A 567,717-nucleotide genomic window follows, 5' to 3' on the forward strand; every position below is an offset into this window, starting at 1 on the left:
CGGTAATCACAAAAAAATGTAAACTGAATTTGAATCATCGAATCACTCCTTTGAAAACTGCACTTCAGTGACCTTCAGTCATAAAGGGGGAACAAAAAAATCCTATCCTCCTGAGGTAAAAAGGTGCCAAATCCTCACCTCTGTGGTAATGCTAGTGCTGCGAGGGAGAGGTGGGGAGGTGCATTACTGCTGACCTCGGCTCACTATAGTTAAAGACACAGTGGTGAGAGTTATGGTTAATGGCTGGTGGAGGAATGAATCCAGTCAATGGGGGTTCTTTCACAGAAGATATAAAAGTAGAAATATGTGCGCAGAGGCGCATACACATTTGTTTGTGTGTGCGTGTGCAGTGTATGTGGGTGGACAGCGGAACATAAATAATAGAACACAAGGGTTTTGTTATTAAAGTGGCCTTTTATTGTTTAATAGCTTTTGTTAAAGGCTTGCTTTGGATCCATTCAATATTGTTTCTTTCCATGCCTTTTTTTTGCCCTCATTTTTAGCTCGCCCAGATTTAGCTCAGTTTCATCCTCTAATCCTTCTGTTTTGTTAGTGACACTGGGAGAACAGCCTGGGCTGTGTGGCTCAGCCCGCCTGTCAAAGCCTATAACATCTCTCGCCAGGATCAGGTTATTGCCTGAGCTCTGTGTATCTTTATATTGAATTGCTTGTGATAGGAGGCTCTGGTGTGTGTGTGTGTGTGTGGGTGTGGGTGTGGGTTTGTCTGTGTGTGCCTCTTTGCACATATGTTTGTGTGTGTGTTTATTGTGCATGGATGAGGTGCCTCTGAATAAGTGAATGGGACACACCAGAGTGGATACAACAATTGTCTTTTCTGACCTCAAATTTCAATATTGTCCCCTTATGCCTCCTCGCCCGCTCCCTTCCCAACCCGTTACTGTGTTCCCCGCTTTGCTCTCCATTCGTCCATCACCACGGCGGGATGATAGATGGGGTGGTGGAGACTGCGAACGTTAAAGTTTGTGGGCCGTGGACGGACAGCTCGGCATGAATATCAGTGGCACAGAGTAAGCGCTGGGAATTGGATGAGCGAGAGCGAGGGAGGCGTCAGCACTTTCCCTCCCATGCATTTTCACTCCATCGGATTGAGTCTTATTATCTGACCCGGCTTCTCTTCCCTCCCTAACCTAATAATATTGTTTCAGCGATCCTGTCCGGCCCTCTGACCTCCTGAGTTCACGCAGGAATGTGTTGGATGAAGAGTTCCCCTTTGCCAGAGATGCCTTTTTTTTTTTTTTTGAGCTTTTGCTACTCCCTTGGCCCTGGTTTGATCATGTTGATCAATGGCAACTTAGTGATTTATGCAACTAGTCCTCATACCTAAACGACTGAATAGGTTGATTGCTATTAACTCCCAAATCTTCATATATGACTGTTGGACACTACCAGTGATAGGCAAACTGGGCCCTCGTTGTCATTTGAATAACATTGTGAAAGGTGTGGTTAGGATTAGACACTGAGACCTCTTGGGTTATAATAATAACACTTACTTTGGTTATGTTACGTACCTGACATTAGTTAAAAGGGCTCTGTGGAACTTCGGATGTCAAGACATTGTCAAGATGGAGGACATTTAGTCACTAATTATTTTAAGCTACCTACTGTTGCTGTCAGTTAGAAGACCAGTCCATCGCAAAGAAATCCACAGTCCAGCACCATTAAACAACTCAAATGAAACGTCTATAGGCTTGTATAGGCAATCAAGGGAGACAGGGAAGGGCACGTTGGCCACTAAAAAAGTGATTATTTCATGTAAATTGCTCCAAATTGTGACATAGAGTGACTTTAAGTACACTACACGATCTAAAATTAGTCAGCCTCAACTTTTGACTTCACACAGGACACCTGATGCTCCAAAACTGTTTTGAAAACGGCAGGCACTTTCAAAAAATACTTGGCAGGTGATTTAACCATCTGTCATGGGCTAACCTCAACCAGTTTGATCAACAATAGGATGACGCTAGGCAGCCAGGCCCCTTAGTAGAATAGCAATAACATCTTTTTCCACCAAGAAAAGCTTTTGGGCACATTCCTTTCTCTTCTTTCGGTGAAATATACTCCAGTTCTGATACAACTGATTCTATAGTTGCTACGTCTTGAGGAGCAGCCGTTTTTTTTTCCACGCAGCGCCTTCTTTAGCTGGACGTCAATTATCTATAGCAAGCCTGTGGCTGCCAATGGTTCCTCATAGGGAGCTGATTGGTCGAACAACTGTATTGAAACCTGGCAAGATGAATTTGCGACCTGCGACCACTTTCACCATAAGCAGACTTTGTTGCTCTTTGTACTACATCACCTGACTTCCTCCTTAGCTCCCATATTTATTACCACTAGAGGTCGCTGCCTAACAGGAAACGATGTACTGAGCACAGATGATGAAAAAAATGGGCACTTTTCTGTCGAGGGAGGGCTGGTTTTATTTTTACAGTCTATCTAAACGGTACTGCAATTGAATAAGCATCATGCAGCCATCAGTTATATCCCTGTATCTAATGCTGTTTATTTGTCTGATTAAGATTTTTATCAAATATAGCCCCTCTCACACACGCTCAGTAAGCCTCCTCATGTGGTACTCCACCTAGACAAAGATCTGCACAGAACCTCATCAGCGAAATCTCATTTGATTGGCCGACAGTGTTTGTTTGTTATTAACAGCCGAATCAGAGTCGCAATATCAGTGAATTAACATGGTTATGTAGGAGCTTGTTAGGCGGCTGAGGTAAATGGGGGAGATTTGAGAAATAATCCCTTCCCAATCTGGGCACCACAGCTGGTTGTCTCAAGCCTCTCCATCCATCCCGACACACACGCACATTGGAACACACACGCACGCACACACGGCCAGCTTTGAACTCCACGTCGCTGCCAAAATGCAAAGGGACACAGGGATGGGGATTGAGGAGGAACGGCAAAAGAGTGTGTCGGTGTGTTTAATTGGGTTTTTCCAAAATCCGTCTTAACCCCGATACATGTCCTTCCACATGCTCCGGCATCGCTTGGTCTACAGGTCACCCAAGGCACGGCAACTCGAGAATCCCTCCTTGCCAGCAGAAGCGGGACAAAGTTCATGTCTCTATTCAGACTTCACCACAATAACAGACTTTTGAAGAAAGTGCTGCTGCAGGGGGATTAAGCAACTATCTATGCTGTCAGACTTTTTAAAAGTCCTCTTATCTCTGTTTGTGACCGTTATTTTAGTGATGCCTGTAATTGTCATTTCTGGTTTCCGGTGATGCATGCTCCCAGTCTGCGGCTGCCTGTTAAATCTCCTCCCCTCCGTGTTCAACTGGGAGCCAGATTGGCTGGGCTAAAAAAGAAAAAAAAGAAAAAAAAAACATGTTGACCTTGTCTACAGATTTAGAACACAGAAGCATCACTGATATGGCAGCTGTACTATGGCAGGCAACAGAAGCCAGGGCTCCAATCAGATCATCAGGTCAGATGGCTGTACTTAATGCCGAGGCTCAGGGTGTGGATGTAATAAGCTTCGGCTCGATGCACAAAGACAATTTTTGCAGGCCTTTGTCAGAGCCCTCACGAGTCTTGAATGGTTACTAAGGCCCCTTTTTTTTTATTAAATTAACCACTCCCTAAGAACTGTAGGTACTGAAGTTAAATCCTTCTCTTGGTGTGGATCGCACGTCAGTCATTGAACATCTCTGCCTCTCTAGACTGTAAGCTACTGACTCCAAGCTGTCATATTCTCATTCTATAATTAAGCTTTTTTTTTTTCTTTTGTTTTGACAAGTGACGGAATCCGAGCTGCCACATTGCTAATGGCGATCCAAATGATTTAAACGCACAGTATGTAATTTCTGCTGCGAGGGGTCTCTCCATCCAAACAAAACACAAGGCCTAAGTAGTGTGGGATCATGGCAGTTGTAGTATGTATTGTTAAAGGAGATGTATTGTGCTTTCATGTTTTTTTCTTTTTTTGTTTCCTTCATTGTGTTATATAGGTTCTTGTGCATGTTAAAGATCTTGAAAGTAAAACAAAAAGTGCACCTCTTCCACGGAAAACACTTCCCCTGAAGAAACACCTCGTCAGTAATTCCGTCTTCGGTTCCTTGACATCTTGACATCGCACTTCATCACCATGTCACACATTTGCATAATTTACACCAAATTCAAGGTAGATGTGTAGTTGACTAAAAGCTGAAAACACCACAGAGCCGGTGAGCGGTGCTGGCTTGGGCAGGTGTGAGCTGAATAGACAGATTGAGCATGTAAACCTCTTCTCCTAATTGCCCAAAATAAAATTATGTACCTGAAAATGAGCATAGTACGTCTTCTTTAAAGAACCACTATTGCTGATGAAAATGTATCTACATGGCTCAGGCAGAAATATTAATGGATGAGTTAATGTAATAAAGTTGTGTTTGTGTTACGTTGAGTCACTTTTGGATCCTGGCTTCCTTCCTCACTCTGTGATGTATCATCGGATGTTTCCCTGTAACTTAGTGCGACCAAATGGAACACACCGTTATCTTGAGTTGAATTATGGATTCATGTGGAATGAAGACTGATAAAAAAAAAACATTTTGGATACTCAGTACACAACTCACAGATCCAGACATTCTAAAGGTCCAATATGTAAGAACTGGTCACCTTTCTATGGGGCAGAGTTACTGCTAACTGCTGCTAACTGTAGCTGCCATTAGTTAGTTCAGCTAGCTCCGTTAGCTGTGCAGCTAGCGGTCCACACTTTACATGTTGGGGTTTACACCGCTTGCAAAGGAACTTTAGATCGGGATGGGATTAGGCTAGCTGGTTAGCATGCTAACTTCAGTGGATATCTCTGCAACACAATACACTGACGTCACAATATCAAAACTGTTATTTCTACACATTCTGTTGATCATTTTAAATAATTTTGTGTTCTTTGTTATGTTTTCAACAAAAAAAAAACACATATTGCAGAAATGTTACATATTGTATCTTGAAAATAAGCCCACTACTCATTGCACCTTTGGCACAAATACTGCACACCCCCACAGGCATGCACAGGAATTCAAACACACAAAAAAAACATCCCAGGCAGTCTCACTCCTACTTCACATATCTGAATCAATCTCCTGGACGTGACCCTATCTTTCCCTCTTCCACATATTGTGTTGCTTTCCACCGTAGTGCTTATTGCTTTCTTTGATTACTCTTCCTCCTCGCTCTCCCTGCCACACTGGTCTGAGTCAGTAGACTTCCTGTTGGTTTTCAAAACACCTCTTCATGTCAGCCTTCCTTCCTCCCATCTCTCCCCTTTCCCCTGATCCTCCCTCGTCTTCTATTCATCACTCCGCAGCCCATTTTACAGTACCTCTCTGTCTCCTTCCTCCATCCGTTTCTCTCGCTCCATTACCTCACCCGTCCGTGTCCCCTTCATCTCACCCTCTGCCTGTCCAACCTCCTGACATGAATTCTTTTTACCCTCTTACTGTATTTCCCCTCCTTTTCCCTGCATTTCTCCCACTCGCCATTCATCTTCAGGTCCTCTGTCCATCTCCCTCCCTCCCTCACCACCTCTCTGTCAGGCCCCAGCTCGCTCCCTCCTCTTCCTTCGTCTGGCAGTGGAGCGGCTCCACTCTTGCTGACAGTGCTATTTGTGTGAACTGAGTGCTGAGCTTCACAGCCCCCTCGCCTCCCATTGCCCCCCCTCCCCTCCCTCTCCCCTCTGCAACAGCCTCTCCTCCTCATCCTCCACCCTCCCTTCCTCCATCCTCCCTCCCTCCTTTCCTCCTCATGCCTCCCACCTACATACCCCTCCAGGCAGGGGAATTAACCTTCCAGCCCCGGGCTGCTGGGCTTAATGACTGTCTGTGGGGCCGGCTCCGACTACACAACCCAGCTGCTAACATCTGGGCCACACACACCCACTGACACTGCCTATACACATACACACACACACACACACACACACACACACACACTGGACAGTAGCACTGTGCAGCATGCACAACATCAGGTTACAGTCCTGTACCATTATAGGAGTGTGCGTCATTATCATTCATCCCTTATTGCCTGCCAAACGAATGTGGGAGTTTCTTCTACAGACACTGGCTTGTCTTTCATTACTGCATGGCTGACCCATAGTGGAACAACAGATGCAGCAGCGTAACTGCTTTTGAATTGAGCAAACAGCCTGTCCATACAGTCCACATGGAGCCAGAGCACAAGTGTGGACCATCAGCAGATCAAATGAAAAATACATGCACGTGGAAAATAAACATGACCTTTAAGTTGTCTTGCTAGAAGAGCTTTCAGTATGTTCCACTGAGCAAATGGTGGTATTCTCCAGCCACCATTCAGTTGGAAGTATATAATTGACTAAAGGGAGATGTGGAGGGGGGGGTGAGGCAATATTTATGAAAAAAAAAAATCAAATATTCCTCCGTTGAAAGTGAATTCTTTGGCCTGTCTCTGTCTCCGTCTCTGCAGCCGAGCACATCACCCCAGGAGTATTCAGTGTGGGAAATACAGTTATGTGGATACTCCCGACACCATTCATTATGTATGAGCGTAAATGTTACAAACTAGCAGCTGTGAAGACGTCCATGTCGCATCTGTATCTTTGAGGGGCTGCGCTGCTCCTTCCAACCTGGCACAGTGAAATGCTAAATAATGGGATCCATGAATACTTCCCAGGAAGGAAGGCAGGGAAGAAAGAAAACTACATCCATGTTCCTCCGCTCGCTGCAACTTTATTAAGCTGTTTGAGTTAATTCAATCAATCCTGCTGAAACTGAAACAAGAGGTCCAACACTTGGACACTGCTGTGTGGCTGTCAAACTATCAAAACATTCTATAAATCCTTTGAATTGCCATGGCGTTGTCATCATTTTCTGCCGTTTATTTCCCGTTCAGGTGACCCCCTTGTCACCACCCGTCACCGACACTTTTCATATGCACACCTTCCTCCGTTCTTCAGTCTCCGCCGCTTCCTCTCCCCCTCTCTTCATCTGTTTGCCTCTGTCTTAGACTAAGGAGTGAGAGAAGGGGGAGTCCCATTGGCATTCTTTAACATCTCCGCTGCTCACTTGTGTTCAGAGAGCCATCTGTAGATCAGGAAGACGCTCCCGAGCCTTAGCGTCACTCAACAGGTAAGCACAGCTCTCCTTCTCTCATGCAAATCCACACACCTATTCAAAGATTTGTGGTACCCCCCCCTTCCCCCCTCTCTCTCTCTGTCTGCCTGCTTCACTCTCTTTCGCTCTGTGCACCCTAGGCAGGCAGATGCGCTTGAGTTGGTGGAGGTTGAAAGAAGGTTTTGCCTCTCTGTCTCTCAACTTTTTCCTGAGGAGAGCAGGTGTTTGAGTGTGTGTGTGTGTAGCGAAGTCAGAGTAATCCAGTCAAACTCGAAAACACTGCGAGCTGAAGGAGAAGCCGAGCACACAAACACGCACCTCGGGTTCCTCCGAGTGCCTCCAGTCTGCACTGGACATTGTCAAGCTGCTGAACTGCCACAGCAGGTTGATGGTGAATGATTTAGCCCGTCTATCCTTGAAGCCGAGGTCTGGTCCGTCGCTGTTTGGTACTCCTATCCAGGGGTCTCAATCACACTGCTCAAAGAATGCCACGTTTTAATGCACAATCAATGGATTTCAGATGTGATTAGATTCTTGGTGATAATCTAATCTGCATCTTTTAGAAAACCCTCTTTATCAGCACTTCACTGTTACGGCAGTAATGGCTTCACAACGCGGCGTCTCTAAGCTACAGTAATTAGACCCACAGGCAACTGGTGAGATCAGTGAGGAGTTGGGTTGTATTAAGATGTAGGACCACGTCTGAATTGGGCGGCTGTGCAGAGGTTGAAACTTCATTTTCTGCACATTGACTGATTTCATGGGGTTTCACGTTAAATTGGTCCAGGATTGAGTGTATTGAGTCGTTTGATGATGTTATGAAAGACGCCATTAAAAAAAATCTACCTGTCGGGGTCACGCTGAATGGTTCAGCTACCTCTAATGCCCTTGCGGGGAGAGTGGCAGCCTTGTCTCTGAAAGCGAATCAAATTTCAAATCAAACTTCCCTAATTTGCATTTGTAAGAAGCTGGTGAAGAACAAGGGTGAAGAAAAGAGAGAAAAATCTTTGGCAATGAGTGCCGCTGTGAAATATGGGGGTTTTCTTATATTTGAGGACAAATTAAATTGCCATTCAGTCCGGTATTTATCTAATTTTACATTTCGAACGGCTGCTAAATGGCACATCACATTTATGCCACAAATTCTGCGATGTACCAGGTTCTTCATTCAAGGAAAAAAACATGTTTCAGCAACATTCTTGCGACTGACTGTATTTTTTTAAAGCATTTGAGGTTGTTGTTTGCCTAACTAATGGGAATGTGGGGAGGTCAGGCAGGTTGTGTATGCCTTCAGCGAGAGAATGAAAATGGTGACTCATGAGCCTTTTCCGTGCCGGCCGAACCCCCCTTTTTTTTGCAGGGGATACCTGCTGTTTAAGCTCTAAATCCCCAAGGTACAAATTAAATGTGGTCTTTTTTTTTTTCATTGTACTAGACAAATAAAAGAAATCCAGCTCTTCTTATTTTCAGTGGATGGATGACTGTAAATTCCAAAGCCTCCGAGACAAAAGTGTCAACATTATGCAGACTATAATGATTGTGGCTGTGTTTACCAACATGAAGCATTAACGGAGACAAAGAGAAGATGGGCACTTTTAACCTCAGAAAAAGATTTTCTATTCATTGAAGAGGGGAAGTAATTGCCCTTGTGTGTTCAAAGAGTATACTGGGGGCTCTGAAATACACAAATGTTTTGCGAGCGAAAAAAAATAATTGAGTGTGAGTTAATTCTTATCAAAGCCTGTTGGAGTGCAACTAATCGACTGAGGGGAGATGCGTCAAAGAGCTGTTGCCTTCAATTCATTTTGTCTATTCAGATGAGAAAATATTTAGTTTTCAATTAAGTAAATCACTATTATTTGTTCCACTCCTGCAGCAGATAAATTGAAGTGATTACAAACTGACTTAAAATCCACAGAGGGCTCTACCAGGTCAAAAAGAGTATTGGATGCAGTGGCTGCAGACACACAGCACGGCCTGCTGATTAAATTCTAAACTGGATCCTACACAACAACAGAATGGCAAGACCCTCTGTTGCTCACACTTTTATACATACATGTACACGTGAAAAAATGACCTTGCGAAATACTAATTCTGTAATACCTGCATGACTTTTCTGATCTATCTTCCATAATGTGAAGCTGTCATTAACATCAGGAAACTAGCAAACGTTTAAAATACAATACTGTTAGGGTATGGTAAGACCAGGCAACTAAAACACTCAAGGTTACAAGACATCCACATATAGTACAATGTATGACACTGACCCAAGAGCTTCTGCCTTGACACTAATTGTAAACATAGGTTGCTTATAGCTTTTGTTATTACAGTGTGCAATGCTGTTATTCTAGAGGGACTGTTCTCTATTCACTCCAAGATCCATATTTCATATCCTGCTTTTTCAAGCAGCAAATGGTTTCCATTCATTTAAAGCTGCAGTGTAAGACATTGTAAAAACTGGCCATTTAATTCATACTTTAAACTAGAAGGGGGCAGCATCTCACCAGAGTCACCGCTAAATGATGCTAACTGTAGCTGTCATCTACTAGTTGGCTTAGTTAGCCGTGCAGCTAATGGCTGGAGGCTGGGAGCCCCGAGCAGCTGGGGAGTGTTGGTGTTTACACCGCCAGTAGCGCAGGAGTTGTTGACGGTGACGGACCGGGTCTAGCTGGTTAGAGTGCTATCTTTAGTAGATGGCTTCCCAACAGTATGTAGAAGGCATAATATCAAAACTAGTATTTCTTTACATTCTGTTGAGCATTTTAGTTACATTTTGAGTGTTGTCAACTGAAATTCTTATGTAAATGAAAATCAGTTACCTTCGAGCCCATGTCAAACGAGTTCACACACTGTCGATTAAGCCGATCACCACTGGATAAATCTCTGTATTTCGTAGCAGGTGTAAAATGTTCGAACTTGACACCTGTCAAATTCCTATTCCAAAACAAGTAGTTGGCAGCATGTCACCTAACTGTTAAATGTGGCGGCCATTTGCTAGTTAGCTCAGTTAGCTGCACAGCGAGTGATCCTCAATGTAAAGGCACATCCACAATATTAACATTAGTAAGACATGTGGATTATATGGGAAAGTATTAATAATCAGGGCTTAAAGTTGTCAGGTTTACAGATCAATTATACTACCGATTCTAATTAGTTGATGGACAACATCAGAGTGTTAAAAAGGTAATAATTAATGCACCTTTAAATCGGGAGTCTGATGCGAGTTTCCGCATTGGCGTATTGGTAGGAATGTGTTTTATGTCACCTGGCGTAGAGCTGAAGTGGGCAGCGATCCCAGAGAGAGATGGACAACAAGCAAATACATGTGGCTCCATGAGCACAGCAACAGCATTTGTGTAATTGCTCCCACGGAAAGAAGGGGGCGACAAAAGTTCTGCATTGCCGGTTTAAAAATCAAGAATTAGAATTTTGTCTTTCTGACCTTTTTTCGGGACACTCGGGAGCTCATACCTGCTCTGTTCGTCACTCCCTCGGCTGATCCTGAATTATTGTGGTAAGAGGAGCAGAAGAGAGGCCATGCAGATGTCTTCATAACAACTTACCACAAATTCAAATGTACAGCCCCGAGGGCATTGTGCAGCCCTTGTGACTCATCAAGAGACTAAAACCAACCAAACCACCCAAACACAGAAAGCTCCTCTACATTCACTACCATAAAAAAAACAGATTATCCATGTCAAACTGATTCCATATGTATCACTCTGATTGTGATTTTATGGTTATAAATACTTGTAACATGCCTCGCAGCTGTTTGATTAATCAATCAATGGATTCATGTAAAACGTTTGTTGTGTTGTACGCAAAAGCTCGTGACTTCAGACGAAGTGAATGGTAAATAGTACCACAAACACAAGCTATACTATGTTGTCAGATAGTCGAACCTTGAAAATAACCACAGAAATGTAAACATGAAAAGACTTGTTTTAATTTAGTAGCTTCACTGCTGGACACAATAGAAAATGCTTTTTAGAAGAAAGCACCTACTATATCCACCTTGTGGTTGTCACAGAGTTTATGTTTGTGTTTATTTCATCCAGTGTTGTTTTTCTTTTTTTTTTTCTCCATCCTCGTTCCAGGATTGTCGAAGGTCAGGTGTCAGTGGTGAAATGGACTTGTTGTCAGCATGGATTGCGTCTACTTCAGCTCTACCCTTTCTCTGTCTCATCTGGGGTAAGAGAATCAAATGTCACCACGGTGCTATCATTACAGTAACCGTGGCCTTTTCAAGTCCCATATGTGTTCAGGCCTTTCAGCAGCGGGGACCTTGACTTTACGAAAGCATTAATTGAATAACGCCACACAGGTTTAGAGTGATGAATGAGCAGTAAATGTTGAACAGTTAACCTGCTTAATCTCATACTATGAAAATCCTGTTTAAGACACTAGCGTCCCTGCAGTATCAGGTTTACCTTGGCATCTATTAACCTTTCTCCTTTCCCTTTTTCCTTACTAGCATCTGAGCAAGAACAGCTAGCAAACAATCACTCGAAGAGAGCCATAACCTCACTTTCAATGGTCATCGGAAAATAGAAACTGCATCACCCATCAAATCTGATAGATAGTGCTTAAAAGATTTGGTGACTTTGGGGCGCCTCAGTAGGCCCACAGGTTATATTTCTGCTACGATTTAAGATCTTTTTCCAGAGTGGTGTGATCAACCACAACAGGTTTAAATGTGCAATGTGTAGGAATGGACCACCTGTTAAATTCATACTCCCAACATATATGGGGCAGCACATCACCAGCGTAACGGCTCACTGCTGCTGTACTAACTGTATTCTGTGTAAACATCCATGACTGTAGTTACGGTTAGCTTGCTAGCTTAGTTAGCTGTGCAGCTAGCCAGACTGCCGGGGGAGTTTTGGTGTTGACACGGCTAGCACAGGAGCCGTGGGAAATAAAGATCGGGGCAGTTATTTCTTCACATTCTGTTGATCATTTTCAGGAAAGTTTGAGTGTTTCAAACTAAAATCCCAGTTTCCCAGTTTGGCTGTTATAAAGCAGATGATATGCCATCTCTGGAATTATGGACTTTTCTATTCAAAATTCTTTAAGATGTTTGTCTCCTCTTTAACTGCCTCTCTGACAAGACCACAACCACTAACATCATTATTGTTACCTGCCTCTTAGCAGTGGTGGGCAAATTACTTCCAATATGTAATATATTTCACGTTACTAGTTACTTGTATTTGAAAGTAATAAGTTTCTTTACAATATTACCTTCTTTGTAGAGTAATAAGTTACTCATTACTTTTTAGTTACTTTCACCAAAATAAACATTTAGGCCAAGGCATTACAAAATGAAGGGGAGCAATATTTTCTCATGGCGAATAGTCCTCAGTTAACTGTAGTTCCTCATAAATTGATTGATTCATTGATGATTTATTGTTTTATGTCTTTTAAATTAAGCTTTTTAATATTTTCACTTGTATTCTTTTAATCTGCTACGAGTATATGAATTTCAGTTTACACTGCAATGTTTTAAAGGTTGTCTTCCGTGAATGATTTTTCCTCAGACACTGAGACACAAATCTCTAGTGTCTCATAACTTTATATATTTCTATCCATATTTTTTCTTAGTGAGGGCTTTGTTCATTACCACCCACAGTCTCATTTTTGGTATTGTAAAACATGGAGATGTATTACTTATTGTTTTACTTAACAAATTAAAACAATTTTTAATCATTGAATCACCCATCACACCATCTCATCTTAAATGAACTATCTTTGGAAATGTGTTTATACCTTAACCTTAACCTTAACAATAGGACTATATCATTAGAGATTTGTTTTTACCTTGTCACTTAATCGAACAGGGATTTTGCTGACAAGCTTTTGAAACGCCGGCGACTCAACTGAGGCAGCGCATCCTCCACGACATACTGTTTTTTCAAAACCTCCGCCTGTGCGACAGCTCGGATTGTAACGCATTACCGGACTCAGTAACTTTAATAATATTACCAAAATATAGTTAGTAACACGTTATATTACTCCACTACTGCCTAAACATTATATATTACGGTAACGTGTTACTTTTGTGATGCGTTACCCCCAACACTGCCTCTTAGTCAATAGCATATCAGCAGCTAAATTTTTTTCACTCAACCAGCAGCATTTCATATACCATTCTCCCTATTAACAGAACCTCATACAGTATAAAGGAACATTTGACTAACCAATGTATTCATGGAAACAGGGACCTCAGTCACATACTGCTCAAGTTGTAGCATGGTCATAGGGTTATTCCATGTGACCATGTTGGCTTTTCTACCAGCAGTTGTTGTATTGCCTGGCTTAGCTCAAGGTAAATCTGTCCAATATGAGCAGTCTGGTGCTGTGCATGTTTACCTTGACAGATTTAATACACTGGGTATGTTCCTTCCGTTTTCACCTCTGACACCAAATAGTCTCTACAGAAAAAAATAACACCGACATCATTTCACTTCTCCGATTGGTATTATGTGCACAGCCTTACTAGTCTCCATGGTGATTACCACAGTGACTTCCAGTTCATGGAGCTCACTAAACATAACCCTAAGCCAGCTGACAATATAGAGGACAACATGATGTTAATGACTTACACTGCTGCCCTGATGACAGGGGGGGAAGATTTTGCTTTAATCAAACAACAGACAAATAAACACTTTTTGATAACATTTGAAGACAAGGTGCCTTCTGTAGCGAGAGAAGGCAAAATGAATGTAGTTATAAGGGCTGGGAAGCGTGCATGTATAATTGCAGACATCCACTCTTGAATAAGGAATACAAATCAATATTTCATGGCAGACATTCTGACAGGTTACAGCAGGAAAGCACAGGTGTAATTAATAACATTAATTAATGATGGATGCATTCTGTTTAGGTGTTTGCAGTTCCAGCGCATGCAGGGAATGTGCACGCTTGCGTCCTGGAATGGCTCACCGAGGCACTGGACTGGAATCGAGCAGTCATTCATGTTATTACTTGTTTACACGTGTGAAACATCAGGTCAAACTGTTTATCATTAAATTATGCCTGCTTCCCCCTCACCTTACAACTGTATGGGTCAAATACTTGTAATGTGACAGGGGACACTCGCAGCAAAAAAGTCAGAGAGAATAATCACCTCCCTTGGCTTTACTCGCCCCCCCAAAAAACTGTATTTATAATAATACATTTCTGATGATAAAATAAAAAGACATTAAAAAACCTTGTATAAACCTTTATTTCAAGTGACTTTTTGGTTCAAAGACATCATTACTGGCAACAACAAACACGTCTCTTGATGAGGTATTAACTTCTTTTGTTATGTTTGCGAGACAACCATTGAAATGTTTATCTGTGACATAAAATGTAAGCTAAATGTGTCTGTAGCACAAACAGAGAAGAGTGATTTAGTTAACTGACTCAGCTACACCACTTACAAGCGATACGTACCCTTCACATCTGAAATGATACTGGTGTCAGCAACGGTTCCCCCAAACGGAACCTTCTTTCATCTCTGTAAAAAAACAAAAAAGTAATTTGATCTGTAAGCTAATATTGAGTCCAAACAGATGCCAGAGTCTTGAGTTTTGGCTCACACAAGTAAAAATGCAAAGCTAACATCATAAGCCCAGTTATCTCCAACATCAACGTATACAGCTAGCTATTTCATTGCCCAAAGATGTCGGTGATGTTTCATTGTCCATGGAGGGTTCAACTTCTTCACTGCAGGCTTCACATGAGCTAATGTTAGCTGTGGCTGCTGCCAGGGACTTGGCTTTCAGGCTATCAGACACACTAGGCCTACACTCTTCCGCTTTTGAATACTGTATATTTTGTGACCAGGTGTTAGGATGTTAACCTCGCCCTTTAGCTGAACAAATATTGCGTTGAGTTTTGAAAAGCTCAACCACACTGCAGTACCTTGTCGCTGTTGCTTTAGTCTATCTGCAATAACAATAATTTACTTTCAGTTGTAAAAACGCGATGACACGTGTTATCTGCTTCCAGTTCTGAAAAGTTTATCGATGCTTGCAACTACGGTTGCCACCTTCGATTTTTGGAAAAAAGGGACACTTGACCAAATGTTGCAGCGGGGGGGGGAGGGTCAACATGTCAAAATGAGGACAGACGCACAGTAATTTAATCATGTGTTAATACATGTATACATAAAGACAATAACAACCAATTTGTTGTATTAACACAACTGGAAAAATTTATGTTTTGCAATCTGATTACTATGAACTCTTGGGATGAGGATGCGCACACACACACACACACACACACACAAGCACCCCTGATGCTGATTGCATAAAAGTGGCGATGGCTGCAGGTTTTCATTTGTTTGATATGACACTTTATGCTTATTTGTTTTTGCGTGGATTTTCATTGTGATTTTAGAGATTTTCACCGGACACAAAACACATATGGCGGAAAATTGGTCCCCCTAGATTGGCCGTACCCATTCAAACTCCGAAAGTTTCGCCCAGTCAGGATTGTAAATAGTATATCAGTTTTTTTCGCGCTGGTGGCTTGCATGTATTTGCTCAATCTCCTTCCTCGTCTGTGATCTCTCTCACATTTTAAATAGAGATGCTAAAACTTCTTTGAGCATTGGATGGAGGTGCACGCATGATGCACCTTATCATGTGATTGGATGTCTGATGTAGAGGTAGACTATAAACGGGAAGAACACAGAGACATTTTCATGGATTAAAGCAAAAGAAAATCTTTTGACTGAATGTTTTTTCAAGCTGTGGCCAAGTCATATTCCAAACTTGTAATTTGTGAACCATGTTACATGTCATGTTACTTGACACGTGCTAAAAGAATAAGATAAGATTTACAGCCTCACCCCACATGTTCTCTAATGCAGACATCAAGTTTAAGTATTTTACCAACAGTGTTTTACCGGAGGATGATCTGAACAGCTGTTCTATTCACACTTCAAACGTTTTTTGTCTTTTCAATGTAATTTTCAATCTATGAAATCAAACTGTGCCTTTTTTTTGCCAAGCTTCTCTCAAGTTTTACTCTTTCAAATAATCAACCATCTACAGAACTTTTCAGTACGCTATTTTTCTACTTCTTCTTCTTCTCATCATCATTATCATTAATTATTATAATTAATGATAATATTGTTTTTTATTTTTTTATTTTTATTTATTTATTTTATTTATTTTTATTTATGTTGTTTATTTCGGGCATGTCAATTCATAAACATCACATTTCATCATTGTTCAAATAATACAATACACATGGCCGAAAGGGAAAAGCGGGAGAAGCCAAAGCTTATCAAGTCCCGCCCCCATTACCCACAGGATAAAATCTTCATCCTGATCTTTTCTTGTCATTTGCATTTTACATTTTCTTTTCTTTTTTTTTTCTTTTTTCAACTTCTTTTGTTATGACCTTTGACAAAACATATTACAGCAGTAGCATACAGAGCTGAATTCAAGCTCTAGACAGTACATACAGATTACATGTGTGTCTACTGTTGTGTGCCGATTTACAGTGAGCCTTTAAAGTGAGCCTCTTATCGTTTAACAGAAAAATACATCCTACAAACAGCAACTTTTGCAGCCTTTTCAGTCTGATGGTGAGTTATCACCTTTCTGTCATCACTATCATACTGTTAGTGATGAGGCTTTACATTTGTTCTGTATGTTATAGTACAAAATTTCAGCATTGAGCTACAATCAGGCTACATTCATGATTTTGTACAGTCAAACTAACCAAAAACTTCCCTTTGATCATTATAAAGTTTTAGGGTGTTCCTGTAACCATGGTAACTCACGGTGCCAGAGGGGAGGGAGAGACGCTGAATGAAGCCGTTTACACAGATACACTGCAGACAAAGTCCAGACTATAGTTGTTATTTCAAACATGTAGCACACAACAGGAGACTCGCCGTGTCAGACGAGTTCTCACATGTTGACTAAACTCAAAAACTAATTGATAACGTAGCAGCGTGACGAGTCCTTGCTAGCTAAGCAGCTAAACTTTAGCACCGCTCCGTGTTTAGATCCCGCCCTGTGTGGGTCACTACACTGTCATTGGTCAGGCGCACACACGCTGGTAACGATACCATTGGCTGCAGAGTGTGACAATCTGTCAATAAAAATCAGCCAACACTTGTTCTCCTCAGATCTACATCGATCTCATAAGTTGGCTCTGTGAAGTTTGAATGACGGAAATCGGCCATAGCAACGGAGAACTTTAATCCATGTGTCTTTGATGGGAACCTTTCTAGACTACAGAACGAAGGAAACCAAATTGCCATTGCCCTGACTCGCTGTGACGTCATAGTCTCGGTTTACACAAGCACAGTGCGCTAGCTTGGCTGTAGCAAATTATTATAGAAAAGCTATGTGTCTACGCTGTCTGTATGTAGTCTGACGTTTTAGCTTAGTTTTCCACAAACCGTTATCTTGAATTTTAACACATTTGTTTCAAGTCAGCTGCTGTTCTGTTGTCATACACCAGGTCTAACCCCCTCTACCAGCAGCCTTTTTCTCTTTAAGTTCCTCTCTCGCCCTGAAGTGTCTAACATACCAAAATATGATGCAGACTGATTCAGCGTGAGTCTGTAGTGCCGACATAATATGGTCGGTACCCTACCCGCTTGCTAATGTTAGCCAGCACTATCTACTGCAAAGCTATTTCATCCTGTAAGATTGTGTTGTTTTCCCCATTCAAAAGTTACACACTCACTTAAGCACATGCAAAACCGTGTCTTATCTCTACATTTCGGTATGGTATTTGGTATCTCTGTATCTCTGAATAATACAGTGATACTATATCTGCAGCCACTGTAGATCACTGTTGAGTATTCATTTATGTAAACTGTATGCTAATGTGCCTCTGTGTTTGGTTGTTTGTATGCATCCTGTGTAATGGCCAATCTTGCCCTTCATATTTGACGTGAGGTGACTGGTTCAGCCTTGATCTGAGAGCTCTGCCTCTCACTCATGTTGTCAGACGCAACAGAGCATGCACTTCACAAACAACTTGGTCATTGCTTCAATGAAGGTCAAGATTCAAACAGCCATGGCGGAATCAGGCTGGCTTCTCTGTGGGGCATTGTTTAAACGAGATTCACACCTTGAGATTAGGCATTAATTGGAGCATGCAGTTGCATCTGACTCGAACTTGAACTGAATTTATTCATAAACCTCCATGTTTAATAATCATATAATCCTAGCCTGGGTGTTAGTAGCCCGTGGGTGGTCTGAATTAAGGTTACCTTCCTGACTCAAGTGCACTGCGCCACAGAATGTCACCCAAGAGCCGGGGTGAAGGATGGCCAACCCCACCTATGCCAAACAAGGGGGATTAAAGTGATAATCATTACTCTTCCCAGGAGGAATTAGCTGGTGGGACATCGACATTGAAGAAAAACCGCAGGTGAACGAGGTCCCTGATACCCCATGCTTTCTTCTTCCTCCCAATACCCTATCTGCATGGCCGAGGGGGGATTTAATTCGCAGTAATTACTTTATTGACTCATTTTCAGGGCCGTATCACTGCAGTTTCCCATCAATAAAACATATGCCAGGATGAATAATGTGGCCAGACACTGCGGGGCTCCTTCTCAGACAAAAGACCACAAGACTGCATCCCTGTGGTGTATGTTTATGTCATGCTCCCTGTGCTCCATTTATTTCCTCCATCGCACTCCTCAGACCCACTCAACCCTTGTTCTTCTCCTCCTCTTTACATTAAATCCCATCACATCCCCTCCCCGCTCCACCATTCCACTCCGACTCCTCTCCTCCTTCTCCTTTTATGTCTCCAGGCACGCATGCCCAGCAGGCGTTCAGGACTGAGCCCAGGAACCTCACTGTGGGGATGGGAGCCACAGCTGTGTTGAGGTGTGAGGTGCTGCGGGCCTCGGGGACTGTGCAGTGGGTGAAAGATGGCCTCCTCCTGGGACCTGAGAGAAGCCTGCCAGGTTTTCAACGCTACAGCATGATTGGAAACCCCAAGAGAGGTAAACAGGGATACTCGGGGAATAAGGTCTCCAGCCTATTGGGCTCTGATGGACCTATTCGAGCTACATAGATGAACTCGTTTGATAAAAGCATCTCCAAAAAGACACTGTAATTTATTCTCATGAATTGCCCACGGTTGAATGAGGCGTTTGACAGTTTGGCAGAAAAATACAAAAAATCTGGTAAAAACGATCAACTCAGTTCAACAGGAGATGCAGTTGAGTAGAGAGATTTTATTTTTAAACTGTCTTCGAGGTAAGATGAACAACTTTGATGTGTAAAGGATAAATTAGTTTCTTTTCTTGGGAAATGCAGGTCATTTTGTATTTAAATATGGAGTGCTGCTGTCAGTGGTGTTGGCTACTCTATAAGTAAATGAGATTATGCTTCAAAAGTGCCGTAATAAAGCAACACAGACATTACAAGAACCTTATGGCACAGTAGCTGTCGATGCAGGGAGCATCTGGGACCGGGGAGGTGATGTGATTGTTAACAGCCTCTCACTCGTCCCCCTCACTGTCACTCACATGTAAAGGCAGGAAAAAAAAATAATATTAATTAAAGCAACAGAGTGTCAGCAAATCAGTGGAATGTGGCAGGGAATAAAGTGTGTTGCAGAATCTGCACCACAGTCTATAAAAAGTAATAGCCAATTAGAAGACAATCCCTTGTAAGAGAAGAGCATCTGTTCCTGATAAGCCCACAACTCGACAAGCCGCACTTCACCGTTTCGCAGTGTGGGAGACCGCCAGCGACACATAAACACTGAGACATGCATAGATGCCCGTGCACACATTGTCCATGCTAATAATGCAGAGAGTTTACATGAAAAACAAACGTACAAATCACTGAAAAAGTTGTTTGTCAGCTGATTGGTTGTCAGTGAGCAAATTATGAGAAGTGTAATGCAAGTCGGAGCATCTTTTAACAACAGCTACAACAAAATAAGAAAATCTACTCGCGAAACATAAGGAAAACAAACACACACAAGCTGTCAAACACTCCAACATACACTCATGAATAAAATGGCCATCAGCGCAGGTACACTTTATCAGGAAAAGCAACTGCAGACTGATGTATGCAATCACTTTACGCTGCACGGAAAAAGCAAAATCATTTATGATGACACTTGACTGCACTTGATACTCCACCAGTTCTCACTGATTGTCACCATCAGTGATGTTTATTGACACTTCAAAAAAGCCGGAAATCACACACCCACAGGAGAGAACCAGCATTGATTTCAACATGCACTTGCAGCGGATGCAGCACCCTCAGTTTACCCCCAAAACCAAAGCGATAATGTAAATGTGTATGGCCGTGAGCCCAGATCTGGGATTTCATGCGTTTGTGCGCAACAATGTGCATTGTAAAGACAAACACACAATAGAACAGATAAAACAGCTTGTTCAAGGCACCAAAGCATTAAATGAGAATTTATTTTCAGTGATTGGTCCACAAGGTGCAATTTGATTGTAGCACATGGCATGCAGCCAGTCAATCAGGCAAAATTCAATTATGAATGAACACTCGTGTTCACATGACATCACATCCACAGCTTTATACAAGTTTTGCATATTTTTTCTTAAATTAATAACAGGTAAGTATTATCAGCAACAAACATTTAGCTGGTTAGCGCCTATCACAATGTATGGATGCTTTCGCTCTTGATTCAGAAACAGTTCAGCCTTCATTATCTTTATATTAAATCAATTTGTACAAGGTGTAATAGATTAACACTAGCAAACTGGATGATATAAAAAACTGAATCAAGATCAACAGTCTTGACTAGCTTTTTTTCTGATTATCTCAATCACAAATAGAAAAATAAATGTTAGCTAAGTATGAGTTACAAGTTAATTCTGTATTTCTGTCTTGTCACAGTGCTGTGCTTATGCTTTGCTAAGGTTAAGGCAAAAAGACCACATGGTTAGGGTTAGGACAACATCAGGGTTTGGCTTAAAATACCTGTTTTTATCAGCACAGTCATGGATTGAGTTGGTCTGATGGTTTTAGTTATCACAAAAACCTCTAAAAAAGGCCCCAAGTCTCCTTAAAAACAAATGAGTGGAAATATCCACAGTTGTCCTTTAAAACGTCCTATTGCGCACAACCATTTGGCAGCCTTGCTGGCTGTAATAAAAGCTGCCACTGTCCCCTCCTGATGTTAAAGTCAGCTAATAAGCATTTAAAATGAACAAAATATGGCACGTTTACTACGAATTAGAGGCTTGGTAGTACCTGTGGTTTGCCGAAACGTTGACTGATAAATTGGGCCAACTGGGCTGTTCTCCTTCCCCATCCCTTTGCTATGGGACTAGCCTTTTCCAATTACGTAACAGTATGTGTTTCCAGCTTTAGGGCCCATACACAAATGCAGATTTGCCGAGGAGAGAACACACTATATATAATATGCGCTGCAGGCATAATGGCTATGCAGATATACTGTATCCCAAAAATTCTGAAGGCCTAGCTGAAATAAATAAAGGGTAATGGACAAATAAGCAAATCTCGTCGCAGCCATCCGACATCGCCCCTACCATAAATACACTCTTTCTGCAACTTGATTGCACTATTTGTGAGTAATTTCAGGAAAGAGGAATATGATTAATAACTTCAATGTCTCTCCCTCCCTGCACTCAATGATAACTTAGATGTGAAAATTGCTTCTGGTTGGTGTTAATTATCTTGCCAGCTTACTTGACACATGCATTTTTAGGCCTGGGCGGTTGTCAGACCAAGATACTATTTTGCACATGTTAGTAGGCTCCAAGCCAGAGAATCAGGAGCTGGAAAACCAACACTGAACATCATCTAATCCCCACAGGTTATGGCAATGCATCAAACAAATCAAGCCCTGTTGGCGTACCAGACTATCAGAAGGGAGACAGAGAGAGGAGGATTCTGCCTGGCATCAATTAATAGACAGTTTATTCAGTCAGCGTTGTGAATCCGAGATTGGATTTCATTTACCATACTGGAAATTCATTCTGAAACAAAATGCCTCTGCTATGAGTATAGACAACCGCTTGCATGTCAATGGAAATGCCTGCAGCAGGAGGTTCTCGGCGAGTGAGATGTTTCCATTTTACAGAAATACGAAAATAGTCTATTTATAATCAAATCAAACAGCCATACGTCAGCAGTGGAGAATATTACCGCGCTGAATTGAAATACCAGGCTGTCATTGTACAAATTGCTTTTATTGTTAATTTTCCCATTTCCCAAGTTGGAAATTGCCTATAATTCAGACACTCTGAAATCAACACAGAAGTAACAGGGCCTGCAGGAGGTACTTATCGATATACACGCCACAACTCCGAACAGCAAGTGTTGTATTCAGCGGTGTGTGAACAAGAAAACTAAATGAATCCCTCCTCTTTCTAATTATATACATGTATTTAGTGAGCACATCCTTATCACGACATAATGTGTCACAGACGTAATTAATATCTGCTTCTCTATTCCAGGGCAGTATCATCTTCAGATTGCAAAAGCCCAACTGGAAGATGACGCCCCGTACGAGTGTCAAGCGGGTCGCTCTGAGGACAGCGGAGCAATCATTTCCAGCACAGCCTGGGTCACCGTGCAAAGTGAGCTTGGGGTCTCATAAACATGTATTTTTTTGGTCAGAGAGTAACAAAACAGTGTGGCACAATGAGCATCCTCAGTGCTCCTGTAACACACACAACCTCTTGACCAGTAATCAGCATATAAAGAGCTGTTAAATATTCATTTCTATTGATAAAGAGCTTCAATTTGCTTAACATAAGGCGGTCGCACACTTGAGCACAGGGACTAAAATTGAAAGTGTCCTTGGCACAGTAGAGCTCAGCGGTTTCCTTCAAGCGCAAATCACATTTGAAGCATGCATGAACCGTGAAGAAAGTCACAATTTTCCCAACTTTTTCGGACCGTATTTATTCCTTTAACAAGCACTGTGTCATCCCCCACATGTTCCAGTAGGTCTGTGGCTCTAACCAGCAGCTGCACAATATAAAGCATCAGCAGAGCCTGGATTCCCCGGCAGCCTCGGGGTGATCCATGTCTCTGCCTCGCACAGGAATAAATTATAACAGGAGTGATTGAAAAGTTCCTAATCAGACATGTGCTGGAAAAGATGTAATTGTGAGACTACATTGGACCACCTGTTGTTGCTCTATAACAACCGGTATCTCACTCTCCCTTGCCCTTCTTGCTTGTAGGAGCAAGCCCATATGTGGCAAGGAAAGGACTCTAAAAGAACCTTTCTTCTCCAGGCGCACTTCATTTACTTACATCCCCCTCCCCATTCTCGCCAGTGCACATTTTCTCCCTCTCTCCCTCGCTTTCAGGCTTTCTCTTTGGTGACCATGAAGAGGGGAGGGAGTGTTGCCGGGGCAATTCTAGCCGCCTCACTCTCCTCTGGGAAGAAAGCAGGTTTTTCTGACATCAATGGGAGGGGTGGCGGGTGGTGTGGGGTAGGAAGAGGCATAGAGCGCAGACGTCTCCTTTGAATGGCTGCGTTCTGCTCTACACTGCAGCAGTCTCATGTCCTACAGCAGGCCTACACCTGCAGCCGCAGCAGGCTTGACTCCCACATTTATCACATCTGAGAAAGGCGATTGCATGTGCGCCCACATGCACAAAGTTGACACAAATTGCTTTCGGCTTTGTCGAGAAAGGTCAAAATGTGTGGGAATTATGTTCGTGTTGCATCAGGCGGTTGCTGGTAGTCTTATTTACCATGACTGGAACCTACTGCTGCCCTGTGATCCTCACATCAGAATCCTCCCCGCGCGTCTCAGCTGGTGTTTTTGTCCGGCGTCCGGGGAACACTATCCAGCTGTTGACCGATAGAGATGGACGTCTGCAGCTGTGCGGTTGTAAAGGGCAAAGAGTGAGGCGACTGACTTAAAAAGCACTCCGCAGCCTTGGTCCTAAAGGGTCATTTGTTCCACACCACCAACTCAACTGATTCAAAATACGTGACTAATCTGGGGCTTTATAATGAGCTGATGAATTCAATCTCCTGTTAGTGCTGAACTGGGACTGGAAACTGTGCATCCTTTTGAAGAGCACTGTCTCTGATGAGTTCCCCACGGACTTCTCCATCACTGAACTACAGCTCCCAAGGCCCCACACCCCTGGCCAGTCAGCCATGGCCATATCCCATCAAGCCCTGCATCAAATCAAAACACTATAAACTCTTTACGAGGGAGATACAGTGGGAGGAGGGCGGGGGGGGGGGGGGGGGGGGGGGGGGGAGAGACGGGAGAGATGTGAAAACAAAACAACGACTGCTGGTCAAATAATTGGATTCTTGGGTCAGAGGGAGTGCTATCATGACTGGCTAATTCAAGATGGATCACCAGAGGCAGTGAGTAGCGGAGATGGGGGGAAAAAATGTCAATAAGCCCCATCCACGGGCTTACAAAGAGATGTTTTCAAGACATTTCCATTGGTGCAACATAACTCCTGTGTGTTTTTGCCTTCCTGCGGAGCTTAGATAGGGGATTACTGCAATAGGCAGATCAAGTGGCATTGAGTAATCCATGACAATAACAACCTCTACCCCCTCCCCTGAAACCCCCTCCTCTGCTAAAACTTACCCCGCACTGTGCCCATCACATACCTGACACATCCTGTGTCTCGGTTTATACCATTAGCCTTAGCATTTAATCCTATTAATGAACAACTCTCTCCCCTCGCCGCGTTGCACGCCGGTACAGATGCCTCCTGCAGACGTTCAAAACAGTCATTTGATGTGTTCTGGTTTTAGACTGTGTTACTCATTCAGTTGCCATAGCCGGGTCTTAGAGAGATATGTGTGTGTGAGTGAGTGTGCCCATGTGTGTAAGCTTATTATCAGTGTTGGTTGGAGGTTAGAGGACATTTTGGGAACCAGGGCTATGGTGAGGTTTTTCTGCGGTAGCTAATGAGTTTAGCACTTGAAGAGTATATAATGAGCCTTCATTTTATGATTCCCTGTTATGAATAATGGAACAACTTATAAATGGGGGCACAAGCAACGTAGAACATGGTGACTTTATTCATCTTCGTTCGCGGGAAAGTTCTGACAGTTGCCCAAGATATAACCCCCATCAGAGGACGGTGTGTTATACTGTACGCTGGTGTGCACATCACAGCGCCGGACTGGTGTTACAGTGTCAGGGTCTGTACAATTACCAAATGAGGCTCTGCTAAATGGTAAATGAGACACTAAAGGGACAACTGAGATGTTCTGTTTCTCTGCTATAAGGTGGATTTACCTTCCAGTCAGTTCGGGCCTCGCATGCGTGTGAAATATTTTCCTGTTAATGGAGACGCAGACGTAAAGAGGGAGACGGAGCTGAAAAAGAGTGCTGTTTTAGAGGCTTTCATTGCCAGAGATCACACACCTGAGACCCACAACGTGTGTGTGAATGTGTTTTCATGCACCACGCGAGTATAAAAATACATCCACGTGCATGTGTGCGGATGCAGATTCAGCCAATCGTTGTCTTCCAGAGATAAAAACCGATGAGTTGTGTCTGTCTGGTGTTGAGAAGTCTGATCTTCCACTCTCCATTATTTCCTTAATTCAGCATAATAAGCTTTTAAGAGACTGTTTTATCCTCTGGGCCTGCTCCAATGTTTTCCGGAGAATCAGTATCACATGTTACGGCGCGCACACACTGGCGCCTGTTTTTGAGAGTGAAGTGAGATGAATGTAGCCTCAGCCCGCGCGCTCGCTCGCCTGTGTCTCCGTGTTTTTTGTGCGTGCAAATCTGCATGCACTGTAGACTCTGTAGAGTTCATCTTTGGGTGTTTGTGTGCGATGGGGAGAGCGAAGGGAGCGTGTGTGCATCTGTATGTGAATGAGAGAGAAAGATAGGTGGAAAGAGCTGCTTATGCATATTGATGTGTGTCTGCTAATCTGCTTCTTATCTGCCTTATCCATCCATCCGTCTGTATTTGTCTAATGAATCGAATTTTGCGGCTCACTGTTCCTCGTCTGAGCGTTCGGGAGCGAGTCTTTGCATGCCTATCTATTTTTGTGTTCATATACAGGTATGTACCTTAATAAGAGAGATGGGGCTTTAAAGCAGAGAGACAGACAGAGAGAGAGAGAGGAAATTTTAAAAAAAAGCTGACAGAAGAGTAGACAAAGAAGGGGCACAAGGAGTTAATTAAGAGAACAGCTTGTTTGTCTGTCTGTGCTTTGCTCTGAGTGCATGTCTGGTAAATTGAACAGGATGTGTGTGTTTTGTTGTCATCCACATGTGCTTCCACATTTGTACAAATGTTCATCCTGACTGGGCTGATTGGGTCACGTGGTTTGCAGATGTGATGGATGACAAGCTGTAATTCCCAGTCCAAGCTGGAGGACACCTTCCCCCACCTCCCGTGCTTCTGCAGTTTAACTGCAGTGGTCAAGAAGGATAGTGTGGGGAAAACAGGGGGGTGGGAGAGGGGCCCGGGCTGCTGGAGAGGGATGATGGAGTGAACGAGAGATAAGAGGAACAGGCGAGGGGGAAAAATTAGATACCTGCCTGCCTCATTTGCGAACATATCATTATTCTTATTTTAGGATTTGTTAGGCTGCCAGCCTCTCCTCGAGCACAACAAGTGGCGCGCCTATGTGAATCGTGCGGGCCTGAGTAGATGGAGAGTGCAGGGGCTGTCAATAGATGCATGGCCCAGTCATCTTCTCGGGGAAGAGGGGGGGAAAAAACAAACAAATGCATCTCATTATTGCAGTGCGCGCCTCTGCAGTGCTCTGGGTAACCCATCACAGTCCACACAGATTCAATTGCTTCTTTTAAATCAGTTTGAAGCTGCAGCCACATCTCATCTGTCTCAATAGCAGACTGGAGCCACTGGGCGACTCTGCACACAGCAACAGCTCCTCCTAGTGGCTAGGCGCAGATTGTAATGTGCCAAAGGAGATGGAGAGGAGCTGAATGGGCTGGCTTGCGTGGCTGCTTGAGGTCCACCTGTTTTTATTTTGGGTTTTTTTTTTTAACCCACACATTAGCTGTGGGTTTATCTCAGATATTCAAACAGCAGCCAACTACCTGCCCCCGCAGCCCGCCGCACACTCACTTTTCATTCTTACCGTGTCTCTTTACGTCTCCTCCAGAGGCTTTCATGTCTCCCTCACACATGTATCACTCCTGTACTTGCAGACTTCCCGTTCGGTTTCTGAACTCAGGCAGCCTTTTGCACTTGATCTGTGATGAAAGAAAAACAACCTTAAACACGGATTCTAATTCTATGGGCTCATCTACTCTCTTAAAGCTGGCACAATGAGCGTTCAGGTTTCTGTGGCGCGCGCATGATTTAACTGATAGTCTAGCTTAAGAACGGCTCACAGATCTGCAGCAGTCTCTTTGATGATTAGTTGGTGACAGATTTACTCAATTTCCTGCCAAACAATTTTCGGTCCCTTGTGTTAAAAGCTGTTTTTTGTTTTGTTTTGTTTGTTTTTTTTCCTTTCCTGGAATTTCCTATTTATGGTCAGATAAAAGGATTGTAGAGTAGAACAGTGGAGAAGTGAAGCCTGCTTTGATCAGTCCAGAAAGCACATATTTAGCTTGGGGCTGATCTGAGAAGAGAAGTGTTTGGTGTTTGCTATGATAGATTAGTGCTGGATCGGTTTCATCACTATTTCATCTCTTGATTCTCCTCGTGTAGACAATTTGTATTCTAACTCAACTGAACATCAAACCTTGCTGTAGTAAATCACTCAAAAGCTGACAGCGTGACATTCCAGTCACTCCCAAATGTTACCAGCCCTTATTATCATATCATTGCATAAGCTAATATCCATCTGCGATAGCGCCTGCTTCCAATAACCCAAAATTGCTGTGATGGATATTAGAGTTGGGAGATAAACAGAGTTGGGTCACAATGTATTACATGTAATCAGGGTTATGTAAGAAGATTACAAAAAGTAACTGTAATCAGACCAGATAACATTTGAAAAAATGCCTAATTAGATCGTAGTTAATATAGTATAGTAGCATCTTACATGTTGAAGAATACACACAGTTCACCCGTAGATTGTGCCAGTACTGTTTCTGAGTACTCTAACCAGTAACTGCAGCTAACTGTAGCTGATGTTAGCTAGTTAGTTCAGTTAGCTGTGTAGCTAGTTTCCAGTTCAGAAGTCATCCAAAAGTTTTCTGACTAGATTGCTTCTTTTTTGTAACCGAATGGATAATGCTCAGGGTTGGGAGGGTTATCTTAAAAACATATTCCAATAGTCAGTAATCCGAGTATCACAAATTATGTGTGCATTCCATTACTTTTGGATTACCCCATAATCACACATATGCAAATGCAGAATAGAGAAAAGAAATATCAATAAGATGACTCTTTGTTCTGTAAGAATACATACATATTGTGTATTTGGTTTGATGGTCCGTTGCTCCCAGAGCCTGATTATGTTACTAATTACAAAAAGCTATGTCATTTGTATTAATTTCAAAACAATCTGACTCAACCTTGGCTGTGGCCTCAGGAGCTAGAGCGGTCCCCAGCCCCTGTAGTCTACATGCCGAAGTGTCTTTAGGCAGAATACTGGTCCCCAGTTTGCTCCCAGTAGCTCTTCTACCATTGTGTGCATGCATATGAATTTGTTATCCGATAAGCAGATGGCGAATGTGTGAGAGAATGGGGGAATGCTGACTAAAGCACTGTGAGGGGATGCAAAGTCTAGAAAAGCACTATATAAATACAGTCCATCTACCATTGTACCATAAATATGAACCATGAGCTGTTGTTCCTCTCGTTCAGTCCCTCCTTCCAAGCCATACTTCGAGGTGGACATGGCAACACCTTGGGTGGCGGGGAAGAAATACACCGTCTCCTGCGTCGCCCCTGATGCAAAGCCTGTGGCGGAAATCACACTTTTTAAAGGTGAGTCACCCGTTCAACTGCACCAAGTGTGACAGAGATGGTCAGCCAGACGGGCGAGAACCGAGGGGCAGCAGCCTTTTCCGTTGTTTTATATTCTCGGATCTCCACAGGTCGCATGCTGAATGCATAAACATAAGAGACGCTGCAGATGGTAACATTCAAGTTCAGTAAAGACTTCTTCGAACAGCAGAGTTGAAAGGAGCAGACTCTGTGTGGGAGGAAATAGCCTGAACATTTGAATTTCCAATTTCCACCGACTTTACAATTACATGTACAGTGAGCGTATGACAAGTTCCCAGTTGTTTACAGGGACAACTGCAGTTTTTCTCATTTTCTCTTTTTGCTTGTTGCTCCCCCGTCACACCTATTATACTGTATATTGCTCAGACAGAGGGGGAGAGATGTACAATCGGTTTCTCTTGGTGCACATTTGTCCACATCATTGTACAGCAGGTCTGAGATACATGTTGCTACTAGTTGTCTTTCTTTTTGAATTATACATCTCTATTGTGTTTGGCACAATCTAATGTTGTTGTTTACTTATTGTAAGATAGCACTGATTTGATTTAATTTCAAAGACAGGTTTAGAAACACAGATGCTCCACCCCTAACATATTATCCCGGTATTTACCATTCCATAACGCCGATGTTTTACGTCTCACGTGAACAAGTTTACACACATTGCATTTCTCCCGTCTTGTGTGCCTTCCCTCCCCCTATTGTGTCTTTCAGATGGAGTCGAGCTGACAGGTGCAGAGTCTTTCACCACGTCTGGCTCAAAGGATAAGCTCCTGAACACGCGTGCTGAAGTAACGTATGTGTTCCCCTGCCTGCCAGACTCATTCTCCTCACCAGCCTGCTCAATCTCTCCGAGCCTGTCTTTGTTTCTTGTTTCCCTTGTTTTCACCCGGCTTCTTATTTTCCCCCTTCTGTCTTAGCGAGTACAATGAATTTCTGCACACAGCGAACTGTTACTTGGCACTGTGCGATTGAATTAGCTTCTGTCAAATGCACAAAATTACATTCCGGCAGCGAGACAGATCCGATCCTCGCCGCTTCGCCAGGTGCCTATACATTAAACAGGGCCATAGTTTGCTTTAATCCTGCTTGTCTCCTCTGTGTCAGAGATAATAACCTCTTGTCATATCCCGAGATAACATTGGTACTGAGGAGCTGCAACGTTGTTCAGCTCTATTGCGGAACAGCCAAGGCCTTAAGCAATATTGATGCTCCTTCCTCATATTCACACTGAGCGTACACAGCAGTGGGCCATGTGTGATTGTTACGCTTGACATTGTACTGTAATTTGATATCGAAGACGTACACTGAAAGAGCAAACTAGGCTCAGAATAAATGCACTGCAGTGCAGGGACAAGTGGCTCGTTCAATATACATCACAGAGTGCAATTTGGAATTTTACAGTCACGTGGCTCGGGCAGGTGTCAAGAGTGACTAAGGGACTTTCCTTCCAGTACACTAGTTAAGGACAAATGTAAGAGCCTTGTACTTTACTTGAGTCATTTCATTTTTTGCTAGATTAAACCTCGACTCCGCTATATTTAACAGAAAAAAAATTGCACGTTTGACTCCAAGTATCTAAATTCTTTTACGTATGAATTGAGAAAATTAACGGAGAAATTCCCAAGATAGGATATTGACATACCACACATGGTCTAAGATTAAATCCGGGGATCACAACTTCCTGGGGAAATGTGAGTCTAGTTGCGGCTCCTCGTCCTACTTCAGATGTCTGTGAGTTATTAGTAATTGTAAACCCTAACTGTGGTGTCATCCGTTATGTTTGTCTTCAATTTTGAAGTCTTGAGTCTGGCATTGCAGCCGTCGCTGTCATAGTTTTTCGTACACAAAAGTGGCAATATTTGGACAAGAGGTCGGAGCTGGGGAGGATACAGATTGTATATCACTGAGAATGTGAGGACACGCCATGGTAGCAATTTGTCATTCCAAAGGTTGCTGCCCCCTAAAGCATACCCTGCTTTATTGTTGATTTTGCTCTAAATGGAACAAAATGATCGTGCTGTGTGGAAGAAGCTTTGAAACAAGCAATTGAGACTATAAACTCATAAAGAAACAGTTCAATCAGACTTCTTTTTGAAAACAGTGGGGTTTGCACCCTGCTGGTCGTTAGAGGGAATGCAGGTTTAAGACGCTTCTTTTTGCATTGGCTTTAACAGAAGGCTCTGTCCCTATTGTAAGCAGTTATTGGCCTTTGGCAGTTTTGTGAAGGAACTCTTAACTCCTCAGGTAGTTTAAATAACTGGTTGTTATTCAATATTTTACAAAACTCAAAAACGCAATCATTTACTTTACTAAAGTAGGACTTAAGGCACAATACGTAAGAATTGGCCACCTTGACTTCAGACTCCACTCAAATAGGGGCAGCACATCACCAGAGTAATGCCTAACTGCTGCTAACTGTATTCAGTTTAAACATCTGTGACCGAAGCTACTGTTATCGTGTTAGCCCAGTTAGCAGTGCAGCTAGTCAGACAACCGGGGGAGTGTTGGTGTTCACACAGCTTGCACAGGACGTTTGGATCGCTGGGGGAAAAAGGTTTCAGGCCCCTGGCCAGCTGGTTAGCATGCTAACTGACTAAAATCCTTACATATTGCACAATAACTGTTCCACTGGTGGACAGACATTGTCATGTTATGACATTTTGAGCTTTAGCACTTTGTATGATTCTGTATGAACTGTCTTTTACCCCTCTCTCTTCTTCTTCCCTTTCTGTTCCCTCTCAAAGGGTCACTGCTTTGAGCTCTGACAACGGGAGGCAGCTGGCATGTCACGCCAACAACCCCGCCCCTTTCCGGCCTGTGGAGACCACAGCGACCATGAGCGTGTACTGTGAGTGTCTCGACGTGTCAGTAAAGTGACAGTCAACACCCCCTCTGTTTAACAAAAACACGCTGGCACACAAACACACTCAGCCGCACAGGATCCCAACCTCGGGGAAGCCCTAGGGTATCCGGACTTGTGCACTCAGTCTGCGTTAGTGGTCCGAGGAGAGACATTAAACCTGAAGGCAAACTCACACCTACTTGAAGACAACATGAGTGTGGCTGCCTCCAGTTCCCAAAGCTTTCCCCTGGTGGACTGAGATTGATAAGACCAAAACAGGAGGCCCAGGCTGCTTTCTTACTGTGAGTGTCCGCAGTGTAGATTCATCGCACCAACACTGCAATTAATTCTGAATTAGTTGAGTTGCCATTTGTTTTATTCAGCGATCGTAACCTTTTTTAACACCCTCAGTCTCATTTCCCCAATGTTAGCCAAAACACATAACCCAATTATTTTACCAACTGAGATGGATTACATCAGCGAGGCTTCGAGTTCTGAATTTTTTAACAGTATTATAATAACTAATATGCCAAGCTAAGGCTACCGCCGCTAATAATGATGAATCCTGCAAAACTAACCCTGCAACTTTTGTGCTCATCAGCTCAAATTAAATTTAGACTCCACTGAGGCAGGAGAGGAGGCGCTTGCTGTTGCCTTCTTTCTTTCATGTTAACATGACAGACCTTGTGACATTATATAATAAAGCGGCACACAAAGGTGAGCTGACACACATGCTTTCCATGCCTCTTTGTTTCGTTTATTTCCCCCTTATTTGGCGAGGTAACAATGAAAGCCGTTGCCGCTGAATCCACAAACAGTGTGACACCGCAGCTACTGTTCACTACAGTAGGTTTAGTATTTTCTACTCTGTTGATCAGCTGAAGTAATTGATTGTTTAGGCCTGAGAGTCTACCCACCCGCGTCTCCGGGGCCTAAATCATGCTGTTGATTAAAGTGGAGCGTGGCTTGCTGACACCTTCTGCAGCCTCCACTTTCGGCTGCCGTATTATCCACGGGCTGACTAGACACCTTAATGTTGTCTCTCTCTATGCTCCTCCACGTTAGAGGGCTTGTTTTAACAATCACCAAATAACCGTGTGCACTCCCTCCTTTCCTCCCCATCCCCCCTCTCTGCCTGGCATTAAACAACGCCGGGCTCTGCACTAAGTGCTAATGTTGCAGAACTTGTGACCACCGCTGCAGTCTTACTCAGCATGCCAGCCCATCAAAGCCTGCGCGGTGGCCATTTTCAGCCGGGCAGATTGTTAGCAAGGTGGCAATTTGTCACACCGGCCCAGGGTTTGCAGACGGCTCTCTGAGACTGATTGCTGCAATAACAAAGGCCCGTCCTCCCCTATTTACTGCGTATATTTTATTCAAGGAGGCTGTAATTTATTCATATTTCACGTTGCCTTATTACTGTTTGAACATCTGTTATTTTGCTTTATGGACTGGATCCAGCTCACTGCTCGCTTAATACTTAATGCTTTCATCAGATCTGGACCTCTTATCCCACAGTCATGTTCAATGTGCCCAATTTATTGGCCTTGTCGCTACAAATAGGCATGCTCCCCACTCAATTGCAGAGAGCGTTCTCATCGCAGGCGCAGTTTCTTTTTCTTTTTTTTATGTTGTCCCATTGATGGTCACTCCATCCTGCCGTTCCCCTGAGTGACTACATCCCTTCTCCTCTCATCTCACCTTTTTCTCTTTAGGTTTCTATCCTCCTCTTTGCTATCTATTCCCATTTGTCAAGTCCATTTTTTTTTTTTTTTGTCTCTCGTTTCCCGGCAGTCCCACCTCAGCCTCCAGTTATTGTGGGTCTGGAGAGAGAGGAAGTCAAAGCGGGGAGAGTGCTTGTGTTGGAGTGCGTGTCTCATGGTGGAAACCCCCTAGCCACTCTCCACTGGACCAAGGTAAATCTTCTGCACCATCTGTTGAGGAGGCTTTGTCGCATGCTGTCACACCGACGAAGTGAGCTATTTTAGCTGAAGAACTTGCAGTGGAAGCGTCCCATTGTTAGTCGCTTCTGTGCCTCCCCATATGGGGGCCTTGCAACACTCACAGGCATGTTTCTTTTTCCATGTGTGCGTCTGCATGCCAGAATGGGGAGGTTCTGTCCACGATTTGGGAGGAGGACATCGAGGCGCAGAAGTCCAGCAGCGCCCTCCGCCTGAAGATCACCCCGGAGGACAACCAGGCAGTGCTGTGCTGCGAGAGCGTCAATCTGGTGTCCCGATCCCCTCTGTCTGTGAGCCGCAAAATCACTGTGCTCTGTGAGTGAACATAATGCATAATGTCGTGCACGGCACTGAAACACACACACACACACACACACACACACACACACACACACACACATTTACACACACAAAGCCCTGGCAGAACTCGAAGCGATGGATTATTAAGGATATGGACATGAGGCAGAGGAATATAATAAGAGTCTTACCTCCAAAAACCAATTCTTTTGCTGTCCCAGCATAAATTCTAATGCTAATATCATTAATGAAACTAATGGTTATTATGGCTGCGGCCCATATTTCCCACTGCCTCCAGATTAGTATCAGAGCGTGCTCTTTCATTGCCGCCACACTAATTCAGCTGAATTGCTTCAATGCGCAGTCCTCAGGCAGTGAAGCGCACACTTTGTGCGACAGTCGACGCCCATGGTTAATAGATTATACTTTTCTCTCTGAATATAAAATGTTTGTTTCAGCAACAATAAAACAAATACGGAATTAATATTCAGCAGCCCTGGTGCGTTGAGCCTAACAATAGCCTGATTTCCACTACAGAGCCAGACAATGTAAGTCAGAGCTTTAAATGCCGCACGATTGATGCACCTATTTTATGTAAATATGCTCCGAATTAACAGGAATCTCTTGCTCATGCTATGTAAAGGGGGCTGAAGGTACTCCAGTGCTTTCCTCACCGAGGCCCTTGTGCCATGCCTCCCAGTCATCCATTCAGGGATTTTGAAAATGAGCCGCTGACTGCCTGACTACGCTCCAGGCACTGGCAGAGGCTGGAGGGCACAGAATACGTCTCACCGGTGTAATATGAATATGCCTCTTTTACCTCGCGGCACCTGCGTAATTTCAACCGTCTTTGTGTGTGCGGCACTCAAATGCATCCCATCCCGCCGCCTCATGTGGGATAACATTTACATACGTGACCCCATCCTTCCTTGTGTCTGCCTGCTCAGTCCCCAGCCTTTGTATTCCCCTGAAGGCTTCATGCAGCTGCATCACTTTGCCTGCAGCTATTGTACCCCGTCTCCCCCCGAGGTTAAAACGAAGCAGACTTTAGAAACCACACTGAAAACCTCCTGAGAAAACAAGTTGCCACTCAAAGTGATTTTCCCTCTCACCCCTGATACAGCTCAATGTTTCACATCCGAAAATAGCTGCACTGCCTCTGTGATCAGAATAGGTAGCTGTTGAATGTGCTACTCAATGTTTTTTTTTTTTTTTTTTTATCTGACATGTCTTTGCTTGTGTGTGTGTGTGTGTGTGTGTGTGTGTGTGTGTGTGTGTGTGTGTATGTGTGTGTGTGCGTGCACGTCAGTTGAGCCCGCGGAGGTGAAGCTGGTGGGTGAGCTCGCAGCCATCGAGGGGCAGGACTTGATTCTGAGCTGCTACGCCGCCTCCAGTAATCCCCCCGTCCAGATCCGCTGGTGGCTGGGCTACAAGGAGCTCAACGCGTCTGCTGTGACCGTGGAAGAGGTGAGACAATGCCGAAACCTATCTACAGTATCTGAGCAGAAGGCAAAAAGAAACAAGGGACGGCGCACACAATGAGTTATAATCGGGGTTCATGCTGGCCGGTAAAGAGGATGCTGGAAAAGGGCATGTTTTTGTTTCTCTTTTTTTCTTTTGTGAACACAGGGCAAAAAGCATAACAGAGTGCAAAAGCTTTGCCCTTCACTCAAGCTTGCCTTTACTACACCAACAAAAAAACTTTTAAAAAAGCCTCCCATTGAATTGAAAGAATCCCCAGTGCAAAATGTGACCCCGCACGAACTCTCTCAGATGAAAGAAAAACAGTATGACCATGAGCGGAGTCTGAATAGGCCCCGCTGCAAGCCCTCGCAAATGAATCAGCAGCCGATTCCAAAAGGAGTATTCTGCAGCGCCTCTCCTCTTTTGTGTATGTTAATAAGATCAAAGTGAATAAAAGCTGACACAGAAGATGAGCGTTATTAAACAAGCTCTTTATTCATCTGGCAGCAGCATTTCCATTTGATCTTACACAAGGCACTCAGTGTGCCGTGTGTGAGCTTTAATGCATCTGAAACAGTGTGAGGTTAATGAAGACTGACGCTCCTGTCCAGTGTCTTTGTTAGTCTTTCTGACTGTGGCTTTTACAGTAATCACCGCAATAATGGCTCTAATAACCAGATGTGCTGCATAGGCATGGCCGCTATCAGGCAGGTGCAAAATGACTCTTTGCTCAATTTATAACAGCGTGCAAAGCAGAGAGAGTCAGATGAATATGCTTATTTATCACGGACCATGCACAACATCAGTTATTACAGCGGCTAATTTGCCATCTGTATTCACCAACACAAACCATTGTGGGTTGTTTTTCTCTCAGATTTCTCTTTTTCCAAAGACTCAGAGTGCCAAAGACCAAGACTGTCTGTCTGTCCCTGTCCCCCCCCCAATCCCACTGAAATGCCATGTGTGCCTTCTGTCTGCAGGGAGACAATGGTGGGATGACAACCATGTCCAACATGACCCACAGGGTGTCCCGGGAGGAGGACGGGCTGGAACTCACCTGTGAGGCTTTCAACAAGGGCACACACTTCTCAAAGACGCAGGTTGAAAAAATCAGCATCTACTGTGAGTGAACTGTGAGATTTGGCAGCATTTTTATTTATTTATTTTTTTTTACCAAACACATTTTCATCTTAGTTCACGAGAGGTCAATGGTAGTTAGACTCTGAAAGACAAGAAATGCAAAAAAAAAAAAAGCCGCGATCGCTCTTCATATGAAACCATTGACGCAGAATGAGGGACTATTCTCCCAGCTGGAGGACTTTTTTTCTGTGCAGATTTTCAATTTGAAGATATTCCTTGGCTCTGGTATTGACTTCAGCTTCTTTTCAAAGTCTCTAAATACAGCTTTGAAAACGGTTTGCTAAATGTGAGTCTGCAAAAATCAGGTAAAATACTGGAAATAGGATCTCCCAAATTTCAAACTCTTGTTCATTCTTTTCCAACAGACCCGCCTCAAAAGATATGGCTCGATGCTCCTCCTCAAGATGTCCCCCTTCACTCAGGGACCACGGTCCGCCTCATCTGCTTCTCCACTGGGGGGAATCCCACAGGGACTCTGACCTGGTTCAAGGTGAGTGTGTGCACTGTATGTGTGTTCTAGCTGTCTAGAGTGCTTCTCCCTGTAATATCCTTCCTTCCTGTTTTAGAACGGAAGGGTCGTGCCAAGTGCTCTGAAGCAGACGTCCTTCGATCGGGGTGTGGCTCGAGAACTGGTCCTGGTCCTGACAGCGAGCGACAACATGGCCACCTACCGCTGTGAGGCCAAAAACGAGGCAAAGAAGACCATCTCTGCCCACACCAAGCTCACGGTTTACTGTGAGTTAGACTGGAGCTCTGACATATAAACGCAGACGGCTGAGACAACAAATCATCTCTGTTGAGTCTCGTTTCAAGATCGACAAATTCCAACGCTTTGGGTTAATGGCTCAGGTCTGACACCAGAGATCCGGTTTGGTACTTGATTTTGGATGGTATTTGACGATGTGGGCATATGACTTTCACTCTCTCAGTGTTAGCTTGGATTAACTCCGGCCATCTCACAACCCGAGAAGGATAAGTGGCTTTAAGTTGTTTATACATGGCGGACCCTGCCACCATTTCTAGCTTCAAACAGGGTTCTGGGGACCTTATTTTCCTCTGAGAACAGCTTGTTTATACAGTTATATCTGAGTTTGTATTATTACCTGAATGTTATTGTAAACTTCATAGCGCACTTTCGACATTGTCTTATTATTATTATTATTTTTTTTTTTTGCTCACTCTATAATTCTCCAGTTCCAGCTGTAAGTGTCACGATCACAACCAAACAGAAGGAGCTACGTCGGGGACAGACACTAACTCTGGAGTGCGAGTCTGGAAGCAGTAACCCCAAGGCTAGCATCTCCTGGAGCTTGGGCGCGCTCAGGTCAGTGGTTGGACAGGCTCAGATAACGTGACAAAAAAAAATATGCGGCTCATTCAGAATCCGGATGAGAGGCGGGTTTGTCCTGTTACACTTGGCACCATGCATGATTGTCTTGTGAACTTCAACTCCCCTGTTGACTGGGTTTGCTGTGGATGGGGGGGGTCTGTCCCAGGTTCCAGGGAGCGGAGCAGCCACCCAAGACGGCTCAGTTCGGTGGCGTGTCGGTGCAGAGCTCTCTGTCCCTGAACCTGACTTCACAGCATCACAACCAGAGGGTCATTTGCCAGGCCTTCAGTCCAGTGCTAGCAGAGGGCGCCAACACATTCTTCAAACTAAATGTGTTTTGTAAGTAGAGGGGGCGAATCGTTTCTTGGTTTGTTTCCTTTTTGCTTCCTGGCGAGTGACCAAGAGATGTGGTTTGCATAAAATTTAAACGATGCATAATGATGATCCATGATGGTGCGGGTGTAAGCTGCTTTGCTGGGCTACTCTTTTTTTTTTTGCACAGAAAATGTCAGCGAACACTATGTGTATGTGTGCGTTGTTTTTTTTTTTTTCTTTTTTGTTTGCTGGAAAAACCTTTGTTGTGATTTGTGGGTCTGTTGAGCTCTGCGGCAGCATGTCCTAATTGTGCATTTGCTTTGCTGCATGGCCATGTTTGTCTTTGATGCCATTTCACAGGCAGCAGCCAGCCACTGCTTCAAAGCTTGGTGCTGTGTATGAGCATGAAGGAATGTCACTGTGTGTTTGCGCAGAGCTGCAGTTGGACAACAGTCCTGTCACTCTGCGTTTTAATGCCTGTCCCTCTCCCTCCCTCGTTGCCTTACTCCCCCGTCAACTAAGTATGTGAAGTTAGATCTGGTATTATTGGTGGGATGTCGTCTTTCTACCGGTTTGACTCTCATTAGTGTCTCTTAACGCTTTCATGCTCAGCGTGTTTTGTGGGTGGGCATGAATTTGTATTCATGCTTCTGCTTGTGTGTTTTTTGGTCTAACTCCAGCTCATTTTTTTTCTGTATTCGTGTGCGTCAGACCCACCAGAGTTCAGTCCGGAGCAGCCATCGCAGGTCCAGGTGCTGGAGGATGACATGGCAACCATCCCACTGCTGGTCTCAGCTAACCCAGAGGAGGTCTCCTGCATTTGGCTGCACCGCAGGGAGAAGCTGGTCAAAGGTGATCCGGGGCTGTGTGATGGCTCTATAAACCAGGTCCTAGTTGAGCTGAGCCAGCAAGTAAGCACTCAGCTCTGCCATTCAGGGCCTGAATAAAACATGGCAGGTTAGCCAGCATGGGACCCTGCCAAATGTGATTCTCATTATGGCTCTAATGTATGCAGCCTAAATGAGGATTGCTGTCTCACTGAATACAACACAACGTTTCTAAACCTGGCTTCTCCTCGTGGCTGGTGTCATCGGGGGGCCCCGCTGCACCCACTCCCTTTTCTCTGTTAACTCTCTTAGCTCCATCATACACAGCCCCCGCCACCAAATGACTGCATCCCGAATGTGGAAAGCCAGCTATTACTACTTTTTGATTGCTGTGGTACAGAAGGTGTCTCTCAAGCGGCCCATTGTTGGCTTGATGTGGGAATCCAGCCAGGCCAATCAATAATGCAGGATTAGATGTCACTTAGAGACCGGTGGCCAGAGGACATGCGGTTGATGAGCGTGTAATGAATACTTAATTTACCATTGGTTTGCATGTGCGTGTGTGTGTGTGTGTGTGTGTGTGTGTGTTTCATGCCTTTTTGAAGAGGGGGATCTGAGGTACCACTGGCCAGACGACAACTCACTGGAGATCAGGAATGTGACAAGGAAAGATGCCGGCGTTTACACAGTCAAGTGCACAAATGACGAGGGTGTCGACCAGACCTCTATCATGCTGGACGTTCAGTGTAAGAACACACACACACAGAGGATGGACAAGCAGACAGATGAGCCCACGCACATTTGTCAGGTGTGCTCATATCAAGAGCTTTTCTGCTTTATGTTGAAGACGGGATTCTACTTAACATGAAAACGAGATTAATTTAAACAGGTAAAACTTTGAATACTCACACCTGTAGATCACTTTGAACATATTTAAGATGACATGGGTGGCGGTCATGTTGGACATGGGCAACTGTTTTATTTTCACAGATGTTACCTTTCACAGAATGCTTGATCACGAAACAAGCATATGATAAATACTTTGAAGCCCATGTTTGAAATGCATTATAAGGCAACATGATCATACTTATACTACATTATAATGTGCATTAAGCAACCTATCATAGTAGTTATAAGAACTCATTAATATTCATAGTCCTTATCATAATCAAATAGAAGTCATTATCATATCAACATTATCACGCTAGTGTTGATAAAGCATAATAAACACTAATGTAACATACAACAATACTGTAAAATAAGAGTAATGTAGCTTATTTAACTGGTTTTTAACATTTTGAATCTGCCAATAACACCCAATTACTACTTACAGTAACCTATTATCAAATTGTGATGCATTCAAATAGTGATTAATAGTGATGTACTACAACTATGAGAATGATCCTTGCATAAATAGTAACCGACAGCTATAGATGCATTACACTGCATTATAAGTATGTTTATAATTCCTTATGATGCATAATGTAAAAATGGGCTTCATCCAATAAATAAAATGTAATATATAGTGTGATATACATATGTAATATATGGAAGGAGTCGATATATATGTGACAGTATATGCAAATATGTTGTAATTTCACTTGATCAGTATATAACAAAACATAGTCAATGTGGATTTTGATAAAATATATATATAACAGTAAATGAAAAACTACATTAATTTGGTATATGTGTATATACTGTATAGAGAATATATAATTTGATATATTCAATAATAGATAGCAAGAACATTATTAAATATACATTTTAATGTATATGAGGATGAACTACTTTCAAACATAAATCTGTTTACTTAAGGGTAAAGATATTGTTGTAACACCTTTAAGTTGACACAAATAATGAAGAAAAACACCCAGAATGTCAATATACTTGATCTACATATACGAAAAATGGATTTCTTTTGCATGTTTACAACTGTTTAAAAAGGGTTTAATTGAAGTACCACAGAGCACCTACCAGAGGGGAAATGGACAAAACACAAAAAGGAGTAAAAGTAATAATAATGATAATGATTTTTATTCATACGACTGTTTTCATAAACACATTAGAAAAGTGCCTCAAATGGTTGAACCATTGAACGAGGTAGATAATAATAAGTGTAAATGAAATTGAGCAAATCACCCAACAATAACATAAAAACACCAACAACAACATTATTAGAACAGATCGGACATGTTGGAAAATAAACCATTGTGCTAGCATTGATAAAAAGCTTCTTAAAGAAATATGAGAAGGGATTTCTGCAGCCTCACATCCTGAAAGGGAAGCAAAGGGAGAGATAATATTGAAACCTTTTTATTTTTTACCTTCCTGCAACCCATTCATAATTAATCAATCTTTTTCAGGTTCTATTGTGTCATATTTGCAAGTATACCTGAGGGCGGTGAGGGTCACGAATCAACCACATCATTTATCTCTGTTGCAGCCCTCTTTTTGGTTGTGATGTGGAGAATGAGCAGAAATCTCCTCCACAATATGCACTGGATTGGTATTTATAAGCCACAAAGAGCATTTTTGAAGCTGTAAAGCATCAGAACTGTCAGTGAATCCACACACCATGACATGCCCCGGACAGCAGCATTGACTTTCAGCTCCTGTCCAGCAAACATGCCTCATTAATTAGGCCTCCATGCAAGGCCGTGCACCTCCACTGCTGCCCCGGGCCCAGCCTCGAGCTCTAGGCCCTCTGCCCCGATACTGATGATTTAATAATGGAAGTGTTGAAAATGTAGGTCTGCCCGTTTCGCCAAAGCCCATGGTACATGCCTAATGGATTCCGCCATCCTGATCTGACTGGGCCTGACAGTTGTAGATTTTCATTATGTATGGGGGATTGTAGTAGCTTTTATGGGTGGCGGTGTAGCCCACTTAACAACGTCGGTCTTGGTTAGCAGGCCAACACGGGTGGATCCCACCAACCCAGAGGTCCGTGTCTCTCTAGTGTTTCCCTCTACTGTTCTTCAAGTGTGAACATAGGTTTAGACAAGTAGGCACTAATGGTCTTATTGTTGCGAGTACATGGCACTCATGGGAAGTATAAAAAGCTTGTGAAGTTGGAGGAGAAGAAGAAGAAGAAGAGCGCTGCAGAAGGGAGAAAACAGGGGAGGGGGGAAGTGGTCAGTCTGTCATCGCCCGTATGTCGCGGGGAGATGTGCTCTCGGCAGAGGGCCTTGTGGGTCACATGGCTGTTTCTCGGCTTGGGCGCAGAAGCATCTGCGATCCTCCAACATATAGAGAGGTTAATGGCGCTACATCTGAAACACAGAGGGCCAATTAAAACGGGGTCATGAACAACTTCAAAGAGTGTAAGAGTAATTATAGCGATGCGGCGTTGCTGTTAAATGGCTCGGCAAATGATTCGTCCCATGTTGGCCTGTTAACCTCTGCACCTGCTTCGGCCTTGTCCCCGCTCTCTTCCTCCCAGATGCTCCCAGTGTCAAGGCAGAGAAAGACCCCGTGGTGGTGGAGCTGGGGGGAACAGCAGACCTGATATGTGTGGCGGATGCCAACCCTGTTACGGACGGCATGTTCTCCTGGAGCTTTGTGGTAAGAGCTTCGCACGCGGAGAGAGAAAGACAGCCATCCTCTGAATTACATTAGCCGTATCTGGCTTCCTTTCTATTATTTTATCCTTTTGTACCGTTTATCACCGGCCTTTCTAAATGCACAGATGCACCATATTTCACTGGCTCTAACTATCCTTCCACCCCACCTCTTCCTACTCCACACTCAGCCCAAATCCAGAAAAATAGCTTTCATTACTGCTGCGTGACTAAAGGGCACATTCGTCAATGTGGCGTGGTCTCTGTATCTACTGATGCCTTCTCCGGTCTAACCCACCCCCCGGCAGTGCTGCGTGTCCCGCTTTCAACCTGCGCAGCCCCTCCCTTTTTTTTCTCTTTCCCCGTGGCTCTCCAACCCTTGGCATTATCTTTCTCTGTCCTCGGAGCTCGTTCCCCTGACGCCCTCCTCATCCCTACCTCGAGCCCTGATGGCTTCCAGCTCGACTCTCCGTACCTGTCTTGCTCTCCCTCCCCTCGCCCGGGAGGAGGGGAGTGTGTGTGTTGAGGGATCGGTGCTGTCTGCGGCTGATTCCCGCTCACTCTGTCTTCCACAGGGAGAAGGGGAGGTGGAGATGGGAGAGGTGACTCAGGAAGACGAATCTGGCCTCCTGACCATCCATGATGTGACTCGGGCTCACGCTGGCCTTTACCAGTGCACGGCCGATAATGGCATAGCACCTGCCGCCACTGTGGGCGTGGAGCTTGTGGTGCAATGTGAGTTTGTAGTATTTAGTCTACAAAACACACATAAAGATGTATTAGTTGGATCACGTAAGTGTCAGTTGCGTCTGGTGTCTGCATGGTTAAACATTCCATGCTCATCTTGTCTTGCGTAGTCCAACCGGAGCTTCGGAAAGGAGCCCAATGGAAGAAGGTGGCGAGCAGAGGGGACGGCACCACCACAGCCGAGGTGGTGTGTCAGGCAGAGGGCATTCCTCGCGTCGACTTCTCTTGGGAGAAAAATGGTGTTCGCATGGACTTTGCAAACCCCAGGTCAGAGAGGAGGCATCCTTCTTTTTCTTTGCACCATTAACTTCAGTGCTTCTGTCAGCATTTGGTTACATATTGATGAATCCTTACAATTAGATTCATTTTCACCCCAATATAATATATTCCATTTCTTGCCATTTCACCACTAAATCCAGATTTAGTGCATTTCATACTCTGCCTTTCACTATGCAAATACCTGTTTAATGCTTCTTTGATGTGTGAAATTGGGTGACTTAGTGCAATCTGCAGGACATCACAATCCTTGCTGTCTGCCTGCTCAGGATTTATCTCCCTTTCTGTGTGTGTGTGTGTTTGTGTGCGTGCACGCTGCAGGTACGAGGAGCAGACCGTGAGGGAGGGCTCCTTCCACACCAGCACAGTCCGGGTAGTCAATGTGAGCGCGGCTCTGGACTACGCCGTGTTCAGCTGCACCGCTCGCAACTCACTCGGGGAAGACAAGCTAGACATCCAGCTCGTCAGCACAAGTACTGTATACGTGTGTGGATTTCTGTGTGCGGGGGGTTTCTGTGTCCGGGTGAATTGAGGTTCTCTCCACAACATCCTCGGCCGACGCGCGAACCATGTGTCCAAAAGGTCAACTTTTCATGAGCCCTGTCTTCGGGTTGTAGCGATGCATTTTTCAGATAATCCAGTGGGTCTTTGAACAGTTCGGTTGACTTCAGATGTAGGAGAGTTTTCGTATTTCATAAAGGACAATTCTTCAGTTTAGTTCCCTATTCACCAAAATCAGATGTATGTGGTTTGTCCTTGGGCTGCAACAATATGTAAAAAAAACATATCAAGATTCTTTTCAAATTGCATCAAATGACTCTTTTGTGCGAAAGGTTCACAAATAGGGATGTTTTTAACGACTCATTTCTCTGACTTTAAGATTTAAAAAAATAATAATTTACCAATCTAAAACCAAGAAAAAAAGCAAACCTGAGGTGCACCATGCAGTTATGTTAAGTCACTTCAGAAACTCAGAAAGGTCATATTTATGTTATTCCAAAGGTAAAAATACAAAAAATATTATTTTCTTTCCAAATGGAATAAACACACTTTTCTATATGGGGGGGAGATCCCCAGAACACTGTTTGAAGCCCTGTTTATTTAGTTTGTTAAGGCACGATAATCTAATTAAGAATTTATCCCATTAAGTACACAGCGCACCTTCAATCATTCTCTGAAATACATTTGCATATGTTACATTTTTATGTAGTAAATATGAATGAAGACTGACAGTTTGAAGACATTACATTTCACTTTTAATTATGTCAATACGCAGTTGATTTATGTGTAGATTAATAAACAAATCAACAATATATTCAACAGACTAGTATTTCTGGAGTCCACTTGTGAGGGAGTAACACCGAAGTAATAAAATAGTCATGCTGAGCTTTTGGCGGCACTTTGCACTGTCTTAGAGGGTTGCCTGTGGAGTATGTAGTTAAATCTTCTAACCAAAAAACTCTCCAAACATCTACAGAGCGCCGGCAGCTGTTTCCACCAAACAAGCATTGTGTACGCTACCTGCCCACCATGAAATGTGAGCGAGCCTAGCTAAAGCAGTGGATTATGTAGACAGTCAAGCATCTAGTGAAAAAAAGACCCCGATTTAGCGGACTAAACCGGAGCCACAAGAAGGAGTGCATACGGGATATTTACTGGCACTGGTAATCATTTGCGAAAAGCAACAAGATAAACCTGTAGTATTATATGTATATGTGTGTTGTTATCAGTTCTTTTAGAGGCTTTCTGCCCCCTAGTGGTCTAAAATCACTCAATGCGGCTTTAAAAGGCGAATGATCAAAGTCAATGGTTAGGGCACACAACATGTAGGGATTATGCATATCACGTACTTGGCAGCAGCACGCACATTTTTTCCTTTGGTTCTAATTTGGCAGCATCTCAAAAATAATTGTGTCTTCGCTGCTTTGTCCGAGGTTTATCAGCCTTTTCCAGCACCATTACAATAGTGTGGGAGGGCCGTTGAACATGCAGAATTGTGTAAACTGGAGAGAGTTGTTGCTCCTGAGTGTCAGCCCTTTAAAGAACTCATTCCGTTGCTCTATCTCCACCTTATCGTTTAGCCCGTAGCACTACTTCACTTCTCCCTCAGATAATGCTGCAACGATATGCTTTGCTCTCCCGGCGTGCTTAGACCTCTCTGCCTTCGAGCTCCCGCTACATCCTCGCACCGGCTGCCACTATCAGCCCAGCCGTGCTCTCAGCAAAGGCCCACAGCCATCATTGGACACATTTAATGTTTACTATAAAAACCATAAAATACAATCCAATATTGGCCCTGTTTTTTCCCCAGTCGCTTTTTTTCTTTTAGAGCTGTGAATATTCATAATTAATCTGACGCAGTGATAATAAATTTTATATGCTTCCTTATCATTTGAGAGCCCAAGAGGAAGAGGGAGTTTTTTTCCTTCTCCTTAGCGTGGTGCTTTTTGGATCTGAAGGAGACGAGATCCAAATAAGGCTGACCCCTTCGCCCTGGAATCTTATGAGTGGAGCTGATAGTGGGAATTATTTACTCTGCAAACTGGGCCGCAGCCCGGAGGTAGAGACGAGCAGAGCATCCCCGTCTTGTGTTGCTGCTCAACTATCTCTCTCCTCCTCCTCCTCTCCTTGACTATCTCTCCTGCTGCCCCCAAAACCACCCTTCTTTTTTCCATGCATGCTCAAAATGCAAAATAATCCACTTTCCCCTTCCCTACCCTGACTGAAGCAGCGCCTCATGTCAGACCCAAGGCCCCGGTTAGCCTCCTTTGATCTCTGTCCACAGTATCGATAATAATCAAGAGGCTTCATCCTTCATTGCATGACTTAAATTGGACAAATCAGCCACTTTGTTTTGAGAGGGATCAGCCGGAGCCCTGCCCGTGTTTCCTGGTCATTCATACAACAAAGCACAACCTTAAGATAGAGCAGATGAGGGGTGATGCCCTGAAAGAAAGAAAATGCAAAGCTGCTGCTGTCAAAAAGATGTTCTGTGTGGATACAGGTGGAATAAACTTTGATGAGGACCAGATCAACTGTTAAAAAACAAAGAAAGACAGGAGGAAGCTGGCTGAACAGTTTGACTGCAGCGATCATCTTTCCCTCCTGATTTCATTTCATTCACTTGTTTTCATTAACCATCAATTCTTCATCATTTAATCTTCCTTACATTAAATAGTGTAGCGTTTAAAAAATATGTGATGAGTGAGGCAGCTAATAACAAACACCAACAAATCAAACATTTATCTCTGATATAAACAGTTATTTCTGGCCCTTCTGCTGTGCACGCCTGATGAGAATAATTGTGTTTACAAACACATAGTTGTGTGACTAATGGGAAATGTGAAGATACCTGAACTCATTCTATTTCTACACAGAAGAGCATCCGCTCTGCACTCACTTTTAGTAAACTCATTTTGTCTATTTATAACCGCTCCACAGCAGCGAGGGAGGCCGGAGGGGAGGCGGGATCCTATAGGCCAGCAGGGCCTTGTGTGTTATTTCTGCAGATATAATCACTTGACTATCTCCATCTCTCAGCGCCTAAAGCCTTTTCAAATATCCACCTGTCGAGTGAAGGTGTTCTGCTCTTTGTCAGTACTCTCTCAAATTCGAGAGCATTTTTCCACATTCCTCCTTTTCTTTTGCCCTCAGATCATCCAGATCCTCCCACGTCGTTTCGGCAAGTCGACGCAACCCAAAACTCGGTTACTCTGGAGTGGATCCCTGGCTTCAATGGCGGTTTGCGGCAGAGATTTCGGATCAGGTAAGATTTTGGTTCAAGGGCAGAATTTATCAGGTGTAGTATGCAAACACATTATTCAAAGTTAGCCGCACATTTCTGGTGCAATGGCTCCTCTTGGATTGTGCTTCATATGATCTAAGTTCGCCCTCACAACCTGTGTGCTGTTAGTTGCTCGTGGGAAAAGACACACTGCCGAATCGTTAACCACCCTCTACGAAAACAACCGATCAGATTACCTTGGATTGAGGATGCAATATGTAAGAATTTTAGTTGCAAACATTTCAAATTTTAACAATCAACAAAGTGCAAAGAAGTGATAGTTTTGATGCCATGTATTGTGTTGCAGAGATATATTTGCTGAAGTTGGCATGCTAACAAGCTAGCATCAGCCCAAAGTGCCCTTGCTAGCAGTGTAAACACAAACATGTCCAATATTTACATATTGCACCTTTAACTGTTGGTGCTAGTCCTGATGAGGGGGATGGATCCAGACATTTTTTGTCACTTTCTTTACTATTGCAGGGTAGACCTTTTGCTTGGTATCTTTGAGTGAATACAATTTGATTTTAATAAAAACCCAGATCTAGCAGAAATCAATATGTTGTTATATAGTTGGTGGTTTTTTTTTCAGTATATGGTAACAAATAGAAGAGACAGCAAACCTGCAACTACCCCCACTGTCCAGCTGAGAGTAGTAGTGTAGTGTAACTTTCTTTCTCTTTATATCAACCAGATATTAATTCTTGATGCATTTAAGAATGACCCCCTTTCATAATCAATGAACTGTACTTGACTGTTACCTTTGGTCAACAGATACCGTGAGGATCAGTTGGCCAGTTTCCTCTACATGGACGTCTTTCCTCCCAGAGCGACAACCTTCACTGTCACCGGCCTGCAGCCTGCCACCACCTACAACTTCTCTGTCAATGCCCTCAATGCAATGGGAGAGAGTGGCTATGCTGACAACAATGCAGTACTGACCATCACCACCAAGGGTCAGTTTGGAGTAACCCCTGCTTGACACTGAGGGGAACTCCACTGCACAACCATCTGATGACCTATGACAAATGTGTAATTTTATTTTGTTTACAATTGCATGCAAGTTTTGTGCGAGGCATGTACGTTGTTGTAACTGTCTCTCTACTCCACTAGAAGTCCGAACAGATGACTACTCCAATTCACAGAGTGAGTCTTTTATCACAACTCCCTGCAAAAGCTCTTAAGGGCAGCTGGAAATTGCTGTTTGCACAGCAGCTAGCTTCATTTGGCTAAATCATGTTAATGTATGCACCTCCAAGGCTGTTAATGTTTGCTCTACGAGAGTAGCGGTTGTCATGGCACCCAACCATACTTTTTCCCCTCTGCTGGTCTTTAATCAATAAAGACAATTGAGAGAGCGGCTGGGTCTGTCTCAGTCAGTTTTTATCTTTCCGCATTTCCATTTTACTTCCTCTTTAACTTTCATTGTTATGCATTGAGCTAATGTTTCTAATGTGCTGTGAACTAGTTACCAGTGGGCTGCCGGCCTATTTGACGGTCGTGTTCACGGTGGTGCTTGGAGTCGTGCTGCTGTTGAATTCACTGGGCTGCTTCTTTGGAGTGCGGTGGAAGAAGAGGCGAGGCCAGACAGGTAAACCGTGATGATCTTTTCATCCGTGTTCGTGAAAAGTCTTTCCTTCCATCACTTCCTGTCATTACAACGTCCCGATTCCTCAATAAAACTCAAAAAGAGACGACTGCGAAACTGTGATGCAACTGTCAGCTCAGCCTCTCGCTCTCCTCTCATCTCCCCGTCTCTTCCTTTTCTATCCGTCTATCCTGCCTCCTACTCTTCTGCTCATCCTCCAAGCCTCTACCTCTTGCCACATTCATCCATCCAGCTGTCACTTCTGCGTCTCTCGTCCATATCTTTTATCTCATTTGCTAGCTTTATGCCCTTCTCCAATCTCTCCTTCTGTCTCTTTCTATTTGTTCTTCAGTCCAACTGTCAGGCTCTCCCCTCTCCATCTTTTATTTTTCATTCCTCACCTCGCTCTGCCCTCTGTTTTTTTTATTTATTTATTTTTTTTTAACATAGATTTTCACAGCTTTCGCGTCTTTCATTCACTCTCACTCTCCGGCCCTGTTATTGCTCCGATCAATTTCGGCGCTTATGAGATGATGCTCCCCTCTTCAAGTTCTAATTTCCTAACACTTAGCCTCTTTCCTCCTGTTCCTGTTCCCCCTGCAGGGGGTAGAGGAGGCAGTGTGTTGGACGGAAAGAAGAACGAGGAGGAGGGGTGAGTTAAAGCCCTGCAGTCGAAGTAATAAAGAGACACACATCCAATCCACTCTAAGCACATCTAAGACCTGATCCACTGGCTGACCCAGCTACTATAACAGCCAGAAAGACTTAAAAAAAAAAAAAATCCTCTGTCAATATCCATTTATATTGGCGTCATCAAACTTGCACCACCATCCTCTACTGGATGATACATGATGAAGAAAAAGCTGACATGTGCGTTGAGTGTTTTGCATCTGTGTTAGCGTAATGGGGATTAATAGCAGTCGGGAAAGTTAAAGTGATTTCTCCTCGCAGGTCCAGTCAGTCAACCGCCAGCAACTCCAATAAGTATGAGAGCCGAGAAAAGATCAACGCGGCAGCCCAGCGCACCCTCCTCATCGACTCCGGATCCGAAACAGACAGCAATGTCTACGAGAGCTACAGGGCGGTAAGAGAGGAGAGGAGGAAGAAGAGGGAAGAGCGAGATGATGAGAAAGAGAGAGAAAAAGGGCAATTTGGGAGGATATGCGGGGACGGAGAAGGCTGAGTAAACAGATGAGGGGAGGACAGAGGTTAGGCGGGGGGTGGGGTGAAGGAGAGGAAGTGGAGAATTCAGCCATAACAAGGAAAATGGATAGATAAACTAATGAAACCTTTAGCTGTGCATAGAGATGGAACATAGATCAATACCTCACAATTAGCATTCAAAATATGCATCGATCGCCGAGGAATTATCATTTTGTACTTTAGAGGGGCCGGCGAGGATCTGAGCCTTAAAGAAAACTGTTGAGCGAGGTAGAAGAAAACAGATAGTGGCGTGCTGTCAGGAGGGGGTATAATGAAGGCTCACATCCCCACAGAGACAGGCTCCATCGCTCCCCTAATTTAAAACAGCACATACCTGTAAGGGTTGGTTCAGCCAAATTACCAAAAATAATCTATTTTCTCATTTACCGGTCGTTGTATCAAGCCGCGAGCGCTGATGGTCACAGTTTTAACGCTGCATTCACACAGATTTCGGTAGACAGGCAGCACCAGGCGAAAGAAAGAGGAAAACAAACAGTCCAATGGAAAAGAAAAAAAGGCCGAAGGGCATAATGAAACACGCAAGACAATTTTGCCGTGGTGATTTTTGTATTGTTTGTATTGCGGACGGACGGACGGACAGATGACTCAACCCCGAAAACACAACACCTCCGGCTACGGCTCGATAGAGGCAATAATAAAATCATTACGTGTCTGTGGGGGTTTTTTCTCATAATGTATGTAGTTATAAAATGCATCTTCCTCTTAATATTATATCGCTGACATAAAAATTAACGTTAATTCCCACTGAAACATTAGGTCAGTTCATTTCCAGTAATGAATAATGAATGATTTGCGGTTTGTTGTCCAGATCGCCCGTTTCCTTTATCGTGTCACCCGGCTGCCAATTCCATCAAGGGGGAAAATGTTAAAATAACCCGGGACAGCATCGCCGTCTACTGTTACTGCTTCTCCCACAATCTCTGCTGGCTTCACCGATTCTTTTACCATCCTGCTCTTGTCTGTTTGAAAATATAACATTTTCTGAATACTGTCTGAATCTGTGTGAATGCTGCATTATTACTCCTGGTTTTGAGATTTCTGCCTACGTACCAATACGATGGAGATGGTCCTCACCATATTGACAGCTGCAACATCTCATCCTAATGTCCTTATTACTCTGGACTTTTCACAGACTTCACCGTCCACTATGTTCGTAAAAACATCATCTTCTGTCTTCTTCAGTTGTTCAAAATAAAACAAATCTATCATCCTCTCTACTTGGATTGGCAAGGAGGCAATAATCCATAAAATCTTGGAGATTGACGTATCAAGAAAGAACAAAAGAAACCCACAAATACAAACAAAGGTCGGCAAAGGAATCATTTGACCTAAATTTGCTGTAACCCCCTCTGCCAGTGTGTAACACATGTGGAAAAGTCATTTAAATGTCGGAGCAAAGGTGATCTGATGCTATCTGAGCACATAACACCAGTTTTAGAGTCACTGCATTGGCTCCCCGTGCGCTTCAGGATTGATTTTAAGGTTCTTTTACTGGTTTTTAAATGTCTTAACGGCATTGCGCCCTCCTACTTATCTGACCTGCTTTTACCATATCAACCCTCGCGGACCCTGAGGTCCTCCGGCTCTGGCCTTTTATCCCTACCAAAACCAAGAACTAAAACCCACGGTGAGGCGGCATTTAGCCACTATGGCCCCCGCTTGTGGAACAGCCTGCCGGAGAACCTCAGGTCTGCAGAGACTGTTGATATTTTTAAGGGAAGGTTAAAGACACACCTTTTTAATCAGGCTTTTAACTAATATTTTAAATTCTTATTCCATTCTTATGTGGTTCTATCGTATTTTATGTTGTTGTTCCTATGTTGTTGTTTTTTTTTTGTTTTTTTTTTTTGTTTTTTTTTGTTTTGTTTTGTTTTTTTTAAACTATTTTCATCTTAAATAATTTTTAATTTTTTTTAATTTTTATTATTTATCTTCGATACTATTTTATTTTATTTATTATTATCTTATGCATTTTATCCTTTTAACTGTTCACTTCTTTAAATTATCTTTTGTCAGGGTTTTTATCCTATCTTATGTTTTTTGTTTTTAAGGGTTAACTCCAGAGTTTCCTCAGGGGGGTCCTCCACACTGGGAGCTGTGTCTGGGATGCTGCTGGGGGTGCTGTCCCTGGGTCCCTTTGGCCCAGCCAGTCGTTGTCTGTCAGGGTCGGGGGGCCTGGGCACTGGTGCCTTCCGTGGCACAGCCTGTGACTCCTCCCAGTGTGGACGGCCCCAAAGGTGGCGTTTCCTCAATCCTCAGTGCCTTGCCATGTCTCCTTATTTCCTGTAGTAAGTGTGTGTGTGTGTGTGTGTGTGTGTGTGTGTGTGTATGTGTGTGTACGTATGTGTGCATGTATATAGTACGGAGGGTGGGAGGGAAGGGCTTTCTTTATTATTGTTTTATGTTTCCTGTGTAAAGCACTTTGTGCTACATACTCATGTATGAAAAGTGCTTTATAAATAAAGTTGATTGATTGATTGATTGATTGATCTCATCTGTTGATCTCACTCATTCCAGGAACGTTCCCATCATTATTATTACCCAACTGGTGACTACTTGCCGCCTCTCTGTCCACACCCTGAGGAAATACGCAGGCTGGGTGAGACAAAAGAGTAAACAAGACAACAGCAAATACATCGTATCCAAAATGATGCAGCCTGTGCCAATCAGGAACTACTAAATCTGTCCTTATCTGAACTGAAGGCCAAAGACTTTCAGCGTTTCTGTGATTAATCTCTTAATTGGCAGTTTTCCAAGTGCACTTTAATTCAAAAGGTTCTCAATGTATTTGTCCACATTCATGTTTTGCGCATGTGTTTCCATGTGCTCTGAGAGATGTCACCCGCCTCTCCACAGACTCTCAGAGCCATCTGTACGAAGACGTAAGACACAGCGGCCTGTACCAGGACATCCTGGCTTCCTCTCTTACTTCCCGTCCGCCCTTGTTTGACCACGGATTGCCTCATCAGTGGAATGAGCGGAGATCACCGACTCACCCTCAGGTCCGTAAACAAAACCCAAACCCATGATGAGGGCCCCTATTTGATACATTATTCACACTTCACATGCACTCTGTTTCTCAGCAGGGCGCCGAGAGAGCGAGGGAGTTCATGGACGTTCGACAACCGCAGAGAGATTCTGATCTTCCCTTTGAACTACGAGGCGAATTAGTCTAGAAAGATCAGTTCAGAGCAAACAAATACACTATGACAGGGCTCGGGATTCAGAACAGTGTTGTATGGCAGATACTAGATAGAGTGTTTTCTTTCTTTTTTTTCTTTTTGGATGATATCTAACAAGTCACTTTGAAAAGAACTTGACAGTAGGATGGAGAATGCTTTCAAATGTCATAGTGTTTTGGAATTTTGCAGTGTCTGTTGTCATCACTGAACGATTTCCTCTAAGCTCTGAGTTGAATTGCGCTAAGGCACTGTATACTAAAGCTGAACAAAACCAATAAATGACCTTGAAAAAAAAAGACTTCAGTCTCCACTGAGTGCTTTCATTTCTTAATGTATTCTAGTTTACACTGGTTAGAAATGTCTGACAAGCTGAACGTCATTCCTTCCCTTATTATGATTTCACATCTAGTATGTGCTGCTGTGCCATTCTTCGTCCCATTTGGCTGTAATAGCTTCACAAAAGGCAACAAAACAAGACAATCACTGAATGCAGAGGCTAGAGTGCTGGATACATTTTATCAGGCACTTGAAAATGCACGGTAGGTGAGCCACTTGGAAGTGTGAAAGCTACGTTAGCACGTACGGACTGTTAGCAGACTTGTTTAGCTCAGCATTAGCTATCTAACATTAGCTTGCTAGGCCCAAACAAAAGAAATATGAAATGCAACCTCTGGTGCTGGTGTTCAGTGACGGGCACATATTGGCTCAGTTGATTTTTAAGATAGTCTTAATCATTTTTAATTGTAGGTAATGTGATGAAGGGATAAGGTCAGAGTAGATAACTATTGCGATTTCATGGTGCAAGCTTCCTTTTTTTTTTTTAAAGCATATTTTTAACAAATTATGCTTCTAAAAAGTGATGAGGACAAAACCGGTCTTTCCATAATGTGGTGAGGACATGTGCCCTGCGTCCCCAGTACCCGATAAGTGAGTCATCTGGAAATGTGAAAGTTAACGTCAGCACCAATGGATGGTTAGCCAACATGTTTAGCTCGGCGTCATCCAGCTAATGTTAGCTTGCCATCAGCTTTTAAGTTAAGGGAGGTAAACTTGATCAGACTGGCGTTCGCTGAATATTTTGAAAAGTTGAGTGTTTGCTTCCTCACCACAGATGTTCATACTAGAATGCGGGCTCTGCCATGACTAATAAAATGGTGCGCCACCATCAGCTGCCGCATATACTGACCATGTGAGGTAACAGGCTTATTCGGTTACAGTTAAACTGGATTCGAGAGGCTAGAGCTATGTGCTCATTTACCCTAGATTATAAACTGTCATTAGCTGGCGACCCAGTGTTAATTAGACAATATGGCCGTACTTAGTTATTTAAAAACGGGTAACAGTTATAAGCGCATGGCTAATAATGTTAGCAATGTTCCCCTGAGGACCTCAATAGTCCGTCTGCACTGTACACTGCATTCAAATAGCCTGTTTAAAGTGATCATATACCCAACAGCTACTCAATGCAGATACTATGCTGAATAAATGAGTGATTATACAGTACATGTCTTGAAGTCCTGAGATATTTCTTTAACGCCTAAAACAAACAGACTTGAGACTTGACTTGGACTTGGACTTTTTTTGACTTGTGATGATGACGACAAACAGCTTCTAATCTGCAGTGTGCTTCAGCAGCAGCAGCAGCTACCCGTTCATATCTTCCTCCCTCTGTGATCTCACTCGATCCCCCTCCTCTCTTGACCACGCATTGTTCTTTCACCTTTCGCCTCTTTCTTGGAGCCAAGTCACGGTCACTACCCAGATTCCCCCCCCCCACCCACCAATCCTCCAGCCAGCTTTGACCTGCAGGTCGAAATGAATGGTTGGACACAAAAATGGTCTGACAACACTGTGGTTGGCACTGGGGCAGAGGCAGCACTGACTCTCGGTGCTTTCCACGCAGACAACATCCCTTTTGACCCATCCGACGTCCACATATTCCGACATGTATCCAGATAGGGACCCGACAACAGTGGCCCGCTCCCCCCTTGTCTGATACAAAGAGGTTACAGGCCTCACAGTTAGTCCTCGGGAATCTCTACAATGGGATAGTACTGAGTGGTATTTAGCATGGTTGTGTCTTCAGGAGGTAAAGCCATATCTAGGGCCGGACTCTAATCCTGTTTTCTCTCGGACTGAAGTTGAGCTCACAGCATCAGTGAGAGAGGAAAAGCATGCAGGGAATTTGTCTCACTGAGGGTGGACAGTCACAGAGAGATAGGAACAGGGAGGGAGGGTTAGGCTAAGCTGCTAGTGGGGCCACTGTTACGAAAAGCCCCTCTCTTTTCCGTTTGTTTTCACTATTGTTCAATTTGTAGTTCAAGAAAAAGCAGATCACTGTGTCGCTGTGTACCTACGCTCTATAAACCTGTGTGATGTTCACAATCTTTATTTACAGAAATAAAAAATGATACAAATGTCAGATCAAAAAAATATATATAATATAATGGTTTCTCGTTGTGGTAAATTGTTGTGATTGGTTTGCTTCCTCCACTCTTCAAGTGCTTAACCCTGCATTTTAACTGCGTTCAAAAATAAGAATTTGCTTTCTAAAAAAAAGAATATTTTTAGTAGAGCTCTCAAAAGATCGTACTGACTCATCCTAATTTCCTCTGGCAGGTCATCCCACAGCCTCGGGGTCTTGACTGTGTGACCAATAGCCCTTGTTCGTGCCCGTTTTTAAAACAACAAAAGATGCTTTCAGGTTGGTGTCCGACCCAAGCTGCCAGCCGAAAGTGTCAGCGTTTGATGATCTCGGGATCTTTTTCTCCGGGAAGTTACATTTCTGTTGCTTTTTGTTAAAAACATGCAGAACACCAGCAGAAAATAGATGCTGTCTTCCTGTATTATAGTAACAGGGCTGGTGAGCTCTTTGTATTTCTGTAACTCCATCTTTTTAATGTCTACTTTTCAGAGATCAGATACTTCCTCACAGTTTCCATGGCTCTTTTAAGGTTCCTGCTGCATCGTAGTATGCGCTAACAGTAACAGTGACTGAGCTCTTATTATTTTATCTGTGCAGAGCCATTATGCGTGTGAACCCTGTTCCTGCTCCCAGCTTCTGCTTTTCCCTCAAGGACGATTCGTCACATCAGTCTCATGAGCACACACATGCGCGCACTTAACGCAGACAGCTCAGCACAGACGACACATGCAGTCCAATGAGACGCACACAAAAAAAGCAGTCTAATCTTCATTCGCCTCAATAGAAATGTCCCCTTTTTGATGAAGATGTTGTGGTAGCTGCTTAATGAGTTCCTCAGCCGGACCCAAGTCCTCTTTATTGTGTTGTTACTGAATAAATATGCGACTCATTTTCAAAGCATTATCTGCCCAGAAAATATTGACTCACTTAGGCTCTGTGAGGGGTGGGATTTAAATAGTAGCAGGGTTGTTATTGCCCGCACATTTGTCCAAAACTACAGAATCCTGTTTCCTCAATGGGGCCCTGACTGCCTGCAGATAAATCTCAATGTTTCACCGGGCTGCGTTCCCTCAATTAGGCCCACTATTCTCCATCATGAGCTGTCAAGGTATGTTTGTCTCATTACCGAACAACTGTTTAAGTTCCCATCAAGCCGACTGCAGAGTTCACACCAAAGCCTGCTTCTTGATGCATCGTTTCGGCTCAGGCAGAAGTAATCTGCTAAACTGAAAGCTTGACAGCTCAATGCTGTACGTCAACTTCCATTTTTTCCTCACTTGCCTTGTGAACATTTTGATGTGTTGTGTTCAGAAGATTCTCAAGGGAGCTCCGAACATGCAGGCCGCATGAGTGCACAATTAAGTCAAAAGAGAAACAAATAAGAGGCTTTAATTACCTCAGCTCAGAGAGCGTTTTCACATGTTTTTTTTTCATCCCTCTCCTGAATGTTTTATGTTTTTTTCAAAAAACAAAAAAGAGATTGAATAATGCTCCTTTATCACTTTAACAGGTTGTGCTGCCAGTGGGAAGCTAATTCAAATTTAACTCAAATATCTGCAAAACCCTGTCATTGCTCTCATTTGCTCAGATTTTTCAATTTGAACTACATAGAAATCAAATCAAACACAACCACAGGTTTTACAAATTAGTACATGATTTTGCTGGCAGTTATTATGACTCACTTTGTGGCTGCGTCTCCTGTTGTCAGTAATGAGTTTGTTGTTTGCCGTCCATCGCGGATGAAAGAATACAACTCAATAAACGAAACAGCAGTCCATGAAAGACGACTACAAAGTGAAAACGCGATTAATTGTTCATTTTGACGCAGGCTGATCTGAAAGCATATTGAAATAAGCGGAGCGCGTGATCCTCGTCAATAATAGATGATTTTGATGACAGGCCATAGTGTGTGTGTCTGTTGTCAAATCCAGACAATTGTTCCTCTCTGGCATTTCCCCCCTAAGATAAGCAACATATTTTTAAAAGAAAAACACATCTTTTCTTCAAGTTCCATTAAAACCTGGGTGTCATTTCTTGTTTTTCCTATGAGAGCACATTTGAATTCATATGTCTCCGTCTACATCTGACCAATTTAAATGCACACCTACTTCCACACAAACACCAGGATAAAAAGATGAGCAAAGAATGGAGGACATGAAGTGGCTGCAATTAACCCAGTCTCAAATACAAATACATCAAATGTTCACATTCATGGAGTACTATATAATATGACAGGGCACTGCTTTGGAAAAACCCTTTTATACCTGTGTCTGATGTATGTCTCTGAAAGTATTGTCAAATGTTTATCTACACATATATGTACAACTGCATCCAAACACAAAATAATTATTGTCCGATGTTGAAAAATTAAATGCAGAATAAAATATTGTGATCATCTAAGTATTCAAAATGGGATTGAGAATGATTAAAACAATGGAAACTGTAATTACGATGATTGTAAGCCTCTGTACCCCAGTCAACCTGCTATTCATGTGGAATTCCATCTCCCCACTTTCAGTGGTTGCCAGCTTGTTCCATTAGGTAACGTTTGCTGACACTTGCTAACATTACTCACGTTGCTAGCGTTAGCTCGCAAAAGTCGACGCTGCTGCTTACGCTTGCTGACGTTAACTTTGCAAACACTTGATAGCCAACATTACAGCACTGATGGGCACATACTGTAAAACTCAGTCATTCTTACTTTTTTCCCCCAACAAACTGGCAACAAACAAGACTGTTGATCGCTGTTGAAACACAGATAGCATATGACACCAACAGAGTTATACTAATGGTTGACAAACTTTGTTAAAAGCTGGAACCAATCGTCAGAAATTCTTACACAGACAGAAGCAAAACGATCATTTTGGACCAGACAAATATTTTTTAAGATTATTCATTCATAATTTTAATAGTGTTTTTAAGGAAAAATGATACTTTAACTATGCACCTTCCCACAAGCTCTTTAGATTTATTAATTGTTATTAAGTTATTTATTCTATCCACCAATAGAGCCTCTTAAATCATAATCCCTCAACGTTTAAAAGGGGTAATGTTATTCACAAACCCATGCGCTTCATGATGTTTACAAGCAGATTGCGGTTGGTCACTTGTATATTGTCAGAGTACATCTCATAATATGAAATGTTTTCGACATAATTGTTTTTATTTAGTATCTGAAAACTTCAAAAAAGCAGAAGATTCTACCGAGGAAGGTCACGATGCAAACTGAATGAAGAACACCCATTAAAAAAGTGTTAACAATATTTCAGAGAAACCATAAAAATGTGATGGAGGACAAGTCGATCCAGTCGCACTCAGGACAAAGCCTGTCCTCTGCTAGCACGGATGAATTGCGGCCTTTGTCTGCCGTAACAGTCTAGGTTTGTGTTTCTCAGCTGGGTAATGCTGTTAGGTCAGAAAACACATGCTTCAATCCTGCAGCCTTGAAGCAATTGTTGAAAAAGTTGAGAAAAAAAACCCACAAGGATTTAATATGCTGGTATGTCACTGCATAGCTGGAATCCAATGTGATAAACAACACCATGGTCATATGTCATCGAGGTAAGTACGGTTGCTTGGTAGCAAAGCAGGGAATTTTTCAAATGTACTCAAATAACCGAACTGCTTAGTCAGATGCTTACTGAGATGATTGTTATTTAAGTAAAGACCATACAGTTTGTCTTTGTCAATGTTTTCAATGTCAGTGTGCTCAAGGGAGGATATTTCAAAAAGGCTCTTCATTAATTAAAGGAAGCCATATAATTATAAAAGCCTGAACTATGTTCTGTATTTCTGAACGACTGCAAACATAGCAACAACTTCTCTGAACAATGGCGCCGTTCATTTCTAGGTAGTGACATGGAAACAAATGACAGATTGACCTGTTGAGGGAGAGACGACTGTATCAACATGTAGAGAAGCAGCAAGCTATAGAGGATGACAGACGAGTAAACACAGTGAGAGACTGTTTACCGCGGGGGGAATACAGAAATAAAGTAGGAAGACAAGCCACCATGCTGAGAGACGGCTGAACTGCAGGCGGAGTGAGTGAGAGTGAAAAAACTGGAAGCCAGAGAGCACGAAGGAGGAGGCCATGTCATGAGAGCAAGTGGGTGAAGCGAGAGGCTGAGGCAGTTCAGGCAATTGGATGAGGAAGTAGTGCTGGTGCACACATGGGTGTGGTTGGTTAGCAGTTAGCCCATCAGCCACTCAGAAGTGACATACAGAGGAAAAGCATCGTGGATGGCGAGGCTGAATCTGTGGAGCCGGGCACCTCGCAGGATGGATACGAAGGTAAGCATAATACCCTGGATGGATGACTAAATATCAGAGAGCTTGGGGGTGTTTTTTGGTTGAAGCGGACTGTTGGGAGATTGATGGAGGCTGACAGACAAACGGCTGAACAGACAGACAGAGAGTGAGTGAGAGCGCTGGATGTGACAAACGGGCGGGCAGGTCAGGCTAGGGGAAGGGGAAAGACGCCTGTACAGCCCAGGGGAAACAGGCCTCATCTTGACATATGCTCTGGAGTGAAATGAAGATTGGCATGACCTGCTAATCTGAGCTGTCACAGCCCATGATGGCCACAGACGCTCACCTGTCACACTGTTCCAAGCCCGGAGGACGAGCTGCCACCAGGATAGGTCAAAGATCGAGATTAATTTTCTGCTGGGGGTGGATCCAGACCGAGCCACCGGCCGAGACTTCCATCTGTCACTCTACCTGTCTCTGCACCTGCCTGGCAGTTGTTCTTTGTATTGCTATAAAATCACACAATATTGGACAGGTTTTTATGCCTACTTCTGTTTTTCTATAGTGTTTTTTTTTGTTTCAAGCTAGGGGCAATATGTTGTGAGGGGGAGGAGAGAGCATGTTTTCCCACTGATTCAGAGGCTGTTTCTCCCCAGTACAGCATTTCCATTATGTTAAAAAGACTTGTTTTGACACGTCGTCCGATGCCATATTTTTAATTGGTGACAGCAGCAAACCGGAAAAAATATGAGGTTTGATCAACAGCGCCATAAAAGTTGAACGCAGGCACGTGTGGGAGGGTTGCATACACAATGTGCGGCCTCGATCACTCATTTTTGACAAATGGAAAAAAAAAAAGCGGTTCTGACGTGTGTGTCTTATAAAGTTTGACATTCAAAGTAAGAGTCTGTTTTGTGTCATGCTGCGTACGGAGAGTGGGTGATGTTGCCTGTTTGCTTTAGCAGGAAGGGAGAAATGGCCATGTGGTATTAAACCTCAATGAGTGCAACTTCCTGTCTGGCAGATTGTACAAAATGTTCCTGAGCGAGTGCTGCAATAATCTCAGCAGAGCCTCAGCTCGTACTGGTGCCCTGTTTGAACATTTGTAACACTATAATAACCATGGCTAAAGAGACACTGTATACATTAACCAGCAGACATTTTGTCTGGATATCCTGTATCTGCTCCTATCCACTGTAACCAATGCACCAGAGTGTTTTCATTTGTATGATCTGTCTTCGTTTATTGAGTCAGCTGTAATATGTGACAGGCTCTGGATTAGATCTTTTGGGTCGTTTCAATCCCAGGTTGTGTTTAAATTCAATCTGTTAAAAGACACTAGTTTGGATGCAGATCATTATTTCACCTCTTCTCCCCATGAAATGTGTTTTCTTACAGATGTATTTGGTTTCCCTGACCTTTGCCCTGTCTGTCATGTTACAAGGTGAGTGCAATACAGTCTAGCTGGTCGTGAATCAGATCACTTAGAACAGAATTGATTTTAAAGCTGGTCTGTGCAGCCTTTGCTGATCAGCAGCTACTTTGGTCATAGATCACAATAACTGGATAATGGTATGTAAAAATGTAAGTGCCAGAATGTAGCTTCAGACTGTAGTGGCACACGAGGCGTAAAGTCAGTAAACTGGCTCGCTAATGTCAGTTACACAGCAGTATCTATCTAATATTGCTGACATATTAGCCAACATGAGATACTGGTTATGCTTAGTATTCTGAGACTGTGGCAGCAAAAACCCCTCACTGTGTTAAACTGAGCAATGATCAGGTTTAAGGCAGGTCAGTTTTATATATACATGAATGCATATATATATATGTATATATAAATATATACATATATATAGATATAGATATAGATATAGATATATATATATATATAGTCCAAAATCATAATCATACTGCCTCAGTGGGCTTTATAATCTGTACTGTGAACAACGTCCTCATTTATTGCTAATGTGTTTCAACATATGTGTCATTTCTTCTTTCAAAAGTATTGTGTCACTTGTAGCTTCATCCTGGAAACTACCATCTTAAAGGGGTACACCACTGATTTAGTGAAACTCACCTCCATTAAAAGTGCAATGTGCAAAAAGCAAAACATAATGTGAATAAACATCAGACATCTACAGTGATTGTGTAGCAGAGATGTCCTCTAAAGTTAGCATGCTAACAGCTAGCCCTGGCCTGTACTGTCATGTATTACCATTTCGTACCAACCACACTGAGATGTTTTTCTTGCCGGGTTTGGTTGGTTCCTGGAGGGGTCACCCATCTGTAACCTTAGTCAGGCTTCTCGACGTGGGTGTTGACTGATGCCATTGTCCAGACGGCCCATTATTTAGTGTGTTTGATGTATTTTTTCCCCCACCTGTATTCCATACAGACCTTACCCTGATGAACTGACTCATTTTAACTCTGTCACTAACCAATCAGTACATTTTTTAATATGTTTCAGTCTATGGGATTCCTGGGCTGTCGGAACAGGGCTAGCTGGTTAGCATGCTAACTTTAATACTATCCAATCCAGAAAATGTCTAAGCAACACAATGCATAAGCCTTTATGACAGAATTTCAATACTTGTTTCTTCAGCTTCTGTTGATTATTTAGTTACTTTTGGATTGTTTTTTAACCATATGTTTTTACATATTGCACCTTTAAATTGCAAGACTTGTAACTGGCAGATTTAAAGGGCCAAGATATTTGATTTTTAGTCTTGAGTATGGTCTGTAGACCCTACCTGCCTAGTAAATGCCCATATGATGGCAACATGAAGAACAGAAGACATGTACTAATGTTTTGACAATTGGTATGAGTAAACTGATCCTTGTAGAATAGGTGGAATTCCCCTTTAGATCCTGGGGACTTTACAGAAAGGCTTGTCACAAATATGATACTTGGATGTTCTTTAGTACGGTGATGTAATGACTTGTAGGAATAGTGAGTATACACCATGATAACATCAACAGGACATTTTCTAACACCTCTCACTTAGCAGCAACATATTTTAGGGAAGAACGAAGGTTCGACAGTCTGAGTCCAGATGAGGGATAACCTCACAATGAACATCTAAGAACTCAAGCTACGACTACTTGATGTTAATACGATCAAAATGAAGGTTTTCATCCTCACTTAATATACCTGACATATCAGAATATAGCGGCAGCAGTAAATCATTACATGATTAGTTAAGTCCCGTCATACGGGTTCATTAAAGTGGTGGGGATCAGAGCATCAGCCCAAGAAAGTGGAGGTTTTGTAGAGCCCCAAGACTAATTGGAAGGTGCCGAGTGAGTAAACAGACAACGGCCTCACTGTCCTGCAGTCGCACGCACAACAATCCAGCTCTGTTGTAAGCCAGAGGTTTTTGCGAGAGCCACTTCTTTGTAGCTGTGCCGCACTGGCCCACTCACAGGACTATTACTGTGACATACTCTCCATGCATCTGCAGGCCTCTCTCCCCCTGCAAGGCCAGACACATTCTCGAAGTCGGGCCTCTGCCAGGAATACATCACAGCATTGTTTGAGAGAGTCGCTGGAATAAACAGCACTGTCCTTTGTTCCTCCTGTACACTGTACTGAAGAGAGGCCTCGCTGTAAGGCCTCATCTGACTTTTGTGTTTTCTGGTGATTAAATGTGGCTTTTTTCCTCCCGCAGTGTCAAGGGCTCAGAGTTCCACACTTGCAGATGAAACATCTGAGGGCAGCAATATAGCAAACCCAGCAACAGTGCCCACTTCTGCAACTCCCACTGGTACGATACCCAGGGCTGTGCTTATGTTTTTACAGTTACTATACATGATGATAAATGTCCATATATCTATCTATCTATCTATCTATCTATCTATCTATCTATCTATCTATCTATCTATCTATCTATCTTATGACAAAAGATAAAGGTAATTTGATTTGGTTTGTGTCTTGATGCAACAGGAAGAAGAGTTGCAGGCAGAGTCACCAGAGAAGCTGACTCCTCCCCTGAAACTTCCCGCGTTGAGCTAACCACAGCCAAGCAGAACATCACCTTCAAACCAGGCAGTGTCATCACCACACCATCAGCAATGACTTCAGAAGGTAGTCTGGTGGTGTCCCTCAAAGCGTTAACTCTAACAGATATAATGTCAGTTAAACCTGACCTATTTCTTTCTATGTTTATGTCCCTGTAGCTCCCAAAGAGGCAACAACAAAAGCGGAGACAAAGCTCACACCTACAACAGGTAACACTCTACACCACCCCCTCCCTCATGTGTTTAAACACCCCAGTTGGTGGAGCCATTGAGTTTGGATGGTAGACACACCGTAAGCACTCCACTACACTGTAACATCCAATCACACCACCAGCAGCAGAGGCTTACAGTCGACATTCTCATCAGGAACGCTTTAAAACTAATAATGAGGTAATTAGAAAATGTTAAACTCCCTGTCCTTGTTGAGATATACAGAGGAGTATTCCTGCTGCATTTTACAGCAGCGGGGGAAAGAGGGAGAGCCAGAATGAGTGAGAGCGACAGAGAGAGCTTTAAAAAGTGTCAGCCTGAATTTCCTCTGAGAGTCGTTCCACTGAAATATTCAGAAATTCAATTAAAAATGGAGTTAAACATAGGAATGCACCTGGAATTTTACGAGACATAATTATGTATGGACACGTATGGCACAGATAAGGAGTCAGTAAGTCCCAGAAAAAATATGCTCCCCTGTACTGAATTATGCTTTTGCATTAAAAACCTGTGACTCATACATTTTAGACATCATAAATATTAAAGACAGAGGGAAAGAGGGATCCAGAAAACATTTCTTTAAAAAGTCATGGAAACTAATGTTTTTTACTTGTCTATTTCTTCAGCATCCACTGTGACATCCTCCCCATCCACGACTACGAAAACCACCCAAAAAGGTACAGGTTTCAATTTGCCCGGGGTACCAAAAAATGTTACTACTCCGTACTTACCTTAAATGCCACAGGCAATGCGGTTTTATTGTTATCTCATGGCAGACTGACAGTATCACAATTCCCTGTCTTCCAAACAAAACCCACGGTGGAGAGGCAGAATAGAGCGCCTCACTTCCTCCATTGCCAACAGATTAGTGCTTGATTGTACCTTATGCAAGAAGAGATAAGATATTTGTGTCCTCATGCTGTGCTGGCTTACCACAGATAGGGTTTTGATACACCATCAACAGCATGTCAGCAGGGCCAGTAGATCTGTTCTGCTATCTCTGACTGTTGTTCCCCAGTGATCCTCGCTTTTTTCTTCCTGTTGAGGCTTCCTGTGTTCAGCAGTCAAACTTAATTCAATACTTTTCTTTTCTACTTTTACTCCTTATAGATGTGGGATCGGAAGACGATGCCTTCACGTATGGTAAGAAGCTTCACTTGACCTGTGGTTGTTGTGTTGTTACCTGTCATGTGTGTGGCGGAGGGTTTGATTTTGTGTTTCGTATGTTCAGATTATAAGTCCCTGCGCCAAGCTGGACTGGCCATTGCAGCGTTTCTTTTCGTCCTGGGCATCATGGTCATCGGATGTAAGTATGACTCTGAAAACTACTTCGGTCCTGTGTAACCTCTGATTAAATGTTTTAACAAAACAACCAAATTTTGAGCCCAAAGTCACAAACTTTAAGCTGTTGCCAATATGGAATAATGTCGTATAACTAGTAGAATCCGTGAGTCATACATCATCATTCAAGCTTGGATGTAGCGCGGCTCCTTTAAAACAAATAGGTCTGTGTGTTGTATGTCTGTGGTCGATGGTGGAGCAACGGTGCTCAGAGCAGACCGGCATAAGCGATAAGAGCTGAGGGAAAGTGCAGCAGTCATGTTGTCTGGTGGCAGGAAATGTACAATTTCAGGCAACAGTTTGGCCATGAATAAACACTGCAGATACTCAATAGACAAGAAGGGTATTGAACAGTTTCTCTGATGATATACGGCCCCCAATTTGTTTTTGTTTTTTTTGTTTTTTTAATGAATTAGACAGGTAGCCGATTCTTACATACTGCCACTTTACCAACTGCCCTTCTCACTCCTTCGCCCATCTCTGTCTGTAGGTGGAAGGGTCTGCCGGCTGCCCAAGTGTCACAAGAAGTCATCTCAGTAAGTATTCTCAGCCTTTTATTTCAATAATGCCGGCAAATGTTCATATTTTTTATTATGCTCGAGAGGTGCATGATTAGCACAACCGCTGATTGATTTAAGGCAATGCAAGCTGACAGACAAAAGTGATGTAAATTAGGGGCCCATGTGCATGAAAGGTAGCCATGCTTACATCATGCTGTTGGGAAACTGCAGCTGAACGAGTCAAGTAATTTACATCACAGGCTACTGGATGATAGATGGCAAACAATCACTCACTTCAGACGTATAATAGCTCAACAGACTGCTGACTAAAACCTCTGTGATGACTAATAGATCAAAAAGATTATGATTAAGCTATTTGTTGGGCGAAACCATAACAGACCAACTGTGAACTGCATTTTTGTTTTTTTGTTTTTTTTATGTTTCTTATCTGGTTTGTTTGCATTTAATAAATATAATTGATAGCGTTTGATTCTTTAAGTGTTCTCCGTGTTGGTTTTCCAGGTCGTATCACGTAGTCCCGACATCATGAGGAGAGAGAGCAGAGGGTGTACACTGATCAAACTACAGAGCTGCAAGAAACCAACCAGGAGTCGATCAAGAGAGAAACACTCGCCCATCACCTGGCAGTGTGTGTGTACATGTGGACTGACTGACTGTATGCTGCTTAGTAACAGTGTCAAAACATGAATCATGCTGACAAGTGAAAATCACAGACTTAATCTTTGTCAAATGTTGTTTCTATACTTGGAAAAACCCGCACTAAAAAAAGTTAAACAATTATTTATCCTGGCAAATAATAAAGAGATGACTCATGTTTTAATCACACCTTCAGCCACAGAGCATGTTTCTTTCTAATCACCTTTATATCTTATAACTGATTACACAGCCAGTGTCTCAAAGCCAGGATTATTATTAAAGGTTATGAAGAGTAACATCATAATAGGTTATATTTAATAGGTTATAATATATCACACAACACCTGTGTCTGCCATGGCCTAAAAAAGAAGCTGGGTCACTTTCTCTTCCTGATACGATGCAGGCTGCACGCTCTTTACTCTTTCAATCTCAACAAAAAACGTGATGTTTAGTGAGGGGTGTCTAAGCCTCTTAGTGGCTCTATGCGTGTAAATGAGTAAAGCCCTAGATTAAACAAGATCCACTGGCACTTTATCTTTGCATCCATATGGCGCCAAAATGATACAGACAACAGACTTGTAGAAAGCAAGCTCATTTTCCAAACAGATTTAATGTTCAAAATCAATACAATCCAGAGTTCAGCATACCTACATAATATACAGGAGTATTCACTGTTCTAATTGGTATTAGAACAAAAAGAAGGCGACAGCAGCTGCACAGGGGGATGCAGTTTGAGATATACACTCATGTACAGCAATTGTTTTCTTCTGCAATACAAGGTCGTGTATTGTACTGAATTATTGTATGATGAAAAACAACTGTAAATGTCCTTGGCACAAATAATACATACAGTATGGGCTACCTGGATACACAAGTTCATATGAACGCAAGTACTTTTCTGCAAGATGACACTAAAATAGAAATATATATCTATATAGGTGAGTTTTTTTGGCAAAAAAGTGATCCCACCCACCACATTTTGTTGTTTTTACACACATATTATAAAATAAACAATAAACATAAAAAGACCATTTAGCCAAGTACAATATTTTTTATCAATCAAGAGACAACGCAAATGCATCACTCACTATATTTGTAAATATTTTCAATATAATATATATTAAAACTAAAAAAAAAAAAAATGCAGAGAGGTCAGACCACAGCGCAATGCACTGCAACTTAAAGGGCAACTCCACCAATTTTACACATTAAAGTGACTTTCCAGGTTTTGTTGAGTACTGTGTGGAAAATGTTCTCTGGAGCCACAAGTACTATTTTTGCATAAGAAGTGGCATGCCGTAAGACGTGTTAACACATTTAAATGTGCAAAAAATGTGGACCTTTACCTTACCCTTTAGGAGAAAAAAAATAGATAAACCTCAAGCAAATTGAGCAAAACAAATCAATTTGACAGCACATGTGCAGCATTTTAGGAAAAGAAATGCTGCAAATTCAGAAAATATAACCAAGTATAGAAACATAAACTCATCCATTTCTGCTTTCAGTTGGGCTTGAAAAACAAATATAGAGAATGGACAGAAAAACTGCCATTATAAAAAAAATACAAAAAATACATACATCACATTGAGGAAGAAACAAAGAGGCTACAATTTCTTACATTTACATCAGTAGTGTCACCACAGAGGGGGAATAACAACAGAGTACGCTCAGATACGTGGAGCAGGCTGGACCCAGACCCCCATACTACGTTTATTTGCTTTCTACATTTTGGAAAAAGCATTCAATGAGAACCCTCTGCTGCCAATGTTACTGTGCTGTTGTTTGATTGTATAACAGAAATAGTGGATATGAGTAAATGTGAATATGTAACTACAAAGATGTAAAAAAACTGAAATGTTTTGTGCTGCAATTTTTGTCCAATTGTCCTCCCATTGAAATGCTGACACATATTGAAGGCTTATTGGGCAATGCTACGCTATGATAAGTAACACACTTTACACACAGTGCTCGAGTAAAACAAAAGGCAAAGACAAATAATCACATCTGCCAATTTGTTTGTGTTAAGTAAATCAGGATGCATCACCACTACAGCAAAGACCTGTAACCGCTGTACAGCCTGATGAAGACGTGACTGCACAGTTGTTTTTGCTCTCAAATCTGGCTGGATCGGAGCCAAGGCCGGCCCACAGTGCCAAGATTAGCTGCAAGATTTAGTGGAAGAGCACAGTGTTTAACCCCATCGAGTCTTTCCCAGTGTTGCCGACTCCACTACAAATGCTCCTCATGAGGCCACAGATGAAATACTGTCATGCCAAACAGGAGCTTGTCCCTTTTCCCCTTCAACCTTTTCCACAGAAAGTTCCCTTCTCCATATTAGAACAAATAAGGCAGCCAGTGCCCTGGGTTCTTTGATAGAAAGCTTTCTTTCAGAGAGCATGATTGATTTCCATTTAAATGAAAACAGAGAAGCCATCATGCCCCGTATGAATGAAACAAAAGCATTGTTGGTATTTTCCCAATCATTCCCAACACTTTATTTGATTCGAGAGATTTTATCCCTCCCTCGCACCCAGCTCCCCTCTGCCAGCGTGTGAGGCATTAATCTAACTCTACAGCATTCAGAGAGCTATTTACAATCTGCAAGACTGAAGTGAAAGCCTTTCAAAACGAAAAAGAGAGGGGGAAAAGAAAACATCATCACTCACGGCGGTCGATTAATTTGATGCCTTGCAAGAAGATGTTCAGACGGGCTATTTCGACACATTTCTTTTCCTTCTTTTTTACCAAGGTTGAAGGGGGGGGGCACAGGTTTTTGTCACTGCTAATGGGCCAGGAACAGAAGATGTCAGACAAGTGAATAGGAGAATGAAGTGAGCACTGGGCTGGCTTAGTGTGGATTGGCGCGGTTTGTCTCGGTCATCGACCTTTTTCACACAGCAACGTCTGTTTCACGAGCACCAAATCAAACACAAATACAGATTTCATTGTATAGCTGGTGGAAATAATTTCTTGTTTCAGGTAGTAAAAAAAAAAGAAAAAAAAAAAGGGGGAGCTCTGGCTGTGACTAAATTATCCCTTTTAACAAAAGAAGCTTTAAGCCATATTCACTGGCTTTGATTTGGATTCCTCAAATAGAATCCAATTAGAAGGTTTGAATGTGTTCCAAGTGTCCCAGGCTAAATTGTGTGTATGTGGATTAGAAACGACTGGGACAAAGACAAAAGTATAAAACAGTAAAAACACTTATTGCTTATGTATTGATAAAAGTTTGCGTAAGAGCGAGCAATGAACTGAATAGTGAGAAGCAAGCTGTTGTGCAAAGAACTGTCCTGAGTCAAAGAGTAGGAGATGACATAGCCTGGTGCATTGCTCCTCTCATCTGTGTGTTTGAGGACTGCTACTCCACCAGGAACTACACCCCTTTCTGGTCCTGCTCTGTGGGCACTGAGTAGATCCTGATGAGAGAGAGAGAGAGGACGGGCCACAGGAAGTTAATACAGGGAATGGGGGGGGGGGGGGAACAGGGCAAAAGCAAAAGTATGTCATCTTTAAGATATTTTTAGGTTAACAGAAAGACAGAAGGAACATCTCTGCGTGTCGGAAATCAGGAAACGGCACGTCTGCCTCGTGCTGCAGGGCTCTGACAGGTGCACGGTGACTGCATCACCTCAAAACACAGCTCATCCCCAGGTGGGACTTATAAACCTGGCAAGGCACTGTTGATCCAACAAGCCAGAGGTTGCTGTGTGATTAAGCCTCTTTTCAGCAGAGCGATCAGTCAGCACCAAACACTGCCAGAGCTGACTGCAGCCCCAAGAGGCAGCCAGTAATCCTGCGCAGGAATTTAACCCTTGCAGACAGTCTTGGGTGTCTACTCCACAATGGGAGTTCTCCTGCTGCTTGGAGATCTCTTGAGACTCATTTGAACTCCATAACCCTTCTGACCATAAAAACTGCAGGTCATTTATTGCTGCACCCCAGAACAAAAGAAACCTGATTACTCTGCAGAAAGCTGTCCCGCAGCTAACTGCAGTTAAATAAGCATGGAAGCAAGTATGGAAGGGAGGCAAGAAGTGAAAAGAGAACTTCACTCTGTATAACTGGTTTAGGCTGTTCTGCTGTCAGATTGCTGTTGGCAGATTGTTGTCATGACGCCTGAATCATGTTTACAGTATTGTTTTATTTCTGAGTAGTCGACTCAGACCTCAATTCATGTGGTAATCTTTGGAACAGGTTAGGTCCTGTCCCGTTCAGTCATACAGACCCGGTGGCACTGTCTTAAGGCTATTGTTTGATGACTATGATGGAAAGGGTTAGAGGTAGGGAGTGTTCAGTGGTGGCCTCAGGCCGTGATACTAATTGCTGTACAAGTCCAGACGGGTTTAAATGGGTGGATGCGGGTTCTTTTTGCCAACTGTATGTTTTCTCTGGTTTTGATGCTGATGAGTTGGATGAAGTCAGGGAAATTGGCAAGGCAGCAGAAAGGCTGTTACCTGCCAGACTGGTTCTGTCACCTTGCAGGCTGACTTAGCGTAAAGTGGAACATGCATCTCTCAGTAACACACTGATAAACTACGTATCGAGGCCATATGGAAGAAAGATTGTGCATTTGTCTTGTTGTGTGAAAATAAAGGACATAAAAAAATAAGACTTCAAATCTGTCTAGAACCCAACAAAAGGATATAAAGATATTGATTACAAATGTTTACAATCAAATATCAACTTTAACAGTGGAGGAATTTGACCTTACCCTTGCTGCTGTTTGTGCATGTGGCGTCTTACTAACATTATGGCTGCAGGAAAAAAAAAGAAAATGGAAAAAGGTCATAACATACAAGAGAAAAGTTCATATTTTCTTAGGCATTAACAGCTTTACAAGGTACACAGTGACTACGGTGTTTCTGGCCTGAAAGCACTGAAAGGCTTTACAGCAGAACATTTGTCAATTGTGGGAATTAAATGGGCACTAACTCACAATTCACTACATTATGTCCCAACAAAGTACAGTACTTACTGACTATTGCTGCAACAGAAAGAGTCAGCGCAGTGACGGCTACAATGATGACAATCATGGTGAATTGATCTAGAGGAGAAAACATAAAACATTTCGCTGTAAGTGCATCAAACAAGCAGCAAAGCTAGCGAATGATTTCATGAATCCTGTATCATTTTTGACATTTGTTTTTCTCTCACCTGAGTCTTCGTCTCCACCTGTAGCTTTAGCTGTATCCGAGTCAGTGGCTGGTCCGCTACGAGTCTTTGGAATGACTTTAAACAGCAAAGAGAACAAGACAACTATTATTCTGTTTCCAGGTGCACTCTATACTGTACTGAACTGCAGTACTTCTACTGCATGCAAAAAAGTCTCATCAAGTTACTGAAATAGCACAGCTACTGATGCCTAAACAAATATTTGAGGGTTTAAATAGAGGATCTGGAAAATACTGCTACAGGTTGTGAAATATGGTCATCTGCCGTCTTTCCGAGAGTTAGATGAAAAGATTGATACCACTCTCATGTCCGAATGGTAAATGAGAAGCTATACCCAGCAGCCTAGCTTAGCTAAAGTGTAAACACTGGAAATAGAGGGTGACAGCAACACACTGGTTCTGTCAAAAGGTAACAAATGTCACCGACCAACACCTCAGCTCATTAGTCAACACAGGCCTGTTTGTTTAATCTGTACAAAAAACAAAGTTAGGCTAACCAAGAACAGTCCAGCAGATAAACCACAACTTGTGCTTTCTCACTAAACAAAGATGTTGAACTAGTTCGATTCACAACTTTGTTGGTGGAAATAGTCTGAAAGCTAGGTGCTTTCAGATGGATCAATGGATGGCAGGTTAATTTATTGTAATTTAGTCATAAAGAGCATTGAAGTGTAGGCAAAGTTAGGTAATGGTACTGAAGGTGGTTACGTTTGAAATGGTTATAGAATATTAATGATTTAATATTTTCATTTAAAAAAGTAATCAAAACTGATAACACAATTGAGTTAAATTACTTGTTATTCAGTATTTGTGTGACCCATTTGGGGTTGTGTTAAAGTCTGTTTCCCATTGATGTGTTTGCCATCTGCTGAAAGTGAAGAAACACAAGTCTAACAGGGTAACATAATTTGACCGGGGAACAGGTTTCAACACAACAACACTGGGAGGTATCTTGTAACTGCATGTGTTTACAAACTGATGTGTGTATATTGGTTATTTATATTAATAAATTACAATTACACTGTATTATTGCCTTAGGCTCACATTCACATAGAATTGTTTCGTTTGTGAAAATCTTAGTCTTGTGTGGTGATCAGGGTTGTCATTAAAAAGTTTGAAGAACACTTCAATTTCAAATTAGGCTGATCATTATGAAGTCTGTAAATATTTGGAGTTTTCTTTGGAATTTTATGATATATCTGGGAAAAAAAGATCAGATGAATACCAAGCACATCATGCACACAACTCAAATGTGATAACCACAAGCTCAAGTGTTCCATCTGAATTAAGCAATATTTAACCACACAAATATGAGTGTAGTATCAATCTTCTCAGCAAGAAAGTCAACAAGAATATTTAGTGTTGGACTACGTAGTAAGGTCAAGCAAATGTGTTTAAACTTTTCTTGAGAAGAATGAAGACAAAAAAAAACATTAAATTAAGTATTGTGTATGTATGAGTTTGTGTCTACAGAGGAGAGAGTGTTGAGGCTTCACAGCAATTGCATCTCTTTGCAGAAACACTGCTCCTCCAAGAGTGGACTGGCTGTAGCCCTTCTCTAAACAGATCTGTAATTCTATCAAATGTCCATCAAAACGAAGATGAGGAGTGACGGAGAGGAGCGTAGAGAGAGAATGAGAATGCCAATGTTGATTAGCTGGCCGGCAGGATGGTGGAGAAGACGACGTGTTCATTGGCCTTTCGGCAGGATACGCAGGGCCCCTCCAGGGAGCTAATTGATTCCATTCAGGGCTTAATGGTTGGGAGGAGGGAAAGCCAAGCGGGGCCAGAGCCCTTCACACATCTCACTGGCCTGGAGCACCATACACACTATGCTGACTTACTGGCAATAAATACAGAGGCCATAACCTTCACAAACTCTCCTCTGGACAGCTGCCATTACAGTTTTTGTGGGTGTGATGCATGGAGAAACCCAAAAAAATCCTACTGCCCTCCAATCCACACTTCGAAACTGATCTAACAATAACAATAATAATAATAACAATAATAACAATAATAATAATAATAATAATAATAATACCAAAAACAACTGATCTTTAACTCACATGCGTCTGCATTTAAATCTTCATCGTCCAGTTCTGTGAAATAAGAAGACATCAGATTCTTGTGGAGACATTTGTAATCACTTTCAAATAATAACAGAGTACTTCTACTGTACAATAGTCAAAGTATTGACAACGCCTCTATTCTTTTAGCAACATGATTGATTGATGATTTGAGTCAGTTTAGGACCAAATGTCTGAGAGATAAAAAATAACTATGAACAAGAATCAATTTTGTACACAGAAAAATAAAATGATTTAAGATTGAGGGAAATAACGTAACTCCAAACAAGAAACCAAAACCATAAACTTGTGACCAAAACTGTTATTAGATAACAAAACTCTAAAATCAGGAAGGAAAACCATTTAGTAAGAAATGAGAGTTCCATGTCAGGCTAAAGCATTTAGCTCTGGTGTGCACTTGAGTAAAGTCCATTGAAATGTGGAGAAATAATGAAATAAGAAGAAATAAAATACATAACATTCAATAATATATTGAAACTCCTTCCTTTACATTCAGGAGTCAAGAACACCTAAAAAAGGTGTTTTTTTTCCTTGTCTAACAGACAAGATTGTATTGGGTTCTATTTGACATGAAATCCTTTAGTTCATGTCAAACAAACATGTCTGGTGTGATCCTTGACGTCTGTTAATTACTTTATGTATGGCCTAAAGGACCCACTACTCTCACCTAAAGTCAAAACAAGGATGAAATATCGTCACTGACGACAGGACGAGACACATGTGGGAACAAAAAAAAGAACAGTGTGATAATTCCTTTCCAAGCGATTAACAAAAAATGTTCTTTGTTCTTTTTGATTGTTGTGATCTGATTTAAATACTTAATGATCTAAATTAAATCCATTTGTGTCCCTTAATTGACTTAATATGAGAACCTGTGACAGTATACTATAGTAACAACTATGCCCATCTATAAAAGGTTTGATGAAGTATTGCTGAATTTACCTCCTTCAGCTGATCCTTCACTTTCTTCTGAAACAGCTGCAAAAACAAACAAACAAACAGGCACAACATTAGAATACAATCACAGCACCTGTGATACAGTTTTTACAGGGTAGTCTGCTCCAGGGTGCTGTTATATTCAGATATATGGACTGTACAGCACAAAAGGTATTTGCTACAGTAAGTTTAATGTTATACTTGTATCACATAAAGTTGGTGAAGTCTGTTTTTATTCTGGCATCTTTTATACTGCAAAAGAACATCACTGCTGCTAATTTAACTGCCTTTTTCTTTAGTGTTATTCTTCTATACAAAACACTATGTGCTTCACAGCAGCACCTACTTTTTGAGGTGGTTGTATAATTCAAAAGCATGTGCATACATTAATCTCCACAGATGGTGCACATACGTAGGTAGGTAGGTGAGGAAAACATGCCGGTGCTGGGATGCACAGAGCCTGATTAGATGTTTATCACCTGAAAGCGTCACAGAGATGAGAACATACCAGTAGCGGCTGGCAGCAGCAGCAGCAGACACAGGAACAGCAATCGCATCATCTTCAAATGCTGCAGGGGGAAAAGAAAAGTTAAAAATATCTGCTATTAATATTCAGCCATTGATGTGTGTGAAATCTTGGTGTTTTGGTTTAGAGATAGTGTGTGATGGAAAGCAGCGATGCTGTCTATTATTGGGGCTTGGCTGGCACTTTTAGTTTCATGATCACACACTGCTAGTCACTGGAAAACTCCAAATTCCAACCCAACAAGTCCTTGTGCCGTTTTAACTGGTTTTAAAAGCATGCATGCAGATCGAGATTGTAATCTGAGGTGGGTGGCAGTGAAAGGGTCACTGAGAGACAACCTTATTTCCCATAGTGCTCAGCGGAAAACTGTTCTGAGAGCTGGCAACAAGTGTCTATTCAACATTTTCCCATCTTTATGCAAAGGCCAGGTGCTCTGCCAGGTGTTGAGCAGCAAAACAAGTGCCAATGAGAAACGCAATCAAATAAATATTTTTCTTTGTTTATTGTGTCCTGCTGGGCAATATTCATGTCATAAGAGCTTGATTTCACATTAACTAAACTTTATCTCATCAGTGACACATTTACAATGGTTTGGATTTCTTTTTGGTGTGTGCTGCTCTTAAGGAGAAATCTCTACTTCCTCATGGCACAGGGCCTGAAACAAACCCTACCTCTGTTCCCCATCACCCACACGTAGATGTGAAACACAGATGTTGTTAGCCCGCCAAACAAAGCCCCAGCTGTATCCAACACAATATGAATGGGGATATTTTTAAATGGGGAAACATTGCATGAACTCTCTTCCGGTCGAGATACCGGACGAAGCCTCATTGGCCAGATTTAGCCATTGATGCTGGCTTTGGATCAGGAACTAATAGTCACTCATGCAATTTTTGATACCATACACAGAGGGAACTCTCCCATTGACCTTTGTGCCAGTGTTAAACTGTAGCTCCCTTTCATTGTTAGCCATGCCCATTGTGTCCTGGTTTCCTGCATAGTTAATGACGATGTGGAAAGAACTGAGGTGACCTGCATTGTTAAAGGGTAACTTCAGTATTTTTCAACCTGGACCCCATTTTCCCATGTTAGTGTGGTGACAAGAATTAAATTATGAACAAACACAAATTAAATAACTCTGATTGTGTACCATTATTGATAACGATTATTAGAAATCTAGGAGAAGAAAAACAATAATTAGGACTAATTTTCATGTTACTAGTTACTGTGCAGATTCTGGTTATTTTATTGAGTATAGCCTATTAATTGTGACATGTCACCAATCAGATATTGTAAGTGGGTGGGACTTTGATGCAGCACCCTCTGTGGTACAGAGCTAAAGTAGCACATTTTAGAATTAGTTTATTCTATTGGCAATCTGACAGACAAAAAGGATGAAAATCGGCCAAATAATTGGACAGAGCTGATAATGGGTCTTAATTAAATGAATATTCCATTATTCTGCTCTGTATTTATTTACCAAAACCCAGACATCACTATAGCCTCACTCAGTACTGAACTAACTTAAATTACAGTTGGCCAGATTATTCATTAAGATGCAAAAACATGGGAAAAAAGGGGTCAGGGTTTAAAATTAAGGATTTTACCTTTAAAGGTCGTGCTAAAGAAACAAGACTCAGACCTCTTCACACCCACACACAGCAGTTACCGACTTACTGTATCCTACTTATTACTACAGTTTAAGGAAGTGGTTTATGTTCTCTAATGCGTGAGTCAAATGACCACATTTGGTAAATGGAAGTTAAAAAAAGAAAAGGAGGCAGACTGGACACGGAAGACCAGCAAACATCAGTTCATTCTTTCACTGTTTTCGACAGCTTTATGCAAGACCCAGGCATTAAGGATGGCTAAAAATCTGTAATCTCATCTATGAATGTTGCCATGGTGGTTGTTGATGTCTTGAAACCTTCATTTGAGACAAAAGTCCACCCTGTAGGGCTGCAAAGGAACGAGCGCGGCCCAGTCCACAACAAGATTATCGTCATGCTAAATTAGCAGAACAGCATTAAGAACTATTTTGGTTGACTATATTGGAAAAAGATGTTAATCACACAACTGAGGCTGATTGCAGAGAGAGTGTAGTGTGGGCTGTTCTGGCCTCTTGAATAGCTGCAGTAAATCTCCAAACGCAAACAACCTAAGAAGCTGCAAATAAAATCCCCTTCTGTATCCAATTTGCTTTTCAGAGTCGCTTTGGGTGAAATAATAAGCTGATCCAATTTGGAAATATTTATCAACCCAGTCCACTGCCTCTGTATCAAAATGGCTCCTGACGCCTGTATTATTTTTCAAATTGGGTAATATATTCTTGTACATTTGAATGCCGATTGAATTTGCTCTTTAATACCAGACCCAATTTGCAACATATAATAACCAGTGGCTTGCTCATAAAGTAGACATGCCAGAGCTGCCTTCTGGCTAGAGATGCAAAGATCATAGAGGGTAAATGTAGAAATCTACAAATCACAAAAAAGCAGCGTAGTTCTGCACGAAAAGCAAACACTGGGCTGTTGCTGGAGGGTGAATAGGTCTTGTTTGTGTTCCATTTTCCCCAATGTAGTTTTCCACTGACAGGATTAACCCTGAATCTCAGACCTGTCCAGCCAGGCCGGCCCATAGAACACCTAAATCTTGTTTACCAGGTTTTAATTTTGAATGATGAACACTTTCAACTCCTCCCAACCCACCCGGTGCAATCTATATCAACAAAAAACAGACACAAGCAGAGGGTTTACTTCATGTACATAAACAGAACTACAAGCTAGAGACTCAGACTCTTATCTGCTCACACTGATAACAGCCCCTCTGCTTTACCACTGTGCATCACTGACACGACTTTGACACCAGCGATAACAATCACTAACGTGCAAAGATATGAGTTACTCTGGCCGAGACAGTTCACAGGGAAACAAATGAAAAGAAAAATTGAGAGAAGGTGGCAAAGAAAAAAATTCTTGATGATTGTGAAGATGTGTCAAATCTAAAAAACAGCCTTGCTCTAAGAAAGAAAAAGCCCTACAACAAGGAAGAAGAGCGAGCAAGAAAGGAAAAGAAGCACCCAGATCATTTGTTATTCATTGCCATTCAATTTTGTAAAAAAAGTGGTCTCTTAATCTGGTTCAGTGAGGAGAGAAAATATTCCTATTGAAATGTTTGCTCAGCTCTGCCATCTCTACAGGAGCTGTTTATCCAATTCAGGTCAATGCAAATTCCTCTTTTTTCCCCTTAACATAACATACTGTGCTGTGCCGGTGGACCGCAAAACAGCGAAACAAGGAAAACTATTGATAAAATAAAAATAAAGTAAATCCAAAACTCACAGTATTTGGCACCATGCAAACCGGTGAGAGATCCACTATTGATACACACTGAGCAGTCACACCCAATACAACTGTATAGTTTTTCTTTTTACAAAATCGATGACCTGTTGTGTATAGGCCAGCAGTTAAAAATGACCAAGGATATGAGAGTGTGTCTTTATGACGACCATCGTGGAGACATATATTCTGCATTTGCTTGCCCTCCTACTATAAACTATAAATCCTGCGTGCGCGCGCACACACACACACACACACACACACACACACACACACACACACACACACACATAACAACAGCCAGATATGATTCTTGAGTAACTGTTGGCAGATTCAACCTCAACCATGACTAAAACAGCAACAAACAGATTTCAGGACATGCAGGACTCTTGGCACATACACCTCGGGTTCATTTTTTTTTTATCAGATGGAGACAAAGCTGTTGTTCTTTGTTTTGTTAACAATACTATCACAAGACCTGTCCAAGCCACACTGGAACGCAGCCTCATCGCTCCCTTCTGAGGGAACAAGCTGAGACAAGGTGACGTAAAAAGGGTTCAACAGAGATCTGGTGTCCCACTCTTCACCTCTGACACTCCCTGAGCAAGCTCTGCGATTAACAACACACAAAACACCTTGTTATTTGTTTGCAGGCTGATATTCGGGTCAGAAAAGGCGTTTTGCAAGCAGACTGAATGGAATCACACAGACAGGAAATGAGATAAAGGCTTCTGCTGCTTCTTTTTTTTTTTTTAAATGAACCCCCTCAACTTCTGTCACCTGGAAGTCTCCACTTTTAAATGTTTGAAATCAAATTATTGTCATTTATTGTTTTGAGAAAAGACTACGCATAAGAATGAACTTGGTAAAATAAAATATGGAGGAGAAAGTATGAGACAGCACAGTGAAAAAATAAGTGTCCATTAAAAGGCATTACCTGTGTTACCATCACATTACCAGTACTGATAGCTTTTTTTTTTTTTTTTAAAAACAAAAAAAAAAAAACGGCATGTAACCTACCAACACAGTAGAAAGACAGCTCTGCAGCAAAGTGTGTATTCCGTTTGTGGGAGTCAAAGTTTTAGAACCATGTCCTCGTGTCTCTGCCTTCGTCTGTGGACTGAAAGTTGACGTACTCACCACAGCTCTAAGTCACGGCTCAACACACACAGGAGCCGACGTGCTAACAGGAAAAACTGCTGCCTGGCAACTTCTTGGCAAACTCGTATTCTCACGTACAAAGGGGGGATTCACAGCCACCTCATTTTTGAAGCTGCGCTGCCCCTCGCCTCCTCCTTTCGGTCAGGTTTTCTTTTTTTTTTTTTTGAGCTACTTCGGGAAACACCCGCCCGAGTCTGCTGTCTCAAACAGTTTCCTGAAAGCTGCGAGGTGAAGATGCTGCAGTGAACTCGAGCATAGCTCATCAATAACAACTAGAATGTCAAGCAGCCGGGTGGAAAATTAGGTGATTTCCGGTTAAATCGGGGTGATTTTTGTTGTTTGTTTTTATTATTTTATTATTATTATTATTTTTTAAGTTGCCCAATAAAAGGAAGACCCATGAGCGTTCAGAGCAAATCCCCGCTGATCATGTGATAATGCTCAACAGCTGGCAGGTGCAGCCTAATTAGTCGGGGAGAGATGACGTTGGCAGGTGCTGATTGAGGTCTCATAAAGCACAGGTGTTTCTTTCTCTGGCAGCCTGTTACCAGCTCTTTGCTTGTTTTAGATGCTTGTTGTCTTCACAGGCGTGCAAGTAGCTTTGCAATATTATCTTTTTGATATAACTGTTCCATTCATGTAACGCGTTTTTCTTGTCTCTGCGTCGAAATGCAGTTTGTGCTGCTGCTCCAGATGTTTTTCTTGGGATTCGGTAAGTGGCTGCATTGTGGCAAGTAACCAAAAGTCATACTTTAGGACTGACCAATATGGCTTTTTTTTTTTTTTTCAGGGTTGATACCAATGACTATAACTGATATTTGGTAACTAATACTTGCAGTATAAATGAAAACTTGACCTAAGAACTGTGTTCAGATACAGTTTGCAGGTGCCTTACTTGGGTATTTCCATCTTCTGCTACTTAATACTTCCTCTTTAGTTAGTAGTTTCTAGTTACTGTGCAGATTCAGATTGTTCCCTCTTCATAGTGAGGTACTGTGTGAGAGGATGTTACATCAGAGCCAAAGTAGCACATTTTCAAATTGGTTTATTTTATTATTAATGTGACAAAATGCTGAATGTCGGCCCAGATTATCAGCCCTGATCCCTAATCTTCTTCATATATTACTACTCCGGTAAAAGTGAATACACACACACAGCAGGCTACATTAACATCTGTGTATACACTGTAAACCATGAGTCGACTAATGAATGGCCAGGACTCTGGAAAACCTAGTACTTTTATCCGATTGTCAGTAAAAAAGAAACAAAAAGTGCACCACCTTGACTCTGATGCAGCTTGTAATCTATAAAGTAACTATAATATAGAAGTACTATTTTTATTTTTTTTTAAAGGAAGTGAAGTGGAAGTGTGATGTACCAGCAAATGGAAAAGGTCAAGTACAAGTACCTCCAGATTGTGCTTGATTTCATTACATGACCAATATGTGACATGGTGTCTGTTTGTGGGTGTTGTGCTGCAATTTAACAAGTTCCAAAGGTCATGTGCACAACATCACAGTGTAAACCAACTACTTTTCCAGTTTCTGCACTCGGCTACATCCATTGTTATCCCTAATCACCCTTACTCTCAATATTTGCAGCAGTCTTGCACTGGGTTATTCCTCTTTCACCTGCAACACTCAAGTCTCAACAGTTCTGCTGTGTACCCTGAGAAGTTGTATTTGTCTAGTTTTGAGTGATGAATGGGGTGTGGTTATGTCCCAGCCCACGTAACAACAAAAGATACTAATCTGTGCACAGTTGGAGGGAATTATGGTCAGGTAATTGCTTTGTTGAGAAATCTTTAGCTGTCTTTTCTCTGCTTTGGGAGGTGAATAGACATCAATAAATCATACCACACCAATTTTCATTTTGGCTTTTTCTTTTGCTATACGTTAAAGAATATCAACCCTTTTTGATTTTGTCTTATTTGCTTCTACCTTCTGCATTGACACTCAACACACAATACAAGCCTGTGCTAAAAGTTAACCAGCATGAAGGAAATAATGCAGTATTAAGTAGTTGCATAGTAATTTAAAGGTTAAAGTATTGTCTGAAAGGTGAACTCACGTTTTTTAAAAAAGCTGTTGTTCAGAGTTGCCTCACCACACTGCTGGTATGTTGTTGCTCCGATGTCAAGATCCTTATTATCATGGAGCGAGGGTGCATGCTAACTCAGGTGTACTCACACAAGAACCAGGAACTATGCTCCTCATTGGCTGCTGAGCTTGCTGAAACCTGACACCACCACTCATATCTGTTACACAAGCGGCCTGCTATGCACACTGAGAAACTTGCTCAATGCCCACAGTGAATAGATGTAATCGCCTCCTTGCCAGGGTGTTGTTTGCCGTCATAAAATCATCAACTGCTGTCAGAGTAGTCCATCTTTGTTTTGTAAATTGCGTTATTGTTCACCCAAGATGCACATTTCCTGTGGGAGAGTATTGAAATGTTTTTATATTGAATAATAAGAGTAACTCAATTTTGTCTTCTGTCTCTCCTCTGCAGGCCTGTCTGGGGCCAGGCCTGGGAGGAAGTTTCTGATGATGTTTCCCCCTCATAGTGACCCAACAGCAACTGTTGGCCATCAAGTAACCATCACAACTACTGGTGTTTGGACCTCAGTCACTGTGCAGGTTCTGGAAAGCAGCTTCATGCAACACCTCTTCCTCGCCGCTAACCAGTCAAAGACGGTTCACCTGCCTGTGTCTGTGCAAATGACCAGCAGTAACTCCTCCTTCCTCCTCAGTGTGACGTCTCTACGGCCTATTACGGCCCTTGCCTCAGTCTGTACCAGTACAGGTTGTGACCACAGCCTCCTTCATGATGTGTCCTCCTGGGGTACCCACTACTATCCTGTTACTCCTCACTTCCCTAATCAAACTGTAGTCAGTCAGATGGTGATCACGAGTTCATACCACAACACATCAGTGGATATCTTCCTCTCATGTGACGTGCTCTTCAAAGGCAATGTGTACCTCAGAGGTAGTGTCCTGAAGTTACATGTTGGGGTGCTGCAGAGTGTTTACCTCCAAAGCAACTCCAGCCTCTCTGGCTCGGAGGTAACCTCCCGAGAAGCTGTTTGTGTCGTGGTTGGTTTTACCTGCTCCAAACACACACCTGGGCACTGCTTGTATGGATTTGCTCAGCTGAAACCAGCCTCTCACTGGGGTTTTGATTATATTATCCCTCCCTTGGTAAACACAAGAATGAGTTCCAGTTTCCTGTTGGCAATGACTGCTATTAAATCTGAAGTGGACATCACGACCAGCACCGGCCGAAAGAACTTGTCCCTTCTTGGTGACATAATGAAGGTCATCCCACTTGAGACCTCAGATAAAATCCATATTACCAGTGACAATCCTCTTCAGCTTGTTTATTTTGGACATGACAATGCGTCAGGTCCTTCAGCACTAACAGTGCTGCTATCTGTTGATGATATCTGTCAGACTTTACCTATGTTTGATTCAGGTGATATGAGTGAGCAGCAGGATGACGGCACTCAGACAGTGTCTGGTGTTAAATTCTCACAGAACTTTACTCAGCTGCCTGATGATGCAGAGCCCAGTTCTCCTCACACAGACACAGATGTGGGATACTATCTGAGCACCATGAACAGACAAACAAATCCAGCAGTCTGTGAGAAAGGTATGTACTGTGGCTTCCTGAATGACATTTTGACTGCTGTTGACTGAAGTTTGTTTAACATTTACATTCAGATGAATAATTAGCTTCCCTTTCAGTTTCAGCTTCTTGCGAAGACTTGCAGTGTGGTCACAAACGGAAGTGCTTCATCAAAGATGGGAAACCACTCTGTTCTTTGAAAACTAAAATATGCTCTGCATGGGGCGACTCTTATTACCGCACATTTGATGGAAGAGATTTTGTGCTACAGGGAAACTGTAACTACACTTTAGTTCAAACTACCTGTCCAGGCTTAAATGCTTCGGTTCCACTGCAGATTAATATAGCAAGAGCATATTTGAACAGTGCCAGCGTCTCCGCCATCCACATGGTGCAGATAAGCATCCAGGGCTTCAATATCTCCATACTGAAAGGAGACAAAAATCATGTTAGGGTGAGTTTACTGAACTTACTTGCATTAAATATACTTTTTTTGTTTTTGAGACCCATGTCTGTTCTTGCATTTAAACTGGTAGATTAATGGACAGAAGAGGAACCTGCCCCTAACCCTGGGAAATGGGTCCCTGAACCTTTATCCAAGTGGCTCCAGCGTCGTCTTAGACACCGACATCGGCCTGGCTCTGCAGTACGACTGGAAGCACCATCTCCAGGTTGAAGCTGGCCCAGAGCTGCGTGGACTCCTGTGTGGTTTGTGTGGAAATGCTAATCACAGCTCTTCAAATGGTGTAATTACCTCTAATGGCACTGATGAGACCCAGACTGTGGATTTTACCCTCCCATGGGTAGTGAACACTGACGTAAGCTCCTGTATTGAGGATTGCGGCGGTGATGGTGTCTCGTGCCCAGTGTGCACTCAAAGCCAACCTGGCATTAAAGGCAGCTCTTTCATGAATGGGTGCGCTCTACTGCAGAGGAGTGCTGGACCTTTTGCAGATTGTCACTCATTCATTGATCCTGAGCCATTTGTTCGTAGTTGTGAAAACAACCTATGTGTTAACGAAGCTGCATCTTCTGTGTGCAAGATATTGACAGCCTATGCCAACATGTGCCAGAAGGTTGGGGCTAGAGTGCAAAACTGGAGAACCATCGCCAAGTGCTGTGAGTTTTACTATTTATCTAATTATTTTAATGGGAGACATTATGGGTGAATCGGGTACAATTTCATTATGTTGACATATTAAAGTCAAAGGAAAATGGATGGCAGCATAACTGCAAAGTTTGTATGTAATGTTAGTGAAGTGGAGAAGTGAAGGGGGGGGGGGGGGAACTCATTTTGAGAAAATGGCCTTTAAAGAAGACCTATCATGTGCCCCCCCCCCCCCCCCTTCTGCATTTTAATAAATGTTCCTGTGCATGAGAAAAATCTTTAAAGGTCAAAGTCTGCACCAACAGAAGCTCCTCTCTCCCACAGAAAACACTGCTCCTGAAACTCCCCTTCAGTAGCTCTTCTTTAATTCTGTGTCTTTATGACATCACACTACATCCCCATATCAGATATTTGCATAATTTATACCTAGCAGCTAGTTTGGCACATAAGATTTTATCTAGTAGTAACCCAAAATAAAAGTATTAACCTGAAAATGAGCAAAATGTCTCCTTTTTAGAATACCTTTCACTCTGTGGGGGGGAAAAACCCCACAAACATCTGGCTTTGAGATAAATAACTAGGTCTCCCTCCTTAGCTAATTCCATCATTAGCTACTTTAATAAAACTGTCCAATTTAGGATATTGAGACTTTTTAAAACAAGTTTAACATCTCCTAAATCCTCTAACATCTTCTCTTTTTATCCAGAACAGAAAACGCAACCAAGTTAAACAATCTGAATGTGTATTTTTGATGTTTTATTTCCTCTAGTCTGAAAGTTGGCTTTAAGTGAAATGACTCAATCTCATTGGCCAGCATGAAAAAAATGTTCACCTGTTGTGTGATGAAGATTTTGTTGCTCCTTTCACAGCAATGGCATGTCCAATGAACAGCCGCTATGAGATCTGTGGTTCTGCCTGCCCTGCCACCTGCAGTAACCCGGAGGCCCATCATAATTGCTCCCAGCCCTGTGTGGAATCATGCCAGTGCAACAGAGGGTATCTGCTGAGTGATGGCAAGTGTGTCCCACATAGCAAGTGCGGTTGTCTCCACCAAGGTTCCTACTATCTCCCCAAGGAGAATTTCTGGGTCGACGAACGGTGCCAGAAAGAATGTGTCTGCCAGCCTAACTCCAAGATGGTCATGTGTGCTCAGTCTCATTGCCAGGATGGTAAAGTGTGCAAGCTGCTGAATGGAGTCCTCGGCTGCCACTTGGATGGGCCTGGGCTGTGCATAGCCACAGGAGATCCTCATTATACCACCTTTGATGGGCGTAACTTTGATGTCTATGGCAATTGTACCTACCTACTTACTTCCTACTGTCCCAGCTGGGGGGACCTAGAAGACTTCAGTGTGGAGGTTCAGAACCAGATAAGAGATGCTGCAAATGTTTCCTTTCGGCATGTTAAAATTGTGGTTTCTGGTTATGCCATTGAGATCTCAAGTGATTGGAGTAACAAGGTTATGGTAGGTTCATTTATTTCCAGTAGTTAATCTAGAGATGCTAATGTGTGCTCCAGTTGCAGTGTTGAATTCTCTCTCCTGTTTCAGGTAAATGGCATGCTAATGCATCTGCCATCGGTGTTGAGCAGAGGCAAAGTAAAGCTCTACATGACTGGACTCTCAAAGTGTGTAGAGACTGACTTTGGCCTTGTTGTGACGCACCGCTCTGATGTTCTGACTGTTCAAATGCCACGGATCTTCTCTGGTAATCTCTGTGGCCTGTGCGGGAACTTCAATGCTAATCCACAAGATGATTTGATAACCGACGATGAATCTGATCTCTCTCTGGCCGTTAGACACTGGCAAACCGGCATTAAACATGAATGTGTGGATGTGCCTTTGAACACCTCAGGTTGCCATTCTCAAGATATTGCTCTTTATCGGGGGAAGGATTTCTGTGGACGGCTACTGGATAGAGAGGGAGTGGTCCAGAGCTGCCACAAAACGGTTGATCCACAAGATTTCTATGATAACTGTGTTCATGACCTCTGTTACAGTAACCAGACGACCCTGTGTCTGGTTCTGTCCAGCTATGTCGCTGTATGTCAAGAAATGGGAGTTAAAGTGGATGAATGGAGAGCTTCTGACTTTTGTGGTAAGTAATCACAGAAGAGTCATTGTTTTATGTTAAATGTGTACAGAATGGGAATATTTAAAAGTTTTTTTATTTTGCTTTTTTTTCCCCTCCATAGAGCTCTCCTGTCCACAGAACAGTGAATACCACCTGTGTTCCAGCCACATGTCTGACTGTGTAGAAAAAACAAGTCCACTGGCAGTGAAATGCAAAGAAGGCTGTTTCTGCAAACCTGGGTTTTTTCACAGTGATGGGGAGTGTGTACCAAATGCTGAGTGTGGCTGCATTTACAATGGTGTTTACCACAAAATCCATGAGAACTTCTACCCTGATGAGCACTGTCAACTGCACTGTGCCTGTGTAGGCCACAACAGAGTACAGTGTACAAACCACACATGTCCAAATGGAACAAAATGTGCCATCCAGGATGGTCAGAGGGCATGTCATGCACTACAACCAGCTAGATGCACAGTCATGGGTGGCAGACACTTCAGGAGCTATGACGGGCACAGCTTTGACCTTAATCTTGGAAACTGCCATTATGTTATATCTCAGAGTTGTGAAGTGGAAGAGACTGACCTCACTGTTATTATCCAGCAAGGACGGCTGCATGTCAGCGTCCATGGCATGAACATGTCCCTGGAGATGGAGCATTTGGGGAAAGTAAAGGTAAGCACTTGCACATTTACATACAAACTGTTTAGTATGTCTTTTTTTTTTTTTTTTTTTTTTTTACCATAAGATTTTTATTTTCACAGATTGATGGTGTTTTGAGGGGTCTTCCTGTCCAGCTGGATCACATAGCAATACTTAATTCTGGCTCGCTGACCCGTGTGGTTGTTGACACTGGGGTTGTTGTCACGTATGGTGGGCCTCACCTGATCCAAATCGTGATCCCTGCCTCCCATAGAAAAGTGTGCGGCTTGTGTGCAAACATCAGCACTGTTGGTACATATGACCGCACAAATGGCAGTCTCCCAAATAATATTTCCATCTCTGCATCTTCCTGGTCACTTTCACCACCTGGAACGAACTGCTCTGAAGAATGCGATCGCTGTTCAGCATGCAACTCTACCATGGCAGCTGAATTTGCATCAGATAACCTCTGTGGCAGTCTGCATGCCCCTGCAGGATCCTTTAGTGGATGCCACTCCACTGTGGACCCAGAGCCCTTCTTTCAGAACTGTGTGAATGATTTGTGCATGTCTAATGGGAACAAAGACTTGTTTTGCAGTAGTTTGAAGGAGTACACTTTTGCATGTCAAGAGGCAGGAGCTGAAGTCAGACCATGGAGGGGTGAGAAGTGCTGTGAGTATCATAAATCCTGATTCTAACATACATGTGTTGCTTCATTAGTCTTTTGTGGTGTGCCATGTAAATCATACAGGTCTGCACACGTGCCTCTATTGTACTCAGAACGCTGGCAAGCTCTCTACAGTGAACTTGCCAGACTGATGTAAGGCTACCTGGACTCTGGTACAGCACATGAACCCTTTCTTTTTCTCCCTCCCACAGCGCTCTCATGCCCGGAAAACTCTCACTACAATATATGCGTCAGTGCGTGCCCCGAGTCCTGTGGTATTTTATCCGATATCCCCTGCCCGTGGGCGTGTTATGAAGGATGTCAATGTGACTCTGGTTACATGCAGAGTGGAAATGGCTGTGTCAAAGCTGAGCAATGTGGCTGCTTCTACCACGGGCACTACTATGAGGTGAGAAGCTACATATTATCAAGTTTAACACCTAGCAAGATATTACATTTTTGCCAATATCCAACATTTTCCAGCAAATTCTGTCCCAATAGATTTTTTTTTTTCACCTATTTGCATCAAGTCTCTCCTGAAGGGAAATTAACATTATGCCTACACTTACTGTGATAGCAACCTGCTGATACAGACATTTACTGCTTTTCAAAATGTACACATTTACTCGACAGAATAAAACTACTTATTCAGCAGTTTGTCAACTTATCGGCAACTAAAATGGTCCATCTGGTGCCAATATTTTATTTTAAGGCCTTTTGTTGTTCATCAATATCAACTAGCATACGTTTTCCTTGTATGATGCCATTTAATGTAAGATTTTTCTTAATCCACTGAAACTGTATATTTAGCATCTGATCTGCTCTGATAAAGCACTCTGGTCTGGACTCTGATTAACCTGTTTGGTTCAATAAGGGTGTATGCTGTTATGACAGATTAACATGTGATCCTACTGCAGGTTCAGTTATAAACATGTTGCCACAGTCGAGCTCATCAAGTGACATGCACTGTTAATTTCATGACTCATGAATGTCTTTGCCAAACGTGCATATGCCTCACCTGTACATGTTGCATGAGTAACCACAAAATCCTAGGCCTTTTGTGTTTTTGCTGTTTGTTTGCTTGGTCTGAACAGTTAGGTGACGCACACAAACAGTGACTCACTGTTCTCTCTGTAGATCGGGGAGATATCGTGGGCTGAGGGATGTTCTGAGCGCTGTAACTGCTCTGCCACTGCCACCATGTGCTGTAAGCCAGCCTCTTGCCCCGAGGGAGAGGGCTGCACCTTTAACGATACCTGGGGCTGTGCAAGAAAAAGTAAGCCCAGCTGGTTCTGCTGGGTTGGGTGACATTTCCTCACAGGCTAACTGTCGTTCACTCAGCCACACCATGCGACACTCACTCGTCAAATTTTTGTTACTTTGTTTTTCTGCCTGGGCTGTTTTGCAACCTCGTACATGCCACAAAGCTGTTTTTCTCGGTCCTATTCGACCTAAAATTCGGTGAAAGTCACTCCCCTTTTTGAATACTCCAAGTCTCCTGTTTGCCTCTGGGTTTGAGTTAATTGTGCTGCTTGTCAATCATCAGTAATATTGCACCACTAATTGTTCTTGTCCTCGTGGAGCCATGCAGTAATACACAAATGATGAAATGTGTATTAATGTTTGATACCATCAAAACAGTGTGTCTTTCATTACTGAACACTTGCACTTAAACAAATCGCCTGCTTTTGGGTTTTAACTATATTCATTAATTACTCATAGATCCACAGTCCTTAAAATAAAAACTGTTCTCTTTCTCTAAACTGATATTAATCTGATACTTTTTTCCCTTTATTTTTCAGCTCCTAATGATTCTAAAATCTGTGAACATGGAGAGACATGTGGTGTCCAGAGCCAACCTAGGCAAAGCCAATGCTTGGTACTGGGAGGAGCCCATTTCTACACATTTGATGGGAAGGTGTTTGAATTCCAAGGAAACTGTACCTACACTCTGATCCAAATATTTAATCAGACCAGTTCGAATATGACATTTTGGGTCGGGGCACAGAAAAACAGGACCCCAAACGAGGCTTCCTCTCTTCAAGCTATTCATGTCAAAGTGGCTTACGACAGTATTAATATCTACAGAGGGGAAAAAGGCTACATTTGGGTAAGCTTAAATTTGGGGGTGCCAATGGTCACATCACCATCCTAGCTTCACTGTCTGATTTAACTTTTTTTTTTTTTTTTACAACACAATGCTAATCGATTTTTATAAATGCAGATAAAATAAATTTGTGCTCGACAGGTAAATGGCGAGAAAAGGTTTCTACCTGTGACTCTACAGTTTGGACTTGTGAAGATTCATCAGGCTGGCATGTTTGTCGTTGTGGATACAAGTCTAGGCATCCAACTCAAGTTTGACCAATCTCATATTGCCATGATCACTCTCCCTAATAACACAGAAGTCCATGGTTTGTGTGGGAATAATAATGGCATCGAAGAAGATGACCTCAGGACCCCTCAGGGTGAGGCTTTCGATGCTACCACCTTTGGTTGGAGCTGGAGAGTTCCTGATCCAGAAGCTCTGTGCACAGCAGAATGTGGGGATGCATGCCCACACTGCTCCGCTGAACAGCTACAGGAGAAAAATGTGGCCCCTCAGTGGATCTCCCTGCATGAGTACATTTGGTCGCCACAAAAGCCATTCTACTTGTGCCGTGAGGTTGTTAGCTACACTAAAATCTTCCCAGCAGTGAGCATATTTGACCTGTGCTCCAGTAATGACACTCAGAAGACCATCTGCCTGATCTTGGAGGCCTACGCTGCCGCCTGCCAAAATGCCCAGATTCAGATCGGAGAGTGGAGGAACACCTCCTGCCGTAAGCCGATTTGGGCTATCAATTAAATACTTTTCTCTTAAAAATAAATTATTGTTAATGTACAGTTGTATTGCTTTACACTTTTTTTTGGGTGCTTTTCACACATAACTATACTGAAACATTAAAAACAAAAATGTAAACGCAGGTCTTGGGGAGTACTAATGCATTTTTGAAAGCAGTCAATTGATCTTATGAGTCCAACAGTGTTACAGGAGTTCAGTATAACAGTTTTATATCATATGATCTGATACAGCAGAACCAGAGATATCAGCTTTATCTCATGAATTCTACCTTCCAAAACCTTGTCCCTTTTATTACCCACCATGCAACTTAACCTCTGAGTGACTTCACTGGAGGCAGTTTAACAGATTACATGCAGCCTATTATGAAACAAGGTTTTTATACAACTTTTTTCAAATATGCAGTAGTACCCAAGACCTGTAAACACACTTTGATATGTAAAATTGGTGGATTTACCCTTTTTAAAGGGCCCAAAAGCTGCTTCTATTAAGACATTTGTGGTCTTCCTCCATATTGTTGATCATTCTCCTCTGCGTCTCTCCTCTAAGCCATGTCCTGCTCACTGAATAGCCACTATAAGTCCTGTGGCACAGCCTGCCCCGCCACCTGTCAGGACCCATTCGGTTCAAGGCCGTGCACACTGGCTTGTGTGGAGACCTGCCAGTGTGACCCAGGATTGATCCTGGATGGCGACACCTGTGTCCCCTCGTCCCAGTGTGGCTGCACTCACAATGGTTACAGTTACCACAGCAACCAGACCTTCTGGGCTGATGAGGGATGCACTCAACGCTGCGCTTGTGACCCCAACACCCACCAGATGCAGTGCCATTCAGATTCTTGTGGACCAGATGAACACTGCGGTCTTCAGGATGGTGTCAGAAGCTGTGTGCCGCACCGCTGGCAGACATGCATGCACATGGGTCATCACATAGTCACCTTTGACCAGCATGACTATGATTTGCATGGCACCTGTCAGTACCAGTTAATGGGCATGTGTGAACAGAGGCAAGGCCTTGATGGCATTGAGGTTTATATACAAACAGATGGACACCTGGAGTCTGCACTTCATGTCCTGGTCAATGTGAGTGGTGTGCTTGTGAAGTTAAACAGCAAAAACACTGAGAATATAGAGGTGAGTATCCTATTATCTTTTCATTTTGTAAAAAGTTATTGAATGATTAAACTGGACATCACAAAGATTACCCTTTGAAAATGTGTTGCCCTTTGCTGAATTTCTGGTTTGCAGGTTTGTTTTTCCAATACCCATATTATTTGTAAAAAAAAATTATGTATATTTTTCACTGCCACATTGTTAAATGTTGTACAATATCATGTCTTTATGCATATACGAGCTTATTTTACTCTATTATGTACCTTTTTAAATATTCTGTGGCTGCTGTGGCACACACATTTCCCTGTTAGTGGGACATTAAAGGATTACATATTCTGAATTTAAAATGCAATTTTGGCACCCCCTACAGGTGGATGGTGTCAAGAGGAGCATGCCCTATCACTTTGGCCCTGCGGCACTGGCTTTCTCTCTGGGGCTGCACACTTACATCTACACAGACGGGGGATTTGAATTTAGTCTCAGTAGAGAGGGCATCGTTGGCATCAATCTCTCCAGTAAATATGCTAATGCTACTTGTGGCTTGTGTGGCAACTTCAACTCTGATCCTGTTGATGACCTCACAGCAAACAGCACACGGGAGCATCTGAGCCCTGAGCAGTTTGGAAACGCTTGGAGAAGTGGGCAGAACACCTGGTGTGTGGAGGGCTGTCTAGGAGGAAGTTGTCCAAAATGTTCATCTGAGCGTCTGGCCCGATTCTCTGACCCGGAGGCTTGCGGGAAGATTCTGGAAGTTAATGGACCATTCAGACACTGTCATGGCAAAGTGGACCCCTCCAGCTTTTACAAGCGCTGCGTCAGTGACCTGTGTCTTCGCGAAGGGCTCCAGCCTGCACTGTGTCACTCCCTGGCAGTGTATACGGCCGTCTGCCTTTCCCACAAGGCTCTAGTTTATGCCTGGAGGAGCCCTGGATTCTGCTGTGAGTGTTAATGTGCTCCCAGTGATTTGAATTAATATCCTTTACGATTTGTTACTGTGCTGTTTGGAGTTCAGCATCATTGCACACCAAATGAAATATGGCGAGTTTGCAGTTGCCATTTCACGTTTAGATTGTTTGTCATTGATCACATAACATAAGGAAACGAGAATGGAGAATACATTTTTTAAGTACCTACGGGCCTATACCTGATTTGTAAAGTGAATTGTGCATTCATTGCAAGTTAGAAAATTTAGTGTCTATTGGATACAATGTGCTGTGACTCATTGGTATTGAGGCCACAACCTCTTAGGTGCCATCGGACCACTAGATGGTACTAATGCATCACTGGTCAACCCTTACCATTACAACATTTTCCTGTCTTCCCTCCTTAAGTGATTGATGTCTCTCTGTATCTCTACAGCCCTGTCATGTCCCTCCAGTACCAGTTACAGCATGAGTTCTGCTTCTGTTCACCTCTGTCTCGGCTGGCAGAATAACACCCTAGAGGTGCCTCAAAACACCGGAGAGAACTGCCTCTGTGAAGCAGGTTTAGTTCACAGTGGCAGCCTCTGTGTCTCTCCAGAGAACTGTGGCTGCTTTCACTGCGGAGAATACCTCAGGGCAGGACAGGAGGTGTCTACATGCGAAAAAAGCTGTTTATGCAATGCTGGGGGGCACATGACTTGCCGTAATGTCTCCTGCAGAGAGGATGAGGAGTGTAAGCTTATTAGAGGTGTTCAAGGTTGCCACCCCAAACCCAAAATTGCACACTGCTCTGTTGATGGATCCCACTACACCACGTTTGATGGACAGGCATTTGAATTTCACGGTTCATGTAACTACACCTTGGTGCAGATGTGCTCTCTAAAGGAACTAAAGCCCGTTTTTGTAGCTGCACAGGGCAACCGTGCTGAGGGCCGACAGATCTACATGCAAGTCAATGAAATGCATATTAAAACATCAGCAGCTTTTCCTGGAAAGATTCAGGTAATTCATGCAATGATTTTACATCCCTTCAACATGATTTATTGTTCATCTTTTAGCAATTGCTTTAGCCGTAAAGTAGTTTTCACAGCATACATAAACTGTATTGTATATTAACTTTTTTTAAAGTGAATTATTTCACCCAGGTAAATGGAGTTTATGAGAATCTGCCATTCTCACAGAACAACGTCACTGTTCATCAGAAAAATGGATGGATCAATATCAAGACCTCACAGTCAGTTGAAGTCAAATCAGACCTATTAAGCCATATTTGGGTCATCATTTCTGACCTCTACAACCAGGCAACCTGTGGCCTATGCGGGAACTACAATGACAATCCTTCAGATGACCTGCAGCTGCCCAGTGGGACAATCATCTCTGATCCTGACATCTTTGGGTCATCATGGAAGTTGTCAGATACTGAATTGTCCTGCAATGACACGTGTGGCAGTTCCTGTGAACTCTGCCAGTCCCCTCTGCCACAGTACACCGCTGAGCTGTACTGTGGCCTTCTCACCCATCCCACGGGACCCTTTTCCTCATGTCACCTTTTGGTGTCCCCACAGAAATACCACTCTGTCTGCATGAAAGACCTTTGTGTTGCAGATGGACAGCACTGGGCCCTGTGTGATACATTATGGGCCTATGAGGCAGCATGTAAGCAGGCAGTAGGGGTGGTTGACTACTGGAGTAACATCATAGGCTGTGGTAAGTCTAGCAGCTTGGTATATTATTTGAGTTAACTGTCGTTAAAATTTCAAATGCTGTAAATTATTATCCTGTTGATGACTGACTATATTATATTTATTTTACAGCTTATCAGTGTCCTCAATTCAGCCACTACAGCCAGTGTGCAAATGCTTGCTCTTCACTGTGTCCTGAGATTAGCCAGACAGTGCAGTGCCCCAGGGACTGTGAGGATGGTTGCCAGTGTGATGCTGGACACCTTTATGATGGCCATGCCTGTGTAGCAGCTGAACAGTGTGGCTGCGAACAGCACGGGAGGAGGTTTAAGGTCAGAATTAAACACTGTTTGGTGTGCAGCCTAATTAGAAAAGCGGTTATGAAAATAATGCAAACAGAAATGGTCTAATTCTAGTTCAAGTGCAGGGAAATTAAGACATACTATACTTATACTTTACCACTTCACTAAACACATTTCGGTTCCTTTTTTTTTTTTTTTTTTTAATTGGTTTCTATCATGTTTGTGTTTGCAGGCCTCCGAGAGCAGACTGCTGCAAAACTGTACCATTAACTGCACCTGTGGGCCTCCTCTTGTCTGTGAGCAGCACTCGTGTCCTGTACTGCACAGTTGTATAGTTTCAGATGGAATCATGGGTTGCCACAAGGATGGTGAGCAAAAAGAATGACATGTTGATTTCCTTGCTGTTGCATGCCTTACTTTTCATATTGTCAAACTAAAATGACTGTATTTGAAAATAATCTATTTTCCTTTATTTGCCAAAACCCAGATCCCTGTGAAGGAATATGTGATGAAACGGAGAAATGTTACCTGAGAAATGGTGTGCCTGTCTGCAAAAGCCGTCAGGGTCTCTGTTGGGCCTGGGGAGGCGAGCATTACCACACATTTGATGGATTCAACTTTAACTTTGAGGGTACATGTACCTATCTCCTGGCATCCAGCAAAGGGGTGGCATGTAGTCTGACACCCTTTAGTCTCTCCATGAAGAATGGCTGCAACGACAGCAGGGCTACATCCTGCAAAAAGGCGGTCACTTTGCAAGCTTATGGGTTAATCATCAGGCTCGGGAGTGAAAACGGCAGCATACTTGTGAGTAGTTGTTGTTGTTGTTAGGAAAAGTAAAACCTGAGCAAATTTGTCATTCAGATACTTTCTCCCTTTCTATTTTCAGGTTAATGGTCAAGTGGCTTTTATTCCTGTTAATCTGTTGCGGGGTAAGATCAAGGTCTCTCACAAGGGAGGAAAAACTCTACTGAAAACTGAGTTTGGTTTACATGTAGTCTTTGATGGGAACTCTGCTGTTCTTATCAAACTGGACCCACACTACAAGGGCAAAGTCTATGGGCTGTGTGGCAATTTCAATGGTGAACCTAAAGATGAGTATCCCGAAGCTACGCCTGGTTCTTCTCCAATAAACACAAGTGTGGAGTTCGCTCTGGCATACCAGCTCTTCGATGGTGATAACTGTTTCACTGAGAATAAACTGGAGGAAGCGACCTTGTCTGCAGATCATGTTTCTGGGGTGCCCTCCAGTCATAAGAAGCGGTGTGCAGTGTTGAGTGATCAGAACGGTCCGGTGGCGCACTGTCATAGTCGAGTCGACCCTGATTACTTCTATAGAAGTTGCTTAGTCAACCACATGCTTGATGGAAGCACAAATGATGCCCTTAACCAAGCCGTACATTCATATTCAGTAGCTTGTGAAGAATCTGATGTCACCCATGGTGAAGTGATGTTTGGTAAGTATGTTGCGGAGGGCAATATAATGCAGCTGAATTTTCTGGTGTCTATTGTGATAGAATCTTTATAATAACACTCGAGGGAATCATTTCAGATGCACACTGTCCACCAAACAGCCACTACAAGACCTGTGGCTCAGCCTGTCCTCCATCCTGTGAATTTAATTCCACCATCTGTAATAAGGCCTGTGTGCAGGGCTGCTTCTGTAACCCTGGATTCATCAGGAGTCCCACTGGCTGTGTGCGGCCACATCAGTGTGGCTGCAGAGACTCCAGAGGCAAATATCACAGCCTCAACGCCACTTTCTGGGAGCCAGAAGACTGCGGTCAGCTCTGTGTCTGTGGACCAGCTACTGGAGAGGTCCACTGCCACCCAGCGCAGTGTCCCGGAGGAACGGTCTGCAAGCAGCTACATCACAGGAGGGTGTGTCAGCCTGAAAACCCCCTGAACTGTACCATCGTTACTGGGCTGCATTTTACAACCTTTGATGGTTATCATTTTGATTTTAGAGACAGTTGTGCGTATTCATTGGTTCAACCAAAGTCCAACCTAACTGGGCAAACACCGTTTAGTGTCACTATCTCTGATGCAAGTTGCCGCAAAAGGCTATTTCATAGCCTCAGTTTAACACTCTCAATCTATGGTTTGGACGTGGCGGTGAGAAAAGACAAACCAGGACAGGTTTTGGTGAGTATTTTACATAGATAATCTTTTAATTAACCACTGTGTATGCATTTCTTATGAGTTCTGCTTCTTTTCATTCTCAGTTTGATGGGCTGTATAAGCCCTTACCTTACTTCCACCCGACTGGCCATGTTAACGCCTACCGTACACCTTCATCACTCGTCATTCACACTGATGTGGGATTACAGCTGATCATCTACAACATCGGCACTCTAATGGTCATCCTCCCAAGCAGTTATGGCTCATCTGTCTCTGGTCTCTGTGGGAACGCAAACTCTGACCCTGCTGATGACCAAATGATGCCCGATGGAGAGCTTGCCCAAAATAGACTAGAGTTTGCCCACAGCTGGAGGTCTCAAAGAGCAGAGGCCTGTAGGTCTAACTGTTCTTCCAGACTGAAGCATTGTCCCGCTGAGGCACAGAAGCTTTTTGAAGGCAGGGATTTTTGTGGGGTATTGCTGAATGAATTGGGGCCATTTGAAGACTGCGCCTCAGTGTTGAGTCCCAAGCATCACTTCCACAGCTGTGTAGCAGATTCCTGCTCTTCTAACGGACACTACTCAGCCTTCTGCAGTACTATTGCATCTTATGCAGCTGCCTGCCAAGCTGCTGGGCTGCCTGTCAGGCAGTGGAGGAGTGACATTTTCTGTGGTGAGTATACTTCTGTCAGATTTTTTTCCATTAAATTTGACTTACCTATGTACCTAGATCTGCCTTTATTATAAAAAAAGACATGGCTGATTATGGTGTTCAGCTTCACACTCAAAGCCAATTTGTGATACTGTCTGTGTGGTTCAGGGCTGTCCCACTGTGAAATTGGCAAATAACTGAGGGCTCACTTGCTCACGTCAGGCTTTTATGAGCATTGTATTCAAGGCAGCACTTATGCAAACTTATTGTGAGGGTAAATGCCCACAATTGTCACCAATCCATCAGACTTTAACAATAAGATTCACATACAAACCAAAAGTGAATAAAGTTTTTCATGTGTTTTTTTAAATTGTTGAATCTGATTTGACAGCAATACTACTTTTGTCTATAAATGAAAGGTAAACAATATAATTGGCTCTTTAAATGGCCTCAGAAATGACTGGGCTCTCACAAGGTCTTGTTCAACCACATTTAACATTTCAAGCCTTTGCAGTGTATTTTACACATGCAGCATTTACACTGTGAAAGCCTATGGTGGGGACATTTGGATGGGCTTTTTTGTACAAATATCGTAGAAGAAAATTCTGATGGATGAAAGTGTATCGATGGGTTTGACTTGAACTTGACATCTCATTCACAATTGTCTTGTGATTCTGTTAAGCTGAAGGACTTATTTACCCCCCGCCCCATCTGCAGGTATGTCATGCCCAAAGAATAGCCACTACGAGCTGTGTGGCCCTCGATGTCCTGTTGTGTGCCTTGGACATTCCTCTCCAGAAAACTGTAGCGGCGGCTGTGAGGAGGGCTGCCAGTGTGACCCTGGCTATGTCCTGAGCGATGGCCAGTGTGTGCTGGTTTCTGACTGTGGCTGCATGCATGACGGACACTATCACCCTGCTGGCCACTTCTACCCTGAGAAAAGCTGCCAAAAGTGTAGCTGTGAAGGAGGAGAAGTGACCTGCAGCCATGTAGAAAACTGTTCTCTCAAAGACGGCATTTCCTTGAAGTATGGGGTGTGCCAAGTGTTTGCTGGCTTTGGCTACATCACTTTTGATGGTACTGTTCTGTCTCACCATGGAGCTTGTACTTATGTAGTGTCAGCCCTCTCCTCTAAAGCTATTCATGACTACACTCTGCTACTTAGCTTCACAGAGGAGAGAAAAGGCATTTTCAGAATCAGCAGATTGGTGTTCCGTTTGCTGTCACTTGAAGTGTCCGTGGACCCTGAAACTCTGTGGAAAATACAAGTAAGTTATGTAATATATTGTTAAACATGAGTTTCATAAAATCTTTGCAGGCTTAACTTGTCTGTGTTTTCAGGTAAACGGAGAAGAACACAGCGTACCTTTCGACAAGGGAGAACTGAAAGCATACCAAGTTGGAAACGGCCTGGTTATCGTCACACTATCTGGGGTGGGAATTGATTTGTCTTCGACCCAATACCTCAGGTTAACTGTACCGCAGGTGTATGACAGCGTAGCTTCAGGCCTCTGTGGGAACTTGAATGGGGACAGGTATGATGATTTGAAGTTGAGAACTGGTAATCTTACCAAAAGCTTTGCAGAGCTCCTGCACAGCTGGGCAGAGGCTCCCGGACAGCTCTGCACTGACACTTGTGGGAGAGAGTGTGATGAGTGCAACCTGTCGGCACACGACAGTCTGGTCTGTGATATCGTGCTGATAAGTAGTACTGAATTCAACCATTGCTGGAATAGTGATGTGGATCGAGATATTTACCACCGTATGTGCATCAGGGCGGTTTGTTCTGGGGCAGGGGACATGGCAGCATGTCTCGCACTAGAGGCATATTCTGCAGCCTGCCAGGCTAAAGGAATACCAGTCGGACCATGGAGAGAGAACACTCCTTGTGGAAAGTGAAAAATTATGATCTTTTTAAATAAAGACTATATGATCCACTTTGAACGGTTTGCATTTACTGCCACAAGCTTTCCAGTGTCCTGACCGCAGCAGCATGGAGAATTGTGTTGGCTCCAACTCGTGCCCCGCTCTCCTCCAGCCTGGTTATTCAGAAACCGGCTGTTCAGAAGGCTGCCAGTGCCATTATGGGAATGTGTTTGATGGGGGCGAGTGTGTATCTTACGGTCAGTGTGGGTGTGTTCTTCATGGTCGATATATCAAGGTAAATATACACCTGAAATACAAACTGCAAATGCATACATTCTCTAGGGAATATTTGATCTGTCATAGTGGAGATATCAAGAGTCTTGCAGAGAAAATGATTCCACCTGGTACAAGTAAAAGTCCCACACTGGGGGGAAAAAAATAAGAAAATAAAATTATTCAAAATAAAAGAAATTACTTAAAGGAAAAGCGGCAAATCCTCACACTTTGGAAAGCCAGAATGCTGAATAGTTTAAAGACAAATCATCTGTATTTTTATACAAAAATGTTCAGTTGTTGTGTAACATGGCTGTCAAATAATTGTATTTAAGCAGAAAGTACAGTATTTCCCCTTTTAAAATGTAGTGGAGTAGAAAGTTGCATAAAAGAGACAGCCAAGTGCAAATAGCTCAAACTGAAGTTGATTCTTAAAGCAATTATGTAGAAATTGGCATTTTGTGGGATTTGATGCCCCCACAGTTTGAGTGCAACACCACTGTCATAAATACAAAATGATTTGTAATTAAGCCAACATAGTCTCTCAAAACAGCTGCAGAATTTAGTTTTTCTCTCTTCTCCACTTCTCAGATGGATGAGCAACTGTACACTCATGACTGCACCCAAAGGTGCTGGTGCCACCCTCTGAGTGGGGTGATATGTGAGGAGGCAGGCTGCAGGCCTGGGCAGCGGTGTGCTCTGAGAAATGGTTTCTGGGGCTGTCATGACAGAGCCGAAGCTTGTGAGCTCAGGGGCGGCCTCCAGGTCTCCTCACTTGGTGGGCAGCAGCTGGTCTTAGAACCTCAGTTACCTTATAGTCTGATGTCGCTCTGTGACGAGGCCAGCGTGCACTGGTTCAACTTGATCTCTTACCATGGACTGTGTGAGGGTAGCTCTTCCAGGCTTGTTACTGTGTTTCAAATCCTCCTGCATGGATCATCATTTGTTATATGGGATGGCACAGTGAAGGTATGACTCCACTAAGGGTTTTGATGACCCAAAACACGTAAAGAAATGTTCCAAAGGTTGTGACAACTAACTCACCCTACCCTCTCCCCCCACAGGTGAATGGAAAATTTGTGTCCCTCCCTCGCACTTTATCGTCTGGGGTGTCCCTGACATCTGGAGTGAACCAGGACAAGACAGAGGTCACGGTGATCCTGAGGAGAGATGCTGGGATGGAGTCAGAGCTGGAGATTGAAATTGGCGTTACCATGTTAACAGTCAAGGTCACTTCCTGGTACTCAGGGAAATTGTGTGGCCTTTGTGGAGACCTGAATGACCTTCACTCTGACAGTTCACTGAGGTCATGGGTTCTCCCTGACTTCTCTGGCTGGTAAGTGGTATTCTGTGCTTTTGCTAATGAGTTTATGTTTTACAAATTAATTTGAATAATGAATGTATTCTCTTTTTCACAGTGGCTTCACTGGATGATGACTGATGGTTTTAATGTAGCCTACTGGTAGTGTGTTAAATAATAAAAACAATTCAAACAATTTGATTAGTGTGTCATTTAAACTCTGATAGATGGCATGACCCTGTCTTAGATTTTACATAATGCTGGAGGTGCTCTTATCAGGTGAGTCCATACACCTTTTCTAAATGAGGTCATCTCTGGATAGTGTTGATAAGGTCTTAAAGAAAAAAATGAGGGCACACCTTTATCTAAATCCACAATGTGTGTTCAGAAACTAAATAAGACTTAATGTTGCCCTGCCCAAGAGCTTATGACCCACTAATCTCCAAATAAATATTGAGTTTTTGTTATTATTTTAAGGAGATTCTAATGCAAACTTGTGGGCTAAGTTTTATTGACTTTCTGTCACACTGCATGTGGTTACTCTTGGTTGACACCCAAAACCAACAGAAGCAACCTGTTTAACCCAACAGCTGCCATTTACAGAAATGTTGGTGTATAACATTTCATTGATCTGTTCCATGGGATTATCCACCCATTTAGCAAGCGTGACACATTTGTACATCTGACACATTTTGTTTACAAGAATGGCCTTCTGTAAAGAGCAAAGTGTACTTCTTGTCAGTATTTTTGCATTGAGTGGGGCTTACATGCTAACACTGATGCACAATGGGTGGTGTGACCTTTTGTTTTTTAAACATTATTTCTTGAGTATACAGTACATTAAAAATACAGTCTCAGTCAGATCCAGTAAGTCTCCTCCCAAGCTCCACCTTCTTGACCAAATATGGTCACATCAGGTGGCTACGGCCGCAATGCCAGACCTAGAGGGTTCAAAACTGTAGTCCACAAACCAGCATGTGATGTCACAGTGGGTTTAAGCTCGTGGGCTCCCAGGGTTCTGTGTTGGGACGAATTGTTTATTTTGAACATAAATACCAAGTGAGGTTTAAAAAAAACGGGCAAGTTCTGACGGTAACCTACCGTTACCTTTTTTAAAACATTAACTGAAACAATGAATCCTGGACAATATTTGGGGGCAGCTTGTCGTTTCACTTAATATATTGAATTAAACTGAATAGTGTTGCATTCTGGGTTTGATGTTTTGAATCAGGCCCAGCAAACACAGAGCCAAACTCTATTTCTGGCGGAGACACACTGAACATGAACTCTGGAGTTGCTTTTCGAGGTTTATTCATCTGAATCCTGCACACCAGGAGCAAATATTACAGTAAGCTTGAATAGATTTTATCTGTCTGGCGATGTTTGCTTACTAGTATCATTTTTATACAAGCTGTCACTCATCAGTAATGCAAATAAGCTACTGTTGATGTTACAGCACATCAAGGTAAATAAAGATGTATTGTTGCAGTGTAGGTAAAATCAATTCCTGAAGAGATGGAATAAGTGGGGCAAGTTGTAAAACAATTTGTATATTTTCTATTTCTCTGGTTTTCCATTGAATGTTTTTCCCACTGCATTTTAGTTAACAAAATATACTATATTGATTTGTTGTGTTGAAACAGAAAAAAAATATAAATTTCAATTACAGAAAAAACGGCAATATAATGGCAAACCAGCTGCCAGTTTACTGTAAAATCAAGAAAATGCATCAATAAACTGAAATTTAGAGTAACAGTAATCTACTGTAAATGCAGATTACATTGGGAAAACAGTAAAATAATGGCGAAGCTGCTGCAAGTTCTTTACTGTTAATTAATAACGCACTGTAGAATATTTACACTATGCGTTAAGTTTACATGAATGTTTAAAAATACATTGAAGGGTTATACAATAGGATTTTTGAAGAGAGGAAATGGCATCCTAAGTGTTGGGATTGGAGTTAGGTTCCTGGAAGCAACAAATGTAAAAGTACCTTTGAGATCAGTTCAGCTGTGTTTATAAAGTGTAATGTAGTGCACACCAACATGTAATGGGGAAGAAAAATGTACATGAAGCTCAAGATAAGGAAGAAGCACATGGAAACAATGAGGTATAAAATGTCAAAGTTGGTTACAAAACAGATGGGATGAGCGGGAAGTTAAAACGTGCAGTGTCAAATGAGTCGAGGTCAGATAAAAAGAGTAGTTCTGGGTGTGATGATGATGTAAAGAAACATTTCTCAATAGCCTTTTTTTTTGTTTGATTTGATTAAATATTCATGTTTAACACAACCGTAACGCATATAGTCTGTGCTCGGAGATATGAATATGAAAAATATTGTGTATATTTTTCTTTTCTTTTTGCATTTCTCAAAACCCAGCATGATTATGAAACGAGACTCTGCTTAAAGACTCTTGGGTAACTTTGAAGATAAATTTTGATATGGGTCTTATCACATTCTTGCCTTTCCCATTCTAAAGATTATTTTATTTGGTTACACCAGAATATACAATATAGTGCTGTACAATAATCAGATTGACCTATATCTGTCTGGTGTTTCACATCAAGTGGCACTGGAATGTCTGCAGATAAAAGTACGAAAATGGGTCATTGAATTAAAACTCTAATAATAGCACAATTAATGTATTAATGATACATTATCTAAATGCCCTTTTTTCCACACAATAAAAGGAGTTCCTGAAGAATAGTTGTCTGGGGTTCATTAATAAATATTTTCCCTCAAATAAAAAATTAAGTAACAATACTGAATTTTCATCCTTTGCACCAGTTTAAGTTGTTCTGGCGTTCATGCAGGGATTCTCATCAGAGTCCGGGATGTGGATTTCACTGGGTGTGGTCTCTCCGAGATAAAAGATAAATGATCCATCACACACATTTAGTTGGTATTGGATCTCACACCTATGTCAACATACAACAGGGCCTGCAAGTCATTGCCAAGTTCTGCCTTAATTTGTTTTAGAGGAAGGGTATTGTTGTTTTAAAGTGGTGCCTGCTGGGTTGTAGGATTTATGATTGGTTGTTTTTTCTGTCTAGCAGAGAATATAAAAGGATGGGACTGTAAAACATTCATCACACTTTAAGCCTGTGAGAAGGTAAGCACTTTTCATTCTGGGATTACGTATGTTAGCTGTTTGGTCAAATTAATGCATTTATATTCATTTCAAAAGCTGCTGGTACTAAAACAAGGATTTTTGTCTTTCAGCCATGGGGACCCTGTTACTGCTTTGTGCTGTGGGGGCTTTATTGAGCTGTAAGTGTATTTTGAATATTAGTCATTTTCACCTCAATGTGATACATCTGTGTTTTTGTTCTTTATATTTATTTATTTTTATCACAATTTTAAGCCGTGTTAAACTTGACAAATACATTTAGAAAAAATCCTTTACTTTAAAATCTCATGCCCACAATTAACAAACATTAAACCTGACTGAATGTAGATGTGCTCAATTAATTAATCACAGCAGCATTCCTCAAACCTTTGCTCAGAATTCCGCAGCAGGACTTGAAGCCAAGTGATCACTCAATTTTCGAGCAATTTATCCAGGTTGTCAATCCCATCAGTAGAGAGCATTGTTGTACGGCTGCAGCCCAGGTGCCTGTTTGAATGAAGCAGACTGTTAAACAGGTGAAGAATTTGAGAGTGCAGCACATAAAGGATAGCCATCTAAATTGAAATGTGCTTTTGTTGGGAATAGCATTTACCTTCAGCTGCTATTGAGTTGGAGCTATTATACTGAATGGGTGAAACAGGAGTGTAATCTAAATCCCCCAGGCCCTGACTGAGCCCAGAAAATGTTCTTTTCACAGCAAAGGCACAGATATTGATAATATTTCCATTATGCAATTATATTGTCTGCGTAAGTGACTTATTGAGTGCTGCCGAGAAGCAGTCAAGTGACTGTTCCTCAGTCTAAATCTCTCACAATGGTTATCAAGGAAAAAAGCAATCCATCCATTATAGACCAGCATTTATCCCTGCTTTTTAACTTTGAAATGAAGGTATTTTTCAGTCGCTCTCTCTTTGACGTCTCAAGCCAAATTCTGTTACCAGTCTGTGAGTCCTTTGATTGCCTTGGCATAAACAGCCTAATTCATTTCCCAATGCTTTTCTTGACATGTTTTCTTCCTACACGAGATTTGTGAAGCACAGTTTTGTACCTGACTACTTCATTTTAGAAGTCTTCTTTTAGCATGCATTTTTCCTGTCTGTTTACCCCCGTCTGTCAGGTACTTCTAGTGCTTTATGGGCAGGGAGGGAGTTCGCCCTGTCATTCATGCAGAACTATGTCCCACACTACTACAGTCCTCGCTTTCAGCTGTACATCACTGCTGTTCAGGCCAATGCTAAAGTGACGGTGCAAGTGCCTCCCTTGAAGTTCAAGCAAGAGAAAACTCTAAATGCCGGAGAGACGGTCACCATCAGTCTCCCCACGAGTGTCGAGATGTATGGAAGCCAGAGGTCTTCCAACACAGTCCGCATTGAAGCCTCAGCAGATGTGACTGTAACCTCTTTCAACAGCAAACGGTACACAGCAGACACCTCTGTAGTGTATCCCACCACTGAATGGGGCACAGAATATTTCATCTTTACACCTCATGAAACCCCGTATAGTACCTATAAAGAGTTCTCTGTGACGAATGGAAAAGAGAGCAACAAGGTGGAGATTTTCCCTCAAGGCAAAATCTGGTTCCAGCGCCGTATCTATAATCGCGGCAGCCGATTGGTAATCAATCTCCAGCCATATGAGAGTATCCAGCTCCAGAGCACTTTCGAAATTTCTGGCACCAGAGTTGCCTCCCAGCACCCTGTTGCTGTTTTCACCGGTCACACTTGCACCTGGCGCTTCTCCAAATGTAATCATGTTTATGAGCAACTACTGCCCGTGAAGAGTTGGGGATCCAACTTCATCGTGCCTCCCTTGAGCTTCCAGACCAAATTCGACAGTGTCTACCTCCTGGCCTCGCAGCCCACCAAAGTCACTGTCAGTAATGGAAACCGCAAAGATGTCTTGAGTTTGAACAGGGGAAAGATTCTGGAGCTCCAATACTACAGCACTCAAACATTAACCATTCAGGCTAATCATGGAATCCAGGTCCTCATGTTCTTCAATGGTGTAGTACTGAGCGGGCATAATAAAGCCTATGACCCTTTCTTAACGACCATCCTGCCCACACAGCGTTTCTGCTCCTCCTACTCATTAGAGGCTCTGGATGGCTTTAATAACCAAGCCCTAATTGTAGCACAAACCAGTGCGACGGCAGAGCTGCGTTTCGATGGTGCCAACCTGCCCAGGGACGTCCAGTGGAAAAAGGTCCAAGACACAGATTTCTCGTGGGCGCAGATGTCCTACAAGAATAAACACACACTGTCCAGCTCTGGTTCCCCCTTTGCTCTCTACGCTGTGGGAGTCAGCGAGATGAATGGCTATGGTTCCCTAGGACAATGTATACAGCCAGGTGAGGTGCACATATTATAGCTCTTTGAGACTAGAGAGAGAATATTTAACCCATAAATTCTAATGATGTGGGCATTAACATATTTTTTTTATGGTTCACCAGGAGGTGGCTCTTTGTCCTGCAGCAGTGTCACCTGCAGTGCCACCGAGGTGTGTGAGATGAAGGGTGGGTATCCCTCCTGTGTCTCTAAGCCGGTGAATAGCAAATCTGGTACGTGCTGGGCCATGGGAGATCCCCACTACCGTACCTTTGATGGGAGATACTATGACTTCATGGGTACCTGCACATACGTCATTGCTAAAAACTGTGGGAAGGATGATCGTCTCCCAGCCTTTGAGGTCCTAGCTCAGAATGAGAACAGGGGAAGCCTTAGGGTGTCCTATGTCGCCCTGGTTTCAGTGAAGGTCTATGGCATCACCATCGCTATAGCTCGGTCTGAGACAGGTCGCGTAAGGGTAAGCCTTCATATTTCTATAAATAAAAAGTACTTGAGTATTTCCATGTTCTGCTTTTTTGGAGGCATATACTGTACTTTCTACTTCACTAAAAAAAAAATTGTTATCTGTAGTTACTAGTTACTTTGCAGATTGCACGCATCGGAGCCGAAGAAACACATTTTTTAATTAATTTATTTTATTGTCAATGGGATTTTATTTTTTAAACTGACTGACATGCAAATAAATGTGTAAACAACTTTTAGCTAATCTTCTGAAACTTAAGTTTACTGATTTCCAGAAAATTACTTTTGATATTTAAGTACATCTATTATCAGATACTTTAAGACTTTTACTCACTGACTAATATTTTAACACAATATCTTTACTTTTACTCAAGTATGACTTTTAAATTACTTTAATAAGGCTGGTAAAATAACAAATATCCATATTTTAAATTCCTTAACAAATTAATTATCATAAACTACAGGTTTTTAAAAAAACAAAAGTTGAAACGAATGGTTATCTTATTGGCATTAGAAGCAGGTTTTTATTGATTATTGCAATGGCTTGAGAAAAATCCATTATGTGCTTCCCTAATTTAAAACAATAAAAGATTGAAATGAAATATCTTTAAGACATATTGTCTTATTCTTTTGTCCAGGTTGACAATAATCTGTGGAGTTTGCCAATAACCTTGAAGAACGACAAACTGGTTATGTTCCAGAGCTGTCGCTCTGTAGTCATTGAGACTGATTTTGGTCTGACTGTCCAGTATGACTGGGAACACAAACTTGTGGTCAAACTGTCTGGCAATTATGCTGGTAAGACTTGTGGTCTCTGTGGCAACTTCAATGGCAACCCCAAGGATGATTTCACCACACCCTCCGGCACCCAGGCAGGTGGAGCGGTGGCCTTTGGGAGCAGCTGGAAGGTGCCAGGCCTGGTGAAAGATGCCCAGTGCAGAGATGACTGTGTGGGTGGATGTGAGCGCTGTGAAAACAATTTGATGAAAAAATGGGAGGGTGTTGAGTTTTGTGGGCTCATCGCACTCATAGAAAATGGGCCATTCAGGAAATGTCATGGCGTCATTGACCCACAACCGTACCTGCAGAACTGTAAATATGATGTGTGCATGGGAGGTGGCCTTCGACATTTCCTCTGCAGGGCACTGGAGGCTTACACTGAGGCCTGCCAGGAAGCTGGGATCCAGGTCCAAGACTGGAGGAAGATGGCACACTGCCGTAAGTAATGTTAACTAAATCAGAATCATACTCATCAGGTATGTGTACAAATACAACAGTTTTTACTCGGTTTTTCATTGCTTTCAGTGTACTAACACACAGAACAATTAATAGGAAGATAGAAATAGACATACAGCTCAACTGAACAAATATTATAAAAAAACTAACCAAAAAAACTATATGCTTTAGTAAAAACAAGAAACAGGTGTTCATACTATCTGCACAAATATGCATACAAATCAACAGTAACCAACAACATACAGTGTTCTGTATCCTGTAAAGAAATACAAATTCTGCAAATGACAGTGGTGGAATGTAACATATAGTACATATACTCAAGTGCTGTACTTTAATACAACTTTGTACTATTTTCATCTCATTATATTGTACTTTTTACTCCATGAAATGTATTTAATACTTTAGGTATGAGTTGCTTTGCAGAATTATAATAAAATAAAATAAAAATGTATTTATAGATAAATTATTTTCAATTAAGCAGCAGGATATACGGTTGTTAAAATGAGCTCCACCTTAAACCAGCTGCAACATTAAAGTAATAAACACAAAGGAATTGGACAATTAGCACTTTTACTTTTAGTCTTTTAAATAAAGTACTTGGTACTTGTACATAAAAAAGATTTTGAATGCAGGACTTGTGCTACTTTTACGTCAAGCAACATGGACTGTTGCATTTTGTGCAATTTGGCACTGGAACATAAGTTTACTTTGTTACATCATTGTCATCTTTTGTCCAAGGAGCCGCCAGAATCGACAAAGAACTAAGGTTTCTTGTAGCTGCTTAAAGTGAAATATCTAGATATTGTTTCCACCACTGGCAAAGAATTAAATACTTTAAGTGGGAGGTAAAGTACAGTATATGTATGTCTACATAGTGTTCAGGGTTTATAGATGTATGATATGTACCTACCACAGTGTGTATTTGAAATTGTAAATATCTCAATTAATAGTCAAATGAATATACATTCTCACTCTATTCTCATCTTTCATCTCCCTAAAGCTGCTAAATGTCCAGCCAACAGCCACTATGAACTCTGTGGAAATGCCTGTCCTGCCACGTGTTCTGACCCCAAAGCTCCTTCCAAATGCAAACGCCCCTGTGTGGAGACCTGCACCTGTAACGCAGGCTTTGTTTTGAGCGGAAGTGAGTGCGTGCCCGAAGCTCGGTGCGGTTGTACCTACGAGGGTCGATACATCCCTGCTTGGGAGTCATTCTGGGCCGACCAGAAGTGCAAGCGACGGTGTGAATGTGTTGGTGGAAGCAGAAAGGTGCAGTGCAAGGATAAAAGCTGCGGGGCAGGGCAGGAGTGCAAGGTTGTTGACGGCAAAAAAAAATGTGAAGCATACTCCCGCAGCACCTGCCAGGCCACAGGTGACCCGCATTACATGACCTTTGACAAGAGGAAGTTTGACTTCCAGGGCACATGTGTGTACCAACTAGTTGCACTCTGCTCCAAAAACCCGGAGCTGGTTCCATTTGAAGTGTTGGTGCAGAATGATCACAGGGGCAGCAGGGTGGTGTCATACACCAAGTTAGTGGAGATCAAGATCTACTCTCTCAGCATTGTTATTACAAGGACCCACAAGGGCATGATTTTGGTAAGAACAACGCATATCATGTTTAGTATCTGAAAAGTTGAATTTTCCCTGTGACTTTAATATTCAGTCTCTGCATATAAATACAATTGTGCGCTCCTCTCCAGGTGAACAATGAGCTGGTCAACCTGCCTGCCACCCTAAATGGAGGGAAGGCAGGAGAGGTATCTGTGTTTAAGAGTGGCTGGTTCGCTGTGGTCACCACAACCTTCGGCCTCAGAGTCTCCTTTAACTGGAAGTATGCTGTGTTTGTAACACTGCCAAGCAACTACCAGGGGGCCGTTTGCGGCCTGTGTGGCAACTACAATGGCAATGCCAAGGATGACCTGATTCCAAAGAACGGAGGCAAACCAGTCTCACCAGTAGATTTTGGTACCAGCTGGCGAGTGGCTGAAATCCCAGGCTGTGTGGAAGGCTGTAAAGGGGTGTGTCCTGATTGTGACATCACAGAGAAGGTTCGATATGAAAAGGCAGATTTCTGCGGTATGATGAAAGACCCCAAAGGGCCGTTCCGTGACTGCCACACCAAGGTGGACCCAGCTAGCTTCTTTGATGACTGCGTGTATGATGTATGTCTATATAAGGGCAGAAAGGATGTGCTTTGTGAGGCTATTTCATCATACACATCTGCCTGCCAGGAAGCAGGGGCCAAGGTGTACAGCTGGAGGACCAGTCAGTTCTGTGGTGAGAATTTTTATTACTTTCATAGAATAACTTGCATAAATAGCTAAATGAGCATTATTTGCTCTAGTAGGCGATTTTATGGCCGTAAAAAAAACATTCACATTGTCTTTTGCGTCCCTTGTGTACAGCGAAGAAATGCGGAGTGCATAGCCACTATGAGATTTGTGGAACTGGTTGTCCTGCCACATGCAAGAGTCTATCCTCTCCTAAGCATTGCAATGCTTTATGCGAGGAGTCCTGTGCCTGCGACGAGGGGTACATCCTCAGTGGAGATAGCTGTGTGCCCTTCTCACAATGCGGCTGCGTCTACAAAGGTCGCTACTACCGCATCGGCCAAGTGTTTTATCCTAATGGACAGTGTCAGGAAGAATGCAAGTGCACAAAAGACGGAGAGGTAATGGATGCTAAAGGAGAACATTTGAGTGAATAATAATTTGATAATCATGGAATTTTAGTTTTTTTGGATTGTTCTAATCCTTGTCTTGTTCTTCAACTGTCTCTCTCAGGTCGAGTGCAAGAAGTTCAAATGCGGACCAAATGAAAAGTGTCAAATACAGAACGGCGTCCAAAAATGCCAACCTGTTGGTAAGGGCGTGTGCCATGCCTCAGGTGACCCCCATTACCGCTCTTTCGATGGCCGAAGATTTGATTTCCAGGGCACCTGCACCTACACACTCTCCAAGAGCTGCGGGCTAGAGGGCACCCACCTGGTGGCCTTTGCTGTTCAGGTGGAGAATGTGCAGTGGAAACAGATGAGAAGAAAAGTGGTGTCTGTTACCAAGCTGGTTGCCGTGGAGGTCTACGGCTTCACCCTCATCTTGAGGAACAGCATGCAGGGAGTCTTGGTGAGCAAGACATTTGGTGCTAATTTGAAACAATACAGTGAAATCTATTGTGTGCATCATGGTGGTCGATGGTGGAAATGGCTGACAGATGTAAAAACTAGCTAGAGATAATCAGTAACTCTTCTTCTTTTAGGTAAATGGAGTGTTTAACTACCTTCCTCTGAATCTCAATGATGGAGCAGTGCAGGTCTTTCAAGAAGGCATGCGTTATGTTATTGCAACAAATTTCGGCCTGATTGTCAGTTATGACCTGGTCTATCATGTGACAGTCACAGTACCTGGTAATTACCGTGGTAAGGTCTGTGGCCTGTGTGGCAACTACAACGGAGACCAAAAAGATGACTTCCAATTGCCCAGCCGTCAGCCCACCAAAAACGTTAATGCATTTGGAAAATCATGGAAGGTCACCATCCCCAATGTGGTGTGTGGAGATGGCTGCGAAGGGAATAACTGTCCTAACTGTGACCCAGCTCGCAAGGCTATCTTTTCAAGGTCCACTTACTGTGGTATTCTTACAGCACCCAAAGGTCCTTTTGCAGCCTGCCACAGTAAACTGAACCCACAGCCATACTTTGCCGACTGCGTTTTTGATGTATGCGCTTCCAACGGTGATGGAAAGGTGCTGTGTAACAGCGTAGCAGCCTATGCCTTCAACTGTCACATGGCAGGGGTGGACATCAAAAACTGGAGAAAGCCTTCATTCTGTCGTAAGTGACAGAAATTCACCAACTGTTTTTCCTTCAAATCAACCTCTTATTGTCATCTGTCATACTGTATTGAAGATCCTAAATTATGCCCAGTTTCAAATTCATAGTTTATTTTGGGCAACTACTAGAAACTTTAAACATGCTCTGATGTTCGAAAAAAACACTTTTTTTTTATACAGTCCATTACTGCAGCACCTCTATTCACCCTCTGACTTAACGCTTCGTGTTTGTCTCTTTAAAGGAACAGTTCACCCGGCACAACAGCACTGTAGCATTCGCTTAAACGTTTTAAATAGATGGGGATTTGTTTTAAAATGTAAAGAAAAAACAAACACATAATAAAGAAAAAACATAAAAAGGCTCCATACAGCTTAGCAGCATAATCCGGGTGTACACTTTTAGCTTATTTACCTACCTTACCTACTTTTCAATAGGCAGTAGAGTGACCAGATAATGAATTTTCACTTCTGGGTGAACTGTTTATTTTAGGCCCCCCTCCCTAAATGTAGTCTGCTCTGATCGGTCAGCTCTCCCAGGCCTGAGCAGGCACCAGCCACTGCGTTTCTGTATCAGCTTGGCCAGCCGAGACATGGCGAAGGACGGCAACTGTATAGTTGTGACATCACAACCCTACAGTAGTCCTGACGGCTCTTTTCAAAGAATAGTTTCTGAATACAGGCTGTGTGCAATTCTCTTTGGAAATGAATGCTTTCACAGTACTTAAATAGCATGTTGACCTGCTTCATAATCACAAGAATACATGGAAATCTTACTTTGTACAATATAGGACTGTTAATATCTTCTTCATAAAAAATAAGAACCAGGTTTGATACATGTTTTCCCTGTTTTGTCTAATTAATTTCAGCCATGAAATGCCCAGCCAACAGTCACTATGAGGTGTGTGCAGACGCCTGCTCTGCATCCTGCGAGGGCCTCACAGAGATCGTCCAGTGCTCTGAGGGCTGCACAGAGGGCTGTGAGTGTAATGCTGGATTCTTGTTCAATGGTCAGACATGTGTTCCAGAGGCTCAGTGTGGCTGCTACGACAATGGAAGAACTTACAAGGTAATATTCAACCCCTCTGTCGGTACAAAACCATTCCATGCACAGTAATGTACAAATGATAGCTTGTTGGTATCACAGCAACTTTAGCAAATACCCCGTAACATTTAAGCTGATAGGGCAATAAAGTTGCTTTTTCCACAGTGGTGGACATTAGCCAGTCTAATCTTAAATCTGTGGATTTCTCCTGGGATTTAGCAGATTGTTGACATTATTTATTTCTTTTGATAAGATGGAATCAGAATGAAATAATGTTTAACTTGCATGTTTTCTGTGCATTATCTTACTCGTGTATAATGAACCTGCCTGCTCTCCCCAGCCTGGTGAAGTTACATATGATAAAGACTGTGACACAAAGTGCACATGTAATCCAGTAAAAGGCCTTGTGTGTGAAAAGCATTCCTGCCCTAAAAGCACCAAATGCATGGTCAAGAAAGGAATCAGGGCATGCTACAACACAGGCAAGATGCAAATATTATATATATTTGTTTTAACAAATATTAGCAATTCTTACTCTTATTTATGGAATGTTCTTCCTATTGATTTCCCTCCTTTGTTTATCTTGTGTAGATCCCTGCAAAGATGCCAACTGTCGGATCAAGGAGAAGTGTCGTGTAGAGAAGGGTGAAGCTGTGTGCGTCCCTGAGTACACAGGCGTCTGCTGGGCCTGGGGTGATCCCCACTACCACACATTTGATGGTTTCAACTATGACTTCCAAGGCACCTGCAAGTATGTTATCTCCAAGACCTGCGGGAAAATGGATGGTCTAGTGCCGTTCTCAGTCACTGAGAGGAACGATAACCGTGGAAACACAGCAGTGTCTTACGTCAGGGAGGTAGATGTATCTGTGTACGGGTACAGCATCATCATCCGCAAGAACCAAGTCGGTCGGGTCACGGTAAGAGTTTCTTGTCTGATGTGTTTGACTTGTAGTGCTTCAGTGAGTACATTATTTACATTGTTCTGATCTATTCCCTGAAGGTGAACGGGCAGCAGTTGAATCTTCCTGTGCACCTGGGTGAGGGTGAGGTGTCAGTGATTCAGCGTGGTCACTCTGCAGTGGTGGAAACAAACTTTAACCTGGTCATCTCCTACGATTGGAACTGGAAGCTGGTCATCAGGCTGCCTAGTAGTTACTATGGCAGCGTCTGTGGTCTGTGCGGCAACTTCAACGGTAACAATCGGGATGAGCTCCAGAATCCAGCCGGCAAAGCTGTCTCCTCAGTGATCGAATGGGGCAAGAGCTGGCAAACACCTGAGCAGGACAAGAACCATCCATGCTGGGCCACATGTAAGAAAAACTGTCCGACCTGTGACGATAACCAGTTGAAGCTCTATAAGACTGAGGCTTTCTGCGGAGCCCTCACAGCCAAGACCAACGGTGTATTCCAGAAATGTCATGCGAAATTGGACCCTGAGGCCTTCATGAACAGCTGTGTGTATGATGTGTGTATGAATAAGGGCGACAAAAAGATGCTGTGCCAGGCTTTGGCCTCTTACAGTCAGCAATGTCGTGATGAAGGAGTGATAATCATGGGCTGGAGGAAGAAGTTTGGATGCCGTAAGTATTTATGACAAGCTCATTTGCTCATTTTGATCAAAGATTTCAATCAAATATTGATTATCTTTTTTGGTTAATTCCTTTAAATCCAATTCCTATCCAGCGATGAATTGTCAGCGTCACAGTCACTATGAAGACTGTGCAAGCCCATGCCAGACGTCCTGCCCATTCCCCGAGGAGAAGCAGACCTGTAATGGTGCCTGTGTGGAGACCTGTGTGTGTGATAAGGGTTACGTCCTCAGTGCTGGTGTCTGCATCCCTGCTAAAACATGTGGCTGCTCCTATGATGGCCGCTACTACAAGCCGGGCCAGCGCTTTTGGGCTGATGAGGCTTGTGGTCGTCTATGTGAGTGTGATACGACCCTGGGCATGGTGACCTGCCGCGAGGCGTCCTGCTCTGCCAAGGAGAGGTGCACTGTGGTGGATGGAGAGCGTGCCTGCCGACCCATTAGTCACGCCACGTGCTCAGCCTCAGGTGACCCGCACTACCGGACTTTTGATGGCCATAGGTTTGACTTCCAGGGCACGTGTGTATATCAGCTGGTGGGATTGTGCTCTAAGCAGCCCGGGCTTGTGCCTTTCAAGGTGACTGTGCAGAACGACCACCGGGGAAGCAAGGCCGTGTCCTACACAAGGACTGTCAAGTTCTCCATATATAACATCACCCTCACCATCAGCAGAGAATACCCCTACAAGGTCCTGGTAAGTATGGATGCAGAAGTATGGATAACGTGAATCATACGGATGATTTGTAATCTGGCACTTTTCATGTGTATTTTTGGAGATAATAGAAATGGGACACATCATGTAGTTACAGTATTAAAAATAAAAACAAGACAAATACTCCGGGTCTCGTTCAAATGAGTTGATCATAATGCCTTCTGTCATTGTGCTAATTCTGACATCCCTCATGCTCTTCTGCATATATATTTAATTGCATATTCAAATTTTGATCCATGCAGACTTAATTAAACTAAGATTTAACTGCACATTAGAACGGATTAGCAAGGACGGCAGAATTATTAAATCTATAATCTCCTAAAAATATTCCTCCCTCCCTCATTTTCTGCTCTTCAGCTCAATGGGCAGCTTGCTTCATTGCCGCTGGATTACAATAATGAGCTGGTAGTGTCTCTCAGTGGATGGACAGCTGTAGTGGAGACAGTTGCTGGTATCACCGTGACCTTTGACTGGCGGAGCACAGTGAGCGTTACTCTGCCCAGCAACTACCAGAATGCAGTTTGCGGCCTGTGTGGCAACTACAACGGAAAGGCTAAGGATGACCTGACCATGCGGAACGGCCAGACCGCCAATGATGGAGCCAAGCTTGGCGAGAGCTGGCAGGTGGCCCTCGTACCAGGCTGTTCATCAGCCTGCCAGGGGGCATGGTGCCAGGCCTGTTCAGACTCCCAGAGGAAAGAGTACGCAGCCCAGAAGCACTGTGGTATTATCGCTGACAAGGCAGGGCCTTTCAGAGGTTGTTTCAAGCATGTGGACCCTGCTCCTTACCTGGAGAACTGTGTGTATGATGCCTGTCATTATCATGGCCACCACGGATCAGTCTGTGATGCTGTGGGAGTCTATGCCTCGGCCTGTCAGAGCGCAGGAGTCACCATCTACTCCTGGAGAAGAGCTGACTTTTGTCGTGAGTTCAAGATTGTGTTTTGACTTGCTTTTTTTCTCTTCAAATCTGATTTCAAAAATTCTCTCTCAAATGTTCACCTTATTTCTCTCTTCCTCTTCTCATCACTTCCTACAGCAATGGAGTGTCCAGCCAACAGTCATTATACCCTGTGTGCTACGAGTTGCCCAGCCACCTGTGCCAGCTTAACCTCCCTTGCCACCTGCAACAGGGCGTGTACAGAAGGCTGCGAGTGTGACGAGGGCTATCTGCTGAGCGGGGATACCTGCGCGCCTGTGAAAAACTGTGGCTGCTCCTACGATGGTCGCTACTACAAGAGAGGAGAACGCTTCGACCCTGAAACTGAGTGTCAGGAGGAATGTGTCTGCGGAGAGAATGGCGCGGTTTCTTGCCAGAAGGCCAAGTGCCGTAAAGGAGAGACCTGCAAGCTTGTAAACGGAGTGAAAGGCTGCCATCCTGAGGGGCAGGCCAAGTGTGTGGCTTCCGGTGACCCTCATTACACTTCCTTTGATGGACGGAGGTTTGATTTCCAGGGTACCTGTGTCTATGTATTGGCCAAGGTTTGTGATGATGACAAAGGCTATCTGACTCCATTCACTGTAACTCAAGGGAATGAGAAGTATGGAAACGGAAAAGTGGCTGTTACCAAGTCGGTTGCAGTGGAAGTCTATGGATATGTCATTTACATCCAGCAGAGAGTGCCGTGGAAAGTTATTGTGAGTTTAACAACATTCAAAGCACATGTGAGGTTTCATTTGTGCATGTTTAGTTATTTCCTCACAATGATTCTGTTCTCCTTATTCCTCTTTGTAGGTAGATGATGAACTTCTGAACCTTCCTCTCTCCATGGACAATGGCCGCCTGAGAGTCACCCAGGAAGGTCGCAATATAATAGTCCGGACAGACTTTGGACTGATAGTCCTATATGACACCGTCTATTATGTTGAGGTGATTGTGCCTTCAACATACCAGGGTAAAATGTGTGGTCTTTGCGGCGACTACAACAAAAAGAGCAATGATGACTTCAGACTTCCCAGTGGCAAAATAACAAAAAATGTCGACGACTTTGGGAAGGCGTGGGTGGTGGACTTGCCAGGACATGTGTGTGGGGGCTGTGGAGGCCAGTGTCCGGTATGCGAGCCGGCCAAGGCTACCTTGTACGGAAAACCAGACTCCTGTGGCATCATGAACGCACCAAATGGGCCATTCAAAGCCTGCCATAAAACTATTGACCCAGCAGCATATGTGTCTGATTGTGTGTTTGATGTTTGTGCGGTGGGAGGAAAGGAAGAAACTCTGTGCGACAGTGTCCAGGCCTACGCTTTGGCGTGCCAGAACGCAGGAGTGAAGCTGGACCCATGGAGGAGCAAATCCTTTTGCCGTAAGTTCCACACAACTGTATTTTAGCTAAGGATGTTTCTTATGTTTGTATTTTTTTTACATTTCAGGTTTAGATAAAAAGTCTAGCAAATGTCTCCCTCTCTTGTAGCTGCTTCCTGCCCTCCAAACAGTCACTACGAGGTGTGTGCCAAGACCTGTGATGGAACATGCGCAAGCTTCAGTTACCCAAGTACATGTTCCGAAAGCTGTTTTGAAGGATGCCAATGTGATGCCGGCTTTGTTTCTGACGGCGTTCAATGCGTTCGCTTGGAAAAATGTGGGTGTGTGCACGCTGGCAGATATCTAACGGTAAAACTGGACACAGATTTTTTTTACTTTTATTCTCAATCATAGTGACTGTGCTACTACTGAAAGGTAGTCATGAGACAATTGTTAGCATGTGAAAAATGTTATTTGCTGTTTTTGTTACAGAAATTTCAAATGAATACACATGTTAAAGATTCTATTTACTAACCTGAATAAGGAAATTATTTAAAATCAAGAATACCTATTTTTCCTATTACCTGTAGTGCTTTTTGCCATCGATGATATCTGCCTTCTTTAAGTCACAACTAGATAGCGCTCAGCTTGTTTTGTTCAAGGGACTAAAGAAAATCATTTGAAGTGTCTTTTTCCAGAAATCATGACCCATTTACTCAAAATAATCCACAGTTTCTTATTCTTTCTGGTGACAGCACAGGATGTAAACATTAATGAGGTCCTCCTCAACTGAGCTCTAAAGTTGGCTAGCTAGCTTAGTTAGTTAGCCGCTCCTCCATGAGCAGATGCACACTTCCTTCTGCGCAGTGATATTGAAAGAAAGTAGTCCCTGTATGAAACTGCTCCCATAAAGGTCTGTGGGTGATCTTAAATAACCACAACATGATTTTCTAGGAAAGAGACATTGCTGTTGAGTTTATTTAAATGTGGTTGTTTTGTTTAGTTTCTGGCACTTTGAATGCCATCTAGTTTCACCATACTGGAGAAAGGGCAGACATCTTGAAGGCCAATATTACCAAAACTCTACAACTTGCACCAAAACAATCTACTGTCCAACAGGAAAAAGAAATATATGCATTTTTGACTTTAACAATTCACTTTTACAATGTATGTTTCCAGGTGGGCCAGAAAATGGTGGACAAAGACTGCAAGTCTAAGTGTGAGTGCCAGGCCTCTGGGCTGGTGAAGTGTGAAAAGCTGTCCTGTGCCAGTGGAGAAGTTTGTGGTGTGAGAGACGGGGTCAGAGGCTGCCACGTCAAACAGGGCAAATGCAGTGTCAGCCATGTCGGCCACCTCACCTCCTTTGATGGCATGTCTGGAGCGATAGGGGCTAAAGGGGCATTTGAAGTGGCGTCTCTGTGCGACGAGACGTCTAAGCTGTGGTTCCGTGTGGTTGTGGATGTCAGGATCTGCAGGAAAGGTGCATCTCCTGCTGTTGCAACCGTGTACGTGTACTTCAAGGAAACCAGCATCGCAGTGAACAGCCAGCACGCAACCTGGGTGAGACAAGTTGAAAGCGAACTCTAACCATGAAAATAATCTTCTTGATGAATTTCTTTTTTTAACTCAATTGATTTTTTTTTTATTCTCTTCTTTCCCTGTCTTCACGGCCTCCAGGTGAATGGCAGGAAAGTGTCTCTTCCCAGCAAAGTGATGAGTGATATATCTGTCCAAATCGCTGAGAGATCTGTGATCATAGAGAGGGCGTCTGCTGTGCGGGTCATCTACTCAATTTCACAGGAGGTCACCGTCATTATTGACAGTAGCCTGTCTGGTAAAATGTGCGGTGCCTGTGGCAACTACAATAACAACTCCAAAGATGATATGAAGACTGCCGATGGGAAAATCGCCACTGATGTGTCTGTGATTGTTGGCTCCTGGAGCGCCGGGGACTTTTCTAGGTGGTGAGTGTATGAAAGGCACAGTGCAACATTCCCTCCGTGTAAATGCAACAGACGAAGATATATATTTACTGCTGCAGTAATGATAATCTTCCTCACTGCGTGCTCTCATCACATTGTTCCCGAACTCCCAATGTTAACTTTAATTGTTTTAATAACATAACAACTTTGCCTCCTCATCTGAGCTTTTAACCTTCAATTCCAGTCAGAGTGGAAGTTTTAAGCTTGAACTCTCCCTCGCCCTTTATTATGCAAACTGCAAACTTAATTTGACCACTGAAATAATCAAGTACAGATCAGCGAGAGATGGGACGGTGTTACAACCATTCAACCGCTTATTCTCTTAACAGCAAGAACTAAACAAGGACTCCACAGAGCCCTTTTAAAGGAATGAGAGTGTGGTTTTTAATTGCATTTGGTCCAATTTAATTAAGAAATGCCAGAGAATCCCCTATGGTAATTACTGATTAAAAAGCAGGTGAGGCTGACAGGCATGGCCATCAAAAGCTACCAAGCTTGCAATCCAATCACTGCTTGTCATCCAAGGACACTTAAGACTCATCTGGGTGCAATATTAATTTGAGCCCTCATCTTTAGTTCTGTGTTCAGCCTTAAGTCAGTCCCTTTGAGAACTGAGTTTGTGAATCCCCCTTCCTCTCTTCATTCAACGTTGTTGTCTTTTCGCAGGCCTTTTTCTCATCGCCACACTCTAAAATAACCCCAAGAAAAATACCCCTAAGAATCAGAGCTGCTCCCGCTGAGTGTTTGCATATGCCTTTAGAAATACAATTTTCAGAAGTGTTGCTTGTAATCTCTGTTGTGCCTGAGCGAACATGACTTTACTTTGCTCCAGTGCCCTTTGACTGCAATTTTCCTTTCCATTTCAGTGGCCTGTAGAGATGTTGGTCCTGCGGCAACAGAAAGCATCTGGTGCAAAGGTAAAAACTGAAGTTGTTTCCTCTTAAAAAAAAACAAAAAAACAACAGCTATGAACTGACATTTCCTCATGAATTAAACAGCTGTACAATGCACTTACATCTGTGTTTTTAACCCCATTAAACAGGATGAAGATGAATGTGAAGTTATTCTTGTTTACAGCCAGTCTTGCTCATCACACTTCAGTACTTCCTCTTGATTCATGAAATGGTTGTGGTTGTTTACAGGCAGTCTGCGCCTCTATTGTTTGCCTTGCAGTGGTAGAAAAATGTAGCTCAGTCTTGACCAACATCTCCACCTAGTGGAGGATGAAACTATAGCAACTACAGCCTCAAGCAACTTGTCTTTTACACTGTATCTGTCCTATTATACTTGCCTTGTTTGTAAAAATGTGTGTTTTACAAAACTTCTTGCTGTTCTGACTAATAAATACTTGTTCATCATATCTGTGTGATTGTCATTTGTACTTCCACAAGAATCTGTAGAGCACAGTCTAAATTAAACACACTAGAAGGAGTTTTTAACTGGTATGAAATACTCAATTTAACACTGGTTACGGCCACTTTTATGTCTGTTCTGGACTATGGTGAGGTTTTATATATGCATGCCTCATCTCAAAGCTCACATGCTCTTGACACTGTGTATCATGGAGCTCTGAGGTTCATCACTGGATTTAAAGCACTGACTCATCACTGTACGCTGTATGATCGGGTTGGATGGTCTTCCTTATCAACACGCAGACTGAGACACCTGCATATTCTCATCTATAAGGCAATTTTAGGTTTTCTTCCTTCTTACCTTTTGTCTTACATTAACCGAAGTAACGCTGGGACTTACAATCTTCGGTCTCAGGATTTGCTCTTGCTGTCTGTCCCAAAAGTAAGCACTGAACTGGGAAAGAAAGCGTTTAGGTTTGCTGCTCCCTCTGCCTGGAACATGTTGCAAAAAACTTTGAAATATAATGAGTTGGTGTCGTTGAACTCTTTTAAGGTGAAATTGGATGACCTGGAGGCAAAAACATCTGGTCGTAGATGTTTTGCCTGAGGCTGTTATTACTGTAGCTGACATTCAAATGTTGCTGTTTTGGATGCTAAGTGTTTTTAATGTCTTTGTGTGTATGTATGAATATGCTGCTGCCTGTCTTGGCCAGGACACTCTTGTAAAAGAGATTTTTAATCTCAATGAGTCTTTTTCCTGGTTAAATAAAGGTTAAATAAATAAAAATAAATAAATGATACCTCTATATGACCCATATAGGCAAACAAGACAGTCAGCAGGAATATTGGCAATTTCGATTATATTTTTTCCTCATTCCTGTCACTGGGTCAGATTCTGATTCTTAACTGGGATACATAAGTCACAAAAGTAAAACTATTTATGCTGCTGAGGATTAAATGAAGAAGCTGCTCTGTAGTCTGGTGGTATGGCACTAAAACAAACTGTCATACCTGATACTTTTGTTTCACCACCTTCATATTACAGTTATTACATAGCTGCAAATGGATACACTGATAGATACAAATGGATAACAGCTTTGTTAAGCCACAAAAAGACAAACTTTCCACCGTTCTCACGTTTCCCTGTGAAATTGCCATTGGCACTATTGCCTTAAACACAGTGTAGACTACCACTAGCAGCCTGGCTAATGTCCAATGTAAAAAATAAATTGACCATATTCGCACAGCAGCCATTTTCCTCTAACATCACACTCAGGGTGGAAAGTTAAACTGTGGTACTGCTGTGTTCTGGATTAAGCTGTGTAAACATAAGATTCATACAGAATCTGACAAATCATTGACTAAAAATAGAATAGAAAGTGAAATTCCAGAGAGACATGGGCCATTTTGCAAGGTAAAACCAAGCACTTGATGACTCATTAGCTTCTCTCAGACAACAGCATTCAACCACTTGTTAGCTTTACTGTATGATAGTGTAAGACACAATAGGAAAGGCATAAATTAGTTCAGAAATATCAATACATATCTTGGACACATTTTTTTAAAGCCTGGAAGTGGCTGAATGCTAACGTTAGCTAGTAGGTCAGCAATTATGATGTTTTACCTCATAATATAGCCCAGATTTCCTGCTACTGTGCACAATGGCCAACATGTGAACAGGATCAAATGGTGGGCAGGTTTTGTTTCTTACTGATCCAGTGGAAAGAATGCTGGTTTAGAATCTGTCTCAAGTCACGGTGGTAAGGGGGGTGTGGCTCTTCCTGTTTCAGTAGCCCAGTGAAAGGGTGTATAATATAGTAAAGTGAGGCTTATAGGGAACCATTCTACACACTGATGTGATTTTTCTAGGATCATCACACTTTGCAATCAGTATTTACTTCAAAGGGAAGCAGCAGCCAATAAAAAGGTGGGTATAGAATTTTGGTAGAATAACTAACGAGAAGTTATCATCGCCCCGGTTCCCTCGACAAAAAGCCTATGCGATGAACACCACCCTTGTGTTTTTCGAAGTGTAAATAAAATCAACCGAAATAAAACGTTAGCCTATTAACAGACTACATTGTGGTCGCATGGCTTAAACATCGCCACCACTCACAAAATGTACATGCTAGACAAATTTGAGATCTGCAGTTGGAACACTTCCGCTTCTACCCACAGGGGCCACCAGAATCAACACTAACTGAAAGTTTCTTGTAGCTGCTTTAAAAATAGAAGAACAAAAAAATGTGCCTTAAGTCTCCTGCCTTCAACACAGCTGGTGAGTAAAGAAGACATCCTGTGTGCACTTGATGTTTTAATGGGAAAACTATCGGCGCTACAAGTCCTGTGTGCAAGAGCAGCGCAATAACAAAATTCCATGAATGTCTACAGCTAACTAACAACAACAGTAGATAGATAACACCCTGGATATCACAGTGTGAGACGACTATTGAGACGAAACCCGCTGCCATCGAAAGCCAAGTCCGCTCAGCTCTGCATTTTCCCCCAAGCGAAGAGGGAGCTCTTGGCAGTTTGTTGAGGAAGAGACCTCGGGAAGATAGTTTTCAAGTGGCTGAGAGAAAACTTGTCTCACTGACAGACTGCAGTGGCCGTGAAAGTGCATCGCTGTTTATACTTTCACTTCACTGCACTCACTGTCAGTAAATCACAGCACAGCACAACAGGCCCCTCTGTTTGTCTGCCTGTGACTCTTATATATCTGGCTGTGGTGGGGAAATGAGCCTGATTTACAGGTCATTAAGGAAATCACGTTTTATTATCAGCGCAGGCACCAAAACCAGATGGGAACAGTCTCCCCCTGTGCTGTGGCTGCCTCTCTGTTGTTTACCTCTGAGCAGGGCAGCACAGGATCGTTTTTTGGGACTTGCACCCCGCCCCCCTCTCTCTCCTACTCTCATTCCTGAGCAGAGACCAAGGAGGAACAGATCTTTACTTGCTACAGCCGAGTGCTGAAGAGTCTCCTGTGAATGCAACGTGTGTTCCTGAGTTTTTGGCTTCTTTTTCATGAACAGAAAGTTTAGCGTTACATATTTTCTGTCTCGGCTAAAGTGAGAAAGGGAAGTAAGGAAACTTTCTTCAAAGTTGAAGCAAAGTTCGGCTCAGAGGCAGGGCAGAGACAAAAATCCTCACTCAGATTTAGAGTGTAACAGGAGGCTGATGCACGGTAAGTCCATTTGAACGTCCGCATGTTTTATTTGTGAACTGAATAGTGAATGCATGTGCGTAAATGACGCGTGCCATAACGCTGAGGCCGGAAGTGCAGACGCCAACAGCTGAAATCTGCAGGTCACAACTGCAAAAACCAAAACACGCACAGTTTGTGTGTCTACAGGTTTGTCCGTGTCTTGTCGATGAACGAGCGCGTTCTGAAGACTTACTCCAACTCCAACCCCCCCCCAAAAAAAACAACTTCCAAGTGAACATGTGGTCGTTCAGCCTAATGACCTGCGAGAACTTTTTACGCACACGGACTCGGTTTTGGTTTCGCAATTTTTTGTCGCGTAATTTGCCTGTTGTTTGCGTTTTTCCATTTTCATTTTCTTTGTGTTGTTTGTTTGTTTATATATTTATATATATTCCCGAACAAGAACAGGGTCACATGGCTTTGTCTGTCCAGCACTTATCACCCTCGTTAAAATGAGTCCCGTGCTCCCAAGTTTTGAATGATCCACAGGCCTGTGCGTTCATTTGAAGGAGCTTTTTGCACCGGTGTGCTGATGTGTGAATGGGCTCACCTGTAAGGGTTCATGTAAGCCATCCTCGTTTTATTTTAAATTACAAAGAGTTCATGTTACTCCCACTTTATTTATTATCCACTGTAATTAATTTGTGTTGTGTGGTGTTGTATGAGTGGCTTTCCTGTCCCCCCCCCCTCCATTATATTCCTCTGCACCACTCAGAAGGCTAACAAACAAGATTATTGGATTGGTTCTTGTCGGAATAACTCCCCATGTATTTGTTTGATTAAAGCTGATTGGCAGGCCTTTGTTGTTAATCCTGCTGGGGGGGGGGGTTGAACTGTTCATTTCTCCCCACTGCAGCTCCATGTTCACACCCCCCACTTTAGTCATGCATGAATCCCCAGCAGTGCTCTGGGCCAAGGAGGGGAACCAGCTAACGTAGGCTTTGATCCTTGCAATGCAAAACATTAACATTTTTTTTTTATTCCATGGCTTAGATTTCCAGTGTGGAGCCGTGCCTACCTGCATCACATTTTAGTTGTCACGTCTTTGGATTTTCATATGTTCTATCACGCGGCTGTGAAGCCAACAGCACTTGCAACCATGCACCCAGTCCCCTTTGGTCCTCCTGCAGCTCCTTGAGCCGGATCACGAGTCTGGTAGTGGAACCTTAGCCTGTAAACATGGGCGTGTAAGAGACCCTCAGAGAATGTCCCGGACTACATTTGAATGGGAAAAACAGCCCCAAGGAGGTTCGTGCTCCAAGACTAGACAACCCAGCAAAACAAATCCAAAACCCACTGACCAAATATCACATGCAACTCAACACCAGCCTTGCCTTGCACCCCTCCACTGCCAACGCCTTTTACTGAGCCTGAAATAGACCCTCTTCACTTACCAAGAGTCAGGAGGCCATGTTATTAAAGACACATATTCAGATAGCGCAAGTGATCCATTTACCAAGTGTATAGTCAAGAAGGAGCTCTGTGTGGTGTGGTCTCATTAAAGGGACACTCTGCTGAAGACCAACGCCCTCGTTACTAGCGTGTTGTGAAAACGGTACTTTATCCTCCGTGGCTCCTGCGGGAGCTTACTGAAAACTGAGCAGTAATGAAACTCTTTATTCTGTTGCATTATTGGGTTTTAGTGTTGTTTTGAGCATGGCCTACACACAAGGCTAAAAAACACGGATATCTGAGCCTCTGCCGGTTCACTTTGGACTGTTCCTTTTGCCCATTTAATAATATCATATTGAATAAAGCCTGTTTTCCCATTTCTGAGCCACGACTGCTCTGGGAAACAACAACTCGCCCTTAGTAACCTGAGCTGGCTGTTTGGTAGGCTCTGAGAGGTATTAGAGGTGGGCTGCTGAGGATTTTTGAACACAGGCTTTTCTCTGTTCGCAAAGGCAGTTTCACTCATTATTCCAGTAGGGAGGTGAGAACACCGATGCCGGTATCAGAAATGTGTCTGATGCTGCCTAAAAAGCTGTATTGGGTATCTGTGATTATGCAAATCTATGCGCCGACCCGACATCACGTGATTTACCAGCCCCAGAATAGATTTTTTTTTACTTCACAAGTACCCAATATCTATAAATGGCAAGTGACTTCTGTAGGTTCAAACAACAAGTCTGCAAACTTTTCATTCATAAGTGACTGTCAAGCTAGATAATAATGAAAGAAAGTTGTACATTGATGGTTGTAACCTGAGCTTTGCTATTCAACAATGACGGCATTCATTTCACATCCGTACAAGATTAGTTTAGAGCTGTTGCGTAATGATAGTAATAATGCTGTGTTGAAATTGAAAGCGCTATAATCAGATCAAACAAGTTTGTTGGGAAGGAAACATGTTATCAGAACATCTCTGTATTTTAGTTTGGTTATTTTTAGTCCGGAGAGAGTCAGTGAGTCTCGAAGTTAATCTGTAAATCACCTAAAATGAGCCTCGACTTCCTGTCACTGCGGGTCTTAAAAGCAGTGACCCCAACATGTGAGGGCGGAACCTAGCCTCTGCAACGTATCAAGACATTTATTACTTCTCTTTATTGTTATGTGCTTTTAAAAAAAACAACTCATTGCCGTCTGTTTCTTATCAACAGGTACAATGGATCTTGTGGTGTTGGTGGCGTTCAGCTCGTGGCTGGCTCCTGCACTCGGTGAGCATCATTCCCTCTTTGAAACCGACCTGTGCGCCTTCACTTGCTTCCCCCCCTTTTTTCTGCAGCTTTGGTTATGTTTTAAGTTCCCCGATGTTAAAACAAGCTGTCTGTACAACAGGATCAGCGTTTGGCAGGGAAGTGTTTGGTAAGTTTTCCCTGCATACGAGTGGCCACTGGCAGCGCATGGCCATCTGATGTCTGGAGTTCCGTTGCTTACTTGCGTGGTATGGCTGCTCACCATGTGCTGGTCGAATGTGTTGAAAGTGCCTTTGTCTCGTTGTTAGCGTTAAAAGTGATATTGTTTTCAGTGTGATTTACTTTATGTATTTTCCATTTCAAATCATCTCATGGCAGTGTGTTGCTGTGACAAAAGGCCATGTCAGAGTAGTGTAAATGTTTCTTTAGACCGCAGTTTGAGCTATCATTTATTCAGACCACTGCCAAGTTTTCTGGTGTTAATGCAGGGCCCGGGCTTCGCTTGGTTTGTCTGTGTGCCCTGCATGTCATCAGCTGGGCTTGATGTGAGAATGATTTGCCTACACTGAGGGGGTTTGTTATCTCCTCTGACACTTCGGTCTGTTGGAGTCAGACCTTGTTTCAAAGGCTTGTCAACACCAATCTGGAGACATGTGTTTTTCAGACTAACATTAGTATTTACCGCCTGATAATGAGGTCAGAGTTAACTCGTGCGCTGCAGTAAATGGGATTTGAATGTAAAAAAAACAATTGGGCTCAAGGTTTCAGCTGCATAATACTCATTTGTAACAGTTAATGTCAGATTGTATTGAATCACGTACATCAGCGGCATGATTCTTTTATTGTTTCCCAGAGAAATCTGTCAAATTTAGCATCTAGTCTGTTTTGATGAGCTGTTGGAAGAGTCAGACTTGCACTTTTTTCACTTGATCGAACAGATTATCATTTATCCGTATTCAACATCAGACTTCAAATTGTATACATAAGCACAACAAGCAGGGCTGGCTGACATTTAAAAACCCTCTCTTCACAGTCTGTTGAATATTTTAATGAGAGCTGTAAGAAATAACACATTAGCGATGTGGAATGTTGTCTGGCACGAGTAGAGAAGTATTCCTGAAAACCTCCAGTGTGCTACTCTGAGGTCACTCAGTCCTACCGTGGCTTCTCGTATAAACAATGTGTTTTCATCGCTAGACCAAGTGAAGTGAAGTTGTCTCTCTAATTATTCTCATTATTTCTTAATCATTTCTTCATGTCACTGAACACAAGACAAACATTGCAATATTCAGCTTGGGTACATTGTGCTTTCTAGCACTAACATTTAAAAGACTGGAGCATGAACCCAGCCGACATGATTTTCCACATGGGAGAGGAGATGTGATGGAGCAGATGGGGGCTGCACTTTCCCACATCCCGAACAGCAAACAAGATAACACAGAGCAAAACAATGAAGGCACAGGAGTTAAGCAAAGGTGTGAAGAGTAGCATCATTCCACTATGTGGAGAATGTGACTACTCTGGAAAATGGAGTCTGAAAAGGAGACATACAGACATTGTTTAATTTGGGGTTAGCACTAGAATAGGTTTAGATACTGTAATGCTCAAACAACACGTCAGTATTCCCCCCTTCTTTCTGAAATGCTCTGTTTTAGATCCTCCCCATTTTGGGCTCCCCCTCCAAATATCGATCATCAATCAGTTCTCCTGTGCCAAACTATCCGCTAGGCATAAATTATGCAAATGTGTGACGTGGTGACAAATTGTTTTTCTGTGGGAGATTGAAGCTTCTGTTGGTGCTTTGACCTTTTAACTTTTAACAAAAGATTTTGTACATGAATAAGAACCTATATGAAACACTTTAGGAATGGGTCTCCTTAGCAAGTTGCTCTTTATCATAGAAGTTGGTATCTTTTTGAAGATATTTTTGCAGAGCTCGTTATTAACTCTGACTTTCTTAGTAATAAGGATAATAGGACGCTTTTACATCAAAGCTGCGACAATTAGATTAGTCTATCAGAAAGAATCATCAGTCATCAGTCAATGTCAAACATTTTTGGCTCCACCTTCTGAAACATACGATTTTACTGCTTTTCTTTGTTAGTTATGAGAGTAAATGTAGAGGTTTGGGGTTTTGGACTTTTTTTGGACAAAATAAGTTATTTGGAGACTTGAAGTCACTTTGGGCTTTTTTTTTTCTTCTTCATTTTATGGACTAAACAATCATGAAATTAACTGGCAGATAAATCAGTAAGAAAGAACATTTTGGGTTTGATACTTTGATAGTTCGATACTTACCTTTTTGGTCTCTCTCTCGAGTTTGCCAGTACCACCTTATTTTCCATTTGCTGACAAGCACTTGCAACACCATGTGAATGCCTCATGAAGACTAACGATTTTGCTTCCCTTTGCACAGCTTCAACGGCAGATAAGGACAAAGGTGGGTATTATTTGAACAGAAGCTTAGAAAAGTCAAATTAAGATAAGCTGCACACTCGCTTTCAGCTGGCCTGTAAATTGGCGCTGGCCTCAAACTGGCTAATGACTAGATGAATGACTGAGGCCTTAAAACTGCTGAGTAGCTGTCACATCATGAGTACTCTCTGAAGTGTGTCAGTGTGTAAATCTGCTTCTCATTTATTTCCTCTCTCTGTTCTCTCCCAGCGGACTATGACAGCGCTTTTCAGTATGGTGAGTGTTGAGCAGATGAACGTGGTCTTTCAAATGACACCGACACAGGAAACATCTGGGAGGTCGAGACGAATTGGCATTTTCCACTTGTTTTTCCAGAAGCGACGGAAAAGTTTCACCTCAAAGGCCAAGCTGCTGGATTAGTTTCCCATTTTTCTAATCCTGTCCACTATGCTGTAGACCAGATTTTAAATTTATCCAAGGCAACAGAGTGCAAAGAAATACTCAAATGCTCATATTTTATGAATACCTGCCATCAATTCCGTATACTCTTTATTTTTCACTTTATTTGGGCAGCTGACCATTTTTGTTCATGTACCTTCCTGGTCTATGTGAAGATTGCTGAAGTGGCTCCCAGCACGTGTGTCGGGATTCCTCAGGGGTTCCCAAGATATTAACAGGGTTAAGAAAGAAAAATCTAAATTTCCTGTTCTCTGTACTTTCATCTCCTCAAGCCTCTAGAATCCTCAAACAACCTGAGAGGGGAAATTTACTCATTAGTCAAAAGCTCTTCAAAGTGCCACAAGTGAAAAAGGTTGAGAAATACTACAATGAAGAATTGATGAAGCCTTCTTTGATGAAGCAACTTTGAGACGGTATACCAGATTAAAAAAAAAACTTTATTTGAATATGATTATGATTTTTATAGTGGTAGTGTGTATAGCCATCGTGTAAGCCAACAAACTTCAACAAGCCTAATCCAATATAAACTTAAGAGCCCTGTATCATTCTGAATTTTAAACTTGAGTCTGACTGATACTGGATTTTTGGGGAGGATGCCAACCCTGTATACAGATATGTAACAGAGGCAGGATATGTTAGTTTCACAATGAACGTCATTCTCTAAAATGGCATCGGTGCACTGAAACAGTAAATGCTGAAAAACATCCAATCACGTTAACACTTCAAAAACTCAAAAATCTTAGCAAGTGTATATGTCTAATTTTAGTCAAACTAGCTCATCACACTTAATATAAGAGTCAATCACCTGGAAACTAGCATTTCATTGAGATAAATGGGACTTGGTTTTAGTCAATTTTCAAAACATTCCTCGATTCATTCCTTTATCCCAATCAGTACCTAAGGTAAATAGGGTCTGTTCTGGGCCGAGGTCCATCCTCCATCCAAGTTTTGTGGAACAGTAGTTTTCTTGTAGTACAGGTGAAAACATACCGGCTCTGACTGACCCAGAGCCTGTGTCGCAACATTACAAGGTTCCTCCTGCAGACTTTGTAACTAGTCTCACTTGAACAGACACCATCAGAGTTAAAGCTCACCATAGCTTTTGGTTGATTGCAGCTCACAGGAATTTGTGGTGTCCCAACATGGCCATTAGGGGTCTGCAAAGCTTTCCTGCAATGCTGCTCCTCAATTAAAATGTGGTTAAACGCCTCACAAAAGGCTTTTGAATTTGTGGTGTTTTGTAACTCGGAAACATTCACATATGACTGTTCATCTCTACAAGAACTACAAAGTGTTGTTTTTGTTGTTTTTTTATTTCAGATTATGAATCTCTGAGAATTGGTGGCTTGGTCTTCGCAGTGGTACTGTTCCTCATGGGTATCGCCCTCATTGTCAGTAAGTGTTTGACTGCCTTAAACTACTGCCTGGTCAGTGTCCCCACACTGTGATCCCTGTGTGTGTGTGAGTTAACCTCATACACAAGTAGGCCACTGTCCCTCTCTGAGACGTCTGGAAAGGGAGGCACACAGACACTTATTGCACAATCTCAGCGCTCAGCTCTCTCAGTATCAACATATCACAGCTATTTGCCCTTTATACCTCACCCCTTTCCTCGCTCAGTGTCCTTCCAAGGTTCCTCCTCCTACCTGCCAGCACATGCTGTTACTGCTGGTGCTACCCCTGAAACAAAAACCAAGCAATAAATTATTCATGGGGACCCACACACTCTGCTACGCTGTCTCTCTGCTTCTGTTCGTCAATATTCCTCATTGCTCTCGAGGAAGAAATGAGTGTAAGGCTTCGTTTCTGAAGGAAACATGCTATACGAATGGTTACATTAAACTAAACACCAGTGGATAAATGTATTGAATTTATAAATGGTCTCTGAGAGGCACAATCTGATATCCAAATGTAAGCGGATCGCCACAGTGACAAAGCTGAAAAGGGTAGAGCTGCTGTCGCCGCTAGATTGATTGACAGATCATTAAAGGAGAACTCATTTGCTTTTCAGTTTTTTCCTTTCCTTCAGTGTGTTGTGTGGGTTTTTGTGCATGTAAAAATGTAAAAGGTCTTCAAAGTTTAAAAAGTCCATAGTCCATGCCAATGGGAGCTCCCCACTCCCACAGAAAACACTGCTCCTTAAACGCCTCGTCAGCCATTCTGCCTGTAAATCAGTGAGTTCATCACACTATGTAACCACATCACACATTTGCATTTTTCCGTGTATTCACTGGAGAAATTAAGTTAAGTGGAAGCTGGAAAAACGACAGAGCTGACCAGAGACATGGTGAGTGGTGCTGGCTCAGGCCTGTGCTAGCTGACCAATCGGAGCAGACTGTGTGTGTCTTAAAGAGACAGGAGCAAAAAACGGAGTGTCATTGACTACATTCAAGTAAAAAAAGATTATAAATCTGACAACAAGCATTATATTTCCCCTTTGAATACATAGATTTAACAGTAAGATAAGAGTTACTCATGTTTTCTTGCTATTAAATATGTGTTTACACACTCAAATAATAATAAACTTTTAACAAAAATCGATTCTCTGAATTTTATTAACATGTTCTATTTTTAACTCACAAATTACTCAGAAGTTACATGTGTGATTAGACTTCAACGTGATATGACCTTAAATGGTACATCAAGTGGAACATCTGTTTGACCAAGAAAAAGGTCTTGTTTTGATAACCGCTTGTGAAAAGTCAAATACTCCCAGGGGCCAGAGGCAAGTCTTACAGGCAGAGCATACAACGGAACAGAAACTTCGGAATTTTTTAGGCGTTTTAAACATTTGGATTTAAAAAAAAAACTAAACGGGACATTGTTGATCGCAACCGACACCCGTCAGTGTCTCCTCCTGTCAAAATGAGCGAATAAAGGATGAGTGTTGTGTTTCAAGATGCTCACAGCTTTATTCTTAGTCTGGGGAGTATGTAGGTCACTGGCCCAGCTATTTTGTTGAGCACACCAAATAGTCTAGCAAGTATACTATAACCGCTCAAGCTTGTCACGTAAAGAGCTTGTCTGTGGGCCTAACAGACTGCTTTACTTTAAGTTACATACTTTAGTTAAAGGACCAATGCAACCATGAGTATTTGTAAAGACAACAACTAAACCATTCATCATGTAAAGACTGTATCATCTGTCTATAGTGTCTGGAGGCAAACTAAAGTGCATCTTAATTACATAACTCTTTTGTAGACTTGCTCATAATATCAATGCTACTAGTTGGAACTTATTCACCATACTGGCTCCTGTATAGTTTGGCAGCAGGATTTTTGCTGTGATTTAGGTACATTGATGTATTCTTGAGCTCAGGCCAGTAAGCTGCAAGCTTATATGGCCTCCCAAGGCATGTAGCCCAGATGGGCTTATTGGCACAAGAGTATTCCTGCACCTATCAAGGCCTGGAACAACCTCCTCCTCTTTTCATACACTGGGTGGGGGAGGGTGCTTAGGGGTACACCGCTGACTGTGAAAGTTTCAGACTTTATTTTAAGATATATAAATCTATATATATAATTTTACATGCCATTTTAGACGTGCAAAATTGTTTCTTCATGTCTTTTTCTCTCAAAACAGCCCGGAAATGTTCCTGTTCGAAGAGTGACCAGTCAAGGTAAATTAAGTTAAAAAAAAACAGATTAAACAAACCAGATCATTATTTGTTAGAAAAAGAAAAAGTAAATAACTTAAAGTTCCAGTGTGTAGGATTTAGTAGCAGCTAATGGTAAGGTTGACGATTTCAACCGGCTGAATAAGCCAGTATTGGGTTAGTCTATTCTGTGCTACTGTCGAAAAGAGATGGTGTAATATGGCAGACTCCATCGACAACTGTAGATAAAAAAGCTCCCTCTCAGTGACAAAACACAACAATTCATAGTTTTGGGTGATTATACACTAATGAAAGCATGCCAATAGATCCCCCCTAAACCATACACAATACACCTTTAAGTTTTCTGAAAATTAGATTGAAGCCCTAAAATCATTTAGTTGCACAAACCCCTTCATTCAAGCATTTTCATTATATCACTGTTAAATTTCCTTTGCTCTTCCTTTTAGGACCAGGGGTCCTGATGTGGAATCTGTTCCACGGGGTGAGCATTTGTCTTTTCTTCTGCAATAATAACTAGGATTGTTTGTATCTTCCATGTAACAGTCATCTAAAACTCTTTCTACAGCTTAATAGAGACTGAGGCAAAGTGCAGTGGAGATATGGTAAGAGTCACACCAACCTGTGAACCTTTCTTCCGTAAAACAAAGCTGTATGAGATTAAACTTACCGCCCCCCTCTTCTTCACAGTGTTCCTGACTTTTGCCATTAGGTGGCAGCAAATACTTTTGATCACAGCTGAGGACTCTCTTTCCATGAACACATGCTTTCCTTAAATTTCATAAAGTTACTGTGCTCCTTTTTTTTTCACCTTTTTTTTTTTTTAAAAAGAATGTTTTTATCATCAATGACTGTTACTAGATGATGTGCCGACTTTATATGGTGGTGATTAGCGTTTGTATTTTTGTGACTTTCAGACTGATGCAAAATAATAAAACACATGTTTGAACCAAATGTTTCTCATGCATCTTTCTTTTAATTTTATCTTGACACCCCCCCCCACCCCCACCCCCACCTTATTCTGCTGCACTCCTGCTTATGCTGACGCTGCAGCCAGTTCAGTTACACATGCAGTAGTAACTACCAGCAGCAGCGAGCGTGTGAATGATTTATGTGCTGCATCGTGCACAGCTCTTGGAGAAGGCTGTCTTTAAAGAAATATAGTTAATTTAACCTATCTGTGTTCACTGCTGGTCATGCAGGTTCTCTACCACAGTGAGTCCTGGCAGCCCTCTGCTGATGGAAAAGCTGCATATGTAGGCTGTATTTTCTCCCTGGAGTTGCAGGAGCAGGCTGACTGCACTGCACAAAAGACGGCATACAAGACAGAAAATGGTGCATTTGGTGCTTACAGGCTCCCTTTTACATTTTTTTAGAAAGAACGTGTTCGGCATAATAAGTAAGACACTCAAAGACCAAATCCTTCAATATATATTTTAAAATATCTTCTTAATAAACCCTCCGACCCTCATTGCACACAGAAGCCTGTGTGATACTCAGTAGATTGAAGGTGGTATAATTGACTTATCTACCTAGTTCACCTGTGTACACCACTGTTGGCGACCTGCTATGCCCCTGTAGTCCACACCCTGGCAGCTCCTTTGTCGTTGTTCGGGGAGTATCCCACTGCTGTGAATGCAGTGTTTGGCTGTTGCCAGCAGAGGGTCCCTGCTGAGTTCACAGAGAGGCTTCTAAAGCAGTTCCTCCTCCTGTCCTGTTCAGCTGGATCCAACCTCAAACTGCAACCCAGCAACCTGCTAAGTAACTGGGAGACGGAGCACTTCTGCATCTCTGCAGTGCAGCCATGGCCACCACAGGTTTGATTGTTTTTTCTTATTTTATAGGATAACTAAGGGTGTAACATACATTTGTAACAATTACCTACAGATTGTCTGAGTTGAGAAAATGTGTGGTTTGGTTCTTCTGTGTGTTTTTAATCTTGAGTTATTTATCTAGATACCCTATCTTTATGTCGGTTATTTGCCTGCTGCATTGTTGCTTCATTGCCAATTTACTCCTGATGCATAAAAAAGGTTCTTTAGCAAACTCCCCACTGGTGTTAGCAAATAAACAATATTAAAGATGGTTTTGCTTTTTTTTTTCAATTTGACCAATTTTTGGCAGAGAGAAAACCGTAAGAAATACAAGCTGCCAGCTCAGCCACTTGGGAGTGAGGGTTCAGCAACATGCAAGCCGCATTATTGACTCTCCGATATCCTAACAACCTGCCAATGGCTGAAGCCTGAAACACACTTATTTTCAAAACAAATCACTTCATGAATCTTAATTAAAAGTGTTGCATTAAAAACTGCTGTCTTTTTAATCTCTAAATCATCTTTCAAACACTTTTTATGACTCAGGCTCTGTTTTCGATGATCCCCCTGTATCCTGCTGCTGGCTCGTAACCCACTTTTTCACTGGTGCATCTTATTCTGCTGAGCAAAGATGCTGCATTGAGCTCCTCTCAGTGGTAAAAAAAAAAAAAAAAAAAGTCCTGAGGAGTTGTGGAGCCAAGCCTGCAGAGCTGAAAAGCTGCAAAACCTTGCCGTGCTGCACACAGTCTAAAGTCCATATTCATTCAGCACATTAACTGACCAGCTTCTCTCTTTGCAGAAAGTATGTTTCCAGACCGAAGTGACTTTGATTATGGTAAGATTTAACACCAACTACTCATCACAAAAACCCAAAGCACAATGTTAAACATATCAACTTTTTCACCACAGTATAAGTCGATAATCATCACTCAAGTGGGCTTGTCCCGTACGGTTCTGTCCTTTGTAGATTATGAGACACTGCGAACCACAGGGGTTATCCTCGCTGTTATAATGTTTGTCTCTGGCATTTTAATAGCCTTGAGTAAGTTCCTCTTACACGACACTTCAATACAGCGGCTTTATCACATTTACATAAGCACCTTTACCATGCCACTAATCTGTCATTCCTCATACAGGTAAAAAATTCACAAAATGTGTAAAATCCTCATCCAAGTAAGAGTTGCTATGCAAGGCTTAGCAGTGGATGATCTGCCTGTGCATGCTGTATGACTTTGACTTGAAGGGGATACCTGACCAGTGTGGAAAAAAAAAATAATAATCTTTTCCAGTAATGTTCTTTGACTAAAAACTGAGTTTCCCACATCTTTTTCCTCTCCCTGCCTTGGATGCCTCTTCTCTAAAACACCCCCCCCCCCCCCACCCCCACCCCGCCTTCCCTGTTCTGCATAAACAAACCCCGAAAAACACACTTCCAACACATTAAAGAGTTTACGCCGAACCCTTGTGTGACAAATCACACGTGGGCGGCGCTTTCATGTCCTCTTTATCTCGATGCTTGCTCTTGATTTTTAAAAATGTGTCACCCTCCTCATGTGTTGGCAGTGAGTGGGCAGTTATGTATTCTCAGTCGATCGCATGCCGCTTGTATGGCAAGACACGAAGAAAGACAAGAGCTGCTGTTTGAACGGGACAAAAAGCTGCATTTTGGTCTGAAACCTTGTAACTCAGAACCCTGTGGCTTCAACTGCTTTTGGTCCCTGTTAATGGATCCACTTGATCAAATCCAACTCCAAGATGAAGTTGTGGCCACAGTTTTCAAGCTTTTTTCAAGCTTTATCATAATTAGTTAAATGCGATTATTAAAAATAATAATGATAATGATTTACTTCCTTGTTTCTGTTTGCAGTTCCAGCTCCTCTGCTACCCAAATTCCAAAGACAGAGGGTAAGTCGATCAATCAGTCGATCCATAATGATAATTGTTTTCTCTGCAGTTCTCTCTGATTTTCTCACTTTTTCCTCTGCAGTGCCTCCTCAAACTGTATAGAAAGCAGCGGATATACTGGAAAAAGAGGAGGTCGTCACAGGAGCCAAGCCAGCGAAAACACACCATGGCCATTCCTCTCATGGCTGATATACCTCTGCCAGCTGGATGATCAAGAAACTGACTCGGTTTCAATGAGTCTCCTGTTAAATTCTGTAAAAAGTCCTTAGTGAGCAACATATCTATCTCTAGATTGCTCAGTATAGTAGAGTGTTGGGACTAAACCCTCGTCTAAGACAAAAAAAAAGGAAAGAAAAATACTCCCAACCATGAGACATGATAAGGTTGTTCAATCAAATAAAATGCAAAAACTGTTGTCTCTCTTCCACATATTTTACTCCAAATTAAGGGCATGATTAATATTTATAGAACAAAAAGCTCTCCAGTTGAAACAAAGAACAGCATGCATCGATCAGTTGTAACAATTTACCTTTATTTCTCTTGATTTCTGTTCATATTTAGCTCACTGGGACTTTGAAGAAAGAAATAGCATGAAAACAAAATGAAGACACCAATAAATAGAACAGATACATGTAACAAAACAAAATATCTCGATGACAATTGACTCACAATGTCCAGTAAGGTATTTTATTTTGAAAATTCTTTTAACAAATATAATATGGATGTGATGTGTATTAAAGCGTTGGTGTGGGGGTTTTATCAGCAGGCTTTTCTTCTGTCTTAATTGAGTTGAAGAAAAAAACTAAATAATTGTCTGTAAAACAATGAGACCACTGTTTCAAATAAAGGTCTTGTACGCAACATGAATTCATCAGTGTCGTTAGTAACCTTGTAAAAGCCTGATTTAATAATGATGTGGCATTAAAATGATCCTAAAGTGACGCACATGTAAAAATGAGAACATATTACCATCATGTTGTTTATGAAGACATTGATCTTTCCTTTGTGCCAGTGTCAGGAATTTAAAATGTCTAATGTATAAGGTGACACATATGTGAAAGGCTTACTTAGCACCAAGACCTCATTTCACCTGTGACTAAGGGTCACTATCACGGCAGTAAATGTCGGTGAAAGTTGTGTATGAAGAAAAAAGAGTTAAAAGTGACTGACACAGCTTTCTAGTGGGATGTTGTATTTTCCATCCGGGTAATATCTGAAGCCAGATCTAAGTGGGACTCTTCAAAAAATCTAATGGAACTTTTTAAACACAGTGTTGTTGTACTTTTATTCATGACTCATGACTAAAATGTACAGTTAGTCAGACGATTTGTCACCGCACTTACTCATGTAATGTCTCTGTGATAAGAACATTCGTCGTCGCAATCGGTTTCAAATACATAACAGTTTTACACAGTAAAGTTTCCTTTTCTCAATAGAAAATACCTGATGATACACACAAAAGTATGATGCATACAGAAAGAAAGTTAAATTACAGGATTGATTATTCTCACTTTGAACACACACATTCTTAACATAAGCACACATGCTGACTGAAATCATAACCGTCACTCGGTGTATCAATATGATAACTTATCGTGATGGGGGCTTTCGACGAGAGGGTCGGAGGGGTTTCAGGGACATTGTCCTGGAGGTGATACTTAACGATTTCATAGAAATCAACATTAACTTGGAAGTGTAGCCTCTGAGGAAAATGAATATGACTCCGCTTTTCACAGCACAGTCTATACACTGAAAACAATAACTAGCCAAAAACAATTTGCCTAAAACACTGACTCTCAGTGAATTTAAAGGTGCAATATGTAAGGATTGTCTGTCGAAAACATAAAAGAAAGAAAGAAATTATCGTGAGAATGTGAAAAAACAGCAGTTTTGACACAATGGTGTCTTTGTAATGTGTTGCAGAGGAATCTGCTAAAATAAACACGCTAACCAGCTAGTCACAGCCTGTACTGGTCCACAGCTCCTGTGCTAGTGATGTAAGCACAAACATTTCCCCGGTGCTCTGAGCTCCCAGTCTGGACTGCTAGCTGCACACCTAACTGAGCTGACAAGCTAACGGTAGCTAAATTTAGCGGGAGTTAGCGGTTATTCTGGTGATATGCTGCCCCCCCATGAGTATGAATGCGACAGGCCTCCTATTCTTAAATAATGCACCTTTAAGTATACATTTCTATTACATAGGTTCAATGTGAAATTTCCCATTAAATGCCAAGTTTTACATCATGTTGAGTCAATGTGAATAAATTCAAATAACTAGATTATCTGATTGCGAGATTTGAGATTATTACAGGAGACAGAAACTTTTCTGTATAATATTTGAATAGTAAACATTTAAAATCACATTTTGTTTATGTAGAAGAATAACCACCCAACGTTTATGTATAAGACAGCATTAATTTATATTAATTAGACTAAGTTATTAAATTTCACATTGGCTCAACATTAGAGAAACAACTGAAATAAAACGGGATGATACATTTGTATGAAATTAAAGTATTTAAACTCACTGTTGTAGGCAAACTATTTCTTGAGTGTTGCATCTACTTTAACACTTCACTCTGTGCGTAGAAGAATGTTTTTCATTTCTTTTCATTTCAAAATGCTAAATATATTTTTTGGGCCAGAATAAATACATAAATTGAAGTGTCTCTAGCAGTCAGAATTTAAATAAAACAACAGGAGCAGTTTGTTAAAACGGCTCCATGGAGGAGTAAAATGTTTCACCCTGTGCATGGAAAAAATAAATAAAGCACTACATTTTTACAGACACTAAATCAGAGGTTATTTAAGGTTCATAATCCATAGTCCAATGCAAACTGTATCGAGAGATTAATATGCTCAAGAGTTTGTTAACAAAATATAGGCCAGAGACTCCCAAAACAAAATAACAATAAATCCCCTTGTCAACAGAGGCAACATGTTAAAGACTCATTCCCTCCAAATGGGGATTACAAGTGGTTCAAATCATTCCTGGTCCTGTAAGGACACGTTACGTCGACGGGAGGAAGCGCTCCGTTTCTTCAGCATGAGCTTGAGCTGGAAATGAAAAGATAAATTAGGATGATTATGAATTAACCTCGACAACAACTGAGACGAGACGTCCCTGGCTGGCTGTTAAAATGATGGGGTGGCTCACCTGCTCTCCCTGGAGGCCGCTCTGCAGCAGGTGAGCTGGCTGGTCGTTCTCCAGGTTGCGGATGCTGGGATCAGCTCCCCGGCTCAGCAGCAGCCGCAGGATTTCTGCCTGGTGGGGGTTACCATGGAGACCAGCTGCCATGTGTAAAGCTGTGTGGCCGTGAGCCTATAGAGAACAATTGCAGCATGACTCAGAGGGTTTACAGTCAGGTGTTTGTACAGTACGGCAGATGTTTGTACATTCACATAGACCTGAAAAAACACAAGCCTATTTAAAATCCACTTCTGAGTGTCACGTCCGTGTGGGACTCACTTTCAAGTTGACAAAGTCTTTCATGTTTTGCAGGGGAATCCTGAGCAGATATCGCACCAGATCAACATTCCCCTCCTTGACAGCCAAGTGCAGCACGGTCTTGTTACTTTTGATTTCCTGGAATTGAGAATTGGAAGTGATGGAAAGAACAGAATGAAACCACAAGACAAAACCACAAGTCAGACTGAGAAGTTTAGTGTCAAACACAAAAGAGCGACTAGGGAGGGGGAAACTAAGTCAAACTGATGACATCATCGTAGTTAGATAAACCCTGGGCACTTCCCCTATGAACTATAACTATGACTGAAATGTCAGCGTTTAGAATGCTAGACTTTGATGTTACTGTACGTGATTGCTGACCCACTGGTTACTGATCTGTTCATTCATTTGTGTTTTAATTGCTCATATGACATTCAGAAAATGGGGGAAACCGTCCTTTACCTGGCTGAGCAGGAACGCCCCATAATTGAGAAGCGTCTGCACGCAGGAGAGCTTCTCCGCAGCCTTGTTCTGAAGATTAACATCAACCAGCCCACTGCTGGAGAGAGCCTTCATGGTGAGACTGTGAGAAATGGCCGCACAGTGGAGGGGAGTCATACCTGAGTTAAGAAGGAGACACATGTAGCATTTTAATCAAAGGCACAGTACGTCATTTCTGAAGCTTGGGGTGTCCGAATCAAAAGAAAACAAAAAAGTGTACCACAGGATCATGGGAGTCTTCATTGTTGAACAACCAACACTGCTTATGGAATTCTATCAGTATGTTCACAGACGAGATTTAAAGTTGAATTCACGTTATGTTAAGTCACATTCGCCAACTTCCATCATCACTCTTTGACTCGCTCCTAGAAGTTATAGCGACAGGCGACCAAGTTTTTAGCAGTATTTTGCATTCTTCAGTTGGACAGATATGATGTGTCAGTGATGATTTTCTTGCAATGCAGAATTTCTGTATCATGACGTTATCGTAATCGCAGTGAATCGTGATATACCCCTGGAATTTAGTGCATTTTTTTGCTCAATTTTAACCTTAACCTCTCTGCTAATGCCATGTGCAACTTAAATCAGACATATTCTAAATCAGAAGTTGCTATACGGTGAGAGTGGTGTGAAAAAGCCCACAGGATCTTCGATGTCAAGGTGCGTCTGAGGCTGTTGAACTGGCGGTGCTGAAAACTTGATCCAAATTCGAACACATGGCGAGCCTCCCTGTTTATTAATCATTTAAACTGTACTAACAACTGGTAAAACATTAAATTACCTTCAAAATTGCGGGCCTCCAGGTTGACAGCTGGCCTAGACAGAATTGCCTGTAAAAAAAAAAAGAACCGCTGTTAGGGTCTGTACTGTATAACTTTTCTGACCTGCTGTGATAGTCATGCTGTTTTGTGTTTGGGTAATTATTCACCTGCAGGACGACAGGTAAGCCATAGTGAGCAGCCAGGTGCAGAGCAGTTTGCCCTTTAACATCACAGGCGTTGATGTCTGCTCCTAATGACAGCAGATCTTGCACGATCTCTGGCTGGTTCGCTGTCACGGCCACCAGTAAAGCAGTCTGCACGAGCACACACGATTTAAAGATAGAAATGATGATCCCGTATTAAGTTTGTGATGTGAAGAAGTAGAGAACTTTGCAGGCTTTGTCATACCTTTCCCTTGTGTTCTTTGGCATCAAGCCTGCCTACGTCCCGCAGCCTCTCTGCAGCAACAAAGGCACACTCCCTGAGCCCCTTGGCAACGTAGATGTGCAGGATGCTAACAGAACAACAGCACATGATAAATTAGCTTCAAGCGAGCCTTCAAAAATCGCTGTAATCCCCACAACCAATTTCTCACTATTCCTTGTCACAGTTGCATTTGTCTTTCCATTTTATCTGAGTTTCTAATCACTGAACATTAGTGGCTGACACATTGATATATTTGGGTTCACAACATCTTTTTAGGATTGTCTAACTGCACATGTGGCTCTCACTGTTAGCTTGGGACTGAAACTCCTATTGAGGGAAATATCCTTAAACAACACAGTATAGTAAGGTTTTAGGTCAACCAGGAAAGAAAATGTGCCAACGTTTGACCCCACTCACGTGTCTCCGTCTTCATCCTGCCTGGTGGCTCTGCTGTAGTCCATCCCGCTCAGCAGCATCCTGGCCTCTTCCAGCTTGGTGGCATCCATCGATGAACCAAAGCTCAGCTGTGCGGCCTGACTGGGACCCAGAAGGGACCACGAAGAAGCCAGACTGGGATCTGCGACTGGCATAGGGCACTCCTGCTAAAAGGAATGCAGGGTGTGATTTAAGACTCAAAGGAATGATTGTGCCCTTACAGACGCAACATGTCAGTAGAGGGGTTTTTATCTTACATAAGTCTGAGGCATTGTGTCTCCAAAGACCTGCTGCTGCTGTGTGCCATATTCAGATGCCATGGGGAGGCTGTAGGCCGGCATGTAGCTGGATCCTGGATGACTGTTGTAGTAACTGAGTGTAGACTCTGGTGCTGGAGGCCACTGTTCATAGCTCACTGCCATGTCTGAGTAGCTGCTTGATGCACCTAGAATGGAGAGGATGGACTGTTAAAGATTTGACCACCTGTTGAACGTCGCTCCAGAAAATATAGGCGGTAGCATATCATCAACTGCTGCTAACTATGCTCTTTGCTAAGGCTATCTTTGGCTGTTGCTACTAGCTGCCGTTAGCTAGTAAGCTTAGTTAATAGGTGGTCCTATTAGCTGACTGAAGAAATGTAGTGTTTACATTGTGGTTAACAGCGCTCAGCAGCTTCATAGTGAAGACAGCCAGACACTACACTGGTCCTGAATACCCCTCAAGACTGGCTTAGGTCAGGCCTGTAGTTAGCTACAGTTGAGCTAAAGATAGAAACTTGAATTCAGAAGGTACACAGTTGTATTTTTTAGTTTAATGAGGAAAAATAGGTGTAATATAGTTCCTTTTCTGACATTCTGTCAGTCTATTATGTTCACTTATTTGGTTAAAAACTGCCAGACATTGTGAATGGAAGCCAAGTAGCTGCTAGCAGACATACAGACATAGGGACTGTCACTTCTTGTAGTATAAAATGATATAATGAGACAGGACAGCCCACGGCTAGCTCATTAGCATGCTAACTTTGGTTCTTTGCAACATAACACATAGAAGTCTTTGACAACAATGTTATTTCTTCTAATTCAGTTCATAATGTTAGTTCCTTTTTTGTGAATGTTCTAATGTTATGTTGTGTGTGCGGAAGTTGTCCTACTCTTACCTGTACAGGTAAATTGTTCTGATGCAGACAACTGCTGGGAGAAAGGGGCAAAAAATGGACAAACCATAAACAATCATGTCTTTATGAAAATATAGTATGATATTAAGTGAGGTGCTGACTCAGTTAGTGCGCTGCCTTACTGTCACGGTAGTTGTAGGAACAGGACTGGTGCTGGCCGTAGTGCAGGAGGGGGGGACAGAGGACGTCTCACGCCTTCTCTTCTCCTCCAAAAGTTTCTTCACTGTGGGCAGAGTGCAACACGGCTTCTCTTTTGGCGCTGAAAAAGAAAAGGAATGACCACTTGGTCATAAATTGTGTCCACAACTGATGGATATTTAAGTTTGGATGTGAAACAGAAAAAAACTTTTTTTCATTTAATCTTTGTTCAATTGTTGATTCATTCTTTGGGCTATATATAATGTCATAAAAAAGAGAAATCACAATTCCCCAGAGCCGAAAGGGATGTCCTCAAATGTGTTGTTTCTGAGCAATAGTCAAAACCCCCTTAAGAAGAACACATTAAAGACAGAAGTTGTCACATTGGAGAAGCGGCACCAAAACAAAGTTTGGTGGTTTTGATTGAAGAATTACCAAAAATGATTCATCACAATTACTTGTTGCTTGTTGTCCTTTCAGATTCATTTCTGGAAATAACATGTAGATGGGTTTAACTGTCAAGTGAGCTTTTTGTTTTTTGTACCTATGAATCACAAAATATGTCAAATAGAAAGTTGATGAAAAAAGAGTATGAGTATGGATAAGACGGACTTTATTAAAGCTGTAAATTGTCAATAACCCAAATACTACAAATGTGGGTTGACAAATGTAATACTATGGAAGAAAGATAAAAATCCTGCTGCAAGCTTAGATTGTTGATTTTAAGTCATTCAGGTCTGAATATTAACATCAAAAAGTTATGACTTGGATGTTACTGCCTGCTCAGTTGCTCCATGGTGGCAACTTTCTGCTCACCTTTAGACATCAATATCAAATCCATTATATAATGACTGTGGTTCTCCCCCCCCACACACACACACACACACGCTATCATTTCCATTAAACAGGTAAAGGCAATAAAAAAATAGGAAAAAACATTGCAAAACAGAATTCTGATGTTTCCAGCTAAAATGATGTGACCATACAGGTTGTTTCCTCAAAAAAACTTCAGCCCCATGCGCGAGAGATAAAGTGATATTTCCACCGTGTCTGTGGAACCGGGGCGCAAAGATAAACCTCCTCCATTAGGAACACAGATCGTGTGGCCGTGCAAAAAAGCAGACAGATTCATCAGAAAATCTAAGCATGGGATTACCACTGCTCATTTTCTATGACATCTTCCTGTCTCGCTCCATTACGCTGAGCAGAAACGCAAACCGCATCTTCCTGCCTTTGGTGTGTCAGAGGCACGTCACCACAACACGTGTAGCTGCCTTGTGCTCTCTGTTGCACCTACATGTCTGGGAGGCGTAGAAGAAGAAGAAGAAAAGTGACATGTCTCTCTTGTCTTTTCTGTCTTTTTTGAGCCTGTGAATGTTGACTGCTCAGGGTTGAGACAGCTCTATTCAACAGAGCAAATACAGGTTGCAAAAAGGAAAAAAGAAAGGGCTATAAATGCAAATCGGGCTGCGAGAGAGAAATGACAGTTCATGGACCTGCTAGTTCAGACTTTTGTTGGTTAGTCGTAGCGCCTCTCAACAATCTCACTTCCAGGTGAAAACCTGTCCTAAACAATGAGCTCCTGTGCCGCTGTGTGCGACAAGCCCCCACCACATGGTAAAGGTCACTTTATCAGAATAAATGACATCAGTCTGTCAGTACATTTCGATGACGCCAAGTTTCATTTTCAAGTTCAGGAGGTGTTACTACAGGTTACTCAATCCTTGACTCATTTGATCTTTACAACAAAAGGCCACTTTTGGCCTCGCTGCGATGAGGTAATGCCACAACATGTACCTTCTCAATCGACATTAAACAGTTGAAATGACCAGATGAGAGGATTTGCACAACACTCTCCCCCTGTAGCATCAGCTGAGAGAAACTAGAAGTGAGCTTGTCGAGAGTGAGAGGACGTCTTTGACACACATGCACATTTGAGGTCTACACCAATCGCCCCCATCTCTTCAGGCTACTCTGTGCTACATTCAAATTGGAGTTGTGGAAACCCCTGGACATTGAGTCATGTGCGTGGGAGGTTGGGGATTCCGACGACCTTTCACTTTTGACTGAGGGAAAGAGAGAAGTAGTACAGAGCCAATTTCCTCATTTTGTAGCTCAACAACACGACATGACAACCTGTGAAATCATTCAGCCCTGTGTAAAAATAAGGCACGAACGAAAGAGAGCTGTGCCGTCACGTCACACAGCTTGCTTGTCTGGCACCCACAGAAAAGGGGAACTGAAAGACAACCGAACAGGGGTGGAGGTGCATTAGGGTTTCCCCAAGCGCCTTGACTCTTGGATTCGCCCGAATTCAAGTCTAATTCAGCGAAAAGTGAAAGAAAGCCTCACTTAACCGTAGCTGATAGGTATTTAATCTAAAATCACTCTTGAACTATGGGCTGGAAAACACAGTATAACTATGAAATACACTTTGAGTTCACAGAGGCTCATTTCAGTCTGATTTATCATCTAAAGTCCCAAATGAAGTCGCAACAAAACCTTTCAAATGTGTTTAAGATGGAGGGATTGGTATGTAACGAGTCATTCGAGTGTATGGAACTGCCACTTTTAACTCATGGATGACCATTTAAAGAGATCACAGTGTGTTGTCAGTAACTAAAGTTAGGCTCAACCTAAAAACTTCAAGTTTAAGTTGTCATCACTACTGTCCAAACCCGTCCACATTAGGCTGTGAGGCTGCACTCAGTGTAAAATACAACACACAAGCAGTGACACATTGTACTCCTCACAAACAAATCAAAAGCACAAATACTCACATTTATCAAAGTGCATGTCAGAAACGGTGTTGCCTTGGAATCTTCAACAGGTCGTCCTCTTGGTCTCCGCTCTGAACCTAAAAACGTGATAAGAAGTGATTTAAAGAGCTGTGTGAGAGCCGATCTGTAACACGCTGGTTGCCTTTGAGTCTGACTGGCTTGTTGTCTTATCGCTGCTGCTGCTGCTTGTACACACAGAGCACGTTGTTCCTCATCACCGCCCCCAGCTGTGGTCCCCGCCCTCCGGCAGCAGAGTGGGGAAGCCAGACATTCACCGTTATGTCAGACCGCCATAAGTCATTAGAGTTGAGAAGAGTGTGAGAGAGTGGGATAAACAGTTATTAGGTATGTGAACGGCAACTACTACAAGAACACAAAGGAACACAAGGACACATTATAACGAAGGGAAAAGGTTGACAAAGTATTTAATCATATGATAAAAGTAGAAAAACTTTCATGTGAAAAAAATCCAAATCCAATTCAAAGTGTTGATTATGAAAAAGCACAATATTATCAACAAAAAGTATTTAAAAGTACCTAGAGAATGGCTCATAACTGTTGATTATTATGAGTTGTTCAAAGGTAAACTTGGCAAAAAACTCAAGTACTGAAGTACAAAACTAACAGAGAGCCTGTAAGAGCCCTGCGTACAGATTATTATCTAGATCATTATAAGGTTCCGAAAAAAGACTAACACTCTGAGAGGAGCCAAGTGCTTTTACTCTAGATACCTTAAGTACATTTTCCTGGTGATGCTTATGTTGCTTCACTCAAGTTGAATTCCAATATTTTCATACTGTGATACTGTTTCTTTTACTTCAGTTATTCCTATAGAATTTGATACTTCACTAATGTATTTACTTGTAAGTGACATTTCAGTGTTGTTGTTAATATTTAATGTTACAGCCGGCACAGATGATGTTACACTAACTGAGGTTAACTAATCAATCATTTGGTACTTTAAACTACAATAATCAATCATATTTTGATCATGTTTATGTGAAGAATATTAATCTGTAAGTAATAAAAGGCAAGTTGTGATATCAATGTTGAGATATCAAAAGTACACTATTTACCTCTAAAACCTGATGACGCAGTGGCATAATAGATGTTTTCCAGCAGAGTACCTCAAAATTGTACGCCACTTGAATAAATGTACTTCAATCAGTTAAAAAAGTACTGTTACCACTCAATCAAAAAGGATTTCCCTTTAGTGCAACATTATAAACTATAACTATATAAACTATAACCATCTTAATGACATTAAATGAACAAATCTCTTTCCTTAATATTGTTCTGTGTCTCAATCTCAAACAACATCATTAAACAATAGAATATTTAGCGCAATGCTTAGATAAATTAAAGTGATATAGTAAAATTACATCTGTTTGAAAGCTACATTTTATGCCAACAAACTAATCACAAGTTAAAAACATATAGTTTCCCCAATGTTAACATATTTCAACCAAATATTTCTGTTAGTCCACATATCAGTGTGTCTGTCACCCACGGTGGAAGGCACGTTCCACTCTTGTGTTTCAAATTTTCACATTTGTCTGACTGTTGTGTTTATTTGGCTCACAACTTGTGTTTGTGTTTATAATTTGTGCCAGTCTTTTTTTTTATAGTAACCTTGTCTAGACACGATCTGACAGGAACGTCTGTGTCACCTGAAAAAACACCAACATCAAAACATCATATTGGAACAAAGTGATGACTCTCTCTTTACCAAATGACTAAACTCTTTACTACCCAGTTGCACCACAAATACCAACTAAGGGCCAAGCAACATTACAGAACAAATATAACAGTATACAACAAAGCGAGAAATTATCTAAATTACATAACAAGTGAGACAAATTTGAAATAAAAGGCAGTCCAGACCAAGGGATTAAAAAGGTAAATGAGGAAAATTGAATAATCAAATGAAGAAATCAGAATAGTAGATGAAAGGTGAACTTGTGTGTTCTAAGATTTAGCTTTCTTTTTTGGTCGTGAAAATCTTGTCAGTCTCTGTTTCAAAGGTGGAAACAAAGGCAATAAAAACTGAGTTTCATAGGAAGAGACAAATGGCCCTGAGACCAGAGGGCTGTAAAGGAAACAGACCTAAAAAGCGTGTCCGATGATTCATGAGTTGGGTTGTAACATCTAAATCAACAACAAAATCTTAAGATCCTAACTCTTCTTCTGGTCATCTTATTCTTGATTATAATTTATGTTATCATAGTAGTTTAAAAAAAATAAAAGATCCTCTTGTCATATGAAATGTCACATGTGAAAGTTGCCTCTTGTGTTTTCACATATGAATGAAATATTTCTTCATGTGAAATTTTCACTTTCACACATGTGATTTGCTCTTTTTTTTCCCATGCAGATTAGAATCTCCTCATGTGACCAACGAAGCATAGAACATGAAACCAAATGAAATTTGCTTATTCACATGTTGATTTTTTTAAACAATGAAAATAGAGTAATAGAAAATTGATTATTTTTCGCAAATGAATGATATCTACATTTTCTCATGTAAATTGCAAATGTTCTTATGCAATCGCATGCGGCTTAGAATTTCCACTTGTGGGAACAATAAAAAACAGGAAGTAGGAACAAAAAAAAAAAGGAATAATAAAAGAATAGATCGGTGACATGTAGATAATACAGGGCAACTCTGCTTTAAGGTATTAATAATGTATATAATGTTGACTCTATTAGAGACTGTTACAAGGTTTGTGTTCACATCTGAAATTTTTTCCCCTTCAATTCAGTCTGCATTACATTTGTTGAGATTGGACCTCCTTGTTGACTGAAAGGCAGTTTCAGTCCAAACAAAAAAGTGGTCATGGGGAAACAACAGGAATTTAATGAATAACAAAAGTGTGTGAAACGTGTAGGTTACATATTTCAATTTTCTAAGCATCGTCAGTAAAAGCTTCATAGCTCCATCTGCTGTTTCATTCAGAGGCAGAGAAACCAGAACCCAGAACGCTGACCTAAAATTGAAACTGATGACTAAACACATAGATCAAGTCGATCCCTTGAGGATTTTCAAGCTGACTCAAAATGTCTGTATTAAAATGTGTTTCACAAAAAAGCATCAGTTCATCAATGTGGTTGTGAGTGTGGGAAGTCAGAAGAGTCAAGAGTTAGCCAGCGTTGTTCATTCCTGCCCCATCAGACCTGATTCAGATGAATGGACCACTATCAGAGGTCACTATCGATGACAAGCTGATCATTTGAATCAGGTGTGGCTCATGTTATTGACTAAATGTATGTAAAGTATTACAAGTAAAGGTTTTCAAAGACACTCTAAATAAGTAATAATACAGTGTAATATTTTTACACTTAATGGAAGTTGTTTTTAAATGTTAGGTATTTTATACCTTATAAACACATGAGCTCCAGTAAATCTTTGGAGGTCATGTGAGGCTCAGTCACCTAAAAGGGATTACCTCAAATTATGGACAGATGTTGCAGTCTATAACTTTTAAAGTGTTTGAGGTTTGTTTGTTTGTTTGTTTGTTTTTTTTTTATGTAATTCAAACAATTGGATTTGTCTCTTTTGCTTGGTGAATCCCCTCAGGAAAAGTGTGCAGCTGAAATAGCTGTTTACAAAAGTCATACAAATAAAGAAATAAAAGCGATTCATTTTTAACCAATTTAAAAAGTAACCAGAGCAGCAAAGTATGTCCAATGAATTGCTTTTAGAGTGAATGTTTGAATTTTTTGCTATTTCAAATAGCCTCCCCACATTTATCGTAATCTATTGTAATGCATGAAAGTTTGGGTAAAAAGGTTTTATGGAGCTCTCTGATTCACTAATGGTACTTTTCTCCCCATCAGACAACACAGTTGAAATGTGTACTGTAGGTGCCATGCTAGAACTGGACAATGACAACCAGGAATACTAAAACTGCTGGAGCAGAACGATTCAGTGTCGTCAACTGGGGAGACTGCAAAAAGTAAAAATGGTGGGAAAAAAGATCATCTAAAGACAGCCTCTGAAAGGCAGGGGACTGGTTTGCTCCTTAACCGGCTGGTCAACAAGCTGGAGGCTGTCTCGCTCTAGTTAAGCTGGTCTCCTTTCCCAAAGTATGGACAAATTAGGGACTTAGGGATCGCAAACATCACCAGGAAACAGAACTTGAAAGCATTTCTGACTCAACATATACATATACATACATATTCAAGGGTTAGGTTTATGACTTCTAAATTAATCAAAATCAAATGAAACAAAAATAAATCCTCGAAATCCTACCTCTTTCTGATCATCTGATTATTTTAAATTTTGTACAAATATTTCAAAAAACAGAAAAACACAAGAAGCAACAAAGACACAAAAGAAATGAAATAATATAAGGCAACACAGTGTGGTGATCGGGACATGTAAATAGGACAGAGCTGCTGTATTGTTCATATATTAATGTACAGTGTGTACAACAGATGTTTGTGTTTCTACTCTGTACTGTATGTGAAGATGTGGACAATGTGTAATACTATGTGAACTCTTCATTGATCTAAACTACTTGTTTGGATTATGTGGCTCATAATGTACATCAGAAATTTGTCAGCATCATTTTAGACGATACTGGATGTTAATGCCTTTTGTTAAAGGTGCACTATGTAGTTTTGGGGCTAGAAATGTCTTCATTGCATTTTTTATTATTTTTTATTTTCATGCCTGAATAAACTAAATAAAGAAACTCTCATTGTTTTCATGACAGAATAAAGTGAATAAACACAGTTTCATACTGTTTTACTTTCTTTATATGTGGTGGACCCTGCCACCTTTTTATCTTTGAACAGTGTTCCCGTTACATAGTGCTGCTCCAAGGCAATTTTAGTCCAAACAAAAGATCAGTACTGAAAAAAGAGACAGGTATATAGAACAGAAGTGTGTGAAACTTGTAGGTCACATTTTCACTTTCAAAGGCATCAGTCTTTTGTGATGCAGGCCGTCAATAGAAGCCTCACAGCTCCATCTGCTGTTAGAAGTCCAAATCAATCTAATTCAAAGGCAAAAATGAAACTGACGACTAACCACACTACACCCTTGATAATGTTCAAGCTAGCGAATTGAGAGGTTAACGGGACTGAGCCAAAATCTGTCAAATTGATAGCATGAATCCTTCATTTGTTCAGGCATCGTGCACTGAGTAGAGTCAGAGGAGTCGACTGTGAGAGTACGAACACTGGGATGGCATTGAAACAACCCACACACTTCACTCCATGCTGTCGACATGATCTCTGGCCAGATGATCTCTGAAGCAGTCAGTGTCTCATTGAGTGTCTCATTAAACAGGCCCTGAGGATGATTCAGCTCATGTTCTCCAGTGAGCTCCAACTAGAAAATCTTCTGGCAGGAGTGATTCAGTTACCTGGTGTAGAAACAAACATTTTGTGTACCTAGATGTGCTGGTATTCTAAACTGTAAAAGATGCAACTGTCCTGGAGTTTTCACCGCATGGTTTGGTGTAGCACTGAATGCACTTGTGCAGCATTTCTTCATTGTCTTGAGCTGTGTTTTCTATCTGTGATTGTGTTTTCTATCTGTCTAGATAGTTATTTTTATAAGGTAGAGTGCAAAGTCGAAGACAAACTTCTCAGGAACGTGCAAGTGTTACTTTTCTTAATAATCTGCACATTCTGTCAGGTTAAACCATCAGTAATTAGACCAATAACAGCTGCTGTTATTAAACTGCATTGAGTTTGCAGGCAGAGTTTCAGCTCAGCGGGGGAAGGAAGAAGAACATGTGACGTCAGCTTTCAAAAGTGAAAACTGATTGGAAACTAGGGTCACATCATCTTTTGGATTCTGGACAGCAGATCAGCCCAGGCACAACAGGTATGAGGATCTTGACTCACACCGACTTTCTCTTCCTCATCCCACATTTTAACCATTTGTTTACCTTCTGTCAAGTCACATCTGAATGGTTTTATATGCAGTTTTAGATTGAACATAAACAAGCAGTATGTGTGGGAGGAGGTTTGTTTTAACGACGATCACAGAGCTTGCCTCATAAAGTCAGTTGACGGAGCTTGATCTTAATCTAATTTAATGATTTGATAGAGATTCTTTGTCAAGTTGCTTGTGATTATCTTCATGTTTTTGTCAAACAGCATTTGCATCTAAACTGTTTGTTTTCAAAGTCTGCCTCTTTTTGTCTTTCAGAAAAAGAACATAACTGAAGTAACAAACTTGGCAATGGCACCCAACAATGTTTTTATCATTGTACTGTTGTTTCTCTGCAGTAAGTTCGCTTTTTTTTACAGCTTTCCTCTCCTTCCTGCACACAAAACTCATACATGAAGGTGGTCTTACACAGGAACATGAAACCACAAACTTTTTGCTCGACGGAAATTTAACTGACAAATGTGTCGCTGCTGCTGCATTGCACGAAATGCTGATGTTTGTCTTCTTTTCTTTCTCTAAGACCTGGCTGTGGCGCTCACAGGTATGTTCGAAAAAATAAAGACACACACACAACTTTGGAATTCAATTATTATAGATTAAACATTGAATAGAATAATAATTCATAGTAACTGAATAGATATGGATTAGAAAAATCACAATGCAGAGCTAGACAACGACAACTGATGAATCATTTTTTCCAGTCGCTCTAAACTCACATCCTCCATCCCACTCGTCTTTTCCGTTTGTCTGCTTGTGTCCTTCAGACAGCACCGTGTCGTGCTACAGGATCGAGCCGGGGACGATGGCAGGTATCGTCTGCGCAGATGTGCTGCTGACCCTCATCATTGTCATCGTTACCTACCGATGTGCCAGGGTTCGGCGTCAAAAGATAGACAATGGTGAGGCAAAGAAGCTGAAGTTAAGCATTTTTTAGAACAGCTCATGGCTTTTTGTGTTATTGTTGTTTACTTATAACACACAGCTTATATATTTTTAAGCTTTTCTCTCTCTTGTTGACATTTTTGTTTAACATCATGCAAATATCACACCTGTCACAATATTCTCCCTACTTTATCACATTCTTTGTGCATTTGGTAACTTTCCTGTTCTCCTCTCTTCTCTTCTCTTCTCTTCTCTTCTCTTCTCTTCTCTTCTCTTCTCTTCTCTTCTCTTCTCTTCACAGCTAACAAAGTGTACATGAATGTCCGGGCCAACTGCAAGACCTAATCTAAAGACGATGTGGTACATGTTGAAGTTATGTTAAATTTAAGATTTGAATTTCTTTTTTTTTTTTTTTTTTAGATATATCACAAAATGTTAACTCAAGTGTACAAGTAAGAGTGACTGGCATATATAACATTTCTGCTTACTGGGGATACTCATTGATTTTTTTGTGTTAGAGCTCAAATTTTGACACAAAGTACCATTATTTGTCTACTGCAAATAGCAATTTTCCAGATCTCACCAACTATATTACAGAATTTATTTATCAGTGCAATTACATACAAGGAGTTGCACTGGTACAACCTGCCCCACCACTTGGACAAGTTGTAACAAAATGGAGACCACATTAAGGAATGTAGATTTGATGTTTGTTCCTCTCCTCATGAGGATCGGGAACCAATCAGGACCTGCCGTGTTGTCTCACGACTGTTTTTTGAACAGTTGAACTCAATTATAAGTTGATATGCAAATGTCCTGATTTAAAAATGTAAAGATAGTACTTTGACATACATACACATAAAAAAAAAAATACATACACCAGCAACCAAATCCGGCTGAGGTACCTGTCAAATGATCTGTAAGTTCCCACCATGTATCCTCAGTGTCACATTGTAGAGTGACAGAGCACTGTCTTTTACTGCCTCACCTCATCTAATGCAGATTGTAGCTGTATTGAATGTTATTGTATTCCAAAAGGAATACAATAGAGATAATATGTTTAGCTGTCTTCACGCTGTTATTTGGAACACTTCTTAAAAATGCGTTACACCATCCCCACCCATGTTTATCTAGCTGTAGCAGCTTATGCAGCATGGTGGTGGAAATCAGCATAGAAATGCCTTATATTTTAAACAAGGGACCATTCTGTAATCTATTACAAGTCACAACATTCAGATTTGAAGATTGTCACTTGTATTGCAGTCAAAGAGTTGGTCCAAAAATGCACTGTCTCACTGGAAAATGTGTGTTTTGGCTGTAAAATCTGTGTATTTAATCACACAGCTGTTGAAATTCACAACCCCGGCCAGGGAGGTTGTGGTCGTATATGGAATCAATGACATACTCACAGGTCATTCATTCATTGTGAAAGTGGCGCTGTTATAACCATTCCTCATCTCCACTACAGTAAGCACAGTCACAACTATTTATTCATAGAATATGACCAAAAAACTCAAAAAGCCAATTGACTTTTACTTATTGTGTATGAAGCATTAGATTTACAACTCTTTAAAAGCAGAAGAACAATTTATAAAAAGCCTTTTAAAGTTAGTAACAATGTGTGCTTGTGCTCTTCAGTATATAAGAGGCATGTTAGACTGGTCAAAAACTGTTAATCAAGTACAACTATTGCACTGTGACAACACCACACAGTGCCCTCTGCAGTCGGAAAATGTCTAAATACATTTTTTCATGAGCCCTGAAGATTTTATGTAAGTGTCCTTTATTCAAAATGAATGAAATAAATAAATTAGAAACTGACTCAGTGATTTTACTATATGTGTTTCACTGTCTGTCTGACAAACCATTTGGTTTACAATGTACAAAGAGAAATGTTGATGAAACAGATATTTTCGGCACATTAATGAAATAAGTTGGTCAGTGTTTTTTTGTGTCTTGGTGCGATGTTGGCTGGTCGCTTCGCATGCTTGTTGGTGAGCTTCAGGAGTTTTTCTTATCCATGTCATCATCCTGTACACCGAGACAACTGAGAGCTGTGACGAACAAAGCAGACCTGATTAGACTCGGGGCAGTTAGTGTCTCATTGTGTGCTGAGGTGACTGTGGTTAAAACACTGTCTGCCATTTTAGTCAAGCACACAACTTGTTGACCAAGCCAGCTCAACGTCTCATGATATCTGTCTGATCTACCTACTCTATACGTGCAGGGTTAATTTATCGCTAACCAAAGGTAGGCTGTCTATGCAGGGAACACACTCTTGAAGAGATAACACCAAGAGCTGTTTGTGCGACGCCACTGAGGAGATAAAATTAAGATTTGTATCAAAAAAGGTCTCTTGTTACTTGTTGCTAGGAGGGTGTGTGTGAGGAATTTCCCCTCAAGTCTCCATTTGCTAAAAAATTCAGTGTTTTTCTTTTTGTCCTGTCAAAAAGCCAATATAATCTGTTGAGTCTCTCAAGGTTGAGTTGTGGGATGCTTCCATTGTTTATCACTTTCTTTCACCGTTTTGTTTATGACACCAACACTTTTGATTTTATCTTCCTGTGAAAACCCACAATCAAATCTCACCTGTTTTTTAATTATAGTAGACACATTTTACTCAGCTCAAGACTTTTTCCATATAATTGCAAGCTCCTTGGTTCACATTCAACTAATTCCTTACAGATGAATTATCGAGCATCAATAAGAGATATGTCTGGGTTGCCAGGTCATGAAAAGTCTGGATGGTGAGTTGATTGTCAAGTCATTTGTAACAGGTTGTGAGTTTCTCATCAAATAGTTAAAGGTAGGGTATGCGATTCTGGGGAAAGATAATTGATTGTTTAGTCTCATTCCTAGGTTGTCAAACACTTGTGCTTTGGGTTGGTATCCGGCCTGAAATTCTGACCCAAAGCATCAGTAATTGATGACCTTGGAATGAGACTCAACCATCAATTATCTTTCTCCAGAAATTCCTTCTGCTACCTTTAAGTCATTAATAAATTTTTTGTGCAATATAACATCATGGTTTTAATTATAAGCATTAATAAGTTGGTAGATAAGTTGGATTTTTATCCAGCTCTTTTCTGAAAGGTCAGAGGTCAAATGACCTACAAGAGGATAGGTCCTGAAGAATGAACATGCTTAAAGATAAACTAGAATGGCGCTCAGTAGAGCACATACCTCTGCCAAAGCCCACCAGTGCCCTTTATCCACATCAAATCAGGATCAGAATCAGAATCAGAAATTCCTTTATTAGTCTCACAAACAGGGAAATTTGTGCCTCACAGCAGCCAAAGGACCGCTTAATATAACAATAAACAATAATAACAGTTAAAAATAAACAATATAATAAAAAGGTAAGAAGAAGAGCTAGAACAGAAAAAGAAATAGAATCATATATATACACAATATGTGCAAACATAAACAGTGTAATTATAAACATGCTGACTCATAGTTACCATCCACTTCAATATGCTTTTTTTCATCAAGATCAATGCATAATTCCCTGAGAGATGTTGAAAAACACCCTATCTCACAATGTTAAAGAAACTGGGTCTGTTCTGGGCTGAGACACATCCTCCATCCAAGTTTCGTGGAAATCTATTTAGTAGTTTTTGTGCAATCCTGCTGACAAACCAACCAACCAACAAATGGACACAAGTAAAAGCAAGACCTCCTTGGTGGAGGTAATAAATTGTCCTTCTATCGGAAGGATTTTTCAAATACTAGCAAACAAAAGGTTGTTTACACCTGACGTATACAGTATCAGTACATTGCGATACTTTTTTAACTGAGGCGTCTACATTAGCTTCTGTAGCAGCTTGTTTGAGAAGTGTTTCTAATTATGAGGAACTTTATACATGCGCTCCTGTTTTATTGATAAATCTTGTTATACTTTTTGTTGTTGTTGCCTGTGTATGTGCGCTTTACACGTGCATGCTGTATTTTTATATAATGGCCATTAGAAATGTTTTGTCATTCGTATTATAACATGAAACAATGAAGAACGATGAAGGCGTGCTTTCATTTCGCTGACAGAACAGTATCGTTACAGATAAACCTGTGGTTTAACGATGGCTCTCAGACTAAAGCAGAGACTGTGGCCTACCACCTACACTAAACCACAGGTCATGAGGAAGCACTCTATTTGAAGATACAATCGCATGTATTTCAGCAGAAACTGCAGGTGTAAAGGAACTGACCTTATTACAGCTTGTCATGTTGGCTATCAATATACAAGCCAGAAGGCCTGAATCCTTATGGTCGCATGTGACCGGATTCTTGTTTATGACTAGCGAACGCTCACATGAATGTGATGTTACGAGGAGCGGGGACAGAAACACCAGCTTCCTCTTCTCTCAGCGGGCTCCCTCCTCTTCCTCTTAGCGCTGTCACATGCTGACAGCCCCCACACAGCTGCCAGTATCGCCCTCGGACACTACTTCCTCTGTGAACCCTCCCATCGCAGACATCCAGCATTTTGTTTATGGGTACGACAACACAGCCATTTGAAAGAGAGCAGAAGGACAGGTGGCCCTCGACCTCTCCTTCTGATTTCCTCCTTTACCCCCCTAAAAAAACCACACATCAAGAAGATGTCTGACGCTCTTTGTATTGTGGGTTCGTTGTTTGGTGAGTGGCGTCTCCCGTGTGTTTTGACAGTGAATGACTGTAGCTGTGAGGTTTTTTTGATCTGATGTTTTACAAACTCTTTGTCTTTCAGGGTCTGTAGAAGGACAGCAAGGTAAGTAACTCTCCTTAACATGTTGCTGCTTTGGGATGCTGGAATTATGATGGTGTGTGGGTTTTGTTTTTGTTGTCATAACCTCGCCTCTGTTTCACAGATTTTGGCTCCTGTTACGTAATAAACATTGGATCAGTAATAGGCATTATTGCCTCTGATATTGTCTTGACCATCTTCATCGCTATTTCTGTGTTCTGCTTTGCGACTCACCACAAGAGACGGAGGGACTCTCATGATGGTGAGCACTGACTTTATGTGTACAGCTGCCTATTTGTGAAAATGTTGTTGCCCACGTATCAGGTAGATGTTGACACTTTTTTTTATGTATTTATTCATTTATTTTTTACAGGTAGGCCTAGCAGAAATCTACCACCATCAGTATCAAAGAAAATGGCAACAGAGGTCACAGAATCACCCTATCAGGTAAGCATAATCTAAGCCCTTAAAAACAAAAAATAAGCACATTTGCCAGTTTGTATTAACTAATCATCTGTTTTTGCTTCAATTGCTATTCGACTTTTTTTGTAGGAGTTACATGGAGTCCAGTCAGACGTGTACAGCGAGCTTCGGCACTTCAAGAAATGAAACAACGGAAAAATTCCAACAACATCTGTAATTTTTTTTTTCTCAAGCTGCACAAACTCTTCTACACACATCTTGTTACGCCGCTGGCATCATTTTAGGTAACTACATACAATACATGTACTGTATATGTATTCTGCATGTAACTGATTTATATTGTATTCACTGAGTACTGTGTTGTGCTGAACGTGATGTTTGCTGTATTATATTCTTTGTTCACAAATCATAAGCTGTCTTAAAAATATGTATTTATATCAAACTAATTGTAAATAATAAACCAAGGAAATGAAACGATGCATTCTTTACAGTCTCTCTCTTTTTGTATTTATATTTCAGGAGAGAATTTATACACATTATACAAACTTTCAATTTTTTTTAGCTTTCAATATACAGAACCTTCAGATATTGAGATAAAGTGACACATTTCTACCTTCAGTTAGACCTCGTATAAATTCTTCTTGGAATCATTATCATTTGTGAGACCACGATCAAATATTAAACTGTACTCTGTTTAAAGGTGCAATATGTAAGAATGTAAGTGCTCTTCTTTCTGTTGAATATGAATAAAATGTGTTTTTCATTGATTAAACAAGTAAATTAGGCTCGTCTTAGTTAAAGCTGAAGAGGAAAGACTTGATTTCAGACACTGTGTTGTGAGCAACAAGGAAAAAATAGGCTGAGAAAAATTCCTTGTCGACATTTTAATGGGCTTATTTTGTCACTTATTAGAGTAAAAAGCCAAAAGGGCGTGTTGAATGTATTTAACTCGCCACTCTCACACATCGACCAGCTAAAAAAAAACTACAACTATCCGATCCAATATTGTTGAAACCTCTTTATTTCTTAAATGTTTTTCAAATGGTCACATAACAAAAAAGCAGAGAGAAAAAAATCCATATAAATGTCTAATTTTGGATGAAAAAGTCCCAGGAGCGACTGTATTTGGACGCAGCCTGTGTGCATCATATGACTCAACAGATGGCGGCCTCTGACTCATTATGAGGAAGGAATAGAATCTGAAAAAAAAAGATTGGAAAAAACAATTCTTATCAACATTACATTCGTACTGGATGATTAATAAAGACGGATCTAGGAAACATCTCATCCTCTAATTAGATGAGGATGGAACGAAACTGAATTAAATTAACATCATGTGGTAAACACAACAACATGTCATGCGCTGTTGGTGGATGGAGATATAAGAAGTAAAGCATGCGTCTGATTCAAATGCAGAGGAAACAGACCTCTGTATGATCGTCAGGACGCTCTGTTCTTGCCTGGAACAGACGAGCTACTGGGCCTGTGCTCTGCAGGTGCTGAAGTTAGAAAGAGTAGCTATAAGTGAGGAAAGCTGTCACTGTATTCATTTGTATACAATATTCAGTAGTGTAAGGAGAAACAGTTTTTACCTGGATTGGTTTCAGAGCTGATGAATTCTCTGGTTTCTTTGGGAATATAAACATCAGTTTTTCAGCCTTTGATTGCTCACAACATAATCCTTGGAACAATTTTTTTTATGTAATCTTACCGTCGTAGTCTGTATCTCCTCTGTTGTCCATTGGAGGAGGTCTGCGGTTGTCGTCCTCCACGCTGTCCTGATCCGCTGGTTCTCTGTTTCGGCCTGGAGCCAACATACCCTTTAATCCATCAGCTCCTCCTGGTGTTGCCTTTCTCTTGAGATTAGAGCTCAGACTGGCATTGTCAGTCACTTGATCTCTGCTTAAACAGACGAGCTGAGCATCCACCGTCACTCCCTCCTCGCCGTTCAGATCAGTCGGCTCTTTGCTTGCTTGGTGTTCCCTGGGTGGACCGTCGTGCCCTCTGCTCCCCTGGTCCTGAACCAACCGGCTGCTCATCGGCCCCACATTTCCTTTGTCTCCTCCTGTTTTCCTCTGTGATGGTATCTTTAGTTTCTCCACAGCTTGAGGAATCATGATCTCGTGGCTGTCAGGGTCTATGAATCAAAGTTATTACAACATCATCAATATATTTGTCTGCACTTTTACTGACATTGGGATGTTATAGACTTCTGCTTTTATCAGATATATCAGGCCTTGAAGTATATTCTTTTATCCGTATGAAATGAGATATTTTACGTCTGACACATCTGTAAACGAGACAAAACACTACGGATGACAAGCACCATCAATGCAAAGCTGTTTGCATTTTGATGTGTTGCTTGTGTACTATGACTATTTAGTAATCAAAGTAACAATGAAATTAGAGCTAGTGTGTATTTATTTCTTTTAATGGGGACAAAAATCACAAAAGTGTACCTTCAGACTCCGGCTCCTTCACAGGTTTACCCGGAGGCTTTTCATATGCTGCAGATATGAGTAAATATATGGTGATTATCACTGGGGTGCTCATATATGTTTGCTTGGTACAACCTGACGTGCAGGGTAAATGATAAAATAAACAAAATGTACATCTGGTCTGTTTTTGCCTCTGGTCTGAATCTGATCTTTATCTTCCTGGGGAACAAAAACTACTTTGAGGATCCGGTCAGGTGAGCTGCCTTCCTGTTTTAAAACCGAACACGTCTCAGTACATTCGATGGTTACTGTAGACTTTGTGTTACAGACCGGTTACAGGTGCAGGCATGTTCTTTGCAGTCGTTGATAAAAAATATATTGGTAAACTCACCATTTAGGAAGCTTAACACATGTTCTCTTCGGGCTTGAGACGATAGAAAGGAAGATAAACATTATCCACACTGCCATATTAAATACATCTTAGACATGCATTACAACAGTTGAGTAAAGTCAAAATAAATTATTTATTTCATATCGATTTACCTCTGATTGGGGTTGTTACCACCACAGTTGCAAACAAAAGAGGTAGACAATGCGCAAGGCTGAAACAAATAAAACAACAACGGTAGCATCAATGGCAGGTGTTTGAAAAGACAATTACTATAAGACAAAATAGAAAGACTTACAGCTTCATCGCTGACTTTTGGTCCCCAGCCGTGTCCACTGTTCATCAGCAAAAGTGCTGTGAGGCTTTTATAAGTGTTCTGCTGCTTTATATCCTGAATTTCCACCTTTAATAGCTCCAGTTAATTATAGATTCTGGATCAGATTGTTGTTGCAGTCAATGACTACTTCTGTGTGTTTAACAGGGCACGACTAGCAACAATTAGGCTACAGGAAACATTTACAAGGGCCCATTCATCATATCAATTCAAGATGAAAACAGAAGTCACCAACACTCAAACTCACATAAAGGGTGAGTCTTCCTCTCTGTTATGTATTGATTACAGGTGGTTGGCCACTTCAGGGAAAATGCCCCCTGGCTCGTTCCATCCTTTGAAGCGATGCCACAGACCTTGTATTGTTTTCTGTCACTGTTGTCCATTTACTGTGTCACCCCTGTTCTTTGTTGCAAACAAAGAGCTTTTTTAAAAACAGGCCCTAGTGAGCACAGTCTGGAAAAGTCTCTCTCTAGAGATACCCTGAAAAATGGAGAGCACAAGGTTGTGGGAATTAAGAGATAAAAAAACAACAACAATAAGTTACTTTCACCATTATATATTTAATTTAAATGAACAAATAGAACACAATATGCCCCCAACAGTGTTGAATCAATGCCTGTGTTGGTCAAACATGCTGCTAGTGGAAACAAACAGTGACATTAAGCTGAATTTACACCGACTGTGGCTAAGAAATATTCTTTGTAACTATCCAAAAATGACTGAGTACAGACGCAGACTGACTGCAGATAAAAGTTTGTGCTTGTATCAGACCTGTTGGTGGCAGAGGGAGCTACAGTCCCCCCATGAAACAGAAAAAGGAGAGCGCCCTCTGTGGGAGAGGCTATTCGCACTAAGCTCTTGATCCCAAGCATCGCCATATTGACGTCCCAACAACGCTGAGAGGTAATCGTGTTATTTAACCGCAAATCGTCGTAGGTTTGGGGCCACTGTTCAGTGTTTTATATGTGGGGGAAAGCTGGGAACAAGTCACACGGTCGCGGTGCCGTCCTGCTGTTCGATCACAGTGTTTGTAGGGTGTTTTTTCAAGGCGTTGTCAGTCAGTATGCCTCGCCAGCCTTAGCCAGCAAGCTATTCACTCCCCTAGCCTGCTAGCTTAGCACTTTCTAGCTTTAGGAAATCTCTTTTTCGAAGCTAGTTGTTCGCCCTTTCACTAAAAACGACCGCCAGAATGTTTTCCCGGCTGTTTTGACGTGGGCTGTTTATTTCTCGCCGTGAAAATCTCATAATGTGGCCGAGAGCTAGTTGTGACTTTCCAACCGGCTTTTCCCTCTGCTGTTGACGAGCTAATGCTAACTAGCCAGCTGCCCGGTTCGCCTGGTGGCTAGCTGTTAGCTTGACTGCACTTGTGCAGGCCTTGGGCCACAGAGGGTTTGTGCGTACACTCACCTTTTCATTAAAGTACTAAGCGGGCAAACCGGCTGTAACTAAACGAGTGGTTTCTACCGCAGAGCCCTTTTGTCGATTAGATGCTTCTCATAAACCCATTAATTTATCGTAGCCTCGTAGCTGACCTGGCTTGGCATACGCTAGCTCACATAGTTTGCTCTTGTTTGCTTAATTGACAGCATTGATTTTAATCAACCTACTTTCTGTCCTTTTTTTTTTTTTCCAACAGGAGATACTGCCTTGGTGTAGCCCCCAGTGATGACTGTATTGAACCCTGTACCTCCTGATTAGACTGGTTGGATGCCCCCATTTAACACTCAGGTTTGTATGTTTTACATGCCTCTACATTTAGACACATTGAACACCGATGATTTAATTTAGATATGTGCTATCTCTCTGTGAAGCAACATGCTGCCATTTTAGTTTGTTGGATTTTCTTTACGTTCCTCTAGCGCGTTAAAAACATGTATACTCTTATGTGAGTTTCTCATATTCAGATCAACAGTGGAATAAAAGTTTATGTGAAAACCTCTTAATCTTTGAACGTTTCTCAGTCCTACATATGGTGTTGAGCTTATATGGATGTTTGGGCTACAGTAGCGATGGGATGATAAAAGATTTGATTGCAAATTGTGATTAAAACATAGATTGGTTATTGTGAATGTTCATTATTGAGATAATCGTGAGTGTCCTCACATGAGTGACTTGAAAAGACCGTCTGGCTCACTGGTACAGTCCTGTATTGATTTCCTGATTTATTTTGAATTGCCCAAGTGTGTCACCCCAGCTGAGGACATGCCTCGTACAGTGCATCCCCCCACAAAAACAAGTTAAATCCAGGTTTGTGAAAGACAGGGAGATGAGGGTACCGCTATTTATTTGTCCTTTATTAGTGAAGGGGGACTTTATGATTTATTGCATTTATTTAAGATTTTTAAAAATTGTTTTTCAAAAAAAAAAGATCTGCAATCCTATCTGTGATCCATAAAAACATGTATTTTTCCAAACAAAATGTTAGGTTTAAGTGATTGCTGTAGTTTTAAGAATATTTTGATGAGTATCTGGATGATATCATGAATCATAATTATGTTGGACAGTGTTATCGTGACATAAAATGATCACGTCGTCCTACGCCTAGACTGTAACAAGCCACCTGTCTGTTTTATATCTCATTGTCCATGTAGCTTTCTTACCATAAAGGCATCTCAACTGCTCCTGTTCCGATTCATCGATCACATCATCCTGGAGGGAACCTTCCAGGTAATGTGCTGTATGGTAATTAGATTACATTTATATCACCAATTTTAGTTTCTGCTATCCTTGAGTTCAGACCATTGTACATTAGTATGCAGTTCTTGTGAATTGACTGTTTTCTCAGTTGTAATCTTTGCTGTTATTTAAAGTAACTCATCTTTTTTTTTTTTTCAAATGTTTTGTTGTAGGAGATTTAGAGAAGATCCTGTGTAGAATATGTCTGGCCCTGTCCCAAGCCGCTCTCGAGTTTACCCCGATGTAAACACACAGAGGCCTCGGGAATATTGGGACTATGAGTCCCATGTTGTTGAATGGGGGTAAGTGATTGCATCAGTTTAAATTGTCTCATTTGGCTTTGTTGATACTATCTCAGCATTGTTGAATGTTTTTATTTCCTCGTTTTCAGGAACCAGGATGACTATCAGCTAGTCAGAAAACTAGGCAGAGGCAAATATAGTGAAGTGTTTGAAGCCATAAACATCACAAACAATGAAAAAGTGGTCGTCAAAATACTGAAGGTATGTGGATAATCAGTTGATTGTCCTGATTATTTGATTTGATTTGCAAATGTTCTTCACAAGACCGCCTCTGTTCACAGCCTGTGAAGAAAAAGAAAATCAAGAGAGAAATAAAGATCCTGGAAAACCTGAGGGGTGGCCCAAATATCATCTCACTGTTAGATATCGTCAAGGATCCTGTGGTAATTAAAATCCTCTTTTTCACATTGTAAAAATGTAGCACTTAATTACGTGTAAGGTTTAGTTCGTAATCACACATTTGTTCTTGTACTTTTGTTTTAGTCCCGAACCCCTGCTCTGGTCTTCGAACATGTGAACAACACAGACTTCAAGGTAAATATTGGCACTTTTTGACTTGTAATTTAACATTTGCTAATACTGACTTATTTTTTTACACATAGCTCAACATTTATATTTATTTTCTTACAGCAATTGTATCAAACCCTATCTGACTTTGACATACGGTTCTACATGTACGAAATCTTAAAGGTAAGAAATGGCTCTCGACACACTCTTTGTTACACTCCATTTTGTGATCTGTATTGGTTGTTCATTATTTGCTATACACCTATAAAGCTTTAAATCTATTAACATATTTTTTTCCTTTTAACCTGATAGGCTCTGGATTATTGCCACAGTATGGGCATTATGCACAGAGATGTCAAGCCACACAACGTAATGATCGATCATGAACACAGAAAGGTATTGTCTCACGTGCCGACAATTCTCCTCACGTAACACTAACACATTACAGTTTTTGAAAATAGACTCACGTTTTTTTTTTTTCAACTTCCAGCTCCGCCTAATCGATTGGGGTTTGGCAGAATTCTACCACCCAAACCAGGAATACAACGTGAGAGTGGCATCCAGGTACTTCAAAGGACCTGAACTGCTGGTAGACTACCAGGTAAAGCTCATGTACACCACTTAGTTAAAGTGATGCTTTGGATTTATAATATTAAAGAAGAGAGAATTTGTTTGTACTGTTCAAGCCTTCTCATCCCCCTCTGTGATTTGCAGATGTATGACTACAGCTTGGACATGTGGAGTTTGGGTTGCATGCTCGCCAGCATGATCTTCAGAAAGGAACCGTTCTTTCACGGTCATGACAACTATGATCAGGTAGGAAAAATCAGCTCTTTATTGCATTTTTTTGGTGTCTGTGGTCATAAAACTGTGGCTTAAAGCAAGCAGTGTGTGGTATTGTATTTATGTTTAACCTTGCGTAATGCATATTATTTACGTAGTCAAACCACTTTCTTCTTGCATTGAATAGTTGGCCACATCACAGCTCTGCTTGAGTACCAGGATTTTAAGTCTTTCTCAAAGTTATATCCACCGTTATGAGTGAGGCTGGACATATTAATTAGTAACTTTCCTGTATTTTGCTTTCTTAATGCAAAACAAAAGGGGGTGTAAGACAAATGTAGGTGTGCACCAGCAGATACTGGTCATGGCACATTTTACCCCCTTGGATGGTGTTATTTGTGTTGTAGATTTACCCTACCTACGCTTAGGCATTAAACGCAACATTTCCACTTCATTTCATGACATTCCTGGCTTAGTTCTTTTTCAATGCCTGTGAGACTATGTTTGTAATGATGTTTCAGTTCTGTTGCAATAGCAAGTATTGATTTAACATTTAATTTTTCAAGTAATGTCAAAGGACTTCCACACCGCGCTCAGAGATTGAGCTCTAAATATTTATCCAGTCACCAGACAAACCATGTGTAATTTCTTTAAAAGGTTCATTATGTCATCATTTAATCATAATGTTTATGCTGCAGATGACTGTAGACAATGTAACAGAGGGATGTCCAATGGTTCAGTTAGGTGTGATGATTGAAAAAAATCTTCTAAACCGTATAAGGTATTTTAGTGAAACATGCACATTGTTGTGGTTAAACAACATTTATTCATATATTAAGTTCCTACATTTACCTATTTTATTGACAGTGTATACCCTTCGTACAAACCCACTACCTGCCTAACAAAAACACTGCAGGCTGTAATAGAATCCAGACCCCTCAATACCTTTTCATGATGAAGTGTAGAATTTATGGGGTTTTTTTTATCTTGCAGCTTGTGCGAATCGCAAAAGTACTCGGCACTGAGGACCTGTACGACTACATTGACAAGTACAACATTGAGTTGGATCCACGGTTCAATGACATTCTCGGACGGTAAAGCATTGTAGCTGTTTGAATGTTTCGACCTAGAGTTTGGCTGATGAATACCTCACACTAACACCCAATTCCCTGTTGGTTCTCCAGACACTCCCGCAAAAGGTGGGAGAGGTTTGTGCACAGCGAGAACCAGCACCTGGTCAGCACAGAAGCGCTAGACTTCCTGGACAAACTGCTGCGCTACGACCATCAAGCTCGCCTCACGGCCAGAGAGGCCATGGATCATCCCTACTTCTGTAAGTTTCTTTTTGTGCACATTGTGTTTATTTCCCTGCTGGCATCTCTAATTGCTTAAAATCCATTTTTTGTATACTAGGTACAGTAGCTTGATTGTGTTAAAACATGTATTTTGTTTATTTTGCTCAAACCCACTTTTGTTCTCAGATCCCATCGTTAAAGATCAGGGAAGAGGGGCCACTCCTGGAGGGATGGCTGCCAGCTCCACGCCAGTCAGCTCCTCAAGTATGATGGCCGGTGGGTAATCCTTAATTTAAAGGACCAGTTTACATATGAAATGCTCCCCTCACAATCTATTTTAGAAAGTTAAATCTCTAATTTCCAGCCAAACAAAACTCAGATTGTGAAAGGCTACATCTATAAATCTGCGTTTTCATGAAAGGGACCAGAGTCAAATTAGGTCATGGGTCATTATTTTACCCCCCAAAAAGTCTCTACTCTAGTATTTTCCCAAATTTGGGGGGTGGAGCCTGCAGCACTGAACATTTCTGATTGGTTAAGTACTTGCAGCGTTTTACTTCAGCCATAATTTCTACAGTCGCAAACTTTTCTTTGTTTTTAAAATTCCTCATACCACGACACATCAACATGCAGTTACCGAAAAAGCTCAGGACAGATGGCTGACGTTCATCGTTGTATAGTCGCATGCAAAAATGAGTTAAAAACAGTCATTGGCTTTTCATACATGAGTGAACCAATTTGCCTAATCTTCACGGGTCTAGACCATGGTGGAAACACAAACGACATCGGGCTTAAGCAAATTTATTGTTGCTTAAACATTACTTCCTGGGAGTAAAAGTTTGGGTTAGTTTCATTGAATAAAGCTGCCTAAACTTACTATTTTTGTGGGGCCTCAAATGAGACAAACATTTCTTTGCAGCCATTTTCAGATGATTTGACATACAGATGATCCTTTTACAGCAAGGATCATCTGAAAAAAAAAAAACGTATCTCACAATACAAATGTATCTTTGGTTGCCATTGAAGTTACAACTTGAGTTTGAGATTGTGATGGCGTATAAATATGATTAATGGGCATCCTCTTGTCTCATAGGCATCACCTCAATGTCCTCCTCGCAGCCACTGGCTAACATTGCTGGATCACCCGTCATCTCTGCTCCCAACACTCTGGCCACACAAGTCCCTGCAGCCACCGGGGCTCAACCCTGAAGCCACTTCCTCACCCGTGTTTATGTGTGCTCATGGCCATGTCCTGCCTAGCTCTCCTAGCCAGGGCCATGGCTCCCCTTTTTATGTTGGAAAATAACAAAGAAGATTTAAAAAATTGCTTTTCACATTCAGTTATATCTTGACACCTGGACTTGACAGAAATGTATTGTTGCACCTGTCAGGCTTATTAGAATTAATTTGGGTGTGTTATTTGACAATGCCATTGTCTAGAAATTCTAATAAGATGTAGACATGAAGAGAATGGATAATAAAATTTATTTTGTATGTTCCAAATATACAGTCTTGCTTGAAACTGTTTGATGGGGATCCTGCTGTATTACACTGTGAACCTTTACACGACTTCACAAAACAGAGTCAGGAACCTGGTGTGCCCCACATAACAGTGCTCGCTGGTTGCACACGACATGTAATGTGCAGGAGTTGTTGGTGTTTTGAAGTTGTTAGATGCTATAATTCTTTAATTGGACTTTTTGTAGATATTCTACAGTTACTGTCAGGTTGCATGCACCCAATGCTGAGTATCACAGGGTCAATAGTTTGCCAATCTTATGTTACTTTCACTTCTATATGTGTATGTATGTGTTCATGTTTGTTTTTTATGAAGTCTCTTACACATGATTTTGATTACATAGACAATTTTGTAACTTTTTGTTTTATGTTGGGAGGAGTCATCACCTACAAAAACAACTTCAAAAATAAACAATTTAAACAGGGTTTTGCGGGCGCTACATGTTCTTGAGTATGCGGTCCGTTGACTGGTTGCATCGGCACTGTGAGTGGATTCAAAGTAGGGCAGCGTAGTCCGTGTATTCCACAAGGCAGCCATCCTCTGGTAATTAATTTTAGCACCAAATAAGTTATGTAACAAAGTGGAATCCCCTGTTGTTTTTTAGCACTGTGTTCATAAATTCACATCTCTGTCATTGTAGTTCCAACAAAGTGAGTGCAGTGCTTATATCCTTAATCTCTCTCTCTACATAGTCTTTTACTTTGCAGAGGCAAGTGATAAAAGCTGAATGTGTAAAGCAGTGGATCACATTTAGAGCACAGCTGTCGGTCCTTGCCAAAAAAAGGGGTGGGGGGGAGTACATGAACACCTCAGACCACATTAGACTCCCAACTCGTTACAATAACGTGGAAGATAAGTCTGCATGACTCATTCATGTTCCCCGCTGAAAGCAAGAATATGCAGACCAGGCAGTGACAAAACTAAACTGGCTGCTCTTATGACACCTAAAAACTTACATGACTCCTGCCATTACACATGCTATCAGACCTATATTCAACAGGTCACTTATAGTTCAACTCCAGTTTCCATCCACAGCATCCGTTGGACCCTTATTGCACTGCAGCTACTGTCCCACAAAGACTGAAGCTGTGGTTAACCCTCACCACACTTCTAGGACTGATCCAACAGACTCAACTGGCTGCACAGCTTTTTATGCAAACTGCATCATTAGAGCAGTTTTTAGACTTTCCAGTCGTGCTGCATTCAGGAGCTTCTTGTATGTGGGAAATTACACAAAAAAAAAAAACATTTAAAAAGAGAAAAAGGAAAGAGCTGAAAGTGAGTTTGGTGAGCCTGCTGTTGACAACAAACATTAAATGTCCTGTATTTTATCCTGTGAATCAGGTAACAGAGCAAAGAGGGACTGCATCAATCAGGTCGTGTGTCGGTGTGTGTATGCTGCAGGATGTAATTTAATGGAAATGTTGCAATGCAAAAAATGCAAGTTCATAAAAACTATAAACTGTATTTGTATCATAACTTTCAAAAACAAAGTCACAGAAACAAATAGTTCACAAAACAAAGCCTACAGTTTAAGAACAACATCAATATAGTTAACAATAGCATCAAATTAAGGAATAGCCATAAGGTAAATTATATATATTTAAAGAGCATACATCAGTTTGCCTGCCTGAGATCCTCAAATTAACCAAAAAATGGAAAATTCAGTCAGTATCACCTCAGGTTAGTCTACAAGACGTTTCTGTGGCTTCACAGCAAACACACAAACTAACTGAAGTGGATGGGAACTTGTAAAACATAGCCTTGAGATCACAGATTAAATTCAATGTCGATGTTATTCGCACCCTCGCCCTGAGTGAAGATTTCAACGTCAAAAAGGGTGTTATATGTCTTTTCAAATCAATTTAGGATCTGGAATTTCCGAAGATGTTGATTATGCTGGGAGAGTTTGATTTGTATTTTCTGTTAGTTTCACGTTTTACAACAAGTCCCAATCTACTTGAGTTGTTGAGGGGAACACTGCAGCGTTGAACATTGCAGTGTTTTGGGTGAACTTCCCCTTTAAGCGCGGACTCGTTTTCACATTTCCGACCGTCTGGAACGCAGCATTTTACTCGCGCCTGCACAGGCACTCCTCGGCTGCTGGACTCGGTGATTTGAAAGCGGTTTGTGAAGTCTGCCCGTCCTGACTCCAAAATGGGAAAGTTGGTCTGCTTATCGATTGTAGTCGCTGCCTTAGCAGCTCTGTTCGGAGAGAGGGTCGTCAATCTGAGGTAAAGCACGAACCCGTCCATGTTCGGACATTGGTTCTGTTGTTGAGCTGCGTTGTTGAGTTTTTTTTTTTCTCTGCATGGAAACAAAGTTGGTGTTGTGGTCAGCTGCCCTCATTTGACTCCTGTGATCCAAAACATTGCAGGAAACGGACCCTCGCTACAAGAGAGTTGGTCCAGAATCACCTCCCCAACTGCGTCGAGCTCAAAAATCTGGGTAAAGCAACAAATTAACGTCAGAGGAAACTGCTGCTAAAAAAAACATGACGTGAGCACTAACATGATGCCGTACAACTGCTTTCAGATTATGGTTCAGAAGATATAACCATCCTTGGAAACGGGCTCGCCTTCATCAGCACTGTAAGCACTGAAGTCCAGGCTCTCTTCCGTCTGTTTAATGTGTGAAAAGTTAAGGCCTCAACTAAAGTTGTTGGAAAAAGGAAAAAAAAAAAATATTTTCTTTGATTGATGATCGATTGTTCTGAAAGTTATATAAATGATATCCCTCCCAGTCGCTCAGGTCACATCTTTATATGTCCTCTAACTTTACAATGAGTTAAAAAAGAGAAGAGACCGAAATTGTCCAATGTGAGAGGTTAAAAAGCAAATTTTGGGGATGTTTTTGACTTAAATTACTTAAATGATTAATCTTTTATCTAAATGGTCCATTTTTTTTTCGCCATTGATCAATTAATTGACTGACTGTGCACCTCTGTTATTAATGTAATCAGCATAGCATCGAGTCAGTGTTGGTCTAACCCCTCTGATGACATGACATCCTTCATGACCCCTATTAAAACTGCACGTACTTGGCCAACATCTCCTTAACTACAGAAAAACAAAACTCATCGTTCTTCCAACTAAATGTGAGCTAATGATCGTTTCCTTCAGTAATATAATGATATAAATTGTAATATCTAAAGGGTCTGAAGTATCCTGGACTCCCATCCCAAGATGTGACCGCAAAGCTCTTCGTGGTCGATATGAAAGATTCACGGAAGAAACCAGTGGAGCTGCGCATGCCGAGAAACTTCGACCTGGAGTCCTTTAACCCTCATGGCATCAGCTTGTTCACTGATCCAAGTGGTAAAAAGAACTTTAACTCACTTTCTCGTGGTTGCACACATGTCACACACGAGTCTTGACAAGACTGCACCCAAAGGGCAAAAATCCATTTTTCCCTGCGGCTTTCTACGGCTTTTTTACCCAAATTTTGTGACATTTGTATGTATCAGCAACTTTGCATGGTACGTTAATGGCACAATTGCATAATGATAAAATGTTCAGTTCAGCTGACTGTCACCAAAGACCCCTACTGTTTACATCCCTTTTAATCTGGGCTTGTGTGTGCACGTAGAGAATGTGAACAAACCTGTTGTGATCCCCTGCTCTGATAATCTCAGTGGGTCCAATGTGAGCAAAGCAAAGCTTGTCATGCCTGTACCTGGAGTGTGTCAGTATATGTCATATTATATGTTGATATGATAACGCACACAATCAGCAGCTGCGTGTGGGGACTGGCACTTGGGACCTTTGACAAGTGTCAGCCTGTGTTCTCTCATTGTTGTCGCTGTTACTATAAAAGCCTTGATAAACTTTTTTTTTCTGTCACACACACCCTTTTGAGCGTGTCTGACAGTATTTTTTACAATGCCTTTGATGCTCCTCACCAGACGATGCAGTATACCTCTTTGTTGTCAATCACCCTCAACACAAAAGCCAAGTGGAGCTGTTCAAATTCGCTGAGGAGGACTTCTCCCTGCTGCATCTGAAAACCATCACACATGAACTCCTCCACAGGTAAAGTGACATATTTAAACTGGACCTACCGTGAGCTATAGCACCATGTTGTGACATATTCACACTAAAACTATATATTGAGATTTAATAATGAGTGTCTTTTTTTCTGATCAATGTCTCCAGTGTGAACGATATTGTTGCAGTGGGAGTGGACGCCTTCTACGCAACCAACGATCACTACTTTTCCCATCATCTCCTTAAAGCTTTTGTGGAGACTTTTCTGGTGCAGCCGTGGTGTAACGTCGTGTACTACAGTCCTGAGGGAGTGAAAGTGGTCTCTGAGGGATATTACTTCCCAAATGGCATCAACCTCTCACCAGACAAAAAGTAAGACAAAGCGATGTGCAGGGTCAGTCATGCTTCAGATTCTGTCTTAATGTCCTCATTCTGATAATCTTTCTCATTTGCAGGCACGTATACGTGGTGGATCTGTTCGACCACAATGTGCACGTGCTGGAGCGGAAAGATGACAATGGTTTGGTCTCTGTGAAGGTAAATAATTCAAAACTTTCAGCTATATGAGCGTGCAGTCATTTCTCACAGCACATTATTAGAATCGTTTTTTTGATCTAATGAATTTGTTTGTTACATCAGCTTTAATAAGTAAACATTTTATACTGATATTATACTGTGTTAGGAGTATTAAAGTTATTTATAAACGTCTTAATCTGTCGACACTCATTGGGCCAGAATGGTTGAACATATTGACACGATAGCATGGCCGATTAAATTACAAAATAAAATGTCAGATAAAATGATTTCAAGCAACGCATGAGAGCAGTTAACTCTGACATCAGAATCCAAAAAAAACAATAACACTATATCATCATATCCTGAAATTATTACCCAGCTCCCCACTGAGCAGAAACATCCAAAAGACATCAATTCCACGTGTTTGATGACACTGACTGACATCCAGTGTATGGCCAGAATGAAGAACCTGTTGTGTTTCAAAAATAAAGTATTTATGACCGCCATCCTGTAACTTTTGCTGCATGGAATAACATTTTGCCGTCATAACATCTTTTATTTTGAACCACAAGAAGTTTTGAAGTTGAAAAGACATCACAAAAACGTTCATCCCAGCTCCTCACTCTGCGTCTTTTCCACTCAACGTTGTTTGTTGCTACAGGTTTTAAATTAATATGCAATGATGAAGGAACTTTGATTATATAAAATGCTGTTGGTAAAAGTTATTCCTATAAACTCACATGTTGCATGGATTTTATTTCAAAATATGTACTTATTAAGACAAATAAGATCATGCACTAATGGCAAATATTCTCCATATCATGTGATTCAAGGGCTGCAAAAGCAGAATACACTGTTATAAATCTGATTGTGCTAGAATTGATCCTGCCTTTCCTGTCTCTCCAGCTGTCATTGTGTCAAGAAAGCAGATTGGCAAAACATTTTCTTTTAGGTAATCAAAACGGGATGAGTGTTGATGATTAATTCTAACCTTGTGTATGACACCTTCCCAGTCCATGCATGTGGGTTCGCTCTGTGACAACGTTGAAGTTGACCCTGAAACTGGCGACCTGTGGTTGGGCTGTCACCCTAATGCATGGAAAGCTTTCATGTTAGACCCCAACGACCCACCTGGATCGGAGGTTTGTCCTTTTAGGTTTAGTCTCTTTTTGTAATGTTGTCAGACAAAAGCAAAACATTTGTTTTTTTTGCTGCATCCACTGTTCAAATTATGCACCGTCATGATTGTGTTTCCTTCAGGTCATCCGCATCCAGAACATTCATTCCGATAAGCCAGCAGTGACTCAAGTGTACGCTGATGACGGCCAGGTGATCGTTGGCTCCTCCGTAGCAACTACGTATGAAGGGAAGTTGCTCATCGGCACTGTGTACCACAAAGCTCTGTGCTGTGATTTGAAGTAGGCAGTGCCTCTTTGGCAAACGGTTTAGATGAGAAGACTTGAAAACAAATAAATCAGAACTTCAGTTGAAGAGAAGGAAATCAAGACTCACCTCTTTGCAAGGCTTTAAGCCAGATGGTGCAATGATGAATTTGGTTGGTGATGGCATGGATATAACAGCTCTTAAGAAAGATGCTTTATCTTGTTGTAGTAGACAGGAGCTGATGATAGATCCAGCCGGTGTAAAAGTGCCTGAAGATCCGCCAGGAAGGGCTGGAGGAAGATAGGTGGAGGATGTTTACCAGATTTTAGCATGTTTGAAAATGGTGTCAAACACAGAAGTTATTGAGCTAAAGATGATTGAACTTCTATGAAAGAAGTAGTTTTGAAACAATATTTTACATCAAACATGTACAAAACATAAAAAGTGTGTGTGTGTGTGTGTGTGTGTGTGTGTGTGTTGTGTGTGTGTGTGTGTGTGTGTGTGTGTGTGTGTGTGTGTGTGTGTGTGTGTGTGTGTAAATCTTTACATATGCGGTGAATGTTCCCAAATGTTTTCACATGTTTACTTGCTACTGTTGATCTAAAGTTCTCACATCTTGTTTCAGGTATTGAATTGTATTGTAAATAAAACAATTCAAGAGAGGCATGATTCAGTTGTGGTTTGTCTTGTGATTCAATGGATGTGCACAAAAAGAAGTTGAGCAGTGAGTCCACAGACGGGGTGACGGCACAAAGTATTTGACTGTAGGCAGTTGATGCTTTACAAAAAGTGTTTCATCAACTGTTGATGTAACCGTGTTGCGTATCTTCAGACACAAAAGTCATATGTTGTTGCCCCATTCCACAAGAAACTCGGGTCTGACAAGTTTTTCCTTGGAATAACTGATTTAAATTTGGAATACACCATTGAGTCTTCAAGATGTAATCATGAGGTTGATACAGGTGGTGATGTTTAGAGTACCCTAAAGTCATACTCGGGCAAAGATATTTTGTTAGAATATTATGTACATTTATATGTATGAAAGTCACCCAATACGACTTGTACTTGAGTAAAAGTCTTACAGTAACTGATATCGAATGTGCTTCAGTATCAAAATACAAGTAAAGTAGATTACACTGCGTAGTAATCATTAGATCTGATATTCAGCATTTTTATGATATGATTTATTTGATCTGATTGTTAATACATTAATTTAAAGATGCACTACTTTGGCTCTGATGCAGCCTGCAATCTGTAAAGTAACTAGTAAATACAGTTATCAAATAAATTTAGTGGAGTAAAAGTACAATATTAGTTGCTAAGAGGCAGTGAAGTGGAAGTATACCTCAAAATGGTACTCGAGTACAGTGGCCCCTGTAAATGTACTTAGTTACATTCCATCATGGGATACCACTACACAATAAGGGTACATTTACTTTCCTATCCTTTACAAATGCATGAGTCATGATGACTGAGGACGTATGCAGAGGTCCTGTTGATCACCATTAACAAGGTCACTATGGTCACTATGACTTGATGTCATTAGTTCACATTTAATAGATCATCAGTTAAGGAACAGTAATTCACAGTTACCTCATGCATTAAAGGCATTGAATAAAAAGAGTCATGCATTAGTTATGTGTATGATTTGTTCCCTCACTGTAATGTGTCAGCAGTAGTGTTTGCGGCCCACACACTAGCTCCATCTCTGGTGCAGCTTTGTAAAAACACTCCTAAAGTGTCCCAGTGCAACCTTTGACTTAGAAACATGGCTGCCATGAAGAAAGTGCTGGTTGCTGCTGCTGTCGCTGCCCTGGCAGCTTTCATTGGACACAGGTTTCTTAAACTGAAGTAAGTGTATTATCTTCAGAAGAGAATTAGGAACAACTTATGGTAGTGTTGTAGAAGTTAAGAAGCGTTTTCTCAGTGTTGACAGCTCTTTCATACCACAGTTAGTAAAGAATCTAGTACTGTATGGATTTGCAGGGAGGGACCAGCTTATCATGATCCAAGCTCTGCTAATGGCATGGTTAAGAAATGTGTCACAGTAGACTGTGCATTTGTTTTCCTATGAAAGGCTTTTTTTATATTTAATTTCCTCTGCAGGGCATTAAGTCTTGCGTCCAGAGAAGTGCCTGTGAAACACCTCAATTGCCAATATTTAAAGAATATTGGTAAGTAGGCATTCTTGGCTTATTTTCATGTCAGTGTCTTAAATTTGTTGTTTATGTTGTTAAAGTGTTATGTAATCTTAATATGTGTCTGGACTATTTATATGTGAAATGTGATCACACATGAAGAGTATGAAGTCCAGTGTAGCTACCGGCAGTAAGTCAAGTGTGTGTGGTGTGGTAATGTTAGGGTGGTCAAGGATTAAGAACTGAAAAGTATAAGAAATTGTATTTTGTTTTTTGTTTTTTTCAGATTGTGGGGCAGAGGATATCACAATACTAAGAGATGGACTGGCCTTTATAAGCACAGTATGTCATAAAATCTTAGGATAGCTGCATTAATCATAGCTACTGCATCATTGCACTATGCTGTATTAACTATTCAAAACAAACCAGGAAGCGTTTGTGTGATCTGATCTGTGCCGACTGATCTGTAACATGCCGTGTTTTTTCCACTCAGGGGTTGAAGTATCCCGGACTACATTCGTTCTGTGATGCACCAGGGAAAATCTACATTTTGGACCTCCTGCACCCGAGGCCAACTCCTGTGGAGCTGCAAATCAAGGGAGACCTGGACCTCAGCACCTTCAACCCTCATGGCATCAGTGTATACACTGATGAAACAGGTGAAGTACAAATCAAGTGCAACATCACCACTATAGAAAGACGAAAAGAAAGAAATGTCCTATGGATAAAATGTTTACCACTTAATGAATTAGATCGTTTTTCAAACTTCCTTTGAAGGACTCGACAAAATCTCAAGGCACACCTGGTGTTCAAAAGCCGTGCAAAACAGCCTTGCCTCTGTTACACTTCTTATCTAATGGCTCTGTACATATTTGTTTAATGCCATATTGCCAAAGAACTATATTACTCATAAATTATTCAGCAGCTCAGTTAAAGCAGCAATACACACCGGATGGGTCAACAAATGAAATAAAATTAGTTGAAGCGCTCCACACAATCCACGTCACACTGGCTGCCAATCAGGGCCTCTTAACGATTCCCACCACCCGACAACAGCATGAACAGCAAAATACTTGGGTTCCCTGTGAGGTCTTTAGAGGATTTTATTAGAGTGTAGAATTTGCCTCTGTATTTTGAAATGACTGCGTATGCAGCACTGATACAGTAAATTAAAAAGCTAATTCTTTAGGCGTACTTGTTGTATAGTTGTATAATTGCAAAATCCCACGACACATCATGTGAGACAAGTTAATAAGATGAAGAGGAATCAAATATTGGAAAACATTAACAGTAAGTGTCAGACACTAGTGAATGTGTTTAATCCAGTAAACACTGCCTATTATAGAAAATTGCTTATTCATAAAAAGTATTTACATATATTTTACATAATATTACATTAAAATATTTTGTTAGGATTTCAGCTGCTGCAAGTCATGTGACAAGCAACATTTTGTATGACTGGTCTGCTGTGAAAATATTCATTATACCGGTCTAAATCCCCTAAAATGTATTGTTGTTGTTGGTAAAGGTTGTCAATAATTTACATTAAACCAAAAACATTTAAACAATTTCACTTGGATATCAGATTGTAAGAGGCAGCAACATATCTACAACATATCTGCTGTCCTGTTCTGCTGGAAAAAAGCAAAGGAAAAATGTCCTGCTTCTGGGGAGCCAGGAACAGAATTGGAAATCAGTCATTATCACCACCAATTTTCTTGGCAAAGGACCTGTTGACTCATGCGACAAAGCCCGGCAGATATAGAGAAGGCTTCTGTGGCTCATTTATGCTACAGCAGATTGTTGAGCAAACCTCATATGCTCACATTTGACTAAATTAGTGGTAATCCAATTTTTATTGGTGGAGTAACTCTTTAAATTGGAAAAGGTACAAATTAGTAAAGAAGTAAGTGCATTGTGAAAACCTATTTGGAAAAAGTGTATAAAATGTGAAAAATATAAAATGTGTGTAAAAGTTAGATTTTTGCTTTTAAGTATTGTAGGCATTTTTTTCTGCAGTAATTACCTCCTCACACAGTAGATTTTCTTCACACATACTTTCAAATTTACAAAGATTTAGATTTTAATTGAAGCAGCCACAGTAAAAGATCATCAACAGGGCCCCAGGCACACTAAACGGATATCAAAAAGAAGCCGACTGTTGCATATCCTCATGTCATCGTCTCAGCCGAAAAGCAGCACTAAAACACACTTATCACAGTAACCAAGAGTGTCGCAAATCAGCCAGGATTAAGGTTTTAAATGTTCATAGTATAGTAAAACATACAATTGCAGTGGTATGACGATGAGAGCTGAACATGGATCAAACTCACAACACACTGCTGTTTGTTTGCAGACGACTCCGTGTACCTCTTTGTTGTCAATCACCCACACTACAAAAGCCAAGTAGAGATCTTTCATTTTGTTCAGGACGACACTCTTGTGCACCTTAAAACCATCGCCCACCCCCTACTCCACAGGTACGTACTGTATGATAAACCTCTCACAGTTTCACACATTTCATATTTGATGTTCTCCGCGTGCTTCATATCTTGTCCTTCATGTCTTTCAGCGTAAATGACATTGTCGCAGTCGGAGCTGAGAGCTTCTACGCCACTAACGACCGCTCCACTCCCATTGATGCGATTAACTCTCTGGGCATCTTCCTGGGCTTCGCCTGGTGTGAGGTGGTGTACTACAGTCCAGCGGAAGTGAGGGTGGCAGCCGATGGCTTTATGTCCTCAAATGGCATCAACATATCGCCTGACAAACGGTGATTCTCAGTTCATTTCGCTGCATGTGCATCCTTTTTTTAATTTAATGTAACTTCACAGCGTTCTCTTCCATATAATGCTGAAGTAATATCACATGAATGCTCTTTTTTTTTTACAGGTATATCTATGTTGCAGACATCCTTGACCATGAGATAGATGTTTTTGAGAGACAAGAAGGGGAGCGATTAGTGTATGTCAAGGTACTGCAGTGTTTTCTCATTTTCTACCCCAAGCAAAAGAAAACTGAAGGTAGTTTGACATTTTTGGAAATACAGTTTTTAAAACCATTGCTCATGACAAAAATATTTACACGCACATAGTTTTGTTCTGTTTAAATCAACAAGATATCAGAGCTTTTCATGCTGCATTTTCTTAACCCAGGCCTATCCTGAGTCCTGAATCAAGAGTTGACTCTGGGATAACTCAGCCCCTCAAATGTTAGATGTACGCTACTATTGCTTGCCTTGCGTTCTGGGATGATGCATGAATAACCTGTTCCCTCACTATTAAGTGTCAGCAGTAGTGGTTGTGGTCAACACACTAGCTCCATCTCTGGTGCAGCTTTGTAAAACCACTCCTAAAGTGTCCCAGTGCAACCTTTGGCTTAGAAACATGGCTGCCATGAAGAAAGTGCTGGTTGCTGCTGCTGAATAGCCCTGTTTCACACTGGCACCATTCAGCCCCATGTTTAGTCAATTTTAACCCCACCAAGCTCTGGACTAAACCTGCTCTGGAGCAGAGCCGGCCCTCAAATAAAGTCAGGGCTATCCCACTTTGGAATGTGCCAGGATGCGAGTGTGAACGCTTACATAGCCTGGAGCTAAAAACTCTGTTAGCCTGATGCTGAGAGGGTCCGAGGAGTGCTTTAGTCCTGGGCTAACTGCAGTGTGAAAACCAGTGGACAGGGCCAGGCCAGCTGTTTCCCATCTGTTTCCAGTTTTTGTGCTAAGCTATGCTACTTTGCTGCTGGCTGTGACTCCATATATAACCTACAGATATGTAGAGCTTCAACGATTAACTGCTAGTTGTCGACAATTAAATTAATCGGCAACTATTTTGTGTAAAATTGTTTATGAAAAGTTAACATTTTCTGTGTGTGAATGTGAATATTTTCTGGTTCATTTATTCCTCTATGACACTAAAGTGAATATCTTTGGACTGTGGGTAAAACAAGACATCTGAGGACGTGATCTTTGGAAAAACAGTGAACATAGGGATATAATGCTATATTTAACATTACATGCTATATGGTTGACTCAAAGTATCCCACAATGTATTGTGAAAAGTAGTGTACAACCAATGGTCACTAACCAAACATTATATACCATCATGCATTGCACTGGAGGGAAAGAAAATCAATTTCAGCAGTGTCCAAAAGGAGAACTCCCTATGTAGTAAATGAGTGTGTAACTTCACAACACAGTATGTAAACACGCTCCACTCTCAATGACTGTATGTTATGTCTCCAACCAGTCGGTAGCTGTTGGGTCGCTCTGTGACAACATCGAGGTGGACCAGAGGACGGGGGATGTGTGGCTGGGTTGTCATCCAAATGCTATGAAGTTGTTCAAGTATAACCCTGAAGATCCACCTGGCTCCGAGGTTAGTGAGTTTCATGAAATGATGCATCAACACTATTACTTAAATTTTTCCTGATATGTTTATTCGTGTTTCCTCCAGGTCATCCTGATCAAGAACATTCACTCAGAGCAGCCGGTGGTGAGCCAGGAGTACACCGATAATGGCCATGAGATTATGGGCTCCAGTGTGGCAGCTCCCTACGAAGGAAAGCTGCTCATCGGCACTGTTTTCCACAGAGCCATGCGCTGTGATTTGAGATAATCTGTGTTGTCTGTGATCGCTACTGATTGAGAATGGAAATTATGTAACAAAAGATTTGGATGGATGTGGGACCAAAAAATAAAACATTTTGATTCACCGTTGATGAGTGATGATGATTTGTTGTGATATTTTACCTGCTGCGTGCTATACACTGGCTCATTGTGTGCAGATTATCAATTAAATTTGATCAGAATAATGTCACTGCAAAGCAGGAAACTGTCTAACAGTGCAGCCGCAGTTTGTATTGAGTCATTTAGTGACATTTTCACAAAATTCTGATAATTCTTGATACTTTTTGATTTCAATTTTTTTGAGAGAAAATCTTTTAGCCTTTTTCACCTTTATCTTCTTCTACCTTGGATATTGTAAACCTACTCCCCCCACCTTTAGGATGCTGTACACTTTCCTCCTCTGTAGCATCTTTGACAGGTACAGTGAAGACGATACCGCCAATTTCTGAATCAGATGCACAGCTGTCCTTATTCTCCTCATTTTCCGTCCCCAATTCAGTTTTAAGCTCAGGGTCTTTCTTGTTTTCTTGTGTTAGAGAATTTATCTCTTTTTGTTCACCTTTGTCCCCGACAGCCTTATTATGCGTGAACACTTCACTGATGCTGACTAAGCGTCGGCGCTTGGGCGAGTGCTGTAGGGTCCGGATGTTGGTGGCCAGGATGTCGCTGCAGCTCTGCGAGCGATTTATGTTCTCTGCAGGCTTTCTTTTAAGTGCCGTGGCTCCGATCTCCTTGATGATCGTGCTGTAGTCTTCATCCTGCGGGAAGTCGAAGATGTCGATAACGGTCGGCTTTGCATCTGGGATGTGCTTGTCCTCTTCGGACTGCAGCTCATCATCATAATAGTGTCTGTGCCTGTGTCGTCGTCTTTTCTTTAGCACCTTGTGGGCTTCTACCACCATGTTTACGTTCCAGCTGAAGAAGAGAGACAGCCAGGCCAGGCCCATGTAGATCCATAACTCAGCACATACTTTGTACAGCGTTGGGTAATCCATTTCTGGATTCACACCTGAAACGAGAGTCGATGCAAAGACATGACTTGTATAAAAAAAAGGACTAAGCGAGACAAGAAGTTTAGACTCATAAATAACCTCAGTCAATCATTAAATGCCTTACATCCTGCAATAAATTAAAACTTACCTGCCACATAATCTCCAAAACCAACCGTTGTGAGTGTGATGAAAGAGTAGTAGAGACCTTCCAGGTAGGTCCAATCTTCCAGGGCCATGAAAACAACTGGAGGGATCAACAGGTGCACAAACAGCCCCCATAGCAGGAACAAGACTGTACAGATTAACTGGACCTTTTTCTGACAAGAAGGGAGAGAAGAAAAAAACATATTTATCAAACGTTACGCGATGGAGCTGCTTTTTGATACAGTATCCAGACAACAACAGACTAGCTCCAGCTTTCAATCAGATCCTTACCACTGAAACACCTCTGCGGATCAGAACCTGGGACAGACGTTTGGCCCGGTCTCCAAAGAATGAACCCAACGTGCTTAGCCACACCAGACACAGGGGGATCCCACACAGACCGTACAGGATGCAGAACATGCGGCCACCTTTAGTTTTCGGAGCAACATTACCAAAACCTGTAAATCAGAAGTAGAAAATATTAAGACAAAAACAGTGAGAGATATAACACATGTTTGCATAGGTTTATATAAAGTAACCACTGGTTTCATGGTTCTTTAAGTTATTTATGAATTCTTTGCTGAAAGGAGAAAATTTGGGTTGCCATGTTGAACAAACAGCTATTGGGATGGTCCGGATCTAGGCAGAGGCATTCTAGGCAAATGCCAAGGAGCTTACTGTCCAGACAGAGGACAGTAAGTGTTTAACATATATTTATGAAAACTAAATAAATAAATAAACAAACATCTAAAAGAATCTTCAGTCTAAAACATCATTTCAATGTTCATATATTTATTTATTCATTTTTAAACACACACGCTAGTTATACTTTTCTTAGTGCACAAAGAAATAATTGCGTATGAATACCAAAATATGAATAGATCAGATAAGATATAGCGAGTGTAATAATAATCATGTGGCATTTAAGGAACTTAAAACAAGTATCAAAATGTGTGCGTTGGGTGGCCTGAGGAACACAGTCTGCCCAGCGTAATCCGTCCATTTAATCGGGCCCTGCCACTGGGTATCATCCTCTAGTATGTATTAAATGCTTTGTCTTTATTAACTTGCTAGTTATTCATTTTTGCAGGAAGACCTCCCCAGTGTTTAGTTACTAGAAGGCCTCCACATCTATTAATGACTTAACTGCACACTTGGTGGCTTGTGATAGAAAAAATATTCAATTCTCTGCAGTTGTAAACGTTTTGAATTTATTAAATCTCATTATTTTAAAACAAGCCTTCATGGTTATTATAAGAGCTGAAACTGCTGTTTTTGTTCTTTCTGACTAACGAATAAAGCGTTTATTAATCTGACTACAAAGTAGCACTGAGTTTTGAAACAGTTACTCTCACGTAAAAATAATGTTGGCCTTCAACATTCAGTTGCTTATTTTGTGATCTAAATAATATATTTAAAAAATTAGATAATCATGTGAGTCCTGTTGTTTCAGTGTTTCATTTTAAACTAAAGGTAAATAAATGAATGTAAAAAATGGGATCAGGCCATGTTGTCAGTGACTGCAGACGTCATACAAACCTATAGTGGTGACAATGGTGGAGGCGAAGATGACGGAGTTGGGCCAGTCCCAGGACTCGCGGTATCTCTCCCCAGTGATGGTCACACCTTGGCCCGCAGCCTCTGACACGATCTGCGTGAGTAACAACAGGAAAAAAACCTGTCTCAACAAAATCCCATTCACAAACTCCCGTAACATCTACTACCGCTGTGACTACTACACATCTAATACACACTGATAAACAAACGCATTGATTGTTCTTTTATTTCTTTATGATGTCTAAAAAGGAAAAAAAAAAAAAAAAAACCTGAGCCGGGCCTCATCTGACTGAAGCATGGGCACACCTTGGGCAAACATTCAAATATTTGTGGCTTCGGGAGACGCGCACCGACAGGTCCAGCACAGCATGTTTCCCTAAATCATGGCTGCTTAAAGACTTTTATTCTACAGCGTGGAAATACAACCAGAAAAAAAACTTTCAGTCGTTGTGTTTTCACATGATCCGCTCTAAGGTTGGTGTTTTCTTTATGTCTGCTCATGAGCAGGAAAAACTGGTTCTGACCGAAAGCGTACTGACGCACAAACCACGAACTTCTCTTTTACTGTGTGAAGGCTCTTAAATATACAAGAGACACACGATCTACTATCACCCAGCAGGACAACATCTGTGAACTGTCAGACTTTATTACTTTGATCTCACAACTTTATTAGAGAGCTGATGATGGCTTCCCCAGTTCTTTGGTGAAGTCATTCGCAGAAATGTACGATATGATGGACAGATTAAGACTTTTCAAACTATTAAAAACAATTCCATACCTCAAGAATTTCCTCCAGACCCGCCTCAGTTAAGCAGGGATACTTCTCCAAAATGTTCTTCTTATCGACCTTATATTTGTCTCTGGCTGATTTCCAGTTCGGCTCCTCGAGGATTTGGAATATGGCGGCTCCGATCGACAGGTAGAAAATAATACATGAAGTTAAAAACGGACCCTTGTCGGCCATACTAAAGTCATAACTTCAGTCTTACGGCAACAAGTAAGCTCTCATTGTTCCTATACAGATCCTTTCGTCACCCAACCAGCTCTGCTGTCTTCCTGGTCAAACATAATTGGGTTGTGTTACACTGCTCCAAGTGAATGACACAAATTCTGCACTCAGATAGCAGATCACTTCCTCAGGTGCTGTAAAACTTATCAACCATACATATTAATAACCCTCTTATTATCCTATTGATATCAACACATTAAATAAAAAAGACTGAAATACCCCCTATTTCACAAAACTATAGTGAATTACTTTTAAGGTTTAACTTTTTTTGCACAAAAAATACATTTACAATACATCTATCCTTTCTCTCCTGACTGAGGAACACTGCAAGATGCAATAATAAAAACATTCAGCAGAGGGGGTAACATAGGCCGAAAACAGGATTTCACACACTTTTGTGAAGCATGCATGTGAATAAAATGGTGTGTGTGTGTGTGTGTGTGTGTGTGTGTGTGTGTGTGTGTGTGCTGGTGGTGACAGTTGCTCTTATCTCCAAGTGCGAGCATCCAGAAGGCTGCAGCTGAGTGTGTAAACTGGGTGGATCGTGGCTGCTCGGCATGATAATGGCCGAGAGGTGGGACAATATACTGAGAAATTTCAAATGTAAGTATCCTGGTGCTGCAGTCTATCGATCAATCTATCTATTTATCTATCTATGAAAAAAAGTCATTTCAAATTTTAAAAAATGTCAATGAATAAACACATTAGTATTTCCGGGGTTAAAAGGGGCACTCCACCAATTTTACTCCTGGGTTTTAGGTAACACTGAGACAGATGTTCCAGCTGCAGCAGCTGCCAGGCTGATGTGTACTGCATCTCCTGGGAACACGCTGCTTTTTAAGGAGATTTCAAAGGTCCTCAGATGGAGACATAGCTAGGATTTATATGTGGGCAGTGGCGGACCAAGGATGTGTGCAGGGCAGGGGCTATAATAAAAGGGGGGGCACCAGCTGTAGGTGGTGGGGCACCAATGCGCAGAAAGTCGTGATGCATTTATAGTGAAATGGAAGTCCACCGTTGAAGGCACTTCATCATGTTTTATGTACCATAGGACTGAACTGTGTTTTTACGAAAACATTTTGTACTGTTGATTGAATAAAATATAGATGGAGCTTCCAGGTCTGAAACTGAAGCCGATGCAGAAGTTTCAGAACGAGGATACTTCACTGGCTGCAAATACAATTACAATTTTATGTAAGCTTCTGAAAAATGACCCTACTGTTAACATGATTACGATCTCAGTAAACTGTGTCTTAATGAGTTTATGGTCTCAATTTTGGTTCATGGTATCTTCAGGTTCTCGCTTCTGTGTCCAAAAAGCTAAGATACTGAGTCTGTAATACCAAAGTCAAGGCTTCAAAACTAGTGGGAGGTACATTCACATCTCAAACTCACATTTATGGTGAGGGCCTGTTTTGCTAGATGAATGTGACAGCAGACCTCTAATGTCAAACTACACATACGTATTGCTTTGCACAATGAAATCCAAGTGAAGTAACACACATTTCTGAGTGGAGGGGGACTTTATGGATACACCACTTTATTTCAGGGACCCACAGAAAACAATAACCTAACTATTTAATAAGAATTTATTAGTTACTCACTCCTTACTTACATGACATCAACCAGGACCATGATGAAGGTGATCATCAGTCACTTACAAAGTATCTCCTGCTCCTGTTTTGTTGTAGAAAATTATGTGTTGCAAACTGCTTCCTATTGCCACACACGCACAGACACAACAGCGCCCTCGTGTGGAGGAACCAGTAATGTGTATGCAGAAATTGCTTCACACAACAGAGGCGGTTCTGTAACTATGCTGGTATCAGTCTGCTTGTGACCAGTCAGTAACACTTGCACAAAAGCAAAAGCTTAATCTTTTACCACACATTCCTCTCTGATATCCAGGCTCGGCGACTGAAAACACCAAAGAAAACACATGACCACATAGCAGGAGAGCTGCAAGTGCTTTGCACTGAGCTGACATTTTCATTACCCTCAGTGCAGACATGAAGACTTTTGTCTTAGATGGATAAAACTGTCCTAAAAGACAAAAAAAAATATCAGTCATTATCTACCCACCCTCATGTAGCTGGAAAGTAGTTTTGTAGTCCACAAAACATTTCTGGAGATTCACAGCAAAACAGAGTTGCTGCATTTTCCTAAACAACAGTAGTAGATAGGGACTTGTTTAAAACTAAAAAAACAAAAAACAAAAAAACAATTACAAAAAAATCATTTACACCATTTTTCAAGCCAAAATCACGAGCAAATTAGCCGATGCATAAACACAGCATTAACACAGAAATAATCCCCAAATATATTATAAGGTAACCGTTTTACATAAAAAAAAAAACAACTGCTGAAAGCATTCAGTCCACATTAATGTGTAATGTCATACTACTTTGCTAACTTGCTAACTTGCTAACCTGGGTAACTACGATACTGCTAACAGTGTGTGTTAGCAGTATGCGACTATGGTGGCCTCCAAGCACTCATGTCACAACATACCTGAACAAACTCAATAAACAAACGCGCTGTTTTCTGAATAAACTGAATAAAAACAATACTGTTTACTTTGTTTATGTGGCAGACCCTGCCACCTTTCTAGCTTCAAACAATTGTTCTGGGGACCTTATTTTCCTCTGAGAACAGCTTGTTTATTCCGTTATGGTAACATTTTTTTATTGTTATTTTCTCATTAATATTGTAAATATTAAAATTATGAGTTGAATTTTCTTCTCCAAAACGACATAGTGCCCCTTTAAGTGTGCTGAGTCAGTCTGAATTACCTCACCCAGCAATGACAAGCACTGTGCTGCAGGAAATAGTCTGCACCTGACACACCTGTGTGACTAAACAAAGGTGGCTCGCTGTGTGTGTACAGATATGTAACGCTGCAATCTCGCTTCCTCGAATACTAACGTTACTCTTTTTTTATTTTTACTATACTAATAACAAGTTAGGAGTCATCAACGAGGTTAGCGCTCCCACCTCTGATCTCCACCCATCATCACTACTTAGTGCTTCGTCATTGCTGCGACACCGCCTCTCCGCGGGGACCTGATCGGGAAAGTCTCCAACCTGCTCTGAAGTGAAACACCGGAATCATGGCATCAAAATAAAGGTGTGGGAAAACGCGCAGAGGACACATCCGTCTGCTCAGGTAGGTTTCGCCCACTGACATCGTCACTGTGTTGACATCGCACACCTTTTTTTCCCTTCTTCTTCTCCTTCTTCACTTCCCGTCTCCTCGCGGCGGCGGCGGTTCGTTTGGAGTTCACTGCACCGTATTTAGATGGATTACGGCAAACACGACGAGGTCAGGCATGTTTGTGCTGTTAGCCGACAGAGAAAACAAGACGCAGGAGTCACAAAAAACCTACTGGAGTACACGGCGAAGGTGGTAAGAAATGTCTGCCAGGGGTTGCTTTCACCTGCCTGGAGAGTCACGGCCCTAAATACTTTGTCTACCACAGATACCTGTCTTAAATTATGACAAACAAGATAAGTCAGACAAGCTAATGCCACTTGACATATGTATATTTTATGACTAGGTCTGTTTTATTATGCTGCAAATGCAAAACCTGTGTTGTTGTTGTTGTTTTTTTTTTTACCTAAACAGCTTATTTGGGTCAGATATACCCTTGTGATATTGTTTCCCTCTCTTTTTTTTTCAGTTCTCAGAAGATGCTAACTAAATGCTAAGTTGTTCCCCCCCCCAGGGCTGTTCATGATATAATACAGGGCACAACTGTAATAGATTAGTTATTATTAGTTATAGATAGTTATTTATGTGCTGTAGAGTCATTTATTATGTAAAATAGAGGCTTTTTTTCTTACTTGACAATGTGTGCTGTCATCCTTTTAATTTGATTCATATAATCTCTCTATTATGTGTCTTTTCACTTGGATAAAATAAGTATTTACTGACCTGACACTGTGTTTCCCTCCCTCTCTCTCCCTGTCTCTGACCTGGTAACCCTGTCTGGGATTATCCATTTAATCTTCTCCATGGATGTGATGTGAGTATCAATTACCATTTGAGTTATATAAAAAAAAGTGAATGGGAAAGGCATTATGATCTGATTGAGGCATTGCATGTTTGAATGATATCGAGGACATTGCATTAATGTGTTCACGCAGCACATACATAGTGACAATTATATCACCTTAACAAATATACATGTAAAAATATGGCCCCTTTAATGCAGCACAATATGGCTTCAAGGTTATTCAGGGTGTGATTAAGCTCTCAGCTGCAGAGAAGTATGTCATTTATATTTATGCAACCATTCTATTAAGTCATCACTCATCAGTCTTTATAGAGACTATTAAATATTAATTCTTTATTACTTATATTTGACATGCCATTCCCACTGGGATCTGAGTGCAGACTTTGTAGACATCGTTGTATCCTCTGCTTGCATGTATTCGCTGTTGGTGTGACTGGTTGGACCGCTTTTCTACCATGATTCTTCCTGCAATTGTGTGAAAAGTGACCATTTACTTATGTCACAGGACAAAAAGTTTGTTTTGCTTTATCTGTGAATAAATTATAAAAAAAAAAATGGATGACATCCTTTATAATGTTCAGCATCAAACAGATGTAAAGATTTTGGTAAACATTTTTAAGTAATCCCAGTGAGAGCTTTAGTAGCTGGAATTACAGCTTTATGTTGGCCTGCTGGTGTCCACATCGGACCAGTTTTGGGAGGGGTAGTGTGACCATGACGCATCTGGACGCAAACACATCTTTATCTCTAATGAACACATGCTCCAAGGGTGCCTTACAGCTCTATGTTAAGGTAGATTAGTGTTGGTAGGGATTCCCTCTCTCTCACAACACATAATTATGTTGAACCAGTGATTTGATCGTTCACCGTGGAGTGTTATTTTAATGTAACACTAAATGTGCACTTATATTTACCCAGATTTCTGTGTATGTTTGGGAAATGTAAGTGTAAAAGAAGTTATTGCATTGTTTAATATATGGGTGTCAGTATATATCGATATTGATGATAACAGTGATACTTAAACACAAAATATTGATATTGTTTGAACAAAACATATAATAATACTGTGTAATGAATACTTTGCCCTTAAAATCATGTATGTTTCGTTTCTCTTGCTTTGTCATAGTAGGTGGCAGTTTCACACATTAACATTAGTTGCCACCTACCATAAAATGTCAAATTGTTCTTTTTATACACTTTTGTGCAGTTATGTTTACAGACACTCTCTCCATACACTTGTGTTTTAAGTCTTATTTATTTACCAAAGAAGAGAAAAGAGACACAGGAAACATTATAGATGGATTTTTTATCATGTGAAAATTTCTATCGATTCAAAGATAATATCGATATTGGGAATTTTTTAGGCCTTGATAATCATGTAGAGAGAATTTGGTAACATGAAAACACTTTCAGTATAAGTTGAGAATTTTTGTGAAAATAACATTTGGTCAGTTCTTACTGCAGACCTATAACGCTGATTGTCCACTCATGTCAACAAAATGCATGTGCATGGTTGATTCATTTGCCATCCATCCACCAGGTGGCAGTGTAATTTAAGAAAACATGGCCATGTGCAGGAGCATTAGACATCAAACACAAAGTAGCATGTACTTAGGTGGCCTGGAACGTCCACTACAATCTCTTCATAGTACTGTGAGCTCCAGGGCTTGGTACAGTGTTTTTTTAAGGAGATCTCAGACGACATCCAAGCGCATACATATTAATATGGCAGTTCATTTCCAGTGTGACTCATCACTTTACATTGTCTCTGGATGCAAATGTTTGTTGCAGTTTTCCTAGCTGCAGGAAATTAACAGTTTTTTTAGGAAATGTGTCCTTTCCTATTGTCTGCTTTAGATTAAGGTACTTAATGTACAACGTAATATCCTGAACCTTCCCCTCTAAGAGACATCACATAGTTTGATTTAAATTCTCTTAGGTGTGTGTGAAAGCGAGGATTCAAACTGGGCCTAAAACAAGAAGGATGGGCAACATGTCTGCTGGCAGAAAGGGGGCAGAAACATGGAACATTCCTGGTTCATTAATTCTTCATAACTTAATGGTGTGCTATGAATATTGATGCGCTGTTACCATCTATCCCGCTAGTGCTCTTGAGAGCTCAGATCCTGTGCACAAATAAAAACCCTGCAAACCATGCCTCCATCACATGCACACAAAATTCATATTTAAAGCATTTTCAAAGCTGCACAAGTTGTTTTACATAAGAGGGAAGGCGGCGTGGCGTGTGATGTGTACCCAGATGCAGTATTGGAAGTAGGAGAGAGATGAATTGGGTGGAAGTAGTATGGGACGTTATGTAATCACTGAGTGATGGAGCCAGAGAGGGATAAAGATGTTCCAAACAAACATAACCCCCATGCACTCAGCTGGAATAATGCACTGCGCCATCGCATGTGCGTGTTTGCCCGTGCTTTTGAACAAGCTAGGTAGAGTGATGGAGGGAAACAAAAAGTGTGCGTCAGTGTGTTGGGTGTGTCTTCTGTGCGAGTGGCTTGTCTCACTCAAGAGTCTGTGGTTCCAGTCTGTCACTGTCTCAAGGGACTGTGGGTCTGTGAGTGCTGCTCCTCTTCTCCTCCCCTCTCTTTTCTGCCTCTCCTCCCTCTCCTGGGTCCAGCTAAACACCTGCTCCATGCAGGAGGCACACAGCAGTGCAGGGGTTCCTAAGCAACTGAAGGCAACGCGATGAGTTCATGTTCCCTTTGTTTCCCCTCCCTCAACCTTCCACTAGTTATCTCCCCGGCTTTTCATTCCAAACAGTTAGGAACTATATCCATAAGTACTTTCTGCATGTACCCGGCTGGGGTTCATCAGATTTTTCCTGTTAATGCTTAATGTTACAGTAAATGTTAAACACCACCAGTGGGTGTGCTGTTGTGCTGCTTATGCGTCATTACTTTGCTCAGTGATCAAAGTCTAAACAAGAAAGCATGATTATCGACTGTTACTGTTCTAGAGAGACTCTTCTTTTTTAGCGTCTGATATTTGGTGTTGCTTCTTGATACCTATTTTGGACTTTATGATGAGATTTACAGATCGCCTTTGTACTGGTAAGACATTTTATTCCATGCATAGCAGAATTAATTGCCCAGAAATGACATGTGTCACCGCTGTATGCTGCATGAACTTGTCAGTGTGAGACAAAGGTGAGGGTCTCTTTACCCCATGTGGCTGTCAGAATAATGAACCCCTTTACCCTCTTCCTCCCTCCTTTCTGCCTATGAGCCGTATGGCCCTAATGGGGTCAGGCAGATGGGTGGGGACCATGCCGGGGTCCATTAAGAGAGCTTGATCGGACGCACATGTGTGTGCTGGTTTGTTTTTGAATGTTTAGATAAGATGTTTGAGGGTGGGTCCGGTGCTGGACATCAAAGTCCCGGTCGATAATACGATTCTCCTCTGAATTTGAAGCCATGCCTTTCTTAATATCAGACCAATTGGCTCAAGGTTGTCATGTGGTGCAGATGAATGCACCATGCGGTGCCTGAATAGACTGGGCAAGCCTCTGTGGAGCATTGCTGTGGCCTCTGTGCCTCCCTCCTGTTCCTGGACATTGCACTGTGTTAATGATTGCACTTTTTGGCCCGCCTCACTCCATGCCTTTTGGGGATTGCTCTAAGGCGACTTAATGTAGTATTGTACCAACATAGGGATGCGCTATGGATTAAAACTTGACAATGTAAATACCATCTTGAACAAGCACACATATGCACAGAATCTGTGGTTTATCAGTATATTTTATTACTGAAGTGTTTTCTAGGGTTCGATTGCTGCAGCGAATATTTATGAAATAAAGAAATATCCACCTGTGTTTAAATATCGTCATACTTAAAAGGTGTGAAGCAAATTGCTTCAGCATTTTGTTCAAGTTGCATCCATCTCTTCCACCTTTTACATGCGGTCTCGAGGCGTGCGGCTCGCTCGGCGCTCAGTTGGTCATCTCCAGTCCCAGCCTCGGTGAGACTCCACCCCTTTACGAGCATCGGACACCTTCAGCAGCACAACAAAGCATGTGTAGCTCCGCAGCATTGTTTCTCCTCTGAGCGTGCGGAATATTGTATTTTGTCGGATTTTGCGCCGTTTGCTCTTCCATTGATGCTAATCCCAGAGTAGGTAAGCCAAGTTTGATATGTGCGTCGGTCGGGCGGTGGGGATGAGTTGGTGTTTATTTGTTTTGTTGTACATTCGGCGCCATTTTCATACACAGATTTGTTTAAATACCCCGGCACGCTGGCCCGATACAGCCTCTGACTTCTGTGTAGGCTTAGCCTGAAAAAAGTTGCAAATTTAACCCGTTTTAAGATCTATTATCATGCGAATTTTGAGCGATTATTTCTTAAAGCAAATTAAAGTTGCACTGCATAAATGTTGCCCGATTAAAACAGCCTAGTAGCAGTACTAGAACATCCCCATAAATCAGAAGCGCTCCGTATCAGTTCACACATCCATGTGTTGTTTTAGTTAAAAAAAATAAAAATGAATGGGCATGTAAGTTATCACTGTGTTCACAGAGGACTCACTGTTTTAACATTTTTAAGAAACTTACAGTTTGCAAAAAAAAATGTTTGTTTACACAATTAGGTATATTATAAAGTTATGTAATGGTTGATTAATGTATGATATGCAAGGATGAATGATGACTATATGGGGGAAAACGCTGAATATATTTTCTGAAAACATTTTCTGTTTTCAGTTTCCTTCATTCTTTCTATTTAACAACGGCTCATTGTCACATTAAGTACACAGAGGTCTGATGATCAGTGTCACTCGTTACAGTAATCCTAAATTAAGATTAAGAACCGACGGAAAGGCGACAGGATTGCCCTATTTTGTTTTCTAAATAATTCACATTTTAAGTAGTTATCATTCCAGATAATGCACTTCTGTGTCTTCATGTCAGGAATGGGTGTTCTTGAATTCTTCTCTGTGAGGTGTGTTACAGCTATTTTCAAGAATCTGTCAGATGTTATTGTTGTTTTTCCGGGCTGCTTCAGAGATGGCATCGCTCTTGGATTAAATTTTCTGCTTGAGATGACTTGCTTTTACCCCCAATATGAGTAAATGGGTTAAAAATATCCATCTTTGCTGCAGGGCAGCATATGTGCATGTGGGTCTGTTAATGTGTGTGTGTGTGTGTGTGTGTGTGTGTGTGTGTGTGTGCGTCTGTGCGGGCGTGCATGCCTGTACTACCCATAACGCACTTAAGAGAAGAAACTCATCCAATAAGCCTCATCTCCATTGATGATACCACTGGATATATATAGTCAGATAATCTTTTATGAAGAGCTGCAGATATGACGTAGGGAGGATGAGGGAGAGGCAGCATTAGTGGAGTAGTAACTGGTGTGGCTTGCATGACAAACCCATGTAAACACAGAGGTTAAAACATGACAGAGATAAGACCCGGGTGCCCGGGGTCTCCTGTAATGCTGAATCAGCAGTTTCGTGAACACCGAGCTGCTGAAGTGATGCTGAAGGATGTTTTTGGCCCCGCTGTGTGAGAGTGAGGTCACTGAGGTCCCAGAAGAGCTTGCTGGTGTTAATCCTCTTTTGGGAGTTATGATGCATTTGTGCAGTTAGACTACTACTCTGTTGTGTGAGCATTACTAAAGAGGAAAGCGACTCCACATGCTATAGAGTTGTTTGAGCTTGTCTTCATGAATGAGGCAGTCTGCGGATAAGACTGGTATAAAAACCTATTAAAACCATCATACTTTACATAATCTTCACACAAAATATGAAACAGTAGAATCACTTTATATATTACTTTAAATATAGTAAATAGAGTTCAAATAGAGTATAGAGTTACAGTACTCCAAACCTTTAAGAAAAGACTTTTACTATCTGGATTTTTTGTGTCTCACATAAAAAAAGAATACTTCTCTCACAATGTGCTCTAATGTACATATATACTATTTTGTCAATGTGGTTTGGCTAAGGTGATGTTGGAGATGGATTCAGAATTGCTTTCAGGGCAACCGCAGTAAATCAATCACGCTACTTCATTCTTTTCCCATGTTGGTTCATGTTACAGCATCTGGCTCACAGACCATCTGTGTGTATTGATTAGTTTAGAACTGGGTTTGGGGTAGGATTACACAGAGGACTAGACTGAAGTAACCCTACGTAGCTAAAAAGCTTTTTGTTGGGCATCACCCGGTACTCAAAGGATACATGTTGCCGCACTGTCCATGATTGCAGAACTTTATTCGTAGTTTGACCACATTGTTTAAGGGTTTGTCGCTCCATAATCTTACATGCATTCAGTATTGTGTTGCACCAAACTATCGTCTAATGAAAAGGTCATGTGTACACTATAAAGACTTAAGACATTCAGTGCTGGCCCATTTTGCGTGTATGCACGATGCTGCTTGGCAGGCTTGTATGTTTTAACTGATCATGCAAACAGTTTAGCTAGGTACGTGTTAGTATGTGTGTTGGCATGTGTGTATCTGTGTTTACTCGGAGAGGTTAATAGGAGCCACCATGTGGCCATAGGTCAGATATCTTGGCTTTCAGTTCATTTCTGTTGATTGTCTGCCAGGTAGGCGGGGCTCCACATAAAACCATGAATCAGCACAGCTGATTGCAACTTCAGCCAGCTTTTCTCTCTCTCCCACACACCAAGAGACACACACAGATGCATGCACACGCATAGAGGCAGACTGAAAGACCGAGAGAGACAGAGCATCAGAGTGGAGGGAGACAGTGAGATAGATACTGTAGGCAGGTAGATGGATAGAGATAATCTCACTTGGTCACTTGGGGGCTGATTAACTCTAAACTCCTTCTAATTCCTTAAGCCTACTCGCAGTACCCAGGAAACATGCTTTCTTTTTGTCCTACCATTCATCCAGGGTAACATTATTGTGTATTTCATGTTATTTGTCAGTCAGTGACCAGTGTGGAGAAGGAAGGTTCATTGAATTCACTCAAAGCAAATAAAATCTCTCTCTTGATGTCTGATAAACTAGTCTGAGCTCTGCGGCTCTGCACACATGTATGCTCATGTGCATATGGGTGTTGTGTGCAGTGCGCTGTGAACAGAAATAGATATGAGCTTGTCTGTAAAGGCTAACTAATGAGTCCCTGCATCCTGAGTACATGTAGCTATTTATATACTATACCTCCTCCTCCTCCTTCTTCTCTGCAAGCTCTTCCCCATTTACTGCTTTTGTCTCATCTTGTCACACCGATATACGCCCACGAACACACGCAAAGCAGCGGCGCTACATCATCACTGGCAAATAAAATGAAGGCGCTGGTATCTGAACAAATTCCTGAATATATTGAAACAGCAGTTAAGTCATCATGTCAGCATCAATTCAAAATGAGAACGGTTAATGAACTTGATCTCACACTGTTGGTGATCCTTATATTTTACCGACATTATGCAACTATTTTATCTTAAAAATCAGCTTCCAAATTATTTTGATGCTGATTTGTAATAAGGAGAATAATGCTTTACAATACTCCGTCACACGCCACCGGCTACTGTTCTTCAACTTAACACTCACATTGGTCCCAAATGATCATGCAGGTCCAACGAAAATATGACGGCTGAAATGGCTTGGATGAAAGTGATGTGGGGAACTGAAATGAATGAATTTACTGTTTATCAGACCACAAATGTAACAAGAATTAGGCTTGGAAAACGATTGAAACAGGAGCGGAGTGTTTGTGGGGGCCAGGCCTAACACAAACACAACTACATAACTTTATTCAATGATTTTTGTGAAACTGGATATTTAATGGAGAAGATTACTCAGCGATTTACAAAGTTTTCTGATGGACATATAGCTTTACTGCTACTCACTGTTGCTGCCGTCTGCTAGTTAACTCAGCTAGCCATGCAGCTAGGTCCTTTTAGCTGACCCTGCCTGGACTGGAACCTGTGCTTACACTGCTCGCAAAGGACCTTTGGAACACAGGGAGGAGAAAGTCCTGAGGCACAGGTCAGGATAACCCATGGGAGAGAATCGGCTAATAGAACCACTAATTGCATGGCTAACTGAGCTAATGAGCTAACAGCAGCCACAGGTACCAGCAGATAGCAACTACTAGGGATGTGTAAAGCTATCTGTCCATCAGGATACTCCATAAACCACTGACAGTTAAGGCAGAGCAAAACATAAATTCTTGCATCAATAGATTTCTGCAAAACACACGTCATTTAAAATCATCATCATCATCATCATCCTGTGGCAATGATGTGATTCACCGTGCCATGCCAAGAATCTTTGTCCCTCATTGACTTTCAGGGTTTTCAATTGCATGTTCTCTGTCTCTCCCAATAAAATCAATGTAATTGAGTGGTCTTCAGAAGGGCACAGAATATTTGAACTTCTAAAGTCAGGTAAAATGTGACATTTCCTTTAGGTGAAATACGCTGAGTCAAATCAAATTTCAAATGGTCTTCCTGCAGGAACATCAAATTCAAATAAGAGTCACTAAAACTCTAAATCAAATGATTATTCAACTCCAGCCCTGGCATTTGCACCTGATCCAGCAGCTCTGTTTGAGCTCAGTCTTGCTAGAGGGTGGCCTACTTCATCTATAATTTAGCTCATTAGAGACAGTAATTATGTAGGATTTAGGGCAGGGTTTCTTTTAACAGTACAGCAATATTTCATCTAATTACCTCCATCCCCAAAAAACGTATTATGTGAGATTGATGCTGTATTGAGAGCTCCTATGGTGTGGCTATCGCTATCTCAATCAGTCATGATGCAGGTTAGGTCCTGCTCAGCTGGCTGATAGCAGAGATGTTAGATAGGAAGCACAAAATGGAGGAGGCAGCAGACACAAGCTCAGCTGGTCCATTAGGAGTATGTCTGTTTCCTGACAATCACAATTGAGATGACGGAGCATTAAAAGACCCAGAGGAGCCCGTGAGCATTGATGCATACCGGTGTGTGTGTGTGTGTATATATGTGTGTGTGTGTGTGTGTGTGTTTGGTGACCTAGGGAATAGGCCTATGGGGGGTCCTGCGGGGGGAAGGGTAGGCAGGATTAGTTATAGTGTGCACCGCAGTTATTGGTCACTGGACACAAACAATGGGAGGGCTAAAGAGGATTTGGTCTGTGTGCGTACCCCCCCCCTCCTGCTGTCCTGTAGTGCCAGTGGGAAGTGCATGGTATAGAGAGTCATGCTGCACCCTTTGGGGCGGCCCTGTACATCTGGAAGATTGGCCTGTCTGCTTGTCTAGCATCACCCCTCCCCCACGCCATACAAGGCAGGGTGGGACTTGAACTACATATGGAAGAGACAAACACAGCCACATTAAGTCACCAATTAGACAGCGCATACTCCAGACAGGATGCAAACCAGTCTCATCAAAGACAAAAATTGATTGTGATGTTAGTCTGATAAATCTCGCTTTGGAGAGGTGTAGCTTGATTACATAATACCTGCAGTGTATTTCAGTCAGTTGTGTGATTCGATCAGCTGGTTAGAGGTTTCTAAATATACCAGATCTGTCCTCATGCTGCCACACCGGTGAATTAAAACCGTATGGGTTAGATTGCAAGGCCCTTTTTGTAACTTTGAAGCACATCATTGTACAATAAGTCAGTTAAGCAAGGATGTTTACACTGTTGGGTATTGGCAGCAGTTTGAAAAGGACAGAAGGCAACATTTGCTGCTACATATAGTAAAGTTCTGTTTTGAAATAGACCATATGGATAAAAGCTTCACTGTATATGTAATGTAGCCCGATCATCATACTTATCATCACGTAAGATTTTTAGATTCAATAACAATGGGCCTCATTCATGAACCGTTCTTACGAACAAATTTGTTCTCAAGTCCCACTTATGAAGATTTTACGAAGATTGTGGCATTCATGAATTTTTTCTTATCTAGGATTTTTTCTTAGGCAAGAACAAATCCTACGAACACTCAGGAGTACTCTTACGCACATTTCAGTGCCGAAATGTTGGCATGGTTGTGTTTTCTTCTCTTGTGTAGTTCAATAAAATGCAATATTACAGTAATAATTCTGTCATATTTATTCATTTATTTATTCATTTCATATTTTGGGTAATTTACAAAGAATTTAAATTCTAAAATAAATTAAATGTGCCAATGATTTAAGATAAATCAAGTAAATTGGAAACATGCCATCAATTAGTAACCCCCCCCACCATATTTATAAGTGGCATTTCTCCATCCAAGGCCCGCAAAACAATGGCATATATATTGCTCCTGCGGCTTTCATTAATGTAAGAACACAGCTGTGAACAATTCTGAGGCTTACGAACGAGTTGGTGAATCTGACGTAGGGTTTTTTTAAGGAACCTCTTAAGAACAACTTAAGAAATAATCTAAGAAGATTCTTAAGAAGATATTGGTGAATGAGGCCCAATGTATTGCTGATATTGATTTTTCATTAGCAGTTTCTAAAATTGGGTTTTTAAATCATCGTAATCATCGTGACCACAGTAGTTGCTCTGCAAATTCTTGTGTATATTGGTCTGCACGTCTATATGCTGATACTTATATCTGTGTTAAGCTAATATCAGCCGATATCTTGGCCTATCCTAATACACGAATAACAAGAAATAACCAGACAGAAATTTGCATTTTTAGCCAATTAAGCAATTTGAGTACATGAGAAAGTCAGTTGTCACATCAATGCAAAAATATGTATCTATATTTTCCATGAAGCAGTCTTTCTCATTGGTTTGCAGTACTGCCCCCACAGTGATCTAATCCACTAATCAATACTAACAATTTATTGACCATTTTGTGTCATTTCATGGTATATATCATCATGATACCTAGTGCTGGTACCTTACATGACCTCCACAGAATGGGTTTGTGTGCGATGAAGAGCCGCGCATGTTTGGCGATGATCCAGGCGGTGCTAATACGCAGCCCCTGTGCAGAATGCCTCCTTTGTGTCAGTGAGATTTAATGAGTCTGCGATAGGCCGCGTTGCGAGCTCACCATCAGAAACTCCATGTAGACACAGACACACTCTTCAACAAGGAAGCCTATTGTGTGATGAAGTGATGTTTGTGTATGTGTGTGTAAGTATGTGTGTTTGAGTTGGTGTCTATAATGTGTGGGTGGCAGTTGGCTTCGTGTTTTATGGAATAAGTCTCATTGATGCCACTCAAAGTGGGCAAGTAACAATAATTTAAAGCAGACTTATTGTAGAAAAAATGCCTGTGGTAAATTGATCTCGCTTAGATCGTCAGTTTAAATGATTCAGTATTAAGTGAGAATAATGAAGAATGCATACAGATTGACCTATTTGCATGATAAAAAAAAAAGATAATAATGTCTGTTATTGTCATCATCATGTATTGCAAAAAATCAAAACAATTGGGCCTATTGTTATTGAAGATTTAACAAAAAATAATATTTTTTGTTTGTAGAGATACATCTAATAATTCTTACTATTGATTAATTTAAAATTACCAATTTTGGGATAAATGGATTAATTATTTGAATTTTTATTTGTAAAAATTGTGAAAGAGACAAGGTCCTGAAAATGTTTTTTTTTCTCTGATCAGCTGTTAAAAGCTTAGAGATATTCGCTTGCACATAACACAAAAATAATTCAGGAATCTAGAATCTGAGAACCGTAGTACAAGTTACTTATTGGATCAGCATAGTATAGTCCATGTGTTACATTTGCTTGCCATTGTGTTCTACACACAGTCTATTAGTCCACTGCTCCTAATCTTGTTTGTTGTATTCCAAGTATAGCTGTGCTGTGCAATGTCACACTCTGTACAGCACCGTGACCTTTCTCCATCTCTGACTCCCTTCTGTTCTCCTTCCCAGTGGCTACCATGACAACAGAGGCGAGTGCAGTGAGCGAGGCAGACACTGAGGGCAAGCAGAAGGCCAGCAGCGCCAAGCCCGAACCTGAGCCAGAGAACAAGCAGAAGCCAGAGGCGGCCGCGGCCGAGCCGGAGGGGGAGAAGTCGGGCAAGAAGGCCCAGGAGCAGGCCTCTGAGCCTGGGCCAGCTGGTGTAGCTACCTCCCCTGAGGAGGACCAGCTAAAGCCTCGCACCCGGACCTCTGCTGGTAAAGGCCTGTCTCGCCTCTTCTCCTCTTTCCTTAAACGGCGCTCACAGTGCTCTGAGGGAGAGGGGTTTGAGGTAGAGAAAGCCAGAGAGGAAAAGGCAGACAAGGAGGAAAAAGCTGACAAGCCAGAAGAGGAAAAGGAGGAAGAGGTGAAAGGTGAAGAGAAGGAGGCTAAAGTAGAGGAGGCAACATCTGAGGCAAAAGAGGTTAAAAAGAAAGAGGAAAAAGAAGAAGAGAAAGAGGAGAAAAAGAAAGAGGAAGAAAAGGTTGAGAAGAGGGGAAGTAAAAAGAAAAAGAAAGAAGCCAAGAAGAAAGGAGAGAAAAAGGATGAAGACAAGGTGAAACAGGAGGAGGAGAAAAAGGAAGAGGAAAACTTGAAAAAGACAGAGGAGCAAAAAGAGGAGAAGAAGGCAGAGCAGACTGTAGAAAAGGGGGAGGAAAAATCAGAGACAAAAGAAGAAGAAAATAAGGAGACTGCTGAAGTTAAAGAGAAGGGGGCAGAAGCCGGGAAGAAAGAGAGTAAAGACGAGGAAAACATTGACAAGAGGGTTGCAAAGAAAAAAGAGAAGGAGGAAAAGGTAAAGAAGAAGGAAGAAGAAAAAGCAAAGAGGAAAGCTGAGGAAGAAGAGAGGGTAAAGAAGAGGGAGGAAGAGAAAGCAAAGAAGAAAGAGGAAGAAAAGGTGAAAGAGGCCGAAAAAGCAAAGAAGAAAGAAGAGGAGAAGACAAAAAAGAAGGAAGAGGAGAAATCAAAGGAGACAAAAAAGAAAGAAGAGGAGAAAACAAAGGAGACAAAGAAGAAAGAAGAGGAGAAAACAAAAGAGTCAAAGAAAGAAGAGGAGAAGGCAAAGGAAGAGGTAAAGAAGACAGAAAAGGAAAAGGAGGAGGAAAAGACAGAGGACAAGCAAAAGAAGGAAGAGGAAAAGGGGAAGAAAAAAGAGAAGGGGAAGAACAAAGGAAAGAAGGAGGTGAAAGGTTCAAGTGAGGAGCAGGTGAAAGCCCCTATTGCTGCTCCAGAGCCGGAGCTTAAAACTGAACCAGACGTTGAACAGGCTCCTGATCAGCACTCAATAAGCAGCGCAGAGACCCAGGTGAGTCTGACACTAACAGCAACCAATTAGCTTAGCTTAGCATAAAGACTGGAAAACAGTCTGGCAATGGAAAGAAAATCCACCCACTAATAAGAGTTAACCCTCCTTTGTTAAATCTATGAAAAAAATGAAGACTAACTTCTTTTTTTTATCTTTGGACAGAGCCACACTAGCTCTTTCCAGCTGCTTTCAGTTGCTGTGCTAAGCTAAGCTAACCAACTTCATATTCAATGGACAGAGTGTGATATCTATCTTCTCATCTAACTCTGGGCAAGAAAGTGAATAGGTGCATTCACAAAAGTTTAGCTTTTCTTTTAATCATGAGGGTTCAAAGCAGGGCAGACGTCTTGACAAAAATCTGCAGAGAAAGGTCATAAACTGAGCCCTCCTGTATAGAAATTCATGCTGCAGATTTGACTGTAGTAGAGGAACACATGTTTTTTTTTCTTCTAATGAATATTTTATGATGTGGACAGCTTGCTCAGCGAAAGGAGCTGTGCTGCTTGGAGCTGAAAGCTTGGTCTGATGATCCATGCTGGTCTTGACTAGAGCTAGCATCAACAGCAGTATATGCTGTTTACTGGGTTGTATTGATTATAGCGCTGTCATCATGTGAAAACAAAGTACATTGTGTCCTCCCCATTCTTTTTTTATCTGAATCTGACATCCTTTCTGAATGTCTTGACTCTGCCAGCCACCACAAGAAGAACACAAGGAAGAAGCTGAGATAAAGAAGGAGCCTGAAGTAGAGGAAGAAGCGAAGAAGGAGGATACAGAAACAAAAGAAGAAGAACCAGCAAAACAGGAGAAAGAAGGCAAAGTAGAGGATAAAGGAAAGGAGGAGGCAAAGGAGAAGCCTGCAAAAGAAAAGAAGACAGAGAAGAAGACAGAGAAGAAGACAGAGGAGGCTAAAGGCTCCAAACGTCAGAAAACCATGCAATGCAAAGTCATCTTACTGGACGACACTCAGTTTGAGTGTGAACTTGATGTAAGAGACCACCCTGATTATAGTAATGACTACCATCCCTGTTAAAGACACGTTAATGAATATTCCTTTGTCCTTTCTTTCTCATGTAGAAACATGCTAAAGGCCAAGAACTTATAACAAAGGTGTGTGACCATGTCAACCTAATGGAGAAAGATTACTTTGGCCTTGCTCACTGGGACACACCGACCAACAAGGTAGGTTGTGTTTGTCTGCATCTGTCATTTCAGGTCCTCTGCAAATGCATAATAAATATTTAAGATGACACTGGCCAGAAATTGGTTGTAAGCAGTTGGTCATTTCTTTCCCTTATTTTCCGCAGACATGGCTGGAAGCCACCAAAGAGATCCGGAAGCAGGTTTCAGGTGCTGTGTACGAGTTTGCATTCAGTGTGAAGTTCTACCCACCTGATCCGGCACAGCTCACTGAAGACCTCACCAGGTGAAAATTGCTAGTTTTAAAGAAGTAGTTTTGATGTTTGGAATCCACTGTTTCGCAAAGACATAACATCTTATATTGTGAGATTTAGAGGTGCTGGCAGGCCTATATAATTCCCCCTACTTCCAGTCTCTCTGCTGAGCTAAGCAGTGTGATCTCAATGTTCTCATATAACTCCCCAAAATGCTACTACAGTAAAATCTCTTAAAAAACATATTCAAGCTTTTGTCTCCTGAAGTTAACTTATTTTTCCCTCTTGCATCTTTCACAGGTACTACCTGTGTCTTCAGCTGAGGAAGGACATTATGCGTGGTGTTCTACCCTGTTCCTTTGTCACACTGTCCCTGCTGGGCTCCTATGTAGCCCAGTCAGAGCTTGGGGAGTATGACCCAGAGGTCCATGGAACAGATTATGTTAAGGACCTGACCCTGGCCCCCGGACAGAGCAAAGAGCTAGAGGAAAAAGTAATGGATCTGCATCGCACATACAGGTAAACACAGGGGATGGGCATCGACCGGAACAACATAGTGAAGGCTTTCTTTAGTTAGTCAACAATTGTGCAACTTGTAACTAAAATGTGTGTCATCACAAGTCAGCAGACAGTTTCTATAACTATTTAAATAACTGATTTTAAGAGTCCTTCAAATAATAATGCATCATTTAAAAGACCCTTTTTTTCTGTTTTTCCAGGTCAATGAGTCCAGCCCAAGCAGACATGTTGTTTCTGGAAAACGCCAAGAAACTCGCCATGTATGGAGTTGACCTGCACCAAGCCAAGGTAGGGATTTGTTTGAATTATTTTGCCTGTTTAGATGAATGTTGTGTGGCTTACCTGGTGGTGCAGGTTTTTCATGGACATTTTAAAATCCTAAAGTCCATAGTTTAAGTATGCACCAATTTCCTTTAATTTTTAAAATGCCTGTCATTGTTTGGCAAAGGCCTGCGTGTATTGCATTAGTAGCATCCAGATTTTAATTACAAAATTGATGTCAGCCCCCCTCCCTTCAGAAAAAAGGAGAGATTAATAACAATTCAAACTCCATGACCTCAAAACCCAAGTCCTCATAGTGTGAGAAAGTCTGCCTCCCAGTGACTGTTTATAGTAATTGCAATGAGACAATATCATAACCGTTGTTCACCCCGTTCTTATGTGTGCAGGATCTTGATGGTGTCGACATCACACTGGGGGTTTGCTCCAGTGGTCTGATGGTTTACAAGGACAAGCTTAGGATCAACCGTTTCCCTTGGCCCAAAGTGCTCAAGATCTCTTACAAACGCAGCAGCTTCTTCATCAAAATCAGGGCATCAGAGGTAAATCGGAATTTACATTTTTAAATCATATGTTTTTTTTAAATTAGGACAATTCATACCTCCCTTATCTGTTACCTTAGTTTTAAATTGTATGAACTTCTATTTATTACCTATAGATAACTACTATATTTACACATGGACTCATGTCACTGGAGCCATTCCTTGAATTTGTTTTATGTTTTTGTACTGAATTTACCACAGCGTTATTACACTTATGATACCACTGTGGGATTATGATAATCCCATTGTTGTGTTTCATGTTTTTTTTTAACTGGTTGGGATTTTTTAACTGGTTGGGATTGTAGTTGATGTTCTTTGTCTATACATATAGACTTAAAGTGACTCAACAATCAACTGGGTTAATCAATTTAAGTTACCTTGATTTAAACAAAATAACACAGACCGCAATTCAGGTTTTGGTTCTAGACAAATCTGTAACTTCCATCTTAATATGTGCAATTCAAATACATTTCATTAAACACATTTTTAGAATTTTAATTTAAGACATCATTTTTAGAGGTGACAGGGTTTAGAGTTTGTTCTTTCAACCCAGCTCAGGGATATTTGTGAGGTTTTGTGTGGCATGGCGGAGTCAAGTCATCAACATAAAGCCATTATGTTCAACCTTTACATTTTTTGACTTCTGACTTTCTTTCTTCACTTACAGCAAGAGCAGTATGAAAGCACAATTGGCTTTAAACTGCCCCACTACAAAGCCTCAAAGAAGCTGTGGAAAGTTTGCGTTGAACACCATACCTTCTTCAGGTGAGACCAGGTCGCTCTCGCCTTATTTTCAACGACACTTGCCTGCCTGGCAACAGAGGTCATCCTCTGTTCTGACTATTCCCTGGATAATTGGCTAACTGGTCTCTGCAGCTTAATCCCTATATTGGCTCGCTGACAATTTAACCACAGAAGAAAAGCTACCCATGCAAGCCGTGGTCCTGACCTTAAATTAAACCTCAAAGATTTTGTCTACTTAATAAGATGAAGATCAAAGTTGTTGCTAACCTTGTTGCATAACAGTGACACTTTGAAGATACAACACAATTTATGTTTGAACTCCTGCTACAGGCTTGGTCAGTTTAATAAATTACATTTTGGGAAGATGAAAATTAAACAAATGCTTTTTTCTCTCTCAGGGTTCCAACAGTAGAGCCCCCCACATCACGTCGCTTCCTCGTCTTGGGCTCCAAGTTCCGGTACAGTGGGCGCACTCAGGCCCAGACCCGCCAGGCCAGCTCCATGATTGACCGCCCAGCCCCTCGTTTCACACGCTCTGCAAGCAAGAGGCTGTCCCGTAACCTAGACGGAGGTATGTGTGTTCAAGTGTGTGATACGCTGTTGGAATCGCACATGAATCTCGCATTAGAAATACAGGTTCGATAAGCTGCTCTCTGACTTGTTTCACTCTTGTAGCTGGAGATGAAACTCTCCAGTTCCTGCAACGACTCTCCACATCAACCAGGTCTGAGGTTGATGATTGGTCACTGATGTTGACATCTGACAAACCCCAGCCATCTCATGAATTCCCAGGTACCAGGAGCTGTGTGGAGATGCACCGGCCGTTTTTTTTTTTTTTGCATATTTGCAGCATTTGTTTTATTCTTGCTAGCAAACAGCCTTTTCACATCATTTAACATACTCATTCATTGTGGCTCATTTGCTTTAATGGCGGTAAACCTATTAAAAGGTTGCTTGTCAGCTGTGGCACAGATGGTTAACTTGTCAGAACGCTGACCTTCTTTGACATGTGGGTAATGTCACCCACCTTGCTTTCCCTGGAATTATCCCAGGGTACCGTTGGTCACTGAAAGTAAGGAGTTTCCTCACTAAGTTAACCTCTCACAGGCATTTCCAGTCATGAGGCTGCTGTTCCTCATTTGTTGGCATTTCCAGAAGTTGATGCTTGAAGTATGCTGCACATTGGCTTTCATTTTCTTCTCGCTTGCACAGTCTGAGTTACTTGTTGCTGCTCCAGTGGCTGTCATTAAACCAGGATAAAGCTGGTACTTGAACATCAAAAAAGAATAGACAGTTTTGGCCTTTTTATCCATTCTTGTTTGTGTGAAGCATGTGAGCCATTTTTCATTCAGCTTTGTACTAACCTCGGCTTACTGTACTCCCAATAGTCTGCTACAAATGCCTGGCATCTGGCTTTGTTAAAAAACACGCTTGAAGCACTGTGAAGCATTCACAGTGGCTGTCATCTCTCCAGCACAACCATTACATAACCACCATCGCCTCATCGTCTCTTTACAGCCAGAGAGAAGTCTGAGCAGTCTTTTGTTCAGTCCGGGCAGGCCGGGCAGTCTGTTCGCACAGTAACAGTGACCTGGCAGGACACCGACATTGTGCAGAATAGCTCTCAAGCCATCATCCAGACAGACAGTCAGCCGTGGCAGGAGCTGGCATCTGATGAGCAGCAGCAGCAGAGGAGAAAGGAAGACGAGTGGTCTGCTCTGCTGCTTCGTTACCCTCCTTTTCCATTTGTCCCACCATCTGATTATGTGAAACAGACAGGTATTTTTTGGTTGAAATCTGAACCCAGAATGAGTAAATCTGCTACTTTGACTTGGATTTTGAAGAAAATGCATCTAAATTTTAATTAATTCCAGCATACTTGCGCTTAATTAATTATGTCACTACTTATACACTGCATTATCCTTAAAGGCCTCTATAGAAACCAAGCATGTGGTGCTATTCTGCCGCATGTTTTCGAGCATGTGCAGATTGAGGCTCTTGTGTGATTGCTGATCTGGAATGAAATTGTTCATTTTTGTTTCTCTGATGTTGTCAGCTAAGCTCAGGTTGGCAAAAGCGAGCTCTATGGACAGACTATTGCAACCAGCACTGAAACAGCAAGATGATTGGTACCTTTACTTTGACCGAATCTTCAGCCTGTCCTCACTTGAGCGTACTGACAAATCATGTGAGTTTCCAGGTGAAGAAAAAATGACCTGCAGTTTGAATACTGTTGTACGAAAAGACAATTTCATGGTGTATTGTTTTACTCTCCCCTTTACTCCTCCCAGTCTCTTCTGTAGCTCATTTCCAGCTCCAGCAGGAGGATAAGCAGGGAATGTATGTGGCAGAGCAGGAACTGACCAATGAGCAGGTCATTGAGAGGCTGCAGGAAAATGTGACCTTGATAGATCAGCTGACAGAAATGCATATTTTGGAAAGGAGGTTGAAGGAAGTGAGGGTTTTAGAGGAAAGGCTCCAAGAAATGGATGAAATGGCAGAGATACTTGAGGAAGCAATAGAAGAGGAATTGGGTAAGAAGGAGGTAGATAAGTTGAGGGATGAAGAGGGAGATTTGGAGCTGGAAGAACAAATACAAGCTAGAGAAGTAGCTAAAACAGTGTTGAAGAAATCAGTGAAAAGAATACAGGAGGATGAAGTGGATGAACTAGAAGAGGAGATAAAGCGAGTGTTTTTAAAAGGCTTGATACCTGAAGAGGAAGAGGCTGAGGTGAAGCAGGAGAGTCTAGAAGAGGTGAAAGATTTGAGCTTGTTAGATGATAGTTTGACAGAAAGGCTACGACAGATTGAAAAAGAATGGCAGAACGAGGTGGAAGAGAAGTCTGGCTCTTCAGATGTCGTCACTACCACTTCTGTAGTGTCATACCAGAAGGTGGAACGTAGGACTAAGAAGAGGGTATCTATTGTAGATGAGAGGGGGCCAAGGCGGGAGGAAACTGAAGAAGTGCAGATACAGACTGGTGTCAGGTCAGAGGAAAGCTTAGAAAAAGATGAGAAATGGCGTGAGACAGAAATACTAGAGGAGATAACTGAGAGAAAAGTCTCAGAGAGGCTTCAGCCTGAGGTTAAAACTCAGGTGGCAGATAAGGACGTCTGGTTTATACTTCTTGACCGCCTTCTATACAAAGCTGTTTTCATACCACCAGGTACAGTATTTCAATCCTCTACTAATGCCTCTAATATTGTAATATCACTACTACTACTATCACTGCAATTGCCTTTACTAATATTTTTTATGCACAGTTTACATTAAAAAATGTACAGTTACACTTTACATCTCCATCATCTTTCTATTGAATGTAAAGAGGGTTTTGCTTTGAAACTTTAACAGGTTGGCTTCTAACTTGTTTTGATGGCTTTTTCCTTATCTTATAAATGTTATTTAACATGTATGGAATGGCTGTCTGCGCTGGGTATAGTTTGGGGTTATATTCAGGTGGAATCAGTGTAGTGAAAGTAAGGACCATATCGCATATATAAAGAATGCATTCGATGTAGTTGTCCTAATGGTGCAAAAGGGGTAAGAAAATGGATATCACAAGATTAGAAACAATCTCAGCCTTCGTTTTCTGGTGAATCTAGGAGAAGTGGGTACATTTAAAGGGTGGTATTTGAGTTACCAGAATGAAAATTAAAGATCCCATATTGTAGACAGAATCAGATCAGTATGTACAGAGTACATGTATACAGAGTTGAATAAGCTTAAAACAGACTGACCTACACAGTACATTCCTCTTAAAATACTGTGCTTGTGGTCACAAACCAATATTAACATATTAACCAATTTTTTCGTGCTTTTGCTGAAATTGTACTTGTCAGCGGCTACAGTGAGATGTGTGGAATGATGACTGTGGATTTGCAGTCTTGGAATTTGTCTATTGCAAGTGAGAGTAACCCCTTTACTGTCATCATTAGTTACCACCGTGGAAAGTGCTCAGGTGATTGAAGGCGAGTATTACACCTCAACGACTGCGATTACAACAGTTGAGGAGGAAACAGAGGTGATAGTGGAAGAGAGAAAAATAACAGAGGAGGGGGTATGGCGCACACCAGAGATCTCACCACCACAGACTGTCACAGAAAGAGATGATGACTGGTTTGTGCTGCTGGATGTTATTTCCAGAGGAACACCTTATGTACCACCAGGTACTCCTCAAACCCCCTGTACTACTTTTCAGATCTCGTGCTTTACTCTGTGCTTTCTCGCTATATGTAGTAAGTGTATGTTACTGCTTGTGTTAAAAGACTTTCTTCTGACTCTGCTCACATCAGTTACACTGAAGGAAAGAGACGCACTGGATACAAAAAGTTTTGTCTCTGTGGCTCAAACTGCACCTGATGTGGAGATTAGAGAAGTAGTAGCTGAAGAAAGGAAGATTATACAGGAGGCACCAAGACTTCTACAAGAAATCCCACAGCAGCCAGTGACAGACAGGGACGATGACTGGTTTCTGTTGCTGGACGTTGTTCCCAGAGAAACATCATATGTACCACCAGGTATTGCTAAAATCCCTCCACTGCTTCGCAGCAATTATCCTGAGCTTTGCAGATGCTCTTATCCTTAAATCCTCCTTTCTGTCCATAGTGTCTGAGGATTATTTTTATCCCTTTTGTCTTAGTTGCTGTTGCACAGCGTGTTGAAGTGTCTCCAGAAGAACGCGTCTCCTTGGTTGAAACAACAACTATTGAGAGGATAGAAAAAAGAATGGAAGTTGTGGTAGCAACCACTGAAATAAAAAAAGATTTGAGTGAAAAGCAAGAAGTTGTTCTGCCACAGGCTGTGAGAGAGATAGAAGATGACTGGTTTGTGCTGCTGGACGTTGCCACTAGAGAACCATCATTTGTACCACCAGGTATTGTTGGCTTTCCCTACAGTCTTTACAAGCTTATTTTGCAATTTTTGATGTCTCACAATACTTTATTCTGTTTGTCGTTAGTTACCATGGGCGATTATGCTCAGGTCTATCGTGAAGAACGAATTGCTACTGTTGTGGAAACGATTCCTCCTACGACTGCAATGGAAGCAATAACAGTAGAGTCCAGGAAGGAGGTTGTAATTGAAGAGGTTGTGGTGCGGAAGGTGGACAAGAAGTTTCCCACACTTATTATTTCAGAGCGAAAAGTATCCCTAAGAGAAAGAGATGATGACTGGTTTGTGCTGCTGGATGTTGTCCGTAGAGAACCATCATTTGTGCCACGAGGTATTGACAACTGCCAGTTGTGGTTACAAGCTTATTTTGTACTTTTTGGTTGACGTGTATTTCTTACAATACTTACTCACTCTGTCTGTTATTAGTTACTGTGGCCGAGTACTCTCAGGTTCATCCCGAAGAAAGAATTTCTACTGTCGTAGAAACTATAACTGTTGAGTCCAGGAAGGAGTTTGTAGTTGAAGAGACTGTGCTGCAGAAGGTTCCTAAGCAAATTATTCCAGAGCAAAAAATATCCCAGCCAATCAGTGAAAAAGAAGATGACTGGTTTGTGCTGCTGGATGTTGCCGCTAGAGAGCCATCATTTGTGCCACCAGGTATTGTTGACATTCCCTCCAGTCTTACAAGCCTATTTTGTCATTTCTGTGGGCTGCAATGGCTTTCTTACAATATTTGTTCATTTTGTTTGTCATTTGCAGCCATGGTTGCACAGGTCTATCGAGAGGAAAGAATTTCTACTGTGGTGAAAACAAAAACAGTAGAGTCCAGGAAGGAGGTTGTAGTTGAAAAGATTGTGGTGCAGATGGAGGACATAAATCTTCCCAAGCAAATTATTCAACAAGCAATATCCCAGCCAATCAGACAAATAGATGATGACTGGTTTATCCTGTTGGATGTTGTTTCCAGAGAAGCTGCCTACGTCCCTCCAGGTAACCACAACCTTCAGTTGTCTTTATTTTTAAGAGTTTTATCACACCAAAAAAAGTCTGGGTGTCACAGAAACTATACAAAGATTATTTACATTATTAAAGCCAGATTCCTCTCTTCTGACTGAAGCTTGAGTACAAGTTCTGATGGTTTCAGTTTCTCCAGCAGTGCCAAGACAAATTTATCAGTGTTGAGTGTTCAACCTAAAATTGAAGAGATACCATAGAGCAGAGGCTGCAACAGGTTGATCTTGACCAGATTAGACTGCAGCTTTCCCAGCCACTGCCTGATATATAATTGCACCCTGTCAGAATTCACTCTGAAACGTTTACTTTATTTGCCTGCAGATTCTTAACATTTTGTTTGAACATGTTTGTGTCACTCAGCTTCTTTGACTCTGTTGTCTGTTTGTGCCAGTTACTCCTGTTAAGATTATTCCTGATATGAGGAAATCATTTGAGATTGAGGTGAAAACCACAGAGACGACAACATTGAAGAAGACCATAATTATTGTGGACAGCAGACAAGATGAGACACGTCCGTCTGAAATTAGCCAAATTGCACCTCCGTCAGAGAGAGAAGGAGGAGATGATTGGTTCATCCTGTTTGACATCATTCGTGAAAAGCCCCTTGTCGTACCACCAGGTACCTTTCATTGCCAAAGGGTCTGCATATGCCTTGCTATAAAAATCTGGCAATTAAGTGGGTTGCATCTGCTGTGTTTTCATTTGCATCAAACCTCAAAGAGCTCTAGCAAATATAAAATATTAAATGAGTTTGTATCATATTTATTTACATTTACTTTGTATGTTAGTTGCTGTGGTTGAGCGTGTTGTGGATGTGGTGGCAGCCAAAACCATACCTGTACCAAAACCAACATTCACCATGGAAGACCTGAGGCCAACTGTGAAGTTGGTGGAGACTAAACCCCCACAACCGAGACAAGTGGATGATGACTGGTTTGTGCTGCTAGATGTTGCAACAAAAGCACCAGGTATTCAGCTGTGCTAATAACATGGTGTCAGTTACATAATTCGCTTTGTTCAGTATATGCATAGGTAGAATTCTGAATTGAGAGGGTTTTGTGTATTTCTTGCATTAGTTGCCGTGGACAAACTTGTCCGTATGCGTCCTGAAGTAAGACCAGCTAAAGAGATTGCAGCCATAGAGCAGAGGGCACTGCAGAGCATAACTATAGTGGAGGAGAGGCGGCGGCAGGTGAAGGTGGTACAGCAGAAACTACGTCCAGCAGTGAGAGAGGTGGAGGATGATTGGTTTATTCTTCTGGATTTGGCCACTAAGAAATCAGGTATAACCAAATTCATTTAGTCCAGCTATACCGTACATATGACCATTTCTATTTGATTTACAGAGCATAGTTACTCTTTGACATTTATCCACTGTGCCATTTCACTGCAAATGCAATTGTCGTAATATTTTGTACTTCATTTCCGGAATGACACCTGGTTGTTCATTTGTATTAGTCGCCGCACCTGAGCGTATCCAGTTCCCAGCAGAGAGGAGAGCTCAGACTGCTGTGGCCAAAACAAGGATCACAGTTTCTAAGACGAGACCACAGTTTGAGAAACGGATCCTGGAGGAAAGACGTCCCCTCCCACACACACATGTCAATGATGATTGGTTTGTTCTACTAGATGTTGGCGCAAAAGAGTCAGGTATTTTTCTTTTTGCGCATTTGGTTTTATGCTTTGCATATGCCTCAAATGGCTCAAACCTAGTCGCGCTTCCTTCGCTCCATGAAACGCTTATTAACATTTACAGGATACAGCGACATCTCTTCACACGGGAAAGTGTCCACAGATGCCAATGCACATTCACCGTCACTCAACGAGCTTTGACCGTGCTACATCACACTGATCGAAGAAATAACGCTTTCTTCATCTCACCTTCTCACCAGTTCAACCATCTCCTTGCAGCCTAACGTCATCTGCCTTTGCATCTAACGTCGGATTGAAACGACAACTAATCCACGCTTTTGCTCTCATTCCACTTTGTGGATATTTGCTTCTTGCCTGCCTCAGATTCATGTCCATTTTTAAAAGAGACTGAGCAGATCAGGTACAGTATACTCCTGCAGAGTGTGTGCTTATTTGGTCACAACAAGGCTGGAGAACGTAAGTATGATTTAACAGCTCGCATAGATGCACTTCATCGTATTACTGTATTCTTGTTTGTATCTGTATCCATTTACAATCCTGTCCTTGTATAAAAGATATTTCTTTTTTTAACATCAATTTTGTCTCTATTTTGTCTAGTGGTGATCACACAAAGTGGGAGAGGCACCCGTCCCGTCAGTGCTCCAGTCTTCTCACAGGCTGCTCTGGCAGAGGCGGGGATCCCCATGGCTCCTCTGGATCAGCCCCAGACCTCCACTCCAATAAAGACCAGCCGCAAGGACGAAAGAAGGCTGGAGGTGACTGTTGAAGCTGTGGAACCCTCAAAAATCGAGGCTGTGACCGAGAGCAAGGTATTAAATTTCTCTATTCTCTCTTTTACATACATTCTTGTGCCTTACAGGCTAGCTGGTGCCAGTTAAAGATCAACAAAATATTTGGTATGTGTCCTCATATTGATTGCCTGGGTGTTTTGATTGTATATAATGTTAGATAGAATATATACAGAACTCTTTTTAAAAAATATATAATTGCTTCATAGTCTTTAATAATAAAAGATGCTAAAGTAGCGAGCAGAGATTGTTCTCTGTGTCTGAGTGTGAACTGTGTCTCTCTTGCTGCTGTAGCCAGCAGTGTGGAGGGACCAGAGAGAAGTACACTCTTCACTGATAACCACCATCAATGGGGACATTCAGGTTAGTGTCAGGTGCTGGCCTCTTGCATGTCGGGTCCTCAGAAGACTTTATGGCTGAGATGTGAGTGTTAAAGCCACCAGGCAGAGGATGCTAACATGTGTTCCTCTCTCCTTCCCGGGGTAGAACGTGTCTGAGGCGATGAGCGTGGAGGTGGTGCGAATGCGAAAGGTCAGATTCTTAGCCACGTCTCCGTAGCCATTTTCCACCTCCATTCTGCTGATATCGAGCTCTCTCATCCAAAAGACTAATTTCACCCTCTTCTCATGTTGTGCTTCCATACGGCTAGGTCTTAGATGAAATCCACATCAGGTTCGACGCACATACAGCGTATTGTAAGAGGTAGAGAAATGCAAGAATAGATGGAATATAGAAGCAGATTATAGAACAACATAGGGAAGAGACTATGCTTGCCTCAGAGTACATAAAAGTTAACAAGACATTCATTTCTTCTCATTGCTTGCTGTTGTTGTAAACCCCGGAATGCACACATGCATGATATAGATGTATAGATTAAAGATTACTAAAAAGTGGCATGATAACTGCTGTTTATCACATTTCTGTCACTCCAGCATTCTTTATTTTCTCATAATAAACATAGAAAAATTAAGTCAGTTCTCTCGAGCCTTATCTTCTTTGCTTTTTTAGTACATACAGTTTTTTATTAGTTATATATCGCATGCTGACTCCTCACAGTTTTCTCCGTCTGTTGTATTAACACTGTAGTGACTTTTGTAGTATGCATGTCCGAAGTGTGGCAGTTTGATAGCCAACTCACAGGGAAACTGAAACAAACCCACACTCTTTTTTGTTCTTTTTATTTTTCACAGAAAAGAGCTAAGAAAATTGAGGGTGACTCAATTTATATCAGACATAGCCTTTTAATGTTGGAGGTTTGTATCCCTTCCGGAGATGTCAGTCTCTGTGTGTATTTTCTTGCTCTTTCGCGCAAAGAGGCTGCTGTTTAATATCACGCTTGCATGTGGCATGATTCACACTTATATTTTTAATCAGCACCAATGATTGGCTTTAGATTACATGATAGATATGTGTTTGTGTGGCAATGTAACTCTAATGCAGTTGTTTCAGGAGAGTGCTGTTGAACTTACAACAGATAGGTATTGGGTAATGGTCAGAATACTTACACCTGCATTAGTATACAACCTTAGTTCATGATGCTACACTCCATAGCATCATTAAACTGTCTCTAACAATCATCCCTGTGGCTGATGACCTAGCATTAAATCAGGGATAGAAAGAGATTTTCTTCAAGCCAGGATTCACAAGAGGGTCCATTTTTATTAGAAATGTTTTTTTTCTAGATCATCAGTATTCTCCTGTTCCTGCTTCTGCTCATTCTACTGCCATCTCATTTTCTAACATGCCAATAATGCATTGCACTCCCTCAGAAGTTATGTGAATTAAAGCTTTTGACCATATAAATGAAAATCAAAATAATTTGTGTTGTTTGTGAAAGGAATGGCGTTTTGAGAAACACTTACCATTAAGTTGCTCTTTAGCACCACAACACTTTGACTAGATCATCATCTTCAGTATGTTTGGTGTCATTAGTTCTCAATAAAGACCAACTTGGTGCTAAATGTTGCCAAATTTCTGCTGCTACTGTTGCTTATGTTCATTTGTGTTAAATGAACAGGTTTCAATTTATGCAGAGGCTTCATTTGACAACTTGATGTCATGTCTGCTGTCATCACCTCTCCTGCTCTTTGATTTGCAGCCTGTGTTCACGACGTGAAATGAACCCTTAATGCTGTGCTGTTTAGCTTATAGCTCCTACCTGTTCACCTGTTCATATGATAATCAACTTTGATAAATCACAGCACCGACTCTGAATCTCCTGAATCTTTTCCCTAATCAACCAAAGTCTGGTCTCACAAATCAGCTTTTGATTCTGAAAAGGAGTCGCTGATAATCTATCAAAATCCACATAGTATGATCGTCTAGATCAACGTCCCCCTCTAATTTATGTTCCTGTAGAATCAACAATTAACCGTGCTTCTGCTTGTTCATATAATCTGCAATTGATCAAAAAATTGCCTAAAAGAAACATAATCTGACATTGTTTTCTTTATTCTCTCCCATTTGTTAATCTCTCCCAACTATGAACATATCCTTCTCCTTCCCTTTCCCTCCCCATCCAACTTTCACCATCGCCACTTCTTACTTTTCCTCCTCTTATTATTTTTTTGGTCCACATGGTCCTGTGAAATTTCCTGCCACCCCCCTCCTGCATCCTCCCTCCTCTCCACTCCGTTTTTTTCCCCTCTTGACTTGCCTCCTCTTAGGATTTCGACAAGCCTAACGAGGATGTGCTCAAGCATCATGCCAGCATCAGTGAGCTGAAGAGGAACTTCATGAGTGCCGTCCCGGAACAGAGGCCCAGTGAGTGGGACAAGCGCCTGTCCACGCACTCTCCGTTCCGCACCCTGGGGATCAATGGTCAGCCTCTTCCCAGTGCAGATGGGGTAAGTCTCCCACTGAGTGTGCCCTTCATCCAAATCCTTTTTTAGTTGATTTTAAGTCTGTCAGTTCAGGAATTGGAGCAAAGAAATCAGTGTTTCTCATTAAAACTAAATTAGAAAATCTGTCATGAAGACTTAATTCCTGATTTAACTTTGTTACAGTTTTATTTATGCATAGGTAAATGTATATCATCACAATTGTTTTCCGTGGCTCTGCTCTGATGTTATTGTACTTGACTGAAAAAAATGACTGCACTCGTGTGGGCAGTGTGCATGGATTTGTAATGGAACTGAAGAACCTGAAATTCTTGCTAATATCTTGTGTAACTTTGAACATTGAATTTTTGATCGTATTCTATTTTTACATGATGAGTACAGTAAAATGAAAGAAACTGACAGAAGCAGGGATCAGGCTCTTCCCTGGTTCTCTTACAGTTTAATGGATTGTGTATGCATGTACAGACCTATTCAAGGCAATGGCATGTGCTGTGCAACGCATGCATGCATATGAAGAATGCAGCTGGACTTGTTGAATAGGGTCTGTACATTTGGTCTCTGATGTGAGGCGAGGCATCTTTGAGACTGGTCGTTCACTCCCTGAGAACTCACTGTGGTTTATCTGATCTGCGTTGGATGCCTCTGAACCCTTACATGTTGGTGTTGCATGACTGACTGACCTGACGTTGAAAGTTTCCTGCATGACTGAGATATGACCCTTTTATGAATTTCTGCACGTCATGACACTGAGCTGAATTTACCTTTTTGCCCTCTCCTCTTCCCTTCCCTTCATTGATGAGCTTTCTTTCTTCTTTTAATACACTTTGCTCTTTTTCACACTGCTTTTACCTTTTTTGGTTGCTTGTTTTCATGAAGACACCTCATTCACAGTTGTATGAGCAGCCCATTTCTCACTGTAGTAGATAATAATGTACCAGTCACTGGGTTACAATATAAAACTAAAATACGTATCTCATTGAGATTTAATATGAAAACATTACTTGAAAGCTATTCACAGCCATAGAAACATGCCCCCACTCTGTCTGAGCTGCTGTCACATAAATAGTGTAAACAGCGGAGGTTCATTCTGATGCCTTTTGATGAGTCATTAACTCAAGTGCAGCCTAAGAGAGATAAATGCCGCCAGTGCATCATGTTGTCAGTATGCATTAGAGTTGCTCTGAAATCAAAGTGAAGCAAAAGTGACAGCTCCAAGTCTGTAGTGGGTAGATGAATCAGATCGCATACATAACATTTTAAAAAGCCTGATGACAACAATACGACACTGGTCAAATGGTGTCTGTCTATCTGTGAAAAGATGCTGTTTAGGCCAAGTTTTACATGCCAGCTTGTCATTCAGCCTAAAGGTCCAGTGCGTAGGATTTAATGGGGATTATGTGAGTCTGTTGTCAGAGATGGAATTTAATATTTAAAGATATATTTACATTAGTGTATTATCACCTGAAACTAAGAAAAGTTGTGATTTAGATACCACTAAATCCTACACTCTGGACCTTTAACCTTCAGTTGTGTAGCGACAAAGACTTCCAGCCTCTCCTGTGAGAAAAGTTAAGATTAGTGTTGACTGCTTAAAGAGAATTTTTTCCTGCAAGGACCAATGGATTAAATGGCACAACTAATTAAAAATGAGCAGCAGTTAGTTGTCAGAATACCAGATATAGCCTCTAATCTGCTGATATTGACCTGCTATCACATCTAACCAGCTATATCAAATTCCATTTACCACTCAAACACATCACTGTAGTGGGTAGTAAACGGGGAATCAAGCTAAAGGGCCAAGATCAGTCTTGGCTTACTAAGATAGTTCTGCCTCAAAGATTCAGAGATTTCATCTCTTTTTTTTTTTTTTAAGATGTTACAAGTGTGGATGACTTTCGTGTCTTTAAAAAAAAAACGTGGATTGTTGTACATGGAAAAATATAACAATGCATGTTAAAATGCATGTGCAAGTAAAATTTCCATGCTCTGGACAACAGGAAATGCTACCAGAATTACATTTCTTTACACCGATCAGCCACAACATTAATAGGTGAATGAACAGTGAAGTGAAGAGCATTGATCATCTTGTTACAATGTTTTGCTGAGAAACCTTTTGTCCTGACATTCATGTGATTGCCATTTGACACGCACCACCAGCCCAAAAACCACTGTAGACCAAGTCCATGCCCTCATGGCAAAGGCACTCCTCAATGGCAGCATACCCCCCAGCAAGACAATGCACGCTTCCACATCCCAACTGCTCAGGACTGGCCTGAAGATTGTGAGCTCAAGGCATCGACCTGGCCTCTAAAGTCCCCCAAACCCAATCTGAAGAAGTCCAATCCATAGAGGACCCACCGTGGACACTTGCACTAGTTCTGCAGAGCACCCGAAGTATCATCCATAATTGTTTTCCCAGTAACTTCCCCAGGAAACTAATGGATAGGGGTGTCCTGTAATGTCTCACACTAGGGCAATGCTGGCAGATTCTTTAATTCTGTGGGATGCGTGGATCAGACTTGTTCTGGCATGTCTCATGGATTCTTGATCGGACAGCGATCTGGGGAATTTGAATGGCAGGTCGACACTTTGGGGTCTCTGTCATGTTCCTCTGACCATTTCTGAACAGTTTTCATGGTGCAGACAGTACCATTGAATGGGGGATGCACTTGTACTTCGTCTCCAATGGGGTTTGGGTGGACGGTGGCTGTGAAGTGGCGTCCACATGAAAAGCAGGACTGATGGATTGGCAGCAGGACATTGCATTCTAATGAGATGAATAATGGTATTTACTTGCTCTGTCAGTGGTCATTGTTTCAGTGTTATGGCTTATTGGTGTGTATTTTCAATAAGTTATTACAAGTTCAGTTTCCCTTTTGGCCATTGCAAACATTTCAAAATTCCTGCCTCTCATCTCTCTTCCCCTCCTCCTTACCCCACCCTCAGTTTGTCATCCGCCTCCCACGCGGCCCCCTGCTGAACTTCTACTCCAAACGCAGCTGAGGGGCCGTCTCGACCCTGCGGAAACCCCACACAGGTGTGAGTGTGACCCCGTGGAGACCGCACCTAGTCCATCTACTGTAGCCATCAACCTCTAGCTTTTTCTCTTCTCCTCCTCTCCTTCCTTCGCCTCCTCTTCAACATCACTGTAGCATTCTTCATCTCTCATCATCCTCTGCTCCACTTGAGAAGCTGCCCTTTTTTTTCTGGCCTCTGTGGAAACAAGACTTCCGTTCCTTCTGTTTTCCACTGCAGCACATTTGACCTGGTTTCTCAAGCCAGAAACAGAGCTGTTCTCCAAAGACTGATTAAGACTGGAAATGACAATCAACCCGCTGCTCTTTTGCATTTTATCTGATGTCTTTTGGACTAAAAAATCACGCAATCAACCATTATTAACAAGCAACTGACTTTTGTCTGGAGGTTTTTAATGTCTGACCTTGTCACTTTGAGCCTGATTTTATACACAATTTGAGGTACATTTATATCGTCGGTTCTCTAAGGATATTGTCTTGGGATAAGCTGATCACTGTGATGCGGTTTTCAAAAATAGAAACCTTTTTCCTGAAGCCACATGAGTAAGCACTAGAAAATGACAGTCTTCTTACCGGGAAACATCAATAATTTTTGCCACAATAGTATTTCCTGTGATGAGAGACCTCGAGGCAGCTTAAATGTAATTCTTCTTAAACTCTTTGTCCCTCACCAGTATTTTGCAAGGCAGTATGTAGCAACTGCAATAGTTTCCTTGTTGCATGACTTTTTGACAATCAATTTTGACCAAAGAATAAAACACATTCCATATACAGTTCATATGACTGTTTGTTCCTTTCAAGGACCCTGGATTTGATCATTTAAGTTTCCATTTCATTTTTTGAGATGATGAGTATCAAAAGTAGTGTCAGTGGCACGTAATTTTGATTTAAACATTTTACTCTTGGATGAAATGAACAATATGGAGCAACACATGTATTCAGTATCCATCTTATTTGGTAACCTGCCATAGCATGTTAGGAAGGTAAATTGTGGACATGGAAGCACATACATGGTCTCCAATAAAGTTTTGTTAATCTGTGGTGTCGCATGAAACCTTAGATGAGCCAAAGGTTTGTCCTCATCTTCCTACAGAGCTGTAGTACCTCATAAAATGGATACTGTACTCAATGTTTTAACATGCATGCATTATAATCTCAGGAACTACTTCATCTACCCATGATCATGTAGTGTATATGTTGTGTCTTTTTTAGAGTGTGTGCATTAGTCCCCTTTGCAATGGTTCAGAGACAAAGACTGCACATCAGGAAACCTGCAGCAGTTTGGGCTTTTCAGGCAAAAGGCCCACTGTGAGCCACAAGTGTGAGCCTGATGGCATCGAAGCCGGTGGTGGTCCAGTTGAGGAAGAGTCATTTGATCAGGAAGAGGTTGTAGTTTTTGAGACCTCCCTGGTGCCCATCGTAGAGGTGGAGATGGCACAGCTGCCTACCTCCCCGGACCCCTGCTGTCGAGCTTTAGATGAGACCCTGGAGGAAGAAGGATCGTATCCCGAAGTGTCCGAGCGCTCGGGGATGATTGTTGGATCTTCTCCAGCTTCCTATTTCAGGAGCGATGGTCCACAGGTCATACGCTGCTTCCAGGTAGCCTCCTGACCCCCTCAGGGTGACGCACATTCTGTCTCTTCTTGACCTCTGTGTGATTTCAAGGCTGCAGCACTTGCTCACTCCTTTGCAGCACAATTGCAAATCAAAACGTGAATCTGCAGCGGTAGCCTCTCAAGCGCAGTGTGATTTTTAATTGTAACTGCAGGCGCTGCAGAGGTGTTGCAGATTGGTATGCTAAGTTCTCAACTGTGGTGATGGGTAGTTGACACTAGCACGTTATTCTCTGCCTCTGTGTTTAACACATTGACTTTCATTCTTTCAAACCCACTTATGGATTGATATTTTCAGTTTCCCTGTTTGTTTTGTAGCAGCTGGTGGTGGGAATGGAAGTAACAAAGTGATTGTGTTCTTTGCAAAAATCCTAATTGAAGCAAATTTGGTGAGAAGAAAGGGCTATTGCAGGGAAAATCAGCCCACGCAGGCTTCGGCTTGAATGGGGAATGCATGGTGTGAAACAAACTGGTTGCTGTGAGGTGCAAGGTGTCTGGTTAAACAGCCACTCATGGGGCTATACTCCCATCCACAGCCCCCTCTGGTGCAGACCCAGACAGTCACCATCACAGCTGTCTCCAACTCCTTATCCAGTGGCATCTCCACCACAGAGGTCCCTGTCGTCCCAACCAAGACCTTCATCTATGAGTCTTCAAAGGTATGGAGCTCCAGGACCGGCTCAGTCCAGACCTGTCTCAGCTATAGGCAGTCAGTTTGCATGCAGGGGAGATATCAGTTCTGTAGAGGAAGCAAGTCTGGGCTGAACAGGCCAGGGGCTCCACAATCAGCATGAGGCAGCACTGAGCTCACAATCCCGATATAAAAAAGAATAGTTATTCACTCTTCCTTTTTTTTTTTTTGGTCTTTTTCTCAGGTGACAGACGATGTGCCAGATGACAAAGATGGCACATCTGTGTCCCAGACTGTTACCTCGGAGACGAGCAGTGGCACCACAGTCACCACCACCACTACTCACATCTCAAAGGTCAGCAGTGCTACCCTGCTCTTTGTATAAAACATTTCATTTCATTTTATCTGCCTCACCGTTTTTATTTTTCTTCCCTCTACCAGGTTGTGAAAAGCGGATCTTCGGAGACTCGAGTGGAGAAGAGAATCGTCATAACTGCAGACTCTGATGTTGACCAAGATAAGGTACAAATCCTCTGCCCATGACACAAAACAATTATGGAGTAGAGTAAAATGAGAAGATTGATAACACTCTCATACATGTCCTGTAGATATAATGCTACAGTTAGGGCAGGTTAGCTCAGCGTAGCTCAGTGTAAAGACTGGAAACAGGGAGGAACAGCTGCCTGGTTGTTTCCACAGTTGGAAAAGTCATTAAATTTTTAATTGTTACGTTACTGTGTCTTTTGTTTTGTTTTTTAATCAAAAAACAATGACATGCTGTGGTTTTACAAGAAGTCGTATGCCATACTGTTTTTTGCCGGGAGCAGTGACTTCCAATAGCTGTTTCTTTACACATAAAGTTAAAGATATAATATGGAACAAACACTAGATGTTTGGTACATAGTTTATTGAATTGTACATTATCCCAAATGTTTCTAGCAATGTTCCAACCTGGAGAAATCTGTAATTGTCTGCACTTACAGGGACTTGAAGGGATAAATAAAATTTAAACCATTAGGATGTCAATGAACATTTACTGTATGCCAGAGTTATGTCACATAGATTTTCAATCAGCAGAGGTAGATAGACAACGAAGGCAACAACCCTAACAATTCCATGCTATTTCACCACGACATCAAACTAGTGACAGAAATTACATATTGAGCATTTAAAGGTTTCATAGTTAAAGGACAGACATGAGAGTGGTATCGATCCCAAATGTGGTGTTTCCCAAAATGTCTAACTATTCCATTTGAATACCATCTATATAATGAAGGGTTTGGTTGGGTCAATTCACGTTAAAACTAACACAAGTGCACATATTGTCTGTGTTTCAGGGGAAAGATGGCGGAGCATCAGCATTGTAACTGAATCACCACCTGCTTTTAATCGTTTGACTCTCCACCTTTCTTCCCTTTTGTCCGAGTGCAGCACTCAGCACACAGTGACCAGCTCTAAATGCGCACACACACATCCGAAAAGAAATATCTCATAAATGAAGCATTACCGCGTAGATGAATTTTAGTAGATCCTCTTTGTTTTTATTTCTTTTTTCAGTTGAGCTGATCATTGCTTTCTCATCCAGGTGTTAAAAAAGCTTAGTAATACAATTTTGTTGGTTTTAAAAACAGCAGTTTCAGTTGAGTGGTCTCAGTTATGTTTGCTTTGAAATGCTTTTATTTTCCTAGTGGTTTTTACGTTGTTGATTTTATACAAATGCACTGTTTCCATCCTAGTTTAGACAACATGATCAGCATTTATTCCTTTGGTGCTGCTAGGGGAACGTTAAGACTACATTCAAGGGAATTTTTTTTTGTTTGTTGATAAAGTTGTTTACTTGTCTATTTAATTCAGGAGCTACATGTTTTTTTTTTAAATGAAATGACATACCTCACATTGATATGTGAACAAATATATTCTGTGCTCAAATTCGGACAGTTGTTTGGTTTTGTTCACTGCTCAGGTACAAAAAAACAAAAACACGTCAAATCTTTTCTTCCCTAACCAGCAAAGAACCAGTAGCCTACACATTATTGTAAAGTTTGAACTGAAAAATTGATCTATTTTGAAATATTTCTCTATTTTATAGACTTAATGCTTTTATAGTATTTGTACAAATTTGAGGTTTTTAAGTTATTCACATTCATCTACTCATCAAATTGTAGGTTGCCGTTGTGCTGTTTACTGAAATTGGAGGTCTCTATAAGACCTGCTTACCCATCTTGCCTGACACCCTGAATCATTCTTATTCGTTTCCTCTTGTAGGCCACCAAGTTTATCAGACCTTTTCACATTTACACGTGACAATAGAGTGCTTCCCTCGGTTTTTGTTCAGTAGCATAGTAGTCATAATTGCTTTGAATATATTTGGTTGATAGGAAAAGTTTTACAAGCTTTGGTCTGTTTATCTCAGGTTTTGATATTCTTTGTAAGACTACAGACCTCCATATGATTGTATGAGGAATGTCCATATATGTATATCCATCCCTACTTTAAATGTACATTTATGTTCAGCCAAGTGAGGTCAATAAATACAAAGTTTGTCTGTCACAGTAACCACATGTGTGAAGGCAGCTGTCCCAGTATATGTGGCTTTTCTCTCATAGGAGCACAATTGTCTTTTTATACATGTTCTACTACTATACAGTAATTTATTTGTAAAGTAGAACTGTCTCGTGTGAGTTGATGTACTGTGATGTTTCAACACAAGCTGGTTTCCAGGCTTCCACTAGAGATGTCACAATGTGAAATATTGCATTCGTTATCAACCAAGTTTGTAAAGCCTTTTTACCACATAGTCATCGTAGATTGCTCTCTGTACTTGTCAATAGAAGAGAAAAATGCTTAAAATATACAAAATCCCCTTTAGATAGCATGTTTGTTAGCAAACTTTTTTTAACCCAGAAAAGAAGCCATTGGTATTGTAGCTACATGGAAAAACAACAGAAACCTCTCCTGGAAGAAAATGTAGAATTTCACATGAAGAAAATAGTTTTTAGACAATGGAAAATATTGTTGCTTTGTGTATTATCCCTGTCTTTTTATGAAAAAATAAAAACATGCATTATTTCGCATTTTGTCGGGGTGTTTGTGTGAAGCATACAACTTTAAAAGGATGAGATCCTGGTAAGAAATAAATATTTAATGTCATTCACTTGTTCCACAGTAGATGTTGCTGCTGCTGCTTGTTCAATCAACAATGTCACGTCTGTCCGGATTGTAATAATGATGTAAACATGATGAAACTACAAATACAGGACTATCAGGAAAATACTGTCACAGAAAAAAAATGAAATCAAACATAGGTCCATTTTTGACACAAGATCTTCCTTTCTACCTTTTAATTTGGTATTCATCGTTTCTTGGAAATAGCACCTGACCTCATTTACACATATTGCTATTTTCAAATAAAATCCTTCGTGTTAACAGAATCAAATCTTATGCAGATTTTCAAAATCTGTTCTGCAGAAAAAGTTCATGTTTGATGCAATTAAATGACTGACTGTATCGCAGATAAGGCAAACCTGTCATGGGCTGGTGGCACGATTTCCTGTTACATTCAATCCTCTGCAATTGAGCCACAAAGCACTCCGTAGCCTTCAATATCAGAGTTAAAGCCACTGTTCTGTCTCAGAGATGTGAAAGATGAACTAACATCAGTTATTAAGTATCAGGAGTCTGACCCTCTGGAATAATTACATGTTGTATGTGGGAAAACTAACCTGGTTATTTGTAACTGTTTCACTAAAGACATGAAATGTCTGAATCTATCAACACAGGTGAGTTTGGGGAACTGTACAGGAATTCACTGGGATTATATAATCCATTTCTTCAAACATGTAGTAAACAAAAGTCTTTGAGTCCACTGGGTTCATCAAAGCGGAGTTCTAGCGAATTGTCTTGACCGGGCTCTTGAAACTTGATGCAGCCTGAAGTTGGAGTTGATAAGCCATTGGGTGGATTTTGAAACCATATAGCCTGAAAAAACAAAAAGAAAAATACAATCACTTCCTGAACAGAAAGAATTACCTTTTTAATCCTCTGGGGTCAAGTCCTGCTGCTGCTTTTGTATGAAATTATTTTGTACTAGTGCCAATACCATAACTGAGTTTCAGGACTGATACAGCCAAAAATGAAGAACACACTTTAAGTAGAATATAAAGAACAGCATCAGGTCAAACGCACCTTGGCACAAACTGGTTGGCTGGTCGCTTCGGGCGATACTCTGGGTGCACCATGAACAGCATGTGGGGGAACCCCGTCCCAAAATAGGCTCCATCCGTGTGGTGGTGTCTGGAGGACTTGGGGGTGTAAACATCCATGCACTTTGGGCAGTAAAGCTTCACCATTGCTTCTCCGGGGATGTCTGACAGACCTATATCATACAAGAGATCAGTGATTGTTGAATGTGTCATCATGGCCATGGATGAAAGGTCAAAGGTGCAGCAGGTCTTGTGTAGGTAAAGAAAAGTCAGACTTACCGATAGGAAGCATTGGCTGATTCTCACAATAGACTCTGGGGCAATAACCAAAATCCCCTTGTTGATACTTTTCCAACTATGGAGAGCAACAAATTTAGAAATCAGTGTCACAGAGCGCGTCAGAATTTATGCAGCAGTTCTTAAGTAACATCTCACCATCTGTGCAATGCCTCTGTTTGTCAGGATGTAACGTGCATGTATGAGCCCGTAGAGCATCTCTGCTGCCTGCTCTATCAGGTCACTCTGATTGGGGTTGTCTTCAAGTTCTTCATCTGTCAAAATAACGGGATTTAGGCAGTTCAAGTGTTGACTCTGCTTTATGTCATTTCACATGCGAACTGCTACTGATATTCTCACCTGGCTCCAGGTCAAGAATCATGTCCAGAGCCTGGCGATAGTGAGGCACCTGCTCGTTCAAACCCGTCAGGTTGAACTTGTCCTGAATGTAGTCTTCATCAACCTGTAACACACGAGTGAAGACGATGAATAGCTTTCAATGGCATTAATTACAGTTACAGCAGATTGCTTCAGCGCACCGATGTGAAAGCATTACGCAAGAGCTTAACAGGATCACTCGGATGCTGCCAAAGCAGAAAGCAAGGAGTTAAAATTAGAATTGGATTGTGTGAGTGCTAACCTGTCGGACAAACTTTTTTTTTTTTATTTGAAGTGTTTTTTTCTCTCTCACATGTCTCACGAAGGTGCTCTTTGAGTGAGAAGGCCTCATGTGCTCCAGTGGAAAAGATCAATAGCAAAAACCAGAGGGAAGCTCTTGGCCATAAACTTCAGTCTTCATGTGAGACCACTTAACGGCACATATCATTACAAACTGGAAAATCAACGGTTATTCTAAGGCCAATGAAAACATATGTAGTACTGTTACACTTTGCAAGTCTATTTTTTTGTCATATCATCCATAAATATGCAGCAGAGATGAAACACTGCTTTTGCTGAACAGCTAAACACAATTCTTGGTTTTAGGTGATTACACACCAATGAACACACTATCATGAATATCATTTTAATATCTGCCGATAAATCCCTCTAAATCCTGCAAACCAGACCTTTAAAGTCAATATCTGAAATCTGAATTGAAATGAAGCACATTTGGCAGACTGTAATGATAAACGTGCATAAATTAGGGCTGCACAAATAATCAAAATATTGAAAAAGCAATACGGCTAAGTGCAATATCCAAATTACAGGAGCTGCATTTCGTTGATTGAGGTTAAATGTGTGACAAAGCAGCTTTATAGTGAGGCACTGTACAGCTGCAGAGACGCTCTGGTCTACACATCTTCTCGCCAGATGTATGAAAACCTGTTTGTGTCATACAACAAACGTCACATCATCATGGTATTAATTAAAATTGTGATGCAAAAATTATAACTCTCAATGCACGTGAATCATAGTGCACTCACAACACCTGTCAAAAATAATGCAATAGGTTTTCTGCTACTATACTATATCATGCAGCCCTAACATACAGTGAAAGCTTTAAATGTATGAATAGGTTTGAGTTGACTGTAACGTGTTCAGCAATCTGATGTGATGTTTATGCTTTGGTATGATGTAAAAAGTCAGTGAAAGCCACACGCCTGAATAGAAGAAATACATTTTTTGTGTTTGTTTACTTTGTGCACTTGTGAATTCTGATTACCTCTTTATTTTTTGTGAGATGCACATTTAAATCTGGGTCCTAATATACAATTCAAGATTAAGAATAATACTGGATACTGACCTCACAGAAGAACTCATTCCCTCTCAGTCCACAAAACCAGGATATCCAGGACACCTCCTCTGAGCTGCTCATCCTCCTGTCAAACCAAAACACAGCTGCAGTGGCTTCATATTACATCCTCGCCGGTTGGCTTAAGGCTAAAAACCGGCGAATTCTGGAGATTGAACTTTACCAACATCAGATTCAACATTTAATTATAACACAGGCGCAACAAACTGGAAGCACTTCTTCGGGGGGTTTGACCAAAAATGCAGTTTTATTGTTAATAATATTCGATTTGCAGTGAGTTTGTTCCCCTGAGCTGCTACCTAGCCAGGTTAGCTCTTGATTACACGGTAACGTTAGCTCGCTTGCTATCATTCGTTAGCATTTGCACCTGCATAATGCATAGCGGGGAAATTAAACATTGTAATGCAGTATGTATTTAGATGCAATGCCGCTGTCCCCTGAAAGCGCATAACTGTTGACGGAAAGTCATTTTTTTCTCACCTTTTTCTATATTAGTGGACACATCAATTTGCAAGCTTAGCTAGTTTGGTCCTCGTTTCCGGGATGGGTGACGATTCCCTTTTCCGGTCAATCAGTTTTCAAAATAAAGTTCCTCATGACGCATGTTCTCAGACGCTGCCACAGTGAAAGTTAACAAACGGGTAAAGTGTGACAGATTTAACCCATTTTGGACAGAAGAGGAGCAAAACCAAATGTTTTTCTATTCACTTTTTAATGAATTTCCAACACAACTGTGGTTACATAACATTGTCATTGTGTAAGCCTAAAATGTTGGTTATCTCATACAAATCAAGTGTTATTACAACAGTTTTGTCTAATGGCCACAATAGGTTGTTTTGTGTTGCAGTAATGCAACATCATACAGAGGATGTAGGCTGACTTACAAAGCATCGCAGTGCCTATCATGTGGGAAATTTGTACTGTACTTACAGTCACACAAACACATTTTATGTAGATTCTGTAACTTCCTCAAAACCGCACAGTGTTTAATTTGTTTGACGTAATTTCGTAAAGACATTAATCTTTTTAAGCAAAAAAAGTCTATGATAGTCACGTCCTGCTATGATGGAGGGCCTCTTCCTCAGGGCAGGTCTGAAAAGGTTTTGCGAGGAGGTGGTGCCGCGTCTTTGGACTCCTGCTCCTTCCCCATGCCTTCAAACATCAAGATCCTGAAATGATGAAAATTACATGTAAGCTTCTGTACATGACAGTACCATAAACTTTTAAACCTTAGACAATCAAGAGTAGGGTTTTTTATATCATTTTAAAATTTTTATCTTCGTTTGTTTCACTTTCTTTTTATCACTAGATCTCTCCCCACTGAGCTAAACAGCACCGCACATTTGTAGTTTTAAGGTTATAATTTATAGATCAAAAGACACAAGTTGATTTCTGGTATCAAACTAGTAGTCTAATCAGTTAGATTTAGGCACATCAATATCGCCAGTCGCTTCATACAAATGTACAGCTCTTAATTCTCCTTGAACCCTAATTCTCCTGTGGGCCACAGAACAACTCTCCAGGCATTCCCTGAATTACCCAGTATTCACTCACAGTTTTAGAATTGCATTCCTCTTTCCCAGCATCATGTTCAGGAAGTCATGGTAGCCGAAAGTTTCTTTCGATGTTCCTCCACAGACCTCTGACATCATCTTTTTAAGCTCCAAGTGAGTCTTGGCCAATCCCAATTTTTCCAGCATCCGTTTCAAACCCATGATATCTAGAGAAGTGAAAGTACCAATAAAGCAAATATGTAAGCAGTGGTTATCCATACTAAGCATACAAAAATAATTGCTGTGAATTCATTTTAGATGAAGATATTTTACCTATTTCTCCTTTGTCGTTATGATCAAACTCCATGTATTTCTCTGTATACAAGCAATATAATGTCATTTCAAATCATATGACTGTGCACTAAATGACAAAATAACTTCCCAAAGCCAGAAAAACACTCACTTTTAAACATCTCAAGCTTTGAGCTGAGGTCCTCCTCTTCTGCATATTGAGGATCTGACAGATAAGCCTGCAGGGAAGTGATGATTCGATAATATAAATAGATCTGAAATGTTATTATTGGTCTCAAACAGGTGTCGAGCTGTTGGGTCCAGCCCGTGTGTGTAGAAGAAATGATGAACAAAAACGTTTACATCGATGGTAACCTGATATCAACTCACCTCATTGATGGAGCTCAATTTTTCTTCCTGTTGAGTCTTGAGAAGACCAAACGCTTTACCTCCTGTGACAAACAGCCAACACACAGAAGTTGTACAAATCATAAATACAAATACAAACACTTATTAACAAAGCAGGAAATAAAAGCAAACTAACCTTGAGCAGTGCTGTCCATTTCTGGGCACAGAGCTGAGAGCTGACTGTGAAACCAACACTGAGAGTGTGACAAGCAGCGATGGCGTTTCTGTTAATCTAGCCACAAGAGGAAGTGAAGTTCCAGTTAGCATTAGTGAGGTTCCTCTGTAGTTTATAAGGCTGCCGCAAAACAGAGGTCAAGTGGGGGCTGCACATCGTAGCATTGCACACAGTCTGACTTACTCCACAGTGGGAAACAAAGCGTGTTGTCTTACTTAATAATAGAACTTCGAACACGTAGTGGCCAGGATGAGCTCATTCAGATGTCTAGGTTTTAATACAGTTGCTTAACAGAGTGAAGTAACTCCTTTGGTTTGAAACTAATTAGACTTTTCATTTAAGGAAGGAAGAGCGACGCAGCAAGGAGAACTGTGACTTCCAGAAGGCAAGGCACATTACTCTGCGGAGACAATCTGCTTATAAGGCATGTTTGGATAAAAATCCTGTATATTTTTGGAAACGTATTATTCAGCAAACTTTCACTAAGAGCGATGTGTCCGCTTTGACAGGAAATCCTCAAAGTAGCACAGCTACAGACAATGACACTGAGAAGCTGCCCCAGTGCAGCTACACTGTGGGCTTCCAGCCACAGTGCAAAGCAGTTGGGGGTTAAATGCCTGGCTCAAGGGCACCTCATTGGGGGTAATGAGGGAAAAGCAAGTGCTGCATCTTTCACTTTTCCCTGCTCATTACCTAACATTTTGTATTTTGTGCAATTTTGTGTCCCCTAGTGTTTCTGAGTCCCACATTTCTGTGTCAACCTTCTCTCTTTTCACCTCAGTCATGGAGTCTATGGAGGGCTGCTGGACCTGAAAATCACCTCCTCCTCCCGGCTGTCAAAACATCAACAGAGTCAGCGAACAGCTAACTCACAGCTACACTATGCAGCAGTTACAGGTTGCATTCAGGAAACTCCCTGCAAATCACAAGGTTGAGGCAGAGCAGCCCGAGGAGATCAGGGGGAAAACCAGATGATATTCTCTCAAAAAGTGCCGGTTAGTGCTGCCGTAAAGTGTAAAACGCGTTGTGATCCTACCCTCTCACTGAAGTTACATAGTGCAGAAACAAGTGACAGAGCCACAATTTACCTCATCAACAAGACACTGTACCACCAAAATGATTCTGAAGCTCTTGCTTTAAGTAGTAATTGTGTGTGATTTGTTAAAGGGGGTCAAGTGAGTAAGTTTAGGGAGTTATACCATTTCTTTCACATTCCTGGAGTCAGAAACTGAGAAATACCTCAGGACAGACGTTTTCTCTCTCTTTTTCTTTTTTATGTATTTGGTGTCATCTCAAGTTATGTCACAAAGCCATATCAGGCTATTTTGGCTCAATTATTGAGTGAAGAGTTCCTCCAAGCTCTGTGTGAGGGGAGGCCCACGGTGTCAGACCTGGAAAATCCCTGTGACAAATAACTTGGTGCTCTTCTGGCCATCTGTCTGTTTGATGTAATGTCGTGTTCCTGCCACAAGGTGTCTCTGTTGGACACATAATGTGGCCAATGAAAAACAGTGGCCAATACAAAAATCAGAAAGGATCCACTGATGTTTGACAGTCCCCACAGGTAGTTTTGTGTTGACGGGGGTGTGTGACTTAAAGAGAAGTGAGAAAAGGTGGAGACAAAGAGAGAAAAAGTCACAAAGTCAAAAATCTTTTGTCTCACCACTCGGTTGCATTACACTGAAAATGGAAGCTTTTTATCCGTGGGGTCTCCTGTTGTTAGTTCAGTTAATGGTCATATCACAATGCCGAGGTGAGTAGGCCACTCAATACTTTATTCACCAGATTCAATCAATGAATATCATGATGCATTTTCTCTTTTTTTGTAGCCAGACAAAAGAAATGTGACTGTGTCTGACCTTAAAACATTGCGTACATACACTTCCTTTTTAATAATATTTTTTTAAAGGTCCGGGATTTACTGTAAAAAAAAATGATCTGCCTTGTGTACACGCACGTTGTATTCTGCTGCTTATTCTTAAACTTTGTTTCTCTTCAATTTTAAAGACGTCTCCCCAGTGGTTGCTTATCAAGAAGAAGATGTAGCTCTACCTTGTTCTAATTCTACTGTAATGGATCCAAAGAGCTGCTACAGAGTCAAATTGATAAAGTATGCCACACACAACAGTCAGATGAAGGTTGTCCTTGCCAGGCCTAAAACACCCAAGAGCCCAGATGCTGAACGTGTAAGATGGGAAGCTGATGCAAACGGACAGATGTGTCTTTTGCTGACAAAAGTACAGAGATCTGATGAGGGACTGTACGGCTGTGAGATCTGGCTGGCCTGGGATCTTGTCCATGCCAAAAACATGTCCTTAAAAGTTAAAGGTAAGATTACACATTTTACTCTCCTTTACTTTACTCTCCGTTATTTGCCTTATGTTTTATGTCATCCTCACGTGAATCTCCCATCATTCAGAGTGCAAAACCCTTCAAGCAGTGAAAGCAGCACCTGGGCAACGCATCAACCTACACTGCACAGGGGACATGACATCAGGACAACAAGGACCCCGAAATGTCTCCTGGGTGATGCTGATAGGAGCCAATCCAGTCTCCATCAAGTCTGAAGGGGCTGAAATTATCGGGACATCGTTAACTATCCAGTCTGTGGATAAACGTGACAGCGGCTGGTACAGATGTACGTATATGTCTGGACAAACTCAGCGCTGCTTTGACATTAATCTACTGGTCCAAGGTAAGATTTATAGCACATTTTAACATATCATCACTGACAACCAATGACACCTTGCATGACTCCTGTGTCATTTTTCTATTCCCTTCAAGAGGTGGAACACGCAGTTGTGGCCACAACAGTTCCAGGTACTGTAACAGAAACTTCAGTTGCGTAAGTGATCTTCTGTGAAATGTTTTTGTTGTGATTGCTCAGATTTTTCCCTCCTGTCTCCCTCAGCGATGACAGCCAATCAGACTATGTTTAAAGTCTGGATGGAGGGGAGAAGTGCAGCATTTACTGCAGGTGTGCCTTTAGTCGTGATTGTGGTGGCCATAACTGCAGCACTGACAAGACTGTTCATTTACCGCAGATGCAGCACCCAGACAGCTGCACAGCCAGACCCGACTCATTCAGCAGGTTTGATTTGAATAAAAGCTTTGAGTTTATCTTCATTTTGATAGCAATGAAGTGTTATCATGGCTTTGTGTTCTCTTGTTCATCAGGTACTCACACAGAGTGTCTTGATGGTTATGAAAGTGTAGATTTTGAGGGTGAGCACAGTGTTTTTCTCTCACTACCTCATTTACCCCGACCTTCTGTGAACTCTTCTGCTTTCTCTCTCATGTCTCAGAATCCCCAACTTTTTACCTTTACCTCACAGATCCCGTGAGCCAACAAGCCGACAGTCTGTACGATGAATTCGACGATGAGAACCTGTGTACTTGTAAGTGATGTCGCAACTATGAAATCGTCACTACTGTTACAAAGTTCTCGTCATATTTGAAAAGCCAAATGACAATTTTCTCTTCTTCATTGCAGTCAATAATTAGTCATTTACAGTCTGCTGAAGAGGAAGAGGGATTCGTGGATTGCCGGCTCACATTTATGCAGTATTAAAGCAAAACTCTCGCCAAAAAGCAACCGAGGCTTTATTTGGGATTGAATATGAGTCAAACCTTCGTGTGAAAGCATAATTACGACGAAAGAGGCACTTTTAAGATTTACCGTAGTTTCGGTTTTGGGCACGTTAATTTTGAACGGAGTGCATGGGGCAAGACATGCTAGCATCAAAATCGCTATTTTTAGAACACTAAAAAGGCTCGACACAACATGAAACTTTGCTCGTAGCAGCACTAGGGTCTCTACTCATGAACAAGAGCATTGAGAACATTGTTTGTGTACACAGAGTTTATGAAAAAGAAGTTTTTTGAACTACTCACGTTTGCTGCTGCACCTCCTGCGCGTTGCCGTCATGGCAGGCAAAAAGTGTCGAGGCAGGAGAGTAATGGTGAACCGCTCCTCAAGCGTGCCTGTCAGGTCGCACTCGGGGATCGACACTTTTTGTCTGGCATGGCGGCGACGCGCAGGAGCGCAGCAGCTAACGTGAGTAGTTCAAAAACCTTCTTTTTCTTAAACTCTGTGTACACAAACAATGTTCTCAATGCTCTTGTTCATGAGTAGAGACCCTAGTGATGCTACGAGCAAAGTTTCATGTTGTGTCGAGCCTTCTTAGTGTTCTAAAAATAGTGATTTTGATGCTAGCATGTCTTGCCCCATGCACTTCCGTTCAAAATTAACGTGCCCAAAACCGAAACTACGGTAAATCTTAAAAGTGCCTCTTTCGTCGTTATTATGCTTTCACACGAAGGTTTGTCTCATATTCAATCCCAAATAAAGCCTCGGTTGCTTTTTGGCGAGAGTTTCGCTTTAAAAGACATGTAACATGTTTTTGTTGCTAGGATAAGCAGCTGTGACTTGTATTGAGCATTGTGGAAAATTTAACTGGAGTGTAACATGGAAATTCTGCCCACAGCTTTGTCTCAGACTGTTGAAAAGACTTTGCCCTGTTTGTGTTTATAGATTTGATCATCTGTATTATTTAATTTGATTCATATTGCTGTTTATTAGGACATAGAGACATGAAATCAGTTCATTTAATCCAATTGAAATGTTTATATCTGTAGAGGGATGAACACTGGTCTACTTGACTGTCTTTCACAAGCAGAATAAATTGTTTTATTTTATTTTTTGTCTCTGTAAATGACTTTTCAAGATTTAAATAGATAGGGGAAAAAACCTCCTTTATTTAGTTCTAGTTAACAGCCTGTAACAAATCGTAAAAACTGTCAGTGGTGGTGACTCGCCCTTGCTGGTGTTGCTCCTCATTGTTTTCATCGTCAATCACGTCGTAAACATGAGTCTGTGAAGGGTAGGTGTTGTATCAGAATATATCAGCTTGACAACAAAACCAAAAAGCAAAGATTTTAACAGATATTCCTTGCACAATTATTGTGTTTTTAACTTCTCGTCTTACCATTCCAATACTCAATTGGTCATTTCCTGCAGCAGAAGTCAGGAAAACATAAGTCAGTCAGGTCTTCATTACAACTCTCAAAACTTTCGTATACAAGAAGAATAAAGAGTTACATTTGTAAGCTTCTGTAAAACACGCATATGTTAGATTTGTACTTTTTCACAGACATCTTATCAATATTTCCACAGTACGTGGACATATTTTACATCAATATGAGCTGACTTTCATGTCAGGAGGAGGAGGAGGTGGTGGTGGCGTGACATTTTATTGATTACTGTTGATTGGCAATGACTCCTCAGGCGACGTTTCAACATTTGTAAATGCAAAACCTGCAAAACAGGAGATTTTTCAAAAGATGGTGGGAAAGTTTACAGTTGAAATCCGGGTGTTTTGAAAGCGTCAATTTATAGCACTGTTTGTGGCAACAGATGCAGGTAAGCGAAAGCAACATCTTCTCCTACCCCTAACCAAGTGGTTTTGTGCCTCAGCCTAACCGGACCACATGCACAGCAACGTAAAACTGACAGTTGCTCAAACACAAAACATAAAGTTGGAACATATAAAACGTAAAGTGTCCCCATATCCATGGTTTGCAGAAAGGCACATTGCCAACATTAAGTCCAGACCTGTATTGAGCATTGTGGAAAATTTGACAGGAGTGTAACTTGGAAATTCTGCCCACAGCTTTGTCTCAGACTGTTGAAAAGACTTTGCCCTGTTTTTGTTTATAGATTTGATCATCTGTATTATTTAATTTCATTCATATTGCATTTTATTAAGGACACAGAGACATGAAATCAGTATCTGTAGAGGGATCAACACTGGTCTACTTTACCGTCTTTTACAAGCAGATACATCTTTATTTATTTATTTATTTATTTTACTGTAAATAACTTATCAAGATTTAAATCGATAGGGGAAAAAAACTCCTTCATTTACTTCTAGTTAATAGCCTGTAATAAATCGTAGAAACTGTCAGTGGTGGTGACTCGCCCTTGCTGGTGTTGCTCCTCATTGTTTTCATCGTCAATCACGTCGTAAACATGAGTCTGTGAAGGGGAGGTGTTGTATGAGGATATATCAGCTTGACAACAAAACCAAAAAGCAAAGATTTTAACAGATATTCCTTGCACAATTATTGTGTTTTTAACTTCTCATCTTACCATTCCAATACTCGATTGGTCATTTCCTGCAGCAAAAAGTCAGGAAAACATAAGTCAGTCAGGTATGATCACATCTTCATTACAACTCTCAAAACTTTCTTATACAAGAAGAATAAAAAGTTGCATTTGTAAGCTTCTGCAAACCACGCATATGTTAGATTTGTACTTTTTTACAGACATCATATCAATATTTCCACAGTACATGGACATATTTTACATCAATATGAGCTGACTTTCATGTCAGGAGGAGGAGGAGGAGGTGGTGGTGGCGTGACATGTCATTGATTACTGTTGATTGGCAATGACTCCTCAGGCGACGTTTCAACATTTGTAAATGCGAAACCACTGGATATTTTGACTTGAGTAGTCATTTTCTATCCATGTTTGTGGCCACAAATGAGGAGATTTTTCACAAGAAGGTGAAACAATTTGCAGTTGAAATCGAGATATTATTCGAGATAAGTCAATTTAGTTTGTGGCGACAGAAGCAGGTATGCTAAAACAAGATCTTCTCCTACCCCTAATCAAGTGGTTTCGTGCCTCAACCTAACCGGACCACAAGCACAGCAACGTAAAATTGGAACATGTGAAACGTAAAGTGTTGCCATATCCGTGGTTTGCAGAAACGCACATTGCCAACATTAAGTCCAGATTCCGTACCTGCATCCTTGTTGTGTTTTCTCTTCATGTACACCCAGAGTCCTCCTGCAGTGATGCATATCAGGAGCCCCAGTGGAAGGGCTAACCACGCAGGTGTTTGCAGAGCTGTAGACATTTAAACAATTGTCATTCTTAATCAGAAACAAGTGTGTTTATGTTCGGGTTTTATTCCGGAGAAAAGGCAACAATAGCATGATGCATACTTACGGTTGACGGTGTGCCTCTTCTTTGATGCCACCACAGCGCCCTCTCTACGCACCGTGCAGGTCAATTCATCTGATGCCGTTGACAAAACTGGGACGAATATCCTTTTTATGAGAGTGTTATTCTCACGCAGTAACCCACTCTGCCAGCTGGCTTGGCCACCTTCGGACCAAGTTAAATTGAAGTCTTTTTCGCATTCTTTTGAGCAGGTGAGCACACATGTCAAAGTGAGGTTATCTCCTCCTGGACCACGCTCTGAAGTGACTGCAGGGACAAACATGAGAGGAGAAGTTTTACTTGCAATGGTGCAAAGATTAGGGCACGTTTTATGGTCTGTCTTTGGCACACTCTTTCATACTCACCATCGAGGGTATGCAGCCATATTCTGTTCAACACTTTACGCCGTTCAGCGGACTCTGAACACCGGTATTCCCCAGCGTGCAGAGCGCTAACTTTGCTGATGACCAGCGATGAGTCTCTATTCACATGACATCGGCCCTTACAGGGTGAGATATCATCCGTCAGCGGCCTTTCCCCCACAGCCCACGTCACACTGCCACCCATCCTGAGAGAGGAAGTGCTGCTACAAGAGAGTGACACTGACTCACTCACTGCAGTGAACACTTCCTCTATACCATCTAGGGGTAAAGAGACCATACGTTACACTTTGTACACCTTAAATCACATCTTTCATCTGGGGCGAGGTTGAGTTCGGTACCTTTGACGGTTGTTGTGTAGCTGACGGTGGCCTTGAGCGTGTCATTCTGAAACAGCTGACATTTCCATTTTCTGTGATGGTCTGTCTGTTTTTTAGTGATTGTCAGTTTAGAGAAGCAATCAGTGTGAGTTTGAGGGTGAAATCTCCCTCCTTTTAATGGTGTACCATCTTCAGTAGTCCACTTGATATGTACTCCCTTGGTGTTACAAGGCCCAAGTCCTACATATGTACTGAGGAAACACTCAAGCTCGATGTCGTTTTCTGCAGTCGAGCTCTCAATAACTGGTGAATGAGAAGAAAAATCAAATCATCTGATACTGTCGTCACCTTATTTAAGATATGAATTGAAGTACCGGGAGTACTCACCTTTAAGAATCCGAAGCGAAACACTGGAATTGAGTGCTCCGTTGTCACAAGAGTAAAGTCGTGCGTCATTGAGCAGCAGCTGACGGATCTCCAGAGAGCAGTCCTTCAGGAGACGAAGCCGAAGGGCGTTTGGAGCTGTCACCCGTCCGGCCCTCACCACCTGAGGATCTGATTCAACCACTCCAGAGACGCTCCAGTTAATAGAGGAGCAGGATTGAATAGAGGGTATGCCACATGGCAAAGTAACACGACCTCCTAATGTAGAAAACATTGAATGATCTGTCGGAGGAGATAAAGAAGAATGACGTTTTTGACAGTGAGGGAAGTTGGCCTGGACCTTCCATCATGGACTGAATCTATTTGTAACCACAGCCGATGTGCATGTATTATTAAAGTTAAAGCTCCAGAGTTTGATGAATATGTTTGTGCTGTCTAAAAGCAACCAACATTTGCTGGTGCCAGTTTCTTCAATGTGAAGATTTGCTGTTACATGATAGTAAATAAGTATCTGGGTTTTGGAAGTGGTAATGTGCAATTTTAACAAGTTATTGTGAGTAAACAACTAATTGGTTGATATTGAAAATAATCAACAGATTAACACATATTCATTGGTTGCAGCTCTATTTTAATTGTGACCATTTCAAATAGTTTACACAACCCCATGTAGTACATCAACACAGAGAAGATAATACTTATTAAAACACATCCTGAATCAACTGTACAACAGATTAACATTTAAAAAAATTCTGTTTTTCCATAATTACCAGATGGCTGAAGCTGGGCTGCTGCGTGTGTCAAAGAAAGAAGAAAAAGCCTCAACAGTGAAAATGAAGCCATCCTCCTCTCAGTTTTCCTTGCTTATTGCTAAATCCTCTGACAGCAGAAGCTTATTTCAAAACAGATTTTTTCAGGAAGTGAACTCACAGTTTTCTTTAAGACCGGCCCATGAGAGGAACTCATATTCATCTTCCTTCTGCTTCATGTAACATTTTGTCTGTCTGTCACATGTGTGAATAATAAAACCATATAGTAATAACTGCTATCACCATTATCTATCAGTGAGGTGCCTATAGATGTTGTAAATACAAAATCTTCTACAAGATGTGCCTCTGACCCAGTGATGAGGAGGAGGAGGCCTGCTGAACATTTTCCACAGGAGGGAAGGTATTTAAACGTTCGACAGCATGTTCAGCAGTTATCCTCCGGGTGGTGCTGCCAGACTCTATCACACACATTGCTTGCCCTTGTACAGCTCCTGGTTTAAAGTAAGCTGCAGTTTCACAGTGAGCTGCATATTCCCCGCGTTTTGATTTGTATGCAGCTCCACCTGAACAGCGTTCATTCCTTCAAGCTTTCTATTTGACGGCTCCTCAGTGTCATTTTTGCATTTTGGAGAAGTCATCTTCAGCTGGTGATGTTGATGTCTTGCCTCTGTTTCAACGTGTGTTTTAGTCATGATCACATACATTTTAATCAGTATATCCAACATTAGAGGCAATTAGACGGAAGCATTGATGAGTAACACACATGTGAAGGATCTGGATTTACTTCAGCAGCAAAACTGAATTTTTTTACACAACAGCTCGAGGTTTAAATAGGCAGCACACCCTCTAGTTCAGGGATTAGGCACCGCTCTTGGTCGTGCTGTAACTGTGTAGGACTTGACCTTGAGCACAACGCTAGCAACTCCCCTCAGGTCGGGCAGAGAGGCCTCCCGCTCAGGAGGGACGAACTGGAAATCTCTCAGCAAGTAGCCCGTGAACAGAAAGAGCTCCATTCTGGCAACGGACTCCCCCAGGCAGAGACGGGCCCCCCCTCCGAAAGGAATCAGGGCACGTGTGGAGCCTCCTCCTCCCTCCAGAAAGCGTTCTGAAAGGCAGAGAGAGAGAGAGAGGAGTTATTCTATTTGAGAAGTGCTGAGCCGAGCTAAAGGAATGCTCTCCACGTCACGGTGAGAGAGCAGTACCTGGTTTGAAGCTGTACGGGTCGGGCCACACTGCAGGATCATGGTGAGCTCCGAACAGATTGGGAATGATGACCGTGTTCTTCGGGATGAAATAACCAGCAATACTAAACATGTGACAATGTAAAGTTAGAAGAGTGTATACAGCAAGCGATACAGTTTGGAGAAAGCAGAACTAGAAAAAAATACTTCCTTACAACTGGTGTTTGTGTTCACCTGCTCGCTGACAGACTGGATCCCAACATACAGTGTTGGCATGATTGCTTTTGAAGAGAGCTCATTCAATATCTTTCAAGCAAGTCTTGCTTTATGACTATGTTCAATGTGGGTATTTGCATCAAAGCGAAGAATATCATAACTAAGATATTGTAGAAATATGAGGCTGTGGCAGTTTAACAATATTCACAATTCTTTTGGCGTTGTCCTTGCATGTTGCCGTTCAGCTGACCTGCTGTCTCTGATGGCTCTGTGGGGCACCGCCAGCGGGGCGACTGGCCTCAGTCTGAGCACCTCGTGGACGAGAGCGCACAACACAGGAAGTCTGTGTCTGTCACTGTACTTGGGGTATCGTCCCTCCAGCACTGCACACATCTCCTCATACACCTTGGTCTGCACCTGAAGATTAAAGTAGAGAGGAGAGACACTCTGAGATAGACTTCAGGGTGTTTGAATGTGGTGTTGTATGTAAAAAAAAAAAAGAAAAAAAGGTGCCTCTGCCCTGCCTCTGGTCTGTGCAGGAGGAAGGCCACAGTCCAGCTGAGCCAGGCTGCTGTGGTCTCCGTTCCCCCGATGAGGAGGTCCACGGTGGCCATGTGAACATGTACATCTGTGAGGAGCTGGAGACACGAAGACAGATGTAGTAGTAGATTTATCAGTTTATTTCTTGACGTTTTAGAAAAAACATCTGTTGAAATAAAGAGGTGGATGCTTCCGATACAATACAAACAGATCCTCCTCAGAACTGACTGTTCTATGCACTCACCACTCCCTGCTCCGTGTCGTGTTGTTTTTCAAGGCCCTGGAGGAGGGATCCTGTGATGGCATCCTCATTTTTTCTCTCTTGTGACTTCACAGAAAACAAAAATAACAGCTGATAAAAACGAACGCAGACTTTAGAGGGTAACACGTCTCAGTTGTTATCCTGGCTGCTATGATAACAATTATAATCTGCATTTGTAGAGCACTTTTCAAAATGCAGGCTACAAAGTCAAAATAAGTAAAAGTAAAATAAGGTCAGGTTTTGAAAGAAAAAAAGGAAATAAAAGATTGGATTCCAGACAATTAGACAAAATCGATTGCATACACGTGTTATCTAATCACCAAGGCACACAAAGCAATCCCTCATATTTTTAAACCTGTCATTAGCCCGATAAGACCTCTCTGGTGGTTGTTTTTCAAAATAGTTCAAATATTTTTTTTTTCATTTTTGCCCCTTTCATAATTTTTTCTTACCAACCTTGTAATTGTTGAGATGTTTTCTTATAATTTCATCTCTCCTGGCCACCTCTTTCAGGAGACGGGAAAACACAGGATTGGGTAATTTCTTTGAGAGAACAAATTACATAATGTGTTACATCGCAGTCAGAAGATGTTTGCAAGTCTTTCCTGTGATCTACAGCCAGGATAATGCATATTTACTGACTCTGAGCACTGGGAAGGAGTCCAAGACAGAAATCCAGGAGGAGCCCCACAGAGCCACAATCTCATTCAGACAGCTGTGAAGCTGCTGCAGCTCCAAAGAACTCTTATCATACTAGGAAACACAGGGATGTATATTTGAACACAACCTTCAAGTGAAAAACACTGTTTAGTAACAGAGCAGCACATTATGAATAGATCCATCTAATGCAGAGGACACAATAAACAGCCAACCAAACACAGGCCTGCCACATCCACAACTGTTCACTGATGAGAAACAGATTTTGTGATACTCGGAGGGACAAACGATGAGAGGACTCACTTCTTTTCCGAACGCCAAAGTGGTGATGACATTACTGGCTGCCACTGTGAAATCCTCAGAGAGATCTACAGCGCTGCCTTTATACTCCATCAAAACCTAAACACCCAACAAACATTGCCTTTTGGAAACTCCCCAACATTTTGCTTTGGTATTTTGTTGTTTAGATGAGTCACAATTTGTTACTCTTGTGTGTTTCGTACCTTCCTCAGATGCAGGGCCTGTCTCTCGATCACATCATGCAGCGACTGCTGGCAGCAGCGCTGCAGAGCGCTGTGGACGAGACGACGATGAGCCCTCCACTCCTCGTTGTAGTCTCCCAGAGAGATGGTGTGCCCTCCTCCAGACACAATGTCCGCTGATACAAGACATGAGAGGTCATAAGGACAAACAATAGTACAATAATCATGCATACTATCAGAGAAAAAATAAATGTGAGTTGTCTACCTGTGTATGAAACTGGTCTCCCAGCAAAGTCTGACCATTTTTTCACCAGTGCTTCTCTGATGACGTCACTGCTGTTGAGTACAACCATCGCTAAAAAAAAGAAGGGACTTTGGTGTGGTGGCCATCTGAAGACAACTACCAACCAATACTGTTCTTAATTGGAGAATATGAAATAATAGAATTATGCATGATTACTTGTGTTTCCACATTTGAGGCGGTAGATGTGTCCGTACCGCTGCGCCAGACTGGTCAGGTGAATTGGCAGGTGATCGTGTGTCAGCTCCATCATATTGCCTATGGGGGGGAAGCTGGGAGGACCGGGGAGGGAAGGAGAGGAGGAGCCGGGAAGGAACTGATGGAGACACTGCAGCAGTCCAGAATCAGCTAGTGGGGTGAAGGAGTAAAGAAAGACAAAAGTGAAACAGGGACGATTACAAATCATTAAAAAAGATCATAAAAATGATTGTACAACCGGTGTGATCGGAAACAAACATAGAATCAACAAAATAGACGACAACAACCTGAAGACTTACTTCCCTTGTGGTCTCCATTTACAGATGTTCCTCTCTGACCAGAACTGCAAATCAGTAAAATCAACAGCAGCAAAACCAGGAACACAGCTACAACACTGATCGCTGATATTTCTATCGCCATTCTGCCTCCTCTCGCTGGCGTCCAACTTCAGAAAGCTGGTCAGCACGCCGCTGGCCACATTTATACCGCTAGTCCTGTCAGCAGCCTCTCAGCCTGTTGGTGCTTTGACTAAAATCAAGGACGTCTAAAGTGTCTATTTAGGGTCATTGTATCTGATAATAAGATGAATGCAACACGTAACAAGAGTCAGCCTGATAAACATTGTCAGGACTCGCTGAAGGGCATAACAACATGTCACAGTTGACATTACAGTCACTCACTCCGGAGATTGTTTACCTTGTAGAGCAGGAAATGAAGAAACTGTTTTCCCATTGATGGATTTGGGTGTTTTAATTCATGTGTACAAAACAAACAAATGCAAAAATGACACTTCAGACCCACATCAGCCACATTTATTCCAATGGAGTGAGACAGTGCATATTTAATTACAGTAGTAGTGGGGTGGCATACCATGGTGGTGCACAGGAAGGTATATGCGTCAAAACATAAACTGTGTTGAAATGGACAGGTCAGGCAGAACATTATACAAAACAATGATGCAATAAAACATTACTCCACTCCTTTGGTATATTTCCAGAAAACAAAACATGTATAAAATCTTGCACATTAAATCAAATGCACTGATAGCAGTGATTACGGCTATCAAAACCACTGTATAGTGACATGCAGCAACTGTGAGATCCACCGTCTGCTGTGATTCTCTGTCAGATGTAAGGTTTTCAGGTTGGAGAACCCGTGAAGACTGATGCATATTTAACCATGAGTTGCAGGAGAGAACCTGGATGGTCTGAACTTCATCTCAGTGAAGGGAATGGAGGCGTCTTTTCCTTTCCAGTCTATCCAGACTATTCCCTGTATCACAACAGACACAGAAAGTGAATTTTATTTGGTCAGTGCATTGTATCATACAAGATGATTTGTGTTTAAAGTTCATTAGTGAGAATTGTACCTGATTATTACTGTTGATGCCATAAAGACCATTGAGGTTGGTCTTGTAGCAGTTCTTGTACCACCAGCCTCCCATGTAGGCTCGGGCACAGTGGATCCCCAGAGGGTCAGGGTCCTTGTCCTTGGCTGAGAATGGACGCCCATTATGGTACCTCATAGAGTCACCTGACAGAGAAATACAGTGACATTAAGGTATGAATTGTCATGTTTTACTGTATAATACAGTCAGTGTGTGATGTGTTGATTTTTTTTTTTTTTTAAGTGGGATGGTTAGGGTTAGGCTCAAGGGGTGTATGTTCAGCAGCATCTGTGCGGATCACAGAAATGTTACAGGAATATAACAGGAGTGTTTCAGGCAGCAGTTTTCCTGTTTTATTTTTTTGTTATATCCTCTCCCTTCCTGTTTTTGTCTCTTTACTTTCCAGCCCCTCCTCTGTGTACAGCGGCGTTTCATCCTGGTTTTTACTGTTACTTTTAGTCTTTTGAATTTTTCCAGCCTGTTTTGTCAGTGTTGTTGCCGGTCCTTTTACTTGCCTGTATTGACTTTTTGATTTTTTGTTTCTTAACCTGATGATTGTGTCTGCATCTGCAACTTCATAACACTCATCACTTTGATTGTGAAGTTGACACTTCTGTATAGAGTATATAGGCTACAGCAGTACAGAATTTAGTATCTTTAGTGTGTAATTTAGAGCAGGCGTGTCCAACGTGTGGCCCATGACCCAAATTTGACCAAATTTGTAATGTATATGCTCAGGAAAATTCAACGTTTATACAGTTTTACCTGCAGTTCCAGTGTAACCAGACACTGTGAGAGTGTAGTGACTCTCCAATGAGTCAATGGAGAAGTTGGCGTAGTGGGCGTAAGCAGTTTCATTTCCAGCTTGCATATCCACTCTCAGACTCACAGGGCCAACGCTGGTCAGGTTGTGGAGAAGCTCATTTCCTAAAAGTGGCAGAAAGGAAGAGTGAGTGGTTTAGGCTGATTCGTTCAAAAAACATTTTGTTGCATGTGTGATAAGAGGAAGTTGCTTCAACCGTACCGAGCCAGAACTCCTCGCTGAGGTTTCCAAAGCCAGTGCTGTATTCACTCCAGGTTCTGTGGAAATCTGTCTTTCCATTCATCCTCCTCTGGAACACCTAAAAACAAACATCAGATTGTCATTTATGATCTAACTACCATTTCTTCAGTCCAAAGTTTGGTTGAGATAACTTGTCTCACCGTCCAGCCGCCGCCATCGGTCTCCATGTCACAGTAGACTCTGACTGCTCGTCCCTCTTTTCCTTGCGGGTAGATGTCCACCTCGCCTGACTGCAGAGCTCCATTCAGCAGCTCCTGAGAGCACTCAGTAGGGAAGGGGAAGCGCACTTTGCCTGAGGGATGTAAAGAAGTAATTACTTAATTACATCAAAGCATTGATAGAGGAGATAAATCTGCAGGGATTGCATCATTCATTTAATACCTGTGATGAATTCTGTGGTGATAACAGATGTGTAGTGTCCATCTCTCTCGCCTTGTACCAGAACAATATAACGTGACATTGGGAACAGGTCTGTCAGCTTATACTCTGAGACGGAGCCATCCAGGATCACCTCCTAATGTGAACACAGCAATGCACGGAAAGTTGATCTCTGATGAAGAAGCGCTCTTTCTTGATACTGTATGTGCTAATAATGAGAGAATATCATCACCTTTGTCTCCTCTCCTGCCACCTGGTAGATCAGTCTGTAGCTGTGATAAACAACAGTTGAAGATCTCCATGCTATCACTGCAGTGCGAGCACCCACCTCGCCGGCTTTAACAACTAAGGGGTACAAAAATTCACGAGAATTTAGTTCACACCACCCTGTAGACTTGAGCACGCAAACAAACCTAATCTCCCTTTCTTATCTGCCTCTCTACTCACCATTAGCGGTGGTAAATGTAGTTGAGATGGCCATACTCTGGAGACTGTCCTTCTGACTCAGCACTTTGACAGTGTACAAGGTGCCTCTCTGCAGGCCTCTCAGCTGGTGCTCCACTGAGTTCCCAGACAGCATCACTGTCACTGTCACATTAGGAGCTGTGAAGGAGAGTTAACAACCCTTAGTTCAGTCATTAGCGCTTTGTCATTAACCGTTTGGTAACATCGCTGCACTCACTCTTTGAGGACTCATAGCTGATGATGAAGCGGTCAACTTTCCCCAGACTGGGAGTCCATTGCAGTACAGCTCTGGTATCTGTCACATTGACAACTTGCAGGTGTGTTGGTGGGGCGGGCACTGCAGTCAAGAGACAAAACATAGTATGTTTGTTGCTGTTTTCAAATGTAAAGACAAAAAAAGTAGCTGTATACAAAAATGAAGCTTCTCTGACTGTGTACCCGTGGTGATAAGGGATGTGAGGGCGTCGCTCTGGGCTCTGCCCTGTGTAGCAGTCACGCTGATGATATAGGAGGATCCAGCAGACAACTTGGACAGAACCACATAAGATTGCTGCCAGTCGACAGTCACAAAGCGGTTCTCCCCTAGAAGGATGACACATCACAAATATCAAACTGGAACAAGGAGCAATTCTGAATACAAAATCCACAATGACTGATGCTAATTTTCAGGGTCATACATTGATTTTTGGTGCTCTCTATAAAATGTTTTATCCTTTAACGACAAAAAACCCCATTATTTTCTGTCTATTTAAGGACCCCCTCACAAAAAGCCCAGTTTGCTCTGATTGGCTAGCTCTCACAGGCCTAAGCATGCACTGCCAACCATTTTTTTCCCACATCAGCTTGGCAAATTTAAAGCCTAGCTGCTTGTTTAAAGGCACCGTTTCTGAATACAGGCTGTGTGGACTTCATCAATGATTGAGCATTTTGATACATGAACCGTATTTATGAGCACCTAGACTTGCTTTATAATTAGCAAAGACATTGTATCTCACTTTTATAATATGGGACCTTAAAGCAAGGAAACTATGACCTGCCCTGACCTGTGACAATGTTGGTGTACATGACCCTGAAGCCAGAGAAGGTTGTCTTTGGTTTGGACCAGGAAACGGTGAGAGAAGACTCTGTTACATTGCTGAAAACCATCTCCGTGGCTGGCTCGGGACCTGGTGAGACAAAACAAGGACGTTTTTTTTATTCAGAAACACGAACTGTTCTGATCATTTCCATGGTAGAAGTGGAGATATTATGCAGAAATTACAGCTTTGATTACCTGTAACTGCCGTCACTCTGTGAATCTTCGATCTTCTGTCAGCTGCAGAGCCATATACATGCAGGACGTAGCCAGTGTTTGCCTTAAGGTTACTGAACTCCACAGAACGTACACTGCCAGGGACCACCATGGAGATCCTCTTGGTTTCAGCTTTGCTTTTAGATCCAGCTTTACCGGCGGCAGCAGTTGTGTTGGTGCTCTTACTCTGTACCTGGACTTCAGTTACATTCTTTGCTGTGGAAGTCTTGTCTCCTTCTAGGGCTTCCTCTTCAAACTCCTCATGGTCGTCATCGTCACCCTCTGCCTTCAGCTCTCTTCTGATCACGGTGAAGTTCTTGAACATCCCTTGTGGTGATGACCATGTGACAGTGAAGCTGTAGGAGGAGATGTTCACAACCTTTACAGAACCTAATCCTGATCCTCCCATCTTCTTTGCACTAACAGAGCCATGGGTAGTTGTTTTGTCCTGCAGAACTCGAGCCTCACCTGAAGTTCCTGCAAAAGTTGTGTTCACTAAATACTGACTCTTCTGTATAACTTTCTCTCTTCCAGTGTTGCCAGCTTCAGTGACTCTGTTGCCAACAGATTGTACGGTTGTAGTCTCTGCTTTGACCTTCTTGATTCTCTTGTGTCCAGATGATTGAGTACCATTCTTCTCAGCCAGGGTGGACTGCTCCAAGCTCTCCTTCCCTGCTCTGGTTTTGTTTGTTCCCATGACCTTGGTCAGAACAGTCACAATCTTAGCCGTGCCATTCTTTACGTTACTCTGGGTTACATTGGTGTGAGGTTGATCTTTAAGATGGTCAGATTTAGGATATGTTTTACCGGCAGTTCCTTCCTTCACCAACTTGAGGTCAGTTTTTTGGACGCCCTTTTTAGAGGTCAGGACCGTTGTTTTTCCTTTGCGTGCCTCTACCTGCTTTCTTCCATCGTTTTTCAATAGAACCTGAGCAACAGTTGGGCGACTGGTCTTTGTGGCAATTGAAGAGTCTTTAGTAGTTGTTTTTTTAACAGAAGCTTCTTGTTTTGACTGAGTTTTAACAAGACCGGCTTTAGCATTGGCGGCCACTTTGGAATTAGTGTCTGCCTCTTTGGCTTCAGACCCCTTCTTTTGCTCCTTCTTCTGGAAGAGTGTGTGCACTGCTTTGGTGGTTTTCTCCTGCATGATTTCCTTGTCTTTGTTCACCTGCAGTGTCACTGTTTCAACTGTTAACTTGACCTTTCCTTTGGCAGCTTCTGAAATGGCAGAGCAGAGGTTACAACTAGTCAACCAAAAACTTACTTTTTACCACTTTAAAATGTGTCTGTAATGCACTGGTGGACTCATGGGGTTTGATCACCCCTACTGGCACCCCGAAGTTCAGCAGTCAAAAGTGCCATCTCGCTTGCCCTTCTAGTGAAGAAAACGTGACAAAGTACCCAATAGTTGCCTTCTACTTCTGTCTTCACACTAGAGATATCACAGCTTTCTGCACACTGGTGCCCACCCCGCATACATATCCTTTTCTTATTATTGCCCCTGCCCCTCAAACAACCCGAGTCCATCACTGCTCTAATGATACAACATTCTTTTAACAGTGTAGACTCTCACTTACTCTTATGACACTCAGCTCCTTGTGCACATTTACTGCAGTCTGGACCCAAGAATCCCTGTTGGCAGACACATTTCCCCTTCTGACATTCCCCGTTGCCACTACATTCATTTGGACAGCTTGCAGAACATGGACCTGGGCAGCAACAAAAATAACCAACATGATTAAATCCTCATCTCTAATGAGTGGTGTCAAATGTAATAATCTGGTGAGCACGACGGAATCATACATTTGTCCTTTAGAGAGGTCATCTCTCTCTCCAGTCGGGCCACACGTTCTTTCAGCGCCGTCATCTCAGACTCACATCCCCCTGCGCAGCCACCGGGCAACAAGCTGATCTTGTGCGTCATCACCAGAGGAGCGCCAGGCTTCAGCTTCAGCTCCTGCTCCTTAGTGTTGCTCGAGTCGCAGCCGTCGCTGATGACCACCTTGATTGGTTGTGTGGGGGCGGACTTATCTTTGCTAATGGTGGTCTGATTGCCCTTGGAGTTCTTCACATCAGCAGTGGAGGGAGATTTAGCTACAACAGTCTGATTGACAGAGGCCGTGGGCCTGTTTTTGGTGGTTTTAGTGCCACTGGCAGGGGCAGACTTTAAGGATGTTGTCTGAACATTTTGAACTGCGGGCTTGTCTTTGGGTCTGGTTGAAGGAGATTTAATTGAGACTGTCTGATTGGCTGAAGGTTGGAGTTTGTCTTTGAGGATTTTAGCACCACTTGCTGAAGCAGACTTTGTGGATACTGACTGAACATTTGGAGTTCCTGTAAGGGCAGGCTTTTCTTTGGTCGAAGGGGATCTAGCTGAAACAGTTTGATTGGATGAGGCTGTGTGCTTGTCTTTGTTGGTGATAGTGCCACTGGCTGCTGCAGCATTGGTTTGAATTACTGCTGGGGCGTGCTTGTTTTTGGCTGTTGCTGGAGTGGATAAAACCGTCTGATTGACTGTGTTTGGCTTTAGGGTTGGGCGAGCGGTCTGTTTGGCAAGAGCAACAGTGGTTTTTGGTTTTGACAGGGTGAAAACGGCATTGGGTTTGGTCATGTCGCTTCCTGCCGAGTCTCTCCTCTCATTGGTCGGGGATTGAAAGGAGGGAAATGGGGTGAGAAGGAGGAGAAGTCCTAGAGTAAACAGCATTTTGAGCCAGGAGCAGTAGCCAGTGATGGGATTGCCTTTGGTGGATCTGTATGTATGTTACTGTACAAATTATGAACTCCTTCCTCTATATTTCTCTGACCACTTGCAAAGAGGATTGTGCCAGGTCTCTCCTAGAAGTGAAAAAAATGAAAGAGCTGAGTTATGACTGAGTTTAGTGCATGAAATCTTATGCCAAGTCATTTTAGAACCGTTTTTTCTCTTTGCTGGGCATACATGCTCTTTTTCAGCCAGCTTCATATTCACAGAGTTCCCATTCACTCGTTAATGCTCCCTTGTAAAGCATACTGGCTAAAAAGAAGCTTCTCTTGAAGCAAATTCAGGTTTTGTGTCTTGCTCAAAAGTGACCTGACATAAACAGCTAAAGCAAGGGACCACATTACTCACTTTTTTTCTAAATTTGGGTGACCATTCAGTCGTAGCGTTTGTTTTGAAGCTACAGGTTCTCTAAACAGTATATGCTGTGATCTGATATTTGAGAAGATTCAGTGAATCATTCTCAGTTGATGGAAGCATGAGGGCATATCAAAACATTTTTAAGGTACCCCCTAGGTTTTTGCATCTTACAACAGATGCCTGTATCTTTTATGTAGCAATGTTTTGTGAACTTTCTTCGACCTATTTTACCTGAGAGCCAGGAAGAAAAAAAAATGGAAACAGATTAAGCATCAATTGTAGAAATAATATCCCTTCACCAACTGAACAAAAGGTTAATGGAAAATAACATTATAAAACTTTATTTTAATGAGCATAGTGGTATAAAAACAATTATATGTTGAAGAATGGCAGCAGTGTTCCAATCAGCCATAATAGTTTATTCAACGGCTTGCCAAACCCAGGTCTAATCTAAATTAGTTGATTTTGAACAGGAAGGAAGAAAGTGACCTGAGCGGGAAGAGAGTCTACTGCAGAGACCAGAGGTAACAGAGCGTCACTGTATAGAACTGTGGGACACTGTACGTCTTTCACTATACAGAAGGTTACATAATCCTCCGGCACCCACAGCTCATAAAACCGCTAAAAGAAATACATCCAGCCTTGGCTTTAAATCTGTAGAAAATCAAATAAACCATGGAGCATGTAAACACATTAAGATGCTTTGCTACACAGCAAGCCAATTTTCCAATGTTACACTGGGGTGAATAGATAAATTGACTAATTGGCTGCAGAACTAACTGATTCAATCACCACTTTTTACTTCTTTTGAGGTAAAATAAAGTTTGTGAAAACACGAATTGCCATGCTGGGATAGGAGGAAACTTAATTAAAGCTTAGACAAGGTATGCTATAGTAGGTATAACCAGGCTGCAATATGTGTACAAACAAACAAAAAAATACATATAATGATCAACTCTTGTTGCAGGGAGCAGTGTCACTGTCTAAGCTCTTATTAGTTATAAAAAGACATACATTATACAGCAATATGACCTTTTTCTCATAAATGTACTTATTCAAACTCCTGAGAATATGTTCAGCTTTGCACCATGAAGGCATTATGATATGAAGGAATATGAACAGACATCTAAGTGGAGTGTATTCATCCAGATGACTGCAGTTAACACTTTGATAGTTACATTATGAAAAATGAACTTACCTGAATAATGATTGAGTTCTTGGTTTTATCTCTGTCTTTGTGTCGCTCCCTCCATCTGAAAAGCTCACACGGACTTGCTGGATGTTATCTGGGTGGAAAGAGGTGAGAGAAAGGACCACCACTAGAAAGGAGGAGAGTGATAAAGTCTGCTCCTACTTAAGGACCCCCCCCACTTTTTCTCCACGCCTAGTGGTCCCACTCTCTCAACCACTATGGAAAATATTTGTATTGGACTTACAAAAAGAGTGGTATTTTTACACATATTTATGTATAGTATATGATAAGTATGACTGCTGTCTTATATTTTGTTTTCTTCCTTTTTGTTTTTGTTTTGTTTCGTGATGTTTCTATAAAAAATCTTTCTATAAAATTTGCAGGTTGGTTTAACAACTCAACCTATCCATGATAAACTCATTAAGTCAGTGATTTTTGGTAAGACTATGAAAGATATATTGACTTTTTGAGTGCAATCTAATATCTAACATGATGTGAAACAGCAGTTTAAAACAGGATGTGCATTTGACATTTTTTGTGTTCTTCATGTACTGTAACACAAAAATAGGCTGCATGATTCAGCTTTGCATGACTGACGGCAGTAATTTCAGCGTCTGCTGTATGTAACTGGACTTATACCAGACTTTGCTAACACCTAGACACAGCTCTGATTGAATAAAGCCCCCCGGTCTGAGAATCATGATTCAGCTGGAATACATAGCATAACACTGCAGGTATTCAGGGCTGACTCTGGGGGACAGGAACCTCTCACCATATGAATTGGCTGTTTGTTGGAAGTAATGAGATGTAACTACGTGGGAGTTATGTAAGTGACCAAATATCCACCAGATTTAAGGAATGCTCTGTGAAGGCTCTGAATCTCTGACCAAATGACCACCCACCATCCCACCTTTTGTAAACCACATGAAGACAAGTATATCAAGAGCTGAGAGCAAACAGGGCGTAAGTGACATTTTCCTAATTTTACATGAGAGCAAAAGCAAAATTCTGCATATCATTGGAGCTTTGTTTATAGAAAGATAATGTAAGATACATGGACATTAGTTAAGAGTGGGTTGAACTTGAAATGACATTTTATAAACTTTTTTTTAATTTGTAGGAGTAAGTGTGAGCTGTTCCTGAACTGCAACAAGTTGTGATTTCTGTACAGCTGCACCAATTAGTCAATTATTCAATTAGTTGTTCAGAGGAAAATCAATGACCATCTATTTTAATAATAGAGATAGCAAACATTCGCTGGTTCCAGCTTATGAAATGCCAGGATTTGCTGGTTTTCTTTGTCATTTATGATGGTAAATGATGAGTCTTTAGGGTTTTGGACTGTTGGTTGGACAAACAAAGCAATTTGCAAATGTCACAATGCTTTTGATTTTTTCACATTGACATTACAGGATTAAGTGAGTAATCCTGAAAATATTTGGCAGATAATCGGTGATGAAATTATCATTAGTTGCAGCCCTGGATTTCAGTTTATTCACCCAATAGGCCTACAAGCCATAGTTGATATATATTTATGTTAATCTTGAATGCGGTTCTATGATATTCTCAATGCACACCTCAACAACAGATGAGGAGAAAGCGTTAAAATGTAACATCCAACAAATAGCCTTTTTTTGTAACTGACTAAACCAGTTTCAACATCTATTATACGTGTGATGACCCTGCATACTGAGACAGATTTACTGCTGAAGCTGCAAGGATTTGATGGTCACTCATCCTGTGTGAGTCTAATTTGTAGGTGTATATCTATTTCAACATGTCTAATACAATAACCATAAACTTTTGCCATTAAATAATGTCGTTACAGAAGCACTTAAAACCATTTTGCATGACTGTGGTGAAACTCTGACCAATGCTGAAGAAACAGCTCTCTCATATTCTATTACGCTTACATACATTCATTCTATATATGTTCCCGTATGTGTATGTAAGAGCCCACACAATAAAAACATACATATACCTGAAGATATTTTAGTTGCAAATGCATTTAGCTAACATGTTTTTCTTGGCAAGTACAACATGTTCTGATACTGAAAGACAGCCAGTATACAGTTCATAACAGCTGTGTTGCAATGCATTACACAAAAAATAAGTAAATATTTTAGTTTTTATTCCAGGTCTGTACACCTCTTATTATGTCTGATTTACGCCTGGATTTATGTCAAAGCTGGGTCAGAGGTAGATTAATCAGTAGGTGGACATAACTGGAGGACAAAGATGGCAGAGAGAGACACGCTCGAGGCAGAAAGTGATGTACATCTGTCAACACCAAGGTCTCGGTCTCAAGACCAGTCTAAAGACCAACTTTTGAAGGTCCTGGCCTCACCTCTTCAATCGTTGTTCATTATTTTATCAAGACATTACTCATTTTACACATACATACATACATATATGACAATAAAACAGGTGAATTAAGATGAATCTTCTCCACGCCTTGGTTCTCTTTCAGTCTTAATACCATCTGGTCTTGGTTGTGACTTGGCCTCGGTTTAGGTGGACTTGACGACAACAAGCTTATAACTTGTCATAGAGGTAAAAGCACAAGTGTTGCTAACAATGACGGTGATGGCGAAATGGTGCCGTTGTTGTGTTCCTGTAAGCTATGATGACAATGAGCCAGCAAACATAATAGATCTTTGGAATCAATCTTATTATTGTTGTGGAATGTTTTTCTCCTCTAGTTCCATTCTGATATAACCCTGTACCCTGATCATAGCACTCTTATCTGACCTTGACTCATTTTGATGCAGGCTGTCTCGTTTGTCTGCTCATCCCATTTGTTTTGTAACCAACATTTTATAACTACCCCCTTGTTTCCTTTCGTTCCCTCTTATCAAGTTTTGTGTCAGTTTTTGTTCCTGATTGTACCCATTTATGTGCACCATTACCCGTGGGACCATTGCTGAACTAAACTCTGTTTTGTACCGATTTGCTCCCTGAGTGCTTATTGCTTTCAGAAACCTAACTCCATGAAGCAATCGATCGCATTATTTACATGTGCTATTTTCCTACTGTGAAATGTATCAGAAGTGTGCACCGTAAGAATGGCCTAACCTTACAACAGACTGAGGCACCTTTATATTGACATGAAAAACAAAGAGTAATTGTCACTGAAGCGTGGAGTTCTGGGTGGGTGGTCCCACTCCACCAGTGCCTCCATCTGCTGGCGGCCTCCAAGAACAGCTCTGCCTTCATTACACTCCTTTCTGCACCTTAGACCACCCTCAAACGGCTGACCTTGTGTTGGCCTTTGGAAAAATGGCTTTCGAGACACACCTTCAGCAACTACGGCTACTGCACACCTAACAAAATACACCTGGTCGCACAGGCACATTTCACAATTCCCCAGCCGCTTTCACAGTTGATGCTGAGGAGGTAAGCGTGTACTTGTGGAATATTTACAGTAAATCTCTTGTGGCAATCCTCAGGTCTGTAAGAAAATATAGATCTATCATTCACTCGCCACCGTCAATCAGTCTTTGTGGAGAGAATATTTGCATTTTATTGTGTTGCACAGCCTGAGTAATAACTTATTCTCACACTGTGACTTTTGACTGATTGAAATCATGAACAGAAGTCGACACTGCTTGGTCATGACGAGCCATTGATTACCTCGAGATGGCTTCAGTAAAAAGAAGACCACTTTTTCAAATGTGCTGTTGCTGTTGGCTGCTGACGGTGCACTCAAGTAATCCCAAGATGAAAATGTGTGATGCTGAAGTCTGCGTATTTATTAACCTTTTATTGATTCAGATTTAATGAAATGTCTAATGGCAGAGGCTGAAACAGAGCAGGCATTGATCCTGCTGTGATTGAAGTGATGGTCAGTACTCCCATGTTGCTTATATTGGACCTGGCCTCAGAGATTAGAATAATATAAGCACATAAGCCCTTGCTTGTTCCTCGCCTCTCCACCCATGCCCCCCCCCCCCCCCCCCCCCTGCTCCTGCTCCCTCCCACTGCCCCTCGTTTTCTCCCATTAACTCTCTCTGCATCACTTACAACTCAACACATTCTTGGACCCTAATTACACTGAGGATCTTCTGCAGCATGGTTCTAAGTGGAGCATATTTGAGAAGAGGACTATTAGCTCTCTTTTGCCAATAAAGAGCTTGTAGCTTTATGGGGTACTGATTGATCCAAATCCTGTCACTGTGTAACTCCACCAGGGGCAAGTGAGCCAGTCTCCTGTGCAGACTTTATGTGTATGCACTGTGCGAACCCTCACCTTGTAGATGTTAAGCAAGGAGGGGGGTAACTTTGAGGGGGGTTGAGTACAGAGACCCCTCTCAATCCTTGACTGCCAGTAAAAGAAAAAATAAAAAACAGACAAAAAATAAATATATTCAACAGGAAAGCTAAATCAGACCAGTACACCACCAAGTGAATCACACTATTTGGACAAACATGAAAGCGCAAATGTTTGTTTTTGGTGATGCACTCACACTTGCTCTGTTGCTGTGATGAGTTTCATCTTAAACTAGAATGACACTTAGTAGAGCGCATACCTCCGGCAAGGCATTAAATTCAATCATGTCCAATCTAAAATCAAATAAAATATATTCAAATCTACTAGATCGGGATTTTGATTTGGATCTGCAGCAACTTGTAATCAACCATCAATTAACCAACCAACTCTAAATTGACCAACCAATTATCAAACAATTATCAACCAACCAACCAAACAACAAACTAACCATCAACCAACCACCTAAATATGAATCAACCAACCAAGTGTCAACCAACCAACCAACCAACCAACCGACCAACCAAACAAATATCATTCCATCACCCAACCAACCAATGGACCAGTGGAAACATAACCTTCTTGGCGGAGGTGCTACAGTAATTATCTCAAAATGTATGCATGTAGTCAGTGCACTAAACAAATATATACACATACCAACACCATTTTTGTCATTATAGTTGTTTTTTATTCATACACTGAGAGCTAAGGTGAATTTTAGTTATAGACTGTTATTAATAGGTACATTGTAAGTGGTAACATTTCAAATGATACCGTGGTGGATTCTATCCCCCACTTTCTGTCCAACAAATAATAATGTCTCTTATGCTATGCTTTCATGACTCTGCTTATAAACAGCAAAAACAAAAAGAGGTTTCAACACTGTCAGATGACTATGCCTCTCAAACTACAATAACTGAGCTTCACTAAAAATGAAGATGGAAAGGTTTGATGAAACAGATTTGTTTGTCAGTCTGTTTCACTGTTTGCAGCCATCAACCTTGTACTCAGCTGTAAACGTTGTAAACTTTGCGCAGGCAGCTTTATATAAAGATCTTTGACATTTTACTTCCGAAGGCTTTCTTTCAACCCAAGTGTCTGATTCCAACAGATACTGCATCCTAGAGGGAGAGTAAACAGAATGAGGATTCCAAAATGTAATTTTTATACTGTTATTGCTTTGCACTTGCTTGGGCAAATAATAAGTCATTTTAAAAGGTATCTCCTAGTTTGGCAGATGATATTCTATTATACATTACGTTTAAGCATAATAATGTTTCAAAACTGTATCTCTATTCTTCACTACAGCTAAATACCTACAAAACCATCCCAACGTCTAAGAAAAGTTGTTGCTCTATAACCTCCTCTGTTACTTTCTTCAATTAGTATTACTGACTATACTTACATTCCATTTGAATCAGTTGTGGAGCCATCTTTGCCCATGATGAGGTACTGTGTTCCCAAGTCCAACTGTCCTTTGCAGTGACGCCTCTTGGCGAACACTCGAACAGAATTCTCACTCACAAGGTTGTCTCCATCTGGTAGACAAGAGGATTGTCATTAGTATAAGAAAAGCCTTCAAAGCAGAAACATTATGGTACAAAACAATTTAAAGGTCTTTGTTACAGCACCCGCTTGCGGTTACAGTTAATTTACCGGATTTGAGGACGTCTTTTACATTCACTTTGTACAGCTCAAAGTTACTCTTCATAGAAACCTCGACAGGTTCAACAATGTACGCTGAAATAAAACAACCATTGATTAACAATTCATCTGAAGCATTCTATTGCATGGTTTTGGTATAGCATGAGAACATGAAAGAATAGATTCTTTGTATTTAGATGAATATTATAAACATTACACCTTAATGTCCTATGTGCAGTACTGACCGTAATCGACTGTAGGAGAGAAGCAAGCATGTTGTAGGCGGTGTTTCACTCTTCCAGTTAATTCGAAAGTATTTCGTATTTTATGACAGGGTCCTAAAGAAAACATTAAAATAACACAATGTTTTTTATTGCACACAAACCTGATGGGTAAAGCATTATTAGGCTGAATCCACATGTCCACCCTTTGACCTGAGACCCATGGATTCATAAGATCTTTTTGTTTTTTTGTCAGCAATTGGAAAACAATAGTGTCACATACATATTACATTGGATTGTGAGTAAGTAAATCAATGAAGTGCAGTGAAGTCTGCAACTGCAAGCTTTCTAGACTTTCTAGAAACTCTGCGAAAAATCTTCTTAATGACCTAGAACTGGATGAACTGTGGTTTTTGACAGCAATCAGCACACACAGACTTCCTGGAAAAACACACACAAAGATGTCTGCAGGAGCATGAAGTTTGGACATTTGGATTCAGCCTTATTTCAGGTGGGTTATCAGTATAGGTCTTAAGAGTAATGGCCTACTTTCAGCACATTGGCACACATCCTCTGAACACAGTTTGGAGATCATCTTGCTTCTTTGTGGGGCAGAGTAGAACACGGTGCACTTAACGTCTACCGAGAAAGCACAAATAATTCATACATTCTGGGTATATGAAACAAATGTCCACTCTTTCAGGGCAAAAAATGCAAAAAATATCTAATAAAAAGTTTACTTGGTTCATAATAATCATAGAACACAGCTGGGGCAGGCTGTAGGAGGCCTATTGGTACGCTCTGTTTGGCATCGAAAGTAACGCATTCCTCTGTGTCAAAGAGCTAGAAAGAGAGAAGAAATCTTTTAGTATTGACATGGACATGTGAAATCTTGTAAGTTTTGTGTATGTAAGTACATTTCCACCTGACCTCATTGAAGTACAACACCACTCTTCCATAGGACTCCTCATAATGGGAAATGTATCGTTCAGGCTCTGCTTTTAGCTACAAGGAGACAAGAGTTGAGATTTTTGATACTTTAGGAGAAGAAAAGATAGTTCTTAAGACCATTCCTCAAATGTATTGCTTTGTCAGAGTTTTTGTATGATAGAGCAGGGATGAACTGTGGGAGGGGGTACTGGGTCTGGATATGTTTTTGTCCATTTTGTATTTTCATGTCAAATGAAATGTTCATGGTTTTTATTCTTAAGGGATAATGTTAGGATATAACTGAGAGGATTTTATGTCCACCTGTCTAATTGTCAATCACCTAAGCTTGTCTATCGAGAAAAAGAACGAGACATGACACGAGGCGCCCTCCAACTCTGTGCAGAGGATGACAATGACGAAGAGGAGGAAGAGTAAGCATCTTACCATGTCCAGGTGCCCAGTTTCAGCCTGAAATCCACTCAGAAGTGTGATGTCAGCAATCGCCATTCCTGTGAGATTTCTGTTTAAGCTATGACTGCACACGAGAAAAGAATTAGAAACAGAGGCAGAGAAACACAACGTATCAATGTCTCATGAGCAAATGTGATCCATATCTTATATACTAACCTGACACAGACGTTGTAGGTAACAGTCGATTCTGAATCTAAGTTGAAATCAACATCCCTCCTGTTACGGGTGCGAGCATCCAACCACTCAATCGTTGATCGAGGCACCCTTGCTTCAGCTTCCTCGTTGGTACCATAGTCATCATAGTAGTCATAATTTTCTATGACCTTAGCTAGGGAGACAGAGGTTACAGAGGCTGTAACTGCAGCTTTTACGAGTGATACATGTTTTTGTGATGTGTCAGTGACAAAAGCTCACCAGTGTACTTCACCTTCCCTTCCACGGCAACACTGATAGACACTTGGTTGCAATCATCCTTGGGTTCCATTAGTTGGTAAGATTTTAAAATCTGCCAAACAGATGATGATTTACAGTAAACTGCGACTTTCTTTCAGCATATACAGGCATTGATCAAACTTACTTTTAGCTTGACATCGCCATTTCCAGTCAATTGCACAAGAATGTTGTTCCCTGCAAGTTTCTGGGACAAAATAAGTGAGGAAAAATAAGTAATCTAAGACTGAGATTAAATATTTATGTGTGTATTCAAGTGCAATGCTGATAATATTCAAATTGTACCTTAAGGTCAGTTTCCACTCTGTCCTTCTTTGTTTCCAGGACGAGCTTTACGATGTCTCTTTTCCCTGGGACTCTAAAGTCTGCTATTAGATTTGCTTCTGGGCTGGTGGACCTCTTAATCTCATACTCTGCAAGAGCTTCCAGTGCCAAAATGGTATCCTGGGCATGGTAATTTAGCATTAATAACACTTTTAACATTGGTGCACGGCTATGGCTTAAGGCAGGGATTCGTTGAGGTCAAATTAGCATCTCAATCACCTGTGATGAAAGGTAGCCTCCAAAATAGTTTTCCTGGGTGGTTAACCAGCAGGCTGTTTTGTCTGCCCACTCGGTTTTCCCCAGTTCCACTGCAGCGAGGAGGGCATAGGCTGTGGTCTGCAGAGTGATGCCATCAGTGATCTTCAGCTTCTGTGGGTTAGGTCTAGTTGTCCACAGATAACAGCCATTTGTTCCTGATAATTAAGAAATAGACAAAAAGTATGAGCTGTTTACAACACAATATAATTTTAATATTTCTTGTAAAACAATTTGAAGTACTGCCTCGTGTCAGTATTACATTTTTATATGATTTTGCACCACTGTAAGCACTCCCTAGCTTTTTAGGCACATTTCTGTCAGTATATATTATCCATAATCAGTAAATCAGTTTGTAATGCTAAACTGACACTTTCATTATATAAACTGATACAAAAAATGAATCACTTATTTTACTAATATTGCCCACACTTATTTGCCTTGACTGGACATACCTTCAGCAGCCAATGCTTGAAGTCGTCCCCAGGTTGATGAATGATCTGTTCCCTCTGGCAGGCTAACTGAAAGGCAATAGGCTGCAATGGCGACAGCATAAGGATGCTGAAGCTCCTCAAGGTTTGACAAGAGGTATGACGTTGTTAATGAAATGCTTGATTCCTGGTGAAAAGGAAAAAAAAGTAGCACGATGGCAGTTATTTAACTTTTAGCGCCAGATCTTCTTTGCAAATTACTGTATGCATTGATTAATCTAATAAATCCACAACAATAACAAGGTGGAGATTCAGCAGTCACACTAGCAGTGCTCTGAGCTAAATGTTAATGTCAGTGTGCTACCAGGCTCACAAAAACATATTGTACCATAGGCACCATCTTGTTCTAGCTTGTTAGCCTGCCAACATTTGCTGATGGAACTGTCATTATCTTGCAGGTATGTGGGTTTAGAGCAACATTTGAGATTAATTGAACATGTGACCTGTTCATGGCACTAGAGGAATCAACAGAGTCATCACAACTCATCCCCTGGGCAACATTTATATTTGTAAAATGTTTCATGGCGATCCACTCAAAATGTTTTATATCATCTCACCGCATTACTTCTCTCTTCGGTTTGCAGGAATCGAAGGGACCGGTGAAGTGCAAGAGTTACGAAAGCTGCCATGGATGCTTTTTGGTCTTTGTCGTTCTATATTAAAGACACAGAGACATTATTACATTCAAATCGCTGCTTTTAAGTTTTCTACTGCAAACCACACTGATAGAGTCCTTATATACAGTAAATATAGGGATGTTTTGATATGAATGCAGTAAAGGTTACCAGAACTCCTCTGTGTAACATTCGTTGTGTTTCTCTGTATGTCCCATCACTCTCCTGCACTGTAAGCAAGTAACGGACAGAGTGCCTGATCTCTTCTTCAGGCACAACCCTCGCCGTCCTGCCCTGCTGTCCAGAAGCCGCTGCCTGACGCTCCGCAACCATTGACAGCACTTTCACTACGAGGGCAGTCAACCTAAAGATAAGAAAAAGATGAATTGGAGCGTGGATGTAAAAAAAAATATTTACAATTTGAGATGCTGGAAATAAGGAAAGTTGGGATAGTTTGCAATACAGTATATTGGAAGTAACTACCTTGCATCAAAAATCAGCAAGGCAACACAAAACAAAAACTCACCAATTACTGGGTATCACTGAAGCATATGGTGGATAAGATCCATTGCTTTTCTTGAATGTTAAAATCCTCATGGCACCTGGAATAGAAAGTACTCTAAAGTTAGTGTGTTAAAAACAAAATGTCTACAGCCTTGTTTGTGACCTGTAGAGGGTGCAATATTCATGACAACTCACAACACTGACAAGACACGAAGGAGTCACTTTTGATTCCCAGTTGAATTTTCCCCATTTAAAACATGTTAAATTAGTCACTGCAACGTTTCTCAAGCGCTACTTCCTGTTAGGAAACATTTAATAGTGTTGCCTCTTACATCTAGAACAAATCATACATTCTTTGGTTTCATTTGATCTTGTCTAGCACAGCACATTAACTCATCCACCGGTTTGTGCGATTGGTCAGCAAACAATTATTGACAGGCAGCATTGATCTATTCTTTAAAAATGTCTCTGTTGGAGCTTTATCTGTAGCTATTCCTTTGAACAACTGTTTTAAGATTTGGGTTTATTAAAATGTAGTGCTTGTATGATCAGAAGTTTTCTCAGGATTTAAGCGTGGCTCTTTTCTACTCTAAATTTGTGTGCTTAGTCACAGAAAAAAAGGGGTTCATTAGACATGCAATGCACTGCTTGATGTGTTCCTACCATGCTCAACTTTATCAAGAGCTTCATCTCTGGCACCAGCAGGCAGGTCGAACCACTGCTCGCTCAGGTCAAGATAACGGAGGGCTGAAGCTGTAGGGGCCAGTTTTGTCATTGTCTGTTCCACACATCCTGTAGGCAAAACGATCAGGCGCGCAATCTTCTCAGGAGAAAGAAGGTTCTTTGCATGTGAAGGGCCAAATCCGTCCCCTGTCAGATGAGAACTCTAAAAGGGTAAGACAGCGTCATTTACCATCGTCTGTGAAACGTACGTCTGCTTCTAACAGCACATACCTTCTGCCGAAACGAAAATATTGGAGCTGGAGCCTGGGACTGTGTCATCTGGTAGAGATCCATCAATAGTGAAAGTATTAGTGCTCCTCCCTATCAAGACAAAGGGTAAGTAAACTACTTAAAGCAAAGTGAATTTAAAATATACTGAAGAAAGCAATGGCAACTGTCACACAAGAACCATTCGGAAATAACTGAAACTACTCACCATCTAATTTAAACACCTTGGTTTCGTGCATTGTCTTTTCAAGTCCTTCTGTCTGCAACATGAGAAAAATAGTGCCAATTTATTGTGTGTCTCTTGACTTACACATGAAAATATGCAAGTGGAAGAAGCATGTTGATTTAAGTTAAGTTAGTTGTATACAAGTAAGGACAATAGCTGCATATTCAACTAAATGCGAACAGAAATTGTTATCACCAGCTTGTCTCTGAATAAATATATATAAATTCAAGCGTCAGGAGTTATAAGCAAGTGCCTGTATGTCACATATGGAGGATCAACAAAGGTAAATAAATTCTACCGCGGTTAAGATCCATGTTTGTACGCGTCATATATGTTGCCATATTTTATTTTAACAGGTAGGCCTCGATTATCATGTTTTCTTACAGAGATAATGTCCTTTTCACTCACCAACACATTCAAAGGCTTCTCAATTGCATCTATTCCACGTCCCTCCTCCATATCATAAAGACGTATTTTGATGGGTATTGAGCCGGTGGCCATGGGGACAGCAGAGAAAGAGACAAACTGGGAAGACTGTGGCTCCACTGTAATGTTGACAAAAGATGAAGTCGTGGCTGAGCCAGGGGAGCAAAGTCCCTCCGTTTGTTCCATATGAACCGCCACCTACAAAAATACAGGATTCCACAGAGAAAGATAACATTAAGAACTGAATTTAAATTCGCACAGTATGTGGTTGTTGTTTTATGTCCATATTAGGTCGATACCTGTAGTTTATCATCGCCATAGTTGTAGATAACAGGTGAAATGGATAGCTGCTCATATTTCCTCACTGAGTACGGCAATGTCAGGGACACAAATACATCCTGAAATGCTCTGATCTCAGATGGCTCAACTACACAGAAACCTGAATGAAACATGAATTAAGTGAAAATGAATTGACGAGAATCTTTTATGTCAAATTCACAAAATGCATTTGTGAAGTGGGAAGCTTTTATTACCTGTGGCTGGAGACAAAGTGATGACCTGAATCTCCCACGTGGTGATGGAATCAGGTAGAGTCAAATCATAACTAGGAGTTTTAAAATAATAAATCGTTGTAAAATACATTTATGCACTTACTCAAGAGTAGAAAAAAGCAGAAAGTCTCACAGTGATAGTACCAGTACCACATGCAAAAGATACAAACAACACTATGGCTGTGACTAGCCACTATATTTCACTGGAAAATAAAATAAAAGCAGTTTATAAAGTTACTGTCCATCTCTTACTTCTTTTGGCCATTTACTTCAAATTCTGTGAAGGCAAAGCTTGGGGGGAAAAACCTTCGAATGTATTGAGCAGCTGTGTCCATGAAGAATTGTTCAATGTCAGCTGTGCTTTCGGCTAAAAAAGATCAAACAAGAGTTTTGTGATTAAACTTTGTGATATTGCAAAAATTACTTAAAGTTATTCAAGTGAATGTGTGAAGGATTTTATGTCCACAGGACAATTTGATCTCACTCCTTGCAAGTCCTTTCTGGGCATCTTCTTGCATCTTTTTCTGTCTCAGTCGCTCTCCTTCACGGCAGCATTCTAAAAAGACATCTACACATCGACGATTTGTTTCCACCAGAGAGACTCTGTGCATTCTCTCCTCACAAGTTCGTTTCATGGGGATGAGAGAAAACCCGTGTGCACAACATTCTTGCAACTTCTCATCGGTAAAGTTTGATTCTGAAAGTAGCATTAAAAAGAAACCGAAAACGTATGTTAAGACACAAGTAATTTACATTATCTCAGAGTTGTAAATGCATGAATATTGTCTTACTTAAAGTCATCATTTCCTGTTGAAGGTCTATAGAGCGTCTCTGTCGTGTAGATTGTGAGTCACAGTCAAGACCTGGAAAAGAAGTCAAACTGTATTTAAGCTTGGGTTGAAGATGTGGAGAGCTTGGATTATTGCTGGTACTGTGATAATTTATGCTGAAAAGGTTATTTCTGCATTAGCTAGTAATTGCAGCTAATTTCTAATCTTTGCCATGTTCTCCTGGACTAATTTAACACTATCTTCAAATGTAATCTGTTCTCCAGCCCAGTCACCAGAATAAAATGTTGGCATTATACGTTTTGTCAACATTACTACAATATGTTTCTTGTTACATACATTGACATACATTATTTTAATGTTGATGGCACTTTTTCCAGCAATTTTCGTGGGAACAAAAGTGGGTGACAAATGGGTGACATGGCTGCCAAGCGACAGAATACTGGTTGAGATCACTTTGAGACCACCTTTCAGTATCCGTTTAAACCAACACCAGGTCATTTTGGCGACCTTCTGCAAATTTTGCACCTGTGTTCGTGGCTACAAAACATAAAGTTTTATATATCTGTGCTTTGTACAATGCCAACATTTATTCTGTTAATTGGGTTGCAATTGAGCTCGCATTAATGTTTATCCGTCTTTATTACAACTAGACAGATAAACATACTGTATAACAATCTAAACTGGACGAATGATCAAGAACTTAATTGGAGTAAATAAAATGTTTTTTCATACTCTTTTTCCAGTCTGACTTGGACTGAGTTACAAAAGACAGGCCAGCATTTGTTAATACAGATGTGGGGTCAGATCCTCCACTGTATGTGCAACCAAGGTCATATGACTGCATGGAGGAAAACACCTGAAAAGTGGGAACAATAGATTGGATTTACTGTTTTAGTATGTATGTGTTTTATGAAATAACATCAGTGTGTCGTAAGAGACAGTATGTGTCAGTATGTTACCTGTTTGCCAGTAAGTTTATTATCAGCATGGAGAGCGTAGATGGCCTTATCCACGGCCAGCAAAGCCACTTTGGCTTTCTGACCATTTAAATCAAAATGTAGCACAGACCTTTCTTTAGGTTTCGACGATCCTCTTTGTTGTACCTAAATTAAAGTTAAGATACAACAGATCATTTTAAATCTCATTGCCAAGTTTAAGTCGATCAGTACATTAAAAAAACCCAAAACATTTTAATATCCACATCAACACAGTAGTTTAAACGGCTCTGATATAGCTTGTGCTGAAAATAATAATTAGCATGCAGCCTAATTACGCTGACCACAGCTTTGTCACCATAACTGAGTTACTTCAAGAATTGTCCTACTTGTATAGAATTAACCTATTCAAACACAGAAACAGAGCTCTGTTTGTTAACTGTCTCCCTCTGCTAAGGCTGCCCCCTTATCTGTTCTGTTTACTCACCTTGACGTTTATCTTACATTCATCCCTGACATCGACCCACACCGAATCAGTAATGATGTTACCCTGCTGGTCATAGTAGTAGCCAATCAGACGGAAGGATGGCACCATATCAGAAGTTATCAGCAGGTTGTCTCTGACTGAGGTACCAAGTCTGTGAGATCCTGTTTTTATTAGGACACCACGGCTTAAGACCTACAACACAGTCAATTAAAAACCTTTAGATATATCCTTTATCAAATCAAACCAAGTTGCAATCATTAGTTATGCCTCACCATGTAGTATATGAATCCATTTTGCTGGCCACCGATGGTGTTGTAATCTACAGATAGTAACTCGCCCACCGAGTAGATCTTGTTGGTAAAACTCAGGTAAAGGTAGCTGCCACTTGGAGATGATGCACTTTGAAGCACTTTCCTCTGTGTAAGGTCACCTGCCGACGCCTAATGAAGTCAGAGTGTTGATGTGAGTGTTAGATCAACTAAAATGGTAAATGCAGTGGTTTATCAATGTGAATACAAACCTCAACAGTAAGCTGAGCCACAGTGGGGAAATTAAACACAGTAAACACTGCCCCCTCCTGGTCAGTGGTGCCTTGCCAAGATCCCTCTGCAGATGATACACTAATCTTTACTAGCACACCAGCTGCTGGGGAGCCATCTGGGTGACGCACAAGTGCCTACAATAACAAACACATTTTTAAAAAACAAAATCTTCTCCTTCATGTGCATAGCTGTGCATCCATTTGTTCGTTTGATGCTCACCACCACATCTAGTGGATAACCAGGAAGGAAATGTGAGCGAGTTCGAGAGAGATCTATGGTGTGTTTGTGGGAGAAGATAGGAAGGTAAACTTCTGCCTCTTGCACTTCACCACCTAAAAATGAACGGAAAAAGATTTAGATAGGAATAAAATATAACTGCTTGTATTACTATTCTAATAATGGTAGTAGTAGTTGTAGTAGCAGCAATAAAATTTCTGTTATTGCTATTTTAGAAATATAATTATTCTGGTAGTCTGCCACTAAATTTCAATATTCAGTTTGAACAAAATGGTTCTTTCTGGGACTTTCAAAGTGCTACAGCATCACTAATATATTCCTATTTCATTAGGGTTACATTCAGTATTTTAGCAGCATTTTTTTGCACAAATCATATAAAATAACTGGTGATTTATTTTAACTTGATAATTCTTCTTCACCAAACTGCTGTGTTTCAACACATCTCTCATTACACACCACTTTCTATTTCACAACATCAAGAGTCATTGCAGCGCCCTGCAGCGTAAACAGAGACTGGCTGTCTGGCCGAACGTGAGTTAACATGTTATTTACTGCGCACGACACATGCAGGACACACAACTCCAAATGTTTTACACATGGCATGCAGTATATTCTCACATTACACTATAATAGCTTTTAATCATTCGCCCTTTTGGGAGGTTGCTGAACAGTGGTGTGTAGTGTGACAGAGTGTCTTTTACTTCGTATGTTGGTGACAAATACTCCGAGGTAGACTTGTGATCCACTTTGCTCGAGGGCAGAGAGGGTTTGGTTCCTCTGTTCTTGGAGTTGCAGATCTAGGTCAGCTATCATAAGAGAAGCTGCTGCAGCTCCATTCTCAACCTGCAAGAAACAGTGGAATTTGTTGACGTTCAAGTCGCCTACTATAACACTGCCAGAGTTTCTGATTTAAAAGTTGAAATGAGCTCCATTATAAATGTGGGATAAATGTCTGTTTCCTCACTGAACCAGTCAACTCCAGCCTCCTGATGTAAACAGGCTTCATTTCTTGACCAGGGGCCCGTTTGTCTAGCACTCCAAACCGGCAGTGGTAAGCCCCTTTAACATCCTCACCATGTGAATATCTGGGGGAAACAAAAAGTAGTTGTAAAATTGTGACTGTTTAAATTAAATCCAAAAGAAAGTAATGGTGATTTTTTTTGCGACAAGAGGACACATTAGCCTACCTTTTTTCAAATCTCTGAACTAGTAAACTTTCCTTCTTATCAAAACTGCATTAATCAACATATGCAATGTTTTTATTATATCAAATTCAAAGGATACTTTGAAATGGGTCACTGTGACACACAATTGCCCAAATCTGCAGCTCCACAAAGCTTTTAATCCATTTGCATCTTTCTTTTGGCATTTATGACAAGCCTGTTGATTACTGTTAGCATCTAGCTAGCTGTTAGTCTTAACAAAGTACATGTTAGCATCAGCTTACATTTAAAGCATCAGTTAAATACATACTTTTCAGGAGCTGGTGGACAAACTATGGAGTTAGCTTACACCTGAGCTAAAAGATCAGTGAAAAATGGGCGTGCATTCATCAGGCATCCAGAAAAACTATAACTTTGGATTTGGAAGATATGTAGGCTAACACTGACCGTTGGGCTCCAACTAGCTAACACTACTAAGGTAACTCTTTAGCATTAACCCTGTTGGTCAAAGTTGGCGGCTTCACAAGGTTATGATTTGTTCTTGAGTATTTCAACAAATTTTTGAGTTCTCCTGGCATATGGCCAAAGTCAATTAATGCCGCTTTAACAGACAAACTTGGCAGTAAAGTAAGTTTTAATGGAAATGTGTCAACACTTACTTGGCTGAGATGGTGAAGTCAAACTGTCCATCACTTGACAAAATAAAGTTCTGCCTCGTTACGATGTTCACCTCAAAACTGGGTAAAACTAGAGTGTGTAATGATTTAAAAAAAAAAAAAAAAAAAAAAAGGTTTTCAGAGGGAAATATTATCTGATTATTATAATTTTTTATTTTTTTTTAAGTAGTAAAATACTTAGCTTACCAAATTTCTGAACTTTGAACTCTCTGGAACCAGCAAATGTTTTATCACCTTCATACTGAGCTGTAATCTTCCATGTGCCCAACCTTGATAAACAAAACACACACGTGTTAGTATGTCAAAGTTGCGTGTGCTATTATGTCTATTGCACATCTGCTTTAACATACTTAGCGACATCAGGTATGGGGAATGAGCCTTGGAGTATTCCTCCCTTTGCGGTCTTCAGGGACTTCATTATCCTGTTTCCAGCAGCATTCTGTCATAAAATGATAAAAGCATGAATCATGAAAATAAAATGAAATAACTATAAAAATATGTATCATATATCTTTTAAAGTCACATGTTATTACTGAAGAAATTGTGTCCACTTACAAACACTGATATCTGGAACACTCCCTCTTTAGGCCGGTACATGTGGTCGAGGGTGAATATCCTGTACCTCACTGGAAGAGAGATAATCAACATAAAATGGCTTCACAAACAAACGGTGCTGTAATATCTGTAGCGTGTAGAATTACTTCACATTGTTTTACATGTCTTTACATTAAGTAGTGTTCTTCCTACCTTGCTGTGTGGGGTTGTAGATTGGCTGATGAGTCTGAATGAAGATATTGCCCATGCGTTTGGATACCAGAACCCTTGTTATCCTTTTGTTGGGACTGAAGCAGGAGTTCTCTGCCACCAGGTTAAGGTAGAATTTACGTCCAGGTAAAGGTTGAGGCAATCTTGACATCATGTTCCTATCTATCTGTAAAGGTGCAAGTTAGCAGTTTGGGTTAATGACATCTCAGTCTTATCTCAACTGTTTGCTTTTGTATGAGCGAGGATGGTTCTCATACCATGAGCTCAACTGTTTGGATCTCCCCTTCTGTTGTACACTCAGCAGTTTTCTCTGCGGACACAATACCCCAAGTCTCATGCTTCAGGTAGAGTTTCACACGACAGGATTTTCCCATCTGGACAAACACTTTCTCATTAACACCCACATGAAACACTCCGGGTGCTGAGATGAAAAATCTGCGGCAAAGGTGAAAAATGGCACTGACTTTATGCTTCATTGCTATATTTTGCATTTATTAACTAGTACATACCAATAGATAAACACCTGCAATGCTGCATGTTCTGTCTTATGCATTACATCAAGACAAAATGACAGAATAATCATTAAATACACATTCAACAGAGAACATACATAAATTATTTAATGTGTAACAATAACAATTCTGAGAAGACAGAAAGCATATTTCAACACTCTTGCATGAAACACAATAAATGTCGGCATTACGTTGCATTAGTTCATAATTAAGAGTCATGCAGCTATTTTTGTATTTACCTATCATTGCCTGATGAACACTCTGGTTCCACTGTCAAGATCAGGAACAGTACGGAAAAGATGTGGCACCTCATTGTGCAGCTCGAATGTTTTCGCCTGCACTGACACAGGCTTTTAATTATCTGAGGTTTTATAAGTCGTCCAGCCCCGTATTTCTCAATCCTTGGATCTCAGTGCCCTCCCTCTGTTTTCTTCTTCTAAGATAATTTTTAAGTATCAGAGGGGTGTGTGCATAAACCGAGAAAATCCTCATACCGTCAGATATAACATGTATACTGATGTGTACAGATGTGTGGCAGATTCTTTGGTTAATTAGTATGTACATTTCTACAAAAATAAAAGACTGAAATCTAAACAGATTTATCTGAAATGATAATCATATGGATACAGATCAGATAACAGTGATCTGACATACATTTCAGAATGCAACATGTTTGATTTTTATTTTATAAAACCTATTTTATATGACTACTTGGCATGCTGCATGGAAAGTGTTTGTTAAGTTTCACAATGTGTAACCAGTCCCTCATTGGTCGGTGCAGTCAGCCAGATTTCCCCCAAATCATGTGATTTACAAGAAATCTGGTTTAGGCTTTAGAGTAAGTGCTGTTGACTCTACAACACATAGTCCAGGATTGATTTGCACAATAGAGGTCAAGTATATCTGCAAAGTTTTTAATCACAACAATCCCTTCAGTTTAGCTAAATAGATTTTAATATATGGTACTGATAGTTATTAAAGCTTCTTAATTAACACATGATAAATGTTCTGTGCAGATTACTTACTACAATACGTAGTCTATTTATCAGTGAACTGATATTATGTAGAATTATATTTTATAAGCTGCCTGACTGTGCTATGATCTGGAAGAATGGAACAGCTGTAAAAAGAAAAACAGAGCTAGAAGGCAGATAACAAAGACGTACAGAGGCAAGGTCATGAACTTTATTACTTTCTGCAGGAACAGCTTGGTGAAGCAATAAACAGAGCTACAAAAACATCTTTCTTTCGAGAGTCATTTGAAACATTAGATACACCGAACTGAACGAGAATTACAATTTACCTAATTGTATACTCATAGCTCTTGGGTAAATTTAAACACCCATAAACATCCATGTCAAGATGGATAAAGTTTGGAAGATTTTATGAATCTTTTTTTTTTTTTTTTTTTTTTAAAGCAAAGTGCTCCAGACTGAAGGGAACTGATCCCCAAATAATTTTGTTTTCCTACATTTCCAAGCTTTCTGTGAACTCAGTAGAGTCCAATATGTTTGAGTCAGGAAATTAAGCTTAGTTTTTGTCATTACACAATCAATAGTACGTATCATTTTTAATTAATTTAAAACACTTCATAAAAAAAATCCCTTTTTTTTAAGTACATAAAGTTGAAGCTTAAGCCTGCGTCAAAGAACTGAAAGTGTTGCCGCTGTAAAGTTACAACCAAGCTAATGTAGACACATAAGTTACACACATAATGAAAATTGGTATGTCCTAGACCCTGACAGTATAAACCAAACACACATGTGCTCATAAAGGAAACATCTCTGTCAGCCTCCATTTCACTTCGCCGACCACAAGCCATGTGGCCCTGTGCCATATCAACTCCTCATCCATTGATAATCTGATTCTCCCCACATAGTGAGAGATACTAATTGTACTATCCCGCACACTAGATGAACGACTTCCACACATTTCTTCAAGATAATATTATATTCACACACACCTGAAACAAATTAAACTATTTCAGTTATTCAGAACTATACATAAGTTTAAAAATATTGTCAGTACCCTGCTGCAGCCTTAGCACCAATAGAAAGCCTACAAGAGAGAACTGAGGGGAAATAAAAGTCAAAGTCCAGGGTCTGGAAGCTTAATGTGAATTAGAAAGACTGATTATGAATGAATTTTAGAAGCCTACATTGTTTTTCTTTCTTTCTTTTTTTTTTCTTTTAAGTCAGACATCATTATGAATCAACATTAACAAAAAGTCTGAATTCCAGTGTTGGTCCTATAAAGCATTTTTTTGTTGTTGTTGCAAACGGTAAAATGCAGTCCCTTGTTTGCACACAGCAACGTCATATCTGATTAATTCCCATGTTGATCTCGTATTGTATTATCACAGCACAGAAGTACGAGGAAGTAAAAGAAAGTCGGGGGCATGATGTCCATCCACAACTCCTGGAAATGGAGAAGTAACACAAGAATTGCGTTTGGACAATCAGCACCAGACTCCCTGTCAAACTTGGGATGAACAGCCCTGGGAGTGAATCCTGCAGAGGATGGAAGATTTGAAAAAAAAAATATATATATATATATATTTATCAGAGCAGGTGAAGTGCAGACTCATGAAACATACTGCAATTTTGCAAATATATATGTACAAGCAGTTGCTGTTTGTTAAAAGACTGAAAAATGAATAAACTTTCAGGAGAAAGCAGGTTTCACACTCAAAAATGTTATCTAAAAGTAAAATATTACATTTAATCCACATTTAAAAGGTTTCTATCAATGAATGCTTTAAACATATTTATGTATATATGTGCATATTGCTCATCTGACAATTCCTTGTATCTATGTATTATCTATAAACTACTTGTGAGTGAGTCAGCTGGTACTGAAAAGTGAAAAAGTAAAAACTATTTTTATACTTACAGCATGCACCATCAACAGCAACGTGATAATAGTCCCAGAGAATCAGCTATTAATCATGTGTCTCTAAGCATATGAAAGATTAAAACTCTTTCTTTCTAACGTTTTTCAGATATTGTAAAGTTCACTCTCCTCTGCGTCCGTCCTCAACCGCTGCTTGATCAGTTTGCCTGTCCGTGTCCCCCTCTCTATCTCTTCCCCTCTATCCATCTCATTTCATGCAGGAGTGGGGTTACCTAAGCGACACGGCCTCAATGGAGAAAATCTCTTTTTCTACAATTAACTGTGAAAGTGACAGAAGGAAAAGAAGGGAGGGATCTGGAGAGGGGCACAGACCCTGAGAAGAAAGGGAGAGAGGGAAGGACACAAGTGCGCATGACAGGTCGAGAGATGTGAAGTTAAAAACTAATATTTGCGCTCATTTTTAAAGTTCAACCTCGGGAATTTCAGAATAGATCAAAAATGTTGAAAAATAAATAATAACTAAATGTAACCACATTTATAGAAAAGATCATTTGGTTGATTGTCTGGACCCACAGTAAGCAGCAGGTGTTTGCGCCATTTAACTTTTTGATTTTGTCAATATATTCTGTATTATATTTACTGAGGCTGATAATTGATATGATAAACTAACATGTGAAATCATATATATATATATTGTATGTCTTATGGTAGGAAGATTTTTGACATCCACTCTCTATATATACACATTTCAGTTTTTGTAGCACCTCATACTTGAATTGGGATTAGGCCAAATTGGGTTGCATTACACTGATCCCAGTGAAAGTGAATTATGCCCATCACCATAATCTCTAAAAATGCAGAGGGAGTGACCACTGGGTTTCCATGGAGGGATGTACACAAAAGGGTGTGGCGTGGGAATGTCCTCCGGGGTCAGGAGTGAGGGTGAAAGGGTCAAAGGTCAGAGCCAGCTGGACAGCACACAAGAGGAGATGAGGGTGAGAAAGGGAGGTGGGGGGGCCCGTTCAGAGACCAACTGACTGGGCCCAATGGGACATTAACATTGAACTGATGGCAGGCTGGCTGACCAATGCCTTTTCACGGAGAAGCTGAGCTATGACACACTCATGTGTAATGGTCCGTGGTAATTGACAAGTGACAAGACCCTCATTGTGGATGCAAAAAGCAGTTATCAGAATGCAGCGGTGGATTACAAGCTATACGTGCTGGTATTCAGTTGTTATATGGGTTTATTTAACTCAGTGATGCAAACATATGCGTATGTTGATAAAATTGTGATTATTATTGTTAGTATCATTAAAACTGGATACCAAAAAAATACTAAAGTAATTTCTTTCCAAAAAGAGGCCCATAGGAATATTATCAGGACATACATAAATATAATTTTATTTTTAGTTTGTGGTGCAAGGACTCACTTCACACTTCACTCATTGTATACAATGTCACAATATCACTAACAGCAGTTTGATGTTAGTGATATGAATGATTTACAGTAGTAAATGCAGATAATTTCAACCTTCTTGACACAACCACTTTTTTTCGTCCTGTAGCAACTAATGTTATATGAATAATAATCATGAATAATGGCTCATGATGTAATAACGACCATAATGTAATAATTTAGATGTAATAAAAGTTCATTATGTAATAATCGGCTTATAATGTAATAAAATCACGGATGCATAACATAATAAGGGCTGTGTGCATAATGTAATAATGTAATAACTTATTACATTAAGAGCCTTATTGATACCGTTTATAATGTAATAACAGCTAATAATGTAATAATAGTTCATATAGTAAGAAAAGTGTTGCATTATCATCATTTTATCTCTCAAATAAAGCTGCAAGTAAAGCAAAAGACATGGGCTTCAGTACATTAGTAAACTAAATTAGTGAAAACAAGTATTATTTAATAGTAATTTCATTCTCACATTTTATTGATGTATAAAGTTGAGTCAATAGGACGTTTTCTCTGCTCTACCTTTTCAGTCTGCCATCTGCCATCAACCGGCAACATGTAGAGGTACATCACGAAACTTTGGCTGAGAAGACTCTTTGTAATGAAATTATTTGTAGGGGTGCACAACATCCTAAAATGTATGTACATAACATATTTGTTGAAAATAAATATCTACATTAATCTAGTGATGCTGAATATAAAAATGTCTGCATACCCCACCTCAATGTCTGCTGATTCGGTGAATTTTGTTTTTCTGGTATGGCTGGTTGATGGCAGATGGCAGACTGAAAAGGTAGAGCAGAGAAAACTTGCTTGAATCACAGAATCAGACATTGAGGTGGGGTATGCAGACATTTTTTTATATTCAGCATCACTAGATTAATGTAAATATTTATTTTCAACAGATATTTTATGTACATACCATTATCCTAACAAACATCTTAATACACAGGATATTTAAACAGAAAAGGTGGATGGCTTGGTTTAACAAAGATATTATTTGAACTTTAAAGGTCACAAATAGTGCTGCTTACCTGCATGAGTCACAGTAGAAGTGTGCACGGCATTCTCAAAGGCCAAAAATAACTCTCATGGGTGCCACCTATTGGCTCAACTTTATACATCAATAAAATGTGAGAATGCAATTACTATTAAATAATGCTTGGTTTCACTAATTTAGTTTACTAATGCACTGAAGCCACGCCTTTTGCTTTACTTGCAGCTTTATTTGAGATGTAAAATGATGATAAGGCAACACTTTTCCCACATATGAGCTATTATTACATTATGAGCTGTTATTACATCATGAGCGGTATCACTAAGGCTCTTAATGTAATAAGTTATTACATTATTACATTGTGCTCAAAGCCCTTATTACGTTATGTGTAATTACATAATTACATTATGAGCCGATTCTTACATTATGAACTTTTATTACATTTAAATGATTACATCATGAGCTGTTATTACATTATTAGCCATTATTACATTATTAGTTGCTACACGTCCTCAAGTAACATCGACTTCAACCACCTGACAGTTGAAGCCTGTTCAAACATATCTGGAGTCGGGCTGCTATGTGTCTAAAAAATCAGATTCCCATTATTTCTTCAGATATGATCCCCTCATGATAAGTGGGAGTCATATTTTTTTTTTACTAAGGGAAATTATATTTGTTGGAGTCTGTACAAATCTGAAGAACAAGATTTCTCAGCCAAGGAATCTCTGCAGCTCTACAGTACTCAGTGATGGAATATAACTAAGTACATTTACTCAGTTACTATACTTAAGCACCATGTCGAGGTGCTTTACATGAGTATTTCCATTTTCTGAAACTTCATACTTCCACTCCACTACATTTATTTGATCATTTTAGTTACTTTAGATTTAGACTGAATGCGGCATCAGAGCCAAAGTGAAATATTATTATTTTTAAAAATACTTTTAAAAATACTTTTAAATATTTTTAAAGTAACTGATTTGATCACAAATCTGATTTAAAAAAACAACAACCTGATACTGATAATCATACAAATGCTGAATATAAGATCCACTAAGCAGCCGAACCATAAGTATAAGCAGTTAACCAATAGTATACACTATATACATACATGTAAATATAAATACAAATTACCTTTATCTATATTTCTGATGCTTAAGTACATTTAATATCAGAAACTTTAAGACTTTAACTCAAGTATGACCTCATTAACAACACTGTAAGGACTTCATTAAAATTGCTGCTTTGTTACAAATTTAAAAAATTCATGCCATTTGGATTTTGCACTTGACAATAATGCCATTTCAATAAAATGTCTTTGTCCTGTTTTTTTGTTGTTGATTTGTATTTTGAAGCACAAAAACATATACAGCCATATTATTCTGATCATATTTCAGTCAACTGTGCAGCCTCAATCTGGAGTCACTGGTTTAAAAAATGGAAGCAAGTTAATGTGTAGTGAAAATAAAGTGAATACGTAAAAATACACACAATGTTTTTTCCAGGGACACATTCTGTCTGATAACAGTGAAGCAGCCACAGTTGCATTTATGACCAGTGAAAGACAGTTTTCCATGAATATGTATAATTTCCAGTTCCCATGGTTAAAGATCCTCCGTGCACATCAAGGGTGCAGACAGAAAGGTGAGCGTCTGTGCGCTCTTACTTCCATGCCACTGCTAGTGAAGGTCAGGTCAGTGAGGGCAGCAGGCAGTCTGGATCGGGGGCCATACTCTGGTGGTCTAAAAAAGACAATCTTGGGGCCCAACCCATGGGGTCAACATGCAAATAGTAACCCCTGAGTGAAAGGCATAGAGCGGATCAATGTTCTCACATTACTCTTGCTGCCCATGACTGTGAATGTGCACGCCTACACGCACCACATGAGGTTTTTTTCATATAATGAAATTCACTCTTAACAATAGAGGAGACAGCTGTATTTCAACAAAAGTAGAAAGATGACGTCACAAGTAAGCGTTAAAATCAACCGTGATATCTCAGTTGAAGCTTGATGTTACAGTGATCAAAAGTAAGCAATCCCTGCAAAAAATTTCGTCATGAAACAGTAAAGCTTGTATAACCAGCACACATTTCAAAACTCTGTCATCTGAAGTGTCATGGACCCTCAACTCTCATCCAACACAAGAAGAACAGATGAAATTCAGCTTTTCTGTTTCAGGCAAGCCGACCCACTGCTGCCCCCCTGTGGCCTGAATGGCACCTGTAGCACCACAGTCATATTTCCCTTCGGGTCCTTGACCTGGTGCCCAGTTCAGGTAACAGTTAGTACCTGAACTGATCCAGAACCAGAAGTTAAAGCTACAGGTGTAGCGTAGACCTAGCCACACATGGGGAGATGTGGCGTTCCTTGCCTTTTCAGCCACCCTCTCCTGAACATCTCTGGTGGTGATGTGGACGAGGTCGATATGGTGCTTCCTGCAGTAACCCATAGCTTCAATCCATGTCATGTTTTTCTCGATTAGTATCAGGCTTCCTTTAAGGACAAAAACAGAGAAATGTTGCTTGATTTCATAATGCAGGTTTATGCAAAATGAACACAAAGGCACAGGATCATTTCAGACGTACCTGGAGTCAAACTCGGACTGCTGTCTGTAGGCTGTAGAGTTGTGTTCTGTGTGGTGTTCATGGTTGTTAATGCGGAGGCACCGTCTGTAGTAAGCTGTATGGTCGTCGCCGGAGTTAGCTGTGTTGTTACATTTGATAATTCTGTAGTTGCATTGTTAAGCTCAGTGCTCGATGTATTGGAAAGTGTGGTGTTCAGGGTTGTTAATGCAGAGACACCGTCTGTAGTTACTTGTACAGCAGTCGTGGGAGTTAGCTGAGTCATTGTCACATTTGACATTTCTGTTGTTGCATTGTTGAGCTCAGTGCTTGAGGTACTGGAAACTGTGGTATTCAGGGTTGTCAGCTCACTGGCAGTTGTTGCTTCGGTGGTGGTAACATTAGTACTATTTGAAGGAGATGACGTGCTCAGAGGAGTTGTCATATTTGTTGTCAGTTGCTCCGTCATAGGCTGTGTACTCGACTGACTGGTGGTTGTTGGGATTGATTTCACTGCTGTAAGAGTGAGTAATGAATGAATAAGCACTGTATTTCGTTAAGGTTAAAACATATGAATATAATAAATTCTAAAAGATTGGCAACTTACCCCCGCGACACACAAAATTACGATTGGAGGTACATTTCAGGTCGTTCCACTTTCCCTGACCTTTGAATATTGCAGCAGTGCAGTCCTGACCATCAAGGTAGTTTGGCTGAGAGGGTTTCCAAAAACGGAATGATGAGTTGCTCCCGTCAGACCACTTCCAGGGATCTTTGAAGAGGCCAATCCACACCTTTTGTGACCCAGACAGATTATGTACTGCCTCATTCTGCGCCGAGGAGAGTATACTGATGAGATCAGACGATAAGCCCCGGCAGTGATTCTGAGCGTCCCTCCATGATTTGGTCTCGGCGAAAAAAGTGTTGTCTGCAAGTTCAAAGGTTTCATATCTCAAACATACGGAACATAGTGAGGATTTGCATTCAAAGGTGCAAAAAGATTGGGTGGGTGTTTAGCCCAACCCACCAACAATCAACTCTGTTACACATTGCACCTTTAAACACAATTTGTGCAATTTAAAAAAGCTGACTTCAACATCGCCATTTCACTTACCCTGACAAACAAAACTTCTCTTCTCTGCACATTCGCTTTCAAACCACCTGCCATTTTCTTCCATTGCCGCACACGCATCTTCATTCTTGTTTAGTGGCTGACTTGCGTTCCAGTTTAAAAAATCCACCTCTTTGTCAGGCCATGTCCAGTGCCACATCCGAACATCTGCAGCCTCCAGTCCTATCCAGGCTCTGGGAGATCTATTTCCAACTAAAGTGATCAAATTATTCATATCTGTTGCATTGTGGACTGTGGCTAAATCAGTGTACATCTCTCTGCAGAAGGTCTTTGCTTTCTCGTAGGTTCTCGTAAGGTTAATGAGGTGAAAATCTGAAGACCCCAGAGCGAAGGAGCATAATCCTGTGAAGTGACAGGCAGAATGAAAGGCAGTGTGTTACAGCAGTTAGAATACCAATAATAAGCCAAAATCATTCTTGTAACTTTTCCATGCCATTATTTTATACTTCAGAATGGTGTCTAACTTAATGATTAAAAACCTCTGTGTCTTCACTAAGAGCCAACTACATTTACACATTCATATTATACATTAAAAGATTAATATAAGAAAAGGTCCTAACCTGAGGTAAAAAGCAGCAACAGCATTCGAGTCCTTTCCATCCTGACGAATCTGTTTTTAGTTATGCTCGTGCCACGAAGCAAAAATAAAAGCCAAAAAATAAACTAATAAATGTATTCAAGTTAACTGCATGCTGGTCCTAAGACGAGGTGATAGCAGCTATGCACAGCACGGTGTTTGAAGCAAGAATGCCACTTGGCCTGTCAATGGAGAGCTCTGCAGTCAAAGCAGTTTTTCAGGTTTCTGTGGGTTCATGGTGTTGTGGTTGGTGGGAGGAAATGTCACGTGAACTACAGCTTACTGATACTAGATTCTTTTAAGAAGATATCAATATCAATATGAGGAAGTACAAAATCCTGATTACTTGTCAACAGATTGTGATATCAGTGCACAGAAACAGTAAACTTTACTGGGAATTGAATAATAATAAACAAACCGAAGCATCTCTTTCTGCAATATAATCTGTAAAAGTAGTCGGACAATGTAAATGCCGATACTGATACATCGGCAATAGGCCAATATCAGCTGAACTACACTGCTGCCGCGTGACTTCCAACACTGAGCATCTCACTACACTACTGAGACTTCTCTAAAAATCAATCAATAAATAATTCAAGAATTGGGTATTTACTGACTGTCATTAAACACAAACGTGGAAATCTCTTAAACTTGTGTTAACTACAGAACTTTTTCAGGCATTTAACCCAAAAAACCCACTGACTTCCAGAATGATGTACAGTCACCAACAGTGGACAACTCCATGAATCTTCTGATCCTCTGTCAATATTCAGCAAAGATCCTGGTCATCAGCGACGTGGCTGGTAGAGAATGAAGACGAACAAGTTATTGCAGCGAAATGTAAACCATTCTCCCACGTCTCCTTCCTCCTGGCCTACATTCAAGAAAAATAAATAAATGCGGGGAAGGAATTATGGGGAATCTTACCAGTGTTGTTAAAGGTACTCAAAAGTCATATTTGAGTAAAAGTAAAGAAATTGTATAAAAATATTACTTTGGCAAAAGTGAAAGTGATCCATACAGATAGTATTTGAGGAAAAGTCTTTAAGTTTTTGATATTAAACACACTTAAGTATCATAAAATACAAGTAAAAGTAAATCATACATATATTTACATGTACAGTATGTGGGAGTCCGACTAATTATCTGCTCTGATGTTTAGCATTTTTCTGATTATTTTAATCAGATCAGTGTTTTTTTTTTGTCTGATTGCTAAAAATCAATCAATTGAAATAACTACTTTGGCTCTGATACAGCATGTGTTCGTGTCTAGCTTATCCTGAGTGTTCATGACGAGTACACCCACTGATGTTTATGGGAATATTGAATTATTAAACTATGAAAATGATTCATTCAATTATTAAGTGTTGAAGAAAAGTACCGTGATATTGGGATCTGTTGGATCCTTTATATACTATGAAAATGTTACCTGAATTTAAATGAAGTGGGGTTTTTTCATGGAGAATCTTCTCATAGAAACTGGCTTTAACTTTTGTAAAACGATAATTCAAACAGTCCAACTGTCTGAAAAGGGGGAAAAATGCTACTCAATCGAAATTGCAGCTCACTTCAGAATCCTAGAGTTAAAAAAAACAAAAACTGCAGCAATTAATTAACAGCTCTGTTCCAAAAGTGAAACTCACTCCTCGCCCTTGAGGACGAGGGAGTTTTTAAAATGAGCTCAACGGATTACAAAAACAGAACACTGTGTTCTATATTTTAGATAGTGAAAGATGATACTTTGCAACATCACTGGAGCATTAAGACATTGTGCAATACCACCCCTCCTGTCAAAGGCAAAAGCATTCCACCACTTCTCGTAGGTGTGGCTGACCAAGAGTTTGCTCGGATTCAGTCTCCTGTGCCACATTTAGGCTGCCCAGAAAACCCACACAGCATTTCTGTTTGAAATGACTGCACTTTACCGTCTTATACTTTTATCACCAATACGTCATCATCATAACAACAGTAATCACTTCTCTTGCCATTCATCCAGGTAGTGAATGCACCAGTGATGCACCTTATTATAATAATGTCTGGTGCAGTGAACAGATGGTGTGTGTGTGTGAGAACATTTTTTTTTTCTTTTTTTTTTGGAAGGTCATTACTGAATTTCAGCTCAACATATAAGATATATTATAAGATTATAACAAACCACTTAGTTTATCACATTTTTCATGCATACGTTCAAATGCATTAAAAATTTGGGACAGAAAACCAGAATCACCCTAATTAAATTATAAATCATGCTGTAGGAGTGTCATATGACAGTACTGTTATGGGTGGTCCCATGAGACATTTTGGCTCAAAGGATACTGGCACTGAGCCACCATGGCCTGTAAACAACAACAGCGTCAAGTTGAAGTAAACTGGATCTGAGAGTCGGCCTGCTGTCTGGCGCCTGTCTCATTGCACCTACTATAGCGAAGTGGTTTTCAACAATGCGTCGAAGGTGTGTCTGGTGAGTAAATCCAACCTTCAAACGACCATGAGCTATTTTGTCAACAACCGCTTCTCCAGACTATCACCCTGCGCCGTGCAGTAGGCTAATGCTAGCTGTATTAGCTAACTTGGCCGTATTTGCAGCTAAGAGGCTAATCATAGCTAGCTAGACAACATTACGCCAGCCATGCGGATTAATTGACGTGGTTCGATGATTGTCGAGTCGTTAAGCTCCTAATGTTCTTCATGACTAACAGGGTATGTTTGTATCGTGGTTTTACGAAATGCAATAGACTGAAATGTTAGCCAGACGTGTGGCAGCCGTAGCTAAAGTTAGCATTAGCTCTTTCGAGCGTTTATGGATTTGCAGCTAGCTAACTAGCTAACGGTAAAAACAGACGGAGGGTATTATTTATATGTCACATTCAGAAGTGCAATTTACTAGCGGTAATATTTATTTATTGAACACAAACGGACACAGGCGCTTCTGTTTATGCTCGGTGTTTTACATTTATTTAACGCTGTTCTCCACGGTAGTGCGTATCGTTAGCAACATTTAGCAAACGTGTAACGTTTTTGCGATGCCAACAGGGGCCAACTATCGTTAACAAACACTGACTAATGTAAGCAAATGTTCACGTACATAAAGGTTTTATCAGTTTGAACAGAGATTAGCACGCACAACATGGAACGTTGTTGGTCTTATTGCGTTTTTCCTTGAACTTTATCAGTTTTACAAGGGCGGTGCATGTACAACAATTTGGACCCTAAGCTCTAGTTTAGCTTACAAGCACCGTGGTTTCAATCACAACCGTCCATCTAATCACTCTGTTTCACAATTTATACGTGTCATGTTAATTTTACTGTGTGGTTAAGTAGCTGGCCTGTTAAGCTGTTTGAAAATTAGACAGGCAGTGTCAATGTGTCGTGCAACTTTTTTTTTTTTTTTTTTTTTTTTTTTTTTTATATACGTGTCCTGCAACTAAAGCTACATTATTTTCTCGATGATTCTTTAAAACGTCCAAAAACAGTGAAACAAGTAAATTTTGATCAGATCGGATATCTTGTGTTGACCAAAGACCCCACTCCCAAAGATTCTCCTTTTTATTACAGATAATAGAGAAAACCAGCAAATCATGGTGCCCAAATGCCTATAACCAGACCGAAAATGAGCTTGAAGGATTGATTTAAAAAAAAAAAAAAAAAAAAAATCCAAACAGTTTGTAAAGCTAATAATATCCATTTGTGTTGCCCTCAGATTGATAACCTTCAGACGGGACGTCTTCTTCTCCACTGGGTAGCTACCTAGCCATGTCCTCACAGCAGCCCAACAGTTCAGCCTCTAATAGCCCCACCAACATCTTGGGTTCTCCTTTCTCTGTTATCAGTTCATCACTTAACTCTCCAGTGGTCTCACCTTCTCTGGGATTTGGACCCATCAGCAACAGTCAGGTAACTGACCCACCTTAGAGTTGATGAACTGATTTGTTGCTCTTCATTTTTGTATATAGGACATTAGTCCACCGTAGTTGGTAGGTTACTGGTGTTTACGAGGGGGAGATGCTTAAAAAGGCTTGTTTTTCGGTACACTGCAATGCATCTTTTTTTACAATGTGTACAATGGCTGCATGATTAATTGCAATATTATTGCATTTGCAATGTGGCCAAGTGCAATATCCAGATCACCAGAATCTGCACTTTAGAGTAAAATGTGTGAAAAAATTAGCATCATAACGAGGTACTGAACATGTTTACTTAGTTGAGACCCCAACTAATGTAACATCATCATGATTTTATTCATTTTTTATTGAAAAGGAAAATTGAGATGCAAAAATGATCATTCCCACTACTCCCGGTTCATATTGGAATTACACCATCTATAAAAATAAGCATGATATGACTTATTTTACACTATTGTGCAGCCTGGTGTGTACATTGAATTGTCAATTGTTTTAATGCATGTTGCCAGAAGCTTTTGTGTGCACACTGGACACACACTGATGCCAAGTCATTGTCATCAGGAATTGAGTTAGGTGATGTTGTTATTCAACGCTATACATTATTTATCACATTTTGTTTTTTGGTTGTACTGCATCCAGATCTCTTCTTCAGCACCCATATCAGGGATGCATTCAATCAGCAGCTCAGAAGACGTCAAGCCTCCATTTGGCCTGAGGCCCATGCAATCTCACAGCCCTGGACTAATGTTGTCTCAGAAACGCATGTGTGTCATCTGTGGAGACCGCTCTTCTGGTGAGTTGGTGCACTAAGGGCAGGATTAGCAGCAGTGAAACAACAGCCAGATACTGTTTATTTCATGGTAATTCTAGTGTGGATACTCCCTCACTGTTGGATGTTTTTGCCTGGAGATGAATCTCAATCATCGTTGCTAGTTAAAATAAAAATGTATGCCTTCATGTTGCTGTTTGTTCTTTTGATCTGTTAACCTTTCTCTAATGTGTCTTTTATTACTTGTTATAATATACAGGCAAGCACTATGGAGTGTACAGCTGTGAGGGCTGTAAAGGTTTCTTCAAACGAACTGTGCGCAAAGACCTGAGCTACACCTGCAGGGATAACAAAGAGTGCCTGGTAGACAAACGCCAGCGCAATCGCTGCCAGTACTGCCGCTACCAGAAGTGCCTCGCCATGGGCATGAAGAGGGAAGGTATGCAAGGAAACGGGCTTGTATGAGATCTTCATTTTAAGAGCCTTTTTGGATAATGAAGGTTTTACGAACACGTTTTGTTGCGAGTTGTCTTACATGCAACTATACAAATGTCTCATACATTCGAGTTTTCTGCAAGGTAGCATTAAATGTCTAATTGAGGAATGATGTAAACATTGGCAGTCAGTCAGATTTCTTAAAATAAGTCATTGTACCAAAGAAACCCCAATTAAAATGATTAAGTAATATTGGATTAGATCAGTATTTAGGGGGTAGGTGAGGACAGCTGCTAGATTAGATAAGCTAAAGGGTAGAGATGGGTGTATTGGGGCTGGTTTATTTAACTAACCCCTCTCCATCTCTCCTCTTCATTTTCTCCTATTCTGCCCCTTTCTCCATCTTTCAATAGTGGTCAAACATGTAAAGTGGAATAAAGAAGATGGAAAGGATGAGGGATGGATGAGTATGTCAATGAAATCTTAAAGATATTGTATTTTGATGTTACCTAGAGAATTAGCTTGTTGTGTTAGATGTGCAAAACTGTTGACTGCGGGATTTATGTGTGAAAACGTACCCAGAAATGAGGAATCGTGATGATAAATTTAATAAATTAAGCAGTTTGGCAGCTGTAAGTTTGTCGAATGTGTATACCTCTATTTTAGATTTAAGGGAGTGTGGATTTGTGTTGAGGCAGCAATGAGTATAATGCAGCATAATAAGTCAAGGCGTTCATAGGCCACAATGTCAGTTATAAGGATCCTAAATACATCCAGCATACAGTATGTATCCTGAGAGGTGTTGCCTCTTTACTAGTGTTAGTGAGTTGGGTAGATTATATGTGATAGTGTCAGTTTTTCCAGAGAGATTTAAACAGCTCTGTTTTTTTCCTGATTTGATTGAAGGAGGTCAGATTCAGGCAGTCAAATGGTGATATATGTATATATTTTTTTTAATCAGAGAAAAGCTTCTTTTCTTTCACCTGATTGAGATCACAGTCTCCTTTTTGGTTGTAGACAACCTTTACTCACTGTATAACTGCCGTTAACTTTTAACAACCTTTCGCGCACTAGTCTCTAGGCTCCTCGGTTGTGTTAGGGTTCTTTCTGCTGCTTAGGACAGCACCACTCTGGGGTCAGGCTGCCATTTCAGTAGGGGAGGGAAAAACAATAGAATTAAGGGCCCTGTCCACACGTACACGGATATTTCTAAGATTTGTTAAAAGTATCAACATCTGGATAGGCAGAAACAGATTTTTGGAAATGATGACGAAGACAACTACATTTTTATTGGTGTTCGTAGCATCATTGGCAAATGTGAACTTGGTATATATGTTATGATATTGGAGTATTTGAGTTTGTACATTGATGGAATGGCTGTTATGTTAATGTGTAACTTTATTTCTTACAAAGACACAAATGGACATTGCTATACAAGAATGGACAAAAAGAGTCAAAAAAAAATGTTTTCCAAAAACATCCATGTACATATGGACTGGGCCTAAGATGCATTTTGATTTTGTCTTTTAACTATTTAGAATTTAATTGTTAAACATTCAACTAATGCATGTGAGCTAACTCAAGGGCATGTTAATAACAAGCTCATGCATGTAAATTCACCCTGACAGTTACTGTACTTCTGTTGATAATGGAAGTAAATTCATCAGAGTTGTGTCATGATGGATAAGAATGATCATATTATACAGTAGGAAAAATATGGAATTCAAAAATATGTAGATGCATTGAGAAATATAATCAGCAGTGATGATCAGTTCTAAGCACCCTGAGTCAAAACAGATCTGACGTGCTCTATAGATTGTCAGCCCAACGTTTCAGTTTAGGTATGAATGCTACGCTTTTTGCCATCACTGACATGATTACCTATTTTAAGATGGCCTCAAATTTAAAAAAGGACTTTCTCAATGCAACATAAACCCTGAAGCAACGCAGAGCATTTTGCATAATAGCACTCTAACCCATAAATTCACCAGTTGTCTTTTTTTCTTTTCCCCAAAGTCTTTTCATTCTTCAATATTTACCATCACCTCATTCCTTTTCTCCCCCCACCACTGTCTCCTCGTGTTTTGTCTGACGCAGCGGTCCAGGAGGAGCGCCAGAGGAACCGAGAGCGTGAGGGAGAGCTGGAGTTCAGTGTCGGAGTGAACGAGGAGATGCCTGTGGAGAAGATTTTAGAGGCAGAGACTGCTGTGGAGCAGAAGACTGAGCTCCACTCGGATGGTGGTTCTGCTGGCAACTCTGTGAGTCATTATATCATGTCAATAGACTTTTGTAAGTGTTTTCACAGGAGCATGATGGATTTAAAATAACTTATTTAATTACCTTTAACCCCAGGCTTATTGTTGCTGGAATAATTTTTCTTGGATGGATGACTAAGTAAACAAAATGTATTGTTTGGTTTCAGCCCCATGATGCCGTCACCAACATCTGCCAGACTGCAGACAAACAGCTGTTTGCACTGGTGGAGTGGGCAAAGAGAATCCCTCATTTCTCTGAACTGCCCCTTGATGACCAGGTCATCCTTCTTCGCGCAGGTATGATCAAGCCCCGTCAAAATAAAAAATCAGATCCACACTTTGTCTTTGCAAATTTATCAGAGGCAGGTTACAAATGTTGCAGTGTTGCGTACATTTCTGAAAAAGTAACCACACCAAGGTCAGTTGCTTATTGTGTTTTCCTTATCCAATGTAAAGTGGTCTTAAACAGTCACACAGCTATCTAATGTTGTACTGTGCAGACTTTCCGCTATTGTTTGCACATGTAAATAGATATACTCCAAAATGAACAAGAGTTAGTTAAAACACTAGGAGATGTTAAGCTAAAACATATTTGCCAGCAGACTCCAAGAAAAGTTGTACCTTTGCTGCCCTTTACATCAAAACCAGGATAAAAAAATACAGACAAATGATAACATCTGTGAAAACTCCAAATAATGATAATGTAGTAGATTGCATGAATGTTGGTATCTGTGCATTGGAAGAGTCAGTGAAAAATAAAGACTAATGTCTATGTCTATGATAAAGTCTATGATATGGTTTTTTGTTCAGTTGTATTTTGAAACATAAATGTATGCATCTATGATAGGAGGGGTGCAGAAGCTGTTAATAATCCTCACTCAGTTTTGGGTGGCATGTGAGCAGAGTCACATGATGTTGAAGATGTTGGGTTGTCTGTGGTTAGGTGCCTGTTATTATGTGTTCATTCCTCTTTTAAAACAGCTCTTGACTGTGGCTGTAATTTTGCATTTCACTTGTCAGAACTACTGAAATGCTTGTCCTCTGATATTTTTAACTAATGATTGTTTAATTGTTTGTCATTTGTCAGGCTGGAATGAGCTCCTCATTGCCTCATTCTCCCATCGCTCCATTGCTTTAAAGGATGGAGTCCTCCTGGCCTCCGAGCTGCAGCGCGACAGTGCACACAGCGCCGGAGTCGGAGCCATTTTTGACAGGTATATGTATGGAGACAAAAAATAGCTGACGCCCATAATGCCTTGGTAGAATGTTTTTGAATATTTGTAGTGTCTGGATGTTAACTGGTTTTATTTAACACAGGGAAAGTGTGCAGAGTGCAGAGGTCGGTGCCATATTTGACAGGTAATTTTACTGTTTTGTAATATAAAATTTGTGCGATTTTCTTCTTCTACTCTTTGTTTTGTTTTTTAACTCAAATCTGTCATCATTTAGGGTCCTCACTGAGCTTGTCAATAAAATGAGAGATATGCAAATGGACAAAACAGAGCTGGGGTGCCTCCGAGCCATCGTCCTCTTTAACCCAGGTACATGCCTATTGCTGAAATCTACATAAGAAAGATGAATTCATTTATTTTTTACAAGGTAGGATGTATATTTGAGGGTCTTTACCCTGATGAAAATATGTTTTTCTTGCAGATGCTAAAGGGCTCTCTAACACCAGCGAGGTGGAGCTGCTTAGAGAAAAGGTCTATGCATCATTGGAAGCCTACTGCAAACAGAGATACCCAGAGCAGCAGGGAAGGTAAAGATCCCCAGCTCTGACGAGCTCAGCATAGTCTTGCTTTTGTTTTTAACTGCGTTGACTTCAGATATCAAGGTTCTTCTTTTCTCTGTCAGGTTTGCGAAGCTTCTCCTCCGACTGCCAGCACTGCGATCCATCGGCTTGAAGTGCTTGGAGCATCTCTTCTTCTTCAAGTTGATTGGTGACACACCTATTGACACTTTCCTCATGGAAATGCTTGAAGCTCCCCATCAGTTGTCTTAGATAGGAAAACGCGTACTGTGGTTAGGTTTAGATAGCTGAAGTCTGGGAAGCTGGAGTGGGACTGGAGTGGCACTTTAAGTTCTTTGAAGATTTGTCAATTTGTCTCACTGCTGTCTGCGTTACACTATTTTAGTGCAGCACAGATTTGCTCTTTAGACCAAACCCAAGGCTTGGCATGATCTAAAAGCTGGTGCTATATGTTCAATTAACTTCATGAGTAACTATGGTTTTAAAAAAAAAAAAAAAGGTATTTTTAAAAATGTAAACATATACATATTTCCCTCACAGGAGCTATAATTTGGGTATACATTTTTATATAAGCTTTTTAGACACCTCAACATCAAGTTTCGGTTGTTTCTCCAACCGAACTTATCCCCAAATCCTGTTTGTAAAAGAAGGTCAACCTGAATCATGAGTATTCATTAAAGGACAGTCTTCTTTTTTATAATTTCAAATTCAAGCCAGATCTAAAAGTGTAATATTGTACCAAACCACCACCAGGAACTGTGTCCAAAAACAGCTCTGAGTTTACTTGTATCCATTGCAGAAGATTAAATCTTAACCCCAAGATAGGAGACGAGTCAAGTCCGACTCGTCCGTGTTGATTGAGGATCAGCTTTATGTGTCTGGTAATATACAGCTAGTGTTGTTTACTTCTTTGCCATTTTATAAATCTAATCACTTTGTGGTTAACGATTAAACTGCACTGCACACTTGCTATGTACTATTTCTAAAAACATACTTTCAATAAACGCCTGGCCTGTAAACAGTCAGACGTTTGTCTTTTGGTGCTATTTCAGAGATAATTTGACATTATCGGTGCAGATGCACACCAAACGACACACCTAAGAATATGCAAAACTGAAAATCCCTTTGTTAATCTTTGTTAAAAATGTAGCAATATATATTAAATAAAAAAAAAAGTAAACTGCATAAGAGCTTTCTGCCTGTCAGTCATTCAGGGGTTTTACAAAGTAAATCATGTCTGGTGGAAAGGGAATACTCCATTTTGTAATTTATCTATACAATTCTGAGGTACTGTGCAAAAGTAATTGTTCAGGGAAAGTGTACATTGATAAATTTGAATTATGATCAGGAGATACAAATTATATAATTCTTAATATGTGCCCTTGTTTTTAGTTTTCAGCTAGTATAAAGCAGAACATGTCTTGGGTTGCACTGGATTTGCTGAGACTGTTTTAGCTGACTTTTATTTCTTGTGCTTTTTTTTTTTTTCTTTCTTTGATGCTCAGTTGTATTTTCCTACCTTCCCCCCCTTCTCTTTTTTAGGTAGCTGTCTTGTTCATCGTAATGTCTGCAATTTATTAAAAGCAAACCATAATCACATTTAGATCCATAACACCTGTGGACACATAGGAATTTTGAACAAGACCAAATGAGGTCTGAGTGATGGCCATGCGTTAAACACCGGATGAGCTGTATTGGCAAGCTTGTCATCGACCTCTGTATGCTCTTGAACATAGTGACTTGAAGCATGGGTTGTGTGGACTGAAAATAAAGAGGCTTAAGTTTTCTTGATTGCTTTTTCTTCGCCCTAAGTGTTACATGTGACCCGTATTTTTTTCCCCTAGGGGAAAACTCAACAACACAATTGAAAGATAATTTAAAAAAAAGAAAAACTGTCAACAGATGTTTTAATGAGCCATTTTATTGAGTTGTTACATACTTTTTGCTGTGGGCAAAGACGCATTAGAAGCCTTGTTTGTATAGCACTTGTGTCCAAGTTCCACAGTGATGTTATGGCACAGGCAGCAAGTGTGTGTGTGTGTGTGTGTGTGTGTGTGTGTGTGTGTGTGTGTGTGTGTGTGTGTGTGTGTGTGTGTGTGTGTGTGTGTGTGTGTGTGTGTGTGTGTGTGTGTGTGTGGTGGGCTAATGTTAAATTAAAAGAAGAAAAACAAAAAAACGTTGAGTGCAATGAAATCAGAGGCTTCTAAGGGATTCCACAGGATTAGCTGGTGAATTTCATCGCTGTGCGTTTCACCACATTTGTTTGCTGTGAAGTAAAAAGGGTTAATAACACGCACACAGACCCTACAGCTCTGAGAAACCGAAGTGAACCTCCCCTTTATTCAAGCAGAAGTGACGACTTTTAAACCATGCATGGCTTGGTTTGCTTAAATTATATTTAGAATAATACTGCTTTTAGTCTATAATACACTATTCTACACATGGAGCCAAAAAAACAAAAACAAAACAAGAACACAAAGACATTGTCATGACATGTACATCATTTTACAGCATTCCCCCGTCTTCTACTTTACACATCTACTCTGTCTGGTTTTTGACACAAATCAGTACAATCAGGGAAACACAATGAGCTCCTCCTCCTGCCGTAACTACTAAGTTGCATGCTACACATTGAGTCTAAGGTGCTGAATAGGTTTCAGTAAAGTCTAAACAAATAAAAACAAAACATGTGCTGCTGGTGTGGTTTTATGTAGCTTTATCATGATGTTGCACTAGATTCTTGTTTCTCTCAATGGCTATGTTTCCGTCACAGTGAACGTTTGCAAGTTTTACCCTCTCCGTGATAAACTGAAGTTATGCGTGTTAGAAATTTTAGCCGAGGCCATTCCAAATGATTTAATAGCAAAATGAGCTCATCGTTAGTTCAAAAACAGACCTTATATAATGAAAGTCTAACACCGCGCTCCCTTCTTTTCACATGTTTTAAAATAGATAAATAATGGAGATTTTATGTGCGTCCCTATTACTAATTATCATGAAACCCCTGACGTTCACATTCATAGTTAGAGAGTGAAGGAATACAAAGCGAGATCTCCAGTGATGCCAGCTGAGCTATACATTTAACATGGCCTTATCTATTTTTAACTCCTTATATCTAAATCTGAAATTGAGCGGGACAGTGTGTGTCCATGTTCTACAGTAAGGCAACAGGATCCAGCTAATGTGCATAACCAATCCCTAAGTTGTCATAAATACTTTTTAAAGCTATTTTCATAACGAGACGTAGCACGGAGAACGAAGGGGGGGAAAAAAAAAACAGAACAGAAACTTCGCCAGGACAAGTTTTAAAACACTGGTTAAATCACAGCTCGTGAATGATACACATTGCAATATTATCCCCTCTCTTCCCTCACAGGCTGCACATCTGTAGTAACATTTTCTTGATTATATGTCCCTGAAAACGTCTTAATAAATAACTGTCTTTGAAAGGCACTCTGAAATGTGCAGCTCATAGATTTTCTAGAAAATAATAACCACATAACTCTACGAAGGTTGCTCACTTGTAACGCAGCGCCCGCTTTCCTCTAACCCGTCTTTGTGAGAGTGGGTCGCGTGATGCAATTTGCCTACGTGTTTTACAGCTGAAAATGTTGCATGGTATCTGAAACTAGTGGTGTCATCGGTCTCACCCCCACAGTACGTGAACTTTAGATTGCGATGTTTACTACAAAAACGTTTCTCAGATAAATTCCAGTCGACTAACAAAGCTTGAGATGCACATCTGCCTCGTGTCTGTCCACTCTGATTAGACATTAAAAACTGTGCTACTGTTGATTTGCTGGTTGATCCGTTGAGTATATTTTCAGATTCAGATGTCAGAGTGGTTCATCAGTGTCAAGGATTTCACATTCCATTGATACCCAACTTTTACATCCAGTGCAATTGTTCCTTATTTGAGCACCTTCTTGAGCAAAATGAACAGAAACACAAAACTACCACAGTAGTGTATAACAGAATAACCTTCTGCACAAAGCCATCTATTCAATAGATACATTTTTTTCTTTCAATTCAATTTATCACTAAAGCTTCAGGGCTGACACTAAACCCGTGGTTAGTTCAGTGTCTGTACCACACTTCTAGCCCTTTGGATTCAGTCAAGGCCACGGAGGCTGGAGAATACGCACAGCCAACTCTTCTCATGCCCTTGGCCTTATAAAACACACTTTTACGCGGGTGTTTCTACGCCATGTCGCGTTCGAAGGATGGTTGTGATTAAGCCTTGTGAGTGCAGATCATCGATGTTATCCGGCGACAGCAAAGCTTAGTGGTTTGAACGCAGCGCTCAAGTTCAAGATTAAAATCCTCTTCCTTTTTGTCCACTCTCTTCGGGAAGCACTCGTATGAAGCATGAAGATGAGGTCAACTCATCAAAGCTGAGGGGAGGGGGGGGATTTTAGAGCCAAGCTTAGAGTGGAGTGGGTTGCCAGGTTGGAGGGGCAGTGAAAGGGCTTCCAGACATCTTCGTGTCCAGCTCACACCTGCATCTCTGAGCCGCTGGACAAGCCGAGAGCATTTGCCTCCTCTGTTGTCAAACCGTTCTTCAGTGTCCTCCTCACTGTGCAGACGGGAAGAGGAAAAAGTGGAGCGGAGAAGGAGTAAAAACTTTGACGAGAGCTTTGATAAGTATTTTGTCACAGTGTTTGCTGATAGCATTCCTTTGTGCATGATAATAAATTTGAGACGGTCGACGCGACTCACATGATTTTCGGTTGGCTCGGGATCGTCTCCTCTCCCGTGGTTGCGTCCGCTGGCTGGGCCCCTGAGTGGCTGACCTAACGATCCTCTCCATGATCTCATCAGCTGTGTCATCTGTGCAGTTCACTGGGTCATCATTGGCAGAACACCACGGGGGAACACGCCCTAAAACAAACAAGGTCAGAATGGATAAGAAAACAACAGAGATGTTGGAGGGCAGGTTTAAGAAATCGATATTAAAGCTGCGTTCCGAGTCACGTCATTTCTCTTTTCACTTGGAGTACATGCCAATTTGTATGTAGTACGCATTTGCATGTTTTCACACATGAGAACAACACTGGGCAAAATGTCCTTTAGTCTATAATAGAGATGGATCACCAATTAAACTTCCTCTCCCTGGTGACCACATGCCCGGTGGCTGACGAAAGTGTATATTGAGAACAGAAATTGAAGCAGTAAACCTGTCCATAACCAGTTTAAGCAGGTATAATGTTGTGTTTAACTTTTGCTAACTAGCGCTAAAAACAAAAGAACTGAGGTCTGTACAGGGATTTAGTCAAAGTGTTCAGGTGTTGATCTGGTGAAGGCGTGAGATGAAACGTTTTTGGATGGCCACAGCTCTAACTATTCACTTCAGGTGAACATGAACGTGTGTACGAAATTCCACGGCAGTCCATCCGATGGTTGTCAAGAAATTCCCCTCAAAAAACACAAATGTGAACCTCTTGTGCCACTAGAGGTAATGTCAGGAGATTACCAGAGGTCTGCTGGATTCATCATCTGGCAATCATAAATGTCTGTACAAAATTTCACGGCACTCCATCGTATACCTGTCGTGACATTTCAGTCTGGCAGTCAAAGTTTAGCTTAAAAGCTTCAGGTGAAATAAAATATTCCTGCTGTGCTTCCTGGAGCGTTTATGGCCGCAGAGGAGTGCAAATCTCGGTGTAGTGGACTGGATGGGTGATGATATTAATATAAAAACTATGTAGGGGCTGTAACAGTGTAACGTGTTTATGGGACTGACCTCGGGTGCTGCTGGCTCTGGTGCGTGTGCGGAGGCCGGGCACCATGGACGTCCCGCTCTCTCCGCCCTGCAGGCTGCTCTTCAGCACGGCCTTCATGTTCTCATGTTCAGCTGCAGCTTCAGCATACTGGATACCCTGAGGTTGGCTCTCCTGTGCTTCTGACGGGGCACCGCCGAATTTACCGCTCTGGGGGAGGGGGAAGACATGGGATTACAATATCTGACATTTTACTAGCAGGAGACGGTGGAACTCGGCTCCACGCTCTGGTATTTTTAGAATAAGGAAAAAGGAAAAGCTTCAAATGTCAAACTTATCATACAGGTTAATCTTCACCAGAGACACAGCACTTTCCAGCCTAAATAAGAACAATTAATCATTGCAGAAACTTGGAAGTTCCACATTTAAAGTGCAAAAGGAAAATCCTCTTGTCTGTTTCCCGCAGCGATGCAGACATGCCGGTATCAAGGGTTCAGCTCGCAGTGCCTCTAAGGGCCATTCATTTCTACCAGGAAGTGGCCGCAGCAACTCCCCCCAGTGAGATTCACTCAACACTCCAGCTGACATCATGCGAGCGCCTCTTTCTTTCACCTTGTCATCACTGTCAAAGCTTCCTCATTCGTGTGAGGTCACACACAGAAACCTGTCAAGTCTTACTAATGACTTGTCCTTTGTTAATCATCGTAAACACACCAGTTATTGTTCAGACTTGAAACAACACAGTCTGGTTGGATATTAGTCACAACATAAAGGTTACATGCAATTGTTTTCACACACAGTTACCTCACTGTCATCGTCATCCTCACTCTACAGAGATGAAGGGAGTGGAAGGGGAAAAAACGTGTGTTGTAAATACAGTATTATATTATTGTGAACGCATGGTTAAGTTAATATATCTGTGGCCTAAATCTCACTTATAAGCAAGTTGTATCCTGTTTGACTGTACCACCAGTGCAACGCTAGCTGTTTCCACCTGCTTTCGGTCTTAACGCGAGGCTTAGCTAAGCAGCTGCTGGTTATTTTGTGCGAACGAATGAGATTTTTTATACATTTTCTAATTAACTCTCCACAAGAAAGTGAATAAGGGTGTTACACAAATGTAAAACTATTCCTTTAAACATCAAAATTGCTCCTCTATAACATAAAAAATACACATTGCAGATATGTACAAGCTATGGAAGAGAGGAGCATGCTGCAGTGAACATCTTTGTTAAGAGCGTGGTTAAGGTGTGGGCCTCGTTATTTCTCCTTCAGGGACATCCAAAGGTTTGAATTTTCACACAGTGATTGAATTAGGGTCCCTTTGAAGAGAGAGGGGCCCCTGCCAAGGCTCGCTGTGGAGTCCGCTCTGAGCAGCCGACTCCTCAGGGTTTAAGGGATTTTAATCATGCAGGGAGGTGTTTGCTCTGGCCTTTCTTAGCCTGCTGCAGCTACAGAATGGGATACACTGAAAACAACTCACTGATTGTTGTTACAGTAACCTACACATGTGAATACCGAGGAACTGTGCTGATGTCATCACAAATGTATGCCTTGTCTGTCAGAAACGTCCACGTTTGACTCCTCAACCAGATTAAAGATATAACCAGAGTCAAGGGATCGCTCATATTGTTCATAAGTACAAACCAAACAGAGATGAGAATCAGGAAATGGAGAAAGTGTTCCGTGTGACTCGTTGCTCGTGGTGAAGAGCACTTACATCTGTTATCATTTTTCCCCTGGTCTTGTTCCTCTCGCGGTGGTTGGCCCTCTTCTGTTTCTGTTGTAGCACGCGCTCTCTCGTTGTGCGATACTCCAGGGCAAATTCGCTCAGGATCTTGCTAAAGCGATGAATGCTGACCTCACGTACCGCGTATACCGGATGGCCGAGGAACAGAAGAAATGCATGAAACCTGCAGATGTACAAAGGAACAGCACATCACTGTACAGTAATCCTTTGGCAGAAACAAGGTTTAAATGTGCAAAAACAAAACATTACGGACACTTACAATGACACAGGTAGAAGAAATAGTGATGAAGTTTTTGGAACAATCCAAGAAATGTTTAATCTGATCACCTTGTTTGATCTAAACATACCTGTTGATTATCCTTCGATGTACAATCTTCAGAATGATGATCCTCTCGGCACAGTCTTTGAGGAAGTCGGACATTTTTTGTTTCAACGCTGGTTTCATCTCGTGTTTCGCAATGACCTTGAGGTGATCCCATGATGCTTTGCACCTTCGCTCCATCTGGGCCAGATTGTCTTGAAGCTGATCAAAGTCCACCTGACAACAGTATCACAGGATGAGCTCACGCCGGATTGCTGAGAACTCTTTTCAGCGGATGTAAAAATTGTACTGGCGGCAACGATTAATTGATAAGTCGAACAGAAGAAAATCAATCAACAACTGTTTTGATGATTAATAAACCGTTCTAGTAATTTTTCAAGCAAAAATGTCAAACAATTGCTGGTTCACGCCTCTTAAATGTGAGGATTTGCTGCTTGTCTTTGTCATTTATGATACTAAGTGAATAAATCTTTGGGTTTTGTACAGTTGGTTGAACAAAAGAAGCATTTTTTGTCTATTTTTTTCAACAATTCTGTAGACTAAATGATTAATTAATAAAATGTAAAACATAATAGGCAGATGCAGCCCTTCTAGTAACAAAGTCTTACAGTTGATCAAGTATTAAATGAGTTTTTTTTTTAAAAAGTAAACCTTGGTCAGGCGGGTGACGGCTCCTATCTCAGAGTAGAGGTCAGTGCTGTCTGGAAACTTCTCGACCACGATGGAGCAGACGTGGTGCAGCAGCGACTGCTTGTGAACCGTGTCCTTCACCTCTGGGACTTTCTCTAAGTAGCTCAGCTCAAAGCCTTTAGCCTGGAGATGAATGCACACACAACAACAGAGTCAGAATGTGGGACGGAAACAACTGTCTGAAATTAAAAATCAAAAGCCTGAGCTCGAGGTCCAAATTGCACAGAATTTCCTTTTTGGCGCGGTCGGAGAAAAGGGGCTCAATGGAGTGCTCGGAGTAGATATGTAGATTCATTACGCTGGTGATTATCAGAAACCCCAATCTACTTCAGACCCCGACCGATTGTTCCGCTCGCCACAGCAGAGCTAAAAAAAGGCCAGAATGTATCATGAAAGACATAATCCCAACAGGATCTACCTTGTTCTTCTGCCAGTTTTAAATGGCTTACTGCAGAAAAATAAAAGGCGGCCATTATTTACGGGAACTACTTGTTTTGATGTTGATGACTTATGTTTTCCTACTGCATTTTTGGGCCCGCATATCCCAGAGGTACACATACACACAGATGGCAAGGCCACAGCGAGTCACAAACCGAGACACAGATGCAAGTTCACTTACAAGCAGCCAGACAAACTGAAACTTTTAGAGAAAACACACAATCACACAAACGCCCTCCCCTCTTCCTCTCAGACGGACAGAGCCAGGTTCAGCGGAGGCCTCGACAAGCGTTTTTACTGTAGAAGGACAGTGTCTGGTGCAGAGAGTCAGGCAGCACATTCTTCTACACATAGAGTCCACTGTTATCCTTGCCAAATAAATATGTTGGCAGGGGGAGACGGAGTAGGAGGAGGAGCGTGGGAGGAAACGGAGGAAGTGAGTTAAAGACAGAGGGGTAGAGAGAGTGAAAAAGCAGGAGCCTCTGAGCCATATATGTCTTGAAGTTTACTCACGTTGGTGCTGTTGAGGAAGTTGCCTATTGCGAGCAACGTAGTCAAGATGTAGCGGAGTGTCTTGTTTTTCTCTAACTGGTCCATCCCTTCCTTCAGGTCCTGCAGAGGCTCTGCCACCTCCTGAAAGAGGATGAAAATGAAGCATCGTTCTCATTTGCTCTTGTAATCCCTTGATAATGATGTACAAAACATTTTTAAAGGAGAACTTGTACACATTAAAGTCTTTTTACAGGTCTTGGAAGACACTGCATATGTAAAAGGTGGTATAAAGCCTTGTAGCTCCAGAGGGTTGCTGTGTGATGCTTGGTAAATGTCCTTAAGTGACCAAACTACTGTAGCCTCTAGATCTGTTTAGAATGTGACGCTGAGACAGAGACAGGTTAATTTCTCTCCCAAAATGCCCTTTTAGTGTCAGAATGTTAAGAAGATGTATGACTTTTGCTAAAATTGGTCAAATATTTACTTCAGTGACTACAAGGCGAAATAATCGGTCACAATGTCTTCTCATGTTCACTTCTCCCATCGGAAGGAATAGACTCAGGACCTGTCACCACAAGACCCAGACACAGGAAATGATTCTTCGGCATAACGTGCCAAAGTGTCTGACTAAGCTGCTGTCGCTTGAGTTGCAACGTGGTAAGGTGAGCGCCAGGTTTCGACGAGGAAGAAAAATGTGTGAGCTAAAAAAAAAAAGAAGTCACCAGTTCTGTTGAATCTGTAGTAGAGTTGTTTCGGCTTATAGTTCAAATATAGTTCAAATCTGGGAAAAAAAATTGTTTATGCGCCAAGAGTGAAATGAGAAGATTGATACTACTCTCATGTCTCTGTCTGTCAGTATCTACAGTTACTGTGGCTGAACAGTTAATAGCCCACAACCCCCAATTTTAGTGAGATCTTGATGTGTCCCTAAGTGGGTTTTGTGCCCTAGTTGTTACCAGGCTAGCTACTCCCTCTGATTCCAGTCTAAGCTAAGTGGCTGTAGGTTCAATAACCATTCATAAAGACAATATAGTGGTATTACTATTCCCTTAAATGCGTAATGCAAAGTTGTAAAAAGACCTGTAGAGATCTATCTGCATGTGATCAAAGTGGACAAAACAGGAAACGTTGTCTGACCTTCTCAACAAGCTCATAGTCCATCTTGAATGCCCACAGCTGCAGGCGAGCAGACAGCTCTGTGATGGACGAGAGGGTGAGAAGGAACTGTTCAGCGCTGCCCAGGGGAATATCAGGGTTGACCAGCTGAGCCTCCTGGATCCTCTGCTTCTCCTCCTCTGTGGGGATCATAGTCAGGATTTTCTAGGAAAGGGAGGAGGGAACGAGAGCAGAGAAAGGAGAGGAAGAGGCTTATTGGATCATCCGTCAAGTCTGTCAGAGTCGTGCCTGAGTGAAATTTTTTACATAATATGTCAGGGGGTAAATCATAGGCAGGGAGAGGAAACAAAATGATTCTGACATTTCTAGCTCTGTTTATCTGAGATGTTTCCAAAATTTCCCACAGACATGTGGGACACCTGAACTTTCAACCTCGCTTTTGTTGTCTGGCTGAAAATGTCTCCAGAGACAAAAGGTGGAGAGGAATACTCCTCGCTGCTGACAGTGAAGCTGTGGCGAAAGCTCTGAAAACTGCAGGTTATATAATACCAAAGGGATGGAACATTAATCATTATCTGCTGATGTGAAGTCCAAGGTATGGTTTTTAAAATGAGCTGAAAGTACGCATGTGGAGCCTACCTTTAATCATCGCCTTGATTAATTACATGAGAGAGGCTGAAACGCCAGCCGTCTCGCAGAAAAACACGTGATACGTCAACATTGTGGGTCATCCCATCTAAACGAGTTATATCTTGTTTTTTGGGGAAATCCATCAGTTTATTTTGGGGTGCTGAGTAAATATCTTTCAAGAAACCCATGTTTTTTTTGGACGCATCGAGTTCAAATGGGTTTTATTTGATGGACCGGATAGTACTTTTAATACAATACAAGTCTAGATACAGTTTGTGTCTTAAGACAAAATCTCTTAAATAGTGCTTACCTCGATGCCTTCCTTGTTCAGTGCGTACTCATCAAAGTTGAGGATGGCGGTCTTGATGGTGCGGGGAGGAGGTAAGACAGTCAAGCCGATGTTTATAGCGTTGCTGCGTTTTGAATCCAGGACTATGATTTCTTGTCGTTTGCCATCGACAGCTGCTTTCTGTGAGAGATACCAAGAAATCGATGTTTGAGCGTTGATATTAGATCATATATCCTGAGTAGTGGAAGCAGTACCTGGAGGTCCCATTATCATACTCATTTTCAGGTTCATATTTTAACTTAAGATGTTGGCCAAAGCAATTTGTTTTAGTTTCCGTGAGCATTACTCTGTGGATTGAGCTTTTTGATACTTTGGCAGTTTTTATATAATATTTTAGACCTGCTTTATCAATTAAAAAAGGCGTGGATATCTCATCTCCCATTTTTAATATGGGACATTTATTTAAAAGATGCATTAATCAATATTTGTATAGAAACACCTGACCTATGAACCTTTATCACAAAAAGAAGAGCATGTTTGATGCTATTCTCCTGTCTGATTGTCCTCTGGTGAACATGACTCCACAAAGAAAATGTTGCAATTATCAACATGCAACACTGAGGTATCATCGGAGAAAATCTCCCCTCAGGGTGGTGCTACAGGAGGGGTCATTAAAATAAAACCGGGAGCATGAATAAAACTACAAATTAATAAATGGACAGAGATATTGCTCATCATTTTCAATCCTATGTAGTGAATGACTCATTCCTTTTTAAGTGGGCCTGTGTAGAGTGGTGGCCTCTTCCCTCTCACTAATAAGAAACAGATTTTTAAATTCTTACTCCACCCTGTGCAAATTCATTGAGGTGAGACACTCAGAGCGCCAGTAGTCGGGTCAGATTTAATACTAAACACACAAATTATCTTTTTTGTAATATGGTGCCAGATAGCAGGAAATCCTCAGCCATGGGAGAGAAACTAAAGCAAATCAGGACTGCAAAACAAACTCCAAAAGTAAATAGTATTACTGCATGGTTCTACTGTAACAGCAATAAAAACACTAAGTTACCTTTGTGACAGGCAGCTCCTTGGATTTGGACTCAAACAGCTGCTCCATCTTGGATGTGTCCAGTTTAATCGGCTCCAGTTTGGACCAGAGGGACTCCTTACAGAATTTATGGCTCTTACACTGCCAGTCCGTGGGACGCACCTCATTCCAGAACAGACGGATGGTCTTCTTCTTCTTCTGGAAGAGAGGCGCCTCCCCACGACTCAGCTGAGGGGATGGCGGGGGGATGGGGGGCATGAACGGTGGAGGCGGGGGCATCATTTTGCCAAGCAGGGGCGGAGGAGGGGGGCACCCGAACAGGGGCGGAGGTGGGGGCAGGGCAGTGCTGCATGGCGGAGGAGGAGGTGGTGGTATCAGGTCACTTGACCCCATCATACTGTCCATATCTAAAATGTCCATGTCGTCCTCGTCCTTCAGGTCCGTGAAGTCCATCTCTTTGATCCGCAGCTCCCTGGGCGCGGCCATCAGCTGATCCCAGATATGGTCTGACTCTTTCTTAGGTGGCAACGACGATGTGGCAGCGGTTGATGATTTGTCGCTCTGCTGCTGCTGCTCTTTTGAGGCCTCGATCTCAGCTGGAGACGTCAGGCCTTTGACCAAGTCTCCAAACTTCTCTGCCACGGCTCGTACACTGCCCTGGTTGTCAAGATGTCCCACCTCCATTTTTTTCACATTTTCTTCCCTGGCCTGTCTGTGGGCCTCCAGTGTGGAGATCCTGCTGGCCAAGCTCGCCACAGAGGAGTCACCAACCTCTGTGTCCTTCTCACATTTCCATGTTTCTTTCTCTGTTTCTGCTACATTCCCTTCATCGCTGCTGGTTGGCTTCTGAGAGTAGAGCATGTCCAGCATGAAGCGCTTGCTGTTGAGTATTTTGTTGCACTGGTCATTCACATCTGTGTCTTTAATGCACGGGGTCCACTGGCCTGTTGATACGCAAACAATTTAGATATCATAAGAAATGTACGAAGTTGCTTAGCAAAATAAGTGAGTAAAATTAGCATCAATCATACCTGCTTCGATGTCATTGGTGACTTTCTCCTCCCGCTCCTCCCTCTCCAGAGTGCTACTTGTGGAGGAGATGCTGGATGCGGAGCAGTTGTCCTTTTCATTCACTTCCTCGTTCTGTCTCTCCTTCTCACTCAACAGTACACTGTCTTCTACATCCCTTTCCATCGGCTGCTCCTCCTCTAACTCGACATTCACCTCCGCATCTGGCTCTCCCACCTCTGACACATCTCCTACCTTTGCTTCTTCTACCTGGTCTTCTACCGCTGCCTCATCTGTGCACTGTCTCTGCTCCTCAATCTCTCTCTTCTCCTCTTTCTCCATATCCGACTGTTCTTCTGACGCCGGCTCCACCACCGCATTCTCGTTAGACTGAGTCTCAACAACGTCCTCTGTCTCTGCAGGCGGCTCTATTTGAGTCTGCTGCTCGTCTGGCTCGGAGGGAGGCGTGGGGGAAGGTTCTGATACTGTTAATTCTGGCGCTGGACTTTTGGTCCTGGTCTGTGGGTCAAGGTTTGGCTCTGGGATGTCAACTGTTCCTGGAACATTGGAAGATGAAAGCAAAACATTTTGAAGAAAAAAATGTACTTTAAGTACTTCAGTAATGTGTCTATATATTATCTGATAGACTTCAGAAACATTCTTTGTTTATAATTAAAACAGCTTGAAATTGCTTCCTGACAGACCGTAATTGCACTGAGAGATTGTCTAAACTCAATGTACATTTCCAGACTATAGAAGCAACTCACAAAGCAGTGATAATATTCTGTTACCACGGCCCTGACCAGACAACATAACTGTAAAAAACAATGTGAGGGGCTGAAAGTTACATTTTGTTTTATCTTACTTTTAGTAGTTGCCAAATACATCTATCTATCAGATATCTGCCAAAGATAAGATAAGAGCGACGCTATTTAATCAGAATCTTATTTAAGCCATTTCAAAAGTAGGACTATTAGATGATTATTATGCATGCGCCTCTTTGGACACACTCAAAATGTCTTCTTTCCTACAATATCTCTATTTCACTTACTGATTTTGACATTTATTCCTCGAGTCAAGACGTTATTTTCAATAACTCCTATCAACAGAAGAGCAGCCAAATCTAATTTCAGTCCGCTAATCACCTATGAAATGTTAATGCCAAGCCCAGTGTGTGTGTGACAGGTGGACTGTCAGCCGGTATTGTCTCTGCCAGCTCTCTAAGCCGACGTTACATTTCATTCGTGCTTATATCACTCTCAAACTAATGATGAATAAATGGTTGGCAAACACAGTTTACCCGATGTCTGCTGTGCAGTGGCGGTGTCTTCCTGTGAGATAATGGATGAAGGTGTGGTGCACCGGGATGCTGTGCGGCTGGCAGGGTTGGAACTCAAACACAAAGTGATCTCTGTTCGTCCTCTCGCTGGCACTCTGGGACGCTCTCGCTCAAACTCCTCAGCAGCGAGCCTCTCCACAGCCTTGTACCTGCAGAGACAGAATGCAGCTTTTAGACGTCTGCATACTGCAGTTTGGGTGCATCCTGATCTGCACTACAAACATCACTGTTTAAGCTCTAGGTATTAGGAGCTCCAACATTTAGCAGTCTTCATTTTGATATGATTGCCAAGAAAAAACTTGGCTCTGATGTAGAATGCAATCGGCAAAAAACCTACAAATACTTTGTTATAAAAGAAATGTATGGGAATAAAAGTACAATTTTTGCCTCCAGGATGAAGTGATGTGAACATATACATTAACAGAAACTGGAAATACTCAAGTAAAGTAGTACCTCAAAATTGCACTTCAGTACTTGAGTAAATGTCTTTAGTTACTGTTATCTAATTCCTGGGTAATTACTGGAACATTTTAAATTATGACAAATGACATACTTCTTTTGATAAAGTGTGGTTTAACATTCTGTGGTTACTGATCTCAGTTCACATGTTCTTTAAAGTTCAATGAGACGCATGCTACAGTTCACAGGGCTGAAAAAACTGAGGGCATAAGAGCGAGGGAGCTATAATTTATGTTGCGCACACACACTTTCACAGAGACACGGTCAGAGGGAGATAACCAGACCACATCCGTGCCGAAACACAATTACACACTTGTCCTGTTAACTTTGGGACGTCTTAATGGTGAGCAGGCCTAAAGGCGCTCCGACACCTATAATTCAGCCCAAGGCCGTGTGCATCTGACTTAACATCTGCTACCTATTCTACACACAGGTTTTTGTTAGTTGTTTGATCTTTCTCCACAACGGCAGCATTATTGTGGATCCATGTGAACTCAAATAAAGTAAACTCACCTCTCCTCTCTGGCTTGTCGTGCTTCTTCCCTCTTGTCTACAGAATCCCGACTGCGACGAGAAAACAGAAACAGAGTCAGAGTGACTAAGAGGCAATTTAGGACCTGTACTTATAGTATGTATGGATTCATCTGATGGTTGCTTAACAGAACATTAAATGAAAAAAACAAATACAGCAATCAACAGAGCATCATTAGAAGCTGGGACCAAATAATTGCACAGAACATATACTGTCGCAGATTTAATGGTCCTCAGCTCAACTTTTATCAGACTCATGTGAGATTTTTGAATATCTCTCAAGTCAGGACGCAACCTGTGAGCAATCTCTAAAGATGACCCATGCCAACATGTCTTAATGAGCTGTACAGCTGCCTACTGTACAAAGCAAAGAAATAATATATTCTCTCTGACATGAAGAGCGTCTTATCTGATTGGTAAGGTGAGACTCACTTGAAGCGGTTCCTCTCTTCTCTTTCGATTCTCTGCAGACGCTCTTCTCTTTCAAGGCGCCTCCTCTCTCTCTCTGCAGCCAGAGACTCCTGATGCTGTCTGTAGGATGAAGTCAGCAAGCCTCCCAACGCAGGTCTACAAGCCAAAGAGGAAGAGCGAATGTGATAACATTATCAGAATTTATTGAACTGAGGAATTTGTACATTTGTTCAAACAGGAGCTTTGCGGACGGGATGAGTTATATTTCATCAACCGTATCCACACAAAGTTCTGCATGAGCTGTGGAAAGCGCTGCGGTTCCGACCTGTCAACCAGTTTGGAGTCTGGTGCGGAGGTTGCTGAACTAGTGAAGCGATGGATGGGTGATGTAGGGGCCTGGTGCCTGCCAGGGTACGGCGTGCCATTGGCACTGATTCTGTGAAAAGAAGAGAAAAATAAATGCTTTGTTCTCTCCGGAGACATTTTTCCACTGAAAGACAGGGAAGAAGGCTGAACATCACTTCAAGAATCTGTGAAGCGATGCGAGGTGAATTCCAATGTCATACTGTTGGACAGTTGATACTCAGATTTGACTGTGCTGAGTAAAAGAACAGTACACTTAAGCACTTCTTATTAGGCATCTGAACATGGCATGCCATCAAACTCTGAAGGGTGCCTGCAGGTGCATTGCTCATGTCAGAACACAGATACAATCTTTCATTAACTGATCTCTTCACCAGGCCGGCTCTTTTCTCAGAGGCTTTGCAACTGCTGTGTTAAACCTGACAGCAAGTCATGCACAGCTTGTCCGAGAACAGTTGCACAACACCTCGTGTGTCAATAAAACTAGTTAACAAAGATGATGTAATCAGTCACTGGGAACATGGTAGCGTTCAGCTGTGAGTGCTGTGCTAGTGCTCTACAGCAAAACTCTCCCTGCCTGAAACTATTAATGTCTAGCCAAAAAAGTTCAGACTCATTTACATATCAGAGGTGGGAAATAAAGTATTTCTCCTTCTTTACTTAAGCAGATTTTTAAGGTATCTGTACTCGAGGGGAAATATTGATTACTTACAACCCCAAAATGTCGGTATTTGACGTCCTGAGAATGAGACTCATCAATCAACTGTCATTTTCTGAAACAGCTCGGAGAAATCCTTCTGATTCTACCCTCAACTTCAGTAGTCTTTGAATTACAATGATATGACGTGACTAGTTTTATACTTTGAGTTTATTTCAGAGCCTGCACTTTCTTACTTTTTCTTGAGTAAAGAAGTTGAATCAGTACTTTGACTTTAACCAGTAGAAGTCTTTTTTCACACAAGTATCTGAACTTCTACTTGAGTGCAGATTGAGCTGCCTTATGAACATTATGAATATTTTACACAGCGTCCAAACTCACTAATTAATAGGGTCTGTACATCTCATCCCCGCACACTCTTGTTACACTTGACCTGGCCTTACCTTTCAGCCCAGCAGGGCTTTCTAGCAGAGTAAGATGTAGGAGAGTTGTTTATGTCTGTCTGAAGACTGAAGATGGAAGTGAGAAGAAAAGAGATTAAGGGACAGGTCAGTCACTCCAAAGATTAAATAATCAAACGTTAGTCACACAAACAAGAAAGTGAGGCAGCAGTCGGAGGTAGGAGGGCTGCAAGCACACAAAAACAGAGCCGACAGGGACGTGACAAGGTCTATGTCTATCTTACTGATTCAGCTATAAAACCACCATAAATTCAAAAAAATAGAACTGTTATAAAGTCTCTCTAAAGCAGGGAATCATTAAGCTTAGATCGCATCAAGAGAACAGATCTCACAACTAAGGGACAGTGACCGTGACTCATACCAATACTTTGAATTCCTTAAAGCTTTGAATTAATTTACTGACTTGTCTTCGGTTAACTGTGGTGGAGAGCCACAATGGAAGACAGATGACTAGTCAATGTTCTGCAAAATTAAGTTTTCTAGCAACCGAGAAAAGGAAGTAATTATGAGTGTCCTTTTACTGGTGCATCTTTAGAAAACAACATAAATCGCATATGATGGGGAAATACAGGCAGCTATTCTCAGGACAACGTTTTTACGGACGAAGGAGGCAGAGTGGAACTAAGCTGCAAGCGAGCTCATGGGACACAATTAAGAAGAACAATTTGAAGAAACTATAGAAAATGTTTTAAATTTTAGAAAAAACTACATCTGCTTTCACTGTTATGATGCTTGTAGGTGTCGTTGCTGAGTGTACAGTGAGCTACAAAGACACGGACACCAGTGATGGGAGGACTTTGTGTTTACACAATGTGAGGCGTAACATGGGTTGATGAACTGAAGCTCCTGCCCTTCTACCTGTGCGGCCTTTTTTCTCCTGGCCCTCCTCACTCTCCTCAAATAAGGGGACAGAGGGGAGGGAAGGGGGGTTGAGGTTGGGGTAGACTGACACTGAGGACGTGCAAAGCCTGGCACTCGACTCAGAACAACGGGGGAAGACACAGTCAGGTGGGCCGGGGAGGAACGCACCAAGGACTAAGGGTCCTCTTTTTAGGTGCGACGGACACAGGAGAAGACGACCTGGCCTTGACGCCGACATATTTTCTCTGCCCTTCCGGGTCACTGGCTTTAGGGAGGATGTTGGCCATACACTTTAAGTTCAGACACATGCTAGGGGTGTCTGCTACAGCTGGAGCCACACTAGGATGACAAAATACAAGAGAGTCCAACGGGAATGAGGAAAATTATCAATCTACATGAGGAAAAAAAATGGGGAAACTGCTCGGGAAACCCCAAATGGCCTAAAAATACCTTTGAGCGCCCTGACTAGAGGACTCAGTGACTGGATGACTTTCATCATCTGCCTCTTCCTCGTCCTCATCCTCATCCTCATCCTCCTCCTCATCCTCCTCCTCCTCTTCCTCCTCCTGCTCCGCCTCCTCTCCCTCCTCCTCCTCCTCCTCCTCTTCCTCTTCTCTGTGGCGAGAGGAGGGGTCAAGGGGTTTGAGAGAGAAAAGGGAGGATGTAGGCAGGCGAGAGTGAAGACACATTGGACAAAGACGGTATGAATACACAGTGCGCATGAAGCCAGTGGAGAGACAACATACAGAAATGACAAACACTAGAAACAAGCTGGCAGAAGAAGAATAAGTGTAGAGACAAGAGTTAGTAGGTTTTGACGACAAAATGTAAGAAATGGATAAGCACAGGCAACAGAAACAGCTATGTATCTGTGACAGCATTAATACATTAATACATAATTAATAAAAAAAAAAAGATGAGAACAAGATTCACTTCAATAACAAGTGTTAGGAGATGTCTTATGTGTTTGAACTGATGGTCTGTAATACATCGTCACACATGAGTCTGTGGCAGTGGGCTATTTGGATCCCTCCTGGTTGTCTGGGTTTCATTAAACAATATGGAAAACAGTTGACTTCAAAGGCGGCTTGGATTTCCTGTGCTGAACTGGAAGAAGCTAGTCTGGTATCATATGACCTGCTGGACTGAATTTAGGTACACCTAAAGACCTGAGTGCTACCAGGAATATGGGTACATGTGCTACTTAGGATTAAGCTTGTTATTAATGAGAGGAGACTGAATCATGTGGAACCAGCGGAGACGGTAAACAGTAGTGATCTAAAAAGACAAAAACTGAGGCATCAAATCAAGCCCATTTTTTGCCTTCTGCTGTATGACCTATAATACAAAATGGAATAACTGTCAGAGTTTTTCTGGTGCTTTTATAGGGAACAGTCCAAGCTACTGTGCAATCAAATACGATGGCAAATTTGCTTCTTGCTGGAATCAGTTGTTGTTTCTCTTGAGTTTCTCTTCTTGAGTTTGTCACAAAGGTTTGTCATATATAACACAGATGGCACTGCAGAGTTTAGCAGTAAAAGAAGCACGAGACGGAGTGCGGATAGCTCATATCGTGTGTTTACAGAAGCTTCCTATTTCCATCAGCGGCAGGAGAATGTCTTTGACAGTGGGAAAATTAATTGAAATGTCACTTTCGAGCACCAGTCTCCTCTTTGCCTTTCTTTAAATTACTATATAATTAAATTCTCTGCTTTGGCTCGAGACAGAATGGACGGTTCTCTCCAAGACTGAAATACAATACAACACTTGCAGTCAAGCTGTTTCCTGTGAAACAGACAAATGCTCCACGGGCTGGGGAATAATTTGTGATTCCATTTCAGTCGGAGCTATCTCTCAGGGTTTAAAATATAAACGAGATCAAAACAAACCCTCCTGGCTGAACCTTTTAAAACCAGGATCAGCCCAAGTTCAAGCTAAAATTGGAGCAAAGATGAAGTTTCTTCTTTTGATTGTCTTCCACTCCGTTACTCTCCCCTCTGCCTTACCTTTCACTGATGTCTTCAATGCGTTGGCCACCGAAGGGCAGGAAGCTGTTTGTGTGAGTGTGAGGGCTGCTGGGTGATGCTGGGGCAGAAGCATGGCCTCTGCTGTTCTGGAGCGAATGTCTACGGCTGCGTCTTCTCTCCAAGCCACGCCTCTCGTTGGTGCCGCCGACACTGGCCCTTCGGCGTTCCTTGCGGGCGCTTGGCGGTAACTGCGTTTCATCATCTCCGTCCTCGTGGCGGAGAGTCATCTAGATTGAAGGCATCCCAAAGAAAAACTGAATAAATAACATGTTGATGTGTTCATTTTTGGATGCAACGACCCATTAACATGACATAACGACTGGTTGTTATTTACTGCTGTGGTGCCGTGTAGGCTTCCTGACCTCATACATGTTGAACTGCTCTACGAGGTCTAGGTCCGTGCCCTTCCTGCTCAGGTGTCTCTGGGCCATGGCCTCAATGCCCTGCTCCTCCAGACAGTCTACCATGTCGTAGTACGAGTCCTGGTCTGGGAGGCCTGCCAGAGTCTGAAACACAAACACATTCAATGAAAAAACACAATAAGAGTTCGACCTTGTCACTGCAATACTTTAGATTAACTGTAAAAGAAAAACAATAAATGAGTCCAGTAAAGAGAGAAGGGAGGAGAATTACTTTTGAAGTTGTTTTGTTCAAACCTTGTATTGAACTGTAATCTGTAACCAGATATACTATCTAAATACCTAAACTACATCAGTGATTTAGATTGTACTGGAGTCCTTAAGAAAGCTTGACAGTCTTCACATTAACACACTTTTTCCTTATCCAGATAAGAAACCAGATTACATTTTAACACTATGTTTATAAGAGGTTTGAGAGACGGACGGAAGAAAATCCTGTAAAGCAGCAGTGCAGATTAGAGGTTAATGATATTGACCTTATTGATGAGTGTCATCGCATACACCAGCAGTTCTGTATCCACTCCATCCTTCTCGTCCAGGATCTCCATAACGTTCGACCATAGCTTTGTGCCTGCAGCAGCGAAAGACATGCGACACATTGCGTATCATGAGACAACTGCAAACACACAGCCAAACACATCTACCTCTATTTTTTTACACAGATACAATTTATAATTAAATCTTAACCATCTGCTCATTTTAAGACATAAAAAAGCTGATGCAAAACTTGCAGCTTCACCAGGGTGCAGGGATTAAAAAAAATTGCTTTGTCATCTCATGGCTCCAGCAGGAGAAATGCAGTCATAGCAGTCCTTCTCTAGAAAAGGAGCAGTGGAAAAAAATGGAGCAGGGGCGACTTGATCACCAATGAGACAGAAGCAGCCCTGTGTCTGAGCCACAAGGCTGAACTCCATCTCCTTCTCATCAGGAGACTGAGGATCAGGTTTAGTCTTCTTATGCAACAGCGAGAGTGATGGGATGAGACATAACTGAGACAGAGGGATACCTGAGCCCTGCACGTTGACGCTCAACGCAGTCGCAGCATAAATGCGATATAAGCTGCAACGAATGGTCAATTCAGCGATTAGTCGCTTGAAAAAAAAGGTACTTGCCAACTGTTTTGATTATCAATTAATCAATTACTGAGGATTTACTGATTTTCATTTTCCTTCATAATAGAGATGAAGAGTCTTTGAGTTTTAGACAATTGGTTGAACAAAATGAGCAATTTGAAGACAGTAAACTTTGGTGATAAGGATTTCTAACACTTCTTTTCTTTTGACATTTTATGGACTAAAACATATCTTCTTAGTAATTTTGTGGTGACAACCAACTGAAAACAGTCACTGTTTTGACAGTGCATTACACATACAATTTTTTTCACCCTGCTATCTAACCTGCTGTCTGGTTAGCCCGGGCTCTTACCTCTTTTAGCATCCACCACATTCACGGCCTTTATGAGCAGGGCAGCATTAGACTCTGTGTACTCCACAAACACCAGCAACAGCTTCAGGGCTGTCTTCACCACCAGACGGAACTAAACAATACAAAAACACAGTTAACACAGACACAACAATGTGGCATGGCCCCTCAATCCCAGCACATAACACACAATCCACTCATTTCAACTTTAAACTTCATGTCTCTGTTCAGACACATGGATCAACATGACACAAAGTACTATATGTGCCAGCCACTTGAACTTCCAGCTATCAAATGGCATCATGTTGTTGTATAAAAGCTTTTCCTGTCTGAGCCTTCTTGAGTGGATTGATAAGAACCTTGTGCCTTGTTGCGACAATAAATAGATACTAAACAGCTCATGGGAACATACTGTTCTGTCCTCAAACAGTCTGACAACAATCATAATAAAATAAAACTAGGTTATAACAAACAATGAAAAGAGTCTTAAAATACTAAAGCAGCTGACTAAGAGTCAATATTTACACCCCACAAAAATATGAAAATGCGAGAGACAACTAACTGAGAGGGGAGTGATCAGCCTGATGTTCAGCAAACCTGACAAAGTTAATTTGCTTAAGAGTGAATATCAAGATTATGTCAGTAGTGACAAAACCATCAGACTTAATTAAAAACTTTTGAACAGCTGCCACATCAGCACGAAGCCTGGACAAGTAACACCCCAATGATCATAGTCAAAATGACTACCGTTGATGGAAATTTGCCACATGAAATGCCTAGGAAGATAGGGTTTTGATTTACAAAAAAAAAAGTATTTATTGAGTATATGAAATGCCCCCATCTGCCACAACTTTTTTTTTACATGACGCAATCTGGCCACTAGAGGGCCGAGGTGACCACAGTGACGGGTGTTTTTAAGCATCTGATTATTTCACCACTGACAGAGCACAGATGGGGGTCGGCAGGTTGATTTTACAATACTTCTACTGTGCAGGCTGTGGTGAAAATTTAACGTCCACATTCTTTACCTTGGACCCGACCAGGGTGTAAAGCCACTGGACTGTTTCATTGTGAGATATGAGGCCATTCATCCCGTCCACATACAGCATTATCTGACCGAGGGCTGGAGAGACGGAGAGGGAGAGGGAGAAGGAGAAGGAGAAGGAGACAAAGCAAGAGATTTGGTTTGATTAATCATCTGCCAGTTCAGTTGTGTTTTCTCCTCCTTGTCTTGGCTCTAAATGTCTGTTTTGAACACTGATCATGAATCTCATTGAAACCCTCTTTGCAAAGCAGGTGAAACTTACAATGTCTTACCTAGTTGTCTTTTTGAATCCCTACAAAATGCCCCTTTATCTGCGTGTAAATGATAATTCATCATTTAAATATAACATTTTTAGAACAGATCACTAAGGTAATACTCCTAGTGTACGCAGACATATTGACTCCTATTAGTCTGTAAACAGGACCTTGTTATAGGTATATGACCAAAAACATAGATTTTTCAAATAATTACTCCTGTGTTAATTGTATGTGGGCAAAAGTACACACACACATCATTTCTTTAGTTACTGAAAGGTGTTAATGACATTCCGCGACCCATCATGATTAAATCTACATAGAAACTGGGGCTGCTGCGGAGATAACTGTTTCAGACATTACAACAATTAGGTGAAGACCTAAAAAGAAAAACAGCACTCATCCACTCATTCCTCGAGTCAGTGGACTCAACTGGAGGGAAAAATACTTGAGCAGAGTGTCTCAATGGATGCTGACATGACTTCCATCTGTAACAGGATACATAAATAAGAGCATAATAAGAGCCAAGGGATCTCAATGGGGGGGCAGTAAAAGTGTAGGGCTTCTGTTAAAGAAGGAGACGGGGGGAGGGAGACAAACGCCACTGGACAGCAGTGGAACAGACAAAAGCACCCTTTAAATATGTTAGTTCTCAGTGGTCGTCCAATGCATTCACACAGAAGACGGCAGCAACAGGATGAGCTCAGCTTGAACCCACAGCAACTTCAGGTGATACATTAGCTGACACAGGAAAAAAAAAAGCTGAAGCATAAACATGTGATCACATCGAAAGTGGAACATTTTTGGAAGGCTTGTTTGACTTTTTCTTGGCAGAGGCTGTGGTTGTGTGTGTGTGTGTGTGTGTGTGTGTGTGGTGTGGGGGGGGGGGGGGGGGGTGTTAATACCTTGCGAGACTTTTGGGAAAAAAGTCATGAAATTCCTGTCTTTTTTAAACATGACAAAAGGTGCACTTGTACTGATCCGAGTTCAGAGATGAATGACCAGCTGGAGAAACTTCATGGGCTGCAAAAGTTGACATACCAGCTGGTTTGAACTGTTAAAAATCTAGTAAGAAATAACATAAAAGGAAGGCAGAGTTCAATCTCTGACCAACAACTAGATACAATCCTTAAACAGACCTATTGAGAGCTCCATAAAACATCTTCTTCTAACATGTTTTGATGAGAGGCTGCAGCTTCTGTCATATATTTTCCACCCCTCTTCTCTAGAGGGGCATGAAAATTGTGAATATGCTGTACATAAGCCAAAATTCCCAGGTGCAGCTGCTGTGTGTGCATGGTGCGTGAGAGTGTGTGGGCGGACGCATGAGTGCATGAGTGCACGTGTGTGTGTGTGTGTCTGCAGGAGCCGCAGCGGCAGCAGCGGCAGTTCATCTTTTATCAATGAGGGTTAATTACTCACAACATGTCAGGCAAGAGAATTCCTGACAGTCCTCTTCTGCTGCTAGCTCTGAGCAGTGTGTCACAGCAGTCGGTGGTGGAGCGGACAATATGGCGAATCAAAGCGGACCACATCAGAGCGTGTTTATGAAAACATGATTAACCCTCTCAGTCAGCGCGAGGCCAGAATGTCACCCTCTCCCGCAGCCCCCTCCACATTTTGTATGGGAGATCACTGCTGACAGATGAGTGACAGCAGTAATGACATGACGCACGGCTGGTCGACTGAGTCCAGCGTGGATTCCTAAACCATTTACAAAAAATATCTCAGTAGCGTGAAAAAAAAGTGGCTGAAATGAGTTTTCACAGCAGTTCCTCGTATGCGGCAAGGTCGTCAAAAGTATTAATACTTTACTTTTTTGATACAATCTCTATGAGTTAGTCAATTGTCCCTGAAAATACTGAAGCTTAAAAAACAAACATTACGATCACATTTTCAGCCAAAGACTGTACCAGCACTGTGTGCAGTTTGTTCGTAAAAGAAATAAAATTATTCTAATTTGTGTGTCTTAGATTTTTTTCTTTTGCCGTAGTATCAACAAATGTTCCAAGTTTTGTTTACAACCTTAAAGCAACACTACGTGGAAATTGGCATTTTGTGTGATGTGGTGCCCCCCCACTGTTTATAAGTGCAAAACCACTGTGGTAAATACAAATCCCAGGTCTATCTACAAACAAAACTTATTACGTCATATATGTTAAAAACTTGTATGTCGAAGTAAACACATATGTAATGCTGTCATCCTACCCTCTCAGGTCACGTAGTGCAGAAACAAGTGATAGGGGGCAGAGTGGCTGAGACACCATTCACCCTATTACAAGACACTGTATCATCAAAATACATTTGAGACTGTAACAGTAAAGTTGCTTTAATACGCAGACTCAAATAGCTATAACTTTACTGGATGACTAATGGGCTGCGCACGTTTGGGCTGCGAACACAAATTGGTAGGCAATGTCTGAGCTGCAGTATCATCACTGCACAGACTTTTATCTCCTGTGTGCACCTGTGCAAAGTATCTGTTAAGACTTTAAGGAATGCCCATTGAAAGCAGCAGGTGAGAAAAGATAGGTGGCTTTAACAAGGCTTTTAAAAGTGTCATTACACAACGTGAAGGTCCAGCTGCTGACAGATGAGACGTTACCGATTGTTCCCAAAAGTCAACTGAGAAATGGAACGACTTTTAGATCATTTTGGTGTGTTATCATAAGGCGTTATTTATAGAGAGAATCTGCTCTTTTTCACTTGAGCGCTTACTTGTATTTTACTTGAACTAAAATACAGTCAGAATGAAATGCCTATATCGTATGTGAATTTAATTTAGCATGCTGTCAAGATGCAGAAATTATATAATACTCCAACACACCAGAAACCACACAGTTATTACCTTTTTCTCTCACATTCATTAAAACTGCTGCTTCATGGAATTATTCAATGCCAGCTGCCATTTTTGCACAATTCCAACTTTGAGTACCAGAAACCACACGGACTGCAGTTACCCTGCGAGCAGTTAGGTAAAACGATGCTGTAACTGTTTAACTTTTTTTTTTTTTTTTTAAATTACCTTTCATTATGGGAAACTGCAACCTTCAGAGTCTGGTCAGAAACTGTTTAGGGGAAACATCTGATTATTCTCAGAGCAATCACCTTTGTGGACTTCAAATGGAACCGATTTCCACACACTTTTGATTAAACTAGTCATGAAACTGCTCCGGAAAATGAAAAGTAGCCTGTGCAGTTACGGCTCAGGCTTTAGAAGCGTGATCGAATCATTGCACTGCGGCGGCCTTTCCCAGTCTTGCACCTTTGTGGGTAGCGGAGACTGTGTTGTCCACAACCTGGGATTTGCTTTTTAAACTCCACGACAGACAATCATCGATAACTTTGGCAGTGGGTTAATAAAAAGAGCATGTGAGTGCGGAGTCTGTACGAGACACCCTCCACTTCAAGCACTGATCCGGGGCCAAAAATGTGGGCCTCTATTCGAGTAATCAAGAGCAGCTCTCCAGTACCTCACACAAAGTACAACAATAACACTGCAAAGTCTCTTTGCATGTATGTCACGTAATGAGATGCTGGCAGACAATGAGCTTCCTCCAAAACACGGTGATTAGAATATAAATGTAAGCCATTATGGTAGAGGATAGCCATGGAGGAAAGATTTAGAAACTTGGAAGTGTTCAATGAGCAGTCTGGCGTCTGTGCAGCACTCTCGCACTCACATTTCTTATAATACTTAACGTAAGTTTGCCTTTCTGAGTAAATAGAACATTTGAATAGTATTTAGCAGCAGAGGGGAACCACAGGCCCACCATGCGGATGAGACGGACCCTATTCCTGTGTCTGAACCAAGAACTCTGAGAGAAGCAAAAACTTCAGCATCTGAGGTTTGCTGGAAGTGTTTCTTCTGGGCCTCTCCCTCTCATAAACCACAGCAATTATATTCCACAGCCCCTGGAATGTGCAGGAAGGGCTGCTCCCTGACCACTGCCGAGGTGAGAAGCACGCTGAGGTCCGGGTGGCAGCACCAACACGAGCCAGCTGATTCATAAGTAGACATTTAAACAAACAAAAAAAAAACCTTATCTGTGAAGATGCAAGAACTCATCTCAATAGCTTTCCCTCAACAAAACATTTCACTCCCCTTCCTCTCACCACTCTGCCCCCTTCGGTTTCATTTACAATTTGGAATTTATCAAAACTGGGTCAGCCAAACTGTCTGTCAGTGCGCAGCATTTATTTTACCAGGACTTTGGGAGAGGGGCCAAATCTCCATCCCATACCGAGCAACTTAGAGCCTCTTATCTTGTTATGCTCTGCATTAGCTGGGAGCTGCACTCCAGTCTGAAGTGTGCCTCCCTGTACCCACATAAGCAGGGCGCGCTTTACTGCTGAAATATATTTCTATGTAGATTCCTGGTCTAGCAGCTCACTGTAAATAAAGTAAATTGTTTGAATTTCAGGACCCAGGAGTGGAGTGTCCAACTGTAATCTGGGATCGTATGAACAGAGACACAGACAGCACTGACCTCTGAATTCATTATTTCTGAAGTCCACTTTACAGCTAGTTATTATCACTAGTGAGTCATCATTAATTGAAATTTTACTCATGAAAAACCTATTTGGATCTGCCAAACACATACCTTATCAACGTTTTGTTGAACATTCACTCACCGAAGTATAATTTTACAATTAAAGATCTCATGTTATACCTATTTTCAGGTTCATTCTTTTATTTAGGATATCTAGTAGAAAATGTTTACATGCTTTAATGTTCAGAAAACACATTATTCTTCTTGCACGATTCATTGCTGCAACACTTTTATTCACTCTCTGTCGGCATGCTCCGTTTTAGTGCCAGTCTCTTTTAAGGCCCCTCTCCCGAAATCAAAATTTCCTTTGATTGGTCAGCTTTCGCAGGCCTGAGTGGGCATCGACGACAGTCTATGTTCTGCTGATGTTATTGCAACCAAGGCTGTGCTGGGGGCATGGCTGGGGACAGCGACTGTGCAGTTGTGTCACAACCTTACATCAGTCCTGGCGGGTCCTTTACAGACAGTTTTTGAATACAGGCTGTTTAGGGTGTTGTGATTCCTTCTCTGCAAAAAGACAATCTTACTTTCTACAATATCTGACTTTTAGGTATAAATAGCTTTTCTGGCCACATTGGGGCAGCTGATTGAGCTGTAAGGACAGCGTTGATGCAAGATGTCTAGGATTGACATGTTATCGAGTTCCTACCTATGCATCCAACAGACATGGAGCAACATTATCATTCATTCTGAGTTGTTTCCAACCATTTGACTGACCTGAATTAATACAAATACGTAATGTCCTTTGTAGCTCTTAGTCTCCACAAACTTCTAGGTAAAATATCAGGCATGTCCCCCCAGTGTTGGGCAGTTAGTGTACAGTGCATTTGCCTGAACTTAAACAAGGTTGAGAAGCGCTATGAGACTGAACCAAACCAAACCAGAGCATACAACTAAAACAGTGGGCTAAAATACTTTTTAAAGCTCTGCAGAGATAAGGGGGAATGCAGGGCTACCACTTTGAGATAAAAAACACAAGTCATTAATTCATAACAGCAAAATATGAATTAGCACAGCTTCATAAGATACCATCCGTCATGATCATTTTCTGCAGAACTGAGAAACCATAAAAAGTGATAAGAATTCCCCTTGGTACTGACACCTAGCATTATCATTTTAGAGTCTAGTATAAAAACTAAAGTGCATTACTCAAGCCGATAATACAGCTCTCACTATATATGAATTGGATAAGACATGTTCACGGGTTACCTTCTATTTGTTATTCAGCCAATCAACCAGACCATTAGAGCCAGACAAAGTGCCTTTGCCAGACCAATTTCAGTCCCTGCAGTGAGTGCCAAACGTACATTGTGCCCCATACAGTAAAACAACAGGGGGGATGCTTCCATTTGCAGTCGTGGATACATGTCTGCCAGTATCTGACACAATTTACCTTCAGCCTACGCCAAAACAAATTCCCAAAGGACAAACAAACAAACCTAATGGAACAATAACATGAAGTAAGGCAGCGGAGCCTCTCCAGTATTTGGCTGAGCGAGCTCTACAGGCACTGCGGACCTGATGAACTACTGCAGTGCTGAGCAGCAGGCCATAGTGACTACAACACTGTAAAAAAAGGCTGAAGGATGTGTTAATCTGGTACAGAAATATTAGAAAATCATTTTAGGACAATGAACGACTGGGGTTAGCCCAGCAGATGAGCTTTTCCCATCCCATTCAAGCGGGGGAGACTTTGAGAGAAAAGCTACTGCATGACATCTACACACTTGTAGAGCGAACTGAAAGATGAGCTGCGGTAAATTCTTACTGCTCTTGGGAGAGTAGTGGTGTGATTCGCTCTGGTCCTGGCCAGCCATATGCTGAATTCAGTCCCAAAACACAGTCAGCTCGCAGGAATCAGCCGTAAAACCCAAGTCGAATGCCGAGGATTTCAGTCTATCTTGCCTGAGTGCTACATTACTGCAAATGATTTATTTTATTTTCCAAATTATAGTTTATGTATCTTAGACAGCAAGGTCAGAGATGATAAAATAAGAGCTGGAGAAATGAACCAAATCAAACATTCGGATAATATAATTGGCCTGTGTACGGAATTCTGTTACAGTAAAACAGCGCTGCAGTGCCGGGTTGTAATCCCACTGCCAGCGGGTTCGCTAAGGCTGAAAACTTCTACAGATGAGGAGAGAAAAAAAGAGGGGAGGCTGAATATAGGTCAGGCAGGTGGGGTTGAATTGGGTTCAGATGTAAGTGCTCTGCTCATGTGAGGGGGATCTGAAGGGGTCTGTGGGGGTCTGCTGGGTCTGACACAGGGGGGAGGACAGGGTGGGACGCATCCGGTAGGAACAAGTTTAACCAAAAACATGACAACGGGCGATGTTTTTACTGTTAGGTTTATGGTTTTTCTGATGATTTCTTTGCTTTAAACTTTTAATTGTTAACCTTTAGGTAAACAGTGTTAACATGACAGGTGGCTTTATACATTTTGTTTTTTTTACAAAGAGTTCACAGTAGAGTCCGTTTCCGTGCAAAAACTGAAAGCTGGTGATTTAATTTAATAGCGAGAGGCCGCGCTGGAGGCGAGGGAGAAAAAGTTGCCGGCGGAGCAAAGAGAGTTGAGAGGTTGTGGGCTGAGACCATGTGTAACGCTCGTTTCCTAAATTGACTTTGACGTCCTTCTTCTCAGACAAGCAAAGACACAAGATTAAGTATGAAAATATTACAAATGAAAATTATTTTGTGGAGTTTGTTGTCGGATGTTGGTGTTTTGTACAGGGGTTAACTAGGACCTTTACAGTTAATTAACCTGTCGAGTGACCTTTTATCATAACCTGTACATTAAAACACAGGTGTGATGAATAAACCTTTAGAGCGCAATTAGTGGGTGTTTTTTCTGATTGAAAAGGTTTGCACAATGGGGCAGCAGGAGCAGTAGCTGGCTCTGAAAGCTGCAGGCGAGTGTGTGGAAAACATGCACGTCTCGTTCCCATGAGATCTCATTACAAACCAGGAGGTCAAGTTTCTGTTGGTACGACACGGGCATTCCTGGAGATCTCCTTCTCGCTCCAAACACAACGCTTGTCCACCAATGTGTGTCAGCAGTTCCTGTGTTTTCCCTCTCAAATTTCCTAGATCCTGGAGGATTTAACAGGGCAGCCTCTCCTGCGCATCATTCCTGCCTGATCACACCAACAAGGATGTGATGGCACCTACCTGCGTCGATGCATTCGCACAAAGCATCTCGACTGAGCCCAGACAGAACGGAAATGTTTATTCAGACGATGGGCTATAGTAAAGGTCTCCCCCCTCTAGAACAGACGACCTATAACACAGCCAGACAACACAATACACACTGTTTCCAACGAGGGCTTCCAACATCACTGTTAACCCAACTGTGCCTGGGTTTTCACTTAATGCTCAGCAAAGTGGTCCAGCCAGCAAAGGGGGAATTCAGTTACGCTCTGTTAAATATTAAAGGGCTTAGGTCAGAGTATTACACAAAAACAATAATGCCGATTCCAAATTTAGAGAAATAAAATGTCACTCTAGTACATACTGGTGTTTGTTGAAAACACTTTTCTAATTTAACAAATTATCTGTTGATTATTTTCACATACATGCTGGTTCCAAAGATATATACTATGTTATGGGTTTAAACTATAAAGCTATAAGGCCAAAATCAAAAATACATATTTTTACCTGTAGTGCTGTTAATCCATTTTAGATTATTTTGTGTGAGTCGCTGAGTGCCGGAGATATAGGCCTTCTGGATGTCTGCCTTCTCTCTTGTCTTGTATAGCCACACCTTACTACACAGCACTGTGTCAGCACAGGAGAAAGGTCTGGCTGCACCAATTATCCTTCGGGTATCGGGGACGAGAAAACGCTCTGGCTTGTTTGCATGTTTTTGAACCAATCACAATCATCATATAGTGTCGGGGGAAACTTGGTTTGCATGTGGGGGGGTGAGCCTTGGCTTTAAAATGGCTAAATCCCCACAAAAAAAGGAGAGCAGCTGCTAGTTTGTTTACGTTTGTGCCGTTAGCGTACACTGTAGAGTTAGAGTAACTTGCAAGTTTCAGGGTGTAGGTTGCCAATTTTGAGGTTGTCATTCATTGGGGTTTTGAAAACAGTATACACAGATAGCAGACAGAAACAGGGAACAGGGCTCCGAAGGACACAACTAAAAGTCTACATCCTGTAAGTTAGACTATAGCGGAATGGTAGTTGGCTAAAATACATATGTTTGATCATGGAATGAACCATCCCTTTCATTGTCCCTATGGTGTCATTCTTTTTATCTGTGTGCGATGGAGGTCTTAAGGTTTTTGCAGATTTTCCATCTGACCACTGATTAAACTCCTAGTGCTACAAAGGAAGAGAGAATAAGTTCAGTTAGCAGCTATTGTTTGTTGACAATGAAAAGACTCCTGGCACAGATGTGTCACTGTATGTTCTAAGCCTGCTGACCTGTTGCATATAAAATGTAACGCCACCACACCGAGAAACGCTATAGAGACCAGCAACAACTTCAACAAAAGGGTCTAGTGTTTCAGGTGCACTTGTAGCCTTGTGTAAAAGACTGCTGCCCACTAAAGTTACCGCTGTGTGTGACACTAAAGGCTGCACTGAGCGCTGTATTGGGAGCAGTGTTCCAGGGCCCAGACAGTTTAAGAGGCAATGAAACACTTGACTAGAGCACATCTCCCTTTTCCAACCGAGGCCCTCTGCGCAGCCCCCCCTGGAAACCAGGAAGTCAAGGTGCTTTAACTTATGGCATCATAACTGCCATGTCATTAAAAACAGAAGATCTGAAAGTGGTAGCAGATAGAGAGAAAGCAAGAGAGAGGAAGAAAGGATGAGATAAAAGCACAAAATGAAATATGGCCATGATTTATTTGAGGCAGTAATACCTTTAGACCGTTCACAGCACAACTCCCATTTCTGGGGTAGCTACAAATTCACAAATATAAGTTATAGCATGTTACTGTGTATATTCAATACAATACAGCATGAAATGATACATGGCTTTCCACGTATAAAGGTAATATGTGTAATGTTTAAGGGACGTGTTTTCCAAAAATGTACCCATGACTGCTTTGAAAGGTGTTTAATTAAATTCCTATAGATCCAAAACGTAAGCTTCGCTTCCGATTTGATTCCACTTAGAGGAAGAGATGTCGAGTGTTTGGTATACAACAGTGTGCAGACAGAAATGGCACAGACCTCTAAGAAGTGCAAACAGAGAAAGTGTTGCTAAAAACATAGCTTACTGCAAGGAATGTCAACAGTGAACATTTCAAAGCAGGGAATAATTGCTTCAAGTCGGCAGTGAATGGTTTGTCTTCAATCTGCCCTCGATCTGCCTCTCCCAGTTCACAGTTACCAATTAAACACAGTTGTTACTTTTGTTAGCGCTCTTTCTGTAAATACCACAAGTGGAACGATGATCCTGGAAAAACCTTGTTATTTGTTCTTCCACCTCCTCTCCCGGGCTTTGCTCACGATAATAAGTGCTGTAGGGATCTTTTTCTTACCACAGTAAAAAAGTTTGAGCTTAGTGCAGAACCTTTTTTGACCTTTCGCACAAGCTGCTTTCATTTTTGGGGAAGCTGGGCCGACCGGCTGCGCTGTCAACAGGGATGCGTTACTGTGACAATTAATTATGTTCACATAATCTTAAAGAATAGAACAGAAAGTCTTGTGGTACCAAACGCAACAAAAGCATATGCAGTGAGTAAATAGTCCTCAAAACCGGGATGACATAACTCAAAACACTATCTACACAATCTGCATTAGCGATGATGATGAGCAGTATCATCAGAAAACCCTTCTGACATGTCTGACATGTTCTGTCTCAAAACATTGAATATGGTTTTTATTACAGATGTATTAGCTAGATTGTATTTTAGTGTAGAGTTCTCAAGGTAAATCATTTTTTCGATTACCTGGCTGTGAGTTGTCAGCCATGCTAGCAGCTCTGTGAGGCTGCAGCAGCAGTGCTTTGAGCTGAATACTAATATCAGCAGGTATATTTACATAACACAATTTACATCTAAGAATGATGGGAATGTACCTTCTTTATAAAGGTCATTCACAGAAGTATTGGATATACCTGGCGACGGTTTAAGATAAAAAGATCATAAGATCAAAGTTTTCATAAAATCATCATTTGGGAGCCACGAATGTCAAACCATACAATAGTTGCTAAGATAGTTCAATAAAAATATGAACCTCAAGGTGGCACTGGAGGAAAAGCCAGTGGAACAACAAAGTTATCAGAAAACATCATCTGGGAAACATGAATGTCTGGAGAAAATTTGCCTTTTCGTCAATGTTAGAAGATATTTCACCAAATAAGTGAATAAATATTTGACTGCTGGTAGTGCAAAATTTCAGTGGATCATTAAAGGCATTATCGTTTTATTATAAGGGACTTTGAATATCAGAAACAAATTCCATGGAAACCCATCCAATGCTTGATGAGATTTTTTTTTTTTTAACTCTGAACCACAAATGTGAACCTGCTGCAGATGCTAGAGGACAAGTCAGGGGATCATTTAAGACACAGGAATAATAGTCTTGGGACCATAAATGTTGGTGCAGAATTTCATAGCGATTCCTGTTGAGATATTTCATCCAAGAATTAAATAGTGGAAATGAATGACTTACTGGCAGATTAATCTCTAAAGCTGCTAGCAAAGCTACAAAGAGAATTTCCCCCCTATTTCTGATTAAATATTTTGACTCAAAGAAAAGGTTGCATCTGTTTTCCACACCTGACTTGTACACTGACAGACTGAGGGAAGCTTGAAATGTAGAGATAAATGGCAATAAATAGATGTTGACAGAGTAATAACATTTCAGGACCCCAGGAGACCTCTGCAGTTTGAAAAACAACATTCTTAACTACAAAAACATACAGTAAGAAACCTTTGCTCAGCTTTTCACGTCATCGACCAAGACTTATGATTCCAAGAACTATTTTAGAAAGATTATATATGAGCATCATGCTCTCTGTTGACTGAATCATAAACTCTGTTTTCATCCAATTTCTGAAGCAAACAACGTGCAAGTGCTTTATTCGCAGTGAAGAATGAATATCCCTAAAGAGGCCTTCATGAACTCTTTGGCTCCTGTGTGTTTGCAGCCCTTTACCATGGGCAGACTGTACGGCTTACAAGAGTACCAGATGGCATAGGCACCTCTGAAAAAAATGACCTCACACCCTTTCCCAATGATGGATTGATAAAGGCATACAAGCTTTCCCCTGGGCCAAAAAACGCAAGCCTCCAAGGAGTGAAGTCCAGGTCTGGAAGCCCTCTGAGCCAGGTGTGAGGGGCCCAGACTGGGGCCTGACCCCAGCCAGGCAGACCAAGAAAATCCCCACATCACTGAGGGAGCACTAACTGGCCACAGACACCTCCAGGGCTTTGGGAAGACGGAATGAAAAAGTAAGGAAAAAGAAAAAAGCACAATGGTGTAGACTGCTGAGAGAGCTGCAGGAACTACCATTTACAATGACGGCAATGTTCCAGAGAGCTGAGGCTGGGAACCTGTTCTTGTAAACTGCACGCAGACTGGTGTGCACGTGTGCCGTTTTCATCTCCAAAAGACCCATAAGATTGATTTTTATTCATGAAAGAGAGTAAGATTGTTTTGTAGGGAGGTTTTTAATGCACACCAGACAGATGGATTCAAGGCTGCATTCCTACTTTGTCTTTTTCTTTTTCTTTTACTGGCCTCAACTTTAAAGACATCACAGCAAAAAAAAAAAAAAACAACAAAAAAAACCAAAACACCCACATTAGATGTGATCAGTGTTTGATACCAAAGCTCTTACTGTTGCTGGTTCTCTCTCTCTCTCTCTTTCTTTCCCCCACTCTGCATGTGTGAAAATTTCAAGCAGCTAATTTACTCCTCTCCTGGGAATCCTTATGACATCGCTCCTCTTGGAAGTGATCAACAGTAAAGCAGCCAGATATGTATACATTTCTGACCTGTGCATCTGCGCTCCAGCACATGCTCGACTTGTGTTCCCCCAACACATGGCTCATGAGGGAGGGCGATCCCGCTACAACCCACATTTCCTCAGCTGGTCAGGAGAAATTAGGTCAGGAGTTGAAACAGGTTAAAGGGGCTTTTGGGAGAGTGGTAGTTTGGTTTGGTGATGTCAGGATACATGAGGGGAAAGTGTGTCTCAGTCCGCCGAGATGAAGCAATAAATTAGCACATGAAAGAATAAACAGAGTACCGCAGAAAAGGCACTGACACAGATGTTTTATCAGAATTGCGCTGGGAGGTGAAAGGGAAAAAAACAGACTGCACAATAAGTAGGAGTGAAAAGATATGAGAAGTGGTCTCATCATTCACAGCACAATGACACTAACAACTCTTACATGTGGTCAACTCTGAAGTTTCCAAAAGCCTGTCGTTCTCATCCTCTGCCTTGTATTGGCCTTGTGATTTATCCATCTGAGTCAGAGACCGGGCCAAGTTCACATGAAGAATTAAACTTTAAAGATCAGAGCCCACAGAGTTAGTCCAGGCAGGGGTCACGTTCATGTTTATAACATGCCCAGGGGGGCTAACATCAATACTTTGTCACAGACATCCGCCGCTTTGCACTTTGATTTTTTTCAATAACAGAAAAGGTCAACAATGAGAAGGCTGGGAAATTAGCTAGCAAGCCTTTAGGAGCACGCAACATCTAATTGAATAAACACGAGGGGGTGAACATCTGATTGAAATGTGCAGACAAATTATGAGGGTCAAGTAGACTGCGACTCCTTTTAGCGAGGATAATGAAGAAATAACAAAAGGGGTGTCTGGACCATGCAACTGCAGTCTTACATGAGACTTTTTACAGCAGAAGTTGGAAAAGCTGATGCGTCTTTCTGTTCGGTACATTTAAAAACAACTAACTAATAAAGCCCTGACGTACTGTCTCGGGATAATTAACAGAAGTGCAGCACATTTTCGCAAACACACGAGGAAAAATAAAAATGGGAGAAAGAAAAAAAAGGAGGAGGGGAAATTAGTTTTATGATCTGCAATATCCTGCCAGGACTTTTATTGGCCACTTAAGCATGTGTGACCTGCCCCCTCACAGCAGGCTGTTAAATGGTAGTGACCTTGTAGCGGGAGCGTTATGAACCCCTAGGTCCTCTAGTATCCCCAAACATGCCGCCCCCCGCCCCTCCCCGAACCTGAAGGCAGATGATCTTTCACCTCGCCATCATGGGGCAAATAAATTAGCCAGCTGCTCAACTTGGCCTGATTTCCACATTATCTGTGGCACACATTGGACTTTGTTTATAAGCCATAAGTGTGTGAGTGTGAGAGGGTCAGCAGGCAGAGTCATTAATTTACATGCCATATGTAAACACATGTGGTCCTGGATAGGTTTATGGAAGGAAAAAGTGTGACAGGATTGATGAATAACATCCTCGATTAGCCCGTGTTGTAAATTGAGGTGTGAGAAAGCAGAGAAGAGGAAAAAGTACGCTGTGAGTTTAGAGGTGTAAAGTTCTGGAGTAGACGTACCCCTGAGGATGTAATTCTGGTAGTTCTGGTCGGCTTCAGCTCCGACTTTTATCAAACAGGTGAGTCCTTCTTCCACCACAAACTCGTGCACCAGGTCCTTGTCATCCTGGAAAGAGGTGAAGGGGAAAGAGTCATCATAAAAACAAAATTGTATATTGTTGGCCTTCCACTACATGACTGTCTTCAGAGTTATTTAAAACCTTCGAGTGTAAGGTGGAGCTGGGGACGTTATCCTAATTGGATCTTACAGAGATCCTGAGAACACGCCATGGAAGCGACTTATCAATCATAAGGTAGCCATGCCCTTAAGCATAACCTGCTTTATGGTCTATTTTACTCTTAATTAGGACCCCAATTTACGAATTGAACATCATGCTGTACTGAGGAAAACCGAAAGCCTGCAACTGAGACCATAAATTCAGTAGGAAACTGTTTACTGAGGTGGTAAATCAAGGGATCAAGTAAGTAAGTAATCAAGTAAGGTCACTTTCTCATAGGCTTGCATACAATAGGACTTCTTTTTGAAACCAGTGGAGTCAATCAATCTGCACAGAGTGGACAAATTAATCACAATTTGAACTTAACAAAGACTTAGACATGCAGATTTGATGCAACGCTACAAACCTTCCTGTTCGCATTGCTAAACAACACCTTTCAGTGTTTTCTTAAGGAGTCAAAAACAACAATTAGCTGCGGAGAAAGCAGCGCTCAGACAGTACTGCAGTATTTATGTGATGCATTTGCCAGAAAGCCTGAGCACATCTCTCAATTTAGCCTCCTCATCTGTATAAATGTATCTATTATCTATGTTTTTTACATCCACTTACGTACACACTAAAAGTGTACGTAAGTGCAATAAGCAATACAATCTGCTTGCAGCTTGTTCAAATGGATTCCTGTTTCTTACTACATCCACCTGCACCTCTCACACCTGTCGATAACCCTGTAATTTAAGATGCACTCTACGCTCATGCAGTGTAGAAAGGTAGCACATGGTAATCCTCATTGTAGTGGGCATTTTAGCACACAACAAGAATCAACGATATTCTCTACAGTGCAAACCCCACAAAGCCACTCATAGTGTTAAATGTGAACTATTCTAATCTATTCTGGGACCGCATCAACGTCTGTTGCTCTCTTTTCCGTCTAACTCTGGGTTAACCCTCCCCCTCTATGGCCGACTGCCCACCAGGCCAGCCCAGCCCCAGTGTGTGAAGTATGACCAGACCTGAACACTACACAGCTGCCACGAAGGCAGACTCTCAGCAGCACAACCCTGCCTCAACAAAACAATGCCGTGTCCAAGTGAGTCAGAGTGTGCATGCGGGCACTGATGCATGTGTGCACACTGCGCACAGATCTTGCATGTTAATGTGCAGAATGCATGGGAACATTTAAAGCCCGACAGAAGAAACTTCACATGCTGACAAAATGCTATTGCTATTTAATAATATTTTTGGAAGATGCCTGATAGCATTTGAGCTGGAGTTTGTGTTCAGCGGAAGTTAAAAAAAGAAGAAACAATTACCTGAAAAATCTGCTTGAGGGAAAAGAGGGCTCTCCGTAGCTCTCGCCCGGTTGAGTTGTAGAGTTTTTCTGTGTGGAGAAAGAAAAAGGAGAGAATGGAAAAACATCAGCTAAAGCCCACACATGTGGCATCTTTCTATGATGTTGTCATACAGAAAGTTAATAAAACAAACAGATGAGAGGGTCAGAGTCTCTTGCAGACTTAAGTGCCTTTCAACAAGCTTTTTGGGTATCACGTTTTCGTTTCCACGACGAAATGCACACATTCAAAATCACTTCCCTGTGTCTATGTCATTGGCAGCCATTATCTCAAGAAGCGAAATGTGAAAAATATCCTGCAAGAGGACCAGTGAGAGAAAAGGAACAGTAGGAGCAACTCAGAGCACATCTGTGGAGAGTTAGTGAACAGTGGATGTTTCCTGCTGACAAAGCCATATCTGTAGCTCACCATAATACAAAGTCAAGGCAGAAACCTGAGCCAATAGCCACCACAATAGCTAGGACACAAAACAGCCATTAATGAGCTATGGGAACACCACAGAGTGCCAAAAGAGAGATATGACGGATGGCAGATGCTTGTGATGGAGGCGAACATATCCTGCAACTACTCTTGCAATCCTTCATCCTGCATGAGGTCTGCCAGGGAGTGGCAGCACTGAGCACAGGCCCTGTAGCTCACTCATCTGTGCTGAGTGAACTCTCTCTGACTCAGCAAAACCTGCATCTGACTGCTGCAGATATACAGCACCGTCCAGTGTGGTGCAGTACAGTCAAGTACTGGTTCTGAATCTCTCCCACCATTTTTCTTTTCCATTCACCCCTTGCTGTTGTATTTGTTGCACAAAAATGGCTCTTTTGTCTGCCCCTTTGAAAGATACTTTCTTCTTTTTAAATCTTGATGATGTGTCTTAGTCGGCAAGATCTGACAAGAGACTGGCACGTACGCAAACAAGCATGAACACAGTGAGGCGGTTTGTTTCTCTCTCTCTCTCGCTCACACACACCCACACCCACACACATCCACACCCTACAAAAAGCAATCTGCACTCTTGCCTCTTGCTCTCTATTTGTTGCACCGCTGCAGCAGGTGCAGTTGCAAGAGGATGATTTATCACTGCTGGGGCACCAGTGTGTTTTTAGTTAAAACCTGAATACCCAAACATGTAATTGAGAGAAGCAAATAAGCAGACACAACATTTGCAGCCTTCTCTCACACACACACACACACACACACACACACACACACACACACACACACACACACACACACACACACACACAAATGAGTTGTGCCCATGAGCTCCTCATTTTTGCAAACAATCGCCACTAATCCTATTCAAAAGTGTGAGAAACACACACTGATGAGTGCATACGCATAGGCTCCAGAGTGACAGGCCTCTGTTCATTGTTGTCTCTTCAGCTGATGGACTGAGACGGAGAGAGAAAGAGAAAGAGTGTGTGTTGCCCAGTGGTGGAGGAGGTATTCAGATCGTTTACTTAAGTAGAAGTATTAAAGCAACACTGTGAAAATACTCCACTACAAGTACATGTCTAGCAATCTAAATCTTACTCTAGTTAAAGTATAGAGAATATAAAAAATAACTAAAAGTAAAAGTGAAAGTACTGATTGTCCTGCATTATATGGTGTTTTTGAATTTACAGTACTGATGCGTTGATGTTTATGTTAACTGGTTACGACATCCAGACTAACGTACTGGACTACAAAGTACAACATTTACATTTGAGATGCAGCGGAGGGGACGCATAAAGTTGCATAACTTACATGTACCTCAGATTTTTTACTGAAGCACTGTCCTTGGGAAAATGTATTTAGTTACAATCCATTACCGGCAGTGTCAATTCTCTGGGCACTTGTAGACTTTTTAAACACAAGTAAAACTTAACATACACACTGTGACAGCTGGTAGAACGAGGCCTACAGACACAGCTATCATGCAACAACATAAAATACAACCTGTCTGCGAAGCACAAAAACAAAAACAATTTCAGGGAGAACATGTCAACAAGCAAATTATTGTAAACCTTAATAAATATCAATTATCTTCAGTCTACCTTAATGGTAAATATGAGTCAAACTTTGGTTTGGATTCCTGTAATACATTGTGTTCCAGGGCATGCCACTGCAAGGTAAGGTTGACCACACACTTCATATTATTTATGTAATCCGCGCTAGTTCAGACAGACAAGACACTGGAGATGCATGTGTAATGCAGACAGCCTGGGACTGGGCCATATGTGGTTAAAATACTCCCATTTGATGAGGCTGCACGCTGAAATCAAACACCTCACAATCCAGTTCCAGCAGGGCTCCTTATCTTAAGAAGATGCCTTGTTTCTAATTTATGACTCCAGTGGTATTTGGTATGAGTGGAGCAGTGTTTGAGATGTTTTGCACATTCAGTGCCGTACATGGCTCAGATGGATGATGAGCAGATGAGTGTTGGTCTTTTACGGTAGAGACACTGGCAACAATATCCACAAAGAATAAATCTCTGCGTGTCCGGAGGTATTAAGAGGGGAAGCTGTGCGATGTTGGTGATTTGTGTCTTTATAAATAACAGGAAGGAGCTGTGACCAGGCATTTTTTCGGTTTAGGCCCCCCTAGCTGTGGAACTCCCAGCCAGAGCATCTCAGAGTTGCCAAGTCGGCAGCATCTTTTAAATCTCCTCTCAAAACTGACATGTTTTTGTGTACTTTCAGCTTTCTTTTCTTTTACTTTGTACTTTTATTAACCTCCAGTTCTATTTTCATCATCGTTGCCATTGTGGTAGAGTAATTTGTAACTCTAATGATGAAAGTACATATATTACTTAAACAACACCATATACTTCCAAGTAGGATTACTCCATTCTAAGGTGGTTAAGGCTTTTTATCATCTGCACCCCCCTCCACTGCAGGTCAAGGTAGGGCCACATCCATTGCCCTGTACCTCGGGAAGATGACTCAGAATTTAGATTAGCGATCTCTAAACAGTGAAGCTCTCTGATCACTGGAGCGGAAACACAGAGGGAGATGCTCTGGGTTACTCATCACACCTTCCCCATACAAAGCAAACATGATTTGTGGCCCCTACTTAAACCCAACTCATGAACCCGTGTGCTCTTTTTCTTCTCAAAGCCTTAACTGCACTTCCACACGGATTGTGTGTTAATCAGTCGACAGATAAATTACACTAGTGCTGCTGGGCAACCGGTGATGATTCTGCCTGGATCACAGCACAGCACAACGACTGTGATGCATCAGCACCTGGGCCATCACTGGGTTAGAATAAATCCCAGGAGCATGTTCGTGTGTGTGTGTGTGTGTGTGTGTGTGTGTGTGTGTGTATGTTCCCATTAGTGCATAACACTAAACAAGCATAGCAAAATCTGAGGAAAAATGAAAAGCAAGCCCTACAAGTCAAGAATCATAAATAGAAAAATTATTAATCAATTACCTGCCAACTTCACCATTTATGATGTTTCCTATGCAAACAACTAATCTAATAATTGAGAAGCTAGTCGACACACTAATTGACAATGAAAATAATAGCTAGTTGCAGCCCTACTCTACTTAACCCCCTAAAGTTTGGACCAGTTACTCCTGTCTGACACTAATGAAGCCCATCTGCAGCAGCAGACAGTTCCTTCCCTGTCCCTGTCTGCAGTCCACATACACCGATGCACCTCAAGAGGCCTATCTCTAATGAGAAATAGCTCAGTGGAGATTAGTTCCATACCATTTGGCACAGATATGCACCCAAAAGTTCGGGCCTTCAGCATGCCCGTATTTAGAAAAGAACCCAGGCACTCGGTTATTCAGTGGAAATGTTTGTGAACCCTAAATCTCACAGTCACACTCACCTGAAACCCTGAAACCACCTGAAACCACAATCTCAATAGCTCTCTACATTTTTCATAGATTTGTTCTTGGGTCAAGGAGAACCTAGGGCTACAAGAACAAAGGGAGATGTGAATGGTTATAACACACTATTTGGGCACCTCAAGACATTCCAGGCGCTTGAGATGCCTCTTTGAATTCTGACTAAAGCTCAGCCAAAATACAGCTACAGTAAGAACAAACAAATTGCAGCGGCCAAGTACTTCTCCACATCCTTTAGTTTGATATAATATACCCCCATGGTTAAAGAGCTATCTAACCATGTTGCCAATTACTCTTCATACCACAAAACAAGACACCATTAAAATTAAAACAATGCAGGAGTGCAACTGAGGACAAGCAGCACATTTTCTTCCCGTCATCTTTACACTCCCCCCAGGCTTTTACTGACAAGAACCTGACAGTGGAATGACTCAACAGAGTGAAAGTGGGTTTCTTGATGCCTCATATTGATGCACCAAAGGAAGCAGCTGTTTTCTCCTCCTAAAATGAATCCGCAGTCACGTTTGCTCAGCTGGAATGGCTGCAGGGATGTAATGGTCCGGTAATTATAACAATCATAAAAGTAGTAGCGGAATTTCTATAATCATCAGGAATGTGCCCAACTGTGGGGCCTGATATCTTTAGACAGGCCAGAACTGCATGGACGGTTGTGCTACTGCTGAGGGGGCAGCTTTTAGAAGCAAATCTGTCTTGTGCGGCTCTTGACACCTTCTGATTCTCTGTGTCCGTGCCAGCACATTCCAGCGATGCTATTAAGTGTGAGTCATGGGTCACTTTTTATTTATCTCCGCGTGCCAATGTCAACTCAAGATCAGTCCCCACCTCCTCCCTACCGGACAGCTCACAAATGATCAAAATCTGTCAGCCAATAAAGCCATTAACCTTGCTCATTTTCCATCTGCAAACATATCTGACACGCTCAGTTTCTCATCTGTTTACACGATTTTATTTCCATAAAAAGTGCCATAAAATGAACAGGATGACTACCACTACTCATACTTTGCCAAACAGGCATAACACATACACCACATCTAAAGCACAGCCAGGGAAGTCACAAGGACCCCACCAGGCGGGACAACCCTGCACACCCTAAACTGTGTTCACTTTCAGGAGTTTAGCTGTCAGACAAGAAGCCTACGAGGGGGATCCTTAGCACTGTATCCATGATTGTATATAAAAATGTCTTAGCAATCAAATCAACCACTTTCATGTGACATGTGGAGAATAAAATACGTTACCATGTAAGACCACTGAACATGTGCTACTTGGCTGAGAGGAAACAGCGAAAAATGATTCAACGAAAAAAAAAGAAAAGTTGACAAATTGTCACATCTTCAACTACACTAAGCCTATCATTACCCATTAAGCCAACCCTGTATGTGCTGTGTTGCTATTTTGGTTACAACTAGCATCCTAACATGAGTTAAAAAATGAAGGAACGAAAAAACAAAAAAGCACTGAGATTTCGAGAGGTATGTTTGGTTGAGGTAATGGTGAGAAAAGTTAACCTTTGGTATAATATCCAAACATCCTTTCCTCTCACCCTGTCACACCCCAAGAGGGAGAAGGCATAGGTCAGGGCAGAATGGGGAGTGATGGAGACAGAAGGATTGGAATAGTGGGGTAAGCGCTGTCAGCTTAAATCAACTGCCCTATAGCCAAGAGTACATGGTCGTGTGTCCGTGTAGCAGTGCAACATTATCTCATGGGTTGGCGTATAAATAGCACACCATTTCCAGAGTCAGATGACCTTATTCGTAATAGTCAGGTGACCTTTGGTTATCATGGCAACAATGGTACAATGTTGTTACAATGGTAACAATAATTAATGTGGTTAATGTTGTGACAGTCGCTGTTTGTTTAAGTTCGGGAAACAATCATAGTTTGAATTCAAATAACTTGTCCTGTGTTTGTTTGATGTATCCATCCACACTGGCCTCCTCCATATGCAGACTTTCTTGCTACAATGTCACCTGACATTTTTTCCCCTGACATTTGTGCCTAAAATGACAAGCGAAAAGCTTTAAGGGGAAGGAGTTATATGACATGGGAAAAGGCAAAAAATGAGTTGTATTAAGACATTTGGCGTGTTGTCCATAAACCATTTGCTGAGACCAGGCTGCTCAAGTTGTTGCCTGAACTGCCTTGCAGGCATCGCTCCATACTGCTTTGATTAGTGATTAGTGGTCAGGCAGATCACTCATTTTATTTGGATAAGACTGAATAGCCTCAGTTCACATGGGTGAATTCTAGCAGATTGGAACTTATTAGTTTTTTGCCTTTACATTAAGTAAATGCCAAAAAAAGGTTATGTATTTATATGCAGCCTTGCAGGAATAAAGGTCAGTTTTTGCTTGTCAAAGCTGGACCATCAGAGTGGACCTCAGTCCCAGGCCAGTGCCCTGCCCATGTCTGCATTTAGCCCTGTCTCACAGGGTCCGGAGTCAGTTCCACTGGTCAGTAAAGGCCACAGACTCTGTGAGAGGTGACGGCGGTCAGACTGTGCTCAGGCAAACTGTAGTCATCTGGGAGACCACAGTCTTGTATGAGCCAGCATCGCCACATCACTGCCTGCCATATGTAAGGATAAAGCGACCCATCTTTCATTTTTGTCCCCTGGTATTTTCATGAGAAACCCTTGAGTTTACAGTATGTGTAATGGCCCTCTGCAGTCACGAAACACAGCAGCACAACAACATCAACATTACTTCTTCTCATTTTTTCCTTTTCTTCCTTCCCACTCTGTGAAGGAAACCTCCTGGTCCAACATTTATGAAGAGAAAGCACAAGTAATTAAGGTAGAAGACCTCCCAACATGTGCATGGGCTTGTAACATGCTACTTTGTGGACTGGGGTTTCTTCTGCTCTTTTTATCCCTTTTTCTCTGAACAAAAACACAACGTGAATAATGGGTCGATAAAAGAAGATTATAGCACTCAGGTGGAAAACATTAGGTGGGAATGCAGGTAAAAATGAGATCACTTTCAGTGTGTTTGGGTTTGGAGAGCAACCGATGAGTGGGTCAAGACGATTATATGGGCAATCTGTGTGCGTATGTGTGTGCGAGTGCACATGAACATGCACTGCACACATGCAAGAGTATGTACACACTCACACAGGCGGTTTACAAAGTGCACAGAGGAATAATGACATTAATTAATTTGTTCCTGTTGCCTGGAGTTTATTCAAATGCTTTGGAAGTAGTGATGGAAGACATATGGAGATGATGGTTTAGATTAGGGAAAACTCAGTTGGGCCACACAGACTAAAGAAGCCTCTGTCATTGGGAGTGGGCCTCACAGGGAGGCCTGGATGGACCCACGGGGCGACAAAGTCTCTGGCCAGACACACAACTGAGGCATGGGAGATCAAAATCAAATAACTAATAAATCTGGGCTTAATCTAGTGATGGGAAAAGAGTTAATATACAGTGCAAGACTGTAATAAGTCAAATGTGTGCTGCCTTTGTCTGTTATTTTCTGTCATTGATATAAATGTTCTTATATGATGAGCTTTCACAGTAAGGTCTTGCAAGATTCACAATAAATATGTCTGGACACATGTTCCGTCAGTGTTAGGAGTATGCAAATAAACCATGCTAATACATTTTGATTTGATTTCCTTCACGGATGTTGTACCTGGACTTCCTCCTCACATCGTGCGGGAAAGCGCGGTGTCTAAAATCTCACGGGAGCAGAGAGGAGATCAGGTTTCTGGGCTGTGACACTCTATCCTGGCAGAGACATTTGATACCGAGGCATACCACAGCTTAGTTCCAATAAACACAAAACCCAGCCCACAGAGCTCAACGGCACTCATTGTCCCTGGACGGAGATGGGGAAATTGGATTGTTGTATTTATTGATGTTTTACAATAGACTTTCAGTAAAAGTTTATGCTTTCATCAGGCACGATAATCCCTCTGGAAGGCAGCAGTGGCATTTGTCTTGTAGGTTGGAGTAGTTAAAGCAACATCATGCTATACTTGTTATTTTGCTTGACTTGGCAGCCCTACTTCGATGTGCAAGTCACTTTTACACCAATGGTGTAAATACAAAACGCACCTTGACCCAACCCTCTTGGACAGCTGTACACGCCCATCTGTTAAGTTCATTTTGGTACTGGCAAAGATGACATCAGAAGCCAAAGAACCGTGTTGTCTTGTACATCTTTTCATTACTCTTGAGAGGTCGAACATGTTCTGCAGAGCAGTTAAAGGGCATCGCGGGCTAATTATACTCTGGTCCCTTCAATAAACTGTACGTTAACCAGCCATCAAGATGCTATCTGACACTGTCAAAGAGAAAGAGTCGAGGAAAGCAAGGGTGGAATCTGCAGAATTCCAGATGAGGAGACAGACATGACAGCAAGGCCAATGTGAGGACAGACAAATCTTTCATTAGAGCCCATCTGTCTAATGAGTCATTCCTTAGCTACCAGGTGGGGTGACCCTCACTACACACCACCCTCCCTCCCACTTAATACCCCCCTTTTCTTCTCTCTCTGCTTTTTTTGTAGCCCACTGCCCCTTTCACCTCCTCCGCGGGGTTTCCCTACACTCGCCACCACTGACACAGATAGGTAGTGGAGCGGAGCGCAGAGTAAAAGCATGCAACTCATTCAGCAGACCAGACAAAAGCCTGACACAGATATAAACTGGGGGATCAACAATTGAAGTGGGTCTGCTTGGGGGTTCGTGCCGTAACACAGTTAAAGCAAGTCACCATGAAGTTATGGGGACTGCTGACAGGGGTGAGGCTGGTCATTAGATGCATTTCTGTTACTCTGTTGGTGAATGCTCCTCTAATAATCTCTGTATATAACGTTGGAAAGAGGTTGGGTCAAGGCCTTTTTTTCCCATGTGTTGCTTGGCAGCTGTTTCGGCCAAGCAGCTTTTCTTACTGCAGTAAAAACCAGCCATGTGCATAAAGATGCAGGACCAGATGCTTAAAGGGCAGAATCTAAAATCTCAGTCCATACAGTATATTCCCCTACTATCACATCATGCGCCCACATATGGGTAGTCCTTTTTTCATATTTTAGGATTTTTATCTTTTTCCCCATAAAAGACCATTTCACAGAGCCAAGTGCTTTTCTCAATTTAGACTTTATGATCCTTAAAATCAAAAACGTTTCATTTCATGTACTTGCAATTAAATGAGAATGTTTAAAGTGTTCTTTTTCTTCCGAAAGTAGGGATGGAAAATATTCCTGACAATGACCTCAGTGACTCTCTCCCCTAACCCATTTTTATTCCCCTCGTCCTCGCTCACTTCTCTTGGCTGTCTCTCTGCCTCTGCCTCACTCTTGCTCTTACTCCGGCTTTTATTCTCGACAACCTGACACGTGGGGAAGTGCACCAGTGCAAACTCCGTCCAATAAACACAGTTGTGCTGAGACCACATCTATTTCAGACTCTGCTCTAGGAATAGGAAGCTGACCGATGTGGAAGCACACACATCTGTGACAGCGAGCACACCGTCTCATTTCCATACTGGCCACACTGAGACTGTACCCTTAATGGAAACAAAATGGAAAAACAGTCTCCCATCTCACACAGCCTTTCTGTCAAAACACCTGGTTTGTGCATAAATGGGACCCATTGCGGTCTCCCTCCAATTTCTTCTTATTTCTGCCAGAGGAAAATGTGTTTCCTCCTGTCTCCGCAGTGGGGAAGATGAAGACCTTTGACACCTGTCTGTCAGTGGTTTAGGTAAGGACACAATCTAGTTAACCTGACATCCAGTCTAATAAGAGCAGCTCCCTGTCATCAGTGTTGCTCACAACCCATAATGACCCGAGGTATTTACTTCCACCAGTCACAGACAGATGGATACTCAAGAACACATTTGAGAGGGAAGAGAAAAAAAAAAAAACAATCTTTACGATTAACAATAGGTCACTGTCCAATGAAAACCATTTATCTCTAAATGTTGCAAATTGATCGAATGATAAGTGAACTTTTACCATTTGATAAACATCTTCTACCTCTTATAAGTTCAGTTCACCATCTAAAAAGCCAATGGACATTGCCACGAAGCTAAAAGCAGGGCTGATTTTCCAGGCCCATGAATATTTGACCTTTAGGAGACACATGGTTTCAACAAAGCAGCAACAAAAAAACAAGGTAGAGATTAGTGTTAAGGTACAAGTTATTACCAACATGTTTTGGGGTTCCTTACCCCCTAAATTTAAAAAAATGTTTTTCAATACCTTTGGGACCATTATCATTACCAAATTGGTATACAAATATTTGGAAAAGCTAGAGCAGGTAACGTAAAAACTTGCTAAAGAAGTCTGCTATGAGCTGGATGTCTTTATAGAACTGTTAATGTTTACTATTTAGTTGATTAATTTGTGCTACAACATTTGGGCTAAAAATTGCATTTTTACATATACTTAAAGTGAAACTCTCGCCAAAAAGCAACCAAGGCTTTATTTGTGATTAAACATGAGTCAAACCTTCGTGTAAATGTATAATTACGTCGAAAGATGCACTTTTAAGATTTACCGTAGTTTCGTTTTCAGGCAAGCAAATTTTCAATGGGTTGCAGGGGCACTTCTACGCTAGCATCAAAATCACTATTTTTGAAACACTAAGAAGGCTCGACACAACATGAAACTTTGCTTGTAGTATCACCAGGGTCTCTACACATGAACAAGAGCATTGAGAACATTGTTTTGTACTCAGAGTTTACTAAAAAGAAGGTTTTTGAACTACCCATCGTTGGAGCTAGATTTCCGGCACGCCGCCGTCAAGGCAGACAAAAAGTTTCGATCCCCGAGTGCGACCTAACAGGCAGGAGAGTAATGGTGGACCTCCTACCTGTTACCACTTTTTGTCTTCCATGATGGTGGTACGCCGGAGGTGCTACTGCTAATGTAAGTTGTCCAAAAACATTCCTTTTAGTAAACTCTGCTCGTGTTCATGTATAGAGACCCTGGTGATACTACGTGAAAAGTTTCATGTTGTGTCGAGCCTTCTTAGTGTTTTATAAATAGCGATTTTGATGCTAGCGTAAAAGTGCCCCTGCACCCCATTGAAAATTAGCTTGCCCGAAAACGAAACTACGGTAAATCTTAAAAGTGCCTCTTTCTTCATAGTTATGCATTTACACAAAGGTTTGACTTATATTCAATCAAAAATAAAGCCATGGTTGCTTTTTGGCGAGAGTTTCACTTTAATTCATAAAAACATCAGATTGACGATGTCAGGTCAATATCAAATTAGTTTTTTAGTCAGTATATGACAGGCTGATATTGGATCAGATTAGTCCCAGCCCTACAATGTAAAGCAAATGAAAGCGTACTTAACTGGTCTCTTGGCTGCAGAAGTTTATGCCATTATCTTTGATCCACAATCAGACCACATCAAATATGTTACCTACAATACAATCTTCAAACAAGCAAGTGCATGACTTTGTATTCATAGCATATGTAATCTTCAGAGTCTTCACAGTGACATTATTTAAAATGAATTGACAGTGGATGACCAAAATGGAATGAGCCTTATCGAAAAGCTGTCCAGCTTTGAAAGATGAGGTTGGACATATAATTTTTCTCTGTGGTGATCTGTGATGATAAACATCAGTTACCATGACTTGCCTGCTCTTGCATGATTGCCCTGTCATGTGACATTGTTGCACCTTGGCACCGGCTTTGTTTTGCCAAGCTGGGTGTGAAGTGTGAACCGACTGCTGACAGGTGGCAGAGCCTGGGAAAGGGGTCAAGTCAGCACTATTATTGACATCCAAAGTGGCAAGATAAAATAGATTTGTATGAAAAGCACACTGTGATAAGAGAATCGTGATATTTGTGCTTATAGTTAATCACGTAATTACAACCTAATCCTAGAATATATACAACAGAATATTTCTCATGGACCAGAAGAGAAAGTTTCATCCAGAATTGTTAATTATCTCTTTTGTTGAGGAGGTGTTTTGGTTGGACAGACACTGCATTATTCTGAGGTGTCATTGAAATGAATATAATCCATGCTTGGCACAGCACTGAAAGACCTGTTTTGTCCTCTGGGGCCGACCTATTTGCCCAACTGGAACAAATTCACAATCAACATGACTGACTGGCTTTCTTTTCAAAATCCTACTCAACAATGCCAAATGACTGATGTGTTTGCTGTTTTATTCCTGATGGATCGTAACAGAAGTTTCTCACTCATGTTAGCGCTAGCTGATAAGGATTTAATATTTGCTTGGCAAGTCAAATGAGTAAAGTCAACGACCGCCTTTTGGCATAATAACATTTTTTTTTCCCATGTTTTTTTCATGTGGACCTCAATTGAACTCTTGTACAAACTGATGGTGCATATTAGATGAGAAGTGTTGCTCAACATTCAATTTAAATCCTGGGATTAAGAAGTGATTTATACAGAAGTTTATAGCTACACTTTGACACCTTAATACAAAGCACTAATGCCATCAGAGGCACCCAATAGCTGACAAATCACAAGAGAACACAAGGCTGGTTTCTATTTATTGTACAGTGCTTCGAAGAATCTTGCAGTATCTCAAATATTCAGGCATGCATAGGCGCCATCTATGGGGGTGGCACAGGGTTTTATGCACCCCCCCCCCCAAAAAAAAAAAAGTTAAAGATGGCTTTTATGCAGTGGCCAGGGCTAAAGTTATCTTACTATGGCCTTGGTTATTCTTAAAGTTAGATTTTAACTACATGATGAAGCACGGTGGGTGATTTTGTTGCTCTGATCCTATCTGTTACTGCGTTGAACCTTCCCCCAACGGTGCTGGGGTCACCTGTGTGGTGATGTCAAGTGTTGTTGTGGGAAGTGTGAGACTGAGCGTGTGAGAGAAGCACCAGCACTTTGTCGCAGCCATAGAAAAGTGCTGTTACAGGCAATTAAATCACTTTAGTTAGCGATAAAGTGTGTGAATAAACTCAGGATGTGTTTACTACCATGGAAGAGAAATAGAAAGTCTGTGTTCCTGAAATGTTATTATCATTGTTGTTGTTATTCCTATTTTTTATTCAGCATCCATTCACACACCTTCATTCACTGATGGCAGAAGCTACCATGCAAGGTGCCACCTGCTCATCAATAAATATTCATCATCATTACTGTCCAATCTACTGAGCCACAGCCACCTAACAGATTTGGTCCAGACTGAGAAAATCTAGTCACCAGCTACAAGAAAGGCAAAAGTAGGCCTAAATTAAAATAGCCTAAAACCAGGGACTGCAGTTCAGGGCCGTGGAGCTAGAAAGGGTAACATATGCAAAAACGGAATTCACCGTGGTTAAAGTAATAAACACATTACGCAACAGCAACAACTTTTATGTACTCACAAAGTGGATCAGATGATTGACCGTGGAATGCTTTGTTTTCTTTGGGGATTTTGTTTTGCGGTGCCCAAACTTAGTTGAAGCATGCCGTGCAGAAACTCTCCCCTGACATGATGTCATTTAACATTACCTTTGTGTTGTGCCCCCTAATGATTAACCCAAGTTGGTGCCAATGAAGGATGTCATTCTCTCTGCAACCTTGTTGGGGAGGGTGAACTGCCATTTTTCTCCAGAGGCATGTAACCTCATAGCACTCTTGACATATTTGGACAGGTCTGAATAAATACGGTAAAACATTACCCTGGGATCACTGTACCACACTGAACCCGTCACGGAGAGGAAATTCAACTGCAGCTCAAATCCATCAAACTCTTACACACTCTCACACAGCAGACATTAATCCATATCATGAGGAAAGGAGATACAGAGCGAACCCCACAAATTGGAGACAGAATGCCATAATTCCCCTTTGATAGATACGAGTGCCCTAGGTGTTCTCATGTTACCAGGAAAAATGAACAAGAGATGGGCCGGTGTATTACACTCGGCTCCTTGTCTACATTTATCAGCAATGAGCTTGGCCTCTTCCTCATCATTCATTTGTCGCATGATTCTACTGCATTATCCAAAAAGTGTTGCCCCAGTCCACAATTATGGATGTATAGATTTATGACATTTAAAAAAAAAAAGTCAGATCATCAGATTCAGTCACATTTCTTGGGACATTTTTCTTCCAGTTTCCCTCTATGACAGTATGAATATGTGAAGGTTGTGGACAAAACAAGACATCTGAGGATGTCACCTTAGGCTCTGAAACAATTCTCAACATTTTCCACCATTTCCGTTTATGGACGGAACAATTAATCTATTAATCAAAGAAAATAACCACCATATTAATCAGTGCTGAAAATAATTGTTGGTGGCAGCCCTGAATTAAACCATTGCCTGCATTTTTGGCATATGTTTTTAGCTAGTTATATACAAAAAAAAAAAAAAAAAAGTGTAGTTTCTGCAATCAACTTATTTTTTAGTCTAATTACATTTGGATATATTTTCTACAACCAGCAAGTCTCTTGCTTTTGGTCATAAAAGGAAAACCTTAACTGAAAAACAACAGCAAAACCATCTGTTATTGCAGATGACAGCTTCATTTGAAACAAGAGACAGGGGGTTATAGTGCTTTATTAGTTTCTTATTTTGACAACCTAACTGATGTCTTCCAGGAACGACTATTTTCAAAAATACACATGCTTGGAAAATTAAACAAGCCCCATATCTTCAATACAAAACAACGGAGAAAATTACTGCCTCGATGAAAAGTGAGATGGGAGACGGTCTGCTTTAGCAGAAACTGCTGCCCACTTTGAAGAGACATGGCTTTCAGCAAACATGCCCTAGCAATATAAATCAAACGAAGAGATTTTTGAAAACCACCATTAGGAGCCAGTCATGCATCCCTTTAGCATGACAGTGTCGAGGTGGAGAGGGATTGGCTGGCACACCTAAGGCACCCTCAATTTCTGATAGGATAAAAGGGCGTTTTGGCTCGCAGCACTACAGAGGATCAGCCGTCTTTTGGCAAGAAAGAATGTTAAGTGTTCTCTTGCCTTATTTAGCAAAAGCCAGCCGTCATATCACAGAGTGTGCAATGGAAAAAAGGAAGAGACAGAGCCAAGATTATGATCCAAAGCTATATAAAACCATGTCAATAATACATACCTTAAAGTAATGAAAAGATATTTGTGGTATGAGAATGACAAGAGGTGTGCCCAGCACAACACTCACATTAATAAGGGAGGAACCACATGTTGTGGGATAAGAGTCTCCATAACATTTTTTTGTAGGGGAGAGACTGGGGTGGATATATGGCACCTCTTGTTATTCCAATGAGTGGGAGAGTTAGTCAAAGACTAATTCCAGATTAATGTAATCTGCTACTAAGTGCATGAATCTGACAGTGTCAGACATGACAAGACGCAGGATGAGTGGTTTTGCTTGGCCACTAATGGTACATTAGATTAGATTCCAACAGTAATGGCTAAAAAAGCTTCGCTCACACTACTGACAAGCTCTGATAAACACTTTTTAATATCTTATTCCTGTGTTTTGTCTCCATTATTTCTCTCTGCAGGATTTCAATGTGTGTTTGAGAGACAGTACTTTTCATGTAAAGGCAGGGTGTTTGTGTGTCTCCTGGGGTGACAGAGGTAAGAACTTCCTGAATGTCTTAACAAGGAAAAGTCCTGACAAATAAAAGAAGAAATATTAATTAAAACCTCAACAGTAATGTAAATTAAATCAGTCTTCAAAAATATCAGCAACTTTGTTATACCTTGGTTTTAGTTCATGACTGATCTTTGCTCAGCGGATGTCTTTACCATCCTAACCCCTAGAGGTCTCTGTCTGGTATTCTATGCCATGCTTTGCTGTGTTTGCATGAGAAGTAGAGTTAACAGGTTTAACTATCCCAACAAGACGGGAGGCCAGAGTAATAAAGCCGCAGAAAAAAAAGAAAAAGAGAAAAGGTCTTTGCTCTGTGCGCAGCAGGGGGTGAGATTTACGCATGGCTGCATCTACATCAATGGAGACACAAATGTGAAAAAAAGCACTTGCATAACTTTGGTCAGTGTGGTGACATTGTAGTGTTGGTATTTCACCCCCTTCCCTGAAAAAGAAAGTACAGCCCAAATTGTTAAGTGGCTTATACTGGCTAATAAGATTCACCATATCAGTATCTGCACAAATTCGTTATGTTGCAGAATGATGTACGTTTTATAGAACCTAATTTTTCTCAATACAGAATCCTATGCGCTTTAAATTATGACCATTTCCAGTAATGTTAACTTTTTGGAAACTTACTGTTACGTTTACTTTGACAGCAAAGTTTATTGTCACAACTCATGGAAAACCAACAGCAACAGATGGATTTTGCTGCCAGTTAGTTTAAGACATCGATGGAGATATTGTGATGACCTCCAATTTTTGCAAATTGGTTGCATTGTGCTGTTGTAAATATTGTTATTATTATTATTGTTCCCCCCAAAAATTCACTGAACAACGGTTGTTTAATAAAGAATAACTTGGCTCAGACAACCAACAAAAGCCACCTGGCTTGGACTCTCCTAAGGGGTGCATGGCCACACATAATTCTGCAGTATGGTTTGCATGAGGCTGTGGGTGTACTGCGGGGTGTATCCCTGATGCCTTTCAAAACAGACGATTTCATAGTTGCAGAAAAGGACTTTTTTTCCCCTTTGCCCCAATGGGCTTGTTGTACAGAGACCATGATGGATTGTAAATCTTACATCTCACCTCATTTGTCTTTCATCTTGATTGACCATCTACCCGTAAAATCAGCCAGATTTTACGAGCAGTATCTTGAAAATGATATTTATGACTTCACGCGAGCTACATTCATACACGCCTGTTCATTTACCCTCCTGGAAGGCAAAGAACAAAAAAGGTAATAATGCCGAGTTTTGGAGTTTGTGAGTCTGCGCGAGACAAGATTCCAACAGGCAAAAGCCCTGCATGATCACACTGTAACAAGTTCAGACACCTTAGCCTAACACGTTCATATGGTTTGATGTTTTCACCCCTCTTCACACCCCTACTACTCCCACCCTTTGTTGACCCTGTGCCAGTCTCACCAAAACCTTTTCAAGTGCACCTGGTTGTGGTTAGGCTCAATCACAGCACAAAGCTTCCAAGCGCTGCCGCAGAAGACAGGAAGAACTTGACAACAAAGGTGCTCTCATTGACACATCTACGCATTTGATTGCATTTCATTTCGGAGCTAGGTGCGTGGATGTGAATGCACTAGACATTACATGCTTTCCCTTTATGAGGTTACTTTGTGTGTACATGTGCAGTTCTGAAAAAAAATAAAGTTTAATAAGCCTGGATGTGTCCAAGCCTGAGAGAGTCATGTACTGTAGGAATGCAGATCTATTCTTTTTTATTTTACAGGACGTCTGTTAGAAATAATAATCCTGAAAGTAGGTCTGACCCACATTCAGAGGGTAGTATTTTGTGCCAACGATGAACAGGAGTGGGTCATTATAGAGAAAGGGAAATTTTGCCACACCTGCTGGGAGTTTAAATACTTTAGGTTGGAGTCAAAATTGGATCATGTGTATGTGTGTGTGCAGCATTGGGGATGCAGTTTCACATTTACCAGCTGTTGCATCAAAGGCCTAATGGATGGTGTAATTTCACAGATTTTGATCAAATTTCACCATTGAGGAGATTTAAAAAGAGTTTCATTGCAAGATCCAGGAACCTCCCTCACCATGTAAGACTAGTATCGGGAGGTACAATAGATACTGGAATGAAAACAACTTCTTGATCCCAGTGTTTAATCTGTACAAATGTGTTCATGTTCTCTAAAACTCGCTGCTCTAAAGGCTGTGTGAATGGACTGCGCTTGGCTCTGATCTGGTTCAGATAAATGTGGAACTTTGGAAATGCGGGACCAAGCCAGCTGGATTCCATGAAGTCTTCAAAGCGGCCTTTGCACTCTCTGTAAAAGCCATTGGATTTAACCAGCGGACAACGTAACCGTAACCTCTATATATTCTAAATATTACATGATTAGAAAGAGGGGAGGTTAGATAAGCAGAGCAGAATATACCACACAATTACAGACTTACAAACACAAGCTGTGTTTGGACTGAGAACAATGGCGGCTTGTAAATGAATGCTTTGATTTGCATACTATTCAAGTATGAAGAGGAAGAAAGAACACATTTTGCTCAATGACAAAAACAAATATTGAAACGTTCCTAATGGCATCCAGGGGGGGAAACAGACATGTTTGTTTACGAAGTCAGGGTAATGGCTGTGCTATTTCATTTGGTCTCCTTCAAGTGGACTTGTTGATATGTTTGATCATGGGGTGGAGAGATTTTCTAGATTTTCCATGATTGGATGGAAAGACGGTTTGATGACTGCACCATAATACACCACATTACTACCAGCTTACACAAGTTGCAAACAAGCTAATTTAAAAAATTAAAGCATCAAATACTTGACAAACTTCTGGAAATGTGCCATTTGTGCTGCACCTCCCAGAAATCATTTTGTAATTAAACAGTGTAACCGTGCAGGGTTGCAGCACCTTGGTTGTGATTTCTGCAGCAAAAGGTCCTGGTCCTTCGTGGGTCATGTGAACTGCTCAGTGTTTTCTTTTTTTTATCCAAGACAAAGTTTTGGCTTTTAGTAGAAAAACTTCATCAGACAACGGTTGAAACCAATCATATACCATAAGTAGGGCACAGAATTTAGCAGAGTGAGGTTTCATTTTGGAATGACTACTGCAGTAAAACATGCAACTGAAAATAGAAAATACTTAGGTCACGAGAAAAGGAATCAGTATACCCAATTAGAAGCACTTGTCTGATGGTCAAATACCTTATGAAAACTTAACCTGGTGATGGCGCTAGATGACCCTGCAATATAACTTGATCATGTGATTGTGCAAATTTATCTTTACGGGGTTCCAGCTATGCATTCACGCCCAGAGACTGGTGGCTCCTAAAGAGATGTGCATAGATGTTGTGATTCACTGAATCAAGAGCAAAGAATGGCACTGAAGGCTTTTCACAATAGAAAAGCTGTTTTTACTCTTCTCCCGCAGGAATTGGATTTACCAACTGGCTCCGCTGGTAGCACTTTCCTACTAAGTCATATGGTCCATGATCTGATTGGTTGAAGTAAGCCTGTGATAAATGGTACAAGACAGATGGCCAAGTACTATTTGAAATGCCTGCCCTTTCTAATTGAGACTTTCTGTATAGTTCTGCATTACAAACCATCCGACCTATCAGATTAGACACTAGATAAATGGTTACGATGCTAATGTATGTACCATGGGAAAAACTATTAATAAATAACATCCACTGATTAATAACTTATTATTAAGTCAAATCCCATCATCAAAAGTCAATAGTCTTAACTGCTAAGTACCACTAAAACTGATTGACTTTTGTAGAATCTAAAGTCTGAATCAATCTGAAATACAGTATTTAGTCTGATGAGATAAAATCAGGCATCATCTTTTAACTATGACATGTTTTTTTTTTTTTACATATACTGTCAAATATTGTCAAGTTTAAAAAATATGATTTGTGAATAAACAAGTCAGAATTATCTACTCTGTGAACTGAATGTGACAACGATATATTAACAATTAGCATGAGTAATAATAATAGGCATCTGGTAGTGATTCAAATAAGCTCAGCACATAGATAAGAGCTGGCAATGTTTTCCCACTGGAGCAGCAGGTCCATGCCACTGGCTTTTCCGCTTCAAAAAGTGACCTTTGACTCCCTCGTATCAACAGCTCCTACAGCCAGGCTGCCTCATCAAGCGCTAACTGTCCTTTAAGAAAATACACCATGTTTGAGGATCCACAGGGGGAACCCCTCCGCCACCCCCAACCCACTGCAGCAGTAAGTCATTTGTTACCAATCATGTCAGCAAGCTCTAGGCCCCCCACATCTTATTCTCAACACTTTAAAAGATTGATTGAAATAGCTTTGATTGAGAGAGCCAAGGCAATTCCCCAGGAGAAATCTCACCAAATGTCTAATCCAGAGTCTGTCAGAATTGCAGTTCTGTAGTTTACTTTAAGCGAGATAATCTAATCTTATACTGGCACAAACTGTTCTGCATCCGCCTAAAGTGCAAGATCACTTCAACCTCTGATTTAGAAAACAATTCAGGTGTTAAGAATAGCTGTATTTAAAAAGGTCACAGACTTAAAATCGGATCTGAAACTGAAGAGGGGTCAGGAGCATTCCTCACACTGCTGGGTTCGAATCTGAGAGACTCATTCTGGACGGCTTGCTTGTATGTGTCCCCTCTTAACAAGAAGATTGTAGACCATGCACTGTATTAAAACTTTACTTCTTACATATCGTGCATTAAAAACCCGACCATATCGCCATGGTTAACCTGACCTGACCTGGATAATTAGTTGTTTTACCCTTTCATCCTGATGTTAACACAGTTACTTGAAGCCACAAAATGTCTCTACTTCTCAAGACTTTCCCTGAAACAAGCTTTTATATAAATATAAAGAAAACTGTCTCCCCTGCTGTCCATGTCAAAACGTGTATAATTGCAGCAGAGTGAACACTTTGTGTTTGCATTGCGGGAGAGCAAGTCTGTACTTAACATGTTGTTTTTAGCTAGTCTTAATGTCTTCCATGTCTGGGGCCATTTGTCTCTGGGCTGACTGGGCCACATCAGTGGGGAGCAAGGAGGAGAAAAGTGAAGTCTGCATGTGTGTGATGTGTGTGACAGCTGCAGGCCTGGTTCACAGGGCCGCTGCGGCCCACTCTGTCACACCAGCCAACAAACCCTCAACTGTAATTAGTAGATCCACGGTGAGATTTTTGCTTTAAACGGTCTGTGTTTGCTCCTTAGACCTCTTCTATGTTTTCAGCTAACATAAATATGGACAAACGCATGCTGCTGTATTGTAATGTTGAGTTTTGAAATCTGAAAAAAGTTAGAAAAATGGAAACGAGGTATAGTTGGTCTAGTGGTGACAGGACAGGCTGTAAATGCTCACTGGAGTTTGATGTGATCCATGTCAGTATGTTTGACAGAGAGGTCAGACTGAGTTCTCCATTGTTTTTCCTCACTACCGAGTGGAGAGCTGGTACAGGTGAATGTTTGATCTCCGGAACCTTAACTCTTCTTTTACCTGCTTCCTTCTCTTCCTATCTGCTCTGTTCATTGATACTAGGGGGTAGATCTGCAAACCTCTCATTCATTGTATGGTTTCCTCTCTATGTGTGTTGAATGTTTTTAAAGTCTTCTGTCCAGTTCTCTTTATACCTCCTCATCCTGTTCAAGGTTGAATTGGGCCGCAGCTTATCCCAGAATGCACGAGATGAGAAGCAGTGAGATACCCAGAACAGTTGGGATGGGTGTTGGCATGAGATACCTTTAAGATATTGACCAAAGTAACCCAGCCAGAACGGAGTAGTATGGAAAAGTTCCCAAGTCAAAAGATATCTGCTTTTGATCCATTCTGTACCCTGCTCTAGAATAATGAATATTTGTACTGTTGTGCTTGCATTTGTCCCCACAAATGTTCATCAATTTAATGTGACATGTGATTGGCCCATGGGCGCAGCAGCTACAACCCATAGTCTGTGGTGTGGTGATGTCCCACAGAGCATATTTAACAATTTGGGCAGTTCAGCGTGCTGATACACCACCAAATATGTTCAAATATGGCCATATGGATAAAAATAAATGAATAAATCGAAGGATTATTTCAGGAATTGTGATTAAAAATGAAAAAAGCACCACATCAAACATGGAGAAAACTTCAGGGTGGACAGCTACATCATATTCACAAGGTCAATGGTTTCTTCAACACCAGGGTCATCATCTTCTCAAGAGGACAGGCAGCAACTATTGATATCCTTAGGTAAGATAAATGCTTGCTCTGAAAACTATTCATTTTTGGATTAAACTGAGCTGCAGGGGAACAACATTTGATAAATACTATCGATGTCAACATCCAAGTGTTGATAACTCCTGGGAATGTTGTGTTATCTTGAAAGCTCTGATATCGTATATGCCATTAGAACAAAGCAAGGTAGGTTTGACAAACATGAACATTAATACCTAATATCAGTCAAAGTCCATTTTTAATGGATTTAAACCTCAAATGCTCTTTTGCATTTGTTTTTGTGCCTACCTCACATGAACCCCTCTCCATATACAAGCCAAGTACTGCAAACTTATACAGTCTGGCTATACACAATATGGATGGAAGTCACCATTTTCAGGTGTTTTATATCATAACTACTTAAATCTCTTCAACCATACAAATCCATTTGAAATGAATTGAATGTGGCTAAACTACTGGTCCACTGCACCAGTCCCAGCAAAAAGTTGAAAATAACAAATAGAAAGACATCTTGCCACCATCATAGGAACAAAAATGCCAGGGACATGAAGAGTCCAATCAATTTGTCCGTCCTGTCACATTGATGTAAATGCCCAGCACGGCAAAACACCAGAAAATTACAGAATGACAGGCAAAATATGAATATAATCATTAAAGGGCAAACATATATATTTGTTTGACAAGATTATACTGTTTATAAGAATATCCAACCAAGATCAAGAGAAGATGACAGCCTCTTGCAGTCTTCAATGCATGGCAACATACCAAATATGTCCACCCCAGCAATTTATAACCACAAGAGAATAACAAACAAACATTAAAATGGGTTAAAAAAAACACTAACATCATATTCATTACATCTTACTGACATGCTCAAAACCTCAAACAACAGCAATAAAGACCCAGGGAGCTCCTCAAACGGACATGTGAATACAATTGTTAAAGTGGTGCTGGTTGCCAAAACCGGCCTTTGTACCAAACAATTTCTTTGCTGCAGAGAGGCAGAGTTGTCACTCCCATTTTCTTGCTTGCAGTTACTTGTTTGCTTTTCAGATTTCTATTTCCTGAGATGAGACAATCAGTCGCTTGTTTTGTTGCAATTCAAGACATTTTTAGCATTTAAGGGGTTAGATACATTTGAAATCTGCAACACTGGGCGTGGAGCCTGAGTTTGTCTCCCATCGTTCTCCCTTGCGGACACCATTTACTTTTCCAAACAGCTGTACAAGTTCATATGACTAAAGCAAGATAAAGGTCTCTTATAACACTGTGAACCATGGGACATTATCATCTGATCCTGCTGACCCATATTTTTGTGTTGTTGCATTGTTTTGTCCCCAGAGTGAGTAATGCAGGGGTGGGGGAATCACTCTCCGTCTGTTCATTTGTTCACATCCACATCTGTCCATCAAAAGCAAAACCTCAGACACCACAGACTGCATTCTGAAGGGTGGATTTCTCATCATTGTATTGCTACAGTACAAGGTGAATTAAGGTCAAATCGAGGTGGCCAAACTCAGCCCTAGGTGACAACATGTTCACTTTTTCCTTTTGTGTTTCTGTCGTAGTCAAGGCGACAAACTGATAATGGAGGTATACAAAAATGAAATCACGACACAGAAAGGATGCTACCTTCGAAGTAACAACACAACAGTTATAAAAGGAGCTACAAAGGGTATTCACATGTTGAATGGCAATTACAGATGTGTGTTACCAAAAAGTTTGACAGTCTCCTCGTTAACGCAAGTTTTCACAAGCACGTGTTAACAGCCTCAGGTATAGATGAAACTTTAACAGGATGGTTGCTAAATCTATGGTCTAAAATTCTGCGTTTCCAAACAAAAAACTTTGCAAAGATGACATTTACAGCTGTTCTGCCATTTGGAAATCACCCACTATAGGCCTGTGTCCAAGGTTAACATGCAATGACATATAGTCTGGCACCCCACAAAACTGGAAAAAAAGTAATATGGTGTGATAAGTTGTTTTCACCCTATTCCTACATGTAGTAGATCTGTAGCCATCACACGCCAGGCATTAGGTCTGAACTTCGTAGTGTAACTGCCAAGAAATATGAAGCGATTTTTACAGGACCAGGTGCACCTCATTGTTGCATTGCATTGTTCCCTCAGTATGCTAAGAGATGGCAGAGCCCCCATACACACAGTCAAACAAATACAAGAGTGGTTTTACCAACACCAGGTTGAGTTCCAACACCTTCACGGTCAAATCTACTCAAACACATGGCTCAGTACTTGTATTACAGCATTCCTTTGGGAATTGAAGATGTGAGAAAGGCTGAAAATGGCACCACATGTAGGTAATTGATATTAGTACAGGTTTTTTTTGTTCTCTCTCTATAGTACCAATGCAGAGAACAATCAAAACATTCCAGTGTTGAAAGAAACACGTGTTTTCCTCCACTTTCTTTTTGTATAGCACACAAATGCCATCTGGACAGACTCTCTGGGAAAAAAGCTATCAAAGATGGACACATTACTTGCACACAGCTGCCATGTGTAGACATTATGCAAAATTAAAGACAGGTCTTAACAACGTTTCTCCGCTCTCCTCTTTTGCTGAGCTTTACTGGGAATGATCAAAATTCCTTGGACATCCTGAAAAGACCTGATCAACCTGATTTCCCCTCATGTCACTATTTTTGTATTGTATTAATTTTAATGGGTTAAGGTTAGGGTACAAAAAAGCCTAGTCATGGTTCTACAATGACATAATAGTGTAAGTAAACATAAAGTAGCCAGTAGTCACTCCAGATTATGCTCCACTTTTTGTTTTTTTTCGGCTTTATTGCTGATTGTGAAATCAGAGACTGTTGTGTCCATATCTTTACAGATTCCTGTCTCTACCATGACCTCTCGGATCAAGCTGTTGCACTCAGCAGGTGGGCCGTGTTCCAGGCCATGCAGGACTACAGTGGGAGGAGGAGAGGTGGACTCTGTGTTTATAACATTGATGCTCAGTGCAGCCAAAGTTGATGGACAATGTTTTCTTGGTGTTGAATTTTTGTTGTGAAGATGCCGACCATATAATCATTGCCATCATTTTGCTGCTGTTTACAAATACCCCAACAAAAATTCAAAAGATGCACTACATGTTTATGTATATTTATAAATGAATTACTGTATTTATATTCTTTGATTTCTGCAGCATGAAGGAGTTTATACGCTTCAATTTTGTTATGCAACCCTGTGTATCGTGACGATCAAATTACCTTTTACCTTGTAATGTTATCATAAACAATGATAAGAAACTTTTGGGTTTTGTTAACGTTCTTAAGCACTTTATAAGCTTGTAAGTATTTATGAATATCTTACATCCTGACAATAAATGTGTTTATTTTGCTATAGTTAGCACCAATGTAGGGTTATCAATGTTATTAAGTAATTTAAAAGGACTGGTAACGGCTATATTGACTATTCAACTAGGCTTTTTACAAGGACTTTGGTATAAAGTGTTAACTAAATACAATGGGATACATACCTCTCCAGACTATTATTGGTTGAATTACTCACTAAACATAGAACATGCTACTAAACTAATCAGCTGGAGCGTAGCTGATACAGCTGGGGTATGCTGTATGTATCTGAGAGGAAAGTGAGACCTGTCTACACCCATAATATATGTGGGTGAGATCAAAAAATAAATTAGCACCCTTGCAAGCACTCCTGATGAGTCACCAGCTGAGAAGTGAAAACAGAGGGGGGTCATGTTAAATATACACACATGCACACGTAAAACCCCAGATAAAAATATTACATTAGACATATGCGGCACATGGCATGTGGTGAAGTCTGAACAATCTCCCCTGCTGATGCTCAGCTCTTCTCTAAAAAAGCAAAAACAAATGACAAAGCCCCTCTCTGTTGATATTCAGGTCACTCTTTCATTCCCAGTCTTTATCTTACAGAGAATATCTACTGTATCATGAGCACAGCTGATGTGATATTTTAGTCACGCAAGTGGATCAAGTGACAGAGGGTGCTTGGTCTGGTGATGATAAGAAAAACAGTCACATTCAATTTGCTTACGTCTAGTACTTCAAATAATTCCTCTCAGAAAAGAAGAAACATTGCTGTGCTAGCCAGATCTGCAAATAAATTAAGGGGTATTTATATATATTTTAAATAGTAAAGGTAGACATACAGAGTATTAAGTTTGCTACTTGCTACTACTTTTCAGCATCATGTGTTAAAAATGGCACAACCTCAGTTGATTACAGATATTAACTTACAAATGTGTTAGTATGTGTTCTACGACTTGTCACTGTACCATCACCATGTGCAGGTTGTTAATTTAAAAATAACAGCCTATTTTGTGTACCTCAGACATTTTTTTTTCTTTGGCTCAGCTATTTTGTAATTGGCATTTGTCCTCATTTTTTATTGACTATGTTGCCGTTTGTGAAAAGAGCACCAAAGGGACATACTTGGTGCCCAAATATGTATTCTTTGACATCTTGTTGCCAGAAAAAAGATGGCTATCTCTACAGATCTGCGCCTATCATATGAGAAGTTATGCAACATCTTAAATTTACCGCAAGGCAATATATGATAATACGGTTAAATAATAAGATTAAGTTAAGACCACATTAAAAATATTCAGGTATGTAGTGCCTGGGGTAGAAACTGATACCAGACACTTGAGAGTTAAACATAGAAAACAGCATATTACACAGTGTACTCTGGTTTATGTGATTACAGTTAACCTTCACGTGGTTCCAAATAGGATGCCAGCTACATTAAAAAAGTATAAAATTGTACAATAATAATCAAATAAACTCTTGCATCTATAAACAAAACAGTAGATCTGATGAGAAACTGTCCCTGCCTGAAAGCCTTGTGAATGTTCCATTATTCCAGAGCCTTCTGCTTGCCAACTCAGGAAATGGCCATGCTGTTTTGATGAGACAAACATCCATAGAAATTCAGCATTTCTGCAGGGTGCTAATTTGTCATGCCCCGCCACAACATGCACAATGTATAGGAGGCCATCCAATCTCCTGCTGCCTTTTGGGGGTCATTATGAAGGGAAAAATCACAGCAATTTAGACAGGCAGAATGAGATGGATTCCTGCATTAAGTGGATGAGGCCCTCCTCACTACAGGACTTGGGTTACATTACAGCCTACTACACATATGGAGCTCTCTGTCCCACATTCCCTCGAATTTTTTCATGACAAAAAAGCCTGATTTGTGTTAGCTGAAATGTCGGATCTTGGATCATCTCATGCAGAGCTCTCGGTGTCAAGAGTGCTGGTCATTTCCCTTCTGTGGTCTTTGTTGTTCCACAAAATGTTCAATAAACTGCAGTGCTGATCAGTTTTCTTCAGGCTCAGTTAAATAACCAGGAAGGCCGGAAACGTTTCCTGTCTGCTACAACAGCATAGACAGTCCTTTGATACTTACCAACTACTGTTGTGCTATTTTGCTACTGCTTTCTACGACTCATCTGCATGCGGGTGCAGCACAATGTCTGCATCTTTCCTTAGTAATAGTGAGCCTGGGATGTCTAGCTGACACTGGACTCCATGCTGCTGGGTTTCTGTGGACTCGACACTTTCCAAAGATAACACGGGCCAAAGATTTCCACTCACGGGCAGGCTGAGGCCCTGCTGAGGCAGCCTGCCTGATGGGGAACAGACGAAAAAGAGCTGGCTCAAGACATCTACTGAGATCCATAGCACTGTGCTGTGTGATATGCCTTCAGGGTCTATAGTGAGTTACTATAGATGAGAGTAACAGGGACCAACATTCACCACGTGTGAAGAAGATAAAGAAGCAGACAGAGGATGCTCAGCCAGCCTGATAACATGATAACAAAGGTGAGAAATAATAGGGATGTCATCAAATACAAACAGGGCAAACAAATCAAGTGCATTTCCTCGCCTTGTTATAACTTTTCACTAATAGCTCCTGTTGCCCAAGAACTCCCTGTTTCATGTAGAGGTGCAGGTCTGTGATATATTGTCCCTTTTCTATTATTCAGAGGTAAATTGAGATTTCCAGGAAAAGGCTTGTCCCTCTGAGAGGGCCTGGAAAGCCCGGCCTGGCGGTGCGCACAGTCATACACCACATGACGTCTTAGCAGGGGAACATTCCTGCGTGTCTTTTTCTCTCCCTCTAAAACCATCTTTCTCCATTTAGAAACGGGGGGCACAGAAAGTGGTTTAGCGCAAAAAATATGGGGCAGCAGATTAATGCAAAATTAAGCCATAAAAAACCTGACATATGTGAAATGTCCCAGACTGGGAATGAAATATCATTTCTCCCTATTCAGGAACTTTCCACAGGAAGAAATACATGAGACTGAATTCCACTTAACCTCTTTCTTCTGTGTGCCAATGAAAAAAAAAAAAAAAGAGAGAGAGAGAGAAAGAATGGTTGAAAGTTTCAGCGTTGCCAAACATTACCATTACCTAACAGAATCTCTCTGAGGGGAGCAGGTATCTACAGTATGTCTGAAAGGTAATGTCAACACAACTCGTGCCAAACGGGCCCTTTAAAATATTTTATTTCCAACTATACCCTCTTAAAGGCCGCATAGGAAATGATGAAATGATGTTATGGCTTCAGCATTCAATGCAGCTTACAGGAGCTCGGATTGTGTCTCTTCTCCATAAATCATTTAATGGTGACAGGGGGTGGTCCTCCAGTCACTCAGCCCGCCCCCGCCGGCTGACCTCAGGGGTGACAGCTTCCCTCGAGCGTCAACCCAAACAAAAAGGAGTGCAGCCAGCTCCCATAGCCGAGGTCACACAGGCCTGTGCCAAGGCAGCTCTTTCATCCTATAGCATTTACAGGATCAGCATCTTGAACACAGGCATCAAAGACAGACAGACGGGGTGACAGAGTCTGTATGTGTGTGAGAGAAACAGAAATGACCCCTACGGCCCTCAATATGTGTGCATCATCTACAGGAGGGTGTGGGATAATCCTGGTGAGCTGTGTAGTGGGGGTCTCCAGGTGGCCCAGAGGGTTAGATAGGGTTAACCCCAGTTGATCCTGGCTCTCTGCTGTCAGAAGTAGGAGATCTTACCCATAGCTTCTCAAGGAAACAAGAACAATGTGGCATGTCCCTCATATAGACAGTCCCTGGAATGGGCTGGAATGGGATAAATCCCTTTTATGTGTTTTAACCTTTTGCAAACGAGCATCAGGAAAACATCAAATCATTGATCAAAACTAGTGGCAACGCATCAAGAACTATTTGATCAAAACTGTGTGTAAACAACACCCATTTCTTCATACTGTCCAAGCATTAAATGTCATAACCATTTTTTTCCGATCAAGTTTAAAGAAGACACCAGTTGCATTTGTTCCAATAAAGTGAAATGTGAGCGTCTGCCTCCAGGCAAGCCACGACAGAATCACGCGCCTGGCTGGCAGGTTAAGCTTGAACGCTTCCTCTGACTGCTGAGACACAAAGGTCTCGGATGGCAGCACACATGGCAGGGTGGGGGTCTCCTTTAGCATCATATTAGGTAGTCTAGAAGTTCCTGCAGCCTGCAACAGCTGACTGTCGGGAGTTAGGGTTCACAGTCTAATTTTACTTCTATGCTGTGAAACTATGTTGTGCTCAGACGTACAGGTGAGGACTAAAGATGTCTCTGACAATAAGGAGTGTGGATGTATCTGTACATACATTTGTTCCCGGGAGGATTAGGTATCGTGCAACTGTGGCCAAAACACAGTTACTGTCTGATAACTTTTTTCTCCTCTGTAGTATATTGTATATTTTATAATTATGCAGTATCACTGGTGGCACAAGTGCATATATAGTTCACATATACTCAGCACTGTATGAGAGTTTGTCTACTTAGTTGATGTCAGCGCTCAGGATTTTGGCCATTGGGAGAAACTGTGAGATTGGGAGTTCAAATCTGCCCAGCATCGTAAGCATTTTCATTAATCACTCATTCGTCTGGAATCGAGCAGATCGAAATTTGATGAATGTGTTTGTGAGAGCAGTCTGACCTCCCTCCTGTGACCTGGTCTCACAGGGACAATGTGTTGCAGACAGCAGTTGTCAGGAAGCAGGTGTGTGCACAGACTTGCATGTGTATATTTTTGGCAAATGCTGAAAAACTGTTTTAACAAATTATCGTCTAGAGACAGGACATCACTCGCTGTAAGCTAGCTAAAAGTGATAATGATGTTTTAATGATCCATCAGTTTTAATGTGTTGTGACTAAATAATAATTGACAGTAAAGATTAATAACTTAGGTTAGCTCTATGTGTGGGATCATGGTAACAAGTGCCATAAATGTGTAAATCCAAAGTTGTTTAGCTGTCTAACAATGTCTTGCAACAGATAAGCACCTCACTCTGATCATCCACTCTGATCCCCTTGTGATCCCAAATTCAGTTCTGGAGTAAACTCTGAACCCAGCAGTCCGATGTTTCTAGAGCAGAGAAATCACAGACGAACAGAAGAAACCTTCTTCCTCCATGAGTCACTTCCAACACAGCTGCTCCTCTTGCCTGCCACAATAAGCTGTGCTCAGCAGCAGGAGCGGAAAGTTAGGAGGGCGTCAGGGGCTAATATGTGGTTCACGATGACACACAAGATTGCATTCTTTGCAAGAAGTAGCCAAACTAAATTATAATAATTGTGTTCATGAAGTGTACTAAAAATGACTGCACCACATAAGGCCATCAGTAGTCTATTGGAGTGTGTCGATTAATGGATTCTGCACTTCCTGCCTCTCCAGATAAAACTGACTTAAAGCCTATATTATAAACCCTCTAAATATGAGAGGGTGCATTGCTCTTTTTTATTTTGTTGTTAAGTATTGATTGTGTTTTCATTTATTGGAAGATATCCATAGTGCAGTGGTTAAACCTCTGCCAGGGCCTGCTAGTATGCCATCAAATCAATAAAAAAGTGATTACTCATCTAGGATGCCTTTATCATTATGGATCCAGAATCAAGATTGATTGTTGCCAGCAGACACTCTGGATTTTATAATGTCATCTGTATTTTGTCCAACTCCATACTTGGAATACCAGTGTTCCTTTTATTTCGCTGCTCCAGTCTCCAGTTTTCATGTTTTATATTAGCTTGTTAGACTTTGTGAATTGGCGTTAAATCTTGTTACTTGGCCATCTATCATCATCACTGAGCTTGTGACCACTGTTCCTCTTTACTCATGCAATTTGTTAACATTGAGACCAGGAATTGAAATGTGACTATTTCATTTATGTTACAGTATTTTTTATTGAGATTGTTTTTCAATGTGGCATTGAGTCGGAGGCACAGTATCTGTGTCAGAGTACCTTTTAAAGATTGCAGACATTGACATTTGCCGCAAGGAAGAATATTTTGCTCTTTCGGATGAAGCACTTTATTCTAAATAACAACTTGTGGAACAATCTTATAATGGAGTGTATTCCCATGTAAACTTTACTTCTCAGTAGACACCCTATATCAAGTTTTGGACACTTACTTAGAAATTATCAGACCTGTGCAGTCTTTTTCCATTCTACAAGAGTTTCTACACCGGTCTAGCCTGTCTTTGTACCTTTTCTACTACAAACCTTATTTTCCTGTTACCTTGCTCATTGTTTTCATATTTATTTATTTATTGTTGCCTTTTCTGTTATCAGGGTCGGAGAGGGTTGGGTGATGGCTATAATGCCCATTCTTCTTATGTTTTGCAATTATATTTTCTTATTCTTACCTACTAATTTTGTCCTGTCCTGTCAAAGCTGTTTAAAACAAAGCAATAAATACTTTAGGTTAAACAAAGTGTACAGACTGCTAATTGATATTCAATTCAACTTGCTCATGTTGCATTTGCAATTGCCAGTAAACTTCAGATACTTATTAAATATAGTTTTCATGTGCAATGTCCTATACATGTTTTCATAAACATACATGGAATGACAAAAATCTCAATGGTGCAATATGATGCAACTTTTGTAAAGCCTTGGTGTAATTTTTGTTGACAGTATCAGGAAGTTGTTAATTGAGGCTATAGAGTGGTGTGGTGGTGCATTGGATTGTATCAGATTTTAAGGTATTCCCGTTAACACCTCAATCCCCACCTCTGAAATTAAAACCAAAAAAATTAGCATGATGCAAGAGAGGATAATGCAATCCATTTGATTGAACAGATGTTCGGATATAGTGTCCACCACCTGCATTTAGTATCTGTGTGAACAGAAAAATTCTGAATGAAACCCTATACAGCCTCTCTTAGCTTTGTGTTGAACCTCACTAATACAAAAGGCATTCATCAGAGAACAAGCAGAGAGAACAGCCACTGATGTCATTGAATTTTGAGGTCCAGACAGACACTGGGAGAGATTCAAACATTTTTCACATTTCTAAACACAGAGATTAAAGGCTTATATTCAGGCTTTTATCTTCTAAACAAGAGGCCTTAGCAAAACATTTTAGCGCTTTGTGTGCTCAATGATCCTTAAGTGACCACGGAGAAAACCACCATGCAACACATATGAATAGATCAGAATGGATCACAACAGAGTCTGACATACTCACTGAAAGATGAGACTTAACTTTACACAGCTTTAACCACAACAATGATGCAAACATGGCTCGCTTTCCTCTCAACTTTGGGAAACATCACTTATGGTTTACACCAATAGAGATTTTCACTCCTCTTTACAACTCAGACTAAGCAAAAGCAGACAATGTTTCTTTTACTCCCACCAGGGACTAAGATTGGGTAAGCTGTTTGCTCAAATGTAATTAGTGCTGAATTTATTATTTTTTCCCACAGTGTCTGACAATTTATTGTTGAATTTAAGAACATTTTCCACTTCCTCAGCTGCATCAGTGCCATAAGTGATGAAAGATCATTTGATTCACATGCTCATATAATTTGCATGAGTGTTCTGCAGTTGTAAGACATCTCAGTGCCATGTGCGACACGCATTAAAAGCGGACACAGTGAATCCTCTTGTAACCAGACAGAGCCATCCAAACTGCCCAACATGCCTCAACAGTTTAAGAGGATCTTGGCCGACATTCACACAAGCCATAGGGGCCTCTTCTGTTTTTTTTCTCCATCTACTGTATGGCTCTTTTCCTCTGCTTTGAAGAACGCAACAAAGGTTGCCCAATCTTCTCCTGCTAAGGCCACTCTGAGTGGTCCCCTTCAAAGCAATGGGTGGGCTGCAAGAGGAGATTCTCCTAGTGCTTGAGCTTTTTATGTCAACCGGGCTCTACAATCGCCTGGCAATGTCTGGAATAGAGGTGAGAGGATTGAGTAATTTTAGCTTCAGTTGGGGCCTCAATCATCAGGCAATTGAGAACAATAAGGGCACTTTGGTCATTCTGATTGCTTGAAGTTACTTTAGTTTGTTGAACATGGTTTAACTACCTGACTATAGACAGCAGGCTCATTGGAGATAATAATATTAATAATAATGAGAGATAACAGATAATAATCTGTGAAATATGTACTTCTTAACTTCTTGTTCCAGTTTAAACAGTACCAAATTGTGTTGTGAATACCATCACATGCTGTTATTTCTGCATCCCTCCCTCGCCTCAATATTCAGTCTAAAGTGAATAGAAAATGACTTGTGAGGTTAACAGTGAAAAGGATATTATGTTTCATTAACTGCCCTGCAATATAAATATGACTTATCCCACTTCTGCCGTAGACTTCAGCTTACATCAGCTCTAAAAATAACAAATGTAGTGTTGTTTCTTGGCCTTGAACATACTCAAAGCTGATAAAGACAAACAGATACCCTAGATGGCCTGGCTAATATTTACAGTGGATCACAATATCCATTATGATCCCACAGCTGTGTATCATACCTCCCACTCTGAGAGGTTACACTGTTGTGAACATGAATACGAGTGGACAGCTCTCAAATCATTAACACATCACCACAAAACGCCACACACTTTCTACCTTTGCCAAATGGCTCACGATGAACATGCCTGACGTGTCTGTTGGCCCCCAGCCAGTAACCACAACACAATGTGAAACATGGGAAGCCACAGGTGTTCCAGTGCTACAGCACATAGTGGAGTCACAGAGAGATAAAAAGAGGACATAGTTAATGTGTCAAACTCCATAAATAGAAACAGCTACTGTCTACCTGATAAAAAAGAAATTAAATCTGCAAGGTTTCTCATTGTATGTGCTAAGGGCTTGAGAATGATAGGAAATCAGATGGAGGAAGATACAAAGCAGAATTAGGTGGAAGACTACTGTCTTTCTTTAAGGGGCCAAAACACAATATCACAATCTATTTAATGGTTATCACGATCCACAATCTAGATTACAATCTTTTTCCTCAATTTTAAAATGCCATTGAGACTTGAACACTTCTGATTTGAAATGGTTTTAGATACGTTAAAGACAAATATATATAAAAACATCTCTATATATAGAATTTGCTACATGATGTAATTCATCCAATTAGCATAATCATCTATTTGGCTACATTACTGTATTTATTTGTTCATATACCCCATCCACTAGTCAATTAAGTTATATTAAGTTTGGAAACAGAAGTAAAAGGACATTAACTAATGCATTCTCTATGCTTTCCCCAAAAGTTGTTTCTGCCCTCTTTACAGTCAATCAAGAAAAAGATAGCCCACACCCACTTTCATTTAGTAAAAGACATAACAGAGCAAGTAGAGCATGACAGCTACACACAAAACATTACTAAGATTTTGATTCGAGGAAGATGAAGGATTCAAGTGGCTTCTGCAGAAACGTAAACGTAGCACATTTTTTAATCACAATTGTGGCAGTCTTTCCACACAGGTGTTTTCTTTCATTACATTTTTGAGTACGAGAGTCCAGTGTCCAATTTGGACAGCATGCAAAAAATGGAACAAAAATGACTGTCACGTCCCTCCAAAATCAGGCCTAAACAGGTAATGTCAATCTTTATTTTTCCAGCTGATGTCAGCTTAAAGGCTAAATCAATCTCTGCACATGAATGTGACAAAAATCCAATAAATCCTCCTTCAAAGTAAAACAGCAATGGTAAATGATTCAAGGCTATCCAGCTGTGGCAACACTACTTGATCCAAGGTGAGAGAAGAAATAACATCACTGTTCCACAGAGTGCTGGGTGAGTGACAGTTGCTGTAACGACAAACAGAGAAAATATTAAGTGTTTTGGTTCTCGGAAGCATTTCTCATATTCTCCTGATAGATGCAGTGAGGGAAAGAGACATTTCCTTACAAAGACATTGACATCAAAGCTGAGGGAAAGAAAAGGAGCCAGCATGACATGTGAGGGAGGATGTGAGATCAATTCCACGGCACACTGGGATTTGGCTGAAGGCCAGAGGGATACTGAGTTATAGGTCAGGTTTCTTTTTTTCTAGTCAATGCTGGCACTCAAACTATTTCTGCCCGTATATTATAACCACAACTACAAACTCAAATATGACAAATATGATAAATCAATCAATGTCTGAAACTTAAGAGATCGCTGAAGAGGTGGCACATATTGTACACAGGGACATTTAGTAGAGAACATGGCAAAAAAACACATAAAAAACAAAAGAAAACAATAATCACTTGAATAGTTCGACCGCTACTCTGGTTGTCTGCCAACCTAATCATAATTAGGCTAATTATAAGAGGAAAACAATGTTTGCTCAAAATTCAAAAGTGAATATTTTGATATCATTAACCATTTACATCATTGCTCCTCTTCTTCATTTTGTGTGATTCTAATGAATGTTAAACATGCTTTTGAAGACATGGACTTGGGCTCTGGAAACAGTGATGTTATTAGGGTTAGGATGTCCACTGAACTGGCATACAGTACATAAGATGGTAGCACATTGTGATGTACGATGATATCCTTGTTGGGGCTCACCACTAACCCCAATCCAACCCTAATGTGTATGTTTTAGCTTCTACTGACATTTTAAAGCGAAAACAATTCATGATTACTAAACAAAACAATTATCAGATTAGTTAAAAATGAAAGTAATTGTTAGTTGCAGCCCTGAACTGATTCATTTAAACACGATGGCATTTAAACAATGTCAAGTTTGCGTTTACTCAGTCTGCGCATCCTCTCTCTGTTCTGGATAAAGAAAGAGGGCAAACACTGGCTGTGTCGAGGCACCTCAAACCTCAGTTCTAAACCATCCCAGACCCTTGTGTAAATATACAATAAACAATTCTCTGCAGACATCAAATAACTGTTGGTTTGGGCAAAAACAAACTCAGATTCCTTCCAAATTCTCCTTCCTGCGAGCAGTCAGCTGTTTAAAGTCTGTGGCTACTGAGGTTACACACCTGTCCACTTCAACAAGGACAGCTCCAGTCTCACAGCAGTGGTAAACCCCAGAGTGGTCTGGTTCACATGGCACCCATTCTTAGTGGTCTGACTTACATGTTGTGATGTGCCACTTTGAAAATTTAAATAAATGTAAGTTATAACAATTTTTAAGCAAACATCTGATTTTATGACAGGGAGTTGGCTGGCTGTCAGAAGTGAGGGTTGGGGAATAAAAGGGACAGAATATCATCATGTCCTACACTGAAAGTCAATAATAGGACTGTATCTAGTTTTGGCCCCAAGTCAGGCTACACCGTCCTGTAAACACGGTGAGGAAAAAATACTCCCCTCTTGGATGAAAACGTAGACAGCTCTCCTATTTTTTGGATGGGTGAGAAGCAGCGCTGAGGGGCCTTACAACTGGAACCAGATGGCTTCTCAATGTGTGCATGCCTTTGCTAAGTGCGTGCATGTGAACGTGAGCATATGCGTGTGCTTATAGTGGTCTATAACCTCGTTCAGTATTTAAAGCGAATCTACCACAGAGCCAACAATTAGCCTCTAATCCACCCCAAAAAATGGAAAATGTTGCATTTTAGTTGCGAGGGACAAAGTGAGAGGAAACATTGTCCTGCACTGTTGCCCATAAATGAAGCATTAACCTAAGCTATGTTGTTATCTCTCTGTTTGGGGCTTTTGGGATCATGGCCAAACAGAGAGTATAGAAAAACCGAGCGAGGGAAAGCGTGAGGTGAGTGATACCATCAAACCTTCCACCAATCGAGTTTTGTTATCAGCTGCGATTTGAAAAGAAAGACCCACTCCACTCGCCTCTCTTCCTGAGATGTTTGCAGCCTCAGATTTCTCCTTTTGGCATAGTGTTGTTTTGGTTGGCCTCCTGGGGTGACTCTAAGTCCGTGATCCCATTTTGGGGTCTGTTTGCAGGAAGTCAAAGGGATGAGAGACCAAGCCATCTGATCTGCCTCCGTCTCTCATGGGTGCCACGTGATACGCACGTTTTTAATTATTCCTCGCTTGCTTGGCACTCTCTGTTCACATTGGACTGATTGCTTAAAGCGACCCTGAAGTGCTGTGCTGTACTGAGGATCCTTAATATTACCATTTTACGTCAAATTAGTGTGTACATACAGATTTTTTAAGAGGCTGTAAACCCGCTAAAAATTGGCAACCAGCTCCTCTCCCGTTGCCAGTAGAAGAGTTTGCTGTTTTGTGTTTTTATTAGCCATGACAGCCAGTCTGTGTGTGTGTGTGTGTGTGTGTGTGTGTGTTATCAAGGTAAAATGTGGACACCTATTGCAGCAAGAACTACCGCAGAAGCAGTTTTGAGTACTTTTCAAGGTGTTTATAGGTCTGTCTGTCTATGGACCAATTTTATCAGCATGATGCCATCACAATTGCGCAAGTTGCAGTCATGAAGCTTTACAGGACTGTTGTGGTCAAAATGAGGGCAGAGTTTGAGGAGGGGTGGTTCTACCCATGAGCACTGAGCACTCATGTAACAATATAGAGATGACAGCTGACGTATTATGGGTCAGAGCGTAAACATGTTGAGGAGTGTCGCTGCTTGTGCGATCCCAATCAAAAGATTTTCTGGGGTGACACGTTCAATGTCACGCATGCTGTCAGGAAAACAGAGAAGAGCGCAAAGCAGCAAGGAGGCTCATGACAAAGTTACGGCAGTTAGTTTCTATATCTTCTACTCCAGTCTTTCTTTCAAACTGAATAAATGATGCTCAAGTATGAGAGATGAGAAAACACAATTGTTTTCTTTGTTTTTTTGTTGTTTTTCTTTGTTAAGCATCTTTGAGTATTCAGGAAAGCGTTAAATTAAAACTATTTGTGCGCCAAACTGGAACTTTAACGTGCGTCATAGCATTGCCCTGGAAAAGGTGCGAACATTAGCATGTCCATCTGGGTGTCATGTTTCCATCACTGCCGATCGGAGCTGGAGTCGATAAATACTTGTGACACTGTAGAGTCCTTTGAGCTTTGATTGAATACCGATTGTACCCTTTCCCAATGAAGACAAAAGCCAGATGTTAGTGGGAGTGGATTTCTTTTTATCCAGTGAGAAATTACTACATGCGGTCCCGTTCTAAAGGTTCATTTTGACAGAGTAACTAGATAAGATGTCAGATAAATGTATTAATAGATATTCAGATTTTCCCAGAATGAATTTGACCTGATGCAGAGAACTGGATATAAGCCATAACATTGGTTATAATTAACTCTTGGCTCCGTCAAGAAAGATAACAGACATTTCGAGTTGCTCTTCTTTTTAACAGGCAGGTTAACTACTGGAATTGTTTTTATGTGTGTTCACAAAACTGCAGATGGCTTAGTGCAGATTTGGCAGAGCGTGTGGAAAAGACAGGCACTGTGGTTGGGAGCACCACCATAACCCGCAGGTGATCTTATCGTCTTAAGTCAATGTGTTGACATCCCACACACACACGCAGTAGACACACATCCACACATAATACATTCATTAGAAAAACAAACACAGAAAAGACCCACACATAACAGTGTATATTTTCCATGCAACTGTATTGTCAGCTGCCAGGAACTCATCTTCCAACACGGTTCGCAAGAGGCATAATCGTAGTGAATTTACTGCTCATCTTCTTCCATCTCAACAGCCACAGAGTTTCCAGTTGTCAACCTGATGATCAAAACTACCAATTTGACAAAATTACAGTGTCAAAAAAGAAACGCAAGTCAACGGCGGTCACGATGAATCATGCACTGGGCCTGGATTATAAGAGGTTGTAAAACACAAGGAAGATAATCCACTAAGAATGTGTCACCTCTGATTACAGCTGTCACTCCTCAGCTGAGATCAATGTGTTGACAGATGAACTTGCTCTTAAAGGGGAATACCAACACACTGCAGCATTCAAATGTATGATTTTTACATTTGAGAATAATAACTAGTTGCTATAAACAAAATGTTTGCGCCACCCACACATCTGTGGCCTATGATTGATGCACAGCAGGCTCCATAAAAAAATAATTTGCAATGAGCATGACTGTGACGGAGATGATTTTCTGGGGATCAAGGAGAACTTTCTGGATTGCAGTTGAATAGATTTACCACATCAAATCTCAGCCCAGCATCGCATAAATGTAATTAATTGCCAGAGGAGCAGCTTCTGACTCTACATCTGTATGAACTCAAGAAAAGCTTGTTTGAGGCCTTTACTTTAGAAGAGCTGCTGATGATCACAAAACACATGTGACATTTGTTAATTCTTAACTTTGTATCCCCATTTAAAAACTCTGCTGCCCACACTCAAGTCTCTCTCTCCATCTCTATCCCTGTCTTCAAATTCTCTGTACCATCACATCATCACAACAAGACTCAGAAACTAAATGACACATAAGAAGAGGCCTTTGTAGACAACACTAAAATAAGCACAAAACTACTTTAATCAGGCCCTCACTACCACATCTAGTCCGCCGACAACAATAACATCTCAACAGTTTCAACAGTTTGTGGCCAAATGCTAACACGCAGAGACGGACAAGCTGAGTTTGTTTTCTAAATCCCAGGCTGCTGTGCTGGTCAAACAAATACGGACAAAGATCAAACCATCCCCACTACTGGAAACCTAACAACAACTCCTCTTCTTTTCTATCAAAGACAGCAGTAGGAGTTATACTGTATTACAGCTGCAATGATAAGTTGAATAAAAGAAAATGAGTTGCCAACTCTTTGGATAATCGCTTCATTGTTAAAGTCAATTCTTCTTTGTTATCAATTATAGTCAATGAAGAATTTGGGGTTTTAGACTGATGGTTGGACAAAGGAAGCAATGTGTAAATGTCACTTTGGGATAGGTGAATATGTGATGAGCATTTTTTCACGATTCTTTGACGTTTTGTTTTTCCATCCTAGTCCTGTGGGCCCCCTGCCTCCCCTTTTAGATGTTTACCTTCTTCAACAAACCTGATTTAAAGGAATGGGTCGTTGTCTGAGCTCATCATTTGAATCAGGTGTGCCAGGGCCGGGAAACATCCGAGCCATGCTGGGCGTGGGCGCCACAAGGACCGGGACTGCAAGACTGTGATAGACTAAGCAATTAATTGATTAATGGTGAAAATAATAATAATGAAAATAACAGTTAGTTGCAGCCCTGTACTGTATAAAATTCATACAGGCAAATATCCAGAAAGCTTATATTGGCTATTACAGTGCAGTATGTATTACATCGATATCAATCCTATTTATTCATCTGACAGCATTGATCTTGGCTTTTAAGTTTCAGGAGGGTTTATGCTAGAAACCACTCTAGACTAAAGTGTCACCTGAACACTTTATATGCTAATCTGAGTGGCTAGAAAACAGGTCAGGCTTAAGAGGCTACACCCAAAACACCCACAGATAAACTTTTGTGTGTTGCACTTCTAGAATACAAAGAGCCTGGACCGCCTCGCTGCATGATTGCAACAAATCACTGAGCCAGAGTTGGAGCAGTAAAAAGCTGTTTAATAAACCATTACCTCTTTGGGTGAGCACTAAAGTTGGATGCATGGATTTCCGCCTGGTCCATGCAGAGCCTTATGTGTATGTGTGAGCTAATGACTGTGATTAGAGGAGCCTGGATTAAGTCTTGCTGTGGTTCATGACAAATAAACACACATACACACAAACTGAAAGCTTGCCTTGTGATGTGTAAATCTGGAAAAGCCAAAGAGCAGAAAAAAAACATAAAGACAGTTATTTACTACTTACTTAAAATACATGCAATGGGTTTCCCACTAAATAGTGCTTAACGGCATAGATTATATACGTGACTGTAACCAGCTCATCAGTCATGCTGATGGAGGGGGCCTCGGGGATAAACAAAATGTCTCAACACTGTGGGCTAATTTATCTTAAGAGAGGATACATTTAAACTAATTCATTTTACACTACACATATCAAGCAAAGGTAATGTTTGATGCAAGTATCTTTTGATATAAAGCCAAAACAAGAGTGGTGATATTAGTTCAGGCCTGTCGACTTGCACAAAAGGAGCATTTCTAAAGGATTTCCAGAGATTCAGAAAATCACCGTGTTAAAGCCACTCTGATGCCATTGTACATTTTTTGCTGGCTATTCTCCAAAGGCAATTTATCGTAACGGAGTGGAGCTTTTCTATTTTCATTGCATAACATCCCTTTTTACACAAAGAAAATGCAATAAGGGGGCTCCTCTTTGGGGACATTCTATGAAATGACAGGTGGAAAATGCTCAATCCCTTAATACAGAGCAAGTGCACATTCTAAAGAATACCATGCCATTTGTCTCTGGAAGACTAAAGAATTATCTCCTGTGTGGAGCAGGAAAATCACCCAGTAATTCGGCACTTGTGGGGCTACGAGGTAAGCCCTCTAGTCAGATAAAATTAGGCTCAAATGTCTGGACAAGTTACAGTAACAGTGACCACCTCGCCTGGGGGAAATAAATCAGCTCGCCACATGGGCAGCCACTAAGGGAGACCAGAGAAGGGCAACAGGTGGCTGTCAACTTAGAGAGAAAGAGGGTCATCATCCACTTAGAGAGGAGCGGCAAGTCTGTCTGCCACTCCCCAGGCTCCACTAAGCTAAGCCAAGCACCAGCAGGAGGAGGAGAGCATAAGGTAAAGCCAGTTCAGCACAGTGTGTGGACAAATACTCACAACTAAAGCCATGTTCAGCATGTGACCTCAGACATCAGGCTGAACAGAGGATGTCTGGCAGCATCTCCTAATAATACTATCAACAATAATAATTTAGCAATGTTTGAAAAGCCAGTTTATATAAGATATGATAGGATTACTGTAGAGTTACAGTCAAGTGCACCAAAGAGAAATCCTATTTGTAATTAACACGTGCGGACTAGACCGCATTAGTAACAAGCAAATGCTGTCTTTGCCCAATGGTTTAGTGAGCTGTCATCACAGCTAATGTTTGCATAACACATCATGCATCAGCAGGTAGAATAAATAACCAGGGCTGACTATCAAGAGATAGTTCTCAGAGCATAGTGACTTCACTAAAATGAAAGATTTCTGGGTTTGTGGTTTACCTCTACTGCACAAGAGAACAGAACGACCAAATTCTGACAACTTACAGCCTAATAGCTTTTCCAGGCATTGGGTTATTTTTACACTTGATGAGGCACCGTGTGTCTTTGTGAGTCTGTGTGCTCCTCCACATTCTGCTATTGATCTTCAGTGTTCACAGTGATCTTCGCTCACAAAGTCACTGGCAGATTACTTCACTGCCGGCTTGTGTACTCATTTCTTGCATTATACATGAGTTAAACGAGGTAGCAAAACAATTAACACCTATTAAAACAGTCAGAGAGACGCAGGAAAAGTACGCCTCAAACGGGAATTTCAGCCAAACTCTACATTGTAGTTAGCATCCTTAGTTTAATCAAAAGCCAACTTCTGATAAGCTCATCGTACGAGTGTGTGTTTGCACGCATGCCACGTGCATGCATGTTTGAGTAATGTGAGGGAAACTAGCACAAAGAGCTGAGTGAAAACATATGCAAAGACACCAGGAGGCCCAATAAAACAAAGTGACAGAACACAGTAACTCCAGAAACATAAAATTTTCTCAGCCTTTCCACCGTGCCAGTGTTCTGTTTTTCACAGTGTCGTTGAAATGCTGTTATTTCTCGCTCAAATTAAGTTTCTAGGCTGTCTCCCAAAAACTGCCACTGTGCAAGTTCAACAAGGACCTCAATAAAATAATCCACTGCTAATGGAGGTAATCAAAGTTCATACCTCACTGGCGATATAGACTGAGGAAGGCAGACTGACCAACACAAAGTCAGAGGTGACAAATGTAGATGTTTAGATTACAGCACAGTTTCTTACTCACCGATGCAGGCATGGACTCTGACAGACAGCTGCGTCCGGAGAATGATGCCATGTTTCTTGCCTCTCCTGTGAAGCGAAAAAGACAAATAGAGAGAAAAAGAAATGTTAGTAGGACAGTAAGCCATGCATGATTATTCAAATTTGTGTGTGTGTGTGTGTGTGTGTGTGTGTGTGTGCTTGCGTGCTTTTGACAGTGTGTGTCTATATGGGGTAGGGTTTACACACAACTGTATCAAGATAAAGAAACAGAACGTCTGTCTGAATCTGCGGCAGCCATCAATATGCCAGGGCCAGGCAAGTGCTGACAAGAAAATACATCTGAAGCGCCACTGTGCAAAATCTAAGCTAAATACTTTCTCAACAAATGATAATGTTTAGTCTTATCCAAACCTTTCAATATTTGCAGTGTGAACACAACAGGGAACAGGCTGCAGAGCAGGAGAGGGGAAAGGCCTCCGAAGGTAAAAATGAAGGATAGGAGTAGCTCAGAGGTCAACTCCGCCCCCTGTGTTAATGGAGATATGCCAAGACCCTATCACTATCCTGTCAACTGATTACAATGTCTGAATGACAATCCAAAACAAAGACGACAACAATGCGCCCCATTTCTATTCAATTGTGAAAGCGAATGTGAGAGCGGTGTAGTTTGTCGTCACACAAAGAATAATCTAACTACTTAGAGGCCCTCTCCCTTACTTATGTACAGAGTTTGACCAAAAATGTGTCTTTTAAAGCGATAAGGCAGGCATTAATTATTGTTTTTCTTCTTCTAGTGTCAAAACCAACAAAGTGTTAGTAGATCTATCTATTCAGTATTTCCCAGCTTCTCTACCCTGTCTGTGGCAGTCAGCCTCAAGCTCAATTCTCACAACTGAAGATTTAAATCGTTAAAGGATCAACTAATTTCCTTTTACAGTCGTTGGCCTGTAGGTTTAACCAATTTTACTCTGACAGGATTTAACACTGAACTTCAGCTGTGGATTATAATACAAACCTGCTGCATTAGTGGGTCATAATGCCAGTGAGGCAGTGTGTTGGGGATTGACTCAAGTACCTTTCATTTAATTAAAGAGTATGTTTTAGACCTGCTCGAATTGAAAGGTGTCGTGTCACTTTTGTTGCCACGATACAAATAGTGATTGATTGCTTTCTCTTGTTCATGCCAATAGAGAAACAACTCTGGTTCCCTTTTTAAAGATATCTTTTAATCAGAATTTCCCCCTCCAGTCAAAAATATGTTTTTTCTTTTTGTTCTTACAACTGATTGTTTGAGCTTCACTGTGTAGAATGATGCAAAGTATGTGCAGAGTTTGATTGCAGAAGGCTGTCTTCACACTCATTGCTAAACGTGTAAAATGTTCTGTGCTCATTGAAAATCTGATTTTTAGAGGCGGGCCTACGAGAATTATTTGTGACATCATAAATAGTCTGAAAGCCAATCCTTGTCCAACATTTGGCATACACAGGTAGGATGTGGAAATTTGAGGCCTCCAGTGCACATATACTCAGAATAGACTTTACAGTGAAGTAGGAGACATCTTCCTGTACATGCATCCTAATTGTAAATAAACCTATAACAACATTAGATAAGAAATGTTATATCGTCTCAATTAATTTGACAGAAACAGCACATCTCCTGTGTTGGATATTGGTGGTGGTCACAGATTGTGTCTTTAACCTCCCAACTGGGCTGAAGAAGCATACAAACAAACCCATTAGACACAACTGTAGACAAGAGCACAGCAGGTAGAGTTGCTCAACAACCCCCCCTCCTCAGTCGGCTCTCTGACAAATGAGCTTTTATGCCGCCTGCACAAAGGCTGTGTGATTGTTCGGACTGGCGCAGCGCCAACAGCAGACTGTTGCTGTTTGTGACAATCAGGCAGCAGTGGGTCTGACAGAGAGAGAAAAAGTCCATCAGCACAGAAGGCAGATCATACTGTTCCACACATCCAGACAGACAGACACTGACATGCACACAGCCAGATTACATGGCAACGGACGTCTACATATGCTCACTGTTATCAAATATAATATCCAGCAACAAGCAGAGGCGACGCAGGAGCAACATCTGTCAACATGGACCTTAACTGGCGAGATGAGACGGCAAACAGGAACGTAATCCTCTGCGATGCTGTTGAGGCAAACGAGTAACCAGAGCCGTTTTGTCACGAACGTCTGCTTTCTCTCCGCCTGGCTGCAACAGTATCCCTGTGCTTAACCAAGACCTGAGGCTACACAGGCCAACGTGCTCATTATCAAATTAAACAAACGTGCATGGAATATAAGTGAGGTTTTTAGAGCCCCCCCCATCAATTAAACATGAAAATTGTGGACACTCCCACAGACAGTGCTGCAGGCCTGTAAAGGGTGGAGCCCAAAGTTATAGAAATAATCATAACTATAAAGACTGTGAGCCAAACAACAAATTGGCTACAAGTTGGGATATAATACCTTCTGAATTCCCTGGTCCTCTTTGGTCAAATGTTTTACCATGCCAGGATGTTCTGGTTTCTTCCAGTGGTGGTACTGTATAATCAACTGAAGCCAAGCTCCTATTAAATCTGATTCATCATGTGCAACATCATGCTCCCGAAAAACCTTTGTTGCTTCCATTTGAATAACCATGTCTATTTCTAATAATCTCATGAAATGAATAAATGTGAACGTTACCCAAAACAAATATTTTTTACTTACATTTTACTTCCTGACCATTACCCAAGGCATTGGTCAGATGGCTTTATAAAAGATTAACTGGAAACATATGTCTATTTTATTCTTTCTGTACTTGAAAAGAAGCAGCACGCTGTAAATCTTTCACTTAATAGCATAAATCTGATATTCATCATCATCACTTTCAATATCGAATGTTATAAAACAGAATGCAGCTGCGGAAACGTGACAACTAAATCTTCCAAGTTGATACCTCACACTGTTTTCTTCTCATTTTTCCTTCTTTCTCCTACGAAGCAGCAACAATTAGTCAATTTATCAATTTTTAAGCAAATCTGTCAAACATTTGTGCTGGTTCCAGCCCCTAAAATGTAGGATCTTTGTCATTTTTGGCAGTACAGGAAGAGTTTGGGGGTTTTGGACTGTTAGTTGGACAAAAGTTGTGCATGTGCATTTTTCACAACTTTTTGACATTTTATAGACTAAATGATTAATCATGAATATAATGAGCAGATTAATCTTTAGTTGCAGCCCCATTCTCCCCTCACTGCTCTGTTGTAGAGCCCCCTCATAAAGCGCAGTCTTAATCCTAATACCCAGAGCAGCAGCAACTGGACCAGTGGATGCCTGCCAGCTCCACGCTCTCTGGCTTTATCTAGGGGAGCATTACTGGCACTGTTTATGAAACAGCACAAAATGTGTACCCGCAGAAAGTGAACACACATACTTGGGATACAGCAAAGCCAGCGCTTCTCCTCGAAGACCAATTAATACCAGACAAGAAGGCCCCACAGAGCTCTACTGACTCAGCACTTCTTGGTGAACACCCCCTGCATCTACAGAAGTCTACGGAGGGACCCGCAGTGCCTGAGTGGACTGGGGGGGCTGAAGAAACGAGCAAAGAGACCATCTACAAGGCTCATTTCTGTCAAAGGGGCTGCTTCACTGAGTACCAACCAGGTCTCAAACACACACATAACCACATGCACACACTGAACAATCACCAAGCTGTTCTATTCTGTTAATAATACCAATAAACCTCTCTGCAAACACAGAAGGGACAACCAGTGTTGTATTTCCCTCCTTGAAGTTTAAGCCGCAGTGTGTTTGACAATTCCTCTGGTTCTTTTCAAATATGCTTTTTCTCCTCAAATGAAAATCTTCTGTGTGCTTGTGAGCGTCCGCGAAACATTGTCCAAGTGGGTGAGAAAAAAATGAAAATAATGAAAGCAGAGCTGTCTTGAGAGAGATGAAAGGCTACGATGAGAAACTCTGAAAAAGCTGAGGCATGGAGAACAAGAGCAGTTGGATTTTGTTGCCTGATCTCTAACTGGATGTCCAACACATCAAGATCACTCAATAAAGCCAAGAAAGGCACATTCAGCACAAAATTTGCTGGCTTTCAGATGTGCTTTATATGCAGCAGGGGCGGTGAAATGCTAAAAAGTATCTGTGCTGTATCTCAGCTACACGGTTCACATGCTGAATCAGTTATGCAGTCAATAACAGCGCTTCATGTCATCTTCTTAAGACAAGCCAGGGAACATGGCCTTGAAGACTTTCAACTTAACTAATCATCTGCCCATCAATGTCACATATTTGTAGGACTGCCCACCAATTGTCAACTAAACCGTCAATAAAAAGTGTCTTAGTTGAAAGTCTTTATTAGCCCCCCCCCCCAGTAACAACTTAATTTGCGGTATACAAATTCTGAAAGTCTGCGAGTACTTGCTTTTGTTTACCGTGTTTTGAACACTAGGCTTCTGTGATGCGATACTGTACATACAAAATCTTCGATCTCCTTGCTGGTTGTTTGACACATACAGAAACAAAAAGTACGACAACTAGTCGACTAATAACTTAAGCTAACTACTGCTATCAGAATCAGAATCAGAAATCCTTAAATGTCTCACAAACAGGGAAATTTTGTTTGTCCCAGCAGCCAAATGACAGAATATTTCAAAAGACAAAACCAATAGCAAAAATAAACAATATAATTAAAAAGGTAAGAAATAGAATAGACGTATATACATATAAACATGATATAGTACAAAATTAACAGCAAGTTTTTATTCACAAATATAAATAATAGATGAGTATGGGTGTTAAGAAAAATTGACCTTTGACATTTTTTTCTACTGAAATGGTACAACAAGCCCACTCTCTTCAATCCACGTAATCCACAAAAATATCCAAAGGCTATAAATGCTTGTGAGCACATGTCAGGCCATCTGATCTGATCTGTGTCCCCCATCCTCACCTCAGCTCAGGGCTACAAATGCAGGAAATTGTGTGTATGGGGGTCAATCAATCTATCACAGCTACAAACCCAAATGCCTACCTAAAACCGTGCCGATAGGTCTCAGCACATGTCTGGGCTTTATGGTCACTTTATAACTTGAAGTGAGACTGCATTAGAGATGGGACAGGGGATTTATGAGTCACAATCTCCTATAGCTGAGCTTCAAACACGGTGTGGAAGTGATTATGGCCCTTAAGCTCCCATGACATGGATATCTCCTGGCTCTGGAGCGCACTGTCAGAGGATCATACTTTAATCTGTTTGTAAAGACACTAGGTATGACACAGGCGCCTCAGGAATGTAACCTGTCATTAATATCAATTACAGATGGATCCAATGGCCGATGATCAGGGGAGTTCAGGAACTCAGGCAGTGTATGAATATAGTCAGTCTCACTCCAAAGGTAGGTGGCTGGACTTCAAGCAAAAATAATAAAAGCACAATTTTGCTTGTTAGCTGGAGTTAGTGGTGTTACTTTGACATCGACTTGTAAAAGCTAAAAAAAAAAAAAAAAAAAAAAAAACCCTGGGAAATACCCAAATTCTTGCATAGTTGCAGATTGCTGTCAACAGATCTTATGCATTTAAAGGAGGGTGAACAATTATAAAATGGAACAGGTAAAGGTGAAATGCCTCGTCAGACCTTTTATTAGCTCAGTAATCGTCAAATCAACAACACTGAGCAGTGGGGGATGTAATCATGGGCACATCAGCGCCATAAAGACCCAGCAAGCAGAACTGCCCTATTTTTACAAAATAATTGGGTAACCACCTTCAACCCCCAGCCTCCTCAGACAACACTGCGTGGGATTAATGACATACATCCATACCAGCCCCTGCCAGCTGGCATTACACGGGCCCTGGCAGACTCAGCCTTCGACGAGAGAAGAAGTGGACCACTTTAACCTCACAGCTCTCAATAGCCTCTCATAAGCTCCTAACGATTTCAGATGAAACTGGGAAAGGACAGCCCGCTCGACATCCAATAGAAACACTGCGCTAGAGAGCAGCTTATGAATTCCAAGTTAGACAAATAAATCCATAGATGTTTGTGGTCCAGCCGACCAGGAACTCTCATGCCAACCTTCGGTTTGTGATCATCTAAAGTGGGCGGCATTTGATGATATATCAACATACTCCACAGTACATGAAAAACCATATGGAGTCAATAAAATAACTGGCCAAAGAACTTATTTGAAATAGAAATGAAACTAACACAATTTTAAGCCCCTTCTTCATCCAGGTCTCAGAGTTGTGTCAAGACGAAACCTCACTGAGCAGTTCGGCTACTAAATTAGAAGCTGAGGGTTGTGCGATGGCGGGTGCACAATTGTAGTTTTGCCACCTCTAATGAGAGCACTGAGGTAACATTCAATAGAGATGAGGGTGATTACACATTACTACACCTCATAAGTGGTTTAGATGACATCACTGCCGCTTCTCGGCCAGGTATTTTAAGGGACATGAATGGATGCATGCCATGGAAACTCTGAGACATTTAGTCTGTCACCAAGAAGGGCAGTAATACCACCACAGAACTGATAAAACAAATATTTCATACTATACCCAAAAAATTATCTGCTAACAAAATTACATATCCTGAGCCAGTGAGATTGTTGAGATATTTAGCCACTTATTCACGGAGGCACTAGTACTGACAGTCAATTTAAACGTATTCTTCCTCTAGAATCCCAAAGTGCTGAAAGACATCTGAAACTGAGAGTCCCTCCGGTGGTGGTAAAGCCCCTTCCCCTCAGCTCTTAGACAGACCCAACCCCCTCCTGAGAGCAGCTTTTTTTGAGCAGGAGAGCTCCATCAGCTGAGGTCCGGAAAAAGGGATTATTTCACTAATTCATCCTTGGAACGAAATGGGTATCATTATGATTCAAATCACTATAATAGAATCAAATTAGGCAAGCAGGATATTGATATGTTTCCCCATGACCAAGGATTTAAAAACTGCATCTTTTCCCTCTTATCGCGCCTGAATTTGTATGTGTCTCTCCCTTGAAACACACTAATCACATTGTACTGATTACGTCTGACTGAAATATGTTGAGGGCTTTTAAAAGACAGATTGTTGTAATCAAAATGTCAGTTACTCTTGAATGAGACATTTTTATTTCTGGTTCGTAGCAGCTAATTTGACCACAACAATCTATTCCTGGACAATCAAAGCCTGGCAAGTAACATACATTATCAACCTGCTAGGCAGTGCCAGTCACTCTTGTGCTTTCAATCTGCTCTGGCACAAATCCCAGCTGCACCTTTTGAAGTGCAAAGAATATATGACCAATGTTTTATGGAGGCACCTAAATGTATTTCCATCTTTAAGTGTAGTAACACAGAATGTTTTTCATTTCAGCCTGTGCACTGTGTGCCAGTGTTTGCTTTTGAAGTTCGGTGATAGTGAAGGAAAAGCTAAGAGAAAAGATGGGCACAAAAGTGATTGTTATCTTACCCTCCTTCCTCCTGAAATCCCTCCAGTTCATCTTTCTGTTCTGCCAGGGTGGACTCCAGGTCCAGGTAGCTTCCATTGTGGGACAGCTGAAGGGCACAGTCATCAGCCTAAACAGAGAAGACGAAAAGACATATATCGACTGAATGAGCTATAGACCAGGTTGATTTGGAGATTTCAACATCTTTTTACAAAAATGACCATGTAGATCTGCAGGATATGAGGACTCACAATAAATGAAACCATTTGGAAGTGTGCATATACAGCTTCTGCTATTATAGATATCAGATACACTGCTAACATAGACCCCAAATACTGAACAGCCTATGCCCATTAAATAGATAAAATGAACCTAATCATTTCAAACACGCTTTTGTTGAACAAACTGCATACGAATACCTTGTTAGCTAACCTTATAATTGCCACCAAATTGACACCAATTAATCGGAGGCTAGCTGACAGCTAGCTGGGGCTTCATCTTTAAATGCATGGCCCATGGATCGACGGCTCCATCTGATAGATCATATGTCTTGTAATGCAAAGTGGTAATGCATGGTGCATCCAAATACAATCATTTTTCTCATTCATTCATTTCAGGCTGTCTTTTATATTGTGTTGTGAAGAGTTATCAGCAAGGATGACATCAAAATTAAGCAAAGTCAACCTTCACAAACAGGGAAAACCATTTGGTAGTTTAATTTTGACTGAAAATGGCATAGAGCTCCTGAGAAGTTGGTTTGCTGCATCTGTGAAAAAGAAGAATGACTGTGTTGAACATCTAAGTTTCAAGCAAAGTTCATAAGCACAGGATCATTAATCACGATGTGGTAAGACTTTTATTATCTAAATTACAACGTGCAACAACTATATTGCTCACGTTTGCCGTGTGAGAAAAAGTTATGGTTTTTCATAGTGGACCTCAGACAGTTATTTTATCAGCTCGTGTCAGCGCTCTACATTGACAAACGGGACGGTTGCAGTGAGTGCTTTGCAGATTTGGAGCCGTTTGGCAATCTGGTGCCTCTTATCTCTCTGCACACCCCTGTCTGATAAACTATCATCATCACGAGATGATTTTGCAGGGGAGGTATGATCTGTCTGGTCTTGAATGATTTGTCTGGTCAGATGACTGCGGTAGCGGAGATGAAGAATTAGAGCGTCTGTTCTCTTGGCTGGTTGACCTCCAAATTGGAGATATTTACCTATTTATATTGGGAGCCTGTCAGCTCCACAGGACAGCAGCTCCGACAATGAAGCAAACAACAGGAAAACAAATACCATTACAGGAGGGCAAACATTGTGGCTTAAGTGGAAAGAGTGGTGCTTCACTGCTCCATCACCAGTCAGGGTGTCTAAAACAGCAACACACCGTAAACCCAACAAATATAGTGAGCTCAGTACATTTGTCTTCTCTTGTTTGCCTACACTGAGCACTTTGTAATGTAGAAAATACTATGATACACTTGCATACCTTACTATTAACACGTCCTAAGCAAGCAGCCAGCAAGACTTTTGTTCTGTTAAAAGAAGAGAAACACATGTAAACATGTATATAACATGCAAAACCATGTGTTTTTTATATCAGACCGGTTATTGCCAGGTCTTATGCAGTTCAATTTCCTCTGACATATGACAGTAACTTAATTGAACGTGAAGGAAAAAGGCTGGGAAAGACATTACAGCTCTGATGGCTTTGATCTGTCAGGCCACTCTGTTTGTATTACTGCACTACAGCACTCAGGGACCATGTCATATTTGAGAACTGAACCAAAAAAATGTGGTTGGAAAGGGTAGCTTGCACTCTTTCTCCTACCCTCTCTCTCTCTCTCTCTCTGTGACTCTGAGCTGCATTGTTTGCTTTTCATGCATGGTAAACCAAAAGATTATTGGTAATATAGTAGTTGTAAAGAAATTACAGGTCCTCACATCCTCATTTTGACAAAAGAGATGAGGCAAAGCGCAGGGACGAAAAACATACACCGAAAGCTTTAGTCAATCGGGATATCCTATTGTTTTAGGACAGCGACGGGTCTTGGTGAGACTGCTGTGGTGTATTGATTGGTGTACAGGGAGGTTCGGAGAGAGGGGGAGCCAGGTAGACAGAGAAAAGAGAAACAAAGAAAGCGTTACTGTTCACATGCAGAGGAGGGAAGAAAGCGCTTCCCTAGATTACAGGACAGATCTGGACAGACCGGAAATCCAGGAATAAGGGCCAAAGTTAGGCCCGCTATTTTTATGCCTATGGACTGACGTGCCTTTAAAAATAATGGGTGTGACAGTAATACGAAACGTAGCATGACGGAGAAGACACTAAATCATATAAAATGACCAGTGGCTGGGCCCTTCATAATCTGCGAGATACTGAAGAGCTTTTTTTTGCAAACCAAGGAAAACTTGAACGTCTTTACCCACCAGAAGTCTCCCTAATGTTTGTATCACAAAATATTCACTGTGGCACTTAGAGTAAAGAATGGTTATCACAAATAATGGATTTTGATGGTTATACATGTATCTTTGGTGTTAATCTGTAATACTGGTAATGTACTGGACCTGCCAATGATCTCTTGTCAATTAAATAATCTAAAAGCATCTTTATTCATATAAAAAAACAAATACTGTTGCTGCTTCAACAACCAGAAAATGTACATATACCTCAAGATAATTTGCAAACGTAAAAGCCATGGGGAACTGGGTATAAATGCTGTCAATTTATGATTGAAAATCAGATTTATTATTACAGTTCAGTGTGTTATTTTTGGTATTTTCATTTTACATTTTGCAGTTCCTAAATTATACTTTAAGTATTGCTGAAGTTTGTGAGTGGGATAAAAGAGAAGAAAACTGTTTGTTCTCTTTCAGCTTTACGCTCTGTATCACGACCTGAAATAGACAAAACATTGGTCTGAATTCGCAGCAGAAACCAGTAATTAGCCAACTGTGGGACCGAGAAATGCATTTCCACACACACGGTTTTGACTCGCAGACCAAAAGCAAAAAAGCAGAAAAGTCAAAGTGAACTACTCAAGTCTGCTATTAATCAGTCCTCATTTGTATCCTTCTACTCACCCATTTATTCACACATAACCAGTGTCACTTTAGGTTCTCATTATATAATCAACCCAGATTACTGTTTACAGGCCTTGCCGAGTATAACCATGCTAGGTTGATGCACTTAAATGGCCCTTAATCCAGGAACAGTGCTCCCAGATTATCAGCAGCAGAGGCTTCCTTAGCCGTCCCCCGCCCAGGACTTGAACCCACGGTGGCCCTGTGATGGCCAAGTCCAGAGAGGCAACCACAAGTGCTCTGCTCACACACTGAGGTCTGGCCTCTCCTTTCAACCTCCATTCTGTGGTCCACTGACCAGGGAGGCAGTTATGGCAGGCAGAAAGGACTAAAAATAAACACCATGCAATTTCCAATTAAAAACTGCTATCTCACTCCAAATGTCTTTGTATTCCACAGGGGAAAGACTTCTGGAATGAGGTGAGCGTATACTCGGCACATTCGAAAATCAACAGCTTAAGAAAAACATTTAGGTGTCGTCTGTTACATAGTTCTGTGCAAATGCTAACCTTGTGTTAGCACGTCTGACACACTTCTGTCTGTAAACTCCATGTACTATAAATCAAACAAGAGGAATTACAGTAAGCCACTTTAAAGAATTAAGGTTTGTTTGATAAAGGTGAGGATGGTATTTGTGGTCTCTCTCCAAAAGCAAGTGATTTAAAAGGCATTAAAATACACTTGATGGATGAAAGAGAAACCACAATAGTGATCTCAGGTTTCTGTCAGACATTCACAAGGATGAGTCCGTCCACGGATGCTGCATTCTTCTGAAAGGAGCTAAGACAACTTTTTCAAAATGCAGAGAGCGGCAAAACCTCAACTCTGCATAACAATGTGTAAAAGAATTCAAAGGAGCTTTGACAGGCATGGAGGAGGAACCTGTATTTTACAGCATTTAACATAACTTCTCATTATGGGACTCTGTAATTTCTTTGGGGGAATAAAATGCAGGAAAACAACCAGCCCAAAAATTGAAATTCGTAAAGTGAGAGTCCATTCTCCAAGGCTCAGCCACATTTTCCCTCCCTTGAATTCTGCTTTGCAATCAGATGCCAGGCCTCGAGGCCACCAGGCCACAAACTACAAAACACTGACAGAGAAGGAGGCATGTGAGGGACTATTGATCTATGGATTTGTGTTACCCGCAGGTTTTGCGTTGTCATCTGACAAGGACAGTTTATTATTCATGAAAATCAAAAGGCTGAGTCCGGTGATGACCAGTCTTGCATGAAGCAACATTATGTAACTTTTTTACCTTAAAATAACAGATTCAAAATATTTTTGATGCTACAGTGTCTTGTAATCAGGCAAATGGTGTCTCTGTCTGGATCACTTGTTTCTGCATTAGATAACTTGAGTGAGATGGTGGGATCACGGCATTACATATGTGTTTACTTAACATTGTTATGACATAATGTGTTTTGTTTGTAGTTAGCACCTACAGAGATGCTACAGCTATAAACATGGTTTAGATGAATATTGGCATCTTAAACATAAGAGTTCAGCCTTCAGAGTATCAGCGCCTCTGCCATTATGATACGTTACATGCTGCATGACACACGGTGGCATGTCTTTTTCCAGCTTCCAAGTGTGTCTGCTGTCCTGATGAAGCTGTTGTTGCCACACAAGAAGCCCTTGTGGTTTGAATCCTCGTTCCTCTAAGACATAAATCCTGGTCATAATGGCTTTTGATGTTTGAACCTCACTAAACTGTTACTCCTAATTGAGGTTTGACTCTGTATAGCAGCGTGCCCAAGGTGCCATCCCATGTGCAACCCAGCCCAACAAACAACAACCACACAAACACATGAACAGATCTCCACACTTGAGACTGCGGACTGAAACTGACAGGAACAGCCCAGAGACAGCATATGCAAGCTGTTTTGACTCCCTCGGCACCATGTGTTAGCAGCGTTCTATTTATATCAGATTGCAGTGCACCGTAGAAACAACTCAAAGACAACAGGTTTGTTGTCAAAAGGTATTTACAGGGTCACACCAAAGTCACATCTCCACATTTAAATGTGTGAATCTGGGAACTCACTGCTCAAATGTGGTGGCATCCACCTGATTGTTCTTCTTTTATTTATTTATTTTTTTTATGAAAAGCACAAGGGCTGCTCCTTCAAGTTACTGCTAACCACCAATGTGACCAAATCTCACAAACCAGGCCCTTCTCTGTCTAGTTTGCGGTCCAGCCGGCCTGCTGCTAAACTGAGACCAGTCGACTGTGCAAAGCACATCAGCTCTTTGTTTGTGTTTTTAATTCCGCCCGCTTCCCTCTCCACTCTCAAGCGATGGAAAGCGTTCCCAACCCATCCTGCTGGTCAGACTGAGTGGGCTGCCAAATGAGAGCCAGGCTTGTGGTGATCCACAGCATCCTGAGGCTTCCGTGACTTATCTTACCAGCTATACGCAAACAAGATGGAGCACCACTGATCTGACAGAATGAAAAAATACCCTAATTAACTTTGTATTTACACGACTTTCCCAACCAGACTGAGATGAATGCTCAATAAAAGACTCAACCTCAGATGCTATTCTTTTAAATTTAAAGGTCAGTAGATGAGGCTTTTTTAAAATGGGTTTCGATACCATAATCTAATAAGAAGGCAGAAACAGGCATTTATCAAGAGATGTACCTCTCAGAGCCGTCTAAAAGAAAAAATAGAACATGGGCTACAGGTTTACATTACTTGTCATTTTACTTCTTAGGGAAACTTAAATAACACAATTACACCATACCAAAACTGAACATTCAGGGCTTTTGCACTGCTTTAAATTAGCTATGAAGTTGTTGATTTTGGGAAGGAAAACTTTGGCAACCAAAACAATGAGTAGTGTTTCACCTCCTCAAACAGTTAGGGAATAAATGAAAACCAACATGATGCAGCTGACCAAACATAGCAATGTAGAGGTACAACACAATGCAGAATATGCAGAGAGAGAGAGAGAGAGAGAGAGAGAGAGAGAGAGAGAGAGAGAGAGAGAGAGAGAGAGAGAGAAAAGTAAAATGTCAATTTACGAAATGATGAAAAAATATGTTATGTCTAGATACAAATGGCTCCAGAAGTTGGGCTGAGATCAGATGGTTGGAAAATCAAATCCCCAGATCTAGGACAATCCGGGTGGGGAATTACCCTCTCCCATCCCTCAACAACTGACCAACTGTCCATTTGACCCCACCTAATCTAATTGAGGGTTTGTAGTGACAATAGCAAAAGTGGTTTCCTACATGGACTTCAAGCCTGCCAATGAATGATACCACAAAAGGAAAGTAGACTCCTTTTCCATGAAACCCTTACATTTCGTACTTAATAGTCAATACCTTCCTGAAGGTTGAGGGAAGATTAAATAGCTCAACACAGACAGATAATCATTATTAAAATCTTGGGTAGACCACCATTGCATTGACTTTTCATCATCTGTGTCTTTTCTCTTACACAAAATAACAGTCCCAAAGCTGACAGATCTCCCCAAGACCAGATAGTGAATAGAAAGAGGCAGGTTGAACTGAAGGGGATTACTGTTGTGAGGTAAACATTAACAGATGCCCACCTCCCCTCACCCAAATAATGGTTGTCTGATCCACTCCAACATCACCTAAAGCCACCAAATACTCCATGAAGTCATGTTATAAGCCTATCTTACAGACACAGTGTGCATGCTTCAACTGTTTTGGATACATGCATGTTGATGCCTCATTAGAATCACAGATCAGCAAACTGCTTCAGGTCACTGGCACAATCAACGAACCATTAAGTAAAAAAAATAAACAAACAAAAAGCTAATCACGAGATAACATGAATAACATTTTTTTTTTTTTTTAAAAAATAGAGATCCACTGCATACCTTCTGTGGGGCTTTCAGCAGCCTGTGTACTCCAGCAATCTGATTGATGAGAGGAATATCTTCCCTGAAAGTGTACAGAGGTGGTCTGGTGGGCTCGGGGAAATTGGTGCTGTTAAATGGATCAGTATCATCTAAGAACTGTACCCTGCATACAAACGTAGCCATGATGTATCCATGCAAGGCGATTTTAGAGAATGGAAATAGTGGATGCGACAGCACAGCCTCTGACAGACAGGCAGCCCCCCGGGCAGCGAACTACCGGCAGGTCTCCTGCAGTAGCACAATCCTGCACCCTCTGTTATCCTTGGACCTTCTCCATTCGCTTCACGCAGCGCAGAGGACTCGGGACAGTGCGCACAACAGTCCAGAAGTAAAGGTCCAGGGTGCCTCGCTGAGAGATGGGGTTCGTCAGAGCGCGGCGGCGATATCGAAGGGCATTGCGGGCGTTTGAGGTGATGAGGCAGACTGCGGACGGGACTGCTACACTTGGCGCCTGGTCTGTGTGAGCGATGGGAAGCGGCTCCCTCCTCAAGCGCAAACTCTGCCAGGGGGACGCAGCAGCCAGACCTCAGCCGGCCGACACAGCTCATATTACAGGCGCAATGGCGGCCTCCAGTGGCGAACACGAGAAGTGCGCCAAAAAAAAAGCACTGCACCGAGGCCGGCAGTGACTCAGCCGTTCAATGCGCCAGTACCAGCCAGTGTTGTTTAAAACTCCAGCGAGATAAGATTGTAGATAGCACCATAAAAGCGCTATAAAACATAGTGTGAATATGAATTGAGAAGTATATCTTATGTATGACAGATAAGCAGTGCTGATGAAGGTCATGAGATGAGCCGAGTGAGTTAATGTTCTTGTCAAACGACTATCTCTAAGGTCAGAAGCATGTCTTCATCACATTAACTTTTGTAAATCTGCCTGTGAATGAAAAGTTAAACAATTTTATCTAAAACAGTGTAAGGATTTGCTGATGTTAACTCTGTTTTCTCTGAAAAATGACTCATGACTGATGAAAATGAATGCACTGTCAGGTGCGTCATGTCTCTATGTTGACTCCCTAGATAGCCCTTTAAATAAAACCTAATGTATAATAGTGACCACAATATCAGCCATAACATAACAGTCCTCAGTGTCCATATTTCTAAAACAGCATGGGGTCTAACTGAGCCCAAATAACCCTGATGTATACAAAATGTGTACACTGAAAGCATATGTTAATTTTATCTTTTCACAGCTCAGTAAAAGTAATTACATGTGAAGGGAAAAACTGATGTCAATCATTTATGGAGAGACTTCAAATACTGAATGTAGTCAAATGAATCCCAAAATAACAGAAGGGTTAATATATCACTTCAGTTAATCATTGATAAACTCATTATACACTTACTGACGCCTGGGCAACCATTACTATTTTCAAACTAAAATATAAACTATCTGCATGGCTCGATAAAGGCTAGTATTGCTGCACATTTTTCAATGCTATTATACCAGAATTATACTTGACACCCAGCCCTAACCTACACACTGTAACACTTCCTTTACGTGTCACATAGGCTTGTTAAGGTGTTACCCTACAGCAAATCCTATAAAAACTGCTCTTCTTCTCCAATAAAACTCAGAAAACTTGTGCATTGACCCTTCCCCATCAGATAGGACACTAGTTAACCATCATGTGTATTCTGCTTAGGCTTCAAACACTGCACACCTCAGCCACAACCTAGTCAATCTATTACAGAGGGTCATTATATAATGTAGGAACTAACGGCATCAGCCACAATTTAGATTCCAACACCGTACAGTACACTTACTGTATCTCTGCAATACTATAGTGTTTGACAGATAATGAAGTTAAAACTCCCCAACCCAGGCCTGGAGGACAGGATATTGTCCCATCAGCAGCTGGACAAGGTGGAAGAGGAAGAGGCTGGAGACAGACCAAAATGGGACAACAAGGCCCAGTACATGCTGACTTGTGTCGGATTCTGTGTAGGACTTGGAAACGTCTGGAGGTTTCCCTATCTGTGTCAGAGTCACGGAGGAGGCAAGAGATGTTCTTTGGATTATACTCTAATGTTGTATTTGACTTTGTAAAAGTATTGTTTGAGCAAAAGAAAAATATTTCATATCTTATTTTATCCTATTCAGTGACACTGGAAGAGAACGGGAGTATTAGGTATACTCCCAAATGTCTTCGTTTACAGGCATCAAAATCTGATAAGCTCTCTAAAGCACTGGTCCACCTGTCACTACCATCACAGATGCATCTTATACTCAATGTTTGTTAAAACAAATACAGGAGGTGAAGTGTGGTCAAATTTATCAATACATCGAAGCATATCCATACTGCTTATTTGAAATGGTTTAAATACAAATTTTCTGCAGTATCGACACTCCAGCACTAGCCGTGTTTTTTTGCTCTCCTCTCAGAATCATTGACCTGTAACTGATCTGTTGAGATAAGAAATTCTATATGATCCGATGGAAGAAAAAACCTTCTAAAATGCTAACCGCAAAGGCTTGAACGGATTCTACGTTGCATTATAAACTGTTATCACTACCTGATTTTATCTCTGCATGTGCTCACGTGCATCTTGAATGATTAACCTCAAGATGTTTTCGTCCTCAATTGTGCTACACTCATGGATTTTTCTTATATTTCTTGAACAGACATATTCAATGATCATTCAATCATTGACAGATTTATTGTCACTATTAACAGTTCCTTTGTTTTCCTCCAGGTGCATTTATGATACCATTTCTGATCCTTCTGGTTCTTGAAGGAATCCCACTTCTGCACCTTGAGTTTGCCATTGGTCAGCGTTTAAGAAGAGGCAGTTTGGGAGTGTGGGCTACAATCCATCCTTATTTGACAGGAATTGGTAAGAAACGTTTTGAGTGATGTTTGCCAAAACTAGAGGAAATGTGCCTTTAAAAAAAGCATCTTTTAACCATTCATTGGCAGGTGTTGCATCCATGTGTGTATCTCTGACAATCAGTCTCTACTACAACACTATCATTGCCTGGATTCTGTGGTACCTCTTCAACTCCTTTCAAGAGACTCTGCCTTGGAGTCAGTGTCCCATGAATGCCAATTTAACAGGTAGTGCTCTACTGGTGCTGTAGTTCTACAGAATGGGAATGTTATAAACTCTTGATTTAGACTTAGTGACAGATGCTGTTGTTAAATGTTGCCAGGCATCATCTCAGAGTGTGAGAGGAGCTCCCCTGTGGATTATTTCTGGTACAGGGAGACCCTGAACACAACTCCATCAATTGAAGAGGATGGTGGTCTGCAGTGGTGGATGCTATTGTGCCACGTTTGTGCGTGGTCTTTTCTCTATATCTGCATCATCCGCGGCATTGAGACCACTGGAAAAGTAGAGCACATTGCTTTTTATAAAAGATTTTAAAATTCTGCTAAACAATAGTTACATATATGAATACTTTTTTTTTTTTCCTGAGGCTGTGTATGTAACTTCAACCCTTCCCTACGTGGTGCTGACAGTATTTCTGATAAGAGGACTGACCCTGAAGGGCTCTTTTAATGGAGTAAAGTTTCTCTTCACACCAGATGTAAGTTGCACTTTTTAAGTTCCTTTCACGAATTACACTTGTCTAATTGACAAATCTGAACGTAGGGAACACCTGGTTATTAAAATATGTTTCAACGTGAATTGGCAAGTATAGGGATGACATTTTATACTGACCCTCATGAAAAAGTCACATGTGAACTGACATGTTCTAACCCAATTAGTTTTTTTCACATGAGGATTAATTATTGAATATGGAGGTACCATATAGCCAGTGCAGAGATCACTAATAATCACCTGATCCACACATTTCTACTAATTCTTCCAGTTATCAGAGCTGGCAAAGCCAACAACATGGCTCGATGCGGGTGCTCAAGTTTTCTATTCCTTCTCTCTGGCTTTTGGTGGTCTTATTTCCTTCTCCAGCTACAACTCAGTGCAGTAAGTCTGGTAGTTTTGTTTTCCCTGAGTCATTTAACGTTGCAGGCAATTGCACTGTTAATAACATCATATTGTGTTTCTCCTTTAGTAACAACTGTGAACAAGATGCAGTGATCATCTCAATCATCAACGGCTTCACCTCCGTCTATGCTGCAACTGTCATTTACACCATTATTGGCTTCAGAGCAACAGAGAGATTTGACAACTGTCTTTCTGGGTACATTGTGTCTGTTTCTGTCAAATAATGTGTCTTCTTCAGCAGTACATCAATTGTGAAAGTATTCTTATCTTAACAAATGTTGTGTTTTAGAAACATCGTAGCGTTACTAAATGCATTTGAGCTTGCTGAGAGCGACATCACTGACAGCAGCTACGATCAGGTTGTTCAACGTCTTAACGAAACATACCCTGACGTTATTCAAGGGTTGGATCTAAAGACTTGCAACCTAGATACTTTTCTCAGTGAGGTAAGATTTTCGCCAAGTTTGTGCCTGATGAGAAATGTTTATTATAAATCAGATCTTACCCTGCTTTGTTGTAACACTGTGTTGTTTTTGGGCTTAGGGAGTGGAGGGGACTGGTTTAGCCTTCATTGTGTTCACTGAAGCGATCACCAAGATGCCCATCTCGCCATTGTGGGCTGTCCTATTCTTCATAATGCTCTTCTGTCTCGGCCTGTCTTCTATGTTTGGTAACATTGAGGGAATTATAGTGCCACTGCAAGACCTCAAAGTTTTCCCAAAAACATGGCCAAAAGAGGCGACCACTGGTAATTTCCACATCTATTCTTTCATTTTACAAGTCTACAGATTTCTAGAATATTTCAATCAATTCTTGACTCTCTTTCAGCTGTAACGTGCCTCATCTGCTGTGCAGTGGGTCTGATATTTCTCCAAGGCTCTGGGAATTACTGGCTCTCACTCTTTGACACCTATGGAGGATCCATCCCTCTGCTCGTTGTTGCATTCTGTGAGATGGTATCAGTGGTCTACATATACGGGATAGACAGGTGATATTAATATACACATAATTTAAATCTTTTAAAATCATATGTCTTTTGATGCTATTCTTAACCCTAAATGTCTAGTGTTGTTTTTGAGCTGTGGTGAAGCCAAAGAGAGGTTCCCAAGTCATAAGTAACTGACAGTATACACCAATCAGCTGCAACATTAAAACCACTGACAGGTGAAGTGATTAACATTGATCATCTTGTTACAATGCAATGCTGCTGCTTTTGTACAACCACATTCTCATCTGATGGCTCCACTGGAGCGGCTGGGGTTAAGGGCCTTGCTCAAGGGGACCTCAGTGGTGGTAATGAGGGGGAAAGCGCTACCATTCATTTATCCGCTTCTCTAACCTTTAGGCCACTACTAGCACTGACAATGTAGACCACATAAGCAACCTCCTAGAAACGGCTTCCCAGTGGCAGTGTGCATTGCACTTGCCAATTAAGCAATGAGAGGAACAAAATGTATATCATGGTATCACATCATTATTAATAATTATAGTGGAGCTTGTATGCTTGTCTGTTGTTTTTTTGTCTACACACTCTTGACAATTCAGTATGTGTGTTACTCCTAGGTTCAATGATGACATAAAGTTCATGATTGGACACAAACCGAACTTCTTCTGGCAGGCAACATGGAGAGTCATCAGCCCACTCATTATGCTTTTCATCTTGGTCTTTTACATTATTACTAAAGTTTCTGAAAAGCTCCTTTACAAAGCCTGGGATCCTGAATCGGTAACTATGAATTCATTTTGAGACTAGAATTTTGTAGATGGATCATAACTCAAATTATAGCATTTATTTTCTTGTATTTTCAGGAGAAATTCCCTACACTGGTGGAGAAGACATACCCAGTCTGGATCTATGTGATCATTTTTGTATTGGCAGGGATACCCTGTATCGCTATACCTTTTATCGCTGTCTGGAAATGTGTAAAGGCAAAGAAGAATGAAGCACAACTTCAGAATAAGTCTGATGAAATTCAAATGAACATTGAGACCGCAAAATCCCCAGCTTAGCATTCTAGTGAATCTATCAATTTGTTCTTTTTTACTTTTCAAAACATTCAAATAAATTTGTGATAAATTAGACTGTGACAATATGAAGGCAGCAAAACAGCTGCTTAACAATACAAGGTATCACTTAAGGAACATGTGTCATAAAAAGAGCTTGGAGGATTGCTGCTGGTATGGTTAAAAACACTATTTACTATGGCATCAAACAATATCATGGAGGGATAACACCTCTCTTGCATTTAATACTATAATCACCATAAAGGCAATATTCTTTATAGCTATTATCATGGGTGGCACTATGTTGCAGAGTCAATGTCTTCATTATATTGTAGCCATCAATAGTTTACTTTTAGGAACATGCTATGCATCATTAGGGACAATATCAGAACTAAAAAGATGAAGCCCTTGCAATGTGCTCTGCAATATTTACTGGAGGGTGTACTGGTTCTGTATCTGGTCTTAAATCTGAGGCACAATTTTGGGTGGGACTTTGCCAACATTGTATATTTCCAAACAAATTTGCATTTGGTGTCCAATTACTAAAAATAAATTGAGAAGTTGAAATCTAGCAAACATATGATGTTAGTGTAAGCCCATAGTAGATTTCTGTCCCATTGCCATGTTGAACGCTGCTATATAGTTTACATTTGATTAAACGATTAAGGTTTTGAGACTTCGAGGAGCTGCAGCTCTAGAAGGAAGCTGATATGTAATGAAGGTACACCTATCTGTCCAGCTGGGGTCACTATTGTGACATGTTAACAGCTTGGAGTGGATGACACGTGCATCAAAAACTGATTCAATCTGCTGTATTGTTATTTTTAAGATTCTACATTAGTCTGTAATTCGTAAAGGGAACTCGTCACGTTCCATGACTCTATTCTGTGTTTTCAGATTCACAGTTATGAATAAATTATATGATTCATGATATGATTTTATTCTGTATAAATTTAATGGTAGGATGGAATTTTAAATAATGTTTTTTGTGACTAAATCTGATTCAGACTTCCATCAAAAGTATATCTTTTTTTCCAGTGTAAGTGCTGTTTGTTAATTACTGCTAACTCAGACTGTGGGCAAATAACAGTAATGTAAACTGTTTCATGTGACAAAATTAAAAGGCATGTGTACTATCACAGTTTTACTCCTTATTTATAGTGCCTTGCATTACAATCAACTGCTATCACCTCTGTTTTCAACATCGTATCATGCTGCTTTATACAAGAGAGCTTTTTATTAAACAAACACCACAGTGTTCCCACAGCCTCAAGAGCCAACAATAAAATTGTGGCTGATAAAGTGACTGATGTCGCCCCTTTGCGCTCTGATACAAAACAGGTAAAAAGTCACCAGGGCTTCTGCTTCTTTTCAGACAAAGCAAAGGAGAAGTAGGAAAAAAAACATTTTGTGCTGGCCTCATACATTATATAGAAACAAAAAAGTGATGGATAAAGAAAATGAAAGTGCTGAGCATAGTCAGGATAATGGACTTAAAGAGATCACAGCAAGACCAGAATGGGACAACAAAGTGCAATATTTGCTAACCTGCATAGGTTTTGCTGTGGGACTCGGTAATGTCTGGAGATTTCCATATTTGTGTCAAGTCTATGGTGGAGGTAAGAGCCTTTCATTTATGTTGCGCTGTCAACTATTAATACAAAAAAGGTTAAGTTGGGACAGTCCGGCAAGAATCTGGCTTTTTATTTGGTTTTCCCTGACAAGAAAGTTTTCACAATAAATTATCGAAAGTCTCCCCTCTAAAAAGCTAAAAAGTTGCTCTTACTGGCTGTTATTCAAAAGTGTATAATTGATTTTTTTAATATTGCCTTTAATGCCTTAAGGTAAGGTAGGTAACTTAACACCAATATACATATTTAAAAGATAATTTGCAGTATTAACAACTAATATGTCCACACTACACCAACAAACAGATGCTAACATTAACATGCACACACCAAGGCACCAGTTCTACTTCAACGTAACAATAGTCATACCATGTTGTTTTTTACATTGTTGTTTTTTCTTAAGCCTTTATTCTTACTTGTGTGTATCTTACCACGTGTGTCTCATGGCTGAGACATAGATCAAAATATTACTTGATGTTTCATGCTATAATTTTCTTATTTTTCAAATATATACAATTGACAATTCCAACTTCCAACAACAATTCAAGAAAACCATGCCAATTATATTAATACTTAAACAGTATGAAATTAGAATTAAATTATAACTGAAAAACCACTGTAAATTAAATAAAGGGATAAACTGACTCTCAAATTATATTCTTAGTTTTCTGTCCTTTTCAATCTTAAAAAAACAAAGGAACTTGAATAATTTAAGTCTGTGCATTTCCAGTGAGGGTCAATCTAGACTGACCAGAGGGATTTTAATATGTTACTTAGAAATGACCAGTGATTTAATGACATATACTAGATACTGCAGTGATAATGCCTCTAAAATGTAATTCCTTACATTTCCTTCATAGCTGTGGTTGATAATTCCTACTTGGACAGTTAACTGTTACACAATGAATACTTTATTTATCCATTAAAAAAATAGGACAAAATGAATTCACTCAATACAGTCGTGTGCAAAATATACAGTAGATTAGACAAAGTACACTATGTCGGGTGTTCAGATCTACTGCTTGCCCTGAGTGACTGTGATAAAGCTCTGATTGTTGATAATAAAATGTCCAGTAAATGGAAACTGAATGACCTTCAGCCATTAAGGAAATGCTACTGTTTTTTTCTTCCATGAAGTCAGTTTCTTACAGGAAATAATGATGTTCTGTTTTTTTGTTCGACCATTAAATTAATATTGGTCAATACTGTCGCTTATAAATTTGCTTTATTTCAAGGGGCGTTCCTGATTCCTTATGTCATTGCCTTGGTGTTTGAGGGACTTCCTCTGCTGCACATGGAACTGGCCATCGGACAACGGCTCCGCATGGGAAGTGTTGGCGTGTGGAGTTCGATCTCCCCATATCTGGGAGGTTTAGGTGAGAATGCCTAACACTAACGAACCCATTCTAGATATCACTCAAGAAAGTAAGCAAAAAGGAATGTGCTGTACAACACAACGCTCTGTAAAACTTCTGTATGATTACCTTGAGGTCACTCCCATCCATAACATACACATATTTCTTGGTGAGTTAATGAAATGTGTACACACAGGTGTGGCTTCCATGGCTGTATCCTTCCTTGTTGGTCTGTTCTACAACATGATCTTGGCCTGGATCCTCTGGTACTTCTTCCACTCCTTTCAAAGTCCACTGCCCTGGAGTGCCTGCCCACTGAACTTGAACCATACATGTAATTTTTACATCACAATAATGTACATCAGCAATACATGCTAAATAATAAATAGAATAGTAAAATATGGAAATTCCCATTAATTAATCATAATATAATTATGTCTTTGATACAGGCTATGTAAGTGAATGTGAAAAAAGCACACCGGTGAACTATTTTTGGTATCGTAACACATTGAACATAACACCAAACATCGAGACCAGTGGATCCTTGCAGTGGTGGCTCGTGCTGTGTCTTGCATCCGCTTGGTGCATTGTGTACATATGCTTCATACGTGGAATTGAGACAATTGGAAAGGTAATTTTTCACCTATTTGATGTAATTCAACAAATAATTTGTATTGGTATATGGTGCAATGAGAGTAACAGTTACAGATTCACAGGAGATAAAAGACACCTGAAAATGAAATTCACCATGCAAATGTTATAAAGCTACCTTTAACAGCCAGTAAAACTGATGTTCAGCAAAATCATCACTAGCCAATAATGTTTTGATACATCTTTTTTCACATCTCCGTAGAGGCTGAATTAGAGGTAATAAAGGTGATGGATGGAAGATTGTTGTTCATTATTCAAACAACTGAAAGTAACTAAAGAGTTGTAGAATTAGTAGAGTTATAAAAAGGCTCTCTACCCTTGAGGTTCCAAACAACACACTTTTACCTGCACTTTGATAAGGCAATCTCATTGATGTTATGTCATTTCTATAAACAGATCTGTGAATAAATACAGAAGCTGTTGGCAAGGGACAAGATTTTGGTATCGGAAACAGTCTGGTTTCAGTTTTAAGTCAGTACTGACCTTATTCACGTGGGCTTTGGATGCATGCTGCTAAATAGTCTGTGATAAGCAAAAGTGGCTTGCAATCCTGGAACCCATTAATTATTGTCTAATGACAATTTACCCTTTTATGAGCTTTGTTTTTCAATGCATCTGCATTCACATGCAGACATCTGTTTAACTGAAAACTTTCCTCCAACTCTTTTCTCATGTCTCAAGGAAGCCCTAAAACATTGGCCATTGCCCCAAGAGGCTAAACCGCTGAAATACGATAGCTGATGGGTTCAGATATTGGGTGTTATAAAATTAAATGGGAGTGCATGCAAAAGATTAGAAAGACATTTCTAAAATATTTTATGTTAATAGGGCAATATTTAATCGACATTCAAACTTTTTCAACAGGCCATTTATGTGACAGTCACCTTTCCATATCTTGTTTTGACCATCTTCTTGGTAAGGTCCTTGACTCTGTCTGGGGCTACTGATGGCTTAATATATCTCTTCACACCAAATGTGAGTTTGTCATTTGTTTCTTATCAAAATAAGACTTACTTCTGTCTGAAATCTGATATCGCTTAATGACAAATTATTGTTTTCACCTCAGTGGGAAACGCTAAAAAATCCTACAGTCTGGTTGGATGCTGCTACTCAGATTTTTTTCTCCTTGTCTTTGGCCTTTGGGGGACTCATTGCTTTTTCCAGTTACAATGCTCAGAAGTAAGAAATTATTGAACTTATTTCTATTAATGAAAGAGTGCACATTTGTATGAAAGTTTAAAAAGACAAAAGAAAACTGCGACAACACCTTGTACTTGCAGGAATAATTGTGAGAGAGATGCCCTAATTGTTGGATGTGTGAACAGTTTCACGTCAATATATGCATCGATTCCTATTTTTGCCATTCTTGGATTTAAAGCAAATGAAAACTATGATGACTGCAGAAATTGGTAGGTACCATTGAGGTAATTAAGATGTGCCATTACAGTATATCCAGTTTGCTAATTATACAGTATTATTATTAGATGTGTAACTAACAATTATGTAATTACAAGTTCTCAGACCTCTAAGCAATGCGACTGCTGTGACTATACTATATATGCCACTTCAGTAATAGGCAAATACATTTCAAAACACAATGTTTTTACCTAAATAGATTCATGAATTATTCATATGCCAGAACATTCTTTTCTATTTCCTAAATACTCAATAAATAGATTTTTTAGCCCTGGTTATCATTAGAATCAGTAAAGCTTGTAGTAGTGTTAACTGCTTAATTCCTTGTCGATTTTAGGAACATACTAAGATTGACCAATGCATTTAACATTGGCGATGAAAACATAACTCTTGAAAACTACAATGACTGGTTAAACTATCTCAACACAACTGATCCCTCAGAGGTCCAAAGCCTTGAGCTTAAGACCTGTGATCTACAGACTTTCCTGGACCAGGTAGTATCATCTGTTACTAATAAAAGTAGTTCTGATTTTCTCAAAGTTTTCTGAGGAGGTTGTGTGTGGTGTCATGCATAACATTCCACCTGTAGAGTGCCACTGGAACCGGACTGGCCTTCATTTTGTTTACTGAGGCGGTGATAAAAATGCCAGGCTCTCAGGTGTGGGCGGTGCTCTTCTTTGTCATGCTCTTCAGCCTGGGCCTGTCGTCCATGTTTGGAAATCTAGAGGGGGTATTAACTCCACTGCTGGACCTGCACATGGTCCCATCATGGATGCCTAAGGAAATTTTCACAGGTAAACCAAGTTTTCTCTTTAATTATTACTCTAAAACTGACAACATAAAGTGCAAAATACTTTAAATACATGAGTTATTATGAAACTCTTACACTAAAGTCATGATCAAACCATCCAAAGTATTCTATTTCCTACATTTTCCTTTTTTTGCCCATAGGTTTAATTTGCCTCACCTCCTTCACTGTTGCCCTCATCTTTACTTTGGGTTCTGGAAACTACTGGCTGGAGATTTTCAACAGCTATGTGGGATCCATGCCTCTGCTCATCATAGCATTCTTTGAGATAATCAGTGTGGTATACATCTATGGAATAAACAGGTAATACTGTAATTCATGTAATTATTATTCTTGTAATATTACAACATATCTAAAGTGTTTCAATTTGCCCACAGGTTTAATGATGACATTGAATGGATGACAGGTCGGAGGCCAAACATCTACTGGCAGGTCACATGGCGCTTCATCAGTCCTCTAATGCTTCTGGTGGTTTTTGTGGCATATGTCATAGTTGAGGCCGAAACACAACCAACATATAACGCTTGGAACCCAGATTATGTAAGAAAATTTTACAGTCACTCTACAACAATACAGTGTAGAATCTATTAAATGTGGCACAAAAGAAAACAAAAAAGACATTGACTTTCCACTCCATTACCCCTACAGGTAAATTTCCCCCTTGCTGATGTTCAGTACTATCCTGGTTGGGTTTTTGCAATATGTGTGCTTTTATCTGTCCTTCCGGTTGTCTCCATACCTCTTGTGGCTCTGTACAAATTCACGGGCTTCGTCAAGAACTACATCATGAACAGGCACAACCAAAACCCATATGCAGATGAACTGTAAATGGAAATCTTTAAGCATTTTATCTGCTCGGTGGTCAGGAATACATGTGTAAAAGGTTTTTACTGATTAACATCGCGATTTTGTTTTCTATTTTTTGTACTGTATGGTATTGCATGCTTCTTACTACATTAAAGCTCCAATGACATTATCACTTGTTTAGCATATTGGAAGTAGCAGCTGTAATTTCTGTATATTCGCTAAAATTAAAACACATTAATTTTGTCTTAATTTACACTAATGTATTCATGTTGTTCAAGGAAATTCAACTGTCACTAGATCAAATAAATTCAGGACAATATCGCTGAGATAAACATTAACAGGAGAATCCTAGAGGCTAGAACTGAATATCAGTTTTGTGTTAATATTTGATTAAAAGGAAGACAACAGTTCATTTCCTGTGTTGGTGTTTTGAATGGGGACAAACAGAGTGTGATGAATAACTTTCCTGAATGGTTTGTGATAAGCACATTATTAACTCTTAAAAGAAAATACATTAGTTAACAATACAACTGTGGAGAAGCAATGCCAATGATACAATGACATTTGTAGCAATGTTTATATGTTGCTTCATTATCGCTGCCATAACTTCCTTAAAATTATACTATTAAAATAATGCATCTTCTTGTAAATCACATTCCTGTCTGCTTTTTCTTATGTGATAAAAATCTGCTCTATACCCTGGGTCTCGTGAAAGGAGCTATATTAATCCAATCTATCACTATTATAATAATAATAATAATAATAATAATAATAATAATTATTATTATTATTATTATTATTATCATTATCATTATCATTATCATTATTATTATCATTATCATCATTATTATTATTATTATTATTATTATTGTTATTACATAATTACTACCCTATTTTACCTGCATGTGTAAAGAGTGATGTAGTGTTGCATGAGTCCTTTATGTAACTTTCTTTGCATGTCAACAGTGCATGTGGGTGTATGCGAGTAGCAGGACTCGACGGTGCATGCATGTGCTCACTGACCATGCGCATATGTGTGTGTGTGCATGCGTGTGTATTTTGAGTCATACGAGTTACACGGTTGTCCTTTTTGTGGTGTGGGTGGACGGTGATATTGTCCCCCCGGAGTCACGTGCTTTGGAATATGCTGGCTGCCTTTGTTGCCTCTCTGCCTGTTCTGCTTTTCTGGCACTTTCATACAATGGTGCACTTTAACACTGTGATGTTATTAAGCCTTTCAAACTACTACAGCTTGAATTCCAGCTCTTAGGAAAGACTAGCATCCCAATGTAGGATACATGGCACAAGATACATCACCGAGGAACAACAGAGAGGACTGAGTGTAACATCAGATCAAAGGTGATTGACCTTGCATTGACTTTAAATGAGAGTGTTTTAATTATCGTCAGCTTAAGACTGCATTTATAGAGCTATGCTAGCTGTCAAGCTAATGCTATTTTCACTATCGCAGTGTCTGAATAACTTGCAAAATCTTATTGTTTGACTTTTTTCTCTGCTTCACAATCTGACAGCCATAGCCTTTTGTATCTTTGAAAAACACCAAATTGATTTTGACTGAAACTTTGTGACTTAGATGTGAAGTTGGCTACTTAATAATGATACAGTGTTGCATACACAAAGCAGTATGGCATTGGCTGAGTTCAAAAGGACATGGCCAAGTTTTGTTGCATGAAGTGGCTGGCTTGGAAAAATAATTTGCTATTTCAATTAATCACTACAATATTTTCACATGTTCATTATTGGTGTTGTATATAGAATTGCTTACTTCTATATTAGTAAGTAAATAAGCAGTAATCTTATCAGCCTAAGTGGTGTAAAACATTCTTGTCATCATCAACAACAAAGTGAACTAAGTTTCTTTCCAAACTTCTAAGTGATGCTGTGACAGTAGTACAGTAATATAACACTGTACTATCAACAATGGGACAAGGGTGCGACAAGTTCAACAGTTTTTTAACCCATGTGGTCCTACTCTAGGCAATGTCCCAGCGAGCAGATGCCTCCCAGTGTGGCGGGGTTGTGGTCGAGTTTGAGTCTGACGATGTCAGGGATGCGAGAGCTAAAAAAGCTAGGAGTATACCAGGTAAACTCAACTTTAAATCCAACTACTATTTGCGGAATATGTTTGTAGCATATATCATGTAAGCTTATACTATTTTTATGCATTTCCTCATAAGGTTCAGCTCTTATCTACCTCAAGGGTCCCAAGTTTCTCATCTATGTCAGTGGAGCGTTGTCAATGTGGGTAAGAATCATTTCCTGAAGAAACAGATTCCTGGAGAAATATATAAGACATCGAAACTTAAATAACTGCAAGGTAGTCTACTTACTGTAAACTGTGTGACAGTATACAGACAGCACCATGCAAAACAACACATAACAATGTCCTCTTATGTTGTGTTAAATAGGGTGACCGCATGTGGCACTTTGCAATCTCTGTGTTCCTGATTGAGCTGTACGGCCGTAACCTGCTGTTGACTGCGGTGTTTGGATTGGTAGTGGCTGGGTCAGTGCTCCTACTTGGGGCTTTGATTGGAGACTGGGTAGATCGCAATCCCAGGAATAAAGGTATGAAGAACAATTTCAAAACCTTTTGAAAATTTAAGCCTGCAGTATGCCATAGAACAGTGATATAGATCAGTGGATCTCAATCTTGGGCCCAGACGTCAGCTGGTTTCCTGTGCAAGCAGGTGGTAAAGTGCATTTTCCTCATGTCTAAAGTGCAAATCATTCACTGACTTGATAGCCAGCAGGGCCAGCAGGACTCAAGGCACAAGGTTGGCAGCCACTGACTCATATCTGTAAAGGCTAATACTATGTTCTTTTTCAGAATATATAATCTATATTCTGAGAGTCTGAGAGTCTGTTTTTTGTCCCTCTGTTTTTAGTTGCACATGCATCTCTTTTCATTCAGAACATCTCAGTGACAGTATGTAGCATTGTGCTCATGTTGGTGTTCTTATATAAGCAAAGGATTGAACAGATCTGGGATGGATGGCTTACTGTGAGTAGACACTACATATTTGATTAATAATTACATTTCATAACTTGCTACGATGTTGGTATACAAAGATATTACTCACCATCATTATTGCATAGAGGAGTTATTGCTGCTGTTGTTCCCTCTGTCCTCTGTCACTGTTGTCTCTGCTTCTGAGTTTGTGGCTACTCTGTGCTGTCATAGTAACATGTTGCATCGCAAAACTTACACAAGGTGGTTTGTTATACGGTGGTGATCATCCTGGCAGATGTGGCAAACCTTGCAAGCACCGCACTGACCATTGCCATTCAGAGGGACTGGATTGTGGTTATCACAGGCTACAACCGAGGTCACCTAGCTGGTGAGGGGATTCATTCTTTGTTAATGCACAAATTGAATGGTATTACATGTCTATCATGGGTTTGTATCTGTGGTTGTGCATGATAGATATATGAATTACAGGCATAATGAGATATTGGTCATTTCTGCCCTTGCTGAAAGTCCTCTAGTGGAAGCACATTAACCTCTGTGTCTTTGATTCTAACAAAAGGAATGAATGCGACCATGAGGCGGATAGATCAGGTGACTAACATCCTGGCCCCACTAGCAGTGGGACAGGTCATGACCCTGGCCTCCAATGTAGTTGGCTGTGGCTTCATCCTGGGCTGGAACCTTGTCTCTCTTATTGTGGAGTTCTTCTTCCTGTCGCGGGTGTATCGCATTGTCCCTGCGCTTTCAATTAAACCACCAGTGGAGGAAGAGGATCAAGAGTATCTGGAGGGCAGAAGGTTACAAGGTAAGGACTGATCAGTGCTTAAAGATTTCTGTTAGAGTTTAACATTCATAGGCTTTGAGAATTACTGAAAATGTGCATAAAAGCCTGTCAGCAGTCCTACACATACCAAGAGAAAATGTAGATATAAAAATGAAAAGGATGCTCTACAATTAGTTTTAGTACATTAGGCATCGAGTTTACAATGTAGAGATTATAGCACTTTATATCAAGGTATTCATAAATGTTTGTAAATAGGTAGTAAGGCCCTTATAATTCCTTATAAGATGCTTATTCATATAATTAGGGCTAAATTACACGTTTAATTAGATTAGATTAAGACATTAATGAGCATTAAGTTGTTAACAGACAAACCTTGTGAGTTTCTTATAATTGTTTGTAGTAGCTGACAATCATCTATCGGGTTTAGCTTACTTACTTATCATATCATGTAACACATTTTTTTATGAATCTTTAGCAGTTAACTTTGCATTTCTTAACAGTAAACTATGCTTTCAGCAGCTACCCAATTTAAAGCGAGAACAAGGCTGTCTTAAGCAGTATATAAACTGTCAACAAGTTTCTTATGAGTGCATATAACTGGTTTATAATCTAACAATAAAAATGTTTATAAGATAGTATTTAGGGTGTCTAAGGTGGGCTTCATGAGTGTTGTGAGTTATTCAATTCTATATTATACAATGGTGTACACATTAAAAGGCATCACAGAACAAAAATGTACTGAAGTGTACATTACTTAAAGCAATCCTCACTTTGTGCAGTAGCCTGCATTCAACATGCAGCCCACGTAGATTAGTGTGGAGGGTTTGTGTTTTACAGATTTAACAAGACATGGAGCAGAAAGGGTGCAGAACACCAAGTGAGGATAGGGCCTTTATAACTGACGTAAGGAAGTGATAGATGACACTCCTCTTTCTCATCAGCTGAAGGTAACGTTGCACAGCCTCTGCCTCTGACAGAAGGTAACTGCAACACAAGCCTGAACCTCAAAGAAATCACCAACCTGCCGCTGTGTTTCCGGAGGTTTCGCTGGCTGGTGAGCACCTGTAAGGACGGCTGGAGAGCCTACTATCGCCAGCCTGTCTTCCTGGCAGGAATGGGTCTGGCTTTCCTCTACACCACAGTCCTGGGCTTCGACTGCATCACAACTGGCTATGCCTATACTCAGGGCATAAGCGGATCTCTCCTTAGTCTACTGATGGGTGTATCAGCTATCACAGGGCTGATGGGAACCGTGATGTTCACCCGACTCAGGAAGACCTATGGCCTGGTTAACACAGGCATTATCTCAAGCTGCCTCCACCTGGGCTGCTTGCTGCTTTGTGTGTGTTCTGTGTTCGCCCCTGGCAGCCCTATGGATCTTAGCTTGCTAATGCCTGACGTTACCTCTAACTCCTCCACTGAGCTTGGAGGGATGGCAAGCCAAAGGCAAAAACACACTTATCCTCTGAGGGGAGGCAGCAATCAGCCACTGCTACCCGATCGCTCCTCCATCCACTGGACCAACAATACTGTGCTTTTTGACAATGTGCCCTCTGGTACAGCACCAGAATCTTACATCTCCATTATCCTGCTGTTCTTGGGTGTTATCACAGCACGTATTGGTGAGTAGAAAGACATCCAAAGTACGCGTCTTTGGATGTCTGACTTGTTTTTTGGTGTCGACTGACTTGTTTCAATCGACACCAAAACTTAAATGATGAAACTATAATCAAATACAATGTATGAGAGTATTTTCAACTGTAGAGCCTGACCTATACATTGTCATGGCACATATATCAGCCAATATTAGATAATCATAAATATATTGCTACCTATGTTGGGTAACGAGTGATAGGAAATAGCAGCACAAAAATGCCAAAGACCTCAAATTAATTAAGAAAATGTCACCATTGCACGGTCAATCTACCAGTGTGCACAAAAAAACTTGTTTCACTCAGTGCATATATTGCTGGACACTGCAGTATCGCTTTTTTAATGTTTGCATTATTACCTTTGATTGATAGTCAACAGTAGAATTGCAATGTGCATTTATAGTTTGCAGCATAACCAATCAGCCACAACTTCCCCACATATCTCCTATATTTAGAGTATTTAAGAGATACACATCGGCAGTCTTTAGAAAAATGTTGATGTCAGTATCAGCAAAAAAAGTATAGTATAGTCTCTTGTTAAGTACTCAAGCTATTGTGAAAAAAAAGCCAATTTAATTTCCAGGTCAACCTTTAAACCCCAGTTACATCTGTGTTTTAGGTCTATGGTCCTTCGACCTGACAGTGACCCAGCTCCTGCAGGAGAACATCTGCGAGTCGGAGCGGGGTGTGGTGAACGGGGTGCAGAGCTCAATGAATTACCTGATGGATCTACTTCACTTCATCATGGTGATCTCCGCGCCGCAGCCACAGCACTTTGGCATCCTAGTTATCATTTCTGTATTATTCATCACCACTGGGCACACCATGTACTTCCTGTATGCACACAAAGCCAAGAGAAAACGCAGCCTCGACACATAAGGAGCAGACATTGCCCACACATCCAGGCATGAGATGCTAAAACAAGCACTGATTCCACTCTGCACCTGTGAAATGAATGTCTTCCTCCTGTTCCTTCAGCAATCGTATTGCAACACTCCACTCCCTACTTAGCCATTCATTTCTTCACAACACAGCGAGTGCCTGTCCCACCTAGGTTGCTTTCTTCCTGCAGGGCCATGTGCCATAGCAGCAAACAAGAACTCAGGTGAAATAGAGTGGGAGACACGCTCTCCCGTCGTGTACATAAGTTGAGGTGGCTACAATAAATGCAGCAATGGCACCTCCAGGGGAATTGTCCTACTCTACCATACAACAGGACACGAGGCACCAGCACACGCCTTTGCAAACCCTGTAGGATTACTGCAAGACTTTCATCAAACAAGCCTGTTAATCTACATAGCTTTTTTGGATGGGAGGGTGGATGGATGAAGAGATTTTTCTAACCTTCACTCAGTAAAGAACTGGTGTTGAGAGAAAAACTTAACAGTGATACACGGAAATACAAACAAGACGAGACAGTACTTCTAAGTGGCATCAATGTTACTGATCCGTCCACTTGGAAATACTCCAGGATGTCCAAAAAGGAACACAAAGGGAACTTGATGTGAGATTGTTTGAGTAAAAAATCAGAAAGGCAGCCCCCCTTTTAATGGACAGAAGTGAAAGTATTTCCTTCCCCTGGTTTGTTTCTCTGTGGATGAATCAAGCAAACATTTGCCTTTCTCTTTATGCATGTTTAACTGGGTTATGGATTACAACAAAAACGTTATCACATCACGCCATGTACTTTAGTCAAACTTTATACAAACTATCTTATTCTAACTGCTTGTGTACTTAGATAAATTAAAATAGTTTCCAAACTTTCTTTCCTTCCAATATAAAGAGTGATATTAATAGTTTTATAGAAATCCTAAAGGAAAGCAATCTTCATTTTGTGACATGTTTGAAATCAGTAATAGCTATATGTTGATAGCAAATGTCGATCACTGCCAATGGCAGTGTTGTATTACATTTGCTTCATTCTCTTGTAGTTCTGATGAACTAAACATTACCTTACCTCAGCTAAGAACACAAACACTGTTGGGAATATGACTTGGGAATTACTCTCAGCTACTGTATGTTTTCATATCTTTCATGTACAGTGAAAAACACATCAAAGTTTAACCTTCTGTCATACAACCAGCAACACTCAATATATTTGTATAATTTTCCTGTGAAATTTCCGTATTGCATGTTGTCCTTATTTTTCAGACTGATATTTATGATAATAAAGATGACTGAAGATGATCTCTGGCCTCAAGTGTTGAACCCTGAGCAGAATAATCAATAAATAAATAAGGATAAAATAAACTGCTACACAGGTCACAAAAGATGAATTTCTGCTAGGCTATGTCATCTGAGTACACTGTGAAATACCAGTCCTGACATTGTAAATCCTTGTAGCTTCATCCAAAAGGCTGATGCCTAAATAAAGACGCCAATTCAACCTTCACAAGTTAATGTTAGTACTGGAATCATTCCAATAAAATGTACAGCCATGTGGTTTTGTTACTGTCTGTCCCTTGTAGAGTATACATTTACAGAATTCTTAGCCCCCAAGGTGCCATTAGAAATTTTGCTGACAACTTCCTTTAATAACCCCTGAACGTGCAGTCTAGCTACTAGATTGCTTGTACAACCTGGGATACTGCACCAGAGATGGAGTTAATTCATCAGCCATCAGAATCAAGCTGTATGCAGAAATACGCATAGTGTAAAGGGGCGCCTGCAAGAAGAGGAAAATTGCCAGGAGAGGATATAAAACATTTACACATTATGGCAGTGTTGAGAACATAAATATGTCAAAGGCAGGGAACAAACAGTCAACACATGCAAATGTAATGGCTTTCTGTGGCCAATAGAGGTCAATGTTATACTAAACGGCCATACCCAAGCCAGTATAGAGCAGCTTCAGGCCTTTGTGGATAATCAACATAGAAATTAGATGCAATACACACACAGCATCCTTACATTGCATCCTAATCCTCTTTCTATAAATTGTGAGAACCATGTGAGAGTGATTACGACTCTACTATCATGCAGAGGAGGACATATGAGGACATATGAGGGTGACAGAATAATGGAAACATAAGAGGGGAGAGTATCCAGAAATGAAGGATGTAGAAATCCAGTCTGATATTCTCATATTTTACATCTGATATCACCACAGTATATAAGCTCATTTTAAAATCATATTATCAGTATCCAGACACACAAGTACAGGATGCCAATAAATGATTGGTGCCTGCAATGCTGCCACTTTGAAAGTCAAAAAGGAGTTGTTATATACTGCTTTGAGCCACAAGCACAAACAAGTGGTAGCCACACTGCACATCTGGGGTGCTTCAGATTTGTATATGTTTTTTCCATTCGATTATGAGTCTGACCACCACTGGAAATCCTTTTCCCAATGCAGGCATCCCTAACTCGATAAACTAAATGAAGGTTGTATTATTTCCATCACAATCACGGGCAGACAGTGTGTAGTTACCTTGGTAATGCCTAGAGCAGGCTGGTAAAGGCGAACGGCCAGGAAGAGCTGTTGTTGGAGTGGGAGGTTGTTTTACTGGAAGCTGTACTTACAGCAACACTGTGGGCCTGATAAAAATCGAGCTTGAAAATGAATGGATTCACAGGTTAGCTGTCAATTCTTCTTCTGTAGTACAGCCCTTAAGAAGCACATTGAGCTAGATGAATAAAAAGCTTGCAGAATGTTACATTAACTGCTGCTGGTGACGACTTTTACTGCTTTTTTAATGAATTATGGAGGTCGCAGAAAGCCACAGTGGAAATGAAATAAAATTCCACTGAATAATGTACCTGGCATTGCAGGAATAAAATAAATGTATTGAAAAGGGTCACATGTGCTATCTTTGGCATTAGAATACATCAGAAAAAAAACCTAACCCGATGAAGCTTTACAGCATTTTAGAGACGAAAGTTCACAGTTAATACTAAGCGTGAAATTAATGAGGCCACTTGCCAGCTGTGTCAAACTCAGGAGACAAGCTAGGTTAAACGGCGATACAGTAAAGAGGCAGCAACAACCCAATGCAACTGCACAGTAAAGCATCAAGTCTCACATGTCAGGCAAAACCCCCCAAACATCACCGAGGACAACTCCACGGCCATAAACTCCACCTGTGCTCAACACAACATCCAATAGTAGAACCAGGAAAACAGGACATAATTACAAATCCAAGTTCAAGGACTGAAAGCAAGCAAAAAGTAAGTCAGCCTTTTCACACTGATTTGACCTGTTTTTGTTTGTAGCTGTGGTGTACCTTCCACATTTATCATTGTGTGTTTTTAGCTACATAGTTATCGGCTAACAGTCGTTTCTCACGTAACGCTAGCTAACCGTCTTTACCAGACTCGAACAATGATAAACGTTATCAGCTAACTAGCTCGCTAACTACATTCAGGTCACCTAGCTACTAATGTCCTCAAGAGCCAAACTTTGAAAAAAAAAGTTGTTTGATATGACTTACCAACTTTTGAATACAATTGCCGATTCCTCAAATATTATTCGCGTGTTGCCTGAACAGAAGATTTTTAACGTATTTAAAAAGAAAAGAAAGGCAATCCTCTCTTCTGCCCTGCTGGAAAAACCAGCATAGACCAGCATAGCTGGTGATCAGCAAGTCCAGCATATGTTGTGTTTTGATGCTGGTATGCTGGCATAGGATGTGTCAACAATTTATTTCATATTGCAGAGTATGAGGAGGAGTGAAGTTGGCTGTGAAATCCCAAATGCAGGACATAGTCAGTGAGGTCGTCACAGTACACCAAATTTATTCAACACAAGCTTCAAACCTGCGAGATTTTGGGGTCATTTGAAAGCACCCTAAACAAACTGTAAAATACTGCACTAAATATACAGAAATGTAAATGCAACACTTTGCTCCCATTTCTCTCAAAAGTTGAAGTAAACACTTTTATAATTTTTTTTGTTGTTGTTGTTTTTATGTACACAAAATAATTGCTTCTTTCAGATTTTGAGCACACATTTGTTAAAATCCAATAAGATAAGCCATCCACCTGACAGGTGTGGCAAATCAAGATGCTGATTGAACATGATTCAGGCACAGTTGTTCCCTGCCAGCATGCTGGTGCATGGGATGCTGGTGACCAGCATACCAGCACCAGCATGGGATGCTGGTAATTGGATGTTGGTGACCAGCTGGTAACCAGCTTCATCAGCAACTTGACCAGCAAGACTATGCTGGTAGGCCAGCATAATTAATGGGACCTTGCTGGTGGACCAGCTTCATTATGCTGGTCTACCAGCTAAACTAGCACCAAACCAGCACTAACCAGCATAGACCGTCCTTAACTCCTTTGAAAAGATGTGTGGTTCCTACAAATTAGCCTTATTTCCCTTGTATGTATTTGTGCTTGAAAATTAAAGAAATGTATTAATGGAGAAAATATAGGTTAGGCCTTCATCCATCTTTTGTTCATACACTATGTGGTGATGTCATTGATTCTGTTGCTAAGTAGCTTCTTTAATTTTAATGAGATTGTGCAGCTGTGGGAATTTCTGTACTTGACTGGATGTTATTTTGTAAAGGGGGCACTGTAACAAGCTCAGTAGAGTTTCATCACTTCTTCAGTCCTTTGCAGTGCCGCAGGCCTCTGGTAACAGTGTACATCCCATGGTTGTCATGGTAGTCCCTGGTTAAAGACAGCAGTGTTGGAGCAAGCTCGCTAACAAGTCTGACTTTAGGCATTCTCACTTTGCAACTCATTTACTTGAGAAACTAGGTCAGTGGCACATTAAAGCTTGAGTTGTCCTCCTGGCTTTGTCTCACAGGAATGTTCACTGAAGAAGCAGGAAGGAAGACAGGGCTGTTTTTAGATAGTTCGACCACAACGTCCTTAGTTTCCTTCCTGAATTGAAATGGAATAGAATAACATACAGCTAAAAGACAATAACATATAGTGCAGTGGCTAGGTTTACCATCTGAAAATGTGAAAATCAAGGATGTGGTCAATGAAATTGGGATACATTTAACTGAACTTGTGCTGAAATGAGCTGAACACCTCTTTGAAATATATATGGGGCAGTGGGCATCTTCCAAATGAGTTACTTCAAGAGAACAAAAGAGGATTGTGGAATGATGAGTCTAATATGAAACATAAAACACCAAGAGATGGGAACCTTTTGCTTATTGTGCAGTTTGCTGTATCAGCAGTTTGCAACAGCAGCACAATTGAATGGCTATGCAAGGACCCAGTCAAGCATCACACTGCTGACAGAAGGGAAAAAGATATAACGTTAATAGATTAAGTGTTCATAGGAAGAATTAATGTCCTTGCTTTACCTTGGTCAGTACATCCAGGACCACGCTGGTCCCTCTGTAAATGCGCTAAGCAACTGACAAGAAGTCTCATTTAATCAAACCGTGTCTGACAAGTCGGTGATCTTTAATAAAAACAGACACTTAGATACAGCAGTATGTGACCACTACAGCAATGGCTCTCAAAGTCAGGGGAGGCATAAAGCCACGGCATAGTGGTGCCGATGACTAGGGAAGAAACAAATTAATATATGAAATAAATATGATTTATAAAGGGTAAATCAACAAGAGTTTGCTGATACTATCGTGCTGACCGTTATTTCACACAAAATATACAAAATTAAACCACCATCATTGTTAATTATTGATTAAAAAATCTACATATATGTGGGGTTAAAAGTTTTGATAACCACTGCCCTACAGCCTCACAGAATACACAGGGAGTTTTAATTTTACAATTAATGAATGCAGACCCAATACAACTTGTCAATTATACAGTCAGTTGATCAGCTAAAAAGAAATCTGCAACAATCTCAACAATTGTTTAATCATGTTTCAAGCAAAAGCATTAAAACGGAAACTTTTTTGTTCCAATGTTACATTTTACTCCTTTTCTGTATCTTGTCATTTTGTAGATATGGTCAGGGAATAAAAGCAGTGTGATGTCACTTCCTTAGACATCGAATGGACATTGTCACAATTTTTATAACAAAATGATAAATTGACCTGATTCTTCAAACCGTTTATAAAATGTCAGAGGAAAAACTTTCAAATGCCCATCATTATTTCCCACTGTAAGCTGATGTCTCCAGATTTATTGTCTTATCTTTGACCAACAGTCCAAAAGTCATAGATATTTTATGGTTACCAAAATTGTTGTAGATTGATTTTCATGTAATGATCCACATACTGTGGCATTTTTGCATATGTAACTGCATGAACTGGTCCATCTGACCATTGTGTGATAAATATGTGGTTAATTAGATTGGAATTGTTACTGTGACATTTCTATCCTTTCTTTCTAGGAGCTGCTTTTAGGTGACATTCATTTACTATACTGCATTCATTTAGGCTGAAAACAAAAGAGTTAAGTTTCATTTTAGTGCTTGTGCCTGAATGACCTTAAACCTTCTCACACACACGTACGTAATATGTCTCCACCCTAACAAGTGTTTGACCTTCTAGTTTAATGTTCCCTGCCCATTCCTGAATCTAGATGTGCTCCCGCTTTCGGGAGATTTTGAAACTTCCTTTTTGGGTCTGTCTGGCTCACCAGATGTTTCCTGAACCCACCGTGTTCCTAACTCACTCCCCGCCCGGTGGTGAAAGGCAAAGGGAAGGACGGAGAGAGGGAATCTGTCGTTCAGTCTCAGTAGCCAAGCAGAGAGAGATACCTGGAGTCCAACTGATGAAATCTAGTCTGCGTGCACCTCTCTGCTACAGAGCTGATCAAGGCTTCAGCATCTGGGATTTACTTCTGCTGCAGTGACAGAAGACTCTATAACTCATCTGAATAGAATAGAAACACACTTTACAAACTCTCATTTTTGAGCTCCGCACCTCCTCTTATACTTTTATCAAGAGCAGTGTGAGCTCACAGGCAGGCATACCGCTGTTTTGCCTGGTGGACTGCCAGTAGTTTGTGAGACGGCGATGTCGTGGGACTGTGGCCTGAAGTACATGTTCTCTGTGTCCCCTGTGCTGCAGCAGGGGAGCATGTGCATCCTGCATGACAAGGAGGACCTGTCCCGACTGGAGATGGTCCAGAGACTGGCCAAGGATGGCTACCGCTTCCTGCAGAACCACAGCAAGGGCCCAGAGAGGACGAGCGAGGTGAGATACAACACTGCTGCAGTCACTACTGCATTTTTATAACACAATATTTTCTGAAACTTTCTTGTTTTTATATGCAGTTTTAGAACAGAGTAATGTTGGAGAACATTAGATTTACCCTGGGCTATAATGTGCTGTTTTATGCTGCTGTTTTTTAAGCATAGTACCAAAGCATCATTTCTCACACTCCCTGTGGTGTTTCATCCATCAAACTGATGTTAATTTGCTGTCTGTTTTTATTGGCCTCCGTACATTCAATAAAGTGTCTGCTTTCTCTGAAGATAGATGACGTCATTTAGATTTTGTTGAGACAACAGAAAGCTTTCTTGAGTCAAATATGGCAAAATAGAAGAACTAGAATTCTTTAAAATATGTATAAGAATTAGATTGATGTTTAGATGATTTCACAGCAGTGTAGTGTATACTGAATTTTGTTCATATGCATTATCATTACAGAACCTAAACATACATTATAGTTCAATAATATAGTTGGTCTTTGTCAGTATGGCAGCATCCTCAGGTGCTACCATCTGTCATTACTAAAAACTTAACTGCACATACTGTATGTTCAGCTCAACCAGCACACTTTAAAAAAAAAAACATTACATCACCTGCGGGTTGGCTGCATTGGAGACGCCTTATTGGCTGACCTCATGGTGAGCTCAGTGTCTTGTTTCCTGCCAGCTGTATTCCTGTGCCCCGAACTGAAGAACAATGGCAGGAAAAGTTGACGCAAGTGGCCGGACCACCATGCATTGTATGGGTTTCGGGTGGATTCAAATTCGTCAGGTCTCTGACCTTTTCTGAAACACAAGGCTAGATCTCTTTATTAGTGTTATTCAATAAAATGACCTTTTCAACTGCAGTAGGCAATGTATGATCATATGTTAGCATCGTACAGTACAGCTATTTGATCTACCTTTGTTGGTTAAGGAACATGCAGTGTGCCAAAGTTCTCATACTGTGAATTTAAAATAATGTGAGGACACCAACGGCACATGTTTGTATGTATGACAGTTATGTAATCCCAACAGTAATGGCCGGATATGATGACCTTTAATACTTGACATTATCTAGAAATATTAAGATTATGTGAGATTACCTAGCAGTGTTTCTAGATTATAGGATGGTTTAATGTAATCCAATGATGCTACAATGCACATACTGTATCCCATGTGACTCATATAAATGTCTAAGCCCAGACATCAAAGAGCTTTGAAATCCCATCTGGTGCAAACAGGGATGCTTTATATACAGTAGTTTTCATGTCTGTGAAAATGTGTTTGAGATTCTGATGCAGGAAGATCATGAATGTTACGCAATCTCCTTATATTTGAAGCCAAGCATGTTTCTAGGTCTTTTCCTTTGGTAGTTTAGTTCATTCATAATTAATTCAGCTGTGAAAACGGTCAGATTTAAATGTAGTAGTTTTCAGTTTTGACTTTGAAAAATCAGTTGTTCTTTCGTCTTTTAACTTCATCGATGTTTTTAATTATTTAGAGGGTATGATAGAATTGTGCATTATTATCTGGACATCTGATCAGAACATAGAGCTGCTGTTCTCTGCAAGACAGAAAGCATAAGAAAGCTCACTGTATGTACAAATACTTTACATAATGTATGCACATACTGTTGTTTACAGTATCTTTTTACCAGAGCAGGAATTTGAGGTAATTACTGTTGGAGATAATGAAGTACATTTGCATCAAAGGGTTATTTGAAAGCAACACCGATGTATGAATCCTCGGTCTTATTCATATATCGACACTATTCTCAGGGAGCAATTTAGTCCAAACCTGCACTCTGTCAGGACTTGACACCTTCCAGCTCCCTTCAAGTGTTCCATACCGTGCGTGCCAGACCTGCCGCAGCAGCCAGAAGACCTGCAGACAGAAAGTGTCCCTCCAGCCAGCGTAGTGCTTCTGGAACCCTGAAAGACACAGTGAGCCGTTTGGCGGGACATGACTTTGTGCAGAGGCCTGATAAGTAGTGTTTACTCTTCTGCTGACGGTGTCCATGTTGGGAGGACTTCAGGGCTTGCTGTGAGTTGAGGTCACCTCCAGCCAAGGGTAGAAGCTGTGCAGTCTCATTACAAGCATCCACTCTTAGAGGGATGATCGTGTTTTTGTACTGGGGCACTGGTAACCACAAAACCCAGTAGCTTGCCTGAAGCAGCAGAGGCTGGATCAATAATTCATTGTGAGGAAGGTTTGTTTTGCTGTTTGACCTGTTTGCAGTACACTGAGACACTCTGTTAATTATAGTCAAGAATTCAACCTGCTTTGCTGTCACGCTTAGTGGGACAAAAAGACAGCATACTTTTACAAAGCTAAGAGAACACAGTGTACGTCACATAAAGTTAGAACCATAAATGTCTTTTTCACATGAAACAGGAAACTAATCAGCCCAGCCTTCCCTATATGGGAACTTACAATGCTTTTCGTCACACCCCCTGACCTTATGATAAACTGTGGGTCCCGTGACAGGATAATACAGTCTGCTATTGAACAGGACACACCTTGAAAAACATTAAACCATTTTTTACATGTACTGTCAGTGTGTGTATGTGTTTGTATAAGATAAAGAAGGAAATGAATTCACAAGTTAACAGTCATCCAAACTGCACTTTGAGTCATGAATCACAGCACTGAAGGAACTGCCAGCTAAGATTGCCAATAATGGTCCTTTCTGAGGATTTAAAAAGATCTCTGCTGTTGATAGATGTGACTGGTCCACCCAGTGAAGGACACAGTTGTGTGTTTTTGTTGGATTAGATAGCTCATGTGCTTGTGTTTGCATGTTGTGTTGATGTATTCATATGTATATGTGCTGTACTGTATATTTACAGCATTTATTTGTTTATGTATGTATGGCCACGGATCTCAGATGAGTGTTAATGTAACAGGAAGTCATGCTTAACTGAAGGGCTCTGGATGCTTCTCGGTAAAAGGCAATTAGAGCAGAAAACTGCAACCACTTCCAGCCTGTCTGCCTGGCTAATTGCATGCACAGAGGCTTGTGTTGCATTGACTGATGGCTGAGGAGAAGGGGGGGTTAGCTGATGCAGGATGCGTGCAGTATACAGTGGACACCTCATTAAGACCAATATCTCTGATCCAGACCCTCCATTGTCAAGCAGCTACCAGCTACCAGCTTTATACTTCAGAGATGCTGCAACAAGCCATTTTTCTTTGAAATGAAGAGTTAAAAAAGTAAAATTTAGTTTTTATTGAAAATATCATTTAATTTCCAGGCTGACCAGTGATGTTTGTTTGTTTATTGTTTGCACTTTAATAAAACATTACACACAAAGAGTATATCACATAAAAGAAAAAAAATATACAATAGATAATATATGATAAACTACAATGAATCAGTGCTGGAGAGGTTTGAAACCCTGGGAGGGCTTATCGAGAACCTCACCATTAAAATAAATAAGTAAAATTAAATGTATCTTACCAAAATAAAATAACAAATGAATGTACAACATCATATCCATCAAACTATTGTATGCATTAAGCTAGAAAACTGAACTTTTTACAATGCTGGAACAAATATCACCAATCATTTCTACATAGCTATCATTTTGTTTTGAGTTGTTTTTCATTATCTGACTAGAAAATCGGTCAGTAAACATATTGATTTTGATAATCAATCGTTAAGACCCAAATCCATTTTGGTCTGTAAGAAATCACACAATTAACGACTGAAATTTTAAACCAAGTAAAAAATGGCAAACATTTCCCATTAATGGCTTCTCTCTATTTTATAACGGTTTTAAATGCTTTTCAGACAAAACAAGCAATTAGAAAATGTCAGCATGCACTTTTTTCACTATTTTATTATATTATGTTTTTGGACCAAACAACTGATTAATTGAAAAATAATCTAAACCTAGCGAAATAGAAATCAATCCAGTTTTCACTGAACGTTAGGGCTGCACCAAATGATTTATTTTCATTATTGATTAATCTGTCAATTATTTTCACAGTAATGTAAAAAAAAAATAAATAAATAATGAAAATGCTCATCGCAATTTCCCAAAGTGCCATGTTCAAATAGCTACTTTTGTCCAACCAACAGTCCAACACCCAAAGACTCTTCTTTTGCTATCATTAATAACAAAGAAACAGCGAATATACATTTTTTTTGATTAACTAATAGATTATTCAACTAATCGTTGCAGCTCTTATTACATTATGTTACTGCCTGACTAAGAGAGTGACTGAGTGAAACAGAGTGTGGGAGACAGTACGCAACACAAGGATGAATTTATCATTCATAAAACCTCATGGTGGTCACAAGGCAAGAACCTTCCATGTGAGTTTAAGCTTAACTCCGAACCACTAAACCATTGTTGCTGTGCAGAGTTTAACCATACGCCAGCTTGAACACACACTGCCCATAATTTAATAGGCTCTCAGTATGAATCGGTAATTAAAATTTGTGCAAGTCTTTTATGTTAATCCCTGAATGGGCTCCACCGATAAGGACTGAATAATGATATATGGAAATTCTCTTTCATTTACAGTGCAGGCTCTGACAGAGTATTATGATGGAAATCAGCAGTGATTTGTGTGAGTGGAAGAAAATTCAGGGGAATCTCCTTGGTGATAACATACCTCCCTCCCTCCTTCCCGCTTTCTCTCTCCCGCCCCAGAGTGACGAGGCAGTCCGTGTGTGCCTGAGGGAGAGGGGCCACGATGTGCTGGTCCTACAGAGAATGTCGTCAGAGCAGCCGGCCCCCTCTGCATCAGCGAGGGGAGGAGGGAAAGAGGAGGCGAGGAACAGGAGGTAAGCCTCTGCCCTCCCCTTCTTCCTAGGTTCCCTCCCTCCCTCCCTCCCCCTCCCTCCCTCACTATCTGCTTCTTTCTCTCAGCACTCTCCCTCTCATCATTCTCCCTTCTCTGTCTCTCTGGATAACACTCTCACTCAGGCATGCTTATATCACAACTCCCTATACATAAATGAGTACAATAAATACATAGAAGTGAGCAGCATGGGACTGTGAGGCAGAGCTCTGCAGCTGGCAGGCTTCCCATTCAAGTCGTTCAAGAGCTTTCTCAGCCGTGACATATAAGGATACCTCAGTCTGCTTGAGGGATAGACAGCGGTGGACTCCGTGCTGTAGCAGCTGCAGGTGGATGGATGGATGGGTAAAGGGGGCATGCAGCAGTAACCACGGCAACATTGCCGGTGTGAGGGCACAGGGACTCTGCAAGGATGGGATCTCGGCCACAGCCCCTGAACTTGCGGCAGGAGGAGGGCAGGCTGCTGCACGCTGCCCTGGTGGAGCAGGAGGAGGACGAGGAGGACGAGGAGGGCTCTGAGGAGAGCAGCAGCGACAACACCAGCCGGGCAGAGCCTGTGACAATGCCCACCTTTGACGTCCCCTACTTTCGATACATAGATGATGAGGGGACGGAGGGAGAGGATGAATGGAGTAGCAGCCGCTCTCTGTCCTCTATAGAGGAGGACTCGTCCACTGACTCTGTTGTGTCTGACAGGTACGTGGTGGTGTCAGGGACCCCGGAGAAAATCCTGGAGCACTTGCTGAATGACCTGACCCTGGAAGACGAGCAGGGGACAACACAGGGCAAAGAGTCAGGTTAGCATTCACACTTTATTGTCCTGACACTCCTTTCTCATCCCATTTGACCTTACTGTGTTTTGTCAGTGTATGAAAGGGCATTTTTTAGAGAGCAAAAATGAAAAGAAATAGGAGACTAGTTAGTTGGTGTGTGGACAACCAGACAACTTTATGATTGTAGCTTTGTTAAAGTATTGTGCTTACCAACTGTAGGTCCACTGATATTTGTATGTTTGGGAAGAAAGAAGGGAGAAATTATTGCCTGTACTTTCCATTTTACTCCCTCCCCACCCTCACTCTCTCCCGCGCTCACAGAGGAGCTGGGACAGAAGCCCCCTCTGGGCATTATTACTGCACTAATCATGTGCTATCATTCCCAGAATGGCACAGAGTTTGAGGCTATTCATTTAAAAGCCTCTGAAAGCGATAAACGTTGCTCATATCTTCTGAGCGATGTCGTAACAGTCTGTGTGACATGCAGTCCAGCATCACAGCGACGACAAATCAACACATTTCCTCTCATCCCAGCAGGTACATGATAATGTGACACTGTTGCCAAGGCAGAGGAGACGCTGTTGATTCAACTGGATAGACGGTACGATGCGCGATGATAGTTGAGAGCAGTGGCACAGTCAGGCAAATAGAGGAAGGATACCAGAGAGAAAGGAGAAACAATTTATCTGGGGAGAAAAAGGGAAGGAAAGGGTATGCAGATTATGTCCTTGGAGATGGAGATGGTCACAGAAGATCTCTCATCGGAATAGAGGCAGGCTAACCCCTTACCAGATCATTACTCATTCTGATGAGGAAGAGAATGAAATTGATCTAAATGTCCTCTCAGGAGACCTGCCTGCAGTTGCTCGGTGGTGCATTTTACATGCAGAGAGATGTTTTATGTTGAATCGCATATTTTATTGCTCGACAAGTGAAGTTAAACCTGAAGGTAAGTAAGCAGACAGGTGGGTAGAACATTCGTCCAATCCGCCAGTTTCATGTATTCACAATAAACCCATCTGTTCTTTGCCTTTTAGTTAATATGCAGTGTGCTGCATTGTTGATGAATCAGAATAAGCTTCATGTGTGCGCATACAATGGATCTGACTCCAGTTTTACATTGTTCATACAGATAGGAACGAAGACAACAAAAACTGAATAGTTTTTGTTTTTCTCAGAAAAAAGAATGGAAAATCGTCAGGACTGCAGTGTACATAGCGTGTGAGAGAACAGTAGGACTATATATCAATATATTAAATTTACCAAGGTTCATGGCCAAAACCGTCAAAGTATGCAGGATAAAAGTCTATACAATCTACTTTACAAGTAGTGCAAAGAAAAAATATGGATGGATGGATGGATAAATTGATTATGTACATTACATTCATGTAAACTTAATACATTTTGTGCAGCGTGTAGAACTTAAATTGACAGCAACAGTGTATGATGACATGTACATGTTAAAAACAGTGCATTTTAAACACAAGAATATAGTCTTGCTCACCTTAGATTGAGTGTGTTGAGGTGAAGCCTCCATAGGGAGCTGGTGACCAGAGCATGGAGCTGCTGACTGATATCTCAGGGTCAAAGAGCCAGAGACCTGCAGAGGAGAAGGAATTAACTGAGTCCTGAACAGCAATTGATCTGTACTCAGTCATGTTTCATAGTGTGTCTCCTGTTGGCCTAGGTTCTCTCTGTGTGAATACTACGGCTCTATATGCTCTAGTGCTATAGTTAAAGTGTTCCTCTGGAAGCTGAGCTCCCCAGAAGCATGGCAGCATGAGCTCCTTGATTTCATCAAAAAGAGATTTGTTTGAACATCCACCATGCTGCCGTGTTCAGACTGTCTCTCAAGCATGGCTCACAGAGCTTCTGCAGCAACATGATTGATGACTGCAGCAGGTTATTGATGTTGTTTATGACTAACATGCAGTACAGCACATTAGAAAAAGCCAATTTTATCTCATCATGGTTGCACTTGCCTCCATCCAGTCTCCAACATAAAGAATTCAGAGGAGCTTTCTGCAAGCGATGGCACTTTTCTGGAAGCACCACAGGCATGTTTGAGGAGAAGCAAACGTGAACCGCTGCAGCAGAGATCTATGATGTGCTTTCTTCTGTGGGCTAGCATTGTGGATAGCATTCACAAGTGTTCAGTTTTGTCTCCTTTCCTGTGCCCAATCTCTGAGTGGAGCTATTGATTCCAGCTCTGAACAGATTCACAACACACACTGCCAGCTCTGAAAAACATGTAATGGAACATTTTGTGTTCTCTTGCTGAGAGGATGTTCCAGCTATTTAACTGACGCACCATGTGGGGAGATGTGGATGCTTATTTGTAATGAAAAAAACATCACATTATGAGAGCAGATACTGAATTTTGAATTTCTCAATGCAGACTGAGATTACGATAATTTAAGGCTTTACACCAAGAATGACATCTTCTGCTGGTTATTGAGCCAATAAGTGACACATTAACAACATTATTTCAAAGGCTGCATTGATTATTCTTTACGAGTACTTATACGAATGCAAACGGGATTGACAGGTTAACTGACAGGTTGATTGATTTCACAGAGGATTGACAAGCTCAATCAATGTATCCATTCTGCTTGTCATCCTAAATTTGTTTTGGTTTGAGTACTATGCAGGAGTGTTCCATAAAATCCTAGAACCAGGCTTCCCAAAGCCCAGAGTCGTAAAGGGTTCTATTTTGTCCACCAGATGTTTTTAGTGGAAAAAAAAAGAGAAGATTACTTTTTTTAAATGATCATATAATTTTTGTGAGGTGAAATGACTCCTTTTTCAAATATGTTGTATCCCTAATTATTAATATTTCCATCAAAATCTGAGCACAGCAGGCAGGGCGACCTGGGAACCTGGGATCCTACTATTTTGCATCTCAAAAATACAATACAATGCAATACAATAGGTGTTTGATTTTGGACTGTGACCCACCATTGAGTTTCAGTTTCCCTTCAAGCCCTCCAGGAGAAAGAGTTTAGACATCCCTCTCCTACATTCATGTCTTTGATCCAGGCCAACCACTGATGAAAGCGGAGATCCAGTGTTTGGTTTTCATAGGGGTATATTTACCTGAATCTAAGAATCATGTCTGTTACTTTAGAATCAGCCTTTTATATTGAGAGAGGGAGCGGGTCCTCTTCCATTGCGTCTGCCATGTTGCTACAGTACCCCATAATGACCAAACCAGACACTGGCCTTTTGTGTTTTTCATGTTTATCTTGGGGGTGTTGTGGGGGAGGGTATGAGAAGGGTTGTTGCAATCTCCAAACAACGCTGCGAGATGCCGCTAAATCTACCACACTGGACATCTAAATGAAACTGGTGTGATGTCAAGGGGTTGTAAATGAGCCCAACAGACTGTTAAACTTTGTCTATACAGCACATCCCTGCATAAATGTTCCTGGGTCAGTGAAACCAACGTATCTTCAGCTAAATTGTTCGGGTTCAATCATCTCTGCAGGACATTCCCTGCATTTTCTGCTGCGTTACCAAGAAAACTTGGGAATATGACTTCAGGTCGTAAGATTAAATATTTATCCTGTTTTCCAACTTCAGAAAACTTCCACAGTGTACAGCCTGGGGAGTAGTATGCTAGCTGTTACCCATGAGAAAGTGTTTCAGTTAAGGGAGCTTTGAAAAAACGCACAGCAGCAGTATGAGTGAGCAGTGCATGGTGAGTGTGTGTGCTTGTGGATGAGAGGGGTATGGTACAGTATGTGGGAGGGTGGCTGAGATACAGTGAGTTGTTTTCTGGCTTTGTGCTGCTGTATTTTTTTTATGGGAGCTACATGTGTACGAGTGTGTAACCTCTCATAAGCAGCGAGCGATGCATCCACAGCTGCTCTGCACGGATTAACATAATGATGTCAGGGAGTCCCATGGACCAGAACGCACACAAAGGCCCAGGGAAGCCAGTGTGAAATTAAAAGGGAGAATTTACAATTCTGGGTGTGAGGCACACTTTCAGAGGGGTGAGTGGAGGTTGGCCCTAATAGGATTTGTAAAGCTTTTCGCCTGTGGCCGGGCATCATGTCAGGGAGTTGCTGTCCTTCACTTCCTTTTCATGCCTTCAAATTGTATTTTGACTGGTTTTTAATGTCACTTTATGAAATGCACTTTTACTGTACAGCTGGAGAAAATGTCCCACAAATAATAACTAACAGTTAAAAAAAGATTCTGGGATAATTATACTTTGTAGTAGAGAAAGAAATTATTGTTAGTTTCATTATCAATGAATCGTTCAAAGGGATGTCTTCAGATTGCTGCATTAGTCCAACCAGCAGTCTAAAATCCAAAAACTCTTCTTTACAATCATAACGTGCAAATAAAGAAAGTAATAATTACACTTTGGAAGCTGGACCCAACCAATGTTTGTCTTTGTTTATCGAGATATGAAAATAAGTGTTGTGATGATCATGTTAGAGGAATTATTTGACCAGCTTTGATTTAATCCATTTGCCCATGTGTAACCTTGGGAAGAAATCATAAGTGTGTACAGTGGCACAAAATGCTCCTTGTAAACACATTAGGATGATAGCAAAGCAATATCAGATTGCTTTTCTGTTTGCAGGAAAGTCACAGTGAAAACACAGACTTCATCAGAGGTCAGAGAGAGTCAACTGACACATTAAACATTATTGGCTTATCTTTACTGATACAGCCTGCAGTGGCCAATGTGTGAGATTGAAGATAGCGTCAGTAAAGGCTTGTTTGAACTTGTGGGAGCAAAATGCAGCCGGAGAATCCTCACGAGTGATTATCTGAGACTGACCATGAGGGATAAGGTGCCACTGAAAGGTCTCTCACATTATGCTCGCTTCTGAAATGTCTTCGCTTAGTGCTTGTTAACTAATATATGATAGCAAAGAATGAGCTCTCCTTCTGGTGTTAAAAAGATGGAAGAGGAAGTCGAGCCTCCGAGCTGTTACACAAGTACTACCACTATGTGTGCAGCTCAGCAAACATTAATCACACAGTTGTCAACATTACTGCTCTACAGCATCCTGTAAACCTATTGAGGATTTATATGTTGGTCTGCACAGAATTTAAACTTGTCTCTCTCTGTCAGTCAGATATCTTGAATATTTTATAAATCCATGCTATTTAGAGAAGTTGAGCTATTTCAAAAGTTTAAATACTACAAAATGTTGACTTCTCTCCATTCTAAACACCATTTCTTGTCTTTGCAGACACACTTCTTGATGACTTTCTGTTGACCTACCCAGTGTTCATGTCCACCAGTGATCTATGCCAGGCTCTGCTGGGACAATATCCTTGAACACATGAGCATTATTCCACACGTGCAATCCCACTTCCCAAAAGGATGGGAAGCTATGTAAAGTATAAATAAGAAACACAATTCAGAATAAGCATGCACTTACAAAAATCTATGAAGTTGATGAAGTAAAACATACAATATTTTGTCTTTGTACTGTTTTAAATTGAGTGTATGTCAAAAAAGGATTGGCATTAGTCCCACCTTTTTTGAGGACAGACATAGCTGTTTTATGCAAAAACATGAAGGCATTATTGACTCAAAGCTGCTCCACTTTCTCTTGCCGCCAATGCTGGAGTCAACGTCACACACACACACACACACACACACACTTTCTGTATTTGTGTTTCATTGTATACCGCATTTGATAGCAGCAAATAGATATCTCTCTTTATCTGTGCTGAAGCCTTAACCGAGTTTCACCTATTGCACCAAGCGATACCGAGGCAAAGAGGACAGGAAGGAGGCTCTGGAGAGGAAACGAAAAGTCCTGCACCTAGTGTCACAGTGGGTGGCTCTCTGCAGGGATTTCCTAAAGGAAGACGAGCATGTCAAACTGTTCATGAAGGTAGGAAATGTAATGTTCCATGAAAATTGACACTAAGGTGTGAGCTGCACTTAATATGGGAGATATGAACATTGACCTTTCCTTTCAGACTTTGTGTCGTTACGTATTGGATGATCTCTATGAGCACCCAGGCCTGGAGAAGGATGTGAGGGAGCTGCAGAGACTGTACCAGCTGCATCGCAGACAGTGAGTATGATAACTTATTAGACAGCTTAATTCAATACATACATACAAAAATGATGAAATGGGAAAAGGTTTTTTATTTATTGATGTAAAGTCCGAGTCTTTACAGCAGCAAGCATGACTTTGACTTTTGGAGGTCTGCAAAGAAGCAGAGACACAGGCTGGTCTCTCCGTGCAAAGAAAGAGCTAATTCTCTTCTTGCTTCTCATCAATGAATCCATTCAGAGATTAAAGAGTAATTGCAGTGTTTTGGGGTGTTATGCAATAAAAAGTTGAAGGTCACAGAGCTCTAATCTTGAACCAAAATGGAGGAAATACAGGATTTTTTGAGAATTAATGACAAGCTGTCAGGAATTTTTGTCACTTGCCATGAGAGAGAAAGGAATGCTCCAGCACTTGTTTACTGGGCACAGTTTCAAGCCTGCTGGCTATTAATAGTGTCAAACTCACAATTTCACATTCATATAAATATAACATGGTAATACCAACCATCTGACTTGTTGAGAAATAAAGTTGTTATGTAAGTAAGACCATACTCCATATAGAATTAGAAAAGAAACAGTAGGATTGCGCTGATCTACAGAATGTGTATCAGCCATAATGTGACATCCACATTAACGTTACCATCCACATTTCTGCTATCAGTTACATGTATTTTGTCACGATGGGCAGTCTAGGCAGATGAACAGTCTCTGGGGAAAAAAAAAACATCGGCATGTGATTGGTGTTCAGCATCACAAGATGAACTGAGTTGAGAAATTATATCAGGGGAAGAACAAATTGGATTGATGCAACCCCAACGTATGAACTGCATGAATACATACAGCATATCCAGACATAACACTATCTTAGTACATAGCTACAAAGTGCTTTACATTATAAACATATAGTAAACGCAATAAATCTTAGATACCTGGACAGTGAGTTCATATTTTGGAAGCATTAGTAGGGCCCTGCCAGTGGATCTCTAGCAGCAACTGCTGCTAATGAGGAGTTAGCAAAACACAGATATAGGCAGAAGCCAGACCGTTGAAGGCTTTAACAACAAGCAGTAAAATCTTAAAATCACTTCTCAAACTCACAGGTAACCAGTGAAGAATTGGTGTAATGTGATCACTTCTCTTAGTGTGTGTTAAAAGACTGGCATCAATACTTTAAATCAACTGTAGTCTGTATATGTTACGCCCCCTTATTCCAGAATGAAGTGCATTAATAGTCGTAGTCGAGTCTGGAAGTGATAAAAGCACGGATTACTTTTTCTAAGTCTACAGAGGAAAGTGACTCCATTACATTAAGTCCTGTATGTGTTAATAATTAATATACATTACACCTTCCATCAAACTTTTATATTGATCTACTGCTTAGTTACACTTTCCTGGTTTAATAAAAAATAATCATTAAGTTGCTCTGTGACATTACAGTGTAAACAACCCCCCAATCACCAGACACGTTGCCACACCCGTGCACCCCCTTCCCCTCCCTCAACCCCATCCTCCAATCAGATCCCCTCCCTGGGGACGTCCCAACCTGCCGCCCATTAGCAACCAGTGCAGATAATTCAACCTGACTCTGCTGCCACTGTCTAGGCCTGCTTTATTCTTGTTTATATCCACAACACCCACTCCTTTATAGCAGCGGACTTTGCGTGGGTGTAACTAACTGACATACTCTACTATTTATGAGCTTTTGACAATCAAGCTCACCCCGGGGGAGGACAAGGTTGACTGCTTTGTGGCAATCTACTACTGAGTGAAAAGCTGAGGTGTCATTTTTTGGGAGAAAGAAGACTCATTTTGTCCTTTGCTCCTATCAACTTCCATCTGGCTTTTGTAGAAAAGAAAGCTCTGGAATCGAACACCACTTATTCTCTGACCCTCTTTCGTCATTACAATTTACCGATCTAGTTGACATCCACGGTGACTGTGTTTTTTGAGGAGGAAGAGAGTAAATTAGATCAGGCGGCCTGCTTTGACATGACAGCAGGAATTGGGTTTTTCATTAGCACAGGGACTGCTGCTGGCCGGCGAGAGGAGATCCCTAAGGGCAGGCTTTGTGCCAACATGCCTGTTGTGATGCAGAGCCCAGTAAAAGCTGAGGGATGATAATGGACACGGGGCTATCCATCATGCTAGCCGGGCCTAACTGATGAGAATTGGGTGATTAAACGAAGGGATCACATTGGAAGGTCTAAAAATCTTCAAAGCACTCCAATCTCAGCTCGACACTGATCTTAAATAATGGACTGGATGCAGCAGAGGAGTATATATGTACATTCACTTTACCTTGATTATAGACTGTGTTGAATCTGTGAAGTTGTTTCTCTACTTTACCTAGTTGCAGCCTCCGGAAAATCAGCAGATCAGGTTTTTTAGAACAAATTGAAGTTATTTTTGCATGTGAAGGCACATGATAGTACACATGACTGATTTTGTTCTTTTTTTCAGTACAACTGATGAATATTCCCCTCAAAGAAAGGTGAGTGAAAAGATCTTTTTACAACTCTTAAGAGAGGAAGAATTTTGTAAAACAGAGCTTGCTGCCCATTTCGTCAAACTACTTCTGAGCTATTGTCCACACATTTCCTGCCGACGACATTATTCTGTATTTCTACCAAAATGCCCGCTGTTCTCAGGCGGTATGAATGTGTCAAACTCCACGCGTTTCCTGTCTTTTAGAGCAAAGCACTTTTCCACCAATTGAGCCTGAAAGAGAACGGGCTCCAGTCCAGATGCACACAGAGGGAGACCAAGGAAGGTAAGTCGTAAAACATGACGTTCTTCACACATTCCTCCCATCATACGTTCTTTCCAAAGAAGTCGAAAGGAGACATTTAGTCTGAAGTGTAGAACAATGGGAATCTTTCCAAGGAATTATTGAGAATGTTTGGGAATGCACATTCCCAAGTTATGACGTAAGAATTCCTTTTGTCTTATGAGGATCAGTTTCTGTTTCTTTTAAACGGCAGTTCATGATTACCATCAGTTCAATCAAAGTCTCTTGATAGTCTAGATCAAAGGTGTGAAAGTCAATTTCATCCCAGGCACTTGAGCAGTATGTTTGCCCTCAAAGGGCCAGTTGTAATGTAAGACCATAAAAATCTATCTAGTTGTTATTATGTTACATAATTAATACGCTTTGGAATAGCATTTCTTGGCGGGCTGACATTGTTGAAAGCCTGTTTCTGCCACACTTGTTCACATACCTTCAGCATACAGTGCTTCAAAAATGCACCTTCTAAAAAATACACCACAATAAAGCTGGTTTTCTCAACTGCACCTTTTTTCTGCAGTTACCTTTGTGAACTTATGCTGTTGAGAAAACAGGCTGCCTTTAATTATTGAACTTTTTGCTGCTTTTTTTGGTGGCCAAGGTAAGCATACTTGCCTCTGTGTTAGGTGTCAAAGCATCGCCATAAACGTTTTCCCTTTGACAGACATACTGGCTTGTCTTTATTAAGCACACAAATGTATTTGTGTTCCCATCTCCCACTTAGTCGACTCTGGTTTGTGACAACTTTTCATTTCTTAGACATATTGCTAGGCTGCTGGGATTAACTCTGCTAGGGGGCATTTGCTTGAAACAGCTATATGACATTGAGACACTATCTAGCATATACTGAAATCTATCAGCTAGACACTGTCAAGCATGATGAGGTGACCGGCCGGATTCAGCCGGCATAGTTTTGATTTTATCTGCAGAGGTTTTGAGATTTCTGCTTCTGTATAATCCAGTCAGTCAGTCACTTTAAATAGCTTTCGTTTGATCTACTTTCAAAGAAGTTGTCCCGACTGGCCCTTTTCCTCCATCAGGAGAAATCTATTGAGTATGCTTGGTCTATTCAAGTAATGCCACACTACATGATCCTCTGCAGTGGATCACTGAGTGGTTACACTGGAGCAGTTTAGGGTCAGTTGCTCTGCTCAAGGTCAATTATCAATAATGGGGCAGCCCTGTTATATCCTTTACTTTCAGCTGTTTCACAGACAGCAGCAGGTGACTTAATTAATTGGTTTCTTTCTGGTTGAATGTTTGTAGGATAGATAGTTACCCTGCCATAGTCTGCGCCTAGACAAGAAAACCTGCTTAATCTCTGCCCTCCAGTGCACACAGTGGTTGATTATCGCTCCTCTAGAACACCACCAGAACAATTTAAATCAACTCTCACAGCCTAGCGGGCAACTACCAAAGACCCCCAAGAGCCCTAAAAGCTCCAGGGAAATTTTGGTGATTTGATTATTGAAGATTTCATATGTAAATGATCTCTCAAGGCCATTCTTGCATTATTATGTAGTCTTGAGGTCTTTTGAAAAGCTTTATCATTTAGAAAACTTGATTCCATTCAGTTTCCCTCCAGCACCTGACTTCTTGTTTGTCTCTGGTTATATAATAAAGCTATGAAGTGTAGTCTGCCGTGTGCTCTCACTGAAACAATATTGTCTCTGTTACAGTGTTGTGTCACGTGTATATTACCATGGACTCGTACCTGAGCATGAGGGCACATGCTGGGATGGTAGCCCAGGAGCTGCTGCAGGCAGTGGCAGACAGGATGGACGTTCCTCAGGGGGAACTGGTGCTCGTGGCTGTCACATACCCTGGAGGTAAATATTATTTTGACTCCAGCTGACCAATGCTGATGTTTTTGGGGTAGATGCCTGTTCCAAAAGCTGTTCCATAACGGCACACTGAGTGATACCGATAAATCTGAGATAGATCATTATAGGCTGCCCAATGTATGAGTCAGGCTCACATTCTAATCAGCTGTCTAATCTGTGTCATGGTTTTTGTTTTCAATTTACATGGATGTTTCCTGTTTTATTTTGTAGGGTTCATCCTAATGTGTCATGCTGTGATCTACACTTCCTGTCTTGGTGTTTTTCCCAGGCTTTTTTGATCGCCCTGTCAATTTCACCTGTCTCTTAATAGTCTTTCCTCCCTTGTGTATTTATTAATATTTGAGTTCTTCCCTCTCTCTTTGTCAGTTCATACTGTTGGGTTTTTACAAAAAGGACAAGACACCAAGACAGATGGTTGAAAAAAACCAAAGGCAAGCTTTAATAATGTAAGCCACAGTCCAAAGATATTCAAGGCAGGCAACAAAACCAGCAAAATCAGGCAGGGGCAAATAAAAAAAAAACTTCAGTGTGTACAAAACTAAATGAAGCACAGACCAGGATTGACCAGGCTCTAGAACACAAGCAGGATTGTAAACCAAAAGATTATGATCACAAAACAAATTATTTCCTGTTCATCACTATAATTAATCATCAGTTTGGGATTCAGTACTTAACAGTTAAGAAGGGGGGATTCTGAAGTGCTATCCCACTGGGGTTACCTATAAAACTATTAGAAACTGAAAGTAAATATTTACCATGAAAACTTGTCATACAGCGTTTCTTTTCTTCCTGTATTAATACCAGATGTAGAACTGACCTAAAAATCTCCCTAGTACCAGCAGATAGTAGGGAGAAGCATTTTCATCCAGTAATATAAAGTCAGTATCTGTTATCTGAACTAACTTGCAACCTCACACAGCGAGTCTTATCTCTCGCTGCTGACAGGTGCTTACAAGCCGCGTGACAGATTTTTAATGGTATTCTGCTGTTTGTCATATGTTTTCTCCCCCCTGCAGGTCGGCTCCTCCTGCAGCCTCAGGACAAAGTCTTCTCCGATTCCTTACGGCCTGTGGGGAGGCTGCACGTCTGCAGGAAGGACCTGGGAGAAGTCCTGGTAAGAATGTCACTGCAGCCTGAACAACCTTGACATATACTGCAGTGTCAAAATAGTGTATATTCACACATCAGCCCGAGATAAATGAAGTTATAATTCAGTAGGCATATGCAGCATGTTTGGGGTTGTGTTAGACGCTTCAAAGCTTTGTCAGTAAGATTTATCCAAACTTTCTTGCAAAAAATATCTTTGTGTTGTGTTTGTATCAATCTTCCATGTGGTAGGATGTCTAGAGAAAAACAATCAGCCCTGATCTAGTCTTTGTTTTATGTTTATTTCTCCTCTTCAGAACCCATTCACAGACAATTCTGAGCTGCAACAGAGGACGGCTCGCATGCTCAGTTTAAACACATGGGATGTGGCTGTGGCTCTCACCAACTTCGATTGGACCATCTTTGACTCAATACACGAGGTTTGTCCCAGTTTGGATGCTTGTGCATAATTGTTGCCTCAAAAATGAAAGCCTGAAGTATTAACCGCTTTGGAAGACATCAGACTAGGGCTATCACGGTATCAGACTTTGACAAATAAGTTATCATGGCCTAAAGAACAGATGATAACAATATTTTCATGCATTTCTACAGGAATCTTTGAAAAAAAGCTCACTTACTCTCAAAAACAAGTGTAGGAAAAAAAACTGAAATAAATGTTTCCAGAGGGGATGTATGATATACATCATATTATCATATGTATAGCCTTAACACAATATATTTTATTTTTAAATGCTCATGCTCTTCTGAACTCATGAGTACATGTTGTTCTTTTTACAGCAAGAACTCGTCTATTTCACCTTCAGCCGCCACAGTAGCGCTGGCCACACTGTGGCGTTGGAGCTGCTGCTGCAGCGCTGCAATGAAGTCCAGCTGTGGGTGATGACTGAGGTGCTGCTGTGCCCGACGCTCTGCAAAAGGGTCCAGCTAATCAAGAAGTTCATCAAGATCGCTGCCCAGTTAGTAGCTCTACTCAGAGATTTATTGATTGTGATCATATACACATTGTTGGCTAACATTACAGCATCTCAGCTCTGGATGTTTAGGGCGGAAGTGATTAGATTTGCATGGCAAGCTGCCCCCTCCAGTGGCAGATTGATAAACTGCGTCTGCGTTTGTGCTATCAAGCTGTGCCCCTGGAAGTAACTGAATTGTGTGCTCCATTGATCTTTTATAGCTGTAAAGCTCAGAGGAACCTCAACTGTTTCTTTGCCATTATCATGGGCCTGAACACTGCAGCTGTTAGCCGCCTCAGTCAGACATGGGAGGTAGGGATATCCTATTTTTCTTACTGTTATAGATGAAGTACATGGTGTCTGAAAAAAATCAACTCTGTTTTCATCCCTGCAGAAAATTCCTGGGAAATTCAAAAAGCTGTTCTCAGAGCTGGAGACAGTTACAGTAAGTGTAATTCATGGTACTCAGTGTACATAAAACACTGTATATATATTTGTGTGTGTGTGTGTGTTTTGAAATGAAAACAATGCATTTAATCGCCTCTAACAGCCAACCCAACCTGTAGTTCTGTGTGTTTGAGGCAAAGCAAACAGATGTTTTTAATTTCGAAACATCAGGTGAACATCAGGTGTTTCAGATTATCAGCAGTCCCTAATGTCACCACAACTCAGCTCTAACAAAGCATGCATGCACAGGCACACACAGTCAACCCCCAAGAGGATTAGACTCATTCGTTTTGAAAACGTCTTCACAGGATCCGTCGCTGAACCATAAGGCCTACAGGGACTCCTTCAAGAAGATGAAGGCGCCAAAGATCCCCTTTCTTCCTCTGCTACTGAAAGGTGCACTCATTATTCTGTCACTTCAGTATGCCACGAATAGTCTTAAGAGGAGAGCGCTGTGCAAAATATTCTGTCAGGCAGCTTTGAGATGTAGAAACAAGCAGGAATCAGATACCTGTTGGTGAATGCTAACAAAGTCTCTGTCTGTTCTAGATGTTACATTCATTCACGAAGGAAACAAGACGTTTCATGACAACCTGGTCAATTTTGAAAAGCTGGTGAGTTCATGAGCCTTTTCTATAGAAACATACAGCAGTGATGAGTTTCAAAATGTCGTGTTTAACAGAGCCTCTTGCCATCTTTATTCACAGCAAATGATAGCAGACACAGTGCGGCTCATCCGGCAGTGTCAGAAAGATCACATGGGTCAGTATTCAGATAACTCATTCTTGATTCACAGGTTTATCAATTTATCAACTCATAAACTAATAAATACTGAAGAACGGACCTTTTTTTGTATTTAGTATAATGATGATGACTGTCAAACAATATTTTCTATCATCTAAGGGTCATTGTAACTGGTTACAGTCATAATAATAGCGTAAAACCGTGATCTTTTGAGACAGTTCTCATAACGTTGTAACCCTAGTACAGACGGAGAAGTTGTCCTTGGAAGTAAAAGCATTTTCTTTTCTTCCAGGAAATGGCATCGCCCAGAAGAGCAGCTCAGAAGTACGAGCCTACATCGATTACCTTCATATCATCGACAATCAGCAGACTCTGTTTGAACTGTCACACAGACTGGAACCTCGAGCTTAGAGGGCGGCTCGTACTGCACTCCCCCACCGTGTCAGCCAAACCATCGGACTGCCAAGGAACAATCTATCTCTCAGGACTCGGTCGGCAATCAGAGGACGCTGCGTGATCCTGGCCGACCACAGGAGGGAGCGGTTCAATCAGGAAAACTCTCACAGGAGACAGGAAAAGCAGCAAAGGACACATTTAGGTAAATGCATAAATATATGCAGAGATCCACGACACCTGAAAGAAGAACGATTTCATTCAACATCTGAGCTTGAGTGCCAACAGATCCACTCCAACTTAGGCTGGCTGCTGGCAAGAAATATAAAAAACCAGCAGCAGGTTTGAGCTGAAGACATCCATCAGTATGAGCAGACCTGCAGGTCTAAACCTGCTGCTGCTGCTATTACATTACTTCCCTACAGATGGCAGATGTTGGAGGGTGTAGATCTGTTCTGAAAATGACTCAACAGCTCCCCTCAGTGGAGAACAAGAGTTGCAGGTGAATTGCTTCCCATCTTAATAAAAGGCTACAGAAAAACAAATTTGGGAACAAAACAGTTTAGAATATGGAAGTTCATCCTCGACCTCAAATCACATAAAGTGATTGAGATCATAAGATGCAGATAAACTCATGATAGACATGTTTTTGTATGTTCACACAGTGTTTATAGATCTGGCATCAGATTTAACCAAAGACTATACCGTCCCAAACTGCACACATACTGCAGTTTTCTCGCCATGATACAGATGTTTTCTTTGCCAGATGTGGGACATGCAGTCGCTGATAAATCAGTACAGTGCATGGACAACAATCTGAATCAAGATGATGGAAATAGTGAAGATGTTTATTACGTTTTCAACATTTTCATATATTTTTTTTATTATATATTTTTTACATTGCAGAATTCAGTTTTCTATTGTTTAACCATTAAGATGAGGCTTTAAACAGTTCATATGGCATCAGAGCAGGAAACAACAAAAGAATACGCAGTAATTTGTGTGAACTATAATGATGTGTGTTGTATGTCCCATCTAAATAAATGCTAATTGCTCATCTTTTAATAAAAGCATTGGTGTTAGGATCTCCATCCAGCTGAGCTGTGGACAATCAGTAAAATGGAGCAGCAGCAGACCCTCACTGATACATCTATGTGTTAGTCTTTAAAGTTCAGGTTAACAATAAGAGGATCAGCCATCCATTGTTTCAGTATGATTTGTTGAGGCTTGGAGATTTTGCCATTAGCTTCATGGTACTCAGAGTATCAGAAATAAGGATTTAAAAAACACATGATGAAAAAAACAGTTACATGAAGACTATTAATAATCTTTCTTCTGAACGGTTTCACTGAGGACTGCTTTATCTCTAAATCAAATGTTACTCCGCTCCAACACTGAGCCTCAGCTGAGCTCTTTCATCCTCAGCTAATGTATGAATACATAATGTAGAAAAATAACTGTCCCTATAAGTTAAGAGCAATAGCAAAGTCGAGTACCACAGCACCTTCTGGACAAAAACAAGTTGAGAAAGAGGAAGAAAAATAGAAGCCATTTGCTTATGTACAGTGTGTAGTGACACTACTGTATACAGCTGTATCGTCAGTAGTCATAGAAGTATTTATTCTCTAAACTGGTCGACTGAAAACTCCCTTCTGTCCTGACATTAGGCCACTTTAAGTAGCCGTGATCTGTTGAAGATGGAAGTTTGCATTCTATTCTTGAGATTGTTTTGTATATTTTAGATTTGGAAGACCACAGTGAGCACGGAGAGAACACGCTTCAGCAGTATATCTTCTTTGAATTTAATTTGTTTCACCAACAATATACAGTTGATTCTGTTTATACTGTACATACATGTTGAGATTCTGGATGAGGATATTTATTTATTTCAGAATTATTTATTTGTTCAATAGATCCAGTTTGAGCTCATGTTTGGATTTCTTTTGAACGCACCATTTTTGGTTGGTCTGCATGAAATGGCAAACCATGGATTGACCACCACTGGCAACTGTGCATGCAATAAAATATTTTGGATCATGACTCATTATTGACAAAAGAAAAATCATTCACACAGCAGTAGAAGATCTGTTTTGTTTTTGGTTTTTTCATAGCCTCAGTTCTTTTGATAAGATAGAATTCAGATATCATTTTGTTTTGAACGCATGGTATCATTACTTTTGCCAACCATAGTACATATTAACGTCATTCAGGAGAATGATTATACAGTCTTGCTAAAACATTTACAAGTGTTTATGAGAAAGTTGTACAAGAAAAAGTGGGCAGAAGAATGCATTAAATGAGCTCATTCAAGGTCTAATTAAACCTCAAACAGTCTCCAGTGAAGTGAAGTGTCACTGCTTCTGTGAGGCTGCAGAACTGTACTGTACAGTTGTCCCGTGGTCGAGACCTTTGAGGGGCCCAAAAGCTCCAGGTCACTGCATGGCAATTAGTCTGTGGTTCCTTAGTTAATTGTAGATGTATGTGTTAATACTATATGCACTATGCCATGTAGTTTTAATGGCTTTATTATAATTTTTTGTTGTACAAAATAATTTGGTACTTACTCAAGTTACCACAAACAAATTACTGATACTTATAGAATGACTAGAGAAGGGATGGATGGTCATCACGGGCCTTTACCTCTTTTATGCAATAGGGCCCTCTAGTGGGTTGATAAGGTCCTAACAATTTCAAATTGTAAGTAGAAACACAGTATCTTGATTTTTTTACACTGATTTAAGTCATACAGTAGTTTTTATTGATTGTCCACTGTATTTTAGTAAGAAGTCTTACATTTCACATGATGACAACCAGCTTCTTTACATGATTTAAAAATACTAAAAACTTAGGCTCTTTGTTAAATTTTTGTACATTAAAACCACGAGAACACATGGTGTTTCTCTAACGAGGCGGAGGTGTGACCCAGATGCCCTTGCTGACTTTAACCAGGTGTCCTGCTTGGCCTTTTAACATGACTATCTGTGGCACGACCCCTGCTGTGCCGGGGGCCCCGTACCCTGCCATTTCCTCCCAAACACTGCCAGGCACTGTATCATTTCCCTGTCACCAAATGACTGGCTAGCTGCTGTGGCGTGCTAATGAGAGGAAGAGAGGGCAGATGAAGAGAAAGTACAGGAAGACTGGTTCCTCATTTCCCCCCCTCGCAATACAATACACAGATTCAATCCTCTGTCCTCCGCTTGTCTGTCTGCAGCCACTTTGGCTGCAGGGAGAAATTAAGAGCAGCACAGCAGTTATTAGAGTTGGGGAAAATCTCATTTGAGAAGATAAGAGTGCTGATTTCCAGCCAAAAGAAAAAAATCAGTGGCTGTAATTTGTACATCTTAATGTCACTTGTTTATCTAAGCAGATAATATTGCACCTGTCATGTTCCTTCATGAACATATTAATATCATAACGCTCCTAATCCTACACTCGAATGGGATTTGTTTTAATAATAAATGTAGCCTGTTATTTGTTTGGAAGCTACCGCTTGTCATGGCCGCACAAACTTCCCTCTTTAATTTGTGTTCAAATATTTTTTTTCACTATATCACTGTGCTGTACGATCTCAACCTTGACTCTGGAGTTCCTGCAATATTTTGATGCCTCTCTGACACACAGAAGAATTCAAAGTGCGCTTTTCTTGTAGCATAATCACACTTGAAATCTGAGCATCTTCTCAGTTTTCAATTAACCTCAATTAAATGAGTTTGAAAAGATAACATTTTAGATAAGATGACTGTGTTCTTTTTAGACTCCTTCAGAGGTTTTATTTGGTTGGTATCAAGTTAATCAGATGCTAACAGAGAGTGCAGACAGATAAAGGATGGGTAATCTAATGTGTTGCTTTCTCATAGAAAGCTATCAGCGTCTTTCAATAGGTTTCTCCAACAGGCCCCGGGTGAATGAATTACACTAGTCTGTTAGTATTCTGCCGCCGCCGTACAAAAGGTCAATGTCAAACGCACCTCATTTAAAAGTCAATAGCGACCGTGCACATCATCTCCTGGGAATTCTGTCCGGGAACCCTCCAGACGGCATTGTGTATCATTCAGTTAGTAGAGGGCAGCCGGAGAGCTTTTTTAATCTTGACCTTCCAATAAAATATGCTCCCTATCCAGAATTACATGGTCTAAAATGGAGACATAAGCTCCCAACAAATCATGGCCAGACTGAGCCATCTCAAGGGAGACAGTGTTCAACAGTGTCGGACACAGACACAACAGGTTCAGCTTAACATGTTTCTCCACCTCTTTATTTCCATTATCTTTAAATCTACACACAAACGTTCATACACTACAATGTCAGTATTGTCACGTATTAACACAAATGGATACAATGACAGCTAGATTAAAAGTAAACATGATAAAAAAAAAAGCTAAATTATGCAATTAATGATTCAATACTGTCTCAAAAGCTCTAAAAATATATATTTTTTTAACACTGTTTGCATAATACTATCAGCGGACACTATTAAATGTGTCTCACACAGACAGCAGCAGCACCACTCCAGCTACAATCCACTTGGCAGGAGGCTGTTTGGTCCGGAGGTGGAGGGTCCATACATACGTGGGCCCGCGCTGCTTCATGCGGTATACCGGACACTCATAAGTACTCCTGAGCTCCTGCTCCTCTGCAGGAACGGCTCTAATGTACAGCACCGGCATGGCAGGGGTCAGATCCCTCAAAACCGCCTCGGAGATGAGTCCAGACTGGGTGTCCCAGCGCGCTCCTGAGAGGACACAGGACATGCAGAACTCTAGGTATGACTGTTCGTACTCACAGAGACATAGTGTCTACACTATTCGGAGACTGGTCTCTTCTTCCACCTGGGTTATCTTCACAACAGTTTAGATTTGCACTTGCAGGCTTTATTGGTGCTTCAATGATTGTTCTCTGCCATTAGTCCAACAAATTCTGTTTTTGTGAGGGATGAAAGTTGATGACAGACATTGCCGCATAAATAATTACTAAGGCAAGTTTTAAGTAGTTTGGTCAAATTTTTTAATGTACATTAAGAAAAAAACATAAATTAATGAAAATATTCTTGATGGTTTGGGGAAAACCATTGCTTACATTGGCTTACATTGCATTATGCTGTTGCTAAATTGGAAAACAAAAACAAAAAAAACCTGATTTATAAACAAAATTTCATTAGGTACAGGATGATGCACTGGATAAATGTTAGATTAATTCTGACCTTCCATGAAGAGTCCATGAATGTAGGCCCCCTCCCTAGGTGGATGCCCAAAGTCATCTTTCGTCTTCTTTGTTATGTCCACAGTCAGAGTCATCTTGTCCAGAGGCCACTGATTCTTGCGAGCAATGCTCTGCAGCACAGCTGGACAAAAGAAAAAAAAATGCAGGTTTATATTTCTGGCGCACGTCATCTAAATCATGTGACATGTTGGTTTTGAGACTATGATCTCACCGGTGAGGAAAGACTGTGGGTTGAAGAGTCCTGAGAGCCAAACAACTGCAGGAAGAACCAAGTCCTGAGTCCAGCTGTCCAGCTCTCGACAGCTACTCATTAGATAACTAAACCTAGAAAAGAAAATCTATTAATTAACAAGACAGACTATTGCTTAAAGCCTTTATAGTGTGCCTTTTTGTTTGAAAACATTTTTTCCACGTTTATTGACAGAAGTTTTGACTAAAAATTAACAATTCAGTTGATCATTAGGAAACAATACTGTCGAGGGTACAATAAAAGGCAATTAATAAAGGATATTGCTATTAGGTGAAAAATAAGTGGTTACCACTGTGCCAGTGATTTAGTGGAGGGATAAGCCAGTCTGGCCCAGGAATCTGGGACAGAGTCAGTGAACAGAGCTGACTGCAAGGTCTCCATATTGTAGGACATGGTGAGTTCTCCCTGTGGACACAGAAATCCTTGTTAATACTACAGGATCTTACTGCTGATAACAGTGTTTCTTATTATATAATGTATGTCACAGCAGACTGTACCTTCAGGCCAAGATCCAACTCATTAAGGGACCTTCTTATTTCTGCCAGCAAAAGATTCATGCGCTCACACTCCTGGAAACAGACTAAAATGTAGGGGCTTCGCTTTGTTGTCTTTGAGATTATCTCTGCCATGTTGTACTCCTCAGGAAGCTTCTCAAGGATATCCTCAATGACGGACTTGACCTGAGAAATACACATGTACGTGTTTAGATTATTATATTATCTGCTGCTTTTTCTTAATAATGGTTCTTCTGTCTCCACACCTTCTCCTCTGAGCTCTGAGCAGGACCCTCTCCTCTGGAGGAGTCCTGGGGCTGCAGTTCCATCAGAGTCCTTAAGAGGTTGTCTGAGGTGACGGTGAGGCACTCCAGCTCAGCATTTGGATGTAGACCATACAGAGTGGGGTTCTCGGATGGGAGGTGTTCGTCGATATAACTGTGGTAACCACCGTAATCCATGAATGGAGGGGCCAGGAATCCAGGGCACAGGAAGAGCTCGCCTTCAAACTATGGATTGGAAATTTGAAAAGTGGAAAACATCTAGTTCACTATTTAACATACAGCAAGATGAGCATTCAACCTTTAAACTTCCCTCATAAATCAGTGGCTGTTAGCCTGGCGGTGAAGGTGAACTGACAGAAATGAAACAGATGAATTCCAGTTGAAGCATCTATCAACAAAACCAACGCTAAAGAGTAAATTACCAAATAATCACCCAATAATGCTTGCAGTGGAGCTGGTAGACACATTTTGGGCAACGTACAGAGAGGTTACACAACCAAAGTGAGGGTGGAAAAGGTGCAATAGTGCAGTTTAGGTTTACATCCCAAGAGGGCACCCTTTACCTTTACAATCACACAAAGAGATTCAAAAACTGCTTTGGAGACTTTCTTGACTGTTCGAATGTAGCCAACTTAACAAATAGTGACTTTTTATACAACAAATCAGGCAATTAAATGAACTTTTGGAATGATTGTTGTGTTGAAACAAAAAAACAATAGAGAAAAGAATGAACAGATTCTCTTCACACAGCAACATCAACACTGACTTACCATTTTTGGGTGCATGAACTCTTGCAGATAGGTCTTACACAGTCTCCTATCCCAGTCATCAGTGATGTGTCCTCCATACATGATCTCCCCGAAAAGATAACACAAGTCCTCCCAGGGCACCTGCATGGACTATAAATACACTTAGTCTGTGGGCTGATATTTAAAACGTATGACAAAATTTAGCATTTCAATAATAGGAGTATCTTAAGCTACAAAGACTGAAGATAAGGTTTGTTAAAATTGTTTTGAGGATATCAAAATTATTTCAGGATAAGCTTTACATTTTTCAACCGCCCCCCTGAACTTCAAGCAGTAACTGCATGATCTCTTTCCAAATGAGCTCTCTTAATAATGATAAAGGTAGGGAAATGTAACAGAATTATGTTTCTTTACATACACTGATCTAATGTATGACAGAAGAGTCTTTTCCTCAGCGGGAGATTATGATCCGTGAGGGTGAAGGAGGAAGAAAAGAACCTGTGATTCATAACAAATTACAAAAGCTGGAGGTTCACAATCATTTGTACCTGTATTGTTTTGCAAATTGCTTCCTTCATCAGCTCTAATTGCAGTGATCACTTATGTAGCGTTGTGAACTGTCACATTGGCTGCATGTAATTACATTTAGGATTACGCTTCATTGCCCTCCTAATGAATTCTCTGTATACGCACATACAGGTTACTGTTTGGTTAACATAATGAAGGACATTCGTTTTTGGAGGGCAGAATACCTCGGAGACATAATTGGTTGTGACCAGAGTAATAGGAGTTCTAAGAGAAATGCATTAAGAGTTGTGAGGGGTGCAGCACCCCAAGAATGGATTTTTTGTCTTCATGAAATAAAGCTAAATTATAGGTTGCGTGTTCATAGTTATAAGAGAAGAAATGTGGAGGGAAAAAAAGCATTTTTCACAAATAACAGTGGAACAAAAGATTTCAGTAAGTAATTGGATACACTACTGTAATTCAACATCCCTGTCTGACAATAATTTCACTGCAAACACCATTATCATTATAAATCTACAAAGCTTAAGAGGGTGGCATTAAAAAACAAATTAAAAGTTTTATGAATATCAACAAGAATATTCTAAAATATAAAAAAGAAATGTTGTAAAAAAATACTTTGGTGTTGGCCTCCAAGTAGTTGTACAAGACGCTGGCTGAGATGGTGAGATCTCCAGTGCTGAAGGGGTACTTATGGTTCCACCCCTGGGGACCAAATTTATGGCGCTCTGTGACACAGGCATGAAAGAAGCAGAGGGAGAAGAACATGGAGTTGAACTCCTGCTCTCTGGAACACATATCCATCGTGTCCTGAAAAAGAAAAGAGAGAGAGTGTGTGATACATTGGAAGTTAATGCAAATTAATGCAGTTTTATAAATAATTTTACGTTATTTAACACACTTGACTGAAGTTGTTGAGGGCTGCATGCAGGCTGGCGCTCATGCCAGTGGGGGGCTCATTGGTGATTTTGATGGCATTCTCCAGTATGCCTCTGGGGATGATGTGCTGCTCTGGGGTTGGTGCTGGTTCTCCGGTGATGAACACCCTGTAGTCTGGGTGACTTTCCACCGCTGCCTTCTCCAGAAGGGCGTCCAGAGAAGGCAACCAGCGAGCCACCAGGTGTACATTCTGAACAAATACACGCAGATTATATAAATGCTTGATGAAATTAATTTGTTTTATATTATACATATTTTTGTTCATTTGTGAAAGACTCAAATGTCTTTCTATGCTCTGAATTAGTAAGAGAAGCTTGAGTCGCTCACTTCCCTGCAGGCTTCTCCTCTTTAAAGGAGGCATTTATGGAGCTTATCTAGCCAATTATGGTTTTTATTGAACCAAATTGAGTTTATTTCTCTCTCGCGTGGGGTGAGATGATATCATTAGGTGCACTACAGGCTGGCTGGAGGAGCAGCTTGAAGCCACTACAGTAGCTCAGTCACTGAATGGAATTGCTTCCTACCTGCAGAATGACCCAGTGTCCCAGTTTTGATGCATTGTTCAGAACACTCTCAGCAACCTTCTCCTGCCCCTGTCCCAGGGAAACATTGTGCAAAGTGCCATGCTCGATGGAAAATCCAAGCTTCAGTCCTGCAAAGAGAGGATATTTAGAATTTTCATCCCGACCAAGAGATACACGCTGTGCAAATAACAGACAATCGGCAAAATACCTAGCTTCTCTACATCTTTAAGTGGATCCACTCCAGGTGACAGGATGAAGAACACAGGGGTTGAAGAGCCACTATCCTCATACAGCTTGTCAAATTCCAGCCTGGCAGCCTCCACATATTTTGACCCCATGCTTTCCTCCACAAAGTTCCTGCCAGGAGACATTGTCGAAGAAGCTTAGTGATTTACAGCACCTACAGATATGAATGTGCATCAGCCTTTTACTCACCTCAGTGTGTAGGTCATCCTGTCAGGGCGAAGTGCTCGCAGGATGATGAGTTTCTGGAGGGAACTTTTATTCTTCCAGTCCTGGGGGAGTCTCTCCTTTTCCGGACACCTGGATTCTATGATTTTTCTCCAACGCTTTGGTGAGCTCTCCACGTCTCTGTCGAGTCCACTGAAGTCTGCCATTGTAGAAATTGACTATATCCAAATGAGATATTGTAAGACCTTTCTATGCAGTGGAAAATGGCATGAAGTGATAACCTGTGGGCTAACAGGAATGAAAATGTGACCCTCATACATGTTAGACTATACCTTGATGGCTCCCCAGGCATGTGGAGAGAGGAAGGACACAGGACTAACTCTGCTAGCTTCCACAGGGAAACGCAGCAGGAAGTCAAACTCCTGATCATCAATCAGGCCCTGCTTGAGCAAAATCTGAAGGGAAGAACCAAGAGCAGTTTGTAATGATCTATGCCGTATTGATCTCTTTCCAGTTATTTCGACAATAACTGAAAACTGCAAGAAACCTCTGGCAAGCGAATAAGGCAAACTCATAAAGGCCGAATCAGTGCCCCTGAATGTGAAACTGCCACATGAAGGACAGCCTTCAGAGCAGCACAATTTCTAAGATGAAAACAGTTGGCGCAATGACAGATAATTGCATTATGCCATCAGAACCAACCCCCTTGTCAGAACCAACTGCCTGAACAGCAGCCACAGGGGAAGGTGTGAGAGGTAATCAATAGCAGCGTATGGTCCTACTGACTGCTTTTAATTGAAGTTAATGTGGGGGCAGAAAAGTACTTTGATTGATGAGAATGACAGGAGGCCCCACCTTTGAGGCGGCCCTGAGTCCCTCACCTGGAAGGCAGTGTGTGACAAGAAGGTTAACTTGTCTCTCTCAAACAGGCCCTGGCTGGTGTACAGGAATACAGAATAGGTGATGGCCTCAGTGAGGGTGAGCACCCGGGTCTTCACATCCTCATCCCATTCTGCACGCTCCATTGCTTTGTTAAACACCGAATTAAAGGTCTAGAAGACAACCAAAAGGAGGACAGTGCTCTGATAAAGAATACATACATACAGAAAAATCTAACAGGAAACTCTGACACAAAAGTACATTGTTGATCCATGGAGGTTTTATATTTGTAAATCAATTAACTATCCTTTACCGAGGAAAGCAATTTAAAAGTCTGTAATGTTATCACAGAAAATCTATTCAGTGGGCCACATAACCAGGAAGTAAACACGAAAGGATAGAGAGCTTTCCTGCTGTATGCGTCAGGTGAGGAATTCTCTTTGAACTGAATAGACCCCATCTTTGCATTCATTGTATAGTTTTTGTGCATAAATGGCTAGCTTGCCTCTTGTCAATGAGTGGATGCTGTAGACTATCTTGTGTAAAATGTCTTCCTAAAGGAGTTTTCTGTTGAGCTGTTTTAACTTGTATATTTCTAGTGCACTGAGCACAACAAGCCATCTAATTACGTTATGTTCTAGAGAAGGCAGTCATCTTTACAGCCGATATCTCCAAAAACTCAGTAACTCACACTAAAACAATCTACATGGATGAATAGCATTACTAGCAAGAGGAGAAACGTATATGTTGTTGATTTTCGGGTGAACTATCCCTTTGAGTTGATATGACAGCCAGGGCTTTGATTAAGAATTTAGTCATCAATTACAAACTCATTAAAAGAATCCTGCTGAATACTTCTCCAAGTGGACTTTGCCAAAATGCTGCAAAATACAATGTACGTCCCCTGAGAGTACAACAGGGCTAAGAGTTTCACCTTGAGAGAAAACTGGTACATGAGGTTAATCTTGCTGAGGTCATTGATGATGAAGAAGAGGAGTGACGCTCTCTCAGCTGCTGGGCGGTATAGCTCTCGAGCCTCGTTGATCTTTGTCTCATTCTCTCTGGCCTCCACCACCTGTGTGTTCCAATTGCACAAAAATGAGCTATTAGGCTCTCAGTCATGCTCCAAAACCCTCTCATTACACATATTCCTAACTACAAATCATTTGCAGCTAATTCAATAAAATGAGGTGCTTCCTGTGTGACATTCAAAAATACAGTGACTGAAAAGCACATTCACTTGAGTACAGTGGGACAACTGCGAGGACCCTGTTGGTGGTAAAACCTCACCTTACTCTGAATGTGAGCAGCTGTGTTCTTCGTGTTTTCGAGTTGCTCCACCAGAGAAATATCCCCCAGAAAATTACCATGGGCTGCAGAGAGCCGATTCAACAGGTCGTCCTCCAGCCGCTTGAGCTCAATCTTGAAGTGGTTCTGCTGCGTGGTCAGCTCCATCTTCAGAAACATGCACAGAACAGTTCAGGGTTCTCTACAAAGCATTGTGGACTGATGTCTTGCATGATAAATCATGAATATGTACCAGTCTATATCTTTTATATAAGCATAAGAATTCACCTTTAGGGTCTCCAGGTCGGGCCTTTCACGGGACACCACCTGTCCCAGCAGCTGTTCCTCAAGGCCCACAGGAGTCACAGTGAAGTTGATGAGGGTGGTCTGGGCCTGGAGCTCAGGAGGGAAATGGGGATTGGCTAACTTGGTGTGCAAAATAAGCTGAAAGTTGCTGTTGTATTCGCATTCCTTGCCCCCAATTTGAATGCACCTGGATAACAGGAGAGTAAAAATGTGTCAAATAACAACTTAACTTCAGGACGTACATTTCAAAAGCCCTAGTTTGCAGCTACTGTAGACAGTATTTGACACAAAATTTACTGTAGATCTATATGATACCTCAATTACAAAAAATAAGCTTCAAACTTAGGCACTTGAGGAAATCCTAAAAGTACCACAGTTGAAATCTGAACAGTTACTAAGATTTACAGATCTCTCTTATAAACCTTTACAAAGAGATAGCTGAATCTAGAATCAATGTTTTTACCAAGGTCAAGAGTGAACTTTTAAATTTAGATTTATCATTTACAAATCACAACTTTGCTAAAAACATAACTGTAATTATTTTCTATATGCTTGGCAAGAACACAGAATATAATTGCAACAATGGTGGTGAGTGAAACTCGCTGTAGCTGGGTTTGTCTTACATTCAAGTTACATTAACATATAGATTAACTTTGAAAGTGAGAAAGTGAAATAGTAACGATTATTAGATGACAACTAATAAAAGCATCACAAGGTGATTAAGACAATAAAAACAATAAAAATGATTAAGACAATAAAAAAAATAATAACACAATAATAATATAATTATAATAATGATGATAATAATGATGATGTAGCGATGTAAAACCCTCTGTATCTTGAATGCTTTTATGACCCATCAAACCTCTCACTTTCACGCAATGCAACTTTAACAGAGGAAAGAACTTCGGCGCAGCTCCAAATTTCACTTACACCTTAGACAAACAATCCTGAAAAAATATGAAAGATTATCACCACAGCAGCCAATATTTATCTGTTCCTGCGTTTCAATTAAATTAGCGCTGGCTTGACGAACCTGGTGGCTTTTCATTTTTCTCTAATTACCCCTTGGATGTCAGGCAAGGCCCCAATTTTACGGCACAGGTTCCTCATGGCCTGGGTCTGGTTCAACTCTATATCTTCACAAGCCAGAATTAATGTACTATTGATAGAACCATTACTCCACCAAATTAAAGTCCGTGCTGATGGATTGGCTTGTAGTCTTCCGTCAGCCATGAAAGGAATAATTAGTATTCATTACTTCACACTCTACAACATTCCAATTATTAATGAACTTCAGCTGTGGATCCCTACCAGATCCATCATGGCTGCCCCCAGCACATTGTATTAATCATCGACAGAAACAAGTGTGTGGGTCATCTACAAGGGATAAACTTATAATCAGATTTACTATGATGAATTGTTACGTCTGGACAGACAGGACTCCAGAAGACGTTCAATGAACATGTGCCAAGATATTCAATATTCATGGCCATATATAGATCAGAGCAAGGAAGATATAAACATTTTTGAGGAGGGAAGTCAAAGCATAATGTCAATATGTGGTATTTTCTATTTATTCTGCTGTTGGTTGTCCTGTTTAGGAAAGTTGCTGGAATTTGCCTGTTGAGTGTAATTGGTAAGTGATCGAAGGTAATTACAGAGCAGCTATTTTGGTCGTGCTGTTATATTTCTGAAGTGGAGTGAAGTGGGCAGCACAAGTCAAGTTTAAAAGTAAGACAGATTTACCAAATGCAGGGTGTGCCAAACAAGTGCCAGTTCGGAGAAATGTCTAGACCAAATGTTTCTAATAATGTTAAAACCCAAAGAAATACGTTTTATTTAATGTAACGGTGCAGTTCTTTTTGAACAGCAGATGATACGTCAAAGGAGGGAGAAAGGTACTGTAGTCAGCAAGTGACTGAATGTAGTAAATACAACTTTAATAAATTGAATTGTCTGTAAACCTTTCTGTCTTGAGTCGCATCAGATAGACTTTCATTGGCACTAATGGTTGTTTACAAATGATAGCAACAACTCCTATGATCCCAGGCTACTTCACGGCATCACCAAGCTTCATCTCCGCTGTTGAGACTCCTGGTAGAAATTACATACTGTGCCTTTAAATGAAACAAATACCCAAATGTTAACCAATTTCTTGACAATTATGACAGTTATGATTTAAGATAATCCACGTGCATCGAGTCGTTGTATTGAGTGTAAAGCTGATTTATTATTTACGAAAAAATGAAAGCAGGTAAATTGCAGAAAATCACCCATCAGCGTTATAAAATGAGTGAAGCCGAATTGAATGATGTACGACCACTGAATTTAGTGTGTTACTTGCCATATTTTTGTCCGTGACAGGAGCCCTTATACATAACCATGACTGCCCTTGATGCAGCTTTTACACTGAGGCTCAGCTGTTCAATATTCATTACATCTAAAGAATATGAACATACAAATATACATCTATCACCCATCTTGAGGGGCCGATCAATACACTGGCCTCAGGGATTCGGAACACGCGCTGCAAATTCATTTATAATCTAAAGAGTGGGCAATAATAATGCATTCAGTCAAGTCTTACCGGTGTTTCAATGCTCAGTGAGATTCAACCATCTGGTAAATCTGCTGCTATTGTCTAACACCACAGATGCACTGGGACGAGTTGTGGGCATATTGAGTTGTGAAGCAACAGGAATACAAAAACCATACATTGATTTAACATGTTTTTGGTGTCCAACAGCCCCAACGCTAACAGCTTCTACAAAACAACTACAATTGAATTGGTTTGAGTCTTCTTATATTAATTCTTAAACAGCCGTGTACATTAGTGCATATGATTCAGGATTAGTGGGAATGATTATTTTTGCATTTTCACTATTTAAATGGTGTGACATTTATTGGGTCTGAACCAAAGAAACATGTTTTCTTACATCTGGAGAACAAGATCTGTAGGCCATCTCTGCAGCCCTACAGAACGTCAGTATAATGCTGTTTTGTCACACATTTGACCTTTATCAAAAAAAAAAAAGGAAGCTTCTGCAATTTGGATTAATTATGCAGCCATTATGTAAATGTAATGTTGCAGTTTTGGTACCGACCTTCCTTTTCTGATTGTGTTTCTGCCCAGAAGATGCTCCAGGACCGGGTCTACCTTTTCTGGCAGATTTTCTATCAGCACAGTTTCACCACAGGCAAGGGCTTGTTCAATCACATCTAGATACCTGCTGAATAACAATAATAAAAAAAATAAAAAATTCACATGCACATTTTTTATGGTATATTAGCACTCCCTGACATATTAAAGCAGTACACTGTGATTGCGAACAGACGATGGACAGCTCCTCTCACCCTTTCTGTCCCAGCTGCACCACCCTCAGCTCAGGACCTAGCTTGTTTCGGATCCACTTGATGCCCTGCTGCTGTGGGTCAATGATGAGTGGCCAACGCTCACTGGTGGTCAGGATGGCAGCGTTCTCAGTGGACATCCTATCATTTGGCAGGCCCTGGTTATGCCAGGCAGCCACAGTGGCATCATCTGTAAGCATGAGGATTGGATCCAGGCCGTCTGTCAGGGGTACACAGACCTGGAACAGAAACAGAGGAATGATGTCACTCTAGTTGGAGCATTTCTGGCGGCACGATGAGCTCCAGTCCACAGACTTAACTGTTTACTCTCTTAGCGTCTGCAGTGTAAACAACACAAATGATGGTGATCTTACCTTCTGAGACTTAAGGAAAGGGATCCATGCATTGTTAAGGAGCTCCGCACGATACTGCCTTGTAAAGTAGCCCATGTAGGAAACGAACGCTGAAGTGATGAGGATGTCACCACACAGAGTTTTCTGTTGCTTTAGATACTGAACAATTGCCTGGCTCCAGCGCTCCTTCTCTGACTAAAAGATACAAAGACCAGGCTTCAATATACTTTTTTTAAAAATAATATGAAATACAAAACACTGCAGGGAAATGTACACACTTACCACTCCATTTAATGTACACGCAGCGAAGATATGAGCAATAAAGCATACAAATGCAATTCCCTTAAAACAGCTTTGGAAGTTTGGCTGTAGGTTCACTCAGCATCAATTCAGCATTAATTTAAACCTTCAATACTATGACTGTGACAGCACTACAACGATAAATCATGCGTGGCATTTTCTTACAAGGGGCTGTGGATGTAGAATATGTCACATAATAAATTCTCAGACAGTTAAAAATCACTATAATTTTACTCTAATGTATTATGGATTGCCTGTAATATCACTCAGTCTGGGGTGAGACATTGTTAATTTCCAACAGCTGTTGAGGCTTTGAGGTAAGTTAATGATTAAATATAGACGGCCTGATTTATTAGTCTGAACACTATTGCTTCCAGGTCAATGCCATAAAGACAAAACATTTATCTTGATATGCTTAAAAGCCAAGCTGTTCCATGCAAACCACATTTATTTTCTGGAAGAAGAAAGTCGAACTTGGCCACTGAAATGGCCATCTTTTATTTCATATTAGCATCCATAAAGATAATAGATACTGTAGCTTGAAAAGGGAATGCAAACGGACGAGAAAGAGTTGAATATAATATCAACATATTAACTATGCAGCACTCAACATTTATATATTCTATACATTTATATTCAATACTTCCCCTTGATACTTTTTCAGTTTGTTGAAAAATTCCTGAGAGTGATTCAATATTTCATTATTATAGCACAGAAATGTGCACATGCACACATGCTTTGTCTATAGTTTATATAGTAAATACACATGCATTCTGTACACACACAACCCCTCTTCTGCACTGACTGAGAGCAGTGTTAGTGTAGCGTTCCTGTCATCTCTCTTCCTCTCTCCATTTGGAAACTGTTCAGGCAGCCAGTTGCCCGGTTCAGCCATGCGTTCTCTGTGGTCCAGCCCTCTCTACCTGTCTCACAAGTCCCCAGTATGCTGCTGGGCCAGGCTGTAAAATCTCCCTCTGCCTGATCCACTCACACAACTGTCAGGCTATACTGCCAGGACATAACAACTTCTAGTCCAGATTACTGATGCAATTCGATCACCAGCACCTCTCCATGCATGCGTCCGGCAAATTGACAGTTTACTTTATGCCAGGTCGGCCCCAATGACACTACCAAACTCCTCCATCTCCCCTTGTTTACCTCTAAGCCCTTTACTAGTCGGTTGGCCAGCTCTATGGTCTGGTTGGTATGCGTCACCTCCTCCTGACAACTGATTTTCTCAGCTATAGCCTTTTCAAAATGAGCCGTTAGGCTCTGGAGGCTGGCATCGAGATCCTGAAGAAACAAACCAAAGAAAGCCAAGCATATTAGAAAACAATCAAGAAAATCTAGCTTTTAGATGTAACAACGTTTAGTGACGCAAGTATAATAATAACTTTCCACTTACTGCCAATTTCTTTTGAACGGCTAACAGTCTGGCTGTTGCTGCTTCTAGTTCGGCATTAGCTTGTGATAATGCATGCCTCTTTGGAGTCACTTCACAATAAATCTGTGGAAAAAAAGGGGATGTATTTTGTAAAAAAAAAAAAGCCTCACAATGAAGAACCAACATTCTTACAGAGTACAAGAAAATTTATTTTTGTAATTTATTACAACCGTTCTGAAAACATTGCCTGACCTCATAGTATCTGACAATGTTAATAGTCCAAGCACACAGACCGGCTGCAGCAGTAGATTTAGTTCTGACTAGATCAGGGTGGAACTCTGGGTTTCTCAAATACTCTTGTTTCACCACAGTCAAACAGGACTCGGGGATGTTCTCCTTGTCATACGATACCAAGGCCTGCAGGAAATCATCCACCTGATAGACATTAGCACAAAAACAGTGAGATATTAATACCTGGCACTGATGGCATTCAAGAATCTCCAGCTATTACAAAGAATTACCTCATAAATTAAAACATGAAACATGAACAAATGTCATGTTATGGACAAATAATTCAAGTTTAATGAGGTCTGATACTAAAAGTTCTCTCACAGACTCTACTCAGTGAAAATGAGCTTTTAAGCCTGATGTTGTAGTCTTCATTTTTTTTTTTACTAAAATCATGTATATAAGAAGCATGTATCAGAATGAATTCTGATAAACCAATCAATACATTTTAAAAATCACTATGTTTAAAATGCTAAGAAAATATATGTTTTTGGGACGGAAAGAACTGATCCCTGTTTTATACTAAATTCTTCTGCTTTTAAAAAAAATAATACATTCTTTTATGGCCACACAGAGACAGATTGACACACTTGACTGAGTGAGCATATTCATAGAGACATCCGGCTGTAATGTGAGCATTGGATAGATGCTGGGCAGGGCCAGGGTCAAGGCCCATGCACAAATTAGATTGGCATTAATCAGGCAGATGTGATTGACATGATGACAGCTTAACCTTGCCCATGAAGGCCCGTGCCGCCTTCCAGCTCCGATCCTTAGGCACTCGGCCGCGGGGAGCTAGCAGAACCATCACAGCTGCTGCTACATTGAGTACTGCGTTTGGAGGGTTCGGAAAGGCCTTCAGCTCTGTAAGATTCACCTAAAAAACAGTCACAAAAAATCTAATAAAAACTCAAGAATGACTGAAGATTTAATAGAATCACATCCACGTTGATAAAATGCAGCACCTTGTTGAGGGTGTGCAGTGCTGCTGTGGCAGCTGTCAGTGACGGCTCTGCTTTGGCTAAGTCATTTTCACAGTCTTTCTGTTTGGCTGAGACTTCTGCCTGGATAACAGCAACCTGTACAAATCCAGCACAATGGACTAAATCACAAAAAGTGCAAGGAGTGAATGGTGTGATATGGTGTGGTATGATAGGATATCTCACCTTTTGTGCCTCAGCATCTGCAGCCTCTCTCTTGCTGCTCACCCTCTCAGTCTGCAGTCCAATCTTTGTAATTAGAGCCTCAATATTCTGTTTTTTAAAGGTTAGTTCAGCTTCTTGGGACGCCAATTTAGCTTGTAGATCCTCAACCTAAAACAGAGAGAAAATGATTACACATACTTCAATTTGTAATATACTTAATGCCAGGGAAAAGCCCACACAGAATGAATCGCACATTATCAAGTATTCCTAATTTTCCTACCTCAAGCTCGCACTTTAAACCCTTATATTAGCCCCCCACAGTGTATAATAAAGACGTTCACCTGAGAGGCAGTGGTTTGGAGCTTTTGAAGGCCGCTGTCAAGTCGGTTCATCTTGTGTTGGAGCTGAGCCCGGCTCTTCCCCAGAAGGTTGCTGTACAGGGTGATTTGCTGGAGAAAGCTCTTGGGGGTGGTGTAATTGTACCTCTTCTCATTGCGCTGGTATTTTTCACTTGCCTGGTTGACACTGGTGTGAACGTAGGCCATGAAAAGACTGATGGATTCCTGGACGGCAGGCTGTAAAAATAAGCAGACAAGGGGGGAGAGGGGCGAACAGGGCGAGCTGGATTGAGTAGAGTTTAACATCGCCGACCTGATGGGGACTGAAATATTATCTTCATAAATTTTGAATTCATCTACAAGTTTTGCCATCTTACTTGGCTGGCCCTGACTTACTCAAACTGAAATTTAGGTGCAGCTAGCAGGAATGATTAGGCTTTGAAACCTCTGTGAAAATAATGTGTTTAGACCACTGACATGCAGCTTGTAAAACATGCACACTGTTTACATTATCTCTGATGTCCTCCAACTTTCTAAATACCTTCTACAGTGTCTGTTGTACTACAGTCCAACTAGATATTCATCATATGGAGCTCAATGACACAGAGCCTCTATTAATCAAACAGTTAGCAATCAATTAAAGCAAAAACAAATGAGCAGAGAATACAAAGATCAAACCTAACCATAACTCACAAAAAGCCATTGTTAATGATTACGGAGCCGGTAGGAAAAAAATCATTATTAATTAAGATCTGACATAATGCTTTTTGACAAAGCATGCGATGTTCAGTTGAGATGCGAGAGAAGTTCCCATTGATTGGCCCTGTGTAACAACTATGAGTGGGTTGTACATTTCTAACTTCAAATTAATGATCATTTCATTTCTTGTTTCCCAGCCTCTTTAAAAGATAAACAATCATTAATGACTTTATAAATACAGTAATAGCTCATATCTTTTTTTTTTCAACTTTTAAGAATATTTTGTTATTTATGAACATTAACTTAAACACAGTCCTGTCTGCATCCACAAAAACATTTCTTCCACATGTTTTCGCTCCCCTGAATGTGTTTCTATTAATATAACTTTACAGCTACTATAACTGAAACTAATGATTATTTTCGTTATTGATTAATCTGCCAATTATTTTCTGACTTGATCAATTTATCAAGAAATGTCAACAAAGTGTAAAAAAATTACTGTTTTAATTTCCAACAGCTGAAGGCAGTGTCCCAAACTCAAAGATATTCAGTTTACTCTCATGTATGACAAAGAAAACATGTACATGCTCACATCTGACACACTGGAGCCAGCAAATGTTTGGCATGTTTTGGCAAAAAAATTATCTAAAAGAAGTCTCACTTATCAAAATATTTTTTTAATCAATACCTTACTCCATCCTTAAATATGAATAATAATAGTTGTCACTACTACTTTTTCTTAAGCACTAATGCTATAATAATGCCACAGCTTCTTCAGTACTACGATTACAACAGGACACATTTTTTTTGAAGGAAATGAGTATCCAAACATGGATGAATCTGTACACACACACACCCACACACACCCAGACCCACCCCCACACACACACACACACACACACACACCCAGACCCACACACACGCACACACACACACACACACACACACACACACACACACACACACACACACACACACAGGCGCACACAGGCGCACACACACACACACACACACACACACACACACACACACACGCACACAGGCACACAGTCAGAAGTAATAGTCTGGCACATGTTCACATATGTGATGACACTTCCTGGTTGTGACAGCTGTGCCTCCTTAGAGGGTCGTTATGTGCTTAATCACTCTTCTCTCATTAACATAAATGATTCTGGGTTGTGATCGTTCCTCTGCTATGATGGAAAACAATGATATGCCTGCACTCACTGTGAGTCTCCAGGCATGTGTTCAGCAATTTGTCAGCACCTCAGCAGAGGACTAATGATGAGGGATCTATGGAGACGTTAATCCAGCTGCACTGTAGTAATTAGAAGGTGTTCATTAAAGTCTAACTCAGTCTGGAATAAGGGGTACATGGCAAAACTAGGGAAGGTACTATACTCTATGACACACCCATAGATACTTCTCTGACAGACAATACTGTTATTTGCAATAATAATAATAAACAATTCACACACTTGGTGGAAAGCAAGGAGACAAACTTATTGAGAAACTGAGTAGAATGAGAGATGGTGAGATAAAGTACTTGGCTTCAAAGGTCTGACCTCAATGCCTTCAATCTCTTGGATGAACCTGTAGCTGACTGACTGCAGAGCATCTGAGGTCCAAGGATGGAACCAGTCAATGGTGGTGCACTGGATGAGAGCAGGGAATCGACGGGCCCTAACACTAAGGGCACTGCCCACGGGAGACAAACACAGTATCACCTACAAAGAAGCAAGCAGGGAAACAGTGAGTGTCACCAAAGTACAAATATTGTACATAAACAGGTCTGGAAAATATCCCCATACAAGATACACAGCCAAGTGCACATAGGAAAATCAACACAGGTCATAGATATCACAGATGCATCCAAAAGGGAAACCAGAACTGGCAGTCGTCTGAGCCCCCACTTTCATCTACTTGGCATTTGGTCAGACAGCCACATTCCCAGTTGGTTGGAGCAGACGGTGACACTACCAGAGGCCCTGGCGCAAACACTAGCTGGATGGCATACATGTATACTGAGACAAGAATTTCCTTCCTTTTAACCCCCCAGTTCTTCTGGCTCTGTTAACTCAGCTTGTCAAACATATTTACTAACATTACACACAGCAGCTGTGCTTTTAATTTTGAACACACTGTGTAAGATTTTTAATTTCTACAAATGCCTTGTTTAACTTATTAATTAATTCATTGCTCTGAATGTTGGCTGTGAACTCACATTCAAGTGTTATCAAAGCTCACGAAGTACACCATTAATCTGTACTTTCAGTTTGTGTCAGAAATTGTATGTGGCTTCACTCAAATAGTGAACAGAATCTGAATTATAAAGGAACTATAGCCAAAATGTAATAAGTAGATAGATGACACCACGATGTTGCTAAAAAATACATATATATTCTTCACATTCCAGTCTTGAATTATGTCATGTTAATCAAGTCTATAATTTTTTCCACCGTAAAAATTGAGGTTTCTACAGGCTTAAGTGTGTGAGTAACAAAAATTAAGCATATTTCAAAAATTGGTCAAACTGAGTAGAACTATTGTTTTGAGTCACTTAAACTCAGGTATTTTGCAGAAATAAGATGTTGGTGGAAACAGCTCACCTAGACATCATCACAGAATGACTCAATTAAACACATTACACGGACAAAATCAGCTTGTAAGTGCAATTAAATATCAGTCTTTTCCATTCTTCAGACTGATAAGGATAGAAGTGCGGGTGAATAATTATAGCTAGTGAAATTTTTGGAAGACTAGACCGTGAGCTGTCGCCGAACTCTGTCGGTAAAGAATCTCCAGCCGTTCTCCCTACTGTCCAGCAGTCCAAGAGCTCGGACTTCAGCTCTCACACCCGACAAGATACCTTCAATCTCCTCCTCGCTGAAAAGCTCAGGAATTTCTCCTGGAGGGAGAGGCACAGTCATAATCACAGACTGACAGGCTCTAGCGATCACAGTCAGATTGATTTTAAAGGCTAAGTTTGATAGCTGATAATGTATATCAATAAAAACAGTTCAACAGCTACAATTACAACAGGCATGTTCTCTGAAACATAGTATGGTTATTATGGACATTTGTACTGACCAGATGCCAGTAAATCATTTATTATGACCAGAAACCGCTCATCAGGTATCTGTGCATCGGTCAGGAGCAGAGCCACATGCTGGTTCTTCACTCCAGTCTTGAGGAACAAGCCTGCCAGATCAATCTGAACAAAATCACACATGAAATGTATAGTAGCAGACTGCACAGTAAAACAGTCGCACTGATATGGAGTCCATTAAAGAATTTCAAATTGTCCAACAACAATCAATGAGATAGCACAAGTCCCATGACGACTCTTTGATTTTTTAAGAGGCTATTAAAGGATAAAATTGACAAACTTGTTTCATCAATAAGATATTGAAACATTTCCAAGTGGCTTGAAATAGTATCTGACAAGCATTTCCTGTGTAAGTGGGGTACAAAAATTAATAACATAAATATCCTGCATGCAAACAAACCTTGATTTAAATTAATTGTGACGTGTGAAGGATTGTAACTCATTTAAAGGTTATACATTTTCCTAAGAGCATATTTTATGAGGTTATACTCTGCTTGATGTTCTGTTTGGCTGTATCCTATTAACAACATTACCTTGAGGTCCTGGATGCTATAACCCTTACTCAGAGTGATTTGGAAGACTTCCACAGAGGATATGTAGGCAGCCAGACGAGTCAGGCTCTGCTTCCCACTGCCCCCGACCCCAACCAGTAAGCCGTGACCCCTTGGAGACTCCAGGATACGACTGATGCGACAGCTGGTAACAACACAATCTTTGTTATGCCACAAAACATCTATGTCTAACCAAATGTTATAAATCTAGACAGAATATCTTTAGATGTCTTAGTACATGGTCTCCCGAGATTGGCATGGAGGATTTTAACATCACATCCTTTCTACATCAAACTGCCATTTTATATTTAATGCATTTGCTTATTTTCAATATGTTATGTTTATGAACTCTTTTTTTATTGCTTTGTTTAGTGTCTTGGATGTAAAACACTTCATCAACATTATAAAAGAACAATATTTTATAAGTTTACTATGACCATTCTAATTATTAGAATAATATGATAACCAGCTATACTTACACATGTTGCATTGCATCCTCAAATAGCACCAGATTCATGGCTGCATTGAGCTCATTGTAGCTCTCCAGGGCATCTGTGAGGATGGACCTGAGCGCGGACCAGTCTGTAACAGGACTATAGGCTTCATCGCCTATTTGGGCAAAACGGCAATAGAGGAGGGGCTGCTTTGTCACCTTTTTGTCTTCCAGTCCCTGGAAGAGGACAAGCAGAATAAATCATTTGAATCTTTCATTCACTGTTGTTAAATGAAGGTGAAGAGCAGAAATGTAAACTGTTTATCAGAATCTGTAATGCACCTCGAAGCATTCATGCACAGTCTCCATCTGGAGCTTCCGGAAGAGCTGCAGGTCCATGACATCTACCAGTCTGTCTGAGTACACTCTGCAGGACTCGTGGAGCCACAACAGTGCCAGGTCAGTGCTGTCTTTGACACTCTCAGGCCCAGCAAACAGGATGCCCTGAATAACACCGAAAATCATATGAATATGGCACTTTTCATTCAATAGACAAATTGCAGAAATTGTTTGGTATAAGCACTACCTGGAAGATGTTAGACAAGTCTCGTAGATTAAAAGTGTAGTGAAATTTGATGGCTGTGGGAAGAAAGCTGTGAATCATCTTGTGATGAAGAGTTACAGCAGCTTGGACCACTGCTGCAGTGCTCCTCTGAACCAGCGGACTAAAGAGGTGCTGCCTAAGGTGGCCACACAGTATTTGACTGAAGATGGACGTCTGAGCCTCAGATGAAGGAAAGTTCACTGCAAACACTGAGAAATGTCTCTGTAGAGAGCAAAGTTACAACAAACTTTCAGAAAATAGATAATATCTTTTGATTAGCAATGACTTCAGCCTAACCCCAGAACTTTGATAACATTGGTAGGCATTTAAATGAAAACTAATTATGAGGATATGTATCTACACTCAATGTTACAGACTATTTTTTTCTACAGCAGTTGCAACATCATTGATAACATATCTTCACCATGCTGCCACTTGAGCATAAAATATTGTATTCAAATCTGTTGAATGTTTTATCTATCCTCAAAACCACACAGAAGATATAACATCAGTTTTCCTTATGGACTTATAATTGCAACATGCTACTCGCTTTCTCTGTAAACAAGTATAGTTAACAAGTTTATTTTTCTGTGGTTTAAAAAGTTTCTGCAGATGAAAATTTGGATGGATTAACTTAAACCTACACTGAGGTTTATATACTGTCAACACGGGTGATGCAATTTGCACTGAAAAATAAATTGTGCTGTTACAAAATGCTTCTTTTGATCCTGCATCTGAAAATACGAATAAATGCAATTCAACTTGGAAACATACCTGTAGTCTGGGGTTGATACTGAAGCTCCCAGAAGTTGGATTCATACAGGCAACATACTGGGTATTGTGTATTTCTTTTAGGGTCATTTTCTGTCTGTCATACCTACACAGAGGAAAAAAACAAGGCCTGGTTTAATAACACAGAAACACAGTTTGTGTTATTAAACACAAAATGTTGTAAAGAGTAATGCCAATGAGGCTCACCAATGCCCATAATCCAGATGTTGCCGAATAAGTGTGTGCGGTTGCACTGTTCCATAACTGTCAACAGCGGGCATGTTCATGTCATCTATAAAGTAGATCATCCGTCTGTTGCTTACAGGTGCATAGCTCCTGCCTGCTCTTTTCTCTAATGTTCGTTCCAGAATCACTACAAGAGAAAGTTTACGGAAGGTTACCTAACATGTAAAGGACAAACAACAGCCCTTTTAAGAGCTAGAATAATAATTCCCTTATCAAATATGCCTTGGAAATGTGAGGATGTCATATGGCCAAGGTAACGCCTGCAAAAGACACCTAAGGGTTAAGTTTTTTCCCCTTCCATCCTGTCTGAATGTGAAAATTACCAGCAGATGGTGCTACAGTTTACTTGTTGTGCTAGTCTGTACTCGAAAACAATCAAAATCCCCACTCACCCTGCAGCATGAGGGATGTAGTGTAGTAGTTGAAGGGTACTTTTGTAGTCATGTAACTCTCTGGCAGACACTCTAACTTGTTCCTGACAAGTGCAGTCTTTCCCACTCCAGCATTCCCCACAAGCATCACTGGCTGTCTCTTCTCCAGCAACAAGTCCATGAAGTACCGAAGACGCACAGTTTCTGCTGTGTGTACCACAACAGCCTGCAATCATAGAAACAGCAGGAAGACAGAGAGCAGAAACATACATAGTTATTACGGCTTTCTTTGAGTGTGATTTATTGACAGACATGTGTTCAGTGAATTGTATGTGATTTATAATTTCTTGTATTTCCCCAGTGCACCACAACTATTCTGTCATAATAGCATCATTTGCTCAGAACAAAACCCTACTAATTACGGCTCAGCAAGAGCCTTTGGAGCATTCACAGCTGTACGCAGTAGCATAAAGAAAGACAATAGAGCGTGGGTGATAGCTCAAGCCTTGTTGCTCATGCCTTCACCCCCACACAGTCTGGTATGGGGTGTAGTAGATGGTAATCAGACACAGTGGAAAGCCTATCATCCATTCTAGCACCCCTGCCATAACCTCATGATGTGACTTTACCCTCTCTTATTATGTTCACTGAGGCTGATATATATTTTTCGTATGATTGTATTGTTCATTTTTTGGTTATTTTTCTTGAAGAAGGTTGCTTCTTGTGATTACGTCTGTATGTGATTATTTGTCAAAGTGCTTTGAAAAGTCTGCGTGTCTAGAGTTACATGAAGTGTCCTATGTTTCTGTATCTATAGTAGCTTCTATGTTCTTGCCTGTAATGGCGTACAAGTTTCCATTTCAAACGGAGGCACAGTATCAGCCCAGGGCAGGAAGCGTCTGGTTTGAGGGTCAAGGCAGTAGTCAAACACAGTCCCCTGTGCTGGTAGCTTCACTGTCTTCATTTCTTTGGTCCACCACTGGCTGAACTGTACACGGTAATCATAGAGCTGTGAAAATCATAGAAGATATAATATCATATATTAAATCACATCATTTCAATAGACAACCCCACAATTAGTTCCCATGATTGACAGTTGAGCTCATCTTATTCTTGGTCACTTGACACTCTTGACAGGTCATCTCAACAAAAGGCCCCATGTCGTGCCTTAGCCTATATTTATATCTTTATGACAGAAGAACAAAGACAAAGACAGGAGTGAGTAAAGTGATAACTAAGTGGACTATTACCAGGAGTATTGATAACATTGTGCAACAGCCCTTGATGTTGCCTGTAACATTAATGCCCAGTTACACGATTCTCTATAGAAAATAATTGATTTCTGTATGGGGACAGTTGTAATGTTTTGAGCACACTGTGTTTGGACAAAAATTATCTTGGACTGAATTAAATTTCATCTGCTTGAATTAAATCAAAGTAATACCTGGTCTTGATACAGGGCCCCACCAAAAGCCCAGATGCAGGCGAAGGTGAAGTAGGTTTCATAGAGCTCCCGCGGAGAGTCAGATGGGATATTTTCTGGTGTCAGGAGGCAGTCAAGCAAAGTGCAGAGTGTCTGAACAATAAGAAAAAAATTGCTGACTGTAAATGCGCACCAAAGGAGAACTAGAACCACTGGGCTTGCTTCTGTGTTGAGTACCTGCACCATAGAGTTTTCTGGTATAGGAGTGATGGGCCTGAAGGTTTTCCTCATCTGTTCTAGACAACGTGGAACATATTTTTCAAACAGTATGGTGAGGTGGGCCCTTTCTGTCTGCCGTTCTCGTTGGTCAATCCAACTGGCAACGTACCTGAGCAACAAGAAAAGGAATTGTTTAAATCTTTCTGTGCTCATCTTAACTAATCAATAAATCCCACTTGCTCCAAACTGTGGTATGCGGAGAAATCCAACAATTGTTTTTTAAAATGAAATAAGTAAATTTAACAACAAATAATACTAGCAAATACTGCAGAGTTTTAAACTATAATAAAGAAGATAATACAAAAACACCATTGCACTGAAAACCTAAAAACACTTTAATATTAACCGTGTGACTCACGGGTTCCAGCCCAAGTCCTGATGGTTCACATAGAGAATTCCTGCTCTGGACACAGTAGCAGGAGTTGCCGTCCTTAGGTGACTGATTTCAAACACCAGTCTCATGGAGGAAGTGAGTGGCACACGTTCATTACTGGCCAGAGTCAGGACCTGAAAGATGTTATGAGGGATTAAAGGTACCAAATACTACAACATTTGAATGGTCAACATGATGGACAAGACTCTACCCAAACGATAAGGAAAACACCTTCATATCTCATCAGGTTTGACAGAGTTGCTTTAGAATATTTCGAAGGCTCAAGATCACTGTGACATGATTCATCACTCTGGAAAAAGACCTCCAAGTACTCACACTCCAGGAAGTGATTGCTGAAGGAGGGGGAAAGGAACATCTTTTTCTATCTATACCACCTCGGTTGCTATGTGCTGTACAATAGTGTATGAGTGAACAGGAGGGAGGTACCTTGTTGTCATCCATCACTGTGTTGAGTGATTCAATCCACATCGGATCAATGTCTCCATCCAACACAATCCACTTAGGTCCTGTGTGGGAGATGTTTGCTTGCTCTCGCATCAGTGATGAAAACAAACCTTACACAGAGATTGAAGAACACGAACAACTGAGATTACAAGATATAAGCACTGTTTGCACTTGCTATGTGTAAGCACTTGTTCATGTGCTCTAATTTTGTTATTGTGATTCAAAACCAGCTCTGTTTACCATCTTTCCACTCTCGAGTCACGGGATGGATAAAGCCGAACAATTCATCTCTGTCCACTGCTTTGGGATTGAGGTCATTCCACACAGGCTTCCTCTTCAGGTTTACATAGGTTTTATGGAGAACTCTCAAAATCTATTGAAAGACAAATAACTGACATTTGATGTACTTTATAAAAAATAATTTGATTTCATTTTGACAACTTTTAAGGCTTTAAATCTAACCTGGCTTTTCCCAGTCCCTGCATTTCCAAGAACAAAGACAGAATGACGCACGGCCATAAGTTCTTCCAACTGTACCACCTGACAAAATAAATGTTTAGAAAAAGATTTCTTTCATTCTTATTCCAGCAGGAACACACCATATCATGTCAAACCTTAAGGATGAATGTCTCCTCAGGCTGGAGTCGGAGCTGCACTGTGGTCTTTCGGACAGCCTTTTCAAATTCACAGTCTCGTTCTCTCTCCACCTCCAGGCAAGGAAACAGATCTCCCAGCAGTCCCAAGAAGATAGTCACATCCTCTGTCACAATTTTAGGCATGTTGAAGTCCCTCAGTGCACGCATCAGCACCTGGGGAGAAAATACACTTAAATCTTATATAAGAAAATGCATCTTAATACTATACTTGAATAATATAATTGGATTCTTTATTACACCTAACATTTAGAGCAAATACTTATCTGTAACACAGTCATGTTGGAATCAATGTGGTGTGATAAATGTAGACCATTCATACTTGTTTTGCTTTGTCCTGAAATTGTACTGTTGTGAGGAAATGTCCATATGGCTATTCGTGGCTTTGATATTCCTAAGTCATGTATAATACTTTATTTTTGTATTATTTAAGAAAACATTGTGTAACAAGATCAACATATTTGCTTAAAGTCTTGTTGGCAGCTTGCAAATGGCCATTCCCAATAAATGCAGGGTTTTCCCTGCCATTATACGGCTTAGGCGCGGCGCCCAAGCATTTTTGCCTCCCGCCTAAGCAGGGTTCTCCCCAGACGGTGGAACAGCGGCGCTACCCCGCTAGGTCAGCCCCGCTATACTCCGCGCGTGACTGTGACGAGCGTCAGTCCGTCCCCGGTTGACGGCTAGGAGCTCCCGGCTGACGGCGGTGAGCGTCCGGCTGACGGAGTTGATGACCGTCTGTCCATGTCTTTCCCCCCCCCGACTGAGGTTGACGAGTGTTCGCACCCTCCCCCTCCCCCCCCCCGACAGACGGTGCGCTGCAACACAAAAGATTTCTGGGGAGAACCCTCAAATGGTACATGGTAGAACCCCTAACGAAAGATGAATGGCTGAAAATTGTGAACAAAATATATTATGTGCTACTGTAAACTCACTGGATAAATACTCAAGAGGAGCTATGTCAAGAGAAATGGGAGAAATGGATGATGCCTACATGTCAATGACAAGACAAAAGACTGAAAAACTGAATATGCCACAGGAATAGATCTCGTTGGGCGCATAGGATTGTGGTTTTATGGAAACTGGGCAATCTAGATCTTTTCATGCATGTTGTTTTCCTTTTTTGTTTCGTGATTTCTCTGTAATAGAAAATCAAAAAAGAAAGTGCATCTACCACTTGTGGCTCTGGGATGACATGCACATATAAGTCACCTGATCCTCTGGTCTACTCTTGTCTCTTCTTCTCAGTGCCCCAGCTACAACCAGAACAGACTTGACAGCACGCAAACCCCAATCATAGTGGTCCTAATAGGCAAATTAGAGACAAATCATGTTATACAAAAGTGCTAAGCTGTATTAAATGGTTACATGCAATGCTGTGCTCCTGATTTAATATCAATGCTCTCTGATATAATCCAAAAATAAGAATAGTGCAGTTAAGTGCTTTTCTCCTACCTGCTGGGAGAGCAGTTCTTTACAGAGCGTGTACAGAGTGATAAACTTCTTGGCTAATAGCTTAGCACCACCGAAGCCCTCTGCAACCAACATTATCTCGCAAATAAGCTCAGTGTCAGGCACCACCATGGCACAGGGTCTGCAGCAGAACACAACAGTGCATAATGAACTTCATGCTGAGCAAAAGTACACTATAAGCTGAATCTGTATCCCACCTGAAAAGAGCCTTGAGATTCTCAGGTAGCTCTGTCCTGCCTGCATAGCCAGGGTTCATTGTGATGAAAATTCCCACAGAGGGCTTTAAGACAATGTCTTTATCCAAGAACAGAAACCTGTAGGAATGTACAGGGAGTTAACTCATTTTTCACTCTCTTCATTTATGGCTTCATTTATACGGCTTCAATTTCTTACCTTTTCTTCTTAGCACGAAGGGCGTCCTGTATAGTTTTGACCTGCACTGCTACAATGGACAAAACGTCCACAGCGATACGATTGAACTCATCAAAGCAGCCCCATGCTCCAGTCTGGGCTAGACCCTTGTAGATATTTCCAATTGACTGAACATAGACAAAAATTCAATTTGCATCAAAACATTTAATGAAAACAAAGACTGACTAAAGGGAATAATAATAAATTTTCTGCTTAATTTCACACCTTGTAGTCCATCTGTTCAGAACAGTTGAAGATATATACCATGACGCCCATGGCTCTGCCAAGATCCTTAGTGGTCTCAGTCTTTCCTGTTCCAGCGGGGCCTGCTGGGGCCCCACTCATGGTCAGGTGGAGTGACTGAGTTAAGGTGATGTAGCACCTATATACGCTCATGGCAATAGCAAAATAAATTTTAGCAATGCTACATGTCGAAAATATAGCAAAACTTTATTTGCATAGACTGAAAACTTATAAGCAGTGCAATTACCGGTCTGTGAGGGGAGTGATGACTAGACGTGGCATATTTCCAAGGTACTCGTACGAGTAAAGGAACTGAGCATCGCAGATGTTAACAAAGCAGTGATGCTGCTTTTCATACCAGCAATGTCGGAGCTGGGAAAGCCACTGGAAGGACTGTGAGGTGGTGACCTGAGAACAAAGGCGGCTCTTTTTAAACTATACTAAAGAAGATTTCAGTGTTTTACTTGCTGCATGTGTTTAAACTGAATTGAACTGATACCATCTGGGTTGTGATTTTTCAGTAATTTATATCTTAACCTGAGAGAAGCAACACAACAATCTGATAAATTCTTTATGTGCTTTACATACCTTTATGTTGAGTAAAATCCGTTATAATAAATTAGCTCAATAGCACAAAAATGAAATGCTGACTATGGGATGATTCAACTATAATTACCTTTTGGGCGATGAGGCTGGCTACAATGTCTCTAGCATGGACATCAATAGTGCATATAGTCATAATCTTCTGCCTGTCGCCTGAGCTCAGCTCTCCCAGTAGCATGGCAATCAACAAGTTGAGTTGAGAAATCTGGAGGAGGGGTTACACAATCTGATATAACATTGTTTGGTTCAAATTTCCGGTCTCAGTTGTATTGTTAATTTTTCAAAGTCATTAAAACATTAATCCATGCAGATCAACACTGCACAGATATAGTCGGTATATGAATGTGGACAATGTGGAGAATTTCAGCAAACACTAATCATGGACCTGGACTTTAAAAACAATCAAAATAAGTCTTGTCTTTTTGTTTTGACTAAACATCACTAGATGTCTGGCATTTGTCACTGGTCGTGTATGACAGCAGATCCAATCAGTGCAGCACAGTGAAGGGAGTGAGAGATTATTCAAACAGCAACCAAGGACATGCTAACCTTAAATAGTGCTGATGAAACTGACAAGAGTGATAATACAGCTGTGAGCATAGCTCACAACCAGGCCCAACAAATCCATATCAAGTCACTGACTCTCATGTCACGATGGCGTGATGATGGCGTTATGGAAAACGTGTCTGTCGTCTTTATCAGTTCCACTTCAGTCACAGAATATACACAAATCAGTATAATGTAATACTATCTTTACATTTACATATATACAGTGTTTATATACCTGTATATATAATGCATGTATAAATGCAGTTAAATCAAGGCAGTAACTTTTTCCTAAAATGACATTTCATTTCAATAATCTAAATTTACATCTGTCAACTTAAAATTTACTTGATGTTGTAATACAATTCATAGTAATCCAGAGAAATTTTGTGGTGACAGTCTGTGGTGGTGCGGTATGAGATTCTAGTTTTGTAAGGGGTTATTTTCAGTCTTCAAAATATTGTAGGTGCCTTGCAAAATAATTGTCAAATTCAACACACCACACATTTTGGCAGCACGACTAAGTCTTGTAACAAAACTCTCCTCTTTCAATAAACAAGATAGGTACAAATTATCACCTAAACCTGTAAAATATATTGGCCCAACATTTAGGACCAGAAGAGATCTCAGGAACACGCTGCCCATTGACAAAAGTCTCCATTACTTAATATTTACAAAAACCTCTCGCTCTTCCTCTGTTATTTTCAAATTCATCACAAAATGTACCTGTTTCTTGTTGTAGTCCTTTAGTGCAGACTCAAATCCTTCCTCCAGCCTTTTAAATACAAGCTCCATATCATTACTCCACCAGATCTGAGATCCAGTGAGAGCCACTTGGGCAGGGAAGTCAAGAATCCACTGTTCTCTGGGCCTGTCCTCGTACACAGAAACAGCCTCAGACAAGTGACCCCTGACACATGCCTTCATAGACTCCTCCAGACAGGTGAGCCACGCCTCCACCTATTGTCAAGTGACATTACTATTAGGTCAGTTATTTTACAAATGTGTTAGCAAATTCAGATTCTTTAATCCTGGATCTTATCTTACCAGTCCATAACAGTGGCATTCGGTCTGGAATGGGACATATTCCGCCTCTTTGCTGTACATTCCCACTGCAAGTTTAGGATTTTCCAATTGTTCGTTTTTGGTAAACTCAAGGTCTGACATGTTGGCAAATAGTTTTGAGAGGTGGATAGTTACCTGTAAAAGACAGTGAGCCACTCAATTTGTCTTGACAGACACGTGAAATAGTGACATTGGATAAATACCATAAACACAAATGAAGGAAAATCTACATATACGTATGTACCTCTCTGGGACAACTCCCTTTAGAGAGGATGTCCAACAAGTCTGCAGATGAAATAAAGTAGAATCGTGGAAAGGCAAGTCTCTTTGTCTCCAGGTACTCAGCAAGAGCTTTTTCACACAATGCCAGCCTGTTAAAAGAAAGTATGTGAAAAGTTAGTACAAAACATCAAACTGTTGAGAGTATAATGAAATTGTATTTAGTAAGATAAAAATGAACCTTTTTTGTAGATCCTCTAACTTCTCAAACAGAAGAGGTTTGTTGGTGGCCTCAATGACATTTTTAGTCTTGGCGCTGTCCAACATTAACTCCTAAAAAGGATCAAAATGTCCATGTTTAAAATTATGACAGCAACAGAATTTGCTTCATTACATGCCTGGCATATTAGTGCAGACCTGAAATTCTGTATCTATCGCTTGGAATCTGTGTGCATCTGCTGGCAGCTGCTGGCAGATATCATCACAGCCCTTGAAGATGCTTTCCAGGTAGGCCCATGTCCTTTGGACCTCAATCCAGACCATCAGCACAGAGTCAGCCACCATCAGCTGTTTCTGTAGTTCAACTACATGGAACAGGAAGTGATCTACATGCTTGCTCTGAAAGACACCCTGGAGCTGAACCTTTAGGATGAGAACAAGGAGACATGGGTCTAATGATTTAGTCTAATGAAAAAATAAAAAAATGCCAAACTACCACACAATCTGTGGCAAGAGAAAGACGTATCTTCGTAACCTTATCTTCATAACATATGTCGGTTTAATTTCAATGCATATTCAACCTCATCAGCATACCATGCCATAAAAAAGTGGGGGAGAGAGACGGTCTGTTTACACAATGATGGAGGCACTAAAGTGGCAAGACTTCTAATTGCTGGCTATAACCCCCCAATGCATCTGGTGTACATGTACAAAGACCGCCAGAGTGCAACAATGCCCCGTGTCCTCGAGTAGCTATAAATCTAAGGACTCAATAGGGACCTCTCTTCTCTCAGTTGTGCTGTTAGACAGTCAGACAGGGAGGCCCCTTTCTGCACTCTCATCTCTATTCAGCTCTTTACCATCAGTGCCTCTCACAGACAACTGATCTTGAGAACTTTTTCCTGTGCTTTACAGCCTTTATGCATTTTTCAACACAATAGGGTCACACATAAAGTCTTAGCATCAATAACAGCAGCTTAAACATTTACCTGATGATCCTCAAGAGTTTCAATAAGTTCCTCTTCACACTTCAGCAGTGGCACAGAGGTTTGGTAATGATCTTCATATGAAAGCTCCATTGATAACCACGTTTGACTTATTTGTGTTACAACCTGAGATAAAAAAAAAAATAAGTTGGATAATCAGTCTTTGCAAACAGTATTTCCAACAGTATTTAGTAACACCTAAACCAAATATATCAACTGAAACTAGCAAATGAAAACTGAATGAGGTGATTTGTTTACTTATTATGGATTGAGACAATTCTCATTCCTCTCAACCATTTAAAACCCATTGGATTATCCGAGAAATACATGGTTAGAAAACTTCTAAATAAAACCTGTGTTTAATCAAGTCATGCAAAGTTGATTCTTTGGAGATGTATGGTTTTAACGACGTAACGGACCATGTACATTTGGCTGGTTCCTGGGTTGATTTCATTACTTTTTCCCTAAACATCCTAAGGTAAAATGTTCTAGATCTAGTCCTATTTGGTAATTGTGCACATTATTCATATTTAGCCCAAACATGCAGCAGTATAGCTAGAAGAATGATAATAATAAGTTTGCTTAAAACATGTTTTATCATATTATTGGTCATTATGAATAAAGTACTCTTGCTTGCATAATACGGTAACAACTGAAGAACCTTCTCTATGGCCATTTCTTTAACCGCCTTATCCACTATGTTGCGAACTTCATCCTCCAGCAAATGGAGCTGCAGAGCCAAGAGGTCGTCCAAGGTGGTGTTGTCAGTCACAGTGAAGTTCATCTATTTCAATTTAAAAGAATTATTGTCATGATACAAAGTCTAAGTTTTCTATCATGCCAGAAAAAATGCTTTGCTCTAAAGTAGGATCCTGCTTCAATGAATTTACGCACCTGCGTTGTTCTAATTAGCTGCACCCAGTGGCGCTCTCGTATTGCCAGGTTCTGTAGCTGACTCACGGCCCGCAGTGACGTCAACAGGTTCTTTACATAAAGGTCTAACCCAGAATACACATCCCACACGCGAGCCTCCTTGTCAAGCTTCCGTATGTCCTACACAAACAGAAGGTAGGTAAACATAATTAGTTATTAGGGGCATCTGTTACAAACAGCAATGGTGCATGACAGCAAGACAGCAGGAGAGATGTGCTGGTGTGATGTAGCACTGTTGGTGACCTCACCTTGGCAAACCTTCTCAATTCTGCATCCATCTGGTCCACGTTTATCTGCCTCCATTTGGTCATTGTCCAGTTTTCCACACTGCTCTGTATAGATAAAGACGAATGCAGAGGGGTCAATGGGCTGACGGTGCTTAATGGGGACATTTGGAGGCTACAGGGTATTCAAAGAATCAATGACAGCCTCCAAGAGGACAGTGCTGGTCAAGATATTGAGTAATTAGGGTATTGTATTGGCATGATGAGATCGTCATCGGCTGTATTTCTATTTCCTGAAGAATTGTGACATTCAAATATTCAAAATACGGTAAGGTACTGACCTGCACAAATACAACAATGTCCCACAGTTCTTTGAGGACCATGATCTCTCGTCTGCAGAGCTTGATGTCTCTGAAGTCAGGAATAGTAACGTCAAACAGATTTGTAGACTCCTGCAGCTCCGCTACCTCTTTCTCCATGTCTCGGATTGCTTTTTCAGACTAGAAAACAACGCATGGCAAGTGTTATCCAAAGTGTACAATATGATACAGTTTTATTTTAACCCTATAATCAAGGAATGGTTTAACTCCTACCTTCTCCAGACTGATGTATGGGTGCGCTGCATTGTAACTGAAGGGTGCTGTTGCCCTGAACTTCTCCTTGAATTGGCTTTGTTTCACCTGAAAAATTAAAAGTACCATTTAAATGCTGGTCAACACTGCATAATTTCTCTGGAAATAAAAGCTTAAAGTGACATGTCACCTCAAATGCCATGCACCGCCTTCGTAAAACCATCACTTCTGCATTCTGCATGGGTGCCACCTCATGCCTCATTTTTAAGGCCAGTTTTTTGGCTGCACTCCATTTCTCAGGAAGTTCCTGTACAGAGAGTATTTTGATTTCTCAAAGGTTGAATGTGAATAAATTATCATTTTCACATTATTTTTAGTTAAAGGTTAAAAGTGGAGCGAAAATAGGAGAAATAACCCATTTGTTTTCTTACCACCAGCTGAGAATAGACCTGGTCGGGTATGGTCACTCCATATTGCTCCAGGAGGATTACCGTGTCTCTGAGTGGGTCAAACATTTTGTCTGTGGCTGCTTGTCGGTCTCTGACAGCCAACAAGTGACTCATCACCTCCACCAAGCCACAGTGGTTTCCTTTAGCTACAGGCTGTCCAAGCCCTTCAACTGTTGCTCGGACAAACCTCTGCAGCTCATCGAGGCTAGGAAGGAAAAAACGCTCTGTGAGAACAACTCATGTTATAGTTTAGTCTGACAGCCATGCAGAAATTAGCTTTACCTGTTAGTGACATGCGTCAAAAGGTGTTCTTTAAAAAGCCAGCTCCACTTCTTTAAAGCGTTAAGGAGGCTCAGTTTAAAGAACTTGATATCCACCCGAAACCATCCATTGAACACTCTGAAGTCCTCAACCTTGGATATTTCAGCATACAGATCCTCATAATAATCTATCTGTAAAATAAACACCAGAACAGACATTACAATTGAGACACCTGCCATAAAGAGGGCAAATGTGACTCATCATTTTAAAAAAGGTTTTTACCTGTTCTTTGAAGTTATCAATTGTAGGCGGGCTCTCAGGAAGTACATCTATTCCATAAGCCTCCATTTCTTCAGCTGTGAGTACACGTCCATAAAGGAGAAACTGGCAGAGAAACTCTGCCCTGTCATCTTGCCAGAGATGGGTGTAGCAGTCAAACTTTCTCTGGTAATTTATTGCTTTCTTGAGGACGTTTTCCACTCGCTCCATTATTTCCTGTCTCAGGCCCAACAAATCTAGCATGTCATCCATTACATCCTGTAAGAGTTATATTACATGACATATAACACGAGAAAGATCTAGAATTTGTAGAGGTTGTTTTTTTTGTAGATGTTTTTCTTTTATTTTCATGATTATTTATATTGTAGATTCTCACTGAAGGCATCACAACTGTGAATGAACACATGGAATTATGTAGTAAACAAAAAAGTGTGAAAACATGTTTTATGTTTTAGATTCTTCAAAATAGCCACCTTTTGCTTTGATTACTGCTTTGCACACTCTTGGCATTCTCTTGATGAGCTTCATGAGGTATTCACCTGAAATGGATTTCCAACAGTCTTGAAGGAGTTCCCAGAGATGCTGAGCACTTGTTGGCCCTTTTGCCTTCATTCTGCGGTCCATTTCATCCCAAACCATCTTGATTGGGTTTAGGTCAGGTGACTGTGGAGGCCTGGTCATCTGGCGCAGCACTCCATCACTCTCCTTCTTGGTCAAATAGCCCTTACACAGCCTGGAGGTGTGTGGGGTCATTGTCCTGTTGAAAAATAAATGATGGTCCAACTAAACGCAAACCGGATGGGATGGCATGTCGCTACAGGATGCTGTGGTAGCCATGCTGGTTCAGTGTGCCTTCAATTTTGAATAAATCCCAACCAGTGTCACCAGCAAAGCAGCCCCACACCATCACACCTCCTCCTCCATGCTTCACGGTGGGAACCATGCATGTAGAGACCATCCGTTCACCTTTTCTGCGTCGCACAAAGACACGGCGGGTGGATCCAAAGATCTCAAATTTGGACTCACCAGACCAAAGCACAGATTTCCACTGGTCTAATGTCCATTCCTTGTGTTTCTTGGCCCAAACAAATCTCTTCTGCTTGTTGCTTTACCTTAGTAGTGTTTTTTTAGCAGCTATTTGACCATAAAGGCCTGATTTGTGCAGTCTCCTCTGAACAGTTGATGTAGAGATGTGTCTGCTACTAGAACTCCGTGTGGCATTCATCTGGGCTCTAATCTGAGGTGCTTAATTTGCGATTTCTGAGGCTGGTGACTCGGATGAATTTATCCTCAGCAGCAGAGTTGACTCTTGGTCTTCCTTTCCTGGGGCGGTCCTCATGTGAGCCAGTTTCGTCGTACCGCTTGATGGTTTTCGCGACTGCACTTGGGGACACATTCAAAGTTTTTGCAATTTTCTGGACTGACTGACCTTCAGTTCTTAAAGTAATGATGGACTGTCATTTCTCTTTACTTAGCTGATTGGTTCTTGCCATAATATGAATTCTAATAGTTGTCAAATAGGGCTGTCAGCTGTGTACCAACTTGACTTCTGCACAACACAACTAATGGTCCCAACTCCATTAAGAAGGCAAGAAATTCCACAAATGAACCCTGACAAGGCAAACCTGTGAAGTGAAAACCATTTCAGGTGACAACATCATGAAGCTCATTGAGAAAAGGCCAAGGGTTTGCAGCGCTGTCAACAAAGCAAGGGTGGCCACTTTGAGGAATCTAAAATGTATATAAATAAATATATATAAATACATAACATATTTAGAGTTGTTTCACACTTTTTTGTTTACTATATAATTCCATAAGTGTTCATTCATAGTTTTGATGCCTTCAGTGAGAATCTACAATGTAAACAATAGTCATGAAAATAAAGAAAAACCATTAAATGAGAAGGTGTCCAAACTTTTGACTGGTAGTATACATTATTCCATTTTGAATCTTGAAAAACATCCCTATTTACAGAGAAACTCTGTATTTAAAAAACAGTCAGTTTTAACATACAAATCTAAAGCAGTACCTGGAAGCTATCCATGCCAAGATGTGCAGCCACTCTGTTGATATTCACAGAAGTCTTGAATACGTCTCTGATCAGACCCTCTATCAGCTCATAGAGGCCGTCCCCTGCATCTTGCTCCAGTGAGGGGAGGAAGACCATTCCAGAGCTACTCAGCATCAACTGAGCTTCAAACAGAGGCTTCTGGTTTGGCCATGATTCCATGTTGTCCATAAAGAACTGAAGAGAGTGGCTAATGTAATTGAATAGCCCCTCCACAACCATCTCATCCACGTACTCCAAGTAGGACTGCCATGCTTCTGAGGTAGGGTCAGCATGGAAAAGGACAATATTCTCCTGAGAAAATGGTAGGATTTTGGAGAGATGGAGAGCATGAAAACTGTCAATGTTTGACTTGTACTTGTATCGTATTTAATTTCTATGATGTTGATGTTTGATTGCAGAGTTTGTTCTATCTCAGAAACAAGTAGGGCATATATAATTACATGGTTCCTCAAGTACTGGGACATAATAAAGAAAAAGAAAATCAAGAATCCATATTTTTCTGGCCGTGCTATTTATCCATCTAGATTGTTTTGGTGTGAGTTGCTGAGTTCTGAAGATATCAACATATCATTTTTTTCAATACACAGTATTTCAAGTAAAATCATATTCATGTCAGGAAAAAAAAGTAGGTTAGAAACCAGACAAAATCTGGACTGACTAGATTTAAAAGGTTTATCTTGGTATAATGATACTGAATCCAAAGCTAAACACAAGTGCAAATTATGAAATTAATTCAAATGTAATTAAACAATTTGTGGAATTACCTTTGAAGTGTCCCACACATTTTCTATAAGCTATGAAGATTAACATCTCTACAATAACACAAAAGGTTTTGAAACCATGACAATCATTTCATAATTTGGGGTGTTTAATTACTTACAGTACAGTAACATGGTATTCATGGAAAATCTATGATGAATAATAGGGAACAGTATAATAAATCCAACCATATATACCTGGATCAACTTGTGGATAGAGTCTCCATCCTTCTTCATTAAGCTGTACTTCTTGTTGACACGGTCCTCCCTGTCTTCCAGCTGTATGAGCGAGCCTTTCTTGTTGTCCTTTCTGCAAAACATGGCCTGTTTGCTCCATCCCTTCATCATTGTTTGGATGGCTTCACAGTTTTCCTTTGCTCTGCTGACTCGACACACAAGGTCGTGGACCAGGTCTTTCGTGGTGCTGATGAAGCTCCAGCAGTCTGGATCCTGCCACGTCAGGTCAGACTCTACTCTTGTCAACTGCACGTCTATGGACTCCAGCTCACCTCTGATGAGAGGAAGTTCCACCTCTAGCACTGTCTGCTTTAGCCCATTGTACCATTGTGCTAACAGCTGCAGGATGCTCAAATACTAGAAAATACATAAAGGATATTAAGAAAGACATATTGCATATTGGTTAACTCAAACAAGTGTGCATGAGTGTAATTTTCTTTGTTTCTTACCTTTGTGAACATTAAACGCTTCTCAAAAACAGTCAGTGCAGCTGCAGGGATCTCAATCTGACTGAGAGTCTGAATATACTTTACATCTTTCAAGACTTCAGTCAGCTGAGGAGTGAAAGGAAATGGTGATTAACTCATATACATAGTCACAGTGGGGTGGTGGTAAATGTTTTGTCTCAACTAACAGAAAGCCTTTGAGAATATAATGACTCAAATCAAATGTGTTTTCCCTCTGCCAGAATGTTTTTTGAGCATATTACCAAGTCTGTCAACAGTATGTTAAAATCATATGAACAGATTTGTTTATAATATAAAAGGAGAGACACTGTTTGAGCCAAGAAATTATTTATCCAGGTGGTTTGTATCTATGTTATGCACCATTGGAGAAATTATGTTATTTGGTCAAACCTAGTAAACTAAAAATAATAAAACCTGGATCATAAGTATGAGTCATACATTATTACATCAGTCTAACACTAAGTTGGATCAATAGTTATATAGTGTTTTCTAGTTTTTCAGGAAGAATACATCAATCACCTTTGGATTGAAGTTGACTGAGATCAGACCAGATGAGGTATTTCTGCAGAGTAGGGGCTGGTTTAGGTTGATCAGGCAGGCCTGTTCCAAACCATTACACCAGTCAGAGTAAGTGTCCTCCTCGTACTGGTCCAGGAGACACATCATCTCCATGTACATGCAGTTCTCCTTCTCCATCCCTACACCTCCAACAGGTCTAAAAATATAGAAAAAGTGTGAGACTATTGTCATTATCTAAATCTATCATCTATCTGTAACTAGTTCATATATTCACTGGAAATCGTCTAGTGTTTTTACTGACATGTCAAACAGCGATCTGATTTTTTCCCATGGTGTATGAATGCGTTCTCTGAGCATTTTTGCACACATCAAAGCTCCAGAAGTTTGAGCCATGTTCTTAGTCAGGCCACCCTCTATCTGTAACGAAAGAATGGAAAGAAGTGGTTGCATGGACAAATTCTATTATGCCTTGGATGCATTTTGCTAATGTTCCATGATGCTACAGTACCTGATTGAGCTGGGCTTTAAACAGACATTTACATTTCTCCAGCTCTTCCCTGAAATGTTGCTGCAGTAGATGGACGCTGGGTCTAAATATCTGTCGAATTTGTCTTCGCTCCAAGAAGGGACCAACAATAATTAGCAACTAAAGGAAAAAAAGATGTTTGTGTCCAACTTGACAGCTCTGTCACTGACTATTTATAAATACTTTCGTTACCATCATCATATTATCCAGTCTTGCTTACTTTAAATGCTGATTCCAGTCCTGAGCAATCCTTCAAGGCTGAGCATAAAAGGCTGGCAAGGCGGCATTCAAAGTCCACATTCCACACTTTAAAATCCTTATACTCGTTTTCAAAATCCTTGTGACAAAGTACAACAAACAATAAACAAGTCAACATTATTTTAATTTTGGACATCAGTGTGAAATAGTGCATTATAAATCAGTGCAGTAGCTATTTACTGAAATGTTAATTAGTAATTTCACCTGAGACTTTAAGTCAAGTGGGCTGTTTTCAGTTTGTTTCAATGCTTGGCAGTGTTTACTGAACTCTCTGTACATCTGAGCAGCATTTTCACTGTAGTGTTTGCCTTTAAGTCCACCAAATTCCAGTTTTTCCATCCTCTGAAAGTCCAGCATTATTTCAAACAAGTCCTGCAAAAATAGCATTTTATAAAAAGGAAACACAACCTCACCATTGACACCTGAATACAAAAACAAAAACCTTATCTCACCTCCAACTGTACCATACGATTTAGGAAATAGTTGAAACGTTCAAAAATCATGGCAGATGGGAAGTCCCAGGGTGCGTGTTTCACATGGTTGGCCAACCTCTCCCTCTGTGTCCGGTAACTGTCTCTGAAACATCTGAAGACTTTTATCACCTTATCTACCATTTGTAGACTTTCTTCTGGATCCTCTCTGAGGAGAAGGTCTCCAGAGAGGTATGTAGAAGCCTAAATGGTGAAAGATTTTAAATCTGTGAATTTGTTCAGTTAGCCAATAACTGAAGTCAGATTAATGCACACTCATGAACATACCAGCAAAGTGTAATCAACAAAATTCCATGTACTGTCACAAATAATATTGGCAACAATTTCACATGCATGTGTCACTTGATGTAGACCACTATTACAGGTGTTTCATCAGGATTCTTACCTGTTCAATGAGCAGATTGCAGAGTTCCTGAAGCAACACTACAATGCGTGCTGGTCTTTGATAAGATTGGCAGTTGCTCCAGATAAGGAAGAGAGTGTGAAAGAGTGCAGGAATGAATGTTTCAAAGTGAGGAAATCCTCCCTTTTCCAATTGAGACAGTTGTGCATGTAGAGGTTGTAGATGGAGGTCAATGTCCTGGGCTTCTTGAAGTGCTTTGGAAAAATCAGGTTCAAAGTTAAACATAACAACATAATCCGATACAATATGTTTTGGTAATCACATTATGCCATGCATCTGACATTTGATTTGATTGGTGCAAACTACAGCACAGTACAGATCTTTGGCTAATCTTACCATCAAATACACCTCCAATTAGAGTCTTGATTGTTGGATAGTAGCTGCTGTCCAGCATCTCTAACACTTTTGCCATCTTCTGAACAATGGGGCTCTGGAGCTACAAGGAACAGCACCACACATTTTAACAGAGAGCAGATGGAAACAAGTCAAATAATTATTTTACTAAAGATGAGGAGGAAAGGGGAGCATACCTGATGATAAATGCTTAGGATATTGCTCTGCCTTGAAGCCCAAAACTTCAGCTCTGCATCGGGCCCTGGATTACAGCCTGTCAGAAGTATGTCTGATGAATCCTCCTTTAAAGTTTTCTGGATCAGGTTGGTCCAGTTGATGACCTGGGTCTCTATAGCATGGGCCAGTGCCCTGTCATAGTTATTATACCTGATGATGAAAATACATTTTGAGTGTGAATACCTGTATAATTATATAAATATAATAACTCTGTACACACAAAGATCCCAGTCTGTTAAACAAGTGCAAAATGTGTGTGTTTGCTTACATTTTGAAGGCCTTGTATGAATTTTCTATCCAGTCTGTTGTAGCTGGAATGGGGAGGACAGTTTTCCCTAATACCTGTCCCTGTACAACAGATGTCTTACTGCAAATGCTCTCAACATGTCGAATGATGTCCTCAGACATCAGATTTGGCCACATTAAATGGTTTTTGCTGTTTGACAGCAATGGAGCGCATACCTTGTAAAGAGACACAAAATGAATCACCCAGGTTGTACCGTATAAAACTGAGGTAGAAATCTGGATCACAAAAGAAGAACCAATACAATAGGATGTTTTTTTGAGACAGGTGTATGATGAAGGGTAGCTATTACATAACAATCACCTGCTCCACTGTGTTTGACAGCTGCTGTAGTGGTGATGAAGAAAGCAGGCCAAAGAGTAGAAGCGCCCTGTAGTTTTCAGCATTGATGGAAACAACTTCCTTTTTAAGAATATAGATGTGCTTGTTTTGAGCAACAGGTGTGACCTACATTAGAAGAAAGAAAATGAATTTTAATAGACAGATTTGACACTTCCAAGCTATTCAATAAATCAGTCATGCTAAATCCATCAATTTCAACATCATGTAAAATGCCTAAGCTAACTAGCTAGCTTACTAATCAGGTGCACCTTGCCTAAGCTAGTTATACACAATGTTATTGGCGTTATTGCAATAACCATACCTCATTAGAAGCAACCAGACAGCCTTTTTTTAAAGACGAGAAAAATAACACAGACTCCTTCTCGAAGAAGTCTTTGAGAAGTGTCTGAAACTCTTCGTTGACGGCAGTCTTCTCCCATGTTTGGCGGTGGAGTCGCAGCAGCCCACAAACTTTCTCCTCGACGAACTTCACTCTGACGTCGTCCAGAAAAGAAGGCACACTTTCGTCGTCGGACATGACTGCCCTGCGACCATGACGTGCTGTAACTTAGTGGCCCTTCCCTCAACAAAAACGGAAAAGAAAAAACAGACCTGTGACACCTCCTGAAGCTTAAATCAGCCCTTAACTTCGCGTAAGAGTAGTTTTAGGTTACTTTAATATACAGTGTGCCTGTGTGACTGTAGACTGGCACGAGCTGTGCAGTCCTGGGGGCGGGTCAGCATTCCGTCGCTAGGCAACGGCCACTACCGTCAATCACTGCCAGGTGCCTGAGTCCGACCAGCAGCTACATGTGGAGCAAGCAAACACAAACTTTACTCAGTTTACTCAAGCGTTCTCAGTGAAAGTCATGAAGATTTTGGTAGCATTTCTTTCTATAGCACTGTTTTTACAATTTCACATTATTGTAGATGGCCAGAATATCAAGCAGGTTGCCTAGAGTAGCCTAAGTGATTAACAACCCTGCTGAAAAAACCAGCATTGACCAGCACCAAAACCAAGACCAAGCCAGACCAACATATGTTGTGTTTTGGTGCTGGTCTATGCTGTTCATTTCAGCAGGGAAAACATAAAAAAGGAGGCCTACAGTTGCAGAGGATGCTCTAAGATGTTTTACAGTGTTATCCCTAGCAAAGTTATTGTAATAACTAAAACAAAATTAAATAGAAAATAAACTTTTGAAAAGAAAATAATTGAAATGATGTTGTGTACTGAATAGAAACACGTAACTGATTAGAATTAAATACAAGTAAATAGGAATTGTCTTTATCTTTTCATTCTGTCAAAATCTGTCAACAGAACAAGCACGAGGTGGCAAAGGTGCATGTGTTCATTAAGTCTACAAGACTTTGTTAATTGCCCTCACAATTTGTACCATTTCAGAACTTATTAAATCTTTCCCTCTTAGAAAAACTCTTAGTTTTTCCATTTATTCTTTGTTTAGTTATTGTTAAGTCTCTTAGTTATTGTTAAGTGTCATTGGGTTCCCTGAAAAGCACTATATAAATTAAATGTATTATTATTATTATTATTATTATTATTATTATTATTATTATTATTATTATTATTATCATTATTATTATTAACATAATTATAAAGTAAACAAAAAATTAATACCGAACAACTATTAAAAAACTAATTAAACTAAAAAATGATTGAAGAATACAACACAAAACTGTCAGTTGTTATTGTGCGGCTCAAAATGATGCATAGCTGGGGTATAATGTTCACACTTTAGTTTGAGAGACATGAGATGTCTAAGTGAAGGTTTCTTCTCATTGACATATGCATACCATGACCTTTTGTCATTTCATTGGACTGTTGACCAGGGGAATACTGTCTGTAAAGGATATACATTAATTCAGACATTCCTGGTCAGAAAAGGTGCAAAATTGTGGCCTCTTTTATGACACATTACCCCCCTCTGTGACAGGACTGAACATGAAGGAGTCTCTGTTTTGGAGTTCCACAGACTGCAGTAAAATGTATATGATACGTGTGTGTGTGGGGGGACTGCTACGACAACAGTTTGACTGTTGTCGTAGCAGTGGAGCAGTGTACCCGGCAACAGCCATTTACAAGAAACTTTACTACACCCCATTTCAGAGCAAGCTGGGGGTCTGCTTGTCTTAAATGAGGAACAAAATGATTCTTTAAGGTAAGTCCAAGATTTAAACAGCTGAGCGGTATCCCGATATATTTGTGAACACTTTAAGTATTTTTCTATAGTATATAAGCACACTGGAGAGATGCAGGATTTGCTGTTGTCAGATCTATAACCATTTGTAGAAATGCACTCTTTACACTTTTTTCTGCTACTTTTTTTTCACTTTTTTCACATTATGAAAGTGAATCTCAGGAAAAAAAAGAAAAAAAAACAAGAAGAAGAGGAGGGTGAGACAATCTTCTCACGTTTGCAGGTGGCACAACCATTTTGGACCTCTTCTCGAATGACAAGACCGCCGACGGGGGAAGAGATTGCTGCATGTTGCTATGGTGCTAATAACAAGTTGGAGGAGATGCATTCAAGCAGTCAAGATGAAGATGGCTCCTGATGTAATCCGCACGCTCATTTTACTCTGAAAATCAGCACAGATGTTAACATGGTTGAGAACATGAGCCATTTGCTTTGCTAAAGACCAGAAAACCTTTGCCACCTCTCATCATGGGATGGAATCATTACGACTATCATCACGGTATGGAAAAGAGGGAGAAAAGGTCAACTAGCTCACAATCCACTTCATGAGCAATTATAGTTATGAGTCTTTCTAGTTGTTTGTCACAGGTTGGCCACCTTTTTCCATAAAGAAACAAATTAATAAAGAATAGTTTTTTTCTTGTATCACTTGCTGCCAGCTGCCTCTGATACAGGAGCTGTAACATCACAAAAGCGTGTATCAATCGTGGCTTCCTAAGCAACCCAAAACTATTTCCTGGGAAACAATGCTGTGCAAACCTGGCACTATACCTGCCACCTCAAACATTTTCCTGCCAAAGCTTGTTGCACTGCTGAGCTAGCCTTCCCTAATATCTCCAACCACTGCTTGTTGTGCAGTCTGCCAAAGCAAAGAAGGTGCAGGTGTTTTACTGCATCTGTTTATGCGGCTGAATCTGTCAATTCATATGAGCAGAGTTTAGAACAAGTTGAAACAGTGTATGTATAATGGTCTGTACTCTTATTGTACATGTTTCACTTCGTCGTTTGGCCTTCAAAATAAGCACATTTGTAATACGAAGCAGCCCATCAGTGACTGGCAGTGTCAACAGAGTTTTGTTTATGATGCTGTATTGATTCCCAAACTGAATCACAAGTCAGCACTCCATCACGACGACCCAGTCAGTCCAACAAACAGTGGAGGAGCAAGCAAATGTATTTTTCTGTATGTTCTTTAAATGGTGTACAGTTTCTAATTCTGAACCACAGGGGTGCACTGTAGATAAATATTGTTGCATTGCATGTTGAGTGTTTCTTTCCCTCCTAATCAAACTTGTTGTTCCTAATTACAAGAGAGATAAGATAAGGTTTTTGACAAATTATAGAAAGTCTGGTCTAATTTTATCAGTAGGCAATGTGGAAGTCAGTAAACGTCTGGTGACGGAGCAGTGCCGTCATGTCAGAGATAACCCAAGCGCTCCTTCTACAAGGAAGTGTGTCCTGCACAGTGACAATAAAGAATTACAAATTTACTGTTGGTGTTACATATTTTCACTGTTTATTACACTACAGATGCTAAACAGCTGCAAATTAACCACAATATCAGGTAACATTAAAAGGTACAGCAATCAAATTAAAAATAACAAAAAGGATACATACAAAAATTAAACTTGTATTACAGTACATATTTAAAACTATTTCCTCTGCAATCCCTTTTTTAGCAGGTCATACACCTGGATACGTCTATGTTGTTCACCCCAGTTAACAGATAGGATCCACGTGGTAGGCTGCAGAAATAATTATCCAATCAGCCACCTACAACAATTTCCATCAAGCTATTTTTGACTTAAATTTATCCAGAGTAGCAATATTTTTGTCTCAGCAATTGTAGTTGTTTTTTTGTCAGCGCATGGTGACAAAATGGTGTCTTCTGAGGTGTGATTGAGTCCTGTTGCACCACACATGAAGCAAAGTGAAGTATGTATCATACTCAACAGCAACAACCACCTGCTGTGTGCTTATAACAATCTGACCCCAGGGTGTCAGAGGGTGCGCACCACAAGGTCGCCCTCTGCAGGACTAGGACGAATTAAGGGGCTATACTTTCAAAACATATCATTAATGGCACTGAGAAGAAGTCAAGTCAGTTTTATTTACACAGCACAAAAGATTCGCCTCAGAGGGTCCTCCTCAGACCCTTAGATTAATATGATCTTCGAGCTGTTATGGAAGATAGAATTATTTGTTTCAGAATTAGTTTTACTTGGTTAACAAAGATGGAATAATGTTTTTGGAGAAGTTCTGTGAAGGCTCCATTTCTTCAGATTTTGGGCTTGGAGAGTAGTGTGCGCACCATCACCATCAATGGCGTCCTGTAGAGGGCACTGGCTTTTCTCTTTTCACGGATCTTCAAGAAGAGACTTGGAGATGCAGCAGGGGGGAGGTGAGACAGCTTTGAGACAGTTTGTCAAGTTAAACCAGTTTACGCCAGATAAATATCTTCTTACATGGACGATAGATAGATAGATAGATAGATAGATAGATGGATAGATATCGTATTATTATATTCCTGGTAGAGAATAAATGGCTTGCAGCTGGATTTTTTTCCTTTAAGTCCATAAATAAATGTGCAAGCCATATTTAAAAAGCACAGACGCGTCAGGGCGGGCGGCACGCTGCGTGCGCCTGTTGTTTGGTGACCTCCCGTTCATACAATAATAATGATCGCAGTGACTAAATAATAATATGTCGTCAGTCACTCCGTCATAAGTCATTGCTCCACCTGTCTCCCGTAAATGCATGCACGATTATCTACGTGTTGGTGGCAAATAATAGCCCACATGAGGGGATTTTTTATTTTATTTTATTTATTTATTTTGCCCTATGGTGAATTAAGAAAAATTAAAGAAAAACAGGACTCCAGTGCTCACAGCCTGTCAGTGGCATCTCTGGTGGATGATCACTCAAAATCCGACCAAATAGTGCTAAGGCTCTCGGGGTGTTATGTAAGCCACTAGACTGAACAAATTTGTTAGCCCCACACCCGAGGGCATCTGGTGATGGATATGTTGTCCTGGGGGACCGGGGGAGCCGCGGCACAACAGCCGGACCGCTTATCTTGAAAGGCTTGTTTTAAGTGCCCCTCTGCTGGAAAAACAAAAGCTTTAAGGGCACCTATTACCTTACAATAGTTGTACAATCCCCATTGTTTGGTCCGTTCACACACAAACGTATTAGAGCATATGCCATGCATTAGGCTTAGGTTTAAGCCTACTCGTTTAAGTGGCTCACATGGAGGAAAGAAAGTGAGAATATATATATATATATATATATATATATATATATATATATATATATATATATATATATATATATATAGAATATATATATATATATATATATATATATATATATGTATATATATATATATATATGTATATATATATATATATATATATATATATATATATATATATATATATATATATATGTATATATATAAAGAAAATGTATCCAAACTACTGGTTTTCTGCTGTGAGCTTAGAGAAATACGAGTTGCATTTTTGATCTAAAAGTGAATTAAACTAAACACCATAGCATTAATGCGTGTATGCCTGTGTGTGGATGTTGGTGTGTTGTGGAGGAAGCCAGATCCCGGCCGGTTATAGGTAGGACTCCCCTGAGGATGGTCAGGCCACTTGTGTCTAAAGGGGGCTGGTTTATCCCACTTAATCAGCACCCTGAGAGATTGGCACTGCCCCCATGGCCATAATGCCTGGGGTCACTGTGGGCTCCTCAAAATGAAGTGAAGCCTCAGCAGACAATGCTGCTGTCAATCAGCCTTAACCTGAGCTGGGCCCTTTATTCCTCATATAGTGTACTTGTGTAATCATTCACTCCATAAATGCAAATGATCTCATCAATGTTTTGACTAACACAGGGCAAGGATACATAGGGAGCGTTTTTGCACATCAAATACGTGGATTTCTCACAGTACAGTCAGCCTTTGTCGGAGACTGCATAATGGACTATACAGAAGGGAGAATCATGGATGTCCCCTGTGCAATGTTAATCATACATACACCTGCTGGGAGGCGAATATAATTCTTGTTATTATAGTAAACACGTCCAGTAGTGCTTGGCGATGTGGCTTTAAAATAACATCAAGATATTTTTAGGATATATCCCTATACACAGTGTTGTAAAAAGTACCCACTCGAGTATAAGTTAAGATGCAGTGTTGAAATATTACTTTGGTATAAGTGAAAGTCACCCATAAAAATAGTACTTAAGTAAAGTATTTTGTATTTAATGTTCTTAAGTATCAAAAGTAAATTATATGTGTATTTACACACTGTATACTATGGATCACTGTATACTATGATAATCGGATATGATTCGTCTTATCACTGAAACAATAAAACATTTCCGTGGCGCAACATGCAATCTGCAAAGGCATTAAATACATATAGTGGAGTAAAAGCAATTTTTTTGCCTCTGAAATGTGTGGAAATGTAAAGCAGCAGAAAAAGTCCGTCAGAATTTGAGTAAATGTACTCTGTTACATTCCATCACTGCTGATGCACGATATATATCTGAGAAGCACTTCCCTTCTTAAAAAAAATAAAATATCCAGATATTTTTTACCATATACCTTGATATCGACATTGCAACATTACCGTAGGGATAATTATTGGTATCAACACAATAAGACAGTTCAGATAAATATTCCCCAGTATTGTGGATATAATGATAAGGTGGATAGAGACAGGTATAAGAAAAGTTTAGAAAATTACATTGCAGCCATTAGGAAAAGAAAAAAATGTATGACATGGCGCGATGAATCGATATCCAAAATCTGAGACAGTATACACTCTTATATCATGATAAAGACATAATATTGATACATTTAGATTATCTAAAATGATTTAAAATGGCATATTCTGGTCATCCTTATAGGGGGAAATAGCTCTCCTAAAGCTACTCATCATAGCCAGATGCTGTTGAAAATACATTTATCTAAAAAGCTAACAAGATAATGAAGACACAGGCAAATGCTTCCTGCAATTTGCAGCAGCTCTTCCGCTTCGTTTAGGCCATAATTTGTACTTGTTTGGATGGCACATACAGTCAGTGGTTTGGGGTTTGTAGCGGTAATGTCCCAGGGGCTTCTGTCAGTCCGGCACCATTATAAATGACAGAGCTGAGTGAGCCTCCTTGGCTGTTTCTCAACGTGCAGGCTTCCTTGGGGCCTTGTGTGTAGCATTTGCAGAGCGTGTGCCCTTTTGATTTCCTAATCCCAGCACGAGCTGTGGAATGCTGGCTCTCTCCATGAGATATTCCGCTCACAAGGCCGTGATTTATGTTCTCGTGGCGCAAGGCTCAGTGCCGAGAGGATCACAGGTGTGGTGGAGCCTCAGTAAAAACTTTTAATATGCACACCTCGTGGTCTCTGGCAGGGCCCGGCACAAGGATGACTGCCATTCAGTTGGGGGGGATGGGTCAATAAATGATTAAAATTCATCTGAGGCCTTACAGTGTGATGGCGGTTATACAAACATGCATGTATGTTTTTCCTGCAGAAGTACAGTATCACACTGTAAGCAGTGCTGTCTGGTTTATTTCAATAATGTCACATTGGATGATATGAATCTAAACTGGCGCTGTAAAATAATTACTCTTGTAAAAATGATAATGTAAAATACAGAAGAAGAAAAAATTGATTGAGCCCACACCAGCAAAAACAACAGCTCTGGTTATACTGGCTAATTACGGCAATGTTGACTGTGTGGTTAATACTCACTTTAAAGTGAGGAGGTCGACCTTTGCTCCTCTCACAGTAAAGGTCTCAGCATAAAATCAAGAGTGCAAACATTCGGTGCTCAAGTGCTTGTCCTCACATGATTGAGCATGTCCTTGATTTTTCAATCAAAGCTTCATCCTTTAAACCTGCAACATGACTTTAAAAATCAAAGGGTTTTAACTTTAAGTTATAAGGTTTTAGAAACAAAGAGGAAAAAAAATGGCTCACTCCCCACTGGCTTAGCCGCCACACTAATGATTGTGTGAATGAACGTGTGACAATTTGCACGGCAGTAGTCCAGATATGCTACATTTCATTCATGTGTGCCTTTTGAGTTTTATTGGAGTGCGTTATGAAAATAAACTCACAATCAGTGCCAATCTCCATAGGCTCAGGCGGCTATCATTCCACTATGACTATAATAGAGCATTTTTCTGACTGAGCAAGGTTTATAACGCTGACAAGGGAAACAGATGTAGTTCGTCATTAAACGCAATGACACTAATTACGCTGTTTCTTCCCATCAAAATTTTTTTCCATTCAGAGATTTATTTGGGTTCTTCCTGCCAGCAAGCCAGAGTTTGTCATGACATGTCACAGACAACTTCATGTGCACTAACAACCCTCCAGCTTGATTTAATAATAGTGATCTGTGTTAATCACCCACCCTCCCTTTTCCGTTTTTCATACTTTGCCAGAGGGACTGCTGTAAACTGCACCAACTTACCTGACTGCAACTATCTCTTCTCCTAATGGCTGCATTAGACTCCATCCACCCCACCCTTTCTTTGACTTGTTATCTAGGTGCAGAGCTCTGGAAGGCCTTTCAGTCATGTAGCAGAGTGAGTGCTGGAAGTGGAGTGACCTTTTCAACTCTGTGTACTGTGAATCCCTGAAGCTGTTGTGGTTTGGTCTTTCACTCATGTTGGTGTTCATACAGTATGTTGGATAATGCCATGATTGAAAAATGAATGGATTGTACACGTAAATGCTTAATCTATATTCAAATTAGTGCTACAGACTGGAATAATATAGAGAGTTAATGCATTTAAATGTTATCTGAAGTAAATATCAGTTAGCATTTTTCTCTGCGAACTAAGGGTAAATCTCACCTTTAGTTTTCCATTTTTTTTCTTTAAAAAAAAATAAATTAGTAAATCTAAATTATATTCAAACTGGGCTTGCTCTGAATATGATAAGAAAATAAAATGAAAATGCAAATCTTGTTCATAATGTAAATATTTTGCAGGTGGGGAGTTACTCACATTATTACTTCAGCTCATCTGACCTAGACAAACAGATTAATGCAAAGGTCCAAATGTGATTATGTAAATAAAAGTAAGAGGAAGCTGTGACTTATGGCCTTTTGCTATGCCAAACTGTTACTTTAAAAATGACTGCCATTTGTTTCTCAGTTATGTGAGCTTATGTGAGTTAAACTGCCTCGGACTGTTGCAGCCTCTGAATTTCTGTGGCACTGCCTCGGCTGACTTTATGCTAAAAAAACGTACCTCCCCAAGGTTACATAGCAGATTCATTTAGCCCTTACTGTGCCACCCTCCCCTCCCCCTCTCCCTCCTTCCTCGTCCTCCTCCTCCTCCCGCTCCTCTTTCTTTCCCATGTCCATTAGACCTTGCAGACTAATCGAGCAGCACCAATTGCTCCCGTGGTGAGATCATTAAGTAAATTATTTTAAGATCAAACGGTCAGCAGCCACAATGAAGTCCTGTGTAATGGTAAAAGCCTCAGAAGCTGCCACCCACCCCTCTCTCAAATTAAAGCCCAGTGGGGAGAGCTCTGCACCTCTCAGGTGGATGCCCCCACCATTAGGCCTTTTAGCTGCAAGCTAAGGTAGGACCCACTAATTGGTCCTTTGAACAAAACTAACCCACTGACAGGATCTGACTTGTATGCAGCTTAAGAGTACAAAATTGTTCCTGGCCAAAGACAGCAGTTAGCCTATAGAGAAAGTCAGCATGGACTCATCCTGGAACGATGGCGACATAGAGGTGATCATATTTATAGACATTTATAAAAGGGGAGAGACGGATATTTTTCCACGAGAACTGCTGTAGTTAAAATGTCATGTACTGACTTGCACTGAGTATTCTGTCAAAACTTGAATGGAAAAATATGCATAATATTACATAAGTCTACTGTACTGTATGCCTACTGTACAATCTAAAATGACACCCGGCAAGATTTTAGGTTAGGGTAGATTTCAAGTAGGAAAATTAAAAATCAGATAATACACATATTGTTAATGCTGACTGTCAGTGGCGCCACATTTGTCAAGCTGGAAGAGCCAAGAAGATGTTATGCATGACTGTTACCTAACAGAGGTACTTCCCAACCGTATAATTATATATTTAACCCAGCAACCAGGAGATGTATCCATTGTGATCAGTCAGTTTCCACAGATTTCCTCTTCAAATTTTTAAAAGAGCAACACATTTTGGTAAAAAAAATCTCTGTAATTCAGTCTTATGAATCATGGAATAACATGTTTCTACTTTCCTGTAGAAATAATACATAAGACACTCATGATAGATCTGTAACCTTAGTGACCACACACAGAACATTTTCTTTGTTTCATATTCATTGTTGTTGTTTACAGCCACAAATTGAAATGACAAATTCCATCCCAATCACTTTTTAAAATCATAATTTGGTAAAAATGTTTTAAAGAAAATAGCTTGCTTGCAAAATCTTAACTAAACAAACAAGATTAAATGAATTTTGACATGCCATTATGCAACTGCTCTGATCTCATACAATCCCCTTATTACATTGCCCAAAATCACGTATGTTGAAGAACATTTAAAAATGTTTTTTTTTAATCTATCTAAGCCTCAATGTCTCTGGCACTTTTCAACACCAAGTGATGCCCTTGGTCATAGCTAGTTACTTATTTAAGTTTATTCTACTGATTTTTGCTGCTTACAAAACTGTGCAGTATACTGCTGTGAGTTATATATATTCCAGTTGCAATAATTCCACAGTATTATTTTTCATTTTCAAAGCTACATTTATTGTTAAATACAACATTCATCATAATTTTAAGCACTAAGTACCCATAGCAATTGTGTATTCATGGTAAGCACTCTGGCTGGACCAGACTTTTTTTGGCCAGGCCTCCAGACTCCCATGGTTTTGGTTAATTTTGCTATTTGTAAAATCAACATTTACTTTACTTTGCAAACCAGTACTCGGGAATGGCTTCCAGTTTTAATATGTTTCTGGTCACAAGGTACAGCCAACTGTTTGTTCTGTTGAGGCCGTAACAATTTGTGTGGCATTTAAGTTGCATTTTATGTCCCATTGCATAAAAGTAAATATCAGTTCCTACCTGCCAATGTTGTAAAGAGGGACAGGTATGAGTGTGACAGAGTAGAGTTACCTGCACAACAAGAAAGTAATGTTGTTGTCCCCCTCTAGAGTAAAAATCTGGTGCTGAATTGGTTGGTCTAAAAAAAAAAAAAAAAAAAAAGGATTAAAGAAAAGTAAGTAGAGACAAATTGTAGCCCGCTTTAGGCCCATAGCCCTGAAAGGACTGGAGAATGCTACCAACTCCAGCCTTAGTTGTTTCAGTTAAACCTGCTTTGGTTCACGATATGGGGAAAAAAAGGCAAAACTAAAACTCTGATCAAGAAACAACACTCGAAGTTGAACAGATGAGAAGCATCAGAAATGTGTGCGCGAGTGAGTGCATGTAGGTTTGTGTGTATAAGACAGTGACTCAGTGTAAGAGCCAGCAGACAGCGATTACTCACAAAGTGCTGTGCCTGGATGGATGGGTTGACAGCTTCCCTTTTAATAGGTCAAAGTTTCAGTCGGCTTAACATAACGAAGAGCGGGCACTGTACGCTCATAGAAGGACACATTCATATACATTAGACTGAGATGCATACACCGATGTTGGCCTTCACAAGTGACATTGTTTCCTCAGATTATTTCACATACACGACTAAGGAGATACAGTCTTAAGGACATAATGCACAACAAAACATAAAAAAAAAAAAAAAAACAGCAACAACAGCGCTGTGCTCTCCCAGTGGCTTAATCGCCTCAGCTGAGGAAGTGTTGAACTTACAGTATCTGATGGTGTAGAGACAGAAACCAATGCAGCAAAGTGACTGTGAGAGTGATTTATCCTCCTCTGGCATGAAGCGTCGGTGTCATCAATCACATGGTTTTAATTAGTGATGGCTCCCCTTTGTGGCTGAGAAATGTGCATGTAATTCAATTTGGAGACTCACCGCTGCCTCGAGAACCCCACACAAAGATTTGTCAATCCACAGTAAGTTCATGCACACTGGGAACAGTTGATATTGATGACGCTGACCACACTGATCTGCAAAGAATAGATTGCATCTCAAAAAAATATGATACAGTTAAGGAGACAGCCAACTGAACTGTGGCTGTTAAAAGGATTGCAGCGCTTGGCATGCATTACTTAAAGGTCCAATGTGTAGGATTTAAAGGGCAGAAATGGAATAACATTTTCATAATTATGTTTTCATTGATGTTTAATCATCTCGAATAAGGGTGTCACAATATGCTGAAATTGACGATAACTGTGATTTTTGAAATTGAAATATTGATGCACATAATTTTGGTTTCTTTTCCCACGCTTTGTCATTCACATTAATGCTGATTATTACCTGTCGTAAAACAAAAAATAGTGAAATGGTTCTTTTTGTTAGACTTTTATACAGTTATGCTCACAGAATTAACTTTTAAAGATGAATAAGGATGAATTTTACTGAGCTTTCTTTTTAAAATTCCAATAGATGCTGCGATGATATCAATAAACATTTGGTGAAAATCTGATATTGACAAGCGAAATCTGAAAATAAAAGTGCTTTGGTTACCATGTGAGCATTTTACATCTGTCTGGGACAAACCAGATACTGCCTCTAGAGAGAGCATTTTTGGTTTTTGCATTTTAGTATAGGGATACTGAGACAAGGTGTGCTTAGCTGGTTGCAATCTGCAGCCACACCACTAGATGCCACTAAATCCTACACACCAAACATTTAAAATACATAAAAGATTTTCGTGTTGATGAGCCAGATTTCTTTAAAGACTGTTGTTTTGTGAAATAGTCATCAGTCTCTCATTGAAAGGAAATCTGATTCTGACTCTACATAACAAAAACATTGGTGTTTGACCTGCAATTTCGTCATGAGAATTTACTTTTAGGGTCCAACAAAGTTTTGATAACCTTTGTTTTAAACAAAGATCTTAAAACTAGATGAGGCAGAGTGGAATCCACAAACAAAAAACCCCACAAATATATATCTTTTTTTAAAAGTTAATCCAGGGGAAGGCAGAGAAAGGAAACTGAACTTCTGATTTTATGTCAGATTTATTTTCATACTGTTCTACTGTGTAAAAATCATAATCTTTTGGGAATGGAGAATTAAACCAACAACTACAAACATCATATTTTGAAACAATAAGTAGGACATTTTTTTTTCTTATTATATTCCTATTATATCATTAGTATTTCCTATTATATTTTCTATCTGATTGTTGATCGTTGTTCCTCATTGAAGTAACTCATTGAAATGGCAGAACAGCGATGCAAGACAAAACCAGCTCCTCTTGACACACACACACAGAACTCTTATCCCTCATTTAAATGTTGGTTTCTTCTGATTTCCTCTTCAATGGGAAACTCGACTGATAGCAGCAGCAGTAAAGGGCCTAACCTTAAATAAAAACAATGACAGCTTTGAGAGTTAAGGTGGCCATTGAAATGCTAAAATATCAATAGCAGTTATTTAGTTCTCTGAAGACACTTGAAAGTATCTTATCTGACACATGGTAATGCGACTCACTGTAGTCATGTTTATTTCACAGCAGTGCTTCACTTTATTGTCAAATGAAAGACAGTTTTCGCATCCTAAATCTCATTTCTCATGAATTTTGACTTTTGACCTCATCATCATTTTATTGGCACTGTTCTACTGAGAAACATTATTTTAGCAAAAAAAAAAAAAAAAATACAATAGGTTTAATTTAGGAAAAAAGGCTGATTATCTGACCAGAATCAAGTTGTTTTTCCAATAAAACTTGACGATGATAATCAATTACAAGTGACATGCAAATAAGTCTGGGTGGATTCTAAAATTAGCACTTCAAACAACAACTCAAGGCGTAAATGAAGACTCGGTCTTGACAAGGCGACAAACACCAACAGCCACCTCATTAGTTTTACTACAGGGTTAGAAAATAACTGGTTTTCACTCCTTATATGACAGCCAAATTTGTCCTGTTATCAAAATACATTTTGCACAAATCGACGGCTGCGCTGCTGCAAATAATGCCCACTGTGTTTGTGTGCGTGTGTGTGTGTGTGTACATGACCAACAGCATCTAAGAAAGCATACGAAAGAAACGAATTGTGTGAAGTCAATTGATCGATTTCTCATTCTTATTTTTATTCACCATAAAAAAATGTAATTAATGTTTTATTGTTCATATTTAAACAGTGAGAGAAATGCATTCTTATGAATTTTATGTTGTCAGCAACGATTTAGCTATACAAAGTCATGTGCTTCACTAGTTTTCATTTGAGTTCTGCAAGGTTGCTGATCTGTTAAATTCCCTGCCTGCACGAGGCATAATCAAATGTGAACACCAACTTCTATCAGTGCTTAAAATTTATACAATCGCCACACAAAGCGCTGTTGATTCAACTGTCTGATTGTGCTGCACGGCAAAATGTCAGATTTAAGGCGACTGCTTTTATTCCTTGGGACATATCAGCTCCCTTACAACGTCTTCCCCAATCAATTTCTTTGATGCCAGTGCTCTGTTTAACTTTTAGAGGTGTTGATTATATTCTTTCTTTTTCCCCCCTCTCCGAATCCCCTCTATCAGGACCAAATCAGCATCCCAATTCCAAAGTGAACATGTTGCTCACAATCAAGCTGACATTTGGTCTATGAAAATCTGGCCGCGCCATTAGCTGATGTGCCGAGAGTAGAAATTCCAGACCTCTGTGGTTGTTTTGAAGGAAATGCTAGTTTCACCCCCTGCTGATTACCTCTAATCAGCCACACCATGCCAACATCACTCTGTCCCGAAGCCCATATACACTGGTGGCTGATTACGTGGGAATACAGGGGAATTGAAAAAGACATAAATATTTAGCATGTCATGATGCTCTTGTCTGTAAACCCGAGGAAGCCTCTTTTGAGGCATACATGTACCATCACATGTCGTCTGCAGGGCCCATAGTGACTGATTTTTTTCCGTTTTGAATTGATAAACTGGTCATTTTTAGTTTCCAGCTGTTTTCAAAGAGTTTGCTATCGTTTAAACAAAGCAGGTTTGGGTGCCAACAGAGGCAGCAGCAGTGACTGCTGCTGTTGTCAAAAAGCTTGTTTTCAAAAAGAGCTACAGCCAAACACATCACAAGTGTTGGCTTGTGTTTCCGCGTGCCGAACCGGTCTGACAAAAAAAAAAAAACATTGCTGACGCCTGGCTCCTGCTGTGCTGTCTGGGTGCACAACAGGTTAAAACACCACAGTGCCACAGCTCCAGGCTATTCTCATGCTACACACATATTTTAACCTATCCTCAATTGTGCACTCAGCATTGTGATCTTTAAAGTTTGTCAATGCACATATAAGTCATCATGCGTAAGCAGAAGGGCCTTGTGCTCTGAAACATGCACGTCAGCAGTGTCTCATCGGCAATGTCCAGGGGCTACGACAGACAGGTACTTCCTATATCCTGTGGTTGAAGGCGAGGGGCCTCACCTGGGCTGTAATCTGGGAGGACTGATCACAAAGAACCAGAGTGGAGTGAATTCCGCCTGTCCTACTTCAAACGCAGCAGGACAGTAAATCAGACAGGTAGACGACACTAGGCGGCTCTCTCATCCCTTGTGTTCACTGCCCCTGTCCCCGAGGGCCCAGGAAACAAGTATGCCAACAATGTCACCTGACAACACTGTGGAGCCATCCAAACACAAAACCATTTTACAGGTATACCGTGAGGAGGATTTTTATTCAGTTGCATGCCTCTGCAGAAAAAAATCTTGAGAGACAGAATAAGAGACAGACAGAGCAGATTTGCTCATACAGAAAAAAACACTGTAAATTACTAATCTACTATTTTATTTACTATCAATTGTAAATTTCACTTAAACATTCTGATTGCGATGTTGGTCTGTTGTAAGGTGAGATAATGTTAATGCTGCTTTACAAACAAAATGTGCTTTTAAGGCTGATTTACATAACTGCCACCAAAGTCTTAACAGTCAGTGAACAACTAGGAAAATCAATTTAATTGTTCTCGTCTAACATGGTCATCCTTAAATATGCTTTAATCTAAATGGATCTGTATAAACATTCATACTTGCAAATGTCAGCCAGTCCATGTGGCATATGTTTTCAAAAGGTTGAAGAACAACAAACAAGAGTACCATTAGATTATATTTTATTCGCTTTCACATCATCCAACATCCACTGCAGTAAATAAATCACATCATTAATAAAACAAAAAACAGTATGCTGTCTAAAACTGCACAAAAAATCACTTAATTTTGAAAGACGTTTCTATGAACAAATTTTTTATTTTTTGAAATGATTTGGGGTTTTTTTAAAAGGTGCACAGTGTAGGTTTGGGGGAAGAAATTGTAATCGGAAGTAAAGTTATTCATTAATTAATTTTCATGACTGGATAAACTTAGAAAGCAGACTCTCCTTAGAGGAAAGGACAATTCCACACTGGTTTAGTTTTATTTATATTTGCAGTAGCTGCCTTTCTAACTACACACAGTGTTCTGGGGACTTAATTTTCATCTGGGGACAGCTTATTTATTCAGTAATAAAATACTGTATAGCAAATAAATATTTCCAAAGTTGTATTATTACATATGAATATTTAATTCATAATTAATCAATTATGAGTTTAAAGTTTTCCAAAAACTACATCGTGCACCTTTAAAATCCACATTTACTATTCACAAAATGCATTTCACATTGTGATACTACACAACAACTTCACTGTATTTCATTGCTACTTAATTATATTTGAAAATTACTGGAAGAGTCGCGCTGTAAGTATATCAGTCAGGTGTCCCACTGTTGAGAAAAACCCATCTGAGGATGGGGTGTCAGGGAAAAATGAATCAGAAAGGAACACCAAGGTCAGTGTGATATTTCAAGGCTTCTACTTTACATGGCCGCATAGCAAATGTGGTCCTTCAATCAAGTCAGATTGGGTGGACTGACTATAGGTGCACCAACACACAGCACTGAGACTAATGACACGGGAATAAATCCATCAAATAAAAAGGGAAAAAAACGGGAACTACAAAAACTTTCAGGGTCAACACTATACCGTGTCTAGATAGACAATATAATTATCTGTTTGGACTCGTTGTAATGAAAACAAACACACACACTTTCATTTCCAACGTATGGTTAAATTGTGGTAAATATATATATGTGCTCTTGTATAGACTGAAATTCTAACAATTAAAACAAAATGAGCAAACAATTTGCGATCCTTATCTGAACCATGTGCGTGCGTTCCCTTTATTTTCCCACCGGTGCCTCACCCTAAATGCTTTTTCCTCCTATTGAGAAATGCAATCTTTCTTGCATGTGCCTGAGGACAAGGATGCATATCTGACTCATAATGCCATACATTACTACCTTGTCATTACAGCAAAATGTTAACTGCTATACAAACTCTGTCTTCTTGCTCCTTTCTTTATGTAACCTATTTGAATTCAAGGCATTTTACAAATGACATGTATTAAGACCCCTGATGCTTCATATCTCTGCTGCCAAAGCCGAATAAATCTGGGATATTAATAATATAGGGGTTGATCCATCTCCCAAGAACCATTTATCTAAAGTTGCTAAAGTGCTATCTAAATATGAGCTAGAAACCCAATGCACCAGTGCTTTAACAATCAATACATTATCTTATGTGCAAAGTATAAATGTTCAGAGCTTTTTTTTTTTTTTTTCCCTGAGTGTGTGGAACAAATTAAAAGCCTGGCCAGTCAGTAAAAGACCAATTCATAAAGGTGAAAAAGTGAGGCTGTGGCTGTGACGGGGAGGACCAGTGAAAAATCTCTGCTGACCCCCTCATCCCTCTGCTCATCTATCTCTCACTACTGTCCACTGATAGATTTCCCCTCGCTGATTTATGGGAGAAAAAAAATGTCACAGTGGAATGGGCTTTTGATAAAATTGTTCAAGAGATTCTGGGCAATAAATCCTGATCTTTACATCCAGGTTGCCGGCTACTTTCACATTCTTGTGCCATCAATAAGAGCCGCCAAACGTGACACATAATCAATAACTTTACAATATTCTGGGCAGTTTGGGAAAACAGTAACATTTATATTTAACAGCAAAGAGCAAGTCACTCTTTTACACTCATCCAAACTGCGGGGAAGAGGAGCTTGACTGTAACTTAGGCTGAAAATAAGTCACACAGAGTTTTTCACGGCTCTGCTGGAGAGAAATTGTTGTCATTCACAATATCGCCTGAAAGAGCAATATCTGGCTAAACTTGTTTTCTAACCAGAAACATTATATAAACTATTTTTCTGTATCCATTCAAATTGTGTGCACATATCTGATTGTCTGTAAAATTCCCATTAACCAAAATATTTAAAATTAATGGATAAATCATTTGGATTTTGCCAAACAATCCAGAATTCTGCAATCATCAATCAGAGTGATTTTATTTTGTAATCGCACCAGAAAGATGAGCTTGTGTTTCCTGTGAGTCAAACAGCCCAATATAATGGTACAAACAAGTAAAAGGATTTCTAGTCCAACATCAGTCATGATGGAGTGTTTTTGACAGGAACTCTTCAGTCAGACCAGTGGCGCCAGGAAGGATGAGTGATTCAGCAAACCTGCCCGGTGTTGTCTCTCTCGTCTCTCAATCTTTACGATCTAGCTGAGAGGAAAACAATGAGCCTGTTGCTCAGTACAGGTGTTTCTCAGAGGAGATGACTTGTAAAAACAGGTAGATTTCCACTGAGACGAGAATTGACTCACATAAAATGCTTCTGCTGCTGCAATAACTCACGACCGAGCTCTGGCCGCCTGCCCGGAGACGCTGAAATCATAGCAGTGTTTAATTTGCACAACCATCCTCGTGGGAGGGAATATGAAAAAGCCCCCGCGCAACTGGAGGCATCTGACAATGTTTGTGGTAATGTAATCCATTGTTGACCGGGAGATAAACATCAGCACTATAACCTCAGACTGACAGAGAGACAAACAGTGAGCCACTTAAAAGAACACATTTTAAAGGACCTTTACACTCTCTATAAAGGGCAAGAAATACTGGAACATGAAGTTAAGTAGCTCTAAAGACAAGGTTGTCACAGGGGATGAGAGAGGAGGAAGCAAAAAGACAAATAGAAAGCGGGGGAGCAGCGATCTGGCTGACTTTGTCTTTCAGATTAAAGCCCGAGCAACAAGCAGCAACAAAGACATTTCTGACAGGATGAGGAAATGAAATGTTTACAGTAAGGGGGCTGATAAGAGTGCCCACATGAGACGTTCGAATGCACTTGTTCAGACTGTCACTTTTTGCTACGGATGTGGAGTGGGCCATTCAAAAAAACAGGTGTCATTACAGGGCAGTGAAAAATGGCAACTTGTGTGCCCCCCCCCACCCCGTTTAATTTACCCCATCTGTGTGTCAACCCACCCCCTACAATTTCAATTCCATACAACCCCTCAGATTAGCAATTTGTTTTGTCTTTGCAATGCAATTGAAATACTTTCCCATAGCATGCCAATGACTCTTTCCCACCGGCAAAAGATTGAAATTACATTTGCTATAGAAATATTTCATGTTTACACTGATTTAACTGGAGCCACATAAGATGCTATCTTGCTTCTATCATGGAAAGATTCCAAACCTGAGAGGCTGAATTATTTACATCGGTTGTCACAGACTGGGTTGATTTCTGTGCTCCCAAAGGCCCATTATCCTGCTCTTGTTTGCAGGGGGTGAGATGAGACATTTTCTCACTGATAGGCCGCCTTTCTGATTCCTTCGGGGAGAAAAACGCCATGTTAATTTAATGTGTCCTGCGGCCAGCGTGATACACCAGCACGGAGAAAAAAGATGCTTGTTCTCATCTTTGTAATCACAGCAGCAGGAGCAGAGGGCACACGTCCCCCGTGTCTCATTTCAGGGCTAATCTTTCATTTCATAGCCCATCTCTCCATATCAAACAACACAAATGGCTCAATTTGCATGACAGGATTTGTAACATGGCGAATCAGGTGTCAGACTCGATTAAACATTACACCGGCACACTATCATAATCAGCCGTCTAATGAGTGTGGCCGCTGGTGTGAGAGGCTTGGATGGATCAGGAAGAAGGGCTTCTCCACGCTGCACAGCGGGGGGCGAGTGACTGAGGGATTAAATCGGAGGTGCGGTCCCTCTCGCCCTGACAGAGGGGCTCCTCTGGGTGGCAAGGCTCGAACCCTGTGATGCTGACGAGACAAGGCGACACAGGCCACACACACACACACACACACATACACACACACACACTCCAGGAGGACCAAAGGGGAGAGTAGCTGAAACACACAGACAGCCAAGAGGCAGCAGTATCTGAGGACTGCTTACTCCTGTGTATCCTCAGCTTTGAATACTAATGTGTGGGGCCATTACGAAGGATAGGAGCCCCGACAGAGTGACCCCAGCCCTAGATCACATCAGGCTATCACCGAAATGAGGCAACAGGATCATTAAGATGCAACGAGACTCCGGACCAGACATCATTTGTGTGAAAGGGAGCTTTGACAATGCTTTCTGAAGGTGTTTTTTTTCTTTCCAGGATACATTTACATACAAATTGTCAGGCTCATTATTATCCTGGACTGTTTTCGGAGCATTGCTTAAAAAAAAAAAGCTTTCATGAGTGAATATTTTTTTTTATCAATAATAGTCATAACACTATATACACACATATATATGTATATATATATATTTAAATGCATTGAATATCTTAGAGGGGACACAATCAAACTGGTAACACTGGTTGTGCTTTTTGTTCACATAAACATCAAATCACATGATGAGTTGGTGTCACTCAGCCTCTGCAGAGACCCCACCACCACCTCCCTGCTGTCATCTTTACGCCCCCTCCTTGTGTACAGTTTGCCCCTCCCTTTGTCCAGCCCTTATTGTTACCTGCTGAATATACACTGATGCTAATTCTACTGTTGGCTGTGTGTGTTGATGTGCAGCTTTTGGTTCCTGGTCCACAGAGACTTCCCTATTGCCACCATCCTACCACCCTCAGCATCAAGGTCCCCCCACCCCCTTACTCCTTCCCCCCACCCTCTGCCCTGCTCCCCATTTGGGGTGACCCGGGTGCTGTTCTGAGGGTTCCTCACACCCCAGAAGCTGTCAGCGGCCCCCTTCCTTCCCATGAGCGGAACACACAATAGAGAAAGGGCTCCGGCTGAGAGGTTCAGTAGCCATTAACCCCTACCAGCTGTTCCTGCCGAGGGTATTCTGTGCCACAATACGTGCCCCCGAGGGGGCCCTCACGTCCACTAATCTAGCCATTGTTGGCCAGGAATGCTGACAGAAGAAAAGAAATTTTTCTTGTGTCCATGCAAGCGTGTGTATCCATGTGTGAGAGCCGAGAAACGTAGGGCTAATTTCTATAGTTGCCTGTGAAGAAGGGAGACCATGAAGAATACCCTATTTAGCTGCTTGACAAAATTCTTTTGCTTAAAAATGGAAAAACAATGGCAATTGTTTTCAAGTGGACTCCTTTACACTGTCTAAGTCTCTGAATTTAACAAGAAAAATATCTATTAATGTCTTCTGTGTAAAAAAAAAAGTTAAAGTAACTCTACGAGACTTAAAAATATTAAGTTGCCTGAAATTTGTTTTTTAATGCACGGCCAGACAAACATCCTGAAACCACGATCCGTTCCAAAGCCATTTCTAAATGGATTAAATTTTGGGGAAATTATTCCATTTTGGTACTTTGCTCTCGGAATATATTAACAATTAGTCCATTTCAATTAACATGGAAATTAAAACAGCATTTTCCAGTCAATTTAACCATGATGCAGCCATTAGGGGCTTCTGGTGTGCTGAGCATGTTTGTTACTCCAGTCTCCAGTCTATAAATGAAACAAAAAGGGAGAGAGAAAGAGAGTGAGAGAGGGAGAGAGAGATTCCTGCTGCATATCAGGAAGGCGAGTTTAATGTTCCAGTAGTTGCACATGTTAGCCATTCCATCCTTAAAAAAATCGACAAAGTAAATATCCACACCAAACATGAATGCAATAATTTGTTCTGTTAAGTCTGTACTGGCAAATAAATCTTCACAATTATTCCGTCTCTTCCAAAGCACTGTATGCTGGGTTGAATTAAATGATAATGAAATATTCCTAGGGCCCCTTGATGTAGAAGATTGTGCTATCTGTTTTTCTCTCCCCGCTGAGTGAAGTCAATAGATGTGATATCAACAGTGTCGACAGCAACAGGAAGCAGGGCTCCATTGCCGTCAGCAGGCGGTGGGATGCAACATTTGCATGCAGGAAGTAAACGCAACGGCACCTAAAGGCAGGGGGAGGGCAGCTGTAATGTAAACTGTGAGGTGAGTTTTGAAGAGGAAAGGTATTTTTCTGTATGTGCTCCGTCCCACAGCCTGCGCCGTGTTGTGACAGGCGGGGGATCTGCATCAGTCAATTATATGTCCCAACAGACTTTTGTGCTAATGAGCTGGTCCAGCCATCGGCAGACTTCCCCTGTCGTCCAGAAAAGATCACTTTCATTGCTTGCAGAACTAATTCAGGGCACAAAAGTGGGAGCTTCACCATTGCAGCCTCTTTTACTGCTCCTTTTGTGGAAGCTTTAGAAGTGCGCTGAAGAGAGGGCCTAGCGCTCAGGCCTCTTCATCTCCAGTCCATTGCCTGTCATTAACATACATATCCATATGAAAAGTGGGGTAAGGCCGGAACAGCTGTCCAGTTAAGAGGCAGTGATTCCCTCTCCCAAATGCTGACAGAAGCCTTTAGCCTTCCTTGGCCAATAATAAACCAAACCATTTAAACAGTCTTTCAGGGAGTGAGAAAGAGATTGGGCCATAATGCTACATTCACAGAAAATCGGTGGCGCTCATTGGCTTGCAACAGTCTCGAGTGGAATCACAAAAGTTAAGGGACAAACAAGATAACCCCGAATTTCATAAGATAACTGCTGCACTTATTATCTTGTTGTGAAAAGACGCACATGAGGACACATTACCCTAGATTCTTGATGGTTTTGTGGATTAGAAACTGTAAAAAATTAGGCATAAGCGCAGCATTTTCAGCAGGGTTGTTCATGTTTGCTCTCAATGTGACTTCTAAGTGCTGACAAAGGCTGGAGATTGTAATAAAAAAGGTATATTTGTTTACTCTGAGAGCTGTGTGCGGAGGGCTTTTCACCCTGAGCAAAATGATTTGGTCTAAGGGGACTTGAGGAGTGTATGGGGATGGAACTGAGCAATCCTCTTGTTTAAACTTGGGTGGTGGGCATGAAGACAGAGGTTAAGTGACTTGCCCCAGGTCACATGGGAAGTCGTTTACTTAGGGTGGATTTTCTCATCTAAACCCTCATCCACTTAGGCCGAAAGGGGTTCTATAACATTCCTCTACAAAGATCACTCATTGAATTATTACCGTGGTTCACATTCAAAATATTTTATTATTTCCCTTTTTTAATTATTATGCTGTTTATAGACGCTTTTTGTTGTCTTTTTCTGAAGTCAAAAAGTGAAGCAGTTGAGAGGAAAGAGGTGTTTTACAGAATCATGTATTTTGGTTAATTACAGGGATGATGTTTGCATTCGCATCACTTTGGAATAACTTTTGGGATTTGATTTCCCTAAAACATGAACAAACGCTGGAATGGGATTGTTGAAATCCCCCCCCAAAAAACACCTGGAGAGAATCATGACCACATACGTATTGAGTGTTTGCTGTTTAAAGCAGCTTACAGAATGTATTTAAATGCTCAAAATATATTTAATCTTTATTTTGTGCTGATGAAAATTACCATTAGTTAGTTAAGGATGGTGGAGAAAATTGTAATGTGGTTGCAGTTTTTTTTCTTCAGACAAGTTCTTACACTGTATTTTCTATGTCCAGATTTTTTTTTACACCCTTTTCTCTATCTGCTAAAAAGAACTGACGACATTTGAATATTTCTTATGTCAGTCAAAATATTTACAAAAGAAAAGTGATTGCAAAACAATAATGAACAGAAAATGGCAACAGCCTATTTTCTAAAAAGATTTAAATCTAAAACTTTTTTATGTGGATCTTTGGATATCTGCAATAGCAATAATTATTTTAGATTATTGCATATAAACATTTATTGTGTGTTTATAGTGATATGATGTAAACTGATCAAAAGTGTCTTCAAGGATTTTAACTCAGTCAGTCATAGATGGACATTGCCTGTGACGTGATCCTAAACTTTACTTTGGGGATCTTTTTGAATTTTCTCTCCTTCCACTGAGTGGTTTTCTATGCTTGAGATGCCTCGCTCTCTAGAGAAGGAGGTAAAGGGAGAAGCCAGAATCCGGATCTAATGAATAAGAAAAGCCTTTGGTTAAAAGGGGACTGGTTTGTCTCTTCATGGGTCGCTTTTTATTCAGCTTTAGAAAGACGAGGAGTCCTGATTGATAAATCCCCTCCCTTGCCCCCCTGGCGCCTGTGACCCCGGAGTCATCAAGTACAATGTGCAGCACCTTAAGTTTCTAAATCTACGATTGAAAAATAGAAGGAGCGAATTTGTGTCCATTGAGGGCGCTTTGACATGCTTTTACAGCGATGATTATTCTGAGCCTGCATGCCCAGCGGGCTACCAGCAGCTAGCCGCATGCGGGATTTATTTTCCATCTGATCCTCCCGCCCCCCACCTCCTGTGCTTCAGCAGCATCCAAAAACTACTGTAATGGCACTTGTTGCAAGCGCTTAAATCCAGCGGAAGTGTTTTTTTTTATACATAAGCAGCCAACACCTCAGGCCCTTACCTATCACGCTCCCTCCCTCTGCTCCATCCTTTATTTGTCACAGCGCTGCTGTTTGTTGTCTGTGTAAAGTTCCACAATTCATTAAAAAAGGAAAAGGGGGTGGGGAGCAGAGGAGAGGTACGGAGTATGGAGAAGCAAAGCTGTTGTGAGGGAGCAGGGGGTAAAGGGGGGGGATTAGGATGACTTCTTGAACACATTTTCTCCCTTTTGCTGCAATTAAACAAAGTAGGCCTGTGATTAGTGCAGCGCAGGGAGCAGAGAAAAAGACACCCTTGAATCCCAATGGAGGGACCTGACTGAGCATTATTGCCTGACAATGCCTGAGTTTATTGCTGAAACCTGCTTACCCTCCTGCATGGCAAACCATGGGAACTCCAGTCAGGTGGAAACTTTTTCTCCTTTTCTTTTCCCGCTCCTTGTTTTTCTCCCCCCTCTGACCACGGAAGCCCTCCAGGAGCTCACAGTGTGGTTGAAGCCACACCAACTCCCCCGTGGTAACTGAGATGTTTAGGATAAGCTCTGCCTGGTTTTTGTGCATGAGCTCACACTTGTCTGCTGTTGTTCGAACACAGTTAATGATGAGCTTCCTCTGTTTTTTCCACACCCCTTCCCTCTCTCCTGTCCTCCTCCTCCTCCACCTCCTCTCTCTGCTCCTTTTCTCCTTTCTTATTTGAAGCTAAGCGGCTGTTTAAGTGGAGTGCCTCCTCCCTCTGGCTCTTGGGAATGCTCTCAAGGGGCCCTTGCCTGGCACTGTGTGCATGACACATAATGAAAACAATTTTACGCTGCAGAGGGAAGTATGAGGCAATTACGGATGTGACAGCCACCTGCAGACTCACCCCCCTACAGTCTCCCAACTGCAGTCTCCCAACCGCTGCACCATTGCCACAACCGGCGCACAGTGTCACCGCACTGGTAACCCCCCCACCCCCCCACCCCCGCTACCACCACCACCGCCACCACCACCCATCTATCCCTCACAAACACACACTCCACCAGCACACAGCTTCATGAATATGTGATGGCTTGATGATGTTGTGAATGGCTGGGGCAGGTGAGGAGGGGGTGAGAAAGACCGGGGCTGTAATAAGTTGCCCAGCTGGAGGTGGTGTTGTGGCCCTGTCGCCCTGTGGCAGTCCATAGAGGCATCTCTCCACAAGCACTGACCCTGGGATCGGCCTCCTGAGGGGAGCCAAGAGATGACGTGACAGGGGCGTGCAAAGCGCCCCCCCAAATCTCTTGTTGGCCAATTTTACACATGAAGCCTGGCCCAAAAGCCCAAGTGGCAGGCCTAACAGAGCCCTGATTTAATTTGATAACCTGCTTAGTGAATGTGAATTAAATGAGTATTTCACATACAAATTATCTCCTTTCACCTCCGCGGTTAAAAGAATTACTCTTTTGGTTTGCAAAACACAGATGTCCCTGAACCTCTTGGGTATTGCTGATTTGCTTTGTTTTATACATCCAGATAAATCTGCTCTAGTTAGCCTTGCTCCTCTCAAGCGTATTGAAGAGAAACTCAGGGCCACACATAGCCTGTCCGCAATGTCACGCCTTCCCAGATCCCAGAGGTCCGCAAACCGAAAACGTTGACCTGCACATATGATGTGTGACTGTTTAAGTCTTCAATCTGTCAGGTCCCTGTCCCACAGCGCTTGTTCTAAAGCCCCCAGCTCTACGCAAAAGCCCCTCTGACCTGAAGATTATTCAGAGTGAGGCCAAAGGGTGTATTTTATGCCTGCCAGTCCCTGAGAGCTGACTCCTGATAGCTTGATGTGTCCTTAATGGCCCCGCTGAACAGCAGAGACAGCGGCGTGATGAGTGGATCCTCAGCAACAACTGACACATTAGAGACCAGCTGATAAAAGCCACTGGGAACGTGCAGACTCTCACACACATACTCACTCTCACACACACATACACACACACACACACACACACACACACACACTGCTCATGCATGCAGCGCCTCAGGCAACGATGTCCTACATGACACAAAGCACAAGGGTATAAACAAAGACACTAGCCGGAGATGTGAAGCGAATCACGAGCGCTGATCAGATGAAACACAGGTGGGCGCACAGTGAAAAATGGCCCACTGAAAGTTGATATTATGCAATGGTTTCTGTAACCATCAATCTAATAAGGCCATGAGGACTATATTCTCTCAATGCCCCGCAGAAGTGTAATATAATAGATGAGAAGATCAAGGTGAAACAGGAATGAATAAGTGAAAACAGCATATCTAAGCATGAAAAATATTGCGGGAGACGTTGCAGACAGTAAACTGAGCAGCTAAGAGATGAGAAGTAGTAAATTAATCTTCCTGCAGTATCTCGCCGAAGAGAAAAGTGCACCAGTCTTTATTTCTTATAACAACTCAAGACAAATGACCACAGCCGGCACATTAGTTCTGCTAAGGGACATGCAAGAAAGACAATGGCTTTCAATTCCTGATTTAATCAACCCCTGGCGTGATGTACTTCTGAAAATAACAAAACAGATTAATCAGGAATCAAGACATGCAGGGGCTGCAAGGGCAAGTGTCTGACTCCCCTACATGGCTGCAATGAAATATACATAATGTAATAAAGGGCCCGGCAGAGACCTGCCACGGCTATGGGCACCTGTGAGATTGAAGCTGTGGACACAACATTACCAAAAAATACCAGACTGCACTGAATTAATGAGAACGAAGCCTCAGTGTGTGCACATCCAGCCTGATCTGGGGAGTCTTAATTTATTTTCTCTTTCCCACTCATCCTTTACAAAAATGACAGTGTCTTCTTATCGATTTTACACTCAGAGATCAATCAGCTTTGCCCTGACTCAGAGAAAATTTACAGCCCCTCCTCCCCTCCTCCCCAACCTCCACATTCACTGAGCTCTGGCCTGCTAAAATGGCAGGAGGGGTTATATGACCCCCCCTCCTCCTCCACACATACACACCTCCCCTAACTCACACCCACATATACACACACTAAACCCATCCTCTGTCTGTGTAAAAGCCTGACCGCAGTTAAAATGAGCTAATCTACAAGGGAGGAGGAGACCGCTTCCTTGTTCAGACTGATTTGAGTCCTCTTTCTCCCCCCTCCCCACCTCCCACCTCCTGCCTGCATTACACTCCCTCACCTCAGGCAAAGACATGTGCACAAAAGAAGTGAGGATGAGAGCTGTTTATATACGACAGCGACTGCACGCGGAGAGCTGCCAGAGCAGAATATGACTGGACTAAAATAAAGCCTGTCACAGCTTCAAAAGTGCCAGTTTTCTGTTTTAGATGATTGACTATAATGTCTCAAAGTCCCGTGAGTGTTGAATCAATCTGCAATATAAATGACAAACTGTTTGGGCTGTACAGCACATCATCTCTATGAGGAGTGTGAAGAGGGTCCAGATGACTCATGTTCGCCTCCATCTTTTGCCATGTTGGTCAAGATGGAGACAGGGCCAGAGAGCGGAGCGCCTTATGATCCTGGAGGGATGGCACGGCTGAGTATCATCGACGCCTGGCAGTGGCACTCGGACGCCAGCTGTACAGAGATGGCCATGCTGTCATACTGCCCCTCAGATGGAGCAAACTGTGCCAGCGAGAGTCAATGGTACCTGGCATTGGACACACACAGCCATTAGCCAAGGCCATTACCTTGCACTCGGGCCTGGAGGGTTAATCCAGGGTTAATTCTATTGGCCTGTCTGGCAGAGGAGATGTGAGCAGACTGACAGCACTTTGGTACATTCAATACAGGAATACTAAGTCTGTCTGGGGAGGGAGGGAGGGAGGGAGGGAGGCGCTTTCTCATCATCATGCTTTTGAGACAGTAATGAATGAAAATGGAATGTTGTAGCCGACAACTGGACGGATGAAAGATGTGTTGATTGAGGCAGAATAAGAATTAATGTCTCAGTATTCTGGAGATTATCAAAGTTCGAAGTGTGGCAGTGACTTCTCCCAGACTGTTTTGTAAACCATCAGACATCGCTTGGTGGAGATAATTATGTTGTAAAGGAAAGGCGTAAGAGTGTGTCTCGAGAGTGTGACTGAAATCCCAGCATCAGGAACCCTAGGTGATAAAACAGATCACCAGAATGAATGTTAGCAATTTACATTTCTGCAAACCACTAATATGTTGAATTTCTTTAAGTTGCAACTTGAAAGTTTTTTATGATCAACTCAAATTTTTAAATTGTAACAATGTTGTGCTTACTGTTAGTTGTAGACACTGGCAGAGGCGAAGGGGTGGAAAATATAAAAAAGGGCTCCAGCCGTATGTGGTGGAGTTCCAACCAGCAAAAAAAAACAACAATTTGGTTAAGGTAAGGAAAAGATCCTGTCTTTGCTTGCCTAGCTCTGTTGCCACAAACATGGCTGGAAAGTGTTCTGTTGTCTTGTTACCAGAATCCAGTTGTTAAAGCGTATTGTCAAAAATATCCAGTGTTGTTGCCACAAACACAGCTGGAAAATCTCCAAATGTCAGAAAAATACCCAGTGGTTTCGTGCTTACAAATGTTGAAATGCCATCTTGAGCAATGGTCTCTTATCTTGCCTACCTGTTGGTAAGATACGTACACTGTTTTTATTTTCAAAATAAATATCATGTTACTGTTTGTACCTTAAAATAACTGCCTCAAGATCATTTTGATGGTACAGTGTCCTGTAATAGGTTGTCTCTGTCTCAATCACTTGTTTGTGCACTATGTAACTTAAGTGAGAGGGTAGGATCACAACATTACATGTATGTTCACGTCAACACATAACATTGTTAGTGTGAGTTTTCTTTGTAGTCGGCACCGACATTACATCTGATACAAAATTGCACAAGATATCAGTTTCTACATAATGTTGCTTTAAGGTATCCGTGCTTTCCAGAGACGCACAATGCCAGCATTTAATTCTGCCAGCAAGAAAGCGGATATTAAACTTGTTTTAAAATCGCTGCACTGGCTCCCCATCAGTTTTCAAAATGATTTTAAGATTCTTTTATTGGTCTGCAAGCAAGGTCTTGCTCCCTACAACATGTTTTAATACATGCACTGGCTAGATTTCTCAGGTTCTCCAGTAGCTGTCTCGTGGTTGTTCCTAGGCACCAGTCTAAGACCCAGGGTGGGGCTGCTTTTAGCTACGATGGCTCCATGTAGTGGAACAGCCACAGGAGGACATGAGGGGGGCAAAAAGTGTGAACGTTTCTGACAGAAACCTTAAAACTCCCCTTTATTAGCATGGATTCATCTAGTGTGTGTTTAAACCTGTGATTTGACTGCTATATTTTATATATTTTAGTATTGTTTTATTCTTATTTTGCCTTATTTTATCCTTTTAAATGTTATTTTTTATTAAATTAAAGTCTTGTTATTTCTAACGTTTGTCTTGTTCCACACTTTGCATGTAATGAATGTAATGTGTTACATAAATAAATTGTGATTGATTAGTTGAAATTCTGTTCACTGCAAAGTGTCATTACTATTAACTCCACAGCCAGCTGCTATAATACCTCAAACTGCAACAAATGTCCAAATCTAAATGGTCAAATCGAAAGGTTTATAAACCTAAGCAGTGGGTAAATGCCCATGATTGATAGTGTGACAAAACATTAAGTCTCTCACATGGACAAGCTTATTATAGCCTTATTACTGTCAAACATGGACAGGGTATAACTAAAACAGTTCATCTTTTAAGCAGCATTTTAAAAAAAAAAAGAAAAAAACAAGCGCAACAACATCATATCAACCAAATGACACTTTATTCCCCGAAACCAGAAAGTTCATTTACAAAGGACTCGCTGTCGCAATCACAGCTCTAATGTAGTAGTGCGGAGGAAAAAAAAAAGGGTAATTGGTTTGGTAAAGATTGTTTTCCATCGCGCCATAAAGCACTACACAATAGAAAAGGTCGTCAATTAAGCAATCATGAATACCAAGCACCATAGCTGATGAAAATAGGCCAGTGGTTTAAATAGATTTGCAAGCAATTTACCTTTTCACAATGTTGGCAATCTGATGCAATTTGCTTGCAATTTTGTCTGCTTTCAGTAGCACTCTGAGCTGACACTACACGGTGCAAATGGCAAAGAGGACCACATAGAAAATGTAAAACTATCTTGGCCACATCAAGGTATCAGAATGGCGCTTCATCAGGAAAATTACAACAATTAGCATAAGTGCTCCAAAATCAACACTTTAAATGTCAGCGCCAAAGGTTGGGCCACAGATGAGCAAGGGTGCGCAATGTCCTCCAGGATGGACTTGCCATGGAACGCAAAGCAATCACCCATCATCTCTTGCCAGTGATGGCCCCACAATTGCTGTGACATTCTCACAGGCCTGTCATTCTTGGTCATAGACAATTTTTTTCCCCTCTCTGCCTTGATTTTCTCGCAGCAGAGCAGTGACAGCCTTGCGTCGACATCAACAGACTCATTTTTTTTTCTCTATAACTTTTTCTTCATCATCTTTCGTCTACTCATCTGACGACTATTATGTATACTCAGGGTCGGACCAGACATTTTTTCCATTTCAATTCATACGGGTTCACCGATTTTCTCACATAAAATGATAGGAAACTGGAATAAAGATGGGATGAGAGCAAAGGTACCGGAGCTATGATGACCTGACACATTTCTTAGTTAAATGTGAATAATATTCTAGGACCTATGAGTGCAAAATGATAAGTTATCGAAAACATTTAGTTCCCATCAGTGTAAAGTTTGTACTCACTAGATGGAGAACATTTTAAATTATTCCTTGGCAAAAATATGTCTTGTGCATTCAGATTATTTAGAATAGTCAACGTTATTAATGTTATGAATACATTTGGGGGATACACAAATTACTCAGAAAGAAAACTTATTCAAAGACATATTCTTAACTTAAGTCTGTCTTCTTAAAGGTGTGTGACCTATGAAATCCAAAACAAATCTGCGCCACATTTTCCAGCATTTAAGTACCAACACCTATCGACAATAAAATGTAGGTAACAGATGGAACACGATCCCGATTAGATTAGTCAATCAACAAACTGTCTCAACATTGACGGGAAGTTCAGCCTTCAAGCCCTTTGTTTAAGAGCACATCTGATGCCACAGACACCTGAGAGAACATGAATTACTAATGCTCTGTACATGACAAGTCGTACCTGTCAGCGTTCAGATAACACATCTGATTTTAAGGTGGCATGGCCAAGACATCTCTCAGTTGTGGTTAAGTGTCTACGATAACCTCTCAACATTATCTTCGTGTCTCATCTGCTGCCTTAAGGCACCGCTCAGGCAGAACTTCCCCTCCCCTCATCTCCCAGGCTCTCCAGTTGAACTTGTCAGAGATTGCCAAAGGGGACAGATGTGTATGTTGTCTGACTATGTCATGACAGGGCGAGGGCCAGACTGAGAGGTTTGGGAGCAGAACTAGGAAGTTTTACTGCGTTTGAGATTTTTTTTTTATGACAAAAAAAGATGAAAGAGTTGAGAGTGTGTTAGGGATTCTTTTCTTTCGTGCTTTTGACTGCAGAAGTGTTGATGCGATGAAACATAGTTAAAAATGACAACAAAGGTGTTGGTCAGAGGCATTCCTTACGGTTAATTCATACGATGCAAACGTGTATGCTTTTCCCAGCCAAAACTGTAATTCTGATATCGATAAATGAAGCAAGAGTCTTCACGGTTAAGGGTTTAAAGTAGATCAAGATGACAAAAAAGTAAGTTTTCGTGCAAGAGGAACAGGTCATGTATCGTTTCACCTGCAGTATCCACAGACTGGTTGGTGAATTCAAGTCAGTTTTAAATCATTCGTAGTTCTATAGATAGTTTTGAAACCACATACCTATCTTGCATTACCTAGACATTTTGACTACTTCATAGCATATATGATCTTAACCTGTTTATGCTGCTTGAATTTATTGCACCGGTACTTTAATGCTGCCTTCTTTCATCTTAAGAAGACTGTTACCTGCTTAAAGAAAGGAGAAAAAGAGATGAAGGACAAAAAAGCATTTGATGTATTAAATAAAGGGAAAAACGACAAGTATTGGCCTTTGCTGTGGGTTTCATTTTCTTCATCCGCAAACAAGAATTATTGATTAGCTGCTGAAATGAATTACCTGACAGATAGTGTGATGAGTAGCACTGGAGTTGACCTATAGCAGTGGCATATCGTGTACACAGCTGTTAATGAATGAAACGGATGCAGTTTAGAAGGTCAACGAGATGTTAAAGTAAATCTTATACTTTTTTTAAATACACATTAAGAGATTTAAGGGAGTCAGTGCTTAAACCTTCAAGACGTTAGGAATTAAAACAACAAGAAAGTGTGCGAGTGAAGACGCCATCAGTTGTGAGCGTGTCTTTGAGGCTCCTGTGTTTGTTAATTTGTCCATATAGATTTCAGCTCATTCCATCCCTCTAATGCTGCATCCTGTCGATAGCTGGTCACAGTGTTGTCTGTTCCTCACTGCGGCGCATTTAATATTTACCAGACTCTGAGCCTTATTAAAGCAAGATGAATTAGCCCAGTTGGGATGGATTTTCTTTCAGTGCCGAGTGAAAGAGAGCAGAATGAAAAAAGGGAAAGATAAAGGCAAGGGAGGAGGGAGGCAGAGGAAGAAAGTTTTGTGTGCTCAGATGATCAGCATGCGGGGGCCCCGGCTCGGGAGCGGCCCCCAGCGTTGGAGGAGCTGTGTGCTCGCTGATGATGGGGTTGCACAGATGGGCTCGAGCCTGGCTCCCAGCTCGCTCCTTTGTATGGACCCTGCTCTCTAATTACAGCTGATGAGTGTGTGTGTATGTGTGTGTGTGAGGGAGAGTAAGGGGGAGAGGGGGATGGAAAGGGGAACTAGAGTAGGGGAGGGGAATGGTGGCGGCGGGGGGAGACACACAAGCAGGTGACAGTACGAGGAGAGGAACCTGTGGCAGATCCTCGGCACCATCAGGCACAACGTAGCCGCAGCCTGACAGCTAATTAGAAACGACACGGATTTCTCCCAATGTAACAGATGTTGCCTAATCAGTCCAGCTCGGGAGAACCCTGCGCCAGCAACATTTCATGCACAATTTAACCATCTAAAAGGGATGAAATACTTAATGCATTGTAAGGCCAGCACAGCTGTTTCTCTCGTCAGAAAATTTCCCAGTCAAAAATATGCATGTTTTATGTAACTCTAACCGAGTGTTTATAATGCTATAATAGCTGAGAAAAAATTGCTGCCACACATCTGCCAAAGATTTCAGCTCTATTGGTTACCATAACATCAGTGGAGCAAAAGACCAAATGCAGATCTGACTTTTTTATTTTAGACTCGAATAGGTTGTCTGTCCCCTGACAAAAAAATCAATAAACTCTCACACGACAGAGAAGATTTTTTTTCTTCCAGCTGTCCTTTTAAATATGTTTGAAAATGTCTGGTTGGAAAAGGGAAACATTTTTAAACGTTGTTATATATTTGTTAAAGACACTTTGATATACATAGTCATTGTTAAAATTACAGGCCACAGAAGTGTTTTAAGCCTTATAGTATTTTGTATTTCAGTGCAAGGGGAAATTAAAGCTCAGGCAGCGACATGTTTTTTCCCTTCAAACTGCTAAATTATACGCACATGTAGCATGTACACACACTGAAACCACATAATATAAATCACAAATCCCTGTGCCAAGAGGAAACCGCCGCTGATTGTGATGGTAATAATATGTTCTATTTGCCTCACTATCAGATAAATGTAAATTTGTGTCCTCACTGTTCCTTTCACATCCAACATTCTCCATCCAGATCTTTTTCTTCCCATCTGCCCCCAGTATTGGCTATATCTCCTCAACTCTGCATTTTTATCTGATGCACTAGATGACAGGTAATCTAGCTGAAAGTTCCAACAATTGCACACAAAGAAAAAAAAGGGGAAAAAAAAGCCCTGGCTGATGAAATCTGAGCAGTTATCACACTAACCATTACCTGTCAAGCCCTCTGCTTCAATCTAAGGGTGCATCAATTTTCTGAAGAGGAAATCAAGGGCGAGGAAGAAAAGCAGTCCAGATAAACAGTGACAAAGGCCTCTTTTCTGCTGCTTTTATTTATGATGGGATGTTGCTGTGCAGGGACCAGGGCAAGGGCTTTATCAGACCAACTGATACATCTTTGATAGCCGGGGAGTCTTCACCCTTGATGAAGTGTTGCACTTGCCAAAGAAGATTTCGAACTCAAATGACTTTCCCTCAAAAAAAGCTGTGGAGATAGGGGAGTCCCTGAACGACCACACGCAGCTGAGTGAAGTGACAGACTGAACAAACAAAGACACAAGCTCCTGTTTGTGTGTGTAGTCTTGTCCGGCGGTGACGTGTAAAGCTTGTTTTTTTGTGTGTGAGAAAGTGTGAAAGTGCAGCTGCAACTGCAACCAATGAAGCAGAGATGAGCAGAGATACTCAGAGCTGTGACGATCAATCAATTAGTTGGATTACTTTTGGATAATTGATTATTTGGTTTGGGTAATGTTTTTAGGAAAATAATTGTGAATATTATTATATGTTTTTTTCTTACTCCTTTGTAAACTCAAAATCTATTCTACACATTTGAGGACTTCGCTGTTATCTTTGGGAGACACTTAACATTTTTCATCATTTTCTGACATTTCATAGACCCACAAACTAATTGACTAATCAAAAAATCAATCAACAGATGAATTGTCAATTAAATGTATTGTCAGTTGCAGACGCAGAGACATTAAATCGACAATAAGACAATCAAAAATACTTGATGGGGTTAACTTTGGGGTTTATCTTTAGAAAACAAGCAAACACATTTATCACATTAAAAAACAAGAAGTACTTTCTGTCTTTAATTAACACATTGTGTATAAGGGGGATGCAGATTCTCTGTTTAGTGGATGTGTTAAATCTTTAGGCTCTAAACATCCTGTGTTGTGTCAATCCGCTTCGCTGTATTCTCACAGTAAATTAATCTTTGGAATATTGTGCGTGACACTCTGAATGAGAAGATCATGGTGTTGTTCCTGTTATTACAGTGAAACATGCAAATAAATAATGTGACAGATTCAGTTCTCCACCTAAACAGCATGAAATACACAGCTGAGTGAATTCCTCCAGACAAATGCATATATGACCGAGATGATATAAACCATGACAGCTGCTTTTGCTTTAGCACTGGTGTTAAGTCTTTATGGTGGGATGTTAAGGAAGAAGGTGGGACTCTAAGCCAACTGTCCTAATGTTGTGATAGTTTTTTGTGTGTGCGTGTGTGTGTTTGTGTGTGTGCCTGTGTGTGTGTGCGTGTGTGTGAGCACATACTGCTCACTAAGGCTAAAGGCTCCCATGCTGACAGTTAACTGAGTAGACAGAGAAGGACCATAATTAGATTCATCTACTGGTATTGACAGACGCGACAAGACTCCAGTCTGATCAATACACACACTCACCATATTGTTCCAAATACCAATAACTGTGAATATCCATCTTAACTGCATTAGTTACAGTCAAATAATTAAATGTGCCCTTTTTAAACACGGATGATCCTGCGTGTCAGAGACATAAAGATTCTCATGTCTGAGAAAGTATTACTTGTTTTGTTGTAATTGTGCCATGATAAGTAAAACTAACCACTGACTAAATTCTCACCAGTCGAATTAGAGTTAAATTTACTGCCTAAAAAACACCATCAACAATCCTGCAGTGATTCAGCTGTAACGATCGGTTAATTTAACAGTGAAATAGACTGATTGTGTCCAGTTGTTCCTACTGCCCTTGAAAGTGGATATTTTAAAGGGGCACTTTGTAGTTTTAACTCAGAATTTTAATATTTACAACATTAATGAGGTAGTAATACAAACTTAGAAATATGTATTTTTTTTCTATAACTGAATAAACAAGCTGTTCTCAGGCGAGGTGGCGGCTAGAAAGGTCAGCCACATAAATACAAAGTAAAACCGTATAAAATTGTGTTGTCAGATCAGATTTGGTTTGTTTAGGCATACTTTTTTTTTTAAGTTCTCTTCTGATCAAAATTTCTGAACTACACAGTGCATTAAAGGTAAGGAACAAGACAATTACATTTCTAAAGTAACAGACAAAAGCTCACATTTTCCTTCTGATTTGGAGGGAAGAGAGATGCTACATCCTCCATCTTAATCATGTGTTTACTCTGCTTTATCAGTATGTACATGATATAGTGTTACTGCATGAGTGACTTTGGCCCACCACATCCCACCCACCAAAAGCTTTTTCCCTGTGAATATCCCACCCTCCAGAGAATCCATTATTGACAATACCAAACACTCTCCGTCTCCCTGCCATTGACGTTTGACCCCCTCACTATTTTTTTCTCTATTCAGAATCACTGATAGCTTTTTGTTTGGCATAACTGCCCCACTTATATTTCCACAGATGTAGTCCTGCATTGAGTGATTCCCTGGAAGCAATGCAGATAGCCCAGCAGCGTTTATATACCACATAATAGCCACCATCTTTTAGCTTTTAACAATGCTCAATGGTGACATCTCAGCTGCCCGCGAGGACATCAATACATATTTTGTGCAAGTCGAGGCAGAGCTTAAGATAATTGTGGCTCGAGACACGTGATAATTGAGACCAATTAACCAATAATAAAAACTGTCTTTACAAGCCACGTTGGACATGTTCCTATTTATTCCCAGCAATCATTGGTGCCTTAACTAATGAATGAGACGTGCACCACCACATGAAACTGACAAACCTGATTCTGCTCAAAGGATCTTTCACTTTCCTGCAAGCCAATCAAGTCACTCTTACTTCAAACTGTCAAACAACATAACCAGTAATACTTTATAAAAGAAATAATCCGTTCAATGCACGACACCCGAGAGTCATGTATCATCGTAAACAATTATGTGCTTATTTGCGATGAAATAAAGGTTGAAAGATCAAAAAACAGATTAAAAGTAAGATGTTAAACAAGTTCAAGAGAAAAGAGGAGGGAATGTGCTTGTCGCTAACAAACTTGGAGCTTGATGGTTCGCGAGTTGTGACAGGTGATTACTCACGCTGGGAACAGGAGACGCGCTCATATTTGATGAATGATTCACGTGTATTTTAATTCCGTCTGTCCTCTGACCTCCAGGGCAGGCTAATGTCTTTTGGGTCACCCCCTGCACACTCACAGACAGACAGTGCTCTCGTTCGCTCGCTCTCTGAAAAACACACGCACACACACACACACACACACACACACACACACATACTGGGAGAGAAGGGCTACAGGAGTCACAGTTAATGGGATTACCCCAGCAGTCCTGAGCAATCCCTAACCTCACCTCCAGGTCCCACTGTGGCAATCAGAGGCATCAGCATCCTTAACGCATCATGGAGAGTGCTTGTGATACCACGCTGTGGGGACCTCTGCTCTCTAACCTCTTAACACAGCAGCACTCTAACTGAAATGACCTCTGCCGCTTTATAGAGCTGCCCCCAGAGGAGACCTAAACGCAGCATCCACCGGGTCACAGTATAAGACACCATTAACCTGAAACCTTCAGGCTGGACTCAGTGTGTTTAAAAATCTCTCCTCCGGCAATCACAGCAGCATCAACACCTTGTAGGTTGACCCCGTCACACAGCAGTCCAGATACTTGAGCTTTAATGCAAGGGTCACATCTCTAATGGATCTGTACTCGTGCGTCCCTGATATGTGTAGCTGACAATAAAAAGACATGCTAATTTTTTATGCAGCTTTGATACTGAAAACACAGGAGCGGGGTACACATTCCTTCCTATCCACACTCCCAACACGATTACTTAGAAATGAAGCGGAAAATGGAAGCGATTTATTAACGAGACATTAGAGGCACTTTTAATAACCTTCCCATCCTGCTCAGCGGGGAGCTGCGGATTACACCACACAGGTTTCGGTGACACCAGAAAGGAAGTCCCCCGCCGGGTGTGTGAAGAGCGCAGAGGGACACAATGCCCAGCCTGGGGTTCTCACATCCCGCTCTGGGCCCTCACCCCAGGGGGAAGGACAATGGGTTAAAAAGGCATGAATGTCCTGCCTATCCAGGATATAATGTAGGTGGCTGCCACTGGGTCTGAATGGCCTGACAGAGCAGCGGAGGGAGAGGCACAAAGAGCCCATAATAAAAGAGATTCCTCGGGTCAGTAAAGCATTGCATTCACTTTGGCCTCCACAGCTCACAGCCTCTCCTCTCGCATTCACCTTTAGTCTAAACTGCAACAGCAATAGTAGATATTTAAAACAGAAAATAAATCTGTGAAGTGCAAGTGTTATTAAATCTAAGAATACAGGAAAACAAACAACATTTACAAACTTAAGACCATTTTTTAAGAGAAATCTGTACAAAAAAAAGCACATTTTACAGATTATTTAAAAAAAATAATGATAATATTACAAGAAGCAGTACACTGGAACAAATTGTACATGATATATCGAGGAGGAAGTGTAAGGTGTTCATTGGAGCTTGTTTGAGTGCACTTAAAAAAAGAGATCCAGTTTAAAAGGAAACGTGTCACTCCCACTAAAAGTAGGGGAAGGATTAGAGAATTCCACAGTATCAGGTGACATATGTTCGTGCAGAAGTGTGAGAAATCAGCAGCTTGATTGTGTCCCTTTAAACGCTCCCAATTTGTCTGAGCCAAATGTTGGCATTATACTCAGGCTGATTTACTTCTTTAGGCACTAATAGTCAAAAACGTGCAAAGATTGATCTTTTATGCTGCGAAAAAAGATAAAGAACACCATCGTCACACTTTGTCTGAGCCAAACACTGGCAGTACGCTCAGGTTGACTTGCTTCTTTAAGCATGTCAGTAGTCAACAAGTGCACAGATTGATCCAATTATGCAGCAAAATAGGAAGAAATAAGACTGCTCGAATATATGCAAGTCGCTTAAAATGCAAAACCATTGTCACAATTTGTCTTAACCAAAAATGTATAATATGCTCAGGTTGACTTCAAATGCATTTTTAATCCTCAAATAAGTGCAAGATTGATTCTTTATGCAGAAAAAAGGATACAATATAATATACTCAAGTATCCCCAGTGACTGAAGTAGAATATTATCATCACAACTTCTCTGAGCCAAAAATTGGCAATATGCTCAGGTTGACTTACTTCTTTAAGCAGGCTTATAGTGAAAAAAAGTGCAAAGATTGATCATTTAAGCGGCACAAAATGGAAGAAAAAACACATATCTAATAATAAGTGTCTCAACTGACTGAATGAAGAATGGAGTGAAACCATTGTCACAACTTGTGGAAGCCAAACATAGCATTATGCTCAGGTTTACTTAAAATACCTCTTTAAGCATGCTAAATAGTCCAAAAGTGCACAGATTTATATTTTTTGTGGCAACAAATGGAAGAAAAAGCACTGAATGGAGTGAAAAATGAAAAAAAAATCACAGTTTGTCAAAGCCAAACATTATGCTCAGAATAACTGAAATTACCGTTTAAAGCAGCTAACATTCAAAAAAAGTACACAGATTGATCATTTATGTGGTGAAAAAACTAACCCTAACCCTAACCGCGCGATATATGCAAGTGTCTCCCTTGACTGAAGCAGGTGAAAAGCTGCTGAAATGCAAAACCATTGTCACAATTTGGCCAAGCAAAACACTGGCTATATGCTTAAGTTGACTTAAAATCTAAAAAGTGCACAGACTGATTATTTAGGCAGCCAAAATGGAAGGGGGGAAAAAACACTTCTCTAATATATGCATATGACTCCATTGACTGACTGCAGTGAACAATCACTAAAATGCATAACCATTGTCCAATTCACTGGCTGGGACAATCAGATAATGCAAGGAGACAGGGGATGATGCCCACACAGACGCATGGCTTTACTACACCCTTAATCTAATTAAAGTAAATAAACTTATAACCGATCTCCTCCGTGACAAAACACTGCTGAGGAAGCTAATTTGCTTCCTTGTTGTGGCTCCAGAAACAGATAATACTGTTTTATTACACAAAGGTCACCAGGGAAATTAACTTCTGGGCCAGCAAATAAAAGAAAGGCCCGGCACTCAGAATAACAAGTACATACTGATTACATTCAATCATGAGGAGTCCCTGTTGGATAGGACGCTGACCTTTCTGCTGTCTTGTCAGGAAATAAGATATGTAAACGCAGCATGGGCCACTTACACGGGAGCATCTCTATGTTGTATTGTGGAAACAATCTAGCGAGGCAGACACTACAAGGCAGATTGTGCAAGTTATCCGTTTGAAAGAAGTTTAATTTTAACAGTTGAATAGAGATTCATTGCTTTTTTCAGACTCGGAGAGCACTAAATTGGATTAAGAGCACGCCACTGAATTCACAATGAGCGAACAAAAAAAGTTTCACTTTCTTTGTCTCTTATTTACAGCTAAAGTCTCAGGGTATTATTAGTCAACCTACATCAATTAAGACAATTCAAGTTTTTCTACTTATATGAGATGATTTAGCATGAAACGACAAACTAGCAATCATTCGATGATTATCTTAATCCTTCCCTGGTATTACTTATTCTCCAACAAACACCAACCTGGATGTTTCTTTTATTGTACACTTTCATTTCGTGCCTCTCCTGCTGGTGCAGTTAGTCACTGTCTCCCTCTTTCTCCATGATTGATGTTTACAGGTCATAGCAATACTCTTAACTCATTAGTTAGAAAGGGAAAGATGGGAGCACTTGCTGGAGTGAGATATTGCCGAGGAACAGAGGGAGCTACCTCAATGGGCAGACAGAGAAACTTAGCGTCAGTGTGATAATAGCCCCTGAACTATTGCATGTTTCAATCAATGGAGACAGAAGTAAATAAAAACCAGAGGGGAAGATTCACCGGCATCGATCCCGGCTCAACACAGACCTTGCTGACAATCTATGGTCTGGGCCAGTAATGCTCCCAGTCATCCACAAAATCAATGAAACTCATCCTTTCAATAGCATCCAATTATTAGCACAAAGTAAAGGCAGCCTTCCACTATAAATCAGAAAACTTTATTGAAAAGCGACACAGACAAGATAAATGCTAATTGGAATGTGAATAATGTGCGATACTAAAAACAATACTATTAAAACAGTCTCCAAGAGGGTCAGCCAGGATGTTTCCAACTTGGGTTGCATTTTATTTGATGAAAACAATACTGAGATCTGTGTTTGGTGAATGATCAGGATCCATGTGGGTTTTAATTCTTATCAGCACAGATTTAATACAATGCTCATCTTAAACGCCTTGCTTTGTAAGAATCAGTGCCACAGCTCATACACATGAGAGAAGTTTTAGAAGATGCAGGAATGGGAATGCATCATCAGAGAGTCAGTTCATGCAAATTCAGTGGTGGAAGAAGTTTTCGTAGTGGACAACAAGAAACTTTTAAATGGTTATGACACTCTCCACTTAATACTGACGTCTCCATATTATTCGTAATGTCTGCCACCAGGTTTAAGCACAAAAAATAAGGTTAGGAAAAGATCAGGTTATGTCGTTTTGTCGCCACAAACATGGCAGGAAATTGTCCTGATGTCACGTCAAATATATTCCAATTGGTTCCCTCTAACACAGCTGAAAAATATCCAGAATTCTCATTAAATATGTCCAATGATTTAGCACTTTCAACTACTGAAACGCCATCTTGAATTATGATCTCTCACTTGGCTTGCCTAGTACATCCTCTCATCTCTTGACAAGATGTAATGCATGCATGATAAGAAAATGTTGATATGATACAAAAGAGAAGTTTGAATGTTTCTGTGGTCTACAGAAGTGTATTGCCAACATTTTAGTCTGGCCACTGCTCTAGTTTTTGGTCATTTTTGTGAACTGATCCTTTAATAATCCATCGCTGCATTTTGTGAAACTACAACTACACTTCTCCCACGTATGATCAAATAATGTGTGAGTTTTCTTTGTTATTTCATCATCTGTATCGAAGCTTACAAATAAAATGCTATTTTGTAATTTGGTTAAATTGATCCTTTAAGCTTGACATCATAAGCAGCTGTATATGAACCTGACAAGACACTTGCTCAGTGTGGTTTACATTAGGGCAGGGAATATCCAATGTTCCCCTCTGCTGGCCCCTGAGTAATAACCATTAATTTCCCATCATAGTTTGTGTTAATTAAAAAAGCTACAGGTTTAATTGCCGTTAAATGTAATGATGTTAGATCTCATGTTCGTGTGTTCGGCTCCACCCATCGCCGGCTCGTTACTCAGACTTGCTGGATTTAATCAGATGGAGAAGGAAGACTTGTCTCTAATTATCTGCTCCGTTTCATCATTTAATCTTACTAAAACAGCTCCTCGCATGTGCCGCAGCCTCAACTTATAATATGTCTTCACACTGAGTGTTGATGATGAAACACTGACATGAAGTGTTCTGCCAGTGTAATTATTTGTTTACATAGGCTTTATCACGTATGCATACACAACCACTGTTTATGTCTTGTATATATTTGATCAAGTGAGTTCAAAGTGAAGTGGAGAAAGCAACATTAAATTAGCTTGGCATACATAAAAACATGTTTGTGTGTTACTCTCTGCTTGTTTTTATTACATCAACATAAAATCAACCACAATTGGGATGCAGATGCAGCAGTATCATGTAAAATGAGTGAGTGCACATTGATTTTAGGACATCAATAAAAAAACAACAACAGCATCCTCCGTGGCGTCAGCTCACATACAGATTTTTACATCGGAACATTTATGTCAACGTGTGGCATTACTCCAGTTATCATCTCAAAAAAGCTCCAGGGTTGTGAGTCACAACTCATCTAATGCAAGCTTGAGACTACAAAATACATTTGTCTGTTACGATGATCACTGTGTCAGATTAGGCAATCATAGAGTCATAAATTCTTGCCATGTCTTGGCAGAGAGACATGACTGACTACACGTTGCCCCCTGACCAATCATCGCTTGCTGTATTTCGCAACGTGCGTGATGTTATTGGGAAGGAGGTACAAGGAGCCAACCTCATGGAACAACACATGAATGTGTTACTTAGACTGCTCAGCCCTGCTTCCAATCTTTACCCAGTGGCTACTTGCTGTATTGCAACACAACAAAAGAGACTTCCGTAAAACTGTTGCAGGACACTTTGAACTGCAAACAAAGTCAATTATGACATTTCATATTGTGGTTTTTATTCGTGGAGGTTTTATACTTTCCTCATGCTGGGAAAAGCAAATAAAAAATCAAGTCATGGCGATGTAAAGTAGACCAGGAAGTAAACCTTGAGATGTAAACCTCTTACTGGGTTCATTTCCATTAGGCTAAATAGATGCTGTCTTTGGGTTCTATTATAAATCTATGCAACAAAAATGTAAACAAACAATGATGGAGAACCTAATGCCAGGTTCACAAAGTATGTGAACGCAGAGGCGATGCATATGCTTAAAGCTACTCAAGATTTATTTCACGAGTTGGTGCGTTCGTGTGTCACCTGCAAATTATGACATAATGTGAGTGCGAGGTGCAGTCTGAGCAATCCAGCCTGTGGGCGCTATAGTGTAAAACAACTGTCGTTTGAGCCAGCTGGGTCAGCCACTGTCAATTGCAGTCATGTACTTGCACTGACCGTGCTTCTGAACTTAATAGGATGAAGAAAAGTGACGGTGAGAAGAGTATTGGAAGTGTTATCTGTACTCCTGACAAACAAAAAGGTTTTTTTAAGATGTGGTGAAAGTCGTCATCCACTAAGACACACCACACTAGATAAAACTATCGACAGATGCCCATTGTCACTCCCTACCAAATCAGACGCCCTTTAGAGATGCACAATCCACTTTTTTTCAAATTCTGATATAAGGATACCGTTATTGGTCAGATCAGTCCCAACGCTACACCCTACGTCGACTGGATCGAGTTGTACTCATTCTGATATTGTGTAATAGGAACCCGACACAGACCCAGACTCGTAAAGTATTACAGGTATTAAAAAACAATTATCTGCCATTCTTCCAAAACGGCCTCCCAGTTCAATGTTCTGCACTGTAATTTAGTTGGTGCTGCGACCGAGTGCAAAACCAGCTGTTGTGCAATATATACACTAAACGGGATGGTTTGGTGTGTGGGAGGATCATGGGTACTACCGCGCTAATTTATGAGGCTTCTTCAAATGTCATAAATCTGCTCTGTTCAACAGCTCGTCATTATGACTGCGGCTATAGAACAGAAGAACAGTGTCTGTTCTGTAAACATGCTCAAAAGATCAATCAGCTCCTCCTCATCCAAAAATACTCTTGTGTGATGTCACCAGTCATAACAGAAAGCTCTCAGAGGGCTGTCAATCATACTGTATGTTTCCACCTTACTAAAATATTCAATATCACAAACAGTGATAAGTCCCATATGAGGAGATAAAAGATGTGTAAAAATAGTCAAATTACACATCTCAAAATGGGCTAAAAAGCATTTCTTGCAGTCCAACCATCCCTAGCCCCTTCAGCGATCTCATATGAAGAGCGTGGGCTTCCATCACAACACTGTGGGCTGAAGTGTTGGTAGAGAGCACACTTGCTTGTGGTATGGAGGGGAAGAAAATCTGATTAAACAATTAGTGTCAATTAGCTCCGACCAAATCATTCCACAAACAATTGGTCTCTAGTGCCCGGCTTAATTACAGGCGACTTTCAGCTCCTTATCATGAGCCCTGTCGCCCATGATTCATGTCCGACTCACGCCTGTCCCTCAAGCACCATCAATTATCCACCAGTAAACAAATCCACCAGGCAAAAACACACACACACACACACACACACACACACACACACACACACACACACGGACACACACAGCACAGAAGCTCCAGGTCCCAGGCCTGATTAGCATACCTCTATGTATGCTCGTCAGCTGCTGCGCAACTACAAGTGATCAAATCAGCAGAGTGATGAGATGAAAGGATAAGAGCAGATGATGATCAGGATAAAACAAACAGTTTTGAGTTAAAACCACAATTTTTCTTTTGCAGAAGCTGTACGAGATCCCCACCAGCTAAGATTCCTGAATGACTTCTGTCACTTGAATTAAAGCACATGATGCTATGTTTATATTCAGCCCTCAAACCACATGAGTGATTTGTTTGACGCCAGCCTCTGGAGAGACAGTTTACACTGACAACAGGAGGGATTTTTGAAGTTTGATCATGCAAACACGAAGGCACACAGGCACAATCATGCCTCAAAATATGAGGTCAACACACAGACACTCACACATGTACAGCGATCGTACACAATGCACAAAAACGTGTGAAGGGGAGCGACAGCAGGCGCGATGACATGTTAAATTACCCCGGTGATGTATAGCTTAATGAACCCCTTGTGTTGATCACGCTCCACATTAATCAACAGCCATGAACAGATTCCCTTATTTTCTCAATGCTGCCTTGATAAACTGCAATTTCATTTAACCTTGGACAGCAACTTTAATAGCTTCCACAGGACAACTGTCAATACTTGCCTGGGTATACAGTGATTAAATTGCAAGGCGAGAAGTGTGTCCCGGCTTCCTCCTCGTGCTCATCCTCTCTCTCTTCTCACCACCACCACCACTACCACCACCACCACCCCCCTTTACTTCAAATCACAATTTGTACTTTCACACTTGCACAGCCTGCACTTAAAAACCAAAGTCACAACAGATGCTTTTGGTATCCGCTGTGCAATCACGGGAATAATCTGTTGCTCTTGTGTTGCGTTTTTTTTCCCGTTCGATACAGACATTAATTCGTTGTTGTAGCGGCTCAGTTTTACATGATATTGGGGCTGCAGCTGTCAGGCTTGGGCCAATATCCAATATTATCGAATATTGTGATATTAGGCGTCATGAGCAATATTTTTCACAATACGGAATATTGAACAGCTGTGAGAGAGTAACTGCTCCAACTGTATTTCATTTTGTATTTTTTAATTATAACAGTGTTATTTCTCTCCTGGCTGACCCTGGCTGAGTTAGGAGGCAGGGGAACTAATGACAGACAAGCTGCACTTAATGTATTATAAGTTTGTGTTTAATATTATTTTGTTATTTAAAAGAGTTGCTGCAAAAGGAGAGGTAAAGAACAGAACAACAGCCTTTCAGTCCTTTATCAGTTCATACTACTCATACTACTAATCAATATAGAATACAAATAAAATAAAATATAACTCATTATAATTCTATAGTAAGAAAAAACCTACCCCCCCACCCCAACAACGATAAAATCGTGCATTGCGATAATTGGGCTGGAAAACATTGTGAAATAAAATTTTGGATAGCCTCAATTATTCTCATGATCAAGCAGTGAATCATTTTGTCTATTTAATGTAAAGAAAATCATGAACAAAGCTTCCAAGACCTAAAGTGACATCTTCAAATTGCCTCTTTTGTTCAACCAACACCATAAATGACAAAGTAAAGCAGCAAATCTTTCCATCCCAGAAGTTTGATCCAGCCAGTGCTCAACACTGTTTTCTTGAAAAATGACTTTTATGCTTAATTGTTAATTCAAATAGTTCGCAATTAATTTTCTTTTGATCAACTAATCAATTAAATGACTTATTGGTGCAGCTCTACATGACATTAATACATTTGAACATAAATATAACCTATTAATTCTGTATTTTCTACTTCACTTTGTAAAAGCAGAGTATTGATATCTTTTTAAGCTGTAACTTGCTGCCATTGTGTATATTTTGCTCACTAAAGGTCCAACGATTAGTCGATAAATCTGTTAGTTGATTCAAAGAAAATGAGTTGCCCAGTATATTGATAATCGATTTTCAAGCTAAAATATCAAACATTTTGTGGGTCCAGCTTGTTAAATGTGAGGATTTGCGGCTTTTGTTTGACATTTATAGCGGTAAATAAAGCACCTTTGTGATTTTGAATTGTTAGTTGGACAAAAAAAACTGTCTGAAGACATCACTTTGGGAAATTGTGATGAGCATCTTTAACATATTTTGACCCTAGACTAATCGATTAATCGTTAAAATAATCATTGGATTAATCAATAATGAAAAAAAATCTTTAGTTGCCGCTTTAACCTTCCCTTTAAACTAAATCTCAGTGGCTACTGCAACTATGAGACGTATGAGATGTGACCAAAACTTTCACACGAAGCATTAATTATATTTTCAATAGTTATTCTGGAGATGCGCCACAAGCTAATATTTCCATCACATTTATTCTCTGTTTGTGAGTTTGGTTCTTGTTCCTGAGCTCAGTGGATGGGATAAAACAAGACGGTGACAGGCAGTGACCTGAGCCCTGTCATAATGATTTTCTGTGATATCCTCCACCCTTGTCAATTTAGCATAAATTATCAGCTGTGAAAGACCTGCTGGCTGATTAAAACCAATTGTCTGGGTAGGGAAGGACAAGGCAATCTCTTTATTATATGATAAACTAAGTTAATGGAAGAAGACAATCTCCCCTCTGGGAAATCAGACTGACTCTTAATTAAAGCATTGTATTTTCTCAGCTGGATATAAGGGCCTTTTCTAACAAGCACTTCAATGAAACTTTAAGGGAAAATGTAACTGAGGCAAGACTTGAGAACTGGAAGGAAAAGTTAGTTTTCCTGTGTGAATGTCTGACAAGAGAGGGATGAAAAAGGATCACAATTTTGTGCAGCCTGCAAATGTAATCAACGCCAATCAGATGACACTCAGATGGCAACAATTAATGCAATGTGTGTGTTACATGTGTGTTTCAACAGATTTGTTTATCAAAAACACATGCCTGACACTTGGTAATTACACGCGATCTCAGAACACATTATCACCTTTGGAGAACATGTTTCATTATCACATCGCACACAGCTGAACAGATTCCAAGTCGGGTGTCACATGTTTGAAGAGGAAGAAACAGTTGTTGTTGCGGCAACGTCCCCGCAAACAACACAAGTTCGCCCCACTGGTGTGCTCCTCCGATGACATAACAGAGAAGCAAACATTTCTCTGTCCTGCGCCTCTCGTTGGCTTCCTCCACCCACACTTGAGAGGTGACAGGCGTACACCCGGACTTCCATTATTATCCAACACAACAAGAATGCCTCCAGGAGGATAATTACTGAAACTTGAAGAGCCAGGGCTAATCCTAAGTACTTCACTTTGTATGACTGCCTCGCCCGCCTGTCTCTTAGACTGCCGCTCACGCTGACAAAGTGCAATGTTGGGCTCAGTGAAAGTCAATAAGAAGACCTCATGGCCCACAGATGTAACAGTGGAGCCAAATGGCATGAAAATAACACTGTTATCTCGGTTTATCATAAACAGCCTGTGTTTGAAAAGCTGTAACGTATCACCACAAGCAGGCCTGAGAAATACAGACCATAACATCCAACTGAACCATTCAACCGATGCCTAAATTAATCATTCAACTGATTTTATTTTGATAATTGTAACACAGACGTTTGGTTTTGGTGAGGGAAGGGCAAACAGTCCAGATTGAAAGAGTGCAGCATTGAAGTACAGAGTCGTGACCGGAGGACGTCACTGCTGCTGCTCCATGACTGACAGGTGCTGAGACGCACCATTAGCACCCTGTCTTGACATATTTGCGTGACAAGACCCATCACATGACACCCACTGCAATTCTGAGGATGTTCGTTATTTAACATACAATTATCTTAATATAGGGAGACAAATTATGCCCATTCAAATTACCATTTACATGGTTTCCATGCAAACCAACAACATGGCAACTGTGAACAAAGAAACCAGCGTCGGGGGTTGTTAAATATAATAGGCGACTTTAAATTAAAGCTTTTAAACAGCCTGAGGAGACTGACAAGCTCAGTTTATGATTTTATTTGAAGTGAACGCGATAAACATATAAATGCTGACCGACGTGAGGTGGTGAAGAGCGTCTTGTTTTGATTTTTTTGCACAAGTTGAAAGGCCGAGGAGAGTTTTTTGGCGGCTCCCTCCATTCATCCCCAGGAGGAACCAGAGGCTCCCGTCCTGCCAGACAAAGCCAGGAACAGCTGGCTGATCGATACCCGACAAAGGCTCGGAGGTTAGAGCAGTCAAAAGATTGTTAACTAGCCATTTTATTTGCCAGACATTTATATCATTGTTTATGGTTCAGCGCACCCCTTCAGCTCGGGCCATGCTGCACACCTGTGCTTGGAGCACTTTCAGGGCCTTTTCACCCACTTTTTGTGACCTTGTGGGCCAAGGAAACGTGTCAGTGTTAGATAAAGTATTAGATAGATAGATAGATAGATAGATAGATAGATAGATAGATAGATAGATAGATAGATAGATAGATAGATAGATAGATAGATGTACTTGTTAGTGTTTGTTGACTGTTTTTCTGCCCTTTACATCATTAAAATTCATGTCACCACATTTTGCATCACTGTCAGCAGCTCATTTGAAATACAAATAATTAAAATAACTGCCTGGCTTTCTATAGGACGCTTTTAAAAGTGTGTATGTTGTCCTCTGAGTGCGGCGTGCAGGTGTGAGCAAGGATGGGATTGGCCTGTATTTGCACATTCCTGCATATGCATGTGTATTTATGTTTGTGTGAATATGAGCGTCGGCTGTACCATGCATCCGCAGCCGGCAGCACATGGCTTTGCTGCCACCACTCTGGCTCGTGTTGCGAGTGTCCCTGCAGGCTGGCAGGGACGGGGAGACCCTCTCTGTGGCTCACCCAGGCGAAGAGGGGCTTCCTGCACATCTTTTGTCACACCATTTGGGCCCTTGTGTCTGTGGCTGCCCCGCTCCGGACCCACTTGGCAGCTCACGGTGCAGACGGACATCTGCTCTTTGCAACCTCCTGGTGAACAGAGAAAACAACAACCAACAGAGCCTGCTCTCTTACTCTCTGCTCTGCATACTTTGCTGCACACAGCGAGGACAGTAACAATATTTAGATGCAGCAGGAAGAAATGTCTATCAATCCATCTGTCTATGGTTGTCTGTTTTTTAATTTGTATAAATTAAATATCATGACTTTTAATGGTGTACTTTATATACATCTATTTTAGAAAATAACTGCAGAGAAAATGAGAGTAATTATGACTATATGTACTTTGAGCAACATCATCCTTCTAATTGCCTCTGAAAGCCACAAGTGATTACCCTCAAAATAAATAAATAAATAAATATAATCTTATGGCCGCCTTCAGATTATCGCGGTGCTTTGTAAATCTCCACATTAAAGTGCATTTCTGCATCTCTGCCCTGACTCCTTTTCTCTCGGCTCTCTAAGCGCAGTGATTCTGGAGCACGCAATATTGAACACACTTTGTTCGTGCTCAGCGGCCCAGAATAACTCGGTCATTATGGTGGCGAAAGGGACAGGTTTTGAGTTTGATTTCATGATGGTAATATAGCCCATGTGTGTAGGAGAAGAAAGCCTTCAATGGGGACATCTGTTCAACGCGGCTTACAGTTACAGCCGCGCGTTTAGAACAACCTGTGCACACCATATGAACTAGGAGCGACCCTCGAGACGGTGAACGCAACAGGCAACAAAAGCTCTCTTTTTTTTTCTCTTCTTTTTTTTTTTTTTTTGTTTTGGAGAGGTAGAATAAATTATCAGATTCTGAAGTGGATTAAACATCTCTTGTACCTCCGCAGCTCCAGCAGCAAGACGCTTTCCTGTCGACGAGTTATCACACTGACCTCTGACATCAGTCTTGCTGCTATGATCACTTGGCAATTTGTCACCCAGAGGCCAACATGTCCCCCTGTAGCTGAAGCTCTCCAAATGCGTAAAAATCCCCATTGCGCACGATATTATGAATCCCCTCTAGGAGGGAGAGGGGAAAAAAGGGGGGAAAAGCAGATTGATCACAGATGTTTAATTGCTTTATGATGAAATATAAAATGATATGTAGGAATAATATCTTTACATGCCTGTTAGGAGTTTTGTAGAGGAGGCAGGGGTTGACGGGATTTTTTTTTTCTTTCTTGAAGTTATTCCTAATTGAATTGCCAGTGTAACATTTATCTGGCGTGGCGCACAGTCACACCGGCAGCAGGAGACGTTGTGTTTGTACTCTGCTGAGAGCAAACGTCGAGGGTCAATCAATGCGCTGCGGAGCGTAGGAGCACGGTATGTAGGTTTTATTCTCCTCGTTACTTTCTCGCTTTTTAAACGCGGTTACATAACGCGCGCAGTTTACTATGATTTTTTCTTCTTCTTCTTTCGACAGTTCGCATGATTGGTCGGTTTAAACGGGAATAAAAAATAATGATATTGAATGAGAAGAAATAAACGGATCGATGCAAGTTTCTTTCTTTATCTCCATCGCCAATGAGCCAAGTGAACGTGTGTGTTTGTGTTTTCTTTTTCCTCCGATTGTCTAAAAAACCGTCCTTGCTTTTCTAATAAGTATATGACTTATATTGTTATTTTCTCATCCTCCCTTTAAGGATGGAATCGACACTTTGCGCGTTAGTGTGAGAGAAGGCGGACGCACGTTTAAAGAATAGCTGAAAATAAAGGTAAATATTGAATTAAACACTCAAATGAATGTCTTAAATTGTCTCTAAATATTTTTAGATGTTAAGGAAATAACACGAGTGCTGTATGAATAAAAATTAAGATAAGTGCACGTACATTTAAAAAAAAAAAAAAAAGAAAAACCTGTGCAACCTCATGAATGATTTTGACTCTTTCAGTCTCATCCGCTCCTTCATTTTTTACACCTGAAGGAAAAGCAGTGCAAATTAATCCAAAAAGCTGTTGTCCAATCCTAGAAACACAAGAATTAATCAGGTACTCCATCTATCACGCTGTGTAATAAAGGAAGCGACACGGGTTAGGCAGATGATGTGATGAATAATCCCTGGTCGTTTTAATTAACTTTTCCCTGTCCTGTAATGACCAAGCTGGTCAACAGACCCGGTCAATAAGCATGTTAATATCAAACAAATAAAACTGCGGATGATTAAAAACCTCCTGCGTTATTAAATTTGAAATTCAAATGAAATTTATGCTCCCAGTGCACACTGCATGCTAATAGAGTCCCGGGGTTCAACGCACGCTTCGCCTTCAACTTCTTATTATGTAACAGCAGCTTCCTCTATAGATTTAACAAAATGTCACCACGGACCTATTCAATAAAACCATCTTATCTTTTTTATTTTCAGCGCAATCACTTACTTTAATTAATAATCTCTGCGGCTCCAACACTCCCTGTGTCGACCAATCAACCAATCGTGAGGGTTTGGGTTTGAATTTTGTCATTTCGAGGCTGAATATGTTCCAAAGTCAACCACACCGTCCCCTTTATCATCTCCTCCATCCTGTGTTGTTTTAAGAGCATCATGAAAAAAAAATGAACAATCCTCCCACAGGAATGCGCCATCTAACAATTTTAATCAGAACCGTTGAAGATAATTGAGAACAATTACAGTAATGCCAAAGTTTGAGACGGTGTAATATAGGTCTACGATCAGAACAAAGCAGCCTCTGTGTGTCGTGTAATAGTTTGTGTATATTAACTCTTAAGAAGTTAAAACATGTAAAAAAAAAAAAAAAAGAAAAAGAAAAAAGAAAGAAAAGAAAGAAAAAAAAAAGTCCGCGGGGGGATTCATACCAGAGACAGAAGTTTCTAACATGAGTTAAATGCAGAAACATGGCGAGTTTCTTTTATTTGATTCAGTGTTTTTTTGATCAAATAAAAATGTATTTTAAATATAAGGTCCAGCTGAAATCTGTAAGCACACACACACACACACACACACACACACACACAAGCAGGATGACGTGAAGTTGACCCACTTTTCGACTTTCATGCACCTTCATATTCGGAAAAAGGAGTTTTAGAAACTTCAGAGCTGCTGTAAAAGAAGAACCAAAGAAGAAGAAAAACGCAAAATGGAATTTAAACGTGTGTTTGATTTTATTGAGACTGTTATGCTGATGTTCTGCCCTCTGCTGCTGCTGCTGCTGCTGCTCTGGTGATTCTTCCCCGACCTTTTATTTTCTTTATTCATTTACATCATCATCGCCCCGCTTTCTTCAAATTTATGGAACGTGATGTTCTGTAAAATTTCAATAAGTGGCCCCCTAATTCCTCCTTCCTAATTCACTCTCATTTAACTTTACCTTCCTTCCGCTGTCTTTTATTATGGAGGGGGCGGCGGGGTGGGTGGAGGAGGAGGGTGGAGAGCCGTCTGAGGCGCTCTATTGATGACCTCACGGTAGTATGTGGCGGTGCGGCGGGACGGAGCCGCTGATTGGTCGCCCGTGTCACAGCGGCACTTCAAAGCCGGAGAGGAGCCTACAATTGTGGAAGAATGGGCGGAACACATCATTGTATTGCACACCTCTAAAAAAACAGTGCTCTGATTCATAAATATAAAAAGATCCTCTGAGGAGGGCAGTGTTTTTGTGTGATGGCAACTTCACTTCTAGGGGTGAGTCGAAAAGGACTTTCTTACTGGTTTAATTAGTTCTTGTCATTGTCCGGCGGAGGGGGATTAAACTTACAGCAGTCCGCAAAGTAGCAGCAAAGGCAGTGCTTCGGTTATATTTTCAGCTGAGAGCCGGGGCTCTGTAGACGGGACCTGAGTTTGTTCCTGCTGCTCAAAAAAGAGAAACACACGCATGTTTCCCTGTTTGGCATGCATTTGTAGAGCGCTGTGTGTCGCATTTCACTTGTCTACTTTCTGTTCGTCCAGGTAGGAGGTGGTGATAATCTTACTGTACTCATTTGCAAAACTTTTCTCAAAAATATGTGAGCCTTTCCGCTTTAACCGGGGGAACAACTTCCCCCTGCATAGAAATTGTCTGCACTGAACCTGCTCGACTTGTCGGCACTGATCGGTCACTCACAGCCTTTTTTTCTTGTGCTTTTCAGGAGGAGCCGAGGTTAGGATCGACTCCTTTAGCCATGTTAGCTGCAACATGCAACAAAATAGGGAGTCCGAGCCCTTCACCGTCCGCAATTTCGGATAATTCCTCGTCCTTTGGGAAAGGCTTCCACCCGTGGAAACGAGCCGCCGCGAGCAGCTGCAGCCTCGGATCCGGCCTGTCCGGCTTCGGGGTGTCCCGTAACGGAGCCGGCATCTCGGACTCTTTCGGCACCAACAGCTCCCCCGGATCCAGTGCCTTCTCCCTCACGTCTGGTACCTCAACTAGTTCACACTTTGGAAACGATTACTCTGTTTTCCAAGCGTCGGTTTCGAGCAGCTCCCAAGAGTCCAGCCACCAGCCGGTCTTCATCTCGAAGGTGCACACCTCAGTGGACAGTTTGCAGGGCATCTATCCGAGAATGAGCGTCGCGCATCCCTACGAGTCCTGGTTCAAATCGTCCCATCCCGGTATCCCGACAGGAGAGGTCGGAACCACCGGAGCCTCTGCGTGGTGGGATGTGGGTGCGGGATGGATTGATGTTCAGAACCCTAACGGAGCAGCACTACAAACGTCCTTACATTCCGGTGGACTCCAGACCTCCTTGCACTCTCCTCTGGGCGGATATAATTCTGATTACTCGAGTTTAAGTCACTCTGCTTTCAGTACAAGTCCCTCTCCACACCTGTTGACAACCGGCCAGCACCTGATGGACGGTTTCAAGCCGGTGTTATCCTCTTATCCGGACACGAGCCCCTCTCCATTAGCCGGGGCGGGGGGGACTATGCTCTCCGGGGGTCCACCTGCGTCTTTAGCGGGGTCCCCGAGGTCATCTGCCCGGCGCTACTCGGGCAGAGCCACCTGCGACTGTCCGAACTGCCAGGAGGCGGAAAGACTGGGACCGGCGGGCGCCAGCCTCCGGAGAAAAGGTCTCCACAGCTGTCACATCCCCGGCTGTGGGAAGGTTTACGGGAAAACGTCGCACCTAAAGGCGCACTTGAGGTGGCACACCGGCGAGAGGCCGTTTGTGTGCAACTGGCTCTTTTGCGGGAAGAGGTTCACGCGCTCCGACGAGCTCCAGCGACATTTACGCACACACACCGGCGAGAAAAGATTCGCCTGTCCGGTGTGCAACAAGAGATTTATGCGGAGCGATCACCTGAGTAAACATGTAAAAACTCACAGCGCCGGAGGATCCGCCGGCTCTGGCTCCGGGGGCAGCGGAGGGAAGAGGGGGAGCGACACCGACAGCGAGCACAGCGCGCCGGGGAGCCCTCCGTGCCATTCCCCCGACCTGTTGCACCCACCTGAGTCAACCCAGGGAGTAGGCATGAACGGCCTCTAAAACTCCCCTCAGTGAAGTAAAACGAAAAAAAGACTGTCAAACAACACAGTGCTGTTACTGGAATTGTCCGAGGGGACTTGAAAGTGGACATATTTTGGTGTATGCTTCATCATGAGTGTCACCATTTAATGAGAAAAATAGGCCTATACGTTTCTTTGACTTTTTCCAAGTGTTTAAGACTACTAATTGCATAATTTCATAGCTGTGCCATCAGAAAAAAAGCTTCTCATTAATACATCCGCGGCGTGAAAGTTGTAATCAAGTTATTGTGGACTGCGTACTGGGACAGGACAGAAGCTTCTTTTTGTCCTGGATTCTCCCCCTCGATGTTTTATATCCCCGGGGTGCGAGACGCAAAACATTAGAGAGATAAAAAACACTGCTGTGAAAAACGTAGGCCTGCAAAAGTCGTGCTACTGCTGTCATACATGTTGTTCAAAAACCAAACTGTGGCACTTTATTATCGGGCAGGAGATGTCGTTCACGTTTGTCCATGTGGACGGACGGACGGACGGTACAGATACCTGTAGAGTACGCGGAGATGTGGGCTGGGATGGTTTTTCCTTTTTATCCGTCTGGTCCCCGTCATTACGCAGGAGCAGTTGTAGGTTCATATCACATATTGCTTATCCACTCCACAGCCTACAGTGCGTGCGCCAAGTTTGTAAGCAGTGAGGTCACTTCAGCTTCACGGCGCTGCAAACATGTGTTTGTAAATAATGAGAAAATGTAGGTTTAGAATAATTACAGCCCGATGTAAAGGTGAGTAATGTATTTGTCCAGGAGACGATTTTGTATAGGTATTTCTAGTTGTATATGGACTCTAGTAAATATTTGAAAAATATACGGAAATGTACTTTGATTTTTGCTTTGACATGATATGAAAAATGTATTGTGGGGAGTTATATTTAACCACGAGTTTTCTTGTATTTAGGGGTCTATCATTAGGCGCACTTTGAATTTATTTGTATAAGGTTTTGAAATCATTTACTGTTTTACCCACTCATTTAATTTAAGCAAGCATGTTGTAAAGTGGTTTTAATTTTACAATGATATTTTTTTTTCCTCTTTCTCTTCCTCCGAGAATGGCTTTTTATGTGAGCCACTCAATAAAGTCAGTATGAATTCAGAAGATCGACTCAGTTTGTTTGGTTGTTGAGTCGACAGAAATTTGTATTTTTTTTTTTCCACGGCAGACCTTGGAGTGTGAAGTTGGCCTCGAGTTTCTCATTGTATATTTTTAAAATATTGTGTTTTATTTATTCATTTAAAATCATGACTGTGAAATAATCAAGGTGACCTACGTGTACAGCTGGTAGTGTTTTACACGTTTTTCAGGCCAGGGTGAGGGAAAGGGCCCTGCAGCGAGATCGAGGCCTCACCTAGGAATTCATTAAAATTTTGATAGTAAAATTTAAAATTAAACGGAACATCTGATGCATAATTTATTTTTATTTATTTTTTTTAAATAGCAGAGTTACAGGAATTTAAATTCAGGTGAAATTCAATCATTCCCAGTTAAATGTCAATTTTTCTGTTGAGCGTCAAAACGAAAACTTCAAACTTGACTGAGCCCGGAGTCAACGCAACACCCCTGATCACATTTACACACACACTTTATAAAAATCTAAACAGCTGCATGATACTGTGCACATCAGCTTTATTGTCGTATTTCCAAATGTACGTCCTGTAATATTTTCTTTCGGTTTGATTTGTATTTTTTCCTCAAAAATCCGAAAATGTAAAATCGTTTTTTTTTCCCCTTTGTAATCAAACTTTGTGCGGATCTTCCTTCAAAACACGCAAACCTGCTGTCGATTCAAAACAAGTGTTATGAATAAATGCGCAGTAGGTTTTAATGTTTACAGATAAATGTTTCCATTACTAACAGCAGTCTGTAAATATATAAATAGTGAAACACAGTTTCCACAAAAGGTCATTCTGTGGCGAGGAGTCGTGTTCCCCTTTGGGTTTAATTGCACTTGATTACAAATTAGACTTGTCTTTTCACTAAATAATCTAAAGTATCACTTTAACCTTTCATAAACTACAACTTGCATTTATTGCTTAATATTTATTTCAATCGCTATATGCTATTTTTTTTCTAGTCTTTCGTAATAATGTATATTTGGGCTTAAATAACTGTCTAAGGTCCTACAGTTGGTCCCCTTTCCAATTAAGCAAGCATTCTGGATTTTCTGTTTTCTCTCAGTTACAACGTAGTTATATCTCCAGTTATTCCTAGTTTTTTTTTTGTTGTTTTTTTTCAAATGTCGTTTCTGGGGCTTTTAGTATCATATTTTACGCACCTGAAACCACACCCAAGTGTGCGCACTGACGTAGAGAACCTCTAAACTGTTCAACACAAAATATAAACCTGGAAAATATCAGCCATTCTAGTTATTATTATATACTTTACTAGTGCTGTTGATTTCTGTCTCTTGGGTTTATCGTGTGAACTGAAGCCAGCATCTTTCAAACTTCTGTTAGATTGCTTTTTACGCACAGCTTTGTAGCGCCATCTAGCGCATCTGTCAACCAACAGCAGTTTAAATTCCAACTTTGATCCAGTCTTGTGCCTGAGAAATGTGTGGTTCAGCGTTCTCTTATTTCAGAAGTTAAGAATGAAAATTCAGAGATTTTATAAAAAATCTTTCTTTCATTCAAAAACGCTTTTGCAGCACTCTGAGAGCAACAGTTCAACTAATTCACCCGAGCTGAACATTAAGGACTTTTCCCACATTACCAGACATCTACATTGAAAAGGGAATTGACATAAGACGATCACAAAAATTGGTTCACCCACCTGACGTTCTTTGAATCACACACGGCAGGTCTGGCTCAGCTGTGTGTCCGTCAGTGTTGATGCACCGCTGGAGACAGAAGCTTATTAGAACTTCATGTTGTCACTAATAATGCTTAAAAATGTTGGATTAAAAAATCAAAGATAATGTAGTTACAGATGTGTTACTCACCCAGACGTTGTTCGTTGTGTTGCAGTACATTAGGACCTCCAGCACCACACACTGTTGGACTGTTAGAAGTCCTGACAAAGGCCCATGATGACACAGTGAACTTTTATCTTCTTAAACACACAGAAACATCTAAGCGTCGACACGATCATGCAGCTAGTCCCACTATCCTCTTTTCCTGTCTCCGCTCCTCTGTTTATTCTTATTCTGTGATGGAGCAGTCAAGCTGTAAATGCAAATCCAGGTTTAAATACTAAAACTGTGCTGCAGACGGGCTTTCACTGTAGAAATAACCCTAACCCACTGAAGCACTCTGGCATTTGGGATCAAGTTATAAAGTCATATAAGAAAGTCAATTTTGTAATCATTGATGCATTAATGTGTTCACCACCTTAATGTTTAATAATTAATTACATTTTACTTGTGCTAGTGGGTAACTGATTCTATAATGTTTAATTATATCAATAATCTAAGTTTAGAAAGTAACTAGTAACTTAAGTTATTGAGTAAATGAAATATGCAAGTGGGTTAGGTTAAGGGTGCTTCTTTTTCAATATTCACAAAAAATCACATATGATAAGCAGAGTTTAAGCTAAAGGTGGAGGCAGCTGTTAGGTGCCATGTTTACTTACAGGTTTTAAAAAAGTGTTCAGTTCCCGAGGTGGACTGTGTTTGTAGTGAGAGAAGTTGTTTGGTTTATTTCAGAGACTACATTATTGACAAAGAAGTGAGTAGTGTCAAAAATAGACGATATTTTTCCTAAACATACATTAGACTTGATCCATTAACTGATATCAAAAATGCAATGTTATATTTTACTTCACACATTTAAGAGAAGACATAAATAAAATTTAAAAAATTAAAAAACATCGGTCTTCAAGTTTCTATCTGCCATGACAGATGAGTGAAACATAAAACAGTCAAAAAATAATCATTAAATACGAAAGTCTCGGGGCGCATGGTCTGGTGTTATTAACACCCTCACAGACTGTTGCAGCATCACCTGGTCCTTAGAGGAACGTGCCACCGCTGCTGCCCTCATTTAAATGAAGTTGGCCTCAGAGAGGACGAGCGCACATGCCAGGATGAGGAGGGTGAGCTGCCAACTGTGGATGAAGGCCACGATAACAGCTATGGTCAGAGCACACAGTGTGTTTGCAGCCAAACACAGCTTTGGTCCAGTCACCTAGAAAACATGAAAGAGAATTAATATCACCCTAAACAAAGAAACTCAGATATATCAGTGATTTCTGAGGTTCATAAAATTCAAGTTGAATCACGGTCTTGAACGAACCTTCATGGAAATGCCAGCTGCTGTTGATATAATGAGATATATTGGGGTTTCTAGCTCTACCAGCAAATCATAGTGCTGTGGTGGCACCTCTCACCGATGATGCATCTGTGGCCAATTTTGTGGTTTAAAACCACCAACCGCACTGTCATTGTCATCAAACCAACCAATCTCCTGGGAAAGGCAATTTGACGAGGTTAAGAGGTTAGTCAAAATAATTAACAGTAATTGCTGCGACACTGACAGGGGCTGCCCTTATACAATGCAATTTAGATTCAGTCATGTCACAGGTGGTGTTTCACCTGTCTGATCGCTGAGTGGAATACCTACAGACAGAACCTCGCTGAGAGAAGCTCTGCTCGTTCTCCAGATTTAATGTCGTCATCGCAACAGTGTTGAAAAAATAAATGTTCACTAGAGAATCGAGCAAACTTCTGAGGAGACATCACCAGTGGAAGAGAGGCGATGTGTGTATAAACCTTCAATAAAGGTTGCGACAAATGTTTAATTATTCTTTTAAATGTGAAATTTGATGGTTCCAGCTGTTCAGATATTAGTGTCTACTGCTGAATACTGAATATCTTTGGCTTTTAGATTTTTGAATATTCAAGACATCAACTCTGGGGACTGAGAGACATGTTTCATTGCTTTCTGGGTTTTTTTTATGGATTCAGCATTTGATTGATAGTGAAAACAATCATCAGACAAATCAAGAATGAAAATAATCTTGGTTGGCAAGGTTACACTGATGTTACCGCTCCATAAAAAGAAAGGAGTAGACTTTATTTTGGCAGCTGAGTGCAGTCCTATGCACATTTGCATAGTTGTCATAGTTACAGTATACTGTTAACCAAGTTTCACAAAGTTTAAAACATCATGAATCATAGCTTCTGCTTTAGTGTTTGAGTAAAGTTTCTTACTTGTTGTGTTGGCGCAAATCTCAAAACAGAAGAAACTTCTGAACTCAGTGGATTTAGAGTAAAAAAAATAAAGAAGAGTAGAGAAATGGCTCCACCAAGTGGCACAAACATGTTAGTTTCAGACACCATTTCTAGATTTGAGCCAATTAGTTTTATAGATCCAATTGATCTTTTTCTTAACTCGATGATGATACATGTCATTATTATTAATCATCGAAATAGTTTTGTAAAGCAGTTCTCCTTCAACTCGTAAAACACCTAAATTCATTGATGAATCTGTTTCTATGCAGAATTCTATCTGAGGAATTCCAAAGTTCATTTTACCTGAACAAACACACAAAATGAGTGTCAGATGTAGTTTGCTGCAGAAAAAAAGACAAATGTGAACAGTGACATCGGATCAGATCACATTATGTAATGATGTGTTGCACAAAAATGTCAGCAATTTTCAGTGTAATCTTTTAAGTGTATCAACATTAAAATAAAAAGCGGTTCTTTTAAGGAAAAACACTCAAACTTCTTACTAATCTAACTAACTAATCACCATGAAACTTCCCCATCTGATCATTATATTAAGATTAATATTGTTTTTTCAAAATGTTGTGTTTGAATATAAAAATTTGGCATCATTTAATGCAGTGTTATCAGTCCTGTTCCCGGCGGCCCCCTGCACTGCGTGTTTCAGTAGTTTCCCAATACACCTGATTTAAATGAATGGGTTGTTAGCAGATCTTGATGACGAGCTGATCATTTGAATCAGGTATGTTGGAGCAGGGAAACCTCTAGAACGTGCAGTGCGGTGCAGGGATGCCACCAGGGACATGGCTGAAAAACACTGATCTAATGTAACATGCTAAATTCAACACATAATTGTGCTTGTTGGATGTTTTCTGTCCATTAGTCTGGAAGAAGACTTGGAAGAACCATATTCCAAAATCTCAAAAGCGACCAGTGAATTAAATCTGTAGTGTCTCTCTTAAGGCTGAAATAAACAATGTCTTGCTGTTGACAAAACCTTAAAGAATTACAGTTAATCTTAATTTCTAGTATGAGCCTACCAATGGATGTGACAGAATGAATATGAAAATTTTCATTGAATTGTACCTTACAAAACACATCTTACCATCAGTGACGGGCCCTTTTCACAGCAGACATTGTGACCTGTCAGAGTATGAAAAGCACAGGTGTTACTACATTACATTAACAATGGCTTATGACAGTGTGACATTCAAACTGATGTGGCAGAATGGAACTGGTCCATCATTACTTTTCTTATTTACACCCTGTGCTTTGCTGCGCCATGACATGTAAAAATGACTTTTTATTTTGTAAAAGGAGTCTGCAATTATTCTATACTTACATATGTAAAAAAACAAAAAAAACAAAACAATCTCCAATCTACTTTTAAAGCAGATTCAGTAATTTCCTTAAACAACTGGCGGCTGCAGAGAAAAGCAAGACATATATGTATTTGTAGTTTTTGGAGAACAATGGAACTGCGAGTCTCAAAGAAATAACCTAAATCAGGCTTTGAATACAGAGGCAGTAGATGGCTTCGTCTCGTCATGAGGTTTGCAGAAAGTAAAAATACAGCACAAAGAAAGAAAATTGCCATTGATATTCTCAGAACCGCCACAAGAGAGCAGAATCCACTCACCTATCTTCTGTTTCTTAATACGTAACAGTCTGACTCAGTGCTGATAATTTAATTACTGTGACTGTGTGAAACTGTGTGTCTGGTGGAGTGTGGGAGGTATGCAGATATAGCCTGTTTTGTTTTTATTTCATGATAAGTAGTTGACGCCACCATTATCATGACGTTTAGCTTCAAAACAGAACTGCTCACAGTTCAACAAGCAATGGTTGTTATGCAGAATTACAGAACACTTTTACCTTGTGTCGGAGGAGGTTAATTAGTCATGCTTAAAGTCCAGACCACTGCAGCAGTCACTGACCACATTTGTTACATGAAAAAATTCATAATCTACTCAAGAGTGCTTAGTTGCATTCCTGGAGAACGTGCTGCCTTTGGATGCCAGGGCCTTCACCCAAAGATCACAAGAGAGGTCTGATTGAGCATTTCAACTTTAACACAGATGTCCGTCAGCTGCAGAACAAACAGTTCACCTCTCCAGCTGGCTCAGCTCATAACTTCCCACATGCAAATGTTACACATAATAGTCTGTTGTTACATTACTTCAATAAAGATTAAATGTGATGGAACAGTCTCAGTGTGTGATCTATTCAGGCTTTCATCACAATGGTATGTGTGCTACCTGTTCAGTGAGATAACATGATGAGATTAACCTCTAAACTCATTTTTGGGATTTTGATCTGCAGTCACTCAACAACAGCAGTGATAATGACACACAGTAAAATCAATAAAAGCTTCTTATGCTACTGAAAGGAGGAGGAGGAGGAGAATAAGAATAAGAATAAGAAGTAGTTATTTCTGGCTTATTAATATACATTAACACTTATAATTGCACCTGCTTGTGTTGCCTAGCCCCCCCTCTGCTGTTTGGACTGTATATAGCTTTATGTAAATAGTTTTATTCTAATTTCAAGCTAAATGCTAACTAAGGGGGTTAACCTTTCTTTCTAGTATGTGTCCTCGTCGAATAACTAACCTTATGCATGAGTGCTAGCATGTTTTTTTGCAGCCCTTTTTCTCTCTCTTATCTCTAACCTCGAGCTCCTGTCGAAACCGCAGGTATCGCTCAGTTTCAGGTGTTGCAAGTCGCGTGCGTAAACACACAGGTGCACGCTGGGTATTGTAGTGGCCAACCCCGCGCGAGGCCACTCCTCCTCCGGTGCTCCTGCATTGTTTTAAACTTCCAGTCCCGAAATGCTCCGTGTGCCCGAGAGCAGACAGAGCAAACAGAGCTGCTGTAATGTGAGGAGGGCCGACTCTCACAGACACGCCCTACAAGAAGCAGTGTAAATGATAGTGGACTGGCCTCTTTTTCTGGCAGCGCGCTGAGGCAAAAACTACAACCATCTCATGACGACGGTGAGATCAAACTTTGCTCTCTTTTGTTTCTCGTGTTTGACGGTGTTGCTGTTCTCTGGTTTTCGTAAATTAGGAAGTGCTTTATTAACGTGTAACTACAGCGTGTACACACCTGTTGGGAGGCTGGTGGCTGTCAAGTGTGGTCGTGGTTAGTGAAGCTGGAAGCTCTGAATCTGTGCTGCTGGGTGTTTGGGGTTATTAATACATATTTGAGAATACTTTCAGCTGATTCAATGGACCAAACATACCCAATATTGTGATCAGGACAGTTTATAAAGCAGGAAAGGTTGCTCTACTGCAGAAATCCCAGCACAGTGTACGTGAAATGAGCCTGTCTTGTCTTGTGTATTATAGACATCTCTACTGTCAGCAGTACAGTGGTATTGCCCTTTTACAAGCCCTGAGAGAACCGGCTACTGTGTCATAGGCTTGACAAGACCAACCTGTTTTTGTGCACTGGTGTAAGAAACCACATTATTGATAACTGACTCACTGTGGCAAGTCATGAATGGGTAGAGTCCTTTTACACAAACAAGTGACAGACAGAAGAGTTCAGGCTTTATTCCCTCTTTTGGAACAGTTTCTGTCAGACACAGGAAGGCCTGCGGAAAGCCCTGAGGCTCGCGGTGCTGAGAGAAACATAGCTGAGACAGAACAATAACTTCACTCACATGCCTTTTATTGTGGAGGTAGCTGTTGTTGACATGTGTCACAGCATTTCAAAGTATGTGTCTGCTTATCTATACGGTTGGAGCTGCGACAAAGGCTGGGAGATGTGATCTTAAAGTATTATTGCAATATTTTAGACTATAACTCAATACAAGATATGTATCTCGCTATTCTGAAAGCTCCTTAAAAGCATAAAAACAATTATGACAATATCTTTGACCAATTACCTTGTTATTAATGCTGCAACAGTATTGTAGAGATGACAACTGGTACCTTCACAAAGTGTTAACACAGTCAAATTTTTGATAATCATCATTAATGTTTCTATGTTGACATCACTTTTCTGTAATGCAGCCCTTAAAACAAGGAAATGACAACACTTACTACAATATCCAAAATGAAACACAAGATATAGTCTCATATCACGATATGATATTGATTAGGGGTGTACCAAAATATCGATACTACAATATATCGCGATATTTCGTCTTGAGGTACGTTATCGATACATTGGCGCCAAATATGGATATTTAACAATATTTAAGTTGCGGTCAGTGTGTGTGTTAAGAAGAGCCACTACTAACATTTACTTTTATTTAATCAATTTATCTGCCTGTTATTTTCTTTATTTTTTATCTCTTCTAAAATTAAAATAGGAAGTAATGGAAAAACACTTATCGCAATCTCTAAGAAGCACGGAGAACTAGTTTAATTGCTTGTTTTGTCGAAACAACAGTCAAAAAGATTTCAAATGATAGAAGACTACAAAAATCAGACAGCATTCATATTTTGAGAATCTGTAGTCAATAAAGTCAGTAGCTTTAATAATGACTAGACTCACAGAATTGTTGATATTTTTGCAAACCAGCTAGCCAATTTCTGGGATAATTGTTTCAGTATTTGATAAGCTGTATTAATAAGTATCGAAGTTAATAAGTATATTATGTAATGTAGTGTTGGGCAATATAGTAACATTACATCGTTATTGTAATATGAGACTATAAATCATCTTAGATATTGGATATCGTAATATCATTATATGACTTCGGTGTTGTTTTTTCCTGGTTTTAAAGGCTGCTTGACAGTAAAGTGATGTAATTTCCTTGTTCTAATACCTGCCTTTACACATTAAGTCATTAGATCCACATTACTACGGTTATTTATCAAAAATGTTGCTGTAAATGCAATATCAATATCAAAATTATGGTAATATTTGATTTTGTCACCAAATCTGAGCATTTATGAAGTGCTTGTCAAAATATTTAGATTAGAATATCCAAATCACAGAAGCTTAATTTTTTGATAAAGGTAAAAATTATGTGGAAAATTATAATGAGCAACTGTAGTGCAGCATTGTTGGTCTCAACTACAAACCTTTTTCTCTAGATGTAAGAAAAAATGTTTGGCACAGACCCAAACAAATGTCACATCATCATAATTTTAATAGTTTTTCAGTGAAACTGAAAATAGTGAAGCAAAAATGATTACTCCCATTAACCCTGACTCAATCATCAGTATTACAATCATTACATTTTAAAATGATCACAGTTTTTAACATATGGTGCTGCCTTAGTTGTGATACATATGATGCATCGCGATATAGCCTACAAATTTTGCAATAAAGGCCATATCACCCAGCCCAAGAATAATGTAAGGTATGAATAAACTGAATAGAGCTTTTTAGACAAGTAAAAGTTTCAGCTACAATGACTATATAGTATAAAAATATCAAGCTCAATAGTTTTTATCTTTACAGATGAAAACATGGCAGCTAGAAGAACAACGTCCTTTCGTCGTGTTGGGAGTCTGATGCGGAGTAAATCTGAGGGGACACTGATTGATCTGGACGACAGTGTTTCAGCCAGTGACAACCTGAACGGTAAAAATCCTCCTTTTGAAGCATAAACAGATATATTTAACAGACGTCCTAACCAAGCTTTGATATTTTTACAGGTTTGTTCGGGACACGGACACCACAGAACTCAGACCAACTGCTTTTACAGCCAGAAGTTGCACTTTCTGTTCAGTCAAAAAACCCCTTTTGGAACAAACTGTCTGGATCAAATCCTTTCCTAGATGACATTGTACACAGTAGCACAGACAAACACATTTCCAACACAGCAAACTCAAAACAAGACGATAAAAAGCATTTGGACACAAACAACGATGACGCCAGTACTTCGTCTTCCGATGAGGGCAATGTGGGGAACTTTTTGGAAAATAAACACAAAGTTAACAACAGATCGGGGAGATGGAGAAGTGCTTCAGACATTCTTGGTGATCTGGAGAGAAAAGTGCCAAAACGGGAGGACAGCTTCAGGCCGCCTGGGCCGGTGCTGAACCCAGATTTTGAGTGGCTAAAGAACGACAGAGAGGCCTATAAGATGGCTTGGCTGAGCCACAGGCAGCTAACCCGCTCATGCCTGGACTTAAACCTGATGAGCCAGAGTCCAGGGTGGGCTCAGACCCAGGCCACAGACTTTCAGGTCATCTGCAAGATCGGCCATGCTGGAGGCTCGGTACAGTTGCCAGAATCAGAAATATGCATCCATATCCCAACGGGTCATGTTCCTCCGGGAGAGGTCCAGGAAGTTACACTTAAGGCGATGCTGGACCCTCCTCCTGGACTCAATAACAACTATGTGACAACCATGAGTCCACTTGTGGAGGTGGTCCTTGGCAACATCAGCACAAAGGAGGGTATCTCTCTGGACATTAAGCTGTCTGGAAAGGTGAAGAGCGACCCGATTAGTGAGGTTATGACTACCATGGTGGGGCTGGTGTCCAACAAAAGAGAGGGACCTTATCTAAAAGTGAACGACTGCTACATTCACAAGAACATGATGCAGATGAAGCTCCAGGATCTGAAGACACATTTTTATGTGGTTGCAGTCGCGGAGGCGTCTGCAATCGAGCCCCCTGCTACATCAGTGTGGGATTACCTTGAACGTCAAATCACAGTGGCAGTTTATGGCCCCAGGTACATCCATCCATCATTCAAGGTTGTAATAGTGGTTTGCAGTCATGAGCATGTTCCACCGAAGCTTCCGTTTTCAGTCGTCTGCAAAGGAAACAAAAACCAGCCTCTACTTTTGCTGCAGCTTTGGGGGAAACACAGTTTTAAGCCAGAGAAAGTGAACAACTTTAATGTTGCTCTTACTCTCACAGACTCTGTGTTTAAAATCAAACCTGAGGACAAACTGAAAGAAGTGAGACAAAGTCAGCTCAAAATAGGAACAGTGTTGCATCTGCCAGTTGCGTTATCTTGTGCTAGTAATGCGGAAATGACTCCTTTTAAATTGGACCTACAAGTGAACGAATCCAACGCTGCAACTGTTGCACATTTCCACGTGCCTTCCCCTCCCACGGCACCCATCAGATCTGAAAAGCGAGTGTCAAGGCAGGTAGAAAAGCGGATTGAAATGGCTAGAGCCCCACCTATTCCTGAGGAAAGTTTCCCAGATTCCCTCAAATTCACAGACAGACCTGTGAACCTACAGTGGTACGGTGTAGCCCTGAAGTCAGTGCTCCGTCAGCCACGAGTAGACTACCTTCTGGAGTATTTCAAGGGCGACACTGTGGCTCTTCTCTCCAGAGACACTGTGAGGTCAGTGGGTAACTCAAAAGTGAAGGAGTGGTATATCGGATTCCTCCGAGGCAGGACCGGTTTGGTTCACTGCAAAAACATCAAGCTCATAACCAGAGACCAGGTGATCGACTTCACCGGCATTCACCTCACCACAGAGGTCCTCCTGGACAACATGACGCTGCCCTTCAAGAAGCTTACTTACATGTACTCCAACATCCAGACACTCGTCACTGAGCACATAACCAGCTGGAGAGCTTTTGCCGATGCCTTACAGTACAAGAACTTGTCGCTTGACACCATCACACGTAGGTACGCTGAAACTGAGGCTGATAAAGTGGCCAGTGTGCTTGAAAAGCTGAAGGAAGACTGCCACGCCGAGAAGACCAGGAAAAAGTTTCTGCATGAGCTCATGGTGGTAAGAACACAACCTAGCTTCAATGTATGCTTTGATTCCCTGCATTGTCCATGGTTTTCTGATCTTCCGTGATGTGTATCTCTGTACTTAGGGTCTGTTGAAGATGGACTCTGTGAATGTTGTGACGCAGCTGATACAGAACACAGTCATTCTGTCCACCGCTGTCGAGCTAGGAACACGATGGAGAGAGCTCGCAGAGAAGATGGGAAAACTCTCTAGTGCTCAGATAGCAGGATATGAGGCTCCGCACCGAGGGAAGAGTGGAGAAGTCGGTCCCCAGGTAAGTCTAACACATTACATAGCATGTAATGGATATAATAATACTAATCACTGATGGAATCTATTTAAGTACATGTACTCATGTACTGTACTTCTCTACAATTTTGAGATATTTGTACTCTATTTAAGTATTTCCATTTTCTGCTACTTTAAACTTCCTCTCCACTTCATTTTGAAGGCAAATATTGAACTTTTGACTGTACTTAATTCATTTCATGATGTTAGTAGCACATCTCTTAAATTAATGATTTTATCGGCCATCAGATTACATACAAAACAAAAAAAATTGTTGCCGTAATCAGAAAAGTTTTGAATATCAGATTGGATAATTGCCAAGCCGAAAATCATAGCATACAGTTCACACATACATATCAATATACTGTATGTATTTTTTACATTTGATTGTACTTTTGATATATAAATACATTCATTGCCAGAAATCACTTTTGGCACTTAAGACTTTTACTCAAATACTAGTGGTATTAGGGGTGGTTAATCGGCCCAATTTCCCGATTCGATTCGATTCCGATTATTGAAGTTTCAATTCGATTACAAATCGATTTTCGATTATTAACGATTATCGATTCGATTTTCAATTATTAACGATTATTGATCTTCCATTCACCATCAGTCAGCTGCTGAATTATTTTACTTATCTTTTGAGTAACACCTCACAGCACCTTCAATATTGTATAGTGTAACTGTAATATCAAAATTATTATTTTTTAATTTGTTTTAAATGTAGTGTTTCACTGTTAAAAGAAAGCTGCCAAGCTCAGCAGCCGGACTCATGTTAGAAGCATTGTTGGTGACGAGAACCAGGGCGTGTTTCTCTATTCCCCACTCGTCTGCCATTGCTTTGAGAAACTCACACATATTTGTGCTTGTGTGGCTATCATCCATAGCTTTCGCCTGAAGTACGTAGGACATTAGCTTCCATTAACTGCTGACATAATGAGCTGTAACGGTCACATATAAGACTGTGAGCAGAGTTGAAGGACACTTGCACGGAAAGGTTTGTCTCCTTGTAAAGATTTGGAATCAATTTAAGTGTGAAAAAGCTCCGGGATGGAATAACATATCTTGGCTCCAGACTGTGGACCATGTAGCGGAAGCCAGTAAGAGGAGGACTCCAGTTTGTATTACTATTTAAAAAAAAAAATAATAATAATATTTTTTTTTTTTTTTAAATTGATTTTTGGAAATGTAATCATTGAATCATAATCGTCAATATTATAATCGCAATTAATCAATAATCGATTTTTTTCACCACCCCTAAGTGGTATGGCTGACTTTCACTTACTAAATCAATATTTCAACACAATATCTTTACTTTTACTCAAGTATGATTTTTGGTCATTTTTTTAACAACACTGATGATGATAAAAACAACAACAACAACAATAATAATAATAATAGTGTACTAATAATCATCATCATCATCATCATACTGTAAGATATGTTATAAGATTGATATAAAACGGGGAAGATTAGTTAGTTAGTTATTTAGTTAGTTAGTTAGTTAGTTAAAGGCTAATTTTCTTTACTTCCCTATGACAGTAAATATCTTTGCATTGAGGACAAAACAAGACATTTGAGGATGATATCCAAGGCTTTAGGAAATTGACATTCTTTGCCATTCTTTTGACAGTTCTTGTGGATAGTTGAAAAGGGAGTAAAATAACAAAGAGCTGCTAATGTATTTATTAAGAAGCTTGTAAACAAGTAAAAGGGCTTTTAAAACAATCCTAAAAGATAAGAGGAGCCAGGTTAGGTTAGATAAGAACCTATGTATTTCTTTTGTCCCAGCTTAAAGCTTGGCAGCAAAGTTCTAGTTAAAATGGAGTAGATAATACTGATGTCATGGAGTTTCCAACATCTAGTGAATATGATTTGCATTTTATTCAGTATTTCCTGCTCTGTTTCAGTCGATGTGGAAGCCCGCCTATGACTTTCTGTACTCCTGGAGTCTGCGTTACGGAGACAGCTACAGGGACATGATCCAGGATCTACACCTGTTCCTGGACAAAATGAAAAACCCTGCCACCAAGCAGTGGAGGCAGCTGACCGGCGCCCTCATCACAGTGAACTGTCTTGATCTCTTTCGAGCCTCCGCGTACCCAAACTCCTAAACTTGATGCAAGTGTGCCCTACAGATGATCTCCACGCACTTGAGAAAACCAGAGAGGTTTTGTTACACAGCATCAAGGTGTGAATGCTGTTTTCGATGTTACTCGGCTCTCTAGAAGCAACTTTATTAGAACTCAATCAGGGTACTTGCACTATATGTTTAGATTTCACTTGATGAGTATAGAATATATGAAGAAATGTCACTTCAGCTTTCAAACAGAAGAAAATGAAATGTAGTTGGTCTCTTTTCTCTTTATGTCTGCAAATGTGATGGAGCCTTAAAGTGAAATTTCATTTTGGTAGATCATTTTCAGTTGAATGTTTGATCATCAGTTCAGCTGTCCTTGGTACACTATTGACACTACACTGGATATCAATAATCTCAAAAGCTGAATCAACATTTGTTTTTGATCTTTTATTCCTGTGCCTTTTTCTTGTCCGACTGATCAGTGACTGAAAAGAGGATCAACAGTGAAAATCTGAAGGGACAGCGGGATGTATTTCATGCTAAAACAAGATAGCCCGTTTGCTAACATTAGCATTCAGCCACTTCCCAGCTAACTTTACCGTTTGCTCACATCCAGTGTGTTTCACTAGCCTGGCTTGATAAATGAGTCCAACATGTTCATTGATATTTCAGAATTAATTTGCATCTTTCCTATGCTGTTGTGTAGCACTATCACACAGTGATGTTAGCCAGAAAGTGGTTGAATGCTAACATTAGCCTCGCTGTTGTCAAACATAAGCTAATGGCTTGTCAAATGTGCTGTTTTCCCTCAAAATATGCCCTGATGTTCTACTAGATTTTCAATATCCATCATCTTTAAAGATGCAGATCAATCAGGATGCTGTGAACAATAATTTGTCAGCAGGACAATATTTTAGCTTCCCACCCTGAGCATGATGTCCGAGGAAAATGGCCACTATGTGAATATGGTCTATTCAGATACTCAAAGCAACGTTATGGAACATTTTAACATTAGAATAACAGATTCAAACTCATTTTGGTAGTACAGTGAGAGGGAAAGATCACAGCATTACATACATGTTTACTTCAACATCCAAGTTGTTATAATGTAATGTGTTTTGTTTGTAGTCATCACCTACATTACATCCGACAAATTGTTACGGACATGGGATTTTTATTTACGACAGCGGTGTTGCAATCAGAAACTTGGGGGGGTGGGGGGTCACACAAAATGCCAATTTCCACATAATGTTGCTTTAATGCATTTACTGTTTCTGTAAACCTGCATCACCTAAAGAGCAGGTTTCTGAATAATTATTTATGCATCTAGTTTCTTGTACCACATTACTTAAATCACTGAGTGTAATCAGTTTGTTTTTATATGGATCCCCTTTATCGATCCTGTGAAAGTTTATATCAGAGGGATTTTTTGGATTTTATTGTTGAGAGATGAGAAAACCGATAAATGTGAACACTGTTACTAACTAGCAATACGGTACGTTAATCCGTATTGAAGTTCTTGTGCTGAAAATGAGAATGTTCTACCAAAGTGAAAGTTTCGTGATGCCAGCAAACAAACCTTAAAGATGCTACTATACGAGTGTCATAAACTGTTGTTGTCTTAAATATTAGTATATGTGCTATTTTTATACTGTAATGTTATGTTTTAGATATGTACAAAGCAGATAATTTCAAATATGGTGTTCAGTGTAACCGTTACATATAATGTGCGTGTGTTGATGTTTTGTATGATTATTTGTTTATTGCCAAATGGAAACCTCATTGTTCAGAGTGGTGCCACAAGTACGAAGTGCCTTCACTTACTGAAATGTTACAACAATGACTCATATCTTTGGTACAGAAATGGAGATTTGTTGTTTGAGATATTAATAAATATTAACTGCAGGAAACTATCTGAGATAATAAGATGACAAAAAAAATACTACACCTGTTATTCAAACCATAGTTTAATACCTAACAACTGACATTTGTGACTTTTCTTTTTTTACATTTCTGCCTCTAGCTAAACAGTATTTATTTTTGGCCTTTATGGCTTTAATTGATAGAACAGCTTGAAGACATGACAGGAAACAGGATGAGAGAGAGGGGGAGTGACACACAGCAAAGGGCCCCAGGCCGGGACTCCAACCAGGGTCCGCTGCTGTGAGGACAAAGCCTCTGTACATGGGACGCCTGCTCTACCAACTGAGCTAAATGGCACCCCTCCCTGAAGTGTTTACCACTGATTCTCTCTGACTGTTTGCTTTTCCCGTCACTATTTGTTTAAGCCAGTTTCAGCTGAGAGCATTGTGTGTTGGATCTCCATCAAACAGAGAGCACGACTTGTTGAACCGACTTTACTTTGGCTCTTTGAGTACACCTCAGGAAAAGTAAATCAAATAATGAAACTGGTATCAGGCAGCAAAGTGAACTGATTCAATCCCCAGGCTGAGACTGATTGTATAAGTTGTACTTAAAAGGTTCTTTATGTAAGAGCTGATGATAAAGATTAAGTAGGAACACCAAGGTCAATAACAGTAATTTGAAACTGTGGATTAGATGTTTCATAATACGCCAAACAAGAAATTATTTGCTCATTGCTCCTGAGATTTTCTCATTAAGATAACACATTTTGTATAAACATCCATCAGACAGATTAGTCATATCCTGCCTCCTTTATTACCCTTTAATACCTCCTGGTCAGCCAGAACTATGTCACTTCTCTGGCAGAAAGTAAAGAAAAAACAAGGAATTGTACCACATGATTTAGTGTTAAGCTTAATGGTTGGAAAAACATGGAAAAAACATGATTGAGAAGGATTAAGAGGAAATTTTTCCTAAAACATAACGGAAACATAAAGAAGATGAAGCACAGATCTGCTCTCACGCTGACACAAATCCAATCTTCACACAAGGTGTAAAGTGTATGCAAACATTAATTAAGTGACTTTCAAAACAAATGAATGTCGCTAAGTTTGAAGCATTTATTAGCGCACTCCCTCTGGCCGTACAGTATCTGCAGCCCTGTGAGCTGCTCTCACTGCATCCTCTGTTAGGGAGCACGGAGAGGACAGAGGTTCATTGTTTCAGTAAGAGTTGAACATGAATGAGGGTCAGTTCAGAGGAAGGTCTCTCCGTCAGTTTATCTACCTGAAGGCCAAACACGTGACTCGTCCCAGATAAAAAGCTGACAATGAGTCATAGAAGAAAAAAACTCATAAGTGATTAATTCAATCAAATACAGAACATTGTTGCTCTGGCTGTGAACATCAAACGTTTATGATTTATTGTAATGTATAGATATATATACACGTGTTTGTATGTGAATATGTATCTTATGCTTGGATGATTGTACGTGCTTGAATGAACTATACATACATGATAAATGGCTTTAAGTGTACAAAAGATCTTATAGAGTTATTACAGTTACTAAGACAAAATACTGTGTGCATTACTGATGGTTTTACAGGGAAATGAGGGGAAACAAATGAAAAATGTTTGAGGCCTCCAATTTAAAAATGGACACTGCCTTTTTAGGTCCCCATTTTTCAAATGCAGCGAGGCATTAAACCCTGTGACTAATGAAATGTGACTGCTTTGTTTTGGGAGCCTTTTATAGCGGCAGGGTGAGAGGGCAGATAACATGCAGTTAACTATAATGAGCACTGCTGGCTGTCTGAGGCTTTACCTTGTTGTACAACATGAAATATTTCACCTTTTGTTATTTATGTCACCCACAGACACTTTAACATGTCGATGATGCTGCTAGACAGGGTCAGCGTCAGAGAATGCTTACTATCAGCCCAGTTGCCATGATAAAATGTTGACACATTCAAATGTGTATGCTTGATTTGCATAATAAACATTTATACAATACAAGTCATATCCTGTCCTCATTATATGTATATGAGCAAATGTGGACATTGCAGCTGGGCAAGCAGACTGCCGAGAGACAGCTGGTCGAGATGCCTTTTCAACATTAAACCGCTGGATATTTTAGACAAGATGTCGGCACAGTTCCCATCCGTGTCAGGGAGGACAGAGCTGAGTAGGCCAAAATATAATCTCTCTCCAACCCTAACCAAGTGTTTATTTTTATGCCTGAACATAACAAGACCATAAGCACAGCATTCAGACAACATCAAATTGACAATTGTACATAATGAAAATGTAAAATTGTAACATATGTGTAAGCTTCCAACATATCTGTGGTGGGCAGAAATGTGCATTCCCAACACTTATTGTGGTGATTGGGTTGTAACATGAAGTCACTACCAAACAGCAAAGGATGTATTTTACTTAATCACAAAAAAGCTTAAAATAGAAACTGAAAATATTGATGCATATCTACAAAATACAGGAACACTAAAGGCTTTTTTCTGAAAGACAAGCATCCATCAAGCCTTATTTAAAGGTCCAGTGTGTAGGATTTAGTGGCATCTTGCAGTGAGGTTGCTGGAGTCAGTGTTTCTTTTGTCCATTCTGCGCTACAGTAGAAACATAGCTGCAAAAGGAAGCACCCTCACAAAGGATTCATTCTAAGGAGACAAAAAACTGTTATTCTTTTATTGGATTAGGGAAAATCATCACCCTCAATACATTGAGAATGTAATTCAGAAATTTCTGAAGACATTTCTGTCCAGTAGCCTGCAGCCTGAGTGGATCAATTTTCTGAATCTGAAATTCTCCCACTGTCCAGTGTTTGGAATTTCATTAAATGAACAGCATGGGTAATATTCTGAACATAGAGAAGTATGTTTTGGATATAAGTTTGCATAAATGGTGAGTGCTTATAAACAAACTCTCAGAACTCTCTGTATCTGGATTATCTTGCAGTGCTGAGCACAGTATTTATTTCAGTCTATTTTGACAGATGAACCTCTGCATATTAAAGTAATCATGCCGCCCTCTACTGTTTGATTGCAACATCCAAACTGAGAGTATTGTCAAATGTTTTATTAAAAACAGCTAGTGTCATCGGTTTACAACAATAAAGTTGTTTTACCATTAAGTGAGGCTTTGTCTGCTATAATTATCGGTGTTGTTATTCTGAGTGACTCAGTCTCCATTAGGTGACAGCTATTTTTTCTTGCTTTGAGTTTGCTGGCATTTATGGACCAGGAAGTACACCAGGAAAATGAACACACCACAATAGAGCCACCGCAACACTGGCTTGTTATGACATACCACATTTACTCATCCTCCTTTTCGAGAGTAGGCTGAAGTTTGACTCATCTCATGTTTTTGTCCGTTTCTCAGTAGACCGCTGTCTGTCTTATTTTTACCTCTATGCACACCAAACAGCATTTTTAGTTGTTAGAAGGGCTGACTCTGACCTCTGGACTGACTGTTCTCAGTCCAAATATATGATTACAACACATCTTATATATATCTCAGTCATGTGTTTCAGTCAACAGCTTCTCCAGACTGCTGATGTGTTTCACAGAGCCACTGCTGTTCCTCTTAACACATCGACAAATTAGCACTTTAAGTAGTCCCTGTCACCGACACTCCCGCCTTTCAGTGTGTGACGATTTATCTGCATCGAGGACAACACATGCTCAAGTGTCTTCTCTCTCCAATGAATTCTTTGCAGAACAACATGTGACACTAAAAACATTCTCACCCTCATGTGCATCCATTGACCGTGCCATTAAATTCCAGTAATATACTAAACTAGGCGGTCGTCCAAGATAATGAGGTTTGTTCAACACACCTGGTGTGTATATCCTGGTTTCGTGGCTTCACAGATTGCATTTCAAGAGGTGTCCCAGATGATTCTTCATCAGGACACTGGACAGGGTGAGACCTCACAAACAAAGCCTATCTCAGCTGCTCGATCTGCTCTGCTGATCCAGGTGGGATTAAGGAGAGGTTGGCAGGATTTTATTTTCTTTAAGAGGAGAAAAGAAATGCTGTTTCCTCTGGCTCTGATCCCAAATAACTGCCAAGAAAAACTTAGTCCACTGGTGCATTATTCTTCATAGAAATTTGGATGATGCACAAACTGAGAAGACATTGACTATCCGTCATATTATGAAGGTACATTTAATACTTCCTGTACTCCTCGAGAGGCTTAGTGTTAACAGACAAGCAGGATTGATTTTGGCCTGTTGCTATAAACAGTAATGGATTGTAACTCATGATATTTACTCTAGTAAATGCAATGAGTTACACTTACTCTAGTACTGTACTTATATACAGTTTTGACATCAGAGCTGCAGTGTCTTATAATATAATCATTTGGCCTTTTCATGGCTTTCATTAGCCTGGAAAGTTTAGCAAGATGAAGGACACCGCCTCTGTACATGGGCTGTACGCTCTACAAATTGAGCTAAGGGAGAGCCCCAAGTTAGCATATTTTTTAATCAATTCGAAAAATGGATCTGATTGAAAAGATTGGAAAAAATCCCTGATTACAATTATCAGATAAATGCTGAATATCTGCTAATCTTCCAAGGCAATAATCATTTAACTCATAGTATAGTATAGTATAGTATAGTGTAGTATACGATGTACACACATGTAAATATAGTGTATATAACTTTTACTTGTAGTTTTGATACGTAAGTACTTTTGATATCAGATACTTTTAGACTTTGATTCAAATACCACTTGTATGGGTGACTTTTCATTTCACTTAAGTAAGATTTTAACAACATAGCTTTACTTTCACTCAAGTTTGACTTTTGGATCCTTTTTACACCACTGGATGTAAACAGCTGCCCGAGAAAACGCTCAGCTGTTCCTATCATTAAGTTTTTCACTGTGGCTGTTTTCACAGTTGACCTTTAATTCACTATTCCTTGGGCTGATTTGGTGAAAACAATCATTATTAGCACAATACATTGTGTTTTCATGTGTAGACACAAATTTAAACATCACAGAGCATCATGGTCGCAGTCCAGATGGTGGCGCCATTGTATTGATGTTAAGTGAGTTTCAGTTCTCGTCCACAGTTCTTCATTTATGTTATCTTTCAAGTCTTGTTGCCCACAAAGACATGAAAACATGACAACATGGTATCATCATGTCTTCTACCAGATAAGGAAATAATCACTGGATAACAAACATTGAACTTGAATTCAATTGGTAAAAAATGCAAGGATTGCAGAGAACTATTAGTGGTTTATACATTAAAGTATATTAGAAGAATAAAGGGGGCAAACAAAAATAGCTATTGTTGGCTTTTAGAATACCTTTTCCTAATTAACTCGTTTCCACATGCTGATATACATCTGATTTACCTAACCATGCTGCTATAAGTAAGCACGCTCGTAGTCCAAAACAGTTTGACTCTGCTCTCTGAAGCCAGCAGCCAGGGGAGCCATCCACAAATCACTGTTATGAACAGAAGCATTCCTCTGTCCTCAGGGGTATATAAGGCTTCATTTGGTTTGCCTCCATGATATATGTAGAGGGCAAGAAGTCATTTAGCTTTCAATTTATTAGCTTGGTGATTTATGCACGCTGCAAAGGTGCCGGTGGTGTCTCTAAGACCACCACCCTTCCCTCCGAACCTCCTCCCCCCATTTCTTGTTGAGCCCTAATAATTTGGTAATAGATGATGTGAAAGCAGAGAAAGTCCAGCAATTAGAAAAGTCAGGAAAAAAAAGGACAAGGGCTTTCAGTTTCTATGGCTGCACTTCATTTATCACTGGCGTTTTAGTCACTGAGTGAATGATTAAATGTTGAGACCATAGCAACCTACACTATAGTTGGAGTCCATATACATCAAGTACAGGAAACCCCAGCAGAAAAGAACAAGAGCACCAAAGCTCCGGTAGAAAATCTGAAATTTAGTGACTCCAGTGAGGTCCAAAATAGCTTGCCTTTTTCTACTGAAACAGTGTTTTAAAATGGGAAAAAGAAAAAGCATTTATCGCACACACTAATGTGAATATCATGGAAATCAGGGATGCAAGTGGTTCACATCAGAAAAAAAAACACTGCTGTAGCACTGTGAAACTGTAACGGTTTGTATGTTTCCAGTTTTAGCTGAAAATGTTTGGTGTGTGTGTTACAAGGTGTTGATTGTTGCCCAGAGTTCAATGCCTTTCTGCTGACTAACAGCCTGCTTGGAGCCTCTTCCCATGACCACCGCTGGGAAGGAGGAAGCTCTGTTACCAAGTGACTCACAGGGAAGAAAAAAACAACCTGGAGTGTTTGGCCGCGTTTCGGAGCAGCTTTGTGAGTAATCACCATCCACATCCTTGGACACCTCACTTTGCTCTCCGACTCTCACTTTTTCCATCAAACAGCCTCGCAAAGTTTCGTCACGGCGGAACACTGTGATAAAGATTAAGGGGAAACGAGAAGACACAAATCGTCTTGATAAACATCCGAGAAAGCATCTGTACCTCAGACCACTACAAAGGGCCTGATTTGGTGAGATTACATTGCTGTCAGTGGAATGATGGCAAAGTCTTTCTCCAGTTTCCCCTGTTGGGTTTATTTTTGTTGATGTGATCACATCCTATCTGGCAGTAAGAAGTTTTGTCAGGTGTGCCATGATGGTGCGGGGGAGGTGCAAAGAGCGCGTCTGCTGACAGGTCTGATGTACCAACTGTGACACTCCCAGTTCGTCAATAATGTAAAAACCAGATGGAGGTGGGCTGGGAATGAGACGGGGGAATGTTAAGGGTTGCAGCACAGCATTTTCAATAATGAGCACTTCACTGCTTGGCCTGTATTTAATGGTTTCTTCTTAAAAAGTGCACCAACCTCACAGCACAAGCTCTATCAACAGGCTGCAATCCCATCCTCAAATCTCAGGTCTTTTTACCACACTGTGGACACTATGAAGAAATGTGGAAAAGTATTCAGGTCCCAACAATGTAAAGATAGTCCATTACAAGCCAAGGTCTTGCATTCACACTCATACAAGTACAGTAAAGATTTATCAGTAGAATGTACTAGTAATTCAAAATAAAAGTAGTTATTCTACAGGAAAAATGGCTCTACTGGGTGATGTAATTACATATTACAAAATTGTATTGTTAACTGATGTTAAAGCGAAACTCTCGCCAAAAAGCAACCGAGGCTTTATTTGGGATTGAATATGAGTCAAACCTTCGTGTGAAAGCATAATTACGACGAATTACTACTCACATTAGCTGCTGCGCTCCTGCGCGTCGCCGTCATGCCAGACAAAAAGTGTTGATCCCCGAGTGCGACCTGACAGGCAGGAGAGTAATGGTGAACCGCTCCTCAAGCGTGCCTGTCAGGTCGCACTCGGGGATCGACACTTTTTGCCTGCCATGACGACAACGCGCAGGAGGTGCAGGAGCTAACGTGAGTAGTTCAAAAACCTTATTTTTCATAAACTCTGTGTACACAAACAATGTTCTCAATGCTCTTGTTCATGAGTAGAGACCCTAATGATGCTACGAGCAAAGTTTCATGTTGTGTCGGGCCTTCTTAGTGTTCTAAAAATAGCGATTTTGAAGCTAGCATGTCGTGCCCCATGCACTCCCGTTCAAAATTAACGTGCCCAAAACCGAAACTACGGTAAATCTTAAAAGTGCCTCTTTCATCGTAATTATGCTTTCACACGAAGGTTTGACTCATATTCAATCCCAAATAAAGCCTCGGTTGCTTTTTGGCGAGAGTTTCGCTTTAACTATCTGATGCATCGATGTGTAAGCAGCATTTTATGGTTTTAACTGTTGGAGGTGAAGCTAGTCTTAACTGCTTTATTCACAGTTTAGTCCAGTGGTGCCAAAACAAGTGGTTGAAAAAAACAAAGGTATGCTTCTCAAATCTATGATCATTTTTATGAACTTTTCTCCACTTTTTTGTTAATATATTGGATAATTTTACCTCTTTGGGCCTTGAACAGACATTTTAATTGATTTGGAAAAAAGAAAAGCGCCAGTGTTTCCTTTAAATTAAACTACTGGAAGTTTCAACATTTTGAAAATGACAAGATTCTCCAGCTAGAGACTGCTTTTCGTTGATGGGGCAAAAGGTTTTGGATAAGATAAATCTTAACAGTGAAAATGTCATGTCAAATCTAACTCTGAGAAGTTGCTTGTGCGCCTATGTCCCTCTGAAAAGCAGTGGAGTAGTATAATGCAGCATAAAATGGAAACACTCATGTAAAGCACAAGTACCTCAAAATTGCAAGTGACAGACCACAACCACTGCTGCTTATTTTTGTATTAGAGAAACATTCCTGTTACCTGCTTCCATTACTTGAAGAATGTCCTGCAGCAGATGGTGAGAACAGACATAAGCTGCAGGTGTCTACACTTCCAAACAGCGAGTAATGTCTTTAACAGGTTTGAGAGCTCAGTATGTGAAGAAGTCCACCTTCACTCTGTCGTGACAGTTCTGCAGCTCACCCTGATAGGGAATTTATCTCGTGCTGGTTATAATGGTGAGGAAATCACTCAGTTAACTCTAAGTATTTTGCGCTGATTGTAGCCTAATAATGAGAAAATATCACGCTATATTACCTCATTATCATGTAATGTGTCATTTGCTTTATTAGGTTATCAAACCTCAAACATTAAAGGGTGACTTCACCAATTTATGAATTAAAAAAGGTAAGAAAAGTATTGAAGGGGGAGGGGAAAGTCAGAGAAAAAAGTAGTATAGAGCCTTTAGTGGCTTCAGAAGAAGCTGCATATGATATCATAAACTGCCTCCAGTGATGTCACTCTGGGTCTTAGTTGCATTGTGGGAAACATAGGCATCAGGTTTTGAAAAGGAAGAAGAATGTGTGGAATAAAAAAGGTGATATCGCTCGTTCTATTGAATCAATGTTGATCATTTGTTTTCAAATTTAGCATGATGAGTCCAACAGTGTTTTAGGAGTGCAAAAAGTGCTTTTCAAAGCCTGGCACCTACACCACCCACAACTTTGTCACTGAGAGACACCACTGGAGGCAAGTTATGAGATTACATGCACCTAGAGCTACTTAAGACTTTATACTACTTTTTCACATATGCGGACGTATTATCAAGGCCTGCACACACACTGCTAAATTTGCAGAGTTACTCTTTAAAGTTGTCATGTTACCATTTTTAATCCCTCATTTACAATAATATAACCATTTAATTGTAAGCTGTTTTGGTACCAAAATATGAGCATTACTAAATAGCTTCCCTCGTTGTTCTATTCATTTTTGCCCAATTTTTGCCTTGTTACATAGATTTCAGTGTTAAAGCAGTGTACCAGCTAGATATCCACTGAAACCATCTATCACCTGGTTATTACATAGTATTAATTATCTAATACCCCATTGTTACTGTGTTATTACCGAGCTGTGTTGTAAAGTGCTGTCACGCTCTTCCAATTGGAAGTATTGAAGGTGATAGTAGAGCTGAATGACTTCACATCTTGAAGAGATCCCCAGCTGGGTGGCCACGATCACACAACTTCCACATTGATGAGTAAAAGCAAACAAACACCCTGAGAGAGGAAAAGAAAAAAAAATCTACTGTCAGTCGAGAGCGGGGAGATGCTGTAAATCCCTCAAAGAAGAGTGTCTTTTTGGCTAATTTCTGTCAACCAAGAGGGAGAACAAGCAGGGCTGAAAGGGTTCCCATTCCAAAAGCAACATAGCTGGAGAGGTAGCCTATTGTGTCCTGACAGATTGGTCCGACTGAAGGAGGAGGAGGAGGAGGTCGCCTCTAACCGACACACAGGGAGGAGCAGAGGTGAGCAGAAATCTGGGGGAGATGGGAACACACAGCTGCAGTTCAGAGGAGAGTTAGTGTCGTTACTACCTCACATAACTCAGAATTGACTGCCTGCAAAGGTTGTCTTTTGAATTTATTATGATGTGTGTTTGTAGGGCTTAAAGACACATAAATAGTGTCACAAAAAGGGGAGGGTGGAATCTATCCATCTATCTATCTATCTATCTATCTATCTATCTATCTATCTATCTATCTATCTATCTATCTATCTATCTATCCGCTTTCTATCTGATAAGCAGCCGGCGTGATCCTCCACACTCCTCCTCTGTTGTTTTTGGCAAAGGATGGGAGACCCTCCTCTGTCCTGATCACTCCCCAGGTCCCGCCCCCATAACTCTGCCCATCATCCGCCTGTTCCGCACTATTCATCCTCGCGTGCAGCTGGAGCACTCTGTTTGACCTCCCCTCTCCTCACACAGCCCTTATTAATAGCGACCGTGGTAGGAATCCTCGCAGCACCTGTGGTTGGAGTGAAGAGCCACGCTGGACTACCGGACTACCATTGTGCTCATCACTTAAATAAGTCTGTGTGACATGGCATGTTTTCTGCCAGTGATATTTCACCGGGCTTTCAGCCAGAGGGAGAGATATCGTTCCCAACTGTTAGTTTTTCTTTTATTATTTCATTGGAGAGGCACGAGAGATGACAGTTCCAAGTCATCCTGTCAGTTATGCTCAATATCTGAGAGAATAAAAGAAGAACTAGCGTGTGGGATAATGACAGCAAGAATAATCAATTTTTCTTTGAGTTTGCAAAAACTACCAGCAAAAACAAGCTAAAATATTAAAGTATCCAACTACTAGAATACAACGACTACCCCGTGATGCTCACCAGCCATCTGGGAGATGTGTTAGCAACTAGTTTGCTACGTTCAACAAGCTCTTTTAGCGTTTTGTTTTTCTTTTTAAAGAAATTTCTAATAAATTCATAGATAAGCAAATCTGTTAAAGGCCACAAACACAAGCAAAATATCCAACATGAACATACCTCAGTCCGGAAAGGCTACCAGGTGAGGCAGTTGCTGCCCACTGCAGTGGGTGTGTGTTTTGTGCTAACTGGGTTAGCCTCCTAGCGTGTCCAACTATCTCAATGAACTTAACTAATGTTAGTACTCACAAAAGTCAAGCTAGCATGTTAGTTGGAAATTTAACTGCATTTTGTCTGCCATTCTAGTGCGACTAGCTCCCTTAGCTTTAGCATTATATCAGCTTCTCGCCTTGTGGAAGATTCTGGTCATGCCTACACATCCTCATACAAAACAACTTAAGTGTCTTTCACACACACAACACCAAACCAGCGATTCAGGAGCCAGCAGGACCAAGGTAAGAAAACCAGAGAGGCAGATACAACGTGAACTAGATGTTAATATGCAAATAATAATCGTGTATAGCTTCACAGCACTTCTGAACCACACAGTAGGTTACAAGAACTCACAGTTGACCTCTGGTTGTAGAGTTGTTACCAAACAACAAACGTTGTCATGGGTTGTTATAAGTTGCTTTCATGTTTGACCTATATGGTTGTTTTTCCTGATGAGGGAAATGGTAACAGCTTGTTGGACGCCTGCAACAGCCACAGGCACCAGAATTCTCTATTTTATTTTATTTTTCTCATGATTTGATTCACAAATTGCTTTCAGGATGTTAAAAAAATATTCTACAAATATCACAAAAAATAGTTTTAAATATCTTTCCAACTCAAGCTTTATCGTCATGACTTTAAAGCTACTATCATTAACACCTATTCTATTAAAGGGTAAGTTTATCTTTGTGTGAAGTGCTGTCATAAAGCTGGCTCTCTTGTGAAAATGAAAAGCAATAACTGTGTGGTTGAACTGCTGACAGCCAGCTGTGATTTGCATTCACATCCACATCAGATGAACAGCGTAGGAGCTGTAACCTGTCCTCATATTTCTATGTGCTTTTCATTGGGACTTTTTCATCAGCAGAAAATAATTCCAATAAAAACTGTTGACAGCGAGGTCTGCGGATCATCAGGAGTAACTTGGGCATTGTTCCCGGAAAAGACGTGCCTCTGTCAAGCTTCATGAATGTTGTTTTTCAATATTATGAGCGCCACAAACAAAATTCCATTGTATGAGTGGCGTCAGAAATCACAAAAACAGATTCCCCAAACTACAGCACGTAAAACCAAAACTATCTGCATAGATACTGCTAGCACTGAAGGGGAGGGGTTGATTTGGGTGTCATGACCTTTTAACACTTTTCACTGACAGTACAATATGTGCTCATATGCACGAATGGCTACCACAGTTTACTGTGTATTAAACTGTGTTGTAACTGTTTAACACCAGAACCTTGATCGGTCCACCCTCACTGGCATGGATAGGGTGGACAAAAAAATAGAAACCATCAACTTAGTGTAATGCAATACAATTCGAAAGCACCAATAACTATAGCCAACAGTAAATCAACACCAGGACCATGCAGAGACCTTTAGAGAGACAGGTGGAAAAAAAGGGCTGCAAGCAGTTATCCATCAGTTGGTCATCTGTCAACTGTTTAGATAATCGATACAAATTGTTAAACATTTGTTGGATCCAGCTCCTTTTTATGGCTGTTTCAATTCCCTCTCTCTACAAGGCCAGAAGCCTGTGGCGCGGGGAGCGTGTTGGATGAAGGGATGAGAGAGAAGATGTACAAGGCATCTCCACACTCCTGAATGAAAGAAAAAGAAAGAAAAATACAAAAAACATGATATTCCTGAAAACAATAAAAGATACACACAATGAAAACTGTGCATGTTGCAAAGTGAACCATTAATGATGGAAAAATCTACCTCAAGCAGCCATAAATCAGAATCCTAGATTAAGCAAAAGCTGTAGATCCACAAAAATTGTGGGCTTATTTTTCTCAAATGTAATGCTTTCCTCTAATAATGTGCCCAAAAAAACAAATAAAAAGAAACAACCACATTTCCTATAAGCTATAAATGGTCAGAATATCTCTCACTTATAGTTAACACCTGTCAAGCTCCTACACAGTGGCCAAAAAATGGTTAAGATATTGTAACTCTGCGAGATACTTTCATTGCACGGGTCAGTGCACTGGTCTCTATCCGGCAGCAGCCTGGGTCATCGTGTGTGTGTGTGTGAGTGTGAGTGTGTGTGTGTGTGTGTGTGTGTGTGTGTGTGTGTGTGTGAGTGTGTGTGTGTGTGTGTGTGTGTGTGTGTGTGTGTGTTTGTGTGTCTGTGTGTGTGGTCTGCTGGGTGGCAGCGTGCTTTATAGGCAGCAGAAGTCAGGGCTCAGAGGCCTTGAGATTTAGCAGTGGCAAGGGCACAAAATATATGAGCTGATGGTCATCTTACAGTCCTCACTGACAGGAAGTGAGGTTATGTCGGCTGCATGCAGACCTCTGTGATTGGCCGAGCTTTTTTGTTTGGTAATGTGCTGTTGTTTTGTGAGTAAAGTGAGACCAGTGAAACGCTTTCTCTCAAACCCTTGGAGGAAGGCCTCTGTTTGTTTTGTGTGTGTGTGATGTGTGTGTGTGTGATTATACTGCTGGGATGCCAGTTCTTCCTCAGACCCCACATCACCCGGAGCTTCCAAGCTGTGAAAACATACTGGAGGTTTGTTGGTTCTTAGTGGCTAATAAGGTGTCATTGTGCAGTAGAGCTGTCTGATATCCCACAGGGTCATTAGGGCGACTCGAATAGATTTACCAGAACATCTTTTACACTCACGCTCATGGACATGTGCCCCCTTTTTATGCAGAAAAAATTCTGCAAAAAAAAAACAATACTCTCTATGAGATAAGATTCCAGGACTGGGCAGGATTTGCTCGTTTTTTCTCTGACAGAGTTGAATTGTGCTCTGCCACAGGAATACCACGATTAGAACCTGCGACATCAAAGCAGTCTACTTTCAAAGGCTTTCTTTTACAGCTAACTTCAGGAGTCTTGGCCCCTATGTGTCCAGACAGCTTATAAAAGGCTGTTTTCATCCTCACCTCCCAGTTCAACTCCACGGATCCTCTCTCAGCACCACTGGACCGCTGTTATCAGAAATCCCCTGATATGATGTCTGGATTTCTCTACACCGAATGGGACATTTTGAGACTGTAGCTGAGGGAAAAATGCTGTCATCCATCTCTGCTGTTTGACCTCGTTAGTCCTGAGGGTTGATTAGAGGCTATCTGCTCTTTGAAGAGCGCACCCCTGTCTTTTCTCATCCCCTTGCAGTTGATCCGTCTTGGCGGGCTGGCACTGCACTCATTGCGGTTAAACTTTAATGGAGTGAACATGAATATCACTGTCAATTGTGGGAGCCTCGTACATGTGGAGGACTGTGGTTTGTTATTTCAATAGATATGAGTAGGCTGATAGAGAAACACTGCCTTCCAGGGCTGGAGCAGAGAAAATAGACAGGTCTCTGTGGATCTGGCTCTGGCTCAGGACTTAGTGAGTGAGAGCCTGAGCTGTGTCTGCCTTGATGTGACCTCGGGGAGGGCTGGTTAATGGCGCTCTAGGGTCACTCATGACTGGTGTGTCGAGTTGCATGAGTCAGTAATATACACTTGACTTTATCATAACACCCACTCACTGCTCATTGATAAGGACAAAGGCGTTCTCCATCTGTCATTAGCCACCGACCGCTCCAGGCCGCAGCAATGTCCGGCAAATCTCACCGAAAAACAAACCGCCGCTGTTTATCTCCTCTTTGTGTTCCTGTAATTGTCAGGCCCTGACAGTCTGTAACTGACTGATGAAGGTTTTGTCTTTATTAAAGATCAACACTGGAGTTGTCCCACGATGACATCATATTCCCGAGAAGCAGCTGTGTTTTCTCAGAGTCACTTCAGCAGCAAAGAGCTGAACTCTGCAGAGCAATCTGCCAAGAAATGTACATGCAGCGTGGGTGTTAATACTAGCTTTTCTCTTTATTATGTTTGTGCTTAAATAGTGGATGTTGGTGCATTCTTATGGACTCAGAGTCTTTTGATGCTGACCAGACAATCACAACATGCCAAGTTCAAATATGGCTGGAATCTGGTTTTATTGTTTTTATTTGCTCAAGTGAGGAGAAATGCTGCGTGGAGTATTTTGCAAAAACAGGACTTGAAATCCAAAGAATGTATGAAAATCAAAGAAATGGAAGCAGATTCCTCAGGATGTCAATGTAGTTGATTTATCTGATTGGGCAACTGACTCCTAGAAATGTCTCCCTATGCAGGTTCACTGTGTTTTGTCTCCTTTTGCTTTTTCTCTTGATGTGTTTCATTATGCTGCTCACTGTCTTGTGAGGGCCCCTTGAAAATCTCAATGGGACTCTCCTGGAAAAATAAAATAAAAAATGTAAACATCATGTTGAAAAAAAAACATACCGTACAATCATAATGTTCAGCTGATATGTGCAGAGGAGGAAGGAAGCCAACAGGCCACAAGTCCCCTGGGAAAATATCAGAAATTCAATAGTGTAATCATACTGTACACATCAGTCAAGAGGGGAAAAATAAAACAAACAAAGATGACAAGGAGCAGGTTAAAGAAACATAAAAAAGGGAAACGACAAGTCATCGGCACTTGTTTCCTCTCACCTCTTTAATATGTTCTACCTGGTAAAATCACAGCTGTCAAACAAGTATTCAGATCAATTTACTAAAAGAAAAGTGGAGACAAACATGTAAGTAGTTACTCAATGTTGTCGTTCCTCTGATTTGAACCACTTTACTGTTAGGTGATTTGATGACAATGCATCAGAAATGATAAACAGGTCATACGTTTTGCATTAAGAATCCTAATATGAGAAGTGATGACAGTTAATATTAATGTAGTGTGGCAAAGAGTAAATATTTCTCTTTGGAATATAGTTTAATCACAAAGTGTTGAATTGAAATACTCGAGCATAGCACAAGTACATTGAATGTGTCCTTAATTTTAGTTCTGGAGTAAATGTACTTAGTTACTTTTCACCACTTTAAAGGCAAAATTAAAGACAACAAATGCTTACTGCTAAAACTACATTATGTTAAAGGCTAAGAAAGGTTAAATGTTCATTTATTAGTCATTTTACAACACCGGGGCTGTGGAACTAAAGTGAGTCACCTCATGCTACAAGATGTATATACAATGGCATGCTGGTGATGAGCGGGTGAGTCTCACAGCCTGGGGAAAGAAGCTGCTCTGTAGTCTGGTGGTATGACAGCGGATACTTCTGTATCTTTTGCCAGATGGCATCAGGGTGAACAGACTGTGGCTGGGTGGGTGCTGTTTGCTTTGGGCTCCGTGCAGACATCTCACTTCTCCAATATCACTAATGCTCTGTCGATGTGTACCAACAGCATTCTGGGCAGTTTTAATCACCCAATGCAGTGCGTTCCTGTCCTGGGCCACGCACGGACCATACCAATTTGTGATGGTTTTGGCTCTGGAATGTATCCTCCCTAAGTTTACTTAGGAGGTAGAGCCTTTGCTGTTCTTTGGGTTTGTTTTTGTTTTTTAGCAGGGTGGAGATGTGCGATGACCATGATAGACTCTCTGCGAAATTGATTTCCCAGAATCTAAAACTGTGATCCTTTGTTTACATGCATGCGTGAGTTCAGATTTTTCAATTTTGCAAAAACAGCAGATTAAACATAAGAGTAAATCGACTTACTGCTACTTTTGTTGGGAGATACAGCAGAAGGACTGAAGGCAATACGTTGCAGCTATAGTGGTTGGAGGTCTGCCTGCTTACCTGTGAGGCACAGCAGGTAGAGCGTGGTGTGTGCTGAGATCAGCACCATGGACAGGGCCAGCAGACAGGTACACTCACCTCGAAGAGGCTTGAGCTGCTCGTTCAGCATCATCAGCTCCTTGTACAGACACATGCAAGTTCCAAATTTACAGCTGTGATATTTTACATTTACTCTGCAGCAGAGTAATTTAAATGGGTCTAATGAAACTGGATTCCTTTGGTTAAAATGTTAAACGTCTGATTCGAACAGAGACACTTAAACAGGCCTGTGTTTCCCCATGGAACAGTACTTCACTCTCAGGCCTCCTCAACGATGTAAATGGATGTTCGCCGGTGTTGCGACCTCTGACCCTGACTGCCCCCCTGTTTCCTGAACCAGATGCTGCTCCTGTGGACTGCTCGCTGCCTTCTCAACCTAAACAAAGTAATCCTCCACTAAACAAGATGGATATTGTATCACCAGCCTAGTAAATACCAGAGGGTCTTAAACACAGAGCTGCCCTCTCCTCATCTCTGACTATAGAGGCAACAACGAATAATAACTTCCTATGTTGTTTCCTGGATGAACAAGGAAATATAAACTTTATATAATGTTTTTTTTTTGTTTTGTTTTTTTGTACAGTTTTACATATATTTTGTGGTTTCGTGCACAATACCAAACACATGCCCTCTTGTGGGAGACATAATTAGAGCACACAGCAGTTGTCCCAAGGAAAAAGTTTGAAACTCTGCAATACTGGCTGCATGTCAAAAATGTAAGATTGGGATCATATGTTGCCTATATGAACGCCCTTTGATCTCACATGATTTAAGTAGGACTAGATGGAAACATAAATCCAGAATCCACGTGGGTTAGGCCCTGCTGAGAAGTTGCCAAGGTTGCATAACAGCTGATTTTTTAAAAAGAAGTGTCAGCTCGTGCAATTACTGGAGATTAAAGCAAACATATATGAGAAGTGATTTGGAAATCACGTGAAAATAGTGATT

The 567,717-nt window shown here is 41.0% G+C and overlaps 31 protein-coding genes and 3 long non-coding RNA genes across 85 annotated transcripts; 21 read left to right on the top strand and 13 right to left on the bottom strand.

The window, feature by feature from the left end:
• The first annotated feature begins 7,012 nt into the window (after positions 1–7,012).
• On the top strand, positions 7,013–53,822 carry nphs1 (NPHS1 adhesion molecule, nephrin). Its single transcript, XM_030392804.1, has 30 exons — positions 7,013–7,115; positions 11,198–11,291; positions 18,883–19,077; positions 22,549–22,671; positions 28,841–28,963; positions 29,696–29,777; positions 31,729–31,832; positions 33,621–33,742; positions 33,931–34,102; positions 35,394–35,551; positions 36,529–36,670; positions 37,054–37,178; positions 37,255–37,423; positions 37,883–38,012; positions 38,185–38,357; positions 39,045–39,185; positions 39,766–39,906; positions 42,606–42,727; positions 43,299–43,458; positions 43,581–43,737; positions 44,068–44,219; positions 47,401–47,512; positions 48,305–48,486; positions 48,644–48,676; positions 48,999–49,121; positions 49,722–49,770; positions 50,070–50,202; positions 52,860–52,941; positions 53,199–53,344; positions 53,426–53,822. The coding sequence occupies exons 2-30, from the start codon at positions 11,228–11,230 to the stop codon at positions 53,516–53,518; spliced, it is 3,708 nt and encodes a 1,235-aa protein (XP_030248664.1). The 5' UTR covers positions 7,013–7,115; positions 11,198–11,227; the 3' UTR covers positions 53,519–53,822.
• Positions 53,823–59,395: 5,573 nt separating this feature from the next.
• Positions 59,396–67,117, top strand: fxyd5 (FXYD domain containing ion transport regulator 5). Of its 2 annotated transcripts, none has more exons than XM_030392476.1 (10): positions 59,396–59,510; positions 61,599–61,644; positions 63,872–63,967; positions 64,147–64,287; positions 64,380–64,430; positions 65,057–65,107; positions 65,541–65,573; positions 65,662–65,736; positions 66,262–66,307; positions 66,794–67,117. In XM_030392476.1, the coding sequence occupies exons 2-10, from the start codon at positions 61,599–61,601 to the stop codon at positions 66,819–66,821; spliced, it is 567 nt and encodes a 188-aa protein (XP_030248336.1). In that variant the 5' UTR covers positions 59,396–59,510; the 3' UTR covers positions 66,822–67,117. The 2 variants fall into 2 exon arrangements, with proteins under 2 accessions (XP_030248336.1, XP_030248335.1); XM_030392475.1 differs by lacking the exon at positions 59,396–59,510 and adding an exon at positions 59,830–60,242.
• A 13,567-nt stretch (positions 67,118–80,684) lies between these two features.
• LOC115566606 (IgGFc-binding protein-like) lies at positions 80,685–101,528 on the top strand. Of its 7 annotated transcripts, XM_030392468.1 has the most exons (29): positions 80,685–80,859; positions 82,659–83,798; positions 83,894–84,228; positions 84,311–84,893; positions 85,752–86,347; positions 86,432–86,588; positions 86,736–86,978; positions 87,076–87,626; positions 87,716–88,265; positions 88,473–88,669; positions 89,398–89,536; positions 90,063–90,370; positions 90,509–91,082; positions 91,652–92,235; positions 92,585–93,152; positions 93,574–94,139; positions 94,283–94,844; positions 94,952–95,151; positions 95,354–95,489; positions 95,609–95,928; positions 96,011–96,578; positions 96,674–97,266; positions 97,347–97,914; positions 98,611–99,161; positions 99,235–99,784; positions 99,861–100,054; positions 100,624–101,001; positions 101,097–101,368; positions 101,451–101,528. In XM_030392468.1, the coding sequence occupies exons 1-29, from the start codon at positions 80,817–80,819 to the stop codon at positions 101,464–101,466; spliced, it is 12,042 nt and encodes a 4,013-aa protein (XP_030248328.1). In that variant the 5' UTR covers positions 80,685–80,816; the 3' UTR covers positions 101,467–101,528. The 7 variants fall into 7 exon arrangements, with proteins under 7 accessions (XP_030248328.1, XP_030248327.1, XP_030248329.1 ...); XM_030392467.1 differs by having other exon boundaries at positions 86,432–86,978; XM_030392469.1 differs by lacking the exon at positions 99,861–100,054 and having other exon boundaries at positions 86,432–86,978; positions 99,235–99,327.
• A 2,730-nt stretch (positions 101,529–104,258) lies between these two features.
• fcgbp (Fc gamma binding protein) lies at positions 104,259–121,266 on the top strand. The gene is made up of 23 exons (XM_030392474.1): positions 104,259–104,445; positions 104,556–104,603; positions 105,581–106,810; positions 106,913–107,265; positions 107,909–108,488; positions 109,507–110,105; positions 110,210–110,786; positions 110,915–111,180; positions 111,293–111,631; positions 111,765–112,338; positions 113,204–113,403; positions 113,720–113,861; positions 113,971–114,299; positions 114,383–114,962; positions 115,066–115,664; positions 116,040–116,607; positions 116,722–117,320; positions 117,418–117,985; positions 118,094–118,293; positions 119,104–119,484; positions 119,602–119,888; positions 120,773–120,823; positions 120,949–121,266. The coding sequence occupies exons 2-22, from the start codon at positions 104,558–104,560 to the stop codon at positions 120,780–120,782; spliced, it is 9,027 nt and encodes a 3,008-aa protein (XP_030248334.1). The 5' UTR covers positions 104,259–104,445; positions 104,556–104,557; the 3' UTR covers positions 120,783–120,823; positions 120,949–121,266.
• Positions 121,267–124,151: 2,885 nt separating this feature from the next.
• On the top strand, positions 124,152–134,540 carry LOC115566610 (FXYD domain-containing ion transport regulator 6-like). Of its 4 annotated transcripts, XM_030392478.1 has the most exons (11): positions 124,159–124,442; positions 125,457–125,711; positions 127,064–127,120; positions 127,242–127,268; positions 129,516–129,539; positions 129,764–129,790; positions 131,294–131,368; positions 133,556–133,592; positions 134,036–134,070; positions 134,155–134,191; positions 134,277–134,540. In XM_030392478.1, exons 2-10 carry the CDS (start codon positions 125,669–125,671, stop codon positions 134,157–134,159), a joined length of 330 nt encoding a protein of 109 aa, XP_030248338.1. In that variant the 5' UTR covers positions 124,159–124,442; positions 125,457–125,668; the 3' UTR covers positions 134,160–134,191; positions 134,277–134,540. The 4 variants fall into 4 exon arrangements, with proteins under 4 accessions (XP_030248340.1, XP_030248341.1, XP_030248338.1 ...); XM_030392480.1 differs by lacking the exon at positions 125,457–125,711 and having other exon boundaries at positions 124,152–124,442; XM_030392479.1 differs by lacking the exon at positions 127,242–127,268.
• A 242-nt stretch (positions 134,541–134,782) lies between these two features.
• Positions 134,783–138,166, top strand: LOC115566708 (uncharacterized). The gene is made up of 4 exons (XR_003981071.1): positions 134,783–135,403; positions 136,200–136,235; positions 137,268–137,305; positions 137,388–138,166. It is a non-coding gene; the product is annotated as an uncharacterized LOC115566708 (long non-coding RNA).
• Positions 138,167–138,561: 395 nt separating this feature from the next.
• nfkbid (nuclear factor of kappa light polypeptide gene enhancer in B-cells inhibitor, delta) lies at positions 138,562–147,190 on the bottom strand. Of its 3 annotated transcripts, XM_030392651.1 has the most exons (13): positions 147,165–147,190; positions 146,969–147,045; positions 144,173–144,309; positions 144,033–144,066; positions 143,134–143,321; positions 142,859–143,040; positions 142,424–142,529; positions 142,183–142,329; positions 142,036–142,084; positions 141,216–141,373; positions 140,775–140,891; positions 140,463–140,627; positions 138,562–140,362 (listed from the first exon to the last, which is right to left on the bottom strand). In XM_030392651.1, exons 2-13 carry the CDS (start codon positions 146,982–146,984, stop codon positions 140,291–140,293), a joined length of 1,371 nt encoding a protein of 456 aa, XP_030248511.1. In that variant the 5' UTR covers positions 146,985–147,045; positions 147,165–147,190; the 3' UTR covers positions 138,562–140,290. The 3 variants fall into 3 exon arrangements, with proteins under 3 accessions (XP_030248511.1, XP_030248512.1, XP_030248510.1); XM_030392652.1 differs by lacking the exon at positions 147,165–147,190 and having other exon boundaries at positions 144,033–144,063; positions 146,969–147,123; XM_030392650.1 differs by lacking the exon at positions 147,165–147,190 and having other exon boundaries at positions 146,969–147,123.
• Positions 147,191–152,757: 5,567 nt separating this feature from the next.
• On the top strand, positions 152,758–155,592 carry hcst (hematopoietic cell signal transducer). The gene is made up of 5 exons (XM_030392805.1): positions 152,758–152,807; positions 153,135–153,213; positions 153,397–153,417; positions 153,641–153,775; positions 154,060–155,592. The coding sequence occupies exons 2-5, from the start codon at positions 153,168–153,170 to the stop codon at positions 154,101–154,103; spliced, it is 246 nt and encodes an 81-aa protein (XP_030248665.1). The 5' UTR covers positions 152,758–152,807; positions 153,135–153,167; the 3' UTR covers positions 154,104–155,592.
• A 2,567-nt stretch (positions 155,593–158,159) lies between these two features.
• Positions 158,160–159,617, top strand: tyrobp (transmembrane immune signaling adaptor TYROBP). The gene is made up of 5 exons (XM_030394405.1): positions 158,160–158,393; positions 158,485–158,505; positions 158,606–158,743; positions 158,855–158,928; positions 159,034–159,617. The coding sequence occupies exons 1-5, from the start codon at positions 158,357–158,359 to the stop codon at positions 159,088–159,090; spliced, it is 327 nt and encodes a 108-aa protein (XP_030250265.1). The 5' UTR covers positions 158,160–158,356; the 3' UTR covers positions 159,091–159,617.
• Positions 159,618–159,907: 290 nt separating this feature from the next.
• Positions 159,908–163,705, bottom strand: LOC115567555 (uncharacterized). Of its 3 annotated transcripts, none has more exons than XM_030394255.1 (10): positions 163,472–163,705; positions 162,312–162,544; positions 162,029–162,161; positions 161,886–161,944; positions 161,734–161,766; positions 161,364–161,411; positions 160,616–161,041; positions 160,497–160,532; positions 160,332–160,403; positions 159,908–160,103 (listed from the first exon to the last, which is right to left on the bottom strand). In XM_030394255.1, the coding sequence occupies exons 3-9, from the start codon at positions 162,034–162,036 to the stop codon at positions 160,345–160,347; spliced, it is 669 nt and encodes a 222-aa protein (XP_030250115.1). In that variant the 5' UTR covers positions 162,037–162,161; positions 162,312–162,544; positions 163,472–163,705; the 3' UTR covers positions 159,908–160,103; positions 160,332–160,344. The 3 variants fall into 3 exon arrangements, with proteins under 3 accessions (XP_030250115.1, XP_030250114.1, XP_030250113.1); XM_030394254.1 differs by having other exon boundaries at positions 162,029–162,196; XM_030394253.1 differs by lacking the exon at positions 163,472–163,705 and adding an exon at positions 162,836–162,881 and having other exon boundaries at positions 162,029–162,544.
• Positions 162,898–169,571, top strand: LOC115567553 (casein kinase II subunit alpha-like). Its single transcript, XM_030394250.1, has 15 exons — positions 162,898–162,967; positions 163,701–163,792; positions 164,656–164,731; positions 164,914–165,042; positions 165,132–165,243; positions 165,324–165,425; positions 165,526–165,576; positions 165,673–165,732; positions 165,862–165,945; positions 166,040–166,150; positions 166,264–166,365; positions 167,326–167,426; positions 167,517–167,665; positions 167,814–167,903; positions 168,721–169,571. The coding sequence occupies exons 4-15, from the start codon at positions 164,942–164,944 to the stop codon at positions 168,834–168,836; spliced, it is 1,179 nt and encodes a 392-aa protein (XP_030250110.1). The 5' UTR covers positions 162,898–162,967; positions 163,701–163,792; positions 164,656–164,731; positions 164,914–164,941; the 3' UTR covers positions 168,837–169,571.
• A 1,622-nt stretch (positions 169,572–171,193) lies between these two features.
• Positions 171,194–175,700, top strand: LOC115567554 (serum paraoxonase/arylesterase 2-like). Of its 2 annotated transcripts, none has more exons than XM_030394252.1 (9): positions 171,194–171,380; positions 171,524–171,594; positions 171,682–171,737; positions 172,301–172,463; positions 173,051–173,177; positions 173,301–173,504; positions 173,588–173,669; positions 174,662–174,790; positions 174,909–175,700. In XM_030394252.1, exons 1-9 carry the CDS (start codon positions 171,304–171,306, stop codon positions 175,068–175,070), a joined length of 1,071 nt encoding a protein of 356 aa, XP_030250112.1. In that variant the 5' UTR covers positions 171,194–171,303; the 3' UTR covers positions 175,071–175,700. The 2 variants fall into 2 exon arrangements, with proteins under 2 accessions (XP_030250112.1, XP_030250111.1); XM_030394251.1 differs by having other exon boundaries at positions 171,203–171,380; positions 171,470–171,594.
• A 1,090-nt stretch (positions 175,701–176,790) lies between these two features.
• Positions 176,791–181,886, top strand: LOC115567495 (serum paraoxonase/arylesterase 2-like). The gene is made up of 9 exons (XM_030394163.1): positions 176,791–176,882; positions 177,138–177,205; positions 177,456–177,511; positions 177,663–177,828; positions 179,526–179,649; positions 179,742–179,942; positions 180,062–180,143; positions 181,417–181,545; positions 181,624–181,886. Exons 1-9 carry the CDS (start codon positions 176,800–176,802, stop codon positions 181,783–181,785), a joined length of 1,071 nt encoding a protein of 356 aa, XP_030250023.1. The 5' UTR covers positions 176,791–176,799; the 3' UTR covers positions 181,786–181,886.
• LOC115567494 (potassium channel subfamily K member 5-like) lies at positions 181,585–185,837 on the bottom strand. Its single transcript, XM_030394162.1, has 5 exons — positions 185,268–185,837; positions 184,472–184,583; positions 183,224–183,390; positions 182,937–183,105; positions 181,585–182,805 (listed from the first exon to the last, which is right to left on the bottom strand). The coding sequence occupies exons 1-5, from the start codon at positions 185,451–185,453 to the stop codon at positions 182,111–182,113; spliced, it is 1,329 nt and encodes a 442-aa protein (XP_030250022.1). The 5' UTR covers positions 185,454–185,837; the 3' UTR covers positions 181,585–182,110.
• On the top strand, positions 184,829–185,628 carry LOC115567499 (uncharacterized). The gene is made up of 3 exons (XR_003981209.1): positions 184,829–184,963; positions 185,365–185,408; positions 185,512–185,628. It is a non-coding gene; the product is annotated as an uncharacterized LOC115567499 (long non-coding RNA).
• Positions 185,838–189,109: 3,272 nt separating the features above from the next.
• LOC115567493 (titin-like) lies at positions 189,110–225,680 on the top strand. Of its 17 annotated transcripts, none has more exons than XM_030394147.1 (34): positions 189,110–189,523; positions 201,330–202,663; positions 203,358–203,651; positions 203,741–203,845; positions 203,971–204,089; positions 204,358–204,576; positions 204,777–204,864; positions 205,245–205,397; positions 206,065–206,162; positions 206,540–206,712; positions 206,817–206,933; positions 207,660–207,920; positions 208,198–208,329; positions 208,433–209,308; positions 210,078–210,308; positions 210,435–210,659; positions 210,782–211,015; positions 211,100–211,363; positions 211,459–211,689; positions 211,792–212,022; positions 212,438–212,665; positions 212,835–213,014; positions 213,123–213,329; positions 213,505–213,696; positions 214,297–214,508; positions 214,782–214,850; positions 214,974–215,018; positions 215,678–215,740; positions 217,154–217,333; positions 221,575–221,961; positions 222,512–222,634; positions 222,851–222,961; positions 223,048–223,128; positions 223,944–225,680. In XM_030394147.1, the coding sequence occupies exons 2-34, from the start codon at positions 201,338–201,340 to the stop codon at positions 223,971–223,973; spliced, it is 7,485 nt and encodes a 2,494-aa protein (XP_030250007.1). In that variant the 5' UTR covers positions 189,110–189,523; positions 201,330–201,337; the 3' UTR covers positions 223,974–225,680. The 17 variants fall into 17 exon arrangements, with proteins under 17 accessions (XP_030250007.1, XP_030250004.1, XP_030250017.1 ...); XM_030394144.1 differs by lacking the exon at positions 189,110–189,523 and adding an exon at positions 192,436–192,582; XM_030394146.1 differs by lacking the exon at positions 189,110–189,523 and adding an exon at positions 193,456–193,645.
• A 47-nt stretch (positions 225,681–225,727) lies between these two features.
• On the bottom strand, positions 225,728–229,444 carry LOC115567497 (casein kinase II subunit beta). Its single transcript, XM_030394168.1, has 7 exons — positions 229,318–229,444; positions 228,829–228,904; positions 227,445–227,547; positions 227,244–227,359; positions 227,088–227,163; positions 226,792–226,981; positions 225,728–226,584 (listed from the first exon to the last, which is right to left on the bottom strand). The coding sequence occupies exons 2-7, from the start codon at positions 228,898–228,900 to the stop codon at positions 226,494–226,496; spliced, it is 648 nt and encodes a 215-aa protein (XP_030250028.1). The 5' UTR covers positions 228,901–228,904; positions 229,318–229,444; the 3' UTR covers positions 225,728–226,493.
• Positions 229,445–229,530: 86 nt separating this feature from the next.
• On the bottom strand, positions 229,531–231,277 carry LOC115567498 (allograft inflammatory factor 1-like). The gene is made up of 6 exons (XM_030394169.1): positions 231,166–231,277; positions 231,012–231,073; positions 230,794–230,860; positions 230,664–230,705; positions 230,392–230,557; positions 229,531–230,006 (listed from the first exon to the last, which is right to left on the bottom strand). The coding sequence occupies exons 1-6, from the start codon at positions 231,182–231,184 to the stop codon at positions 229,919–229,921; spliced, it is 444 nt and encodes a 147-aa protein (XP_030250029.1). The 5' UTR covers positions 231,185–231,277; the 3' UTR covers positions 229,531–229,918.
• Positions 231,278–232,836: 1,559 nt separating this feature from the next.
• LOC115567496 (uncharacterized) lies at positions 232,837–234,790 on the top strand. Of its 6 annotated transcripts, XR_003981208.1 has the most exons (9): positions 232,838–232,957; positions 233,212–233,532; positions 233,624–233,899; positions 233,989–234,024; positions 234,116–234,181; positions 234,249–234,295; positions 234,382–234,429; positions 234,540–234,602; positions 234,698–234,772. XR_003981208.1 is itself a non-coding variant. In XM_030394165.1 (8 exons), exons 1-8 carry the CDS (start codon positions 232,891–232,893, stop codon positions 234,706–234,708), a joined length of 1,002 nt encoding a protein of 333 aa, XP_030250025.1. In that variant the 5' UTR covers positions 232,838–232,890; the 3' UTR covers positions 234,709–234,790. The 6 variants fall into 6 exon arrangements, 3 of the variants coding, with proteins under 3 accessions (XP_030250025.1, XP_030250026.1, XP_030250027.1); XM_030394165.1 differs by having other exon boundaries at positions 234,116–234,295; positions 234,698–234,790; XR_003981207.1 differs by lacking the exon at positions 234,116–234,181 and having other exon boundaries at positions 232,837–232,957; positions 233,989–234,049; positions 234,382–234,602.
• A 1,152-nt stretch (positions 234,791–235,942) lies between these two features.
• On the bottom strand, positions 235,943–240,169 carry LOC115567845 (uncharacterized). 3 transcript variants are annotated; one of them, XM_030394697.1, is made up of 10 exons: positions 240,068–240,169; positions 239,304–239,582; positions 238,938–239,219; positions 238,582–238,857; positions 238,223–238,483; positions 238,016–238,120; positions 237,356–237,381; positions 237,186–237,241; positions 236,193–236,218; positions 235,943–236,078 (listed from the first exon to the last, which is right to left on the bottom strand). In XM_030394697.1, the coding sequence occupies exons 1-9, from the start codon at positions 240,138–240,140 to the stop codon at positions 236,212–236,214; spliced, it is 1,365 nt and encodes a 454-aa protein (XP_030250557.1). In that variant the 5' UTR covers positions 240,141–240,169; the 3' UTR covers positions 235,943–236,078; positions 236,193–236,211. The 3 variants fall into 3 exon arrangements, with proteins under 3 accessions (XP_030250557.1, XP_030250556.1, XP_030250555.1); XM_030394696.1 differs by having other exon boundaries at positions 237,132–237,241; XM_030394695.1 differs by having other exon boundaries at positions 235,943–237,241.
• On the bottom strand, positions 239,908–244,407 carry cyp21a2 (cytochrome P450, family 21, subfamily A, polypeptide 2). Its single transcript, XM_030394694.1, has 12 exons — positions 244,204–244,407; positions 243,866–244,054; positions 243,671–243,760; positions 243,427–243,581; positions 243,227–243,322; positions 242,909–243,019; positions 242,723–242,809; positions 242,249–242,332; positions 241,989–242,102; positions 241,715–241,881; positions 241,270–241,373; positions 239,908–241,172 (listed from the first exon to the last, which is right to left on the bottom strand). The coding sequence occupies exons 1-12, from the start codon at positions 244,322–244,324 to the stop codon at positions 240,919–240,921; spliced, it is 1,572 nt and encodes a 523-aa protein (XP_030250554.1). The 5' UTR covers positions 244,325–244,407; the 3' UTR covers positions 239,908–240,918.
• Positions 244,408–244,688: 281 nt separating this feature from the next.
• tnxba (tenascin XBa) lies at positions 244,689–252,959 on the bottom strand. Its single transcript, XM_030394693.1, has 15 exons — positions 252,805–252,959; positions 250,292–251,323; positions 250,066–250,197; positions 248,471–249,706; positions 248,241–248,363; positions 247,636–247,779; positions 247,415–247,534; positions 247,180–247,335; positions 246,965–247,077; positions 246,736–246,868; positions 246,495–246,646; positions 246,316–246,412; positions 246,057–246,218; positions 245,274–245,437; positions 244,689–245,176 (listed from the first exon to the last, which is right to left on the bottom strand). Exons 2-15 carry the CDS (start codon positions 251,190–251,192, stop codon positions 245,078–245,080), a joined length of 3,732 nt encoding a protein of 1,243 aa, XP_030250553.1. The 5' UTR covers positions 251,193–251,323; positions 252,805–252,959; the 3' UTR covers positions 244,689–245,077.
• Positions 252,960–257,730: 4,771 nt separating this feature from the next.
• Positions 257,731–271,614, bottom strand: c4b (complement C4B (Chido/Rodgers blood group)). The gene is made up of 41 exons (XM_030394839.1): positions 271,472–271,614; positions 270,978–271,155; positions 270,703–270,886; positions 270,511–270,581; positions 270,306–270,394; positions 270,142–270,224; positions 269,938–270,025; positions 269,080–269,200; positions 268,817–268,958; positions 268,098–268,210; positions 267,857–268,012; positions 267,609–267,776; positions 267,337–267,528; positions 266,874–267,017; positions 266,647–266,770; positions 265,915–265,986; positions 265,608–265,820; positions 265,376–265,490; positions 265,106–265,176; positions 264,872–265,011; positions 264,555–264,770; positions 264,129–264,180; positions 263,924–264,013; positions 263,633–263,839; positions 262,992–263,067; positions 262,637–262,829; positions 262,409–262,504; positions 261,816–261,978; positions 261,325–261,518; positions 261,067–261,225; positions 260,909–260,968; positions 260,746–260,836; positions 260,488–260,659; positions 260,305–260,395; positions 259,861–259,935; positions 259,671–259,773; positions 259,480–259,569; positions 258,955–259,047; positions 258,722–258,805; positions 258,471–258,603; positions 257,731–258,186 (listed from the first exon to the last, which is right to left on the bottom strand). The coding sequence occupies exons 1-41, from the start codon at positions 271,543–271,545 to the stop codon at positions 258,045–258,047; spliced, it is 5,118 nt and encodes a 1,705-aa protein (XP_030250699.1). The 5' UTR covers positions 271,546–271,614; the 3' UTR covers positions 257,731–258,044.
• Positions 271,615–276,789: 5,175 nt separating this feature from the next.
• LOC115566817 (C-type mannose receptor 2-like) lies at positions 276,790–281,345 on the bottom strand. The gene is made up of 5 exons (XM_030392821.1): positions 280,820–281,345; positions 280,242–280,601; positions 279,735–280,055; positions 279,152–279,643; positions 276,790–279,059 (listed from the first exon to the last, which is right to left on the bottom strand). The coding sequence occupies exons 1-5, from the start codon at positions 280,857–280,859 to the stop codon at positions 278,698–278,700; spliced, it is 1,575 nt and encodes a 524-aa protein (XP_030248681.1). The 5' UTR covers positions 280,860–281,345; the 3' UTR covers positions 276,790–278,697.
• A 1,763-nt stretch (positions 281,346–283,108) lies between these two features.
• LOC115567545 (retinoic acid receptor RXR-beta-A-like) lies at positions 283,109–291,733 on the top strand. 3 transcript variants are annotated; one of them, XM_030394239.1, is made up of 12 exons: positions 283,109–283,297; positions 284,537–284,730; positions 285,378–285,531; positions 285,767–285,946; positions 286,356–286,409; positions 288,040–288,200; positions 288,365–288,494; positions 289,285–289,411; positions 289,515–289,556; positions 289,647–289,738; positions 289,851–289,956; positions 290,052–291,733. In XM_030394239.1, the coding sequence occupies exons 2-12, from the start codon at positions 284,590–284,592 to the stop codon at positions 290,197–290,199; spliced, it is 1,335 nt and encodes a 444-aa protein (XP_030250099.1). In that variant the 5' UTR covers positions 283,109–283,297; positions 284,537–284,589; the 3' UTR covers positions 290,200–291,733. The 3 variants fall into 3 exon arrangements, with proteins under 3 accessions (XP_030250099.1, XP_030250101.1, XP_030250100.1); XM_030394240.1 differs by lacking the exon at positions 283,109–283,297 and adding an exon at positions 283,360–283,536; XM_030394241.1 differs by lacking the exon at positions 286,356–286,409.
• Positions 291,734–291,850: 117 nt separating this feature from the next.
• On the bottom strand, positions 291,851–387,007 carry fhod3b (formin homology 2 domain containing 3b). Of its 4 annotated transcripts, XM_030394230.1 has the most exons (27): positions 386,435–387,007; positions 379,517–379,623; positions 372,083–372,147; positions 329,286–329,353; positions 327,758–327,863; positions 313,430–313,524; positions 312,405–312,516; positions 311,456–311,550; positions 310,923–311,066; positions 310,540–310,787; positions 307,655–307,720; positions 306,516–306,626; positions 306,212–306,346; positions 305,762–305,812; positions 304,751–304,938; positions 303,474–304,007; positions 302,464–303,386; positions 301,416–301,574; positions 300,497–300,679; positions 299,381–299,500; positions 298,391–298,552; positions 297,765–297,955; positions 297,388–297,580; positions 296,472–296,495; positions 295,691–295,877; positions 294,667–294,828; positions 291,851–294,523 (listed from the first exon to the last, which is right to left on the bottom strand). In XM_030394230.1, exons 1-27 carry the CDS (start codon positions 386,597–386,599, stop codon positions 294,441–294,443), a joined length of 4,677 nt encoding a protein of 1,558 aa, XP_030250090.1. In that variant the 5' UTR covers positions 386,600–387,007; the 3' UTR covers positions 291,851–294,440. The 4 variants fall into 4 exon arrangements, with proteins under 4 accessions (XP_030250090.1, XP_030250091.1, XP_030250092.1 ...); XM_030394231.1 differs by lacking the exon at positions 296,472–296,495 and having other exon boundaries at positions 386,435–386,599; XM_030394232.1 differs by lacking the exons at positions 310,540–310,787; positions 310,923–311,066; positions 311,456–311,550; ... (5 more) ...; positions 379,517–379,623; positions 386,435–387,007 and adding exons at positions 308,702–308,872; positions 308,984–310,532.
• A 1,053-nt stretch (positions 387,008–388,060) lies between these two features.
• Positions 388,061–393,032, top strand: slc6a19b (solute carrier family 6 member 19b). The gene is made up of 12 exons (XM_030394237.1): positions 388,061–388,476; positions 389,174–389,314; positions 389,398–389,535; positions 389,631–389,812; positions 389,898–390,008; positions 390,294–390,406; positions 390,495–390,623; positions 390,717–390,873; positions 390,971–391,175; positions 391,256–391,415; positions 391,991–392,153; positions 392,237–393,032. Exons 1-12 carry the CDS (start codon positions 388,278–388,280, stop codon positions 392,435–392,437), a joined length of 1,899 nt encoding a protein of 632 aa, XP_030250097.1. The 5' UTR covers positions 388,061–388,277; the 3' UTR covers positions 392,438–393,032.
• An 806-nt stretch (positions 393,033–393,838) lies between these two features.
• On the top strand, positions 393,839–399,117 carry LOC115567742 (sodium-dependent neutral amino acid transporter B(0)AT3-like). Its single transcript, XM_030394591.1, has 12 exons — positions 393,839–394,050; positions 395,295–395,435; positions 395,611–395,748; positions 395,864–396,045; positions 396,930–397,040; positions 397,132–397,244; positions 397,346–397,474; positions 397,819–397,975; positions 398,071–398,275; positions 398,433–398,592; positions 398,667–398,829; positions 398,938–399,117. Exons 1-12 carry the CDS (start codon positions 393,879–393,881, stop codon positions 399,115–399,117), a joined length of 1,851 nt encoding a protein of 616 aa, XP_030250451.1. The 5' UTR covers positions 393,839–393,878.
• A 1,844-nt stretch (positions 399,118–400,961) lies between these two features.
• Positions 400,962–406,712, top strand: LOC115567544 (solute carrier family 40 member 1). Its single transcript, XM_030394238.1, has 8 exons — positions 400,962–401,200; positions 401,295–401,362; positions 401,526–401,685; positions 402,006–402,121; positions 402,332–402,458; positions 402,648–402,893; positions 403,814–404,494; positions 405,144–406,712. The coding sequence occupies exons 1-8, from the start codon at positions 401,098–401,100 to the stop codon at positions 405,401–405,403; spliced, it is 1,761 nt and encodes a 586-aa protein (XP_030250098.1). The 5' UTR covers positions 400,962–401,097; the 3' UTR covers positions 405,404–406,712.
• Positions 401,172–409,117, bottom strand: LOC115567546 (uncharacterized). The gene is made up of 3 exons (XR_003981219.1): positions 408,955–409,117; positions 402,201–402,871; positions 401,172–401,392 (listed from the first exon to the last, which is right to left on the bottom strand). It is a non-coding gene; the product is annotated as an uncharacterized LOC115567546 (long non-coding RNA).
• rapgef5b (Rap guanine nucleotide exchange factor (GEF) 5b) lies at positions 408,476–434,533 on the top strand. 2 transcript variants are annotated; one of them, XM_030394235.1, is made up of 19 exons: positions 408,476–408,691; positions 412,474–412,599; positions 417,260–417,393; positions 418,107–418,207; positions 423,400–423,478; positions 423,909–424,053; positions 424,142–424,239; positions 426,681–426,711; positions 426,912–426,990; positions 428,685–428,834; positions 429,866–429,963; positions 430,253–430,375; positions 430,734–430,912; positions 431,131–431,221; positions 431,304–431,354; positions 431,665–431,752; positions 431,906–431,970; positions 432,064–432,118; positions 432,393–434,533. In XM_030394235.1, exons 1-19 carry the CDS (start codon positions 408,515–408,517, stop codon positions 432,509–432,511), a joined length of 1,989 nt encoding a protein of 662 aa, XP_030250095.1. In that variant the 5' UTR covers positions 408,476–408,514; the 3' UTR covers positions 432,512–434,533. The 2 variants fall into 2 exon arrangements, with proteins under 2 accessions (XP_030250095.1, XP_030250096.1); XM_030394236.1 differs by lacking the exon at positions 408,476–408,691 and having other exon boundaries at positions 412,098–412,599.
• Positions 434,534–436,723: 2,190 nt separating this feature from the next.
• LOC115567853 (dynein heavy chain 11, axonemal) lies at positions 436,724–477,641 on the bottom strand. Of its 6 annotated transcripts, none has more exons than XM_030394717.1 (82): positions 477,231–477,641; positions 476,891–477,034; positions 476,552–476,745; positions 476,244–476,433; positions 476,050–476,149; positions 475,696–475,907; positions 475,272–475,493; positions 475,024–475,191; positions 474,782–474,898; positions 474,544–474,681; positions 474,337–474,452; positions 474,036–474,231; positions 473,499–473,603; positions 473,011–473,406; positions 472,013–472,345; positions 469,987–470,199; positions 469,726–469,895; positions 469,426–469,648; positions 469,185–469,301; positions 469,016–469,102; positions 468,764–468,922; positions 468,447–468,530; positions 468,160–468,318; positions 467,927–468,049; positions 467,269–467,391; positions 466,478–466,702; positions 466,302–466,393; positions 466,086–466,212; positions 465,824–465,976; positions 465,503–465,736; positions 464,304–464,435; positions 463,875–464,035; positions 463,610–463,766; positions 463,367–463,512; positions 463,171–463,287; positions 462,956–463,094; positions 462,713–462,805; positions 461,465–461,659; positions 461,313–461,390; positions 461,091–461,223; positions 460,833–460,960; positions 460,371–460,519; positions 459,971–460,121; positions 459,755–459,886; positions 459,146–459,319; positions 458,332–458,536; positions 457,901–458,066; positions 457,697–457,799; positions 456,905–457,144; positions 456,661–456,822; positions 456,365–456,555; positions 455,868–456,030; positions 455,316–455,439; positions 454,991–455,133; positions 453,791–453,952; positions 451,530–451,763; positions 451,210–451,356; positions 451,009–451,122; positions 450,777–450,920; positions 450,008–450,190; positions 449,777–449,878; positions 449,530–449,664; positions 448,093–448,266; positions 447,722–447,957; positions 447,472–447,597; positions 444,347–444,551; positions 444,062–444,226; positions 443,706–443,846; positions 442,774–442,944; positions 442,225–442,347; positions 441,917–442,110; positions 441,690–441,838; positions 441,482–441,609; positions 440,920–441,147; positions 440,637–440,828; positions 439,515–439,643; positions 438,727–438,969; positions 438,464–438,646; positions 438,256–438,371; positions 437,928–438,040; positions 437,697–437,837; positions 436,724–437,228 (listed from the first exon to the last, which is right to left on the bottom strand). In XM_030394717.1, the coding sequence occupies exons 1-82, from the start codon at positions 477,444–477,446 to the stop codon at positions 436,981–436,983; spliced, it is 13,344 nt and encodes a 4,447-aa protein (XP_030250577.1). In that variant the 5' UTR covers positions 477,447–477,641; the 3' UTR covers positions 436,724–436,980. The 6 variants fall into 6 exon arrangements, with proteins under 6 accessions (XP_030250577.1, XP_030250574.1, XP_030250578.1 ...); XM_030394714.1 differs by having other exon boundaries at positions 469,987–470,241; XM_030394716.1 differs by having other exon boundaries at positions 436,981–437,228; positions 447,472–447,594; positions 469,987–470,241; positions 477,231–477,446.
• Positions 477,642–528,640: 50,999 nt separating this feature from the next.
• On the top strand, positions 528,641–534,211 carry sp8b (sp8 transcription factor b). Of its 3 annotated transcripts, none has more exons than XM_030392484.1 (2): positions 528,641–528,986; positions 531,742–534,211. In XM_030392484.1, the coding sequence occupies exon 2, from the start codon at positions 531,775–531,777 to the stop codon at positions 533,077–533,079; it is 1,305 nt and encodes a 434-aa protein (XP_030248344.1). In that variant the 5' UTR covers positions 528,641–528,986; positions 531,742–531,774; the 3' UTR covers positions 533,080–534,211. The 3 variants fall into 3 exon arrangements, with proteins under 3 accessions (XP_030248344.1, XP_030248342.1, XP_030248343.1); XM_030392482.1 differs by lacking the exon at positions 528,641–528,986 and adding an exon at positions 531,156–531,298; XM_030392483.1 differs by lacking the exon at positions 528,641–528,986 and adding an exon at positions 531,167–531,562.
• A 6,923-nt stretch (positions 534,212–541,134) lies between these two features.
• macc1 (MET transcriptional regulator MACC1) lies at positions 541,135–552,204 on the top strand. The gene is made up of 5 exons (XM_030392490.1): positions 541,135–541,275; positions 543,701–543,823; positions 543,898–545,948; positions 546,040–546,228; positions 548,156–552,204. Exons 2-5 carry the CDS (start codon positions 543,709–543,711, stop codon positions 548,357–548,359), a joined length of 2,559 nt encoding a protein of 852 aa, XP_030248350.1. The 5' UTR covers positions 541,135–541,275; positions 543,701–543,708; the 3' UTR covers positions 548,360–552,204.
• The last annotated feature ends 15,513 nt before the right edge of the window (positions 552,205–567,717 follow it).

Source organism: Sparus aurata, chromosome 17 (assembly GCF_900880675.1).
Source record: "Sparus aurata chromosome 17, fSpaAur1.1, whole genome shotgun sequence".
In the NCBI taxonomy this organism is placed as follows: Eukaryota; Metazoa; Chordata; class Actinopteri; order Spariformes; family Sparidae; genus Sparus; species Sparus aurata.

What these genes read in the sequence shown, in the direction of transcription:
- LOC115567497 (XM_030394168.1), bottom strand. Translation starts at nt 228,900, where the DNA reads ATGAGCAGCTCAGAGGAGGTGTCCTGGATATCCTGGTTTTGTGGACTG. An exon ending in GGAATGAGTTCTTCTGTGAG is followed by an intron (nt 227,548 to 228,828) that starts GTCAGTATCCAG and finishes CGTGTGTTACAG; the next exon opens with GTTGATGAAGACTACATTCA. An exon ending in TCAGCCAATGCTTCCTATCG is followed by an intron (nt 226,982 to 227,087) that starts GTAAGTCTGACT and finishes TGTATGATATAG; the next exon opens with GTCTGTCAGACATCCCCGGA.
- fxyd5 (XM_030392475.1), top strand. Translation starts at nt 60,192, where the DNA reads ATGGCGAGGCTGAATCTGTGGAGCCGGGCACCTCGCAGGATGGATACG. An exon ending in CTCGCAGGATGGATACGAAG is followed by an intron (nt 60,243 to 61,598) that starts GTAAGCATAATA and finishes GTTTTCTTACAG; the next exon opens with ATGTATTTGGTTTCCCTGAC. An exon ending in TACGAAAACCACCCAAAAAG is followed by an intron (nt 65,108 to 65,540) that starts GTACAGGTTTCA and finishes TACTCCTTATAG; the next exon opens with ATGTGGGATCGGAAGACGAT.
- fhod3b (XM_030394230.1), bottom strand. Translation starts at nt 386,599, where the DNA reads ATGGCTACGTTTGTATGCAGGGTACAGTTCTTAGATGATACTGATCCA. An exon ending in AGGAGCTGCCTGTCACAAAG is followed by an intron (nt 301,575 to 302,463) that starts GTAACTTAGTGT and finishes TATCTCTCACAG; the next exon opens with AAAGCAGCTGTCGATGGCAA. An exon ending in CATCGAAGGATAATCAACAG is followed by an intron (nt 297,581 to 297,764) that starts GTATGTTTAGAT and finishes GTACATCTGCAG; the next exon opens with GTTTCATGCATTTCTTCTGT.
- LOC115567845 (XM_030394696.1), bottom strand. Translation starts at nt 240,140, where the DNA reads ATGGCTTCATTTTCACTGTTGAGGCTTTTTCTTCTTTCTTTGACACAC. An exon ending in GAAGAGGCACACCGTCAACC is followed by an intron (nt 238,121 to 238,222) that starts GTAAGTATGCAT and finishes AAATGTCTACAG; the next exon opens with CTCTGCAAACACCTGCGTGG. An exon ending in AAAACACAACAAGGATGCAG is followed by an intron (nt 237,382 to 238,015) that starts GTACGGAATCTG and finishes TTTTTGCTGCAG; the next exon opens with GAAATGACCAATCGAGTATT.
- LOC115567493 (XM_030394144.1), top strand. Translation starts at nt 192,552, where the DNA reads ATGATGAGATTTACAGATCGCCTTTGTACTG. An exon ending in GTCCCGTAACCTAGACGGAG is followed by an intron (nt 206,713 to 206,816) that starts GTATGTGTGTTC and finishes TCACTCTTGTAG; the next exon opens with CTGGAGATGAAACTCTCCAG. An exon ending in CTCTTCCCAGTGCAGATGGG is followed by an intron (nt 217,334 to 221,574) that starts GTAAGTCTCCCA and finishes TGTCTTTTTTAG; the next exon opens with AGTGTGTGCATTAGTCCCCT.
- nfkbid (XM_030392651.1), bottom strand. An exon ending in TTCCTACAACTACCGTGACA is followed by an intron (nt 144,067 to 144,172) that starts GTAAGGCAGCGC and finishes CCTTTCTCCCAG; the next exon opens with CAGTTGTCTGCATCAGAACA. An exon ending in GCGGCCTCCAGGGAGAGCAG is followed by an intron (nt 140,363 to 140,462) that starts GTGAGCCACCCC and finishes TTTCATTTCCAG; the next exon opens with CTCAAGCTCATGCTGAAGAA.
- LOC115567494 (XM_030394162.1), bottom strand. Translation starts at nt 185,453, where the DNA reads ATGGCCGACAAGGGTCCGTTTTTAACTTCATGTATTATTTTCTACCTG. An exon ending in TCCGCAGAGGTGTTTCAGTG is followed by an intron (nt 183,106 to 183,223) that starts GTAAGGATCTGA and finishes CCTTCTTGTCAG; the next exon opens with AAAAAGGTCCAGTTAATCTG. An exon ending in TTTTGGAGATTATGTGGCAG is followed by an intron (nt 182,806 to 182,936) that starts GTAAGTTTTAAT and finishes CTCTCGTTTCAG; the next exon opens with GTGTGAATCCAGAAATGGAT.
- LOC115567495 (XM_030394163.1), top strand. Translation starts at nt 176,800, where the DNA reads ATGGCTGCCATGAAGAAAGTGCTGGTTGCTGCTGCTGTCGCTGCCCTG. An exon ending in CCAATATTTAAAGAATATTG is followed by an intron (nt 177,206 to 177,455) that starts GTAAGTAGGCAT and finishes TGTTTTTTTCAG; the next exon opens with ATTGTGGGGCAGAGGATATC. An exon ending in AACATATCGCCTGACAAACG is followed by an intron (nt 179,943 to 180,061) that starts GTGATTCTCAGT and finishes TTTTTTTTACAG; the next exon opens with GTATATCTATGTTGCAGACA.
- nphs1 (XM_030392804.1), top strand. Translation starts at nt 11,228, where the DNA reads ATGGACTTGTTGTCAGCATGGATTGCGTCTACTTCAGCTCTACCCTTT. An exon ending in ATGGACTTTGCAAACCCCAG is followed by an intron (nt 43,738 to 44,067) that starts GTCAGAGAGGAG and finishes TGCACGCTGCAG; the next exon opens with GTACGAGGAGCAGACCGTGA. An exon ending in TGACTACTCCAATTCACAGA is followed by an intron (nt 48,677 to 48,998) that starts GTGAGTCTTTTA and finishes GCTGTGAACTAG; the next exon opens with TTACCAGTGGGCTGCCGGCC.
- LOC115567545 (XM_030394239.1), top strand. Translation starts at nt 284,590, where the DNA reads ATGTCCTCACAGCAGCCCAACAGTTCAGCCTCTAATAGCCCCACCAAC. An exon ending in GGTCATCCTTCTTCGCGCAG is followed by an intron (nt 288,495 to 289,284) that starts GTATGATCAAGC and finishes GTCATTTGTCAG; the next exon opens with GCTGGAATGAGCTCCTCATT. An exon ending in TACCCAGAGCAGCAGGGAAG is followed by an intron (nt 289,957 to 290,051) that starts GTAAAGATCCCC and finishes TTTCTCTGTCAG; the next exon opens with GTTTGCGAAGCTTCTCCTCC.
- sp8b (XM_030392482.1), top strand. Translation starts at nt 531,278, where the DNA reads ATGGCAACTTCACTTCTAGGG. An exon ending in TGGCAACTTCACTTCTAGGG is followed by an intron (nt 531,299 to 531,741) that starts GTGAGTCGAAAA and finishes TGTGCTTTTCAG; the next exon opens with GAGGAGCCGAGGTTAGGATC.
- LOC115566610 (XM_030392478.1), top strand. Translation starts at nt 125,669, where the DNA reads ATGTCCCGGACTACATTTGAATGGGAAAAACAGCCCCAAGGAG. An exon ending in GTGGCTGGCTCCTGCACTCG is followed by an intron (nt 127,121 to 127,241) that starts GTGAGCATCATT and finishes TCTGTACAACAG; the next exon opens with GATCAGCGTTTGGCAGGGAA. An exon ending in GGGTATCGCCCTCATTGTCA is followed by an intron (nt 131,369 to 133,555) that starts GTAAGTGTTTGA and finishes CTCTCAAAACAG; the next exon opens with CCCGGAAATGTTCCTGTTCG.
- fcgbp (XM_030392474.1), top strand. Translation starts at nt 104,558, where the DNA reads ATGGGGACCCTGTTACTGCTTTGTGCTGTGGGGGCTTTATTGAGCT. An exon ending in GAGAAAGCCTTCATTCTGTC is followed by an intron (nt 112,339 to 113,203) that starts GTAAGTGACAGA and finishes AATTAATTTCAG; the next exon opens with CCATGAAATGCCCAGCCAAC. An exon ending in ACAATGGAAGAACTTACAAG is followed by an intron (nt 113,404 to 113,719) that starts GTAATATTCAAC and finishes TGCTCTCCCCAG; the next exon opens with CCTGGTGAAGTTACATATGA.
- LOC115567544 (XM_030394238.1), top strand. Translation starts at nt 401,098, where the DNA reads ATGTCCCAGCGAGCAGATGCCTCCCAGTGTGGCGGGGTTGTGGTCGAG. An exon ending in TCGCAATCCCAGGAATAAAG is followed by an intron (nt 401,686 to 402,005) that starts GTATGAAGAACA and finishes CTCTGTTTTTAG; the next exon opens with TTGCACATGCATCTCTTTTC. An exon ending in CAACCGAGGTCACCTAGCTG is followed by an intron (nt 402,459 to 402,647) that starts GTGAGGGGATTC and finishes TTCTAACAAAAG; the next exon opens with GAATGAATGCGACCATGAGG.
- rapgef5b (XM_030394235.1), top strand. Translation starts at nt 408,515, where the DNA reads ATGCAACTGCACAGTAAAGCATCAAGTCTCACATGTCAGGCAAAACCC. An exon ending in ATGTCAAACTGTTCATGAAG is followed by an intron (nt 424,054 to 424,141) that starts GTAGGAAATGTA and finishes CTTTCCTTTCAG; the next exon opens with ACTTTGTGTCGTTACGTATT. An exon ending in ACAGAGGGAGACCAAGGAAG is followed by an intron (nt 426,991 to 428,684) that starts GTAAGTCGTAAA and finishes TCTCTGTTACAG; the next exon opens with TGTTGTGTCACGTGTATATT.
- LOC115567496 (XM_030394165.1), top strand. Translation starts at nt 232,891, where the DNA reads ATGGAAGCTTTTTATCCGTGGGGTCTCCTGTTGTTAGTTCAGTTAATG. An exon ending in GGTCATATCACAATGCCGAG is followed by an intron (nt 232,958 to 233,211) that starts GTGAGTAGGCCA and finishes TCAATTTTAAAG; the next exon opens with ACGTCTCCCCAGTGGTTGCT. An exon ending in CATTAATCTACTGGTCCAAG is followed by an intron (nt 233,900 to 233,988) that starts GTAAGATTTATA and finishes ATTCCCTTCAAG; the next exon opens with AGGTGGAACACGCAGTTGTG.
- tnxba (XM_030394693.1), bottom strand. Translation starts at nt 251,192, where the DNA reads ATGCTGTTTACTCTAGGACTTCTCCTCCTTCTCACCCCATTTCCCTCC. An exon ending in CACATCCCTTATCACCACGG is followed by an intron (nt 247,535 to 247,635) that starts GTACACAGTCAG and finishes TCTTGACTGCAG; the next exon opens with TGCCCGCCCCACCAACACAC. An exon ending in CACCACAGAATTCATCACAG is followed by an intron (nt 246,647 to 246,735) that starts GTATTAAATGAA and finishes TACATCCCTCAG; the next exon opens with GCAAAGTGCGCTTCCCCTTC.
- LOC115566606 (XM_030392467.1), top strand. Translation starts at nt 80,817, where the DNA reads ATGCAGTTTGTGCTGCTGCTCCAGATGTTTTTCTTGGGATTCG. An exon ending in GTGGAGGAACACCTCCTGCC is followed by an intron (nt 91,083 to 91,651) that starts GTAAGCCGATTT and finishes CTCTCCTCTAAG; the next exon opens with CCATGTCCTGCTCACTGAAT. An exon ending in GAGGAGTGACATTTTCTGTG is followed by an intron (nt 97,915 to 98,610) that starts GTGAGTATACTT and finishes CCCCATCTGCAG; the next exon opens with GTATGTCATGCCCAAAGAAT.
- LOC115567554 (XM_030394251.1), top strand. Translation starts at nt 171,304, where the DNA reads ATGGGAAAGTTGGTCTGCTTATCGATTGTAGTCGCTGCCTTAGCAGCT. An exon ending in CGTCGAGCTCAAAAATCTGG is followed by an intron (nt 171,595 to 171,681) that starts GTAAAGCAACAA and finishes AACTGCTTTCAG; the next exon opens with ATTATGGTTCAGAAGATATA. An exon ending in CTTGTTCACTGATCCAAGTG is followed by an intron (nt 172,464 to 173,050) that starts GTAAAAAGAACT and finishes GCTCCTCACCAG; the next exon opens with ACGATGCAGTATACCTCTTT.
- tyrobp (XM_030394405.1), top strand. Translation starts at nt 158,357, where the DNA reads ATGTCTGACGCTCTTTGTATTGTGGGTTCGTTGTTTG. An exon ending in GTCTGTAGAAGGACAGCAAG is followed by an intron (nt 158,506 to 158,605) that starts GTAAGTAACTCT and finishes TCTGTTTCACAG; the next exon opens with ATTTTGGCTCCTGTTACGTA. An exon ending in TCACAGAATCACCCTATCAG is followed by an intron (nt 158,929 to 159,033) that starts GTAAGCATAATC and finishes CTTTTTTTGTAG; the next exon opens with GAGTTACATGGAGTCCAGTC.
- LOC115567498 (XM_030394169.1), bottom strand. An exon ending in AAAGCTTGAGATGTTTAAAA is followed by an intron (nt 230,706 to 230,793) that starts GTGAGTGTTTTT and finishes GCTTGTATACAG; the next exon opens with AGAAATACATGGAGTTTGAT. An exon ending in AGGAATGCAATTCTAAAACT is followed by an intron (nt 230,007 to 230,391) that starts GTGAGTGAATAC and finishes TCATCATTTCAG; the next exon opens with GATCTTGATGTTTGAAGGCA.
- macc1 (XM_030392490.1), top strand. Translation starts at nt 543,709, where the DNA reads ATGGCAGCTAGAAGAACAACGTCCTTTCGTCGTGTTGGGAGTCTGATG. An exon ending in AGCCAGTGACAACCTGAACG is followed by an intron (nt 543,824 to 543,897) that starts GTAAAAATCCTC and finishes ATATTTTTACAG; the next exon opens with GTTTGTTCGGGACACGGACA. An exon ending in GTGGAGAAGTCGGTCCCCAG is followed by an intron (nt 546,229 to 548,155) that starts GTAAGTCTAACA and finishes GCTCTGTTTCAG; the next exon opens with TCGATGTGGAAGCCCGCCTA.
- LOC115566817 (XM_030392821.1), bottom strand. Translation starts at nt 280,859, where the DNA reads ATGGAAAGGACTCGAATGCTGTTGCTGCTTTTTACCTCAG. An exon ending in TAATTTTGTGTGTCGCGGGG is followed by an intron (nt 279,644 to 279,734) that starts GTAAGTTGCCAA and finishes TCACTCTTACAG; the next exon opens with CAGTGAAATCAATCCCAACA. An exon ending in CAGTCCGAGTTTGACTCCAG is followed by an intron (nt 279,060 to 279,151) that starts GTACGTCTGAAA and finishes TTGTCCTTAAAG; the next exon opens with GAAGCCTGATACTAATCGAG.
- LOC115567555 (XM_030394255.1), bottom strand. An exon ending in TGTGTTAAGCTTCCTAAATG is followed by an intron (nt 161,412 to 161,733) that starts GTGAGTTTACCA and finishes TCATATCTGCAG; the next exon opens with CATATGAAAAGCCTCCGGGT. An exon ending in AGGAGATACAGACTACGACG is followed by an intron (nt 160,533 to 160,615) that starts GTAAGATTACAT and finishes ATATTCCCAAAG; the next exon opens with AAACCAGAGAATTCATCAGC.
- slc6a19b (XM_030394237.1), top strand. Translation starts at nt 388,278, where the DNA reads ATGAAGTTAAAACTCCCCAACCCAGGCCTGGAGGACAGGATATTGTCC. An exon ending in AGTTTCTCTTCACACCAGAT is followed by an intron (nt 390,009 to 390,293) that starts GTAAGTTGCACT and finishes TAATTCTTCCAG; the next exon opens with TTATCAGAGCTGGCAAAGCC. An exon ending in TTTGACAACTGTCTTTCTGG is followed by an intron (nt 390,624 to 390,716) that starts GTACATTGTGTC and finishes GTTGTGTTTTAG; the next exon opens with AAACATCGTAGCGTTACTAA.
- hcst (XM_030392805.1), top strand. Translation starts at nt 153,168, where the DNA reads ATGGCACCCAACAATGTTTTTATCATTGTACTGTTGTTTCTCTGCA. An exon ending in TGTACTGTTGTTTCTCTGCA is followed by an intron (nt 153,214 to 153,396) that starts GTAAGTTCGCTT and finishes TCTTTCTCTAAG; the next exon opens with ACCTGGCTGTGGCGCTCACA. An exon ending in CCTGGCTGTGGCGCTCACAG is followed by an intron (nt 153,418 to 153,640) that starts GTATGTTCGAAA and finishes TGTGTCCTTCAG; the next exon opens with ACAGCACCGTGTCGTGCTAC.
- LOC115567742 (XM_030394591.1), top strand. Translation starts at nt 393,879, where the DNA reads ATGGATAAAGAAAATGAAAGTGCTGAGCATAGTCAGGATAATGGACTT. An exon ending in TATGATGACTGCAGAAATTG is followed by an intron (nt 397,475 to 397,818) that starts GTAGGTACCATT and finishes TGTCGATTTTAG; the next exon opens with GAACATACTAAGATTGACCA. An exon ending in TACAGACTTTCCTGGACCAG is followed by an intron (nt 397,976 to 398,070) that starts GTAGTATCATCT and finishes TTCCACCTGTAG; the next exon opens with AGTGCCACTGGAACCGGACT.
- cyp21a2 (XM_030394694.1), bottom strand. Translation starts at nt 244,324, where the DNA reads ATGGCGATAGAAATATCAGCGATCAGTGTTGTAGCTGTGTTCCTGGTT. An exon ending in GAGACCAGTTTCATACACAG is followed by an intron (nt 243,582 to 243,670) that starts GTAGACAACTCA and finishes GTCTTGTATCAG; the next exon opens with CGGACATTGTGTCTGGAGGA. An exon ending in ACGACACGGAGCAGGGAGTG is followed by an intron (nt 242,103 to 242,248) that starts GTGAGTGCATAG and finishes TCGTGTCTCCAG; the next exon opens with CTCCTCACAGATGTACATGT.
- LOC115567853 (XM_030394714.1), bottom strand. Translation starts at nt 477,446, where the DNA reads ATGTCCGACGACGAAAGTGTGCCTTCTTTTCTGGACGACGTCAGAGTG. An exon ending in ATCGTATGGTACAGTTGGAG is followed by an intron (nt 475,192 to 475,271) that starts GTGAGATAAGGT and finishes CTATTTTTGCAG; the next exon opens with GACTTGTTTGAAATAATGCT. An exon ending in TTAAAGCCCAGCTCAATCAG is followed by an intron (nt 474,453 to 474,543) that starts GTACTGTAGCAT and finishes CTTTCGTTACAG; the next exon opens with ATAGAGGGTGGCCTGACTAA.
- c4b (XM_030394839.1), bottom strand. Translation starts at nt 271,545, where the DNA reads ATGAGGTGCCACATCTTTTCCGTACTGTTCCTGATCTTGACAGTGGAA. An exon ending in TCCAAACAGTTGAGCTCATG is followed by an intron (nt 270,887 to 270,977) that starts GTATGAGAACCA and finishes GCACCTTTACAG; the next exon opens with ATAGATAGGAACATGATGTC. An exon ending in ACAGGAAATGATGACTTTAA is followed by an intron (nt 265,821 to 265,914) that starts GTAAGACAATAT and finishes TGCTACTTTCAG; the next exon opens with AATCAAACTTTACCGATGAG.
- LOC115567553 (XM_030394250.1), top strand. Translation starts at nt 164,942, where the DNA reads ATGTCTGGCCCTGTCCCAAGCCGCTCTCGAGTTTACCCCGATGTAAAC. An exon ending in TCGATCATGAACACAGAAAG is followed by an intron (nt 165,946 to 166,039) that starts GTATTGTCTCAC and finishes TTCAACTTCCAG; the next exon opens with CTCCGCCTAATCGATTGGGG. An exon ending in GTCATGACAACTATGATCAG is followed by an intron (nt 166,366 to 167,325) that starts GTAGGAAAAATC and finishes TTTATCTTGCAG; the next exon opens with CTTGTGCGAATCGCAAAAGT.